Raw genomic sequence first — 576,716 nt, 5'->3', positions numbered from 1 at the left:
AACACTAGCATTCACCACACTAGTTTCTCCAACAGGAGGAAGCTGCTTCTTGTTGCGGCCGGTATGATTTTTACTTCACAGTAGAAACAGCAAAGGGAGTTAACCAGAGTTGGGTGTCTTCTGTGAACTAAATTCACTTCATAGCACTTTTTTACTCTGCTGGAGCACTCAAAGTGCATTATACAACTTGCCTCATTCACACAGACACTTTTTTCCTATGCTTTTTCTACTTGAGTGCTTTCTTTCTAACCTTCACACACATTCATACTCCAATGGATGCATCAGAGATCAACTTGGAATTAGGATCTTGCTCAAGGATATCTGGCATGCCACCAACCTTCCAATTAGTAGATGACCTGCTCTACCTCCTGAGCTACAGCAACATATGTTTTCCCTGATATCTTTTCTATTTTTAAACATAGATCTACTGATAAATCATAAGCCTAAATGGCTTCATTACCACTAAATTACTACAAAATATGATTTTGAGGAATGTTTGAAACTACACATTACATGGTCAATAAAAGAGGAAAGAGCTTGACTTGTAACATTTTGCTGCAGTTCAAACACTAATATATTAATACTAAAGCCTTTTGATTTTAAACATATGAAGTAAGATGGAAATGCAGTCTTTTATGTTTTCTGTACCTGGAAATTTTCCATCTCTCTGCCATCTGATGTGACTGTCTTTAACTCTGTTATTGTAGCATTCAGGTGTCACACTGCACATTCACCTCAAGAGAGAGCTGTTTCATCATAATTCATACTAGTTGCAGTACACAGTTAACCTGGATATTTTGTGATTTGTGGAAAATAAATAAATGTAATCTTAAGATACTAGCAATGGCACTTCACATTTGTGTTGAAATGTTCAAACTGTCTTTCTTTCAAAATGCTTTGGATCCCTTTCCAGAATTTTAAAAAAGAGCAATTTTTAAACTATTTTTGCAACATCCACCATTTAAACAAAAATGACCACATTTTCCATTACATTTTATTTATTGGTTATATTATTTCCACATAGGTGTTTGTTCAGCTTCTTCCCAGGAGCTGTGGCTTGTCTTCACTCTGCAAAAAAAAGCAATATTGCTCTAAGGTTATTTAATCTACATACTGCAAACTCAAATGTTACAACAGACAATCAAATTAGTAAAAACTTTATGATTGTTAAACCTTGTGAATACCTCTGACATTCAGCATCATTGATGACTCCGCAGTGCCCAGTTTGTTCTGTATGGCAACTTTGTATTCCCCGTTGTCTTTGGGTCCCACTCTCAATATAAGCAAGGAGCAGACTCCACATACATTTGTGATGTGGTAGTTGGTGTTTGTGTTGAGGCTGATATTGTTCCAGTACCACGTAACACGTGGAGCTGGATCACCCTTAATGGCACAGCTCATGTAGCATTCATAACCTTGTGGGGCTGTACGCTTCTTCAGGGGAACAATAAATGAGGGAGGAGAATCGAAGATCCGGTGTTTTATCTCTGGCCTGTTTACTTGGAACTTTTCTGAAACAAAGAATTACAAAAAGTAATTATATTTTAACAAAAATAATAATTAAGTAGGGGAGACTGGGACACTTATGATAAGGGATGGTTAGTATTAATTAGTGAAATTTAAACATTATGTTGATTTCAAATCTGATTTCTTAGATTGAAGTAAAGGTTGTGATAAAAGTGTGTTATGCATTTATCTTTAATAACCATGGGTAATGAGCAGACACATTTAAGCTCACAGATGAGTCCATATTTATAGCTATCATGCACTTTCTTACTGTCAGTTTTGCCGTCTGTTATTGGCTGCCTGTGCATATTTTATTCTCGCTCACTCAGAGACCCCTGTTTCTTTCTTTGCTATTTTGTATTGAATACAGAAAAGGGCTTATTTAGTTTCTTAATTGACAATCTGATTAATATTTTTATACATTTGTGGCTCAAACCCCAGTCTAACAATGAATGAACGTCAGGGAAATCTAATAGTTTACTGTTTAAAGAAATCATCACTTTCTTGAGAACCTAGCTTAGCTTAGGAACAGTGATTTAGTTTGACAGTTTGCAAAATGATTGCAAGTTTTGTATTGTTTTCATGATAAAACTTGAAACACCTTTTTCCTTTTTGGTTTCAAATGCAGGGGACTCGGAATGTGGAGAAAGGCCCATGTCATTTTTAGCAAACACCCTGAAGTGATACTGCCGTCCAGGTAAAATGTTGACAACTGTGAATTTGTTGTTAAAGAGGTTGTCTGCCACTGTTCTCCAAGTCCGTTTGAAGGAGTCCCTCTTTGATACCATGTAGTGCAGCCTGTCATCCCTTTTTTCATCTGGAGAGGGAGTCCAGGACAGTGTCACTGTTCCTGGGATATTCTGTTCCAGCTCCACTGGACCTGGAGGTTTAGGATCATCTGGAGAAAAATTTAGAGATTTTAAAATACTGTTTACTGATATAGCAGGGCTAGGTTACTGATTTTCAGTCTAAATTGTACCCTTGATGGTTTGGACAGGAAATAGATTTTTGTACAGCTTCTGCCGGATACGCTTTGAATTAGAAAGATTTTCATTCAAGTAAAACTCCTAACACAGGTACAGCTAGCTGCAGCAATAAGCGTAGCTTGGGGAAAAAGGGATTTCTTGAAATAGGCAAAGTAAAAGGCAGAGAGAAAATTGGACTGGAGTATTTTGTTACAGTCACAGGATTATGGCTTTAAGCATTCCCTTATCTACAGTGTTGCATACCTTTAATGTGATCTTAAAGTAGTACAACCTATGTGGTACATTAAGTTATAAATACATGTATTCTGTTCCTACTTTAATCACATTGTATTTGCTAAAACATATGTTTCCGTGGTAGTATGAATACAAATAGAATCCAAGTCACCAAATTAAGTTATTATTCTGTACCGCAATTACCATGCAACTGTATCCAGCCAACTTACAGGATAAGTCGATTTCATAGTTTTACTCTAATTTGGCTACAATATATGGTCTTATTTAGCCTAACAATGACAAACCATTGCTATGGCTCTTGGACAGTTACCTGTAACTCTGATTTCAACATTGAAGCTTTCCTGGCCAACCATGTTCTTGACAGTAATGGTATAAATGCCAGTGTCCGTCCTCTCAGATGTAGGAATTAAGAGTTGAGATCCTTTATCAGAGTTGGTAATGGTTACATGCTTTGGTACTGGAATACCATCTTTTAACCAAAATATTTCAGGCATGGGAGACGCCTGTAGATGACAGCATAGGAGTCAAATTAATATATTGCTATATTAACTAACAGCATTGATTAGATTCTCACACAGTGAACAGAGTAAAAGCCTGTGGAATAATACCTCAAAGTTGATGTTGAGGCGAACAGTGTTTCCAGATTTCACCACCACAAAGGTCTTCATGTTGCGGTCTTTAAACCTTGGTTTGACTGTGAGGGATAGATTTAGAATACAATACAATTAAATTTGTAATTCATAAAGCTGCTGAGGGAGTTCTATATTTTGAATCTCTCTACTGTATTATGAGGACGTGCTCTGTGTATAGTTGACAAAAAGGGTATAATTAACCTTAATTCCATTGTTAGACCTCCCTTTTTTTAGTCATAATTCAGCTACACAGAAAACCTGTACTAGTAGTGAGAATAAAACTAACAATTAATAAGATGTTAAATGCACTCATTAGTTTTTCTTTTACAATTCTTCTTTGAGTTTGAACTACAGATTTAAATTGCTATGCTTGGTGATATGATGCATTTGAAGTGCAGTTTTTTTGTCCATGCTGGGCTTTATAATCCTATCAGATGTGTTTTCAGTCATAACCTGTCTTGTCACAACAATTCTCACCCGCCGTCTCGTATATCTACAGATATTAAATGGGTGTATAGCACACAAACATTATTTTTTGACAGCTGTAAGCTTTTTCGAGACAATTGTTCCTCTCTGTAGGTGTGTTGTATTAGAAGAAAAACTGCATATTTTCTTTGGCATTTTGTGAAAAATAAATATAAATATATCTCATTTTAGAAATAACCAATAACCAAACTATAAAAACTGCATTTCTTACCAGGAGGAGGCATAGCAATGATATAATTATCAAAGCTCTGAGGTTCTCCATCACCTCCATAATTGGTGGCAATTACTCTCACCCAGTATGTGGCCATTGCCTTAAGGCCAAGCACAGTGTAGGATGTTAGAGTAATTGGGGTGGTATTACAGCGGGTCCATTCAAGGCTCTCTATTGGTCTGATCTCCACATAATACCCTTGGGCTTCATCTTCTACCCCTTGCACTTCCTTAGGTTTAGTCCAAGCCAGCGAAAATGTCATGTAATTGGAAGATGTTAATTTAAGGTCTGTGACTTTGCCTGGGGGTTCTGCAATAACAGTAAGGTGAGAATGAAGCTTTTATATTACACGACAGAGAGAATTATATTTACTTTAAAGAATGACTTTCATGACTGAAAAATCCCCCCAAATACAGTAAAACATAAGTCTGTGTGATTAACTTACTCATTGGATCTCTTGCAATAACTGTGTCACATGGAATGCTGGGATCTCCAGCACCAGACAGGTTGATAGCTGACACTCGAAATTCATATGCTGCTCCTTCAAATACGTCTTTAACTGCATACTTTGTATCTATAGACAACAGAAGGAGCAATTATATCAATACAAATCTGCACTGATGTGTACAGGTACATCACAAGCATTTATTTTTACTCTTGAGCTAAATGTCCTGCACCTCAGCATTTAAGTTGTATACCTGTAATTGGCCCCTTTTGATTTACAAGGCTCCAGTAATTGGTGCCTTTCTTGTTCTTTTCCAAATTGTATCCCACTATTTTGGTTCCTCCAGTGTCACATGGAGGACTCCATGCCAGATTAATGCAGTCTTTAAAGGCACTGACCACTTTGGGTACAGCTGGTGGTCCAGGATAACCTGCGGGGGATATATGACACAGAAAAGTGAAAGTGAGTTAATTAATCAATGTTGCCATGCCATGTTTCTCAACATTACTTTTATTATTTCCGTCATCCATAATTAGCAGGTGGCTGAAAACTAAAGAATGTGTAAATGGAAGGGTATTTATTAGACACATAAATTCAGAGACAGTGTTTTTAATATATTTAACATAGCTTTGTATATATTCTTTATGGATTTCTTTTAACTTCTCCCAAAACATTTTATTAGCGGCTAGTCAGGGTTTTACTGCAATAAACAAAGTGTTTCCACCTGGATACTAAAAAGACATGCCTTGTAATACTTCCTTCTAAACTGAACAAAGAAAAAGTAATGAAGAAGAAGGCATTAACTGAAAACTTACGTAATACACCAGCTGGTATGTCCTCTGTCTGCAGGTAGTCACTGATACCTTCTGCAGTCTTTGCTCTAATCCGGTAGCAGTATCTCCTTCCAGGGTCCACATCTGAATCTTTGAAACTTGGGCTGTTGCCGGGTATCTCACCAAGACTTGTCCATTTATTTCGGCCTACTTGTTGTCGCTCTATGATGTAGTTTGCGATCGGACATCCGCCATTGTCTTTTGGTGGTTTCCATTTGAATTCAACAGATGTCACAGCACTTTCCATAATGTCCACAGGCCCTTGTGGAGGGGTTGGTTTGTCTGTTGACAACATGACAAGAAATGCGTCAGAGGCATTTATCTTTGCACATTCTACATTTTGCCATACCGCTTTTGTTCAACTAGCAACCAGGGCATTTTTTTTAAAATGTACTTAAGTTGCTTAAGGCCTTTATTTGACGCACGGTCATTTTACAAGCAGGGATTTATTTCTATGACTGTCTTTTAAGGTAATAAATGGATATTTTCATGTTGAAAGCCTCAATCCAGTACACTTCTGTTGGCCATGCTGGAATTCATGCATTATGGTAATTAGACTGTAGTGAATAATTGCACAGGTTTCTCTGTAGACAGGCTCTGCTCTTAAAGCAATATCTCCATTCTTGCATGGGGATGGGCCTCAAACCAGCTACCAACTAAATTATTCACTATTCACACCACTACGAACAATATAATTTGTGCTTTATTTACTTAATTTATAAAGTAAATAAAGCACAACATAAGCAAACAAACTGTAAATATAATAGAGAACCAACTTAGAACAGGTCATTATGCCAGATAATATGTAACAATTAAGCTAATGTCTGTAATTTTTGCTATTACAAAGTCATAATTTCCTAAACATACTCCTCTAATTGCTGTATTCATCTCCGGAAAATTAAAAGCATTATCATTTCAGTGGCGATAAAAGCCTTTGTTTATTTATTCATAGGGCTTTTTTTGTGAAACATTTGCCAGTATACCACTTGCACGCTCAAGTAGAAAATGTTATTTTTCCACAGCCTGTTTATGTCTAACATGTCCTCGGCTGTTATCACAGCAACTGCCAAATTATATCTGAGGAAAACTCACCCAGTACAATAAGTTTGGATATTGCCTCTGTTGTACCGAATTCATTTTTTATTTTGATTTTCACCTCTCCACTGTCTTTTCTTTGACACTTAATAAGGCGTAGTTGACTCTCAGAATCAGACGTTTCAATCTTCACATTGAGGGCTGGCAGCAGCTCATCGTCATTCTTGTACCACTGTATAGTCATTGGTGCTTGGCCTGAGAATGGCAGCTTCCATTCAGCATTTTCGCCTGCCTTTATAATGACTGGCTTTGTGAAATTTCCTAGTGCATCAGGGTCCATTTTTGGTGGATCTTTAGTATAGGAGAGACGGGAAAAAGTGTTTTATTTAAACATTGAGAACTTTTTTTTTAAAAGTGTTATTATATTATTTGTAGTGCTGTCAGTGTTAATCTTGTTAAAATGTCGTCAACGCCATAACCGCGTTGACACTGTGCAGCCCCACACACGGGGCGATCCGCGGTAACTCACTAACAGAGATTTGCCGTGTTAATGTGGTTATGGTGTTAACGTCATTTTAACGAGATTGACACTGACAGCACTAATTATTTGATATGTTTTGCTGTGCTACAGCCATGTTACTCATTTTATTCTGACCTTGAATACTAAGTGTTGCTTCTGATTTACGTCCTTCAGCTTCAAAGCGGTACACAGCTGCATCATCTTTTTTACAGCAATCAACTATCAGCCTGTGAAAGGCTCCATCTTTGATAATTGTTACCCCATCTTCATTTGTTAGCTAGACAAATAAGTAAATAAACAGTAAAAAAGTGATTAACTATATAAAATGTTAGTTATTTGTAGAAAAACAACAAAGTCGTAGTTATAGTAATTTCCATATACAGTGAATTGTGGCAATTTGTTACACTCCTGTTTTACTCCTTTGACTTACCAGTTTCCCATTTTTGTACCAGTGCCCCTCTGACGTCTCACTGCTTAGTTTGCAAGACATCTCCACCCGTTCTCCAATATTGGCATTCGTATCTGATAGCCCACTGACAAATTGAACACCTCGATCTACATGTGAAAATGTAAAAAATAATCACGTTATATAACAAATTATTGATTTGATTATTTTTAAAATGACACATCAGTAGCAAATTACAATAGAGATAAAACTGAAAGCACATAAGCGCACAATTTAATTTAAAAATCCTTATCATTACAGTATGCACTTTCTTGTGGACAGCAGATGGGATTGGGAAATATGTATGATGATTATCTTTCACTAAAAATTGAACCACATTCACTTTTGTCCATTTTCTCCCTCTGGAATAGAAATGATACTTAAGCCTCAAACATTATATCTGATCGAACCTTTAGTGGAGTCATCCTGAAACACTGATTGAAAATGGGCTGATATTGCCAAGTTACAAGTATTTGCAGATACTAACCCTTGAGAATAGCTGAGCTAAATCTTTGACATTATAATAATCTGTAATCTGAGCATACATTATTCAGTCTTTAAACCATGTTGTATGGAGTTTTACCTAAGGCAGTGTCAGGAACCAAAGGCCCAGTTCGTGATTGCTTCTTCTTACTCGCATCATCTTTTGTATCTTTATCATCTTCTTCGCTTCTTAAGTGGTTCTTATCATCTCCATCAGTTCCATCACCATCCCTGTCACTAGAACCATCGCCAATTTTACCACTGGAACCATCCCCAGCCCCTAAACCATCTCTTCCATCACCCCCATCTTTCGCATCTCCGAGTGTGTTTGCAGCTTTCTTTTCAGCAAGTGCTCGATTGACTGCCTCCAAGTCATCTTTCTCTTTTGAAATCTTTGCCTTGTCCAAGCCTTGGTTAGACAGGTTATCATGTCCAATGGTTTTGGTTCCCTTGCGACCTTTCCGACCATGTGGATCCTCTGAGTTATAGTTGACACACATAGAGAGAAGAGTTATTTCAGTCAAAAGGTTTGACTAAAATATAAATGATGAGCAAAACAGGTTCAATAATATCATGACTATCAAACAGTCAAGACTATTTGTCTTTGTATTACACCATTTGCATTTTTATTTATTATTGTACTTTGTGAGTACAAAAAAGAAAAATGTCCCACCTTCCACCATGAGAGAGGCCCTGCTGGAAGCAATACCAGCAATGGCATAATATGCTCCCTTATCTGCAATTTCACAATCTTTTACTCTTAATGTGTGAGTTAGTTTGTCCTCTGAGACAGTGATCTCATATTTGTCCCCATGTTCAAGTGAGGAGTCTTCTCTTGACCAAGTAATTCTGTTGAGTGGTGTTGACAAGACGCACTGAAATACAGCGTCCTCACTTTCAACAGCCTTAGCATCCTTAATCTTGTCTACAAACTCCACTGCAGGCACTAAGAGAGGAAAAAAGGTAGATTTTGAAACCCAAGATGATCTCATTTCCAAAATATAAATGTACTTGATTTGTTTTATAAACTTTAAGAGTAGTTTTACTTGCCTCTGAAGTCAGTTGTAAGAACATTTGCCTCTTCGACATCAACCTGGTAAAATCCAGCATCTTCTGGCTGAGGGTCTTTAATGCTAAATATATAATTTGTTCCTTTTTTCCTAAGGCTATGTTTTGAATTTTCATCATCTGCATAAGGAACCATTACGCCATCCTTTTGAGACAGAAGTAGTAACATTATTATTTATGTATTTATTTTCATTATTAAATTATTATTTAGCAAGTTTAATTAAAAATTATTATTATTTTTTGCTGTTTTAGAATGCTTTTAAATTCACCTTGTATAAGTTAACTGCACTATTGGGATCCCATAGCTGCATGTCAAATCCAAATTCAGCTTTTCCGTTTGGTTTCACTTCAATTTGTTTCACATTTTCCAGCTGCTCTACAACCTATAAAGGAAAGATAACAAGTTTTATCTAATGTATGTGTCTGCAAGTGTTGTTTTAAACTTTACTGCTTAAATAATCACGTTTTGAAAAAATGGAAGGAAGGAATTAAATCAGAAACATTTAAAATAACCAAGCAGACTTTAGCAGGATGAACTACCAGGGTTTAAAGTAAAGCTCAAGATGCAAGTCAACCTTCTTCCTTGGTTAAACTCAGTAACGTTGGTTCAGGATACAAAATCCAGAATTCATGTGTAACTGTTTATTTATACAGTACCTTTGCCTGTTCGTCTGCCCTTTCCTTCTTCATCTGGTTCAATCTCTTCAACATCCACCGAAAGTCAGTAACCCCAAATTCAAAGCAGATTTTTTCATAATCTTTCTTTGGTGCACTTATAAGCAGTTCCCAGAGTTTAGGATCAATTTCTCCCTCTTTCTTTGGTGGGAGTTGCTTTTTCCTAGTGACAACAACACTAAAAAAGGGCATTGGAGGCCATTACAACACGCAGAACACATTTTGAATAATTTGACTTTGATGTGAACTTACGTTTTCTTGAGCATTGATCTAAAATCCTGTGGTCCCTGCTGACTTCCTGAAAGACATTTTGACTTAAATTTAAAATAAAATTCTGCCATCTGGACACTTTTTTCACTTTGTGGTATTTTTTTCCAAATCTAATTGTGAAGGATTCTTATAAGGCTCTGTCAAGTTTTTGTTTAAATTTTACTATTTTGCAATAAAAAAGAAACAAATCTTTGCTATAGAAGTAAAATTTTGCAAAGAATAAATATGCTAAAAGTCTGTAATTCTAAAAAGAAACTTGTGGATTGGACGCTATTAGAAAGAGTAAACCACTTCATGTTAAAGTATGCTTTCTTACCTCCCTGGCTCTTCTTCCTGAAGCCGGCTTCATACATGCATGAAAACCACAATAGAACAAGAAGTCATTAATTACCAGACATGGTATATTGTAAAGTTGTTTAACTCAGTTTTTATTGTTAACTATAAAGCTCACCTGCAATGACATTGAGAGTGGTGGTGCAGACAGCTTTTCCGTATTCATTGGTGGCAAAGCACTTGTAAGTGTCTGCTTGGTCTGGATTGATGTTGATTATCTGACAAAAAATGATTCTCACGTGAAATATGTAAATATTTGACAACAGTGGAATCAATATCTGAGTCTATCTCCCAAAAAAAGTTAAACTTGGTTATGGAGCTTTAACACCATATGTCATGGTTTGGGGTCTATGACCAAGCTTTTTGGGTTTTCCTTTTGGTTCATGACCCTTTGCTTTATTAGGATATTTTAGGCTTGAGGTTATCTCTCGTTTATTTCTTCCATCGCATTATGAAGATGTTTTAAGTTCGAGTTTATTATCAGTCTGTCATGTCTTCTGTGTATGTTTCTCCAGTCGTGTCTGTGTTTGGTCTCGCTCCCTCTCTTCCTCACTTCCATGTTTCCCTCTTGTTGTCTCCTCCCTTCATCTTCCCAGTCCGTCTTGTTCCTATGTGCGTTCTTTCCTCCTGTGTCAAGTGCGTGTCTCAGTCTGCATCCTAGTGTGTTTCCTATTTTAGTTTGACAGTCTCTCGTCCCGTGTTCAGTGTGTTTAGTGTTGCTTCCCCTGTGTGGTTATGTCTATTTTTCCCAGCCATGTTTCTGTTTCCACTCTCCTTAATCACCCTCTGTTTTTTCTTTGTACCCTGTCAGGTTGCCTGCATTTCATGCTCCATGTTCCAGGTTTCCATGTCCAGGTCTCATTTTCCGTAATCCCTGTGTTTAGTGTTTAGCTTTAGTTCGCTCAGTTTAGTTTATTAGTTAAGTCTTGGTTAAGTTTTCGTTTGACTTCTATTTGTATTTTCATTCAGCCTAAATAAAAGGCTCCCCTTTTGTTTAAACCCACTCATATTTTCAAGTGTCCACGTTTGGGTCCTTATCCTCTCGCCACACAGTCTGCAGCTGCAGGCCCGTGACACCTACAATTACTACAAGCTTACCTCAATCTAAAAGTAAATGCATATTGTACACTTAGTTACAACTGTTGTTTTAATTGTTAATGAATATTCAAAAAAGAATTTCATGACTTCAAAAATGTTTAGCTTGAAAAATTAAAGTTGGGAAATTATCATTAGCCCAATCCTTTTATTTTGTTCTTACCTCAAGAATGTATTCTCGAGCTCTTTCATCATATCTAGTCTTGTACTTTTCTGGGTCATCTATTTCACCTTTATTACGCCCCCATGTCACAGTTGGTGCTGGCTCTCCACTAACCATAGCTTTGAAAAAGGTTTTTTTACCTGAAATAATCAAATCATGACAGTGATGCAGGTGTTAATAATTATGCTCTATGGTTATTGTCAGTTTCACTGGCTATGGTTGTTTTTCTACCTTCTTGGACAGTCACAGCAATTGGTTTGCGGGTAAAGTCGGGGGTCGATTTCCCTGGTGGCAGTTGCTCCACAGTCTGAGTGATCATAACCCCAGGAACCCTGGACCTTTTCTTGATAGCCACTGTCAAGGGAAGGTTTAGTGTTTAACAGCATAGCTGGTTGATGCTATGAATGTAAACATGAACAGGAAGCCCGCTACCAACAGAAAAACATAGATGTTACAAATGCATGTGTCTGCAGAGTATATATTATTTAGAACAGTTGCAGTTTCACACTGGAATTTCACAAGAGGTCACCATTTCCTTACTTTTCTTAACATTACAGCTAGGTCATGGCAAGATCTTGAAATATGTTAAACTCTATTGACTAAGCTGAAGTTTGGATTAAATTCTACACATTTTTTGTTGTTTAATTAATTTAATGTATTAATTTAATGTAATTTTTTGGTTAAATGCTTAATTTATGTATAGATTTTTGGAGGACTTTGATTTTAAGATTAGATGGTTTTAACCTGTCAGCATGATACTTTTTCATTTATTTTTATTTCTTTTTATTTTAACCAAAAAAGTGACTTGGACAAGTTGTAAGTGTGTCTATTTAAGAAGTCATTATAGAGTTGTAAAGTCAGTAGATCAAAACTAAGTTTTAGGACCTGTTACTGTATTAAACACTAACTGTGTTCTTTGTGAGAACCAAAAAGGCACATAGCATATTTTTCAGGGTTTTCTGTTTGTTTTTTTGCTCTTATCCAAAATTCCAATCATATAGACATGTTATAGAGCACTAAGTTTATTTAACTTATTGCTGGTTTTAGATAAATGCATGGTGTTCAGCTCAGCTGCATTAAGTACTCTGGGGCTTGTACATTTAGTACGTGTTTACTACTACATTTATATTAACATAATTCAGCATATATAATCCAATCTGTCTGAGCGTCATTGTAATATATTTTTTAAATATATCATATTAAACCATACTTTTGTTACCAAACTATGCCAGAGTTAAATATGGAGATACCAATCATATTCAGATTTATTCAGTGAGGAGGAAATAAACAAAACAAAACAAAAAACCCCAAAACAAATCTGATCAGACATGGAGTATCCAGGGATAACTTCTTTGGTCATGCCTTCTGTGAGTCACTTTGAGATTGTCTACTCTGCTTATTTTTTTTCTGTGGCCTTAACATAGTTTGAGGGCATTTATTTAATATTCATCAAACTGTATGTGTAATCTGTCAATGGGTTGATGCACATGCTTATATCATCTGGACACAAGCACGATTCTTATGACCTTGTTACTGAAGCATCGATTTAGACATAATCTAGCAGGAGAGCATTTTTGCTTTTTTTCTGCATAGCAATTACTACATGAAGAATTTTTTGGATTTTTGGCAGCAGGAACCTTGGCAGGAACACATTCGGTAAGAATTTGTTGACTGTATAAAGTAGATATTCCTGCTGTAAACCCAGCTAAACCATATGCTTACTTTTTATAATGTCCATTCATTTATTTTTTTTATTTTCATCTTTACAAGTAAAATCACAGTGAACGTGTATGTCAGTTTGTTTCAATACTGTAGACTCTGCAGATTATCCTCCTTGTGAAGAAGAAAACTAAAATATCTCATTTATGAGGCATCCTTTTTGATTTAATAATCCCTAAAATGTCTTTAGAGCTAGATAGGAGTCCAGCTGTGATGTAAACGGGTTATTATAGAGCCATAGGCCCTGGGCAGTGGACCCCCCCCCCCCCCCCCCCCCCCCCCCACACACACACACACAAATTATTCAGTGTGAGAATAGCAGACTGTACGGCAGTGCAGAAAGAATTATTAATCCTAATTGTTATTCATATAATTTTTCCAAAATTAAATATGTGTCATAACCATAGGGAATTCTTCATTAAACAGTAAATGCATAGCATTGGAGTGAACACAAAAATGGTCAGTTCAGTTCAGATACAGGTGACAATGAAGAATGACACCATGTTAAACATCAAAAGAGATAAATATATGCATAAAATAACGATAGACATCATTTACACGATTCTCCAGTTTTTTAGTAGATTTGCCTGCAGTTGCCATGAGAGAAAGTGTGCTCCGAGTCCTTTTTTGCAACATTTGTTTTCTCAGTTCATTTTTATCCTGGATAGAAGCAGAAATGCCTGCTCTCTGTTATAACTACCCACAGGCAGAATCAGCAACGTCTGCAGCACAACAGTAATATTTGAAAACATTTATTGCAGTCTGTAGTTTAGAATTATCTTGAGTAATCCATCTGGGGTTTTATTATCTCCAGGCTTGATGAATGATCTAAACTGAATTAGCTGATCACCCAAGGTGTGATGTAGGTCAGATGGATGTGCAGCCGACAAAATGTTGTAAGAACAGTGAGCTTGTCAACTGTGAAACACTGGTATACTACAAAGCTGGCCCATTAATGATTTCAGTCTCATCTGGCTCTGTTTTATTAGGGAATAGCTGTTCATAGTTTGTATTTGATGTTTCACATTAGCAAGTCAATGAGAGTTAAGAAGTCTGATCCTGAATGATAGTTAATCCTACTTATGGGTACAAATAAAGGAACCTAAACCTCCATCCCTTTATTTCCCATGGTAGACTTGCTAGACTCAGCAGCTGTCGCTGTTTTTATAGAAGCTAGAAATATATAATATAATATATAATATCACATTTTTCATACTTACCGAAGGCTTTTGGGTCCTGGTTTGTTTTTGAACTCATGGCGATGTTTGATTGTTGATTATCAGATCAGAGGTGCGATCCTTGTGTGGCTAAAGTACAAAGAAAGACTGTCACTGTTAACTAATGCTGTCATTATAATCAAAGCTGATTTTATTAGTATTAAAAAGCCTTACATCTACTCACCAGCCACTTCATTACACTTCATTCGTTACACCTGTTCAACTGCTTGTTAATGGAAATATCTAATCAGCCAATCACATAGCAGGAAGCCAGTGCATTTAGGTATGTTGAAATGGTCAAGACAACCAAGTGAAGTTCAAACTAAGCATCAGAATGGGGGGAAAAAGGGTGACTGAAGTGACTTTGAATATGGCACGATTGTTGGTACCAGACACGCTGGTCTGAGTGTTTCAGAAATTATTTACAGAGAATGGTTCAAAAAAGAGAAAAGTGACCTTCGGTTTTCTAGGTGAAAATGCCTTTTGATGCTAGAGGTCAGAGGAGAATGGCCAGAGTGTTTCAAACAATTGAACATTGTATAAAAACACCCCATCCTTGCTGAGTATTGTCACTGAGCAAATCCAGCCATTTATGGCCACTGTGTACACATCTTTTGGAAGCTACTTCTAGCCAGGTGTCGTGTCACAAAGCTTAAATTATTTCAAACTGGTTTCTTAAACATGACAATGAGTTCACTGTACTTAAATAGCTTCCACAGTCACCATATCTCAATCCAGCAGAGCAGGTTTAGGATGTGCTGGAATAGGAGATTTGCATGGATTTGCACCAACTCTGTGATGCTATCGTGTCAACATGAGCCAAACTCAGTTCTAGCAAGATGTAACTAATGATGTAATGGGTGAGTGGATGTTATGTTTTATGCATTTTATACAAATTTAGCCTTGAATAATAATGAAAGAAAATTGCTGCATGTTGACATGATAAAAAAGGTCCAGTTTTCAGTACTCATACTTCATATTGTCCATAAATGACCAAATTCATCCTTTATGTATTTTATTATGTTTCCCTTATATCTACATAATCAGCAGTTTGCAGGAAACTTGAACAAAGTTTTTTTTATCAGTTATTTGTTTATCTATTTATTTTTTGCAGGTAAGTAGTTTCTTTAGCTGAGATTATTAAATACATTTCATAAAGGAAACATCTAGAAAAAAATATAGTATTTCTTTACTGCAGCAAAAATTATGAGAAGTCTTAATATTTTTTTTTCTTTTGCAGTCAGTTATAGTGAGTCTCACTTAACCATTCTTTTCTAGTAGCTGCTAGTGTTGCAAGAATCAAGGGCACCTAGAAACAGAGCCATGGGCAACTAGAGTTTGAGAAATCCTGCCTTCAAGCATCTTCTCATGTATCATTAAACTGGGAATTCCTTGACTTCCTTGACGCGTGACTTGTGCAGACAGTTGGAGACATGCTGGGACACTGTAAATGGGGAATGTGAAATCCCACCTAGTGACTCACTCCACCCAACTGCCCGTGGAGTCAGGTGGCTGTGCCAAAAATTTAACTGCTCAGGATCCAAACATAGAAGAGAGCTCAGTGTGTTTATATCAAAGTGATAAGGCGATGAAGTAACCTGTATATCTTTTTTTTATGCCATCAATGCTTAAAACTGCTCTTTAGCTTTATAATACTCCTTAGGGAAATCTCTATGTAGGCTCTTAGTCATCCAGGTCATAATAGCATCAAAAGAAGATGACTGCACTTCTTTAAGTCTAATTTAAAAATAAACTTCAGGTTCAGTACACTGAACTTTTCTTAAGTGAAAAGTGGAACCTTAAATAACAGTGGATAGTAAACCAAAGATATGTTTCGTATAGGTTATTTTTAATCTTTAAGTTAGTTAAGTAATTATTTTAATGGCTATAGAGCTGAGAGGCTTTTAATTAGAACAAAATGAACCTTATATCAAGATTATGGCCATAAGGCTTTTTTATGCAGTGTTTTATTTTTAGGACCATAAAAGAGACACTGAAAATGTGAGGAAAAAAAAGCATATCTGACCTTCATCTACAACCCAGAAAAAAAGCTTAAGCTTTGATGTGTCACAGTGTCTGTAGTTCAGACCTAGTTTATAGGTTCAGTCTTTTGTAAGTCATGGGAAGCCAAATGGGAAAGTCACACAGTTAAATGTCATTCATTGTTGAGATCTTAAATGTTTGGACTGATCTCAAAAGGTCAATTAATGTTTCTCCTTTTCATAGAATTGTTGTAGAAATTGATTTTTTGACTGTATTGCATTAAAGGTTGTACTACCACACAAGAAGATAACATTGCAGAAAGATATCACTTTGATATAGCAATTTTGGTAATATACAACCAAGTCATAAAATCTCCAGGATCTTTGTCTTCTGTTTTTCTGTTTTCAGTATTATTTGACTTCTATAGCAACTGAAAATGTCTTGATGATTTTCTTTATTAAATTATGTTTGGGAAATTATTATAGGTGTAAATTTACAGGATACTCATTTACTAGAACTAGACTGCACTTTCAGTCCTAATATAGGTCTTATCAAATAATACCTTTTTGGTGTGCCATTGTTATAAAATAGTACTAAAAGTCTTGCCGAATTTGCTTGGTTGTCAAAAGCACTGCATAAGAATTTCAGTCAAACCTCATGTTTAAAATATTAGTTTAGCAGTTCTTTTGGGACACTCATTAAAATTACTAACACACATTTTTTCTAATAACATAAGTTGTACTCACTTTTTGTTTTTTGTCGTCTCTGATCAGTTATCCGCCTTCAACTTGTGCTCTTCTCACTACCCAATATTTCAAAGGGGACACTCCTTTTTGTTCGGTGATAAACGTTTGGAGCACATAGAAACCCTTACATGGATAGTTGGTAAAAATCCATATTACAACGCTGGTAAAGGCTCGAGGCTCATCTTACGCATCTCTATGAAAGCGATCACTTTGCAGTTGTCACTGGAAATACATTATGACTGTTCATTCAATCTGGCATTGGAGATTCTGAGTCAACACTTTTCAAACATTACTGTTGAGAACATAAAAATCCCATCAGCACTGTATATTAATATGAAGATTTAAATTGCACCAGATTCAAATAAAACTAAGATGGATTCCAGCATATTCTCATTAATTACAATTACATTAGGAATGGTTATTACCATACTCCATGGTTCGAGGTTCAGACTTATAATGCCTATAATTTCATTTTATAGGCAAACTATCTAACTTAAAGGTTTTGACTGGCAGCTTCACGAGGTCTATAGTCATATGATCACTGTACTATGGACTTTATTGGTCAATAAACATTAACATGAGACATTTTATTTGGTAAAATAATCTCTAATTGAAATGAACAGATTGACTGTTCCAATAGACCGCTAAATGTATCAGCAGAAATTCTCACAGCATGCCTTTGGTATTTGGGAGGTCACACTGTGTCTGCTTTGGCATTATGGAAAGGTGGTTGCTCGTGGTGTTGGTGGTATGTTGGACTCTGTGTACTGAGCAGTGGTTAGCAGTCAGAGGTTAAACAAGCATGGCATATCAGCGCAGTTAGAATAGTTACTCTCACCTTTTTAAAGTAAATGACTCAACTGCAAGAAAACTCTGATGACATCAGGAATATCACCACTGAGCTGACAATGGAAGGAAATGCGGTAAGGACTTTTACATAATCTAGTAGACATTTACACAATTTCCTTAGGGATTAATACAGTATTCTGATTGTGAGACTGTGTTAATATAAGATCATTGCTGCATTATTTTACTCTATTCAGTAACTATACACTGCTAAATGAACAGGTTAGATCTAGTACAGTAACTGATAGGTTTGTAGCTTGAACCCATCCGCTGGAACGTTGAAGACAATATAATTACACTGCAAGCAAGACACAAGTAGGCAAACTTCTTCATGGTACTCGTGCACGGGAGAGAACCAGACAAACGCCGTTCCTTCGCTTGACCCCAGTAGCTCTCGTCCGTCCTCCCGTAACACTGTCCTTTTATTGAGGTTACATGAATATGCATAGGTCCATTAACATACCGACGTCTACATACAAACAAAGAGTACCTTGCCTGTGTGTGTGTGTGTGTGTGTGTGTGTGTGTGTGTGTGTTGCTGATCAAAGGGTCAAACATCCTTGGTCAGGAAGAGGGTAGACTAGACCCCCCCCCGGTGAGGAAGTCCAGCAGTTCATCTAAACAGAAAAGCACTTAGACTAGAACAGACGTAGCTACGTTAATCCTACCATAAAATAATAAGACACGGTATGACCTCTCATGCTCCCAAAGTGCTGTCTAATACACACAAAGTTTGCAGACTATCAAGGATCAAAACCTCTACCAATCTACAACTAATTACAAAACTCTAAGCATATATAAGTAAATATTTCTAAGCATAAATGACAATCAACAATACAAACTCTAACAGTAACTATTCTGATTGTCAACATGGACTTCTTTCATAGTAGCTTTACAACACTAGATAAAATGCAAATCGATGTCTTTTTATTTAGATCTACATGAATAAGTATGTAAAGGAAATGGATATGTGGGAATGAAATAAAATGCACACTTGGATCATAGGTGCTTGATGTAGAACTGTGACGTGCATGTTGTCATGGGCTCATAAATTGGAGCCATGTGGTGCTTGAAACCCATGCAATGCTTTGTATCAGTGAAAAATAGAAAAAGTTCTCAATAAAACAAGAATAAGTGAGAAGGCAGAACACTGAGTACACATCAGTTTGTTGATTTATTGCGGTTACAATTTGACAGATGTTTTTATACTGAAGATTGCCACTTCACTCATTTTAATAGTTATTATTACCAGTGACAGGGTAACAATTGTAGATATTGCACTTCAGACACATCAAATGAGTTTGCATTAAAGCTCTTTTTTTTTCTTCCCACACTTTGTATTGAAAGTATACTATTTCTGTTATATAGCAAACCAAAAAATTCATTTTATTTCTGTATTTTCCACAGGATCTCAGTAGGAAGAAAAGCTCCACAAAGGTTTGTTGCCAATTAATCTGTTCAGGAAAAAAAGCAAAACAATTATAAGAATAAACCCTTCATCACAAACTACAAAAATATAATAATAATCTTAAATAAAGCTTACCTCTGACAAAAATTTTAGCGGAACACTCTGCCTTGCCAAAAGAGTTAACTGCGACTACCTTATATTCCCCACTGTCCTTTGGCCGAACTCGGAGAATATACAGGGAGCAGACACCAAAAGAGTTGGTGATGTAGTAATTATTGTCTGAGTTGATGCAGATGTCATTCAGGTACCAGGATACAGTTGGGGCGGGATATCCTCTAACGGCACATGTCATAAAGAGTTGGTAACCTTTAGGTGGTGTGTGGACTTTCAGAGGGACCAAGATAGATGGAGGTCTCTCAAAGGAGACCTCTGTGGAAATAATTCCATTTGAAGTTACTGGAACTTAAACAGAAGGAGCGTTCAAAGTTAGTATTTAAAGTCAGATTTTAATAATGTCAATAAAGGTCCAAGAATATTTGCAAAATTCCTTCGTACTAATCACATTTCAAATAGCAGCATTATAACAGTTTTACATATCCAGTGCAACCCTGAACTTTTCTTGATATGTGGTAGAGCTCAATGTGAGAATACATATCCTGTCAGCTCCCTAATGCAGTCTGTGCCTGTTTGTCTGGGAAATGTCAGAGTGAGCGAATGTAAGAATAATAATAATCATCTGGAGAATCATCTGGAGACAACTTCTTCAGTGACGCTGAAGAAGTTGTCATAGTATGGCGTTCCACACATGATGCAGCTAAACAAAGCCTTTATATTGTGTGCTAAATTTGAGAAAGGACAACATCATAACTGTGATGACTCTGCCCAGTCTGCCTGATGTGTGCTTTTGAGGTTGGCAGGGAATGAGGTAAGGTAGTTTCTGAGCAGGAGCGCAACTGTTGGCTAATTGTTTTAAAGTGCATGGTAGGTATTGTTCTCTCTTGTCCCACCAGGTGAACATATGTTTTGCTTAAGTTTTATTTTGTTTTCTTTTTAAAGATGCAGGACTTTTTTTTAAGTTTAGAAAAATTTATTTAATTAAATTAAACTCCTTTATCTATTAGGCTCAGGAAGCATAAGTATACATTGGCATATTTAATAAAATGTATCCCATTCTTTTAAGAAAACTGACAAAACACATCACACAAACAAATCAGAATAATGCAATCATTAACAAAGACATAGCAATAAAGAGAATGATGAGATGATTTCTGTTTTAAAAATGTATATACTGTACTTTTAGTTCTTAATACAGTGTATTGTCCACTTTTAACTTGCAGTCTTCAATCAATCAGAATCAGAATACTTTATTGATCCCTGGGGGAAATTATTTTTTGTTACAGTGCTCCTTTTTAAACCAACATTAAGACAAGACAGACAATACGCTAACTAAGAATAGTACAATATATACATATATATACATACATACATAAGTCACTTATAAATAAATAGTTGGAAAAGAAACATGTGTAGTTGTAGCAGCAAACAGTGTGTTAAGTGGATGATATAATATAATACCCAGGCCAACATATAATATAATATGTTGGCCTGGGTTAGCCAGGCAGGTTTTAAATACACGAGGAAAACCTCAGAATCATTCTAACAGTTTGATTGTTCTTGATTGTTCAAATTATGGTACCGCTTACATTATTATTATTAATGTAGGGTGTGTCTTCAGTGATGACAATAGATTTTAAATGACACAAAATGTATTTCATGAAAATGTTTGTTTTCTGACAAATTAGCTGTTATGGTCACTGGAAAGCACCTAAATTATCAAACTAATGCACCCTATAGTTTAGTTCACCGTTATGGCATAATTAAAAATAACTAACCCACCTTTATTGATGTTGGTGCCCCATGTAGGTGACGGAGATGGATCGGACAGTCCCATATCATTCTTGGCATAGATTCGAAAATGATACTCTGTCCCAGGAAGGATGTTGCTAGCTGTGTATGTGTTAGTGAATAGACGGTCTGCTATAGTTTTCCAAACTCTGTTGAGGGAGTCATGTTGAGAAACCATGTAGTACAGGCGGTCATCAAGCTCCTGGTCTGGTGAGGGAGCCCATGATATCACTAGCTTTCCATGTACTGTTTGCTCTAGTTCCACAGGCCCTGGAACCTTGGGTTCATCTAGCAAAAAACAGAATAAGTTACAGAAAGTGGGATAATTATTTTGCTAATACTCTGGTTCAGTTCGGCAAATTGAATAACAATATAGTCTATTATATATTTCACAAAGTTCAGAAACTAGTAGCGATACAACCTGTTTTACATTAATCATAGGCTGATATCTATGTCCTTACCTGTGACTCTAAGGTCAATGTCAAATGAAGCCTCACCCACAGAGTTTTTGGCTTTAATAGTGTAGATGGCTGAATCCGAGCGCTTTGAATTGGGAATAACAAGCTGAGATGTTCCCTCTGTATTTATGATATTAATCCACGCAGATATTTTCTCGTCATCCTTCAGCCAAGTGATCTGAGGTGGAGGTTCAGCCTGAAGATATCAATATCAGATAAATTACCTTAAATGTGAGGCAAATCCTCCCTTGTCATGCTGTGGTGAACTTACAACTCAAAAAATATGACAAGGGAAGTAAATGCAGAAAATACTGGCATGACAGATTTAAGAGTTATTAAGGGATGAAAAAATACTTGGAAACCTGATTTTGGGTTCATTCATACCTCAAAGCAAATTTTGATACGAGCAGAATTTCCTGCTCTGACAACAATGAAGTCCTCTGGATCCTTAAAACAAGGTCTCACTGGATATAAAACACATAAAACGTTCAAATTAATGCAGGAAAAAAAATCACTGCTCTGGATAACTAAGGTAATCATTTATATTCACACTGAAGCATGTCAAGACTTACTGTTGGGATTCTTTGCACACACCATCGCAGATGGAGGGCTTGGATCTCCAGGTCCTGACTCATTGATTGCTGTAACCCTGAACTCGTACTCTGAACCCTCAGTGATATCTTTGACTGCGTACTTTATGTCTGGAAAAATATGATTAATGTCAAGATAAAAGAGTCAATTTTCTTTAATGAAAGGTGCTAATTGTTCTTTAGGAGTAGAAATTATTTTTGTTTTACAAACCTTCAATAGGTTCATTAACTGCATTTAGGGGAATCCACTGATTTGTGTCCTTCTTCTGTTTCTCTACTTGGTACCCAATGATCGGCACTCCTTTATCATCCTCTGGAGGGGTCCAGGTCAAGTTGATACAGGTTTTTGAGGCACTTACCACTTTAGGAGCACCAGGAGGGCCGGCGAGTACTATAAAATAGTGAGAAGTCTAATTAATTAAATACTCTCATCATTAATAATTAGGACATACTTAAATTAATCAAAGACATTTGCAAGCAGTTTCTCTTAAAGAGAGCATAAATTCCAGCAATGATAAAATGTTAGACTGCTATAGTAGCTGCAGTGATAAAGTATTTAACGCAATCACAAAAGCTACATGAAAGCATTTTCATTTGGATTTGCCGAGAAACACTAAACACGACTTCATTTTTCTACACTCACTCATTATGCCAGCCATTATGCTTTCAGCTGTCTCCAGGGCATCACTAATACCCTCAGGGTTTTCTGCATAGATGCGATAGTTGTATTTCTTTCCATGTGTCACATTCCTGTCCCTGAAGGAGGTCTTGTCCGCTGAGACATCTCCAAGTTTTGTCCACAGACTCTGTCCTGTCTGCTGCCGTTCTATAATGTAGTTGGTTACAGCAGAGCCGCCGTCGTCTTTGGGAGGGTTCCATTTAATCTCAATTATTGATGAGGTAGTTTCAACAGTCTTCACTGGACCCTCTGGTGGACCGGGTCGATCTAGGTATCATGTTAAATTTTAAACATAAGTATGGGAGTTAACAAATATTAGAAAGTTTATTGATTTAACCTTTAGAAAATCTCATTTTCACATATATTTATCTTTGTTTCCATACCAAGCACAATAAGCTTAGATGTGGCCTCTATGGCTCCAAATGGGTTTTTCAGCTGGATCTTTATTTCCCCTGTGTCTATCCGCAGGCAGTCTCTGAACAACAGGCGGCTGTGATTGCGCTCCCTCACAATCTTAACTCCTCCTCCATCTTTCAGCTCAGTGCCATCCTTGAACCAGTTGACCTCCAAAGACTCCTGAGGAGGAAAGGGCATCTTGAAAGCAGCATTTTGTCCCACTCTTACTATCACAGGTTTAGAGAACTTGTGAAGGTCATCTGGATCAAACTCAGGTACATCTATGAAACACAAAGCACAAGTCCATTTTAAAGATCTGTGACTGTTTTGCCATTTAATAGAAATGTAACAGCGAGAGAAAGTATATTATACCTCCAACTGTAACCTTCCCTTGTGTGCTGTGTTCCCCTGATGTAAACTGATAAATTCCAGAGCTGTCATCACTGCAGCTTTTAATTCTTAGCTCATGAGAATTTCCATCTTTGGTTATGGTGATCCCAGCACCTGAGTTTAACTAAAAAGGAAATTAAAAAAGCAAAGGGAAAGTACCTGATATGGCAATTTTGTTAACACAATTTGTTATATAAAATTAGTTAATGATAGAAACATACTGTAGGTAGAGTTTTCTTGTTTTTCATAATACTGACTTATTCCAAATGCTATCTAAAATTGAAAAATATAGATTTAATAATACTTATTCATTGGCTTTACCTGCTTTCCATCTTTGAACCAGGTGCCATCACTGTCAATGTTCATCTTCACTTGCAATTCAACTGATTTTCCTCGAAGGGCATAAATATTAGAAAGTCCAGAGGTAATTCTAGGCTCTAGGAAACATAAATGCATTTAGAATCCTCTTGACATTCTTTGTGATGAAGCTTTGTCTTTAAAACTGCATGCATATTGAATAAAAACAGAAAACATACAATATTTAAACGTTTCGTTTTTACTAATTTCAGTAAATAGCTGATCAAATAAAGGTGAGAACTTTCTAGATGTTTTGGAAGGTTTTTCTGTAATTCTTCAATAGTTTAACAAGTTTGTGAAACAAACAAGTGGCCACATCTGGGGATGGCTGCAGTTACTGGCTCTAAAGACAAGAAAGTCCCTATAGACTCCCAACTTAAAATCCACTTTAGGTCTGAGTCTGTATAAGTCTGTATAACACAGACTGAAAATCACCAGTGAACCCCTGGTAACCACCAGTTGTTAGGGAAAATGTGTATTCCCTGACCAGCTTGTGAATAGTTGCTGCTAGATGAAATCACTCACAAAAGGGCTGCTGTACCAGATACCTTTTTGGAAATACTTTGGTTGCTAAAAGATTCCTACGGTTTCCTATTGTTTATAGTAACTGTCTGCAAACACTAATGCTAAATAATCAGCAAGCGGTACTGAAAAACTTGAAAAAGTGCAACAGAAACTATAAGAAATATATGACCAGTGTACTTGTCAACAAGGGTTCCTCCACCAAGTTCTAAGTTTTTTTTTGTTTTATCAAATACTTATTTCACTCAATGAGTTCCAGACCGAGGGCGATTGGAGGCCATTTTTCTTCCATTTCCTAATAATTGCACCAACAGTTGTCACATTCTTACCAAGCTTCTTATTGATGGTCTCATGGCACATTCTAGCCTTTAGCAGGTTTTATTGATTCACTGATTGAGTTGTAAGGGACCAAATATTATTTCGCTCAATGACATGAAAATCAGTTTATAACTTTTATGTCATTCCTTTTGGTTTTTTGGTTTTTTTGTGTGGTTTTTTTTTTCCCCCTCTGGATTTTTGGTTGATATTCCGTCTAATTAAAATCTATCTGCATTAAAAAAGTAAGCAGGGTTTCGAATAAAACATACATTGATGTTAATGTGTTATTTTTTACACTTCTGTTAAAGTCATGTAAGCTACTATATAGATATTTTATTAGTCTTTCTATATTGTTAGTACTGTAGTGCTTTTTCAGTTTTAAATATCTGGCATGCCTGCATATGCAAGTGGTTGATTTAGCATTTCACTACCACTGGTTTCTTCAGGTGAGTGGCCTGATGGCAATAACAACAATAAGTGATTTAAACTTGCCTGTGGCAGCTTCTCGTTTTGATGTTTCACCTATGTGCGATCAGAGACAGTATGACAATGCTATTATTATTATTCTGTGTTTGTTGATAATTTCAATGACTTGCAACTCAGTTTCAGTACTTTTATTTTGTCATAATAAAAATAATGATTTTACAACATCAAAAAAAGGTAAAGTCAGCTAAAATCTATCCTTGAAGAGGTAGTTACATAATGAACTGATTACATTATGAAGTTCAGCCAAAATATTACTGTGACCTCACTAGCAGTTTTATATTTATATTTTGGCAAATGTTTACATAAATAATACTTTTAAATAGTTAGACGTAAGAAGGACTTTAGGTCTCAAAGTAATTTTAGGATCTTACCAGTGGTTGTTGCCTCCACAACTGGTGGATGTGAACCTGTCATTGTTGGTTCATTTACCACTCCTCATCAACCATAAAAAAAACAAGTCAGAGGTTGATAGATTAACACATTATAATTACCCACATAATAACAAAAGTTGACTAACCACATAAACAACATAATATTCATATGAAAAGGTGCATCACACTTATCTAAAATGACATTTTCTCTCTTGGTTAATGTGGTTAATGTTCATTTAAAACCACTTCTGGGCATTCTTACTTGGTTTGGAAGCTGCAGATCCAGCCACAACTGGAGTGTCAGTGGGTGCAGCAGGTGGAGGTGCAGCCTCTTCAGAAGCTTTCATTTGCTCTTTTCTTTCCTCTTTCTCCTTTTCTAGTTTTGCTTGTTGCTCTTTGGCAATTTTCTGTAAATCCTGCCCAGATCCCCCTGCCCTTGTTGTTTTCCTTGCTGTCTTTTTACCCTTTTGTGCATCTTTATCAGCTGAATTGGGAAAGACAATTAGATTTGTGACAGTGTGCACTTAAAAAAATGTATTTTATGTCATGAACTCAATAATAGATTAAATTAATCTAATCTTTCAAAAAATATTGTCAGTTAATTATATCATATATTATAAAATAGCCTTTTGGTGGGAGATGATATACCTTCAATGACAAGCCAAGCACTGCAAGATTTTATCCCTGCACAGGCACAATAAATTCCTTTATCTGCCACCATGCAGTCTTTAACCAGCAGCCTGTGAATGAGCTTGTCTTCTGAAACCTCAATGTCATATTTATCTCCCTGTTCCAGTGGCATATTTTTGCCAAACCACAAAATCTTGGCAAAGGGGTTTGACAAGACACACTCAAATATGGCATCTTCTCTCTCGTTTGCCTTTACTTCCTGAATCTTCACCACGAAATCCACCATGGGGACTAAAAAATAAGACATTTGTTTATTATACTACATTATACATGAATTTATTTCAACATCCTTCATTTTGTTGTGTCATGTGCAATTGTAAAAATGCTTACTTTTAAAATCAGTGGAAAACATATTGACATCCTCGACATCCAACTGGTACAGCCCGGCATCCTCTGGCATTAGATCTCTCATGCTGAAAATGTACTTTTTCCCAATTTTCTTAAGGCTGTGCTTGAGCTTATCACCCAGTTCTTTTGTGTAAGGGATCATTTTACCATCCTGTGGAGTGTGTGTATATACATAGATTGTTATTTTCATATGTTTTTGTACTTGCATAGCACAATGTAGCTGCAAGACAATAACAAAACAAAAAAGTCTTATTTGATTAAATATTGATAACATTATAACAGGATTTCATCAAAAAAAAAGTAAAAACTCATTAACAAAGCTGCATAAAAAAAACCCCCAAAAAAACCAAAACCAAAAACAAAGCTGCATATCTAATGTTTAAACATAAAAAATTAATTCAAAGGTTGTTATCTGGTATATATCATCTAATTATCTTGATGTATCTTTGCAAGCACTGGTCATATTATGGCTGTGGTATTTTGGGGTGGTCCTAGATAATGACTCTATTCATTGTTTTCTACTATTATGGTTTAGTAGCGTTACGACTTCATTCTATAACTTACCTTGTACAGGAATATAGAGCTGCTTTGTTCAATGAGGTCCATGTCTATCTCAAAGGATGCAGTGCCATCTGCATTGACCTGAATAGGTCTCAGATTAGAGAGGCTTTTGACGAACTGGGACAAAAACAGAGGAAGTAATAAAAGGAAAGCAAACAGACATTTTTTTTGCAACTAAATAGCTTTATTTATTTTTTCAAGAATAAACTTATAAACAAATTTAAGCTTGTATAGTCAACATCAAGCCTCATAAAGGAAGTAAAAAAAAAATCATGAACCGAATCACTGACCTGTGCTTGTTCTTCCTCCCTTTCTTTCTTCATTTCGTTTAATTTCTTGAGCATCCAACGATAGTCAGTTACCCCAAACTCTGCACAGATTCTCTCATAATCTTTCTTGTCAGCGCTAAGTAAAAGCTCCCAAAATTTTGGATCCATTTCTCCCTCTTTTTTCTCAGGTTTCTCAGATTTGGGATGAACCTTGCTGGAAATGGATATAGTAAACAATTTGTAAATCTATATATGACGCATGGTGATCAGTAGACTACCTCAATCCTACCTTTTCCTTTTTAGAACAGTCTTAAAATCCCCTTCTATTGCATCAGCTGCTTGCTTTTGGGCTTTGTTTTTTTTAAAACCCACTAGAAAGTAAAAAAAGGATAATACATTATCAACTATGTAGGAAAAAGTGAAATGACAGAAATAGCCTTAAGCGGAGAAGTAACAAAGTATCAAATTTGGCAGAATCTGCATGCAGACTCAAATACGTGCAGATTTAATAACTCTATGATTGCTTTCATCACACTATCTCCATATCTATACCTTCATAACCTTACCTTCAATCACATTTAAAACAACTGTGACCATGGCTTGTCCATATTCATTTGTGGCGAAGCATTTGTAGGTATCTGCTTGATCTGGGGCAACATTTGGCATCTGGACAGTAAAAGATATACTGAGTGTAATGGACCTAGATAATTAACAACCATCCATCCATTCGCTTCCGCTTATCCTTTTCAGGGTCGCGGGGGGCGCTGGAGCCTATCCCAGCTGTCATAGGGCGAAAGGCGGGGTACACCCTGGACAGGTCGCCAGTCTGTCGCAGGGCCAACACACAGGGACAGACAACCATTCACACTCACATTCACACCTAGTGACAATTTGTATTATCCAATTAACCTATCCCCACAAGCTGCATGTCTTTGGACGGTGGGAGGAAGCCGGAGTACCCGGAGAGAACCCACGCAAACACGGTGAGAACATGCAAACTCCACACAGAAAGACCCCGGCCTGATGGTGGAATTGAACTCAGGACCTTCTTGCTGTGCGGCAACAGTGCTAACCACCGTGCCACCGTGCTGCCCCTTTACAATTTACAATTAACAACCAAATGTGTTAAATTTCATTTTGATCTAATTTATCACAATTCGTGGTGTGGAAGTCAATAATGTGGTTATTATTGAAATTTGTATAACTGTACTTTTTGTAACAAATATTATTTACCTTTGATGTAATCAAATATCTTTGTCTTCTAGATTGTCTTTACATTATCTGCTTCTCCTTTATGTGAACATGTTGCTTTAGTTTTATTGTATCACTTGCCTCAAATGTATGCTCATTGGAAGGGGAATCGTATTTACTCTGGTACCGGGAAGTATCAGACACATCTCCGTTATTTCTGCTCCATGTTACAGTTGGTGTTGGGTCTCCAATGACAATAGCTTTAAAGAAAGCAAATTTCCCTGTAAAAAAAGAAAAGAAAAAGACAGGTCACTCCCTGGAGACAGTGAAGAGATCCAAATATATACGGTGACATTTAGTATGGATATTAAATTGAAATGGGTGAACAGTACCTGTTAATGCATTCACATTACAGAGGCAAAAAGATCATTTGTGTTATGCAGAGTAGATTTGGTAACATTGTCACTTCTGCAGATGTTTAGTCACGGTTTTGCAATTCTACTGACACAGGCTTCTTGCTTTTGAAAGGCAGAGACTTTTTCTTTGGGCAAATTGAATTGATCTAATCCATTTAGCAGAATCACATATTTCCTTGGGATGTTTTTCCCCTGAATATTAATGTTTAAAATTATTATTTTTTTTGCTATGAAACATACCCTCTTGGATGGTCAAAGCAATTGGCTTGCGGGTGAAGTCTGGATGGCTCTTTCCCTCTGGCAGCGTCTCGATAAACTGTGTAATCATCACTCCTGGGACCTTAGATTTTTTCTTGATCCCAACTGTCAAGAATTGGAAAATGAAATGTCAGTGGCAATACATGTGACACTTGGAGCAAGGAAAAGGATGAAAATCATAGCCGTAATTGTATTCACTGTCAAAATCTGTTGTTTTGTAAGCAAGCCCCCTTAAACCATTGCTGAAAACACATTCTATTACTTGATATTTTAAAATGTTAATGTTACTCACCTTATCACCACTCTGAGTTATATACTAAATGTAGCGTTTGCGTTTCAGTCAGATTTACCTCTTTTACATCTTCTGTATGAATCCATATTTAAAATTCAGCCTGAGAACAGATATTTAGTAATACATACATATTCACACAAATTACATGCGTATCAAGAAATTCATTGCATATGAGTTTTTGATGCCTTCATGAGCAGTAGGTAGATAAATGGCTAACATTTTTTTTCTGTTGCTTTCTTTACCTTCTTTACCACTGTAGTTCTCTGCAGCAGGAGCTCATAAGGCATATGTTAAGAAGAATGTACTGCATGGATCAGCATAGTAGTAACATTGGATTCGACTTAAAAGTTTAACTGACCCAAAAAACAAACAAGCAAGCAAACAAAATAAATAAATTGACCTGCAGAATATTTAATGAATAGTTATGCTATATAACTATTTAAAAAGTAGTAACAATATATAATCTGCACTGTAATGGTTACAGCACACATTTCCTATTCTATATTGCTACAGCTTATCAATGAACGTGTGCTTGCTTAAACCTGTAATATTGTCTGCCTGATGTATGGTATAGTCTTAGTAATAGGAGGAATGTAATAGACAATGTACATTCATGACTAGCAGATAAATTCAGAATTATGCAAATATACCTAATTTAATAATTTTCTCTCTAGAGTCATAGTACTTATTTAATTTGGTTAACACTTGCATGTTGCAGATTGATGTTAAAATTAGAATAATAAAGCAAAAATCATTCGTTTAAATTTGTACAGACAGTGTTTTGCTAGTCGAGTATTCTGTAGTGCTGTAGACAGTTATATGTAGTGCTCACCTTGGCCAGCAGCTGTCCCATCTGTCGCTTTTGATTTTCTAATCATCTTGGGTCTTTTGATTCCTGAATGGATTCAGCAAGAATTGGGGAGAAAAGTTAATTTATTTAGGAAACATAACACAATATTTTCAGTGTACTAATTTATTAAAATAGCAGGAGCATTTTTTAGTTTTGTATTACTGGATTATTGAGTATTATTAAGTATTATTGAAAGAAATTGTTTAAAGATTCAGTTGAAACTGAGACTCAAAAGTTATCTGGCACCGAACAGCTTAAGAGAGGCGTTGCGAGATGTGACCAACCTTTCATTAAATCATGATGTGCAGGAAAATTTGGCCATGTTTGAAAATGTTCTTCTTTAGAAACCACAAAATTGTGAGTTTTTTGTTTTTTTTCTGGGGGACTGATTAGTTGAGGACAAATTCAAAACAAAGAAGGGTTAAAAATGTAGAACCTGTTATGAGAGTTCTTAAGGGAAATACTGTGACTGGTGACAAATTCAGACTGACTACACGGCAAAAGACACAGAACATGGACATCTGTTTTTGCATGTCGTCTAACTCTTGCCCTATGCCAAGAGTAATTAAAGTAAGGAAATCAACTTTTTAAGAATAGCTGAGGGGAAAAGCCCATATTTCTTACCTCACTTTATGATATTATTGTGCAAACTATTATTAATTTGTAGTTTTCTTCTTGTGTCGTTAAGATACAGCAAGCTGACGTGTTGTTTAAATGATTACATGCTTAGCAAATTCACATTTTTATGATCTTAAAGATCCATTCACAGCAGGGATCTCTACATGGCTTTCATTACCCACATGATTGCTATACTTAGAATGACAAGTGTCACTTGACTAAAATAGACTGAACATTAATTTTAATGGATTCAGTGTTGCTGGGGCTTAAGCGGATTTGCAGAAATGTTAATATTTCGTTAGAACATTAATGCATAATTGCAGGAATTAGATATTTTTATCAGTGCTGGTTTTAAGAAAGATGAGATTGTATGAAATGATACGAAAACTAACAAATTCTGTCAATAAATCCTTTTATAACCATCACTCTGGTTGAAATAAATGATAAGCTGATGTATTTATTTATTACTTTTATGGGTTTTTTTTTCTTTTTTTTTTCTTTTTTTTTTTGTTTCCATATGTTGAGAAACATCAGCTTGATAGATTTTATAATGACAGGAAGAGATCTGGGATTATATACTGTTTAGTATTGTATGCTGAGATTGTCAAAGCTGTCAGTCAAAACAAAGTCTGACAGGGAAAAGAAAATAAGAGAAAAAAGGAAAAGAAAAACTGTACATGACTATAGGTTTAAACATGAAAACATTGCTTGGATCTCTAATTTTATATACTGTAAAAAATATCATTTGACAGAGAAATGCTAATGTTCCCAAATGTTAAATGTTCCCTCTTACACTTTAGCAGTTTCATCATCACACCTACATATACTGTAGTTTTTAGTTTGGTGGAGAGGGAATTTTTACAGAATTTGTAAATTCCTGTTGCTAGTGTTATGAAATGAGTTGCTTTGAGTGGATGTGAGTCACAGTCGATGAAAATTTGTTTCCCAAAACTCAGTGTTTCCAGAGCACTTTAGTTCGACCCATTTCCTGTGTCCCAGGACCAGTTAAAAGTTCTGTGGGCTGCGTTGAACTTTATGTCCGAATGAAATAACCTGTTTGATGTGTCAGTGCACAATGCAGTACACAGTACAGAGCTAATGTTCTGAATCATTGATCTAACAGCAGGGAAGGGTGTAAGACGTCTGCAGCTGTTATGTCAAAATCCACCAAACTGTGTAAAGCTCTTTCACATATGTGTGAACAAGAAAAACTGTTTCTGAATGCCTGAGTAACTTGACTAATCATCATAATTTTTCAGTCTGTATAGCTCTACATTGTTGCTGATTAATTAGATACACTGACTTTATATTTCAGATGCGTGCGACATCTTTCATTCTCATGTATAGTATTTGCACAAACCTAGCACATCCCGGTATACACGTGATATTCTAGGGTTTCAGCGCTTCATGGCTGTTGAAAGATGAGAAAACTGGACTGTCATATGATAGGTCACATGCCACATAAAGCTGTGAACATCCCATCTTGCACATCTTAATATGCTTGTAAATCACTTGACAGGATAATGTCAAACTGAGGTGAAACTTTTTCAGTCTAGCAAATTAAATCACTATAGATTACCACATTTTCTATCTATGGGCACCAAACGGATAACCTTCATAATCAGTCCTTTTTAATTTTTGGTGCATTTACTTATGATTATAGCAGCAACTAAATGGTGAAAAGCCTTTAACTATTTTAAAGTATTCAGTAAATATAACAGAAAATGGTTATTGCTAAGCACATTGTTGTATTCTTGTGTTCTTAGGATAAATGGGATGAGATTAAGCCCATAACTTCAGCTCCCATTGTGGTTGTTCTGCAAAGTTATTTTTTATGGTCAGAAAAGCCTTTGAGATTTAGATTTTTTTTATTTTTTTACTCTAGAAATTATTTTTTTGTGTACTTGGCTTCTAACACACTCCTTACACAACCAGTGCGTGAGTTGTTTTTATAGGATATAATATCGCCTTTGCTGATGTTAACTTGTCGATGTTAATGCCACCAGCTGCTTCTCTGACTGGAGATGAAATACAGTACGGGATAGTATACTCAGAGACTGAGAGCATCATAAAGATGATTAAAAGGGAGACACCGTGAGGGGCATGTTCACAAAGCATGTGGCTATCTACGGAGATGACGCTGATGCCAGTAGCTTAGAGTGCCAGGTTTGCTTAAATTGAATTATTCCAGAATTTCACCATAAACTATTTTGTATTTTTATGCAGCTCATTTATCTATTTAAATCTTCATTTAAAACTTTTAGGGGCCATAAATTGACAAGCTGATGGATGAAAAATTAATAGAGCAGATTAGAGTAACTATTCATGAAGAAAAATTAAAGTTAGGAGTTTTAAAAAAATAACATGCTCTCAAAAGGATGGTTCTTGGTTTTAGGTATGGCTGTGATATTTTTTCTACGTGCACGGACATAGGGCAAAGTTATGAGTAGTAAGGATTTTTTGCCAACTGGCTACAATTATATACAAGATCTGGAAATCACATAAAGTTCATTTTATTTGAACTCACGTAAGCAGTTACGTTTGTATACTGATGTGCATTATTGTTGCATTTTCAAAATTTTTGAAAAACCTTTTGAAATGCATATTTAATGAAACATAGGAGCTGAGTAATTAGAAAACAACTTCACTGTACTTAAATAATGTGAATGATGGAAAATTAAACCACTTTCATGTGCACAACAAAGAACTTTTATTAAGTCAGCTCAGTTGTGTTTATAGGCAAATAATTTGCACAGTTTATCACATGGATTTACTGTTATCTTTAAGATTTAATATGGCCCAGAACTGAGTGTTAAAAACTAGAGCCATGTCTTAATACTTAACACCTTCATCTAAGACTGGTGATGTATATAAGATGAATGATGAACTCACCACAGTACTCCTGTGATCCTGTTCAGTGGTGCTGCTTCCCTGGCTGATATTCGAGTGTTGCCTTCCTGGTCTACAAGCTATTAAATCCTTACAGGAATGCCAATGACTCTGCGACAAGCTCCCACGTTGTCAGACACAGTGCCTGCCAAGACAGGGGATTGCTTTTTTTGTTTTTGGCATAAATCACAACCTCTAGATAGGAAGACGGAAAGCCAAGGCTGCCTGCAAGCCTTGTGCTGAGATGACCATAACTGGGACTTCTTGTTGACAAATACATAAGCTTCCTCAGGACATTTACTGTGAATGACACACCTAAAAATGAATCTTGTTATGATCACACATACCACTTTTACAAGACTTTACATTTTACATTCTCCCTGTTTCAGTTCCTTTATTCTGTCTCTTTCACACATTGTTACAGATCATTTAGAAATACTCAACAAAGCAAGTGTGTACACTAGTGTTAAAGTCTTCAGCCACCCCCATTACTTTATACTTTGCTTAAAAAATGGGAAATACAACTGTGACCACTACATCCTTCATACTTGCAGCTGACAGCCTTATACCCTCTAGTATTTATTCTTCAGTATTTGAATGGGCTTAATTAGCCACATGACTTGGTAGTAATGCTCTGAGAGGACTATAGGTGAGCTTTCTTCTGGGATGGTTGAACTAAAAGGGCCAAATGATAACAAATATGCATGGAAAAACAATAATATATACCAAACTATATTCTTTATATACATTGCTGCACAGGAAAGGTGCAAGCCACTGACAGATTTATTTCCTCATCTTTTGCCCCGAGAGCCTTCTAGTGGGCCCTGTGCTCTCTGTCTGGCACCATGGAGCCCGACTGGCATTTGCTATAGAATACCAGAACTGGCAGGTCCACCTCATACTGTTTACAGACATAAAAGGGTGTGGAGAAGCTGTTGAGAACATGCTGCCTGTAACATCATTCAGCATGACCTGTTTGAGAGTGTGTCAGTCATGGTCTGGGAAGTCATACTGTATCCTTTCAGGGATGCACAGACCTCTACAGATCTGGATTTTTGGGGTGTCTTTGATTTCAGACCCCCATAGATTGATCATTTTCAGTGCAGTAAATTATGTAGGATCTTTTCATTTCTAATACATTACCCATTCCATAATGGGTGGTGGGATTCCTGCGATGAAGGTGATTCCTTTTAATTGAGCAGTGTATTAACCTACAGCTTTTCTGTTCTGCTGTCATTAAAATTTCTTCTTTTTCTTTTTTAATGAATCACCTTTGAAAGGGTGGGAAATCCTCTGAGGAATTAAAGTACTGCTCTTTCCAAAGCAACTTTTCTTGAGCACAGGACAGCAATCATTCCCACGAATTAAGACTGTATTATTTCCATTGTTTCTGTATTTACAGTAACAATGCAATTCTACATAGTTGAACTACACTGTTACCTCCAATTGATGTTATTTTATACATCCAAAAGAATGTTTAATAGGGTAATTTTGTATTGACCAAGAATTGTAAAACTACTTTTAACACATCACAGAAAATTCAAAAATTTATTTACTTTATTAGTATAAATATCTTTTCTGTTTAACGCACTTACCACCTTGGGGCTGTTTACTTACATGTTAGGAGTCATTCCGACTTATCTTCGTTGGCACTTTAGACCACTGCCCAGTTATTGTGGTACCATAATAACAGAGTTATGCTCAGTCTGAGCATGAACTTGTGTGTGCGTGTGCGTGCGTGTGTGTGTTCAAGATGTTTAATAAAAGTCGGATGTGTGACACAAGAACTATGAGGTTCTCAGACAGTGAAAGCTGATATGAGAGGCTTGATGGGCTTGGCGGCATTTATTGCAAAAGGTCACAAAAGTCAAAAGCTTCAAATTCTACCCTCCAAAACAATGATGAAACAAGCTAAAATTGCACAAAGCAGTATAGTCTGAACTAAGGTAGTGTGTTATCTGTGTGTTGCCATCACTTTTCAAAGGTTTTTCTCCCCTTTTCGTTTAAATACATAATACGTCAGTATACTTAGTATATTAGAACTACAGTTAAATGGCTGAAAGATAAATCATTTATGGCATATATTTTTATGTTCTCAAATGAGTGCTTATTTTAGGTTGTTAAATTAAGGGTATGCCTTTGTTCCTTACTGCATTACTACAGAGAATTTCTATATTTCTATATACCATTGGTATGTGTTTATAGGTTTCCAAATGTCAAAGCCTAATACAGGAAACTCCTACTAATGATGTGTGCCACTAATAATAGGATACAGTGTGGCTACTGATAATGTTTGCATGTCTTAGCACTTTATAAAAGATGTATAGTTATTTCACAGTTGTACTTTGTCATTCACATGAAATTGTATCACTTATGACTTTCCCTAGCAACTTGCAACACCAGAGTAAAAGGTAAATTTGAAGCCAGGCATGTATTTTCACACAGTATACACAGGTTTGTAGGAAAACTGAATGTTTTTGCAGTAAACAGTGTTTAAAAAACACATCTAATGTTATTGGTGGTTTAAAATAGCATATCTATATTGTCTTTGTTTTAAAATCCCTTCCCAGACCCACTCACATGCTGGGCCATTTTACCTCAGGAAATCCCATGAGGGTGAGGCTAGGTTTCACAGTGGGTTCACCCAAAGCCTTGGTTGATTATGACCCACACCCGTTTTCACACCTTGGCTCGTGTGATTAGGTGGAGGATCAATAGGGGATCCATGCCCCCCTTGGGGGACACTCCCACAGGGCTTAAAAAAATCTGGGTCTCCGCCATCTGCTCTTAGAGCTGAAGAAGCTTCTTGAATGAGAGGTGAGGTGTCTTGAAGAAAATTAAAGAAGTCCGGATCCTTTTCTTTCAAAGCTCTTTAGATTGTTTGTGGGGGTTTTCACACCACTTTTGTTCAAATGCAGCATTTTGCGATGTTCTAGACTTCAAGTTTCTCAAGCGTATTAAATGAAAATATTAAAACAATCCTTATATTATAATTGTAGCACAATTATTATTTTTTTGCACAGTGAACTCTGAGCCAATGTTTAAACATGAAAATCTAAAAAAATAATATTGGTAAACTATATAAACTATAAAAGATAAAAGCCTGAAATATTTACTGATCTGTCTTACCATCAGACTGAATCAGAATCTTTAATTTGGAACAAATACATTGAAAAATGTCTAAATACTGATTAGATAAAATTTGAAAAAAAAAAAAAAACACAAAACAACTTCACATTGCAAAAAAAGTTTCATGATTGAAGATGGAATGACGCAGATCTTGAAAATAAAAGAAAACATTCACATATTGAACTAAATTGTTCAGAGTACTATCAGGACTACTAATATTTTTGTTTTGTAGTTGTAGTTTGTAGTGTGACAGTTGAATGAAAAATTGCATTTTCTTCATTTTTGTGTCTAAGAATTTCATGTTAAAAAGTATTTTACTTGCTTTATTTTACAATATTGTGTAATTCAACAAGATATCATTCAGAAGTTGACTTTTGCAATTTCAAGTTTTTGATTTATGTATCCTCAAATATGGGACTTTCAGTAGTGCTGATATAACCAATATTTAGACATTTTTGATACATTTGTCCGAAATTACAGATTCACATTGATGGTAAGAAAACACAGTAAAGATTCAAGCTATTATCTTTAATGCTTTTTGAGATATTCATGGTCAAGCATTGCCTTAGATTTCAGTGTGTGAAAAATGGGTCATTTATTTATTTGTATACTGGCTACGGATACTGACTACAGAAAGAAGCAATCATCACCCACCTCCTTTACATGGATGACATCAAGCTGTATCCCAATAGTGAACGAGACATCAATTCACTGAGCCAGACCACCAGGATATATACAGCAACGACATTGACATTTGAATTGGAGAAGTGTAGTCAGATGATAACGAAGAGAGGGAAGATAGTCAGAACTGAGGGGATTGAACTACCAGAAGGCAACATTGCAGACATAGAGGATAACTACAAGTACCAGGGGATCCCACAGGCAAATGGGAAGCATGAAGAGGCCGCTAGGAAAGCTTCAACCACCAAGTACCTGCAGAGGGTGAGGCAAGTCCTGAGAAGTGAACGGTAAGAACAAGATCCAGGCTATCAACACCTACACCCTGCCTGTGATTAGGTACCCTGCTGGGATAATAACCTGGCCAAAGGAGGAAATAGAAGCCACTGGCATCAACACAAAGAAGCTCCTGACCATGCATGGAGGGTTTCACCCAAGTCCAGCACCCTGATGCTGTACGCTTAGCGGAAGGAAGGAAGCCGAGGACTGGTGAGTGTCAATACCACATTCCAGGGTGAGACAACGAACATCCACGAGTACATCAGGAAGAAGGCCACGACTGACCGCATGCTCAGTGAATACCTCAAGCAGCAGCAAACCAAAAAAAGAGGAACAAGAGGAGGAACTATCATGGAAGGATAGATAGAGGAAGTGGCTGACATCCACAAATCCTACCAGTGGCTGGACATCCACAAATCCTACCAGTGGCTGGACATCCACAAATCCTACCAGTGGCTGGACAAAGCTGGACTGAAAGATGTCTCAGAGGCACTAATCATGGCAGCACAGGAACAAGCTTTGAGCACAAGATCCATTGATACTGGTGTCCATCACACCAGGCAAGACCCCAGGTGTAAAGATGCCACTGAGCTAATCCAGCACATAACATCAGGGTGCAAGATGCTAGCAGGTAGGGCATACATAGAACATCATAACCAAGTGGCTGGCATAGTATTCAGAAACATATGTGGCCTGGCAGGTCTCCTGCCATCCCCTTGACATCAGAGACTGGCTGTGTGCACTATGTCCAGTATCTCTGGGTAAAGAGCTGTAAGCCATATCATCCTTCAAGCCTTCACTGTAAATCTGTATAACACTGCCCACAGTTCCTAAGTGCTGACATGGTAAGGGAACAGTCTTGTAGTGTCGTCTTCTTGGGATGCTCAGTTTATGGCCTATCTCTGACATTCCCCATTATTTGAAACTTGGCCTTCAATTTGGATGTAGCCATCCAAATTGAAGGCCAAGTTTCAAACTACATGAGCTTTTTTTCTTGCTCATGTAGTTTCCTTAGCATCCAGCAAAAATCAGTAGTTCAGAACAGATGCTCGTGTAATCTTTCTTGCCTGCACTCATCAACAGTTTGCAAAACTTGCCATTGATTTGTGGCTTTGTCTTTGTTTTCAATGTCAGCCATCCAAAAAGAGGAAAACATGTCTTAGAAAATAAAGTTGTATCTAAAAACATAAACCTGTCAAACCAAAACAGAACAACATTTCACCTGCTGTTGTACCTGCATGGTTCTGTTCTCCATAACTGAAATTGAGGGCATTTGCATTGTTATGTAGCAGAAGACGTAGCACCATACTTACAAATGAATGTAGAAAGAAAAATAAGATTTAGATTATAGATACTTTTGGCAATGTGTTTGCATATTTAGAAGATTCAAATTGATTGTTCTCATGTAATGTCAACAATATGCTGTATCACACTGTATCTCAGGGAAAAAGCAATGTGAAAGCTGCTGTTCTCAATATATTTATGCTCAGTCTTCCTTCATTTATATGGTTCAATAGTCCAATGACAGTATATTTGATAGCTACTTAAGCTTTCTCTATTAAATTTAATTAAAATTAATCATCTGGGCTCTGTCAGTTAATAAAATACATATTTAATGGGTTTGTATGCTTGGTGTACTGTTGTGAAGCCATATTTATTAGTTGGCTTTTGAACGCTGTTATAAGTGAACTGATTGATTTATAACATGGACGTGCATATCATGTAATTTTCCCTTTTCCATTTGAAAGAATTTTAAAGTTTCAGAAAAAAGGTGTAAAAATCGAAAGAGCAATATGGTAAATATAAGCATATAAATGAGTGAGCTTGTTCTGTGTAGTTTATCTGGTTCTTTTCTCTCATGAATACTATTAACAATAAATTTAGTCAATTTCTCTCCATAATGACATTAGCATGAGTAGCAATATGTTTGTTTTTTTCACAATTATGCTTTTATTAAATGGTGAATATAAATAACAGCAATGTGGTTAGTCTAAAATAAATGAATAAATAAATAAATAAATAATCTCTTAACAAACTGACTTGCCCAAATGAGATGGAGCCCAATCTATATACTAATGTTTTAAAGGATTTTAAACAAAAAAGGGGCAAACCCCAGAGTCAATAACTAAATTTAATACAAAGACACATATCACACAGAAAGCTCAAGAAATCTTAAATGTGAAAATAAGTTGGCAGCATTAAACCTTATTCTGTATCTGATTTATATGGTTGTGAAATATAATTAGTAATACTAGAGTTTTTCAATTGTGTGTTTGTGGACACGATCATCACAGTGTTCTTGGTCATTTTACTTACCGTATTTTCAATTTCCATTGTCTGTTGTCAGCTAGGTTTCAGATGATTCTTGAGTCTGGGCTTTCTTTTTGAGATGCAGTAAAGCCTTTCAAAGACCCTCAGAACAACCTTTAACCACTGTTTTTTACTTTTGTTTGTTACCATAGTTCTTGGAGGTTACTGACTTAAGCCCTGGTATTGGATTCCTATAAGTTCTTGAAAAGGTGACAGCAGATAAATTGCAGCATTAAGGCACTACTATAATCCTCAAAACTGGAAAGTCAACTTTAGAATGGCAGCAGGGTGCTTCTGTGCTGTCTTATAGGATCTGATACAGAGGGTTGTAGTGCCACTGGTGGAGCCGCCTTGGCATTGTCTGATCTTACATGTATGCTATCTGATATGTATCTGAACATATAAGAAAAGGAATACATTTTTATTTGTTCATCAAAACAAAGCAAGATAAACCTCATTCTAAAATTAGGGTACCAATGAGCGACAGTTATTTTATTGCAGGTTTAGGCTGAGCATGAATATGAGCAGATTTAGCATTTATATTAATTTCAGTATTTGAAACTGAGCTGTGTCACCCTGCATTCAGAATTTATGTATGGCTCAGGGTTTACCTAAGCCTCTAGTTCTTATTGACTCTAAACTTGGAATGATGGCTGAGCCTTTCAAAATATGCTTAAAAATGTAATATAAGAAACACTGGACATAAGTTATTATTCAGAAAGTTTCATGAATGTGAACAACACATATGAATTTCAATACTTGTCTGCTATGCTGAGGCTTGACCCAGGGCCACAATAGTCTATAGTAACAAAAATCTGTCCGGTACATTTTTATTATTATTTTCAGGTCAAAGTGACTTGCAGGTCACATTAAAAATTCACGTCACGATGCTGTTTGAAATGTTTATTTACATCAAACTCACACAATTTTCATATTGATGTCATTTTATGACAGCAGTGTCATTGTAATGTAAATATCCTGTCAGTTCATATATTTTCTCATATTAGTTTTATTCTGGGGTCTTCTACAAACACCTACTATACAAGCCAAAGATCCTTGCATCTAAAAATCTGTTAAGACACAAGTAAGTTGTTTCATCACCTTCAGACTAATAGCAACTAATCTAATAACAATCAGTGCTGTGCAGAGATAAAAACTGTATATAGTTTTCACAGTTATATTTCAGTATTTTATTTCATTACTGCTATACCCTTGAAATCAAAATAGACACATGTTGGTAACTTTTATTTAAGCAATTTTTGCAGGCCTAAGGCTTTATTGTTACTTTAACTTTAGATGATGTTTGTTTTGAATTTGTGAATCAAATAAGGAAGGCATCACTAGCATAATTTAAAAAACAACAAAGGTTTCATTCATGACAGTTCTCACTTAACTGCAAACAATGTGGCATTATCATGAGCTTGATTTATGCTGGCATTATAAAGGAAGTCTGCCATCTTCGGTGTGTCCAATTATTCTGTGAAGAAAAGGTAAAGCAAAAATAAACACATTCTGGAAAGAAACTGTTTGAAACTGGTGAGAGGAGCCTGAAGTGAGCATTTTGCCCACAGGAATTATTTTTCCTTTATTATTTAAAACATGAAGAGATGATTTACATCATACTAGTATATACATCTGATATACTGATATAGATATATCTATATCTATATCAGTATATTACACTCATTATGACAGCAAATGAGGAAAGGCATAAAATGTCTCTTTGAAAGGCTTACCTCTGACTGTGAGTTTAGTTGCAGACTCTGCCCTTCCCAAAGAGTTTTCTGCAACAACCTTGTACTCCCCGGTGTCTTTCGAGCCAACCCTCAATATGAGCAGAGAGCATACTCCACAGGTGTTGGAGATTAGGTAGTTAGTGTTTGTATTCAGACTGACACTGTCGCGGAGCCATGTGACATGAGGTGTTGGATCCCCTTTTATAGCACAAGTCATATAGCATTCATACCCTTCAGGAGCTGTGTGGGTTTTCAGTGGGACAATGAACTTGGGAGGACACAGCAGATTGCACGTCTTTGATTCTGGCATTTTCACAGTGAACTTTTCTGGAAGAAAGGAAACATGCAGTGCATTCTAATTGTATTCATCTAACATTAGAAAATGTGTCAATACTGTCTTGATGATGGCGCTACAACAGAATAGGGCTGGGCCATATTATACCATTCACGGTAATACCGGTATAATGTTAGGCAACGATAGGAAAATGAAATATCGCGATAGAATATGAGTACAACGCGCATGCGCAATGCCTTTGTTTTCATACGCACATGGCCGATTGTTGAGTGAAACAGATGAACCAGATTTGGTTTGTAAAAATGGTGCAATTTCAGTGATGTGGAACTGATTTGGTGTTTGTCCGTCAGATACACGACAAAGCACATTTTTTTGCAGAACATGCAAGTGGCCGTTGTTACTGTCGGACTAAGATGCTCTTAAATCTGTGAGTAATCTGGGTCCTAAACTCCGTATGCTTCAGGTCAAACGAACACTGCAGCATCACTGAGAGTTTAAAAACTGTCTAAATTCTTTCATCTTTAATAAAACGATCAGCATTGCTGCTTTACCAGGTGTAACTATGAAGTTTAACTTCCAGGCATCCATGAAAACAAAATTTATTACATTTAACGGAGTTAGATTTTAGCAGGAAGCTAGCAGAAGTTAGCTCGCTAGTTTCGCTAGTTACCTAAGCATGATATTGCATGTTCTGACTGAGAGATTTCTGAAAAAATTCAAACGTACAGCTCTACTATCACTTCCAAAATAAATGACGACAGGAAACTAAACAGCAGTGACGTTTGTAGGGTTACTGAAGTTGGGCTAACTGGTATATAATGATGTGCTACGTGATCGCTAGCGACACAGCTATGTTAGCATAACATAAACAGTGAAGCTGGAGGACGAACACTAACACTTTTCCATTTATAAAAGTTAACGTGAAGGTTCTTCATGGTTAGAGACAAATGCAATCGCATGGCAGGATGCTGTAAACGGACCAAACTTCAGTCAGGAGAACAACTGAGATAATCCATCCACAATACAAGGTTAGTCATTAATATACTGCAACAACATGGGAATAGAGCAGCTGCCAGAGAATTCAACATTAATGAATCAATGGTACAGCAGTGGAGGAAGCAAGAAGAATGAGTTTAATAAAGTTTGATTTATCTGACTGCTTTGTTTTGCTTAATGCACCTTATAATCCGGTCCACCTTATGGTCCGGAAAATACGTACTGCACACTGCAGTTTAATGTTGCAAAGCACCTCTTTTTAACTTCAGCGGATATTATACATGGTTATGCTCAGGATATGTCAGCCCATTTCTACTGGAAATGCCTTTTGGTTAAACTTTCAGCAAGGAATTTGCATTTGCACTGTTACATTTTTATAAAGCTTTAATGTACATAAAAACCAGCTTTTTGTTTAAGTGAAAATAAATGGAAGGTTGTCTTTTTGCGCTAGTAATGTTGTGGAGTTGTATTTTGTCTCGCATCAATTATATTGTCAGTTATACCGTTATCGTGATAAATATTTTTGGCCATATCACCCTGCTCTACAACAGAATTATTAGAAAATGAAAGGAGATACTAGTCCTGTTCGTGTACTAGAGTTTGTCATAATCATACAGCAAAGCAAAAGGGAAACAAGGTTAAAACTCTAAAGTTTTAAATATCAGTGGATAAGTCATAAAAACAAATACAGATAAATACAGCAATGCATACCCATTGTCCACATTATTTTTATATATTTATATATAAATATATATATATATATATATATATATATATATATGAGACACACACACGGCCCTATGACATCAGTGTCAGTGCAAATTAAGTAAAATAGATATGGTCACAGACAGTTAAACTTTATTTTGTAGCTAAAGAGTCATTTAGTTGTTAATATTTAATACTAGATTTTCTTAAAGCTGTACTCTTAAAAATTGCAGTTCTTCTTCAAACTAACATGTCTTCCAAAAGGACAGGCATAACCATGTGCATACCTTTTTTGGCAGGAATCAGCCACTTGGGGGATTCAGAGGGTTTGGAGGAGCCCATGTCATTCTTTGCATAGACTCTGAACTGGTATTCTCGTCCTGGCATTATGTTACATGCTGTGAATCTGTTGTTGAAGATTCGATCTGCAATGGTGTTCCATGTTCTTTTGCTTGAATCACGCTTGGTCACCATGTAGTGCAGCCTGTCATCACGTTTCTCATCTGGAGATGCTGTCCATGAAATAGTCACAGTACCATGCACATTTTCATCTAACTCCACAGGACCTGGAGGCTTGGGCTCATCTGGAGTTATAAAGAAAGTTTAGTTTTTTCTTTTGTCCACAGCATATGAAATGGAAGTTTTACAATTAATACAAGATTATACCAAACACACCTGTGACTCTAATTTCAATGCTGATTGTTTCTTGCCCAACAATGTTCTTGACAATGATTGTATAGACTCCAGTATCTGAGCGCTCAGCAGAAGGAATGAGAATCTGGGATGTACCCTCTGCATTACTGATGGTCACTTTTTTAGACACTGGCACGCCATCTTTTAGCCAGATTACATCTGGCCAAGGAGAGGCCTAGAAAGAATACAAAGATGTAATTTTCTTAGTTTGTAAGAAGATAAAATAAGATCCCTATATGTCTGTTGTCACAAATATAGTAATCAAGTTATTACCTCAAAGTTAATGTTGAATCGTGCTGAATTTCCTGCTCTCACCACCATAAAACTCTTAATTTTGGCATCAGTGAATCGGGGCCTCACTATGTAAACAGCAGGATGAAAGTTTGTCAGAACAAAATTTAATATTGGGTAAAAGTTACAGGAAGACAAATCTCGCAAGTAGGCTTTGGTGGTAATAATTTGGCACAGAAGATGATATTTATACATGGAGCAATTCAAATGTACCATGAGCAGTGGAGACACTGGGTGCATTGATGCTCAAGGAAACTACCTCAGATTTTAATCTGGTATGTATTGCCAAATATTGTGGTTGTACCTTTTATGCTGGTTATTAGATTTCTGAAGTATGCAAAATTCTGGTAATTTCAAGTAATTGAAACTATATACTTAACTTGAGTCAAGCATTGCTTAGTGGAAACAAAACAAAGAATAATTACTGAATTTATCATTATTATGTTGCTTTGTAATCATGACATTAAATATAACATTTGGAAATTTTCTCACCAGGAGGAGGCATAGAGATATGGTAGTTATCCAGTTCCTGTGGCTCTCCATGGCCTCCTTCATTGATAGCAATGACTCTTACCCAGTACATAGCCATTGACTTCATGCCTTTTACTGTATAAGACGTCATGGTTATTGCATTCAAATTACAGCGATCCCACTCTGTGTTTTCTGCAAGCCTGATCTCCACAAAATATCCCTTTGCTTCATCTTCAACCCCCTCAATGTCCTTGGGTTTTGTCCAAGACAAGGAGATGGTTGTGTAAGTGGAATCTGTCACTTTGAAGTCACTGACTTTACCAGGAGGTTCTGTAAAATATGATTCAAAGACAAACATTATTTTTACACAAAGCTAAATATAGTCTAAAAATGCCAACCGTATCAGTTTCCACCTACTTTTAGGGTCTCTGGCAAACACGAATTCTGAAGGGGAGCTGAATTCACCGGCTCCAGAGTTATTGATCGCAGACACACGGAATTCATACTCCATGCCCTCAATTACATCTTTCACAGCAAATTGCTTCCCTGTAAGGGAAAAATTTGAATTGCAGCAATAAATCATTAGGACATCACTGTTGTGCTGTCAAGTTATTCTAACATAAACAAACAGAAACTGGCTGTGAATAAGAAACCTCTAATCATCTCATTGGGTGGATTGACAGGGCCCCATAAGTTGCTGCCCTTCTTGCGTTTTTCAAGGTTGTATCCCAGAATACTGGTTCCTCCAGTATCAGCAGGGGGAGACCAGGAGAGAGTGATACAGTCTTTGAAGGCACTGACAACCTTGGGTGCTGATGGAGGTCCAGGGTATGCTGTATACAGAAAAGAGTGGGACTAGTATGTTTTTCATTTATATTTTTTTGTCTAAAGATTCATTAAAAAAAAGGTTGTCTACTTTTGAGGAACTCTGAGAATGACACAAAAGCTGAACAATAACTTTATTTCATTAGAAACCATAGTGGTCAGTTGGAATTAAAAGATATTCTTTGCATTCTCTTCAGTTATTTAGCTACCTTAAATTAGAAGTCTTGCCACATGAGAAATTAGCACAGCAAAATGTTTCCATTCATTCTCTTGAAATGTACACAGCTAGATTTATTACATTGTTAATGAAAGCTTCTGCCTGACTTTTAGTTGTCAGTTTTTTTCCCTAATTCAACAAAGATTTGAATAGAAAAAAAATGTATATGGGAAAATGAAAATAAGGTTGTTCAATTTATTGTCATAGAAGTAAGTTTGCATAGTTTATTTAAAATAAAATAAACAGTGAGTGTCCTATCTCGCAGCTGTCTGCAGACCATTCCCATTTTCAATTTGTGAAAATTGAGGAAAGTCAATTTTATGGTGAAGCACTGGAGGAAAAACACAAAAAACAAGTACCTGAGTTTTTCAATAAAAGGTTTTCTTTTTTTACCTGTAAGATTTGCCTTTTGAATGTTGATGACCAGATCGTTAATACAGTGGTATTTTGAGAAGATGGCATTTAAATAATTGTTATCTTAGTTCACCTTTTGTACCAGCTTGAATGTCCTCTGTTTCCATCAGTTCACTGATGCCCATTTCAGTCTCCACTCTGAGGCGATAGCAATACCTTCGGCCATGGTCTACATCCGTGTCCCTGTACTTGGCCTCAGGACCAATTGGCCCCAACTTCTTCCAGGTGTTACGGCCAACTTGTTGTCGTTCAAGGATATAGTTTAATATCTTGCAGCCACCACTGTCTTTTGGGGGTCTCCACTTGAATTCAACTGCAGAGGAGGAGGCTTCAACAATCTCTAGAGGTCCCATTGGAGGAGTAGGTTTATCTGTTTGAAGAGAAAGTACAATACAGAATATTCATCTGTGCAGAACCAAGATTTTTAAGTGTATTAAATCCAGTGTCTTATGCAAAAGTGCTATACACACACACCCAGTACAACAAGTTGGCTGAGAGCCTCCATAGTGCCAAACTCATTTTTGAGTTTAATCTTGATTTCACCACTATCTTTACGCTGAAGCTTCAATAGCAGTAGACGGCTAGACCCCTCTGAATGCTCTATCTTGATGTTTGCCTCCTCCGAAAGCTCTTCACCCTCACGGTACCACTGAATTTTTATAGGTTCCCGTCCAATAAAAGCCAAGTTGAACGTAGCTTTGTGTCCTTTTTTCACAGTGACAGGAGTTTTGAATGCTTCCAGATCTTCAGCATTAAATCGTGGTGGATCTAGAATGAGTCATAAAAAAACAAAAACATATTTCAAGCACTGTTATGCTTTGTAGTTACTGTATGTACAATAAATAAACTTATTTTGCACTGCTCTTAAAAATTATTTTTCATCATGAACTAAACACTCTGCTTAATGAATGATGCAGACCTTGTGAGCAAGAAAATAGCTATTGCAATACTAATGTTTTTACCTTCAACAGCAATCTCAGCCTCTGTCTTACGCCCGTCTGCTTCAAATTTATATTTCCCTGCAAATTCTTCTGTGACTTTATGAATTTTCAGTCTGTGAAATGTTCCATCCTTTGAAATAGTTAACCCCTCAGATGACTTAATCTGGAATAATAACAAAATAAAAATGCAGACATAAGTGTACAAATTAGTTTTTGATTGCAAGTGAAAATTGTTTTCTTTTAAAAATAACTTTCACTGAACACAGGCAATCCCTCAACATGTTTGTACTGTCTGCTCATATTAAACCATGTTGTGCTTTTTAAATAACCTATTTTAACATTTCGATGCATTCTCAATCATCCAGGAAAGTAAATCTCCAAAAAGTTGATTCTGTTCATCTGGACGTAGCGCTTTGTGGGAGAAACGTTTCGTCACTCATCCAAGTGACTTCTTCAGTCTCAGCTGACTGCAGGTTTCCCCAATCTTATAAACATTTGCATAATGACTGAAACCAGCCTACTGAAGGAACAATGGGCTGGGAGGTCAATTCCTTAATCTTAATTATGCAAATTCTCATAACCATTGATCAACAACCACTGACCAAAACCCACTGATCAATAACCACTGATCAATAACCACTGATCAATGGCCACGAGTACCATTCACAGAGAGTTGGGGAATGGCTGCAATCACAGCATTTTAAGATGGCGAAAGATGTACCCTTAGGCCCCCTCCTCGATTCAGAGATGGTCTTTTCCTTTTCACATAAATGGCCTCCTTGACTTCACGCTCAAACCAGCGTTCCTCCCTGTCTAGGATGTGTACATCCTCATCCTTGAAAGAGTGTCCACTGGCCTGTAGGTGTGAATAGACTGCAGAGTCCTGGCCTGACAATGTAGCTCTTCTGTGTTGTGCCATCCGCTTCACCAGAGGTTGTTCGGTTTCCCCAATGTATAAATCCTGGCAATCCTCCTGGCACTTAACAGCATACACTATGTTACTCTGTTTGTGTCGGGGGACCTGATCCTTGGGGTGGACCAGTTTTTGGCGCAGCGTGTTTTGGGGCTTAAAAGCCACAGAGACCCGGTGTTTAGAAAAAATGCGTCTCAACTGCTCCACTCTTTCAAGGATGAGGATGTACACATCTTGGACAGGGAGGAACGCTGGTTTGAGCGTGGAGTCAAGGAGGCCATTTATGTGAAAAGGGAAAGACCATCTCTAAATTGAGGAGGGGGCCTAAGGGTACATCTTTCGCCATCTTACAATGCTGTGATTGCAGCCATTCCCCAACTCTCTGTGAATGGTACTCATGGCCATTGATCAGTGGTTATTGATCAGTGGGTTTTGGTCAGTGGTTGTTGATCAATGGTCATGAGAATTTGCATAATTAAGATTAAGGAATTGACATCCCAGCCCATTGTTCCTTCAGTGGGCTGGTTTCAGGCATTATGCAAATGTTTATAAGATTCGGGAAACCTGCATTCAGCTGAGACTGAAGAAGTCACTTGGATGAGTGACGAAACGTTTCTCCCACAAAATGCTACGTCCAGATGAACAGAATCAACTTTTTGGAGAGACTATTTTAACATTGCACTCAGCAACAAACAAATCCTAACAAAAAAGTAACTTCAAGGGTCAAATTGCATTATATTTCTTCATGTCAATATACAGTGTTGTGGGACTCGAGTTTGAGACCCCTGATATAGCGCTTTGTTCTATAATAATATCTGCCTGTCATCCATGGCCAAAATACAATGTCTTTAGATAGTGGGGTGAAGCCAGAGTACGCAGAGGAAACCCATGCAGATAAAGTCTAAATGCAACATGAACAGATTTAAGACCATGAGCTTACCTCTTCCCCATCTTTGTACCAGACTCCCACACAGTCTTCACTGCTCACTTTACACTCCAGCTCTGCCGCTTCTCCAATAATGGCTTTGCAGTCAGAAAGCCCAGCATGAAAGTGAACTCCTGGGTCTGAAGATTTATCAAACATTAAGTTAGTAATTGCAAATACAGTTTCTTTTATTTCATTTTTGTAATTGTACATTTAGAATTTTAGTGATTTGAAGATTTCCATTCATGCATGCAGGAATGCAATTGTGGACATACTTACCTATTTTATTTTTTACTTATAAAAAATAAGTTTTTATGACAGAAATTTCAGATTTGTAGTAGCTGTTTAATCCAAGTTGGTAAATGATGCAATAAGAGTGGGTTTTTGGGGAAAAAAATTACTTGATGAAGATCTTTTTATTTTTTTTAAAATTTGTAGCTTGTCTCATATGGCATTGGTCTTCGTCAGCTCAAGCCAACTCTTGGCACAGCTCAGGAATGTCTTCACAGAGTCGTCCATTTGTATCTGTTCACTTAATTAGTCTTGGAAAAAAGAAAGATTTACTATTAAGATGTCCCACTTGGGATTGACCTTCTTGGTCAGTGAAGGAGTATGTCGTGTCGTTTTTGCTGGCATAAATTCAGCATCAAGTGAAATATGGAAAAAAAAAACACACCCATGAATCTGGTTTAGGACATAGTCATCCTCCAAGGTCAGTCCAAGTTGTCTTCCATCTTCCAGTTACGTAAGAGTGCAACTACACAAAGTATTTAAGTGACCAGTTAAAAAATAAATTACTCCAAAGCACTGATTCATCCTGAATTAACTTTTAAAATGAAAAGCAAGATTGTTAACACAGAAAGCACAGAAAGCACAGATGCATAAAAATCACATACACACACCACACCCAACCTTCAAATACATAAAAAGACACATGTAGACGCAAATAAACAAATTGTTGGCAGCTAATCCACCTGTAAGTCAAAAAAAAAAATTAAAATTATATAAGTAATGGTGTTCTGTTACCTAAAAAATATGTGAAGTAGTTTTAACAATTCTGGGACAATTAAGCTAAAAAAGCATTAGTGTATCAAATTTAATTGATGTTTCCTAAATAAATGCATGTTCAAAGTTAAATCCACTTGTCCTGACCTGTAATCATTGTAGGAGGTAATTTATCCAATTAGACATTAAATCTGCTCTTCTTCTTAATGATCACACACTTCTATTAAGTCCCAAGCCACTGGAAATGTCATCAGCTCATCATATGACTTCACAGAGTCGTCCAGAAGTGAGATTGCTTCCCATGCAGCAGTTAATATAGCACCTGTAATCTTACCACAAAGTGTCTCGTCAAACAGTCAGCCTTGCTGTGCACTGCCTGAACGTTTGCCAGCTGCTGCTGGCTCATCATCATCTGCACCCTCACCATTTTCAGGAGATTCATCACTGCCTGCTGATGGTCCAGTGCCATTATCACCATTGGTATCTCTTGCTTCTCAGTTTTTTGCTTTTCAAGTTTAAGGAACATCACCATAAATACCATCAATCCAGTATTTCTCATTTGCTGTTGGTTAAGCCTTACAAATAACATTGATAAAGTCAGTAATAAAAACAAATATTTACATAGATAATAAAAACAAACAGCAATCGGTACAACAGAGTGGTGGAAAAGGTGATCTCTAAGTTGAATAGTATTTCTTGGTATATGTGAAAAATAAATAGATGAAATAACCAAAAGCAGTAATACATGTGATAAAAGTGGTGATCCTTTTTAAATTTTCTAGTGCTTCAAAAAGTGGACAGTTCATGATTAGATATGTGAAGTTGTTTGGGTTTTAATAATCTTTCCTATTTGCCTACTAAATAGAAGACCTCAAATGATTCAAACATGACATTTATACAGCATAAAAACAAACATGAAAGCACAATACACATAAAACACAAATACAGATCACTTTCCATATATGTGAAAGCTTTAAAAGAGAGTTTAAAATGTAAAAAACATATATGCTAGTTTTCAAGACGAGACACAAAAACAAAGAAAAGCAGGCATAATATACAACAGTTTTTTTCTAATTTATTAACTAGAGGTTTTCATTGTTTCTGGACTGAAAACCATGTGATCTGTAAATACATGGTTGCACTACAGATGACTCATTAAATGACATTATATTTGAATGTTGGATTGTCAAGAAGCAGTAAACTTAACCCTTTAGCTTGTTTAACATCCCAGTGTTCTCTTACTTACTGAGTTCTGGAATTTGTTATTATTATTATTATTTTTAATCCACTTCGTGGGGCTTAATTTTGCAGTTGACATAGCAGAGTACTGAAAAACTTTGTAAGATATCAGCTACTGCTTACGCACCTGAATCTAAACTGAAGTATTTAGAATTCCCTACAGGTATAATGATAGCGATTTTCATTCCCAATGACTTATTTGTCAATAAACTACAGCATGCAACCGTTACATTGCTTACCAATAAAAGGTTCTTCAAATGCCACATTTACCTTTTTTCAGTGTTTTTCTTTTTCACAGGAAACCACAAGTCTCCTCATTGATTTGTGGTTTCCTCATCATTTATATTTCTAATTATTTTATAGCACTTTTATACAGAATAGACTGCTAGTAATATTAACACCGTAAATGAAAAGTTGTGTAATACAATACAAATTAAATAAATTGAAAGAGAATAAAAATGGTCAACTCTTTTTTTTATTATATAATTCTGTGTGTAGTGCAGTACAGTATTAACAACTTACCTATTACTGTATCTGGAACCAGAGGACCAGCTCTCACACGTTTTCTGCGTTTTCCTCCTTTACCTCCCCCCTCTCCTCCTACACCCCCTTCTCCTCCCTCTCCTCCTTCTCCTTCCTCTCCTCCTTCAAATGAATCATATTCATCTTCTCCTTCACCGCCACCGACTCCTACTCCAGCTGCGCCTTGAGCTCCACCTTTTCCAATGGCTGCAGCTCCATGTCCACCTTCTTGTCCACCAGCACTGGCACCACCATCAACTCCATTGCCTGCACCCCCTGCACTTCCTGCACCAATACCACTGGTACCACCAGCACCTGCAACTGCAGCAGCACCACCAGGACCACCTGTCCCGCCAGCACCAGCTGCACCCCCGGCACCACCAACACCAGCAGCACCCTCGGCACCAACAGTTCCATCAGCAGAGGCCGCGCCACTTCCAGCACCAGCTCCGTCTTTACCAGCTGCTGCCCTTTTAGCTCTTGCCGCAGCCTTAGCTTTAGCTTTGGCTTCAGCAGCTGCCTTTTTAGCTGCTTCTTCATCCTCTTGGGCTGCTGCTCCAGCGGCTTCTTTCTCGGCTTGGGCTTTCTTTGCAAGTTCCAGTTTTTCTTGCAATTCTTTCTGATATTTTTCTTGCTGCTCCTTTGCTATTTTCAACAGCTCCTCTTCGTTGCTACCTCCAGCCATGGTGGTTTTCCGAGCCACCTTTTTGCCCTTACTTGCAGGATCTTTGTCAGCTATGAAAAATATATCAGATATATTTGTAACTTGCAGCTGGTTTTGGAAAAATTTTGGAATATTCAATTTTTTAATGTGAATTTTGTGATTTTTTTTAAATTATATATATCTATATATATATACATGTGTGTGTGTGTGTGTGTGTGTGTGTGTGTGTGTGTGTGTGTGTGTGTGTGTGTACATAATTCTCACCTTCAACTATAAGCCAAGCGTTGCAAGATTTTATTCCTGCCACAGCAGCATAGATACCGGCATCCAAAGGCATGCAGTCCCGCACAATCAATTTGTGGATGAGCTTATCCTCAGATATAGTAATTTCATGTTTTTCACTATTTGACAGCAGAGCACTTTTGCCATACCATTTGATCTCGTTCATGGGTGCAGTTAGGACACATTGAAAGAGGGCGTCCCCTCGTTCTTCTGCCTTGACTTCTTGTATTTTGACAGCAAATTCGACTGGAGGTACTGAAAGGTTTTAAAAAGACACAAAAGAATCAGAGAAAAACGCAATCCATTATCTAAACTGCTTACCCTGTTCAAGAACTCTTTCATCAGAGCTGCCCGAACTTAATGAGTTACATTAATTTAAGCTATGAGTACATTTCAATCAAATGGAAAAACACGATTTATGGTTAACAATTGTATAAGTAACAATAAAAGAAGCTGAATAGACCTAAACCTTATCTAATCTTAATACCTGGATTAAAGACAGACCTTTAAAATCAGTGGAGAACACATTGACACCCTCAACATCCACTGAGTAGAGTCCAGCATCTTCTACTCCTAGTTTTTTGATTTTGAATATGTATTTTTTGCCAACTTGTTTCAAACTATGTTTCTGCTCATCAGCCTCATCTTTGGAAAGTGGAACCATGACACCATCCTGCAGAATTTAAAGATGTATTAACATTTTGATAATACGTTTAAAAAGAAAGAAGCAAGACAAAACGTAATGAGCAGTTAATTTCTTACCTTGTACAGGTACAGTTTACTGCTAGGATCCTTGAGGTCCATATCCAACTCAATTGTTGCATAATCATCATCTGTGACCTCAATAGGCTTTAAACTGCTGATATGTGTGACAAACTATGGCAGAGATATATCAAAAATTATAAAAAATGGTCAAGCGACAGTATACAATACAGCAAATTTAAAGAAAACATTATAGGCCTCTCTGAATAAAAGCAGTTTTGTTGGAGAGGCTTTTGATTAAATAAAAGAATGCCAGAGTTCTGTACCTCTGCGACCTCCGCTTCTCGTTCTTTTTTCATTTCATTAAGTTTCTTTAGCATGCCACGGAAGTTTGTGATACCATACTCAGCACAGATACGCTCATAGTCTTTCTTGTCTGCACTGAGCAGAATTTCCCAGACCTTCTCCTCTGTCACCATTGGCTTCTGCTCACGTGTTCCATCTGGATTACTGTATTGACAAGCAGCATTAAGTTAGAATTCACAGCTGTAAAGAATACAAAAAGTAAGAATAGTTCACAAGCTATAAAAAAGCTCACCGTTTTTTTAGTGTCTTTCTGAAGTCAACTGTATCTGCGGAACCATAAAAAAACAAACTTAAAACACAAATTTGTCAGTCAATATAGAAATATCATAAATGTGGGAGGCTCTGACCAAAGGAGGCTCTAGAAACTAAACCACAGCATAGCTTCATAATGGCAAGCGTCTGGGGGCTGAGGTTAATATTTTCAGAAAAAGAGTCACTGATGTCTTAAGTGGCAGTGCATAGTGAAACTGTGCTGATGTGACAGACAGATTTTTCCAAATAATTCAAATCACTAAGTAAAATGTCAGCTTGCAATTAAAATTAATGGGCAAATTGTGTAGGAGAAAAAGTGAACCACTCTATCTAAATATTGGTAGATTTAAAGAAAGCCCATCAATATCCATTTAACTTATCTTGCCAAGTTCCCCAAATGTCTTCTGTAAAATCTAATAGATGTTTTCTGAATTACATTTATAGTTTGGTTGTAATGCAGTTTGCTTATTTTCTAGAAAATGTTTCAGAAGCGCAGTAATGCATAACTTGTCCTGGTCTGATAACAAACAATTCAATTCAGTTTTATTTATACAGTGCCAAATCACAACAACAGTTGCCTCAAGGCCCTTTATATAGTAAGGTACACCCTAAAACAGGGGTGGGCAACTCCAGACCTCGAGTGCCGGTGTCCTGCAGGTTTTAGATGTGTCCTTGATCCAACACAGCTGATTCAAATTGCTAAATTACCTCCTCTGTCTTGAAGTTCTCGAGAGGCCTGGTAATAAACTAATCATTTGATTCAGGTGTGTTGACCCAGGGTGAGATCTAAAACCTGCAGGACCCCTGCCCTACAATAATACATACAGAGAAAAACCCAACAATCATATGACCCTCTATTGCAGGGGTAGGCAACTCCAGGCCTCGAGTGCTGGTGTCCTGCAGGTTTTAGATCCCACCCTGGGTTAACACACCTGAATCAAATGATTAGTTCATTACCAGACCTCTGGAGAACTTCAAGAAATGCTGAGGAGTCATTTAGCCCTTTAAATCAGCTGTGATGGATCATGGACACATCTAAAACCTCCAGGACACCAGCACTCGAGGCCTGGAGTTGCCTACCGCTGCTCTATTGAGCAAGCACTTTGGCGACAGTGGGAAGAAAAAAAACTCCCTTTTAACAGGAAGAACCATTTAGTGAAGGAAACACTAAATGCTTCTAAGAAAACATTTCAAGGTCATACAACACCAAGTGTTTATGAGCTCTTACCTTCGACTTGTGCCTTTTGGAGTTCTTTGGTCTTGGAAAATCCAACTGTGAACAGTAAACATAGTTATTTATTTATTAGTTTTGTTTTTAATTCATCATAAAGATACCAGTTGCTCATGAAGATATGTAATTCAGCTTTAACACATCTGAAAGAGACAGTATTTCAGAGAATAAAAGTCTTACCTTCAATAACATTTAAAACAACAGTGCAAACAGCCCTTCCATATTCATTTGTTGCGAAACACTTGTAGGTGTCAGCATCTTTTGGAGAAACTTTAGGGAACTAATGAAGCACAGAGCTGATGTCATTTTTATTATGTTTGACTGCATATTAAGTGTTGTTATTTATTTCAGCTCACAATCACTTGTACCTTGAAAGTGCTATTGTGGAGCTTACCTCAATGGTGTGTTCGTTGGTTGCCTCATCATATTTTTGTAGGCACACAGAAGGATGAAAAAGTATTTCTCCATTTGCTCTACTCCATGTCACAGTAGGGGTTGGGGTTCCTACTATTATGGCTTTAAAGAACGCAAATTTACCTGTAATAGAAAAAGTTGAGGATTGTTTAGTATTGAAAAAATAACTTAGTAAATGGAAATGTTCCAGTTACAAATGTTCCAGATCATGTTAATACATTAAATTAAGAAATTCTAAAATGATTTCTGTTGCCACTGCCACTGAGTGTGCAGAAATGATAGGTTTGAGGCTTTTCCTAGTTTTCTTCATTTTTATGATATTTATTTCAACCCAATATTACAGGAGATGTTTGGCCATAATGCACAACACCATGTCTGGCAAAATCCAAACAAGGCATTTCAGCATAAACGCCTCATACAAACTGGCAAGCATGGTGGTGTAGGGATGATGATTTGGTCTTGTAGTTACTGACAGTGACATAGTGTAGTATGTCATGTGTTTTTATTCAACTAAAAAAAACAAAACCCTCCCAGTACATAAAACCGCAGTGGTCAATAGCATTCAGTAACCCAGATAAGAACACGCAATACCCCTTTTCTTCAAAACTGGATTAAGAGCTTCTCAAAAACCTGATCACAAACATGATCACATGCATCTAAAAAGTTTCACTGGAATTTATCTTTGTCATCTGTTTAATAGATACTTTTGTTAGTGACTTCAGTTTAATTACATCACCAGAACAATTAGGACTTCCCAGTATTTGTCAGTAATACTTGTGTAGGTTTAAGGTGTAGGTCAGTGTGCAGCACATTTTTTTGTATTGTATTGTGAAGCATTTGAGACATGACATGAGACTTACCCTCTTGAATAGTTAGAGCAATCGGTTTGCGGGTGAAATCTGGAGTTGTCATTCCCTCTGGAAGTTCCTCCATAAACTGTGTTATCATGACACCAGGCACTTTTGACTTCTTCCTGATGCCTAACCAAATCAAGGCATATTAGGCAATTAGGCAACCCTAATATTTCAAAGCAGACCAGATATATACAAATTTGTGTGATCCAGACTGAGGATAATAGATCACTTAAAATGTTAACAAAGCAACTCTATAAGTCTAAAAAACAGTCATATTTTGATCAAAAAAATAACCAGCACATTTAAAGAAATTAAAAACCCAGACCAGAAAAAAAAAGAGGTCAGGGTCAATTGCAAACACAGTCACATTCTGACGTATGAATCAAGTATGTGTGAAGAGAATGCATATTCTGATGTTAAAATGCCACAATACACGCTCAAATTTCAACTGCTGCATGACAAAATGGCTAAGAAAAGCTGCATTTTATAAGATTATCTACCCCTTTTTCTTTACAAACTGCAGGTGCTTATTCTAAGGGAAGGAATAATACTTTAACAGTCAGCTTATTTGGGAATGAAATATGTCAGCTATCAGCTAGGATAGTTTCATATTGCTGAAGGTTTGTTGAACTTGCTCCCGCAGTTTATCCAATTCCTAGTGCTGTTTAAGTAGGATAAAAGCCACTTACATAGAGAAAGGTGAACAATCATAAACCGTTAATTACAGTGAATGTATAACTGAGATATTTAATTAGGTTTTTTAAGTAACTTTGTGAAAGAAGACAGAGTTACCTATAACAATTTAACAAACCTATGGGCATTTGAAGTAGTTGTAGTAGTAAGTGTGTAGTGTTTAGTGATATTAGCATGTGCCATATTTATGGGCTTGAGTCTCAGACAAATATTTGTGTGAGTCTCAAGCCCAGTAAGATCATAGTTGGTGCTATTATAACAATAAAGTCAGTCTTTTAGCATAAAATCAGCACTTTGGTCATGTGGAATAGGTTATGCTTGTGATTGTGATTAAGAGTTTTTTCTTCTCAGTCTATTTCAATTTAATGCATACATAATCTTAAAAAAACACATTTATAATTTACTAAAACACTTACAGCTTTAGTTGTATTATTCTCAGCACAGTTTATTTTAAATTTGTGAGTATGAGAAAAGATAAAACTGAACAAAAAGGTTGAGGTTAGCTCATGCATTCTGTATTTTAAAATATGTGTCAACAGAATCAGACCTGGCTGTACTATTAGAGTATTCATATGAACTAACCCTCAGCAATATCGAAGACTTCATCACTGATTGCTGTTCACAAGGATAAAGCTGGCCCAGGGATCCCTGGTCTTTAATTATTTTCACCTTGCGTGAAAGACCTGCAATAGGCAGAATATTAGCTACAAAATATTTATATTTTTATTAAAGATTGTGAGAGCAGAATGCCCCACCCAGCATTTTGCAGTCTGAAGCACACTGTTAAATTAGTTAGTTAAATTAAATAAGTTAAATTGCTTGCAGCAGGGGTTACTGAATAGTATATATGGTTTGTATGCTGCACGGTGATGATAACGTTACACTGGTGTTGCTGCTGTTAGCAAGCTGGATGTTCACACTGTGGAATTTTTAGGATGATGCAACAATAAAAACAACATGTGTGCATGAAAATGTTGATCAGCTTTTCAAAATAAGACAGTGATTAGAATGACATGAAAGCCAAGCATTGATATCATAGGTCAATTTGCAGATAACATTTAAAAATAATTAGCATAAATGTGGTACGAAAAGGTTTAATTCAGTTCTGTCATTCTGAAGTAGATTGAACAAGACGTATGTTCTTGATTAAAAACAGGGTCTTTCGTAAGTCGAAAATTTTCGTAAGTCGAAGCCCCCATCGCACCTTTTGAGTGAAAGATAGGCTATAGGCTAATTGCTAACTGCAACGACGGAAGCGCAAGTACGAAAGCCAAGGGGGTTGTCACATGATTGGGAAGGCATTGTGGGCATTGTAGGCATTGTGGGCTCAGCCAATCAGAGCCAGCGGATTTTGTTACGCGGGCATTTTGCCGTAACACGGGCAGAAATATTGCCGTTAAGTTCCTTCGTAACTTGAATTTTTCGTTAAATGGGGTATTCGTAAGTCAGGGTTCCACTGTATATTATATCTGAGTTGTCTTACATCTACTTTTCTCAACATCACATCCCTGATATCTTGTTTTTTTTTTACTTAAATGATTGCCTTCATTGAAAATTTGCACTACCGTCGCAGTGGAAATGTCCCTGTTTTGTTTGAATTGTCTACCAAACACAGATGCGACAGAATAAATTTTCCTTTTGTGTGTTTTTTGCATCTTCATCACTTACAATGAACCTCTTTTTGGAATGAATTAGTAATAATGATAATAACTGTACCATCTGTTGTTAGAGTCTTTGTCCCTCAGTGTTTGCTTAAAAGCTGGAAAACAAACTCATAAAAGAGATTCCACTTCATTTTTTTTTTAAAACAAAATCTACTTTTAAAACTTAAGTAGTTATACCGTGCACCCTTACACCCTGCAAATGAATGCAGGAGGATAATGCATTTATCTCGTTAATGTCGTTCTCCTTTTACCTTGTTTCTTTTTTTCTCTTTTTTTAAATGAATATTTTTCCCTTTTTGTGTCTTTGTGTCTCATAAGGCTCTTGTTATTTGAATGATGTTTCATACACTTGGCTTTCCTCAGCAAACAACTGTACAAAAGAATGAATGATATGAATGAATAATGAGTCTATTCAGGTAGACTGTCAAAACCTGCTCACTCTCCAGTTTGTTCTTATTTTTGTCAGATGTTTGTGTTCTCAACAGTACAGTTTCAACCTTTTCGTCAGATTAGACTGACAGGACTGAATAATGTATTTTCTTTTTCATTTGTAGATAAGTAGTGCTGAACTGTTTTTATTTGATACTGTCCTACTGTAGTTAAACTCTATAGTGCGTTTTTTGTTTATGTTTATTTTTTTAAAACCTCAACTAAAAAAAACCCTGGAAAATGCTCTCTAATCCTCCAAATTATTTGTTAATTTATTGTTAAATCCCCCTGTGTCTCACAGGAAAATGGCTTTGCATACGTTTTATCTTGTGAAAAAGCTCTGATGAAAAAACATTTTGGTTTATTTTTGTTTAATTTGCAGTGTAGAGATGTTTAAATATGTTTAACTACACATTTAATCTCTTAGATATCTTAAAATAAGATCAAGAAGTGCAATTTCAATAGCACATCTCAGTGTTTCTTTTTACTGAAAACTATTTTGAAATGTAATTGTTTATTTATTACTTAACTACTTTGGTGTAGCATGACTGGCTGTGGGGGAGGTCTTTATCATCAGGAAAAGCTGTAAAACCTATAAAAAATACAGTTAAAGGCCCACAAATGTTGGCCTGCTTCATATTTTCTAAAGCTGTCCAGCGGGCCGATTTGACAGGCCGATTCTCACACCTGTGATCTGAAGATTGAGTCATTAATGTCTGGTTTCACATGCAAAATAAGTACAAATAAATATGTGCAACTTTAAACGCAACTATGAGAAAGGATTTGTTGTGCTATTATTGGATTAATTAAGATGTCATACTAGAGGTTATAGGAAGATTGAGTGAGGATGATTGTAGTACAACTGAGTACACTTTGAAATTTGGATTTAATTTAGTGTAAAATTGGTGTTGTTACTAGGGTTGCATTTAAACTATATTACATGACATCACCACGACATCACTAAATACTGCAGCAGAATAAGTGACTCATTGTGCTTATCGATGTAAAACTTGTTAGCTGTTTTGGTACTGCAAAGTTTCTTAAGAGTCAGGGTCAGAGTTGGTCAGGTCTGCTGAGTAGAACAGGCCACTAAACGCCATTGCACTAGTCACAGTGTATAAATTGTGAGATTTGCGGTAGAATATGAGTTTTATTTTTATTTATTTATTTTATACCTTAGACTGAGTAATGAAATAATACATTAAAGGCCCAAAAGTCCCAGGCCACTTACATATTTACACCTATTGGAGCTACTTGGCTATAGGAAACCATGCCGTCAGTCTCCTGTTGCACAGTTTTTGTGCTGAAGTTAACACCAGAGGAGGTTTGTAAATCTGCATCTTTACATGGTCTATAGCAGAGCTGAAGAAATTTCATGAACTCTTTTGTTACAGTGTTGTGCCATACAGTATTACAGTAGGTCTTTCTCTTCCACTCATTGTAAAGGTGGACTGCAGGTGCGTGATTTTATATTCCTCTAGCAATGGGATTAAAACTCTTAAATTCAAAGATAGATTAAAGGTTGTTACCCAGTGCTTTTGTCTGTCGTGTATAAGACATTAAATGATACTGAGAACTGTCATTTTAGCTGGTTACCTTGACATTTCACAGTTGAGCAGGAATACAAAGGTCAAAATATTTAAGAGGGTACAGAATGGTCCAAATTAGAGGAAAGTACTCAGATATAATTTACTGGTAATCTTTCTACTTATACCAAATGCACGCCATTTGCAGTTTAAAAGTAATTACAATGTAATTATATTAAAGCTTGATGAAATTTGCACTTTTTAAGGGTCCTTAGAAAGTGCAAAAATCTATCTAATGTGACAGGTGCCAAGTTGCATTAGATAGATTTTAGGAGACATTATGCCATTCCTGTAGAGCAAGTTCACTTATTTAGACTGAACTGTGCCAGCATATTGTACAAGGTTACTTTGCATTTGAATACATCTTTAAAAGTGGCATTTTTTTTTCTTGAAATTACAAGCTACAGTCAACAGATGGCAATCAACCGCAGTGCCCTCTAGCAACAGCCTGCAGACACTATTCATATGAGGGGTTTGAAAATGTCACAATGAAATGCATCTGTTGTGACACTGAAAGTCATATCATCCATTCTGGATGACACCTTTCAATGAATGATGAAGATCATATCATACATGCAACTCACCCATCATGGAATCATGCATTTACAAAGATGAATCGTTCAGGTAATTCGATTTTTTCTGTTTTGTTTTTTGTCTTTCGCTCGCATACCTTTGTCGTCTGGGTGAACTCCCTCAGAACCTTTTTTTCAGAACCGCCAACTTAACACGTAATGTGAAAGTGGGAGAGGGAACAGGACAGGTAAATATTAATCCTGACAAAAGCACCATGTTGGGTTGGAACTTCGACAGGATTATAACATATAATAGACATAAAACACCACAATATACAGTATATTCCCAGGAATCAAAAGCACAAACAGACAGACTTGAGCAGACCCAAATATTTAGAGACACATTGCACATCAAATCATTAGTCACAGACAAAAAATAAGACAGAGGTTAGCAATGTGTTGTTACAGCAAGCATGTAAATGCTGTACTGTACAACTGATGATTAGACATAGCTTCACACTTTCTTACGCATTTTCTCATGGTAGACATCTCAGGATGTTTCCTGTGCAGTGCTTGAGAGAAATTATGTATAAATAGAAAAGCAATTTGTGGAAAGATGATTTCAAATAAGCCTTCATTTTGTCTTCTATCAAACAGAGACACAATTTCATTTTCAGCTCCCTCTTTATTTGTGGCAGCTTCAAGTGTGTGTTGAATTAATCTTCGATGATCTTGCTTTGATCTTCCATGTCCCCAACAGTTGCATTGCCAGCATTGCTTCTCAGATGAATCCTGAGTATTCTTTGTCTTTGGTCATGAAGAAATCTTTTTTAAACATGATGAGAGCTTGTTTGCATCTTCTCTTGTGTTGTCAGTGATGCCGCTGATCATTTCTTTGATCGACATCTTCATTCGAGTGGAGAAGCTAGTGACTGAAAAATGACTTCTCTTCTTAGACAGAAAAAAAGAAGAAAAATAGCATCTGTTTTCTCATTGCCACACAAAATCTCGATATCTTGCAGGGATCTTGTATCGACTGCTTCCACTGAAGAAAATAGGCAGCTGTATTGTTTATCTTCTTTTTAAGTTGTTGGTGATGGCCTTCATATTACACATTTTATTGTAATTTTATTCTTTAAGTACCATTTGGCATGTCATTTTTACCTGTTGCTTTCTTGTCTTAATTATTCTTGAATGCAGTGTCACACAGCTCTTTAGTTTTAATAAAGTTTAGTTGTTTGCTGTCTGTGAGGAGGATCCTGTTCTTGTGTGTCACTGCAATAATAGAACGTACAGGGTGACAAGGTTGCAATACTAACCGTTGACTGGCTTCTTTACTTACCCGCCTGCCCAGTGGCAGTCTGATCGGTCACCTTTGACTTCTTCGACATCTTGGTTTTCTCTTGAGCTCTGCTGATTCAGAAGGCTCTGCACTAAAAGACAGAATAGGAAATCTAAAATCTACTGTACAAGTGTGGCTCAAATCAAATCCCTGATATAAGACATTTGTGTCAGAGTTTGAGGTGTTAGTCTTTTAATTTTGGGATTGTTTTCTTTTTGAAAATTTAAGCAGACGCCATTTAAAAGTTTTAATAGAGTAATGTAGTGCTTTTGAAGCAGACTGCTCTAATTACTTTTCCAGTGGCACAAAGTGATCATCAGCACCCGTTCAGCCAACGTCATTTACAGTGAATGTCAGACTTAACATGGGATTATTCTGTGTCTCAGGATTCCTTTGCATACATTTGTTAATTAACCGAGGTGCTCAATGAAACCTCATATAAACATGGAGAAGATTTGGAATTAGATTGATAATGCTGCACACTGTACAGCAATAATTATATGATCACCCAGTTAATGACAATAACTTACATGCCAGTGTAAAATTTATAATTTTACAGACATTATACTGCAAACATTTTTAAACATTTTACTGTTCTTAGAAGAGTTCTGGGATCTTCTGTACAATTCTGGACGAAGTCGGTGACAAGGATCAAATGAAATTCAAAGGAAATTCTTTATATTTAATTGCTTAGGATATATGCTTATGACTGTGTAATGCCGCAAAATGATTTGAGGATAATTAATTTGGTGTGTGTGTGTGAAAATATACATCAAAGTTTTCCATAGTACTACATTTAGTGAGATTTCTTGAGCAACAAGGGTTTCACTGGCTCAGAGTCACACCACCGTGGTCAATACATCACCTTTTTTTTTAGCTCCGTAAGTGTTTGAAAGCTGAAGAGATGAAGCTATAAAGGAAAATTGTTTTTCCATCTTGACTGAAACATTGTTTCAGATGCTCAAAAGTTAAAAGTTTCTTTGTTGTTTTGGGGTTGTTTTTTTTTTAGAACATCAGGTGCAACACAACACTTTACAAATTAGCATTCGTCACAGTTCTAAAAGGTCATGCATATGGATTTATGCCATTACTATTTTTTGTTCTTGTAAAATTTGAACCAAAGAGTCATGTTAAGACGTCTTAACTTCCTCATTGGACAGAGATTCACAGTGGGTGTGGTTACTTATGGGTAAATAATATTATTGTCATTACTTTGTAGCTCAACATGGATTTTTAGAAGATAACGTTGATGTGAAGAGGTAAGTCTTGTTCACATATATATGTATATATATATATACATATATGTGTGTGTGTGTGTGTGTGTGTGTGTGTGTGTGTGTGTGTGTGTGTGTGTATATGTTACCCCTGGTTCAGGATGTGTTTGAACAGTTTTTAGTGTTTAAAACATGGTTTAGTTCCTGTGTCACACTCTACTAATGAAGAAACAGACATAACCAAAATGCTCATGACTTTGAAATGTTGCTCATGTAATTCTTAAATTTATGCTTGCTTTGTTATCCTGCTTGTTCAATGTTGGTCTTACAGAAATTCAGGCATTCAGAAAGCATGTGTGCTTGAACCTATATGAACTCCTCTAATCATTTGAAGGTTGTTAGGCTGGGTGAATTGAAAGCTGGTGTGTGGTGGATATGGGTGATCTATTGAGATGATCTTTTGAGAGACTGACTGATTTGGATGTCAAATAATCTCCACATTAACATTTCCACAAATAACTGTTTTATTTATAGTTGTGCACATGCTCTAGCATATGTTAAAAAGGTTCTGGGCTCCAGCAGTGATCTTGGCACTTGGTCTGTCTTGAGAATGAACAACACATATGGTAAAGGGAAAACAGCACGAAAAAGGAGACATCTTGCAAAAGGCAACGCTCTCATCTTCTCTTCCACTTAATAGTTGTTGCTGTGCTAGCTCTTATCATTTACTGTTTTGCTGCGGCTTGCATCTGTTTTTTTTTTTATTTTGACTTGTGGGGGAGGGGATATTCTAGACATTTTTTTTATTATCAATGCATTCCAGAATAAATCTGTCTTAGTCACTGTCCCAGAGATTCACGGATTTGTGCTGCAGGCTGCATTTCATTAAATGTTGTTACTTAAAAAAAATAAACAAAAGAAAAAAAAACATGCTTCAAAAAATCATTACATATAACCAGTATGTAGGCAGGCTGGCTGTCACTGCAGGCAAGATAACAAGCCGCCACCGCTGAAATTGGAGATGGACTATCTGAAATGCTGGGCCACTGCTACAGAAAAGTATTGGTTGTTGTTGCCTCATGTTTTCCTGTATACTTCACTACTGTACTTATTCATTATTATGTTCTTCATTTTAATTAAAAGTGGTAAAAATAGCACTGATATATTTATGATGATTGTTTTTTTATTATGTAATGACATCTATGTATTTCTTTTGCTTACAATACTGAAATGATCTCTTTCTATGTTACCAACATGAAATGGAGTCTCAAACATATAGAAATTTGTAAAGAAGACTCTTGAGAAATTTGAGAAACAGCAGACAACTAGACTGCACCCAATACGTAGGAGCGCATGTGACACCTACTGCAGATGACTGCACCGCTGACTACATATTCTGGAAATGGCATCTGGTAGCTTCTCAAATGTCCCTCACTGCACTTTTCTACACATCACTGACTGCAGCTGAGTGCACAAGATGCACAGCTGAAGTCACTTTCTAACACAAAACTGAGTCTGATGACATGTCTTTTAGTGTCCAAGTGTTAGTGGTACTATTTGAGCCTCCCAGTGGATTTGTTTATATGTTCGGTATTCAAAACATGTAAGAAATACTTAGCCTACATGTAATATGTATGTTGTAATGAGTCTGCTGGTCTTTGTCTATTTAAGCTACTAACTACACTGAATACAGCATTTTGCTTTGTTTTTTCAATCTTTAAATGCAAGAGAGATGCACCGTATGTGCTCAGTGTTAGGAGGATTTGTACATTGTGAACTGTAGCCCTGTGAATTCATTTAATGTAAAAAGAAATCCAGTTCTCTGCCAAAATACAACCCACTCCCTCTATGCAGCTTCTTGAATCTTAGGTCACATATTGATTTGATACCTCCTTCTAAACTTAGTCATCACCCAACAACCTCACAGCTCTGACCATACTGCTATGATGAGCTTCCCAGATTTAAAGCTATGAAATTCAAACTGAGAAGCCTACATGCCTTGCTTAAGTGATTTCATGCAGCAACATCAATTCTGTCCTCTTTGTAATTAAATCATGTCCTGTAAGTTTTAATGTATGTCTGAACTATTAATATGATAGCAAACCCTGCATGCACTGTAATTTTAGAAACTGAAATCAGATACCACATTCGTGACTTACAAGCACTTTTAAGCTTCAAGCTCAGTCTTTGGATAGGAAAATAGAAACATCTCTTCATGTCTCATGCATTTACACATTAGCTTTTCTATTGCAATGTTAAGCACCTGTTTACAAAGTACTGACATCTTTCTGATATAAACAGTGATGGTAGACATTGTATTCATGCAGATTGCGCTCCCAGCTGCAGACTTACAGAGGATAGGCTTTTGCAATTCATTTCTACATTTACTTATCCAGCCTTCATTTTGAGGGCCACCTACCTGCTCTCAGTCCTCTTAGCACTCTTCCCTTTCAGACAGCAGTCTGGTCACACTGTGCCTTCTCCTAATTTTTTCAGTGTAATAGATCCTTCCAGCAGTGTGCAAGTCTGAGCTCAATGCTCCTCTACTGCCCAGACCCAGTGACTGCCAAAAGCTGTTTAGGCTTTTTTGTATTAGTCGTGACCCCAAAGACATTGGAGGTTGAGTGGGTGGTGAAGTAGGGAGGTAATGTGAAGGGGTGGGGGGGTGGCAGCAGGTTGAACACCTATTAAAGAATTTTTTTTCGTTAATCCAGTTTCTGAAGCCTGAATCTTTCCCTCTCTTTCTGTCTCTTTCTAAAATGTGTGTTTAGACAACCAGCATATAAAATGATGGACAAAAAATTAATCACCATACTATTCAACACAATTTAATTATAAACTAAACCCAAATATCACCTGGAAAGGGAAGTTGCAAAACATTAAACAAAACTACACGTTTTCAGTGCAGAGATGATGTCCTGTCATCCAGTGCATTATAACTTCATAACCTAACTCTGGCATTCATCAGAAGCAATCCATTCTTGACTGCTGGGACATAATAATTATCACCCTGTCAACTTTTATTAACAAAATAGGGAGTAGCTAAATGGCTAATATTGATGTGGCAACTGGAGTAGAAATATGTATTCATGATCATCTTAAATGGGTAAAGTATGATATCCAGAGAGGGTTGTTTTCAAAATCTTCATAGCAGATTGGCACATTAGAGTTGATAAGCATCATCATGTAATATCTAACAACAGGTTTTCCATTAATGTGTTGTTGTTGTTTATCTTTCCTATTTAGGCCAAGTTTAAAGGCTGCAGCTATAAATGCTTTTGTATCATGTCTTTTTAATACACACTAGGATATTGCAGACTGAATGTCATGTTTAGAGTTGTGGTATTATTTTAAGATTTGCTATAGAAGTTGCCAGACACTGTCTACAGAGGATTAAATAAAGAGATGATGTGTATTGTAGGTGTGTCATATTGTCCCCTCCCATTGGGTGTTCTGCCAATCACCAGGCAGCTGTTGAAACTTGCTCATGGGTGTTGACGAGTGTTAGTAACCGCAACAAAAACATCCTTACCGGAAATGCATACACACTAATACCATAATGAATTTAATGATTTAAAAATTCTAATATTCAAAAGTAGTTACGCCAAAAAATTTTAACACATGACAATATTTCCTTAAGCTTCCTGCCTTGACAGCAAACTTTGACTAAAAATAACTAAAGGTCTCCAGGCAAAATATACTAATATATAGGCCCACCACTATTTGACTTATGCTTAAGTAAATATATAGTTCATTGTAAAAATGAGAGAAAACCTATTCCAGAAAATAATTCCACTACAGAATAATCCTGCATGAGGATTTAATTTGTCATAGAGTGAGGGAGCAGCAACTTACTTGCTTCTACATATTCTACATACAATCATAAACACTTAATAAACATGCATACATTTGCATCAGATACTTAAGAGGTTTATGCGTTCACTCACATGGAAAAACGATACCACCGGCATAATTTATTGGCTGAGGTTAGACATGTCACTGGGTCAGGTCGAGGTCTGGAAAGGTCTTATGAAGACCACAAAAACTGCCTCTTGCTGTTTTTGGATGCTGTCAGCCAGCAAAAACAGTATTAGTTAATAGCAGTAGGCTCTTTCAGAAAACAAATTATGCACCTTGCGACAGTGCAAAAAATGTTCAGAATTGATTTGAGGAATATGACATTCAACAGATGTGGTGTCAATGCTCTTATGGAGCCACTTTTGCCTTCTGTTCCTTTGAAACTATTTTGACAAGTTACAAAACAAAAAATTATTTACTGTTATAGTACACTGGATAGGATAATTCCCTGAGAAAGAAAGTCACGACAAAAGAACATCAGACATTAGCAGCCTGCTACGACTTTGAATCACCTGGGAATTTCTCAGAGTGCATCTTCTCATATGTACTAATATCAGTGATTCCAACTTTGGGCCTTGCAGTTTTATGACTCTGTGCCAGCTTTTGTGGCACAAGGACACCTTAAGAGGTCTTTTGGAGTTCATGCCTCAGTGGTTCAGAGCTGTTTTGTCAGCACAAAGGGGAGCTACACGGACTTTTTTAACAACTTTTTTTTTTAACTCCAAGTAAAACACATCGCTATACAGTGCCTACCAAAATTTTTTATTGAATCCATATTAAATGAAAGGATGCCCCCCAGGTCATATATTAGATTTAACTTATTCTACATTATATAAAACTTCAGTAGCTGTTGAAAATATTCAGAATGAGAATCTCTGATTATATAAATTGTGTTTACAGTGTTTTGTTTTTTTCTCAAAAGTGTCAAAAAGAAAGCAAGGAGACATAAATAAATAAATGTATTTAGTTTTTCCCAGTGTTATATAGGCCATGCTTTGCAAGTGACCTATGGATTTCATTGCAGGCATAACATACTGTAAATGTATGTCAATAAGAAACTTGAATCAGCTTCTTTTAATATGAACATTTCTCATCTTGACACTTTAAATGAAAAAATTACAAAAATGCTTTCAGTCAAAGAGATGAAGAATAAAATCCACTGTGCTGATTCACGTGTCAAATAATCCATTGTATAAATCTATCACAAGCCATTATGATGCAGCAGTGTGATTTAGACAACTGAAGGTGTTTCTGTGCTAAACTGCAATGGAATGGACGGTGCCACAAAGGGAGAATTTTACATCAGAAAAAATGAAAGAAAGAAAAAAAAAAAACCTCAGCGCTGCAGTATGATTTTATTATTAGTATTGGTGACATGCCTGCAAACTGGTGCTTTACAGCAGTGTGCGTCTGTTTCTAATGGTCTGTCTGATAATTCACACTCCACTACTTTGTCTCCTTTCCACTCCATTTACCAAACATATCTACCTATTCTTTGATATTCCTGTCCTTCCTTTGAATCTCTTCTTGCATGCAACATTTTATCCTACTTTTAATCTTTTACATTTTATCTTGTAAACAAATAAATCAGTGTTGATCCATTTCTTGTCGTTGATTTGTCTTTTGAATGATTCATTGGTTTGTTAGCTTGCATGTTTTTGTGAACTGCAATAGACAGACTTCAAAGTTTTCTCCCAGTAAGCAGTCCAGTAAGCAGTATGGGTCAACAACTAGCCTTCATGTGACTAGTTTTACGTGGATAATTTTAATAGCGTTGGAACGTTTTGGAACTACAGGGAGTGCACCAGGAAAAGGTGCGATCTGGAAAGGTGATGGCCCCAATTCTTAAAAGAGGTAAGTGGCTGATGAGGTCTCTCCCTGTGTCAGATTCAATGCCCTGCCAGCTTTGCTACACCAAACCTAGGACTGTGGCCAGAGCAGCATGTAGTGTATGAATCAAAAAACATTATTAATACCTTTTGTTGTGAGAGTACTTGTAAACATGAAAGGCTTTTCTGGTTTTGTCCAGTTTTGTGCTCTGACTGTGTGAATGTAGCTTTGTATCTGTCATTTTGATTCTCAATTTTTGGCACAGTTGAATACATTGAAAAAGTGAGATTGTATTTACAACTTTAAATGAAATGATCACACAAGTTTGTGTTGAGAAATGTATTAAGATTTAGCCTCACTTCAAACCACTTGCACGTTCAACCAGAGAAGAGGAAGAAGAAGCTAAACGTCTTACTTTAAATCCAAAATAATTGAATTCATGCCTTTTACACTTTCCCAACCCTAAAGTGGTGCTCATCTTGTCCCCGTCACAGACTCAACAACATGGTAAACCCCATTTTGGTTTAAGTATACTTTCAAAGTATTACTTTACTGAAAATATACTAAGAGACATTGACCAGGCATCTGCTCTTAGCAAACTCTTCATCGCATCCAGAGAACTTGAGTTCTGCACAGTACATAGCATTACCTCTACTTGACTGCCAGTGAGATGCGCACACTCAGTAAATTAGTGGTACGGGTTTTGTATGCAATTTTGATACCTATGAGTACTCAGCCTTGTATTGTTTAATCACTGTAATCTGTTTCTGTCATTCAGGCTGTACATTTTTGTATCATTCTTGTAACTGTGTAAATTGTTAAATCTATGAGGATAGAGGTAGGTGCAGTTGTATGGCTCTAGTATTGTCCAGTTAACAGATGGTTGAGCAGACATAGAACACATGTATGAGAGATGATACTGTTTTCATACATGTTAATTAACAATTTAGCAGGAATGGGAAATGGGCACATATGGCATGTCACTGTTGCGAGTTGATGTTAATCTGTCAGGAAAGCACCGTGAGTTCAAGTAGGATCACAAGGATGTGTGATTAAGCATAAAGTTTAATCTAATCCAATTAGATATGAATTAGGTGTACGTAAGTCAGCCCATATGGAAAAGATATATATAAATCTTATAAAGTTTGTATCTGTCTTGTGTGAAACTTGTATGAAAAGCATATAAGTGTGAAAACAGATATAAGATCCCTTGAAAAATTATATAATGAAACTTGTATGTTTTGGATACTTACTAAAACAATGTATGAAAGTAATGCGAAAGTGGCCACTTTCATGAGTAATCACACATAAGTTCTTACTATTTCTTTTCCATATGGGAGGCTGTGGCAATTATGTATTACATCTTTCTTAAAGGAATACACAATTGCCACAGCGTGTACATTGTGTTTAAAGCTAATGTGTTTTTTGATCTTGTATGAGATCCCAGTGTATTATACTCCTAATTAACACAAATATCAAATCAGCCAGACGTGTTCAAGACTACCTGTTGAAGTTCAGCAGAATGTGGATGAAAGGTGATTTAAGTGACTTTGAATGTGTCATTGATGATGGTTCCAGACAGGGCAGTCTGAGTATTTCAGAAACTGCTGATCTACTGATTTTTCTGCACAAAAGAGAAAATATCCAGGCAGCGGCAGTTTTATAAGTAAAAATGTCTTGTAAACACTCTTTACACTACTCATCTCTGAATAGACACGCTGAACCTTGATGTGGATGGGCTACAGCTGTATACGACCACACTGGGTACCATCACTGTCAGGAGAAAAATGATAACATTTTACCTCGCACAATAGAACATTGGAATTATGTTTCCTGGTCTGATGATGCTTGATTTCCACTACAAGAATCAAATTGGTTCGGTTACAACCCAGTAAAAGCAAAGTGTATCTGGTCTAAGTAAGAGTATAGATTGATCTGGCATGGGTAGGTGATATCAGGATTGTTTACCATATTTGTATTTGTAATCAAGTCAGTATGACCTTGTTCTTCAGAAAACATAAAACCAAACCTCTTGGAGTGTAGTTATATGTAGTTATTTAATTTATTCATATATGTCGTTCTTTATGCAACTTGGATGGATGTCATGCTCATTGATTTGGACTGAGTAGGCCACAGTCTTTTAGAACTAAAATTCTTTGAGGTCATCTGACTTGAGGCATGATCAGAGGCTCCTTTAGCATGACAGAGTTAGGTAGGGGTCGAGGTTAGTGTGACCTCTCTGGAATTCTCTGTTCATCATGTGTTTTGGCTGCTGAAGAAAGGTTTGGGATAACTGACATGTCTCTGTTTGCAGTCAAGGAACAATGTTAAAAACAAAAGGACAAAGTGTGTAAATCTTTTTTTTTTTCATTTCATTTCCTTCCTCTTTGTATTTCCTTGGTCACTATCTCATCCATGAACTTTCAAATCCTGCTCCCTCTTCCCTTGCCCATCTCTCCCTTTTGGTCGTGGTAATAAACCCATAGACGTTTCTGTCATGCAACACTTTTGGCACTCATAAAGGTGCCACCTGTTGCTAGTGCATACCAGGACACTTGATGATACTAGTTAGGATACTGCAAACTTGGCGATACTCATTTACTGCCCCCACCCAGTATCCTTTTAGGGTAGCATTAGTTGAGTCAGTGATGCAAGTACTCCACTGTGCAGATATTCACTCTGAGAAATAGTAAGGTCAAGGTCAAGGTCAGATTTATTTATATAGCACATAAGGATATTGATCAGCAGTTTGATACCAATGCACTTTACATCATGCGCTTCATGTTAAAGACTGCAGTCAAAGATTAAAAATAGGGTATTGTCTTTCATTTTTGTAGCACATTCATTCCACATTGAAGAAGATACTGTGAAATGTAGAATAGAAGACAAGAAACATGAAAGGATTTTCTGTGTGCTATAATTCTTAATATGGCCTATCTTTATGTTGGCTTTATAAGAACCTCTAGCAGTTGAATGACTTATTATATAAGAAGCATTTTTAGTGCAACTACAGTGCACAAGTATGTAACTATCACTCATTTCTCTATGTTTTACTTCCAAAGCCAGATGTTCTTGTAATTTTTTTCAAAATCGCCTTGAGCAGTAATTCTCTGGGCTTTCTGAAGGACTTTCAAAGCAAACATAACAGACAACTTGGGAAAGAACCAGTTTTGAATTGTATTGTTAGGCACATTCTTACTGGCAGGGTGTCCCAAAAAATGCACAATTTGTTCCAATTTCTTTTGTTTAATCTATGAAAAATGCCAAGGATAACACAGTTTGACAGTCATAAAATAGTAATTTTGCAACAACAAAGGGGTTAGCAAAGAGCAATTAGCTGAAAAGTTGGCGTATCTTGGCTCCTACCTCAAAGCACACTTCACGCTCTCGATCTTGCATGCTGCACAATAATGTTTAATATTTAGTATTTACTTTTTTCTTTTTTCTTTCTCAACAGGTGATCCAGGTGATTGATATATGTAGTTTTTTTTTGTCTGCTTATTTTGTTGGTTTTTGTTTTTTGCCCTTTATCCCCGTCCCTGACTTGTGGTAGTAACCTCAGAATGATGCTGCTTAATCATACCTTATGTCATGGTAGGGGGGTTGGGTTGTTGACCCAGTGTTCTGTGTTTTGGACCTTTTATGTTTTGGAGCTTTACCAAACTACTGAAATTGTAGAGTTTTGTAATCCCTGGTAATTTCTCTGCTATATTATTAGAGGTCTCTAGTTTAGTTTTAAGTTACTTCATGGTTATCAGCTTATAGTCCCACTCCCTTTTTTCTGCTCTCTGTGTTTTGTTCCCTGTCTGTCATGTCTCTCGCCCTCTCTGTCGTTCGTCCCTGTTTCGTCTCTGTGCTCTGTGTCCATGTTCTTCTCCCTGTGTTTCCTTTGTCTCCCCCAGTCTGTCATGTGTTTCCATGTTTGTTTACCCCTGTCAAAGTGTCAAGTCTGCATGTCCTTGTCTTAGTTTTGGTGTGTGTGATACTCCCTGTCTTATTTAGACAGTCCCTAAACTCTTGTGCATTGTGTTCAGTTTCGCTTCCGCTGTCTCAGTATGCCTGATTTGGGTTAGTCTACTTTTCTGAGTCTTCTTTGGCCTTTTGTTTTCTATTCTTGTTTGTTTTTTCTCTCAGCCTAAATACTTTTGTTAAATAACACTTTTTGTTAAATAAACCTTATTTCCCATTCTTCTTTGTTTGAAAGTAAAAATGTAACTTAGTTAACCGTCATGATTACCTGCAAACACCTGTGATAGTTTTAGCAAAATAACCAAAATTACACATTTTTGCTACATTTCATAGTAATATTTCCAACACTTGAAAATCTAGGACCAAAAAAATTGTATTATATTATATTACATCACTGGGAAATAATGTATTTTTCGGACCATAAGGCACACCGGTTTATGAGGCGTTCTGTCGATGAACTGGTCTGTTTTCATACATAAGGTGGACCGGATTATAAGGCGCATTAAGTGAAACAAAACAGTCAGATAAGTCAAACTTTACTCAACCCATTCTTCTTGTTTCCTCCACTTCCGTACCATTGATTCATTAATGTTGAATTCTCTCACAGCTGCTCTATTTTCATGTTGCAGTATATTAATGACTAACCTCGTAATGTGGATGGATTATCTCAGTTGTTCTCCTGACTGAAGTTTGTTGTTTGGTCTGTTTACAGCATCCTATCATGCGATTGCATTTGTCCCTAACCCTCGGGAACACTCACATTAACTTTTATCAAGTGGAAAAAAGTTAGCATTCATCCTCCAGCTTCACTGTGTTTATGTTACATCTAACATAGTTGTGTCACTAACGATCACGTAGCACATCATTATATACCAGCTAGTCCAACTTCAGTAACCCTACAAACGTCACTGCTGTTTAGTTTTCTGTCTTCATTTATGGAAGTGATAGCAGAAAGAGGTTTTAATTTTTTCAGAAATCTCTCAGTTAGAACATGGTATATCATGTTTAGGTGGAAACTAGCGAGCTAACTTCCTGCTAACTTCTAACTCCGTTAAATTTAATAAATTCTGTTTTCATGGGATGCATGGATGTTAAACTTAATTGTTACACCTGGTAAAACAGCAATGCTGATCATTTGATTAAAGATGAAAGAATTTAGACAGTTTTTAACTCTCAGTGATGCTGCAGTGTTCGTTTGACTTTGGGACTTGAAGCTGACAGAGTTTTGGACCCAGATTACTCCTTAGTACGGTAGCCGTAATGCTCCGACAGTCCATCAAGCGGTGCAGGTTGTAGCTTACCAAAGTTGTACTAAAACATTTTTTGACAGATTTTTGAGATTATAAGGAGCACTGTCAATTTTTGAGAAAATGAAAGGATTTTAAGTGTGCCTTATAGTGTGGAAAATACGGTAAACGCTTTATATACAGCTGTACAGACTGAATGTTTAATAGATGACTGTTTAAATTATAGTTCACAAAAGATTTTGATTTTTAGATTTACAAAGTGTGATGACAGAGCCACAGCACCATCATCTCACCATAATATCTGTGTAAGAAATTACCAAATGCTTACATTCTGACCATGTGACAGTTTACAGTTATATTTTACTACTAATTACTAAATGTTTCTCTAAAAATTAATTTGAGTTTAAATTTATAATAATATAGATTGTAATATATAATAATGTAGATTTAAAATGTTTTAAATGCATCAAATGTCCTCTTGTCCAACCAGTTTTTTTTTTAACTGTAAATAGTAAATACATGAAATCTGTCAGAACTGCACATTATCCAATCAAATTTATAAATTGATTATTTGATAGCTTAATTCCATACTAAATTTCTATGTTTTAGTATTTGAAAAGAACATATTTGTGGACATAAAACATTTTGTAATTTATTGATGTTAACCTTTACTTACAACATCTCAGTGATAATCGTTCAGTCTTTTCTAAATCAGCTTCTTTTGACTCTGCAACGAGTAATGCATGTCTTTGAAAGTCAGAATGGATGTCAGGATGTGATTTTGTGTTTCGCAGCTGTTGTAAAGAAATTATGATAATCTTAAATAATTTCCTTTAGTGCAAAATCTGTTTACAAATTAATAGAGATCTGAAATGACTCACAATTTTATTCCTTTTCAGTCATTTGGTAGGTTTACAAAATGTGCTTTGTGGTTAATGTTAAAGCATTCCACATGAAATCATAAGCTTTGGATCTTTTAATGTAAGCTCTGTTGCTCAGCAACTGTCATAATTGCAATGTATTTGTAATTATAAATCTGTTGTACAATGACAATAAAGGGCTTCTATTCTATATATCTGGTTTCCAGTGACAAATAAAGTCATACAAGTTTTTTGGGTTTTTTTTAAGCGAAAAGCTACAGTTTACATATTCTTAAATTCCAGATTTCTGTTATTAATGTGCAGATGTCCAGATGTTATTGATGTTCATTTGCTAGAGGTCCAGTCACAATCTCATAAAAATTCAGTTAAACCTTGGCCATAAAAGTGGTAAATTAGCACCAATAAAAGCTTATGACAACACTGATGCAGCATGCTGGTACTTGATCTCGTCCTGAGACATCCTGAGACTTTAAAATGGGAAAAAAGATCCAGAGAGAATCACTAGAATGAGTATTAAAGAAAATATATCCAACACTCCAACAAAACAGTTTTGTAAATACAGTATTCTTCACACTCTTCAAACAGAAATGGCTCAATGCACATAGACATGACATAATATACAATGTTTAATTAGATACTTTCACAGTAACAGTTTAATTTATGGTCAATTTTCAGACTGCATTCTCTGCTCGAGGGTGTAGCTGGGGTGGAGGGTCTTTTTTCTGTCCTGAACAGTTTTCTTTTCTTTTCTTTTTCACTGAATATTGCAAAGAGTATAATGTTAAAGCTCTTATATTTGAAGGTTTGATCTTTGATCAAGACATGAGATTTATTTATCCTTCTTAATAGATTAAAACAGAATTATGACCAGGTTTTTTTTTTATTAGTGGCTGTACCTTGTTTTTCAGTGTTGTGCATAATGAACTGGGGTTATATGGAGCACTTTTCTACTGTACTGTACTGGCAGTGGGAGGTCTATCTAATGCAGGGGTGTTGAACTCCAGGCCTCGAGGGTTTGCAGGTTTTAGATGTGTCCTTGATCCAACACAGCTGATTTAAATGCCAAACGACCTCCTCAACATGTCTTGAAGTTCTCCAGAGACCTGGTAATGAGCTAGTCATTAGATTCAGGTGTGTTGACCCAGAGTGATATCTAAAACCTGCAGGACACCTACATCTAGGTGGTAATAATGAAGTAATGATCTTCTATCAGTTTATTCATCCATCTGTCCATTTTCTTAAGTGCTTTTCCAGTTTTAGTGTGATATAGGGCAGAAGTTATATAGGCTTTTTTTTTTTTTTAAATCTAACTAAATAACCCACATGCTCATATAATCAGTGTTTCCTCACTGACCTGCAATTTCTTAGCAGTCGATTACAGAGTATCTTTGAGATTAATCTTTGAGATCTTGATGATTTTTTATCATCAGCTGGAATAGCCTGACTGTCACCAGTTTCCCCCTGTCCTCTCCTGCCCAGCAGATGATGGATGATTCTGTGGTCCAAAGCATCTGACCCATTTCGACCTGACTCTGCAACAGTAAACAGAGGCCCTTTTCGACATTTGAGCCACAAGCACATTCTTACATGAATGGTTTTATCATTTTTCTGTACCCCCAGTATTTCTATGAGATGCTGCAGCAAACTGTTTATAGATAGACTTAAATCGATACCCTTCACCTAAATGAACATGGACATGAGGTGTTTGTTCACATCCTATATCTATATCCAGTTCATGAAAGCCTTTGCACGCTTGAAATGTATGTGTAAGTTTGTGCCAGAAGCAACACAATTTTTAATTACTATAGGAAAAGTAGCCAGTGTGATTTGGTAATTGGTAGTGAGTGTGACTGATTAAACACAAAAGATTATCAATTACAGAAAACAAAAAAGCCATGACACTGAACACATAGCGATAACATTCTCTGAGCAATGCTCTTTATTTACATCTAAATGAAAAACATAAAAAGCCTGACCCACTTAGATTCAAATACACATATTTTCTCCATGTTCATCTCAATTTGATTTTTCTTCTTAAAAACAGAATGTAAGAGACCTTCTTCCAACAGCAAAGCATAAGGATCACTGGAGCTGTAAGTCTTAAACTAACTAGGCAGGCCCTTATCTACTGCCAAGTAAAGCCGCAATCATTGGTGTTTTTATCAGATATATTATGATGACTTAATATCCACATAGATGCTCATATTATCACCTTTCTGTCAAACATATTTTAGTGAAATGTGAAACCATCTGTCACTGTCAAAAAGAACTGATATTTTGATTAAGAAAAAACACTTAGCATTATGGATACTAATGGCACTCACTCATTTTTAGAATCAGAACCATCTTTATTTGGTCATTTGGCCATGTTTGTGCACACAGACAAGGAATTTGACTCTTATTTATATATATTTATATATAAATATGAAGAGAAAATGAAAGCAATAAATATACAGAGAGTTACAGAGAGTCTTAAACTATAAAAACTTTAACAAACTACAAATGGGTGTGAGTGATAGATAAAAATAGGCTGAACATGGATTAACCTTATTAATCTAATTTAATTGTCTCAATTTTTATGTTTTTTTGAAGCTGATACTTTATTTCTTTATTCTAAACAGATGCAGGTACATAGAAGAAATGTAGATTGTCTTTTATTACAGATAATTATCTATAATAGTTTTTCTTTTTTGCAAAAAAGTTTAATCAGTTGCACTCACTACAATCAGTAAAGCTAATCTTAGAGGCCAGGTGGATCAGAGCAGATCCTGTTGTTCTGGAGTAGGTGAAAATTAGTTCTTGTGGCTTTCTCTTGTGTGGTTTCATCAACTGCATATTCATATAAACTAAGGCAAAGTCTGTGTCTGTAGCATTTACTGTAGCACTTCATTCACTGTGCTCATGTTAAGATACTTCATTAAACATAATGTTGAAAAAAGGGAATTAGTATGTTGCTTTTCTTAGCCTATGAAACATGCATCCATCAGCGCCCGATGAAGGCCAGGGGCATGTTCTGGTGTTTACCGTGTGGCCAGCGGGGTTTAAAATAGTTCTTGGGAAACTGATCGTCAGCGCTGAGCAGCCATGAAATCCACATAGATCATATTTCTACTTAGTGTTTGAATGTGGTGGCAAGACATAAACGGCCCCATCAGCTTTGTGAAATCACATTATGGACTCACTGTTTAAACAGTCATTTAAACTGAAAAAACTAGTCATTTCCAATGCAGATTCCAACATCCAGAGCTTAACATGATTCCTTGACATATTTGTCATTGTTATAGTGTGGACAATGCTGCCACTAGATGGTGTTGTTACGCTTTACTGTGAGGACAGGCTTCCCTCACAACAGGGTGTGAATTTAACACATTTTAATCAATTAAAAATCAAAAGCTGAGGAGTCATGTGGCACAACTGGTCAGAATGTTTATACACTGAATTACAATGCAGTTTTGAAGCTTGAATTCCATTTTGTTGCTGCAGTTAGTGTGACCATGTAATACTGATTGCAGTATAAAATTCCCTTAGATGATAAATAGTGTCTTAGTAATATATATATTCCTAATAGAAAGACCTCCACTTAATCTTTTTTTGTTATGTCCACCTAACCATTTCTCATTTGGATAACATACTGGAGGTGGCACTGAATGACAGTTTATGAATTCTGTTCATATAAAATCAGAATATGGAAAGCTGTCTCAGAAATGACAGAATGATATTATCCATAGACACGAAGTTACGGTTAACTAGACCAAAGCAATCATTTAAATGTTAAATCTGATTTGTGCCTTTGAAACACCTTTGCCAAAGTGTGGAAAAATCTTTGACAGCTGCAGGATGAAAGGATTTTATTTATTTACTTATTCCTTTTTTCCCCTCCAAAAGATCTCGAGGCTAAATTTCAAGCATGAAGCTTTAAAGTGGGAGGTCACCCAGGAACAGGATAAAGCTACTAGTAAAAATGGTTTTTAAAAGGGCTCAGGTGTAGTCGTGCATCCACCTTAATGTGAGAGCCAACAATAGCATGATTCATAGCCGCAACATGAAATACCCTACAGCACACTTTTAAGAAGATTAGCATATCATTCTTTTCGGAGAAAATGATTTCAAGCATCAAACCTCCAAATTGCTTCTTTGTAAAAGCAAGCATTGAATAGGAATACTCCAGGAGTATTTCTCTTCACCACAGCAGGTTTTGGTTATGTATTCTGAAACCCAGGAAAGTACTTCTAACTTCTCTTCAGTCTTGCAAATGTTAAATATGCCCAATCATCCAGAGACCATTATACTGCCAGAAGTACAAATTTTATGTGACTATAGGCAAAAATATCTCTTAAAGAATCATTCATAATGAAAATATCATACTAAAGTACATTTGAATCTAACTTGAATTTAGCAGTATATTTATTGAGAATCAATATACATTATTTCTACTGATAATATAACTCTGCCTACCATGTGCGTGCATTAAAAGCAGCGACTATACCATTTGTCAGATATTTTGAGCCAAACAGTGACACCTTCTTGACTTTTAAGGATGGCCAAGTCAGTGACATAACTGCAATTCCAAATGATGTCTCTCTTGGTAAATACCAGGCTGCAGGCTACAAGACTAAAAACTGGCCATAGTCCAGGCCTGGCAGAACACCACCAAGGACCAAATGTCAGCTGTCCTCACCAGAAAACAGCAGCACTGGCGATCAGTTTTAAAAAAATGAAACCACAGATAATTGTGTTCTTGAAAAGAAAACTATTTAATCATGACATCATTAGAACCTTGCAGATATCCACTGAAATCCAGGGTAGGGAGATGAAAGTCTTTGACTCTGGAGACTGCTGTTTTCATCTTTTCTCCTACCAGCAGTCAAAGTTGGTAGGAGACAGTTTGCCTGTCATGTTCGAATAGGTGTATAAACAGAGTTTTCTCTCATTGTGTGTTTATACACCACTTTGCATTTAATCATTAGTTATTATTAAAATCTGGCTCTCTTCCACTGTGTTTCTTTTGTTCAATCTCCCTCTCTTTATCTCTTACCAGTCACAACAGATGGCTGCCGCTCCCTGGAGCCTGGAAGTTTCTTCCTGTTTAAAGGGAGTTTTTCCTTCCCGCTGACACCAAGTGTGCACTTATGGGGAATTAGCTAATTGTTGACAGAGTGTTGATTGTTGTAATTTGGCACTATTTTAATAAAACTGAATTGAATTGAATACCATTAAGATATTGTGAATACAATATAATTTAAGTGATTAGTGGTTCATTAATACTATTTGTACAAGGTGATTAATAATTATTAACTTAATATAATCATTAAACTATTAAGTATGCCTTTATTACTTTTTAAAAATGCAGCTCATATAAAACACACACCCTGCCACAATCTGCATACTTTGTATATTTGACTGAAGTAGACAAAAACATTATATTTGTGTGAACAGCTCACAAATATTAACATAACATTAAGCAATGATCAATAAATTCCTGTAAAATAAATGTACCTTTTTCCATCATGTCTTTAGCAGCAGTTTAGTTACCCCTGTGCTAAATTATCCCCACAGGATGTTTGTCTAGATGCACATCAACTCTTAATAGGGTGGAAATGCATGTTAATTGCCATTCTTTATACCTGATTTTCTGTAAATTACATCAATATTTATGGAAAATGTGAATGGAAAGTATATTCACGTCATTAATTTCAATACATTATTAAATATAAGTCAGTGTATCAGATTCACGGCTACTGCATGGCTGCAAGCAAATGCATATAGGATGACCTTGTTTGTGCATATCCATTAAAGGATGGTAAATGTTCATCATAGTGCAGTGATGGGATACTAGAACTGAGCTTGTTAGCCTGCCTGATACCCACCTACACTGACAGACAAACCATTTTTGTATTGTGCTTTTTGGTATATATCACAGCCAAACCCAAGCACCAGCAAATAAGCTCAGGCAAAGCAGTAATTTTTCATATGATGCTTTGCCATTATATATATCTCTGTCTTGGTCACCATAAGTCTTACTTATAGTAGCTGTTTAAGAACTGCAGTGTTACCAGAGACAGGAGCGATAACTCCAATGTAATAATGGACCTCTGCACAGCCACGATGACAGACGAGCCCCTGTTGTGGGTATATATTCTTTTTTACACACTCCTTTCTTTAAAGGACCTTCTTGTTGAAAACCTCATGTGTGAGAAAACTCAAGAGTGAAATCCTCCACAAAGCTACTCTTTGTCTGAGCTGACCAAGGCTGTAACTATGCAGAATAATTTATTGTCTCTTAGTACTGGAGAATTCTCTGCAAATATATTTCTTTCACCAGTGGTGAGCGCATCTAACTGAAGTGCCAGAATCAAAGCCATGCTGGCAGCTCTCAGGCTAACAACGTTGGTCTAGATTTAAATATCAATATTTATACATTTTGTCCAGATATTCTTGGTGATCATAATGGTCCCTTGACTTTTCATCTAGCACAAGCCAGTAGTAGCTACTCATAGTGTGTGCAGCATACGTTCTTATTTGTTCACCATATTAGCGACAGTAGTAGAATTTGTTTTCTTTACGAGGGCTAAGCTATAGTGCACCTTTAATGGGAACAAGGCAAAATCATGATTGAGTGGATATGCAGCATTAACATATCTTGCTAATAATCTATGCACTTTAGCATAGTTTAATATCATGGTACTTATTGCTCAGCAATATCATAGTGTCTTTAACTACACTAATACTGAAACTAACAGGCCCATAACCCCATGCTGTAGTTAGCTAATATTAATCCAGAACTAGCAAATTAGATATTTAATAAATGTTTAAGTCATGTGTTTCGCCTTCAAACAACAAAACTGCTGACCCGTCCATATTTTCAATATGCATAACCTTTGTCCATCCATGTATTCCTGTTAAAACAAAATCTCCACATGACTTTAAACATTTCCTAGTCATATTATAAACATTTTCCTTTTTTGAGAAGTGACATTAAAAACTGAGTTGGTGTTTTCCAGCATGCTTGAACAGTACTTTGCCTTAAACTACTTTTACTCTAAAGTTATGACTGCTAAATAGACAATAATGCAAATAAAAAACATAAAAAAAAAATCAAACACACTTTAAAGCACACTTTAAAAAAATAAAAACAATTACTGGTTAAAACTAATAAGCGAACACTAGCATGCTAAACCAAGTTGCTAAAAATGGTTAATATTACATCTGCTAGCCATCATCGATTGTAATAGTTGTAATCATGTAACTTCACTGGTATATACAATCCTATGCCAGCATAGGCTTACTGTGGACTTACTGCCAAAAAAAATTCTAACTAATAAGACTGTAACTTAAATTTTCCTTTCTGTGCAAATAGTTTCGAACGTTAGACCAGCTGTCATCACTAAACTTTTCATTTTCATTATGTCTGGTCACATTCTGTATCATTCTTTAAGTATGCTGCTACTGAAATTGGGCCTCTACTAGTATAATGTTTCCTTCTTAAGTCATTTCTTTTTCTCTGTTGTGGCCATTATTTGGCGCTCAACAGCCTTATCCTTTGCTAGGGGAAATAGTGGTCATCATTTAGGCTAATATCTTAAGGTCCCCATCTCTGGCTCTGCAGAATGCCATCCATCTGTCGATGAGCTACCTCATGAGCCTCATAGTAATATTCCTGTGAGATACTTACCCATCTCTGCTTCTTCATATGGATCAGGTGAAGACACAGGCAGTTGCAGTCTGAATGTAAAAACAGGTTAACTTTTGTTACTTGAGCCATGATACCAGTTGAGCAGATCAGGCATGTAAATCATGTCTGCTGGTTATGGATTTGTATCACAGCTTAGTCAACTTGCTGTTAGTCTGAAATAACCATACAGTTGGTTACAAAAACATTTATACCAGTTACTATTTTCGAATTCAGTTTTGACCAAACTGGACTTTGGCAAAGGAAGTCTGCTTTTTTCTAAAGTATGATGGATCGGCTGCTTAGGAGGATAAAGACTGTTTGCAGAAGAAATTAGACAGGAAGGTAAAGCCACAGACATAGTTGTATTTTTTATGTGGAATAGAATTGCTCAGTTATTTCTTTCTGCTGTCTGGGCTTTTTCCTGGCTGTGGAAACAGCCAATAAGAAGTAAAAAAAAAACAAGTCTGATTGTGCTGTATTTCACTCTCCATCATAATAGCCATTTATCCTCCAGTCTGGCTGATCCAGCTTCAAACCTCCCTCACTGTAACTATATAGGAAAAAACAAACAAACAAAAAACCCCAATAAAAATAGCAATAGGTCACTAAACCTCACTAAAAAGGTGTGTGAAGAGTATGATCAGCTAAACGTTTACATGCATTTTAGATGTTATATTGCATCTCCACATCTGTTCAGTGCAAGTAGGTGTGAATGACAAGTGTAGCCTCAAGGTCAGGGGGTAAGGAACCACAATATTATGTTATTGTAGAATACACTGAAAACGTCTCCCCAGGCTTTTCACTTGTCACACTGTATGAGCGGCAGCGCTTCATTTTTTTTAAAAGCTCCTCCAGCAAAAAAGAAAAGGAGCAAAAGTATAACATTAATAAAGAAACTCCCCTAAATCCAGGTTTCCTGTGGATGATTCTCCCACAAGGAACTGACTGTGACTCATTACTCAACAATGACATTGGCTGTACTGCTAACACAGACATCTCAGTGTACATAGAAATCAAGAGGCTAAAACCTCAACTGTGCCAGCCCTTTCATCATCACTCACATTTCTTCTCCATTACCTGTTATCAGCATGCTAGTGTCATGTTACCAGTATGCTGTACATGCAGTTTCTCTTTCATTTTGTTTAACTACAGCAAATGTATCGTAAAGCCAGACTATGGAACTGCGAGTTTCAGTAGGTTTGTTAGTCAATATTAAAACTAAAGTTCTATTTCAAGTATTTAAACCAGGGCCCTTCATCCATCCAACTTCCTCCATTCATTAGCTTATTACTTGCTAATTTTAATTCTACAAGAATTGCCAATAAAAATGTTGAAGCGATCCCCTACGGTCTTAATCCTTTTAAATATGAGTATTACTTAATTTGTGTATGAAGGGGGAAATAGTGTAGTTTCTATTCTCTATTCTATTCTATTCCCTTTCTATTCTCCTGGATATGAATGAAATAAGGCATCATCCATTTTTATAGGTCCTTAAAGTAGAAAAAGAGAATCTAGTTACAAATGAATGAAAAGCAAATTAAATGGAAATGTTAGAGTGAGTCATTGATGTGATCCACTGGTGCAGCAATAACTGCAGGTTACTGTTTCCAGCAACTAACCTCAGATGAACCACTTTCATGCTGTCCACCAACTTACTGGGTTAAGGTCAGGACTTTGACTCAGACTTGATTGTGTAAAATGTTTTCTTTATTCTTCCTCAAGCATTTTTTGGCAGAACAATGTGAAAACTGAGGGTTATTGTTCTTCTGCATGACTCACTTTTTGTTGAGATATTTATACTGATGGTTTTTTCATTTTTTTTAATAGAATTCTCTGATATAATTTAGAATTAATTGTACCACCACAATGTTTTTTTTCCTCTCTCCAAATGTAACACTTCTAATTTAAACTAAAAGGTTCTATTTTGTTTATGTCATTATATTCCATGTTAATGTTATTCTATGCTAATGCCTAGTGTATCATATTAGATATATGAGGGGTTTTTTGTTTTGTTTTTTTTTTTAGCTTTTGTGACTTCACAATATCTTCATGTTTGTTCCCCCCGAAAAATCAAAATAATCAAAATAAGCAATACATTGCGAAAAAAAGAGCTGGATGTAGCAAATATGATACAAATTAAAACTGATATATATAAATTAACAGTTATTATTATTTTTTTAAAGATTCAAAACTACCATTTCAAAAAAAAAAAAAAATACAACTTTCTGGTAATTTTTTCATGGTTCAGGCTTTTAGGGTTAATTTGTATACACACTGGTGCCTGTAAATTGGTGGAGTCCAAACTCCAAGATGGTACCCTTTCCAACCTAATGAGTACCAACAACTTTTTTTCTGAGATATCTACTTTTCCTGCCACAATATACTTCCAAAATCTTGAGTTATGAAATTTTGATTTATTTATTTATTTTTTAGATTATCTGTCTATAAATGCCCACTGCTCACTGCTGTGAAAGCAAAAAAATTGCAGTCAAGGATTTGCAATAGCTAGCAATGAGTCTTTCGCATCACTCTGGAGGGGCGTTGGCTGGCTGTTTTTAAAGAATTGTTTTAGTTCAGTCACACTGGACAGTTTTCCAGCATTGACAGCTTGTTTAAAGGGTTCAAATGGGTAATTGTGTATATGTAAAATAAAGGTCCCCCCTTGCCCTGCGAGGTGGTCTTTATCCTTCATCCTTGGGTTTGCGCCGTATCTTTGCTGTTCCTTGGACTGCCATGATTAGTGCCTCTGTGCTGTCTTTCAATCCAGCTTTATCTAGCCACTGGTAGGATTTCTGGATGTCAGCCAGTTCTTCAATCTGCCGGTGATGCATGCCATGCAAGGGCCTGTCGTGCTCCTCTTTTTTCTCAGGTTTTTTGCTGCCTGAGGTATTCACTAAGCACATGGTCAGTTGTAGCCATCTTCCATGCATGCTAAGGAGTTTCTTTGTGTCGATGTCAGTTGCTCCTCTGTCTCCTCCTTTGGCCAGCTTATTATCCCAGCAGGGTATCTGATCACTGGTAGGGCAAAGATGTTGATTGCCTAGATCTTTAGGACTTGCCTGACCCTCTGCAGGTATGTGGTGGTTGCAGCTTTCCTGGCAGTTTCATCGTGGTTCCAATCTGCCTGTATGATTCCAAGGTACTTGTAGCTGTCATCTACAAGTCATCTACAATCTTCCCTTGTAGTAGTACAATGTCCTCAGTTCTGAATACCTTCCCTGTCTTTGTTACCATTGAACTACACTTCTCCAGACAGAATGACATTCTGATGCTGTTGTTTTATATTCTAGTGGTGTGAACCAGTGAATCTATGTCTCGTTCACTCCTGACTTACAGCTTAATGTCATCTATTTAGAGGAGGTGGCTGACAATTCTCTGTTCCGTACTTGGTATCCATCTTGTCAGTAATCTCACTGAGGGGGACTTGTGCGACTGGTTTGAAGTTAGCCTCTAGTGTTGTTTGCCACATCCCCATCAAATTCCTGATGACAGCTGTTATGGTCCTGTTGAGGTTGTTGAATTGAAGGCATTCCAGGATCCATATGTGGGACATTGAGTCACAGGCTTTCAATCCAGGTGGGGCACAGGTTGGTAAGCCTGATCTTGCCGCTTCTGGTGACTGCTTTATCTACCAGTAGCTGATGTTTCACCCTTCTGGTGTGCCTGCCAAGGCCTTTCTGTGCTATGTATTGATATGAGCCTGTTCATCTTAGCTGCTATGATGCCTGACAGGAGCTTCCATGTGGTACTGAGGCAGGTTATTGGTCGGTAGTTTATGGGATCTGTCTCTTCTGGGGATCCTTGGGGATCAGGACTGTCTGACATTTAGTTAGCCATTCCGGGTGTCTCTCTTCCATTGGCAGCTGGTTCATTTGTGCTGCCAGACGCTCACGGAGTCCACTCAGCTTCTAACCAGTAGGTGTGAATCATGTTGGGGCCTGGTGCTGTCTAACTCTTCATACTGTAGACCTTTTCTTCTATGTCTGCCACTGTGATCCTTAGACTAAAAAAAAAATCAGGAAGGGAGCAAATACTTTGTACTTCAGATCAACAGAATATAACATTTCATCTCATGAGATATTATTAGGGTTCTATTTATTTGGGTTCTGTTTATGAACTTTTTCCCTACTGGTTTTCTCTATATCTATTCTAGTTTTAGAAGTTGTGTGTAAAGATGTCACACAGAAATAGAAAAGAAATGCTCAACAGTTTATAAAAAGAACCCTTTTATTTTTTAATTTAGAGCCAGTCAAGTAGTACACTCAACAACATGATACACCAGTTATGACAATAGTTTGATGGCTCTCATTCCCACCTCATCAGATATGAACACTTTTTAAGGATCCCTTGACATCTCATGTACCAGTATACTGTATAGGCGTAATCATAATTCCACCTCAGTCCACATTTCATATTTTTTTAATACAAAATCTCCTTATAAACCCATAGAAGTTATTTTTACTGCCTAAAACTAATCAATTAATTTGGGTGATGTAACTTAACGACCAAACAGGATACCATTTATGACACCTCTCCAGCATCCTAATGCAGACTTTTCCTCTGTGGTGTACAATACTGCTGCAGCCGGTGCATGAAGGCATCCAAGCCAAATGACACCTTGTACATATTTCTGCAATGCCAGCAGTATCTGAAACAATGTGTATTTGACACTCTGAGCTGAGAACACATTATTATAAAATATAAAAATAAAATTGGAAGTAATACCATTGAATACTTTTAGATTTTAAAAGATATCATTTTAAAAGGTCAAAACACGACAACCTGCTAACAATAAGACCTCAAATATCATGTAAAGGAAACTCTTTCCATGTAAAAAGACTATTTAGTGTTGATAATAATACTTTTTCACATGATAATACTTTTCTAGTCTATAGATATAATGCATCAGTTGCTTTTTAATTATTATTTCCAGAAACACATAACTTATAGTGCATGTATACTTCTGAAATATTGACTAGGAGAAAAAAAATACCAGCATGATTGCATGAAGTTATCATGTTTGTTGCAAATACAATATTGGAGCCACAAATAAAAGGATGTCAAAAACTTACCAAAAGACACAGGTTAATATTCATCAGCGAGACTTAATAAGGTATGAATTCTTTTGTTTTTGATTTTGCTGATTCATCATCATCATCATTATTTGATCAAAAGCCTCTCCATCACTGTGTTTTATTTAGCACCCCATGCTTAACAATAAACTTGTAAAACTCTGCACTACTAATTGCCACCACAGCGATACTAATCAGAGGGGCATGTGTTGTTTTTCAACAAGGTAGGTGTTTTATTTTTTTAACAGCACAGAGAAAATACTTTTCCCTAGGGATCCAACCACCACAGCTACCTGTGTACTCCATCCTTCCTGCTGAATACGAATTTCAGTGCCTTCATGAAGGGCAATTTGACAGTAATTTGTAAGGAAAGGGACAGTATTAGTCATTTGAATCACCCACCTATGTCTGTGGATTATGAGTCATGAGTCCATCTGATGAGGTTCATTCATTTCACTGTACATGTAAAACGAAGCTACATCTTCCTCTTGTGATGTTTGTTCCTTGTCAGTGTCTTCCGTCATTAGAGCAGGATAAAAGCAGTTTGTCAGCTTCAAGGACTCTTGATTATACTAAAATAAAAGCAGCAGGAAACCTCGCCAGAGACCTAACAGACTGAGCAGTGAATTTCTTTACCCAAGCATCTGCAGTCTGGAAAACAACAGTACCTTTTACGCGTCACTCAGAGTCTTTTGTCAGATAATATGAGTAGGTCATACATTTTCACAAACAAAATGTTCTTTGTAAAGTAACTAATAAGAATCATTGAGGTTTTAGGACATCTTGAAGTGTTGTAGCCCTTACCTGCTTCTATTTAAAGCCTGCTCACTTAAGCATATAGTTCCATGAAACCGATTCCATGATAAATGTATATTCTATTCCTTTTAAGCAATTCTTAAGTTTTAAGCAATGAAAAGAGGTTAAATTATCTAATGCAAGTTGTAGGTTTTTCTTGTAAAACCAAAAGTGCTGCTTATTGTAGTTGTCAGATAATATACCATTAATCCTTACAGCTATTGAAAACATAGTCATTTTTCAGTTATGATGGGAGGTTAAAATATCCAGCCACAGCGCACTGACTCACTAATCTGTTTACAGGTAGAATATGTCTAAACACAGATATTGATTTATCTGTACTCTAAAACCTTTGATTGAATAGTGACAGAGTATAGACTCTTACCCAGTTGTGGTTTAATCTTTTCTCCTATCAGCACTAAGCATACATGTTGTAGTAGCAGCCAGACACACAGTTTATCAACTGTCCTTCAATTACTGTATCAGTCAGCAGGTCGCGCATGTCAGAACCCAGTGGATTAAGAGTATGTTGTAGAGCAGTGGCCCCCAACCCCCGGGCCTCGGACCGGTACCGGTCCGTGAATCGTTTGGTACCGGGCCTCGAGATTTGAGGCTCAGGTGTGAAATGTATAGTTTTCAGGGTTTTTATCGGTTTTCAGCGTTATTTTGTTTAGCGTTTTTATCGTTTACTCGGTTTTCCTGGGTCTTTTCACGTGTGTTATGAATAAATTTTCTTTTTTTCGGTACCGGTACTAGTTTTATTTTGTTGTATTTATCCGCGACACCTTAAAGGCCGGTCCAGGAAAATATTGTCGGGCATAAACCGGTCAGTGGCGCAAAAAAGGTTGGGGACCGCTGTTGTAGAGGCAAAAAGGAGGGCACAAAATAAGAACTCAGGGAAAACAGAAGTGGAAAACAGAACTATCTGTTCTGAGGTTCTTAACACGTATTCCCTGTACTACCTCTTAAGTAAGTCTATAGGAGGTAATATCTATTGGCAGTGCAATTTTCAGACTGAAACCAGACAGAGAGAGTGTCCAGGAAAACACGTGTCAGTTGTCACACCTTATAAGACTGAGTGGAGTGATCTGTAGTGATTATCTACTCTGCCTAAAGACTTACACATATGCAGAGCAACTTCCAAGACTTGTTTCCTTGAGTGCTCTCAACAATTCTTTAGAGTGCATGCTATGAATTGCTCCACAGTTTTCTTTGGAGTCTTTTGCACTGCTTAAGAATTTGTATCAGAAATTTTTGAAAGGCTGATTATCGTTGCCCTGAAAGCTGTTACTAGCATTAGTTTGGACAGTGCAAGCATTTTCCATAGAATTATGTCTTCATTACTTATGAATGCAGCTTCCCTGTCTACCGACATGGGAAGCTGCATTCATAAGTAATGAACAGAATAAGTAATGTACAGAATATTACACTTCTGTAATATTACAGATGTGTAATATTACACATCTGGTGCTAACACATTCAATTCATTCAATATATTTAGACATTCATTCAATATATTCATGGTAAGACTGCACACCTCGCAGGTTTGATTCCTGACCAGGGCTTCTGTATCCAGTAAGGGTTCTAGCCTAGACCCCCCGTGCTAACCAAGCCTACCTGTCACATGAGGCATTGAGGAACCAGGACACTCTGATGAGAAGTGGGCTACTGGAATAAGATGGCGTCTGTGGGCAAGAGATGAAAATAGGGCGCTGTTGGAATGCTACTATGCAGTTGTAATTGGAGCACTGAATCCCAGGCTAGGCGAGTGGCTCCAGCAGATCCCAAGAACAACATTCGACATTCCCGTCCAGAAGAGTGCAGTCCTAGGTACAGCTGCGCAGGATACTGAAGCTCCCAGGCCTCTGATAGAGGACCTGAGCTTGAAGGACAGAACGCCCACAGGGGGTGAGAGGACATAGAGAAAGAGAGAAGAGAGAGCCTGTTAATAACAAGACTTTTAAGACTATGGGCTTTTCTTTTCAAGGTTGAGCTTTCTACTTACTCTTTGCCACAGCGCACTGACTCAGCATAGAACTAAAATGACACAGGAGTAAAATCAATCCTTATTTTCTCAGAGAGAAAGTTAACCAGCGAATTTTCCATATATGTTTAATTATTCCAAACTACTGTCTCCCACTTTAATCTAACTGAAAATATCAATATCAATGCATACTCAATGGACTGGTTTGTACAATGATTGGTCTGAACTGTCAAAGAGATAATATTCCCACTTTATTCAGTTTTTGTTATGTTTTGTGCTCATCAGTAAATATTAATACACAAATGCACTAAGCTTAAGTGGTTAACAGTGTAAACCAGCCTCCTGCTACCTATCAAAAATGTCATATCACTTTTTCAGATGGAGAGCAATAACAGAGATGTTCGGCGTAATGTCTTATTAGTGCAGTTATCAATATTTCAAGCATAAAACGTATCTGAAATATGGTATTAGCTTTCCTTGTGCCACTTTGTTTGTCAGGGTTCATTGTTTAGGATTCCCCAAACAAATCATCCTAATCCCTCAGACACCGTGCAGATGGTGTTTAATAATTAGGAGGCTGAAATATGTCACTTTTATGAGCATTGTATTTGGCTCCACATAGTACAGAAACCAGACTGCACCCTGTTATTTCTCACACCTAATTGACTATCACTGAGGACTGGTGTGGTTAAGTTGTTGATGAAAGAAGTATTTAGTGTACTGTGAATGTGCCCACCAGATTTCTGACTTTGACTCAGCCAGTAGCTAAATCAGCTCCCTGTTTGTGTCTGTGTTTTGATTGGTGTATTACACAGTCAGGTCAAGTATTGAAATATACAATTTCAACAGGTTTTCCTCCACCGCCACAATAGATTTGAAATTACAAAATTGAGATGTCAAGTCGAATCAAGTCAAAGTTTATTTATATAGCACATTTTAAAAAAACTAGTGTACATCAAAGTGCTTCACAATAAAACCACAGTGCGGGCAGAATAAAGAACAAATAGTACAATTATACTTAAAATTGCATTTACATGGTGTAGTGCAGGCCAAATGAAAGTCAAACTAATTTGTTTCAAAAGCTAAGTTAAACAAGTGTGTTTTTAAACGGGATTTGAACGATTGAATTGATTCCGAAGTACGGATTTCGACTGGGAGATTATTCCAGAGTCTAGGGGCAGCGATGGCGATGGTCACCTCTGGTTTTACCATTTAGAAATCACAGCCACTGGCTCAAAAGCAACTGGACAATGAATTGAATTCATTACTGAAGTCCAATAGCTGAATTTGCATTTGGCACCTGTTCATGGAAACTCTCAGTATTCAGTCCAAGGAGCTGTTGATGAAGTGACCACATCATCAGTTTGTTAGATTCTTAAAATGACTTCTACAACTAAAGTAGGTCAAGAAAAAACGCTTGGCTACATCTAGTTAGATGAAGAGCACTCTTTAAGGGTGAAGAGCTCTCTTCCATTCCACAGCCCATTGGCTGTCTTCCCAGGTTAGTGTGTGTGTCTTTGAAGAGGCCTGTACCTAATTCATAAAAAAGGGAGAGGATAACTGGCACATGCACAACAGGTGTCCCAATCACCTCACCTGGCACTGTTCCTAAATTACTCTGCCCCATGTCTCCTCCTGCAGCCCCCAGTGAGTGTCCCAGGCAGTAATAGTGTATGGTATCATAGGACAGTCTTTCTCAACAGTACTGTAGCCTGATTCTACACTCTGACAGTTTCTGGCTGATATCCATGCTGGAACAAAATGGCCCTGAGCCCTGTGTTTGAAGCATGAATCTGCGAGACAAAGAGGAGAGAAGCAAGGAGCGCTGAGTGGAGATTGTTTCACTCTCAAATTCCACCTGGCATTGCTCTGGCCTCTGGAACAAATTTGGATGAGAGCAAAGTGAGTTTCATCCGCCTAAGAGACCAGCTGTTGACTGCCCATGTGGTACCCCAGATACTGTACCTCTCTCCATCAATCCGCATACTTCTTCAGGTTAGTGATAAGCCCAGACTCCAATACCATGGCCACCTGCTGCACACACCAGGTGAGCAGTAGATGATGACATTGTCCACACAGGTAGCAGCATAACACGCTGCACCCTGTCCATGAGGTACCTAAAAAGCATAAAGAGACGGAAAGTAAGTGTATCAAGTTGGTATATTGAATAGAGTAGGATATACCAACTTCCTTAGACTCTGAGGAGAAGGAACTCTTCCAGGAACCCTTGGTTAACTTCCAGGAGCTTTTTGATCAGGGGCATGGGATAAGCATAAAACCATGACACTTCACTCGCTTAACATTTTTAATGACGTGAATAGTTGGGTATAAGCTATAGCAGACACTATGAGCTCATCACCCCCATTTCCAGCATTGCTTTCAGATCCTACAGAACTTCTGTTCTGGTAACCTATGGGTCATGACAGAACCATCACACCCAGGCAAGTTTCAGCATTATGTTGTATGAGACTGGTGCAACCTGGTAGGTTTTGTAGCCTAACAACTGTTCCCTGAACCATTTTGTGGGATTGATGGAATTTGGCACCTCTGGCCCAAAGTCAACTATGTTATTTATTGGGTTTTCCAAATAGACAGACTCTGTCTCTCCCTATGCTTTCAAGATGTCCAGAGCACCAGAAAACCTTGTGTTACTGCTGAGCACAGCACCTACCACATCTTACTGGTGTAACCTGCTGGTTGCGATGTGACCCTCACACGTTGTCTTACCAGTTGATCTGTACCCAGCAAATCTGTACCCATAATCAGAGGACAAGGTGGGAGTTAATCATGATCTTAAATTCTGTGCATTTTGGCCTTACATTAAATAAATGTCTAAACAGGAGCAAGATTATTTAGATGGATGAAGCCAAGACTGACTTGTACCCAAATAGTGAGAAATGAAGAATTTGAAGTAAAGGAAGGCTCAAAGTACACAATGTCATTTGTCAAAAATGGTAAAGGCAATGTTATGGCATGGCCAATATAACTGGGTCATTGCTGTATGATGTTGTGACTGCTGATAGAAGCAGCAGGATGAATTTTGAAGTGTATAGAGCTATACTGTCTGGTCAGATCTAGACAAATGCCACAATGGTGATTGGATGCTGCTCCACAGTACAGATGCATAATGACCCAGAGCATGCCCTGAAAACAAAACAAGTGCATCTTAGTGTTTGAAATTGAATGATCTTAAATATAAGAGTATTAGAGTGTGACTTCCATTTACTGAAGATGAAAGTAAAAGCAAAAAGAACCACAACTATTCAGCACTTGAAGGCAGCATCCACATGTCCATTATCTACATAAAATAGAAATGCATCCTACAAAAAAAAGTATGTTTAGAATTATATTTATTTGTTTTTTAACCTTTTGAATTAAAGCTGAAATTTTAGTCTTCAACTCCTTTAAAAACCATCATAATGATGCATGGAGGCATATTATAAAAATCACCTCCTTGTTATAATACTTTGAACTGACTTTTTATTTATTTCATTTCAGATGTTTTCTTTAACAACCTTATTTTGTTCAGTTATAATATCTTCCCAAGTAAAAAAACATGGGGAAAAAAGACATTTGTATATTTTATTTTAATATTTTTGGTTGCCAAGATTGTGAGAGCACAGAATAAAGCCTTAAGGCGACAAGTGAAGTAAGAGAGAAAGAGGCACTTTATGCACTCATCAAGACTTGAAACTCAGAGCGATTAAGTTGAATAAGGCTTGATGAGGCCCTATATCATACCCTCTACATCAGAGGGACATTGTGACTAATAGCATTTGTCACAGATTGTTGAACATACATTTGGAGACTTTGGAGGCCCAGTGGTGAATTTCAATTTTTTTGCCTTGAGTGAAAAAGCAGTAATGTCACCATGTTTATAGTTTTCACTGGGAAAAAATACTGTCTCAGTTGTTATTCCCAAAACTATATGAACCTTAAGTTTGAAATTTGCATTACAAATATGTAAAAAAAAATGTAAAGTTAAAGCTTTCACCTTTGTTTAGTTTGTGGTCCATTTAGATATGTAGCTGTGCCCTTAAGAGGAGGTCATGAAATTGCAATTACTATTACATGACATTAATGAGTATAATTTGAGAAATCTGGCCATCTGGCCATCTGTCAGTTGTCTGTCTTGATAGCCATACATCAGACTGCTTTAATGTCATTTCATTCAATGTCATTGATATGAGGAAGTGCATCCTCATAGCTATTCTCTCTTCAAAATACTAACTTAATGACAGTCTACATGTGACATGCTCAGAGGCTTTTCAAAGAAAATGGGTTTCCCCTAAAATATGTGTAACTGTGAATATGGTTTTATTTGCTTTGCTAGTATTCTCTCACGCATAACTCAAAAAGCTAAAATAGCACACTCATACACTTGTATGTACTTTTTTTAAATTATGAAATGGAGATGTAACAATAATGTGTGATGGTGTGAAAAGAGTCAGTCATATGGGTACAGGGGCAATAAAGGTAATTGTCACCTGAATCCGCAGCCCTGCTTAGTGTTATAAAACTTTACAGGGAGTTGTATCTCATTATATTCCAGGTTTTTACCGTTTTCGTTCACCCTTATGGTGTCGTCTTCGGCTGGAGCCAGGCAGCTGGTGTAAGTGATAAAGTACTGAAAATCTGCTGCACATGAGTTTAAAACTCTTTGCTGAACACACTGGAATATTTAGCAGAGCCGGGTTATTTAAGTTGATTATTGAAATTAAAGTTATTAGACTAATGCTGCTCTGTAACTGCTGAGTTAGTAAATAAACAGCCTCGAGTAAAAAGTTTTTTGCAAGAAAACACAAGGCAGTAATATTAGGTGCTTGTTTCTGAAGTCATTCACACACTGGTGATGGCAAGCTACATTGTAGCCACAGCCACCCTGGGGCACACTGACAGAGGCGAGGCTGCCAGACACTGGCGCCACCGGGCCCTCTGACCACCACCAGTAGGCAACGGGTGAAGTGTCTTGCCCAAGGACACACGACCGAGACTGTCGGAGCCAGGGCTCGAACCGGCAACCTTCCGATTACAAGGCGAACTCCCAACTCTTGAGCCACGGTGGCACGGTGGTTAGCACTGTTGCCGCACAGCAAGAAGGTCCTGAGTTCAATTCCACCATCAGGCCGGGGTCTTTCTGTGTGGAGTTTGCATGTTCTCCCCGTGTCTGCGTGGGTTCCCTCCGGGTACTCCGGCTTCCTCCCACCGTCCAAAGACATGCAGTTTGTGGGGATAGGTTAATTGGATAATCCAAATTGCCACTAGGTGTGAATGTGCGAGTGAATGTGAGTATGAATGGTTGTCTGTCCTTGTGTGTTGGCCCTGTGACAGACTGGCGACCTGTCCAGGGTGTACCCCGCCTCTCGCCCTATGACAGCTGGGATTGGCTCCAGCACCCCCCGCGACCCTGAAAAGGATAAGCGGTAGCGAATGGATGGATGTTTCTGAAGTCCTATAATGGGTAAAAGATGATGGTATTGCAGACTTTAGTGTGTAGAATATTCTACTTTAAAAGATCAACATGTATCAAATTTGTAAAAAGGCTTTTTGGCTTGAAGAGTGATAGCACAAAGTCATTTTAAGCATAGTTGTATTTACAGGAAAAACAGGCTGTGGATCTAATATTAATCTCAATAGAACATTTAATAACCAAATCAATCCAGGGGAATTACAGTTCCTGTGATAGAAAAGTGAGTTTCAAAGAGATAAACATTCCCTTGTAGCTCCTAATCCTTATAGTTTGTTGCCAACCTGCCTCTGTGGAAATTGAGCAAATATCCTGGTTATTAATTCTTGTTTGTAGCGAGAAAATCTTTCTGAATATAATCAGAGCCGGTGTTTCTTAAATTGGAGAATATTTGTAAAAATATGAGTGGTCATATTAGAAGACCCTTGCCCTACTATCTGCCTGGGAGGTTGAACTATATTAAAAATGGGCCCATATTTCCTCTTATGTTGGACTCTCTGACAATATATTACAATATGAGCTCCCATCTTCTCCGTGACCAGACACCAATGTTTGCTTATAAAACTAGAAAGCTTTTTTACCCTATGTATCACATTTTTATACAGTGTCATCCAGTATTAATGCAGTGAAGGGCTTTGAATGGTTTGCAATAAATCATGATTTTTAACAGCTTTAGGGATTGAGTTCACCTCTATCTAGACTTGACCTACTTCTTAGCAAAGTCCACACAAAGTTGTTCCAGAGTCCCTCGTGAGATGAAAGATAAATGTGGATCTTCTCGGAGTACTCATTGTCCACTTTGTCATTCCATTAGTTATACACAGACAATCACCATTATAGTCCAGCCCCCATTATTTATTAACCATTTTAAGTCACATTCTGCTCCATTATTTTATTGTATAACATCACACATGAGTCTCATCCTTAGGATGTTTCTCTTTGAATTACCTGCTACCTATTATAGTCTCAGATATCACAAGTACAACATGTGATGAAATAAAATATGCAAAACAAACTTGAGACAGTTCAGAAGTCCAAATAAAATGTGAAAAATCTGGAAAACAGCTAGTTAGTCAGTTCCCTTACTTGTGACTGACTCAGGCGTTCTTGCTCGACCATAATCATTTAATTTTCTTTGCACTGACTCATGGATTAATCGTTGAATTCCTTTAGTTTCACCGTAGCTATGATTATTTCACTCACAGCTGCTAAAGTCAGAGGAAGATTATTTCCATCTGCAGCAATGTACCTTTGATGGCATTGCTCACTTCTGGGACCTTGTTGCTTATTCATAAAGTCATGGCAAAAAGTGCAACCTCTTTCATTTCGAAGGTTTTATGTATCAAGACATGATAAAAAATCATTTGAATCTTAGAGAAGCAAATGTTTCTCCTGCTCAATCTCAGAAACATTATAAAGCCATTTCCAAACAATTTCAAGACCATCATTCTATAGTAAAAAAGATTATTCACAAATGGAAAACATTCAATACAATTGCCAGTTTTACCATGAGCGGACATCTCAGCAAATCCACTCAAGGTCAGTACACAGAGAAATGACAAAAACCCCAAGAAGTAAATCTCAGATTCTTCAGGATTCAGTTAGCATGTCAAATGTTAAAATTCATTACAGTATGTGTGGCGTGTTTGGAAGTGTTGCCAGTAGAAAGATTCTTTTCTCTGAAAAGAACGTAGCAGCACACCTTAGGTTTGTAAAGGTTAATGGTTACGGCTAATAAAGGTAATCTTATCTTATCTTAAAGTTCCACCTGGAAAAACCACAAGATTTCTGAAACAATGTCCTTTAGACTGATAAGACCAAAGTGGAAAAATTAAACCATAGAGAACAGTGCTGCATTTGGTGTAAACTAAACAGAATGTATCAGTGCAAACACTTAATACCAGTTGTCAACCATTGTGGTCGAGGAGTGATGATTTACAGCCTGACCTGAACATCTTGCAGTCATTAAGTTGACTATGAACTCCTCTGTATACCAACGTATTCCAGAGTCAAGTGTGCGGCCATCTGTCAGGCACCTAAAGCTTGGGTGAAATTGGGTCATACAACAGGGGAATGATCCCCAGCACACCAGCAAATCTACAAGAGAATTGCTTCAGAAGAAAAGATGTAGGTATACAAGTCTTAATACAATACATGTGTGCAGCTAAAGTCGTATTTAACAGCTTTTATTTATAGCTAATAACAATTTAGGCCTATCTCCTACCCCTAATTCAAGATGCAATGCTATAAAATGACACTTTGTAAAATGACATGCAAAAACTAGACCACTACCAAATGACATGTAAAATGTGGGAAAGTGGCTTTCTCAATAGGCTGCTATTACTTGATGTGTTCCACAGTTTGAGTTCCATCTGGAGGCATGTACTACCAAGCAAGATTAAAGGGTTAGTCAGATATTTTGACCCTAAAGCCAGAGTTCTCAATGCACAAAGATGGCTCTCTCTTTATCTGGGCAATCACGTGTAGACTCACAGCCACATGCTACATGCTAACATGTCAGTAGGTTCCTCATCTACACAGAGGTGGACACAAAAAGTTTACCATGAACTCCTCCTCCTGGTGAACTTTGTTCAACAGCACAACAATGTTGTTAAAAACAGAATCAGAAACTTAAATTGTCTTCCTCCAGTTCGACATGGAAATTTTAAAGAGGATGAAAAAGAAAAAAATGTCTAAAGCTTAAGCTATCTAGAGCTCAGAGCCACCCACAAACCAGCAGCTTCAGGATGAGCAAAAGATCAAGGCATTTCTAGTGACGACGAGTAATACAGAAAAAGTTATTAACATACTGTGAATGATGTAAGTAGCTGATGTTACTAGGAGAAAACTCAAATGACTCTTCAAACATGCCTTTTTATGGATCTTAAGCAGAAAGCCTAAATTTTAAAAAGTTCATTCTACCCATTATCCCATCTCATGGGTTTTTATGCAAATCATAAAAAAAACCCTGGTTGTGTCAGAGTGAGCAAGTAGTAGTGTAAAACTTTAATAACATAATGACTGTGTTTTTCTTTTAAACTACTGATCATGGCTTGTAGTATTAAAACTATATCATTTGCTCCAGAGGGTTTTCACTGTGGCAAAGGAGGTATTATCAGTCAGTGTAAAATGTGGGAACCCAGGGGTCCAAATCATTGAAGCTAACTCAGGGATTTAAATATAACTAAAACTATAACCAAAAACAGAAATTAGATTGTAAACTGTACTGGACCATGACACAGGCTATAATGAAGAACCCTGAAGGAATTTCATGACAGTTAATCCAGTAGTTGGTAATGGTGGACTAATTTATAATGTTATGACACCACCGTGGTAATAGCGATCATACATACTGGTATGGCATTTCAGAAAATTCAGTTCAAATAAATAAATACAGGACATATTCAGGTGCACAGAAAGAGAAATGACAGGTTAGAAATATCAATTCTGTTGTTGTGAAATATGAATAGAAGCATTAAATATTAACAAAATACATTAAATTTTAAAAGAACGTCATGTCAGTGCTGCCACATTTCTGAATCAGCATAAACATACAATATATTGTTGTTGTTGTTTGTATAATCAAAATCTAGATTTGGCCAGTGAAACGACTCTCTGACAGAATACCTAAGAAGATGTATTTAACAGACAGCACTGTGCGTTTGAGGTCGACTGAGCTAAAAGGAGAGAGTGAAGTGGTGCATAGCAAATGAAAGCATTATTGGTGGTGAATATGAGACCCAGGCTGCGGTAAACTAGGCTCTGCATTCTACTGTCACAGCCTTTCCCTGTTCTTTTTAGGATGGCCTAGTTTCATTGTAAAGACTTTACCCACCTCCTCACACTTTTTTTTTCTCCCCAGAGAAAAACACATTACCACAGTGTCTCTCTTTAACCTGGGGAGCTCTACTTACAGCACTTATCTGGTTCTTCATCTTCCCTGGAGCTCAATTAGAAATATTGTTCAATGGACTCCACAGTCAAGATAATGACGTGTTGAGCGTTACAGAGGAGTGTGTTTTCTTTAAAACCTTAACCTCTGACTTGAAATTGCAAATGATATCTTCATGTCCCAATGAAATCAGTAAAATAAGCAAGTAAAACAAGTAAAATAATGCTTCTGGCAGAGTGGAATGAATTAATGAAACTTGGTTGGCATTTCTAGTCAAGTACTGGCTGTCAGAGCAGTGTGGTATTTTTCTTTTCTCTAATTTCTTTATTCTTTATTTACAATATGCAAATCTAGCATTAATGCTGATAACATATTCACACTTTTTAGTCACATTTTTGCCATTTCAGAGAGAATGGAAATAAAGTAACTTTCTGAAGCATTAAACAAAAAGTGAAATGATGGTGCAGCACATGCATCAGTGCAGCCTTGGTTACAATGTTGCATGCAACACACTACAAAAACAAAAAAACTGCAGTGTAACACATTTTGGTGAGTATATTCAACGTTTTGCTTTTATACAGTGACTGCATTATCAGAACATTATTCCTTTGATTGCGCAGTAACTGCAGGATATTCATGAGGTACTGTTTCCTAGCAACATAGCGTATGCACTGTGTACTGTATGAGCTATAGTAGCATGTCTGTGATCACTAAGACAAAAGATGAATGAAATGTTAGGGGAATGTTTAAAGAAATGGGACAGACAGCTTTTCAAACATTTCCAGTTTATTTTTGTTAAACGCTGGTATTTTTATTTTTTTTTTAATACACGCATTCATTTCTGTTTCTGTCCACAGTGAATTGGTTGAGCCTCTTCGACTAACGCTGCCTCTAGATCAGGCTTTTTACAGCAAAGCAGCCCCTGTCAGTGTTGCATTTGTGATGGTATACAATAGCATAGCTGCACAGCTGAGAGAGCCCAGTCACGGGACCCCAGAGAGAAAGCATCACTGCATTGCTTCTCTCAAATCCTGCTGTATATTGGTGCTCAATTCAAGACAAATGTGCTCCTGCACTCATTCTGTCACCTGAGGGCAGTTGTATTGTATTATTCTGAGGTACACACGGGAGCGGACTAGTGAATAAACATTTTATCGGCTCAGCTATTCATACTTGCATGAGGATTGTCTCAGCTTTGGCACTTCACTTCCCATCCACTGCAGTCAGATCCAGTTTAAATGCTTAATGAAATGTTTTTGATGACTAAAACCAAATTATATTACTATTGCAGTACTTTTCAGAGCAAAGACAGATGGCTTGCATTTACACATTTTAAAGACTTGACATGGTTCAATTGGAAGTGAGGCAAGATGATTTCAAGAACATAAGAAAGCGTTATTGCTTGCTCTATGATCCAGTAGTCAAATGGTGGGGTTTGCATAGACACTGTGTTAATATTTTTCCCTATTGTGTGAGTAGCATTGAAATTCATTTATTCCACTATTCTAAAGCAGCTGTCTTTTTTTTACTAAGATCACATAATGCTGAGGAGAGATCTATATTCAAAACGGAAGCTTACTTTCTTGATTTTGCTGTCACTTTTCATATCATGAGACCACCTCATCAGAGATGTAGTTGTACATTTCTAGTGTATCATTAGCCTGTGTTGATAACCCCCTCAATGCTTATCTGAGTATTTGTATCTCCCTGTCTGCAATAACACAGTTGAGCAGATTGCACTCAATCGCTCGACAGTTGTGTCGATATGGCCACCCACACGATTTATTTTCTTGAGTGTATTTTGCTGCTGTGCTGCCGAACAACATCTCAAGTTGTCCCAAATATTGTTCTTTCAGAGTCAGACGCATTGAAGCAAGGACAGGCCAGCTGTTGGCAGAATAACACATTCACACTCGCATGTCTCCTGCAAAGTTGGGACGAAAGTCCATAGTTTCAGACACCCAAGTCTTTGATGGGCTGAAGATTCTGATTGCACCATCATTTGAAAAAGTCATTAAACTAGATTTATTTCTTTTTGTCTTTTGTATCAATCATGAATTCAGCTATTATAAGTTCTATTAGTCAGACATCATATATCATCCACATAACTATCTCTCTAATAAACACTTTGACTGTCTCAACAAAGGTTAAATCTGTCTACTTCGAGTTTGGTGGATTTGTCGTTGAGAACCAGAATAAGTGTTGAGTTCAGTTGTTTGGTGCTGAGTGCTGATCTTATTTTTGGGCTGTATTCTACTGGAACTCAGTGGTTAGAGCATTTAACTCCTGCTGCAAGATATCATTGCCACTGGCAAATGTTTGATGTCAGGAATATTTTGTTACCTCAAAGATAATGTCACACTTAGTTCACTTAAGTGTACTTATCTATTTGCTTCTTACTGTATTAATTATATGTATTAGGATGACATTTGTTAAAGTAGTCTGATGGGGTGAGCCAGAGACAATCATTATCTTGACACCATTATGACAAAATAACTTGTCATGGTCCTGCGTCTGTGACCCAGTGTTTGATTTATATTCTTTGTTTTAGTTGTATTACTCATTCTGTTTACTTGCCTCCCCTATGTCCATGTTCAGTGTGTTGTCTGTCCTGTCTTTCATGTATGTTAGTTCTGTCGCCATGTTTGTTCATCTGTTTTCCAGTCGTGTCGCTCACCTCTTCTGTTTTCTGTATTCAGTCAGACCGTCTTAGTGTGTGTCCCATGTTTCTGTTTTTACTTTGATAGTCTCCTGTCCTGTGTGCATTACGTTCAGTCTTGTTTCTGTGCTGTTAATCTGATTAGCTCCAGCTGTGTTTCCCTCCTGTTTCCCATCCCTTCGTTATCCTCTGTGTATTTAACTCCTCTGTATGTTGTCACGTTTTCCACATTGCTGTGTGTTTCCCCAAGCTCCTCAGTTTTGCTCATTACTCTTAGTTTTCTCCTAGCTCCTAGTTTCTTAGTTCAGTTTCCCAGGTTCCAGTTTAAGTTTTGTTTCCTTGTTTTAGTGTTTGGTCCTACAGCAATAAAAGCTGCCTTCCTTAGTTAATACCTTTGTGTTCAAGTCCTGCATTTGGGTCCTACCTCTGCTTGCTCATAGCACATCCATGACATCATCAGTCAACAATTACGTTACTGTATTTGATGCAGTAATGTAGTTGTTCAAACATACATTTACAATAACAAATATAGCTCAAGATTGCTCTGGTGGCAGGCATTGCAAAAGTCCAATTTTGTTTGCTTTTCTTAGAAAACACAAAACATAAAAATGTAGATCTGATTGTCTGCAGTTGGCTGCGTTTTATGGAATATTACTGCCACCACTTGCTGATAAGCAGAACAGAATCAAAAAGGAGAGATCCACTTTCAGACACATACATATTGCAAACTGTGTTTTGGTGCTAAATATGTAAAATCATTTATGTCATGAACTGATAAACTAATACAATTCTCACCATATTGTTGGTTTGAATTTAGCAGTATATCAGGATTAGTGATAATGATTCCAAACAGCATGTAGTGTACCACTGATTCATTATGATCACCTCCCATTTGCTGTGCCCTTCTTCAGCTGTTTCACATTAAAAGTTTTCAAACTGAAGTTTTTACCATTTAGAAGATACTGCAGTTTTTGAATTGAATGGTTGTTTTATCAGTTGTAGTTTAAATGTATGGATTTACTGAGGTCTGGTATAGGGTGTCAAGTTATGTAGATCAGATCAGTCTTATTACATACCTGCACTGTTGGTGAAGTTAAATGAATTGTAATAAACATTTGGACAGTGTATGCTTATATCTTGTGTTTTTAAAAGCATGAGAGATGTACAAACATGTCTTGTGATCTACTTTTTGGATCATCTCCAGTAGTCATTAGAAAACCTACTGAGATGGAGGACTGATTGTTGACGGGTTTTCTTCCAGATCTATTAATAATGATGATTCTAATAATGTGCTGATAATGTACTGAAGTGCGTCATTTTTTCTGTGCTCTGTTTCTTCTTGCTCTTGCTATGCAATGACTGTTATTTTCCAAGCCTTTTGTTGTATTGTGGGCTCACACTATCAGGGAGGCGTGGAGAAGATGATAGATGCAGAGAGCTTTCTGCATGCAAAAGCCTTGGATGAAAGTAGGGGCTCCCCATTCATTTAAAATAATTTCATGTTTCCTTCCACCAACTCTGTGTCCTTCCAGCACTATTATCAGAGCAATGTGGCAACGTGTTATTCAGAGGATGGCACCCATTGTCTTGTTTTCTTCAGGGCGGACAAACACTTTACATTGGGAACAAAGTACACACTCACTCACACAGAAGTGCTGCCAATCATTTAGCTAGGGATATTGTAAGTTTGCTAATGTATCATTTTCTCTCTTTTCTTTTTTTAAACTCAAGCAACATATGTACAAGACCAGACAGGAACCGTTAATGATAACCTGTTGAAAAACTGAACAAAGACAAAAAATAATAAACAAACCAATTTTCAACTTTCTTGAATTACAGAAATGTGAAAATGGACAATGATGTTTTAAAACATTTTTAATAGAAATAAAATTTTGTATAAAAAAAAAAAACTAAACATGCTTCACACACTTCATTAGTTTTCATGAGGTTTAACAAATACATAGCTAGCCAGGCACTGTATCCTTTTGTATTTTTTCCCCAATTTTAAGATATGTCAGGACATAAAGCAGACATCATCAATCTATTTAATAACATACATTAACTTACCATTTAATTTGGTCAGCACTCACATTTTATTCTGCAACACAAATGGTGTTGAAAGTAATACAGAGGGAGGCATGAAAAGCAGCATTGAATTCACAACACAAATGACCCCACAATATTTTCCCCAAGACAATAGAGGGCTTTTATACTGCACGGAGCCAACCCTTAATCTGTTCTGCCAACTCGGAGTGATTGATAGAGATATTGTATAGTTTTGCAATTAGAATTTCATTTGCTAAAATGCCTTACAACTTCCTGACACCTCCTCCTTATCACAAGAGTGCCTGAAGAGGACATGATTTTTTTTTTTCAGTAGCTGGTCCATTATGGATATCACCTTCAGGGTATATTGCATGATCCTCTCAAGGGCATACTTCATCTTAATTCCCCTACTAATGGATCTGTACAGCTAAGCTTTACCCTTACACTATGAATGTGTGAGAATAGCTGGTGGCAGTGGTGGTAGGGTCATCCTGGATAACAGCTCACAGTGAGATCTCCTGGCTAAAACACTGTTTATTTTAACCATGAGCCACTGTTTCAAAGCACATACAGATATGCAGAGGGCAGTGGCAGCCTTGGGCTAGCTGGTAATACAAATCATGGCCTTACTGTAGCACAGATAAACAATCACTCACTAGACCTTCACCATTTGAGAACAGTTTTTAACGTACAATAGGCCCAAACAATTTTAAACAACACTGCAACAGAGTTTAAACGCATTCCTTTTTTTTCCCTTTTGTTTTTTTAAACAACACAACACAGGATGTTAAAACTGGCATGCTCAAAATCAGCAGAGACCATTTTATATGTGTAGTCATTCTTATTAACTCATCGGCAACTTGGAAGAGGAAATCAAAATACATGGAGTCTGGTAAAGATCTGTTGCATTGTTGTGACGATCAATATTTCCAGTCATTTGACTCACGAGACCAGAACACATTTAGAAATAAAAACAAACACAAGCCCCTCTCAGAGATCCATAGACCATGTTTGCATGCCTTTTTGGTGTTGATTAATCCCTTGTGATGCCTTGAGGATTTGAAGATTAATTATAATTCACAAAACTGGCAAACGACATTAAGAACCTGAACATATTCTTACTCGTAGTTCAGTTTCAGTCAGTGCTGCGAAAGATGACGGAGAAGTCTTTAAAAGAGGGCATAGCTGAAATGTAAACACAGAAAAGGAAAGCTCCATCCTTCAGTCTATAGGCCTCTGCCATGCAAATATTTTCATTTTTCTTTTATGTATTCTTCTGAGGCAGACCAAAGATGGAACCTTAAAATTGTGCTGTTATCTGTTCTGGTCCCAAGTTTTGTCCATCCCTGCATCTCATGTGCTCTTTCCACACAATGCCGCGTCTTTGTGCAATATTTCTCTGATCTCCACCCGGAAAAAATACATATCTATTTAATTTATTTGACTTTATTTATTTTTGCCGGATGCTTGAAATTCCACTGCATGTTTTGTTTTCTTTGCTGGGACGGAAATCCTGAATCGTGATAACATCCTTTGTCCTTCAGATTGCATGGTTGCTGTAGCTGATGTAGGTTTGCTTTGTTGAAAACGCTGAAAGAGACGAAATGAGAAGGAAGAGTCAGAGTTTAATACAGTTGAGGTAAAGTTTGTAACCTAAGAAAGGGAGCTGATTTGGGCATGAAGCTCTTTTTGTTTAGCGCTCTTCCTGTAGTAACAAGAGTAAGAAACTGCTACACAGGGCTGAAAAAATGTGTTTAGTTCCTGATTGGTTATGATATTACGATCCTATTAAAAATTCCCTAGTTCTCAGGTCATGTTATTCCCCTCAGCATGTGCCAAATGTAACTATTACCTTTAGCTACCACCACCATTTTTTTCCCTCACAGCTATAGCTATCAGGAGTTAACTTTCCAGCTGTCTCCCCGGACCATGTTAGCTGATTCTCTGAGTGGGAGCAGATAAATCCTGACATATCGCCACTAGATCTCAGCATTGGGGGGAGCTGGCCCAGACAGGAATTTTTCAATTTCATCAAGCCATATATCCACACTGGCGATGACAATGACAAATGGCACTCATTCAAATAGCCATACACTGTATAGCCCCCTGTAAACGGTAACCCCATCAGGATAATTTGCTGCTGGCTATCAATTCAGCGTCTCTGCCTTCTCGACACTTATTTTAACAAAAGGCCCTTTTAACCATCCACACAAACATGAAGCAAGAATGGAATTAATGCTGCTCTGTTTGGATGCATGTAGTTTTTGTGACAGGCCTCACACCATTGTGCTATTGTTACTGCAGAGCATTCTGATAAGTTTTACATTGATTTCTGGTTTTGTGCTAACAGTAAATATATGTCAGCTATTTTATTCTCCTATGAAAGGAAACAGCTGTCAATACCTGTGGTTTTGACCACAGACTGATAAAAACCTTTTCCAGCTTAAGGCAAGAAGAGTGTTTTGAATGCCACTTGAGTAATTTCTGCTGACTCAATTGCTGAGGTCATTATTTACCTCACTAATATAAATCCACAGTGCATCACAGGAGTGCCAAGCATTGAGATTAGGAGGCATACACAGTGATTCAGCTGCTTTATAAAAGATAGTCACACCTTTCTTGTTTTTTTAATAATGTGTGCAAATGCTAGGCTTTGATTAGTGATTCAATAATTTATCTATTGATTATTATTTCAGTTTATATATAGCATGTCAGTAAATAGTAATGAATGCAGATAGATTTTCCAGTCCGATGGCTTCATTTTACAGGATAGAGCAAGTAAATATTTGCATTATAATGAATTATAAGCAATGGTTGCATGACAAAAATCAACAGTTTAAGTCAGAGATAAACTGAAAATTATTAGAAACCCAGTTCCACACAAGAACTGGAACGCTATATAAAATATAAATAAAGCAGGATTCAAACAGATAGAAATAGAAAACACAAAGTTTACACGGAGACATTTTAATATTTGATGAATTAGCTCATTTTCCAATTAGTTGGCAGTAACATGTCTCAAAGTTTGAACAGGGATAACAAAATGTTAGAAAAGTGGTATTGCACTACAAAAACTACTGGAGGGATATTTTGCGATTGATTGGGTTAACTGGCAACAAGACAACTACGGATACTGGATGCCTGTGCTGGCATTTCTCCTACAGTGTTGCTATCAGTGTGTGAAGAGTGGGAGAAGAGGGTTGCATTGACAATCCAACACACTGGGCAGCACATTGAACACATTTTATAAGTGGTCAGAAACTTGTAAATAACTCATGAAAGAATAAAGTTATGTTGAAACCAAGCACACCATTGTTTTTCTTGTGACATTACCAATAAGTTTGATGTGTCACATGGCCCTCTTCCTATTGAAAAAACAAAAGTTGTATCCAAGATGGCCGACTTCTAAATGGCCACCATGGTCACCACCCATCTTGAGGAGTTTGCCCCCTCACATATACTAATGTGCCACAAACAGGACTTTAATATCACCAACCATTCCCATGTTATTACGGTGTATCCATATAAATGGCCCACCCTGTAGAATAATGGCTTTCAGAATAAAGACTTTGACTAACTCAACACCTATAATACATTTTAAATAATATCACAAAATGATTTTGAGAATCTGAATAAAGGGACAAAGGTCAGGTCTATGAACACAATTTGCTGTGCCATCTACAAATGAAGGTTAAAATTCTACAGTATGATGATTAGAAGAAACCATATGTGAAAATGATCCAGAAAAAACATTGTCTTCTCTGGGCCACAGCTCATTTGGACTGAGGCAAAATGGAAAACTGTTCTATGATAAGATGAATAAAAAATATATAATAAAGAATTTCAAAAATGTAAAAACACGGACATAGACAAGAATGGAACAACATTCCTCTCCCAGAAGTGCAGCAACTGGTGTTCTTCAGTTCCCTCATATTTACAGACTGTTTTTAACAGAAGGGAATGCCACACAGTGGTAAACACAGCTCTGTCCTAACCTTTTTTGAGACTTGCATGCTTCTAACTGGGCTGCACAGTTTGCATTAGCAGTTATTGACTCCGTGTTGGTTTCATACTGCAATTTTGTAACAACATGATCAATACAATTTTTCCCAAAACACATTTAAAAGTGAAACAATCAAATTGTATCAAATTTTAAGATGTGGTAAAGTCGTCTTCATCTTTTTAGAGAAGGCCTAAAATTTAGGCGATTGGACTTGAAGACTTTTTTAAGGACGTGTGTTACCCTCGTTTACTTGTTATTTTAGGAATAGTTTGACATTTTGGAAAACATTCACTTTAATAAAAAAAAGAAGAAGATTGATGCCAGTAATAAAATCATACCTCAATGTTTTACAGGCGTTTTAGTTCATTGCTGGACTCCAGAATATGCTTTCTAATCCATTCCTTTGTGACTTCATTCTCACACACATAATTGTGATTCCTGTAATGCTTCTTGAAAAACAATTTCCACAGCCTCACCACCAAATGAATAACAGTGTCACATTTACTAGATTCAATGAAGTGTTAAATAACATGCTATACATTTGTTAATAAGGTTGTTTTTTTTTTCACACTGCATCCTATCATTGCATCAATTTGTTTTACAGACACGGAAGGACAAAACATTCCTGAACTTAAGCCAGCAGGTTTCTAGTCAAAGCTTTCCTCATTTGCATTTTTGCTCTTACACTGTGTTTCGAGGCTTTCGCACAGCTCGGTCTTGGCTTCTCCGTTGGGTCTGAGTCCAGCCTTGGGGTTGAACTTGTTGGACATGGTGGCAGCAGTAACCACAGCCTTGAGGGTCCGTGTGCGCTTAGGCACATTCTGCTCAGGGTGGAAAAGAACCACATAGACCTTGGGCATGTAGAGCAACCCGAGGGACACTGAAGCACTCAGGCTCACAGAGATCGTCAGCGTGGTTGTTTGGATGTACATCTGCAAGAGGCAAAAACCAAACATGAATGATACAAACAGTTTAACAGTGTTTTGCATTACTGATTTTTCTGTGTGGGCAGTGGCATGTATAGTACAAGAGACATCTGCTGTGCATCATTATAATTAGAGTATTCAATGACCCATGTGTTGGTCAAGGAGTTTTTAAATGAGTATCTACTTTGTCCAGTAGAAGCTGCAAAGCTATCTAATGAAAATGATGTGTTAAACTTGTTTTAAATCAGCATCCTATCTGCTTTTATGGTGTATGTGTGCTGAGCCAGCCAGGGCCACAGTGTTTACTTAATTTTCTGCCATTCTAGTTTTAATATGACTATCACGTCCACCCTGAACACAGATTGGATCTTTTTCTGACTCATAATAAGCAGGCCCATAAAAAAAGAAACAAGCTCATGAAAATTTTACACATGGTCAAATCCTCCAAATTATGGGGGAGGGCAACAGAGTACCATCCTCATTCATTCCATTTAATTGTTTGCAGAACTGCAGCAAATTAATGAGTCATCTTTAAAGATGCAATAAGGTAGAAGAAAAGCTTATGCAATTTCTAAACATCATACTGTTGTGACTGATTGAGGAATGAGTTTACATTTGGCTAATACTGGGATACACACACACACTCTATCTATCTATAATTGATGGATCGAGATAGATAGATAGATAGATAGATAGATAGATAGAGCGAGATATAGACAAAATATATAAAATTTAATTTTTACATATATATAAAATTGAAAGTTCAGTTCACTAAAAAGGAGGAGTTTTGTTTGGATAGAAATTAAATTGTGCTTGCTGTAATTTACTACACCTCTGTAACACACAACAAGAATCTAATTATGATCATTTACCTGGTGTAACTACATAAATGTATGAATACTGTCAATAATAATAATAATAATAATAATAATAATAATGAGAGATTTTGTTGTTCCTTCAAATCCACCAAAATTGTTCCTAATGCATCAAAATTGATGGTGAGGCTTAAAATAATGTAATGGGTTATAACCTGCTGTGGGTGTAAGATTTAATATATTTACTCGGAGGATGACAGGTGCGAGTAGTAACAACAACAACAAGAAAGACTGAAACGAGAGCAGGTTTTTCATTCTTTGGTTACCATAATCACTGATTTACAAAGATAATTAAACCACAGTCGACTACAGTATTCAAATGAACACACATTTCCAACAAATCAGAATCTGTTATTTCTTGCAGGAACGATATTCGAATCAGACGATAAATCCTCTCATGCATAGATTTTTACTCACTAGTATTTTATATGTTGGTACTTTAAGAGTCAATCTTTCAAGTCAAGTTTTTCCTCATCAGGTCTCTGCTATTTTCTGATTCAACAAAAGTAACAGCTTCTCATACGTGACCTCTATTTTAATATGTTGTGTGTTTTTATTATTTTGACTCTCCACAGTGCTTTCCCTATATACTCAGCCAACCCTCTTTCCATGTGAGACTGCTGGCTGAAGAGAAGAAGGAAGAATGGAGTCAGTATTATAGAGAGACAGCTGCAGCGCTCCCCTCCCAGCTGTGGGGAGTATTAACCAGTGAACTGCTCAGGGCTTGGTTCACTGCTGCCTCAGGGACGGACTGTTGAACCCAAGCTGTTCATCACATAAACAGAACATAAAAGTGTTCTGCTGCTTTTCACCCAGGAATAATATCATCTTAAAATCCATCCTCTCGGTCACTGATTATATACCGGCACAGAATAAATAAGAACAGTAAAATGACTTTAAATCTGAGAACATTTAAAGTCTGTGTCAGAATAACATTTTTTTTAAAAATTGAAAATTATATTCTCAATCATTTCAGTTTTGGTCTGTAAAATTAATGCAACAAGGAACAAAAGACACTTAAATCATCTTTGATGTCCATACTAAAAGAAGTCAATTATCCTATGTCAGAGCTATAAAAACTTGCTTTATTTGTGGCTCAACTAATCAACTTATCAACGCAGTTCCAATAATAACTACTATGATTATGTAACTGCACCATATCTCACTGTAAATTAGGTCACGTTGAAGAACAAATATTGTTATTATCATTTAATCTAATGTAACCTTAGGTAAGGTTATTTTAAATTTTGAATATTATGTCAGCAGTGATATAAATCAGGACAATCAGTAAGCTGTCACATTGTAGAGGCTAAGAATAGAATATAAGTGGATTTAATGCCAAATAGTACAGTGTGCAAGAATAATAGTTTCATTTATATTTTACATTTAATGTGGTGATAATATACATTGGCCACTTAATTAGGTACAACTGTTCAGCTGCTCGTTAACACAAATATCTAATTAGCCAAACAGCAGCAACTCAAGGCAAGGTATGTAGAGATGATCAAGATGACCTACTTAAGTTTAAATGGAGTAATGTTTGTATTTTTGTAGGGTCTCTACAATAATACTGCTGTTGTGAATTGGTGCTATATAAATAAAATTGAACAGAATGAGGAAGAAAGGTGATTTGAAGGACAGCTAGTCAGCTAAGAACAGGGAACTGAGGCTACAGTTTCTAAAATTAGACAATACACGATTGCAGAAATGTTCCCTGGTTTTAAGAGTCTTGACTTCTACAGCAAAACATTCAGGTGGTAGCGTCAGAATTTGACATAAACATGGCTCCATTCTGTCTTATTACAACAGCTCAGTCTGGTGGTTGTGCAATGGCATGGGGGATATTTTCTTGTCATGCTTTGGGCTTCTTAGTACCAAGTTAGCAATACATCACAGCTCTGCCCGAGTATTTTTGCTGACCATGTCTATCCCTTTATGACCAAAGTGTACCCATCTTGTGATAGTTGCTTCCAGCAGCATAACAAACCATGTCATAAAGCTGAAATCATCTCAAATTGGTTTCTTGAACATGACAATGAGTTCTCTGTACTCCAGAGGCCTCCATGGTCACCAATCAATCTCAGAGCACCTTTGGTATGTGGTGGAACAGCAGAGTTACAGCATGGATGTGCAGCTAACAAATCTTCAGTAACTGAGTATCTTTTCAATATGGACCAAAATCCAAGAGGAATGTTTCCAGCACCTTGGTACATCTGTGGCAAGAATAACTGAGGCACTTGAAGACAAAAGCGGTCCAACCCAGGACTAGCATGTGTACCTAATGAAGTGACTAGTTAGTGCATGAACTGTTTTCTTTTTTAAAATAAACAATTATTTGATAATTTTACATTTTGAATCAATTGTAACAGCATTATAGACAAAGTGATAGATTTTATAGTAACTGGTACCTTCTTATAGATGAACAATGGAAAAACAAATCAGCACATTTTATAAACTAATCTCAGTCCTGCCTGTTTGTTGGTCTATGTTATAATAATATGTATATAATGTAATATGTTAGATGAAAGGAAATTATTGCCTTGACCTTACTTGAAATCAATATATTATTGTTTGGTATTTCATCAGATAACATGTGCCCTCTCTATTGCCTCATTGATGTTAGCTTACAAATGGAGTCCTTTTTTCAATGTCAGAGCACGTCCAATATTCAGTCCATTAATTTGTTTCCTCCTGATTGAAATGCACCTGAGCATTCAATGACTGGAGCAACTTGGAAGAGAAATGAAGAGAGATACCATATATCTCACACACATATCATCACACTGCCATTAGCGTAGCTTGCCTTAGGCAAAACATAACATAGAAGAAGTACTCATAGTCGCATTAATGACTGAACTAGATGGAAAGAAATCATGGAGCTATCAGTACCTGGAGGATCAGTGATGGGAAGAGTCCTGGAAATATTTACTCAAGTAAAAATGTACTTGTGTACAACAGTACTCCAATAAAACGTAGGTGAAATAATGGCATTATTAGTAAACATGGCTGTATTACACAAAAGAGGAAGCTGAAGAGCAAGGGTCACCTCCAGAATTTTTTTAATAGGTGTGGTCATATGGGGGCCAGTAAAAATATTGGCTGGGGAAATTGTGGGGGACATACAAAGTAACACAATGGGTGTCACTGGGGGCCCAGCAAATTGTTGTGGTAAAGAAAAGTAAAGAAAATTTCTTATATGGTGATAATAAGTCCAGTGAGCCACACCCAGCCTAAAGCAAGTAAATGTAGAGATAAAGCTCATAAACTGACATTTTAAATCAAAAAAGGAAGCTGCAAAATGTTTACGCACAGTGTAATGCACTCACACAAATACTATATGAAACTGAATACACTGCTTCGTGTAACAGCAGTTAGGCTGCCGTTGTATCTGCTGAATTTGCTCTTTAGTCTCAGATCCTCTGTTCCTCTAAAAAAAAAGAAGAAAAAAAATCATAACAGAAATGATAAGGTCATATTTAAATGTGGATTTCCTATTTACTCCTACACAGCTCAACTTCTGTCAAGCCAGAGAACAAGCAAATGCAGCATTAACTGAGCAACAATGGTAATGCATCCTAAATAAGCAAACGTAGCAAGCCAAAGTTTGTTAGATCGCCAGGCTAACACAAACTTAAAACATTAACAATCTGCTATACCCGTGACCTTTGAACTGAAGTCGTTACAGTTAATTAACATACAATACTTTTGCAGAAGAGGTAGTATGTAGAGTTTTTGTAAGAGAGGGCCTCTACATGGTTGTGAAAACACTGCATAATGAAGCTGTGTTGCCTTGGGCGTGAAGATGTATTAGACCATTAGATTTTTGTTTTTTTGTTGGTAACTCTGCAATTGATTTTCACATAAAAAATACACATGAAGATAACCAATAACGATAATCTACTTTCTTACAGTAATCATAGGAATTGTATTTCATTATTTTCATTCCAGCAGAAGTGATAAAGCAATTCCACACCCTGGCCTACGGTGAGTAGAGCAAAACTGAGTAAAAACATCTGTGATAACTCATAACATTAATTTGACAGCTAATAAACATGAACAGACTGCATTTTCAATTCAACCCAAGAGAGTCTCTGAGGCAGGATGCAAACAATCAAATTTATTTAAACTTGCATAATTCCCTCACTATATTAAGGTACTTTTTTTTTCTCAGCATGCTATGGAAGTACTGAGCAGAGGAGTTTGCTGCATAAGAATTCACTATAATTGCACTCTAATTAAGCCAATAAACAAATAGAACCCTTAGGGGACACAATAATATAGCTTCATGGCAGATTGTCATTTATAAAGATCACAATTCTTTGGCCTTGATTAGCTTCACGGCCTATCCACCCATTATCAAAGCACCCAGAGGTCAACAGAGGGCTGCAGTGCTTTAGGCCTAATGAAAGCAACAACTGCTCTCTGAAGTCCAAGATGTTGCTTAGCTTCCTCTGCTTCGTAGCATCAATCTTCATTATTTATTACAGAGCCTCAGGGGCATTACTGTGAATAACGCTGTTTATCTTACGACTGAGAAAAGACAAAGGGAGAAATGGGAAGGAACATGGAATGGGTGGTAACAGGTAGCAGGTATGAACACAGATTACACTGTGTAACACAAAAAAATAACAAAAAACCCCACTCCTGACTCTGGTCTGGTTGAACTGAAACTCCCACTTCTTTGTCTGACTACCACTTTAACAGCAGTTTTTTTGTTTTTTTGTCCTAACGGTGCCAATAGTGAGATGGAGACTTCATACAGAAATAAACAACCCCACTCAGTTAATCAGACGATTCATGCACTGTAATGGCAGGACCTCTTTGTGTGGGCTGATTGAATTTAAGCTGAGCCCATTGTGCTGTAGCCTCATTCCCATGCATGCTATTGTCTGCTGCCCCTCCTCCTGCCTATATCTTTGAGACAGCCGCTGATTTAGACAGTTTCTCCAGGTAAGTAGGTGTCACATCTATTCCTGAAGGTAGCATAAACACTCCATAGATAGACCAGATGTCCTCGTCTAAATGATAGAGAAAGCTTCCTATGGCATTCGTTGCATGTGTCTTGGCACCAGATGACAAATAAATGACGGTGCTTGTAATGCTGAGGCAGAGGCCTGCTGTAAACGGGTGATGAGTGCGTACACAGCTAGATAAGGTAAATCGAGACCCAAAAGAAGTGGAGCATTTAATTGCTCTGAAAGACTCGTCAATGTGGGCTGTGAAGATTTGTGCAGCCTGACATTTACAGTACAATGATTATGAGGTGTGTTTGCTTTGACATGTTAATTCCTTAAATAAGATCATTGTTTATATAACATCTCAGCAAATCAGTCACAGGCTTTATTTTAAAAAAAATAAAACAAGAAGAAGAAAATCTGGCACAGCAAAACTAGCTAACTTTCCTGCTCAACCAACAAGTTTTCCAAAATGTAATGTGTGTTCAACAGGTGAGAAATTTTATTTGTCCACACTTCCTAAAATTGTTCTGAATCTGCTTAATGATCTAACTTCCTATATTTATTCCTGTTATCCCTTTCTTCATTTCTAAATATACATATATATATATATATATATATATATATATATTGTTAAAATGATGAGTGGTCATATTATACATGACCAAATTCATAACCAATGAGGAGTCTTTCTGCTGCTGGTTCTGTGCAGTATGATGCCAATGAGAGCGTGTATCCTTAGGACAGTCATCTCAGGTACACAGCTGCTGTTCAGATCTTCTATTTATGAGGAGCAGTAAATAAGAGCAAAGTTGGCTGTAAGTGAGAGTAAGAAAAAGGCTCAAGCTGCTTGCTTTAGGCAATGGAGAAACTGTGTGCACCAACATTCCATGTAGATAAAGATTATTTTGAACCATCAAACTACCCTAACAGAGTAAAAATATGGAGTTAGAAATGGGCATAACAAGTTTCCTTTAAGGTCTTATTGGCTTTGAGCACATTCATCAGAAACAGTGACATGTAAATGGCAACTATGTCACTGTTTTCATGGTAACAGAAGAGCACCATTGGGGGCATATCCTGTCCGTTTCTCTGCGCTTCAGCTTTTCAGTTTAACTCAAGCCACCTGTAAAGGCTCTGACCACTCTGCAGTGGTAGAGTGCTGTTACAGATCATCTAGAGTTGAGGTAATGGTGGATATTTGTTTGCCCCGATGAGGCAAATTGCACTAAGTGCACTAAGACTTGGAAGATAGTCAACAATCTTATGATGGCTAGAAGTGCAATCAAGCCCATGACCATCCCTACATTTGGAATTTTAGAGTATTTAGGGTGTCAATTTAAATAGAATAGAGGACCAACACTGCAAGTGTACAAGAACAAGATGATTATTCTTTTTTCTTTTCTTTTTGCTGAGTTTTGTGCACAAAAATATTCCCGAGATTTTCAAGCAGTCTTCATTCAGACTGTGTGCTGTGTACAAACTGTGGAGTGGTTTTCTAGGAGAGTACATGGCAACAGAATCGAAAAAAAACCATTCTCAAGGACAGAACTTTAATTGGGGGGGGAAAAAACCCTTTACTCCAAGTCAGTGTAAAGTAGGAGGTCATTGAACAAAATACTCTCCATCATGGAGTATCCATCCTAACTCTCTGCAGTACACACTACAAAGACAGAAGAAGGCATTTTCCAACATGCTCATTTAGGCCCTATGTCACAGAAAATCATCAGCTCTGACAATTTTGCTGCTATTGCAGTGATATTACTGTTCTGACTGACTGTTACTGACTATTTTGAAAAAAATCATCATGGTTCTGATATTATTATTATTGTTGTTGTTGTTGTTGTTGTTGTTGTTGTTGTTATTATTAATAGCCTTAAATTTAGCTAGAAGTCCTGTATACAGCAAATTTGAACAAGAGAATTTCAACTACATGCATATCTGTATTCAGCATGTTTGGGACTCACACCGAATGCGATAGACGCGACCAAAAAGCGCCAGACGCCCCTAGCTGGTCACGTGCACATTCGCACCTCGACGCAACACCAACGCGAATTGGCTGCACTTCAAAACATGCAATTTTCACGCACATGAAGCGGAAATGTGGAAGGAAATAGTGCCAGATGGCAGCTGTCGATCTAGCCTTTGAAGAGAGAGTCTCTCTTCTCTATTTACTGTGGAGAGCAGAACAGCGGCATGAAGGACATCCTCGCTGTACCTGGGTCCATCAGGTCCTCCAGAAGAGTGAGCAGTTTGGTGAGTTTCACCACTTGCTCCAGGAGCTGCGTCTGCATGACGGACGCTTTCAGCGGTACCACCATCTTTCCCTCGCCCAGTTTGAGGAGCTGCTGTTGAGCGTCAGTCCAAGCATCGCCCACCTAAACACCTGTCCGTCTGCCTGCGGTTAGTAAAAGTGTTTAAAACGGCAGTCCTTTATCGATACCTGTGCTAATATAAGCTCATTTGAAGTCCCAGTGACTTCCCCACAACGGCTCTTTTAAGAGCCACCCACAAACCTCTAAAGAGCGTTCCTGCCTTTTCTTCTTTAAAAATTTCCTTAATAAATTACTTTGCATGTATACCTGATGCTCTGGTCGCGTCTATCGCGTTCAGTGTGAACGCACCGTAAAAATAATTTAGGGTGTCATTTGTCTTCAAGGTATTGGTATATCTCTGGCTACATCCACACTAATCAATCAATCAAGGCTTTATTCGCTACGTGCAGGTTGCCCTGCAGTGAAATAGGACCCCCCCCCGACCTTACACACACGGGGATAAAGGTCGGAGATCGGTAGCATTACAGAAAGAAAAAAAAAAACCAAAAAAAAAAAAACACAGAAATATTCACTACAATGGGAAAGTACAAGAGGAAAAAAAGAGACCTCTACTCATGCTGGGCTCCTGGGAGGACAGCATGAGAGTGTCAAGGGTAGTGTCGTGGATGAGAGAAGGAGGACCCAAACGCTGGACTCACAGGCAGGTAGGTGAAGGTGGATGTTTATTGCCGAAGGAGTGAGCAAACAGTACAGAGGGAGGAAATGGCTGGCTGACTGAATGAACAAAGGACTGACTGACTGACTGACTGACTGACTGACTGACTGACTGGACATACAGACGACATTGACATCAGACATACATCATTAATGACCCGACATTGAATGGGTAGAACAGAGGGCTTAAATACACAGACTGGTGATAATGATGATAATGAGAGACCGGTGAGTACACAGCTGAACATAATGAACTAATGATAATGGGAAGAGGACTGAACATAATGCACACAGACCAAGGCTAACACAATAAAACAGGAAGTGGAACAGGCAGTAGATAAACAGTGAACATGAACTAAGAATACTGGGTCAAAGACCCAGAAACCCTGACAGAGAGCAGGAAACAAAAAAACTCCTCTGCACAAAAAAAGCACATAAATGTCCACAGCACAACATTATGGAACACGTGACAAGCCACAGGGTCGGGTGGGTGGTGAGGAGTAATCCGAAGCAAACACAGCAGCCATCCTAATAGGTTTTCGTTTGAAAACGCATCATTTTCTCTCCGTTTTGACCTTCCGTCCACACTGAGATGGCGCTTTCCCTCACGGAAAACGCAGTGTTTTGAAACACTCTCGAAAACACATACATTTGAAAACGGTGCTTTTGCGTTGCATTGTGGACAGCAAAAACTGAGACTTTTTGAAAACGATGACACATTTTAGTCATGTGATGCAATTCCAGTGACCAGTTAAATTAAGATAGCAGAGGGCATTATACAGCGGTTGCTTTGTTTGCTCTCAAATTTTCTGTACGTTTTTGTCCATGACAGGTTAAACCACAATAAATAGCGATAGCATACACGTGGTGTGTGTGTAGTTGTCTGTCTCTTAAAACGCCAGTGATTTTCCTACAGTTTGAAATGTCATGCAATCTTGTGAATTTCATGAGTCCAGCAACTAACCACTCTTACTAGATTGTATCATGTCATCTCAACAAGAACAAATTAAGTTGTTGAATTTCATACAGATCCTACATGATTTAATTACGTTCAACCTAGAAACATGAAATTATTTTTGTTCAAATTACAAGTTAGACTTTTGTAAATGTAACAACCAGTCGAGACTGAAGAAGTCACTTCGATGAGTGACGAAACGTTTCTCCCACAAAACGCTACGTCCAGATGAATAGAATCAACTTTTGGAGCTACACGCAAGATGCTTACATAAATCCAAGAGATGCCCAATCCCTTTCCCCCCCCACTGTGTAAATGCTTCAGATAGCTTTTCTTCAAATTCTTAATTCTCACTGGCTTTTGCAACTTCGTACTCTTTTGGTACTCGCAGCAACAACTCCACCTCATCGTTAGTCCGTTTAAAAACTTGGTGCTTTTCCTCAACATTTTGCCACGACGTTTCAAAGGGCCGGAAAGTAAATAAACAACAGACAGAAATGAGGCAGATAAAAATCGTCTTGCGTTTCACGCATGTGCAGTATTGGAACATAAGCGGTTTTGGCCGTTTCAGTGTGGACTGACAACTCTGTGAAAACGACTGAAAACAATAGTGTGGACACGAGGCGTTTCCAGACGAAAACGCCTTTTCAAATCTATCCAGGCTAGTGAGGATGTAGCCTTCGTTACAAGAAACCAATGTTTCCATGTTCTGTGGACATTCATCTGCTTTGACCTCTGCCTTCTTAAGACTTTTATGTATTTTTCTACAGCAATATCTTAATACGGGCTCTTGCTCTCAAGGGACAAAACTCATTCTGATTCATTAAGTTACATCCGATCTTTGTTCCCATTATTTCTAAATGCTTGGTAAAAAAAAACAAAAAAAGAAACCAAAAAAACATTTGCAGTAGCAGTATGCTGTGTGGTCTGACAAAGCTACAAACCATATTGGAGAGTAACTTAAATTAAGTTTTTCAGACTCAACACTCAACAGCCCTTTTGGGTTATATATTAAATATGATTATTCTCTCTCAAATGAGGAAAGAAAAAAATGTAGGACATTTCCCTGAAGCTAAACTTCCATTTTGTGTTCCATTTTGTGCTTTACCTTAACATAGCTCAGGGCCAAAGTAAAAGTTTTCTAAATGATAAAAGTAAAACTGTCCTCCAGCCATAGTGTGTACAGTTTTCCACAGGAAATAATAATTAATAAGTGACTCATGTAATTTAGATCAAGAAAAGTGTTTTATATTAAGACTGGGTGAGAAAAGTTTTCAGGGTTTGTAAATTAAATTCATCTGAGGTAAGGAACAAAAAGTAGGACTTCACATACGCTTCAAAGATTTTTTTTTTCACTTCTATTTTACTATTCAAAGCCAGGCTAGCTAATGGATTACCTCATCCTCTAAAAAAGCTGTTCAATCTCTCTGTGATTGTATAATTCTCTTTCATCTTCAGAGAGAGGAGATGGAATGATTAAACAAAGAACTCGCTGATCTCCGCGGCTGGTGTTGACATGCGACTTCAGATGTGCAACACTCACATTAAAAAATAATGTGGGCTTTGCACTTGGACCAATTCTTCTTTACTATGTATGCTACGTGTATGATAATGAAAAATGTATAGTGACGACAGCTGATGGTTGTTTTTCCCCTCTGACTATATTGAGGAAATGTAACATTAATCAAGCAATATGTGTGAAACTCAACTGGTCTCTCAGTTTTCAGCATCTAAATGCTGTTGTCTGCACTTTTTCTGTTCATGCTAGTTAACATTTGGGGTAAGAGAAAGCCTGTAGCTTGGCCTTCATAGTATTAATGCAACATGCAGCATATGAAAATAAGTCATTGTACTGCCAATCACATAATGCATAAATATAATACAATTGGCTACAGTCATATGCAGATTTTCTGCAATGCCGCAAACTACAGAAATTGGGAGGGGGCGGGGTGTGCTCTGAACCACAATACACACTTTTCTTCCCACCAAGCTAACTATCACAGCCAGTTTCCAGGCCAGCATTTTGATGCATTGTTTTGTTTAATCCCAAATGGAAGAAGGTAAGGATTAATTTGTTGCATCTGTCAGACCCATGCTGGCACTGCTGATAGTGTCCGTGCCAGTTTTAGGGCTTTTTTTGTTTTTTTGTCTCACCACTGCCCTCTCTTGTAGCCATCAAGCCCCTTTTGTTACACTGCCAAAACACCTCTTTCAACTGCATCAACACATTGCTATTGTGTCATTGTTGTACCCCTTTGGCTTTGTCCCCAGACTTTCTCCTCTGAATGTGAGGTCCAAGCCCAACCTTCATTTCCATGTCCCATTTGGATCCCTCTTGACCTCAGTGCTCCTGCTGAACACAGTCCAGGTCTATGGTTCAAGAGGTCGGGCACATTGATTTGACATGGGAATAAGAGTGTGAGCTTGTGTTTATGTAAACAGCTCATGGTTCCCTAATGCACTGTGGCATACAGCTGTCACATATATGTGAGTCACAGGCTTGTGAGTTGCCTTCAGAGTTATTACAGAAACATTTACATTACTTTATGTGTACACGTTGCAGATTCTGTATTCACAAGCATCCTCTTTTAAGTTCTTGGTTTTTATAATTACTGGTACTTCACAAAATGTTTAAAAATTACAGAACAGCAGTAAGGAAAACTGAGTAGAACCATAATTTAGCCTTTTCATTATATTAAGTATATAATTAGATACATATTTAACATTCAAACAGCACTTTAATTCAGCAGACTTGGTGGATCTAATTATAAATGCTTAATACTGCAGGAAGGCTTAACCCAATGGTCACCCCACCGCCCACAAGAGGTTGAATAACTGGATAGAGCAGTAGAGAAAATCTTTTCTATAATCTTTGTTTCATGTCTTTCTTGATAATTGCGATATTCTAATAAACCAAGATAAAGACAATTGTTAAAGGAAACTAGGGAAACCAGGTAATACTGGTTGAAGTCAGTCTGTAAACCCGCTATGGGTTTGTTATGATAAGACTACTTCTGCTTTACATGGTCACCAGCGTACAATTATTTGTGAGGTTATTTTTGTCTTCTAAGTAAATGTCAAGAAATATGAATGCCAAAAGCCACGCTAATAGGTGTTAAAGATAGTTTTGTGTAGCTGCATGTCTAAGCATTTCTTAAAAGAAACTGACAGGCAAAAAATACAAATTGCACTCCAGTATTAGTTGTAAGCTTACCTTTTCTGTTGATTGTGATGTGCCAAAGAAGATTGGGATGAATGCTAGCCAAATAATGCAGGTGGTGTACATAGTAAAACCAATTGGTTTGGCCTCATTGAAGGTCTCCGGCACCCCTCTGGTTTTAATGGCATACACTGTGCAAGTGACCATGAGCAGCATACTATAGCCAAGCAGGCAGATGAGGGACAGGTCAGAGATGTCACACTTGAGCACACCACGAGCCATCGCTGGGTTAGAGGTTCTCTGGTCCTCATAGTCAATAATAGCTTTGGAGGGATCCACAACAAACCAGATGCACACCCCGACCAGCTGCACCGAGGCTAGGGTGAACGTGATGACTAGCTGTGAGGCTGGAGAAATGAACTTTGGCGCGCTCACAGACATACTACCCTGCTCGAAGATGCGGTAAATACGATTGGTTTTGGTAAGCAGAGCAGCATAACTAATGCTCATCCCCAGACCCAAGAAGATCCGACGAAGGGAGCAGATTACGACATCAGGGGCAGAGATCATCAGGAACGTTGTGGCATAGCAGAGAAAAATGCCAGTTAGCAGGACATAGCTTAGCTCCCGGCCTGATGCTTTCACAATTGGAGTGTCATTGTAGCGAACGAATGTGACCACCACAAACAAAGTGGCCATGATGCCAATGACTGCAACAAACACAGGGATGACTGCCCACGGAGAGCTCCACTCCAGCTTAACAATGGGGATTGGAACGCAGCCTGTGTGATTCTCATTGGGCCTCAAATCAAAGTGACACATCTTACACGTGTAGGTGTCTGCCTGGTATTGATAGCCATCGCAGCGTTCGCAGTGCCAACAGCAAGGGATGCCCTTCACAATCTTCTTGCGCTCACCAGGGCGACAGGCCTGGCTGCAGATTGAGGAAGGGATCTGACGGACACCACCGGGCCACTGCATTGAACGAACCTATGAGGGAGGCAGAGGAATGTGGAAAGGGATGAATGGACAGATAGAGAGAGAGAAGAAACATCTGAGAAAAGATTTTTAGTGTACAAAGCTCACTGAATTGCATACAGCTGAGATAGGTACAAAAGGGTGCTTTATTGATCCAAAATGGTCATCAGAAGCTCTGGAAGCCAAGGAGAATTCGTGTTTTTGGTTCTCTGTATTTATTTGGGTGAGAAGTTGAAAAAAGGCAAACTATTCAAGTATTCCTCATACATTCAGCAAAATCTTTCAGTGGTAAGTCAACTTTTCTGAAGGGCAAGTCTGAGAGGAAAAGAGAAACGCAATGTTTGTCCTGCAGTGAACTAATGGCACAATTCCTGTATTTTTTTTTTTTTGGCTTTGGCAATTTTTTGTGTTAAAAATTAATCAAAGTAGAAAGAGATGTCTCATTTCAAAATATTATTCCCCTTTGTGGATTTTACAGTTTCCTAAGCATACTTTGGAGGATAAATTAAATTCATCATTTGAAACAAGGTCTACTCCCTTTAATGTTATCGGTTTTATTTAATTGTGCCAGTTCATTCAAAGGCAGTAAATTTGTCTTTAAATGTGTATTTAATTGAGAACTCAAATAACACTAATTAAATACTGCTGGCACATTTTACAGTAGGTGCCTACAAATACCTTACCTTTCTTTTTTTCTTTCAGCACATGTTGTTGAAAGAGGTGAAGAAGACAAAGCTCCCCTCAGCCGGCCTCATGTGTTCAATTGAACTCATTTGCCTGCCCAAGGCCCCCTCTTCATTTTGTGAAAACATAATTTGTTTGAGTCCTTTATGTAATTTACTGTTATAATACTGTTACTTCATCACACTGCCTGCCCACAGTATTGTTTTTGGAAGTCAGTGATGCCGTCTGCTGTCTGATATTAAATATGTCTGTCCGTAAGCTCCCGTGGCTTTCTTTTCATCACAGTCCATTCTGTTAATCATTTAAAGTGCCCCCTGGATATTTACACCTTTGAAGATAGAACTGAGCACTGTGAAATGGTTTAGAGGGGTTAGAGATCTAACATGCAGCTGCAGAGCTGAAGTAACCTTTCGGAGGATTTTCATTGCAAACACTGACACAAACATAAGTTGTAGGGGACACAGAATAGAAAATGCCAGTGCTCACATTCAGATGGAGTTGATCCGCCCAGTGACCAATAATTTTGTACTCGGCTGTTCGGTTTCTGATCTGGTATTGGTAGATCTCATAGCGTCCAGGGGCATCTCCGTTTTCATTGAAGAGCACTGGGTTGCCAGCTATGCCTGAGTGAGAGAACAAAAATATTTATCATCATTATCTGTTTTTTTGTGTTCTGTGTGTGCTTTTTTACAATTTTTCAGTTCTTGTGCTCATGGGTGATTTTATAGTGTACAATAATTCATCAATATGTGGAAAGTAAGGGTGTGGAGGAGGTGGAGATCCATCAAAGACCAGCAAAGTTCTGAATGAACCATCCAGTCTTGGATTACTGACCACATTTTCACTGAGTTCAGTAACTGAAAGCAATGGTGACTTCTGTTTTTAGCTTTTGGCTAGTTGACAGTTGCTTCCACTACATTTCTACTTGGCTGTAGGTGGGATTAAGTGTAAATACATAACGATCCTGCACATGTAGCTACCAGAGAATGGAAATTGAGACAAATGTTATTTTTCCATTGTAGTTTGCACTGGCTAAAAGTGGTAGGACAGATATGTCAACATGCAAACTTCTTAAACACAACAAAACAGAATCTGAAAGAACCAAGTAAAGTGAAGACAGCAGTGTGTGTTTATCAGAGTTCTCATCTTAAACATAATCAAATTTTCCAGTTTCCTAAGCTTATCGATCTTGGCAATTAAACCCATATATGGTAGAATAAATAAAAAATACATAAGAATCTGACAATTAGAATTAGAATTTTCATGGTTCTCTTTTATCACTTTGTTTTGTTTCTGTGGGGTTTTTTTTTAAGAAAAATCCATTATCAGTGCATCTCACTGCACACAAGAAACCTTAAGAGCCTGCCTTCTTCTTACAGCAAACTGGCTGTAAACAGTTGGAGTTGAGCAGGAAGTTCAGAGATAGAGTACTGACCGCATTTTGTACTGATTTTTCTGTCAACTAAGGTGGGCTATAATTTATCTTTCCAATAATGACTCTAAATAATATTCCTGTGTTCCTGTTTTATGATAAGTATGTTAATCACAGTATGGTATTCATAGAATGGTCTTCCTTGGCCAGAGAATGGCGTAAATGCTTCTTTTTATTTTATTTTATTTTAATTTAGGCCACTTGTGGTTTAACATTAAGTCTCCCAAAGACAATTAAAATCTCAGTTAAGACGAAAAAGGTAAACCTGGCCAATTGCTGCTGATGGATTTTCTGCTGATGAGAATTTTTTTTGTCCTTGCTCTTTGTTTCAATTCTGGGGAAGCGGCACTGTAATCCACGTCTCGATGAGTCAGCCCTGTTGGATTAAGGCATTACTGTTTTACTCAGCCTTGTGACAATGCCGCCCACATCACAAAGCAGTTACTGATCATGGGAGGATTACAGTGACTTTATGAACCACAGAGGCAGTTTTTATATAAAAATATTAAGAACATCGCCAGTATTAGTAAGCTATGACATTTTTGTTCAGAGATTTTAATCATGCAAAGCTTGTTTTATTTTCACTAATGACCAGCGGAATTTCAAAAAGATTAAAGCTATCTGCCTTCCAGTGTCATGGTTGTCTGCCTACGCTGTCATGGTTGAACACATAACCTCAAGCCAAAGCCTTAAAAGCTTGGATATAGACTATGAGATCAAGCGCTCCTATGGACACCTTCAGTGAAAGAGGAAAACGGACCATGAATGTCACTGGCAGCTTTAAGAGAATGATACGGCAATGCGTCTGATATAGTTGTATGTAAAGCCTTGTGGGCCTTTTGGTTATGCTTGCTTTGCAAATTAAATCCTTTCATAGACTGACTGATCTCTTATTGAGTCTCTGAGCAACTGTTAATCTTCTCTTTTATGCACATATACAAAAACAAAGCAGTTTTGCAGTGATTTTATTTATATATTATTTTGTAATAACATTTAAATGGACTATTCTTTATTTTTCTGTTGGGTCATTATAAATATAAAAACAATGATGTTGGTTTTAGTATGTATGTGGGACACACAATAGAGACAGGGTGCATTAAGCCCCAAATTCCTTGTGCTACATTGACTTTGAATAGCATGGAGCAATGTGGTTAGATGCACTAAAAGAGACATCAGCAAGAACAGTGTTTGTACAGTTGAATACTTTTGGATCTTGACAACTAAAGCATTTTCACACCATGTAACTTTTAATATTGGAAATCTGGAGAATTCAAGAAACTAATGCGAGGAGTCAAATGTGAGGAATATGAAGTCCAGCCAAAAACTAAGAGTAAGAAGCAGCTGGGTGCTAATCAAAGCAGTTGATTAACTGATCGTCAGCAAGTGTGACCAACTCTATAAAAGCTTCATAACAGTACAATTAGAAAAAGACTGAGCAAGTATTTCTTAATAAGAAGGAGAAAAAGGGGAAAAGTCTTTTCTCTATAAAGAACACAGCAGCACAGCTTAAATATGTAAAGCTGAACCTAATCAACCCATAAGACTTGTGAAGCGATGTCCTTTAGACAGGTGGGTCCATAGTAGAGATGGTTGGCCTTAATGTACAGCATGCACTTGCTGAAAACCAAACACATATCAGAACAAACACTTCATGCTAGCTGTCAAGCACGGTGGTGATAATACTGGGTTGTTTTTGAGCCACAGGACCTGTGCACCTTGCAGTCACTAGGTCGACTGAACTCATCTATATGTGAAAATATTCCAGAGTCAAATGCGAGGTCATTTTTCTGACAGCTAAAGCTTATTGAAAAATGGGCCAAACAAAAGCGCAATGACTACAAGCACACAAGCAAATCTACAACAGGATGGGTGAAAAAGAAAAGAATCAAGGTGTTGACCCAGTCAAAAGCTCCCAATTCAACCTGACTGAAACGCTGTGGTGGGCCCTTGAGAAACATTTGTATAAACAAGTGCCTGCAAACCAAAATCAACTTAAGCAATGTTCTACAGATATTGTAAAGATGTTGTACAGTAATTTTACAGAGATTACTTATTGCTGATGAAGTTGGTTCCACAAGTTATTTAATCATGTGGTGTACTTTTCTTTTCAAATGACTATAAATGACCTTGCTATCACATGATATAACGCTAGCTTTCTAAATGCTAACTAGACATAGCTTTTCTAGAATAATGCAGTATGGGGGGCCAAATACTTTGGGACTAGAACAGGATATCAACAAAATTTAACAAAATATTGGCCACTTATTTTTCTATAATGAAACAAAATTAAAGAAAAATGGGGAAATACAATCTTAAGTGTGCAGGAAGGTAGTTTATTTTGCGGCACTATGGTCAGTTTTCAGTTGCAGCTAAGAAATTAGATTTCTCATCCCCTAAACTGCTTGTCTAAATAGTCAACTCTCAAGTCCAGGAAAGATTTATTTGCACAGAGGACTGTTCCATGGCTCCATTGTGCTGTGAACTGTAGCCTGGGGGTAGCACAAGTGTGTACCTCAGGCTGCTCGTTTGGGGTTAATGAGGTGCTAGTAATTATATGTAATATTTAATGATTTTGACCTCTTTCTGTCTTGCACTGTTGTGACAATCCCGAGTAAATGTATACATAAACTCTTTAATAATTGCCATGATATGATCATTAATCCAGCATGTGCTTGTTCTGCATCGATGCACAACCAGAACACCTCAGTGAATGACAACAACATGACAGCTGGTCATTAACTCTTAATGACCTGTACCCAGACACAATGTCGAATTTGGCATGGATCCACTTTCACTCTTTAAGCCATTCAGTCACAGGCATGACCTGTACATGATTGCTCAGTCATAGCATATACACGTTCACTATCTGCAAGTACTCTTAAACTGGCCCTAAAATGTTCTGAAAGCATGCAAGTGGTTGCTTTTAAAAACCCTATAATATGTGAAAATGTATATATTCAAATCACCACAACACATCTGGGTTTTGGATCTGCTAAGAGAGTGTAGATATTTTAAAACACTGCAAATTGTCACATAAAAGCCAGTATTTAAATATTACCCAACACAAACAAATGAAGGACATGCAAAAAGCATCAGAGGAGTGAAAAAACAGTAATGTTAGAGCTAGCATGGTAAATTTAGCATAATGTGGAATCTCACAGCACTATTTTCATCAGTGCAACAGCAGCTATATCACACTAAACATTTTCTCTTTACAAAACAGAAACACAGCTTTCATTTAGTCTGTCTCTGCCTTATTTGGGAGCACCATAAAATATTGTCAATACAACCTGACGTGCAGCTGTTTTAAAAGCATGTAAAAGCATGAATATACCTTTTGAGCTTTCAGTGTGCTGCAAGTGTTGCTATTGTTGTATTGACTCATTTAATCTAGGCTCAGAAAGATGCAAAAAGACCCAAAAACACTCACTAGAATAGTAAGTGAATGAAAACAGTGCTTTCATATGGAATGATGAGAAGTGTTTTTGAATCCTACTTCAAAACTTTCACAATGAAAAGTCATCAGTGTAAAGCAACTTCAGAGATTCTCTTCACGAGCATAGTCTCTCCCTCTGTCTGTGTTTCCGAGCAACATCTGCCAGCTTTCCACTGCCACACCCCGCTGCTCTAAAACTGGTTTGTTCAGTTTATCGTCTTCTGCTGACTCAGCAGTTCTAGCCAGAAAAACACAAGTAAACACTGCACTTCCAATGCGTAACAAATTATTTAGGGCTGATGAAGAGACAAAATTGTGTTATGTGGCCATGTACTGACACTGCCTTACAAACAAGAACACAGAAAAGCCACTCTCGTCTGAAAAGCAGTTCAGCTATAGTACAACTAAGGTGCGTGCACAGGAACACTCTCAAAGGACTTTAAATGTGTTTCCATTGGCTGACAAAGCTCCACCGCACTCTCCATCTTTCCAGAGGAGAAACACAGTCTGACAGTAGCTCCTCATGCCTGGTTAGCTCTGACTACGAGCTCTTTGACGCTGTCCACACTACACTGAGTGGTGGTCAGTCATTCTCTGTGTTTCCACATTACCTGCAACACACCATAGCCACGAGGTCACACCTCCTACAGTCACCCTGAATACGATTTTAAAATGAGAGCGGTTCATCAAACGGTTACAAGCACTAGCATTAAAGAAGGCCTATTTCTGGTAGAATTAAAGTTGTTTCAAATAAAGATAAATAACAACCCCAGCTGGTATTTCAACATTTTCTTTACTGTTATAGCTTCTGTATTAGACACAGACTCTGTAAACAACAGGATGTACTGCTCATCTGAGGGGACAGAAGTTGATAGTAGAGAATGATAAATAGATCTTTTTTTAAGATAATGTCTGTTCCTATAAGATATGGGGGGATCTTTTGTCAATAACATGATTGAGTATGATGCCGAATACAAAAAAACCCCAGACATACTGCACATGCAAAAAAATATGTCAGTATAGAATTAGCTTTTGTGCTATGCAACAATGAAGATCTTGCACATCCTTGAGAAGAAAGAGAAGTGTGGAAAAATGGAAAAACCTGAGAGCGTGCCTTTATTCCACACTCATAACTGCTGTCCCTGGTGAGAAAGACAGTGGAAAGGCCACTGCTTTTCAGTCAGAGGTAGAACAAAAACACCTCCCCCTGATGTGATTGCAAGAGCCATGAAACACTGACAGGAAGCTCCATTCAACTGTGGCCCACTGAAGCCTCAACAACCATTAGATACATGCATTGCTGAAAAGGAGCAAGAAAAGGAAAGCTCTAAAGTGTCAAACAGTGGATAAAGATAGATTGAAGGTGTTTGATTCTTTCGCTTTGTGGGCTGCAGCTCCAGCTGCTACTGAATGAACCAATAATCAGCACTTGTGAAGTTGGTGATTTACAAAAGAGGAGACACAGTTACATCCCCAGATACATCTGTGTGGGAAAATACAAAAGAATAAAAGCTTTTTCGAGAAAGCACAGACGCCACAGACCAATAGAAATAAATGTTTTTTGACTTTTCTTTTAATATTTTCTAAAAGGTTATCTGTCATCAGCTACTGTGTCCCTTGTTGAGCCCATGACAGTCTGCTCAGATATTGATGCATTTATGTATTTTCCTGGCACATGAGGAGCAGGTTTAGTACATCTTTGTATTTAAAGGAACTTGTTGACCTTTACCAGTTTCAACATCTGTAATGTAAGACAGAGTGCATTTGAGCTGTGTATGGACTTAACTATGCAGGTCTGCAGAGGAAGAAATTAGAATTATTTTTAGAAGATATCTGCTGAAACTGCTTACAATAAACAGAAATGTGTAACAATAGATTCTTGCTGGCTCGGCCTCAAGAATGATTCATCACAACAAAGAATGACCTACTTTCACATACATTTCTGTCAATTTGTAGGAAGAAGCAGGACAACTGCTCAGTGTATTTACTGCTGAGTAACATGCTAATATCCCAACACAGAGATAAATATTATCTTTGAAGTTTTTGTACACTGGCCAGTAAGTACAGTCTCAGCTGTTGGGCTGTTTTATGTATCTGGACAAGTTCAATATACTACTGTGAGCTGATGCAATTAGATGAAGTGTAGCGTAACCTCAAGGCAACCCCTCTGGTCTGAATATAGTCTCCCTGCTAAGAACAAAATTCAGCTCAAAAGTGCTTACTGCACAGGAGTTTTCTGTCCCTGCTCACAGGCTAAAACCCTGTTGAAACCAATTTTTACAGAGAGCATCTCTCAATCATTACTTTACAAACAGCCCAATTAAATAAATGTTTGAAATGATTGTGGATGCACTTATAATGCACACACATTACTAACATGCTATTCCATCATACAGTTCTTATATATTCAATATGTCAATTTTAATTCAATGTCTTGTTTCCCATGGTCGAAAATGTCATTTCTTGTAGGAGCATCCAAACATCAGCTCTAAAAGGGAGAAACAGAAGTTGCATTAAATTCAAGAGTGGTTGCCTTTGAACCTCCAGGCTTACTGGTCTATATACAGCATACGAAATTGGACACATCACTGTCTAGACAATGACATAAACATGATTTGTCTAGACAGAAACTATCAGAACCTGTTTGTCTGGGATGAAAAGAAAACTACAGAAGCTGTTTTACATCAGATCACGAGAACCACTTTCAACAACATACTGCATGTTGCGAGTTGTTTTTATCTAACATTATTGGATCCTGAGCAGCTCAGCTGGTGTGGAGCAGTGCTAAGGGCACCTGATTTACTACTAAGCCAGGAGATTGTAATCAGTACTTTACATCAATATATCATAAATAGGGTGAAAAGAGCTGAACTGATGCAAAAAATTGTGTTGAGGAATTATGTAATAAGATTTTAAAAAGGTTGCTCTTGTGCAAAACTCTTGAATCACTCCTCATTTCTTACTGTATTTCCCAGAGGAGAAGACCTTGTACTCCAGATATCAAGATATACTGTATTTAAGACAAAGACAGAGTGTCTACAATTCTAATGATCCTGAATTCTCTTAGGCAGGCTGCCTTGAAGTTGTCCTCAGGAATTGCCTGCCTTTTGTTCTCTTTCAACATGAACCCACACTGCTTCAACAATTCTGAGATCCGGGCTCTAGGGAGACTAATCCACGAGTGATAACGTCCATTGTATGTGTTATCTATCAAAGTATTGCATTGGCAGCGTGTTTTGAATCATTATTATGCTGAAAAAGGTTTCAAGCATAAACGTTGTGTAGATGGTGATATTCATGAAAACTTTGCTTGTAATTTTATTTATATTTGCATGGTAAATGGTCTGTATTTGTATAGCGCTTTTACCTGTCCCCCCTAGGGACCCCAAAGCGCTTTACACACCCAGTCATCCACCCATTCACACACTGGTAGAGGCAAGCTACAGTTGTAGCCACAGCTGCCCTGGGGTACACTGACAGAAGCGAGGCTGCCATATTGCGCCATCAGCCCTTCTGGCCAACACCAGTAGGCGGTAGGTGAAGTGTCTTGCCCAAGGACACAACGACCGAGACTGTCCGAGCCGGGGCTCGAACCGGCAACCTTCCGATTACAAGGCGAACTCCACACTCTTGAGCCACGATCGCCCAGATGTTCGAAATAGACAGATAAATGGTAAAAATGGTAAATGGCCTGTATTTATATAGTGCTTTACTAGTCCCTAAGGACCCCAAAGCACTTTACACATCCAGTCATCTACCCATTCACACACATTCACACACAGGTGATGGCAAGGTACACTGTAGCCACAGCCACCCTGGGGCACACTGACAGAGGCGAGGCTGCCGGACACTGGCGCCACCGGGCCCTCTGACCAGAAAAGCTATAGAAAATAGAAAAGTAGAAATAAATAGAAAAGTTTATCTAAAAATTTGGTCACTGCCAATCAAATTGCTTGGTGGATCAAAATCTGACCTGCATTTATCATTCCATTAATTTTGACAGGATCCCCAACACCATTTACTGAAATGCACTACCAAACCATGACAGAACCTTCACCATCTTCTATAGATAGCTGCAGACACTCAGTGATGTACCTCTCTCCTAACCTCGTACATATTGATAACGATTTAGTTTAAAAATATTACATTTGGATGCATCCCTCCATAAGACTTTTAGACATTGATTTCCAGTCCAGTTCTTGCGTGACTTGACATTCGTCAGCCTTTTCTCCCTGTTTCTCCTCCTTAAGAAAGCCTTCTTGATAGCCACTCTTCCACTAAGACCATTTCTGATTAGGCTTCGGTGAAAAAATAGATGGATCAACTCAAGGGCCAGATGCGTTTCTCAGGTCCTGTGTCACATCTTTGTTGGATTTTTTTCCCCAATTTGTTAAGGACACAAGTTTCAGATACAGTGCAACTGTTGTAGATCAATTTTCTTTAGGCTGACCACTTCTTTTGTCATCTATTTGTCCAATTTCCCCCTTTTTTTAAGGACACACTGCAAACCATGCCAAGTTTTCAGCTAATGACTCCTTTTCAGTGCTTGAATGATTTTAATATGACTAAAAAAAAGCAGACAATGTCAAAAAAAAGCTAAAAAAAAAAACAAACCAAAAACCTCACACTTTGATAGACCTCAAGAACACCTGGAGAACTATTGCTCAAAACCACTTTAACGAATTACAAGAAAATCTATTTCCTTGAAAGTAAAACAATTGTAAAAAAGTAAAGGGGGGTGACTTGAAACTTTTGCACAGTACTATATTTGCGAAAGTAAAAATTACATTTTACTGAATACTGTACACAGTCCTGCTTTGGTAATAATGCCGCAGGCATGGTGCTTGTTGCCTAAAAACCACTGACTCCTGCTGAAGTATTACAAGGAACTAGCTTTATGTCCATCAGTGGCGTAATTGTGCTCAGTTATGATTTCAATTCATCAACTATGGCATTGTAATAGTGGTAGCAGATTTCAGGAGTTTACACTGCTTTACTCTAACAAGCAACATTTTGGCCCAGATAACTCAGCACAGAAGTCAGTAGTGATTACTGACACCACTTAAGTAAAAGCTTTTTAGGCCAATAAAAAAAAAAAAGTGTCCCCATTTATTGCCACACTTAGGGTCTATGTGGCAACCTAGTAGTGCTCTAGTGCTATTTTTTATAAGTAGGTTGTTTCAAGCTTGTAAACATGGATTTAACAATGCATCTAAAACTGACTTTGGGCAATGCAGCTAAAGACTATGTCATAACCCCAAAATGTTGACTGTATGTTCAAAAGCAGGTTTAATGATACCAAAACCTGCAGAATCACCCAATCAAATTATTTTGAAATTAAAAATATAAATTTACTTCCCAAATGTGAATTAAACATTAAATTGACATTCTGCCAATGTAATAACTAGATATTAAAATGACAAATTAGCTTGAAGAGCATGAGTTCAAATGAATAATTTATCTGTGCAAACACTGCATACTCAAGTCTCTATGAAAGAATTATAATTGCGTTAAACAGCTTTGCTTTAAAAAGGCTGACTATATAATGAAACTCTGGATCACTGCTCTTTGTGTGAAAGCAGTCAATTATTAATATGCCAGTCATGAATGTGAACTTGACTGATAACTGGGTTTAATGTAATGCTACATAAAGAGTTGGGAAATAGGTCATACAGTAGAGGGGGGAAAGTAAGTTGTGTGCTGGGTCGGGAGCCATATATGGCATCTCAATGTAAGACAATGTTCTTCAAACTGTATGGTTGTGTCGAAAAAAAATAATTCTAATAATGTGAAAGTCAAGTACTTATCATTTTAACCCTCAAACACAGACCTCGGATGGCCATTGAACTTCTATAAGCAATGTATGTTTGTAATCCTACATTGCTTGCATCTTTCACAGCACACATTTTCAACCTTAAAACTTCACATTTAACATGAAAAATGTGAAGTTTGTAGAAAATGTGCATTGAGTTTCCTACAAAGTCAGTGGGAAATATATAGCAGTCATATATAAAACATTGTTCTGCAATTGAAAGAAGAGAAGAATCATCTCTTTTTAGCATTCACAGCCTCACAGACCTTTTATCCAAAGACTTCAAACCTGGATTGATCTGTCCATTCTCTCCATACCACTTTTTTTCTTCTTTTTTTAACCATTTATAAGCGGGCGGTTGAGGACCACTAAAGCATTTGTTTCTCAAAAAACACCTGCTTCTCAAAACCCTTTCAGCTCTGCCACAAGGGTTTTTCAAAAAGGCTTTTCGAATTACCAGTTAGCCTTTTAACATAAAAACTTGCATTTGGTAACAGAATGTGCCACTTAAATACGAGAATGACAGCTGCCAAAAAGGGCCCTGTAACACGTGATGTAACCCATCACTGATTCATAAAACTTATTCTAATAAACTTTAATTGACATAAGATGTTGTCAATTCAAAACTAATACCAAATGACCCTAAAAGTGTATATTTGAGTGTCTATAACTGACCTGAAAAGTTGAGACGACGAATATGCTTCAGCAGATGAGTGCCATTTATGGGGTCCATTTTAGCGCAGAGACCAACCTTGCCCGGGCACAGCTCCTTGTGCATGTTGTGCAAGGCATGAGCCATTGCATAGACGGCATCAATAACAAACTGTACCTTTCCTTCCTGCTCATATTGCGAGTCCTTTCCGATTCGCTCCTGATCTGAAAGACATAGACAGATGCATGTGTGTGGTTTTATAAGTATTAATTGGTTAAAAGAATTCATGAAATAATTCAAATCGTGGTAAGTGATATATGTAATGATCTGCAGTCATTCATTTGGTTTGGTCACCATGTCAAGGACAAGGTTGAGTCCAGTATTAGTATCCATGTAGTCAAGCAATCATGTTTGAGACAGAAAAAAGATTTTACAAGTAGATTTAAACGACTCAATCAGGCAAAAAATCTGTAGCTCTATCAGCCACATCATGCAATTAAGAAAACTGTATTCATTTAAAGGCATGAGCGGTTTCCATGAGTGGATCCAGCTTAAAGAATTATCTACTTGTGAGTTTGTCTCTGACACTTGTTTAAAGAAGGCCGATGATAAAGTTGCATATTCAGTGCCTGTTCTAGACAATTAATATGCACAATTATAGCAAAAAAAAAAAATCCATCTTGAAACTAATTTATAAAGTAACTTGATGAAGATACTACTGATGTGTGCCAATAGTCAGGAAAACTTATCTTCTCAACACTTGTCTTCTGTGTCATCCCCACTCTGGATGGCAGCTTTTAGATAAGACAATTGTGTTCACGCTACTTGGAATGAGCTAAACCTTTTAAACGAAGGGTGTGGCATCAGTCCAAAAGACAGAAGAAAATGCATTGCTCCTCAGTGAGTCTTATTTTTTATGTACTGAATGGTGTTGCCTCTTGCAATTAGCTAGAAAGTAAATATCTGGATCGCTGCAGAGGACCAAATCAATTCTAATATCTGGAGTGCAAGGTCTTCTCCTCTGGGAAATCTCATCTGTTAAAAATGAAGAGTCTTTCTTATATCTTCTGAAGGAGTAGTAGAGTTCCCTCTGTGTGATTTTCGTGAGCATTATGTTTTGGGCCTGCATTTCTATTCTACAAATTTTAAAAATATGCCTCATGCTATTTTTCATTAGTTGCTTTAAACAGTTCTTCCAATTTGATCAATTTTTTGTATTCTTTACCTTCTTGACTGAGTGTCCAACTCTGAATTCAGTATTTATTGCCTGGTTCAATTTAGAAGACCCAAAGAAGCAGGAAATAGAGACATCCATTCACAGGACAGGGATAATCCCCTTATGGGCTCAATGTAATAACTCGTGATAGGAGTTTATTAATCCTGGCTCAGGTTGTTCCAGAGGTTTTTGTGATTGTTAATTGCTGTGAGGAGGTGGGGTCTAAGGAGATACAACGTGCCAATCCTAACTTCGGCTGTCTGCTCACATGCATGAAGTCTTAAAGCTGTTTCTATGTAAATCTCCTGTATGTGCATTAGCCATTATTAAAAGCAGGTGTGTTCAATTAAGATTTACAATAGACTAATTACTAGGGATAAGCTAATGATAGAGCTGCATAGAATTCAATTAGGCTTTGCAAGTTAATAAGCACACAGCAGGGAATGAGCTGCTGATACTCACACAATAATTTCCATATTGTTGGTTGAAAAAAATACTTGATGCTATAGAGCTTCTTAACTTACTTCCATATTTTTCAGTATATTTCAGTAAGTAATTTGGTTAAATTCTAGGTTAATGCATTAGTAAACTAGAGTCTTTTTAAACATGACAAAAAGTAAGTTAAACCAATTTTGCCATAGGACAGAGAGTAACTAAATCAAAACCTAAGCCATGCCAAAACCTGACTCTATTTAAAAGTAGAGTTTACTGTAATGCAGTGAATGATTTTCAAAAATAAAAATGGACAGACCTGCATTATACTAAACATCTCTTAATCTTTTAAATCAGGTGTTTTCAGTCTCATTGCCACAGACCAAGCACCAAGGATGTAGTCAGTTTTTCTAAACATTTGTGAAAGAATAGGTTGTTTTAAAGAGCTCACTGAATCCGAATGTAGTACTCTAATAGGATGCCACAAATACAACAAGTTAAAGTCACAAAATTTCTTAAACATAAAAAATAAAAAAAATTTTTTATATAAAACATTGGTATTGGTTGAAAATTCCACAGTTGGTGCCTCCCCTTCATATAATTGTTCAAACAAATACGGCTTAATAACAAGAAAGACATTATACTGTCAGAACCGATGTGAACTAATGAACTACAAATGATCAATATCAATATTAAAAGCCACCTTAACAAACCTCAACCATATACAGGCTAGAACAGTTTTTTGTGACTATGTGGTTATCTGATACTTTTGGACATGCCGATATACAGCTTTCACAAGTAAACTTTTTCCTAAACATTATCATGCAACAACTATCCTCTTGAGGTGCAAGCTATTTTCGGCAGCTACTTCAATCCGAGAGAGTGCTAGCCTCCAAATCAGCAAAGGTCTCCTTCTGTTAGCCATCTTTCATTTGCTAGATCTCCAGCTCCTCACTGCAGACCAAAGGGGTTTTAAGTCTCAGATTATCTCATGAGCTTTTGAAAATGCATGAATTATTGTTGGAGGTTACGGCTCAGTAATTAAGGGCCACAGGGCCTTGATTGGACAGAGATTGTCACAGTTTGGCCGCCATGCTTATGCCGTGGGGAATCCTGTGAGCCAGAGTGGGTGTGAGAGTGATATTTCTCTCTCAGTCTTGGCAGGCCACCCACACTAACTTTGTATTGTCTCTTCTCCATAAGACAGTTTCCCTTTTTCCTTCTGTCTCTCTTTGTAGCTAACTCCTCATTGGCATTTTGGCACTCTCGCACAACTTTTCCAAGCTGGCGTTTTGCTTTCAGAGAAATCCTTTTAGATTAAGCAAAGCAGAAGCTGAGTGTGGGTGTCTTCCACTGAGGTGAAACACAAGACATTATGTGACAGACAGTGTGGGCACAAAACCTTTGACCTATTTTTCAGCTTACGACCGGCTGCAGGCCATCCAATCCACTGAGGCAATCGGACCATCTTTTAAGTTAATGTGACGCTGCTGACATGTGTCACGCACCTTCATTTCACATTTTCTGTGAATTTTCCTATACGTGATTGTAGAGCTAAAGTCTCAATTCATGTCGGACTAAAAATGTGCTGTTGTGTGTATGTTTTCAGTCAAACAGAAATAGTAATTTAAAGTATATTAAAAAAATATCAAAAATGATAACAAATATGATATCACATTTAAAAAACTGTTATTGGATTAATACTCAAAAAAGAAAACTCAAAAAATTGGTTATTGAAGCAAATAATTAAAATGCAACTTCAAGCAAATGTAATTTCAATATTAACACTGATTTAAAAAAAAAATAATCATTTTACAACTATACTGTATTAATGTTCAATAAACATGTCACAGCTGGTTTTATCACCCACAAAGCCATTGATAAGTCACAACAATGTAATAAACAACAGTGTAACCAACAAATGGTACCTTTTGAGCCCCTCAGAACCAACTGAACAATGTTTAAACCCCACAGCCTTCCTGAATATTGTCTGTGTTTATCCCTTTCTGACCGCAGTCTACCCATCTTCTGATGGCTGCTTGCAGTTGGATAATGTTCCATGTCACAAAGCTCATCTCAAACGTGTCTCTTGAACATGACAAAGAATCCATTGTCCTCAAAATGCCTCCAGAGTCTCTAGATCTAATCTAATAGTGAGCTGCATTGGGATGTGGTGAAACAAAGATTTGCTGGATGGTTGTGCAGTTGACAAATCTGGAGCAACTGTGTGATGCTATTATGTCAATATGGACCAGAATCTCAGAGCAATGTTTCCTGTCACCTTGTTGAATATGAAGAATTAGGGCAGTTCTCGAGGCAAACCCAGTCCAGGATTGGGGTTGACCTGGATTAGGCTGAAGTGGAGTCCAACTCAGGTGCACCTATTAAAGTGGCCAATTAGTGTATATGCAAATAACCTATTTGGTTACATCATATTAGCAAACAGATTTCAAAACCTACCCCAGTCAAATTTCTAACTAATTAAATGTAATTGCTATTTACTGATTAATAGTTGTATTAGTTGTATCGTCTTTTTCATGTTCTCACGCTTGGAATCAACTCAAGGGTAGGCTTTAAATTTTAAACTATTTAAACTCTCCATCACACCACTGATCAGAGATTTTCTGCTTCCTAAAATAATTTAATCTATTTCCACAATGAATTCAATTACTTTTTACAAAATCCTTTTTGTAATAAAAGGGCAAGCTGTCCAATATATTCCCCATCTCTTACCCAGAGAAGGCTGAAAACCCCCCTAGTCACCCTGGAACGCTGTTTAGGGTGAGCAGTATAAAAATAGATGGTTGGATGTGAGAGCACATGCGCGGTTTATCTGCATTACTTTCTCTGTGCTGTTCCGCTCACATCGTTAATACAGAGGCGAAACACACAGCCAGCGAAATGGGTCCCTGCTCTACCTCCCCTCTCCTCTCAACATTAATCAATATCAGTTTTACATCTCCTTCATTCCCAGATAAAAGACAAGTCTCACTTTTTTTCTTCAGTCACTCATGCCCTCCTTATCCTTTGATCACACTAAGCAGTCTAACCCTCTCAGGACACTGATAATTCTGCAGCATGCCCCATGTGGTTTTTGCACAGCTGCCACAGGGACACTGCAAAGCTCCCCACCAGTGAAGAGGCAGCTCAAGTGTCATACTTTAACCTCAAACAAATTCTGTGAGACTCTCACTCCCTGTGAAGCAGAGCTGATAGGGAAGTTTAATACTAAAATGTCTGTAATGAGCGAGACAAGTGATAGAAGAACAGCTACTTAGTGTGAGATGCAGGTGCCTATACAACACTCACTCCTAGTATAGAGATAAACTTAACGATGTCAATGTGGGTATTTTCAGAGCTATTAATTTAGCTTCTGCAGCAACTGAAGGCTAAAAATATTTCTAGTGCATAATCATTGAGAGTACAAATAATCATTAAAGATCATCATTGGTTTTATTGGTAGATAACAATCATTATATGTTTGCTTCATTTGCTCTTTTTCCTTGTCTCGTTGTGGAACACTTCCTCGTATAACAGTTTTTCCCCATTTATAGTTTTGGTTTCATTGATTGAATCCACCTTGCAGATAAAACACACATTTACATTTTGAAGCAGAGCATCTTTATTTTTAAGGATTAAACTGGAGATTCTCTATAGATTTATAAATTCAGCAAATCCCATAACATAAAACAGAGCTTTGATATCTCTGATCAAAAACTAAACTAACCTTGATCTCTACAGTGATGAATTCAGTAACTTTGTTATAGTGTGTGTGTGTCTGAGGGAGTGAGAGGTCGCTGCAAGGGTCACTGCAAATAAGTACAGGGCCGAGTGATCACCTTTACTTTGATGAAAATTTCTATCCTGATCAGAGCGGTTCCTTCTGATAATGCATGAAGGGTCACCTCAGGGAAATTTTGGGCCAGTACTCATAACCTTTATCAGAATGCAAAGTTAAGGAATATCTTTGGGAAAATTGTGTTAGAGAATAGATTTCCAGAGACCTGCCAAATAAGTACCAAGGTGTATTAAGCCTGTTTTGGTTGCAGAAAATAACCCAACAAAATAAGCCACATTAATGCTCCCTTACTTCATTATAATAAACTCTGTTGCTGTAATTGCTCAAAAATGCAGTACCCAGCTATTTTAAGAAATGATTTGGCCTTTTGTTTTGTTTTGTTTTTCAAAAAACAAAACAAAAACAATGCGACCTGATGAGTTTTAAAGGTCTGCATCATCTACAAGAAACACAAGGACTATGGAGTGCCACAGACAGAGCTGGAAAGTCAGACAGTATTAATAAACAGTTTGACATTTTGTTTTGTTTTGGTCTGCACAGGATTTTGTGACATTAAGAAATATTTAGATTACCAACTGGCTTATCTTCTATAACTTGGGAGGGAGGAAACAGGGTGGTTTGTTTATTTGCAATTTTTACCACAAAACACTAATTCAAAACATATATTGTAAATCTTCCCCCAGACCCATGTGTTAATATCAATCTAGATCGGTATTCAACATTCAGTATTAAACTACTACAGATATTTCAAGACACAAAGAAGAATAAATGGAAATACATTTGCTCCCAAACATAAACAATGTGCCATGTTTTCCATCTCATTTATATAAGGAAATGAAAACATGGTATGAGTGTTGGCCATGGTGTTGATCAGACTGCAGACTCCCAGAGGGTCACTGGAGTTATCTAGTTTTTTTGTTCTTGGCAACATTTCCTCTTGGGGGGGTGGGCAGGTCAGTGTAGCCAATCAGTAGACAAATTGATCCATCAGTACTATCTTATCCACCTGAGTGATGCCCTGAATGTAACCCTCTGTGTTGGGTTTTATTGCCTGTGAACACAGCACCAGCTGTTGGTTCTGCAGCTCACCCCTTGAGTAAAAGTATGTCTCTGGTGTATTTTGTTTGTACTGTTTCACCAGGGCTGTTTCAGTTATTTATTGTTTTACCAACCCTGCCCTTTATCTACAAATAAATAAACATTAAGATTCTCTAGAGTCTCAGCACAGGGGTCCTTGTCTTTTATCATTACATGTTATTATACACATTAGTACAGCAGAGGTAAGTGGCATGATCATCCACAATCACGCATAATTGCATGTCAACATGCCCATTTACACCGTACGTCAGAATTGCTTTGCTTTGGTGTAGTTGTTATGACTTCTTATGCTCAACAAAGGAAGAAAAGCAGGTTTTACTGTACCTCCATGTTACACCCCGGCCTAGGCAACCGGAGTGCAACACGAAAAAAGTAAAAATAAAGAAAAAAAAACACACACAAAAAACCCCACTAAAGCTCACCACCAAAATCCCGAAACGAAAGTATTGACAAATCTATTTACAACAAACTATTTATTTACAACAAAACACCAAACTATTTACAACACGGGGGAGATCGCGACCATGACACACTGAAACACAGGGTTTAAATACCTAGAGGGAGGAATCAGGAAAATGGACAACAAGAGGGAAACACAGCTGGGGCAACTCAGAACTGACGAGACAGGGAAACGTAAACTGAAAAGACTAAGATAACACAGACTTTCAAAGTAAAACAGGAAACACATAACAGTCACGCCAAAAACAACACACTGACAACACCGAAACGTAACACTCCACTGTCAGTGGTTGAAGAAAATTTGGAAACATTAAGGTAAAAGATGCAAAATAAGTCAATTCAACATTTGCAATACAAAGTAATGTATAGCGATTTAGTAGTATATCAGGTAGTCCAACTGCTATATTACAAAACAAATATTATTATTTGTCAGTATATTTGTGTTGCCATTTATACCAACTGATAAATGATGTGAAGACGAGATGGGAGAAACACCCTTCAACCATGTCCTGAGTGTTGCATTACATAGTTTGTCCACCAGGGGGTATTCTGCAACTTCCCTGTTGCCAAAAGGTGTGGCCACAAACACAACAACAAGCTGAGGAGTAGAGCATAATTAATTAACCTAGGACTTGTTGTGATGATAAGTTTATTTATAAAACTGCACTGTTATATTATCTTAGTAATAACTTAAATAGCTTCACATAAAAAAATATGGACTGATATAATGGGATTTTTAAATTGCTTAATATCGATATCAGTCTTGAGAATCCTGTATCAGCTGGGGTCTCATATCAAGTATATTTTTCATAGAGTTAATTGAGAAACTGTTTAGAGGTAATATATCTAAATGGGAATGTCTCCTCTGGCAGTTAACTACCTGACAAATCAGAGTTCTTCATCACATTTAGAAAAGTAAGCTGTAAATTTTGCACTGCCACAAAGTCCTCTTGACTGAGTGGTCTATTACAGTCACTTCAAATTTTACCATGCAATAAATAGCATGGTAAAATCTTTGGAAATCTTTCACAAATAAATAAATAAATAAATTAGTCTATATTATTCATGTTATATCGTAGGGTAATGCACAGCTGTGACCGATGCATATAGCATTGTAAGACAACGTACAACCACCTTAAAAATCTAATTTAGTCATGCTGTAAATCCCACCTCCACAAAGCCTGCTGGTTTGGAGCATTTTGTGATTTATGGCACTACTGAAGTGCACTAAGAGGGATTCCCCCCTCCCTGCAACAAAATCAGTTTGTTTGTTTTTTGCAACCAAAAATTGCCAGAAGAAAAAGTAAAGCTGGTTCCTCATAAGAACTAAATATAAAAAAATGAAAAGAATAAAGACAATGAAGAGTGTAACATTAACCTGTGGCCTCACAACAGCTGAACTGAGTGAAGATAGCATGCATTTTCAACACAAATTCCATCATTAGTAAGAGAATCATGTACTCCTATTGTCCGCCACCCATTCAAGCAGTGTACTGTATTTTGTTTTGTTTCTTTCTGCTGCTGCAGTCCCGATGAGTGCTGTCAACCTAACGAGGCACTTCATGGGTTTTTTTTTGGGGGGGGGGGGGGGGGGGGGGGGGGGGGGGGGGTTTAACATTAAAAGCTATCTAGATCTATAAATTTTGAATTAGCATTAACTGAAGGGCTGAAGAAATAAGAAATAAAAGCAAAGTAAACTTTGCCAGTCAGGTCACTATTTCAGAAAATGACTGTGCTCACATTCATAAATGTTACTGTACATGTAAAGCAATGCGCCGACTCCAAATCCTGCCCAGATTCTGTCTTTGATGTTTTTCTTTCTCTTACTCATAATGCTGCAGCATGTGAAACTCAGCCCAGCCACTGATGTGTGGATTACCGCCATATAAAGCCAGTGTGGAAGTATTGTACGCACGCTGTCACGACACAGTCTTGTTTATAAATACTAGTGTATGTGTGGAAACTGGTGTATGTAGATTGGGGATATACACATCTGGCTCCAGGGCAGAGTGGTGGCTCGGTGGTTAGTGCTTTCACCGTACAGCAGCTAGATTGTTACTTTTATTTCCTTTGATTTCTTGGAGTTTGCATGGTTTCCGCCTAAAGACAAATTGCTCATTCTTAACTGTAAATTCAAGAGAGGGATTTTTTAAACGTTGTGTTCTCTAATTGTGTGCTGATCTATTTTTCTGTCCATGCTGTATGCCCCCCAAATTATTCCTCATTCCCAACTATGTTATGAAGCATAATGTGATTGTTTTTATGACTTCTTTATCTGCTGTATATTTTGTGTCCTCACAGTGAGCTGTCTCAATTTAGTATATGTTTATTTCAGAGGCAAGTGGGGGCTATATGAAATTACAATAATTCAATCAAATTCAACTTTCTTTTTATTACCAAAAGAATGACACAGAGCACTATTATATCCAGCTTTCCATGATCCTCTAAAGCACAATACTGTCACATTTTAAGAATAAAGAGAATATGCAAGTAATTTGTAAGCGTAAATTTATCGTCATATTAAATAATTCAAATCTGGGCATTTGAGTGTTAATTTTTTAGGTTGTTGAAAAGCCACTGAGTCATCACTTGGACTCTTCTTTTAGAGGAAAGAACTGATCCTAACAGTCCAGTTGTGATGATCTGCCTTTAATGGCAATACTAGCTACCTGTAATTAAGAAGATATGGATTATTACTGCATGAAATCTGCAACAATTCTGCAGTGTTTGGCTGTAATGATGGTCATTATCATACAAATCTTATTTGTGTCTCTGGTTTCTTCTCTGTTGTATTGTTACATTTTCCAGCAGACTTCAGTGTTATGCTGTAGTTATTAATTAGTCATTTTGCTACTCTGCATACGTTAGGGAGAAATATTTCCATTAATTGATGTCACTCGAGGGTTGAGGCTATACGTGGCAATTTTCAAACTTGGGAGATTCTCAAGGGATCACTAAGACCTGACAGTCGAGAGCAATGTTAGACTGTTTCTTGGCAGTGTTCTTGCTTGCTGGGCTGCATACAGCAACTCTTACTTGAGTTTTTCCCCACCAATAACACACCTAATTCTTCTTCTTTTTTTTCACCTGTTCCTTTTATGGGTCACCACAACAAATCCTTGCCTTCATGCCACCCCTATCCCTTGCATCCTCTTCTGTCACACTAACCCTCTGCATATCCTCCTTCATGACTTCCATGAATCTTTCCTGTGATATCCCACTTTTACTCATCCCTGGCAGCTCAATTTTTAACATCCTTTGTCTGGTATATCCACTTTCTCTCTTCTGATATACTCATTCTGGGTACTTCCAACAAAAAATCTTAACATCTTGAACTCACCTCCACCTCCAGCTCAGCCTCCTATCTTTCCATTTGTGTCACCGTCTACAAACCATATATCATAAGAGGCCATCTTGCAAAACTTCCCTTTCAACTCTTACTGCTATCCTACTGTCACAAATCACTCCTGACACTTGTGTCCACCAAACCTGTAGTGTCTTTTTCCTCTCTCGGATAGTTGATAGTTGCATACTTGTCCATTTTCACTTCCTCTGCTCCGTGTAGATTCCCTGTTACATCTATCATTTACACAAATGTATTCTGCCTTGCTTCTACTTTCATTTCTCTTGTCTCCAAAGCATACCTCCACCTCTCCAGGCTCTCTTCCACCTGCTCCATGCTCTCATTACAGATCACAGCATTGCCTGTGATCATCCTCCTCCACAGAGACGTGTGCCTGACCTCATCTGTCAAACTCCCCATCACCACTGGAAAAAAAGGAGCTCAAAACCAACATGTCCTGCACCATCCTCACATCGTTGCCATTCCTGGCTTTCTCATGCAGTATACCACTTTGCTTTCTCTAGACCACAAATACACTATGAAACTCCTTCTGACCTTCGCTACACTCCTCCATCAACACTCTAAGTCAAACACTGGAACTGTGCTCTTTTCTCCACATGAAGCCATACTGCTGTTTGCACCTATCACCTATCTTCTTAACCCAGTGGTTCTTAACCTGGGTTCGATCGAACCCTAGGGGTTCGGTGAGTCAGTCTCAGGGGTTCGGCAGAGCCTCCGCCTTGACATGCACGGCTCATTTTGTGCACCAGTAAAAAAACATATCTATGTCTTGAATTTGAAAAAAAAAATAAATCATATTTTATTTTTCACTAAAGAGGGGATCAATGACTGCACATATGAAACTGGTGGGGTTCGGTACCTCCAACAAGGTTAAGAACCACTGTCTTAACCTAACTTCAGCAGCTCTTTTCCATATCTTCATGATCTGGCTCGCCAACTTTATCTCTCTGTAGTTACTACAGCTCTGCACATCACCCTTGTTCCTGAAAAGCACCAGTAAACTTCCTCTCTATTGCTCAGGCATCCTCTCACTGTCCACGATTTTATTAAACAATCTGGTTAAAAAGTCTCACAGTAGTCCTGTCAGCTTTCTTCATCAGCCCGACTACTTTCCATGTTTTCTTTGCTAATCTCTTCCTTTAAATACTTTCCTGCAGTAGCATTTATGAATGTGACCACCATTGCGTCACTCTGTCTTCTTTACTCTGTCCAGAGAATAGGACAAATGCCCTCATGGCAGTATCTGTGCAACATTTCTACCATTTAATCCTTGCCTATGTCTTCATTCACTTCCACTTCTTGTTTCCACTTGTGTTTCAGATTGCTTCTTCTGTATAAGATGTAGTGCACCTATGTGTACGTCCTTGCATTCTTATACATCCCTTTGTGTTCCTTCTTCATGTTCACCATAGTCATTTCCATCCTTTTTGCAAAATCCACAACCATCTGTCCTTTTGCATTTCTCTCCTTAACACTATACGTACCCAACACCTCCTCATCACCTCTGTTCCCTTCACCTACATGTCCACTGAAGTCTCATCCAATAACCTCATTACCAATCACCTCCAGTGTTTCTGTCCTTGCTTCCCTTCCACCTGGTCTCTTGCACAAACAATATACCTTCCTTCTCTCCAGCACATGAACTAGCTCTTTCCCTTTACCAGACTACAGAGTCCCTGCTCTCACCTCCCCACTTAGACCTTCCCTTCTCTCTTGCTACCTACAAACACACCTTCCCCCTTTCTTTGTCTTCACCCAACAGTAACACCGTTTCCGCAGTTATTGTTAACTCTAGCCCTGACTGATCTGGTATAGAAATCGCATATGGAAGCCTCAATAATCTGCTTGTTTGATTTTAACACCTGATACCCTTTCTCATGTAACCTTCCCCATTTACCTGGGGCTTGGGACTGGCTATAGAAATAAGCTGGGTTCCAAAAGTGAATCTAATTATCACCTTAGTTTCTTTTGCTTTTTGCTTTTCCAAAATAAATCTATTACTTTTAAAGATGCTATAATTGATATTATTTAGGGTTTAAAACAGTGCAAGTTTGTTTTCTTTGAAAAGAAAAAGAAAAAACAGCGAGAAATATCGAATGTGGAACAACGTAGAACGTAAAAGTCTTTTGTCTGAGCCTGTAGAGAATTATAGCCTGAATATACTCCTCCCTTCAGCTTTGCAGAGCTTTATAATCAACTTCAGATCATCGTTTAGGTGTCTAGCCAACAGTTTCAATGTTTTGTTGCACTCTTATTCCTCTCTCAACTTTTTGCAGCCATACCAAGTAGCTGCTTTTAGCAAAAAAAACAACAACTTTAAAATCAACAGTGAGCTGCCTGCATCAGACACGGTTGGTGACTAGCTGTTGAGCATAATGGAGTATTTAGCAGTTAGAAAAGGTAATGCAGTAACAAGGCGTGAATGCTAATAAGAGCTGATCACCAGATATGCTATAAATCCTATATTAAATTAATCAGCTTATAACTACTGCATTATATAGAACTTTGGTTTTGGATTTTTCTTTGGGGAGGGGGGTTCATTTAACTTAGTACGGTTTAGTTTTTACCCTGTTGCAGTTCTCAAGATAGGGCAGAAGTGGGGTGACTGTAAGCAAAATTTCAATTTTGTTATATGTTTTACTACTTAATAGAGGTTTAAATCATGATAAAATATGCAGTGACTTTTCCCACCAAGAGAGATTGTGCTATCTACAGCTGTATAAAGTATGGCATTAAGCCCGAAGCTTTAAGCATGCAGCCGAGCTAAACCATTCACTTGTTATAGCTGTGTGGATAAACACACTAGACTCAGCAGAAATATAGAGCAGCAATGAAATGAGCTGTGAGATGAACTGTGATTTTGAAGACTGAATATATAGCGGTTCCACTTTTAATAGGTGGGCAATGCTGTCAAAACACTTTCCCCATGAGCCAAATGTGTCACCTCCCTCATCATACATTAAAAGAGGAATGTTTTCATGTTGGGTAAAAGTTTAAACAAAAAGAACACAGAATAGCTTTTTCTCAACAGGAGAATATCTTACTTGTGCACTTCTTGAGCCCGGACCCTTTCTTCACAGCATGACGGCTGAGTTTGCAGTTGAAGTTGTTCTCCCAGAATTCAGCAAACCAGATATTCCTTCTGTTGTTTTCCAGCGTTCGACTGATGAAGTAACGATCAAACCCTAAACAGATCAGTCGGTTCATTGTCAGTGATGCGGTCATTCTCAGTGTAAGCAACGCTATATGAGAACCGTAGTTGTCATGTGTTCTAGAGTATATGCAATAATTCAATATCGTGTGCACATTCACTTTGCTTCTTTTTTGTTTTTTATTTGACTGAACTTTTTTACATCTTTGATGATTAAATGAGTGTTGAAGTCATTACAAATAACGTAGTCTTCTGAAAGAGTAAAAGATAAATAGTTTTGTTTTACTTGCATGGAAATAATAAATCACTGATATGTGCACATGATTTTAGAAGGCAGGGAGATCAGATGCTTGCATAATGTCCATCTCTGTACCTCTGATGGACTGACGCTTGGGCAAGATGGTGACTGCTCCCTCTGCCATCTCCTCCTGCTGCACAACCGGAGAGATCTTTGAGCCCCAGCTGTCTGAACCCACCCAGATAAAATGACCTGTCTGGTTGGCCTTTTTCGCTGCATGGAGCAGCCGCCTGTGAAGGTGAGGAAACAGATGTTGCCACAGATAAGGTCAGCATCCCAACCAGCTCCACTTGGATTTTGTTGTGCAATTCATTACACAGTAGTCTGGCAGACCCGCACTGAAACGGCTGTGTTCCCACATGTTTGCATGCTGTCTGCTGTAGTCATGTTTTCCTAATCTTCAAAAGAAGTGTTAATCTATTACCAGGTTATACCTGATATCATCTTCATTGGCAAAAAGTATGACGACTCTGGCATTTGGATTTTCTCTGAGTCGCCGGATGACCTTGTCGAACTCTCCTTGCTTGGGCTCCCGGGGAATTTTGACAGACTGGGAGATGCACACACCGCCTAGAAAAACAAATATAGAGACATAAAATAATATGTCAGAGAACTCTCAGACACGCAAACATAAGATTAAAACATCAATGATCAGCCAGTACCGTACTTAATTGAGTGGTTTGAACGTGAAATTAATATGAAATTAAATGTTGTATGTTGCTGAATAAAGCGCGGTGGCTATTAAGTGAGAAACAAACTGTCTTTTAGAGTTTATTAAAGTAACATCATTTTCACTTACTAGCAGCTCTGACCAGGAAAATATTCTTTGCATTTTTGTGGGATAGGAGAAATTATCTTAATTATCAATAATTGAAAGTTCTGTTCACCCATACTATTTGTTGACTCAGAGGATAGGTTTAAAATGTATGCAAAGTATATGACAGCATGAACATTGTCATGAATTTCCATATTTTAATAGTCAATAAAAAAAAGTTTATCTAAATTTATTGAAATATACAGTTTCACTTTTACCTGAACACTGTTGCTACCAGACAGAACGAACACTGAGATTACATGTTACTGTACAAAAAACTGCAACATCTGAAAATCAAAAACAACCTCTGTCAGGTAAGGTAGCGTGAGAGTCTACCAGTACTTTACACACTTTTAAATAATTCCCACTGAAAATTAAATAATGCTCATTCATGGACAAAACAGGTTTTTGTGTGCTGTTAATGCTTGTTAACAATAAAGCTTACTGTGTGTGCTATTCTTCTTCAAACTGTTTTGTTCAAGACTTATAAGGTATAAATGTTTTTAAGTCTGTTTAAGGTATGCTGAAAGCCTGAACCTCAGAGTTTATGCACCAAATGAACAAGGTAATGTTTGTTCATTGTAATGCATACAAAGGACCTTTATGCGACGGGACAGCTTTGCAGCTCTGATTTGTTTTCTGCCATGTTAGGTCCGGCCATGCTGGTTAGCATGACAGCACAAAACACTGGCACAAAAGGCTTTTTTTGAAAGCTTTGTTTCTCCACCGCTGCAGGCATGTTGTGAAGGTTGTGGTTATGTTGGCCTATCCGGTCTCTGTAATAAAACACTGAAATATTATAGGAAGTATGTTCTTTACCCATTAGACAAAGCAGAGTTAGAGAACCTACAAAAGGAAAAAAAATACACTTTGAGTCCTTGCAAAGGCAACAGAGAAAGAGGATGCTGACATGTGTTTTATGCCACTCAAGTGAGTTTTCCTGGGCTTCTCCAACAGGATTTCTTGGGTGAAATTTAGAGCGCCTCAGAGTGCCATGTTTGTCTGAACGATTGTTTCTGAGCTTCCTGCAGCTCTACGGACAGCAGGGACACTGCCAGACGATTGCTTTGCACATACTTTACACTGTTTATCGTACACAGAAACACAATGTTTAGAAGCCAGAAAGAGTGAGCGGGTCATAACTACTTAAACAACTGCAAAAGCAGTGTGTCTTATTTTTTAACTGTCACAAGTTGCTCTCCAAACTAGTAAAAATGAGAGTACTAGAATGCCGAATGAGTCTTATTTTTACTACACCTACATATATTTAGTTAAGGTGTGTGCACTTTGTAAAAGTCTATGGCCTAGACTCCTGCCATTTGGTGGTCTTCTGCTCTGATGCCCAGCCTAATGACGGGGCAGCTAAACCTGTCCCCATTTAGCTGTCTAAAAAAGTTTTGAAGTCTGAGACAGAGTCCCTGTGTTGGATGAAACTGTCTCCTCTTTCCTCACCTGTCAGTGAACCTCATTAAGTTTGAGAAGGTCAGACAAATCCTGGCTCAGTCCTCAGACATGCAAAGATTTAAAATGTTGTCAGCAAAAAACCTGCAGGGAATGGCATATAAAGAAGCTCCAAAAGGGATAACAGCATCAGCCAATGATCAGCAGTAATATGCTGTCTTTTCCTAATTTAATTTATTTTTTTCTTTTACAGCACAACTTGGAGCACATATATGTACTTGTATTGGTACTTCTTAAATAAGTGTTCATAAAACTTTTCAGTATAAAAACAGAAATAAGGCAGCAGGATAACTCAATCCTGTAAAAACACAACCAAGCAGAGCTGTTTTTACTTGTGAGTCTCCCCTGTGCGTCATCATTTTATACATCCCACATCAACATGTAAGGGAAACAGAAAGGAAAAGAAAGGAAAGGAAAAGTCAATATTAAACACTTTAATTAGATATTGAGCCAAAGCATGCCACTAGCAGACCATCAGTGCATTTTGACATTGATTGTTCATTCTTCCACCATCTGGTGTTGTGATGATGGGGGTGAGGACGTTCTCTGGCACAAAGGTGTTGAAGATCTAGTGATTAGCAAGGGCACAGCATGTGAATCATCATCACACCATTTAGTTATCGCTCATAGCCTACGTATTCGATTCTCATCCTGGAAGAGATCACTCCTGTTGCAGCAGAAATATTGCCTGAAACAGGTGAACACTCAGAACAACATTGCACTGTTTTTTCAATTACCCTTCCCACTAATGGTATCAGTGAATTCAAACCGTGTCCCATTTTTTTCAGCTTGCCAACTGTCTCTATAGCGCATTTCTTTATTTTATTTTTTTTGGCAAAATGTTGGTTTCACAGGTATTGCACATACCCTTTCGGGAAAATCCATTGGTCCAATAAAACACTACCCTGAAAACATTAAATGTCATACCTTTTGAATTTGTGCAAATATTTTGAATCAGTCAGACAGACTGACACATCTACAGCTTTTTTTTATTGCAGTGGTCCCTGGAAATATGCCATGCAGGGATATTTTTATGCATTTTTCATGCATTTAATGAAATGCCAAAAAAACCCTCACTTTAGCCAAATGTTCTGTGAATTGATTTGTCACCAAAAGCAGTATGCTTAGAAGAGAGGATTATTTCTGTAACAACCTGTACATCTGCGTCACCCACACTCTTATATTCACTACTTTTCTTTTGCAGTTATTCCTCTGTGTAGCTTTTTTCCTTTACTATCTATTTTTCCTCCGGCTAAGGGAAACAGCTATCCATGACCACAACACTGGAGCTATATAAATCACTAAACAAATCACAAAGACCAACAGCGATTTGGTGGAGGAAATATTCATTACGAGCATTCCATTTTTGATCCTAAAAGAGATGTTTAGCATGGATAAAAATAACACTTTAACTGTCTTAATGCTTCAGATCATCCTTTAGTTTATGGTAGATATGCTGCAGGATGTGTGTGTCTTGACTGCAGTCATGAGAGCATTTCATCACTTCCACCATTTATGTGTGATGACCCACTTGTCCATTTCACTCAAACAGGATCCATTATTGGTCATTCTGGACATTTAGCAAAATGGATGGGTTTAGATAACTGACAAGCATTCAAGGCGAGCATCTCTTTGCAGTTTCTCACCTGCCACAGCAGAGGACCACCGCAGTGCTATCCTAACAATGTCTTCACTTAAATTAATGGAAACTAATAGTGACAAATAGCTGCTGTGGTGTCAGGCCAACCACAGCCACGCAGTCGGTCTCTGTCACAATAACTGAGCCACCGTTTCTTACTTTTCTCTTTCTGTTTTTAGTTATAGTGAGATGCCTTCCAATGAACACAGACATGCGCAACATGCTGTTAGTGAGATAAACACAAATCTTCAAAGAAAATGTCAACAAAAAGTCAAGATATCAACAACCACAGCGTTTATTGCATTTGAACTATGTGAACACTGGATTCTATCATCACAAATCAGATTAAATCACAGCACCACAGAATGGACACTTCATGAACAAATAACCAGGAATTAGATTTATACTGCAGGGAGAGGCTATTTCTTCTTATTCTTTTTTTTTTTTTTTAAATTGTAAAGAAGACATGCTAGGCTGTCAAAAGTGAAGTGATTTATGGATTTTAATGGCATAAATTCATCAGAAGACAAGTCAGGCAGTCAAGCTGCAGCTTTCTTTTCCTAATAATCTGACATCATTTACTATAGTATATGTTCACTTAGATATCTTGACTTTCCACATCATGAACAAGTGCAGCATTTTTTCTTATTCATTTATTTAATTTTATTTTCGGTGCTTATTATCTGTGCTTTCTAATATTTGCAGTCTTAGCTGACCAGATCACAAAGAGAAGAATGCATAAAAATCCCAGCTGTAATAAATCGCTACAATCAAAGTCATTATACTAATGACATAATCAAATTTACATTTAAAGATCAGGCCATTATAATGACTCCTGTTGGCTTGCTTGTTAAATCTGACAAGTTGTTTCTTCCAAGCAATTCTCTTGTACTAGGTTCTTTTCTTTTTTCACATCACAAGGTGTCATTCTGATAGGGAAAGAAAACAAGGAAAACATCTTCACTGTTTTGTCAATATATAGTGTCAAACTAAGGGAAAACATGTTGAAGATATATGACAAGCTAATTAACACGTAAAAATACAGATGGGCAATAGATGGAAATTAAAACTTAGTGAACACTATTATTATTAAACGTCTAACTCTTTTGGAGACAAATAGTATTGAGAAACACTCGTCATTTCCAGTGACGCGTGGTCACTGGTGTATTTTCAGTGTTTCTTCAAGTTTGATATGTGACCTACTATAATTTTTCAGCTATTTTTTTTATTCATTGTGTTACATGTTGTTAATATGACAAAGATCATTTAATTTCATTTGCTTTTAGTTTGTGAATTTGGTTTGATTTCCCAAAGTGACAGTAATAAATATTTTTTAGGACTCGCACTATGACGCTGCAGTTCTGTTCAGCCCTACGGGGTGTTTACTGTCTTTCAGCTCACTGTTTTTTTGTTTTGGTTTTTTTTTTTACATCCCACAGATTTAATGATTTGAGTGCCATCAGTTTTTTTTTTCTGTCTGCTAAGAGTTTGTATGTTAATGTTGATCCATCTGTGCTGAATGTGTAAACAGAAAATAGCTTGCTGCCAACTTTTAGAAACTGACAAAATGTTAGAGTTGTGTTTTAAGATTGTACATTTGGTCGCAAGCTAGAGGAACAAACTGAACTTTCAAATTTACCGTCATGTTTGATTTGCACGCTGTACTGACTTTATTTATCTTACAGTGCTATAAAATACGATAACAAATTCACAGGAAGCTTTCAATTACACTAATTGCCCTCTTTGTCAATGATAAGTTAATGATAACGATAGTCAGGTAGGTAATTTGTTTCTTGTGATGACCACTTGCACAACATACTACATGCATACATCCAATGTTCCCTCTAATTTTTCATGTGTCTGAGCGAACACACAAACTCCGTGAGCGGTCCCTTGGACCACAGTGAGCAACAGCAGATGTGTGCACTGTGGTCACGCCGGCATCGAATCCATCCAAGTTACATGGTTTATTAAAATTATCAAATTACAGCGTTTATGTTAGACTACTTTTAATTAACTGCTTTATCCCACTTACAATGAAAATTAAAAAAAAAAATCTTGTTCATGACCTGTGTAGTATGTTAACACTATTGGAAGTAAAAATAACTTGAACTCCAATTTTGAAAACAAAACTTTCTTTTTTTTTTTATAAAGCTCTGACTTGTATTATGCGTCTGTGGTCTGGGAGAGAGTCCTGCAACTTTCTGTCTGCAAAATACAGTAAATAATGACCAATGTTTGCCAATTAATTATATAGTTACTTCTTCAGAAAAGTAACTGAGTTATGCAAACAACAAAGTTTTTTTTGCAGCTGTCTACCTAAAAATGCAGCCAAGGCGTTTTTTAAATAAACATTCCAAACTATTTACAGAACAATCAGCTGTTCTGCATCAAGTTTGATGCCACACAAATTATTTGTGCCACTCCAAAAAATAATTTCTGTCCACTATGAGATAAAGGAGAACAACAGCCTGATACCTGCAGGCCTGACAACAGGAGATGTATTACTCCTGCAACACCTGTAACACTCAGCAGTCGCCTCATTGTTCTGACACACACAACAAAACTATTGACTACACTACACACTAACACTAAATTTGCGCTAAACATCGCAAATCTCTCACATCTCAAAACACATCTTTCACATCTTTCCTAAACAACTAAATGCAATGTTGCCATATCATTTTTTGATTGGTCGACATGGTACATTTTTCGACCAATAGGAAAGGGTAGGGGTTATTTTGGTTTTGTTTTTGCTCACAGGCGGAGAATGCTTTCGAGCCTTTTCCTTATAAAACGCCATTTTTACCGTTTTTTCTGCAGTAAATATAAACAACGATAGTATTCAGGAAGGAAACCAAACATTGCAAATATTTTTTATCATAACTCTGGTTTTACGTGGCCGATCAACACAATTTAAAAACGGGTATAAAGTTCACACTTTCTCCGTCAATTGTTCCGACTGTCCTGCTCACATCTCCAATGGTTGTACACGTTGTCATTAAAGTGGCTTCACTCCACATCAGCCACGCCGCTTTGCTAGCTAAAACACCGGTGTCGGCACATAAGGACGCTGTCATAGCCTGTCAGCAACGTTGATTAGCTGCGTATATACGAATGTGAATCGCATTATTGGTTGGACTATGGGATAAGGTGGCATCGTTCTAATCCCATACGGGAGCAGCCAGTCACTGACTAACACTGCAAAACAGAATTGTTAACGTATTCATTTTAATTTCAATTCAGGTTAGATTTTTTTCTGTGCGCAACGCAGATTTTCTGTGCGGAGAGACCGTGCCAGTAGTGCGCAATTGCGCACGCCTGCAGCTTAGAGGGAACATTGCATACATCCCAAGCCAAGCCATTAACCATGTTACTTACTGTATGTAGTTTCAGATGTGTCAGATTTGTCATCACGACTACTTTGGATTGCTCAGGTATGCCTGTATAATCCAAACCCCAAGACTTTTTAAACACTTTTCTATTCCTTGTCACTTGGATTTTGTTTTGTTTCCTCAGGATACAACCATTTCTGGAAATTTCATCATTTTTCTTTGTCTGGTGCACAGTGACATACGGTGCTCGTAAGATTTTTTAGATTGTCTCAATATTTCAGTCTTGTACCTTTGATTTGAAGATTTCACAACAATAGCAGGTTTGGTTTTGTTATCCCTGCATGCAAGGGCGTAACAGGTAAACACTTTCTCTTTCTCTCAGCAAATATTATTACTGCTAGGAAATTGAAAAACTTGTTGACTTCCTAGAGTATGCATCTTCACCTGGTTGATCATCAACTGCAACTCTGGCATAGCTGCAAGGATTAGTATCTTGCCCAGGAATGATAATGTCATCAGAATGAGAAAATAGTTCCAATTCATCAATCCTTTAACCTCTAACTGTGGCCTTCAGGTCATGAACGTTTCAGCACCATTAGGCCCATGAGGTTAAGAATAACAACATTGTTTATAGTATAATTTAGTACAGTGATCTTGATGTTTTGGAGAAAAAAAAACTGTGAACGACAAAAATGTATTAAATCACCATCCTGCAACAACTAAGCCATCATTTGTGGAATTTCTGTATTTCCCATTTAAATCTAAGAGGTTCTGGCGCTTTTGGATTCTGACTGTAAAGAGTTAACTTGAAATTGTGTATATGTGCACAGCAACAGATTTGCTATTTTCCCCAATTTACTGTATTAGACCTAATTGCTGTATTATCACAAACAGATTGCAAGTAATTGCCAGCATGCCCTAATTCAACTACAAACTGATAGCAGACTGATACCGTCTTATTCCCATTTTTTTGCCATCTTGATGCACCAAGATCATTTTGAAGACAGCGACTGACCGCGAGTGGTCACAAGCCTGTTCTTGATTTTCAGTGAACCATTTCAAGTCAATGAGATTACAAGTGCTTTGCACATCCTCACAATCGTTTTAGTAGCGTCACCAACCATTATTTTCCTAGTGTGATTGTAGCATAGTATATGCCCGTGAAGATTTTCTTTTTTTTTTTTAATTTCTAAATCATCAAGATCCGATGTTATTTAAGTATCCCCTTCAGTTTTTGAGTAGTATGTTTTGATGCTCAAAATGAGCAACTGCATATATGAATGAATGTCTATGATGGACTGCTCATTTATAGAAACCGAGCCCTGATTGCAGACATTTACAAAAATTCTACATTTAACTCTGAAATGTATTTATTGTTATATGCATGAGAAAATAAAGGGAAAATACAGATTTAACTTGCAGCATGATGACTCTTCTATTTAATGTATGCCATTTTTTCTTAAAATAAAAAGACTACTGAGATGCAGACTCAACAAAGGACAAAATGTCACAATATTATCCTGCCTTTATTCTGCAGAAAACTGCACGGCTTTGTATTGTAATATTGTCGGCAGTGAACAACCACTGAAAAATCCAGGATTAATTTTTAAGGATAGACCTACATGAGCTGACAAAGGCTTTCTACTTAAACAGAATTTTTACATTAGCAACAGCCCATTTGCATGTCATGGCTTTTATGTATTAATCTGAGGTAAAACATACTGTAATTCCCTGCTTAAGTCACTACTTGTACAAACTGTGGTGAGCTTGCTAACCTTGCAGCAGTCCTATATAAAAAAAAAACTGCTTTTTAATTCTACTACAAACTCTCTCTTCCTGCTCTCTTCCCAAATTTGAATGCATTATGTAAAGAACTCTTTGTCAGTGAAGTTATTTCACAAAAATAAATCAGGTAGGACACAGACGTCCTCACAGTAAACATAGATAGCACTGAATCCCAAATAGTCATCAGACATTGCTGGATTAACGAGGAATAGAGAAAGTAATCTCACAGAGGTCAGCCCTGAATGGATTCATATTGTATGTAGACTTATGATATAACAGTTGCAGAAAAATACATTTAAAAAGACAAATGTGAACTTTTCACTATTATAATGTTCTCGAGAGCTGCACTGTGGTTTTACAAATGAAATGTGAAAAGCAGAAAAGTCAGAAAAGTTCAAGGAAGAGGGAACTGACAAAATATTCAAAGAAGAAAAGCAGATCCTGAGAAACACAGTTTGATGCTAGAAACTAACTCTGCTTGTGATGACTTTACCTTTCTGCTGCATTTACAATACAAAGGCAATTCTGCTGCATTTGCTGTTGGCATAGTTTGCATGAGGAGGTTGTTTTCATAGATATGTGCGATTTGAAATAATTTCTCTACAAATTATTCTCTTTTCTTGCCAAGTGCACACTGTTTAACTTAAACTGCTGTGTGTGACTGATGTGCCTGAAGAAAAAGAAATATACCGTATATATATATATATATATATATATATATATATACATACATACATATACATATACATACATATACATACATAGGAACACGAGAAGCTGAAGCTGGAGAAATACCAAGGGCTCAGAGAAGAGCTCGAGAGGATGTGGAGGGTGAAGGTAACGGTGGTCCCCGTGGTAATCGGAGCACTAGGTGCGGTGACTCCCAAGCTAGGCGAGCGGCTCCAGCAGATCCCGGGAACAACATCGGAGATCTCTGTCCAGAAGAGCGCAGTCCTGGGAACAGCTAAGATACTGCGCAGGACCCTCAAGCTTCCAGGCCTCTGGTAGAGGACCCGAGCTTGAAGGATAAACCGCCCGCAGGGGCGTGCTGGGTGTGTTATATATATATGGCCCACTGATGGGATTTGTTTTTCCAAAATGAATTTCCAAAACATTTTTTTCCAATGCATCTCCTACAACTGTGCCTGGTTGTATACTGTAATCTTTTATGATGGGCCCATGCTCAGTTCCTGTTCAATTAAACCAACAAAATACAATACTATTAGGTCTGAAAACACAATTTGTTGTTTTTTTGCTCTACTGAATTCCCAAATTGTACATCTATCCCCTGTTATTTGTTCACCACACATGTCTTTCTGTGTGTTTAGTCTGAGGAGCCACTCAAGGAAGTAATTAATGTGTGGAAAACACAATCTTGATTTCTTTTTTAAAGCTTTAGATGCTTTTGACTTTAAAGCGCTACTTCATTTTTATGCTTTTCAAGCATATCAAGCAAGTCTCAGACTTCAGTTTGAAATATTGTGTTAAAACAATTGAGAGCAAATACACCGCACCAGTCAAATACCAGTCTTGCACAAACAGAAATAACCACTTCCATTACAGTCAATGATGTGCAACATATACTGTAAAATGATATGCTGAAAGAGCAACATTTGATGGACAATGAAAGTAAAAATACTTGAAGAATAATTCAGAAACTGCAAGAGTTTGTATCTTTGAATTGAGCTACTGAGCTGTCTTTTATTTGGCTCTCTTCCTCCCTGAATCTGGTTCTCCTGGAGATTTCTTCCTATTAAAAGGGAGTTTTTCCTTCCCACTGTTGCCAAAATGCTTGCTCATAGGGGGTCATATGATTGTTGGTGTTTTCCCTGTTTTCTTCGTGTCATTGTAGGGTGTTTACCTTACAATACAAAGCATCTTGAGGCAACTGTTGTTGTAATTTGGCAGTACAGTAGAACCCCGGCTTATGAAGACCCCATTTAATGAAAAATTCAAGTTACGAAGGCACTTAACGGCAATATTTCTGCCCGTGGTACAGCAAAATGCCCGCGTAACAAAATAGATAAAATAGAAAATTTAAAAAATTAAATTCCATAATGTTATGTACATTTACACGTACGTATGCATGCATGCATATGTATGCTTTCTTCAACCCCAGCCACCTCCTCCTCCACCAAAAACTTCGTCTTCAGCCAGCATTGCCTCACTCAAAAGGCAATGGAAAAAGGTGCTTCGACTTACGAAAATTTTGACTTACGAAAGACCCTCTGGAACAAATTAATTTTGTAAGTCGAGGTTCCACTGTATATAAATAAAATTTAATTGAATTATATGTATTAGTAGGGTTACGCTAACCCATGCCACAAGGCAACCTCTGGTCTAGACTTTCACCAACGGTGAAGCTAGTGATTAGTTTTCTAGGAAGATCCAGGTAAAGCAAAAACATTTTTTTGAAAAAGGTGGAAATTTTACTAGTTTGAACTTTTTAAACTCTAACAATCTGATAATCAGCAACTACACTAAACACTGACATGCAACACACAGAAATGAACATGGTACAAGTGGAAAAACAGTGTTTAGTTTTATGGGCTTTATTTTTATACCACATATATCACACTATATAAAGTTGCAATCATCAGTGTTTATATTATGATATGTAAAGTGAAAAATATATTTTCAGATGCAAAACCAAGTGGTCTAGTTTGCAAGTGTATATCATTTTAGCATCTTAAGCTCATTATTCTGGTCTCATTTCACATTATTATTATTACTAAAAATGACTCTTGTATACACTTTAAAGGGGAATAGTTATTAAAATGTTATTACTTCCAATCTCATACTTTTATTCTTAGACGCCAACAGAAGTCTTTTATCATTTAAACATCAACATAGTCCTTTTATTTATGTTATTCTTGTCCTTAGCATATGCTCCGTCTCAAACGAGCTCATTTAACTCCTCTTAATTTAAGTCTACCCTTTAAATCAGCTTTCTTAGGATTGGCTGCCCTCCTAAACATAAAGATTGAAAGCATGAGGCTGACTGTGCTCACAGTCAGAGCCCGGTGCTTGAGCTCTCCAAACCTGAGCTTTCTGCTCACAGAGATTACCTGTCCATATGCTGTATTTATGCTAATTATTTTAATTTTTGGCTATGTTTAATTTAAGCATCCACCATTGTAAAATTATGCCTAAAAGTGAGAAAAGACATAATTGGTGTCCTTTAAAGCTAGTACACTGCTTCTCTTTACAGGAAAAGTAAATACACATTTTAAGTATCAAACTTTTAATTTGGTGCCTTTTTTAAAACTAATTGCTGCTTTTACATATTTCACTGGTTTCTTTAAAAATTCTCAGTTTTAGTGAATTGCAGCTGTAGACAGACAGAAAAAAAACATTTCCTGAAATAAGTAATTTGCTGAAGCACAAAGAATGGGTGACAGCCAGCATCAGGCCTTTTGACAAGTAAGTGTGAAAATTGTTGAAGGCTAACAGAATAGCTGATGCTTTCAGTTTTGCACTTTATCGCTCATCAATGGCTATTTTAAAAAAAAGAAAAAGAAACAAACAAAAAACATAAAAATGACTTCCTGAAAAACAGAGTGAGTACAGTTAGTCAACACATTTTAAAACAATCTATTTTAGCACATATATATTTAATTTCAGATATCAAATATATCCTGAAAAGATTTTCAAATTTTTTCTTAATCCAGACATTTTGGCAAATATGTCCAGTTACAAGTGCATCAGAGAGAAAAAAAAGAATAATTTCTTTCACCTCTGCCATTCTCACAAACAAAAAAAAAAAGAAAAAGATTTTAAAAAGTGTTCATATTGTGTTTTCAGCAGTACTGGCAGACAAACTATAGAAGAAGCGATTCTACAGAGATTACTGATTAAGTTAGTGGTGAGCCAAAATGAGCTCAAGTCTAAACCTGTCTATTTGAAAAGTTGACCTTTAGTTGGTATCGCCTCCATCAAGCTATTCACCATAATGCTTTTCAACATTAGAACACAGTGCCACAATGAATCATCCTTCAATGTTTGAGCAACACTGGATGGAGGTGGTGTCTGCCATATTACATTTAAGTTAAAAAAAATTATTATAGAGCTCTGCAATTCAGGCCAGCGAGTCTTCACCTCTGATATATCATCACAGATATCCCATCAACAGATGGATTGACACAGGCTTTTCACTAAGATCCCTCCTTCAATTGCAAGAAAAAGAAAAAAGAAGAAATGACAAGGCTGCATAATAGCCTGTATTTTATTTTTCACTTCTCTTCAAAAGTAAGGGCAGTGGTTTTAATCAAAACAATTGACTTCTGTCTGACCTCTTTCCTTTGAGTACAGTCCAGGAACGCCTTAGGCTGGGCTGAATCCACACCGTGCCATATGAAAAGGAGGCCTTTAGAATGTAGCCTACCTAATTGACTTTGTAATAGTGTCATAGTTCACTGCCACCAAATTGACTGAGTTTTCAAGCATGCTTTGGCTACAATGACCCCTGAAAAATGACAAAAGGGCCTCCCAGTGCAACTCCAAATTTATCACTAGCAACAAGAGGCTGACAATCTAAAACTGAACAGCAATGTGATTATTTACAATTGGTCATTTTGAGTAATTAGTTTAACATGTCGCATTTCCTCTCCACTAAATCTGCTTTGCTTAATGTTCTTTCATTTGGATATTTGACCTACTGGGGAAGATTAGAAGACATTAAAAGGCTATTTTAATACACTACTCTTTCAAATGTTAATAAATGACGTATTTTTGAGAATGCATATTGATGTATTTTGTGTAAAATCACACCACAGATTTTACTCAGATTTACTTGGATCAACAAAGTCTGTATCAGAGATATGGATAGGTTTAAAAAACAAAACTAATTCATAAAAAAAAAAAGAATGGTTATAGTATTTCCAATTACTGTATATAAAATCTCCAGGACTTTTAGAGAGACTCAAAATTAGAGAAAAGAACTGTATGTAGAATCATATGATTTTAGCATATTAGGTGTCACCACCAAGAATGTGATGTTATATTGGCCCGAGTTTTAGCAGGCATCTATTTTAAGCAAAATCATTCTGATTTATGGATATAATTTTGCCTGTCCTAGTTAGTGACTAGTGGGACGACACAGCAGAGCATTAGCATGAGGTGAAGAGAAAACAAGTTTTCAAATGAATACTTTTGAATATCAGATTTGTAAGGCAACACTGCAGAGAGTTCAATTTCAATATATAGTGCCAAATCACAACAGCTACCTCAAGGCTCCACAGAAAGCCAAAAGAATAATAAACATATTCTATTTTTTGTGGTTAAAAAAATGCACTCACTTTTTTTCTTTCATTCAAACTGAAACAGACAACTGGAATATTCCTCTCGTTCCTGTCTGGATAGCCTGGGCCTCTTACAGAGATTTTGTTTTTCACACCTTTGACCTGCACTGTGTAAAAAGAACTCCTGCTTACCTTCAAAAGGTGCTAATTAAATGGGGTGAGGGGGGATACAGGCACCATATGGAGGAGGCTCCTACTGCTTTAGAATTTTCACTTAACTGCTCTTTCTCTATGTTTCTATGGAAAGGATGTCATCTGACTGACAATGATTAGTTAACAGGTCTTCACAGCTCAGTGCTACTTTATAAATCAGCTGTACTGGATGACACATGACTCACTCACAAATCTGACTACGCTGGTTTGTCTTGTAAAATTGTGAATTACTTCACAGGAGAAAAGAGCAATTTGATGTTTCACTGAGAGCGAATTCAGAAACTATTTGTATACTTTTATGCTTAATATTTTATTGGTGCTATTGTAAGAGGTACTGTGAGTGTGAAGGAAGCTGCAATACTATGGGAAGCCTCTTATGAGAGAAATGCTAAGCCGCCAGAAATGATACATAGCTGCTCCAGAGTATTTTTGCAACATAATTGACGTGCCACAAGCATAATTTCCCATCATTAGAGGAACCTGTTGCCTGGGAGCATAGGGGCTTTCGAGGAGGAAAATCCAAGCCCTTAAGCTGCCAGGCCTGAAAGATAACAGGGCTGCAGCAGCACAAATGCAGAGATTTGGGGGAATATGTGGACAACAAACAAACACATTTTGCAATTCATTATACTGGGTGGTAGAAATTGTATCAACCATTCTGTCACATATAATGAATGCAGACCTGGAGGAACACTGTCATATAAAATCTGCAAAGCAGTGAAAAATAAGTGCAACCTCAAGACTGATTTGTGGAGCAAAGTGTTTTTGAAATGGCCTAATAATAAGACCGGTCCATCTTTTCAAAAACTCTTCAATCCCAACTCCCATCAGCTTTTTGCTCTTCAAACTAGCTCCAAAACTGCTGGAGGAGATGAATAACCTCTGTTTATTTGCCATGATCACCTCCTTGTTAATTAAACACTGACAGAATAAAACAATGGGATCAGATGTTTTCATCTTCTAATTGACTGATTGATTTGCCTGCTTTTTATCACCCCATGAGAAGTTTTTTATGATGTAATGCCAAGACTGTTTCAGTTGATTTATAGAATGCTGCTTCAGCGGGTGCGCTGATGTGGGAAGGTGATATAAACATCATTTGTGAATTCATGTAGTACAAAAGTCTGCTGAGGAAACTGACAAAAAATATGAAAAAAAAAATAGGCAAGTGTTTTGTTTTGCTAATTTGATGTTGCTGTGGAGTCCCTATAGAAAAGGCATAAATGTGGGCTGTAAAAAAAAACTCGCACATTTTCAATATGTTTATAAATATCAACAATCTGAAGCTGCAAAAGACTGACTGCCCAGTGTGGGAGTTGTTTACAAGATTTTGTTGTTATTGTTGCTGGATCATGGAAGCATTGAGAGCTTTCAGCCTGGAGGATGAGCTATTGTTGAGGATTTTTCCATCCTTCTGAGAGCTATATATCTACTTCTGCCTTTGGGATAATCGTTGTTCATGAAATGAATTTTGCTAAGAATACTTTTTATTAAAGAGTTGTTTGTCATTTTTGGTTAGGACTCTGAGGAAGTTTCTGACAGAGGTTTATGATGTGAAGCAATAAACAGCTTAGTTTCTCTCCCTGGAGGCAAAAAGTATAAACATAAATTCTCTCAAACAAGTCTTTTGGTTTACATTATTGTTAAAGACTGTGGGATTTTCACATTAAAGGATGCTATTATAAACATTTTACACTCATATTTAATGTTTATTTTGATATGTTTGCTTGTTAAGTTCACAGCTGTTCAACAATGTTATTACAAGGTACCAGGTTAAGTGTTCATGAAATCGTGGAAATTGGTGTCCCCAAATGATCAAGTGGGACTGATGAATGAAAACATACACTCTTAGCTACAACTGAAAGTGTGATTCAATCTCTGTAGGATGTCTTTTGAAAGTTGGACAGAAATTATCAATCAGATAAATATGGAATTAAACTTTAAAATACAACTAAAATAACAGAATAGTACACAGAGTAATTTTTAGAAGCTAGCAATGTTCTGCTTGGAGGGATTCTGTCTGGGAAGGTTGATTTAAATCTGCAGTTAACTGTTTCATTTTTTTTATTGCCCAAAATAATCTGACCCTTCTTTGCACTCCTTAAAATTATTCCATTATAGCAAAAACAACTCAATTGTTGGAAGATCTTCTCTAGTGAAATCCTCTAGATGCTGATCAGGACGTTCTGTGAAAACCTGATCCTCCTTTATCCTCGTCTATTGAAATGTTTTAGGATTTACAGTAACAATGTGTGGATACTAGGGAAAGCTGTTAAATGTGCCAGCAAGGAACTGAGCAGAACAGTAGATGTCAATTTTACCACAGAATACCCACAAACGCATGTTGGCAACTCCTTTACCCCAACGAGAAGAGCGCTTTAAAGTGATTGTGCCAGCAACAAAAGGGGACCTTTTACATTAAGAGTTTAACGTAGACAGTCTCTGAGAATTTTCTGGGTTATCCTGGATTACCAGCTCAGTGAGGGACGCTATTCAGGTCGCCAGTGATTACACTCAGACAGCCAGACTATTTTGATTTGTAGCCATGCTTGCAATGTTGTCTTAGGGATTGTAGGATGATCTAAAGGGTCAGTCAGTCAATCTAAAACTTGACACTTGTACTGACATATAATAAGATATGTGGAGATCTATGGCTAGTACTTTTTTTCTCTGCATTGTATTCAGATAATGAATCCTAAACAGTAGCTTTGTCATTCACTGGTTTTGTACTCAACTTTGAAGCTTTGAAGGAAAGAGGTCCAACATATGAACTTGAAACAGTGGATGAGGCTCAGCAGTGAATCTCAACCCTAATGGACAGTGTTGGACATCATTGCACCCACATCCCTAACTAACTAACTTTATTAAAAACAACAAACAGACAAACACTATTCAGAATTGCTATGTGATTTTAAAACGGGAAACTATGGGGATTGACACACAGTCTCAAGTGGCATCAAGAGGAACTGCAGTTTTTGCACAGTGGCTCATGATTTTTCTCCTGGCCACCAAATTTATACTGGATACTGAATACTAAAAGAAATTGTTTTGCTTTTTTTCTGAGCAGATTGGAGGTCAGATAAATACAAAGCAGTATTGTTTTTCCTCACAGCTCAGATGTGTAAAATTAATAGCCAAACGTTCAGCACTGGAAATAAGTATTACTCCTAAAATCCAATTTTAGGGCTGTTTTCAACTGAAGAACATCTTGGTCAGCTGAAATAACCCCCCCTTTAGCCAAATTGATTGCAGAGTTCACTCCACCTTCCTTTCTATTGCTGTTTTTTGTTGTTGTTATTGCTGTTGTTGTTGTTGTTTGCTTGTTTGTTTTAGATCAGCAATTTAAAAAAAAAAAAAAGAGTATTTGCAGCACATGGAGATACTTTTACCCTGGTTCTCTTGAGCTGAAATAATATGAAACTTGGAGTGGATCAGCAGCTGACCTGCTCATTTGTTTCCAAATTTAACAAAATAGACACAGCTGGTCAGCTTTATGAAGGCATAAAACCCATCAGTAATCTTACCGAAAGAGAGATGGTGGTACTATTTTCTCTGTGTGCAAGTAACTTGGCTTAATAATGTACAACTCACTGTGCTTATCTGTGTGTTTCATGTGGATGAGTCAGCATGGCAGAGTATGATATTCTACTAAAATAAACAAAGACAGAACTTGTTTACATTCCTTGAATGTCCTCGTTAAGTGTCAGCTTGTCCCCCAACAAACAATTACAGAACATTTCTTAGTTATTCATGATTAAAGGACAGCCTCAAAGTCCTTTTACTTTTCAATTGTTTTTGATAAACAGCTGCTGTACACACAGATCTTAAGAGAGAACATTAAAACAAAGAAGTCTGTGTTGTCGCTCAAACAGAAATAAATAAATAAATAAACAAACAAATAAATCCCCAAAACAGGATTTTAGGATTCAGTGTTTTGTGTGCAGAAAGGAAAAATATTTCTCACACACTGTGATGTTGTTAAGTGCTCAGCTGCACCAAACCAATTTTGCATCAAAGTAGTAAGATGAAAAGAATTCAAAGCGACAGTGATATAATTTTCACGGAAATCTCATGTTGCAACCTTCTCTCTGCATTCCTGATTCTGCACAATTCAGAAATGTTTTCTTCTGACAAAATGTCAATAAATATGTTTAATATAAATTGTGTGATACACAAATGAACGCAGCAGTCTTTATCCTTTATAAAGCCTGACCTTCAGTTCATTATAATTAATCATCTGAAAAGTGTTTGTACTAGTTTTGTGCTGACATCCTTTTTATTATTAATTAACTACAAAACATGTTTTGCATATTTTATTCTTTTGCATGGTCACAAGAGGGTTTTTTCTTTTTTGAAAGCATAACAACACTTTGCAGTGTGTCTGAAAACATGGTCCCTCAACATTTAACAATACTTTGTGCGTGTGTGTGTGCGTGCGTGCGTATGTGTGTGTACTTTTCATGAATATATTCACCATAAGAACATGTACAGGTTCACATTTAAGACAAATGCGTTCATAAAAATAAATATATTGTTTCAAATATGCACTGATGAGGCAAAAAAAACCCTTAGGACCACTCGCAGGTGGTATTCAATAAGCAATCATTATCTCATAAGAATGACACATCAATGTCTTTGATACATCAGACATTAAGTGGACAGTCATCTCTCGCCTGTGTTGGATGCCAGGGATGACAAGGTGTTGGGGTATAAAAAGATCTGCTGTTAATGTGTGAAAAACATAAGTATCCATCTTCAGAGGTCTTGTAGAGCTCATGCCGTGATGGCTCTGTTGTGTACTATGTGAGTATAAAGTCACTTTACCATCTGCAATGGCCCCACGTGCTGTGATCCAAACACACCTTCATAGTTTCACAAGAAAATTTCTGTGTGAATGTGCATTTTATTGTATAAATTTGTTTTCCAACAAGTTGTAATTGAATGAGCATGTCTCTGTAGTCTGTATTTACAGCATTATTGCTTGTCTAAAATGCTGCTCTTCTCTTTTTTTCTGCACTGTAGGGTTTTCCTTGGGAATTCTTTTATCTGAATCCAGGGCCTAATGATGCCAAGGATGTTGTACAGATTTCAAAGTCGTTCAAAGGCTGATTCATGATTTTGGCCGGCATAAATAAACTCATTTGACTTCAGGTATGCAGACCTTCACATATTTGCACATGGGAGCTGTCCAATACCTCCACAGTGCATCTTTGCTGAATCAACTACACAAGCGCTGGAATGGCTTTATAGCATGCCAGCAGCTTTATATTCATTTTACTATAATGTTATACTTGCCTTACCTACAGGGCTAAAGAACCTGGCTTCAGTGCCTTGCTCAGGCACATGCTGACAGTAGTTAAAAAGTCAATCAAGCCCCCTACAGCCTCTTCTAGCTCAAGTAGGTCTTCGAACTGGGAAACTTTCTGCTAGCCAGATCCGTTAACCTTGAGGCTACTGCTGTACCTCACTTGATTAATTAATTTATTTCTTTTGCACTTCACATCAGCAACTGCCCTCAGCAAGAGACATCTCACTCATTCCTTACAGACAAAATTGCACTAATTTCTTATGCTATAAACAATGTGAATAAAGTTAGATAATGATGAGACCTTAATTTGCCAGGGGCCTCGGGGTTCCCTACTGGAAGATTTTTTTTAATGTTTTCCTAAAGTCATGGCATATCAACCACTCAGGCAGCCCAGTTTATTTTCATTTGTGTTTAGTATGCATAAAGTTGCAAATATAAATATTATGACTGAAGGGGATTAGTGGATGAGCATTGTATTCAAAGATAACTTGGATTAACTAACGAGCAAAACAGATTTTCAGAGGCTTTGTTAAAAACTGGGAATGTGCAATGTCTTCCTAAATATTGGTTAAACTGACTAATTTATGAAGCCAGCATTGCTCTTTGGACATAACATGCACAATGCCATCCTCCTTAAAAATGTAATTCTTTTAGTACACTTTACCATTCCATTCATTTATCCATTTACAAATTGTTTTGCATGTTCTCCAAACAAACTAACTTGACAGCAACTGAAAAAGAAGTGGGAATTGTCCTTTATAAACAACAACAACAACAACAACAGATTTCGTCTTCACATGCAGAGACAACGATTCCACTTCCACACGGAGATCTGACTATTTCACGCCTGCTCTATCTTTCAAGCCTTGTCAAGAATTCTGTGGAGAATTCACAGATGAGTGCACACATTGTTCATCTCACAGTCGTACAATAAAAGGACACTTGATGGAAAAATACAGGCCAAACATAAAATGAATAACATATGACTCCAATTATGCCAAATAATGTGAATGAAAGCAGGTTCTTATGCTATGAAAGATATGTGAATCAAAGAGGCACAGTTTTACTTTATCATGTTATCTTCCGTTTTTAATTAAAGTCTTTGCCTTGTGTGCTTTGTCAAATGATTGGAGTGACAGTGTTAGTGCACTAAATGAATACAGTTTTTTAGGCTGCTAAATATATTCTTGCATCATTTTTCTGCTGCAGGTACAGCAGATTTACTGGAGTCTCAGACAAGCGAATGCCTTGCATTGCAGCAAGAAGATGACTGTAAAAGAAAGAAGCAGGAGGATCACTCCTAGATCTCTGCTCTGCTATTCATGTCAGTACACTTCAGAGCTTTCGGTTCAAATATGGTAATCTTAGATGTGGTTAGCCGGCCTGTGGGGGAGACTTTGTCAAGCAGGGCTACGATTTCAAGTCTCTGGGTCAGTGCAGTGGGAGCTCTATTACAGTGGGCTAATCCTACGGGCATAGTAACGTACCTTAAGGCAAGTGCCACGCTCTAATCTGTGCAGAGACAGAAAAGCTGATAACTTCCTACATTCTTTCCATTTTTCTTGTCTTTTGAAATTCATACATTATTCTAATATGGGTTTATGCCATTGCTTTTACTCAGTGTCATATAGATTTAACTACACTGTTTAAATACATTTTTAATCACATCTCTTCTTCTATATTAATAATAAATCCCTCTAATATTTTTTGTCTCTGAACTCTAAAATAGCACACCTTTTGTCTTTTTTTTAATTCATCCATTACCAGCGCTGAGCAGTTTTATTTGACAGCAGGAAAAATGGATTTGTTCATTTTCTTTACACCGGCATATTTGACTGAACATACTCCCTATTCTTTAGAGCTGCCACATCCTGTACAAACAATTCATCTGCCATGAAAGGCACCATGTGTTTTTCTTTGCTGTCTGATGTCGTAGATGACAAGTTTTGTAGACTGAGCAGGAAAGCTTTTTACAGAGGGGAAATTTCCTGACTACCACCAAGATAGGATACACCTATTGGTTGAAACACTCGTTGCCTTATGGCTGTATCCAGTGTGACTGATGCATTTGTCAGTCACAAAACAGGAAGACATACCTTTTAAAATGCAAGAAAGAAAACTGCATTGAGCTGCAGCCAGTAGGCGAGTGAAAGAAAGTGAATTAAACTACACAATGCACAATCACTTTTGCCTGCCTTTAGACTTTGACCCATTCTGAATCATTTGTATATCTTGGCAGCTTGGTCTCATAATTGATGCCATTCATTACATGATTGAGGGGGGCGTTTTGATGAGGTGAGTGGAGGTAACTAGACCATTGCTGAGAGCAACTTACACTGTGATGATTGATAGGAAGCTAGCTGCATAAACACTGACGTGCTGGTTGCCCAAATGCAAGTCAGTGTTATTCTCTTTCCCAGCTAGGGGCAAAGCCATTAATAAACCCTGCAAATGATGATAGCTGTTGTATTGATTCTAGTTTGCACTCTCTACTCCACCAGCCCGTCTCTTTTTCAATACTTTGCCTCAGTAAACACAGGCATCAGAACTGTTGACCCGGGTTGTCTCTGCCATTGATCACCCTGCTGATGTTGGGACACCACATTCTCTGTTTGCATGGTAGCTCAATTTATTCACAAAGCTTGCAGATGGCACAAAATGGATCAATACAACAGGAAAAATGGAAGTATGAGATTAAAACTCGTAAATGTTTTCCTGACAAATGAGGTAATATCAATCCTTGCTCCTCTGCAACAGATTAACCTGTATTTTCCAAGAAATCAAGACTGTGGTATTTTACCAAACAGAAACCTGGAGGGAAATGCTGCACTGCGCCTCATGATCACAGTATGGCGTTTGTTTACCAAAAAAACAAAACAAAACAGTAAGGACTAAACAGCTTTATTTTGATCACTTCCTCATCAGGCACAATAGAACAAATGCATAATGAATTTGTAGAGTTGCAGCAGTTCCCTCACTCCTAGCTGATCAAACAAATGCTTCTCTCTCATTCTGCAAAAACTTCCCTTTTTCCACCCTTCAAATCCGCTCCTACTTTCTCTCACCCACACGTCACTCCCTTCTTCTTCCTCTCCCCCTCTCAACTAACTGCCTTGTCATATCTAATGGAAATGACACGCCCTGAGACGAAGTGACATTATGTCAAAAATTTATCCTGCGATTACTGCCAGGCTAAATCACTCTTGCTTTATTTCTCATTCTGAATTAAAATAGGAACACTCTCACAGAGACACCATAACTTCAACGAGGCTCCAGTGTAATGTCTTCAATAACACTTCGTAGCCAATGTCTTCCACTATTTCAACTTTGCTGAGAAAGTTCAAAGCCTCTGTGCCTCTTAAGTGAGTTTGAAGCCTGTTGAAGAAAAAGAGCAAAATTGTGTTAAACTTTTAGATGCCAACAAAGGGTGTCGGTTTTTTTCTACTTCAATGAAATGGCTGCCTCCTCTCACACTTGCTTTTATAGAATTACCTCAAGCTCCTGCAGTTTGTCCTGGTGATTTATGGGCAATTTTGCATTTTGAGGAAGCTGTGAAAAGTCTCTTTTTTAAGTCTAGGTTACTTTAGTTCTCTCTGGGTGACAAATATAGGCAAAATATTCCAAATTTCTAAATGCTTGGTAGGGCAAAAATGCCAGCCATATTAATGTGTTACCATCTCAATCCCATGATGTGTTTATAACCCCAAAGATGATGGTTTCAAACCACGTGATTTGGGGAAAACCCATACCTAGAATATATTAATGCAATACCTTTTTTCAGCTGTTGTCACAAAATCTAATGCTTCTGGTCAGAAATAACTATAATTCCTCGGATGTTCCCTTCAATCAGTTCTAGATGTTTCGCCTTGCCCAGACATTTTCCCGATTTCATCAGGGCTAATGGGACAATTGGAATCCTATTTGTGTCTCACTGTGCTGCCTATTACCTTATGGAAATCCTGCTCAAAATACAGCATCACTTATTTCTTTACGCTAAATCAAATTCAGTTTCCACCATCAAGGTTATTTCAGCATGCTGTGTATGGAGATTGCTTGTGCCTAACAGTCAGTGGTTGGTTCATGCCAATGTTTTCCTATCACATGAGGTACCAAAGCCTCTATTCATCCCCCTCCCCCTTGTGACAATGGTACCCCTGACTCGCTAGCACAAGGGTGCTTTTCTCATTTATTCAAAATTGACCTTTCAAGGTCCTTGTGCAGAGATGAAATGTTGTTTAATCCCCCAGCAGATGAAGAATACAGTTTCAAGAACTTGTTAGAGTTTTAAGATCACAGTAAACAGTGTAAAACAACACCATTTTGACAGAAACAGGACAAAATATTGTTTTCGCTGCTTAAAGGGACCAAGGGCTCACTTAGCAGCTCAACATGCATCAGCGAGTTACTCACAGCAATATTACTTTTCACTGTCTTTAATTATTAAATATAAATATAGGTCACACAAATGATTATTTACACCCAATGGCAAACTAAAATGTTAGGTTTGGTTTTATATGAATTATGCAGCACAATCATTATTTAAATCTGCGTGGCTAAAAAGAAAATAGAGAAAGCATAGCTATATATTTGGTGTGGATAAAAGATGGAATCAATCAGTTCCAAGCATATTTAAATTAATGACTCTTAAAGGTCATCCCAATCTCCAGAGAGCAAAGGTGCAACTGTCTTACATCTTTTCACCTTTTCAGTGAAGTGCATTACAGAACTCGGTTCTAATGATATGGTAAATAAAAAAAACTTTGACATCATCTAGTTTGCTGTGCATCCCGTAGTTGCACAGCCATCAATGTTTCAACACTATTGTCAATTTAGAAAGAATGTTGCAACTATGCAAGTTAGCCAGAGCAGTAATTAGCTCTCAGGGGAGCCAGAAAAAGACTACAGCAACAATATTATCTTGTTTAACATCAGTTCACCCTGCTAGAATGCATCCTCAGGCACAGCCTCCAACTTCAGAAAAAGGCTCAGACTCTTATCTGACCTATACGTGCTTTCTATTTGTAAAGATTTTATATATGTAACTTTATTATATCATGAACCACATCTAGCAATAAAAGAAACCATTTTTAACATTAATATTTTACATTGTAAACAGTTTGGTCCTGTTAACTCCTTCATGTATTAGCTAGTTACCTCGTGAATTTCTAGGTTAGCAGAAAAGCTAGTTTGCCTCCTTGCTGAATTGTATCAGCAAAGCCATTCTTCCAGAATCAGTGTCGGTGGACAATTACAGGTTCATCCAAAGCACCATGGGACAGTTCTATGGATTTAAAAGCTCACTGCCTTAAAGCAGGATTTCTTCATTTACTCCTCTGGCTCAAAAAAAAAAGTCTGATTGTATAGAAATCGCACTTGTCAGTCTCCAGTTTCAAATCTTATTTAATGAAAAACAATGTCTGTTTTCTAAATTATAGCCCTTTGCAGAGGAAAAAAAAAGATAATAAAATGATGAAGGTTTAATGGAGGTCTAACTTGTGATGGATAATTCACAAGAGTATGAGCATGTGGACACTTCATAACCAGGGCTTACACATCAATGGGAGGAAATCAGGACAGGATGATAGATTCCATCTTTAATATACAGTCTATACTATATTGCCTGACAGGAAGAACTACAGCAAGAGGGGAGTGTGTCGTAATTAAAATACCACTTGCACTCGCTCTATCTGGTTTGTCTTGTAACGCAATGCATCATTGCTGATGACCTCATAACACTCTTAACTAACAAGACCTAACGGTGACAAATGTTTCAACAATCACACTCTGTCTACATACGATTCAACCACCAAGCCTTTTCTTTCCACAAAAAACAGCTCACTGATTTACACCAAAGAACGCACAATACTGTAACATAAACAGAACAGGTTCACGGTTTTCATCTAAAGCTTCTGTTTTTGTGTGAGGATGTTTATCAGGATGAAGATTCAAGCTAGATGAGAAGCTGACTAAACAACGTCTTCCACCAGCTCGTTAGGAAGAAACCTGAAAGAGCAATAGTTCTGAAGGAAACTGTACTGCCAGATGTATCTGTGTTTCTTTGTCATACAAGGCTCCGTGCTGTGTAAAGAAAGTTTACAGAGTTGTGAAGCAAAGTCTGATCAAACACAGATACTATAAAGACACATAAAATGATTTTGTCATTTCTGAGGTCATGAAAGCCTCTTCAGCTATGCTGTTGTTAAGTGAGATGTTAAGATGTCAGCGCCGATAAATAGATGCAACTGGCAAAAACACAATATCCATTAATTGACTTCCTTCCCGCAAACTGTGCTGAGATGCACCTTGACCGCCTTCTGTTTATTTTAGATTTGTGTAATTATATTATTCTCGTCTCTCCCTAAGCTAAATTTTATTGCTGCTGTAATGAGCACATTTCCCCAAAGGGATCAATAACTCTCAAGTCAAACTAATCTAAAGACACTGCTCTACTGTGCCACTGGCTGCATGCGCCCAGTAATCTAGATGCCAAGTGTGCCAACCAGCAACTATTAGGGGTGCAACGATACACAAAATTCAAGGTTCGGTTCGGTTCGATACTTTGGTGTCACGGTTCGATATTTTTTCGATACAAAAAAATGTTCAAGCATTTTTAATTTGTCATTTATTAAAATTATAAATATATATTTTAACTCAAAAGTACAGTTTTTAAATTTAACCCTAACCCTTGTGCGTGTTTTTTATTTTGACAGCGAATGCGCACCTGCGGACCACTTATGTGCAGCCCTGGTTATTTAGCTCATCATATTGCAGCCACAGAAATTATTTTGTCCATGAAACCATAAAGCTGCACTTTCTTTTTGCCTTATAGTCTGATTTGTCATAACTTCTCCGTTTTGTGGTAAGCTTTTCTTTGGCTGTCACTTCTTCACCCTGACCTGTCTTATTTGGCTCAGCAGAACTGAAATGCTTTTACACGCTCACTCACATAAGCTCAGCGATTCTCTGCGAGATCAACCTCTCACATGTTTAAGCTGCGGGAGATTTCACTTGTCATGTTTGCATAGTAAGCTAACGATTAATAAGACGATGTCAGAGGAATTGGTGCACAAATTATCATCACTCACAGATCAGTGCTGTCGCTCTCTATACACAGTTCGCACGATTGCAAAGTGAAAGCAAAAAAACAAGCGCAAATTCAAACGCACTTCAATATGTCACATATTGACAGTGGCTCACCGATGCCAATGACATAATTACCCAGCTACATTTCCGAAAGAATGCAAAAGCATTGACATATATTTTTCCTACAATAGCCCGACGGGCAGGGAAGAGATAGATTTTGGTAGCCCGACTGAAAAAATCGCTAGCTCCGGGACATCGGGCTAGCGATATTGCAAGCCCTGTATCTGATTGAGGAATCACTCATCTTTGGAAAAGAGAGTTTATTACAGAGAAATGGCTATTTCCAAAATAAAAGCTATACTATCCGCTTCTTCTGGGCTATATTCTCAGCAGCATAAGGAGAATCATGTGCTAACAGCTGTCTAAATGACTCGGCTAAAGTTAGTAGCATGCTTGTTGTTTTTGTCTTTGCACTAGGATGATGTGTGCAGTCATATTCGTTGTGTTCCCACTAGTGCTTTCAGGTTAATCTCGTTGAAATGACCTTAACACCACAACATGGCAAATCTCCGTTAACGAGCTACCGCCAATCGCCCCGTGCATGGGGCTAGACGGCTAACACGTTAACGAGCTAACTGCGCTAACACACTAGTTCCCACCCATGTAATTGAGCATTGCATGGCACATCCAACATACTGTTTTACTTTAGTCCATGACTCCTTACCTTCAGGGTCATACGTCACATGAAAACCAAAATAATTCCAAACGCCAGATCTGAATGAGAGTGGGGGAGGTCCATGTTAAAAGGAGAGCTTAACTTCTGTCTCGCTAGCTTGCCCTGCGCTCTTCCTTCTTGATGCTGTCTGTGTGGAGCGCTCAGTGGATCTGCGCTGGACAGTGCAGCCTAGGCGGAGTAGTCGAACACAGATTCACTGAGCGCTCAACACAGACAGCATCGTCAGAAGGAAAATTGATAAAATAAATTACAAATGTTGTATTGTTCGATACATATGCTTACCGAACCGAAAGCACTGTATCGAACGGTTCAATATCGATACGAATATCGTTGCACCCCTAGCAACTATATAAAAACAACACATATATAAAATGGAGAGAAAGTAAAAATGAAATGAATTAACCTTAGGCTGATAAAATCATAAAATACATCTTTCCTTATAGGAACCACATATAAATTAATTAACAATAACCATTGCTCTCACAGAAATAGTGCAGCTTAGATAAGGCGAAACTACAGGAAATAAAAAGCTGTATTTCCTGTAAACATGTGCGAATAGGACAAACAATCAAGTTTGGAGTCAGTACAATAATTCTTAGGATTTGTCTGTGTTTTGTCTGGTACAATGTTGGGTTGGTTGCCTGGCATATAAAAGGCAATGTAATGCATTTATTAAACAAATATTTTCACATGGTTTTGTGTGAAATCATGAAATTACTCTGTAAGCTCTTGTATTTGTACAGAAACACTGCATACTCATTCTTCCATGAGTTCACTGGAAAATGTCCAAAGCTCTTTGTTGTACAGACAATGCATGCGTGTATTAGGCATTAGTGTAATCTAACTCTGTGTTTGAGTGACTGTATATGTTTGAGTGAGTGCCAGAGAAAACTTGTGGTACCAGGTTTGGTCACACTGCAATACCACTGAGGAAATGTTGGCTAAGGAGTGCAGCAATGCACACATGAATTGAAATAAAGTAACAGGGTTCATTATACAAAATTATGTATTTGTTTACATTATTTATGATATCCAATATTTATGCTTTAAGGAAAATGACCTCTGGTGGCTCAACAGCTTTGAACTAGTGTCTGCACAGTAAACAGTTTTGTGAAATGCAAGTTCTTTTCCTAATTTTAACTCAGTTGTTTTTTTCTCAGTTGTTGCTGAAACATAACCAAACCACGAGTTAGAACGAGTGAGTAAAAGAAAAGGTTCAAGTAAATAAACTGGAGTCCAGTCTCTCAATGAACAGTAAAATGTGTCCATGCCACTTTCATTCCACCTAATGTGACCTTTGTCTGACCTTTAAAAGCATTTGTTTCAGGAATGCTTACATGGGTCGTTTCAGGCGGTACTGTAGCAACAAATGATTTAGTTGAAGGACCTGTTGTTTTTTTGTACATTACTCTTCATACTTTACTCTCTGAATAAGACACTACAAATGTCACAGGTCTTATAAGAGACAGACGGAATATTAATGTCGGACATGATTTTTACCTAATCTTTGAAAAGAGGAGCTCTGTGCCCTTAGTGTGTCTAGAGAGATGCTCAGTCATTACATTCCTTCAAGTGAAGCTCCTCTATTAAGTGAACTCTGAGTGACCTCTGTAACCTAACCTAAGGAAAAAAATCTCCATAGTAACATCCATAGGATCGATTCAGGGCAACTGCATACAACATCACTATCTTAATGAGCTTCTTAATGCAGTTTTTGATCAAAGTGGGAATTCAAATATGTTTATTATTTTTACATTTAGTAATGTTTTTATCAATGTTGTTGCCAATACTCACCTCTTGTTTTTCTAAATGGACTGAGCAATTAGTACATTTTAGAAATCCTCTCTGGGTTTGACATTGTTCAGTTAAATGCTAATGCAAACCACTACATCAGCAAATAAATATAGCTGTGTAAAAAAATAATTCCACCCTGATTAAAGCTAAAACGATTATGTTGTAGGTAAATAAGATTTAAGATTTTAATTACTTGATATCATTTTTATGTTACAAAAACTTATGTTACAATTTTTTGATGATCTTTTTTTTTTTTTATGATTTTTTGCTTAATTTGGTTCATGCGTTGACCAGGGTAAAGAGCACCAGGGAAAGTAAGGAAACTGGCTTTGGAGGCATCTTTTAATAAAACTATTGGACAACATTACTGGTTTTTGTGAACGCCAAAAATTGATGGAAATGTTTCCTACTTCGTAATTAGGCACATCTGTTCAATTGCTTTTTAACACAGGTTGTGGGGAATATGTTCTTGGCTCCTTTGTGCCTGTAACTGAGCATTGTTCAAATGTGATGGCTAACCTGTATATAGTTGATGACCATGTTCCTTTAACACCACAATGTACCCATCTTTTGATGGATGTTTCCAGGAAGGTAACATGCCATGTCACAAAGCTCACATCATCTCAAACTGGTTTCTTGAACATGACAATGAGTTCATTGTACTCAATGGCTTTCAAAGTCTCTAGATCTCAACCCAATAGAGCACCTTTTGGATGTGATGGAACATTAAAGCAATTCGGAAGTGTCTAATCAATATTTGCAATGTTAGTGCATTTTTCTCGCACAGTAAGAACTAAATTGAGCAACTTTGGTAACATTTGAAATTTTAAAATCTTTTTACATTTTTTTATTTAAATATGAGCCTTCAAAAATTGAAACACGGCATGATTGCACAGCAGTGACCAACATATCAAACATGTATATACATATACATACATGTACATGTATATGTACAGTATGTATTTTTGTCACTTTAAACTAAGTTAAGATTGCAACACAAGATATCATGTTGCTTCAGAAACTGTCATGGAATCGTTACACTACTGTAATGTAATGTGTAAGCCTATTCTAATGAAGCTAATATGAAGCCATTAGAAAGTGCTCAGTGGAAGCTGAGAAAATCTTATCCCCCTGACAAAAGTGCTATTGATATGTTCTTATGAAAAGGAGCTGTCTGGATTATCTGCAGAATTGTAATCCAGATTAGTTGCCTGAACTGTCTAATTTAAATTATTGTCTTATGTTGCGTAATTGAAATCTGTCTTCTTCTCATAAGTTTGGAATGATGGACTTAAATAAGTAGACAGACAAATTCAACTCTCTTTGAAAGTTAAAATCAGTTATATGTCCATTTTTTGTCTAGCTTTATCCAGAATTTTTCATGTACATAGTCATTAGGAAAATTTTGCCACTCATCTTATATTCTTGGGGGGGGGGAGGGGGGGGGTATCCTTCTTGTACACCAACCTGATTATCTCCTGTTGCTGGGTGCAATGCTAAAGCTATTGAATGTCACTTAAATGTCATTCTGTTTTTCTCTGACAACCAAACAGACTACCAACTAGAAACAAATTTGATGCTCATAGTTTTAAGTCAGTAACCTCATTTTATTGTTTTTGGTGTCCATGTAATTATTCATATACTAACCTTATCTATAAAAATTCACACAACAGCCTCTTTTGTGGCCAATTTGTGCCACATCCCCCGGGTAGTTCAGGCTAAAATAAACTCCACTTTCCCCCTGCACTTTTGATTGAATCTGCGTCACGTATTTCTCAATTTTTGTCTTTGTTTTAAATATGTATTAATGTGCATTGACATTATAAAGTACAAGCTGCCACAGAAGAAGCAGAAAGGGAATGATGTCACATGAAATCATTTGGTCAGCTAACATTTCTATAGGGTATTACTTAAGATCGAAGTTCAAATAGCACTTGGCTAAGGAAATTGGCTTTTATAGTGTCTTTGCATTAAGAGCAATATGTAACCATTACGTCCCTGTCAGAGAGGGAGAAAAGATGGAGAGTGAACTGCTAGAGAAGAAGAGTGATGATTATTTAGCCTTTCGTTTTCCCTAATTAAGCAATGACAAGTAATTGTTCAAACAAATTGCAAGAGGACATATCTGAGGCACTCAGGGGTCATTTGCGTTATGTCAAATAATAAATAAAGACATAACTGCCTGACACATCACACACGGGTGTGAACTAGAGATTAAAAGGCCATACAGATAGAAACAGGGACATCGCTGTGTGTGCTGTGATCTCTTCCCTGGGTGACTGCGGTCATTTAGAATGCAGATGTTCACAAGTCTGTCTGTTGCTCTGGGTGGAGCCGTGCTTCTATCTTATCCTGTTACACAGTCTACAATACTTTCCAGTTTCTTTACCTTGCAGCTTTCATGATATTCTTCAAAGAGTGCATCAAATATTTATAAAGCAGTAAGAAGAAAGCGTGATCTAGCTTATTCCCCTATGCCATAAAACTCCATTGTTGTTACACTATTGCGTTGAGTGGTGCATTACTGCATTACGATAAACACAAGCCCTATGCATCTTAAGGCTTGCTCTAATGCACAAACTTATTATCAAAATTCAGTACTAGTGCACCACATATGGTACTGTGCAAAAGTCTTGAGTCACCCCATATCTCTTCATATTTTGCTTAGTTTGTACATTTCTTATCAGCATGAAAATCAGTATTTGAAATGAGCATCTTTATTCTATAAAACAACCTGAACTCTCTTAGGTAAGCTTCCTTGTAATTTCTTTAAGCAATGTGATGGCAAATTTTTAATGATTCTGGTCTTCCGTGTGTTAAGCTGATGATGAAAAGTTCTGACTGTATTGTGTGACAATGGTGGCTAGATAACATGTGCTTGGATGATTCATGGTCCAGCACAAGGACTAGGATGAAAATGAGTGAAGAAGCTGCCAATATCCAAAGGACTTTGAAAGACCTTCGAAAACCCTGGAGAACTATTTTTCAAGACCACTTTGAAAATTGCAAGAAAGTCTGGCTACTCCAAAGCAAAATATAAGGAAAGGCAGCTCAAGATGTTTCCACAGTGCTACATGTATTAATCTTTAAATAATACTGTAACTCAGACCTGCAAAGTTGTGCACAAACACCCGGTTGGTGTTTTAATATTTTCATGGGATTTGTTATTTATGACATAAATATAAAGCCTCACCAACCTTAATATTTAAATGTGAACTGCTTTTAACCTGAAAGATCATTTCAGTAAGAATCAGTTAATAAAACATAATTATGCATTTTCCCCATGTGTTGAGTTCATACTTTGTTTTCGCTCACTAGGCATAACAATCAGCCCATTCTAAAATTGTCTGTTCCCTGGATCTACAAATAAACCACCCAGGAGCAATGCAGAGTTGTTTGTGCTCCCCTTTTCTTCTTCTTCATTTTACATTCTCCACATGGGCTTATTCAGCCCAACTCTGTGGCTAACACTTGTAATCCTCATCACATGGGGGTAGCAGTTACTCCATTAGCAGGGTTTTTTATGTTGATGTCAGACAGGCCATTGGTTTGCAAGGGAAATCTTGTTAGAGTTCTTATTGACATTGTGTTTCATTAACTTGATTAATGACATCTATTGGGGCATGCTCCATAGTAATCAACGTCTCTGCAGAGAAGGGCAGTCTTCAGCCAGAGATGAGCTTCTACTGCCCAGAACTGACTGGTCTTTCTGTCTCCTGTTTGTTTCCTAAAGTCTGCACTCGGAAAGAATCGTACATTCATAAATACGAAAGTAGTAAGCAATAAGAGACCATTAAGTAGACCCCAGATGACCATTAGGAAGTTTCCATTTCAGAAACTATGTGCGTTTCATAAAATAGGTCCTTTGAAATTGAAGAATAAAGCATCCGGTGGCTGCATCAGCTCCACGTAAGATGTTCCAAATTATCTGGTGTTATTAGAACCTACTATGTCCTCATTGTACTGCTCTTTGCTTTGATGTCTTTGGTAATTTAATATAACACATTCATTGCCAGCAGAGAAAACATCTGCTAGAATGTAGCAGTAAAATACAAGGTGAAAAAAGGGGATTTTTCCAACATTAGGTGTAACTAATACACATATTAAAATTTAGTATGGCAGAAAAAAAATATTTATGTCAATTGCTGTTTGACAAAAATACCAGGTTGTTTTATTACTTCCACCAGCATACTTTTTGCCTGTCCTGTCCACAATCCTCTGTGCCATTTACAACTAAGCAACTAAGTGCATCAAAAGTTCAACATTACGATGAAGTAGTGAGTCCCAAATGTATACACCCTCCATGCAGTATTACATAGTTTAAAAGGGCATAGTGAAGGTAAAAATAAAAAGTATGTGATTTGGAAAGCTTTCTTTTTTTTAAACAAAACAAGTGACTGCTTTTCGTGTCCATGTATCCTACCACAGCTCTTACAACCATCCCTTCAGGGTGGGTCACATCCTGGGTCAGTATATGGGAGATGAGAAGCTTCTCATCTCAGACACTACACAGAAATAAACACTGAAGGCCACTGATTCCCAGCTCGAGGCACTTTTTGCCAGAGAAGAGGGATACAAAAGCAGAGATCACAAAACCCCACCTGGAATTCATATTTACCTTTCATCATCTGCTTTTTACCCACATTGTACTCAGTCTTATTTGCTGGCTCTCTTAAGGGAAAGCTGTTCTGGTGAAGCTCCAAGCATGTGGCTCCTGGGCTGCCAGGGCTGCTGCTATGGGAGCTGAGTCAGATAATTTGCCCGTTCAGGTTATTTTCTTTATTCAGCTCATGACAGTGGCAAAGTAGGAGAACAAGTGCAGCAATGAATTAGCAGAATACTTCAAATCCACAGTCACAGGGATTTGCTCACTTAATATTGTGAAAGCACACAGTTTCAATTAAGAGCTCAAACTAAATTGTAGCAGCTAATATCTATGATTTTTCTGAATAATTTATATAGATTAGTGTGTTTAGAGAGATATGTACTGAGCTTGAACAATCCCCCCAAAAATTGTGTTGATAATACAGTTAAAGTCTGATCCATTTTATTGTAGATAAAAAAAATATAACTAAACATATTATAATAATGCTATTTATCTAAAACAAAATAGCCTTAACGTTTTGGCAGTGAAACGTATGAAATGCTTATGACTGTTCTTTAATATAACAAAGAAATGAAAAAATATTTTTAAAAAGAAATATAGTCTATGAAAACCAAAATTTTTGCTGATGTCAAAAACATTTGGCCATGACTTTAGTTCAACATCACTTTGTAGTTTGTTTAATTCTGAATCCTCTACTTTAACTTTATGGCCTTCTCCATTTTGGTATGTTAGAAGCCAAAAGTGACAAAAGGGTGAACTGCGAAATAGGCCGGATGGGCTTAACATGGCCACATATTTAAGTAATTGCATTAAAAATGTTCCAAAAGGCAGCCAACATAAATGAAACTTAACCTTGAGACCTAAAACATTTGACTAAGAAACTGACACCCTGTGAAGTTCTCACATATGGAGAAATAAGCTCTTTGTATTAAGCTGTACCTATACTTTTTAAGGTAAGCCATTTTACATTGGACTTTATAAGGAATAAACTGCTGTTGAAGACAGCCTCAACTGGTCATTCCAGGTACTACAGTTCACTTACAATGTAAAGCACCTTGAGGCAGCTGTTGATGTGATTTGGTGCTATATAAATAAAATGGAATTGAATTGAAAATCTGTGTGGGTATGAAACATTTTACAGAGTTGTTTGGCTTTAATAAACTTTAGTGTAGATTACTGTGATTGGCATTGTGTATGGGTGCATTGTTAGGTGTATATTCTAGATGTTAATTAGCAACTTCTACATATGACTGATATTGTCTCTATAGCATCACTCTTGTAAAACTGAATGGTGCTTCAAAGCCATTCATATCATAATTATATGCATGGTAACAACAAACAGATGTACTCTGTGGTATTCAAGTAGACCTCTGCATATGCAAGTTCTGGGTTGAAATCTAACATTTGACCTCAGTGGCTGACTTTTGCTAGCTGTGTCACTGAGATATATCATTCATCAGTGCAGCAAGCTCAAATAGGTGACACCTTCCCACATTGGTGTGCAAGTTATGCAGTAATGATGTACAAGGCCAAGTGTACTCACCATCCTCCCGAGACTTCTGAATGAAAGCATCAACACCGCTCTCGCCATAGTTCCCCTCTGAGGCCACTGTGGAAACATAGTTCCAGCGCATATACTTCACAATATCTACCATGGCCTGGGCCTGGTAGGTATCAGGAGGCACCACTCGGGAGAAGAAGTCATAGCGGGTGTTGTCACTTAGCTCTGGAGCTGTGGAGGCATAGCTCACCTGGGGTATCTGCACAAAAAGAAGTAATAATAAAATAAGCTTGAAGGAGCTTCTAGTAAAAGGAGTTGTGGGATTGAAGTGAACAGTATCAAGGCAAAGCAATGCACACTTACTTGTGTGTGCTTTTCAACTACAAGGGGATCAAAGTGCTTTACATAAGACATAAAAGGCATTAGGACAAGATATAAAAGAAGCTCAAAGCTATACAGTAATAGCAGACACAGATAGGATTTAAAAAGAGTACAATAAAAAAAAAACACAATAAAAGTAAGTGACATATTTAAAGAATAAACAATTTAATTTAATAAAGGGCACTTGCCCTAGAGTTTATAGACAAGTTTATTGTACATAAAAACTGAATACTGCTTATCCACTTTTAGTTTTGACTAAGGGACAGTAAACAGACCTTCAGAAGAACAGGAATGTATTGTAGCCTGAACCATTCAGTGCTAATTGGAATCATTTCACAGCCACTCATTTAAAACGAGGAATCGATACAAATGTGTGAAAACTCAAGTCATATCAGCCACTTGATCTTGGTCTCAATGTAACAGCAATGTTCTGAATAAAAATGGTAAATGGTCTGTATTTGTATAGCGCTTTACTTGGTCCTAAGAACCCCAAAGCGCTTTACACTATACACAATCATCCACCCATTCACACACGCATTCACACACTGGTGATAGCAAGCTACAGTGTAGTCACAGCCACCCTGGGGCGCACTGACAGAGGCGAGGCTGCCGGACACTGGCGCCACCGGGCCCTCTGACCACCACCAGTAGGCAACGGGTGAAGTGTCTTGCCCAAGAACACAACGACCGAGACTGTCGGAGCCAGGGCTCGAACCTTCCGATTACAAGACGAACGCCCAACTCTTGAGTCACGATCGCGGCTCAATATGTTGATGCAACTTTCTAGATATAGTAGTCTGGCATAAATCATTTTGTTTGTCATGCATCCTTATGATAGTAGCCCAATTTTGTGAATGTCTTTTAAATCACGTCTTAAAACCCACTTTTATTCCTTGGCTTTTAACCTCAGTGAGACTTAGTTTCTTTTTTTAATGCAGTAGTTATTTAATTAATGATTTCACTCTTCTTTTATTTGTTTTTTATTTATATCTCATGTAATTTTATTTTACAGTTCCAATGTACAGCACTTTGTGTCAGCTGTGGTTGTTTTAAAGTGCTTTATAAATAAAGTTGATGATGATGATGATGATGTAGTCATTGAAATTGAAGCACCAATACACCATTTTTTTCCATTACCAATTGGAGCTGAGATTCAAGTTATTCAGGTTATTTCTCTTTAGACAGTTATCAAACAACACCCTGCTGATCCATTTATAATACCCAGCATCACTAGTCCCTTATGCTACCGTAGGCTGGCCAGAATATAAATTGAGATCACGAGTATGTCACACATTTCAGCATGGGTCACTTGCTGGTATATTTGTGTACCACAGAATGTCCATGCTTGGCTCTAGCTTCTACAGCTAAGCATGATAGAAAATGATATAAAAATAAATAACTGAAGTATTGTACAAGCATTAGATTAGATTAGATTAGATTAGATTAGATGAAACTTTATTAATCCCTCGGGTGGGTTCCTCCGGGAAAATCAGTTTCCAGTAGCAAAGCAGATGTGCAAGATGCAAATTTTTCTGCTCCAACTCGATCAACGATTTCACTGATGTGTGCACCAAGAAAAACAATACACACACACAAAAAAAATAAAATAAAACATATAGGTGAGCTAAAGCAAGAAGCTTTTCTTGAGTGACCATAATTTTATATAAGACTTACTCTTAGCTGGTGTTGTGTTTCTCAACACAAGAGGCTGTTTTCAGGGATTTCACCAAGGCAGTTGTTGTGATAGATAAACTGTGTTTGTGTAAATGGAATTTTTCATCCCTATGGGTCACACTGAACAAAACAGACAGACGGCAGAGGTGTTTCCTGGTAATGATACACAGTGTGCCTTTTTGATGAGGATCTGTCGTCATGATTTTGTGTCTCTGAACAAAATGAGGAGAAGGTGCACTCAGTGAAACATGAGCCTAATGAAAACAGCACTGTTTCCCTCCAGATACTTCTTTGCCACATGCAGCATTTCATTATCACTGACAGACCTGTAGGCGCACGCACACACAGATAACCCTTGAAATGAAAACATCTGACTTAAAGGCAATGTCCTCCCAACATGATGAACACCAGAGTGGCCTAACGCCCTTCTTTACATTACAGTATATCAATAAAAATGAAGAACTTGTCTCCACTCACCAGTGGCTGCAGATCAACCTTGGCATTGTAAATACAAATACATATTCGACAAACAAAAAACAAACAAACAAAAAAAAAAACATAGGTACGGCATGTTCATGGGTAGTTAGTAAGAAGAATCTGGAAGGTGAAACTAGTAAGTATGCATTATGATTTATGTTTGAAAATGCCTTAGTTATTGGGTTAGTATGTACCATGCACCCCTTGCCTTGAAATGTGATCATGCAAAACTGGTCAGCCAGGAATCAACCTGTTAAACTTCCAATTAGTAGATGACTTGTTCTATCTCCTGAGCAGGTCCTCTATTAAGTTTAGTCAAAATTTTGTAAAAACTTCACACGCTGAACTAAACTAAAGATAAATCCTTTGGGAGCTAAAAATTGAAGCAGTTTATCAACCTGCTTACCTGCATCACATCATAATCAGAACACATCGTGACCTCTATAACAATTAGCTTTGGTGTTTTTGTTCTCTTTTCTGCTTTAATTATACTACTATGACAACAAGCTTATGTTGCATTGTTTCATTTTAGATTTTCCTTTATTTCCTAATTTATTTGTTTTCATGTTTCAGGTTGGATAATGGGTGAAACATGGTAGAGGCAATATCACCTTCTTGAATCCTTCTCAACAGCAGAAAAACAAAAACTGGTCAGAAGTGGGGGGAATAAAAATGCAACCAACTACATTGCAACAGCAAACAAAAAGAAGGTAAGATAACTGTGCAGTGGCTTTAGGGGAAGTCATGACAATTTGTGAATGGCCCAGCCAAAGTATAAACTTTAACTTCACAGAACATCTGTAGGGAGACCTGAAGACAGCAGTTCTCTGAAGCTTTTACAGGCTCTGCCAGGAGGAATGGGATAAACTGTCCAAATTCAGGTTTGCAAAGCCTGTAGAGACTTACCCAAGCAGACTGCTAGTGTAAGCTGTAACTGCTGCAACGCTGGTTACTTTTATCATGGGTTCTTAAGTCTGAACTGACAGAGAAGGGGAAAAATCCAATATTATAGACTTAAAATTGTTAAAACAATACTGAATACTTCCTAAAGCGATGGCATGTGTACATTTTTGTATTGCGAAATAAAAAAAAACAAAAAACACAAAAACTCTGAATATGTGACGCTCATCTGAGGCCAAATCTGAGGTGAAGAGGGTTGGTTTCTTTTAAGCTATCAAAAGAAACACAGCAGGCCAAAAATACATGTTGGTACATGGCCTTTGTTTGTGGTCTTTTCAGTCCCATCTACAGCAGCCTTATCCATGCATGTCTAAGATACCTTAGCTTGGTTTGAAATCTATTCTTGAGGATAGGTTAGAGGCCAGACTCAACGAGGTACTTCGCTTTTGTACCAGTACTTTAAAATGATTCCCTGAGCAAGCACTTGTGAGGGAAAACATGAAATAATGGAATATGTTATAATGGAGCAGAGTGTATTCATAGAATCTTTGAAAGCTTACTTTGTCAACCATAATATATTACTGATCAAACTTATGTGGGGATAAAAAACGACACAAAAGTCTCCTTGGAAACAGTCATTATTATTATTATTATTATTACTATTATACTGCAGTTACTTTTCCTTTTAAATAAGAAAACAGTTCAGTAAAATTAACCCTCATCTGTGTAGGGGTAGTTATGTTGTTTATTTGTTATTGAAATAACAAACCAATTAATTTCATATTTCCTTTTCTTGCTCCAACTCATATAACATCTCCCAGATAGACAAGTAGATGGACAGACAGATGGAGAAAAAATAGAAACCCTCTGAACCAGTAACATGAACCTGCACTACATCAAAAACATCAAGGGTTTGTTCAAATTATATCGACAAAATACATCCTGGGTGGCCTGCTGAATATGGGAAAGCTCATAAGTATGCACATCACGATGAATGGATTAAGATCTAAAGAATCTCATTATTTACCTTGCATCTGAAATGAACAAAGGTGCATTTTAGGTGCATTGTTATTTGAAGGAGGAAATAAATCACAAGTGAATAAGCATACTTGCTTGCTTGGCATGTGACTTTCTCAGCTTTGACACCCAACGTGTTCTCTCCCGAGAACTCTGCAGAGTGCAAAGCTGTTTAATTGTTGTGACTATTAACTGGTATATTCAGAGACCAGAAATAGCAGATTTCTGTCACACCATGTCACTCTGACAATCTGTCAGTTTCTGTTTTACTGGCTTGTTGCTTGTCACTAACAAAGATGTGTAAAGGTTTTCATCTTGACCAGGATTTTTTTTTTTTTTTTTTTTTTACCTGAACTTGCGCTCTTAGCATTAAGCACCTGAGTTTGTGAAAGCAGTGGGAAAGCTAGCTGTGAATGTGATAGAACTTAATGATTTCAGTGTGATTCACATCCCAGCGACACATGGTAATCTGACTATAAAAAGAAAGTCTGCCTGCAGAAACTGCACTTACTATTGAGTTGAATGTCAGTCCTCTAGAATTCATTGCAAAACAAAAAACACATGACATATTATATATATGTATGTAAATAACAATTTTAGGCTTAGATATTTAGTTGGACTACACCTGCAGATAGGCATCTATAAGTTACTTGATTTAGAATTTAGACTCTTGCCTATTTAGGTCAAGACTCTGGATAGCAACATTTTCAAACATCCTAACATTACCTCAGATCCTAAGTGCTACGCTAAAATTATAATCTGGCAGAGAAAATTGGTGTTTCCTCCCTTTATGTTTTCCAGCATCATTTAAGACCTTTTAGTGACTGTGTGGTGCCATATTTATCTCAACTGTTTTCGTTGTTGAGCATCCTGTTGAGATGAGGAGCAACTTAATGATGATAATATTGGGACCCGAGGTGTAGGTGCAGTATTTTTCTGAGCAAATGATGCTGGCATGCAAAGTAGCTGACTATATTTGCATCTGTAATTCAGACACCTGACAGATCCTTGCAACCCGCAGTGTGGCCCAAATGCAGAGCATCTGTTTCAATCACGCTGCATATGGAAAAAATAAATGGAAAGAGATAGTTTAGCTGTACTACTTGGCATTCTAATTTTCTATCTGAAGAATGCTGACTTTCAACATTGCATGAGCTCAATTTTTGTGATCTATGGTATGAGTGCAGACATATAATAGACTACAAAGTCAATAGCATAATTAATCTAGTAGAAAATAAGTATTTTTCATATTACATATCATTTATAAAACAACAAAAAAATCTGTAATTGAAATAGCAACATTTTGATCATCAGTTCCAGATACACTGGAGTTTTCTGCTGTGGTACCATTATGGAGTACTTCAATTTGACTTCTGTTTGAGTTTAGTTTATCTTGTTCCTACACATAATAGCACACAAGTGCACACACAGAGGTGATGTGATACACAGTCCTGACAATGATTTTAGATTCTTCCACAGAACAGCTTTACCAGCAGTGGTAGGGCATTAAGATGTGCAGTAATGTGTAACTAAAGGCAGAGGAAAAGCTAGCTGGTAAACATAGGTATATTTTTTTTAATGAAGATTTTAAATGTAAAAACTGGAAAATGAAAAGAAAAATGCTCTCCAAATGTCTAATGTTTGAGGCCTCGGGGATACACACTATGCATTTTGCAGTGTATCACTGCCTATAAATATTTAGCTACAAGCCAAATCTTTTTAGTCTAGACTACTACAGTCAACAGAAGATTGTTTTTTTCTATATGTACTAATTTAAATTTGGTAGTAACTCTCTCTTCAGGGATTTTGAATATATGCCTCACATGTGCCTATGTGGAAAGCTGGAGGTAGGGAAGTGCTCCAGGAAAGGCAGCACAGAACAGAACAAGTATCAGTGACAATGTGACACTATTTAGATCAATAGATCAGGTGGAAGGAATTGAGTAATTAAAAAACATTTTTTTGCTCTTAAAGCATTTACTCTATATTGGCTAAGTGACATTTGTAAGGACATATTGTGTACTTTGTCTTTTGGTTCCTCATGACAGACATACAGCTCTCCATAGCAGGATTGTTGCAAAGTGAAACAACGTTAAATTCCTCATCTGATTAGCTGATATTTTTCAGCACATTTACAAAAAGCATGCTCAATTTTAACTTGTGTTAAGCAACATAATGAAGATTGAACAGTTCTAGTATTAACGTAAACTTAAACAGACATAATAATTGCACGCTTGAAAAGACTGAACACTTCGAAGTCTGCTTTTGTACTCGACGAACAGTGGGCTCCACCATTGTTTCGCTCTTTGTCAGAGAAAGCAAAGCTTGCAGTGCAACAGCTCCTCACTCTTACACAGCAGGAGCTTTGTGTGTTGACTGCAGCACAGCAAAGGCTGCATTATACTTAAGTGTCAGTAGGTAAAACAGCAGTGTGCTCACTACATTCAGGCAGAGATAATGCCTGCAGTTTTCTCCTCCAGCTTCATGCAGATTAAATTTACACAAAATTACAACATCTAATTTGCATTGTTTAACTATAAAATGGCCACTTAGTATGGGACTAGGATGTGAAGAAAAACAATATCTATAATGTTTTGATTTGCATGCTGAAATCTGCACAGATCCAGACAATTGTGTAACTGTTTCAGTGGCGTAGCTCCTTAATTCAATTTAGGGCCAGAAAAGAAATTTGGGCTTGGACAGCGGCTGCAAACATAAAGAGGACTCAGTTAAATTTTCAGTGAGAGATGTGGGTCAACTCTTTGAGTCAAACGCACCACTTCAGTATCCAGGCTTTCTCCGTAATTGCTATCAGCTGCTGTTGACATTGAGGGGAGATTAAAGTTTCACTTTGTTACTGTCAGGGTAAGTGGAGCAGCAAATAGCTGAGCCTTCTGAATAGAAAACCAATTCCTGTATAATGAAATAACAAAACATATTCTCACCGCTGAGGGAATGAACAACAACGTAGCATTGGATACAACAGGGATATTTGGCTATGATTCAGACTGATGCATTAGTATATAAAGGGACAGTATATTAGTGGGAATTATTTCATTATCGCCATTATTTTCTTAGACTTGCTTATTCTGATACACTGTCTAGCTATAATGGGTTTAATTGAGCCAAAATGGTAAACTGTGACTCCAAATAATGCTACTTAATTTCAGCCGTGCAGTGTCACCGTACTGTCAAATGTTCAGTCCCAAGAGACTGGTGATAAAAACTCAGAGCATGCTTTAGACCTTTTCATAATATTTCCATCTCTCAGATTTGACCTTTAATATTTTGACATTCGACTGAATTGAGAGAAGCCAAAGCCAATAACACCGAGCTCATCCTGCTTTGTCTTCCACAGGGACTGACATCACCATGCTTCAATCATGCAGATCACTCTGGGGAGCCCAAGTCTCTCTGCTGCCTACCTCATCTTTAGTCAAGTTATGGCGACTTCTCAAAAAGAATTTGTGAACTGAGACGAACCTGTTGGTGATGTGACTGTTTCAGGTGAGGCAGTAGTTTCAAGATGTTTGTCCTCAAACATCAAAAGAAGTTTTGCCTAAAAGAAAAAAATTAGTTCATGCATTTTTTTTTCTTGTAGGCAAGACTATTCTTGTTAATTATTAGCCCACTGTCTCAGAAAAGCCTTCAGTTTAGTTCACTTCAGCATTAACGGGGACGAGTAAGAGATCATATCTCCCCATATCACTGGCTCCATGTTAAATCCAGAAATTAATTCTAAATCCTTTATTTCATATACAAAATTCTGAATTAGCAGGCCCCATTATATGCTTAAGAAGACCATATTATCCCAATAGAGCACTTTGTTCTCAAAGGCCAGGCTTACTTGTGGTATAATCGCCGAGGGCTTGCTCACAGGGGATGAAGTGAGATTCTCTAATGCTGCGTGATCTTTACTAACATAAAGCACTAGAAAGACATGACTATTACTGTGAAATGGCACTAAATGAAATCAACAAAATTCAGTTGAACTGGGGAAAAAAATACTATGTTCCAAAGATGCCAAAAATACAGTAAAACTGGTTTCATTTATGAAATGCTGTCCAGCAAGTTTGATTATATAAACCAAATGTTACACTTTCATGTTTAGTATTAGCTGACAAAGTTTGATGATTTGTGATAACGGCAGCCAGTTTCAATTTTTTTGAATCTTTCCTTTTGCGGGAATGGTATAAAGTTGGTAGAAGCAGTGAAAATGGATGCTTAATGACTGAGTAACTGTTTACACAGTGAAACAGTTATAATTTTAAACACCGTAATGAAATATGTAAAACAGTCTTACCAAATTTCCATAAAAATTGCAAGGGCTCCTAGCTGTGAAAGAGGTTTGGTTTTGCTGCACACATGATTTTAATGTAGAACTGAAAATGCAATGCTCAAACATATACAGCATTATTCAATCTGAAAGTATAGGGATACGACTTTTGACCCACTTGTCTAAGAACTAAAAGTCAGACAAACTTGACAAATGGATGTGAGTTTATCTTATGAGAGGCAAGGCTGCAAAAGGAAAGAACTCTAAAATCAAAACTATGGATGTTAAAAGATAAGATAAGATAAGATAAGATAAGATAGAACTTTATTAATCCCTCGGGTGGGTTCCTCTGGGAAATTCGACTTCCAAAAAGCACAGCAACGACCGAAGTTACAGTTACAGAATTGTTATATATATATATATATATACACACACACACACACACACACACACACACACACACACACACATATATAAATACAGAGACAAATATAAATAAAATATACAAAGGGGATAAATAGAATAAATAGGAATAAAAAATAAAAATACAAGTGAATTGCACATTTCAAGTATTGAGTCTATTGCACTGTTGACTATTTACAAAAAGTATTGCACAAGGTATTGTACAGTGAGGTGAAGAGGCACTACAGCTTAGTTGTTCCCTCCTTTGTCCTCCTGTTTCCCCTCCCTCTCCCCTCCAGAGAGGAGTTAAACAGTTTGATGGCGTGTGGGACAAAGGAGTTTTTAAGTCTGTTAGTTCTTGTCTTGGGGAGAAGCAACCTGTCACTGAACAGACTCTTCTGATTGTTTATGGCCGTGTGCAGAGGATGCCCAGCATTGTTCATAATGTCCATCAGTTTCTTTAATGTCCTTTTCTCTGCCACTGTCACCAGAGTGTCCAGCTTCATGCCGACCACAGAGCTAGCCCTCCTGATCAGTTTCTCCAGCCTGATGAGTCCTTCTTTGCTGTGCTGCTCCCCCAGCACACCACAGCATAGAAAAGTACTCCAGCAACCACCGACTGGTAAAACATCCTCAGGAGCTTCCTGCAGATGTTAAAAGACCTCAGCCTCCTGAGGAAGTACAGTCGGCTTTGGGCTTTTTTATACAGGTGCTCTGTGTTGCATGACCAGTCCAGTTTATTGTCCACCCACAGCCCGAGGTACTTGTACTTGTTGACCACCTCCACCTCCTCCCCCTCTATCTGAACCGACAGTGGACCTTCTCTGGACCTCCCGAAGTCCACAACCAGTTCCTTAGTCTTTGAGGTGTTGAGTTGCAGGTGGTTTGTGTGACTCCATGCGACAAAGTTCCTCACCAGACTTCTGTACTCCTCTTCCTGATCATCCCAGATACACCCCATGATGGCCGTGTCATCTGCAAACTTCTGAATATGGCATAATTCAGAGTTGTAGCAGAAGTCAGAGGTGTACGGGGTGAAGAGAAGAGGGGACAGCACAGTTCCCTGTGGTGCTCCTGTGCTGCTGACCACAGTGTCAGACGTGATGTCCTTCAGCCTGACGTACTGTGGTCTGTCGGTGAGGTAGTCGGAGATCCAAGCCACCAGGCAGGGGTCCACCTCCATCCTGTTCAGTTTTTCCTGAAGCATACAGGGCCGGATGGTATTAAAGGCACTGGAAAAGTCAAGAAACAGTATCCTGACCGTGCCTTTTCCCCCACCCAGGTGTGAGTGGGCTCTGTGTAGGAGGTACAGGATGGCATCCTCCACTCCGACACCCGCCTTGTATGCAAACTGTAGTGGGTCCTGGGCATGTTGTACCTGTGGTCGGAGGAAGTTGAGGAAGAGCCGCTCTAGAGTCTTCATAAGATGTGACGTCAGTGCCACCGGTCGGAAGTCATTCAGCTCATTGGGCCGGTTCTTTTTGGGGACCGGGACGATGCAGGATGTCTTCCATAGGGCGGGCACTCTCCCCAGTCGCAGACTGAGGTTGAAGACTCGTTGCAGCGGCTCCCCAAGTTCAGCAGCACACGCCTTTAGCATCCTAGGACACACCTTGTCTGGGCCTGCTGCCTTTCTGGGGCGAAGCTTCCTCAGTTGCCTCCTGACCTGATCCACTGTGACACTGGGAGATGTTTGGGAGGAGGGGAGGGGGGGGAGATGTCTTGCTGCTGAGAGAGGGATTGGAGGAGGGGGGTGTCATGGTGTCAGGAAGGGGGGGAAGCGAGGGAGGCAGGAGAGTGGGGGGAGGACTCTGTAGTGAAGGTGAGGGTGAGGGTGGGGGGGTTGTGGGCTGGTCAAACCTGTTGAAGAAGTTGTTGAGTTCGTTTGCCTTCTCCACAGTCCCCCCCACTGTGCTTTTCTTGGTGTTGTGGCCTGTGATGGTTTTCACACCATTCCAGACCTCCCTCATATTGTTCCTCTCCAACTTCTGCTCCACCTTCCTCCTGTAGGTGTCCTTTGCTTCCCTCAGGCAGCGTTTCACCTCCCGCTGTGCTGCTTTCATCTCCTCCTTCACTTTGCTCCTGAAAGCCTTCTTCTTCATGTTGAGGACAGCTTTAAAATGCAAAAGGTGAATTTGACTACCACACATGAGAATGCCAAATAGTTGAAAAATGCTAGTTTGCACACTTGGGGTATGTGGGTGTTTGGTGTATGCACGGTTGAAAGATTTGCCAGTTATTGATTTTTCCACCATATTTCTGCTTTGAATGCTCAGATTAGCTCAACAAGATCACTTCGATTTTGTCTGCAATTGATGAGACAAATGACCTCACTGAGTGGGATATTTTGTTTATTTATAATAAACAAAATGTCAAAGACATTTTGAAAAAAAAGGCACATTTGTCTGTAAAAGAAAAGCTAAAGGTTATTTTTTATTTACTTATGGTTTCATATATGATAACAGTTTCTTGGATGAATTCCAGTTTGTTAGTTTTTGTTTTTTTTGAAAAGTTCCTAAAAGAAAATCTGCTTTGTGATGTAAGAAAAACTGAACTTGGAGAACTTTTAAATGTTATTTAAACCTGTGGCAGAACCTCATAATGAGCTGTTCATTTTTTTTCCCAGTGTATGAAGGAGGAAGTCAATTAACCCCAACAATAATGGCGACTAAATCAAGTTGTCACAGTGCAGAAACATTTAATACTGTTTATTGTTTCAGAACGTAAGTGGATGTTGTTTCTGTTTATGGCAGTCGGTGATAATGTATCAGTACTACAGCCAGCATATGTACTCCAGCTTAAAATATTGCCCGTACATACTGTATGGTTTAAAGCAGCTGAATGCATGTACTTTGCTTTGCTAGTCTGAGAAGTTTGCCTTTAGGGCTTTCTGGCAGATGGCTCTCCTTCCTTTTATATTATTTTCAATTTTCAGAGGCATTTTGGGGCAGGTATACACAACAAAACAAGATTTGTTTTAAAAATCATTAAGGTGAAAACAAGCCTTTGCACTGTACAAATCTTAGAGAACCTTTTATAAATATACATATTTTAGAAGATTAAATAGAGAGAAACTGGTTTTTAATGGATTTTTAAATGTGATTCAAAATTTAAGAAAATGCAAAAAAAGACAGACTAATATTCTCTAATACATTCAGGACGCCGTACTTGTTTCTTTCATGGTTACTGCATTTTAATCCTACTCCAGATTTACACTGGTAAAAGCAACTTTTCAGTTTGATTTGAAAACCTAAAATAATGATATATTATGTTAATGAATTTGTATTGTTTGGTACACAACATTTTAAATGCAGAAATGTCCATCATCAAGAAAAATGTCTGATTCCTCCCAGTCATGAATAATTAGAATCTGACCTCTCTCTCCTTCGTGTGTTCCTGTGCTATTCTGTACTGCTTCCAGCTGTCCTGCTATCTTTATAATTTTCCACAGGCTACTTCACAACCGCATCTGCATTTTCATGATATACCTAAAAATATGTACAGTGAGCAACAAATTCTGTGTAAAATTGCCCCAACTTTCACGTCTCTTAAAGATCATTGCTGATAATAATAGCTGGATGTTATGCTTACAACTCAGAGACCAAACAGCAGTTTTCAGTCCACAATGTCCAAGCACAAGGGTGGTGCATCATGTCAGGAGCATGTTTGGGCACAAGCCTGACAAGGGGTGTGCACTCTGAACTATTCCCTAAGGGTCAAGCTGCCAACTCATTTAACTTGAGCGGGTCACCATTTTGACACAAATGGTGGAAGCAAGCAGATAGTGATGTCTACAAAGCAAGACATGATTAACAGAAAGATCTTAAATTGATTAGTATAAGTCTTTAATTTTCTGATCATCAGGTCTTCTATTTGAGTATGACATTCAGTACTCTTTTCATCTTAGTTTGCATGCATGATCCAATGCAGTGAAATGTCTCTTTTATCAAGATAAATTCAAAGTAAAAACATAACACATTCAATCACATTGTGACACCTACCAAAAAAAAGCCCTTACAGTTAATGTTAACATGAAGAATCAAATTGCAAAGTGAGGTAGTGCGTGCTGAAAGTGCAAACTCTGTCACGATGCTCCAAGTTTCTTTAGAGCACTTGTCATCTGTGCTAAACATAGCACCCCCCCATCTGTTAAAGACCTTATGACACAGTGTGTGAGGAATCGACTCTCTGCTATCTGGGTCTCTATCTCTCTGCTCTGCTTTCTGTGTGCTCCAAAGACGGCACCTCGAGTGACCCTTTATTCAAGCTGCTGAAGCTTGTAGAAAACACAACCGGGTCTTTCGATGACACATAAGAGGACCGACTGCTGTTTTAGTGAGCCAAAAACAACAAGACTCTCAATCCAGGACAAGAAGGACTTGACATGATCTCTACCTGTAATCAGTGATGTGAACACTGAGTGGAGAGGATGAGGATATCTCAAATCTGACCACAGAGGATGCTTTACACCAAAGCATTTTGGCAGCTCAGTATGTCACAGTCACTCCTGGTATAGACCTACAGATCCATCATTGAAAACACCCTCCCACCATCCATCACTGACTGATATGGTTCTGCCCCCCACCGTTCCTAGGGAAGCGTGTCATTCAAACCACTGAGGAGGCTATCGAGTGTTGACTGCACTGCATTACAGACACACGCACGCACGCACGCACGCACGCACGCACGCACACACACACACACACACACACACACACACACACACACACACACACAATAATGATGTGTGAAAAGGCAAAGATTTCCTCCAACCCTGCCAACTGGGATAGCCACCTGTTCGACCCATTGGGTTTAGTTAAATCACCTGCCACTAAGAGTGTTTCCTTGCAAAAGCAAACATTCTCATATGGAAAAATGAGTCAAAACTACAAGATTACAGAGTAGTGCTTTCATTTTTTATTGATTTAATTTTAAGGAAAGAACATCTTAAACTTACAAAGGCAGACTTTTTGTTAGGCTAGAAGTTGGTGTCATCAGTGGCTCTCAGCTTTCTTTGTGCTTCACCACCAAATAGGCAGCACTCACAAAATTAATCTTTTTTTTCATATTCATGAAAACAAATTCTTACAACAGCGGTTCCCAACCCCCGGGCCTCGGACCGGTACCGGTCCGTGAGTCGTTTGGTACCGGGCCGTGAGAGTTGAGGCTCAGGTGTGAAATGTATGGTTTTCTGGGTTTTTATCGGTTTTCAGCGTTATTTTGTTATCGTTTTTATCGTTTACTCGGTTTTCCTGGGTCTTTTCACGTGTGTTATGAATAAATTTTCTTTTTTTCGGTACCGGTACTAGTTTTATTTTGTTGTATTTATCCGCGACACCTTAAAGGCCAGTCCGTGAAAATATTGTCGGGCATAAACCGGTCCGTGGCGCAAAAAAGGTTGGGGACCGCTGTCTTACAATTTTGTGTCAGTGAACACAAATTTGTATGTAATGTATTTCAATAGGAAATATATTTCATATCAGAAGCATGCACTTTTTGTATCTTTGTAGAGAAAGCAGGGAAGTGTTACTATGGGAACCAGGAGCAGCAATGTTGTATTTTAACACAAATTAAGACATTTTTATAAACATAAACAAGCGGGGGTTTTTGCCCAGCTCCAACCTAGTTGTGTTTAATGCCTAAACCTAATCAAGCAACACTTTTGTATTGAATTATGATCTTACAAATCATACAAATGATGTGTGAAAATCTGTGAAATGTATATATGGACTGATATAGCCTGATTAAAAGTTGTGTTCACGGACATGAAAGTGTGAAATTCATGTTGAAAAACAAAAAACAACATTTTTAATTTAGGTCCAGTCACAGAAAGCTAATGAGTAGCTAACACAAGGGAGAACTGCTTTTGTTTTTGTTTCTATCACAGATATATTTCCATAATGAATTAATTAAATTTTGTAAAGTAAATAAATAAACCTATTGTGTAATTTGTTTTACTTCTATGTACAACTCTCTCTCGTCCACCCCATTTACATCAATACAATATAAATGATATAAAAACAAGAAAGTTCTGGCATAATCCAAAACAACTAAGTACCACCACATCCACCAATACAAGCAGCACTCAAACAATAAGTATTTAAATGTATAGTAATAAAGGAAGGATTTACTTGCAGGGCTTATGCATCAGACTGCATTAGTTTTAACAAGAGCCACAAACGCTGGTTATAAAAATGCACTTAAATGCAGTGTGGTTCCTTCTGCAATATTGTGTGTTAAATTTATCACCAGGCATCAAATTTTTTCCAAACACTTTGTTCTTCTATTTTTTTTCTTTATTCTCGGGATTTGCTGTTTTACATTAATGTGAACTGAATATGTAGATATTTTGGGACCATCATCCAGATAAAAGGGGTCACTTTTTGCAGTAAGTCACATTCGATGCATCCCTAAAACTAAACCCAAGAACACTTTTTGTACAAAAATAGAAACCACATACCTCCAAGTGCATCCACCAAAATTTAAACTTTTTGCAATCTCCTGAGCAAATGTTGCAATTCTGGAAACTAAAGAAACATTTGTTTTGGAACAGATTAAGGGGTGGGAGGGTTTGTGCTGTGAAACTACAAAATTCTCACTCTTCAATTTAAGCGAGAGCTGGGGTTCTCAAAGTTTTGATTATCGAGTGCCGATTTAGGGTTCCACTACCAGTTTATTATTGAGTGCTGCAATAAAAAAAAATACATGTTAAAAGTACAAAGTTAGTATTTCCTTCCATCTTTTAAACTGGTTTACATCAGTGTTAGATAGATAACTGTTACATTTCTTGACATCAGCTTTGCTGGTCTTGTTCTGTGGTATTATAGGATGACATTAATGGTGGATGGATTAAATGTACAGTTGTTCCTGCCATCCTCGTGCTCAGGGCCTCCCACTGTGACTTTGTGATTCTATAGCAAACCGTTTTTAAACCTCTTGTTATGTCACAGGTAGCCAGAGTAATCCCACCACCTGCCCCGTGTATACATATTTTTTGCAGTTTTAGTTTGCATTGTAGCTGATTAAGATGAAGGATCGGAAGCATGCTATGGCAAAAAATATACTTTCACTTTATCAGGTAAGTTATGCAATAATATCACTTTGAAACATCCTATTAAAGGCTCACTTGTATAACAGGAGGTCCTTTCCCTTAAGGAATCATGATCACAAGCCACAGTACCAACTCTCACATCTCTAGCGGCAGCCATTACTGACACTATATAGGCAGAGTAAGGAAATTTTAAAAATTCATTAGGTAGAATTAGGAGTAGGTGGTCATGAATAATAAACATTTTATCTTTATCTTTTAGCTTTTAAAACAGCTTTCTGGAGGACTGAGTGGGCTGTAAGAAAAGATGGCGTTAGAGAAATCTAAACAACTTTGGGTGAATAAAAGGTTGCAGATTTGTTTAAAATAGACTAATATCAAAACCGACCATGATATTCAGTCTTAAATAATTTAGCGGGTTATTTCACGAGGTCCAGGTGGTTTCGATTTAGTTTTACTGCCTCAGAGTGAAAATTCAAAAGAAAAAAAGAATACAAGAGGAGGAAAGGTCAGTAGTGTCATGAGGTTAAAAGTTTGACATATTGAATTTTGGTGTCTGCACTTGTAAGTATGTAAACCACAAAGACAATGAGTAACAACTCAAAAAATGTTAAAGTGTTGAACCAAATAATAAAAACTAAAATGATTACGTTTTTCTTTTTCCCTTTTTTATTTTAAGTGATGATTCAGACCATATAATCTAAGATGCATGGTTCGAATTTAGTACTAATTCAACATTAGTAGTGCGTTTTTAGTTTAAAAAAAAGTTCTAAAAGTGAGAGCAGAGATGGAATGAGAAACATTAACAACACTCTGGTCCATTTAGGTGTCAGAGAAAGCCATTACTGCAAGTCAGTGTGTGCACTGAAATTAGCCAAACTAAATCTGAAACATCAAACATCATTAATATTAAATACAAATTTGCTTTTCCTGGAATTACGTGTCAAAACTTCTGCAGTAGAAAAGCTTTATAAAAGTGAGAAGGAGGTAAACGATTGCTAGGAATTAAAAGGTGACATTGCAGAGTGGACGGTTTCTTCACTCAAGTGCTCCTCTTCACAGGGACCACTACTTGATTTTATATGGCAGAGCAAAAAAAAAAAAAAAGAACTGAAAACAGTCTTGAATAAGTTCCATCAGGCTCCAATATTTCTGCTGCAAATCAAAATAAACTCAAGCACATCCCTGTGTCTTGTTCCAAAGCACAAGTTCCAAAGATTAATTTCCTTCCAAAGAATCTCCTTTTTGCACAGCTGATCATGTATCACAAACACTTAAGCAACCAACAAAACATCAATGTGGCTCTAGCATGATGACAAAAAGCCACAAACACAAAAGAAGCCACATGGTGCTTACAGAGGTTCACACGTCCACTGAAACATTTGAATGCATCTACCATATGGTGGTAGAAACACACATATATGTCTTCCGCCACCTCATCAACTTGGCAGCTAATGAGTAAAGTTTTAGGGATGGATTTGGCTAGATGAAAGACGAAACTAAGCCCCTTAATGATGAATGGTGGTGCCACACTTTTGAAGATAAATCAAGACAGAGGTTTTTTGTGTTTTTTTTCCACTATATTTTTTTGGCTTCGAATTACCAACTGGCTTCCAGCAAAATGGTATATCATGTAGTGTGATGACACTCCAGACTCATATAAAAATGACTGATACATCACAACAATTGACAGAAATGATTCATCATTTTTTAAAATAAAGGGAAAATGATGGAAAGCATCCCGCGGTCAGGTCTCTTTCGCTGCTGTGTGCTTTAAAATGCCCCAAGATAAAGCCTCACAATCCAATAAAAAGCCACTTAATAACAAAGATACAGAATGTCCTCATAAAGACCCCAAGATATCATCAATATCCAACCATCAAAGTTATTGCACTGCAGAGGATGGAGTGGCAAAGAAGAGGCAAGCCGTTTACCTTGGCCCTGAATTATTTTCCTTAAACCGTGAAGACCGCAAAGCAGTACACAGTGTCACATTCGCTGACCCTTAAAAAAGGGCTTTTACTTGTATGTCATCCTTCAGTCCGTGACTTTACACACACGATCTTGAATAGCCTGATCAGAACTGGCAGGTTATATGCTGAGCTTCTGTCTGCTCTTTTGGGGGGGGGGGGTATTTATTCTTGATGGCTTATATCTGAACATTTTTGTTCTTGTTTTCAACATGAAGCTACCCACACAACAGACACATATATATATATAAAAAATAGAAGAGAACGGCTATATTTGTTTATTTTAAAATTCTGTGCGATTTCTTGTTCTTTAATGTTGACATGCTGGGTTCCTCAACAAACATAAAATGTCACAGTCTTCCTTTGCTTCAAACATTAAAAAGGGCAAAAAGTCAAAATATTGTGTTCAAAGCACCTCTGCTGCATATTCCCAGTAAACTTCAAATGCACACGACATATTTATGCAGAGCGTGTGCTGTATAGGAACAGCGTGTCGTGGTCCAATTAAAGATTTTTCAATCTCTTTCACACATATTTTTTGAAATTAAACATGGTGGTGAAGATGACATGGAGAGTTTGCAATTATAAATATTTCAAAGCAACATCAGTCTTACTTCACTATTGGTCAATAAGCCATTATGGTCCTCTGCTAAAGTGATTAGATATGCACGACTTCTCATGATTCATTAGTCTGCCCTCCTGTTTTGTGGGACATTCAAAGTTTTCAGACTGTGTCTTTAATCTAAGTTCATAAATGAGTACCTATGGTGCATCAAATGATGACAAGGAAGGTCAAATTTAATAAAACCCAAAACAGGAATTATTAGAAAAAGACAACTTAATGCCTTTCTTTGGACCTATGTTACCATTTCATGATGCAGCATGTAAAAAAGTACGCTCAAGTCTAATTTTGTAAAACTTTTTTATGCTTTCTAAAATTTCAACATTTCTAGATTTCTTGAATGATTTGTCTTTTTTTAAGTTCTGTAAATGTTAAACTCGAAGATGTAAATGGTTTGGCGAGTCATAGCACTTTTCTACTCTGAGCACTCAAAGTGCTTTCTACTGCAAGTCTCATTCACCCATTGACACAGCACTTTATTATTTGTATTCTCATTGCAATTTGTGGTTCAGTATCTCGCTAGAGGATGCCTTGACATGCTGACAGGAAGAGCCAGTGATCGAACCACTGACCTTCCAATTAGTGGACGACCCGCTCAACTTCCTGACCCACACACCTTAAACTGCCTATCAAACTATTTGTTATTTGAATTATTGTAGTGAAGTAACAATGCAAATAAACAGTCACTTGTGGTAAATATGATTACATGAATAAACAAATAAAAACTTCACAAAGTTTACAAAAAACCAGCAATCGATCACATTGCACATAGTGTTTTCACCACCGGCTACAGTATGTTGTTTATTTGCACTTTACAAATCAGAAACGGTTCATTAAACCACATTTTTTGCAAATAGTTTTGAGAAAAATTTCTAGAAAGTGAAATTAAGATAAGAAACATTAGAAATATTGGAAAGCCAAGCAGCTCTGAGCTGTTTTTCCCCATCTGGGATTTTCAGTCAGCATCTTTGGCTGGACTTTTTCCTTGCTCCGACATATAGGCTACCTTTATTTAAACACTGGACTAAACGTATGTGTAGTATACATTTTTATTGTAACAAACTCAAAGAGGGTTATAAAACTATTGCCCTTTGACTGTAGACATTGTTTTAGGGTCTTTCAGCACTTTGCTTTTATTATGGGGCCTGTTCCTGTTCTATTTTGATTTACTCTCTCTGCTATATGAGGTCATTTTGTGAAATAGCTCCAAGTACCTTCACAGAATCAAACACTAACTGGGCAAATTTAATAACTAGTTGATACACTAAACACCGGCTTGTTGGTAGCACAAGCTGTTATCGCATATAGTGTTATTAAATTTTAGATAAGTGATCTTTAGAATGTGTGCAATTGTTTAAGGTATAAGCTTAATAATAACTATTTTAGACCAAACCTTTCCCTTGCTGAGCCACTTTGGTGCCTAAATATAACCAAGGCCTGAGTGAAAAACACCTGCAAGTGGTGCTAGACAACTTTGCACATCCAATCTCTCAACTGACAGTTGGGTGTGTTTGTGTCACCTCAACCCCACCTGCCTCCCAATATGGTCCTTAAAAGGACTTGTGATTAATGCACTGAAGCATTTACAGCTAAAAGAGCAGCCATTTCCCCCATGTGCACTTTTTTCATTCATCATGCCGTTGCTGTCATTTATGGTAGTTTCTTTCCTCTGCTCTCAGTTTTACGCCTGCTGTGTGTGTCTCACAGTGGAAGCCACTGCCCTCCCCATACAAAAAGCACAGAAAAGACCAGAAAATGATAATGATAATAAAAATGTTAGAGACAATTCATTATCAAAGGGCAATTCATTATGTTGTTGCATGTGCAAAAAGGTTCCCTATGTAAAATGATACCTGGACCCTCAAAGAAGTAAACCTGTGGAAAAAAGGAGATATTTAACCCTTTTAGTGTTGCAAATCTATTTCACCTTTTGTCATTATACACAATATTTATTATTATTGTAACAATAACGCAGGTCATTATTGACATACCTAGAATTCCCACACATTTTGAAACCCAGGGTATATTGCATAAATGGAGAAGAGAAGCCCCAGTTAACAGCTTTCCTATATATAGAATTGTCTTCTATAGCAGTGGTCCCCAACCCCCGGGCCTTGGACCGGTCCGTGAGTCGTTTGGTACCGGGCCGCGAGAATAGAGGCTCAGGTGTGAAATGTATGGTTTTCAGGGTTTTTATCGGTTTTCAGCGTTATTTTGTTATCGTTTTTATCATTAACTCGGTTTTCCTGGGTCTTTTCACGTGTGTTATGAATAAATCTTCTATTTTTCAGTACCGGTACAACTTTTATTTTGTTGTATTTATCAACGACTCCTTAAAGGCCGGTCCGTGAAAATATTGTCGGGCATAAACCGGTCCGTGGCGCAAAAAAGGTTGGGGACCGCTGTTCTATAGTTTGGGATACCACAAAAGCTTTGATTTATTTAAATCTTGATCAAATATATATTTACAAAGAATCCTTTATTCTGTATGTGAGAATAAAGGTAATAAATAGGAGTTTATACACAAACACTGAACCACAGACTGTGTTAACCACACACTGACTCTAATAGAGGTGCTTTTCACCTTGACAATGAAAATAAATAGCTTCAAATGAATCTCATATAAACAGTCATTGAGTCTCTTTGTCATGATTTGCGGTGTGACTGAACTCATGTATGGAGGTACTCAGGAAAATAGTTATTTTCTTCTTCTGTGTGGTCACTGTAATAAATTATGATTACAAACACAATGGCAGGAAAACTGACCTGTTTTTGCTCTATAGGGATACTGAAGAGGCACTGCTTGCTAAAAGGTTGGGCACACAACTGCCTTGGCCCAGGCCAGCGGGGGACTGATGAAGACTGACGTACTTTAAACTTCAGCAGTAAGCAAAGTTTGCACAGTTGGAGAAACCTGGCGTTGCTAAATCCATCAATCTTTGTAGATCCTACAATGTAACTTAAGTCTTCAACGTAGTTGCTGGCGTTTATACTTGTGCTAGTGAAAAATATATTAACTACCATGTGACAATGTCCTGGTCAATCAGTGGCGCTGAGGCCAGAGAAACTTAAATAATGGAACTTTCACCAGAACCACATTTTTGGTTTTTCTTACTCTGATTTTTAACATTAGTTATATTAGCTAGCAGAAGTGTGCCCAGCTCTGTTAGCCATTGTAGCAGGCTGAAAGAACGTAGATGTTTGCAGCTAGCATTAACACTTATAATAAACTTGCCCTCCCATTTCTAGAGTAAGGTTTTACCTGTCATTTTATAGGACATCAGTAGAACAGGTGGATTAACCACCAGCTAACTTGAACAATACTTGTTTGTACTGTTGAAAGCAGTATCCATTCAAGGTAAATGAGAAGTTGTGAATGCTAACTTATGAAATTTAGAAGTCTATTCTAAATTGCTACAATGTATGTGTAGTTTGGTGCATGTATTTTCCACATTTGTATTCATTGTATTTTCCACATTTGTAATGTAGGTCTGTTAGCTTTTGATACTGAAAACTATATTTTTTCATTATGAAAATCTAAGCAGCCAGTGCAGGTTCTAGCACCTAAGTTAAATCCTTGTATTGGAACTTGGACCAACAGACTAGATTTGCCACTGTACAGACTAAAGCTATAACATAGCATCTGCATTTCACATTATGAGGGCAAGGAGCTTAAATGAATTTCCTTATTTGCATTCAATCACAAAAACCCAGTGGAGAGCAGACGACTACATCTAAACCACCACCTGCACTTCAAAGTGCAGTCTTTTTTATTCACCATGATTTCATTGTTTAATTCATCACAAACGAATTAAAATAAGAAGAAAAAACACAATACTGACCATTCAAAAGTAAAGATCACCTCTTACAGGTACAGGGGAAGATTTAAATATTAAAGCTTGCTTTCTTTCTTTATTTCCCTCTTTGCATGAGTTGGAGAGCTGCTAGCTATTAATAGTGAATAAATTCACAGTGCAATAATAAAAATTCTTAACATGATTCTCATTAGTATGCAAGGTGCTGATGGCAGCAGCTCTGCATTTGTTAACAATATCCACATAGTTTGCAAAGCCAAGGAAAATGAAGTAAAAAGACCCAGACTATTGGAGGGACACTTCCAGGCTTCTGTCTCTTTTCTTTTATAGTTCAGATATAATCAGACTCACAGCCAGCTTTTGCCTTGATTGTGATCAGGATTACGTGAGAAGGAGTATTGTAGCTTCAGACAAAAATGATACCAACAAAAGTCTCAGTTCTAGAGGATGTTAACTTTTGGGTGAGTCGAAGAATAACCTAAAATATCAAACACCATATATTTTAAATTACAAATGACAGTAAGATCTGTTTCCTTTTCTTGAGGAAATGTACGTAGAGGGAGTAAAAGCTGGATAGGCATAACTAAGCTGTCAAACTAAAAGCTTATTATCTTCATTAAGTGCCCAGATGACAGTTATCACCAGCCCAATTATCCATACCACATATCTGTCAACCTACTGGAGAACCTGTCTGCAAACCGCAAGAAGCATAGCTCCCACATTGCAATTCATAAAGTTGCTTAGTCCAATCTCCAACCTAAAGATCAGTGTTCCCTGTCAGCTCAGAATGAACTCTGCATAGTCTTCCTACTGGCTCTGCCCCTGTTGCTTTCCTTGTGTTATTTAATGAATAAACGACTCGATTATTGATGATCTTGGGGTTCCTTAATTATTAAAATGTGCCTGTATTTGAAACCAGTGCGAGGGTTAATGCGAGTAATATAGTGGCTTTGCAAAAACAAAAACAAAACCAACTCTTCCTTAATCGGGATGATTAGCTCTGGATGCCCACTGTTCAGGCTCTGGTGTGACAAAAGGGAATGGATTTGAGAGAGAAAAAACAGCACAGGCACAAAGTAATATAGAGCAGATTGTACACAACACATAATGCCATTCATAATGCACACAATCATCTGATTATGAAGTAATTACAAAGAAGCTGTGTACTGTCTATGCGTTGCAATACTGCTGTACTGGCGGCCACATTTTTCTAGTAGTATTGTAGTTATTTTTAGCCAGTGGTACCTTTTTCTGGTAAGGAGGCGGATGCTTGCTGCTTTTGCTAATTGGCATTTTGGCAGCATTACGAGTCAGCAGGCAGCTTCTCAATTACTGGGTACTTTTCTCTAACAAACCTGCAAGTACAACAGTGTCTTCAGTTTGCCTTAAGCTATTAAAAACGATTGCTTGCATGCATATATATATATGCATATATGCATATATATATATATATGCATATATATATGCATATATGCATATGCATATATGCATATATGCATATGCATATATGCATATATGCATATGCATATATGCATATGTGTGTGTATATATATATATATATATGCATATGTGTGTGTATATATATATATATATATATATACATATGTGTGTGTATATATATATATACATATGTGTGTGTATATATATATATACATATGTGTGTGTATATATATATATATATATATTTCCCTCTCCAAAATACCATCTTTTTGTCACTTCAATTCTGGGATATGCAATTAATAGTTGCATAACCAAAATAACCTAAATAGAAAAGTTTTACAAAACAACACAGGTTCTCAGGTAAAGAAAAGCTATTCTGAAAATAAAACCCAAAGTTCCTTGAGTTCCAGCTAAATACCCAAATTTACAACAGAAACAAGAATATTTATAGCCTGGCCCCAAAAAGCGAATTTCAAAAATAAATGGGTAATGTTGTAGATATACAAGCTAACAATCTCTTAGCTTATATGGTAGAAGATGAATTGCCACTAAAGCAGCAATCCATAGTCTCCCTCTTCTGACATCCTAAGACTCTGTTGCACATCAAGGCTTGTGGAGACTGAGTATTTCAAAAAGGTGCAGCAGAACACCAGAAAAGAGCAGCAACAATAGAAAACAGTTGCTTTTGAATGGTGGATCAGGAGATTTGTTAGATTTATCATGCTCTCAACATGGCCCCTTTCGACTTGAAATACACAAGTCCTTTGATTGCTACAGCCTCCCTGACATGAGCTTTCAATCAGACCCTTTGAAAGCAATTCCCTGGCCAGGCTTTGTCATCTATATTTCCACAACTGTTTGTAGCCCTGATTTTTGAGGAGATTTCAAAAGGCGATCAGTTTTACCTCTCCTGACCTCCACTTGTCTCCAGAGATGAAGACATATCCGGTCCTTGTCAAATAGGATGTGTGCACTCAATTATACATAAAACTATTGTTATACGAACTCCCTTAGAGTTTCATGGCAGGATCAAATCAAAGGGTTGTTTTTGTAGTGTTTTGATGTTTAAATGCAACATTGGGAAAACTGTCTCTTAGTCTAATATACAGGATAGGCAACAATTAAATGAGCTTGTAGACGTTTACCTTTTGCACAGTTATTTTGTTTAATCTTCGTCTAATGCATTTTCAGTAATTGACTAATTTCTTTGGGTTTATGTGCAGAGGGAGATGGAGAATAGGGTTAAAGAACAATGAAAAGCTGCAAAAGAAAAAGAAATGGGAAGAAGCATGAAGTCAGCAGAGGCATGTTTAAGGTAGATAAGGTGAAACCAATTGACGGATCCTGCTCTTTCCCAGTGGCAACAGACATTTTATTGACAAGTCAGTAAGATAGTCTCCCCTGACCCAAGAATAAGCTAGAGAATTGCAACAGCTGGAAAAAATGCTATTGGTCACAGCAAGTCATTGAAAATGGAGGTCTCAGAGCTGTGAGTGTCTCCCATGAAATCCTGCTTTTCATCTTTTGAAAGGTGTGGCATATTTCTAATGAGATCCTTCTATCATCCTCCAAGTGAGAATTCACAAAGTAAATAAAATATTCAGACCTAATGTAAACTTGCTCCCTTTAAGCCTGCATACAATTATCAAGATGTGACTGCAAAATGCTTGACATTTGCTTGACTTTATGGACTTTGACTAGATATATCACAAAAATACTTGCATGTAGCTCATTGTGAACCTTTGAAAATACGGTTAAAAACAAAACATTTCTTTGGACGTCAAAGAGGCAGACCTCGTGCTGTGGAGGGAAACATTGTATCATACATGTGTTAGATGCTACAACCGACAGTTTGGTGAAAGGGGAGGGGGGTGACGAAATGTGTCACTTCAGCCCTAAAACAGTCCTGGGATGCTGTCCCTGGACACTTCGGTTCTGGCACGTGCTCCTTGATCAGTAGGCTCCAGCAGCCAGGCACATAGCGGGAGAAAGGATTGGCAGTTCACAGCTAGCTTTCAGGACCAGTTGGATAAATGATTAAAACAGCATGATGGGCAGCTTTGTTACACAGACGGGGTCATGGAGGGCTGGCAAGTCACTCCTTGACAGGACGAAGAAGCGGGGTGGGCGGGGGGATACCCACGACTAATTAGATCTGGCAGGCAGTAGAAAGTGACTAATAATGTAATCTATTCATAATCATGATGCTAGGATGACTACTGAATTTGGCATGTAGCAATGGAAACAGCCATGTCTACGAAGAATGAAGTACGGCCACAGAGACTTGAAAACACAGAAGCCACGCAGCAAGAGATACTTCTGATGATGATGGAGTAAGGGCTGCAACTAACAATTTTTACAATTTCATCATCAGCTGTTGTCAAAGCATCTTAAGTCTGATAACATTCGCCAAATTGTTTTATTGTATTTTTACCCATCTGACACAAATCAACACACTTCTACTGTAACAAAAGAATCAATGTATGTGTATAATACTTCATTGGTTAGATTTCTATTGACAAAAAAGCTTAAAAAAAAAGCTGGATTCATTAGTTATTAACTTTCTGATATTATATTTCACAAACTAGTTAGCACCTTACTGTGGAGACAGCACTTGAGTCTGTGCCACCATCTGCTCAGCCGAGATGTTTCCCTGCTAGATGATGCAGACAGTGGTGAGAGCAGAGTAAACAGCTGAGTCAGAGTCGCTCTGCTGGACAAACCATTTAATGACAGCATTTGTAACATACCCCAGGCATCTTTTTCTGCAATATGTTTGTTTACAACAAAGTTTCCATATCAGTGAACATCAGACGTCATTCATGCTGATATTCATTCCTGTGACAGGCCAAAACTATCTGATATTACCAGCCACTGACTCCACGACCAAGTTATCAATGAACTGGTTAAATTTAATTTTAATTCATTAGTAAAATACATTTTCAGACTGGTTACCATCATAAATTTGAGGAGATGAATCCAAGACTGTGTGATCTCTATTCTGTGTGGCTCATAAATAAAACCTAATTACGCTACCTAATTATGCAGACGGCCTCTCAATCTTGCCATCTTTGACCCATCTCCCTGCACTGTCTTTCATTTTCGCCACAATCTGGTTGACCTTTCCCCTGTGTGCTTTTATTGTCTCTTCTCACTAATGTGGTGAAGACGAAGGAACCTCTGAGACTGTCTGATGCAACACAACAAAATACATCTAAACCTCGAGATAGTGTGACTTATCCAATATATAATTTCATATCCTAAATCAGCTCTGGGTTTGTTCATTAATATTGGATTCTGTTCCTGCCAGGAAGTTATAATTTTCATAATCTCATTAGTGATTGCGCCACAGATCGTGGGGGTGTGGGGTAAGCGATTATAATTGTACAAGTGGAGAAGCCAGCTTATGATAAACATGTTCATCAATAATGGCTTTAAGCAAACTGGCTCAGGGTACAAGTCTAATTTTGCAGCAAATGTAGTTTTTGGGGGGGGGTTTTTTACAAATTAATTAAATTGGGACAATGCGTATAAATGTTGTAAGAACACCCTCAATTTGTCATGATTTAGTATTACAGGAGGAACAATTATCAAAATGAGCACTGTAGTGCAGAGTGGCCACGAAGTTCAAAATGGAGCCAATGAGGGCATTTCTATTCCTTTTTTACTCATTTAGATTACATGACCTTAAGAAGGGTTTAAATGAGACACAGCATCAACAGGCAGGACCATGAGAGGGTTTCTCCTAGTTGGCCTGTCTGAATGATTAGTGTAGGTGGGCAGGCAAACACTAAAGGTCCATGCCAAAGGTAAAACTGATTAGTGAGGGTAAACAATATCATTTGTGATAAGCAGCTCTTTCACTTCATGGTGTCACTAATGACCAGAAAATTAATTCACAACTGTTTTTCCAGCCGTAAGTGTTTCCAAGGACAAATTGTAATTATAGACACCATTTGTTATTTTGCTATTTTATTCTTAACTCAGTGCATATGTGTGTGCATGAGAGAGTTTAGATTTAATAAGGTAAAATCAGAAGATTGAGCGTAACAGTGCTATTTTTGCTTCTGTGTTTTAAAATATGGAAGCTCACGAGGGAGAATTTGATGCTCGTATTCCCTTCATCAGCTGCTGATCTTTCCTCTACTTGTATATGAGAGCACATTAACTTTTCATGAGGATGAATTCAAGGGTAAAAAGCATGCAGCATGTGAACTACAAAGGGTTTTTTTTATTATTATTATAATTATTATTATTATAAAACCACAAATGTCACATCAAAATTTTATCAGTAAGGCAGAGTAGTTCAGGAATTGTACATAAATGCTGGAGTTCTGGTTTGTTTTTCACAGCAACCGTCATTCAGTATTATCAGTATTACAAGGACCTGCAGGGGAAATTCAGATTCAAATGACTGGCAGGGACTTATGCAGGTGTCTGATGTTTATCATGCCTTTTTTTTTTTGGCTTGTCTTTTATGAGATTGCAAAATAAAACTGACTATTACGTTTTCTTCATCCTGTTTTAATATGAGTAACTGCTAAAACACATAATCGCAACACAAACAGGGGAAAGGTCAACCAAATACAGTGCTTCATCATCTGTCTTTTAAACTGATACTAATGTCCACATTTATATCATTATAACAATTCTGCAGTCTGTCTGTTTTGCTTTCCAACACAAGCCAGGAACATGGAAGCGGACCAGGATCCTCCTTGTAAGATGGACCAGGACTTCTTGAAAAAGACCAAAACAAACTCTAATATGATTTGCTTGTGTCATTTGCCAGAAATACACCATGAATTCAAAAGCTGAACTTGCATATGTACCTTGAATTTAATTTCAGTATCAGCTATCGGCGTGATTTTCCCGTACCTGATTGCGTGGCAGTTATATTCTGTAGATGAGCCACCCATTACACTCCTACAGCACAAGAAAGTCTGGTAAATTAAACAGGCTAGTTTAAAGAACTTAAGTGTCTTTACACAAACTTATGAATCGTTCAAGCATAAAAAGGAGATGAACCAGTGTTGTATCTCTGTATGACAGCCTAGCAAAGAACCAATTTTAAATTGCATCGGTTGCAAAAATAGATCATTTGCTCCCATTTCTTTAGCTGAATTTATAAAAAGTGCCAAAGACAACACAGTTTGACAGGGATAAAATAGTGTTTTGCACCAGTAAGCTGATTCCCAAAGAGCTATTAGCCAAAAACTTGACAAATCTTAAAATGGTGTTCTGTGTATTCTTAAAGAATTCTGGAAAAATGGATTTAAATCCACCATGAAATAACATCTGGAAACCATCAGTGACTTTATTTGTCAACATGACAATGATCCCAAACACACTGCCAAATGCAAGAAAAGCATACCTGGATAGAAAAACAGGGCTCATTGATTGGCCTCCCCAGAGCCTGGACATTGGTGAAGTAGTGTGGGAACATCTTGGCAGAGAATGGAAGAAAAGAGAGCCAATATCTGAAGAAGAAGAACTGTGAATGTCCTTGAAGAAGCCCTACCAAATATTGACTAGCTAGTAATGACTGCAAAAACTCTATTCTGTATTTCATGTCAATAAATTGCTTAGACTTTTCCCCATTTCTCTGGTGCTTACATTGAAACAGGTACTCAAATACTAACTAAAATATGTATGTAAACAGCATATAAAAATGTAGTCCTAGTTTGACATTAGATAAAGATGAATTTTTCAAAAAGTACAATTCAGACATCAGACACACCATCTTCAGCTCTTCAATATCATCATTCCAGAGACTAGTACAAGGTAGTACAAGGTTTATATTTATTTGAATTAATCTTCCATCTACGTGTATGCAAACACAATGCACTGCAAACTGTTGTTCCTTATTCAAGTAGACACACTTACAAATCAGTTCTGTGTAAACATAGCTGTCCTTCATTGTGTTTACTGTCTTCATTTTGGCTGCCTGACTATCAAGACAAGAAAGCTGACTGCTGGAAATGCAACCTGTGAGCTCTCTGGTGTGGAGCTCAGCACAAGGATAACATAGTGAGGGACAGGGTTTAGACAGCTTACGTGTAAAAAAAGGGGAAAAAAAGACAACCCTGCCCAACACTTACACCACCTTCTATATGCATTCACAGTTCCTTTAGAGGTATTGTAACATGCACAGCAGCAGCAAGTGCCAGGACCTTCCCAGATAATGTCTTGCTCATATAGTCCATCATGCATTTTCCTGGGAGTGAAATATAGCTTCTGTACAGTCACTATAGCTCATAAATATATTATAACATGCCCATTTACCATTCTGTTTCTGCACGGTTTTCAGTATGTGCCAATTAACCCTGCTCACAAACAAACCTTATTTTTCTTACTTCTTTGTGCACTGAACAGACGAGATGATTCTATTCCTACTTATCCTGGTTTGGTTGCCGCAAATCTCAATAAATAACAAACAATGCGTGGCTTTTCTTTCTTTCTCTGCACCAAATGAACTAAACAGCATGTGCTTGTTTGACAAAAACACCAGTGCTTTGTGCCAGAGTTCACTGTATGAATAATATGACAAGACATAAACTGTAGTCTGGAAAACCTTTTATATGAAGACCTCATGAACACTTGTATATACTGTGTAGTAGAGTCTTGAAGGATTCCATTTTCATAAATTACATACAGCTTGGATAAGCTCAGCAGCAAGGCCAGCTCCAGAAAGATATTTAATACCAGTCTTGCAACCCCCTAAAATGGTTGCTCCTGTGTGCTGTACTTACAAATCTCATTACAGTTCATTCAGCCTTTTGGTTCATAAAGCAACACCCACCAGCTCCAGTAGGCCATCTCAAGAGACTAGACTGGGAGAATTAGAGAGAGGCACTTAGCTCTGCTTACTCTACGCCCTTCACTGTCAAATCCCAGTTCTTTTGAGAGCATACTGTGAAAAGATCAGATGACATAATGTGACGACCATAAGACTGAAAGGCTCTTTTTTTGATTCTCATCTGACAAACTCAATAAAGGCATCGCTATTTCATAATTACGAACAGAAGCTTGTCAGGAAAGAGAGACTTATGGAAGACTAGCTTTCATTCTACGAGTTGGTGTAAATAAAGATGACGTGCTGAATACTTAAGAGGCAGGTACGTTTCATGCTATGTCATGACCATATAGCGACATGCAGTTTTACTTAAATGCCTTTCTCAGAGAGTGACCACATCCTGCTTTTGCAGACCTGCTGCTGCTTTGACAGTAGTGGCTGCAGGGCAGGGCCATTGATCCAAGGCCTGAATGCTCGAAATGGAAAAGATCAATCAAAAGCAAAAGGGTTATCAAATTGTATGAAATCTAATAATATGACTCGCACAAAGAGAGCTCTCTGCACCAGTGTACCCATCGATCCCTTTTTTTCAACTTGCTGTTTCAATTAGACAGCTCTTATCAATGGCTTGCCCATATAGAATAATACCAGCCTAAATAGATCAGTATCTTTTATGTGCTGTCCAATATTACAAATATGTCCAATATTGTGAACACGGCCACCTGGGATATAAATCTTTGCACAATATTGTAGTCTGTGTGTCAAATTGTGACACAAACCGTTCGCTCGCCAGGGCAGAAACATAAATATTGGCAAGTGAGAACTTTCCATTTGGCTGTAGTGTCCCCTGTTGCAACATCAAAGATTTCTCGTGTTATTCGCAGAGAGATGGGGACCTTTACAGGTTTTGACAGCTACCTCACATAGAAGTCAGGTAGCAAAAAGATTTATTTTGGAGGTAAAGATTTGTCTTCTTGTCTTATTTGGGTCTTTTTAGCATAGGTATCCATTTGTTACAGAGTAGACATTTTGAAAGCAATGGTCCCCAAAGCATATGTAATGGCATCATCTCTTCTCCCACATAAGAAAATGCTGTGCACTTCAACAAGCAAAGCTAACAGACAAAATGAGAAAGTGTAGTGCCATTGCCTTCCTCAATTATTCTGTCTCTGATGAAGTTTTTTTGTTTTTTATTGTGTGTGGTTTCACCAAAAGCATTTATTTTCCTTCTTAAAATCCGCTATTACAGCTTTGGAATTCATGGCTGTGAAGATAGCCTTATGTAAATCCCCATTTAATGTGACCTTCTTTTCCTTTCATGAAACAGGGATGAGTCACCAAAAAGGGCGGCTCAAATTCCATTACCAAGGAGGCTTTGGGCATGAGCTAAAAAGTGAAAGCATGGCAACACACAGTCAAAAAGAGTCCCAAAATAATTAGGTTGACTTGGATTACAAAAATGTGAAAATGAGGTACTTCTGTGAAAAAGGAAAACATAATATTCATGACACTTTTTGCCAGCTGATTAATGAGACGTGCCCAGCAGCTGTTTTTTTTCTCCCTTTGGTCAAAAACGAATTTGCTAACATTTGGCACAAATTTACTGGTGGATTTGACTCCACTAGCGACAACCCCCACACAACCCCCCCCCCCCCACCCCACCCCCCACAAACCTCAACATTTCTTCTCTCTCCTGTTATTATTTCAAGTTAATTTTATTCTTCCACCTCCCTAACTTGCTATTGTTCCCTTGATTCCCCAAACACACAGTCGAGAATATCCATCTTGTTTAATTCATTTCCCTTTTACAGGGAATATCTGGTGCAGCCACTTATTCACTCCTCTCTCAATTGGCTTTGCTCACCTCTCCTGGCTCTATCATTTTAAAGCCAAACATGTAGCAGCAAAGTTATCAGCTCAGCAGGGTCTGGTTAAAATAGACCATGACTATCTGTATTAGAGAGGAAACTGGCTTAACATCGGCCCGTTAGCGTCTTTCATGACTCTGGCTTATCAGCCTGCTGTGACATGTAACCCCTGTGATAGTGTGACCACAAAACAGCATTACAAGAAGACATTACAAGACTTCATTTATTGCCTCGTTTCATACTTCAATCGCTCAATTTGATTTAGGCACCCTTGTCTTTGGAGAATCAAGGTAAACGGTTTAAGAGTGAAAGGTCGTATTTCACAAAGCACAAAAGCGCTGCAATTATAGTTTTAATCAGCTGAGGTTAGCTGGAGGAACATAAAGCAACATGTGATATTCAGTATGACGTAATTTGAGCATTAGTCATCTTCATAGTTTGTCTCTGACAGTTGATCAGATACTGCCACTTGCTGATTTTCTGCATCCTTAACATTATCTTGTAACTGCAGAGGTAGCCGCATTCAAAGGAAAAAGTGAAAATTTACTCTTTTAATGTTTTACGATTCTTTAAATTTACCGCATGATATTGATTAAAAAGACGCAAGGGAAAAGAGCCAGCCTCCCAATGTCCACTTTAACAAGCAACTAAAAGTCAGCCTTCACATTCTCACGCATTTAGGGGAGCTGCTGGTTGTGGAAGAAAATAGGGGAGAAAATACGTTTGAAGTTTGGGTGTAAGGGGCAGTCTGCACCCAAGGGGCTGTGACCAGCCCCACTGAGTCTGTAATATACATATAAGCATGCAAACATTCATTCAGATATTCCTCTTCTTTGTAGTAATGCTGACATATGAGACCATTGTTTGTCACTGTCATATTCTCAGAGCCTCAGCTCAAGGGAGCATCCATGCGCAGTCGGCACTCATGCATTTTTCATGAATACCCACTGGAGTTCCTTTGAAAGACTGCGTTCTATAGTCGCCATCAGAGTTCTGTTTCTGTGCCTGTAATATGTGGTAGAGGGGAGAAAATTGCATTGGCCCCTGATAAAGGCCACAGAAGATGAATACAGCCGACAGAAGCAGAACCCTTTAAAGTGGGGCAGATTAATTAAAGTAACTATGACAAAGCCTCCAAACCTATCATAAATAGAGGGGAAAAATCATCATTGGAGGTTTATCATCTTTTTTAAAATATAATCGCTCCGCATCTTTTAGTGGCGTATTTCAAATAATAACCTTGGTGACACACCAGACTTTTATTATTTCACAGCAGAAGCTATGGTTCAACAAATGCTATCAATCTCTGGAAGTCTGCATCAGACACCCGCTTCACGGTTTGGCCCCTCAGAGACTCCCGGGTTGAATGGGACACAGTCAGCAGAAGAAAGTGAGGACAACAAAATGGGAGTGAACTCATTCAGCCACCAAGAACCTCATCAACTACAAGATGAAAAATACTGTGAAATAGAAAGGGGATGGGGGAGGTGTATGGCTTAAGAGGGAAGGACAATAACAAAAAAAGAATATGTTCAAAATTGAGGCCATAAAAATGAGAAAGAAAAATGGGGGCAATGATGTAGGAGTAAAGAACAAGTGGGATTTTTCTTGTCTTAAAAAGTTAAACTCTACATACTTTTTACTCCCACAGGTTCGGATACATGCTGTAGGAAGAGGACGCTTAATTAACTTCATCTTGTTCACCTCTCAGCTCAATTTTTAAAAAGTAAGCTCTTCTTGTAAAAACATCAAAAATACAATTATATGCTACACTTATTCCTGACGATTCAATTATCATGAAACATAAAAAGTCTTAATTTCACAGACTGAACAATTTTAAACAGCTCCACTGGTTAAATGCTATATGCCGTACAAAAACCAGCCAAATTAGGTTCTTGAGAGTGTCATACCCGTCAGCAAAACATTTGAAAAAAAGTTCTCCTCTGACTTTTAGACCTGTAGCTGAGTAACTTGCAGCACACAGGCTTTCAGGGCTGTAAGCGACAGATAGCATTCCCCCTCAGATCATTTTCTCTAATGTCAGAGGTAGCCTGTGTTAGGAGCGACTAGAGGAAAATCTCCCTCCTCTGCATGACATCACACATAGATTTGATTTACCGTTGCGTGCATCTGCAGGAAAGTGATAAACATGTCTCCTTCCAGCTATTCAGGGGTTTCTTTCTCTTGTCCTTATGACAGGGAATTAAAAGGGACATGGAGAATGAGGAAACTTCTCACAACTTAGTGTGAAAAACACATTAAACTTGGTTTGGGTTTTAAAGCTTAGTGATGCTCTATGATGCCTGTGAAGCTATCAGTTTAAATTTCACAATTTATGTAAGTCAGTATTGAAAACATCCACAAAGAAGACAAGACAGCGAGTTTTTTTTTCTCCTCTTTTACTCAGGAGTCTCATATAAAAAATTAAAAACTCTTTTGTAAAACAAACTTGATTACACCGAAATGTTCAAATGAATTTCCATGCTGGCAAAGTGTAACTACAGCTGATTAAAATGATATTAATTCAGAGATAAATATTAAACAATTTAATTTTTAATTATGAAAACATCAAAATTTTATGTTTTCTGTGATGAGTGGAATATTACATTCAGTTTTATTTCTATATAAGATCATATATATGCATTTATACAGCCTATAAAATCATTTATATTACACTGCTTCAGGCTATTCAGGTCATTGCAAAATAAATTCGCATTCACAAGCTTACAAAAAGATTATGGACAAGAATTTTTGGTCAGTTGATTTTAAAACAAACAATCACAATGTGTTTGAAGTGCAGACTCTTGCATTAACTGTTGAGGAATTACAGCCATTATTTACAATGCCCCATTTTCAAAGATTAAAACCTTGCATTTGGTAGGGAACTCGTAAAATATGTCCATAGTGATGTCTATGCAAGGAAGGAGGTCATCCAAAAACTTTAGGAGTGGCAAAACCAACAATCTGGTACAGCAGCCAGTTCAGCAACACCAAAAGGCCCTGAAGACCCTAAAAAACAACTAAACTGTACGACAACAGAATTATTTTAGGTTTAACAAAATAACTTTATAACATCTAACCAAGTTAAGAACATTCTCAAGGAGGTAGGCACATCGATGTCAAGGTCAACAATAGGGATGGGTATCGAAAACCGGTTCTTGTTGAGAACCGGTTCCCACTGTTTCAATTCCTTGGAACTGTTTGCCATTTTTGCAAACGATTCCCTTATCGATTCCAGGCGCCCCGAATGACGTCACCACGTTGCAGAGCGTCATTTACCTGGCAGGAAACATGGCGGCTCAAACGCTCAAAAGTTTGGTTATACTTTACGAGAACAGATGACAACAAGGCAACTTGCAATACTTGAAAAGTAGATATTTCATTTAAGGGAGGAAACACTACGAATATGCAAAAGCATTTGCTCACAAAACACGTGATAACCTTAAATGAATGTCGTGTTTTTAATTCCGCTCCGGACTCGTGAATCTCAACCGAGCAGTAGCGGTAACGTTTGCACGTTCTCTCCCGTTAATACGGCAGGTAAATAATCAACTAACAGTGCATATTATGCTAGCGCGATCTGTCTTATTACAAAACCTGCCATTACTGTGCATTTAGGTGACCATGATGAGAGAGACAGACAGAGTCAGGCTGGCTCAGATGCTGGCAGTTCTCGCTGCAGTCTACCGGTAGCGTCTCCTTTCAGGCCAGGATAGACGAATGTCACCGAGCAGTGACTAAGTTTGTGGTCAAAGGCTTGCACCCATTTGCCACAGCAGATGCCCCCAACATTCGGTAAGTGAATGTATTTAATTGTAGGCAGGGACATTACTGAATATAGTCGTGTAATTGCTACAGAATAATTTATGTTATACTTTGTTATTGCTACAGAAGAATATTTATTTTATTGTTTTACATTTACAATTTTTTTCCTGGGGACCCTGTGACACCCCATTGAAGAGCCATAGGCTGTGGATCTCTTAAGATCTCACTGTTGGGTTTGTAAGGCCATGTTACTCCTAAATTTCTATCTTGTTCAAAGAGAAGATATAAAACAAAGTTCTAAGCTAATCGAACTTAGTGTTCTCCTTTTTTAAAAAAGAATCGATAAGAGAATCGATAAAGAATCGAATCGTTAAACAGAATCGAAAATGGAATCGGAATCGTGAAAATCATATCAATACCCATCCTTGTCAACAATCAAGAGACACCTTCATGAATGTAAATTCTGAGCCAAATTAGAGTTATTAAAAGACACCCTGCCAAATTCTTGAAAACAAATAAACACAACAGAAATCTTTGAACTAGAAGATTAACTTGTACCAAAATGACTGTGTAAGAGAACAGTATGGGTAAGGAAAAAATAGTCCACGATCTATACCATACACCATTATCTGTTAAACAGTGTGGAAGCAATGTTATGTTATGGGCGTCTATGAATGTCAATTTGATTCAGTTCATTTCAATCGTAGTTATAAAGCTGTGTTCATTGAAGATGTGAAAGCTGCTAAAAAAATAGCAGGATGAATTCTAAAGTGTATGGGGTTATACACTGAACAAAAATTGTTGTGGGCAGTCTGAGGTACACCTGTGCACTACTCATGATGTCAGATCAGCATCCTGATGTGGCACACCTGTGAGGTGGGATGGATTATCTCAATATAGCAGATGTGCCCACTACCACACATTTGGACTGATTTGTGACCACTGTTTGGGAGGGATGGTTATATTGTGTATCTGGAATGAATTTTAGGTCTCTACGTCCATCCCATGGGGAATGGGAGCAAAAACAAAAGTGTTGCGTTTATATTTTTGTTCAGTGTACTTGTGGCTCAGATTCAGCTAAATGCTGCAAAACTGATCTGACAGTGCCTCACAGTGCAAATGGGTAATGACTGAAAGCATACTATGAAAGCTTTCAAAAGTTCCTCAACACAACGCAATGGGATATTCCTCAATGGCCAAGTCAGTCACCTGATCTCAACCCAATAGAACATGATTTTTAGTTACTGAAGACAAAACTGAGAGTCGTTTGGCCTAAGACACGCTGTGTACAGAGGAAAAATTAGAAAAAGAAGTTTCTCATTGTCCAAAAATGTATGGACCTAGCTGTAATTAGAAAATAGTCCAAACATCATTAGCAAGAATGATGTCAAGTATAAATAAACTCAAGCCAACTCTGCCTCTCTTCAAAGAGAAACAAATATTTGGCAATGCGCACACGCTGTGTTAGACACAAATCATGTGAACGCTGAATTCCTCCAACACTAAATGGACTGTGTGACAAATGCACAAGCCTGACATCACTTCAAACATTCACTTAAAAGAAATAGTTGTGAAATGTTGACATAATTATATATATATATATATATATATATATATATATATATATATATATATATATCACACACATTGTTGTGGTTATTTTGGTTTTATCCCTAGTGTTCAAGCTCTTTGTGAAGCTGTCCAGCATTGTGTTTATAATAGCGCCTATCAAACACTGGAGAGCAATGGCACTAGGAAATAATTTAACAGTGTCGGGGAACACAGACAAACAGTTAACTGATACCAAATTAAGATGCTGAAATCAAGATAAATATAAATTCAGGTTATAAAAGTTTTGTATACGTAAGATTTTATTTTATTTTTTTAATTTTGTGTGACATTTTGGGTGTTTTAAACATTATACTTTCCAGCACAGAGACAGATTATATATGATTACTTACTAAACAGTGCAACCTTTCTTTCTACTTCTTTATTCTTCTAAACTGCTGTGATTTTGAGTTAAATGTAATCTACCAAATTAACCAACTCTTACAGACTGAGCAAGCTTGTGTGGCATAGGTTTTTGTTGGAGAGGATCATAACGATTAGGGTGTTTATATTCTCATGAATGACTAATCAGAGAGTCCCTAATTGTCAATTAGGTAAATGGGATTCAGTTCTGGAGTAAGAGTGATTTTGTTTTTTCATAAAGAATAAAAATATCTGTTATAGGCAGTCTAAATATGTGAATCAAGTCAAGTATCTCATCTCCCAAAAAGTTTGTCGTTTTATGGTTGTCTAGCTGCTAATTACTCCCACTGCATATAGTAGTTTCTGACGACATGTAATATTTGCAATTAGAATTACATTAACACATCCTTTTTTATGTCATTAACCAGTGTTTTTTTGTCTTTTGTCTAATACTTATCAGTTATGACATCATTCCTCTGGGTACCAGCATTGCCAAAACAATATCTGGTAGGGAAAAAACACAAGCAGTCACAGCCAAACCGATCATACCACATTTTTCTGAAATCCTGGATCAGCTTTGAAAAAAGAAAATTCTGTTTCTCAATGATATCCATCAGTTACACCAGTTGCTATAGGGAAGTTATAAAAGCATGTTTCCACAGTTAATGAGTAATCATTTCAAATAATAGGATTATGTTTTTGTCATAATCAAGCTGCCCAAGTGGTTGTAAAGCCTGTCAGATTTCAAAAACTGACTTAGTGAATGCAATGTTATAGAAGAAATGCCTAAAGCTATAAAACAAATACCATGGATATAATAAAACATTTAGAGATGATTGCACCCACAACCAGTGTGTAGTACAGGTCCAAGATGCGGTTAAAATAAACAGCTGAACAACTGATGAAATAAAATCTCTGGCCACTTTCTTAGGTACATTGTGCTAGTATTTATTTATTTATTTATTTATTAACCTTTATTTAACCAGGAAGATCCCATTGAGATTAAAAACCTCTTTTTCAAGGGAGACCTGGCCAAGATAGGCAGCAGCAGATGTCTCACAGTTACAGAAATTACTCAAACACAGGCAGCAACAACACACATGCAACAATAAGTGAAAGAATACAAATAAAATAAAAATAAAATTCAATAAAATTCAAATAAAATAAAAAGTCAGTTAAAATGACAATCAATCTAATTGAAACAGTTGCATGTTATGGACTTGGCCTCAAGGATTCGTAGTTTAGATTTAAAATCACTTAATGATTTTAAGTGAGGGTTGGACTCCCTTTTGCCTTCAGAACTGCTTTAATTCTTCATGGCACAGATTCAGATTTAACCACGTTATAGAAAATATTCCTCAGAAATCTTGGTGTATATTGACATGATAGCATTAGACAGTTCCTGCAGATTTGCTGCATGCAAATCAATGATGAGAATCTCCCGTTCTACCACATCCCAAATCTGCTCTACTGGATTGAGATGTGATAACTGTGGAGGCTATTTGAGTGCTATGAACTCAGGGTCATGTTCATGTTTGAGATGATTTGAAGTTTGTGACATGGTGCATTATCCTGCTGGAAGCAGCCATCAGTGGATGGGTACATGGTCAGTAAAAGATGGACAGGGTCAGCAACAATACTCAGGTAAGCTGCGGCAATTAAACAATGCTTAAGTGATACTAAGGGACCTGAAATGTACCAAGAATATTGCTCTTCTGCTGCTGTTGCCAATCTGCTTCAAGGTTTTATGTGTTGTGCATTCAGAGATGCTCTTGTGTACACTTTGGTTGTAACAAGTGATTATTTGAGTTACTGTTGCTTTCCCACAAGCTCAAAGCAGTCTGGACATTCTCCTCTGACCTCTGATCAACAAGGCATTTTCACTCAGAGTACTTCTGCTCACTGGAAATGTTCTCTTTTTTGGACCAGAGGTGGTTGTGTGGGGAAAATCCAGTAGATCAGCAGTTTCTAAAATATTCAGACCAATCTGACTGGCACCAACAAACATGGCACATTTGAAGTCTCTTAACTCACCTTTCTTGCCCATTCTGATGCTCAGCCGTTAGGCTGTTCCCATAGTGCATCTGTCACGTAATCCTTTCGCTCTTCATATTCCTTTAAATGGCTCGTGCAGCATTATCTAAGCAGTTCACAGCCCAACAGTTGTACTATAATACATACTGACATTTACCTCAACATCTCCTATATTTAGCGCACTTACACTGTGTTTTAGAAGTGTGCACAGTTGCACACCTTGTTGCGTCACCCTGCACCGCTCTTCTGGAAGCTTTTTGCTTGCTGTGCAGCGTGTGTGTTTGACAGCTTGCTGAAACAAAATACATTTGATGCACAAGTGTTTGCAACCTTCAATTAACACCTGGGAAACATGAAGGCGATAAAAGTAGACAGGGATTTTTCATGAAGACAAGGATAATCTAGTTTAGGAAACCTTTGATCTTACTTTTGCAGTTTTGGCAAAGTGTTTTGTCAGTAATATTAGCATCTGCTCAATGTCATAACTGTTTACTAAAGTAAAGGCATACTTTTATCTGCATATACTCAAGAGTATAGGAAAAGAAACAAGCTTATATAAAGCTCATCTACTGCAATGTGCCTTCCATTATTCTACCACAATATACAGTGAAGTGAAAAAGTGTTTACCCCTGCAAACCCTTTAAAAAGCCTTTTCTAAAGCTGTGGGATTCCAGCAAACCACCATCAGAGTCATTATCCACAAATGGTAAAAAGACAGAACAGTGGTGAACCTTCCCAGGAGTGGCCAGCCGACCAAACACACCACAAGAGCACAGCGACAACTCATCCAAGAGATCACAAAAGACCAAACATCCAAAGAACATGACTACACCATAAGAAAGAGACTGGGCAAGAATGGCCTATATGGCAGAGTTCCAAGATCAAAACCACTACTGAGCAAAACTAACATAAAGGCTCGACTCAGTTTTGCCAGAAAACACTTTGATGATCCCAAAGACTTTTGAGAAAATACAGATGAGACAAAAGCTGAACTTTTTGGAGGGTGTGGGTCCCATTACATCTGGTGTAAAAGTAACACAGCAATTCAGAAAAAGAACATCATACCAACAATAAAATATTGTAGTGGTAGCAATTCCACCACTGAATGGCTTAAGAAAACCAAAAGAAAGACTTTGGAGGGGGCCTAGTCAAAGTCCTGACCTGAATCAGTTGAGATGCTGTGGCATGACCTTAAAAAGGGCTTTCATGCTTGAAAACCCTCCAATGTGGTTGAATTACAACAATTCTGCAAAGATGATTGGGCCAAAATTCCTCCACAGCGCTGTAAAAGACTGATTGCAACATATCGCAAATACCTGATTGCAGTGGTTGCTCCCATGGGTGACCTAAACAGTTATTAGGTTTAGGGGACAGTCACTTTTTCACAGAGGGCCATGAGGCATTGGATTTTTTTCCCCTTAATCATAAACACCTTCATTTAGAAACTGCATTTTGTATTTACTTGTTTTCTCTTTGTCTAATATTTAAATTTGTTTGGTGATCTGAACATTTAATTGTGACAAACATACAAAAACATCAGGAAGGGGCAAACACTTTTCACACCACTGTATTGTTGTCTAAGTAAATAAATATTAAAACATTTCAACATATCCCCTCTTAAACAAAAGCTGGATAATTAAACAAGAAAATCTTTAATATTAACTGTGACACCATCACTGCATCACCCATAGTGGTTAACTGATTAACTACTACAGGGTTATTCCCAACTCAAAATGGCTCTCTGGGGAGTTATATTGCCCAACAGTGAACCATAATTTTTCCATGTACAATAAACATAATGACTGTACCTTATTTGACCAATATCTGTAGACTTCCTCTCATTTTTACCATTAGCCCTTACTGTGGCTTGCACACAAATCCATTGGCAGGTCATTGGAATTAGAAAAAGAAATTAAACTAAAAAGACAAAGTAAAATGGGTGAACAAAGGAGGCACTGTCCAAAAGATATATCTCAATAAAAAATTCTGAGATTATTGCACCTACACCAGAAGACGTCCACGATGTGAAACCTTATTAGAACAAGGCTGGATGCCCTTTTGCCTTTTTTCTTTTTTTTCCAGTCGAGCCTGTAAACATTCTTAAGAGATTTTGGTCCATGTTGACATGATAGCATCACACAGTTGCTGCAGATTTATCAGCATACATTTACATTCATGATAAGAATCCTCAATTCAAATTCATGCCAAAGGTGCTCTGTGGGATTGAGATCTAGTGACTGTGGAGAACATTTGCGTTAGAGATTATTTGATATTTGTGACACAAGAAATCGAGACTTGGACCACATCTAATTTGTCTAATTTTGGTGGGCCCATGTGAACTATGGCCTTAGTTTACTGTCTTTAGCTGACAGTGGCACCAAGTGGCACCTGGTGTGGTCTTCTGCTGCTGTAGCCCAAATGCTTTAAGGCTGGACATGTTATGCATTCAGAAATGCTCTTTTACAAAACCTGATTGTAATGAGTGATTATCTTCCTATCAGTTTGAAGCCACTTTCTTCTGACTTCTGATAATACGATATTTTTTGCTCACTGGATGTTTTATCTTTTTTTTGACCAATCCGTGTTAACCGTATAGATGGTTGTGTGGGAAAATCCCAGTACATCAGCAGCTTCTGAAATATTCAAACCAACTCATCTGGCACCACCAACAATGCCACATTCAAAGTCACTAAAATCACCTTTCTAACTGATTCTGATGCTTGGTCAGAAGCTCAATGAGTCATCGTAACAATGTCTACGTGACCATATGCAGGCAAATGATTGCCAGCATGGGATGCATGCTTTGAAGGACAAATCAGATCTTTTGCATTTTATGGGTAAGAGTTGTGCGTAGTTGTGCTGAGTAAAATATAAGCTGCAGAATTAAATATTTTAGACACCACAGTGAGCAAAAGTAATGATTCCTTTAAAGTACTCCATGTCAAATAAAACTATTTTATTATCATTACCATGGAGTCCCCTTTTAAACATCTGGCATAAAGCACGTCCCATTGTTAAACTAAACCTACACAACAAACGTGTGACATTTCAGCACATAGAATTTGCAAATAGTTCACCCTGAGTTTAAACGTAATTCCAGTTAATTTGTTATGCGTTATTGACATTAAGGGGCCTAATACTTAGTATCATTATAAACCTTGGGTAAAAAAAAACGTGGATAATTCAATTTAATTTGGGAAACAATGACGGCCTTTGCTTCCACCTTCTGTTCTATTGAATGCTTGAAGATTCTACACGAGGACGAAGCCGGTGGGGCTGCTCCAGCCACAAAAAGAGCTTGACATCAATTCGTCCATTATCCATCCACTATCTACACTGAAATATTGTGAAAGACCCTGATCAGCAATGGCATTGCAGTTTTCTACTCAAGAATGTTAGTCATGTATAATACATGTGGTTAAGAACATAATTTCTGAGAATAAATAAGATAAAAATATCCTTCAAGTGTCACTTGAATAACCATTATTCCTATATATTAGCACCATTAATATCTTACAGCTATCCATCTATCTATACATATTATATGTAAAGCTCTTTTTATAGACCAAGCTGAACTGAACATGACTAAAATAATGTAATATCAGTGAAGTGCCCCATTCAGATACCCGTTATGCATCATCATCAGAGTCATAAATCTAATGAGGCACGATAACTTGTAGCCATTTTTGTGCAGCTGCATGAACACTTTTGACGATTGTGAGAATATTTACCTGAAATGCATTAATTCCTTCCACTTCCCACCCAAATACTATTCATACAGTCAGGTCATTTACATTTTTACAGAAGGCAGCAGATTTCTTTTTTCTTTCCACAGCTTTGCATTTGCTGGTATTTAGAGCAGTTCTGTAAGGTTTTGTCTTCATTGTAGAAGAGCCCACAGTTATTTATGAAATAAAATTCAAAACTTTGGTTTTAAAGGTAGGGAAAGTATGTATCCTTTATGCTGAACTGAAAGAGTTCAGCTTTACATTGTACAGTAAAATAACTGTATCAGTAACTGTTTCCTCTCCATGTCTTATGGTACATTTTTGGTCTTTGGAATCTTTTTTCCATCTTTCCCCTCACTGAAGAATTTTAAGTTCTCAGAAGTTTGTAGCTGCCTGCGCGCTGACACTCAGCAATTTTCTGATTTATTCATTCTAATTGAATCATATGTTTAGATTATGTCAGCGGAAAATCTGTGGCCTTCTACAAGCCGTGGAATATGATTAGAAGTTGTAAGAGGAATCGTGATCAATAAAAAATAATAATAATTTATAACATTAAAAACATATTTGGGTTTACACAGATGAGAGTGTCAGTCACTATAACAATGGTGCAGTTTGCTGCTCTTTAAAACTAGTCCCTGACAAGTGTGCCCAACAATGCAAAAAACAAAACAAAACAAAAAGATATTAATGAATTAACATGTTTTTGTGGGAGTGCACAGTAGTAGACTCATACAGGGTGTTTAGCAATAATTCTACTCCATCTGGTATGTTGATACCTTAAGGTTGTTTGCTGCTGTTGCATTTCCTTGTTATACTTTTTTCCCACAGTATATAAATGTACTTTGTCAAAGGCTAATGCTCATATTAAACATGTACAAAGTTTAAAATATTAAAGGTGTACAAGTTCTCCATGTGAACCCAAATCTCACAAAATGTCCAGACTGCTCTAAATGCTCAATTTAAGACAGATTTTCCTAGAGAGGACATATCCTAAATGTGGCAAGCACAGACACCCCACTCTCCTGTAGTTTAAATCTTTTATTTGAAAGAAGAATAAAAGAATGCGGGTGATCTTGAAGGGAAATGAGCCAAAAGTGAGCTAGTTTCAGATGGTGGATGAATGACACTACCACAAGGCCCAATTTAAGTTAAATAGGACTATTTTAGGACTGCTATGACTACTATGACCCAACAACCTATTTAAGTAGAGACCAAGACCAAGATTGCCAACATTTGGCAATCAGTATAATAGACACCCTCAAGCAAGCTGTGATAAGATGTATGACAGCATTTATATTGATGTTGTGATACATAATCCCTGGCACGCTATTGTGCCAATGTTTGAAGCTCTAGTTCTTAGTGGCACGATTCCCTGGTTGGTTTGTGTGTTGGGCCTGAAACTCCCACAGTTCAGTTGGGACAGTTCATCCTTAAGGTGAAGGAGGAAAACGGCAATCAGAAGATACGAGTTCCACTAGGACCAGCAGTGGAACTACAACACAATCTCCAGCCAGCAGGCCCCTCAGGCTCCACCATCAGCCAGCAGGCCCAGCCAGCAGGCCACAGCCAGGCTCCACCATCAGCCAGCAGGCCCAGCCAGGCTCCACCATTAGCCAGCAGGTCCAGCCAGGCTCCACCATTAGCCAGCAGGCCCAGCCAGGCTCCACCATTAGCCAGCAGGCCACAGCTTGGCTCCACCATCAGCCAGCAGGCCCAGCCAGCAGGCCACAGCTTGGTTCCACCATCAGCCAGCAGGCCACAGCCAGGCTCCACCATCAGCCAGCAGGCCACAGCCAGGCTCCACCATCAGCCAGCAGGCCACAGCCAGGCTCCACCATCAGCCAGGCTCTACCATCAGCCAGCAGGCCACAGCCAGGCTCCACCATCAGCCAGCAGGCCCAGCCAGCAGGCCACAGCCAGGCTCCACCATCAGCCAGCAGGCCCAGCCAGCAGGCCACAGCCAGCAGGCCACAGCCAGGCTCCTCCATCAGCCAGCAGGCCTAGCCAGGCGCCATCATCAGAAATTCCGCTTCCGGGTCCCTCGTGGTGGCCGCCTCGTGCTCTCGCTTCAGTATGCCACCCAAGAAAGGCCCAACACCAGAGGAGGTTGAGGACATTAAAACCTCCCTCGGAGCGCTGTGCGGAGACGTGGCAGCAGGAGCTGCTTCTGGGGCTACTGGAGGAGGTAAAACAGCTACGCCTCCAAAATGCCGAAAAGGACAGACGGATCATGGATCTCGAGCGGCGGGTGGATGAGCTGGAGCAGTACACCCGTACGAACGACGTGGTCATCAGCGGTATTAAAATCAAGCCGCGCTCGTACGCGCACGCAGTGGCCGGGAACGTCGGGGAGCCCAGCGACGAGGAGACCCGCTCGGTGGAGCAACAGGTGGCGTCCTTCCTCCAAAGCAAGGGGATAGAGATGGACCTGGAGCACATAGAAGCATGTCACTCACTGCCCAGGAGGAGTGACAGACCGCCGGCCGTCGTTATGAGATTTGTCAATCGGAAGAACAAGGTCGCAGTGCTGAAACAAGGACGCAAACTGAAAGGCACGGATGTTTTCATTAATGAGCATCTGACACGAAAAAACGCAGACATCGCGAGGAAGGCAGGGGCAACTGAAGAAGAATGGTAAAATACAACATACATGGGTAACAAACTGTAAGATTTTCATTAAGCTAAACGGGACACCAGAAGAGGCAAAAGTACTGATAGTGAGGAACATGGAGGATCTGGACAAGTACAACTGACACTAATGTATCGAGGTAATATATAACTCTAATGACAATCAAATGATAAATACACCAACATCTCTAATTACACCAGGAAATGACATGGACATGTTGAAATTAATTCTTCAACAGAAAGTAATTGATCTAGATTGTGAATATAAGGAGCATAATATAATAGATCCAGAAATAGATTCTGGAAGTAACTTTCTCTCTACTTTTGTTAAAAATTGTAATTATTTCACTCAGGAACAATATGAAAAAGAAATTAACCTAGACGGGAAGCTCTCATTAATTCACTTTAACAGCAGAAGTATGTACTCTAATTTTGATTTCATTAAGGACTATTTGCAACAATTTTCTCGCCATCACTGAAACTTGGTTCAATGTCGATAAAGGAATAGATTTTTGTTTGAATGGATATGATTTAAAATACATGAATAGATTAAATAAGGCGGGCGGCGGGGTTGCTATATATGTTCATAACTCTATAAAATATAATGTTGTAACAACTATGTCTATGGCTATTGATGGAATTTTGGAATGTTTGACTATTGAGATCATGAATGAAAAAAAGAGAAATGTTATAATAAGTTGCATATATCGGACACCCAGTTCAAGTATTGACACTTTTAATGAATGGATAGAAAAAACGTTTGCTTCGGTGAACCAAAAATTACTATTTATCTGTGGTGACTTTAATATTGATTTGCTAAACCCAACAAGGTTAAAAGCCATTGATGATTTTACTGACACGATGTACAGCTTATCACTATATCCAACAATAACAAAGCCAAGCAGAATAACATCACATAGCGCCACTATTATTGACAATATTTTTACTAATGTCATGGATTTCCAAATTAATAGTGGCCTGCTTGTCTGTGATATAACTGACCACTTACCAGTTTTTACTTTGTGTGACTGTGATTTTAAAAAAATAGATACCAAGATCATGATAGCAAAGCGAACAATAAATGAAGAAGCAATTCATGCCTTCAATTTCGATTTAGCACAACAAGATTGGAGTTCGGTGTATGAAGAGTCAGATGTGGACAAGGCTTATGACAATTTCCTAGATATTTTTACTATGTGGTACAATAAACATTGTCCTGTAAATGAACACATGACAAAGAAAAAAAAGATAAAAAGTCCTTGGCTCACAAAAGGAATTATTAATGCTTGCAAAAAGAAAAACAATCTGTATAAACAGTTTATCAAAGTAAAAACAAAAGAAGTGGAACAAAGATATAAAGCATATAGAAATAAATTGACTGATATTATAAGAACGAGCAAACAACTTTATTATAGAAGAAGATTATATGAAAATAAAAACAATATAAAAGGAACTTGGGATGTGTTAAACAACTTAATTAAACAAGGATCTTCTGGAACATCATATCCTGAATATTTTACTGATGCAAATGGTGAAAATCACAACATGAGTAATATTGTCGATGGGTTCAATAAATTCTTCATAAATGTTGGCCCTGAACTAGCAGCGGACATCCCGTGTCATAAAAATGAAAATATCAGTAATATAAAATCAAATCCCTTTTCACTGTTCCTCTCAGCTACAAATGAGCAAGAAGTAATAAATATCACATTAGAATGTAAAAGTAAGTCTTCAATGGATTATCACGACATAAATATGTCTGTAGTTAAACAGGTTATTCTGAATATTGCTAGTCCCTTAACATATATCTGTAATTTATCATTTCAGTCCGGTTGTTTTCCAAAAAAAATGAAAATTGCGAAAGTAATACCACTATATAAAAGTAATGACAAACATAGTTTTACCAATTATAGGCCTATTTCTCTACTGCCTCAATTCTCAAAAATTCTAGAAAAACTTTTTAATTCAAGATTAGAAAAATTCCTTGAAAAACATCAAATAATAAATGTTGGTCAGTATGGTTTCAGAACACAAAGAACCACTTCAATGGCGATAATTGAGGCAGGAGAAGAAATTACTGATGCACTGGACAAAAATAAATATGCAGTTGGTATTTTTGTTGATCTCAAAAAGGCCTTCGACACAATTAATCACTCAATTTTATTGGATAAATTGGAAAGATATGGTATTCGAGGGAAAGCTGGTAACTGGTTAAAAAGTTATCTAACGGGTCGGGAACAATATGTTAGCATAGGGCATTACCATTCAGAGAAACTTGGTATTACATGTGGTGTTCCCCAAGGGTCAGTGTTGGGACCAAAACTTTTCAATGTATACATAAATGATATTTTTGATGTTTCTCAAGTACTTAAACTCATACTGTTCGCAGATGACACCAACATATTTTTCAGTAGCAATGATTATACTGATCTTGTAATGACTGTAAACAGGGAGCTACAATTAATAAAAAAAATGGATGGACATAAATAAATTATCATTAAATATAAATAAAACTAAAGCAATGTTTTTTGGTAATTTTAAATATAATATAGAATTACCAATTATCATTGAAGGTGTACCAATTGATAATGTGAGTGAAAACAAATTTTTGGGAGTCGTAATTGATAACAAAATTTCATGGAAACCCCACGTCAGACACATAAAAACCAAAATTTCCAGAAGCCTCGCAGTTTTGAACAAAGTGAAACAATTCCTTGATAAAGATGCACTTCGTACTCTGTACTGTACCCTGGTTCTTCCATATCTTACATATTGTGTGGAAGTGTGGGGAAATACATATAAAAATACAACTAATCCATTAGTCACAGTACAGAAACGAGCACTGCGTATTATTCACAAGGCTGGTTATCTAGATCATACTCACAAATTCTTTCTTCAGGCAAAGTTACTTAAATTCCAGGATCTGGTTAATTACAATACATCCATAATTTTGTATAAAGCTTTTACTAAACTTTTACCGGCAAATTTACAAACTAGATTTGAAATTCGAGAAAAGGTTTATAATGTTAGAGGATTTGGAGAATTCAAATTACCCAGAACTCGAACAACCCGTAAAGGTTTTTGTGTGTCTGTATGTGGTGTGAAAATCTGGAACAGTCTGAGTTTACAACTGAAACAATGCAAAAATATTCATAGATTTAAATTTCTCTACAAACAGTTGGTCTGGTCACAGTATACTCAATGATGGTTTTTTAGTGTGCTCTGTAATGTCTGTTCTCTTACCATTGCTGGTATGGATTCAAAAAAAAAAAAAAAAAAAAAAGACTGTGCGTATGTATATACATATATGTACATGTGTGTGTAGATATATATGTATGTGTGTGTTTGTTACTTGTAGTTATTACTGCCTGTTACCTGTGGTAATGTAATTTATAATTTATATATTCTGTATTCAGTTATGAAGGCTCTAATTGTTGCTTGCGAGCTGCAGTTTAGATGCTTGTATGCGCCCGGGGCTGTTGATGGGACTGTATGCAATAATGGGCGTAGCTGCGGGAAGTATATTGTTTTGTTTTTTTGTTTTTTTGTTGATGAGTGAGTATAGGGGTGGGATTTAATAAGTTTTCTTCGTCCCACTCCTTTTTCAGGCAATTTTTGTTTTTTGTTTTGTGCATTTTATGTTCAATATAGGTATTTGTTGTGCCTGGAAATGAACAAATAAATGAATGAATGAATGAAACGATCCAACTCACAACTACTCCCCACTGCTACCTACACATAACCGGGCAAACAGTAAATTTAAGCCGTAAAAGGTGTATATTAACTTTAACTTGAGAAGTGATTCCCTTCAAAGCTGCTAGACTCCACTGACAAAAATATATATATATTATTTTTGTAGAACACAGGAATTTCTTGTCTGATTAGCAACTTCTATATTTTGTAAGGTAAAATTGCAATGCAAGTCTGGTGGCTTTAAAGATAAAATGCCCTTTGACTCCCAGTCAGAAAGGGTTGTCTGCCAGACAGGTAAGGCATTGAAAACATAAATATGGCTTTACCTGAATTGATAATCCAGCTTGGGGCCATGCACACCGCTATAGGTAATGCACTGGCAATGGGTAAGTACCTCATATAACCTAGGGTGACCAACCGTCCTCTTTTCCCCGGACATGTCCACTTTTTACGTTCCGTCCGGGACGTCCTGGGGGATTTTCGAGATTGATGAAAATGTCCGGGTTTTCCTACAGAGGACCCATATGTGTGACGTCATCCCCGAGCTGCGGTTTTGTGAGTTGTTGTTCTGCGCTCACAGACCAGACAGACAGTGGGCAGCAGCGCGTCTGGTGACGTTTAAAAGATGCCAAAGCACAAATGCAGCTTTTCAGAAAAACTGCAAAATATATTTCCCTCGTACCGTCCCGGTACTGGTAAGTTTTCTTATATGAGGCCTTATTTCTATACCATAATTTAATTCCAGAGGTTTTTAAGTAATTTTTTGCCCTTATTTTCTTGTAAAAGCCTATATGACATTTTTTGTTTTACCATTCATTAACCGCACAGAGAAGGCGTTGTTTAAATATGTTAAAATGTTCTTATTTTTTTTAAGCAAACAGTATTATTAAAGTTCTTCATGACTGGGCCAAGTGTCCGTTTTTTTGGAAATCAAAATATGGTCACCATAATATAATCCCACGTCAGATAAAATGAACGGAGTGAAAATAGCTTACCTGGTGAAATGGTTAATCTGTCAAATATCAGAATAAAATCTGTCAAGTTTTCAAGTTTTCCTGAAAAATATAATAGCTGCTAACTCAGAACCCTACTGCTTTTAAAGATGACCCATAATTTTTTTTTTTGAATAATTTGCATTGCATGTCATTCTCTTCAGCCTTTTCTAATAAAAGTGTTTGTTATGTCACACACGTACTTTTTAAGAGAACGTTAACCCATTTTGAAGAAAACTAACACATACTGTTGCCATTATTTGGCATATCATTTTTGCCATTCAGCTTAACAATACAGAGACAATTGATTTTTATGATTTTTGGTCCACATCGCCCAGCTTAGCCATCAAAGTGACAGCTGAGCTGTGACAGTAACTGTGGTTGAGACAGTGAGAAAAGCAGTGAGTGATGAGTTTAACAGCTTGTTCAAAAAAACAAAATGGATTTTGTTGAAAGACAACAGCTGCACTCACTTTGTTTATTGAAGGCTGACAATATTGTCGAAAAAGGTCTCATTTCTCTCACAAAATGAAGGCGTAAACAGTGCTATCCCATGCTAATGGTGATTGGCATTTTTCTTTAGTGCTAATAAATTGATAAATAAATAAGAGCTTAGTATAAAATTGACAATGGAACCAAATACAAACCCATTATGCTATTAGGGCACCCAAAACCCAATTCATTTTCTATGATATAAAAAAAAATGCAAGATTGCCATTTCTGCAGTGGTTTGCAGTAAGGTTTATATCTTCCAGCTGACTGAGGCTTTTCTGTGTAGAGTTAGAATTACATGTTGTCCCTGTGTCTCCCTGTGGATTCTCATTGGGCATCCTGGCTTCTTCCAAAATACTTTTTTTTTTTTTTTTTTTTTTTTTTTTAAATTGGTGACTCTAAATTGGCCGCAAGTGTAAACGGTTGTCTGTCTCTCTGGTAGAAATGTGAGAGACAGGCGACCTGTCCTGGATTGTCCCTGCCTCTCACCCTGCGGCAGGTGGGATATAATAAGCACATAAGAAAATGGATGGACATAACAATTATGATTATTCTGTAAGAAACAAAATGCATGAAGATTCATGAAAAAAATGCAGTTTAATTGTATTAAAGCAACATTAATCAAAATCAAATTGTGGGAAACTTCAAGGTTCCTATTCTAAATACTCCCAGCCACATGGGGCAAATACTGCCTGAGCTGAAGCAACTCAAAAGATACTGGCCAGAACTGATCAGATGGGCACACTCTGTGAATACGTAATATTCACTACAAGTTAATTGCTTCACTGATGCTATTTTGTCTCCACAGAGGCTGGCATTGAATACAATGAGAGAAGCAACTGAAACACAGAGGCGGCTGTCTTTATACAAATTCCAGTTTGTTGAAATTAGGCATCAAGAAATAATTGTTTAAAACATGTGCAATTTATGGTTACTCATGTTACAAAGTCCATGCTAATAGAAAGGTTTGAAGGTTTATCTGTTGGTATATTTTCTAGTGTGTGTTTTTTAAACAAAAACAAACACTTTTATAAAGACACCCTTTCTATTTCCATTTTTTCCTCCAGCAGGGACATTTTATTCATTTCATTCCAATATTAACACTTGAGTGTGACACAAGGCTGTCTCGGGGTAGTTTCCACCATGTGTACATTATATCAGCACAGGCTGGCAAGGCTTGACTGGGGCCCGCATGCAGGAAATGCAGCATCTCAGCCAGAGGCAGTTTTCATGGGAGTATGTGTTCCCAGATCTCTTCATCATCTAGAGCGTGGTAGACGTGTGTGTAATGGTCTTTCTCATGCCTCACTGCAGACTGTCTTCAGTCTGAGAAAACTACATACAGATTTGGATGACGGGAGGGTTGACAAACACTCCTTTACAATTCCTGGCTGGTCCAGTGGCCTTTTCACTAATAGATGCCCAGGCTGTACCTAAGCACGTACGCATGTACCCATATCCCTCATGTGTGTGTGTGTGTGTGTGTGTGTGTGTGTGTGTGTGTGTGTGTGTGTGTGTGTGTGTGTGTGTGTGTGTGCGCGCGCGCGCGCGCACACACACTGGAGTATATGCACAAAGAAAGAGGCTCACAGAGTAAGTTTGGAGCTTTTCTTCACTGTTTGGCATCTGTCAACTTCAGTCAGGGTCACAATCAGTATGGGACAGGCCAAATTGCAAGTTGTCCAAGATGTCTTGAAAATAAGCGTGCCTAAAAAAAAAAAAATCACTCACTCAACCATTCCCTATCAGGATTGGGAGAAACACTGGCTCTTATGTTTAGAGTTTGATAAGTCCAATTTCATGAGTTTCAGATGTCTCCTTGAAAAAAAAAGTGCCATAACAAGATTCGACTTCTCTCTTCACTATAGTCAATCTTACAGCATCTTGGCAATCGATCTGTGCTGCTCAGCCAAGCTGCTTGATAAGAAGTGCTCAGACTTCCCATAGACAACTGATTACGTTTTGTGGCCAATGCCCACAGAACATGGTCTCTTTCTTGCTTGACATCAGTCTATTACAGCCATCATCAGTAAGCAGCTGTAATCACCAACATAGGTGTTGTGTGAACGATAAGGATGTAAAGAGCCACCAAAGACAGGTTCTGAACACTGAAGATCAATACATCAACTAACAACATCGACCTCATGCCTGTCAACAGTATTAGGAAAAGGTGTGACATGGAGCTCTCAAGATAAACTGGCATATGTGACTATGAGTGTTTCAACTATACCAGGATCTTTCTCTATCTAAAGCACTTGATGCACACCAGGCTGCTGACCACCAGACAGAGTTTGGCATTATGAAAGCTTACCGAAAAGATTTTTTTGCAACAGTTACGCTAGCTAATGCATTATTATTAGCCTACTGTTACCATCTGAACAAATGAACAACTATTTGTTTATAAAACTCCACCATTTCCCAAAGAATTTGGTTATTTGAGGCAATAGTTAGGTGCAAAAGGAGGTATTATTCATTTTAAATTAATCATTTAACTAGACTATTTGTAACAACAAATAACAGCACAGGGATTAATGTAGCTGCCTCTCCAGTAAATGAACAAAATCAGACTGCACAATGTTAGACTGCAGCTGTAGTCGCTGTTCTCCTGTGCAGCTTCAGTGAGTTCATTGTAGCAGTACATGTACCAGTTATCCACATGTTCAGGTTCTGAGTTTGCTGACCTCATAGCTCATCTCTGCTTCGTCTGCTCATCTCCAGAGCAGAAGAACTATCGACCGCAACTATGTTTCCTCACAGTGGAGACCGAGTCTGACCGACTGAAACGTGGATACATAAAAGACCATTTCTTTCTCTAAAAGATACAATACACTGGATCTATGCCCTAGGACCTCAAACTCACCATGTTTACTTTTTGTGGACCAGAAATGTACAAAGGTGGAGTCTTTAAAAAATAAAAATAAAAAAAAATAAAAAAAAGTGCTCAAAAGACTCTTATAAAACCTTATTTCATAAGTATGCCTCTACTACTTCCATAGGTTCTGCTAAACAAATGCATTTGACTAATTGGATCATCAGCAAGTGTGAGCACCTCTAAAAAGCAGAATGCCAAGGAAGAGAGGCAGCAGCAATGATCCGAAGCAACTGTTGCTGCCCATCAATCTGGAAAGGGTTAGAAGGTCATTTCCAAACAATTCTAAATCCAAAATTCCTTAGTGAAAAGGATTATTCGCAAATGGAAAAGATTCAAAACACTTGCTTCCCAGGAGTCGACATAACAATAAATTCACCCCAAGGTCAGTACACACAAAACTCTGAGAAACTGCAAAAAATCCAAGAGTTGCAGGATTGACTCTTCTCTAAAACCTGGACACTTTGCAATCATTGAGTTAACAGTGAGCTTCTTTGTATCCCAAAGTATTCTAGAGTCAAATGTGAGGTCATCTGTCCAACTGCTAAAGCATGTGCAAAGCTGGGACAATGATCCCAAGCACAGCAGCATTTAAGCTAAGGTGTTGCAATGGCCAAGACCTCAAACTGATTGAATTGATATGGTGCGACCTAAAGAGAGCTGTGTATAAATGAATGACCCTGAAACCTCCATGAACTGAAGCAGCATTCTAAAGAGTGGGCTAACATTCCTCCACAATATGATACTGATAAAGTCATACAGGCTTCTGGGCCTGGGGCTCGGTCACTCTGGCACGGCTGGCTGCCGGCGGAGCTCACGGGCACATCACTGCAACCCCCCCTGGCTTCTGCTCTGCGGCTGCTGAGTGACCCCTCATCTGGGGCTCTCCTCAGCTCTTTCTGGGAGAGTGGCGCGGCTGCCCCTCTGTTGGTCTTCCTTGGTCTCTTGTGCTCTGAGGGTCTCTGGATGTCTGGAGCCTGGATCTCCTCCATGCCTGCTTCATGCCCTGGAGGACGGGGCTGTGGCCCCCCACACCCTCTAGCAGATCATTACATGAAGGAACCTTTTAAATACAAGCGCGCTCATGCTCACAGGTGTACACACGGGTGCTCACACACACAAACTACACCCTTTTTGGCTCCTACCTCAAAGCACACTGTGCGCTGTCGATCCTACATGCTGCACAATAATATTCAATATTTAGTATTTACTGTTATATTCCCATAGATCATCGCGATCGCGTTTATTATATTGCTCTCTTTTTTTGCTTGTTTTCTCTTTTTTCTTTCTCAACAGGTGATCCGGGCGATTGATATATGTATTTTTTGTCTGTTTGTTTTGTTTGCTTTTGTTTTTTGCCCTTTATCACCGTTCCTCTTCCCCGCTGTTTTTCTTTCCCTCTTTCTTTCTCCCTTTCTTTCCCCCACTCATGTCTGTCCCGTGTGTAGCAATAAAAACAAAGGTCAATCAAATGGGCCAATACGGCAAGGCTGGGATGGTCCATTTGGCAAAGTAAATCCATTAGGCATCTTTCTTGGCCTTTAGACAATAATTCTGATGGCAAAAGAACCAAACGGGACAGGAGGAAAAAAAAAAAAAAAAAAAAAAAAAAAAAAATATAAAGTCATACAGAAAACCGTTACTTCAAGTCACTGATCCTAAAGCTGATTTTACAAAACAAGTGTTTTTTGTTTTGTTTTTACATTTTTTTTACCCTACTCTTTGAGTCAAATCTGATCCAATTTAACATCTGACAGCAATAAAAGAAAAAAAAAAAAACATTCTAAAGACTTCCAAAAGTGACCCAAAATACATAAAAATAAAAATATTTAACAATTGTATATTTTAATATAGGAGCTACAGATTTGTGTACATTGAGGCTGCCCCATGCCAAATTTGAAAAACTTCTGTTCAGATATATAATCCACCAGTGGGGGCAAATCAAGGAAAGTTGAGGTTTTAGGGAATCTTATCTTGATCACTCTCTGTGTGCATTTGTTTTAGTGTGCGTCTTTTATGAATCTGTGGTGACAGAGTTCAAGGGGAGCCTTGACACTGTCACAAGTGCTCTCTGTGTTCCCAGTTTTTCACACATTTGCCCAGATTCCTACAGAGAAAGGCAGCTGCTGGTTTTCGAATGGCCCTTTGTGAATCTTGAAACAATGAAGAAGTACCAGAGAACAGGTATGATCTATGGATCTATTGTGCACATAAGGAATAAAGGTAATACAGAGGTCTGAGGGTGCCTTTATTCAGATACAATGTCTCTAAAAGGGCAGTACGGTGGTGAAAAGTTTATAAAACCTAAATTTTGTAGAAGGTTTGTAAGACCTAAAAAAATGTATTTTAAAAAATACACTTTTATTGCGCTCTGAACCAATGAAAGATGTATCATCCATTTCTTAATGTCAGATAGGCTACTTATATGCTCTAAAGAGAGATGTAGTTCAGAATTCAGTGTAGACAGTAAGAGGGAATTCTTGGTCTGGGTTAGCATCTCTCACTCTCTTTGCCTCACAAAAAGCTTTGTGGGGGGGACGTGTGTGATATGTTAGCAATATGTAAAATAGTAAGTGAAGCCATGGTTTTGTAAACGAAGGCGTTTAAAACATTAACTTTTTTCTTTTTTCAAAAAAAAGTTTCTACACTGCTATTTTGTTAGATATTTATAATGTATGATTTTTAAGAACATTTTGAAATGAAGCATTTTGGTTTGTGTTTTGGTGAAACCATCTGATTTTCCCTAATTTTTCAAAACAACTTTTGTAACATTGAGTAGAAGTGGGTTCTCTTTGGTTAATATGAGCATGGCTGATGAGCTTTGGAAAAGCTACAGTAATTCTTTTACTCTATTCGTCTTGGTGTATGCTCAATTATCCAGGTAAGTAAATCCCGGTTGAGTCCGTTCATCTGAATGTAGCGTTTTCAACTCTGTAAATGGTACTCACGGCCATTGATCAACAACTACTGATCAAAGCCCACTGATCAAAGACCATTGATCAATTGCCATGAGTACTATTCACAGAGAGTTGGGGAATGGCTGCAATCACAGCATTGTAAGATGGTGTAAGATGTACCCTTAGGCCCCAAATATGGACTTTCTTTTTTAACTTAAATGGCCTCCTTGACTCCACGCTCAAACCAGCGTTTCTCCCTGTCCAGGATGTGTACATCCTCATCACTTAAAGAGTGTCCACTGGCCTGTAGGTGTAAACCGGCTGCGGAGTCCTGGCCTGACAAGTTAGCTCTTCTGTGTTGTGTCATCCGCTTAGCCAGAGGTTCCCAAAACTTTTTCTGAAAATGCTACATCCAGATGAACAGAATCAACTTTTTGAGATTTCCTTACCTTTATTGAGCATGCAGTAAGACAATTAGCCAGAGGTTGCTTGCTTTCCCCGATGTATAAATCATGGCAATCCTTCTGGCACCTAACAGCGAACACTACATTACTCTGTTTGTGCAGGGGGGAACTGATCCTTGGGGTAGATCAGTTTTTGGCGCAACGTGTTTGGGGTTTGAAAGCTACAAAGATGCAGTGTTTAGAATTGGTCTCAGCTGTTCCGATACTCCTGACACATAAGAGATCACAGTTTTCGCTTAGGCAGCAGAGCTGAAAAATGTATTCTTTATAAAGTTGGGTAAACTTGTAATCAGCTGAGACTGAAGAAGTTACTTGGATGAGTGACAAAATGTTTCAATGAAAACTACATCCAGATGAAAAGAATCACCTTTTTGTGCCTTCTAATTTTTTTTAACCTTAAAAGCAAGGAACAATAATGTTTTAAAGGTTGGATAGCAATTTAAGCTTGGTAATTATTTTTATCATCCAATATGTACAAAACAATACAGTGGATTATTTCTAGTAACTAAGAAAAGTAGACAGTATTCATATCTGAAAACCAGGGTTTGTTTTTTATTTTTTATCATTTTAAAATTTAAGAGAAAATTTTAAAAAACAAACAAACTTTCGTCTCCTTAACAGGAACCTTAATCTCATTAATACAGTGTCATTATCAAAAAATAATTTGTATTGCAAATGAATATAAAGTCACATTTTATACAAATGGTGCTGAATTCTGGGGAATCTGTCAGACAGAAGGTAGAGAGGCTCTGCTAATCCAAAGGTCAGTAGGTTCGATCTTTGGGTGACTGTGGCTTGTAGTGCGAACAATTTAAGTGGTGTACAATACTAGAAAAGCACTGAATAGACTTCAGTCTATTTACCATTCCATTTAAATACATTGAATTTTGTACTACAACGCAACATAGGGCTTAAAACAAACTGTGTTTATTTAAAATTTGCATTGAAACATTTATGGCAACCACTGGCAGAAGAATGTAATAAAAAAAAATGTAATCAACGCATGCACTGAACTGTCTATAGAAGCTGTGGTAAACTGAGAAATTTCTATGCATTTTTCTTTCTTTGGGTTAAGGTTAGGTTCTCCTTTTTTGTCGAAAATGCAAATTATCCTGAGACCTGAAGGACTGCGGGAAAATAGTTTTAATTGCAACTGCTTATCCCTATGAAGGGTCCTTTGAGGAAAAGAGTTGGCATTAAGCATAAGGCAGTCACAAGGTTTGCACAAAAAACTGACAGACAGTCCCAACTATGGGCAATTTAGAAACTCCTTACTGACCTGCATGTGTTTGAACAGCAGGAGGAAACTGGAGCATCAGGAAGAAGCTCACTCTAGCATAAGCTGAGCACACGGAAACCAGGCAATAAGAAGTGGAATGCAGTTATCCACACAGTATAAAACACTAAATACCTTTACCAGTTAAATTTGCCTGACAATAAGGTTGAAAATTCTCATTTTTAGACTGTGTGCACGATTACATCTTTTGCATAAGTTAAAAAGTCTAAAAATAATAATAAAACCAACAGTATACTGTAAAAAAAAAAAAAAAAAAAAAAAAAAATTTCAGACAAGTAAAAAGTTTAAATATATGTATAAATACCTGAATACAATGATAAACCAAATATATAGACAGAGTACACAAAAGAAAAAAATTCAAACCTAGTTTTTAATGGACTGAAATTCCCACAGCTACAGTGTGAACATTTCACTTTCATGCTGAAAAATTATTCAGGATCAACAGTGTAAATCACTCTTGAGCTCTGACACTCTTATTAGCAAAGCTCAGAGTACAAAACACTTAGGAACCTGCTTACCATTTTTCGTCAGTTTAAAAATCAAAAACTCGAAGGCACTCTCTTTTAAATAACAATTAATTGCCTTTTTTGTTTGGCACAGTTATGTTTAACCTAAAAACCTCTGTCAGGGAGCTAATACTCTGACTCCTTTGGTGTTGGGGTGTTTGTTTGTTGGTCTGTTTTTGTGTTTTGAGTTTTTTGAGTCTATAGATGCGTATCCGTGTATCCTCCTACTCAAATGTTTTTCAAGGCTGCATCAACTCTTACTATCTATTGTTAATTCTATGACTCAAATTGATGATGATGTTTGTGTTAAAAACACAGCAGACTGAGTCTTCGTCCTTGCCACCAACTCCCCCAGAGTCTGAAGCTTACAAGAGTCAGCTGATCATATCAAGACACGCAATGCTCAGATAAACTGCAAAAAACCCAAGAGCTACATCTCAGACTACAGGCTTCAGTCAGCATGTAAAATGTTAAAGTTCGTGACAGTACATTTAGAAAGAGACTAAACAAGTATGGCTTCTTTGGAAGGATTGCCATGAGAAAGCCACTTTTCTATAAAAATTAAAAAAAAAGCATGGCAGCAAAGTTGCATCTGAATAGACATCTGGAACAAAATCCTTTGGACAGATGAGACCAATGTGGAGATGTTTGGTGGAAGCCAAACACACGCAGTTCAGCACCAACACCTTATACCAGCTGTCAGCCACAGTGGTGGAGGGTTGCTGAACTTCTTGGGAGCCAGAGAACCTGGACACTTTGCAGTCACTGAGTCAACCATGAACTCCTCTGTATACAAAACGTATTCTGCTCAGCTCAACTCAACTTGGTTTTTAGGGTTTTCTATTATGTGGTAGAACCTGGTACCAGGTACATGAGTCATGAAAGCACCTCCTTCACAAAAATAAAAAATGTCAGTTCTGAAACCCAGCAATGAGGGAAATGGCAGCACAAAAATCAACGCTGTGGTTCCCGAATAAGACAAAAAAAACCAAACACCGAGCAGCAGGTATGCCATTGTATCAACGTCCTCCATTACTGTGTTGTGTTTGTGTTGCATACAAATAACATCATGGGACTTTTCGGCTACATTGCAATAACAACCCCACACACATCGAGGATGTACTCAACTGTAATTAAAAATGACCGAAACAGGTCAGAGTTGAGCTGACCCAAGCCAAGTAGATACTAGTGGAAAAGCGGCATTAATAAACCGAAGCAATGTTGTAATGAAGAGTGGGCCAAAGTTCCTTCACAACAACGTGAGAGACTGATAAAGTCATACAGAAAATTATTACTTCAAGATACTGCTGGTTAAAGGTGGTTCTGCAAGCTCCTGAATCGTGAGGTGGACTTAGTATTTTTACTGCTGATTAGTTTGCACAGACTGTGTTTGCTTGCTTTTATATAACCTAAGTTCAAAAAGATAGAAAGACATTGGCAGTTCTTCTGTTTCTACATCATCATCATTAAGGACACTTCCAGATCACTTTACCTTCATGAATTCAGTAAGGGTTTCCAGTAAAAGACATGCAACAGTGGCTTAAGTCCAAATAATGGAGAAATTAGTTCAGGGCACTTGCGTGTTTTAATACAGTTATTGATACTATGTGCCAATATAACCCTAATACTGCAGTATCAATATTTTGTCTCAACCATTCTATCCAGCATCAACTGAGATCGTTTGGTTCTTGATTCAAGAAAAAATTACTTGCGTGAATTTTCACATAAAATTTACAAATAACAGAATATAACTCCCCCCACCCCACCCGCACACACACACACACACACACACACACACTACAAATAATAATACCAAATAAACACTAACAGCTATTTTATTCAGCAGATATTAACTTTAACAGTAATGGCTGTTACTGCTGGAGATATCGTGATGTGCAGAGCTTTTACATTTTTATTCCTAATTATAAATTCCATTAAAATTCAAATGTTCAATCTGTAATGACTCCAGCAGGGTGCATTTGATATGCCATTTCCCTTATATAAACTAAACAAGTTCTTTTATTAACAAGAACTTAAAAAGAGGAACTTAATGAGCTGTGAGCAAGTAATCATTACAAAAACAAATAAATAAACAAATGAAAATTAGCGAATACATTCAAGATTTTTTTTTTTTTTTTTTTTATATTTGGCTCCACAAATTGAAAAATTGTGTACAAAAGGTAAGATTTGAAAATGCAACTGCAAATGGTAACAGTGCCACTAGACGAAATGTCACTAAATGCTGATAATCACACTTATGAAGCCGTTTTTTCTCTTCAAATAGCCAAACATATTTGAGGTTTGGACACTTATTCAGAGCTCTGTTGGCTTGCTACTGAAATGAAGCAGCAAAGAAGTTAAAGAGTTAAATGTCAGTTTAGGATGAGACTATATGGGTGCCATAAGACCAACAATTTTAAATATGTTTTTTGCTGTACTAGTAAGTAGTTTTTTGTTTTTTTGTTTTAAAAAAAAAAAAAAAAAAAAAAAGCAATTGCATAAAGCAAGCATTCTGCCGTTTTCTATTCTAGCATTTTCTTGTCCTTTCTTTTCCTTTTTTGGGAAACCTTCATCAGTGGATTCTGTGAACTGAAAACTTGCTTTCTGCTAATGGTACATTGAATTGTGAGGGAACAGAGACAATTTTCAAGCTGTTTGTTTTCATGTTCGTGCAAAAACATATGGCTATTATAAGAGAATCTTCATATAACCAAATAGAAATATGCAAATAAACAGCCTGTGAAATACATATGTACTCGTGTTCAAACACAGCCACCCGCAGACAGACAGACAGACAGACAGACAGACAGACACACACACACACACACACACACACACACACAATTGTTGTTGGCATGTAAAGAACACTGGCAGATGGTAGAAGGTCTGGATCTTGATTCTAGATGGACGTTTATCAACTCTTGAAGATACAGAAATTATGTTACGGCTTATTTGCATTGAGAATGAGTTGCTTGTATTTGGCGACATGAGATCAGAGTCATGGCAAAATATAATTATAGTGTAAAACAATATGATTATACAAGATAACACAACATCTAGTTCCCCGAAACCCTACAGAGCTGGCAAACACCTGCCGTAAATAATTTGTGTTTAATGCAGGAAAAACAAGCTGCAAAGGGAAATACAACATACCATAACAAATGGTAATAAGGAGTATAATCAATAATTGCTGCTGATTTAAAAGTTATTTAAATCACTTCTCTGAGAAATCTAATCTATATTAATATAAAATGTATGTCTCATGGCCTTGTGCATCTTTAAAACTTCTTTTTTTTTTTAAGATGATGAATGAGTCACCATGAATCAATGCAATGCTTACTCACAGAGAAGCAAAACAACACAAGCAAGAAATCAGGCAGTAAAAAAGATTGCACTCAAAAAAAAACCCAGAACGCTAAGACCTGAATCTGAAAATAATTTGTGCAACATTTTTGCATGGAGACTGCATGTCATAAAACCACATCATCATTTGTTGCATGGTATTTTTTAGATTATATTAACATCATATATTTAAAAATTTTCTTTATTTTGGCTTGTCGGTCATGTTCAGGGTAAACCAGCTTGTTTAATTTATCAAGGAAATGATCAAAAAACAAAAATCACACTAGCAAATATCAGAAGTAATATCAGAAGAAGAAAAGAAGCAGAGAAGCTCCAAATGCAGCTCAGTTAGAGAGTCTCTACCGTGTTGTGCCATAATCTACTGCCAGGCTAGTTCGTCTTTGTCTCTGCTTAGAAAATCACTGTGCATGTGTTGCTTTTATTGTATAGTGTGTGCATAAAGCCTGTCCAGTACAGAGACAAGTAAGATGAGGATAAAATGTCTCAAGCTGACAATTACTGTACTCCATACTGTAAAAACCACATTACACATTACAAATACACATTAAAACAGGGGAAAATATCTATCAGATCTGCATTGGAGAAAAATACAGGGGCCCACAGGGCAACCTACCCTACACCATTTTTTTTTTTTTGTTAAAACTTCAGTATAATTTATAATATAGTACTATATGGATAAAAGTATTGGCAATCACCTCTAGGGTTCTGTTCTGCCATGATGGGCCATCTGTGTCTTATTGCCAGAGAGATTGATCTCTCCTCTTCAAATTCTTAATGTTTGAATTCAGATGTTTTAAGTCCAGTTGCCTCCTAGAAGAATAACTGCGCCCTTGGAACTTGAGTTTCTATGGCCAAGCAGCTCCTGTAGTGTAACACGTAGGTGGCCTTGCGTTACTTCCCATATAATGTGAATAAACACAGCTTCATTTTGCCTGTGTTCCATTTTTATTCAGAATATTTGCCTCTTTCTTTTGAGTCTCGCGTCACACAAAGTGATCTTTTCCCATTTTAATCTTTTCTCTGATTCTACATCCTTTGAACTCGGTAATTAAACTATACCACAGCAGATTTAAAAGAGGACAAGAATTTTTTTAAATGCTTTATTCAGCATTTTCAGCTAGTTATTTGAGGTTGTATTTCTTCCATTTAAGGGAACACAAACAAAAACATCTACATAAGACCTGGATGTGAAGAAAGAACAAGTGTTTTCTTATGGTATCAAACTACCCTCTAGCTTCATACAGCTTACAAGACCTGCAGAAAATGATTCTTTGTAGGATCTGTGAAATCTGGGCCATTCCGTGAAAGACTAAAATTTTGGGGGGTCTGATTTAGGATTGGACCAAATCAGGACAAAAAAAATATATATATATATCCACAAAATGCCCCTCTCATGTTGAGCCAGACAGAGCCTTGCACTGTAGGTGCAGGCAGAGGCTGCATGAGCAGAATGAAATGACATGGATGATGCAGAAGCCTCTCTGGCAGTCAAAGCACAATGTGTTTCCAAGTCGAATAACATCTGGCTGACCAAAATCAAAAATTGAGACAGAACAATACAGTTACTATATGTATATTACATATAAAAGAATGGAGAAGAAAGTGATGGCCTCATAGGTCAGCATTTTGTTAATGGAGTAGTTGGATGACAGAGAGAAAAAAGAAGGATAGGGATGGAAAAAGCATAGGAAAATAGAGAAAATGGAAAAATACCACCTGTGAGAACGTAGCAGGATTATTATCTGCAGTTTCTGCAATGACTTACAGTACTTGGGCCAAAATGGCTCACATTTTGAAATAATAACGTAACAAAGCCCTATACCATCTTTACATCTGTGCTGTGCCATCCCCTTGAATATCTTTAAATTGATGTGTCCAGGTTTCTGTCTAATTAAAAATGTAATCTATTTTCCTTGGAACTATGCCCCCCCACACACACACACACACACACACACACACACACGGTAAAAAGTATTTTTTGTTGTCAATAACATTCAACAAAATATAAAATGAAACCTGCCTCTGCAAATGCTAAAACTCTGATTTTTTTGTCTGACTTAAGTCTAAACATGTCACCTTCTTGCATGAACTGAAGTACATGCACAGCAATGAAGCAGTTGGTGCAAACAATCATGTTGTCACTGGCTCACTGAATGAGTGGGCTTGGTCAAAGTGAGATGCTTCAATGAGCTGATACTAGTAAATCTTGATTTAGCTGTCATCCCCCAAATGAGCTGCTAAATCAATTTTGGCACAGGGCCGTCATTGTGCTGTGTCACTGGAAGGTTTATAGGGGAATAAAAACCATCAGAACAAGGTGAGACGAAGCATGAAATTTCATGACCCATTTTTTTCCCCATGTTTTAAGAGTTCGCTGCAAGGGCTACAACAGGGTCAAAATTCAAAGAAATGTATCAGATACCGAATGATTGATGACCGTATCCAGTGTCATTAAAAGTGTGAGCAATCGCACTGATAAAATGAAATAAATAGGATAACCAATTTCATCCAGACAGTGATAAAACATGATGTACAGAAAATGAATAACGTGTATTATAAAATGAAACTATTCGTGTTTTAATTCAAGGCCTGTCAGTTTTTTATAAGTGCAGAAATACATGGACTGAAATATATTACAGTGCTGAAGGTTTTGGACTTTTTCCTACCGCTAATGTAATTCTGTCTGGGTACAAAATCTAAATTAACACCAAAAGTATGCATTTAAATTTGGAGATTTGATTAAATTTTCTATAGAAGCTCTACTCGGGTTATTGCTTCATTCCAAATGAATACAAGCCCAACGGCGGAAAGATAAAAAGCTGCTCAAATAATGTGTTTTGAAAAGCTGGCAAAGACTGGGAGGATTTTACAGGAAATCATTTTAAACTTAATGTCCAACAAAGTGTCTGTGTTACCCACCACCCCGCCCTTTCTTTCAGTGTTTAATAATGGTGTGTATTTAAAAAAATAAAAATAAAAAGTTACAAATCCCAGATAAAACACTACTGATGAACTGCTTAATTTGAAATCCAGGCTTTTGTTTTGTGACTCGGACTGGGCAGTGGATCAAACCTTATGCTTAATTAAAATTTTGAAGATAAAATGATTATTGCACCGTATTAATTTAAGCAATGCTATATTTCTATTTTCTTTCTTTCTTTCTTGCAGAGGTCACCCAACCTATGTAAATGCTCAAACCTTACAGTTTAGTTCAGCTTGAGCCAAGATGAGGAAAAGAGGGCACCCACAGAACTCTGTATTGGTGCCAAGCCTGTAGTCAAAACTGTGAAGAAGTGGACTAACGCAGCAAAGCAGGAACTGCAGGACTGTTTTGACTCCACTGATTGGACTGTTTTTGAAGCTGCATCTGAGAACCTAGATGAGCTCACGGACACTGTGACATCATACATCAGTTTCTGTGAAGACGTGTGTGTGCCAACAAAGACCTTTTGCACATACAACAACAATAAACCATGGTTCACTCCTAAACTCCAACATCTTCGTAAGGCCAAGGAGGACGCCTTCAGAAGTGGTGACAGGGTCCTGTACAAGCAAGCCAGGAACACACTGACCAAGGAGATCAAAGCAGCTAAAAGGATCTACTCCCAGAAGCTGGAAGAACGGCTCTCAGCCAACGACCCTGCGTCAGTGTGGAGGGGCCTGCAGGAAATCACCAGCTACAGATGCCCCCCACCCACTATTGAAGCAAACAAAGACCTGGCCAACGAGTTAAACACTTTCTATTGCAGGTTTGAGACGGACAGACTCCCACGCCCCACCCTCCCCTCCCCAGAGACATTGCTTCAGACATTGACCCTCAACACACCTTCCACCTCTCCCCCCTTCACCCTGCCCCTCCCCAATCAAGACTCAACGACCACCCCCACCCTCCCCAATCCAGACTCAACGACCTCCACCACACCTCTCACCTCCCTTTCCTCCTCCCTGAAACTAAGAATACACACTCAGGATGTGAGCCGACTATTCCAGAAACAGAAGCCCAGAAAAGCCCCCGGACCAGATGGCGTCTCACCCTCCTGCCTCAAAACCTGTGCTGAACAGCTGGCTCCCATCTTTACTCGCATCTTCAACAGATCCCTGGAGCTGTGTGAAGTTCCTGCTTCAAACGCTCCACCATCATCCCTGTTCCCAAGAAACCCACCATCACAGGACTGAATGACTACAGACCTGTCGCCTTGACGTCTGTGGTCATGAAATCCTTCGAACGACTGGTGTTAGCCCATCTGAAAGACATTGCAGGCCACCAGCTGGACCCTCTGCAGTTTGCCTACCGGGCAAACAGGTCGGTGGATGATGCAGTGAACATGGGGCTGCATTACATCCTGCAACACCTTGACCGCCCGGGAACTTATGCCAGGGTCCTGTTTGTGGACTTTAGTTCGGCTTTTAACACCATTGTGCCTGAACTTCTTTCCTCCAAACTCTCCCAGCTCAGCGTGTCACCAGCTACCTGTCAGTGGATCACCAGCTTCCTGACAGACAGAAAGCAACAAGTGAGGCTGGGGGAGATCACCTCTGAAACCCGGTCCCTCAGTATTGGTGCCCGTCAAGGATGTGTCCTCTCACCACTACTGTTCTCCCTCTACACTAACGACTGCACCTCCAAGAACTCGGCTGTCAAACTCCTAAAGTTTGCAGATGACACCACTGTCATTGGCCTCATTCAAGATGGTGATGCCGGCAGGAAGTTGAGCGGCTGGTACTCTGGTGCAGTCAGCACAATCTGGAGCTGAACACTCTTAAGACTGTAGAGATGACAGTGTACTTCAGGAGACATCCCTCAACTCTGCTCCCCCTCACCATATCAGACAGCCCTGTGTCAACTGTGAAGACCTTCAAGTTCCTGGGTACAACCATCTCCCAGGACCTGAAGTGGGAGACCAACATCAACTCCATCCTCAAAAAGACCCAGCAGAGGATGTACTTCCTGAGACAACTGGGGAAGTACAGTCTCCCACAGGAGCTGCTGATCCAGTTCTACACTGCGGTCATTGAATCTGTCCTGTGCTCCTCCATCACAGTCTGGTATGGAGCAGCCACTAAACAGGACAGGAGCAGACTGCAGCGGACTGTACGGGCAGCAGAAAGGATCATCAGCGCCCCCCTGCCCTCCATCCAGGATCTGTACCTCTCAAGAACCAGGAAACGGGCAGGGAAAATCATCACAGACCCCTCACACCCTGCACACAGACTTTTTGATCTGCTGCCCTCTGGCAGACGGTACAGAAGCCTGCAGACCAGGACCACCCGAAACAGGAACAGTTTCTTTCCCCTCGCCATCTCCCTTCTTAACAGTTGACCTGTCACACTGCTCCCACTGCCAGACTGCAACTGCACCTTATGTACATTTTGTAGTATTCATTCCACCTCATTCATTTCTGTGTTTTATGTATATAAGTTTAGATTCGTTATTTATGGTTGGTTTACATAGCTTTGTGTATGTATGTGTAATGTGTATATATAGACACTTGTGTGTGTGAGATTTACATTGCTGTGCTTGAGAGCCACCATCTACCGGAACCAAATTCCCTGTATGTGTCTGCACATATACTTGGCCAATAAACACGATTCTGATTCTGATCAGTCTTTTATTCATAGACCTATGTGGATCAGTAGTTGCCATTTAAAGACAGGCTTCACACTTGAAAATACCCTCTAATCTGGGCCATATTCCAACCCAGATGAACATGCATCTTCCACCACTTCTGTTTCATTGGTTTTCAATTGAATTATATTTAACGGTCAAAGACAATGTAGGTTTGAAAATACAGTTCAAAAATAAAAGTTTCTCCCAACATCGAGACGCAGCTTCACTGTCCATGAGTACCACCTCAGTGTCATTTTAGGAACAAGGTGAATCTAGAATTTGAATACAATAACTGCTTTTTGATACTTTTTTACTGATTCTTAGAGCAAAAATCATACACAGCATAAAAGACGAGCATAACTTCCGGTTCTGACAAGTAAAGCCAGTGCGTAAGTTTCTTAAACTTGCTAGGGGGGCGATAGCTATGGTTGCTAAAATGGCCCACTTGACCTCTGCAAACACGGTTTATGTCCTCAGTGCGCAGCTCTGTGTGCGTTTGGATCCCTCATCATCGTCACATCTGGTTTAGAATGTAACGATAGCATCAAGATGATGAGTGCAAAAAATCTTGAAGCCTAGAACAGCAAACCAGTGAGTGATGTCACGGATTTTGTATTTAGCAGTCATACTACAACAATCAAAACAAATTTTCTAAAAAAGTAAAATAAATCAAGGCATTTTTTTATTGCAACAATAATCTAATATTGTAGGTATTAATATATTATTTCTGGTTTAAAATCTTTTTTTTTCCTTGTACAAGTTTAAACAAAATAATGTAGGTCCCAATCAAATTTTTCATTTCATTTGCACATGCTTTCTTTCTAACTAAAGAGGGGGGAAAAAAGAAACAAATGACCATACCAGCATAACATTAACAGATTTTGCCAAACTGGTCCGAAGCCAAAATGAGCTCAGGAGCAAAGGATCAACTGGGGGGAAATAAGCATTAACTTGCTAAAAGAGGCTACAACAAAGCAGATGGTGAACACCACTGGGAGAAAGGGATGTGGTGGAGCTTTGACCACATAACAGCTGCAGAATGTATCAGCTCGCTCATTCAGGGAACCACGATAGAGACAGTCAGCTAATGATAGCTGCCACCCTCTTCGTGGTTTCTTTTGTGACTAGGTTTCAACATGGACATACTCTGAATGAGACTGACACCGATAGCTTTTACCTTACAAGCCACCACATAATTGTAGCTTCACTATAAGTGATATTCTTTTCTCCCAAGTGCACAAGTACACTCAGAAATGAGTCATGGTAGCCAAAGAAGCCAGTAAAAAGCAAACATTAGCAGCATCAGACTGAAATTTGATTTTTAAAGTATGGTTTTTATTCTCCTTCAAAAACACCACCCACTCTGTATTTTTATAAAACAAAAATAAGCTAGAATCACTACTTAAATTTGAGATATATTGGTTTACTTTTTAGGATCACAGGCTCTATAGAGTAACTGACAGCATTTTTTAATCCGATCTGCCCAACAATGCACTTTTCAGCATAGATCTTATTCACATGCTTATGATTAATGGGTATATGATATGTATATGATTAGCAATCATCCACCATAAATCATGGGAAATATTAATAATATTTGGTGTTCTTTCCTTCCAATCTCCCAAACTAATAAAAATAATTTGCTTTACTTTTGAGTTTTTAAAGCATTTAATCTGCGAAGGTGCAGCCTAACAAGATTCACTAAAAGGTCAGAAGTATTTACTGTCCTAATGCCTTATTTTGTGCTTCTTGGTTTTTTTTTCGTGAGACCTTTACAGTTTAGAAAATGCTCCCACAATGTGGAGTTGCATAAACACAGGTCAGTTTTTATGTTTCCAATACAAAACTTTAAAAAGAAAATAACATTAGGGCGTGAACTAAATTTCAGAGATAATGCAACATTGAGTGGGATGCTGAAGTGAAGGCTTGTGTTTTCTTGCATGAAAAATCTTCTACTTTTCTTCCTCGAAATGGATATTTTTTTACTCTTCTCTGAACCCTTTTACTGCTGAAACTAACCATTAAGTGAATGCGAGATGCTTTGTCCAGCCAGCACTAAACTGTAATGTTAGAGCAACAAAAAGCCGGCAAAATGCTTTCCAGTGAGCATTGAAGCCTTGAAGGTTCTGAGCATCTTATTCCTGGGTCAATGTGTCTCTGTTTTGCTACTCATGTGTACCACAGAACAGATCAAATGAAATCAAATGAAATTTAGAAAACTACTTTGTTTTCACTGAACGAGAGCCAAGCTTCTGCTGTGGTTGAATTTAAAATAATATCCCTGTCAGTACCTCCCGCTGATTGGGAAGGACAGACCTGGTAGTGTAATCTGTGACATGAGTCAACACATTATGAACACATCTGCTGCGTAAATGAATAATGCAATCATCTGACATGGTTTTTCTGTGATGAAATGCACTAAAATCTTCTTGCGCTGCAGCTCCTGGTCCCCATGTACCGTTACATAAGGTTCAAGTAAAATATTCATCAGCTTCTCTGGATCACATCTGTATGCAGCTGAGTGCTGAGGAAACACTTTTCAGAAAATCTGCTAACTACACCAGGGTGGCTGCTGCTGCCTTTAAAGTGGTTTGTGTGCAAATGCGCGTGATTACTTTTGTACGAGACTGTTTCTTTGTGTGAAGCATTTATATAGCTGGTATATTTGAGTGCTGCAATTTTGCACATGGTTTATGTATGTAGATATGCACACAGATGCATAAGCATGTGTACAAGTTGGTTTTACCTCACCAGTATCCTGAGTTGTTAGTTGTGTACATACTTTGCCTTCTTTTAAATCAAGCATTTATGCCTAGCAACAAAGCTAGTAGACACAGTCCTCCCTGAACTCCTTCTACTTATTATTATTATAATAAGTAGACATTTTTCTTCTTTGGGGGAAGTGCGTGGGGGGGGGGGGGGGGGGTCTTGGTGGCAAGGAGGAAGTTAAAACTTTCTGAGCCCATCAACGGCTCCATCAGGGCCAGAAGAACGGGCTGGCATTTGGCTGACCTATGGATCCCTGGGAAGCTATAACTCAAAGCCTTGGCCTAAATGACCACACACTGCTCTGCATTAAAAGTTTGCTGTTAAATTTGTGTAACTGTAACAGTTTAGTTCAGTCTTTTTTTTTTTTTTTGGAGTGTTGCAACAGTCTTTGATTGATTTATCACTGTGATTTGATTGATTTTCAGAAGAGCGATTAAAAAGTGATAGTATTGAAGATGGACTGGCTTGCTATCAGTCTAGTGCTGCTTTCTCACCCTCCATTTCTCTGCATATAAAAAAGCAGAAGAGGGGAATGCATTGCTTATATGCATTGAGGATAAAGAGACAGGAGATCAGAGACATTTAGATTAAATATGCAAGGACAACGCTTACATGCATTAATGAAGAAGCAATGAGCACTGTGCTAATGACGAAGGATTTGAGGCTCCCATGCGAGAAAGGGATCAGGAACGCACTGCAGGAGATGCTCATTACTGTGGCCCACACCGACTCTTACCTGTGTGAGTGCACATATAGGCATACTTTATGAAATGGAGACAGAGAGAAATGCAAAGTTCATGCACAGGGTTCTGTGTGCTAGAGTATATTTTCTACTGGTGTGTACTGAACATATCCGTACGGAGATGCACAAACCTATACACAGACTTTAACAAAAACATTTACACACATTAAAACATATAAAAGAATGCACGAGACCTTGGCGTGTGTGAGGAAGTGCGTGTGTGCCATCACACTGGGTTCACACTGATTAATGCTGGGGGCCTCGAGGAGGAGGATACATCCCATGTGGTTTGTAACACTCTGGAATCAGGGAGCTTATCAAATAACACATAGACTGCAGGCTGTTGCTGTGGAGTATTAGATTAACTAATACATAAATAAGCATAAAAAACAAAATAAAAGCCTCATATCCATCTCAGCTAAATCTAGAGCCGTAGCTAAATCTAAGCATTCCAGGTCATTTGCATTGCATTTTATTTAGTGATGTGAATACTACTTTTCATTTTCCACTTTACATATTTTTGATTTTTAAAATTACTCAACCTATCTGGAAGTATGAGTGGTGCTATAGTATTAATGGCTTCTGTCCAGATACACTGCAGTGCAGCACACCTACACACCAGCTACCCCACACCAAACTCCTACAGTATATATATCAGCTTTCATGCTTTACTTCACATCTCACTTTTTTTCCCCTTTTTTTTTGGGCTTCACTCACATCACCTGTAAAATGAACACATTTTCACAGGCAATGAAATAAAAAAGAAACATGTCCTAATCATAGTCCAGTTATAATAAAAAAAAAAAAAAAAAAAAAAAAAAAAAAAAAAAAGGAAAATCACACAGCAGAGCATCTCTCCTGCATACCGCTGGCGAATGACATCACACTGGAAGGTAGCAGATAAAGCATTGAGTCTGGTCTGGTTCAGCAGTTGTCTAGGATTTGGTACTGGTAATGAGAACACTGATTGGTTGATCAAGGGGGGGAAAAAAGAAGTATAGAAACACATTGTACATCATGCTCCTTTGGCTTTCATTTACATCATCCAACAGTGCAGCTAATGATTATTTTTCATTTTCATTCATTCATTCACATCCATCAGCCAATTATTTTCTAAGTTATGTCGCAAATAGTAAAAATGCCCCCGGAGTTTCCCAGAGCCCAAGGTAACAAATTCAAATTGCCGACCCTCCGACCCTCAAAACTACACTCCAGAACCTGAGATACTGAATTCATACATCAAATAAGACAAAGAAGAGTAGCAAAATACAACAAAGCAAAAATACATGAATTAACAAAGCTTTGAATTAGAGCTGGGCGATAGAACGATAACGATATGTATCGCGATATAACTTTTACTCGATAGAGAAATTAAGCTATCGCGATAGACCTCGCCGCTCTTGTCCTCTTAAAAAAAAAAAAAAAAAAAAAAAAAAAAGATCAGCCAATCCAAATTAAGTAGCGCAGAGCCGAACCAATCACAGCCGCAGCGTCACGTCGCGTGACTTGTTACGTACAGCACAAGTGCCAAGCCGCACGTGTGTTTGTCTGGGAAGCAGCCAGCGGGTAATGGAGCCAGCGCATAATGGAGGAAATGAGTGTGCCGACTAGAAAAATCAACCGAGCGTGACCGAAGAGAAAACATGATGGTTCCAATGCCGGAGAGATTGTCGAACGGAAGAGCCAAAGAAGTTCCGTAGTGTGAAGGTATTTCGGCTATTTCAAGTCTGACAAAAAACAGAGTAGCGTGCACTGTAAATTGTGCCGAAAGCAAGTCTGGAAATACAATAAACTGGTGCATGCGTCACACTGTGCGCCACGTTATTGTTTCGGTGAAATGAATTTCTACAATACTGTTAATTCTACTCTCTGCAGTGTTTAAATGCTTACATACTGTTACGTTTTGGTGTTGTCGGTGTGTTGCTTTTGGCGTGACTGTTATGTGTTTCCTGTTTTACTTTGAAAGTCTGTGTTATCTTAGTGTTTTCAGTTTACGTTTCCCTGTCTCGTCAGGTCTAATTTGCCCCAGCTGTGTTTCCCTCCTGTTGTCCATTCCCTGATTGCCCTTCTATGTATTTAAGCCTTGTGTTTCAGTGTGTCATGGTCGCGATCTTCCCCCCCGTTGTAAATAGTTTGACGTCTGGTGTTTGGTGATGTAAATAAATGTGGTATTTTGCTTTAAATCTCGTTTTGGGATTATTTTTATTTTCCTTATTTTTATTTTCCTGCGTTGCACCCCGGTTGCCTAGGCCGGGGTGTAACATATGGGGGCTCGTCCGGGATCGCTGGAGGGTCCGAAGGAGGGACAGCTTCGGCCTTCTGTCTTCGCTGGAGGATCCGAGGGACCGCTCCAGCCTTCTGCAGCTGGTGGGCTGCTCGTCTGTCTTCGCTGGAGGATCCGAGGGACCGCTCCAGCCTTCATCCGCCTTCGCTGGAGGATCCGAGGGACCGCTCCAGCCTTGTGCAGCTGGTGGGCTGCGTGTCCGTGTGTGCAGCTGGTGGGCTGCGTGTCCGTGTGTGCAGCTGGTGGGCTGCGTGTCCTTGTGTGCAGCTGGTGGGCTGCGTGTCCTTGTGTGCAGCTGGTGGGCTGCGTGTCCTTGTGTGCAGCTGGTGGGCTGCGTGTCCGTGTGTGCAGCTGGTGGGCTGCTCATCCGCCTTCGCTGGAGCGTCCGAGGGACCGCTCCAGCCTTCATCCGCCTTCGCTGGATGGTCCGTGGGACCGCTCCAGCCTTCGTCGTCCGCTGGAGGGTCGGTGGGGCCGCTCCAGCCGTCATCAGCTTCGTCTGCCTTCGCTTCAGCCATCCGCCTTCGCTGGGGACCGCTCCAGCCTTCATCCGCCTCTGCTGGAGGGTCCGGGGGACCGCACCAGCCTTCGTCGTCTGCTGGAGGGTCCGTGGGACCGCTCCAGCCTCCATCAGCTTCGTCTGCCTTCATCCGCCTTCGCTGGGGGGAGGGTCCGTGGGACCGCCCCAGCCTTTGTCGTCGCTGGAGGGTCCGTGGGACCGCTCCAGCCTTCATCCGCCTTCGCTGGAGGGTCCGTGGGACCGCTCCAGCCTTCGTCGTCTGCTGGAGGGTCAGTGGGACCGCTCCAGCCTTCATCAGCTTCGTCTGCCTTCGCTGAGGGGAGGGTCCGTGGGACCGCCCCAGCCTTTGTCGTCGCTGGAGGGTCCGTGGGACCGCTCCAGCCTTCATCCGCCTTCGCTGGAGGGTCCGTGGGACTGCTCCAGCCTTCGTCGTCTGCTGGAGGGTCAGTGGGACCGCTCCAGCCTTCATCGGCTTCGTCTGTCTGGATCAAACTTTTCACTTGGTGTTAAATGTTTGATTTTTGGGTGGGGGGAACTGTTACGTTTTGGTGTTGTCGGTGTGTTGCTTTTGGCGTGACTGTTATGTGTTTCCTGTTTTACTTTGAAAGTCTGTGTTATCTTAGTGTTTTCAGTTTACGTTTCCCTGTCTCGTCAGGTCTAATTTGCCCCAGCTGTGTTTCCCTCCTGTTGTCCATTCCCTGATTGCCCTTCTATGTATTTAAGCCTTGTGTTTCAGTGTGTCATGGTCGCGATCTTCCCCCCCGTTGTAAATAGTTTGACGTCTGGTGTTTGGTGATGTAAATAAATGTGGTATTTTGCTTTAAATCTCGTTTTGGGATTATTTTTATTTTCCTTATTTTTATTTTCCTGCGTTGCACCCCGGTTGCCTAGGCCGGGGTGTAACAATATACACACAGTTACTGTCTGTTCTGCTTCTATGCCCCAGCTTTGTTTACTTTTTCCCACCGAGGCTTCTAGACTTCTGATTGGCCAACATTTCTGCACGGTTAGGAATCTAGCGCCACCTGCTGCTTTGGCATGTTCATAGCAGCGTTTTCCTTCATTTCTGCCTTTGTGTGGACGGGATTATTTTTTAAAACGAAAACGGAAAATCTCCGTTTTCAAAAATACCCGTGTACGTGTGGACGTAGCCTCAGTCTCTGACTGGAAGCGCTAATTCGTCATTCGGCTTTTGTCAGACTAAAGTAACTGTTAAAACTGTTTGAAAAGCTAAGCTATACAACAAGGAGAGATTGAGAATTTCCTTTTAGTTCTCAGTTTATTTGATATTGACAAAAGTTAGTCAGTTTTGTCTGTTCTTCTGTAAAACAAACTAAGATTTATTTTTAGAATTAATATTTTGTTTCTAAGTGGAATTGACAATTTAGTAGTCTGTTTCGTTTGTTCTATTTTGAAACTTAAACGCTTTAGCGGCTGCCTTTTGTGTAGTTTGCAATATTTGCCTTTATTTATCTGAAAAAGTCTCATGTTCCTTAAGTACGTCTACCCTGTTGAACTTATTATGGGAAATAAATATTTAAATAAAAACAAGCTGCTGATTATTTCACATTTTACTTGTGAGCAACGGCACATTTAAATCTTACAAATATAGTTATTTGGCTTATATCGTGATAGATATCGTTATCGCCTGAAATGAAAAAAAACATATCGTGATATGAAAAAAATCTCATATCGCCCAGTTCTACTTTGAATTAAGCATTTGGCTTAAAAATTACAAATAACTAATCATTAATAAACTAATGAATGAAAAATGAACATATGGTAGGCTGACCAACTCTTTATTTCACCAACACCCTTTGATATTTTCATGACATTGCTGTGCAAAAGTTTTAGGCAGGTTTGGAAAAATGCTGTAAACAAAGAATGCTTTCAGAAATATAAATGATTGTTTATTGGCCCCAAATGTATTCTGCAGCAGCACAATGACCCCAAACATAAAGCCAAAGTCATTAAGAACTATCTTCAGCGTAAAGAAGAACAAGAAGTACTGGAAGTGATGGTATGGCCCCCACAGAGCCCTGATCTCAACATCATCGAGTGTGTCTGGGATTAGATGAAGAAAGAAGGATGTGAGGAAGCCCACATCCTCAGAAGATCTGTGGTTAGTTCTCCAAGATGTTTGGAACATGTTTTGACCAGCCGAGTTGCTTCAAAAACTGTCTGCAAGTGTACTTAGAAGAACTGATGCTGTTTTAAAGGCAAAATATGGTCACACCAAATATTGATTTGATTTAGATTTCTCTTTTGTTCATTCACTGCATTTTGTTGATTGATGAAAATAAATGATTAACACTTCCATTTTTAAAAGCATTCTTTGTTTACAGCATTTTTTCCTCACCTGCCTAAAACTTTTGCACAGTACTGTATGTAAGCGTGCAGTGTTTAATAAAGAGCTGAAACAAAAGCAACTTGGTTGCCAGTACAGAAACGTGCACGAGATAAAGGGTCTCAGTTAGCTGGTTGGCAGCATACACTGTATATAAAAGATGGAAGTAACCACTGTTACATCACATAATATTCTGGACTCCACAGTTTGAAGCATTAGTATTAGCATTTTGGTTTCCACCATGTTGATTTTCTGGAGCCTGAGGTTGCCATGTTTGGACAAGAGGATAGACTTCTAAGTTACGAACTAACGCTAGTGTGTTTGGTCAGCTGCCAGAAATTCCACAGGTGCAGCACACCTGAATTACAGTGCTGTCTGTAAAGTAATTACATCTCTAATTGCCAAGTGATGTCAACCACACAAAGACTGTCTGTCACCCACATTAGAGGAGGCACAATCTAGTAGACAGCAAATGGCTGCAGGTGCCACCACATCTGTGAAATGAAGCAGCCATGCTGCAAACTTAACGTGCACTTTAACCAGTATCCAAATGAACATGTTATTAAAAAAAAAAGAAAAATTATATATAGTTGTTATAAAAAGGTACAATATCCATAAACATGCTTTTTACCACGTTTAAAAGTGGGAGTCTATGGGGACTGACTGGCTTTTGTGGCCACTCTAGGAAGAGGAGTTTTTGACACTTTGTATTAGCTTCACTTTTCAGCGTCGGAGGCAGCTACTAGGACTCTTATATATAACAGAAGTTTAAATAAAAAGGCTGGTTTCAAAATATACTTGGGCAGCCCTCAATATACCCACGTGTCCTGCCCGAGTAAAATCTATGTGTGGCTTGCTGTGCTTTCATCTGGTGTTGTGTACAGTGATACAGCACTGAAAAAATGTCCAGCAGTGTGCTTCGAGTTGAATCTGCAGCTCCTCATCTAACATTTTAGATACTGACGTTTTAAAAGAATTGATGACAGCAAACACCTGTTCTGTTGAAGTGTCCTTGGGCAAACACTGAATCAGCTGAAAGAATGTTTTTGAGTGTGATTGAGTTCCCCTTTGACCTTGCAGCATAAGCAAGAAAAGGACAGTAATAGACACAAATTTCCATGCAAGATCAAGGTGAAGGTAAAATCTGGAGTCAGGGTCTTGTATAAATATTAAAATATTTTTTTAGCCCCAAGTTTGTGTGAGGAAAAGTTCCTGGTTTTAATTATCACTGAATTTAAATCAGCCACTACCTCATCTCACTGAAAGTGATTTGTCTAATATTTTGCAAAAAGGTGTAATTACCCATGAAACCTTTTCAAATATGACAGTACTTTTAAAAAACTAGTTCTTTTTAGTCAAAAAAGGTTTGCTATTTTGTAGTGAGCCAAGCGTTAAATAGCAATCATACCTTTGGTAAAGTGAAAAAGAACTATTATGACTGCCATGGCTGACTGGCGTGATAATAAAATCTGTATTGAATAATTTATCAAATGTCCACGAAGAGAACATATTTTTTTCTGTAGTGTAAACAAATGTAAACACTATTGTGATCAAGGGAAAGGCTATAGGCCAAAAATGAAATCAAATCCTATTAATCACTTTTGTATTGTGACAGGCAATACCTCTCACTGCTTAGCAACCAGCTCCTCCAGGGCACCAGCCGGGATGAGATTTACCCAGGCATCTCCTCACTAAAGTTATGAAATTGGTCTTTGTGTGGCAGCAGATATCGAACACTTATTGTTCTCTCACATTGTTCAGCGGCTTGTACTGTTTTCCATCCGGTGTTATTAATTATTCAAACAAATACAGTATCTACGTGCATCACTGAAGCAAAAGCATATATTTTTCAGGCTAATACATCATTTGGAATTTGGAATCCTTTTTTTTTTTTTTTTTTGTGCAATTCGCACATCCCAACAAACCAAGCTAATAAGTAATGATAATCTTACCTTAAACAGGCGTAATATATTGGCCACCATGATGGAAACAGAGCTGGAGGAGGCTCCAATAACACCTACAACCCTCTCAGGTTTGGTGATAATGGGCGCCCCCCCACCGAGACATTTGACATCTGTGCCGTCCTTCTCGATCAGAGCCTGCACGAAGGTGAGAGACTGCTCCAAGGCGTGAGTGTCCCTTGAGCAGGTGTCCAGGATTCGTGCTCCCAGTGTGATGTTGGGCAGTAGATTATTGTCATTATTGATGCGGTCAAGGGCAAAGAGCATGGCCTCCAGTCTATGTATACCCTTCTCCTTCTTCAGCTCCCCACACGGCTTTCCATCGTGCCCTCTGGCGTGTACTGGGAAGAGCCCACCTAAGGAGATATCCCCATCGATGCGAATAGAGTTCAAATGTGTGTGTCCTGGCCCTTTGGGTTTGGCCGCCTGAGCGGGCTTAAGGGAGGTGTAAAGAAGCAGCAGCAGCAACAGAGGAGGAATCAGGCCGTTTCTTTGAGAGCCGGTCCGTTCCGGTCTACACACCAGGGGCTGAAACATGACCACGGCCCAAGCACACATCCACAGTGTACAACCAAACCCAGCAATTGGAAAACAGCAAAAGCCAGGTATTACTTTATGATGGCCAGAGGGTTAATTGCAGTACCTCTTGAAGCAGTTGGCACTGAAAAGGCTTGCTCTCATGCCTCTCCTTTCTCCCAAACATTCAATTAAAGTAGAATATGAGCTTGGCTCTTTCACAGGATGTAATCCTGTTCTCGTCTCCTCCCTCACTCTCTCACTCCATCTTCTGACCACAGTGGTGGGCAGCTGCTCTTGTGTTTGCTGTTATTCACAGACATGCCTATGGAGATCTTTCACTTGGGGCATTAAAAAGAACAAAGGTGAACGATAAGCTTTCTTTCTGTCTCTCCTTCCCTCTATCCGTGTCTCTTTCCTCTCCACCTCAATCAGAAGTTTTTAATCTCCCCTGTTCCCCTGGGCAGGGATTTGGTATATGTCAGAGCCCTCAGGCCTGCTTAGGTCCACAGTCTTCAGAGTGAATTCCTGAAAGATGAAAAAGAGTAGAGAAGTGAGACATAGCACAGAGAAAACAGGGGCAAAAAAGCACAGGGATTTGTATTGGTCTAAGATTTTTTAATACTTTTTTCCTCAACCTTTTTACTGCAGTATTATTATGCGGAAATGAAGAGACAGTTCTGGTCCAGAACTAATTTCTTTCTCTCACACAGCCTGCCTCTGTTTACCATTCTGCTTTCAGTGGGTTGCCATGGACTCTCAAGGTTGAGAATGATCCCACATGCTTCATTTTCACCTATCAACCATGTCAGCAACACATTCAGCCACAATCACAATGCTGTGACATTCTCAGACTATCATATTTCCCATTTCTCTGTCAATTTTCCATCAAATTGACAAATTGAAAAAGTACTGACATTTTTATGGTTCCACTAACATAAGACTGCGCTGACAGCATTGGTGGTAGTAATGAGGCTGCTGGTCTGTGGCAGTACTTTGCTCAGAAATTAGTATTTATCAGTCTATCAGCATTTCCACCATGATATATACACGTCTTCAAATCTTTTCATTAAAAATACAAGAGTTTAAAGAAACGTCCAAGGGGCTGAATAAGCTTCTCATATAGAAGATTTCCCTTTGTGCCTAAAGAACCACTTCAGCATTACCTGGATATATTTCTGCTTACAACAGGCAAAACCAACTCCATATAGATTCAGTATAATATAACAAAATACATATGTGGGCCTCAGAGTCACTTAAGTATTTTAAGCAACAGGTTTATGGGCTGAGTTTGAAACTAACTATGAAGAGCCACTTTTATGTCCAACATCTGTCTTAAAGGAAACAATGCATGTTGAATATGGAGCTGTCAGGGAGAAGGAAAACACAAGGACCACAGAGACAATTGATGGAGAAAGTAAAAAAGAATATACGGAAGGCTGCTATGACAGAGGAGGATGTAGGGATAGGGTGAGATGGAGGCATATCATCTGCTGTGGTGAGCAGCCAAAAGAGGAAGATGGTCTACCTTAAAGGGGAACAATGACATATTTCTTTTTATCCTTGGAGTGTATGAAAGCGAAGAAGCCATTTCTAGTTCCCTTCCCCCTCCCTTTAAACTACCTTTCTTCTGATTGGCTGCCCCTCACAAAATAAGATTTTTTTTTTGACCAGCATGTGGGCGGCACGTCTGTGTGCACAGCTAGAGTTGTTTGCCTGAGAGAATCGTATCAGGTATATATCTGCTCACACTGACATCATATAGATAGCTATAGATTAAAAAGAAGAGGGGAAAAATTGCTAAGCAGAACATTTAGAGCAGTCAACCAAAAACATGTAGAAACAGCACTCTGAGTCATTAAAACCTCATTTTCTTGTTATATCAAACTGCATTTGTTTTTTTGTTTTGCTGCTATGAGTGCTGTTAGATGATGTTACGAGATTCTTTGCAAATTCAGGTGTCGTAAACAAGCTCATTGGTTACATTTGAATTTAAATTTGAAGACGGATTTTTAATTTCTAAGTTGATTCCTGTGACGCACATCTGGTCATCACTACCCTGCACTATTATTTCTGCCCTCCTCCTTTTTCTGCCTGAGATAAAAAGTACACACATGCCTGACACACAAAATATGCCACTATTAACCATCTTGTATCTACACGTCTACACCCTTCTCATTCCTGAAGTTGTAATAACTTCTAAAGGAACAATCTCCCTGCACACAGTCACAAAATACAGCTGTAGACATTGGTTTTCCAGCAGAGTGGGTTGAGGCCTTGCATCGGCAACGGCGGAGATTCATTGAGAGCATATTGGAAGTGACAAGGTACTTTGAATACACCCAACTATCTCCTACTGAGTGAGAAGTAATTTTTCAGAGTTGATTCACTGCAGGTCCACTTAAACTGCTGCAGGGCAGATGACAACTGGAAAGCCAGCCAACTCACCTTAGCCCCCATAATCAAACGCAAACCATGCAGCAGCACATCTGACATTAAAGCAAACACTAAGATTGAGGCGGGGAGTGCTGCTGCCAGCATAGCATGGTACAGATAGTCTAAAAAAATAAATAAATAAATAAAATACAGGTGTAAACATTGAACAGTTCAAATAAGAAACGGTTCTGCAAGGCTGCAGATTTGAAGATAGATGTCATCAAACTTCTGCTTGAACAGAAGAAAAGCTGGTTGGGTGACAGCTCCTATGTCTTATTCAGACTGAAGAAAGCCAGTTAATCTGTAGAAGTAGCTCATGTGCAACTGAAGGAAGAAGATCTTATATCTCACAAGATTACATGAAGTATTATCTTGTTAATCAGCTTGTGTTGTCTTGTTACAGATTAATATCTTATGGTGTTTCATCTTCAGCCACAGTGCAGACAATTCTTTCTGATATTTGAGAGATCTCAGGGCATTCAGGATGGGCTGTCTTAGAATTAATCATCTCAGACGCAATCACCATTCAGCCAAAACTATGAATTCTGTTTTAATGAAGCATTGAGGTTACAACAAACCACTTGTCAGACTTCAATTCAGCACGATAAGTAGTGACGTAGAATCTCACAGAAAGCACAGTGTTTTTACTGTGTGGCTTATAAAAACATCTGGAATATACTCCATGTAATGCACAAAATCTATGTTCTGCCTTTATTTTATGGAATTCCGCTGTTTTCATTTTCAGAAAAACAAACGTACTGAATGAAAGTACAAAATGTTTACACATTCACAGATGAGCCCTTAATAGCATACCTCAAAAACCATACGAAGCACAGACTTATGCAAAACAACCAAAATGTTTACCAGCTAGAAAATGTCAAAGACAGCTGCAGGAATTACTGGAGATTCATATCAGAGAACAACCTTTCCTCAGGTGCAAAAGCATATTTCAGAGCAGACTATGTATTCATTTCAAAAGGCCATCAACCTTCAGGCAAATCAGTGTGTAATGTTAAACGGCCTTGCAAGCGACAGTGGAAGCAGTAACTCCTTAATACTGATAAACCCAAAAATGTTAGCAATAATATATTTTCAAGAATTTCAACTTCTTGCATTAACCCTACACAAACAAGATGGTCAGTTATATATACAGGGTTCAATTTAAAGAGAGTTCTAATGGAAATATTCTAAAAAAAACAACAACAAAAAACTAATAATCTGACTTTAAGTGGGAACTGGAAGGAATGAGATGGTGCTGATTTCACACTGTAATCTAAATTAGCCTCTATACCATAACATTTGTCCTGCAATGTCTGTTATCACAACTAGACCTGGTTGTGGAAAACCATGTTATTTTTTCTGAGATATGATTATTAACAAACACAGGAGAGTTTTCGTCATTGAAGCTTTTTAAGAAACAGGAAATAGGCTGACAGATGAATGGCACATTTGTCTAGTTTGTCCTATCAGTCCCATACTCCCACTTTCTCCCGTTAGGCTCTTGAAATGGTCAGAATGATTTTCTCTGACAGCTTCCTACCACTTCTCACACTGTTTTTTGAGCACCTCATCATCTTGGCTGTCAGATTTGCTCCCTGTTTGCTTCTGCAGTAAAACGTATCAGATGAAGTCATGAAAATTTATCTTTGCAAGGGATGAAGAGTCATGTCAGAAATGGGTGTGGCTTAAAAGCAAAAACCTGTTGAAGTTAAAACTTGGCGTTGAAATGCTGACCACAAACAGCGTTTACCAAAATTTTCACTGTCAATGCTGATAATTTAATTTAATGTACTCTCAATGGGAACAAAATGGCATGAATTAACACACTAAAAGATGTTTTGTTATGACTGTGCCAAAAAGGTGTACTTTGATTTTAAAAAGCCAGGTTTCTACTAGAGATGGACCAATCCGATATTACCTATCGGTCCGATACTGACCTAAATTACTGGATCGAATATCGGAGAGAAATAAAAAATGCAATCCGATCCGAGGTATCGCAAAATCACCTCACAAAAAGCGCTTTTTGGCGTAACCCAGCTCAGCGCATCGGAGCAGTATCACGTGATAGAGCGGCTGTTGTCTGCCAGACCTGTCTGTGGTCTGGTGGAGCATTTGGAGCCTCACTATGCTTCCAAACCGCCACATTTCATCTCGGAGAAAACTATCCCAGAGAAGTAAAGCAAGTTCGTAAGTTCATCTCTGAATGTTTGCATAGTATTTCCACATCAAGCTTAACAACTGATATATGGAGCCACAGCTGGACTGGCCATTGGAGTTCCATATTGAGGTGAAAAGGAAGCGATTTGCCCTGTACTTCAGCTAGAATGAAAAACAGACACAAAGCTGGAGTTATTCTGTCCTTGCTGCAAAGCTGACTCTTCTCTCATTCTCTCCCCCTCCCTCCCCTGTTGCTACTTTAATCATGAAACTGATCAATGATCAGCTGGTCGGCTTTTTTCTCGCAAGTCCCGTCTTTCTTGTTTGTTTATCGCTCACTTTGCGCTAGAAAGAGGAAACCAGCGGATAAACAACAGCAGCACGTTTAAGCTTGATAAGCTGTTGTTAGAACTGATTCAATATTAATTTTCTAGTATCAGCTGCTGTTTGCTGGAGCCACGGCAGTAAAAACTACTGGTCATGATATCGGTTTGGTTATCTGGTGAGAGGGAAACATGAAGATGAAACCAGGAGCTGTCCTTACTGAATCATCAGAGCTGAACAGGTGATGGAGAAACAGGGTTACCTTTTAGGTGACATGAACGGAAGTTATGAACTATTTCTGAGAGACAAATAACACCAAGATCCTTTTTTTACGTAGCGCACAGCTGGTAACTGTGCAGCGGCGGGTCTAGCAAAGTTTTGCCAGGGGGCCAGGTAGGGCATTAACTGGGAAAGGGGGGCACAAAAATATTTCTTTGTTATTTCATTTAAAATGACTAATAAATAATTATCTGAATCTTACAACCAAAGTTTTCATCTGATTAAATGTATAGAAATCCATTACTGTATATAGTAACTATTAAGTCTAATATATACTCTAGTAAGCTATAGTACTATTTCCATCTTTGCAGTCTGCAATTCTGTTGAAGAAAGATGTTGAATCTGTTTAATTATTGTAGAAAAATAATTGATTTCTGTGCTGCTTTTTTTTTTTTAATGCACGTGTATTAAATTAAAGTTGATTATGTTGATTAAACATCACAAGGCGGAGGGTGGGGGGTGGTTCCCTTTTTTTTTTTTTTTGCTGGGAGTTGGCAACCCTATTAGTTAGGTTGTTTAATATTTCTGCTAAGTACTCTTTAAAATATCAGAATAGGGAGGATGGTGTAGGTTTATAGAGATTTATTTAAAAAAAAAAAAAAGTTGTATTGATTACAAAATACACTATATCGGATTCATATCGGTATCGGCAGATATCCAAATATATGATATCGGACATAAAAAAAAATTTTAAAAAATTTTTTAAAAATCGTGCCATCTCTAGTTTCTACTCAGAAACACAGTCGCTGGCCATTTAAATTGCAGCTGCACATCAGCCGTCCTCTCTCATGAAGCAGAGGGTAAAGACAGAAAGAGACTCAGGTTATATACTTAAAAACTGAACTTCATTTTCAAAAACCAAGAAGACTCATGATATTCTACCAGTGCCTGTCTGCTGTATTCTTGCTGATATCCTAGAGTAGATGGGGATGACAGAAATATATACACAGATTTGACGAGGTCAGGAAACATTAAGACCAATAATGTCACAGTGGCACGCTCTCCTTTGAAAAAAATAAAAATAAAAACAACCTGATGTTGAATATCTTGTTTTCACATTCAACCCCATCTTTTAGAACCTGATTTCCAGAAAGCTGTTTTGTATTCAAACCAGTCTTGGAAATAATAAAGCCACTGGAAGAGATCTGCAACACACCAGACTTTGGTTACTGAGCGAAACAATGCTGAAAACAGCCTGCGTTCGCTTAAAAATAAATAAATAAAACGTTTTCGCTTCACTCGCCTCAACATGCCTACCCTTACAAATAGGGGTGTCAAATTATCGCGTTAATTGCGATTAATTAATTACAATGCTATTTAGCGCGTTATGTTTTTTAATCTCGTTAATCTAATTTTTAATCTCTTGACGTCATTGATTTTGTATGAGAGTTGCTATGTTATAAAATCCGTTTTTATGTGCTGGGCTCCTTGTGCTTGACTTGTTGGGGGTGGAGTCACGTCGTGAGGTCAAGGTGAGAAGTGGTGATTAGCTTACAGTGTGGATATGGAGGCGCATCTGAGAGTTGTTGGCCCAATGAACGGGAAATTTGTATTTCATAAACGCCCCGACGGCACCATTGACAAAGGTAAAGTGGTCTGCCTAGAGTGTAAGAAGGAGTTTGCTTACCACCGAAGCAGCTCAAGTTTGGCCTATCACCTCAACGCAAAGCACCCAGCCGCGAGTGCAGCAACAGCTAGCAGTGAAGACGTTAGCAATATAGCAAGCCAGAGCAAAGCTTTTCGCCAAATAAAACTAGAGAATACCCCTCGTATGAGCAAGTCTGCGACCGACAGGCTGACTAATGTTATTGCCAAGTGGATAGCGATGAACTGTAGGCCGATAAATATAGTAGAGGACGAAGGATTGACAGAGGTGTTGCAAATTGCGTCCAATGACCCGTCATACAAGCCGCCGTGCAGGACTACAGTAACGACCAAAATCAGCAAAATGTACGACGGCGAAAAGAAAAACAAACTTGAGATTTTGGCGGAGGATTCTCCCAACTGTGTTGCTATAACCGGAGATCACTGGACCTCAGCTGGCAACCACAGCTATTTTGGGGTGACTGGACACTTTATTGATAGTGAGTGGAACCTCAACTCATTTGCACTGACCGTCATGAGAACAGAAACCAGGCACTTTGCTGATAAATGCGCCGAACAGTTCCTCAAGGTAGCAAATGACTGGGGTATTGAAAACAAGATATCCACCATTGGCACAGACAGCGCAGCAAACATGCTGGCTGCTATGAGAGCACTTCCATATGAGCACATCGCCTGCAATGCTCACATTCTCCAGAGGACCATCACGGTATGTCTCGATAGCAGTGGTTTTGTCGGTGTACTGGCAAAGTGCCGCAAGATTGTTGGTCATTTTAAACAAAGCCCTGCGAGTACCACAGAACTTAACCAACAACAAGTAGCACTCGGAAAGAAGAGCGATCAACTTATACAGGATGTACCCACCAGGTGGAACTCGACTCTCGCAATGGTCTCACGCCTCCTATGTAACCGAGAGGCTGTCCAGGCTACGTTGGACCAACAGAACCACAGGTTGGTCTTGCCAACCGAAGCTGAGTGGGCGAAACTGCAGAGGCTGGAGCTCCTGCTTGAACCATGCAAGTAAGTTCAAATAAACACCTTCCCATTTTAATTATATAAACTACTGTTACATGTGTAAAATCAAAATTAATGAACATAACAAGGAACTTTTAAGGACAATTAAATTGGAAACCAGTTACACTTTGATTTAAATGAATCCAGCTAGGTTTATTTAGCAAACCTCTCCACCTCTGCAGGTATGTGACAGAGCTGCTGGGTGGTGAGGCCTACGTCTCTTGCTCTGTAGTGCTGCCTGCTTTTCGCCATCTGTACCGTGTCATGGACATTACTGATGATGATCCTGCCTACGTGGTGAAGTTCAAGAATGCCTTCCAGAAGGATCTGGCAGCACGACGAGCTAATGGCAACGAGATATGGTTCGAGGTGGCCACAGCATTGGATCCACGGTTTAAGGATTTGAAATGTCTTCCAAGAGAAAAGAGGGAACAGGTAGGACAATAAGGTTAAGCTGGACTAATGAGTCCAATTCATTATCAAATCAAACTTTTATTTATTATATGGAACACAAAGTTCTTTACAAGATTAAATAAAATAAAATTAAAAAAGCACTTAGTTTTAATCACAATCATTCATTCATTCATTCATTCATTCAGGTGTGGACCATTCTGGAGAATATGCTCCAGGCAGCAGAGCCCAGAAGAGCAGATAGTCTCCAGCCCTCCACAGAGGATGATGGACCAGCTCAGAAGAAGAGGAGGAGCGAACTCCTTCTGGGGTCTGACTCTGACTCAGAAGATGGAATTGAGTCTGGAGAGCTGCAGCGCTACAGAGCAGAACCCAGCATCAGTATTGATGACTGTCCCCTGCAGTGGTGGTATGCTCACTCAGGAGTCTATGAAAAGCTGTCAGTCCTAGCACAAAAGTACCTGGCCTCCCCAGCTACCTCTGTACCCTGTGAGAGACTCTTTAGCCTTGCAGGCCACATAGTGCAAAAGAAAAGGGCAGCCTTGCTTCCAGAAAATGTTACCAGGCTGGTGTGTCTTAGCGACTGGCTGAGGAAGAAGAAATGAGACACATGTGGTCAGCATAGCTGCTGTGTCATTTGTAGCCTACTAGAATAGATTGCTTGATGTTCAGCACTTTTTTTTGTGATGGAAGAATACTTTGATGTGCTAACTTGCAGCACTGCAATGTCAGTTTTATTTTTCATTATCTGAAGCAGAGGAATTTCAGTGCTGTATTGCTCAGAAAAGAGCAACTCTGATGTGCTAACTTGCAGCACTTAATTTATTTGTATTTATTTTTCCACTTATTTTACAAAAGAATACAACAGTATGTAAATGGTTGCATCTGTTTAACGTTTGTTAAACAATAAATGAGTTTATAAAGTCACTTTCTTTGTTATATCAGTCTTTTGGTCTGCCACAATAAGTTGAGGGCTTTCCTCAGCTATTTTTAGGTGAGATTAAAAAAGAGATTAATTAGATCAATTAATTAAAAATCATAATTAATTAATCTCTTTTTTTTTTTAATCTCTTGACAGCACTACTTACAAATGCAATCCACCTGAGAAAAAATAAATAAATAAGTGGTGTTCTCTTTGAAGCAGACAAATGTGTTCTGCAGATCTGCCCTTATTCCTTTAAATTCCCTCATAATATTTATCACTTTACATTAGAAATCACACCGCTAGTGCAAGTATTTTACATTCTAATCAGTGCTGTGAAAGGAACATTATAAATATGAACAAGGGTATAGCTGAGATAAATTATTATTTATTCTAAAACGATTATTCCCCTCTTTATCTTCAGAGACCTGAGCAGCTGCTGGATGGCCAAGTGAGCCAGGGAAAGTTTGAGAAATGCTGCAGCTCTCCTCTCACAGATGGGCAGGATGGGTTCTCTAATTGACACTCCAGCATGTTGATGCTGCACAGCAGATCAATAGGAAGGTAGAAGTAGGCTGCCCTGAGGAAAATGAATGAAGAGAGGAGGGCTTAGCTGCACACAAGGAGTTGAGAGCTTGGAAGAGGCTGTCACTATGTTTCTAATGAAAGAAAAAAAATTACTGAAATAAGCCTTAAAAGGACATTGATCGAGTGAATCAAACTTAAAAGTGGAATGGGGAAAATAATTATTTCTTGAACTGAAAAAGAAAAAGAAATTGCCATACAATCGGTGCACAACACTAGGGTGAGCTAGGCCATCTGTCATTGAGCTGATTTTTAGCACCACAATACAGTAATTCCAGTACTGTTACAACAGAAAACAGTGATTATTTTTACCTGCATCTACTCTCTTCTTGTATATTATAGAGCAGTTTTGTGAGTCAGTTTTGTGTTAGATTTTCTTTTTTAGTCAATGAGTGTTAGTGCTACATCGAGCACATTTGTTCTCACTAAATATAAACTCATCAGAAATATTTTAATGGAGACATTCATCAAAAATAATTTATGACTCATTGTGTACTCATTGTTATATAACAGCAAATTTGATTCTCTTTAAAGATGAACCTTATTTCTTAGTGCCCCAAACTTTGGAACTATAAAGCATAACCATTAATGCGCTCAAAACAATGCAAACTCTTTTGTTACACAGGTTTCAGATAAGGAATTTATTGAGAAGTATAGACACAATTCCAGCTCTGCACAAAGTTACTACTAAAGCATATTTGCATAATATTGATAATACAAATCTTCAAGCCTTCAAACGCCTCCATGCAGAACTACAGAACGGGTCTTGATGACAAGAGTTTTTATTGCCAGCTGTCAAACTACGCATCTGAGACAAAGAGCAATCTTGATATTCGTTAGTGTCATCCTTTACAATAGAGAGAAGCCTCATTCAGATCTGTGCAGCCTGAATGTGAGGTTTATTCTCTCTTGAGTGTGTCAAGTTTCTAAGCAGCAGTGCCTCAGCCAAGCCATGCAGTTAATACCGACAGCTTCCAATATAGGTGTTAATTTGCCTAATTAGAATAAAAACAAAAAAGTTTGGCTCAATCTGCCTACATACTTATTCCAGTTTACCATAATTATTGTTTACAAAAGTGGCCCAAGGTATAAATACTCCTGAAGAGTCAGGATGCACAATTTCCACAGTAATTATTCAAACAGCTTTTTACCTACTGATATCATCTTTTCAATTCTCAGGAGAAAAAAAAAAAAAAAAAAAAAAAAAAAAATCAGCAGGGAGTGTGTATATTGCAAAAATAATTAGAGTATCAGTCAGGGTTGGCCGAAATGTTGAAATTTTCCAGCCAGCCACTGTCAGCCCAGAAGCATGCATCTGCAAATATTTTTCGAGATGTATATGTGTGTGTGTGTGAAGCAAAACACCCCACTCTAACTGCATGCACATGCATGCTCACATCTAAAAAGAATAAAATACTATATGCGACAGATTTGTTTTGAATTGTAAAAACCGCAAAGCCAAAAACAATACATATACCCTAAAAACCCATCAGATAAAGGATTCCTTTTAGTCTCCAAATGAAAGAATTACAGCTTTATATACAGTTTGCTGTTTAAATGATTAGGTTGGACAAGCTGTGAGCTCAGAAATGCAGTGGAAACTTCATAAATCATTATAAGGTAGCTAGCTTGCTTTGCCTTGGCTCTTGGATAGAGTGTGAGTTCAGAAGTCCATCAGAGACACGAGGCGACGTCTACACTGGTGCTTCACTTTATAGTACTTAGCATCTGCCAAACAATGTCAGGTCTCCAGACTCTAAATTCTCTAATCTTTTATGAGGAGAATATTTATCAGTGTCTGTCTACAACGCTCTAGTTCAACACAACAAAGAAGAAAGACTTCAAATTATGGCACAATTTGGCAGTTGCGCTACTTGGAGAAAGGGGCAGACTACTGAATTATCGAAAAGAATTCTAAAGAAAAATAAATTCTTTGAACAGCAAGTTTCTTTTTAAATCTTTCTTGGTTTTTCCACCAGACCTCTATTTGCAGAATCCTGCACAATCGTTACTCCCCCCTTCAGTTCTGGCAAACCAATCATTACTGGCTGATGAAAAGTGCATCACTACCAGTGCACTTCTGTGCCACTGTCTGCACAGACATTGTTTGAACGTGTTTGGCAAGGACCTGAATGTAAGATGTTGTCCCCTTACATGTAAAACTGCAGCTTTATTTACCAGTTATGATTTAAAGTAGGATGTCACTGTGTAAAAATATTCAAACTGTTTAGGTACTATGTGTGAGGTTTTATTGGGGACTTTGTTTAAATGCATGTGAGATGGAGCTGGACTCCAATTTGACCATGTTGATTCTGCATTGTGACTTTCAGACATGATTCCTCAAAAGAAGACGTGGTGACCTTATTATTACCTGCTCTGGTCAGTGGTTTTAAATCAGCACATATATGCAAATAATTTTTCACCACCTCCCCACCATTAATAATTGAGCCTACTGTTCGTTCACAAACTCACAAGTTCTCATGCAATTTAAATTCCATCTAGAGTGAAACCTTTACTTTTTAAAGTTTCATAGTTTTTTCCCCCTTCAGTTCCATTTTATCAGCTCAGTATGAAGCTCAGCTTTTGTGTGAAAATGGAAGAAGTCAAAAATGTTACCGCCAATAAATAGAGAAGACATGAAGGAATAAATTAAAGCTATCAAAAGAGCTACACCCTGCAAAGACCACTGATTGGCTGCTGTAATGAAAGATAACGGTAGATACTGCTGTTCTCTTCAGGGTCCAATTTCTAACCTGTGCCTTTTTACATTTTGGTAACATTACAAGCAAGACAAAATTAGTAATCAGTGCATGTTTTTTGCTGATAAATAACAGTAAATGATTTTTCTAGTAATCATCTGATCACTTGATCCGCTGCTACATATTACATGTTGCTGAAAAATGAATCAATTAACTTGTTACACTGATGGAATCATGTCCAGTATTATGTATGGATTTGGTACATCACTACCAAAGTGGTCCAATGGGAAAAACTATTTTACAGACAGGAAAATGACTGAAATGATCCCAATTTCTTTCCCTCGACATCTGATGTGTTTTGTCACTGTTAGATATAAAGAGAGATGGGAGCTTGAATATTTTATCTCCAGGGCGCATTAATTACAGAAACAGCAAAATGCAGTTGACAGTCGTGATTTATTTAGAACCCTGAGATATGTGGTAAATCTTGCTAAGACATGATATTATGCAATAGCTGACTGTGGTCGTTTGATTTCCCTTCGCTGAGAACCCTCAGGAAACCAGGGTGTAATTTATCTCTTGAAATATCAACTTTATGACAACCGCACAAGAGAGCCGCTCCATTTCTGTGCCAGCTACAGAAATTTTAGAACATGCAAACAAGGCTTATTAACACGAGGCCGTCGCTGTGTTTTCCCCAAACACAGCGAATGCAATGTGTTGTTTTGGAGATCCTGGAAGACATTTGGAAGTCAAAGTTGAAAACAGAGGGGGGGAGAAGAAGTGGGCCATCCCTAAATTTTTTTGGTTACTTGCGCTGGATGTTTTTTGGTGCAGGCTAATGGAGGGCTAAAGGCCACTGAGCCACATCTAGCAAGAGATAAATGGACTGAAATGTGAGAAGAAGCCCTGATTCTCCTATCCCAGAAGTCTGGTGGGAGAAATATAATGCTGCTTGAATAAGTTGAAGACGCTATGCGAAAGGGAGAAATTGTTGACTTCCTGTTCGCTGACTGACTGATTCAATGACTATTATCTTGCTCTAACAATGAAACACACACCTCCACAATCCTCAAGTTCTCACCCTTATGGTTCACAGTGTCTTATCCTCCAATGCATTCTTTAGCCTCTCATCTTAGGGGGGGGGGGGAAACACAGGGGGGCCATTTCTGCTTAGTATTCATCACCATTATATTTCCCTATAAAGCTTTCAGTTCCTACCAGCCATCACATGCATACCTGGGGGCCTGAATTGAATACGATTCAGAAGGCAGGCTTGAATCTACAGATTAAAATATATCCAAACACCTTGGTCTCTCAAAGCCTCAGGCACTGAAGGCTGCTCATTCTTACGCACTATGTGAGCCTGGTTAATGGCCCAGTAAAAAGATGGTATGAGGTGAACCATCTCCAGCCTCCTGTTGACACTAAGCGGCTCTTGGTAATGATGCCTACCATACTTCATCTTGTGGGTCAAATACACTCGCTTTTCAACTTTGTATTTTAGACTATAATGTACCAAAGCTTCATATTTACAGAGCGTGAATGCGAAAAGAGACTATAGAGCATGTCCTAGAAAGTGTGTGCGTGAGAATAGCATGGGGGTGGTGGGGTCACAGTCGATACTGAAGGCAGGTACTTCTCAGACACACTGATTGATTTACTGTATCTGTTGGGCTAGACCTGCCTGCCTGTCAGGATTAAGGAATTATGTCTTATCAAACCTGTTCCCCTGACAGACCCAATTCCAACTGAATCACTTGAAGCAGCAACATATGGAAAACTAGGGCATATCTGTAAGAATGAGTGTTTTGCAAGTATAGTGTCTGCTCGTTAGATTTTTCAAGATAATGGGAACAAAGCGATGTGCAGTCACACAAACTTTAAGGGCACGAGATACAGCCGCTGTTCAGTTCATCTGGTCTTAAGTCTGTTTGCCGAATCCAAATCCTACCAGGCTCTTTATATAAATTGCAAGAGAAATAGAAAAATGCAACACAAATTTCATGCAGAGCCATCACCTTCAATCCCCCAGAGAAAATTGTATGAACAATTTTAATCTATAGCAGCTAATACAAAATACATAAGGCCCAGGGACTCTAGAGAGTAAAAGCCTGAATCGGAAGGCCTCCCTTCTGAGTACAAGCTCATAATCTCCACCACATGCAGCGTGAGAAACGTAGTCTTTCAGTGTATCTCAGAGAAGATGGCTGATTATGTGAAAATTTAAGTCTCTGCACCTTGTCCTTTCTTGGAAACACATAAGTGGACCTGCAAACAAGCAAAAACCACAGAGTCAACAGGGGACACAAGCTAACAAAGAGCACCATATATCCCCAATGTTAACAACAGGACAGTGTTTCTACTGTAATTTCTGCAACACAGCACAAAATAAGCTGGAAGGAAGAGACTGCACAACCAACAGTAAAATCTATCCTCAGTTCAGCTTTCACAACCTTGCTTTATTACAGCTTTCCTGAATTGTTAAAACACTAACTCGCATTTTCTGAAGCAAATTCTCAATGTCCTAAACTAATCAATCCCTCTTTTGGCAAAACGTTAAACTGTTTTCACCTAATTAGATGCAATTTGCAATTCTCCTTTAACCTTTTTGTAAAACTCTAAGTACATCCCCACTCACTAAAACACATTCTGCACAGTGATTCCGTTATGAGGCATAATGGTAACCACAGGAAGCAAAAGTTAAATTACAGCACAGATGCCATTTCTTAAACACAGAATTGTTCGCACTTGTTGCTAAGGATGATAGATAAACCTGAAGCCCGAAACTGAGGCAGTTCAGAACCCACAGCCAGCAACGTTGAGCTGAATGTTGAAAATATCAGTGGATGGAAACTAACTGTGAGGTAGAGGAGAAAGAGCAAAATCATTTCAGTAATTTCAGAAGAAATTTGACCCGCTGCAACAGACCACATTTGTAAAGTAATAGAAGAACTGTTTAGTATGATGTTTCTCACACTATGATTTACTCATAAGAAAAAGAAACGTACTCATCGGTCACTGGTATGCCTGTTCAACTGCTCATTCAAATATCTATTCTGTTAAATACATGGCAGCAAAGCATTTAGGCACCCAGGTGTGGTCAAGATGACTTGCTAATGCTCAAACCAAGCATGAGAAAGGTGATTTATGTGACTTTGAAGTTGGCATGATTGTTGGTGCCAGACAGGTTGTTTTGAGTGTTTTAGGAAATGCATAACCATCTCCAGTGTTTACGGAGAATGCTGTGAAAAAGTGAACATTTCCAGTGAGAGGCAGCTCTCTGGACAGAAATTCCTTGTTGATGCCAGAGGTATCAGAGTAGAATGCCCAGTCTGCTTCAAGCTGACGGAGAGGAAACAGTAACTCAAATAACCACTGAACACAAAACACGTTGAAGAAACTGTTGAAGCAGATGGGGTACAGTAGAGGAAGACCCTAGTAGGTGCCACTCCTGGCAGTTCAAAACAACAAACAGAGGCTAATATTTGGACAGACTGACCAACACTGAATGATGGAAGATTGCCAAAACGCTACCTGGTCTGATGAGTCTTGATTTCCTCACAAACATTTAGGTAGCAGAGTCAAAATTTGGCATAAACATAAAAGCATGGATGATGCCTTGTATCAATAGTTCAGGCTGGCGATCGTGAATTGGTGTCTGAGATATTTTCTTGGCACACTTTGGACCCCTTAGTACCAATTAAGCACTGTTGAAACTGGTTTTGTGTTTAAAGTTTTGAGAAAATGCAAGAAATTAATCATGTTAAATGTTCAAATTAAAAATATTATCAATACAGTTTTTAGACATAAGTGTGTGTGGGGGGGGGGAAATGTTTGTTTTTACTAAATTCCAACTTATTTTGGACTTTCGGATGAAAAGCTGCCCAATTTCCTGATCACGTAAATGCAAAACAATCTTTCCATAAATAGTAAAATAACAGCTTCAGTCATTATAAATGCTTAAACAACAGCCTAAATCCTCAATGTAAAACCAGCCATAATTTAGCCATGCTCTTTTCATCCATGTCCAGCATTGTTCGGGTCATTTTCAATACAGTAAACCCAATTTAGAGCATCTTAAAAGCAAAGCAAAGATGAAATAACATGAAAATGATGCACTGAAGAGGTGATCTGACCACTCATTCATCCACCTTAATGAGCTCCATCCTGGAGCTTTGTGGGTACACAGCACTGTCAGCATGTAGCCTTCTGTCAGCCTCTGTACACATGACTGTTAACAAATCCAGCCCAACAATGGAACTGCACAATTAAGCAATACAGGCTGCACAGCACTAACAACAGCCCACTTTATACACAGCGCTACACTAGGCTGCCATCAGTAAATCCAACAAACAAAAAAGACAATGACTCACCGATTATTTTATTGGAAAGACTCACCAGGTACCTTAAGAGAAAACATTCATCTTTTTTCCTTATTTCCTTCTCTGCCTTCTTAGATCCAGATTTAAAGTACCCAGAGTTCCCAATGAATGCAACTTAAGACAAAAATTTTAGGAAGCAGCCCAGACCTGAATGCTAAAATAAAAATGAAGCCATCAACCTCCCAAGTGCTGCAGCCTGGCGTTAAGCAAACATATAAAGTTAGGTAGCCTTAAGCTTTGATTCTATCTTTTGTAACTTTCCATTTAATTTACCATAATTAGCTTGCTTGAACTCACTACATTTGCTTCGCTTTTTATTTTAGGTTCACGGTTTCAGCTGTAATTGGAAAAATGTGTTTTTAATTAAAATGTGCACCTGGCTTCTTTTGGCTTGACTGCACGGTTTTAAATAGCCGTGAATGGGTATTAAATGTGGGTTGCTGTAGAGGGCGCTCTTTCCCCCAAACAGAAATCAATAACATTTACAAAAGGGCAAAGAGGCAGGTTTTTGTGTTGTTTTGTTTTGTTATATAGGGATTAAACTCTGCAAGTAGGAGTAAAACTAAAGCACCATTTTTTGTCTTAGTTTGCTACTTCCTTTTTTTATTTAACGTTGCCTTATCTTTACTGATGTTGTATACATGGCATGTGTTATTTTTCTTACACTCTTGCATGCCATTGTGATTTTTCAGCAGCCTTTTCTTCATGATCTTATCTTATATCTTATCTTTAATGCTTATTGTTAAGATTTTTCTTCTCCCCTAATAGCAAAGATTCATACAGCTGCGCAATTTTTCAGAAGCAAACTTTATTTTTACGTTAATAAGAATAATTAGTTAGGAGTCAACTTTTTTTTTTTACTTTGAGTGAAATGACTGGACAATGCTGACACGTGTCCAGAACCATAATGAAATGTCTGCCTTTTGTTTACACATTCTTCTTTTCAGTTTAATTCAGGTTTATTTATATTGTGCCAAATCACAGCAACGGACACCTCAAGGCGCTTTGTACCGTGAGACCCTGCAGTAAGGTACTGTATTGTGCCTTTGGGTATGCAACACAGGATTATAGCTAAATTAATGAGAAAATGAGTCTTGTTTCGTGCACACTGATAGTGTCCACACAAAACATGTAATTGTTCTCTGTGTCTAATTCGAATCAATTTTACACTTGCTCTGTCAGACTAGAATTCATCACCACGATCCCATTGATGCAGCCATCCTCCTTTTCTGAATGTCCACTGACCAGTGCTCATCAATTTGCAAACCTCTAATTTTGAAATCACAGACCCTCTCATATGTAATGGCTACTGTGAAAATGTGTCTGTTTTTGTTTGTAGGCTTGAAGGCTAATTTTAATCATCTTTTTATCATGCATACAGACAAGCTTTTTTATGCATACTTACTATATTTATGCTTTCAGCATGAGATTGGACACCCGTTCACTAACCTGAAAAGACACCTTTCACTATGACCCATCTTCTCTGACTTTCTTTGATGATGTGAGTATGAATTTTATTTTTCTGTTTTTCAGGAACAGAGTTCCCATTATCCAAATGCTTGTATGAATTAGAAGCATACATTCTCTATAGTGCAACAGCCTGCAGGTCCTTTGAGACCTGCAGCAGATGTTGACAGTACGGGCACTCCTTCCGGAGCTGCAAGTGAGAGTAGCCATTCACCACGAAATGCACAGGCAGGCAGAATGTAGGCTGGAAAGCCTTCTGTTCACCAGCTTCAGCTTACCATAAGTGCAGCAAAATTGTACCTGGCAACTGTGTCTAAGTCATAGCTGATGTTTTTGTTACAGCGGAACAGCTTTGGCAGTCTTTGACAGGGTTTGTCAATAAAGACTAAGAAATTGTTTATTGAAATGTCACAGAAAGTCGCCTATAGACCCAAGCTCAATTCAAGCTTAGTAAAAATTGAGACTGTGAATGTTGGGTATAGCAGCAAAAAGTCCTGTATGAAAAGAAGTAGGAGCGCATAGATCTGACTAAAGTAAGTATATAACATTATTTGATCTGTAAGGGGAGATGATTGGATAAGATAAATGGTATTGCTTGAGAGGAGATAAAAAAGAAATCCTTGCCAAATACCCCCAATACAATGTGAGATAGCAGTGACCTTAAATGTGATCACTGCCTTGCATTGTTTGAGAAAGAATATGAAAACATTGTGGCAGGAATTTGTGTCAGACAGTAATACTAGTTTCAGCATTTGTCAGAATGAGTAATGAAAAATTGGTGAATCATCTGTTGTGCTGTAAGCAGCTATTCACAACTGAACCCTGCTAATAAACCTGAAGTCAAATAATACTGCTGTAGCAGAGACTATGCTGACAAAGAGAAGAGTAGGAGGCCAGCCTAACAAATTCCAGTGCATCTTTTTGGACGTGAGACAAACAGATCAAAGAAAGAACAAACACCAGACCTTCCCTGCATATCAGCCAACAAGTGAGCATAATGTGCAAATGTCTGAACTGCACAGCCTATAGGTCTTTACAAGTGTGTAATTGCTATGTGACACTTTTGAAGACAGCGCGACAATGCAATATCAAATAAGAGTATCTGAATGAAAAAGAAGGGGGCCATTGTTCGAGGAGAAAGATGTCTCTTCTAGAAAATAATACCGCCTCTCTGTCTGCATTCATGTCACAGTTCAAACATCAGTTTATACTGCCATGCCTTCACAAGTTGCCCTGAACACTGTAACAAGTCTTCAGGGGGCAGGAGAGAAGGATGTCACTGACAATTTTGCAGAGCATGAAGCTCGACTGCTAATGAGATTTCTTTTTCTACCAGCAGCAAATATAAGTAGTCATTTCCTGCACAAAGACCACTTCTTAAAAAGAAAAAAAAGAGAACATGGCAGTGATGCTCCTTAAGATTTCATTTGTGCTCTTGTTATGTACTAAACTAAACCAGCTCATATTAATTCTCCATTTTATTACTGTTATTGTTGTGGGTTTTTTTACTTTATGTATTGTGTAATATTGCTAATTTGTGGCATTGTTTTGTTTTGCATTATGCAGCCTTTAGAGTGCCCCTGTGAAACACTTTCAATAATTTCCACTATTACTCAGAACATTTTTGGGTAATGGGCGCTCTTTTGATGCTGTTCACAGCCTCATCCCACAGTACGACGTGGACATCTCCACTGACCACTTAAGCAGGTGCTAATTAACTGACACAACCTTGGAAACCAATTTGTGATTATTTTCAATTCACATTCATAACCCATTACGTCTAACAAAGATATGTTCAGAAATACATTTGGAAGATGGTCCTATTTTGTCTGCATCTGAAGTAATAACTAAACAAGAAAATGACTGTGCCTGGAAATGAATTTCATTTTGAAAAGTTAGCGCGACTTACTAACTACATTCAATTTGCAGCAATGACTGTAAGTATTAAACTATACAAGCACGTCAACTCGAGCCCTGCATTCACATGCAACACAACAATGCTTGTGAGCATGAAAACTGCCTCTTGCAAAGTGTGGCTGATGAGATATGCATATATTCATGAACAGGTGTAATGTGTTCTGAAAAAAATAGAACTTGAAATGGCCTTTCAGCACAAAGTAGGAGCAACTGCAAATTATCAATGTTCCTGTTCATATGCGTGCAATAACATTATGCTAAAGATAAAAAGACAACAATACAAAAATATTGGGACTAATGTGAAGGATTATGTATTTCAATCACATATAAATCAACACAGTAATAAACTTGATTTGATGCATAACTGTGAGATAAACAACAATGAAATTAAGTATGTTAAAGTATTTAAAGTATAAATGAATTGGATTTATTAGCATAAATATAAGCTTAATGGGGATTTTTAAACTATGCTGTGCAAAAGGATTACAAATTAGAACAAAATTTAAATATCATTTTGAACATTAAAATAACAAAACATAAGCATATTTGAGTGACTTGTCAATATCAATACACAATCCAGTGACAACAGGCATCTGAATGGTCTTTAAAATTTTCTTTTGAATGACTGCCCTGACTTCATAAAGCCATATAGACAATAACCTTCTGTGTCTGAACGCGGCTGTCCAGGGCTCCTTTGAGAAAAGCTTTGAGAAAGGTGGCAGAGCACATACACCTTTGGTAAAAGAAAGGTCAGCGTCTAATGTTTCAGAACTGTAGCACTACTATTAAAGAACTTTTATATAACATAAGGTTGCCTGTATATTATATTTATCTCACATACTATTGAATAAAATTAGAAAAGAGATGCCTAATTGCCCAGAGCCTGGGTAGCAAGTCTAAAGCTTTCCTTGGATACATTTGAAATATCCTCACATTGATGTTTCTCTGCAAAAATGTTAACCATGTTCAAAATTCAAAGATACAAAATACAGGGGAGGCTGATGTCATTAGTGACCTGTTTTGAATGTTATCAGCTCACTTCATAAATGGCCATTATCAGCTGTTATCAGTCCAATACTTATCACATGTAGGAGGGCTCTTTCCACTTATTTGCAGGATCAGTGGAAAATTATAACACTTTCCACTGGGGAGAAGTTCCTCCGTAATGAGTGGAGTGTCTCCACTGGCAGGAGTGGTGCTGACATTGGTCACACATGAGCCAGGAGATTAAGAAATATCTTTTGGACTTGAATGATTTGAATCACATTTTGCTTATGAAATTGCTTACTGCTTATTGGTTGATTTTAGGCTGTTTGGTTCAGTATAAAATACTGTAAAAAAAAAAAAAAACACAAAGAAAAACCTACAACCTTCAGAGAAAGTGATGCAGCAGTTTAGCGCTGCACTGTAAGCTGGTCCTGGATTTGAATCCACCAGCAGGCCTCTTTGGGTGGGGTTTGCATGTTTGCCCTGTTTGTTTATGGCTTCTGCCTGGGTATTCCAGGTTGTTGCTCTTTTGAAGCCTAACCATGCTAGATTAATTGGGAATTCTTAATTGGCCATAGGAATGAATGTGAGCGTGTCTCTCCTGCAGAAGGCGGTCAACCACTCCAGGGTGTACCTCATCTTTGGCCCTATGACAGCTGGGGTAAGCAGAAGAAAATGAATGGACAATCTTTAGTAAGCAAGCAACGTGTTTCCAAGCTGAATTGTGTCATTTACCACATGCCGTTCTACATGCACTTCATCACAGAACAGCTAAAGGTTTTTCTAGACTTATAAGCTGAGCTGATTTCTGTTTATCACTGATTACAGTGGACGATAACTGAATACCAAGCTTCGTGGGAGAGGGTGCCCGCTGGCCATATCTATGTAACTGATATTCAAAAATGTTTGAATATTTGTGCCAAGTTTTGCAACATTTTCCTGGATGAGTAAAAAAAAAAAATCATTGTTGGCAACAAGACTGAACATCACAGGATCACCTGCGTCATTAGGATTTTTCTCTCCACAGAAAATGTCAATACAAAATTTCAGTATATTTACAGTGAGTTGAGCTGTTGTTTAATTCTGAATAAAACTGATAGATCATCAATCAAACCTGGAGTCCCATCATAAAACCTTTCACGTTCTGCATGCATTAAAATAATAACGTATCTTACTAATATTTCAACTAGAGCAACACTGCAGTTAAGCTGATTATGCAAGTCTCACTCTGTGCATATAATGTATCACAATAATGCAGTTTACATGTCATAGGAGAACACTACTTAGGCATACATTTCTCAGACTTTCCATTAAGACAATGCCTAACATGTCTCAAAATAGCTCTGTGAATGCCAGTAAGAGCTCAACCTATGCTTTCTCTAATACTAATTATCCTAACAAGCACGGCACTGTGTACACAACTTTACTCATGTTACACTTGTAATCGCTTTATTTTTGCATTTTTCATGCCAGGCATGATCCATGGTGATGACACTGCCATCAGTCCAATGGTGTAATTGCACAGTAAACACTAATTGTGACAGGTGAATGTAAACTTCACAATACATGTATCCATTTTACATTTGTGACAATCTCACCTTTTTTATCCTTAACATAATCTTACAATAAATGCAAAGTTTCTTATCACAAAAAAAGAGGAACATTATTTTGGGCAACACTGAAATTTGCATCTCAACAATGACTACTGTGGACACGGGAAAAAGGAAACAAGGATGTCTTGTTTGACATCTATGCATTTTTTTCAGGGTTATGTAATTACAGGTGTCCTTCTACCTTTATATTTTAGGTTAAAAAATTATCATTTGGGATTTCAAAGCTCTTACTAGACAAGGGTAATATGTTAATGTGGTCATTTTAAATTCTTTTCATCTTCTTTTGTGCTGTTTTCAGATTCTCTGGTAATAAAGTGATATCAGGTACGCCCCCGTGTTTCTTGCCTTCTTTTCCATGGTGCACCTTCAAAGCCTATAAACTATCCAGCTGGACAACAAAGGAAGAAGGGGGGGAAAAAATCAATGTAATTGAACACTGTGTGGCCACTGAGATAGCGAGGGTAGATACAATCCTCTACTGTAAAATAACACGCATTATCATCATCCTGCACTTAGATGAACCAGCAGAGACAAAGCAGAAACTGTACAAATTCCAGCCTCTGGAGTGCTAAGATTGTTGATATAGTTTCAGGGTATGAAACCTGTATAAAGGAAAGGAAAAGGAAAAGCCAAGGACGGATTGCTCTTTTTTCTGCCATCCTAGTTGTCATGGAGGTAGTAGTAACATGTTGTAATGTCAGGGTTTGATGTTGCTCATTAGGCCAGTAATGATTTGTGGATGGATTGTAGGTGTGGGAGCTGTGTCTCGTTTGAAGCCATATGCTGGCAGCCAGGGTACTTCAGACACTAGTGTTTACTGGGAGATCCAAGCTATTTTATTGCTTCTAATGTCATAATTTACATTCAGCTAGTGGACTCTAATGGATCCAATGCTCCACATCTTCCCTCTTTGTTCAGCTGAACAATCAAAATGTGGGAAATGGAAATAAGTTTTAATCTTTTTGACCTTGCAGCTCAATATAATTGTTTTATGATGGTATTATTAGCAGATGTTGCAGTTGTTGTATTTTACTGTTATAATAATTATTAGCTTTGTATATCATATATATATTTATAGTTTGGACACCTGATGTGATGACATCCTGGCAGGGATTTGCTTTTACACCAGGCAGTATGACTCTTTACCTCCCTAAGAGATAACAAACATCTGTCAAAAATGATCAGCACTGTGACATAGTGATGGCAAAGACAGTCGATATTTAAGCTGCAGTGTTCTATATACATATATATTGACAAAAAGGGTTCTGCTTTGCATTTTGAAGCTACAGCACATCAAATTTCCATTTAAAAACACATGTGTGTTTGGAGGCTGCAAGCCAGTGCCCCCTCAAAAGTAAATGAGACCACACTGATTAATTCTGGTGCCCATGGAAGTAAACTATATATATATATATACATACATTTAAGGGGGGGAAATGTATCATAATCAGCAAAAAGCTATCGCAGTGACCAGGGGAAAATAGTCTCTGCAATATTTCTTTTGCCAGATATGAGCTCCTGTCCCTATAAAGCAATTACAGATGAGTCAGTATTGCTTATCAAGCCATGTTTTCTAAGTACTGGGCTTAAAGTTGCCAAAATATTTTGCAGCCACTGCCACAGATGGCTAATGATTTATACAATGTTAAATTATTTCAACAGCTGATGTTTTAAAATTCTTCACCTAATACCAAAGCTCTTGGGGTCAAGCAATCACAGTTGACGTTTCTGTGTGTTTACACTAGGCTCGCTTTCCCTGCATTTGATTAAAATGCAATTGAAAGCAATATACTGTAAAATGAAAATTGTGTATAAACAGGGCAGCATCAGCAACCCCAGAAAACAGCATCCTATATCTAAAGCTGTGCAGCTTTTAACTGCTTTACCAAAGCGGCTTCTGTATTGGCATCTTCAGTGTAGCCTGCCAGCTCCAATGCGCATGGGATTTGCCAAACTAAAAATTCAACCATCTTGAACCCAGCACTCACTATTATTACAAAAATATGTCTGCTATCTCAAGACACAGTTAGTATGGGTTCTAATGGGGCTTTTTTCAATGTACCCAATTAGTGCTTAGACATGCAGCAGCCAAAGCTTCATTAGTGGACAGCAGTGAGGCAGCCAAATCAAATCCATTCGCACTTTACACAACTGAGTTGAGCTATAACCTTATTCTAGATTTAACAATAACTACTCATTTTTACTGACTCCTATCTCATCATCTGTTTAATAACCTTTAACAAGGAGAGAAGTTACATGTAAAGCGGTCCCATCCATCTCGTGTAATTTTTATGCTTGCTAGGTTGACACGACTTGTTAAAAACAAGTTAAAACTAAAGCTGTATGTATGCAGACAGACTACTATCTGCCACTTATCTTCAAATTTCACAGTAAATCCTTGTAAATGTTGCTACAGGCTGAGACAGCAGCCACCTCCACTTTTACTAGTTGTGCTATCTGCATGCAAAGGAGTGTGGGGTGGGATATTTCCCCCATACCAGACAATCAATCTATCAATATTGCAATGTTTTGCCCCCTAGAAATCTGTGTTTTTAATTGCACCAAAGCTCCACAATCTGTGGACTCTAATTTGGAACGATTAGTCTTTTTGCAATAAATCCAAATATCATACGTTACCTGCAGTTGTGACAAGATCCAAACTATTTTCGTGGGAGTGCTTTAATCCAAGCAGCCACCTTTTTGTGTGCCTCTAATTGCAGGTCCTATGGGGTTTTTAATGTACATCATGGCGACATACAGGAGTTCTTGGCATATAAAACAGTATAGAGTTTGGGCCCCAAGGCTCCCTCTTCCAGCCATTCTCTTTGACATTAAGACCGGAACATGCTCTCTCACAGTAAAACCCCAGCTTCCTCTTTTTAATGAAAGGTGTTCATCATCACCTTGTCAGCAACAGTGTGTGACTAGGACAGGTTGATGCCACTTAGTCTCCCTAAGGGGAGTATGCGCTGTCAAGCAGAATTTGCAGTCCTGCCATTTTACTTTGACAGACGAACCAACCTGGACAGGTCTGGAGAGCAGGGCCACATAATGGGCCCTCCAGTTGTCTTACCCTTAAAAAACTGAATTGGATGACATTTGTGTCTTATTTGAGTCCATAGCTGCATCTTGTTCTGCTGTGCTAGTCATTCTGTGTTTACACCAACAGATGAATCAGAGCATTACTTTCACCATCATTCATCGCCCACGCCATCACATCCCGATCCTTGAAAAGCTCTTAAAGGTTACTGTGGCAGAGATGACCGGTCTCTCCCTTGGCTGCTACAAGTGAGTGCCTTCGCAGTGACCCAGTTACCCTGCCCGGCTGAGCCCTGATCGCAGGCGTAAGGGGTGGGGTGGGGGTGATACCCTAATGCTAACTGACATCCTGAGAAGCTGTGATTGCTTTGAGGGCTTTGTGGGCAGTGGAGGGTGTGGGTGGCAATGGAAGGATAGAGGCCATGTCTCACAAGGACCTTTAACAACCTTTTAAAAGCTCTAAGAAGGCTGCCCTGACGCCAGCCATTCACAGGAGAAAATTGCTGACAGTGCTAAAGGGGAGAGGGCGGTGGGGAAGAGGAGAGCAGCAGTATGCAGCAGTTCCTGGAATGCTTTTGAGTTCATCACATTGTCCTGTGATCCCAGCAATGATCTAGGCACACCACAACCCAATCGGCCTCGCTGTATTCACTGTGTAATTACAAGCATGTTCACTAAATAATTCACTAGGAGCAACCGCTGAAAAAACATCCAGCACTCATGGAATACACTTCTGTGAGCTTTTCCACTGCAGCCTATTACACCACTTTAGTCTCGGTTAGGTCAGCCCGGCCACTGAGATAGAAACATCCTGCATTGCAATCCTTTGACCTAGCCCCACTCTCAGCAAGTTCACAGAGTGCTGTTTGACCTGAAGGTTTGGCTAAATTGGCTAATACCATGCTGTGTGCCAGTGAATCCTCTCTTTCTGTGGACAATCATCCATCGCCAGATGAAAAAAAAGACATTATCCAAAAAGAACGCTGAAGTCCTGGGAAGCTTTATTACTCTCATTTCTTCAATAACTCCCTCAGACTTCCAGTTGTGCACCATATTTCATCTCAGCGCTGAAGAATGACTTTTCTGACAGTGAACATGAGAAATGCAAGAGACTCAATGGGCACGGCTGGAGGGGGGGCAGCCTACCCACAGAAGATCACAGCAGTGGCAATGAATGCATCAGAAAACACTGCTGTAGGCTAGCATAAGTCAACAGCGCCTAATGTGAGCCTTTGGTATGCATGATGTTAAATAGATTGTGAAAATGCTCTTTTCATGACTAAGATGGAGCTTTTCATTAATCCTAGAGCTGAACCTGCCTCCGCAAAACAACGAGCATCCCTCGCGGGAAAGACAAAACACCCACGGTGGGCTAGAGGGATCTCAGAAGAGCTCTCATACAGCTCATGGACACACTCTCTTTGCATCCACCCCCTTAGTCTTACGTGCAGTTGTGATTTGCATGTTTGTAGATCTATCTAATCTCTCATATCTGTAGCATGTGGTCATAAGTATCTCTGTAGCATTTTCTCCATGTGTCAGTGAGCATCTGTGTGCATGCCTTTCAACGTGATGTACATATGCTTTTGTGCTCTGTGTGCAAAGTGTAGGTGGATGTGGTTGAGACAGATATTCAGAGAACTTAAATCATTTTTTTGCCTTTTATGTGTGTGTGCACAGCAGTTGGTCAGAAGAGATATAGGGTTTTGATTTTATTTTAGGAAGCTCCTGTTAATGATAGCCCACGTGTTGAGGATTAAAGCAATAGCACAGCGCTTCAGTGAATATTCACATGTGTGAATGCTGATAAGTCTGATCAAGCTATTTTCCCATTTGCTCAGATATATCGGGAATAACACAAACCACACCTTGCACAGATCCCTCTTTACTTGTACCTTAACTTCTACATTTCTTATTGCATGCCCCCCTTTTTTAGTTAAATGTTCCATAAATTAAGTATGTGTGTGCAATTTGTAAATAGCACATGCACATTCATCTACAACGCTAATTTGAAAGCTCAATAGCAGGATCTGACTTGCAACAGTGTAAATTTATCGCAAAAATTGCCAGTTCTCCTTTGTGTTCCTGCATGTGTAACTGCATCAATGACAGCAAGTTTCACTTTAATATGTCTGTGCCACTGATAGCAGTAAATGGTGCAATGCAGATTTAAAATAAAAAAGGCTTCATTGTCAAGCTGTCATCATGTCATGCTTTGATAAAAGGAAGGCAGAGGTAGTTTAATCAGCCGTTGCAAAGTTAAATGAATAACCACAGGACATCAGACGATTCAGCCTTCGCCTTAGTGCCCATAGACACTAATGCTAGGGCACGTCAGCCATACAGGAGCTATAGCGATCCCTTCATGTTCTGTCAAAACACTAAAACCTGCAACACACGAATCTCATCATAGCAAGCCGAGCAATCTATTTCTGAGTAGAGCCATATTTTTGAATCAAACACCTTCCTCTCAACTGGCAGAGTGTGACTGTGTGAACCGGAGTTATCCCCGGGTAACGGCCCAGGCATCCATTTGTAATGCAGATGTCTGAACCAATAATTGAAGCCACTTTATCAACACCTGTGCTGATAAGTGATGGCTTTGTAGACAGCTGGTGCAGAAAAGGCCATAGAAGAAACAACATAAAACTTGAAAATCTGCATCTACTGACATTATTTCCAGTTTTTTTCCCCCCTCACTGCAGAGAAGCAAAGAGGGTGGCTAAAAGTAGTTCATCTGCAAGACTTCATTATAGGCTGGAGTTCCCACCTCAGCTGAAAACCACTCAGCAAGCATGTCACCTTAAGTGTGTTGAATGGTTAGTCTGAGCATTCTAAAGTTTAATATACCATTCAGATTTGTTCCCATGATAAAGAGTAAATCACTTTGAGAGACATTTTATTGTACCATGAGCATCCTAACATCTGTGTGTACACTGGGTTCCTTCAGCATAAATCCTAGTGGGGTGTTATTATCACTAAAATGGATCTTATTTGGTCGACACTCCAATAGCTAGAACAAAAGAGGCATTTTAGACGTACAAAAGGAGCATTTAAACCATATGGTTTTGCATGCAATTTATTTTTTGTGCAGTTTGCTGTGAAATACACTAACAATTAAAGAAGGCAAGCAAAATGTTGTAGCAAAGTAAATCTTGTGGGTGGGACCTATACTGAAAAACTGTAAGACACAATTCTCTTGGCTAATCTTAACAGGTTGGTAAGATACATGAGAGGGAGAGTGCATGGAGAAGACAGAAACTCAATATGCAGTTATTAATAAAATTAACTTTTATCAAAGTTTAAAATGCTTTAAACATACTTAAAAGAATATTTATAAAATAGACCCATTACAACCCATTGCCTATTAAAGACTGTTAAATAAAAGCAATCTACATGCACCAGTTCAAACCCAACATTCTTGTTTATTATGTTGAAGGAAGTGATGTGAAAACATGCCTATGAATTGATTTTCTGTCTTTGCTCTTGTGTCTTCTCCATGGATGGACTCTCATTTGCTAACAAGCTGTCAATCTGATCAAGAGAGATGTGTCTTACATCTTTCAGTGTTAAGTTGCATAACAATCAAAACTTTGGGGTTTGAAAAATGTTTAGGCTCACATTTTAATACAAATGCATTTACTTGAAATGAAACATTTATCATTTTGCTCTCATATCTGTTTACACCCTGGAGCAGTCTGCAATCTCTCACAGAGAGACAGATAACCATTGACACCTACTGACACTTTAGAATCACCAATTAACCGAAAAGGTTCTTTGGACTGTGGAAATAAACCGGGGTACCCAGAGTGAACCCATGCAGAGACAGGGATAACATGCAAAGCCTGCCCCTATAAAGACAGCATTACTGCAGTGTAAATCCTCACTTTTGATGTTTTAATCGTGATTCTGATGACAGATATAAGTTCAAACTTGAAGAAACAATTAATGAAAATGATGAAACAATTACTAATCTGCCAAATTTATCAGAGACACATTAACTGACAGCATGTTTAATTAGTTTTTTCTAGTCATAGGTTCAAGTAAGTCAGTTACATGACTTTCAGCTAAAGCTGTGACCTTTTTATTGAATCTAAGTGTTTTTTGTGCCTGACCAAACCTTATCTAAAGTAAAACATTATTACATTTATTCATCTGGATTTCTGCAGTAAGTAGAAACAGTTTTGGAAGGTCGGTACAAAATGAGATTATACCGCAAATCAAAAAGTTCGTCTCTGTTGTTCTAGAGGACAAACAATGATTTCTGTCATAGAAGATGTCAAACTTTGCAAATTAAAAATCTGTAATGTTATTTACTGAAAAAAAATAACAGAAAATTAAACAGTCATTTTGTAAAGTCCAAAAATCTTAGTTTTTCATTATTTGGCTGCTTTTTCCTTCATTTTCAATCCAGAAAAATTTCAAAGGAATGTTCCTTTTTTTTCTTTTTGATAAGCTGCTTAACAGTGATCTATGAATCATTCAAGCAGTGAAAAGACACCTAGCTCAATGGATGAATCAGTGTTTATGAACCAAATTTTGGAAAACTGAGCGAGTGGACAAAAGATAAAGTGCTAAAATGCTGATGAGCAAAATTTGAAAGTGGATATGTTCTTTCAGACTGGGGATTTATGCTTCAGTGGGAAATTTACATCATCCCTACACTGTAACTGCAAACTCTTCTGAAACTCTCTTTATTGCCCATACCTCAAGTGTAACCCTCCCTAAATATGAAACTAAACGTTGGGTCAACACAGCCCACAACTGTTTGATTGGCCTGTGCTTTACCACTGATTCCTCATGTGCAATATTCTATTTCTATTGTCTGTTTATTAAAAAACACCGGGACACAACCACAAGGTAATTAACATATAATGCACCAACACAAGTTTAAATGAGGGCAACAACTGTGGTCACTTACATAAGTGGCTCTACAAAGATTCCCAGCAGTCCACCTACTGTTCACCAAAGCCTCATCCGACATTGTTTCAGTAGAATTGCAGCTGTCAAGAAGTCATCATTAAGGAAGGAAAATTGGGAGAAATTTTCCTTCCTGCGGTATGCCCAGTTACACAAAAAACTATGTTCTGGAGTAATGCAATCAAATTTCTAGATCAAATGATCATCAGTGTACACAGAGGATGCAAGAAGAGTTTAATGCACAACCAGTAAAACACAGTCGATGCCTATAATGGTTTGGAACTGCATTTCAGACAGTCGTAGTGAGGAAAACGATCATCAAAATTGATGGAATTATTAATGCAAAAAGGTGCTGTCAGATTTCGATCCAATAACACCATCTAGAAAGTGTCTGATTGGCATCGTCTTTTCCACATGGCAATGATCCCAAATATACTGCCAGGGAGGTAAAAGCATATCTTGGTAGAACAATACACAGTGGCAGTTTAAGTCATTCACTGGACTCTTTAAAGCCCATACCTCAAGTCCGTAGTCTGGTATCTTTTATGACAGAAAAGAAAACAAACAAAACTAATATCCAAAGAAGAGCATTGACTATCCTTCAGGAATTCTGGAGAAGTATTTCTTTTAAAAAATTTTAAAAAATTAAAAGATAGCAAAATATAAAGAAAGTAGAAATGGTTTGAGACTTTTGCACAATACTGTAAATGGCATAAATTCAGTTGTGCAATTAGCAGTATAAATAAAGCAGCACATGAGATGTATGACTGTGAATCAGGTGTATGAGTAGGCAGTGATTCTTAGCATTTTCATCAAATCATAAACATTTGCTTCCTTTAGGCTGGCTAGGCAGCAGCATGTGTCCCTCATTTGCTTGGTTGCAAACCAATTTGTTATCTACAAATACCAGAGATTGGGATTTGAGGTAATGTGGTTTGTGACTTGAGCTCTATTTCTGTGGGTAGGAGCCATGCAGCCTCTTTGTAAGCTATGCCGGTCTCAACAGCGAGCAGCAAATTTCTGGAGAGAGGCCTGTTTCTGTTTAGAGCATACACGCTCCCACATCAGTGTCTGTACAAAGAAGACTTGAGTTTATGGTTTATGTGTTCTTGTGTGTTAGATGGGTAAATAAGCAACTACTGCCAAAACATTCACCTTTTGTAAGGCGATGTGTTAACAGCTTAAGCTGCCCCATTATAGACAAAAATAATTTACTGCAGATTTAAGGGGCAACTCAGGGGGCATTTACGCCTTCTGCTTGGCTTGGGGCATTTCTGCATGGCGTTTGTATGTCCTCCCTGTGATGTGTGGGTTTCCTTCAGTTCTTCCAGTTTCGTCCCACACTCCAAAAACAAGGGTTTGCTCCAGGTACCCCAGTTTTTCCCACAGTCCCATGAGGCTTGTTTGGTTAACTGGTAATTCTAAATTGCCTAGAGGCGTGAATGCACGTCTGTTATTCTGTGTTAGCCCTGTGACGGACTAGCGACCTGTCCAGAGCGTAATCCACATTGGCCTTCCCATGACCCTGAAGTGGATACGTTTTTAAAAGATGGATGGATGGATGGATGATGTAAGAATTTAACGCTTTTAAAGCTTAAAAAAAACAAACCAAACCAAAAAAAACACACATTCTAAATAATAAATGATGGATTCACAACTTCAAACATAACAGAGAGAAAAATGCACCATGAACAACCTGAAAGCTGATCATCTGAGAAGAGGGTTCGAGAAAACAAATGGGTTAGGATATTGTCTACATGCAGAGTATGCAGGTTAGTGCAGAATGATCATAGTGGACTCTAGCCTCTATTGCCTCACCCACATTCAGAGGTGGAAAGAAAACTAAACGAGCTATGTTGGCAAATTTTACTCAGGCCATTCTAGCTCAACTGAAATAAGAGCGCCTATCTATCTATGTATCGATACATATCTCTATGCGTCTATGTATCTATCTACCACGTAAAGAGCATTCAATGAGGTGAAGAAGAGCAATGAAGTATCCTTTCTGAATAGTTTGTATGTTACCAAAGCTTCTTTTTCTATTATTTTATTATGCGGGTGCAGTACAGGAGAAGCACTGATATCAGCAAACATTACACAACCATCCATGAATAGCAGGAAAAGAAATCACAGATGATGGTTGGGGAAAATAGGAGGTAGAAACTCGTAACATCAGCACTGTCACAGCACTCATTCTCAGCCAAGGCTCTCATATCTGGTGTCGTTGTCATTGTCACTCCTTGAATGAGAAAAAGAAGGAAAAAAGAAGCTTGACACAAAAGTCAGCAGCTCTCTTTTGCAGCAGCGGTAATTTCATGTCAAGAAAAGAATGCATTCAGGTGCAGTCTGTTCATATGCATTATATTGGAAATGCACATGTGAGGAACAGCAGGAGGCAAATGAGGACGGGAGGTCGTTTGGATAATCGTGGAGGGACGCCAATGGGAGCTAAAGGCAGCTACGGGTGGGATGGAGCTAAGACTAAGGGAAATACTGGGACACTTCTGTCTTTGTTTTGTGGATTTACTTGGTAAGGTGTGATTGTTGAACAACTCACTGCTGACCTATTTATTTCCTAAACTGCTGACCTAATAATAATAAAGCCAGTGACTTCATTTTCCATTCTTGTTTAAGTTAAAACTAAAAGTAAGTTAAAAAATTTTTTTTTTTTTTTTTTTTTTTTTAAACTCAATTAAAATCTGAACACATTCTGAAACAAGAAAATGCACACAAAGGGGGTGAAAGGCTTAAGATCTGAAGAACTATGATTTGGCCATGTCAAAAATAGGTGTATCTTTAATTTCAGCAACAATGCTACTACTTACCGTATGATAATTTCCTTATTTGTAAAATATTGTCAGGTAGTGGTGTTGATTGTATTTTGGGTCCCTAAAAATCTGGCTTCAAATATTTGGTATTTCTCTGTAACATTAAATGAAGGTTTAGAGGGGGGAAACAGTCTGTATTTCTATTATATGTCCACCTACTTCATCTGCTCCAGCTACAGCTTTTGCTTTACACACTGTTTCTCTACAGGCTTTGTTTCAAAGAATGGCTTTTGATGACAGCCACAGAAGAAGAGTTACAATGCTACAGTCATTTCCAGAAAATATAGACCTGCAGGTGCAAGGATACAACAAGCTCTCCAACAACTTCTCGAACATGTGATTGTACCTGTGATCTTAGCTCTCCTTTACTCCAAATGCACTATTTTTCCACCACTGCCTTTTGGTCTATCGAGGCCACTTATGGAGGAACTAAAAGTGAAAGTGAAGAAGTGACACCTTTCCTCTTCTGTGATGTAGGTCCAGTGTTCCCTGTATGACTGTTGAACACTCTTGCACGAAGGAGCTACTCCTGTTTTTTTGGCAGACACAAAATCTCACATGGTTTTCCAACCAACACTGGAAAAAGGGTTTCAAATGTAAAAAAAAAAAAAATCCTAATTTTGGCTACTTATGCACACAGCAAATAATAAAATGGGTCCAAAAACTGTTTATTTTTAGTTTAACTTCGGTGGATGGGTGCTTTTGTTATCAGTATCAAGTCTTATTTCGTCCATCTATCATTTATTTATTTATTTATGACTGGCATGATCATATCTAGATTAATGTGTAATATGAGATAAAGTAAAAAAAATTGATCGAACAAAAGGACTCCAGCATGTAGGAAACATTAAATGGGCTTGAGGAAAGGTGAATGTAACTCGATAACAGATTCGCAGGCAGGAGGCAAGATTCTCTTGAACCCTAGTGTAAGATAATGTGCATAATCCACTGCAGGGATGTTAAGTGCACTCATTTCACACTCCATTTCACACAACGCTGCCCTAGGAAGAATCTGTGTGTATGATGACTCAGGAAATACACAACATCACTCTTCTGCATCTTTCTCGTGTTGTTTCTCTCCATTGTTAATAATCTGGAGTCAAATCACTTTTCCACGCTATTGTAGAATAAATTATGTGTCAGGAATGTAATAAGTACCAAAGCCATGTTATGCATGAAATACACACGAGTTAATGGAAGCCAGCGTTTCCTCAAAAATTACTTCAAAAGATGCATTATGGACATTAAAACGGTCTAATTTCCACCTGTGGCTTTATTCAGAATTTACAATCTAACAGACAATTGAAATGGTACCACCTAAAGGGAAAACAGTGTCTGTTTATATATATATATGATAGCCTGTTATGAGGATAAACATTTCATTTCCATCCATCAGCCCTAAGTGTGGGGAATCTCCATCACTGCTGTCAGAAGTCCATTAAAATAGCTTGCTCATCATACCTTAAATATGATATGAAATTAATCCATTAATTAATAGTGTGTACAAAATGAAACATTTTAGCACACTATAAATGCATGTAAAAAAAACTGTCCTTTGAGAGATAAAATTGAGTCCACTAATTGCAGGAAGTTTAAGTGAAAAGCTGACAAATTCTCAACTATGAGAATGGCCGTAGTGTTTCTTAATGCACTGAGAGAAAATATTCAATATTCTGAGTATCTATGAAAGCATGCTTACATAATGTGAATGCAACACGAGGGCATAAATCAGGGCAGGGATTTTTAACTTGGCTGTTTTAGTTCACACACAGATCCGTATATTTAGTCATCTGTTTCATTTCACATTAAAGGACCTACTATTTATTTCACATATAAAATGCTGTGTTTGTACTGTAGCCAAGTTTCCCATATCCCTCCAATCTTTACTATGGAATTGTTTGGAAAACCTCCCTGGTGAGCAGATGGTGCCTGCCGGGAGGAGAATAAAGCTAAAACCTTTGCTCTATACACTGCACACACATTTCCCCATTTCCAGGCAAGCTTTTGTAAAAGGGAACAACAGAGGTCTAGTGGGAATTTAACCATGGGTCTGTTTTGGAAAACACGTTTGTTTATTGGAGCCTTTCTCTATGCAGCAGCTACAGTAAACACCGTGGATACTGGAGACTGGAGAAGAGCATCAAGCCCCCACTTGCTGAAATGATTTCAATCACTTTGATCTTCATGGTTTCCATCATGAATGTGATGTGTTCATTATTTGACCCCTTTGTCAATGGAACAAAAAGACAGAGAAGCATTTGAATTTACTGGGAAAGCTTATCTACGTATGCTGGTGAATTCTGTATTATTAAGCAGAGAATGAGGCAATGCTACAGTATGTTCTTATGGCTGCTTACGCTCTCGTCCACACTGTATTGAAGAGAACTTAGCAGCAGGCAAACCAGGGGTCTTACGCTGAGTCTGCACTTGCTAAACTAACTCAGAGGACATGATAAGCCAGGCAAAGCTTGGAAAAGTAAATCTGAGGCTGTTTGAATAAGCCCTGCACCTCTCTGTCAGCTGCAATCAGCGCACAGAGTATTCGTCCCAATCTCTCTGTGGGGGAGATTTCTTAAGCACGCTTTGTTGCTAGATCCAGGTAGGCTATCAGTCACTGCAGTAGTGAAGAACATGCCAACAAGAATAACCCCAACATAAGACATAAAATCCATCTCATGGGACCTCAGAGGCTGGACGAGAACAAATTAAAAAAATCTCTCTTTTGCTGAGTCACTCTCTTTAGATAATTACCCACTGATATGAAGAATATTTCCCCACTTGGCTGTAAGTTCAGAGGGAATGCAGACAATGGCATATTTGGCCGTAATCATAGCAGCCCCCCACCATCAATTGAAGCTAAGAGAGTAAGATAGCACAGAGCTAATCTTTGGCTCAACAAAAAGGCCCGAGGGGGCAGCACAAAATGGAAGCAGTATTAAAAAAATTTGCTCCTGGCATGAACCTTCACTGCCTCTCCAAGCCCTTTATTAAAAGGCCAACAACAGACAAAAACTGTGCAGGTAAATCAAGCTTAATATGCATCCCTAATAACCAGGAAAGAAAGCCTTAAAGTGCAGCCCATGCATGCCTAAATAATCTATTAAAGTTTGCTCTGGGGTATAGTACAGCAGCAGTCTCACATCAGCTGGTCTACTACTGTCTCCACTCTCCCTTCCACTGCCAGGAGGCTGCACATCTGCACAGCACAGTGACTGACAGTCGATGGTTCACACACCGTTTACCCCACCCCCGACACACTCTCACAAAACACCACCCAGCCGGGGTGCTCCCCTGCGTGACTCAACTTGTTTCAGGGCTGAGAGGGAGACACTGGGGGAGAGGTGGGGATGAGACAAATGTGGGGGAGCTGGGAACGATGAAGCGGTTGTTTGCATGCTGCTGTGTTGCTGCCTTTCAGAGTTAAACTGGGTTTTGCTTGAATTGAAGAGAGGATTTATCCATGGTTTCGGTCTAATCTGCGCTTTCAAAGCTGCAACTATATTTATATTAAAACCCCGCAGCTCCAGTAGTTTCGATATTGAGTCATTCTTTTATCATATTTTTGCGAGACTTCAGGCGCCTCTGCAGCGCAGCGAGATACAGGGCTCCACACAAAACGCTGCGCCTTAACGCGTAAAAACAATCAATGCACTTACAGTCCAGGGCGTTGCACTCCTTTTTACAGCCAGCACATATATTTACTTTTCTAAACTACAACCGTGTGAATCATCAATTGAAGTATTATACAGCTCTGAAATGTACATGACAAATGTTTTGTGTGCACCCCCAGATATCTATCATGGGTCCTCGTTGCCAGCGCTCTGCGTTCACACTACTTAGTATCAAGTAATTTTAAGTCACGACGTTAACAAACATTTGATTGTCATACATGGCCCATTTTGCGGCTCGGGCGGCTATTCTTACCCCTTTCTCCTGTCCACGAAGAAGCCTTTCATAAGAAGTGACCCATATCCGCGGCAAAATCGCATCTTGTTGGGCGCATCAATTTGTAGAGAGAAGATTTCCCGAGCTTAAAAAAAAAGCGTCTAAACATTCTTTCTGAATAGTATCCAGCGGGAATGTACACTCGTTTGGAGGCTCCGTCAATCTCCCCAAATCATTTCGAGCGCTGTCCTCGGAAAAGTGGCGCTGAAAGTCTCAAGTCCTAACTTTAGGCTGTGTGCGAAGGGAAAATAAAAGACACGTCCAGTAGAGCTACTCACTAATACAGCTCCTGCGAAAAGCGGATCTGATTTTACGGGATAAAAGAGCGGAGAAGCGCATATCCCACACCCGAGGCGAGAGCACTTTCTCATTGACAGAGGGAAGACTACATGCGCCCCTTGCACTGGATGTGAATGATGTTAAATGCATCGCAGCACACCGCCTTTATCAGGAAAGAAATGCACCATCAGTGAACGACGGGGGGAAAAGGTGTGAATGTCTGATTAAAGCATATAAAGCTACCAGCGCTTTGGCTGGAGTGTGACATACAGGCTGTGCATCAATTTGTTTAATTTTAACGTCCATTTGGCCGCCTGCTGCTTCACCCCTCAGCACACCCAGACCTCAGTGTCGAGGATTGTGTTTATCTTCGTCTATATAGTGAGCAACAAGAAACACAGAAAACCACCCTGTCTACCCCTACTGCCAGTCAAATCTGATTTAGTTGATATTTTTGTTTGTTTGCTTGTTTGTTTGTTTGTTTTTAATAAAATATCTCAGCATTGAAGTTGTAAGGCTCATTTCATGCGTACCAAATCCTTTTGGACTAATTAAACAAGTCACAACAATTCTGTTTTATCCGACTGATATTTTTCTGTCAGATATAATGAATTCCTGTGACTGTGAGATCGCTTGCAATCAATGCAATTTTCACGGTGACAGCAGCAGAGATGGTATAAATGATTCAAATGTGACGCTTTTGGGTCGGCTCGCACGTTACAGGTGCTGTTGCGCAGCCTATGCAGTATGTTGAATCTCAAAGGTTTGGGATGCTGTGCGTAGACCATGACGAAGATATCAAGTCCAATCACCGAGTGAGAAAACTCAATCTAGATACTGGGTGTGTGTTGTGTGTCCGTGTGCGTGTTTCCCTGACTGACAGCAGCCACGCTCTGCAGCACACTTATGAAATTATGTCCAAGGGCATGCCAATATATGTCCCAGATTATCCAGCAAAAATGCGAGAAATTAGTTTTAAACTAGGCATGGGATGTTATTATTTGAGACTTGAATGCGATTGATGCACCCATTTTTTGGCTATTAACCTTCAAACGTCTAACGTGTGCTGTGAAGTGACAAAGGACTTCCTCATCGATCAATTCAACGGTGGCATCGGTGCATCTTGCAGTCCTGATTGATTAATTTTCCAAGATGTCCAATAGGAGGCTCCCGGTGATTATTTGGCCTTTGCCTCGAGTATATGCGCAGCTGCTCTTTCTGCCTCCCTGATCACAGGGCAGGGGGGGTGGAGGCTTTCACAGGTCTGAGTGGGTCACACCTGTGGAGTGTTGGACGTACTCCACCACATCAAGGGAAGGTGGAAGGGATTGTGCCTGAGAGAGAGAGAGAGAGACTTGGAGGCTGAGGCAGTGGGGGTCCTTGGTGGTGGTGGTGGTGGTATGTGTGTGTGTGTGTCATGTCTCTCAGGGCCTTGGAGGCAGCTTAGCCTCTGAATATTCATCCACACCTCTGCTGGAGCAAATTCCAGCTACATGCCTAGACTGAGTGAAAGTCTTGTGAGCTGTAGTGGGACCTTGTAAGTCATGCAAAAAATAAGAAAAGAAAAAAAATCACAGATCTAACTTGTGCACATTATTGAACAGAGTGTTTTACATCTTTTTATTACTCCACAAAGCATTGACTCCCTTCCATCTGTCAGCTCCTCAAACCGGTGTTCTATTTCTGTTTAGCATAGTTGGCATAATAAGTGAATTATTTAGCTGTGGAGAATGGCTACAAAAGTTATTTCCACCAGGAGACCCATTTCTGCTTTGCTTTCTGCTGCAGTAGACCGGGTCTTGTCGAACGTGCTTGCTCTGAGGATAACATGTTATGGAACTGAGTCCTCCCCATCCCTCTGCGCAAAACAACTCTGGAGAATTACTTGTTTCAATTAGCTATGGGGCGGAGAGAATTTAAGCCATGTTAATTCCAGTCACTAGTGAAAATCCCAGTCAAAGAGACTAGCCACTCAAGCATAATCGCCTTCCCCCAGACATCTCTCATTTCATGGATCCATTAGGGAAATTAATCAAAATGTAAATTGTGAGGTCACAAGATTTCACTTTATTGACGGTGTTCAGTAAAGACCAAAACTTCACTACTTGATTTAGAGGAATCCTCTTCTTATGACAACTCCGAGCTGGTTTGGCTTTTGTCCATTCACTCATTCAGTGATCTAGATAATTTGGCTTTAAATAGCTTTTTTTTTCTTCTTAATAACAAAAGCTGGATTAATCTCAGTGAGGATGAGCTGCCTTAAAAGTTTTCAAAGACAAATGATGATGTGTGGAAGAATAAGGAGGAGGAGATGACACAGATGCTCCCCATTCAAATAAATGATCTAATTGTTGGAACAGAATCTGATGTTTGTGTCACATCTTTTCATCAGCGTCTGTGTCATCGAATATTGAACTCTGAGGACATACAGACTGTTCGCTAACATCTGATTATCTAAAATTGAGACTGTCTGACACGCCCACAAGTGGCAAGACAAAGGAATGAGTCAGTTTGTCACTCTTGTTTAAAGCAATATTTTGCAATGAAATGGTGAAACAGGCCAGCCGGGGCAGACAGACAAGCCATATGCTTTATGTGAGTGAAATATTTTTGTCGTGTTGCTGGCTGGCTGACAGTTGTCGCAGCTGTAACCTTTGAACTCCAAGAGCCTTTTTTATATAAGACACTGGCTGCAGTCCAAATTGGCCGAGGATGTGCACACAGAAAAACAGATTTGATCTGTAGATTACCACGAAACACTTAGACAGCTGCATTAGATTACTGCATGTATAGAGATGCCTTGTGAGTAATAGAAAATACAGTTAATAAGAGTGTTTTAGCATAGATCGAGAAACAGTGGCCAAAAATACCAAAGCCATCAAAGCTATAAAAATACAGAGCAGTGCTGTCTGTAGGTTTAGTGATGTTGCTTTCATACATCAAATAATTAATTGAGAACTTATTTAGCAATTAATGTTTAGTATTAAATGCTGATAATATTCATATTAGTTTTCAAATGAAAGTGATTTAACCTTATATTATGATACTATACACATGAGCTCATCTCTCTTGGCTGTTAAATAAATTAGGTATTGAATATCACTGGATATATGAGCTTGGGCTTTCTGTAACTGGCATAATAGCAGCCCCTGGTGGTTATGTCATTTAACATGCACTCAAACCTCAACTCAAAAAAGAGTGGTTTACCATAATTTGGATATAATATTGAAGTGAGACATATACACTCTTTTCCATCAGACATCAGTCAAATTAGATAACTATAGCTCAGTCAGGCCTTTTATTAAATGGATCATAGCAGAAGAGAAGATGAACAAATAGTGATATGTATTTAATATTTAGATTTTTAGACACTTTTCCAGATAGTCCTTTTTTTTCTTTTCTTTTTTTTGCTGAGCATTCAATTAAAGAAAACTAAAGCGCAATATCTGATGGGCTGTGATATAAGTAATGATTTTATATGTTACCAACCTTTTCAGCAATGATTCTTTGCAGACAGAGGACAATGCTACTTTAAGCCCAGAAAAACACAACCCAAACACAAAGTAAATTGGTTCTCCTGTGTGTGAAGCCGAGCACAATCTATTCTGGCCTTGGGCAAGACAACACAATCTCCTGCTTGTTTGGTCATTAACGTGCATATTTACCAGATGAAAAAAAAGGTACTTGAAAGGTTAATGTTGCCAATTGGAGTCTTCGATTAAACAGACCTCAGCAGCTACAGCCTTTGGTTGTATGGCATCTTCTGGGATTGCAATATTAAGAGATATAGCACTAAAGCTGAATTTCCCTGCTCATTTACTTTTGACACAGTTGAGCTTTGGTTCTGACTGCTGGGTCTACTGCTAGCACTAATGTAACAACTAGGCTGATGAGCTTTTACACTCATTCTTTGTTCTAAAAATAAAAATGTGGAGTGTTCTGGGTTGTAGCAACTGCCAGCATTCACACATAAATGTGCAAATGCATAATAAAAAGTTCCAGTGGTTTCAAACTGGCTAAATGTATATGTAAATGTATGCACTGAGACTTAATGTCTCAACTATTTAAAACTGTAGCTATATTTTAGTCAGTTTCTGGAAAAGACCTGTGGGTGAAAGAGACTAAGGACACAAAACAAGACACAAAAGGGTAAAAGTCAAAAGTACAGGTTGTACCAAACTAGGTAGACAAATAAAGTTAAAAGTGTGCCAGCCGAACACAGACAAGGACACGAACAATGTACCATGGAGACAGATTAGCAGAGTGGGAAGAGGTGACCAAAGAGGTGCAACAGGTGGCAGAACAGAAGATCAGGTGGAAGAGGTTGGTCTGATGAGAACAGATCGTGAGAAAACAGCTATGCTCAGTAAATGATTGAATCAGTCAAGAACTTCCACCCAAGTAAGTTCCACCCAGACATAAGCACATTGTGTTGAAAAAAGATGATATGCAGTAGATAATTTAAAAAACAAAACAAATGGATGGATGAATGAATGGAATTCTTATTTTAAAACATTGATTTGTTTTTAGACTATATGCGACTACTTAAAAAAATGCAGTCTCTCTTGTGGCTCTTTCATGCATAGCGGTCACTGCATTGGACAGCTTTTCAAAAGCTATTTTCTTGGGCATGAATGGTTTTGATGTGTCTGCATATCAGCCATTTCAGTTGGCAGTGTTTCACACACACACACACACACACACACACACACACACACACACACACACACACACACACAGAAGTAGTCGCCTGGTGAGAAACAAAGTATACGTAAAAATGCAAGCATCCAAGACAGCCGACAGTGTCCTCTGTCTCGCAGCTGATCATGTGTCCATGGATGTCATGCATCACTAGTTATCATTCAACTAAAAACTGTGGATGCTATCAATTTTATTGTTGTGCAAACAAACAGCAAAATGTTCTCAGTTCTTTAGATTGTTCTGCAGTTTCTTTCTTTTAGCTATTTGTATGCAACATATGGTGTGTTTACAACAAAGTCATATTTGTACTAATTACTATTATGTGACTAGCCTTTTAATTGACATCTTTTGAGATCAGGTGGACCCAAGTCACTGAAGCAAATAGTACAGTTCTTTGAAGATGTATGCACATGGAAAAGCAAGTACCAAAACAAAGGATGTCCCAATTGAAACTTTAAAGAAAAAAGAAGAATTATATTATATCATGTTATATATTATATTTTTCAGAATTACGGGCAATATATCCACTGTATGTATAATACAGACAAAGATGCTGATGAGTACAAAAGATTTACAGCATTTGCATTGCTGTAAATTGCTTTTTTTCCCCTTCCTAAAAGTTTATACTTTTTAATTAATTTTCAAAGTTGTCACAAAGTACAGGTTGTCAAAATAATTCTTAAAAAGCCTTTTTACCACATAACTGTAATAAGCAAATCAGCAAGTTTAGTTATATTAACTGAAACTGGAACAATACCTGTGAGAGTGAAGCTTAAGATCTGTATCAAAGTCTGCAAGGACCCAGATTTAATGTCCTACATAATTATACGGAGGTTTCACTGTAAGATCTGAGACTATAGCTGTTCAGGTGTTGGTATCTAATTTAGGTTAGCTACTGTGTTCTATAGTTTGTTTTTTCTTTTTTTAATACAGTGTGCTTTAATATGCCTTAACTCTGATTAGTTTTCATCATTATCAACTGAAAATTAATATCCTTGATTTGGAGTTCATCACTTGTTAGGTTTTGATTTTCAGTATGTGTCACTTTTAATTTAAGCACACATATGGTACCAGTGACACAACGTAGAAGATAAACATCAAAGTCATGTTTCCTTTCATGAAAATTCAAACAAAAAAAGATCTATATTTAGAAAGGGAAAAAAGGGGGAAAGGAACATAGTAAGAATTCTTCCTTAAAATACGCATGGATCAGATCATATGGTATAGGAATAAGAGCTCCCTTATGAACGATTTTTTAAAAATGTATTAATTAATTAAAAAAGAAATGCTGCAGTACTGCAAGAGGTGAGCGCCCTCTTCTGGACAGGGCAGAAACTGTAACACCGCCCCTATGTGTGAATGGTTCATCAGAGACTTCCAAAGAGAATTGGTTGCCGTAGCAACAGCAGATCGTAATAGTGCAGCCTCTTGAGTGTGACCCTATGTTTAATTGTGTAAGACCTGCTTTCCTCATCCCGAAGAGAGAGAGAGAGAGAGAGAGAGGCGGCATAGAAAGTATATATTTCATTCTGTGCAAACAACCGTGACCCTGATGAATTTCAAATGTCTTTGCAACATGTGTTGTTTATTTTCTGTTGGGTTCATAAATCTTATGGATTCCTTGGAAGTTGGCAGATGCTTGGAGAAAGTGAAATCAAGATAGCTGAAACCCGAAATTTGATTCACTGAGAAAAATCATCAATTGAAACCATCAAAACTTCACCCGTCGCTTGGTGTCATACTTTCTGGGTTGTATCTCCTGGTGTTGGACCCTCAGAAGGATTTCTCAACCGGATTCCTGTTTTAAAATTTAGTAAAATTTACTCATACATTTCAAAGCCTGTCTGGGTTTCACTCCAAACTACGTAGAAGAAATATTCATTTGTTAAAAAAAAAAATTCATTTGTTAAAAAAACAAATGGATGGATGGATGGATGGATGGATGGATGGATCGAATATAAGCCAGTTTGTAGTCTTACACCCTCAATCCTTAAGATACATTTGATAATCTTCAAATCACTTCCTAATGTAGAATTTCATAGACTTGGTTTTATATGTCTGTTTCCTTTTTATTCTTTCACTAGATTTTGTTAATTATTGTCATTTTCTGTTCCGCATCTATTATAATTCTTTGGAGTTGTTTTAAATGTAATTTTTTTTTTTAATTTTTTAGCACAAATGTATCTGACTTTTATGCCCATAATGTGAAACTTTCTGTCTGAATTTATCTTTTCAGTAATCTCCTTTTCCGTTTCTGTCAGTGCTTCTCTGAAACTGTTATATGTCATTTTATAGAGCAGGGAGGTTGTGAATTAATTGAGAAAGTGGTTAGCAGAATGGAAGATTAATGAATGACTTGATAAAGAAATAAAGAGATTAGTTAGTCTAGCAGACAAGGCTGATATAATATAGATTTTTGTAGAGAGAAAAAAAAATCTACAACAAACAAAAAATTCTGTGGCCCCACACGTCTGTGTGTTTTCCTTGCACACTGAAAATCATCTGCTAGTAGTCAACAACAATGATGCTGAATGTGCATAATTACAGTATCATGAAGCCTTTTCTCAACAACTGAGAATGTGCTGACCCAACTCCTGCTCCTAGAAAACACTTTTTTTAAATTGTTATTTTATTTTAATTACATTTATATGTTAATGTTGCATAATTTACATTAGCCCGAGGCAACACATCTAATTACATTTTTCTTTCCTCCATCTTGTAATGTATTTTAATAGCTACACACAGGAGGTGGTGGACACAATATTATGAACACCTACTGTGCCGTACAATTAGTTTCACTTTTAGGGGACTCAAGCTTTTCACTTTTTTCCCCAATAATTAATGGGGGATGTGTTTAAATAAAAATATGATACAAGTAGGACCAAATACAGGTGGCATGGTGGTCTGATGGCTAGCACTGTCACCCACACAGCAATTAGGTTCTGGTTTGAATCCAGGTTTGGGCCCTTGTCTGTGAAGTTTGCATCTTCTTCCCCTGTTTGCATGAGCTCCCATAGTCCAAAGACATATTTCGGGTTAGGAGATTCTAAATTGGCTATAGATGTAAAGGGTTAGGGTTGTGAACATGAACTGTCTGTCTCTGTGTGTTAGTCCTGCAACAGACTGGCAATTTGTGCAGCGTCTCTCAGCCTATGAGGGTTTAATAAACGCTCCAGCCCTGTGGCAACCCTTAATTAGATAAGTGGAAGAAATGGACAAATGGGTCCAAATACAAGCAACCTGTTGCTTAGTTATAGCCTCCTCTTCACAACCTAATGTATTTCCATGTTTAAACCTTTTAAAAGGCGCCCTTGCTCAGTATTACATATTTTCAAATAATTAGATGTATAAAAATGTAAGCGTTAAGCCTGAGTTATTCTTATTTTACAGAGATTCAATACCATAATTTCATACTAGTTTTTGATTAGCTTTGTTTGTGTTTGTTTTTCTTCTTGATTATGTCATCGAAGCAAGACTTGCCCTTTAATGAAGAGCAATCTGAGATGTGCTGAGAAGAAGGTAAGAGCCACTTCAAATGTCAACATCTGTGGGTAGAAAACTGAGAAGTTAGTGAATCGAATAAGGAGAAAATGCGTTGCGTTGATTACTGGTGGGAAACTGAGTTATTGCAGCTATGACAAAAGCAATGAAATGACAACTTGAACAATCAATAGAAAAGACTTGAATAAGAGCTTTTGTAAGAAATCAGCATGCTGAGGATTTGTGTGAGTTTGGTGGAAATCATGATGTGCCAGTCAGCTTAAAATAACTTCAATATTTGCCCCTTTTTTTCTTTTCTGGTTTGGTTTATTGTTTGTATTTGCAGACCTGACTAATTTATTATTATTATTATTATTATTATTATTATTAATAATAATAATAATAATAATAATAATAATAATAATAATAATAATAATAATAATAATGTATACTTTATTGATCCTCGTGGGGAAATTATGCTCTCTGCATTTAACCCATTCACTCAGTGAAGCAGTGGGCAGCCACTAATCAGGCGCCCGGAAAGCAGTGTGTAGGGATGGTACCTTGCTCAGGGGTACCTCAGGGTAGCTGTTCAGTGGGGGGCAACCACACTAACTGAGCTATCCCTGCCCCAATTTTTCACACAGAAAACATTTCAACTGACACTAAAGAGTTTTCATTCATGTCTGCTTAACTGGGCTTTATTATTCCATGAACTTTGAACTGTTTGAACTGTTTTTTGTTTGGTTTTTTTTTTTGTGGATTTTTTTGTGGTGGTGGTTTCTTGTTTTTTCTTTACACACATCATAAAATACTGTAAATTAACTTGTTTGCTTGTATGAAAGCTGAGATTCATGTCTGTGCTTTTTGTGTTTGTTTGTGAAATTGAGACATTCAACAACAAAGCATTTTTGTTTTATTGTTTGCTGTGGCCCACTCCTTCGCACTGCAGTTACATCAGATTCATCCTCTGTTGTTAAGGACAGGGTTTTGTTGTGTGGTTGGCAAGTTTATGTAACAAATTCAATTTAAAATTCAATTTGGAGTTCCCACAATTAAGTCGCTGCAATAATGAGATTAAACTGATTATTTAGGGACCTGAACAGGTTTGTAAGACTGTGACTCATTGTTTGTTCATTTATAATAATGCAAATGCAGAGCAAGGTGCTTTTTTAGCAACATCGAAAAGCCCAGACCATCCAATGCTGTTTCCTAAATTGGACTTATAAGACATATTTATATGTCTTATCCAAGTTATAACAATGCAGAAAACCCTGATAAGATTCAAACTTTGGTCGACCTTTCCTGGAAAGCAAAGATAAAGATTCAGAAATGTCTTTGTGATCTAACTGAGGGCACAAAAGTGTTCTTTCTGATCGATACGCTATTTGCTTCTATGTTGATTTAGTATGCACTGTTAGAGCCACAGCCTGCTCTGCAGATATGGGGCATTAGATAGTACTAGATGAAGAATAAAAGAAGATTCGTGGAGGACTTTCAAATGTATTTTTTAACCTGTATAAAAAGAGACCCAAGGCCATTACAGTGTATAATTATAGTTTATAATGTATTATTAGAAAATGTGTTTTGACAAGCATCTGAGCAATTAAATACTAAAACTCCCATGTAGGGATAACAAGGTTGAAAATCAACATGATAGTAGACTATCCACCTTAATTAAAATATAATTTTATTATAGGTCAATCCAGTTTTACGCTTAATAATTTATTAACAATTTCTATTATTTAGGTATTTTGCAGCTATTTTCCATTTGAAGTATATTAGGATTTGACAAAAATACATTTGAAGACTTACTTGAATTTTGTGTTTGCCTAAAAACAGCTTTTCTCTATTTTGAGGGCCATTCCTGCGCTGTCCATTACCTGCGGTGCTGAAACTGATGAATTAACCTGGTGTCTCTTTTTCTAATGTGAGCAGCAAACTAATTTGATTACGCTAAATACGATGTTTCCCCAAATAAAAAAGTCATATAAATTAATATCGGCATCAGATAAGTAGACCGGGCCATCTAGTTGGAGCCTCACGTGCCAGTTCCCTTTACCGGCTCACTCCAGTCAGAGCGTGGTGCTGCGTTTTCCCCCACGCTTCGTTGCCCTAATTCTTCAACCCTTGATAGGTAAATTTCTTACGCTCGCCAAGCTATTAATGGTTAAACTACGTCGTGGGCGTAGCGGCTCCTTGTAATGGCGACCGTGCCGTAGATGTTCCCAGGTTTGTGAAAATGAAGCGAAGAAGAAGTTATTTCTTTTAAGTAAAACGCCGAGGTTCCCCGTAGGAGGACTTTGCGTCTACAACCATCGTCTTTATAAGTGGCAAATATAGCTGTACTTTTGAACTTTTACGCTCCCGAAATGATGAAGCTCAAGTCAAACCAAACCCGGACGTACGACGGGGATGGCTACAAGAAGCGGGCCGCTTGCCTGTGCTTCAGGAGCGAGAGCGAGGAGGAGGTGAGTTCGGTGATGTGAACTGTCTGGAGGGCCAAGCTAATATTAGCATCCGTAGGTTTTATCCAGCCTTTTCTGTTGTGTGTAGATCGAGACGTTTATCAACACGGCTTTGGTTTTATCCCAGCTGGAAAATGATATATTTTATTCTCGTGTCGACTCCCGACGTTTTGATTAGTCACTATTTTTTAGCTGGTACTTACTCGAGTGTTATGTAAGCCTCTTTAGCAGTGCAGATAGCAGCCTCGGTTATGACCAGACTTACTAGCTCCGCGCTAATGCTAACGTTAGCTTGCTAACTACCCGGGTTGCTGCCGTGGGCAGCCGGCTATCGGCCAGCAACCACAGCCCACAGTACAGGCTGTGGTGAGTGCTGACTCTATCACTACCAGCTGTCGGATGGACAGAGAATATTTAGTATTTAAAGCGACAGCTAAGATATGTATCTGCTCGCGTTACAGATAGTTTGGCGAGCTAAGTGTATTGTGTTAATGCAACTGGTATTACTAGCCAAACATTGTACTGCTATGTAGCTAGTAGCTATCCTAGTTTAAGCCAGAAGATGACTCTGGCAGTGATAGCCGGCTTGTATCACTTGTGTATTTTGATTAGTTTGTTTGCGAAATTGACACTGTTGATATTTGGAGCACCAGCTTAATGGAAGCGTCGAGCCCTGTGTGCATATTTTACAACATTATTAATGCTATTTGTATATTTATCGCTCCTATCTAGCCGTATCAGAAAAAGCGAAAACGTGTTGTGGATTACTTGAGCTCAGTCGCGATTTGGGACGCTCACGTACAGTCAAAAGGAGACACAAAGATGTCTTTGTACTTACATTTTTCTAGGGGAGGAGATGGGACCAAACCAATTCCTCATTTTGGTTAAAGTAAAGGCCAGACTGTGTAGACAGGGGTTGTTGATTACAGGAAACGTATCAGCATTACCAGAACCAAAGTGGAAACTTTTACCTAAGACTGTAGATTATTTGACTGGCAGCCAGGGGTTCCACAGCTCATCTCCACTAAGAACCCAACATCTAAACTAGTTCACTAGCTATGATTTATTGACAGTAATAAAAGTACTAGTTTTCTTAAACCCAATGAGTTATCATTTCCATTTTTCTTGAGTTGTATTTTTCGATGTCCCAGTTGATATTATGTGAACAGTAACTCAGAGTTGGACTGTCATACCTGACCAGTATTGTATGGGGTGTTTTGCAGGTGCTACTGGTGAGCAGTAGTCGACATCCTGACAAGTGGATAGTTCCTGGAGGGGGAATGGAGCCCGAAGAGGAGCCCAATGTTGCAGCAGCTCGAGAAGTGTGTGAAGAGGTTGGTTGTGTCACTCAATATTGTTATATCTTATTTAAGCCTGTAGTATGATGGCCTTTTCTCTTTGGTTTTCCAAGTGACAGATGTTGTCTCTATGTATACTGCGTACTGGGAACCTTAACGTGATCCTTTTCAGAAATGTCAGTAGCTGGAAATATAATTCTCAGAAAGTGTGGCAAATTTGTTTGAGTATAGACTCATAAGATGTATTGTATTACAGTTCTGTTAACTTGTCTGTATTTAACACTGAGCCTGATACCTTGTTCTCAAAATCCATTTTGTCAATGCAGTCATCCTGTTTGCATGGACAGTAAGAGAGAGAGCCTAGCAACATGTAAGCTGTATCATAGCATCATGTTACAAAGCAGTCTTTAGGTGTCAAAGGAGGTCACACAGAGATTGAACACTGGCTGCACAGCAGTTTGACTGCAGTACAGTCAAGTCACACAAACGCAAAAAATGACAACAATTGAGTTTTATTGTTTGTAAGTTTCTCGTAGCTATATATATATTAGTATACAGTAGTGGTCACATTACAAGGGCAGCTTGGAGGACACAACATGTTGTTTTTGTTGTTCTGTATTGGGGTGGATGGGTAGTAATTAGTAAACAGTTCTGAAGCTAATTGGAAATCAATATCCTACTTATACTGCCTACGCCTGTTTGTTAAATCAGGTATTCTTCCACTCTGCATGCTGTTCATCCTTTGGATATTTTGATCAGAATCAGAATGGACACAGGGCACATAAGACACTGAATCTCACCCGGCGGTTGGCTCCTAGTGGGCCGCTGACCTTATAAAGCCTATCCTCTCTGTGTGATCCGTCACACTGATGGATGCTGATATCATCCCTTATCCTGGCTCCTGCTGATTGGTAGCTTTGGTGGTTGCAGGACACTTAGGCCTGCCAGCAAATTTCCACAGGGTCAAAAGCAATGTCACATCACTTCTCAGGCTCCTTATGTGCTAAAAGGCTACATTCAGAAACTCTGTGGTGACTGAGTGCTGCTTGATACATCACCAACTACACTGGCTTTCTAAGCCTTTTATTGGACGATGGTGTAATAGGACATATCCTAATCCTGGTGAGCCTGTTCTGATCACCGTATAAGTGATAAGTGATTGCTTATGCTTATTGGTTTGGAGTCTCTCCAGGGATGAGAGTGAAGACAAGGCATGCAGTAGCAAGCCAAAATTTACAGAGGGTTTCTTTGTTAGACTGTTCACTATCTCTGTTAATCCTTGTATCTTGGAGATGCACCCCGACCCTGCAACCTGAAGACGCATTGCATAACTGGTAACGAAGTCTCAGCTGTACATCCTCTTCCCAAGTGTTGCCCAGTAGTCTTGTGTTACATGAATGCCAGAGCTGGGAGACTTTTTCCATCTCATAAAAACAAACAGGTTGACTTTTGGCCTATTACTTAATCCCTGGCTCGTCTTTGGAGTTTCTAGTGGTGTGCCTGCTCTTTACCATATGATCAAGCTGAAGGCCTTAGGAGTGCAATTGGTACAGTGTGTGGAGTCAACATTTATTTATAGAGTGAAACTGGAAACTGAGGAAGAAGCTGCAGAGATGTCAGTGAGAGGCCTGGTGCTGTATCAAAACCTGACCTACTGTTAACCTCTGGGAGTTAAAATCTTGGAGATGATTTTTGGTGTTAAAATTTTCTCAACAATATTAAGCTCTCAGAGACCTTAAAGTTTCTCTATGACAGAAAGGTTGTGACATTTATATGGCTCTGATTTTAGGATTGTGAGAAAAGGTATAATAACTTGCAAAGTTTTTATTCATCTGCTTTTTTTCCCTGACCTTTTACATGACAAAACTAAAAACGATTTTGAGAGAGAGGCTGTCAAAAAGTGCCAAAAGTTGAGAGAGGGTTATTTTTCAGATGTATAATAAGTCAATTTTAAAAATCAGTTGATCAGTAAATCAGGAACCTTTTCCCCCACTAATCTGGCACTTTCCAAGAAAACTGTGGCTTCAGCCTCTGAAAAATGTTTTTCTGTTTTTGTTGAATATTATGTTTTATGTAGTTTAGTTTTTTTTGACTAGTAGTTGGACATCTGAGACTGGGCTCTGACAGATTGTGAATTTGTTTTTCCTCACTATATTATTGTTTTGTTTTTGTTTATTTTGTCAGTTGCTTGATTAATGTTAAACATTTTGTCAGAAGAAATCAATGACAATTATCAATGCGTTTAATAGTAATTTCATTGCTGTAGAAGTAATTTATGTCCAGTCATTATGAGGGGGGAACCTGACATTGACCTACTTTGTGAATTGATCCCTTTTTTAGGGATGTTAGCTTTTTCAGCTAGGAGAGTGTTTTCCAAGTGGTGCACCAATTCTTTTTGTTTTTGTTTGTGAGGATCATAAATTTTTGCAGTTTAGAACTACAAAAAAAAAAAAAAACGAGAGCCAAATCCCTGGCAATTTGCATATATGGGAGCCTAATGGGGGAAAATATAGTGCTTTGTTTTGTGGGAAAACAAAGTTTACAGTTAAGGGGAGATGCGTGAAAAATACCTGTCATATGACTTCTGCTGGACCAGCAATGTCAACGACTGTTAGCCCAAGTGTGTTATCTGTTGGGCGAAGTTGGGTAATGATAACATGGTATCTAAAGAGAAACTTGGAAACCAATCCCTTCTAGGAAAAAATAAAACAAACTGGTTTTGAAGTTGAGGCAGCAAAAACCTTGTTTTTGTTTTGCTTTGTTTTTTTTCTCTACTTTTTTTCTTTTTTTGGCTTGTGTTAAAGCTAAAGGAGGCAAGATATATGCTAGTGGCTCCTGACACTGTTGGACAGCTGTCAAAAGCGTGCTTTTCAGTGTAATCAAAAGAAGAACAACATGTCATATGACATACAGTCATATGAAAAGAGTTTTCATCGGACTAAGCAGTCCTGCGATAAACTGAAGTATGCTCAGCAATAAGTACACAGCAGCAAATAATCATTTTCTGTTTGACTTTGTCAGTTTCACATTATTGTCGAGGAATTTGGTCCCACTCTTCTTTACAAAGTTTTTTCACCTCATTGAGGTTTGCGGGTATTTTCTATGCACAGATCTCTTATGATTCTGTCACGTTGAGGTCCCGACTTCGACTGTTCCATTGCAACACCTTGAGTCCTTTCTTTGTAAATTTGTTGTAGATCTGCTGGTATTCTTTGGATCATTGTCCTGTTGCATGACCCAATTTTGGCCAAGTTTTAGGCATTGTTAGTGGTATCAGAGGTTTGTGCTGATATCTTGTGTTTGGGTTTTATCCAAATGTGGCGTTTTGTATTATGGTAATAAAAATCTTCACTTTGGTCTCATCTGTTGAAAGGACATTGTTCCACAAGTGTGTGGTTTGTTCATATGCAACTTTGTTAACCTAAACCCAAGTTGTGTTGCCATGTTCTTTTTACAGAGATTAATCTTTCTCCTGGCAACCCTTCCAAACAACCCATACTTGTTCAAACTTCTTCACACTTGCATACCCACTTAATTAGTAGCACCTGGCTTCTGCTTACCCTCTTAATTCCTTTGGAGGCAGTAAGGGTGTACTTCGGTTTTCACAAGACTCACATGACTGTATTTTGTAGGAATGTGCACAATCAGTTGACTGGACAGTTGAACATTGCTGCCCTGGCTTGTCAGCAGTGAAAATTTCTGTCAGTGAGGCTAATATGTCTTTAATGTGCAACACTCAGCCGAAGCAAAAGACAACGTGCAACACTAGTGCCAGTGGACACTAAAGGGCAAATGTGGACTCCCAAGTTTGTGAATGAGATAACTTGAGAACAAAGCAATGTAGGATATTCAAATTGATGCCATAGGTATGTGCTAAAAATCTTGGATGAGATTGAATATGTTACCTTGAGGGCAAGGTCATGGCTCAAATTTTCAGAAAATCTTGTAAATGCCATAACTCGAAGGAAGTCAAATTTTCAAATGGATACGATAAGTGTATCTACTAAAAATCTCTCTTGCCTATTAAGTTAGTGTACAAGAACATCCCCAATTGTTTTTGTTTTACAGCCCTAAATAATGTGCCTCGTTGCAGGAAAGTGCATGCAGAACAAGACTTCAGTCTTTGTATATGCTGTATATTGTTTTTATTTTGTGGACGCAAAAACCACAATCCAGGATTTAGATGGAGTGAATGTGTGGGGATAAACACAATCTTATGATGTAATATAATCCAGTGCACAACAAACACCATTTCCAATTACCGTACAAATTAAATCAGCTCTATTTGAAACTATTTCAAATAAACACTATGAGGTTCAAATGGGTGTTTATTGTTAGGCTGTTGGAGTGCATTCAATTATACAAGTGTTTTTGCATAGACCTCAATCTCTTCATATTGAACGAAAAGCCTTTAATCGTCTGTTGTGACTTCATCCTGTGACAGTATTTACTGAGCATTTCATCATTTTTCATTCATTTTACAGGCTGGCGTGAAGGGGACTTTAGGTCGCTTGGTGGGAATATTTGAGGTGAGCTGCTGTGTGTTGACTTTTTTGGGGGGGTGTCTTTAAGTGTCACCTTACTGTTTGGTTAATTATGCAAATGTTTTCTTCCACAGAACCAGGAGAGAAAACACAGGACCTATGTGTATGTTCTTATTGTAACGGAGGTGCTGGAGGACTGGGAGGACTCAGTCAACATTGGTAAAGCACTGTTTGTTTACTTGTCAGAATGGGGATCATACGGACAAAGTTCTCAGGCAGTCACATGCTTGACTGTAGCTTTTTTTTTTTTTTTTTTTTGCCTGGCCTTAGTGATATTACAGTTTTTAGTGTGTGTTTACTGGGGAAGATTATAAAACCAGCTTTGTTCCTGCCCTTGTGATTTTCACTTTAGCTGTGTGTACAGTACTAATAATCAGTCAAAACCCATTTTTCATAATGACTTTTTTTTTTCCCCGTGTGTTGTTTTTTTTTCTTGCATGTTAACCTTCTCCACAATGCTTTCTTTTTCTGCAAAACAGGGAGAAAAAGGGAATGGTTTAAAATAGACGATGCCATACAAGTGTTGCAGTGTCACAAGCCTGTGCAGGCCACCTACTTTGAGGCTCTCCAGGAGAGTTGTCTGACCAGTAATGGAACTCCACTGGTGACCACGATAGGTGGGGACCTCTCCCCTACCTACAGCATCAATCAGAGCTCTGTTTCTGGGATCAGATAACTAAAACCACAACTCTGAATACCCCAGGAGCTTTCGCCACCACCTGCGCTCTTACTTGTGTTATTTCTCTTCTCTTCTCTTCTCTTCTCTTCTCTTCTCTTCTCTTCTCTTCTCTTCTCTTCTCTTCTCTTCTCTTCTCTTTCTTTTGTCTCAGTAACATGGTTTGCCTTGCCAACTCCTTTGTGCCAGAAATCTGGTGCAGACTCAACAAGTGTTGGATGAATAGTCCAAAACACTTTGTAAATGTAAATGTAATTTTTGACCCCTCTTCTTTTTTGTTTTTGTTTTTACTGACAACTGCATGAAGTGTCCCCTCATTCCCTTTTCCTTAACACACCCTTAGCGTGGTGTTTATTGAATGCAAGAACTACTTTTTACTGTTGTAATGTAAAAGTGTATACTTAGTGCTTAAGCTGAAGGCTTTTGGTGGTCTTTTTAATGTCTCCATCTTTTTTTTTTTTTTTTTTTTTTTTTTTTTTTTTTTTTTGTTTATTTTTCTGTGAATGAATGTGCCCATAATAAGTGTACTCCCTCCCCTGTTTTAAGGATAGGAAAAATTGTATCTGAACGAAAAGAATTGTGGGAAGTGACTTGTCTTGCATGAGCGCTATTGTTGTTGCGTTTCACTCACTCGAGTGACCTGATGCTGACTGTGTGACAGACAGGGTAAGGTCTTTTGGCTTTTCTTCACTCTTCTCCTGTTGTAGTTGTTCTTGTTATGTTTTTTTGTGGTTTTGTTTTGTTGTGTTTTTTTTTAAACCTGAAGGATACGGCCCCTTAATTTCAATATTCTTTCCATTTCTGTTTTCAGCTGTGTTTCTTTCCTATTTGGGAAGCTAGCCAAGCACTACAGGTTTCAATTTCAGAGCATGCATATATGTATATATGTATATGCGCTGCACAGTGACTGAAAGAATGTCAGCAGACAATGTAAAAACCATCTTTGTCCTCACTCTTCTCTTTTTGATCCCTTTTTGTTTTCTTTGTTAAAACGCTTTCATGTGACTGACTACAGAGTCTTCCTCCAAACACTGAGAGGGTGGAAATAGTAGATTTCAGAATCATGGACTTGTGTAATTTCAAAGTGCAGCACATATCACTTAAGTTATTAAAACAATTTCCATATTTTACTCCTCACATTCAGATTGGTTAAAAGCAATTGTTTACATTGTGTTTGTAACATAGTACAGATGAATTTAGCGGGCACTTTTCATTATGGTCATGACTCTCTTTTTTTTTTTTTTTTTTTTTTTTTTTTAAACCTTCCCTCCTTAGTATTTATTCTGCATCCCCCAAAATACTCAAAACACCTGCTTGACATTAAACTGATGTCAAACTGATTTTGGCAAGATGCAGAACAAACAAGCCTTGTACAGTTTGAGACCTTGTTTTTAACATGTAAAATGCTTTTTGGATACTATTTTTTTTTTTTTTTTTTTTTTTTTTTTTGTTTTTGGGTTTGTTTGTTTTTTCCTTCTCTCTAACGTTTGGCAAAAGTCTCTTTAGCTCAGCTGCATCACTTGGCTGCGATGTGGCGTGAAGCAGCTGGCTCAATACTGTGAAACTGGAGGCGCTGTAGATAGCATGTAAGAGGTTTTTATTGTAAATTGTTTATTTCTGTATAGATCAAAGATGAGAATACAAATGACAAAACACCTCTTACACATCTGTGAGTGCTACATGTCATTTCAATTGAGGCTGGAAAACCTGATTGAACTCACTGCGTTGGCTTTAAAGCTGTGAGGAATTTTCTCTTGAGATAGCATTCAGTACATCAGAGGCTAAAGAACAAGGAATGTGGCTGTGGGTGAGATTAAAGAGCCTATTTATAATAGAAAATTGTAACAACCTTAATGTTTTTGTTTTAGACCAAAATTAATTGGTAATGGCAAGGATTTTTTATTTTTTTTTTTTGTTTTTGTTTGTTTTTTTTTTTGTTTATCATCTTTAGTCAAACTATGAAATGAAGTATAACTGCATTCTGAGTTGGAAAGCCTGGAGTCTTTTCCTCCTCTGTACCACTAGGTTTAATCAGTGAATTTTCCCCTAGAGGGTTTCTTTCATTGATCTCCCCACTTTGGTGTAGGGCTGGGCGATATGACCCAAAATTCATATCTCGATATTTTTTAGCTGGATGGCGATATAAGATATATATCTCGATTTTTTTTTTTTTTTTTTTTTTTTTTTTTTTAAGCCATAAGTTAAGAACAAAAAGAGAGTTCTTAGTCACACTGTGTCCCAGATGTCACACGGGCACTTTTATTTACATACAGCGTAGATATTACTCAAAAATAAATTATCAGCATATATTAAATAATCATGGTCCATAAATAAAAGAAAACAATGTTGTTTTTGTGCATAACAAAAAGCTCACAATTGTGCAGTCAAAATGTAAACTAATAGACGCTGAGCATAATAACAAAGAGACAGATTTCACAGCTGCACCACGTCTCTGAACAGGTGCCATCCTTATACACACACAGTACGTATTACTCCGCGAGGCTCCTCCTCTGTAGCCGTAACTCTCCGACAATCCATCAAGCGGTGCAGCTCCGTAGCTTAGCAAAGTCATATTAAAACATTTTTTGACAGATTGCTGAGCGCTGTGTACCACATAAAATCGGTTCGCGGTCAGTAAGCACAACCAGAATTCATACATAAGGCGCGCTGTCGATTTTTGAGAAAAGGAAAGGATTTTAGGCCGTGCAGCCCAGAGGGGCTGCACGTCGTTAGCGCGGTTAGCTCGCTAACACGTTGACGCCATCCAGCCCCACGCACGGTAACTCGCTAACGGAGATTTTCCGCTTTCATCTTGTCATTGCCTGCAGGTGAAGCTATGGGGGAGGCGGAGTTGTGTTCAGTGCAGGAGAGGCGAGGCCGAGTAACGTTGCGTAGAGATAAAAGTGGACGAAAGAGAGGCAAACCTGCGGCTCCACAAGTATAATTATAACGTAACATAGACTATATCGATATAAACGATATTGTCACATCTTATATCTCGTATGAAAATATATCGATATTTTTTAAAAACTCGATATATCGCCCAGCCCTACTTTGGTGTTCTGCCTTTTTTTTTCCCACATTGATAAATTTGGAAAAATTTGCATAAGCAGATCTGATACATTTCACCTTCCAAGTTTATAGGACACAAAATTTGCACATCCAACAAACATTTGCATTTGTTTGGAGTTGTCTTTTTCTAACTGGTGAATTTCATTCGGTTCTGTTTTTCCTTTTATTCATCTTTTGTTTGCTCTCCCTTATCTCTTTCTGACTAGTTTATAACCCCGCCACTACTTTCACCAGATGGCTGTTTACTCTGTTTTTGCTAAGCAGTTGCAGCTGAAAACTATGCTACAACTGTATAAATGCAGGCAATGTGGGACTGCAGGCTGGAAAACCACAAGAAGGAGCTAAAAGATGCTGAATAATAGTGTAAAGTTGAGTTTAAGTACATAGGCAAAAGGTCTTTGATTCTTGCATAAGAGAAACACAGTTTACATTAAAAAAAATCATGTTAACAAAAAACTGATTATAGCCACATTAAAAAAGTATTTGATGCCCATAGATTTAAAAAGATTTCATTAGGGTTTGTTGGGAGACTTGGCAGTACTTATGTATTTAACAATGAATTTGCACAGAAAACTCCAGTCTTATGATTCACAATCTGATGAGAAACCCTTTGATAGGAAATGAGAACTGAAAGCAAGCGGAGCAAAGTTTATCTAGACAAAGAGCAGAGTGGCTTTTAGTGGTGGACTGAGTCTTTTCTTCCATGTTTATGATTATGGTGGAAATCACCACATGCTAGCACAGCTGCTAACACTGCCCTGCAATAATCCAGGAATTCAGATCTCTTCTGAATGACAGTTAAGGTGAAAAGGGTCTAAAGTCTCCTCCAGCCTGAGACTTTGGACTGTTTTTACTGCTGTTTTAGAAAGGTGTGGTGGTCAAAGTCTTGCTTTATGATGCTCTACCTGGCACTTGAAATGAGATTTTGTGTTGATTAGACTTTTTAGTCATCATCTAAAGGTACAATTAAATAGAAACGGGATGAAACTACATATGGCAGAAAACAAAAGCCTAATAAACTATGGCTCTCTAGTTTGATGCGGGTGACAGGTACTGTCAAAATGAATGTGAGGAGGATTTAAACAGTAAAGTAAACAGCCAGTCATTTTTAATTATTAATAACCACTTATTCCTTATCCTGTGTTTTGTTTTGTCTTCTCTTGTTACTGACAACCTGATGTCTTGTATATAGGTAACACAGCAATCTGATAGCCAGAGAATGCACTTTGGCTTTGGTCCTAAAGGATTATTGTAATTCTTTTTTTCTTTTTTAACCCTTCTTACTAAAATTCAAACAGTTTCTGTCACAAATTGACTGATTTAGGTTGGAGTGCTAGCGGGAAATTTGGAAGTAAAGGTTTTCACTTGAATTCCACATTAGACTGATGGTATCATTAGATGGTACAAACACATTCACCCTTTCTTGGACTTCTTGGCTATAAAATTGCCTCTTTAAAATAATGACGCTTCCTAACTTGAAACCACTGGAGCTTCAGATAAAGTCACTTCATTTAATTTACCAAAGTGGACGGTTTATTAATGTGTTGCCTTGTCAGTTAGTTGGGCCCCATCTTGTGGCCAAAGCAAAAGAATAAAACAAAGCACATCACTTAGCAGCTGAGGATTTGTAACATTCAGTTTTCCTTTAGCACAATGATGACCGTTTCACCTGCTAAACGACTGGAAAAATGTTAATTAAAAAAAAAAAAAAAAGACAGCTGCCATCTCTGAAAAACAACCAAACAAACTCTGAATTTGATAACTTCACTTTTGAACCGTTGACCTCAGCCTTGAAGTTGCATATCTGTATTTGTGTTCAAGGTCTATGTGTCACTGGAATTTTTATTTTTTTTTCCTCTTTTGTCATTTGGGACTGTGGAATAAGACCAGTGTGAGAAGACTGAAGATTGTAATATAAATGTGCCAACAAATAAACACCAGTATTTCACATTCAGGCTGGTGTGTGTGTGTTCAATACGTCTCCAAGTGTGCTCTTTCTAGAGTATGTAGGTATTTACAACAACTGAAATATTGTAACTCTGTAGCCAACTCACCCATCAGTTTGTTTTAACTCTTGAGGTTCATGTGTAAAAAGAGTTAGGTCTATTTTCAGGATGTCAGCAGCAGGACATCTCAAGACTGTCAAGACACTTTCTTTCATTAGATAAATCTGCTTATAAGCAGATTTGTCAAGTCAAATTTGTGTTGAAACATCGTAGAAATGTCAGATAAAATTAAAAGATAAGCTGGTTAACATTTTGAGAGTCTTCAGTAGCAGCTACAACCTAATTGGGTTTCTCATGGTCAAGTATAGTTCCTGACATATTCAGTAGTATCAGGGTAGATTGACATCCTTTCCAGGGTTGGTAGTACTTTTTGTCAACATAGGAAAATCAATCCATTCATTTTCTTCCACTTATCCAATTTAGGGTCGCACTACACCCTGGATAGGGTACCAGTCCATCACGCACAAGAGCCCAGATCCATCTTTGCTTTCAGGAAAACTATGAGAGTCAATGTTAAAAACTTTAAAAAGAAATTTTCCTCTGTGTAAAAAGGTTATGTTGGGTTAATTATAACTTTGGCAAAAAGGCCCAATTTAGTATGCAGGTGAGTCATTGAGTCCTAGATCATTTCAACTTGACGCTACCATAACCACCTAATGTTTTCTGTGTGGACTAACAGTGAGGGAGATAACTGTAAAAATGACCCTCCACACAATTTACCCACCAGACTAACTTCCTGCCAAAAACAAAGGCATTTGTTTTTCATTTGACACCATCTCAGTCTCACTGTGGCACCTCTCTTGACACACTCATTAATTATCAAAGTATTTTAATACTCAATTAATCCTGAGCTGGTCCACCATCACATTGCTCAAATTTATAACCAACGTATGTGGACTTTCGCCTGCTCATCTTACAAAATACTTTAAGAAAAGCACAAACAGACCGAGTTGTATTTGGATTTTCTTTATTGTACACAAAGAGAGAGTGAAATTTACTGAGGCTGCTGTCCTCTGCCGCGTCCAAAGCCACCTCTCTGCAACAGAAAAATGTTGTCAGTCGACCAACATGTTCAATACAAGAATCTACAAGTTTTCCAGCTGCACTGTATAAACCACATTTAGCTTTCTGACATTCCTTTTTAAAACCCATGTAAAACCGCACCCACAAATTTAGGGAGAAGAGCCTTTGTTGTTCTGCTGTAGAAAACAATTCTTATAACAGAAAAACATTCAAGATCAAGACAAGGTTTTTGTTGCCAGCCCATTTCTCAAAATACCCGCATGAAACAAAGGAAATGTACTTACAAACTGGAACTCTGTGGCAGCTCCAGCACCGGCCTCTGCCTTCTTGTCAGCACCAGCTAAAGGAGAAGTTATGAGTTAAGAGGTCAGCCAGTAACTTTCAGAAATGTCAAACTTGTTAAAACTTCACCATAACATGTCAAATATATACCAAAATTAGACAGGGGGGGTGGGGCAGTAATAATAATTTTTACTGTTGTTTTTCTTTGATAAACAAGTTTAAAGTTCACACCAGCAAATTGCCTTCTGAACATCAGAATGATGTGATGGGAGCTTCATATGCCTCATTTTTAAAATCCAAATCCTCCACATACATCGATTTTTGTCTTTGTCATACAAGCTCAATCCTTTCAATAATATATATTTGATAACATGTTTCATCTGAATCATTGTGATCAGTTTTCTAAAGGAAACATGATTTAGATTCTCACCTAAGAACATATTTAACATGTCATTTGCTTTTGTTTTGGCACAAGCACTACTGGTTTGGAAACAGGCTGTGATTTGGCTTAAAACAAACCATTTTACAACATTACATTTACCATTAACGTTTAACATTTTCCAGGGCATTGGTTTCTACCGCCATCTAAAGGTGACGTAGCCAGTGTAAAGTTTTTACATGCAGTGATTCAGACAGCCACTAGAGGTCCTCCAACTTTAAAATTTTATACAAATCTACTCAAAGTTTATCGAGGTGCTCGGATGTCTGCAGATGCCTGTACTTTTTGGAGGCAGGTCATTTCAGAGCTTTGTGGGGTTACAACTATTGGTGTTAATATCTGCGTGACCAGCCTATAAGAATGAGGACTGAGGTGCTCATTCAGACAAGAGTAGACAAACTATAGGAACATGTGATGGGTCACATCACTGCATTTTCACATTTCACTCTGAAAAATCAAGACATTTTACTAATGAATAACACCACCGTATGATTTAATGATCCAAAATTACCATTTTAGTTTGCATCATTCATGTAAACATCACAAGACCACATGAGCAACTCATAATGTGACTAGTGTAGTTGGGGTTATACGTACGGGGCGCGGCAGATCGCCTGTAAGCATCTCTGTCAGCCTCCCCACGGTTAAGGCGGGCGGGCCTCTCTCCTTCCACTCCTGCAGGTAAAAAGATGACAAAACATTAAGCTCCAGTTTTCCTGGCTTTCCAAAAGAGGAAATTCAATAGGCTTTAAAATTCTTTAATTTTAATGCTAACAATTCTCACTAAATATAAGTCTTTGGACTCTGAGGTCCCTCTTTTGAGTTTATTAATGAACTACTTAAATTTGTATGCTTTACAACACCCTCTAACAGCAAGAGGAGACCATAACATTTTATGTGGCACTTAATTGCTGAAACCTCTTTAGCATATTTTCATAAGATCCAATTGAAGATGCCAATTGAAAGTGCAACTTCAGCTTCAACGAAAGGCAAGGAAATTATGAAATGAGATTGTTACGATCTAGTTCAGAAGTCAATCAAAAAACTTTCATTGATAAAGAGAAAAAAATAAACCTTATTTAGAACAGATCACACTCAGGATCCAGAACATCTAAAACAATCTGCTGAAGTTTAGATTAGCAACTTTGATTTCTGGAAAACTGTGTTTGAGCACCAGATTTTGAGTTCACAATCAGCTTCAATATCATTTATAACCTCAGGAAGCATTAACATATTAAATACTATTACTAGTATTTCTGGCTTCAGGAAATGAAAAATCAAAACTTATTAGAAACAAGCATGTATGATAGATGTTTTACCCTTGGGCCTGGGCCTTGCGGTCTCAGGGCGGGTCTGGCGGCGCAGGGTGGCGGGCACGATCTCAGGGGGAAGGTGGAGGAAGTCTCTCAGGTACTGGATGCCCTCATTGGTGAGGTACCAGTAGAAATGGCGCCAGGCAAATTGCTCCTTGACGTACCCACAGGACTTCAGAGACTGCACGGAAAAGCACAATTACCACATTATACTGACTACCACAATAAATCAGTACAAAATCTAGGTTGGTATGGCAGCACTATGCAGAAAGTATCTTTAGGCTTCTTGCTCAGGTAAGTGCACAGAAAGCAAGTAAGTGCACAACAGTGCTAACCACCACACACCATACTGCCCTACAATCATTCCAAAAGATAAAATGAACTCAGATGCAATAGATTCTGAGCCGACACCAACACCCATGTGAAAAATGTTTGAAAGAGCAAATAATCAGCCACACAACTTTACGAAACCTGAAAGGGCACAAAAGATACACATCAGTAATATCCTACTGTAAATGCCATTTGCCATGAGTGTGACGGCAGTAAAAATCAGCTAAATGTTACATCCTCTGTGAAAGCCAAAGAAAAATAAATAAAAAATAAACAGATACATGCTGATTTTTCCCCCACATACAACAGTGGACCAAATCAAACCGTCTATTAAAAAGTGGTGGGGCACACACAAAGGGGACAGGTCCTGACATTATGGCAGGCATTGCATAAAACACTGACAGCATGGTACTGTTAAACTACTAAACAAATTTTACAGGTACACAACCAGGACTTGATATCTGGACTGACAAATGACATCTTCCCACTTAAAAACACAAACCCAGAACTTATAAGTGATGCTCAAAACACATTCATGATCACTTTGTCACATTCCCCCACTTTCTTCTCCCCACGAGCCCATTTACAGTCACTACATCTCAGTTAATTCTAGTCTTGGTGAGAACTTTACAAGCTGGACCTTCGTTCTTTCTCACCTGCATCGCTTTCATCACGTGAAGGTTGGGTACATTCTTGTCAGCAAGCTCAGGATGCTTGGCCAGGTGGACGTCTTTCTTGGCCACCATGACTCCCTCCTTGAAGAGGAGCTCGTAGATAGCAATGCGGTTCTTCTTGGGCATCAGCATCTGCATTAAGAGACAACGTGCATCAGATCCCTGGAACTCAACCCATACTTACAGCAGCCTCAATAATAGCATGCTAACTGGCTAGCGTGCTAAGACACATCTAGTAATGAAAATCAAATCGCTGAAGAGACAATCAGCGGACGCTTTAATAATTCAACACATCACGAATTTTTGGACACATTCACATCAACAGCCACTCTGTTTTATAGAAATTAAAAGCTAATATCTGAAGACCGCGTCACAGGAGAAAAATGGCAACCGTTCGTGAACGCTGAAGCCGGGGTTACTTCTCTACTTCTAAGCCGAATATCAACAACTGAGAGGCGTTTAAGGCTAAAATACGCATATGTCTCCATTTATAATTTTAATAACAATGAAAAAACTATTATTTTTATTTCACAAAATCTGAGATGGTGAAGATTTATTTGGATTATTGCGCCGAGTCTCACTTTACCTTTCCACTTGTTAAGGGACCGGAGCCGGAAGGAAAGTTTCTCTTCGATCAGGAAGGTTTATGCTGTGGCGCGGGCCGGCTGGAAAGGCTCGCCCTCTGCTGGTGTGGAGGGGAAACGTATCCTGTGTTCAATATGGAGCTGCAAAGTTTGGGGTCATCCTTTAAAACCAGCTGCACGAGCTGATCAGCGACTTCTTCTTAGTTTAAAAAAGACGTGAAGGGCATTTCAAAACTCAACAAAATCATCCACTAGTGCTCGGTGCTTCTTCTCCTTCTGTATGACTTTGTTTATTTGTAATATTAATATTACAAATAATGAATAAATAAATAAATACAGTGATTTTTTTTTACACAGCAGTGATTCAAAGGCTTCAGAAACATGGACCCTGGATAGCAAGATGCAGCCCTCCAAGAAAAGAAAGTTACTCCTGCAGAAAATCTTCATATCTACCTGGAATATTTTTAAATATGCATAAGAGCAGACAGACCTTTTTTTACTGAAGGGATGTGGCATTTAAAAATCAAAACAAAACAATAACCCCAAGAAATGTGTTGTATGCAGTCCATTTATTTGCATGGAAGCTTCTTTCAGAATAAAGAAGTAAAAATCTCGGGGTATTTTCCCAACCTGACTCGAAATACATTTGGTGTGTTTCATACATACATACTTTTCCTTTAAGAGTAAACAGTATTATGGGCTATTTCTACTCCATTTTTACTTTATTTTTACACAGACTACACACAGTCGCAGTGTGTTAACACACAGGCAATGAAGTATATTCAGTATAATATATAGCAAATAATTAGAATTTTTTTTCAGTTGAGTTACATCAAAAAACTTGGTATAAATGAATGATAATTTTGTGGCAGTCATGTCTGCAAGAGTGAGTAATCAAAGAAGAAATAAAAATAAGATTATTTAGATAACAGCAATTTGCCACTGTCCAAAAATACTTGTTCTTAGTACAGTGAAAAATAGAAAACATGTGCTTTCAGCTTCTCTAATACAAGGATTTCATCTTATACATATTTGACACATTTTCCTGGAAACGTTGTAATAATAATAACAACAACAACAACAATAACAATAATAATGATAATAATAATGATGATAATAATAATAATAGGAAGAAGAAAATTGGGCATTTATTTTGAAAGACCTTCCCGGAAAACAACCCCTCCGTTACGGTTGGTTTGATTTGAGCCGTCTCACCCTCCCCCATCTGGCGGCTCCTCTCAGCGGCGCGTTTACCGGCGACAGAAGGAGGCAGTCTCGGGTGATGAACGGAATTATTACATTTTGAGAGCTCAAAGGAAGCTGGATTATCAATTCGTATAAATTTGTAAGTTATTCTTGATTTCTTTCATAACCGTGTGTCTGCTATCAACAGCTAGCCACCGGCGGTTGATTTTTATGATGAAGTAGCTTAATTCAGAGCAAATATTACTGCTGTCGGCGATAACGAGGCAGCAAGCGACCGCGACGATTGCCAACGAGATTCAATTAAAGTCCACAGATTTAAAAGTTATTTTTTTATAAAAGAAATACAAGTCTGCCTAAGATTTGTTATTATTTGCCTCCCTTATCTGTGCCGAAAACCCGCAGTTTGTATCTAACACCGCTGCTCTGTTCTGCTGCTTCATGACACTTATTCATATAAAAATGAGCAAAGATCAGCAAATCTACAATCTGAGTCCTTAGTAGGAGTTTCTGTGAAGAAAGTGCATGAAGCATTGGAGAGCCGGCCGGCAGCAGCCTGTGCGGGCTACTGCAGAGGGCAGGGAGGGACGTCTGAAGTAAAAAGCTTGTCCCTGGGCAAAAGCCCGTGCTTCCTCCAGACCAGCACATTTCTTTGATTTATCGCTGGAGATCAGCTGGTGGTAAATCAGGCCAGACAGGGCTGCTGACCTCCCCCTGAGCAGAGTCTCTCATCTCTAAGTGTTAGTGAGCTCTGTCCACGGTTCTGAACTCAGATCTTTGGTAGGCATTGCTGTACAGACAGACCGTGAGAGATCAGACCACTGGAGACTGTGCATCTAGAATGCAAAAGGGAAAAAGTTGTGTAAGAACCATAGATTAAAATGTGCATCATACATCAATTTAATGTGCAATTAAAAAAAGAAACACTCAAAGAACAGTTTTGCCTTTTTTCACTTCCTGTGGTTCTGAAGGCAGCTATTAGAAACCTTCTCAGTTTGATCTTGCAAACTCCAAAGTCTGTCATTTTACCAGGAGGACTAACAGTTACATAAACATGTTCATACTGTAAGGATAAAAGTGCTGTATAAACGTGTGCGTGATTGGCTGAATGAGACTTACCAAAAGTAGAGAAGTGCCCGAATTGAGTAGAAAGGCACTGTGGAAGTACCACTCCATTTACTATGTGCTTTAATATCTGGCTGAACAGTTGTGTATTAAACTGACAACTGGGGTTGCCTGCAGCTCTTCTAATCCATTACCTGAAAGAGGTCGAGGGTGTACTGCTAATTTGATTTTGAACTTCCTGAAGTAATTATTTCCCAAAATACTCTTTTAAAGTCACTTTTATTTTATTTTTTACAAAAAAAACCCCACTTCTTCTACATTACAGAAAGCTTACTGTGTACATGTGGGTAGATGTCCTTTGCTATATGTTAACCTGGTGAGTTAATTAACCAATAATTTGGTGACAACAGTGTCAATTATTTATTAATTATTCACATTATTTGTCAATTTGAGGATCTGATGTTTTATCTTCTCCATAATTGTAAACACTTGAGATCTGACAGCTAAAAGTTGGATAAAACACCGCATTTGTGACACGTTTCTGGAGAATTGATGAAATTGTGCTTTTTTTAAATTTTTGTTTTTTACAAATAAACATTTAAAGATTAAACCTTAATTATTTTCCAAGCACAGTCTTGTCCATCCAGTGGACTGAGCTTTGCTTTGAGTCTATAAGCTTATTCAAAATCCTTTGCCTCTCATGTTGTTTACTATAAGGAAGTCTTTGCAGCTCATTTCTCATCATCAAACTTTATTCTTTTTTATTTGAAATTACTTTTCTCTTATTAAGATGTGTATTTTGTCCTTTTTTATTCTATTCTTCTAGCAGTTGTACCAAGGAAATTTCCCACATTTTGGAAAAATAAAGTGTATTGTCTATAAACTTATTATGTGAATATTAGGAAGGTTTATTCAGCTACGATGACTGGAGCAGTAATGAAAATACTAAAGACATGATAGCAGCTCAGTCCATTTAGGCATGTAGACACTGGGATTTTTTCACAACCTTTAACTTTAAGCTGAAAGGAGAGCACTTATTATAACCAAGGTATGCAGAAGAGCGTCTCTGAGTGCACGACACATTGAACTTTGAAGCAGATGGGCTGCAAAGCAGAAGACCACGCTAGGTGCCACAGATGTTGGATAAGAACAGCAAATTAAGGTTATAATTTGCATGGGCTCACCAACATCAGATAACAGAAGACTGGAAAAACCTTGTCTCATCTGATGAGTCTTAATTTTTAGGGTCAGAATTTGGTGTAAACAATATCAAAACATGGATCCACCCTAGTTTATATCATCAGATTAGGCTGATAGTGGTGGTGAAATGATGTGGGGGGATTCTCAGCACACTTTGATCCCAACCCTTTAGTACCAATTGAGCATCATTTAAATGCCACAGCCTGCCTGAATATTGATGCTGACCATGTATAGCTCTTTATGAGTGTACCTATTTTCTGGTTGCTGCTTCCAGCAGGATAATGTGCCATGTCACAAAGCTCATATCATCTCAAACTGATTTCTTGAACTTGACAATGAGTTCACTGCAATCAAATGGCCTCCACAGTCACCAGATCTTAACCCAACAGAGCACCTTTGCTATTTGGAGAAATGGAAGATCCTCATTGTCTATTTGCAGCCAACAAAACTGCACGAACTGTGTGATGCTATCATCTCAATATGGATCAAAATGTCTGAGGAATGTTTCCACCACCTTTTTGGGTCTATACCAAGAAGAGTTAAGGCAGTTCTGCTGGCAAAATGAGATCCAATTGAGTACTAACAAGGTGTAGTTAATGAAGTTGCCAGCAAGTGTAATATATCATGAATTGATGCTTCACCACAACAGTGGGGTCTGCCCCACAGTTTGAGGACCACAAACTTAAAGAGGGAGGCCTGAGTGCACACATGTTAAAGAGCTTTCATTTGAGTGCCAGCTTGGATTAGTTTATCTGAAAAATTAGTGACACTCATTTGATTTGCTGCTGGTGGTTCAGCCCCTCTCCATTTTTGTAGGAAGGGTGACAGATGAAGTATCACTGTTAACGTAATCAATTAGACTAAAACCTAGCCCGTCTTTGCTTTTTGTATGAATAATTAGGGATATGTCATTCCCAGTGGGAATAGACACAACAGTTTGCTTCCAGTTGTCATTTGTACTTTCCATGATTGGCACGTCACATCTGGTGCACCCTGCCGATGTTAGACGATTGGAAGAAAGCAATTAGGCTTGAGTATTTCTTTCTATGTGTCCCTTTAGCCTTTGTAACCTAGAATATGGCTTCAGACATCCTAAGCTACTCCATCTATGTCTGGCTTTGGATGAATGCAATTAAAATTTTAATTTCATCTTAGTTGCTCTGAGAATTACCCCAACATTAAAACAGATGAGTGCTTTTGCTGCATGTTTTGAAAACTGCTGTGTGTTTGGACAAACTCTCCGGGTAATAATTTCCGTCGCTGAATGGAAGGGATCCACTTATAGCTATCTCAATATATTTTTAGTGGCTCAGGCTTTTAGGTAAACGGTTGAGAGAGCAGGGCCTTCGATTCTGCTGTGAACTAGAAGGTAATTGGTGTCTCAGATAGGATCCTCGCAGGGGATCGTGAGAGAAAGCAGGGCTGTTTTGCAAACCCTTAAAGGTTTGCATCCTCCATCCTTTAGAGCTGAAGTGACACATGAAATGATGTCGTTTTCACTTAGCTTCTCCTTAAATACCTGTAGATGAGTTGTGTTGTTTTGTGATCCAGTTGTTTTCGTGTAGTGTGGTTTCAACCAGAAAAAGAGTAGAAAAAGAATCTGCAAAAAAGTACAATTTGTTTTTTTCTGCTGCTGTTCCAATAGTAAGATGATTAGGCTCGTGTCTGCTATCTGGATCTCTTTTAAGACTAAGTTTTGAGCTTTGGTCAAAACTGACTTTGTTCATGATTTTCCTGTAGACCGACTAATCAGTCAACAAATCTGTTCAGCTTAATAGATGTTTTAAATGCAGCATCTGCCTGTACATATGTGGTTTGGTATGAACCTCTCAGATCCCCCTTAAAAGCAAACCAGTAATTAAAGCCAAATCTATTGTATTTATTTACATGGGTAATATGTTAATGACTCATTTTCTGTTTCAAAATTGTCTGCCCAGCCACTGCTTGTGTTTAGGTACTGTCTGACTTCACTGCACTGTGCCTTTAGATTCTTAATCAGCACAGTCTGACAGTGACTGTGCAGTGCAGATCAGCTCCTAGCACAATCCAGACATCACATTTATACTCATATAAATTCAGTTCTTCAGCTGCTCTTTCATTACCAGGAACTAGAAGTGCTTGATAAACAGACATGTTAGAAGCAAAATATTGTAGCCATTACCTTTTCTCAGTTTTGATTTTTTTTTCCTTTTGTGAGAAAAGGTATTTTAAAGGTAAATGGGTGATTTCATAGGTTTATATTCTGTTTTTTGTGTATGTTTTGTTAACCTGACTCAGCCTTTCCCCCCAGAGGTTTAAAGCGCTACAGACCAAACAGTTAATGGGGAAAAAAATTAATTACATGCAGCCCAAGACTAAACATTTAATTTAAAAAGGCAATGAGGAAAATAATACTTAGTTGCAGTCTTTATGAAAATCTGTATTTCAAACTGGGGCTCAGGGCCCTGAAAGTTGTCCCAAGTTAAATGGATCTAAAAATAATTATAGACAAAAGCAATTATTTTTCTTGTTTTTCCTCAAATTCTAATTCATTCGCAAATTGTTTTTACCCATTAGGGCAGTACAGGCTTTCAGTCAGATGCCTCTGAAATGTAATAATTTCATCAGGCACAGTGTTTTTCCCGAGAAGACATTCTTTAGCTGTAGTTTACCACAACTCAGGTTTTTGTGAGTGTCAGTGAGAGCTTCACTGAGCAAATGCACTTGGATAAGTTGATGTGATATGTGTCACGTGATGTGCATGCCTCTATTTACTGGAGTGTAATATATCAGTGCGTATCTCTGGGGCATCTTTATTGTAGGTGTTACGTTACAAAAGGACCTCACAGCTTTAGGGGAACAAGAAGAAGCTATTAGAGGTTGTTGGCTGGAGGCTTGCTTCGGTCCTCTGAGGTTCCGGCCATCAGATTTATAGCATCAGTGAAGAGCTTAAGAGTCAAATGAGAAGGAAGGAAGAGGGCTTGATGTTGCCATAGTGACTGGGTTTGTGAAAGATGGGGTCTGTGTTTGTGTATGAAAATATATGCGTGTTTGTATGGATTAGAACTGCACCAGTTAATTTAATGACTTAAAATGTCAGAAGATACGTTTACATTAAAAAAAAAATATGAAGCCTCTGAATTGGTGTTTTGTCCAAACACTAACACATATTTACATATAATAAACATCCTGTTGTAGTGATGTAGGTCATCATGTAAAATCATCAAAGCAGAACAATAGCTAAGATATTGTCAGATGTTCCAAGGCCAAAAATGAGCTTTAAACTGGCTTACTGAAAGACCCAGAAATACTCAATTCAGTGTTTTTCCAGCGTCAAAAGGGTTTTATGATAGAGAAAGCTTAACAGTAATGAACTGTCTTCTGATAATATTTTTATTAGATTAACTCTAAACCTAAGTGTTTCTTCGGCTTGTCATAAAGTGTCAATGCGCTGCACTGTGCGCGTTTGAAAAGGACGTTTCTTTCTTCTGCATGGAAAAAGTTAATTAATTAATTAAACCTACACGTTGTGTTCATAAACCATATGTGCACTGCAGAACCGAATTTGAATATAAAAGATTCCAACTTGACTGCCCCAAAGTTGCCGGTTGAACAGCAGCCGGCATAGTTTGCCCTCACCTGATTGTATCACTGATGGTGTATCCTCTGAGTTGCTCTCACTTCTAGCTGCGTGAAACGTTTATTCATGAGATCAACAGCAGAGGCTTTTGTGTGTGCATCTCATAGCTTTTAGCAGCTGCACTGAATCAGTAACTTCCATTTTCCTGCCCAGCATCAGCTTTGCTCAGTCCAGGCTTCAGTGTGTGTGTGTGTGGTTCACACTTTAACCCCAGCAGCTGAACCAGGGGTCTTCAATAAAAAGCTCACACTGCCTCTCTGCTGTGGATGATGAAAAAAAAAGATTATTCATTGCAAAACACTGGCATGAAGAGCACTGGGGTCCTCAAAACTTGTCCTGGATTATTGATTGAATTCTTTGAAAGAAAACTGGCTCAGCTCTGAACACTTAATGGCGTTTAAAACCACAAGGTTGGACATAATATTTTTCACCGCTTGTCATCAAAACATTATACAGAATTAAAGAGGAACTAGCTCGTGGGTATTATAATGAAAGTAAATGTACTGTGACTTTCATTCTAGCCAGACTTTACTAGGCTGCTTTTATGTCTTCAATGAATCAATAAAACCAAAGTATTCAAAGAGTTTTACCAGTGCCTCACACACGGCCATGCCCCAGCACAATAATAAAACAGAAATTGTCAAATCACAGCAGGAAAAAAAGACTGCATTACAAGATTGTGTTTTTTGTACAGGGGCATAGAGCCAGACCTCTTGCCCTTTCCGTTTTTATTTGCCAGCACACTGGTCATAAATTACTTTTTGCAATTATGGGATATAACACTGGGGTCAAACAGAGCAGTCGCCCCCTGGGAAAAGCACAAGTAGATGACCCACAGATGGCACGTACAGAGGAGATGAGTGCCTGTCTGTGTGGATAGGCAGTTAGCTTTCTTTGATTCTGGGGTCCCTGCATGTTGTTATCTGCTGCTGTTTATGGCTGATGTTTTAACACTGCTCTGTCTGTTGTTGAAGCACGTAAGCACACCTGCTTGCTCTGAGTCCTCTTATTCACAGCATCACGCTAAATAACAGAAGAGCTATTTAGAATTTTCCTAAAATGTGTTGCGGCACTCATTATCATTCAGTTTTTTTCATGCACCATTCTAAAAGAAATGTTATGGCTCAGACTGCAGCGTTCGCATCAGCAAATCTGTATTGATTGAGTGGATGCAGCGCAGCTGAAATGTTACCCTGATGTTGACTCATCCCTGTCTGTGCTCCACAGATCAGGCTTTATCTGACCACCCGTGTGACTGTCTCCTCCCTTTGTCCTTTCTGCCCGTTTTAATCCCTGTGACGAGTAATTTTACGCCTTCCCTCTATCAGTCGGCCTTCCTTTAGATATGCAGTAACAGTTGTGCCTGGTTACAAGGTGCCTTTTAAGGAACGACAGTCTCCACCCTCTCTCGCGTTCAGCTAATTATTGATGGCGTAATGTGTCTTCTCAGGCATACGTCAAAGTTCACTCTTGCAGTGTGTGTTTGTAAAAGGCGTGGTAGACTGCAGGATGTGTCAGAGTTGCAGGTAAACAGATACTGTCTCTCAGTGTCAGGTGTCAGTTCTGTCAGAATTTCTCGAGGCAACGCTGTCGAGGACTGAGAGGCCACAAAGACGATAAACCAGGTTCAGTAGCCACTATGATCTGCACTGATGTGTCTGAATGTCTGCTTTTAGTCTGCTGTGTGTGTGTATTTAATGTGAAATTGCAGTGGAGGGTTTTGTTTTGTGGTTTTTTATGACTGATCCTGTGCCACACTTTAATTATGAATGGGCATTACTTTGCATGCCTTCAAATACCATTTTATTAGTAGCATTAAAGACCAATGTAACCTGTGACGTTGTCAGACAACAGTTTTAAATAAATGTTCATACTTCATACATTATGCAATTCAACTACCAACATTTTGTTCATACGTTTATTACTATTTGGTACCTGTGACTAATGTAACCTATGGCCAAAGTGTCTGGTAAGCTGCCTTTTTTCTGACTGTGTAACTGCTGCAGGTATTTCAGACTCCACACAGTCACCTCTGGATTCACAAAAGTCTCTGCAATTTTTTCTGTATAATGCCTGCAGCTAGACTTTGATCTGTAGTGCCACTGTAAGTATTCACAGTGGCTTCTTAGTGATATAACCACAGACGATTTCATTATTAAATTAGGGGAACAGACAGAATAATAGCACAAATAAGGTGTTTCCAGCTACTACATGAGTCATGTCTGCTTTTGTTTATTTTCTGGCTCTGTTGATGACCATCTGTAGCTATATTTCATTTGTGGATAAGTAACCTTAGAGTTAGTAAACACCTTTTTTCTCCTACTCGTCAATTAGATGTTTAACTGCTAACAATCTGTTTGCATCCTACTGATCATACCTGAAATGTACACCTAATTTTCTTTTCCTTATTTCCTGTGATGTATATTGTTATAAGGGTGGCTTGTCCTATAAAACATGGCTAGAATTTTGAATAATGAAACCAAATGCTTAGGCTTTAGGTGGTCTGGACCATTCTTTTTCTTCTGCTCTAGGCTCTGTGTGATGTTAGTGTGAATTAACATCCTTAAAATGGTTAATCCTTAATATCTAGGATGCCCCGGTCTGGTTGAGTAGAGGAGCTCTCAAACCTGATGCTCCAATCTTCTGTTTGGGCCAGGGCATCAGTCAGCTGAAAACTGGCTTAAAAGAAAGGTAGCCTTAAAGAGAGTGGAGATAGAACTGCTTGTTTTAGACAGATGCTCAACTGAGGGGCTTCACAAAGAATAGTATGACATAGCTATGAATTATTTTCATAAAAACAAGTTTGGTGCAGGCCAAGAATGAAAATATAGAAGAAATTAACATAATGCATGTGGCTTCAAAACTAGGCCTAGAAGATTTGAGCTGACAGACTGCCTTGTTCTCGTTGATTTCAAGTTCATTCTTTTAGAACTCTTTAGGTTTGGAGTCTGTTTTGCTACGGTATAAACACTGTTTTTGTTTTCCATTTGTTTGACTGAGTAAAGAATTTTGTAACATATTTGTACCGGGGAATGGTAAAACAGTCACTCAGGAGAAGTGCCTCTCGTCAAGGCTTATTTTGTTATAACAGCAGCTGTTAAGGGAGGCAAGAGGCATCCAGATTCTCTTTGATCATACACATTTTATTTACTTGCAGACTTCGTGTTTTCAGCTGAGACATCGGCTGTGATTCCAGAGTATTTTGCAGAGCTGGAGTCATGTTGTTTGTAGAATAAAGTTTGTACTAGGATTCAAATCTAACTTTCTTCAAGATGTAAAATACTTTTACATGTAAATGTTATGTGTAGGCCCGTTGGAGTGCACCTGTATTATATTGATCTTTTTGTCTTTACAGTGATGTGAGATCACAGAGTTTCTCCACGTGAGGTGGGGTTGTTCATCTCGTCTAACTGTTTACACAGCAGTGTGAATAATTGATGAATGTGTTTCTATTTATAGGACTTGAATGTGATGAGGGCAGCATGAACAGGTTGGTTCTGAGGGAAGAAAAAGAGTTGAATTTGAATAATGTGGACTGTACACAAGCTGAGAGGGGCAGAGGATGTGTGTTAGAGCAGTGGTCACCAACCCCCGGTCCTCGGACCGGTACCGGTCCGTGAGTCGTTTGGTACCGGGCCGCGAGAGTTGAGGCTCAGGTGTGAAATGTATGGTTTTCAGGGTTTTTATCGGTTTTCAGCGTTTTTTTGTTATCGTTTTTATCGTTAACTCGGTTTTCCTGGGTCTTTTCATGTGTGTTATGAATAAATCTTCTTTTTTTCGGTACCGGTACTAGTTTTATTTTGTTGTATTTATCCGTGACACCTTAAGGCCGGTCCGTGAAAATAATGTCGGGCATAAACCGGTCCGTGGCGCAAAAAAGGTTGGGGACCGCTGTGTTAGAGTGTATTAAAATTTCACATAGTGGACATCATTATTTGATCTTTGTCTAACTGGCTTCATAAGGCAAGGTGCAGTGTTGCTAATCTTTTGTCAGCTTTCTTTCGTTAATTTTGTCAGCTTTTTGTAACAAATCAAGAGTCTCACATATACAGACTGTGAGGAACTGAGTTGTTGGCCTACATTACATATTACACACATATTTTTATATACATAAAAAATAGGGGTGCAACGATATTCGTATCGATATTGAACCGTTCGATACAGTGCTTTCGGTTCGGTACGCATATGTATCGAACAATACAATTTTTTTCAAATTTTTTTTTTTTTTTTTTTTTTTTTTTTTGTGTCCCGTTTGGATCTATAGCCATCAGAATTGTTGTCTTGAGGCCAAGAAAGATGCCAAGAGGATTTATTTTAAGTGGATCATCATATTGGTCCATTTGATTGACCTTTATTATAATTATGAATTTATTTTATTTTCAGTTGCAAACGGGACAGACATGACTGTGGGATAGGACAGGGGGAAAGAATGAAAGAAAGAGGGGGAGAGAAAGAAAGAAAACCAAAGGGGAGAAAAAAAAAAGAACAATACAAAATTTGTAATTTATTTTATCAACTTTCCTTCTGACGATGCTGTCTGTGTTGAGCGCTCAGTGAATCTGCATTTGACTACTCCGCCTAGGCTCGAGAGTGCAGCCTAGGCGGAGTAGTCGAACGCAGATTCACTGAGCACTCAACACAGACAGGATGGTCAGAAGGAAGAGCGCAGGGCAAGCTAGCGAGACAGAAGTGGACCTCCCCACCCTCATTCAGTTCTGGCGTTTGGAATTATTTTGGTTTTCATGTGACGTATGACCCTGAAGGTAAGCGAGTCATGGACTAAAGTAAAACAGTATGTTGGATGTGCCATGCAATGCTCAATTACATGGGTGGGAGCTAGTGTGTTAGCGCAGTTAGCTCGTTAACGTGTTGGCCGTCTAGCCCCTCTGTATAGGGTAGCTCGTTAACGGAGATTTGCCGTGTTGTGGCGTTAAGGTTATTTCAACGAGATTAACCTGAAAGCACTAGTGGGAACACAACGAATATGACTGCACATTTACACCGACATCATCCTAGTGCAAAGACAAAAACAACAAGCATGCATGCTACAAACTTTAGCCGAGTCATTTAGACAGCTGTTAGCACAGGATTCTCCTTATGGAGACCTGATATGTTTAATATTGAGAATATAGCCCAGAAGAAGCGGATAGTATAGCTTTTATTTTGGAAAGAGACATTTCTCTGTAATAAACTCTCTTTTCCAAAGATGAGTGATTCCTCAATCAGATACAGGGCTCGCAATATCGCTAGCCCGACGTCCCGGGGCTATCTCTCCCCTGCCTGTCGGGCTATTGTAGGAAGGAAAAATATATGTCAATGCTTTTGCGTTCTTTCAGAAATGTAGCTGGGTAATTATGTCATTGGCATCGGTGAGCCACTGTCAATATGTGACATATTGAAATCGTGTTTGAATTTGCGCTTGTTTTTTTGCTTTCACTTTGCAATCGCGCGAACTGTGTATAGAGAGCGACAGCACTGATCTGTGAGTGATGATAATTTGTGCACCAATTCCTCTGACATCGTCTTATTAATTGTTAGCTTACTATGCAAACATGACAAGTGAAATCTCCCGCAGCTTAAACATGTGAGAGGTTGATCGCGCAGAGAATCGCTGAGCTTATGTGAGTGCGGCAGGATATATATTTCACTACGATGACCTGGATGATTGAGAACCTTCACAGACAGATATATATTTTAGTTCTGCTGAGCCAAATAAGACAGGTCAGGGTGAAGAAGTGACAGCCAAAGAAAAGCTTACCACAAAACGGAGAAGTTATGACAAATCAGACTATAAGGCAAAAAGAAAGTGCAGCTTTATGGTTTCATGGACAAAAGAATTTCTGTGGCTGCAATATGACGAGCTAAAAAACAACACGCACAAGGGTTAGGGTTAAATTTAAAAACTGTACTTTTGTGTTAAAATATATATTTATAATTTTAATAAATGACAAATTAAAAAGGCATGAACATTTTTTTTTTGTATCGAAAAAATATCGAACCGTGACACCAAAGTATCGAACCGAACCGAACCGTGAATTTTGTGTATCGTTGCACCCCTAATAAAAAATTAAAATGACTACAAAACTTAAAAACTGAGTTCCAGCATCAACAGAAATGAGCTAGCAAGACATTCGGGGGATTAAGTAAGACTATTGTAAAGAATAACTAAGCAATCAATTAGCAGAAATATGAAGAAGTGAACAAACTGCCCTTCCAACCCCAGTGCCAGAATAACACAGTGCAATCCAATTAACAGCAAACACCAATTAGGCAGCTCTTTTGCAGCTGGGGCTCACTAGCCTGCCATCTCTAACTGTAACCACCCAGCAGCTGATAAACAAAAAAATAATAATTAATGTTCAGTTATATGCTTAACTTTTGTTCTGAATTCCTTGTTAATTATTAAATATTTTATAGCTGCCCTGTTAGTAGCAGAGGAATGCTCTCTGGCCATCATACAAATTCCCAGCAGCTTACGTCAGTTTATCTCAGGGTCACCTACACACTTAGTATCATTGTAATCTCCCTATGACATAATCAATACTTGCCTTTTACGGCAGTCTACTGAAGGAATTAATGCCGTAATAAAATTAAGCTTTTTTTCTTTTTTACTTCTGAAGGATTTGTTTTAAATCTTGAAAGAGTTTGGTCCTTCCTAGTTCTGTAGCTTTTCCTTCTGATCTTCCCTCCCTCCTTTTGTTTAGAAATCAGAACTAACTTTGACGTTGCATCATCTTCTCAGCCTTTGTGAAGCTATGAAGCCTTTGTGTGGGTCGTGGAGCGTACTGTGATCACCCATTTTAAATGTCAACAACAGATCACACGGACAATTTATGATTAATGCCTTGCTGAACTAGCGTAGGAGTAGCGTTATGAACTGTGATTTAATCATTTTTTTTAATATAAGTCCATTTATTCAAATACAGAAACAGAAAAACATTGATTCATCTGTAGGTTGCAATTTCATACCTGTTAATCTCTTATCTTGAACACAACTTGATCGGGAACGGGTTGGGTCTGCCTTATAAGTCTGTGAAGGTTCTCAGTCATCCAGGTCATCGTAGTCAAAGGAGCTTGCGAAGAAAAGCGTCTGGACTTCTTTAAGTTACTTGAAGACGTTTCACCTCTCATCCGAGAAGCTTCTTCAGTTCTAAGGTCAAATGGTGGAGAGTCCCAGATATAAACCTAGTGGGAGTATCCCCCCACAGAGGGACAAAAGGACCCTACACCACCGGGCAGAACATGTTCCCTCTAAGCCTGAAGGAAAAAAGAAGGAACACACACATGTAAAGGAAGCACTCAAAACGTGCGGCTATCCTAAATGGGCGTTCTTAAAGTCAGCAAAGAGGCACAGAAAAGAAGATCAGACACCAGCGAGGGAGGATAAGAAAGACAGACGCAACAACATTGTCATCCCCCATGTAGCCGGTGTATCAGAAAAACTCAGGAGAGTTTTCTCCAAGCACGACATCCCGGTGCATTTCAGACCCAGCAAGACGCTCAGACAAAAACTGGTTCACCCGAAAGACAAAACGCCAAAACACAGACTTAACAATGTGGTGTTTGCTGTACAGTGCAGCGAGGAATGCTCAGACCTCTACATTGGAGAGATCAAACAGCCACTTCACAAGCGCATGGCACAACACAGAAGAGCCACCTCCACAGGACAAGACTCAGCAGTCCATCTGCATCTTAAGGATAAAGGACACTCTTTCGAGGATGCCAATGTTCACATTTTGGACAGAGAGGACAGATGGTTTGAAAGAGGAGTGAAATAAGCCATCTATGTCCACTGTGAGCGACCATCTTTGAACAGAGGCGGTGGTTTACGACACCAACTCTCTGCCATCTATAATCCAGTTTTGAGATCCCTTCCCAGATGCCTTAACGCCCACTCACATCCTGGGCCATCTGATCTCAGGAATTCGCATGATAAGGTGGGGCCAGGTTTCACAATGAACTCACCCGAAACTCTGGCTGATTGGGACCCACACCCAGTTTCACACCTTGGCTCAGGCGATTAGAGGATCATCAGGGGGTCCTTTTGTCCCTCTGTGGGGGGTTACTCCCACTAGGTTTATATCTGGGACTCTCCACCATTTGACCTTAGAACTGAAGAAGCTTCTCGGATGAGAGGTGAAACGTCTTCAAGTAACTTAAAGAAGTCCAGATGCTTTTCTAAGCTCCTTTGTCTGCCTTATAAGTTACAGTGAAGTACTCAAGTAAGAAGCGTCCTTGTACAGACCTTTAATCATCCTGTGTGTTTAGTCGAGCTTTTCAGGTTCCTTGGTATATATTGATCTCCTTCTCTGTTAATTTAGTGTTAGTATATCCTGTAAAAATATATGCTTTTAGACTGATTTATAGACGTTGCCTTTTGCCTTACTTCCATTTCTGTGGATGACCACTGTGTGCTCAGATTTTTGACTATGCTTTCCCTCTCCTTGCCCTGTATTTGCATCCTCCCCTTGCAACCTTGTTAGTTAGACACAGGTTTTTCTTACAATTGGACATTGAGAGTCAGTAGCATCACAGTCATAGCAGTTGCACTTTTGCGTACCTGAATCTTTTTTTCTGTTTCTACACTGTGTACAGACTCGCTTAACAACACGATGCTGAAGACCTCCGTAGGTGAACATTTTTTTTCTTTTACACAGAAAACTGATCAGAAATCAATAAAGAATCAGACTTGTAGACCTGATAATTGCATTGGTGTCACTGAAATCGTATCGATATGCATACGTATCTGGGACAATCTAAACAAGCTAGGTCCACTTAAAGACCCAAGACCTCAACACCATCTGATAGAACCTGAGAGTAACAGTGTCTGTATTAACAGTGATTAAATCATATATGATTATGATATATATGATTAAACCATGTAGAACCAGGGCTCGCAAAATTTCAAAATCCCTGATAGCCCTTCGAGCAGGCACTCTTCAGTTTTTGGTAGCCCAAAATAATTTATTTAGCCCGAATAAAAAAAAGAGGACAATTTTTTGATTGATGTTTTGTTTCCTTTACAATATTATACATGGAAACAAAACATCAATCTAAAAATATTCAAAACCCAAATTACAACAACAAATTACAATCATCAACTCAAATATTTGGTCCTAATTGAACAGAAATTTCTATGAACTTGCAAGAACTGTGTAGAATATGAATGTCAGATCCTGAATTTGAAATTTCCACTGAAATCACAGGTAAGAGGCAAGTGGAACCAAGATCTAGGACATTTGCTTTTTGAAGTTTGCAAAGACTGCTAAATTTTGCCAATGGTAGTTCACTCTTTGCAACATAGTACGCTGTTTTAAACTGATTTTCAGGTTTATTTTTAGTATGGTATTTGCAATTGGTGTTTGTTCTAGGAAAGATACTGCAGACTGAGCAATAATGCATTTCTTGCATTTCTCATGGGTTCTGATGGGGTCTTTCTTAAAATGACTGGTCCCAGTAACAAAGGCGGTTGTCGACTCAGAAATCGAGGGAAACTCACAACACACCCGGCAGAACATTATGTTATTTAGCTCGTCATATTCCAGCCACATAAATTCTTTTGTCCATTAAACCAAAAAAGCTGCGCTTTCCTTTTGCCTCGTAGTCTGATTTGTCATAACTTTTCCGTTTTGTGGTAAGCTTTTCTTTGGCTGTCCCTTCTTCACCCTGACCTGTCTTGTTTGGCTCTAAAGAACTAAAATACCTGCGTAAATCCATCTGCTTTTACACACATACTTACATAACAATCAGCAATTCTCTGCGCAATCAACCTCTCACATGTTTAAGCTTGCTGCAGGAGATTTCACTTGTCATGTTTGATAGTAAGCTAACGATTGATAAGACGATGCCAGAGGAATTGGTGCGCAATTAATCTGTGACTTACCAATCAGTGCTGCTGTTCTTTATACACAGTTTGCGCCATCGCAAAGTGAAAGTGAAAGCAAAAAACAAGCACAAATTTAAACGCGATTTCAATGTGTCACATATTGACAGTGGCTCATTGATGCCGATGACATAATTACTCAGCTACATTTGCGAAAGAATGCAAAAGCATTGACATATCCTTCCTTCCTATGATAGCCCGACGGGCAAGGCTGAGGTGGATTTTGGTAGCCCGACTGGAAAAATCGCTAGCCCCGGGACGTCGGGCTAGCAATTTTGCAAGCCCTGAGAACTGTGGTGGAGCTTGGTTGCATTTTCTGAAGGGTTTCAGTTGATGGGGGCTGGTTGGGAGATCAAGTGATCTGCCACATTTGCTGTAGAAGTTGACTTTGTAAGCTTCGTAAGCTTGACTTATGCCACACTACAAAGCTCCTCCAGTATTGGTCTAAAGAAATGTGACTTTAAGTTTCTGCCTGTACTAAATCTGAAAAAGTCCAATTATCAACTTCAATAATTATTTTATAGTCGTTTCATGCTTTTATACAATCATATAGATGTCTCTCTTTTGCTGAATAGTCTTATTTTAACATGACCAGTCAAAGGTTACCTAAACACAATCTTTGTATGCATTTTATTTAACAATATGATCACTGAACACCTCACACACCAAAGTAAAGCATCCCCAGTGCTCAGCCCTGCAGCTTGTCTCCCCCCACCCTGCGTTTTCTCTTCCTCTTCTCTGTCCTCTGCTACTCTGTCTGAGCCATTCAGGCACAACACCATAGGATTATCTCTCTCTCAGTGAAGCAGGCACACACGTAAAGTTTGCTGATCATATCAGAGATTTGAGTTCTCGGCTCCTGTTTTCCTGCTATGCACACTGATGCACCGTGGCTTTGTCAGACAGAGAGGACGGCAGGCAGCACTGAGCAATAATAAACAGATACGAGGGGTGGAGAGGAAGAGAGGGGCTGCCTTCTGGAGAAGCCCACGTGTCTTTTTTTTCTCCTAGCCATTAGCCGCTGTTGATGGAGGACTCGGGGTAAGCTTTTGTTGCTTCTTGGTGGGCTGTGCTCTCGTACTCTTGCGGTCTTTTGACAGCCTTTGTCTGGGGGTTTTACTCTTTTGATGCGTTGATGCCACTGGCCTTTCACCCTGGAAATTGTAATGCTTTTTGATGCTTATGCACTTGCAGTGGAGGGATAGGAATTCCTGATGCTCTTCCTTGTTTTTTGAGGATGCGGATCCAAGATTGCAGGTTATACTTGGGAAAAAGTCAAGAGTTAAACAAAGCAGCGTGATGGTAATTCATTTTGGAGGTTGCCGCCACTGTTTGAGGTTGTATATGCATGTGCGGGTTGGTATGAATGCATTGTTTCTGCTCACAATGAATAACTCATTGCATGATTTTACTTCAATTTAGATACAGTCATATTTATATAATAGTGTCTGTGTCGCCTTTATCGTTACTTGACTTTAATGAAAAGTGGGAGAAGCTGTTCAGCGGTTGTTTTCCCGCACTGCGATCTGCCTTTATGCACGCGAAGCAAAGGGCTATCCACAACAAAAGCCCCTCTCGGCATGTAGCTAATGGATTAACCAGGCATGATAAACACCCACTTCTTTACCCCACTCCCCACGCTGCATTGCTGCCCAGTTTGTTTTGCCCAGATTTGCCAGGTTACATCATAGCAGAAATTCCCCTTGATTATTTGTTTATTTATGGAGTAGTAAGCTCTGGGGGGGTGGGGGTGTCCAACCAATTTCCTCCCTCACTTCATCTCGGCTTTTTATTGTCAAAGGTGTCACTCCATCCTTTTCTCCATGGTTGACCCAAATAACCACGCAGCTTCTGCCCCTCCCCCTGACTTCTTATCAAAACACATCACTGGTGCTTCTCTTTCCATTGTTTCATATTCTTCTCTGAGGCATCAAACATTTTGCTCTTAATAGCTTTTGTATCGTTTTTGTTGTTTAATGCAACAGTAATCTGTCTGCTAATATATTGAGCTTTCCCAAAACAGATTTTAATTTGGTTTCCATATTCACAGTGCGTGGTGTGTGGAACAAAATGATGTAAATAATTTAACATGTCAAGAAAAGTGCTATGTCTTGCCAATCATTACATGTTGCTACTCTCATTTGTCTGTGATCAGTAACCATTTAGATTTGCATAAACACTGGAAGCAGGTGGAAACAGCCAGCCTGCTCTTGCCAAAACACATTAGCCATCCACATAATATATCAGGTTTGTGTAATCCTTACAAGGCAAAATGTAAATATTACAAGCTGTGGTTTCATGCAGAGTTAGAGGTAGGACTGTTTCTTTGCTTTTTACCTGGCACACAGCCCCCTCGTGAAACAATAACCTTAAAAAAACATAATAGAATTTGTTTTAGATGGAGCCAAAGTTAGCTATGGATTTTCCCTTTTGCACTGTTTCACCCGGTTTCCAATCTACTTCGCAAAGCCAAGTCATTAGATTTATGTTTAGCAAGAGTCATTAAAGCAGCGTTGATTTATATCCATATAGATCCATATAGATCTATGTATATATAACTCAGAGAAAGAAAGAGAATATTTCTCAAAATGTTGGTTTAACATACAAAGTTTGTCATTCCTGACAGATTCACTGGTCCATTTCTCTGCATTCCTGGTTAGTCCCTACAAAATACATGTAAAAATAAATTGCTCCATATTTAACATCAATACAGTGTCACAGAGGAAATTAGATTCTCTGACTGTAACATGACTTGTCTGGGGATGTTTTGTCTTCCCACGGTGGCTGTAGATGACATTTTACTTGCATTTCATGTTCATATCATTTGCATTTTATCTTGATCAGCATTCCAAATATTGTGGTTTGTTTGTAAATGTTGTTTGTAGGTCTTGTTTCATATGCAGACATTCACATCTTGCTACATATATTTGTTAAAAAGGAAGCCCCTGTGTCTCTGATGCTTGCAAATATCTAAAGAAAATTAAGTTTGGAATGTTTTGATCAATATGCAGTGGAACAAACTAGCAGCCTATGCCTACGCAAGCAGTCTGGTTTCTCCCAGAGGAGATTATCCTGCAGTTATTGCTACAACGGCTAATCCAGGATTCTGTTTTATGCGCTTCCTTTTGTTCAGACTGAAGTGTTTTAAACGATTGTCTGTAAAACTGAAACTTAACAAATTCCCAACCCTATGCGGTTACAATTACAAGAAGGCTAAAAGAGTGCCAATCAGGACTGATGAGTTTGTGTTTGGCAACCTACCCAAAAAAAACAGCAAAGCGATGTCATTTTTGTTGGTACCTTCTCAAACATGGGAATTTCTCATTACACAAGCTGTCAGTGTACAAGTAATAATAATAATAATAATGGATTGCATTTATATAGCGCTTTTCGGGGCCCTCAAAGCGCTGTACAATTCCACTATTCATTCACTCTCACATTCACACACTGGTGGAGGCAAGCTACAGTTGTAGCCACACAAGTGTATAAGTATAGTAGTGTAGAAGTATTACAAATGTCATGAATCGCTGTGCGGCAGGCAGGAGTTGGACCCAAAATGTAGGACTCAGAGACTCAGGGGATGAACTCAAAATTACAGCTTTATTTGCTGGTCACAGAAAACGAGCATACAAAACTAAACTGGGAAAATATAAACTCACACTTTGCAGAGAGGCACACAAGGAAACACACAGCTTGAGGGACAACACGACACTGACTCAGAGAAACACAGGGTTTAAATACACTGGGAAGTAACGAGGGGAATGAGACACAGAAGGAGGGCACAGCTGGGAGAAATCAGGACTGACGAGGCAAGCAAAGCAGGACGCATTCACATAAGACACGGACCTTCAAGGTAAAACAGGAAGTATCACACAGAGACGCGAACTTGACACAGTGGAGACAGCAACTAAGAAACACAGAGACATAAACCATAAGGCAGAGGTCTAAGAACCAAAATACACAGAGGGAAATACTAAGCTTGGAACACAAGAAACTAGACTTGAGGGAGTAACAAAAGACCAACCATAAGAACATAATGCACACTGCAGAGTGACAGAAAACAAGAAACTCAAACATGCAAAGACACACACTTACACAGAACAGAGGGGGCACAGAGAAACATGAAGGGCAAGGGATCAAAACTAGAAACGATAGAATAACTCACAAGTACAATAATACAAAAAATCACAAAGAACTAAAAACGCTGGGTCAGGAGACACAGGACCCTGACAACAAAAGTAAACTGAGTAGTTCTCAGGCACATTTATTGAAATATTAAAGATATATTTCCAAAACGAGATAGAGGTAGCTGCTGCAAAACACTCTAATTAACCTAATAAATGCCCCAGACCTTCAGTTTAACAACAAAACAACAAGTTCCTTTCACCATCAAATAGTCATGTTTTTTAGTTTGCATGAAAGGAAGTGTGTTCATTGTCTTTTAATTCCCTAAAAGTATTGCCTTTCATATTTCCTGACTAATAAAAGTGGATATTCTTTAAATGTACTGCAGTAGTCACACACCACAGTGCAACATAGGAAACTACAGTAAACACAAAAAAATTACAAAGCACTGAAACAACAACAATGTAGCATAAAAATATATGTACAGTTTAAACAGTGTGTATACATCATGCCCAGTTAAGAGCTTTTTGTCGTCAAGCCTTTCTTGCACTTTAGCTGGGGAGTAATTAATGTTTATGCCACAACCAGATGCACTCTCCTGCATCTCCCTGTGTTCTGTTTTCTTGCCCCTTTCAACACGTCACCACACATCGACACTCTTTTCCCCATTTCATAGGCAGTCATTGCACCCACAAAATGTCTATCTGAGCATTTTAAATACATTTCACATTACTCATATCATGACTTACACCTGTAGGCTCTCCAGATTTTGCAGACTAGATGGCCGGTTCTGCTTGTGCACAATGAAAAAAGCACTTTCTGTCGTGTAGAAGTGACAAAACATTGTAGATAAAAGCCATAAGTCTTAATCCAACTGATAATCTGAAATATGTGTTTTTGGCTGAAATTGATCTATAACCTTAGTATGGTTCATTACCTGAAGCCATAGATTCTCAGAGTTTTTCTCAAAATCCTCACATACCATACGAAAGTGACCAAGATCGGATTTGAAAATATCAGATTTGTGCCGTTCACACTGTCATACCATGATTGGATATGGGTCGCATAGGGTCGAAAAAGTCGGATTTGATGCACTTGCGCCTGCAGTGTGAACGTTTATTATTATCGGGGGATATTGAAGTTTTCCCTAGGTAATCTCTCACTAATCTATGCGTTGGTATTTTTTTTGTGAAACACTTGATGTTTGTTTTTTTTTTTTCTTGAAAGGTGCTATAGAAGTTAATATTATTTACTTACTTATATTGCTGGTTCACGACTTTAATTCCATCCAGTGGTATGCTGTGTGGCAGTTTGACAGTGTAGTCTTTCTGAAACTGCAATTTGTATTGTGTACTGAACCTGGTGGGCGTGAGGCATGAGTTTAAATATCGTTAGGCAGTCTGTGTGCTTAGTAATTATGCTGAGGTTTTGTAATCTGGTGAATATAGATATAAATATTAGATATTTTCAGACAAATAGAAAATCTTGTGCCATCACTAGTAGCCACAACTGATTAACTTCTGCAGCAGGTGTTCCAGTAAGGCCGTGGGATAATATTAAGTGACCATAATGAGTGAAGATTACCCTGCAATTTTACAGCAGTGTTCTGATAATAGCCGCCTGAGTCTATGCCACTGAAAATTAATAGCTAGTCATTAAATCTATTGACAGAGTAATCTCACGAGAGCAGGTAGAAAATAGCTGGAAGCATTCAGGCTATAAGGGTAAGACTGCATTTGAGTTAACCTGATATCAGCATGTATAAAGTAACCTGCTTGATTGACTAACCTTTGATGTCCCTTGATGCCAGTCTCTATTTTCCTTTGGTTTGTACGTTGTAATAAAGTTTATTAGCATATTATTGTAGTTTTTGTGGCAGCACCTTTTATTACAGTAGTAGCTGAGTAACAAAGCAGAAAAAATTACATAATAATGTGGTAATTTCTGAGTTATTACAATGCAATTACAAAGTAATAACAGTTAATATCAAGCAATATCATGGTAGCAACAGTGGTTACAGTTGAGTAATATTACACTCAAACTAGGGCTGGGCGATATGGCCTAAAATCCATATTGCGGTATAATTTGAAGTACGTGCAGTAACGATATATATCGCGATATATTCTTTTCTTCTGTATAATGTATTTTCGACACTGTAAGGCACACTTAAAATTCTTTAATTTTCTCAAAAATCGAGAGTGTGCCTATGAATTCTGGTTGTGCTTACTGACCTCAAACCGATTTTGGCATGCAGAAATCTGCTAAAAAATGTTTTAGTACAACTTTGGTAAGCCGCACTGCTTGATGGATTGTCAGAGCATTACGGCTGCCATAGTGAGGAGCTTTGTAATAATTTGGACCCAGTAATCTGGGTCCAAAACTTTGTCCGCTTCAGGTCCCAAAGTCAAACGAACACTGAGAGTTAAAAACTGTCTAAATTCTTTCATCTTTAATAAAATCATCAGCGTTGCTGCTTTACCAAGTGTAACAATTAAGTTTAACATCCATGCATCCATGAAAACAGAATTTATTAAATTTAACCGAAGTTAGAAGTTAACAGGAAGTTAGCTCGCTGGTTTCCACCTAAACATGACAGGTCAGGGACAAATGCAATCGCATAGCAGGATGCTATACACGGGGCAAACTTCAGTCAGGAGAACAACTGAGATTATTCATCCACAATACGAGGTTAGTTATTAATATACTGCAACAACATGGGAATAGAACAGCTGCGAGAGAATTCAACATTAATGAATCAATGTTACGGAAGTGGAGGAAGCGCAGTTTTTGGCTTTCCCCGTATTTCAAAAGTGCTTCATCTCTTTGCTATGACTGTTGCCCGGCATAATTTGCAGATGATAATGGTTGTAGCCGCTGCGACACTTTCGGCCAAAACAGGCGCAGCTTGATGACATCATCGACATGCGCTATCGGGGTAGAGCGGTATAGTCAAAATCTCTATCGTTGGCCAAATTTATATAGTTTCTATCGTATATCGTTTATATCGCCCACCCCTTACTCAAACTGATGTAACTGGATAATAAGGGGGGTAATGATGTGGAAATAAAGGCATCCGAGTGATAGTAATAGTTTAGTAATAGTAATTAGTAATAGTAGGGTAATACCTTGGTAACAACATGATAACCTGCTAGAAATAAGAAGGTAATCTTCACATTTTTATACAGAGTTTAAATTGTAATAACCTCGTAATAATAATGTAATTTTGACCAATTTTTTTGCATATTGGATAGTATTACTATATTATATTTATTGAATTTATTCTACCATAGATTCCCAACACCCTGCTGGTTTTAAAAGCAATAATGTAAATATTATGCTGCAAAATTCAAACCCACCTGTTACTCCATGTTAACAACCTTTTAAAACAAACTTAATGAACAGGACCACCTTTCACAGCATATTTTATATCTGGATGACAACACGTAACATGGTAAAAATATTTCAGGTAGGAAGGAAAGTGATCATGGAATGCATATTTCAAATGTCCAGTATACAAAAATAGGATCTCATCCATGTTCTCCCGCTTATCCAATTCAGGTTTGTAGGGGGGCTGCGCCGTCTTCTTCACTGATCTCTAACCGTCCAAAGATCCAGCCTCTCTTGCAGCAAGTAGCATCAGACTGCCCACTTGCATACTGTAAATGAGAAGTTTTGAAAGAAGAATAATGTTAAAGCAAGCATGATGTAATTGGCAGGTCTTTGAGCAACCATTTCAGAGATACGGATTGCCTTATTAAAAAGAAAAAAAAAAAGAAAAAATCCACTATTATAATTTGTGTATACAGTAAAATAATTAATTTATCTTTTTTTCTTTTCTGCCCAAAATAGTATATTGGAACACATTTGAATATTTAATGTGTATTATTAGAAATAAACCACAGCAAAATTCACTAGGGATGGATAGCTATATTCTGAGTACACCACACCTCTAACACTCTCGCCTAAACTGTTGAAACTGGAGTGCTTAATTTTTGGGTGAATACTTTAAGTAACAGTATAACTAACCACATCTAGTTCTTTATCAGTATTTTCAATAATTGTCAGCTATTTTGAGAAACCTTACTTTTATGCAACCTTAGTTTTTATTCTGTTAGTCAAATAAGCTAATAGGATATGGTTTAAGTTAATAAGTACACGGTCCCAAATATAACTATAACTATAAAATCACAGACATTACCTTCTTATTTCTAGCAGGTTATCATATTGTTACCAAGATATTATGCTACTATTACTAATTGGTTTTGCTTTAAACAATGTTTTTTAGTGAATCTCACTGCAGATGCTGGATTTGTTCTAATCGGATTTATAAATTCTAAAAGAGTTGTGAACTGAGTTTTTATGTGTCTCACACATCAGAGGGTTTTACATTCCTCTGCGCTTGTCTTGTCTTACAGTGCATAAGGAGAGTTATTTTGCTGCAGACTACCACAGCCTAAAGCCACCCTGCCAAATCGGGGACCATGTCTGGAGCCTACGATGAGTCCGCCAGTCTGGAGGAGACCACAGACAGTTTCTGGGAGGTGAGACAGCTAGGAGCAACATTTGACAGATTAAACTTAGCTGGGAAGTGACACGACCTAGTAATGAACTCTCAGTAAACCTACTTTATCTGAGAGAAAGATACAGGGCCTCATTTGTCAGCCGTTTGGAGATTTGCACGTAAATCAGGCAAGTACTTGCCACTGCGCATAGCAACAGATTTATCGACCGGAATGGATCACTGAGCTGCGGGTGCCTCAAACTCAGATCAGAAAATGACGCACACATTTCCTCAGCATGACAAATTACTCTATGTTGGTGCCATTATTTCTGATTGACTCGATTTATCAAGCCACATCTTGTATTATGGCACAGTTAAAATGAAAGGAAAAACAGAAATATTTCATTGTTGGCCCAACCTGTGCTCTCAAAGTGTAAGAACTCCTCACCAGTAGTCTTTTTTTTTTGTCCTGTGTATCTTTGTGGACAAGTCACCTTAAAAAGCTGTTCCTCAGGAGGTAGACCGAGTCCGCCATTAATCAGGTGTTTCAAACCCAACTCCTCCACTGTGCACGCGAGAGTGCTCTTGAACCACTTCGAGTGGTCCATTAGACTAGAAAAGTGGTGCATAAATGCCAGCCCATTTACCCGTTTGATTGCTAAACTGTGATCCTGATGAGACATCAAGCTGAAATGTGTCACCATATATTAAAATGCTCATCAGAAAATGAAGGAAAAAAATACAAATAAAATCAGCACAAGAACTAAAATAAAAATGCTTAGCTTATAAACCAAATGTGTCTTTAGCTGCCTTTTAAAACAATCCACAGAAAGAGCAAAACCTCCGGGGTGCAGGCAGAGCCTGCCGCGGGCCTCAAAGGTTTGATCAGCCCAGGCACTTAGGGCATGAGGGGACAGTTTGTTGAGTTGTGGTTATCTTTGTTAAATGGAAAATAAATGGGCCTTTTTCACATGAAACATAGCAAGAGCATGTACACACAGTAATGAATGAGTACCTACCTACACTGACTCTTTGGACTAATAAACACAAATTAAAGGTAAATACAGTTCACTTTACCATAAAATGTTGCAAACAAGAGCAATGAAGGGGTTAGATGAGGGGTGAAAAGATAAAAGCTCCCTGGCACTGTACATTAATCTTGGACGACCTGTCAATGCAAGTGGAATTTGACCAGCATATTTATAAAGAAGCTGATGAGGGAAGAGGAAAAGGTGAGTCAGTGGGTGTGGGATACCAGATGAACAAACTGCGGTTAATGCAGGGCAGAATCGGAAATAACAGGAGGGTTACGCTGAGTTCAGAAAACACTATTTCAGGGGGCTTTTTCTAAATGGTAGCATTCCAAGCTGTGATTGGCTCATCGTCCATGTCTATCAGCCAAGTCAGAGTAAGATTTTATAATCTCTGAATTTGGCACCAGTATAGACAAAGGCAGTCCAAACGATGGATTAATAGAGATGGGATGAGGATGAGTTATCTGTGGGACAAATCACCTTATTCCAGATCATGCCAGTGAAAAAGGTACTGTGTTTATTGGTCCCAACAGGTTGATAGTTTATCACTGTAGATCAGTCTTACTTTGTTTGATTAATCTGTTGTTTTCTGTATATGAAAAATAGGAAATTTCCAGCACAACTTCCTATGGTCTGTTTGTTGCTTATTTCATCTGTCTGTCAGATCAAAGATTTTCAGTGTACCATCTGCTAAGTTGAAGGATTGCACCATTTTGTCAAAACTGAAATGCTGGAAGTAGGCGATTTTCTGCGTAAATATTAATGGTTTCTGCTTGTCTGTTGTTTCAATTGCAATTTGTTGTTCTGGGTTTTTCCCACAAGATTACATCAGCTGCAACCTTTTCTGAGCAAAAACAGCCCTGAGTAATTTGAGAAACTAGTACCAAGAAGCTCATTCATTATATATGAGAGGTGGTGACTCAGGTGAGGTGGTAAGGTAGCAATTTGCTGTTGAAATTATTCACCTCATCAGTACAGACTGTCCTGTTGCTTTATGTTCAGATGCAGGAGTTTGTTTGATGAATGTACTCAGGAGGCGCTTTAGACAGAAGACTTCATACATTCGGGTTTTTTATATTCGATCTCCTCTCAGACTCGGTTCAGTTTTATCCTCATCATGTCTCTTCATGTTCGGGAGTCAGGTGGAGGGGCAGAGGTATTTGCTTCCAGCACATAGTCACTTTATCACAGTCAGCCACTGCATTACTGCTGTGGAGCTGCTGCAGTGCTGCCTGCTGATCGCTGACTCAGCTCACTGCTGCTCCAGCAGAGGCCTGGTCTGGAATGCAATCATTTGCTCCTCCCAGCTGCTTTCATTTAGTTCCGATTTTAGGCTTGTTGGGTGTTGCTTTCAAGGTGTATTAAGTGTAAACATCTAGTGCCTGTTCAGCAAAGATGCAGTCCTGCTAAAAGTGTAAAATGAAGCCAGTAAACTGGGGTTCAGCCTCTGTGTAGCTCTCTCTCTCTCACAGGGGCTCTGTCTCTCGGCAGAGCTCTCCATGAGGTTGCTGCTCCTGCATCCATGGAGAGTTGTACATTATATGACATTAACCCATCCCCTGCTTTCATTGCATAACTTTGCACAGCAGCAGCAGCCATTTCCCTGCTGATCCTTCCTGCTTCACCGACAGGCTTTTGGGTTTTTTTTTCAAGGTGCACCAAATAACAGTAGAAGTACACAGGTCATGTAAATCCATTATCACTTTAATACCAATACTTTATATAGCTTTAGCTAGAACCAGAAAAGACCCATATTTTAGGAGATAGTCTGAGACAATTTTTTTTCTTGTTTTGTAATACATATATATTTAGGCATTTATTCAAATGTGTACAGTTGACATGACAGCAGATAACCGTGTGACATTGGTCCACAGTTGCAAGTAGTTTTAGTGAAAAGTAGTTTTTACAAACAAAGGGGGTATCTGAAAACTATCTGAAATCACAGTATGGGTCCTAATAACCCAGTGATGCTATGGGAATTCTGATGTCCTGATTTGAACATTTTAGGACACATTTAAGTTAAAGGAGACTTACTGTGCAAATTTCAAACACGTTTTTATTCTTGGACCCTACCAGAGTGACTTTGCATAAAATGCAGTTTAGAATAATCTTTATTTATCATATAATTGGCCTTTGTGCAGCCCTTCAGTTCACCTTGTGACTGAAACAAGCTATTTTAGCTCCCCTCCCTTTAAGTCAACTTTTGTCCGATTGGCTGGGACGTGTGTGGTGTTACTATGCTCAAGGCCACTGGACCGTCCTTGATCAGCTGTGTTTGTCATCATCCACTTCAGGCTCACTTCAGATAGTCTAATCAGTGAACCAAATCAGTAAACTGAGGTGGACAAACAAGCTTGACTGAGGATGTTTTAAGCCAGCAAACAGTTTGTGTCACTTGCTATGCGGTTAACTGACAAGTTTGTGTAAAAAGGATTATTGGACTAACAGTCTATTTATTGTGATACCTAAAAGATGTCTGCAGCCTTTTTTGACTAGCAGCTTTTCATAGAAAGCTGTTGGTCTGAACTGATTATAAATTAACTAAATCTCACAGCTCAAAGCCTTAGGTGATGAATTTTCTTCCAAGAACCTCGATGAGGCAGAACACGAATATTTTAAGAACATAATCATTAGTGATCCCCACAGCAGATGGCTGTTCCTCCCCGAGCCCACTTCTTCCTGTTCAAAAAAATAGTTTTTCCTTCCCACTGCCATCAAGTACTTGCTCTGTTACAACAAAATTAAATGCCATCAGGCAACAGTTGGGATTTGGTTGTGTATAAATACTGGGTGAGTAACCTGAATGTCACTGTGATGTTTATTTGTTTTTATATAAGGTTGGGAACTACAAACGCACGGTGAAGCGGATTGATGATGGTCATCGGCTCTGCAATGATCTGATGAACTGCATCCAAGAGCGTGCCAAAATTGAGAAATCCTACGCACAGCAACTGACCGAGTGGTCCAAGAGATGGAAGCAGCTGGTAGACAAAGGTGAGAGATCATTTTACCCAATTCCAAAAAACATTGGATACTTTGTAAAAAGAAAAACAGAATGCAAAGATTTGCAGTTCTGATGAAGCCATATTTTATTTAAGACAGAGCACAGAAAACGTATCAAGTGTTTAAATTGATAAAATGTGCATTTTGATAATATCTGATTTTATATAAAATGATATTATGTACTGTAAACGGGAGATATTCAAAATCTTTGCGATTTTATGTTGAGGGCCATTATTCTGACTTTGTTTCATAATTTGTGAATGTAGTTTTTTGCAAACTGATGAATCGATGCCAATCTTTAATTCTATGAAACTCTGCCTTGCAGAGGTATTTTTTTTATTTCCATTAATAAAACCCATTTATACTCATGTTAATGATCTGCTGTTAGTTACTCCAACTGTTTTTTTAGTACCAGATACCTTTCCAGAGACAAATTGTTGCCAACAAATTCAAAATCAGCTATTATTATTCATGAAATAGTGAAATGTTGCAGTTTAAGCTTTTGATATTTTTTGTTCTATTGTGAATAAAATATGGGCTTATGAAATTTTAAAATCATTGTCATTGCATTATGTTTTAATTGACATTTTACACAGAGTCCCAACTTTTTCAGGGTTGGGTTTGTATTTCATATTAACATGGAGATACATTACTAGTCTTTATTCACAAATTGCCTTCAAAGTGCAGTAAACAGAAAGACATCTTTTGCATTTAATATGGGAACAGTTTTCCTCAATACCCATTTATAGATTTTAGGGAATAGACCGATCCTTCCTCTAGGCTTCTGCTCTCAGTGTCGTCTTTCACCCCCCAGATCTGAGTCCATGTCAAATAAAGTTTTGATACTTTACCCACACTTCCTTCTTTCACTAGGGCCTCAGTACGGCACAGTAGAACGAGCTTGGATGGCGATGATGACAGAGGCCGAGAACGTGAGCGAGCTCCATCAGGACATAAAGAACTACCTGATCAATGAGGACTTTGAGAAAGTGAAGAACTGGCAGAAAGACTCGTACCACAAACAAATGATGGGTGGATTCAAGGAAACCAAAGAGGCAGAGGAAGGCTTCAAGAAGGCTCAGAAACCATGGGCCAAAAAGCTGAAAGAGGTGAGGGAGTGTGGACTTTACCAGGACTCGTTTTAAATCTTCAAAGTTTGATTACATACTGCTTTCTTCTGTTTATGTTGAATTTCCTTCTTCAGCTCGAGGCTGCCAAGAAAACATACCACATGGCCTGCAAAGAGGAGAAGCTGGCTACCACCAGAGAGGCCAACATCAAGGGAGAGTCATCTGTGGCAGCTGATCAGCAGAAGAAACTCCATGAGAAAGTGGACAAATGTAAACAGGACTCACAGAAGGTGAGAACATCAGCTGCCGCTGCTCCAGCATCATTATGCAAAAGATATTTTCTGCAATAATGCCAAAGGCAAATAAGGCTATTTTAAGGCTGTCTGATTGGAGCCAGTGCAGCATTGTTAATATGTGACAGTATGCCACTCCTTCAGTCAGTAACTCTCATTCACTGCTCTTGACATGGACTCTAGTCTCATTTTACTGCCTCAGTGCTGGAACATTTGATACTGTTCTCTCAAGATTAGTCCGTTTCAAATTGACTCCATAAATGAAACTTATATGAACACGTGGAATACGTGTGTTATTAAAACTAAAACAATGGTCACCCCAAGCCATTTTGATCTTATTACAGACTGAAATATAAATAATTGTAATCATTTTTTAAAAGCAGCTCAGTCACATTATCTGGGGTTTTTTTGGTGGTTTTTTTCTTTTTGGGGGGGGGGTGGAGCTTAAAACAGGAGACAGGAGAAAGCTGACATTAGTTAGAGACTGGTTCTTTGGCACCAGAAGTAGAAGAACTTCTGGAGCAGAACCATTTCAGTTAAACAGAATTAAACTGACATTGTACCACTAATCTAGGACCAGTGTTATTAATTTCAACTAACAAATAGGCTAATGCCAGTGCTCAAAAATGGCTGGACCTAAAGTTTGAAACACTGATATAACTGCCTCTAGGAGGTGCTGCATCAAAACATTCACAGGGTAATTTACAGATGCAGCGTTCTTCTCGTGGTACCAGCCACTACTTCCATTCATATAATGGTTCAGGTGCCGTGATAAAGCAGCCAATTGTGTGTGTGGTGATTGTAAGGGAGCAATGTCAATAGGGATATGATTTTTTTTAACTGTTTTTGGACATCAGTAGAGTAGTATGCCACAGACATATAAGCCAAAATTAATCAACTACAATAAGCAGGATGCTTTCTTTGTTCTTTTTGGTTATTTGTCCATGACAAGAAGCAATTTCTGATCAGTCAAATTTTATTTGTAACCTTGCCTGAACCTCATGCTAGGTAACGTTGCTAAATGTGCTTCAGAAGTGACTGAGGACAGGAAAATATAATAAAACAAGCAGATAATAGACACAGATAAGCAATTTAACCTAAAACCAAAACATTGCAGAGAGTGTGATACGATATGATAAAATTAACAACAATTAAAAAGCAGGCAAGTTGAAACCACAGGCTGCATGTTGGATAAATGGAGAAATGGATGGATGGATTTTTAGTAAAACTAAAAAGTAAAAATTAAGAGGCATAAATACTTGAATCAAGAAATAAGAATAAAAGTACAAATTAGATCAAATAAAAACAGTACATGAAATAAGGTGATGAGGTAAGTTTAAACATTTTAACACTTCCAGCTGCTCTCAGGTCATCTGGCAGTCTGATGCCATGGTTCAGCGGTGCCAAGGGTACTTTGCAACGATTAGCATATTAATGCCAGAGGTTTATACATGGAAGCATGAGACCGTGAAGAGCTTTGCTTCTGGAATGATTCTTTAATCATGTAATGTCCGTGTGTGTTGCAACACAGGCTAAGGAGAAGTATGAGAAGGCTCTGGATGAGCTGAGTAAATGCACCCCTTCATACATGGAGAACATGGAGCAGGTGTTCGACCAGTGCCAGCAGTTTGAAGAGAAGAGGCTGAGTTTCCTCAGGGAGGTGCTGCTGGATGTCAAACGCCACCTCAACCTCACAGAGAACCAAAGGTCTGACATGACTGAAAGTGTTACGATAACAAGACAGCAATCATGTAAACATTACCCATTCACCAAATCCCCACTCTCTGTTCACAGTTATGCTACAGTGTACAGAGAGCTTGAACGCACCATCACATCAGCCAGCCCACAAGAAGATCTGAAGTGGTTCAGCAACGCTCACGGCCCCGGCATGCACATGAACTGGCCACAGTTTGAGGTAATTAAACACTAGAACAGGCTGCACGTGTGCGGGTGGACCATTACAGAGAAATAACGATTTATAAAGCAGTACCGGTATATGGATGAAGCAGGGTGTTAAATATTTATTACATATTAGAAAAAACAATACGTTTATATTCAGCATATCCCTGAATATATATGAGATTGTATAATAAAAAAGATGTATATGAAATCCAACTCTAAATCTATTACATCCAAATCTAAACCGTTTTTCCATCTTTTTCTGTTTTGTTTTTTTGCAGGAATACAACCCAGACCTTGTCCATAACATCTCTAAGAAAGAAAAGTCAAAGAAAGGAAATGATGTAGTCATGCTAACTCATGTTACAACAGCAGGAGACCACGCTGTAGACCGAGGAAGGTAACAGCTTACCAGTTATCAGTGCTTTAATGCATATCCTAATCCACATCATCCTCTGAGTGCCTTTTGTATTGTTTGTGAAAAAAATTTCTTTCAGTGTAAGCAGCTACGATAAAAACCAGCCGTACACAGCCTCCACAGAATGGTCAGATGAGGACCAGACAGCCCCGAACTCAGGCAACGACACCAACGGAGGGATGAACCCCTTCGATGAAGATGTGGGCACAGGTGTGAGAGTGAGAGCGCTGTATGACTATGATGGCCAAGAGCAGGACGAGCTCAGCTTCAGAGTTGGTGAGTGAGACAAAATGGTTAATGTTATGAAAACCACTGGAAAAGCTTTTGAGGATCCTGCGTGACGCCGCAAGTTTTTATTTTATCTGAGATCAGCAGTGTTTATGTAATTTTATTGCACTTTGGCGTTGTTTCTCAGACTCTCTTCCTCTGTTAAAGGTGATGAGCTGACGAAACTGGAGGATGAGGATGATCAGGGCTGGTGTAAAGGTCGCCTGGACAACGGCAAGCTCGGTCTTTACCCAGCCAATTACGTGGAGACAATTTAGAAGTTCCAGCTGAGGACGTTTCCTCATCAAACCCAGACTGAACCGTCCGGTCATAACTGCACATTGCCAGAGACCTGAAATCAAATCAAAGCCTTCTCTTCCTGTCAGGCACAGTGAGCTGTCTTCATCTCTGCACTCATGGTGGAGAAGACTGACAGCTCAATCTGTTCAGGATCACTTCACCTCCAGATACTGCAACTGAAGCAAAATATTATTGTGTCTTTCGTGTGTAGCTGTGTTTGACACCGGTTGTGACGCTAACACGCCATACAAGATGTTCTCTCATTGTATTATTGATGTGGTAACGTCAGCTGTGCCTGGATAGCGAGAATGAGCTGTGCGTTGCGCATTTCATGTGTATATTTTTTTAACAGTTGGGATGCTTGTACAGTTTTTTTCCTCACTGAGTACAGTGTTTTCATTCTCAGTATTTACACATTTAGCCTTTGAGGAATAATTTGACATTTTGGGAAATGCGCATGTTCGCTTTCGTCCTGACTGACAAGATGAGAAGATTTATGCTGCTTGAATGTGAGTCTGAAAACAGCTCGTTGTTCAAACTCAAAAAAGATAGGTATATCTTTTGGCTAAAATCTCAGCAAATTAGATATATAGTTATGTTACAGTCACACTAGGGAAAGCAGTGGTTTAAGCCTCCCAAAAGGTTTTGCGACTGCAGTGAACTTGTGATCTTGTCGCCTTTGAAGTGGTTGTTTTAAAGACCAGATTCAGATTGATTGCAACATTGTTGCAGTGTGGCTGGATTTATTAATTAGATGATAGTTATTTGTAAAATTCACTAAACTTTCTCAGAGTGACTGCAGTCAGTCTGAGTCTGACTGTGAAGTCAGGTTGCCTCCACCATTCAACCTGTGCAGTCTACATGCAATCGAAAGTGGCCAGCTACTGGAGTTGGCGGCGTTGCATACAACCAGTTGGTCACTGTACTTTCAGTTGGTTTCTGACACCTGAAAAATGAAATGCAACCACCAGGCAACCACTGCTTTTTCCTAGTGAAAAGTAGCTTGCTGTCCTGTTTTTACTCTAGTGTGACTGAACCCTTGGCAACTGTCAGCAATTGCAACCACTCTGTCAACCTTTGCCCCTTTACTCCACAAATACTCTCTTCTCTGGTGGAAGTTAGTTCTTCCAAATTGCATCTTTTTAAGTTGGAACAAAGTGAAGGCTACAAACATAAAGTGTTCATCTCAGCTTAGTGCTTTTTAACAACATACTAATGGCTGTTTCAGTGGTTACTGCTCTCCTGGAATTAACACTAGCTACCTTGGTTAGCAGGTTAACCTGTTGCTTACCTATAAAAACCTGAGAAAAACTAGAATCCAGTCTTCTTCGACAGGCTATTAGTGCACTTAACCACATAGTGAGCCATGTTCAACAGATAATTTCATTAAATGCTCCAAAAGGCACCAAGAGATGCCACCTAACAAACAGCTGGATAGTATGAATTTAAGCCCTTATATGATTTAAAGGCTTGAGCAATATAGAAGCAGTGGCTTCATATTTCACCTGTGAAAGTTTACAATGGTTTAACACACAGCTTATACATGCAATACGTCCAGTTCGTCAAACCACAGACAAAAAAAGTAAAAGTTACTTTCGGCTGGCTTGTCACAAGGGGTCGCCACAGCAGGCTGCTCTGTAAGCATGATTTGGCAGATTTTACGCAACCTCGAAGAGGATTTGTTTCTCTGGCTGGAATCAAACCAGCTGCAATAGCACAAGAGGTTATTTAGAGGTTTTGAGTTAATGTAGAATACAAACACGAGAGATGTGTCAATCTTCTCATCTTACTGTTTGCAAGAAAGCAAGAAGCATATTTTCCCAGAATGCTGAACTGATTCTTTAATGCCTTGACTTGTTTTCGTGCTCCACTCTGCAGCATGTCTCTGAATTAGCATTTTGAAACCAGATAAAAGACTGCTCCCCATCAGTACAAAAACACACACGCACACCACAGCCACTCTAAGCCGAGCTTGTCTTTGAAATGGAAATATGTGCTCTACCAGACACTGCGAGGATTGTTTACATTAACCTCCGCTGTCCCGCCCTTCAACAGCAGTGTGTCTGTTTAAGACTTTTACCTTCCACCAAGTTTCTCTTCATCTACGTGTGTTAATAACGTCAACAGCACGAGCTAAAACCTGTCTGGAGATATAAAGCTGCAGCTGTTTTGTGCGGAGATTTGAGTGAATGTGAGTGTTTTGGCATTATCAGCTCCGTGATTAGGTGCATGCTGATGCTCTCACACACTGCTTGCTCATCTTGTCTGAACTGAAGCAGTGCATGGCCTTTATGAGTTTCCACCAAATTATCAACTGAATTTTGATTAAATTAATACTCCTAGGCTGTGGGCATTATTAGCACCTGTGCAGACTGTATTCAGTTTTGTGTCTTTCTGTTTAAATATTTTGAATTCAGAGTGTGTGTGTGGCCCCGCGATACGTGGTTTTGATTGCTTTACTACTGGTGAAGACTGCTCTCTTGTCAGTGAGGAAGGCAGGTGTTCTTTAACTGATGCAGCTAGAGAAAGCTCCAATGTGAAAAGCGGAAAGAGGATCCGTCTCTGAAATATTGATGAGACAGTCGCCTTTTCTGCTGCATGAACTAAATTCATTTCCACGGGATCCAGAAGGGAAATGTCTCTTGTTGTCGTATTAATGCCTCTGTGTACTATTTTTTTAAGCGTTGCCTCTGTTAACACTGGATTCAGAGTGAAATATGTACTGCCTTACCAAAATCTACCATCTTGCCACTCCAAAAACTCTCAGCCGCCGCCTTCAATGAAGTGAAAGAGAGCTCATCACCAGAGAATCTGACTCCAGCTTATGAAGATCACTTTACACCAACATGACACACAGACGCTCTTTGACTGATTGAAGATTATATAAATTTAAACACTACAGCATCTTTACTGTCTCAATGTATCTTTATATTTAAAGCTGAATGGGACTATTTACAAGTTTAATGAAAAGGAAAAAGGAAAAGCTACAGATGCAGCATCCACTGTGAAACTCCTGAAGGATGGGAAAGCATATTTTAAAACGCTCAAGCACCTCCAACTCCTCTTTTTGTCTCTCTGTTTAGTGCTCATGCTGCGAATTAGAGGGCTTTCTTGATTTTTTCTTTTTTCATTTAGCATAGTGCTGTAATTTTCCAACTGTAGTGCCTGTTCAAGCAAAAATAAAAGATGTCATCGGAAAACTGAGGCACACACAGAGTCTGAGTCAAAGATTAATCGCAAAGGTTAGATTCATCGCCGGACCAAAACAAGTGATGCTGCACATAAACATGGATATTATGGTGCAATTTGATATGAATGAGAAAGCGGAAATACCCTGCAGGGAAAGGTCCAGCATTCAAAGTGACGTGGCGTTATAGAGAGGTATAAAGGTTAAATTGTCTAGTGTGCAGAAAAATGGCCTCTGTTAGCATAAAGAGATTGATTACTGTGAATGTGGAAATTAAAGTTTAGCCACTTTGAACAAAAATTATATGTTGGTGTTAAAGCGTCATGTTTTTATACTCTATCTGGCTGTCAGATGAATTAAGGGGAGGACAAAATTACAGGTTGGCTTCACACCAATTATTTGTTTTGGGAGATGCTCAAACCATTTATGATCAGTCATCACAAATACTTTATTTTCGTGGCATGCAGTGTACCTGGGTATTGTTGCCGACCACGTCAAACCCTTTGTGACCACAGTGTGGTCAGCTGTGATGAACAAAGTGGGATTCTTAGTTTTCTGCTTTTGCATTGTTGACACACGGTAATAAAAAAAAATCCAAACCAAAAGGGGAAAAAAATCTAAATATCTTTAATGAGAGGGGCTCGTTTATAAACCGCAACTAGCAGTGTATTTAATAATGATTTTCATCATTTAATATGATTTCACAAAAAATCTGCAGCCTGCCACAAGAGGGCAGCATAACCCAAGACTCACTAAAGATGTTCCAACAAATAGTCATAGAACATATATTCTAATTTTCATATACCCAACAAAAGCAGCAGTGAAAAAAACAAAAAGTAAAACAGCACTTCCAAGCCAAGTGATTCATGATGTAGAGGAAAGTAGTTGTTTGTCGCTTGTTTATTCTGCAATCACTTATACAGCACTTTCTAGTCTTACTGACAACATTATGCTCCAAGCCATATTTGGCCTTTTCATATATATTCATGCAGCACTTTTGTCTGTGTTATTAAACTCTTCATCCACCTTGCATTAAACCTATGGCCAAGTCCGAATCACCAGTTAACCTAAAGTAATCTATATCACTGTGGGGAGAGCTCGGAGTGCCCAGAGGAAATCAATGCAGACTCCACACAGAAGGGACAGGAGATGAGAACATTCAAACACAGAGCCCTCTTAATGTCAGGCAAAGGTGCTAACCACTGCGCCGAAGTCAGTTCGCTGATGGAGCTACTGATCAAATTTGTGGTTATGCTTTTTCACATTACAGTTGTCACATGACTTACAGGGAAATTCAGCAATGGAAAAAAACCTGCTACAAAACTAGTCTCTGTCTTTTGTGGTTGGGTGGATGTTTCTAAACAGACAACAGCACATCTTATTGGTAGTCCTAACACCTACCAAACATAGGTTTATCTTGTATTTGATCTTATATCTTGTCAGAAGGGTTAAAAAAAAAATACTGTAATTTTCTGAAGCTTTACATTACCTATCTGTCACTTCAGCATGGTGAAGATGACTAAAGTAATCACAGATATCACACAGTCATAGCTTTTGACTGAAAGGATGACATCGTAATTCCACTTAAGCCTTTTAAAACATGTGTCCCTATGTGTCAAACTACCCAGAGGGAAACATGGATCAAGAGGCTCATGAGCCTATCCCAACGTGTATACAACACGTTGGGATAGGCTCACCTCTTATTCATCAAAAGAACCGCTTTTCATCTACAACAGTAAACTGGTCCGCATAGCTCCGGGCCACCTCGTTTTGGCAGATGTTCTCCCTCTGACTCGCTGCAAGATTGAGTGCAATTGTGAAATCTCTCAAAACCTGTTGGACTTCTCGAGAGCACAGTTGGAGGTGGGAAAAGTTAACATGACACTAAGGACATGAACCGGAAAAGAATATACATAAAAAGTAATTAGATGATAAGAGTTGAGCCTTTTAGGAACGTCACAAAGCTGATTTTACATTCACTTCATTTACTTAGACACAGCAAACAGATCCAGTCAACAACAAAAAAAAGGTTTGAACAAAGAGTTCTGATCCCACAGATGTTTGCTTAGACCAGATCTTCCCAAAGTGTGGGGCCCGCCCCCTAAGGGGGGCGCAGAGTCATTGCGGAGGGCATGAAAAGGGAAAAAACAACGCTTGGACACTGCTAGCACGGGGCGCCCACACAAACGCAAAGCAGGAGATGAAGCATCGCTGAATATGTTTCCAAACCAACTTCATTCTAAGCCAAAGACTAGAAAATATGGTGAAGCATATCTTCCCTTTGGCTTCACCTGCACAAGTGCCAAGGTAGGTCTCCCCTGCAGAATTGGTTTTCCCTGCAGGTGCTGGGCTCTTCAAATCACTGACAAACAGTATCCCACATTCTTGATTTTAGTTCACAAACACTTGTTGTAATAAATAACTACTCCTGACATTTTGGAAATATTAGCTCTTTACACAGTAAAGCATAGCTAGACTGGCCATCGGGCATACCGGGCATTTGCCCGGTGGGCCGCTGGCGATTTTTTGTTTTTATGGGCCGATGGATTTGGGTTTTTTTTAGGAAGGGTATATATAATAAAAGGTGTTGGATTGGCCAATTGGTCATGATCGACTCTGGGCTGGACCTATTACAGCCGAGGAGGCCGGATGCACCCTCCCCCTTGTTTAGCAATCACGTGATTTTCGCGCAACTCGTGCCGGGAACTCGTGGCAAAACAATCCAAGTACTGCATCAAATGCAAGAATTTGCAGCACCGCAAAACGTTCATTCTCCGGTTCCAATACCTTCTTGTTTTTCTTTGCCGCACAAAAAAGGAATGTACAAAACAAAAGGAGAACAATGTCCGTACAAAGACAGACTCGACGAAAAGACAAAGAAAAGATACGAGGAAAAAATCAAAGGAGTGAAAGGGTCAGACCCTTACGAGCACACAGAGTGGACAAAAGACGTTAGCGTGCTGCCCAACTTTCACGGTTCTTGGAGTGAGTGCATACACTCATGAAGTTTAGTAACTTCAGGTCACTGCAACAAGCCCAGGTACAGTTTACCGACGGATGGGTACAGGACCTTGAAATGCACCGTGTAGAACGAAAGACCATCGTATGAACAAAGGTAAGTTTACCAGTCTCACATATCGTCGTCATAAATACACATCCGTTAACCGTTTATTAATAGGACCTTTGAGCTCAACCGTAATTAATTAGTAGTGGAAATAATTTCTGGTAGCATCACAGAAATGTAGCAGTAACAATAATATTGTATGTTGTAATCGCACTGGACAATTAGTGATACAAAACAACTTTTTTATCCTGTGAATAAAAATATATGTTTTTGTCAGTGTACCATGGTAATAACAGAAGCGAAACGTAATATTGTGTCAGGACAATTTACTATTTATGTACAATAAACAAAGGAGCATAGCGCGACAATTTCTGTTCAGCGTCAGACTTGCTTGTAACCTATATCACCAATTATGTTAAGAAAAATGACGTATTAACTACTACAAAACTCTGACCTTTGTGGGAATGCTTGGAGCAGACTAACATGTGAGCTGGAGTGTTCTGAGACGTTATATTTGGTATATCCAGACCATCCGTCGGCTCTTACTTCGGAAACATGGCTTAAAAAATTTCTCTTCAACGACGTAATCGGATAAAAAAACAAAACGATCTCTTTACCCGTCGGCTTCCCGTGGCTGTCATGCGACCGGCTATTGCAGTTAATAATACAACAGCGTCTTGCCATTTTTTGGGTTTCTTTTTAGTACCTCTTGCCACAAGTTCCCAGAATCCTTTGCGGTTTTACCCCTGAATGACGTCACATATTCAATCTTTATCCTGGTGGGCCGTCTCTAGTCAAAATGCCCGGGCCGATTTTTTGTCCCAGTTCCAGCCTTGCAATAAAGTTACAGTGGGATTAGGGTTGCCAACTCCCTGAAAAATAAATAAGGGACACCTCGTGGCCAGGGCCGGGCGACCCAGTTGTCTTCACCCTTCCCAGTGTGGTGAATTTTCTAGCTCTTTTTTTGTGTGTGAAATTATTTTTTTTAACCCTTTGACTTGAATTTGATTTAAGTAGATGTGTATTCTTTGTGATATGAACACATGGGAAACAAATGATCATTTAGCCATTTATTTTTAGCTCAAAATGACAACATTAACACAGTAAAACAGGTCTCTTTCTTAAACAGAAGCCTGTCATGCTTAACTTTTGAGAATATAAGTAAATCTTTCTTTAAAAGAACTCTGTCCTGCTTAACTTAAAATAATAGAAAACAATAGAAAGAAAAATATTCTTGTAACAGTGCACATTTAGTGCATTTAGTACAATCGGCTTCAGTTGAGGTATTATTTCAGCTTTTCTAATGCTAATCAGCTGCTCCTGTTTGTAAACCCGCTTGTTCCCATGATTACGCATCTTAACTCATCATCATTATTCATCTATGTATTACTTTTATGTATTAGTCATCTATTTGTTGTAATCATCTATCCTTGCAGTCGTTTATTACACAAAATAAATTATATTATCACACTTCTGGCCACATAGCGCTGATATTCACTGCACATGCCCATATTAACGTTTTCCAGCCAGGTGTTTTCCTTTTCCCATTCTTCCCTTTCTCTGAGGGGAACAAACATTGCTGCTCTAGTGCTGGGCTCACACTGTGCGGTTTTAGGCCCATTTTGAGCCGATTTTTGAGTGATCGGACCGATTTTGGCCTTCATCGTGCGTCGTGTAGTATACGTGGGGTAACGAGAAGTGATTAACACCTCACGACCAGCTCCCGATCATCAATCGCTCGTGAGCCGCTCACACTGCTCGCGCGCAAACACGTAAACGCCGTGAAAAAGACGGAGCAGCACGGCTGTGCAGCGTGTGATCTGGACACAAGCGATGGAGGCACAACTTGTAGAACTTTGAAAAGCTCATCCGAGCCTTTTCGATGTGGCCTCACAAAATTATCACGACCACAACAACCGTGAAAATAGTTGGATCTACATCGCTGCTAAATCACAGCTGCCTGATCATGTTTTTCATTAGCAATTTAGCAAAGTTGGTGGTAGTGGTGTGTCTGTGTGAGTGAGAGACAGAGAGAGCGAGCGACAGATTTTCTGTTATAACCTTAATTTTATGGAGGCACAGTGTGAGCACTCAGGTCGCATCAGAGCATCGGGCGGTATAGTGTGAGACCCTGCATCGTGACCTACCAACTTCTAACCCCTGTGAGTCAATCGTGCAGTTTGAGCAGGAGCTGAATAACGCGACTGAAAAAATCGCACAGTGTCTGCCCAGCTTTAGGTGTACTGTCGTCCGAGACTTGCACCGCAGTGACGGCGTTTGTTCCCCTGTTGGCCATGCTTCTTGTTGTGGTCATCTGTTGTCTTCCGGTATTTTCTCCGCAAGCGACCTTTCCTCGACCAATGAGATGAGCGGTAATCTGAATTGTCATACTCGAATTGTCATAAGTGTGCTGTCAGCTCATTGGTCACAAAGCAGGAGAGGGGCTGGGAATTATGTTTTCAAACAAAGCGTTAATTCCATTAAAAGTTATAGACTACTTTTGATTCTCACTGTATTACGGGACAAAGTGCGTCCCTTATTAGCTCAATACGGGACGTGTACTTTTGTTTCGAAATACGGGACGATTCCGTATTTTAAGGGACGGTTGGCAACCCTAAGTGGGATACAAATAATATCAGGCTGATCCTGCCAGGATTTGTTCCCTCGGTTCAAATCACGGACAAACAGTATCCCACAGTTGTTAGTGTTTTTAAACCCATTTTGCACAGAGAGGCATTTTTTGAAAAATGTATTGATAGCAATGTTGAATATTATTACACAGGGAAAAAACAACTACATGTAAAATAATTACACCATGACGCCTCTGCCTTTGTAAATAGAGGGACAGTAACTGCGTGTAAATGTAAGCGTGTAAAACCTGAAGATAGAGACAAAATACTGTTAATCTGACTATCTGCCATTCTGCAATTCCTCTCATGTAAACAATAACGTGGCGCACAGCGTGACGTGGAAAAAGGCACCTTTAACATTGTGTGATGAACTCTGTATTCCTCTCCACACATAAACCCCCAAAAGGAGTTTTAAAAAATCTCAGTTTTCGGTGATTCCAAACGCCGTTTACGTGTGGACGAAACAGCTGCGTTTTCAAAATCACCCGTGTACGTGGGGACGCAGCGTAAAAGACTTAGTAGTTTATTTTATTACTACCTGCAGATTACTTGTATTTGCTTGATTGTTTATTAAATGTTTGAGGTGTGAAATAAGCCGCAATGGAGCAAAATATGGGTGTGTGTGGTTAGAGGATGTGTTTGTGCGTGCGCGCGGAGGGTGGGGGGGGGGGGGAATATTTTTCTTGTAAAACAAAGGGGGGCCCAGCAAAAAACGTTTGGGAACTAGATGTGTTAAACTGGTGTGAAAGAGCTAAATCAGAGTACATGGAACTAACATAAACTTCAAGTAATGTTCACATGAACATAGTTGTGGGGTGGAGCAGCTTTTAGTCTCCTGTGAATTTGTATCAGACAGATGTGATGTGTGCCCTCTAGAGAGTTTACAGGTATGTGTGTGCTAACACAACGCAGAGGAGGAGAGACATCAAGAATGATGTCAGAGCAGATATCGTTGCTGTCGATCAATTTGGGAGGGCTTGTAAGGCCGTTTCAAAACAATTTGTTCTTTTTTCTACAGTAAAAAATTGCTTTCGGCTGCTCATCGAGTCACAAGGGGTCATCGTGGTATGTAGCTCCAAATATTTGATTTGGTAGATTTTGACACGGTTCCTGGTGCAACCCCCCCCCCCACCCCTCCCCCAGCCACCCAGGGATTTGTATCCCCTCCCACTGAATGAAAAAGAAATCAAATCAAATTCAAGTCTGAAAAGTGAAGTCATCAAAGGGCGAGTTCTTTGGTTGACCTTAATAAAAAAAAACTAAAAAAAACCAAAACCTTTTCTCGTAACAATCTGGGTTCAGTCACTAGTTTCACATCCTGCTGAATAAAATATGAAATTTATCTTGCAATGCCCGATCATTCTCAGAGTCAGTGAGGAGGATAATCAAGGATATGCTTATTGGGTAAAGGCCTACCAAAGCTGATGACTAATACAGAAGCTGCCTGTAAATAAACGGTATGTCATTACTGCTTCTTATTTAGGCGATATTGCACTTTCAGAAAAACACAATATTGGCAACAGGAATGTCATTGATCACCACATGCAAGCACATTTGCATAGGTTATGTGTGCAAAATGAATCATCTGTGTTATGACATATGGACATTGTGTCTCTGGGGGTTTGAACATCATTGAAAGGTTCTGGCAGAGACCAAGTATGAAATCGTATGGGGGAGTTGCTTGGCCTTTTTAGTGTTCTACTAGTGTTTTACTTAAGTGTAAATTAATTATTTATGTCTGGTGTTGGTGACAGCTTTCATTATAGTTTATAATATAAGACATTTTTACATCGCTTTTGTGAAAAAAGGAAACATGATACAAGCAAAGTGAGACTCATTAGCAGGTGTTTCCCAATTAGTGATTGTTGCTGGTGGAAACCACGAGAGCTGTGTAAATGTAATGCCTGGCAAATTCATTTGTAGATTAAACAAAAGCAGGCCTGCACCATATCTGCTGCCATGGGCCTAGCCTTGGTTTTTATCAACCATTTGGCCAGTCATCACACATCTATGTTCTGGTAAAGAAAACTCAGAAAAATTACACATTGTTTTTTTAAGTGCTCTAAGGAAGGCTAAGTTCATGTGCTACATTCTTGTTCCCTCAGGAGCAACAGAAAGCATCTGGCATGAGCAGGGTGACCCGGTGTCCTATTGTATTGCACATTTTGTTTTTCTCTCTTGGCTCTAGTTTAATTTGTTCCTGTTTGCAAAGTCAACATGTGAGTCACAAGGCACCTTTGGCTCAAAACACTGCCAATCTGTGGAAGAGCAGTTAACTGTTTTTACAGTTATTGGGACATAAAAGGGGAGAGAGTGGTGTAAGAATACAAGAAAAACAAAAAACAGCTGCATCAATCCATGCGCAGCTTTAGCTCAAGCCGCATCTTGTCCTTCACAAATGTATTCTTTGTGCCACATTAGTTTGTAGAGATCGGCTTCCCAGGACCGTTTTGAAGGTTAGGTTTTTGTGCAGATCCCAATGGACCCTATAAAGAAATACTCGCCACAGCCACAATCTTTTCACCCTGCTGCCGTCCGCAACAACAGAACAAACCGCTACTAAAACTCCAGTGAGATTATGTGAGATTATTAAACTCTGTGTCCAGACTTTATGGCAAGAATGACATGCTAAACTTTTGAAATTTTCATTTCAAAAGTTTACCTACAGTTTTGTTGTCATGGTGCAGTTGAATTATTTTTTATCTTGACTTTTTTGATTGTTTAACAGGTGCAGCAGTAAGTTGACACTGAGATCGTGACATCGTTTGACAATTGAGCATTTAAAAACAAAAGTTAACCCGTGACTCGCAGCGGTTTCTAGTGGTTGCCTGGGACCTCTCTGTGTTTCATTTGCATGTTCGCCCTGTACTTGCCTAACTTTATAAGTAAAAAAAACCCAACTTATTAAAAGTGCATCATGGGTTATCATAATAGAACCAGCAAAATGTTCATTCAGCTTATTTTTCACTTCATATTTTTGCCCTGCTAGTCTAGGTCTCAGCTAAAGAGGCTCTGTGTTTGAGGATATACTACTGAGTTAACTGGTGATCCTAACTTGGCTGCAGGTGTGAATGAGTATGACTAGTTGGTGACAGACTGGCAACCTGTCCAGGGTGTTCTCTGATCCTATGACAGCTGGGAGCTCCAGCCCTCTGCCATCCAAAGTTGCATAAACAACTAATAAAACAGAATGGAGAAAAAAAAGAGTTTTAATAATTTATCCCGTGTTTCAAGTTGCCAACTAGTGCAATGACTGAAAAAAATCATTTCATATTCCAGGAATGATGAATTTGTGCAACATGTCACGTCAATTCTCAGGTAAAACTTTATTTTTATTGCATATTTTGTCTCCATTTGTATATGATTATTCATTTCAAGTCTTTTTGGTTTATTAAATTTTGAAAACTTTGGGTTTCAAAGACTCACAGCATTAATTGCAGTATACGGCTGTGTAAATGGACCAGGCAGGGTAAACTATATAAAGGTATTCGAAGAGGAATGCATCACACTTCAGAAGTTATACATTAGAAAACAAACATATATACAAGGGTCCCTATTACACTTCCACAGCAGGATTTGAGGCAATTCCTAAAAAGAGGAAGTCCATTTCTCAGGTGCTTCAAGATGAGATAAGAAGAGTTTCCTGTTCAGACAAAGCCAGTGCAGCTGTAGACGCTTTTACCGAAGAGCCATCAGTTGGAATGCTTTGATTTGAGCTCAAGATATTTGGAAATCACAATAGGGAAACATAAACAGGCAGATCATGCAAATAATAAGGCAGTTCATGTACTGTTTTTCTGTTTTGCTTTGTCTTTGTTTTTTTATTCTGTTCTCTTTTTAATTTTGCAGCAGGAAAAAGCCTCAACAGCTACACTGTTTTTGTCTCTTCCTGGCTGGCTTTGCACAGATAAGACTGCAGCAGCTGCCAGCTGTTACTTCAGTGTTGGCAGTCAGGTGTGTACCATCGGGGTAATTCAGTGCACATGTTCCATGTCACCTTTTCGTCTCAGGAATTAGGTGTTCAGGTGCATGGTGACACAATTTGTCTTTGTAATTTTCCGAGTTCCCATCTCATCATCCTCTGTCTTCTCCTCCCACTTTGCTTGCAGTCTCATACTGGGTGAACAAACTGGTAGACCAGTCTCTGAGACACGTCGGGCTTGCGGATGATGCCTTTCTTGTAGTACTGACGTATGGAACGGCTCAGCTTGTCGTAGTTCATTGCAGGTCGATTCTTTCGTTGTCCCCACAGTCTCGCCACGTGAGCAGAGTCTTCGATTTTGAAAATACCTGGTGGGAATCAAAAGCAGTTATTACCACACAACACAACACGTGCAAAACAGTGGATGATTACACTTTATGTGCACACATAAAAAGTCCGCCACTTGGACTCATATTTCATTTGGCATGCTTTTTGCCTTTCAGGAATTAACAAACCCAATAAGCGAAACCCTGACATACATCCGGCATTCATTCCATTGCGGTTTCACTTTAAATACGTTTTAACGGTGTATTCTTATTGTGTGTGGCTGATTTTTATTGTGTAGTGTTTGTACCAATTTGTACCATTGCACTACAGGGTGTGAAAAAAAGGAGGGAGGCGCGCACACTCTTAGGTTCTGATTTAAATCTGCCTTAAAATAAGAACAGTGAATGAAATAACTATATTTGTTCTATTTACTAATTTTGCATACACATGGCCCCTTTATATAGTGTTGTCCTACAATTATTACTTTTAAATTGTAATAATGCAAATTTATTGAAAAACTTTACTCTCATTCAAAATTTCCTGTTTGTTTTTTGATTTTTTAAAATTAATGTGTCATGATTTTGGAGCTTCAAAGCAGTATGATGAGCCCATAAAACAGTAGATGAACTAATAAGAGATAAAAGCAGTTGCGACAAAAATTGAAATGTAAAAAAAATACATTTTGTTTTAAGCTGAAGAATAAAAGAAGAAATCAATTAAATTGTAATAGCACAATGTCATACACATTCTTCTGCTTTTATTTAAAAACACCAGGTAAATTAAGTTTTATTCATGTGCTCAAGGACTAAATAGAGCAAATAAAGAATAACTGAAATGAAAATGAAAGTACCCTTTTCTTTATTGAGCCAGCGAATGCAACGTCCATAGTTGTGGGGTTTGAGCAGGAGCTCTCTGAGAAACTGCCACAGATGAATAGGTTGACCTGAGCAAGATGAATCTGCCTCAGACCAAAGCTCCTCACTGCCTGCACAGCAAAACAAAACCATTCAGTCCTTAGGGTCATTGTGCATTGTTTCAATGAAAAAGCTCTGTACCGTGAGGGACCAAAAGATCAAGGAGCCCTTTAATCAGGACACTGAAAATACACAATGCAAAAGCCTGATTTTTCACTGAAATTCTGCAGCATATAGTTATTGGCGTCTATGTAAAATACAGTGTTAAAATTATACTGTGCGTTGGATTTTTTTGTGTGAATGCAACTTGCATGACAGCTAATGCAAACATAAGAATCTTACCTGTAGTTTTAGTGTCTCCAATGGAAAACCGCTCTTTCATCCATGCAGCTGGAAAGTAAACAGATGCAGAAGTTCAAGCTAAGAAAAGGCTAGAACTTCAAATAATCCCACCCAAACACACATGAACGCAGTAATAAAATTTGCACCCGCTCAAAAGTTCACAGCAGCCAAATATCCGATAATAAAATCATCACAGGGGGTGCAGCAGGTTGCACATGTTGAACGTGTTAAATAAATATTACCTGACTTCCATATGTCCAGGTGTGCGTGCAGCGTGTCTCCACACTGCGGGGAACGCTGGTGAAACTCCTCCTCGCTCATGGCGCACAGATCCTTTCCCGTCAGCTCCTGGAAGGCCTTTCCCGCATGGGGCAATCTGTAGAGATGTTCAGTCCAGAGCAGCCACTTCTGGACATTCCCAGTGTTCCACTCTATCGGATCTGCAGGCGGAAATAGATATGAAATCAGTGAGAAAACTTCCAGCTGCCAATGCAATAAATGACCTTATCTTGGACCATTTCTTTAGTGACACTAATGTCATATGGATCAAGATAAGTCATTTATATATCAATATTGTTTTCACCTTTACCCTGTCTGTATTTTGTTTGCCTTTGACTCATAATAAATCTGCTGAAACCACAAGATAATCAAGCTTTTATGCCACAACAGTTTTAATCAGTAGAACAGACGATTGGGGATTGCATAGGTTTATAACAGCTAGAAGCCATACAATACATGAAAAACGCTTCCTCTGTTTGCTTTATGAGCAGGAGAGGCCTCGCCCTTAAGACTGTGTACACGTCTACTGGCAGGCAAGAACCATCACTATTACAATCCAGGAGTACCTTTGCAAAGGTCAGGATTAAACAGATCCTGGAGCAGGCAAACACAGCTTTGCGTCAGTAAGGATATGATTTAGGAGTTCTGTCATCTTGTGTCCACACAAATATGTGTTGATTTTGCGAGTAAGATCCAGTAGCTTAAGTATCTGAATCAATACTTCTATATTTGCAAATACAGAGAAACACTTCAGCATTTTGGGGGAGATGAAATATGTTTTGTTTAAGGTCAGTTTCTTTGTCAGCTATACGCTGTAATACACTCGCCACAGCTGCAGGTGTGCTGGAAAGCAGCCTACCTGGGGTGATGTTGAGCAGTTTGCAGGCTGTTTCAATGTCCTTCAGTACTTCTCCCACAACCATGCTCTGCACCTGCTCCAGGGATCGCTCCTCCTCCTGCCCCTCCAGGCCAGGAGAGATCCCCTGTTCCTGGCTATCAATGACCGGGCACTGCTCTGGTTCCTCCCGGGGTTCTACGCGGTTCATGGGTAAAGCCAGTGCTGAAGAGGCCTCTGAAACTTTCACCAGCCAAGTAGCTTCTTCTGTGAGGAGCATGTCAAAGCAGGAGAGGTAGACGCCTGGCATGCCCCGCTCCAGGGCTTCCACATTTGGTTTGGTTTCCCCCATCTCCCAGGGGTCTTCGCACCCTCTGCTTTGCTCCAGGATGGAGAGGGAGTCCTCTGTCATCCCAATCCGAGACCCATACGATGTGGTTTCTGGTACGCTGCCCACTGGGTTTGACATAACTGGTCCTGAGAGAGAGAGAGAGAAAAAGAAACACAAAAAGCCACATTAAACTTCTATCCTGTGAACTGCAAATGAAGTGAGACGTGATTTAAAAGTTTGTAACTATTTGGCGCAGCATAAAATCTGAAAGATCTCTCTGTCACATAAGCCCATGGTAACAGGTGTGCATGCCACTTAAATCTGCAGCAGACATTAGTTCATTTTAAGTAATTTAATCAAAAAAATATGCAAAAAAAAATCACGATTTAAGTCATGGTTACCTTTTCAAACAGTTCCTCTCCTTTGTTTCTCAAGATACTAAAATGACAGCTGCTTTAGTTTTGCAATGATCTCCATCAGAGTTGTGCATGAATGTGCAGAGAACCGAGGTTAGACTGTGCTGGTGTAGGCTCTATAAGAAGCTCTATAAGTCTAATGGAGATACTGACCCTCAAAACAGTTAAAACACACACAGCGCTGACAGGCGTGGGGCAAAATGGATCTGACTGAGTCTTATTTGAGGGTCACTGGCCCAGAATGATTCGTTTCATGGGGGTAGGTGACTTGTATTGAGACCCGAAACAGCTCTGCTGTCTGCCCGGGCTTTCAAGGTGCCGTCTCTGCAGCCCTCTGTCTCCACTGTCAGCTGGAGATTTTAATCAAATCGAAGTTAGATAATGTGGAGAGAAGAGCGTGCATAAAATCTGCCCAGCCAAAATGTCTGTTTTATGAAGAGCAGGCTTTATGAAAACAGCCCTTTAATAGGAGGTGGCCTTTAAAAGTGTACACCTATGAAGGTTTGTAAGCTGTAGCACAAGTGTAATCTTGATTATGACACCCATAATGCTTACCTGCCACAGCTGGTAAATGGGAGGACATAGCAGCAGGTTATCAGCAGCTGTGGCTGATGCCACAGTAAAGGAAGTAAACTCCCACAGAGTACATGTTCAGGGAGAGTCACCATGTAAATTGTCAAAGTGCAAACAATTAAAGTCTCGTAAAATTTGCAAAAGTGATATATGGCATCCACCGAGTCAAAACCAACAATAAGGGTAACTTTGAAATAAACCACAAAGACATGAGAGCTCTCGAAAGAAAAAGAATCCATTAGTTTGCAAAGCTTTAACAAACGTGAATTTCTCAGCCGTGCTGCACTGACCATGGTCTTATCTGTTTTGTTGTTTATGCTGTTTGTACCTTTGATTTTTTCCTGCTCTTGTTCTTGTTAAAATGCTTTTACTTGGCATTATCAGTTCTCTTATTTTAAATAGATTTTTGTTGTTCCGTGTAAGGTTTTCCCAGTTTAACCTGTCGTCATTTTATCACCACACACACACAATACGAGCTCAGAAACTATTCTCTCCTTCCATTATCAAAATAAACCAACTCAGTGGAGAATTATTGTCTGTTATGTGGGATTTCAGATTACACACTACCTGAAGCTGCTGTATTAACAGGTCTCCTATTGAGGTCAGGCGCATCAGCCTGCAATAGGAAAACCTGGATTGCGTGGCTATATTCACCTAAAAAGAAATGTAAAATCTGAACAAGCTAAAACTGTATTTCCACTATTGCCAAACACAACTAAATGAAATTTCAACTGCAAAAAGAAAACAAAACCCCCTTCTAGCTCTTGGACCTCAGCATGCCATTGATAAATAGCCTCCACAGTCTTCCTTTTATCTCTAAACTTCTCGTAAATATCACCCACAATGCCTTTTACTCCATCAGTCTGTCAGATTAAAAGCCACTGGTATCCAAGCCTGCTGCTGTGTGTCAACTCTGCTCTGTAACAGCTTGCGCTAAGCCCATTAGCAAAGCAAATTTAGCCATATTACCTTCTTCCAAAAGGAAGCGGGGACACCAGAGAAAGACACAAACACCCATCCCCGCAGAGAGGGATTAAGGCCCTGACTGATCTCTAAATGAGTTTGGTCAAGACGCTGATATTCATTTCAGGAGCATTAGTTTGCTCCATTTACTCAGCAAAGTCAGCCTTGGAATCAGAAGGAATGGGACTCCATCCATGCTGGCGCCCTCCCTGGGAACCATATTTTTTCCACCTGCTTGGTCTTATTTAACATAAATACGATGATTATGTGAGGTGAAGTTTGTATCACTGTCTTAAGTTTTGTATGGTTATAGCTGCGCAAAGAGATTTTTGTTTTTTTTATCCAAATTGCCCTATTTTTATGTGGAAAAATTCTTTTCCTAAAATGAAAGTGGTGAAATTTCCAAACCAGTGGAGCCAATCTAGCTAAATATTAACCTGCGAGCCAATTCAGCATTGTTGAACAGTTTTGTGAAAGAAGACAGGTAAGTGTTTAATTTATAGTTAATGAGTAGTGATTAAAACAACTCTAAATGTCCGGTCTTGTTTAACTTGGATGAATCCATTCAAGCACAAAAAAAAGAGAAAAGGTCAGCGATTAGATCTGATGCCATCTATCAAGGCATAATCAAAACACACTGAGTGTTATGCTGGTAGCGTTTCAGTCTGGTATTAAGAAGCGTATACAGCCAAGAGTGACTGTTTGCCATGTGACACCCCCCCCCCCCCTTTTTTTTTTTTTCCCCTGTTCCTCATGGGAAATTTGGTCCTGCTCATGAAGTCATTGTTCAGAGAAAAACGGAAGGAATTTCATCTTCTTCTTACTTAATATGACTGTTGCTCTGAAAGAAACGCCTGCTGGTTGGAAGAGGAGATTTAGATCTGCAGATTGCTCCCTTAGGGGATTTTTTATTGCAGCAGTGACATGTGCAGGTGCTCTGTTCACGTTATAAATTAGCTTCAGTTTATGTGCTTATTTTATGAAATGCAATAAAGGTTTATTTCGCGTGCTTGTACTTACATTGCCTTATAATACTGATCCCATTAAACTCTGTTTTTAACAAATTTTTCCAACCACCAACACTGCGAGGGGATGTATGGTGATTCATATCTGCTGTTAGTCAGGTGTGCAGGCATTAAGCCAATATCAAAGGAAAATGGCTTTGATGTTGGTCTAAATTAATCTTGACAAAGAGTCTACTTAGAGCTAATTATGCTGGTAATAAACCTCATTTAATTGGGGTTGGACCTAAAGATTGGAAAACTTGAAAATGGGATAAAAAAATAAACCTGTCACTGTTCTAGCAAAGACAGATATAAGGGCAGCCGTTACGTGGCCTCGGGCGTTTTCTTGAGCGCTGGGTTTAAATTGTAAATCATCACAAGATTAAAGAAAGAAAAAAAAAAACCCAAACAAGCAAAAAAAACAACAGTTTTTTAAATTTTAAACACAAGGATGACCCTTTTCATCAGCTGCCTTACAAAGTGTGATGATATATGTTATTTGAGACACAATTCACAACTCATAACTTTATCAGATCATAGCACACACTGGCAAACAGGCACTCTGGTTAACCTTTAAATGCTAGAAATAAAAATTAAAAACAAAACAAACAAAGAAAAAAATACAGAATCTATCGGACAATTTCGCACTTGACCCAACATAACTGAAATCCTGCAAGTCTGAGGGAAATGGGCTGTGAAGCCACTGAAGAGAAAAACATGTAAGAAGGAACAAGGAACAAATCTCTATGTATAACAGGGCATATGTAGAGGATTTGGTTGAACCATCAACTTGTTTTTTCTAGATGCAACTAGATGCAACTAGTTCATATTTGCATATGACCAGTTCATGGAAACATGAATCTTTTACTTTTTGTTTATTTAATGTAATTTTTAAACTTGTGTGGGTTTGAAACTTATTGCAAATCTGAAATAGCTGTCAGCAAACTGTCAGCGTGCTTCTTTAGAAGAGAATCCCGGATCATTTTCAGTCTCCCGAGCGATCAGAGGCAGCAGATTGTTCATGAGAAGTCAAGTCTCACCCTCCTCAATGGAAGTGAAAAAGGAGCTAGGGTTTGTTCACTCTTTACACAATCATCACTGTTACCTTTCACGTGTACTGATTGCAAAGCTATGAAATTGTGTGCCATTATTTCTGTGTTTATATGATATGATATCTGTTTCAAAGCTTTAAAAACACTTTTGACTTCAGACCTGGTCCGACAACCAGGAAAGAACTACTATTTGATTGTGTAAAAACCTGCCCCAGTATTTCACACCAAACCTCCTGAATCAAGTAACCAAGTATTGCATGAAATTATCAGGAGATGTGGTTTATATATTTTGATAAAGGGAGAATAGCAAATTTTGGGGGGGAATAGAAAGGTCTTTTCTGTTTTTCTTACCCCACTGTTTGTACAATGTTATTACGTGTGATTATCTGTGCTATCTTGTTATCTGTGCCATGAATTAAAAAGAGATGTTAAGATTTATATAGATTCTACATTTAAACTGTGGCTTTAAACAGAGACAAAAATAATTTCATACACTTCTATACTAACAAGGTCACAAGGCCTCTGAGAAATAATCGATTAGCTTGGCATGAAAAGGAATATAAATGCACCTGTACCCTTGGAAGAAACAGAGCAGACAATCCTTCTGTTATTCCTCTTTGGAATTTCTCTTCTTTCTGTCTCAGGTAGTTGCAGTCGTATTTGATTTCCACCTTTGAGTAAAACCACAGTGAAATCCCCCGTCTCATCCCGCAGTGACAGCAGAAAGAAATCTGTTGGGTTTTTTGTGTTTGTTTCAAAGTCAGTCTATTGCTGTGGTTTATGGCATCTAACTGACAACAGCATTTTATCTGACCACATTTTGCATATTTCCTTTCTGAATGGAAACTTTCAGATTTGCATGAGATTTATAAAGAAGAAGAACAGGTCTCAGTCTCTTTTTTCCTTTTATATTTGACTGGGTATTTATTTATTTGCTTAATCTAACCTGCAGTTGGTTCAGGAATGTTTGAATGTTTCTTTTTAATATTTTTACTCTTAACTTTCATATTATGAACAGGGAATGTATTTAATAATTAAACCTTTCCCTTTAATAACTGTTGCTTTTTAACAGAGTCAAAATCTCTGGACTTCACTAATTAGGTTACACGACCTGTTCAAGACTACTAAGAAAACTATAGACACACACACATATATATCTCAGATATACAGCTTATGTCCTATAAATAATGGGCCTATAATAAGATTGTGCTACAGAAACATCCAAGACCCTGTTTAACAGAGAGCAACGTCTTACCCCAGCAATGATGCTCTGATGTTCTTGAGTCAATGACTTGACTGGATGCTGGCAGATGCAGTGTTGTTTCCAGCCAGTGGCCGGTTGCTGCCTGAAGGTGAGGCGCAACAGGCAGCGGGCAACCTTCAGTCGGCTTCTTGCTGGTGACTGTCACTGAGCCCCAAACCCAGGTCTCCTCAAATCTTCTCAGGCTTTTTTGTTTGTTTGGTTGGTTGGTTTTTGGTTTTGGCAGAATTATACTTAACCTGAAAGTCACAGACTAAAACACAACTGCACACTTAGTTCAAGTGGAAGCACCTGCTACGGGTGTGTTCAAAGTGAAGCCAAGAGGACTAGTGGCTGGGTGAGTGAGTGCAAAGGAATTCCACCTCCATTGACTGCAATTTATATTTATAAGGCAGCCATGTTTACTTATGCAGACAACTCTCTCTCTCTCTCTCGCTCTCCCTCTCTCTCTCTCTCTCTCTGTGTGTGTGTGTGTGCGTGTGTGTGTGTGTGTGTGTGTCTTTGCTGATTAGCTCAGACCTCCTCAAACACTGCAAGCCAACCTTAGTGTTTAGGTGAGAGAGAATTCAAAGCGATCAGATTAAATAAATAAAAATTGCTGTTTAAAGTAAGTGATTATGTAGCCAAATACAAAATTTTAGTTAGGAATACTTTTCTTATCACGTTTCCATGTGTTGCTGGTTTTTGTTTGTACTCCTACTTTTTACTTCACTACCATTTGAAGACTATAATTACAAACGTACCATTTTTATGCCGTTTATGTTAAAAATAGGAAACATATTATTATTGATCTCTGAGCTGTGAGTAGTAACTTCTCACATAGTGCTAAAAAAAAGTGGATGTAACAGATCAAATTTATCCCTCAAACTCACAGAATTTAAATGATAAATGTAGCTTCAAAACATGTCCATTTGTAGTGAAGTCTATAAATATAAACAGTCATTGGCTTCTGTTACCCATGACTTTAATGAGCACTTTCCTGAATGCAAGCTCAAAGGCTGACTGAAAACAACATGCTGTTCATTTTGTACATTGTAGTCCTGATTGTCATCACAAGGAAGTTAGAGTTGGAGGTAAGTGATAAGTCGCCAACATAAGTGCACCATGCAGATTCACGCCTCACTTGTGACATCTAGTTTTAAACAGCAGTGACAATGAGAGGAAAAATACTGGGCTCTAGGTTTCAAAACCAGACTTTGCAGAACATGGTAGCTATGCCGATCTTTGATATAAAGTATATTAGCAAACCCCTGTCCCCAGTATGGATGATAATAAACAGCTGCTTCTTCTCAAAAATCTAATAATGCCATACTTAATGACTCATTGTTTTCTACAGCACTGCTGTTATTGGTTATGCTGTAAGAACATTTTTAATCTAATATGTTAGTCACCACGAATTAAGTGAGATTTTAAATGTGTGTCACTTTAACGTAAACCACTAATCTGCGTATTTCCATCACTGTCTACTCAAGAACATGGAAGGAGATGCTGTTTAAACAAAAACATTAATTACTAAACACTTAAGATAATAATGTTTGTATATACCATTAAAGTCACAGTTTGATGTTAACATGTTAGCGTTCCGGTGTGCTCACATACAAAGCTGGTGTAATATTTCATTTTGCTTCTAAAAGGATTTCCGTGTAAGAACCCCAAGAGAAACCATAGACTCTTTTCTGTGTTAAGAATATTTGCACAGGCATCCACTGAAGTAATATGATGCTTCAGCAGAATGAAATTTAATATTACCTACAGTTAGTGTTTGCTTGTGTTTCTCCACTGAGCTGCAAAAAGGGAGATATTGAATAGTAAAATAATTCTGGCTTACGCATTTGTCTAACTCAGACTGCTCTTCACTACATGTCTGGTTTTTCCATTTGAATAACTATTTGCAAAAAATTACTGATGCTTTCCTCCCAAAACCTACTTTCTTTGAGACAGGGTCTTCTTGTGGCTTGTTTAAAAGGAATGAATAATTAAAGTGGTTTTAGCTGTCATATGGGAGGGTTGCACCTAAAAAATACGAACCTGTTGAGAATTAGCTGAATAACCTCTCAAAAGCAGATTTACTTTGTATTATTATTACTGCCCCCATAAGCAGCAATTTAAAGATTCTGCACATTAACACCATTGTTGCGTGGACATGACATCACTCTTACTCACCCGAGTTTATTTGCAAGTCATTCTTCTTCTTTAATGCCATGTTGTAATTTATAATCCAGTTAAACTTTGTTTTTCTTAACAATTTACTTATTATTCCTTTGTGATAATGTGCTTAGTTTCAACAGTGGTTTCTCAGCTTAGATATCATGAAACCCAAATAATTCATAACACCTGTGTGGGTGTGCCGGGCTTTCACAATATAACCGACAGAGCTGGAGGTCATTTTTTAACTGCTGAACACTGTTTATCATTACCATCACGTTTTTTCCCTTTATTATTATATTATTAAATGGCAATCACCAAAGTACAGTCACTTGAAAAAGAAGGTACACCTGTTTTATTTCTTACATTAGGTAAAACCTTAGAGGAACTACGACATATGACATACTAAACTGTCTTATTTAACAAAGACTAAGCTAAAATACAAAAGCAGTTAGTAAAAGCCTCAGTAAAGCCTTACTGCTTCCATTAGAATTAAGAGGGTAAGTAGCAGCCAGTTGCTGATAATCACATTCACATGATTAACTGACGATCAGCAAGTGTGAGCACCTCCATAAAAGCAGAAATGTTGGCAGTTTGCTGGTGTGGGACATTCAGATGTCTGTTAACACAGTGCTGAGGGAGAAAGGTTTTAGCAGTGAGCATAAACAAACATCTGTTACTTCCCATCAATCCAAGAAGGTAATTTCCAAACAATTTGACCTCCGTCATTCTGCACTGAGAGAGATTATTCGCAAGTGGAAAAGAATCAAATCACATGACTCTCTTCCCAGGTTTGGACGTAAAAGCAAATTTAACTCAAGATCAGATCATGCAACAATCAGAGAAACTGCAAAAAGCCCAAGAGCTATATCTCAGAATCTGCAGGACTCACTTGCTAAATGTTAAAGACAGTAAAATCAGAAAAAGACTGAACAAGTATGAGTTGTTTGGAGAGGCTGTCAGAAGAAAGCGTTTTCTCTCTCTAAAGAACATGACAGCACAGCTTTGGTGTGCATAGTTGCATCAGAATAAACTACAAGGTTTCTATAAAATGTCCTTTGGGTAGAAATAACCAAAATGCAGATGAAAATGCACCACAAAGAGCTCATACCAAGTAGGGATGGTAATTAATAAGAATTTAGCAATTTCAATTCTATTATCAATATCACTTATCGATTCTCATTGGGTTTGCATTGCCTCCACTTTGAAAGCCACCACCATCGCTAAGGAGCATGTCAGACATTACATTCATGCAAATTAACTGCATGTACAAAGTAATGCATTGCACATACTACACAGAACAGTTTTCTTAAAAGTACTGGAGTAATTAATTACTCCCAGGAGAAAGTAACTACTCTTTACATTAATTGACAATGTATTGTCTCATTATTACCATTAAACAATATAAACATATAAGCTACAATCCCACTGGTCAACACAAATTCCTATCCTAATGAGGTACACATATGATCTTTCTCTTAGTATTTAGGGATGAAGCCGACAGCACAAAGCAAAGATGGAAACCAGCACAAAGAGGCTTCTAGGCGCTCACCACAGTGATTCTGCTTTAGAAACATGAACAGGTAGAAAAAGCGGCTGCAGCCTGACTGCTTATCAATTTGTTACCTGTTGAGGTTCAGGGTCTGGCTGCTGGGCAGGGGTCGGCATTCACTCAGGTTTGGCATTACTTTGGCTTCTTGGATGGCTTAACATTAGCATGCTGTCTGTGCAGGTGCTTGCAAAGAGCTGAAGTTGTGTTAGCAACATAAAGTGATTGTTTCTGTCCTGGATGCAGTTTGCACTTAACCACCCCACTCTCTTCCTTTTGTGCAATAAAAATAAAAGTAATAAAAGTGTCCATATCCACTCTGCAGACTGCCACAAGAACTGAAATCAGCTGTGCGCAGGTGCAAGTGGAACCGATAAGCGGGATCAATGACAGACTAACAATTCCAAGTAATTGAACTACTGCTGGCCCAGAGTAGTGCAGGCCTTAAAATTCACTAAGTAGCTACATATGGAGCAATCATATTTTTGTATTTTATGACAGTCCCAGATGTAAATCATGACCCAGGGAACTCCATAAACACTATATTTAAGTTCAAACTGAGATCTTTTTTTTTTCATGAACACAAATCAGTGCATTAAATTATCCATTTCACAATTTGAAGTGACACTACATTGCATTCACTACATACTGCTGAATAGCAACATCAACAACTTCTCTGAACAAATAAATAACCTGGTGAAGTTAGTCCACTTTTGTTTCCTACTGCACAGACAAGATAAACAAATAAAAAATAAATAAAATGTTTTCATATGGATGACTGCATGGACTCTGTTTTTATAGTTCATGCATAGAAAAAACACAAGGTGAAACAATCCCCCAAATAATTCCTATTTTGATTACTTGACAGCTATGTGTTAAGTGTTAACATTGCACAGGTTTTATTAAGCTTTTACATAATACTTTGCACTAATATGAGTATTTTATGATTTCTTATGCAAATCCTGGCTTGAAAATAATATTAGCACACTTGTTGTACCTTGACCCGAAAAGGCTCCCAAAATATTGTCAGAGAAATATGAAATATAGAATCAGAATCAGAATCAGGTTTATTGCCAGATGTTGAGGTTTACAACATTAGGAAATTGCTGCGGTGCTTCAGTGCAAACAGTGTCATAAATAGCACTTAAATTTCACACAGAAAAGGGTTTGCAGCAACATAGACAACAAAGTGATATTATGAACATCGATAACAATTGCAGAAAACAAACATATATTCCCAAACTGTACTTACCTGAAGCACCATATCGCTGCTTTTAAACATGCACTTAATTTATTTAGAATCTGTGAATCTCAACCAAAATTCAGAAAACTCTTTGTGTAATTGTGTTTGCTTTAACTGCAAAGTGACTGTAATTAAAAATAAAACCTCTTTCTGCTGGAGGAGTGTTTTGTGTAATTTTAGCCTGTTTGAACAATGTGGATCTGTCAAAACCATAGAAACAGGTGTTTGTGAAAGGGCATTCAATGAAAGCTTGTTATTAGCAGAACAGTGGTAACCCACAACAATAAAAGTACTACTTTATATCTAATCTTTCCCAACTAATCTTGCTTTTAATTTATCGTCGCTAAATGGCCCGTCCTCTGATAGCACCCAGGAAATTCTAAAGATTCCTGTTCTTTTTCAATCCCCGAACACATTTTCTATTCTTTGATTCAGAATGCAAGAGCTCTGAGTTTGATATGGTGAGCCAAACAGTTTGAATGGATTGATTGTGAGATATGGAGAGGGTGTGCACAAACTGCGTCAAGGCTTCTCAGCAACCAAGTGTTTGTAGACACACCAAATCAAACTGTGAGAGATGACAGCCACCATTCATAAGACAGCTCACTTTGAAACTAAATAAGAACGTGTGCATTTGTGCATGGGCATAAATGTGCAAACGTGCATTTAATTACCTAGTATACGAGTGCAAACCTGTGTATGCACACGATAATACAAAGCTGCATTTTACTAATTAAAAACTGGCTTATAGTTGAAGTTAAATTTGCAACATTATTCTAAAAGATAACATTTTAAAAAAATTCTTTCATTAAATGGAAATGATTGGAGATTTGCAGGAAGAAAAATATTTGTTTGCTTTTGGCTTTGCCCACATCCATTCCATGAGCAAAATTTGCATGGCAGTTTCTCTAGCTAGCGTTTGCTTTTTTCCTTGGCTCTAGAACAATATTCTCATGGTTGAAAGACAATGAGCTAAAAGAAACTAACAGACTAAATGTCAAACACAAAGCCACAATCGGTCCATGATGATCTTGATATGACTAATGATTGTGCAGGTGTCCTTACTGTAAACAGGTGCCAATGACCCACCTAAGTTGTCTTAGCAGTGTCAATAAACCCCTGTAGTTGGCCTCAGTGTAATTTTTGTTGCATGAATTTGCTTCATACTGTCATGAATACAAAGTCAGTTGTCTTTCAACTGTGTGGGAGCTTAGTAAGCTGAAAAACGAATTTCACATTGGAAAAATGAAGCATCCCGAAGCCTCATTATTAGTGTATGGGCTTATTTAGTGACTACTTCTTAAAAATAGAGAGATTTATTCACCGAGCTACGCAGTAGATCTGTAGACACTTCCTAGAGATCTACTGCAAACTGGCAGCCTGCCAAGGTGCTGTGCAGCCTGTAAATTACTTGGACCTGCAGGGACATGCCTGATGCTGACTTTGTCCCTAAGTTGGCCCTGTGCACACTGTCTAGCACTGTGGAACCCAACTGGCATTGCCATAGAATACCAGAATTGGCAGGTTCACCAATGGTACCATGTGCTTTTCATAGTTCAGAGATGCCAGTAACATTGCTCATCACATTTGGGGGTGGATCAATGATAATCTGATGAGACATTACCATGAACAGAGACATAGGCCTCTATGTGCTAGGCAACAAAACCCTGACTGCCATTAGGTATCACAATTTAATCCTTAGACCCATTGTCTGGCCCTACAGTGCTGCAGTGGGTCCTTGGTTCTTCCTAGTGTGCAACAATACCCAGCCTCTTGTGGCGAGAGTATGGGGACCGTTCCTGGAGAATGAAGAAATTGATACCACATCTCAGACGTGTTGTATTGGATTTAGGCCACCACGCTTTCCTGACCTAAATCCAGTACAACACCTCTGGGATGATTCCGTCTATGCTGTAAGGTTAGACTGTCCAGAAGCTCAGTCCAGAAGTGGGAGGCAATCCCCCAGGACACCTTCCATTGTCTCATAAGGACATTTATCAGGAATGCATACAAGCAGGCATGAGCCATGCAAACTACTGAATACAATTTTGAATTGCTGCAATAAAATGTCAGCAAAGCATTTACCATCTTGTCTGGTTTTCACTTTCGTTTTCAGGGTGTCTTTGAGTTCAGCCCTCTGTTAGTTGATCAAACAACTTCAAACAATTTCTTTCATAACCAACACCGTAAAAGAGCAATTCTTAATTATACATTTCATTTTAAACCTTCATAATCACACTGACCCTTTGCTCATCAAAACACCAATGTGACAGTATATAAAATGTTCAGGTGTAGGCTTCATAATGGTATGGTGATGGGGTTGTTCGTTTAAAAAGTTGTGTATTAGCCATTACTTTTTTCCTTAAAAGTATCACTTACATGACAGTACATTACATTACTATCAAAGTGTTTTGATAGTAATGGATAGTAAAGTGATTTGTTACACTACTTGATACATTGCTTTCTCATTACTCCGTAGAACAAACTGAAATGCAAATCCATATCATAATGAGGACATACATGCAATCTTTCTATGGTGTTAAAACACAAAACAAAGTTGATAACCAGCCTAAAAGGACTTCACAATGATTCTTCTGCACAAACATGTATTAGTAGAAATGCAAACCTAACCTCTCATCACTTACTCCGTTACCTGTTGAACATCATGCTCTGGCTGCTGGGCTAGGGCCAGCATGAACTCAGCTTTCTAGCTTTGGGTTAGCATGCTGTCTGTTCTGTCTGACCTGTCTCTGCAGATGCTTGCAAAAACTGGATTTCAGAGGCAACAATTAATCTATTTTTTAAGTTGAATTGAGAACAGCAGCAACTCAGTCAGGAAATGGCCACAAAAAATCACAGCGCTGATGCTCCGGCATCAATTTCCTACCAAGTCAATTGCTACAGACCTCCAAACTTTGTGTGGCCTTCAGATTAGTTTAAGAACAGTGTGCAGAACTCTATATAGAATGGGTTTCCTAATTTAATGTGTTTACTAGAAAGAGATAGCATATTTCTCCTAATTTGGCTTCTCTTGATTGGCTCAATGCAGAATCTAATTTAAAATCCTGCTCCTCACATACAAGGTCTTGAATAACCAGGCCCCATCTTACCTTAATGACCTTATAGTACCACATCACCTCATTAGAGCTCTTACACTGCAGGCTTACTTGTGGTTCCTAGCATATTTAAAAGTCGAATAGCATAGCATAGCATCTTTATTTATAACGCAGTTTACATCCAACAATGTTGGCCAAAGTGCTACAAATATAAAACAAGAGAAAACAGTTAAATTACATATAGAATACCTTAAAAAGAAAAAATTAATATGATTAATAACAAACAGATTAAGAGACATCAACAAGTCCTGCTGTGCTGAAAGCCAAGGTAAATAAAGATGTTTTAAGACATGATTTAAAAACAGATAAGGAAGGTGCCTGTCTAACATGTAAAGCCAACTCATTCCACAATTTTGGTGCTGCCACAGCAAATGCCCGATCCCCTCTGAGCTTACGATTAGTCCTGGGCACACTCAGGAGGAGCTGGTCTGCCGACCTGAGGGACCGGGAAGGTATGTATGGATGAAGAAGCTCAGAGAGGTACAGAGGGGCAGCATTGGACAAACATTTAAAAACAAATAAAAGCAGCTTAAAATGGATCCTAAAATGCACGGGGAGCCAATGAAGTGAATATATAACTGGGGTGATATGCTCGCATCTACGAGTGCCAGTTAAAAGACGTGCAGCAGCATTCTGAACTAGCTGCAGTCGAAAAGCAGAAGATCGCCTCACCCCATAATAAAGAGAATTACAGTAATCCAGCCGAACAGTTAGAAAGGCATGGATTACTGTTTCAAACTGCTGTCATGCAAGAAAGTGCTTAATTTTGGCCAGCTGCCTCAGATGAAAGAAACTAGACCTTACAACCGACCAGATCTGGCTTTCAAGCTTAAGTTCAAGATCCATTTTAAAACCCAGATTTACAATCTCTGGTTTACAGAATGATTTCAGGGATTGCAAATCAACACATGGAACACCAGTGGTGGCAGGTCTGAACACCATTACTTCAGCTTTAGAATCATTAAAACAAAGAAAGTTTAGCGCCAACCACGACTTGATGTCCTCCAGACATGTTTGCAGGCGATTTACAGACAACCCATCTTTCTTTTTAAGAGGAACATAAAACTGGCAGTTATCCGCATAACGGTGAAAAGAGAGTCCATGTCTCCTAATAATTGAGCCCAAGGAAAGTAAATAAAGCGAAAACAGGATAGGGCCCAGAATGGAATCCTGTTGTACTCCATGACACAACGGAGCACAGGAGGACTCACTAAGCGAGCTGAAAAGGTTCAATCTGTTAAGTAAGACCTGAACCATTTCAGAGCCACACCTGTTATACACACTGCTCCAAACGTGAGATTGAAATTTCCTGGTTTACGGTGTCAGATGCAGCAGTTAAATCGAGTAAGATAAGAATGACACTTTCACCAGAATCACATGATAAAAATATATAATTAAAAATTCTTAAAAGTGCTGATTCAGTGCTATGCATTGCTTTAAAACCAGATTGGAAAATCTCCTGGACATTTTGTGAATTCAAGTACGGGATCAATTGGTTACATACTACTTTTTCCAAGACTTTAGATTAAAAGGGCAGCTTAGATATTGGTCTAAAGTTTTCAACAGCGTTTGTATCTAGCCCAGGTTTCTTAAGAAGTGGTTGCACAATTGCATCTTTCAAATTCTTTGGAACCACACCTGAGGTAAGGCTGCTATTTAAAATGGTTAAAATAGTTGAACTTATGGTAGAAAAAAAGCACGGGTTTCATCGTTCAACCAGGGTTCAAACTTAGTCTTAGGATGCCTGATTTTTATAGGGGCAACAATATCCAAGGCAGTCTGGCAAGTGGTATGAAACCAAGAAGTGAGTTCCTCTACGTTTTGGAGTGTCTCAGGAATGGAGATTTGATTATAGGTGGAGAACCGTGCTGCAGTGAAAGAATTTAACAAACGAGATGGCTGAGCAGGGACGTGCCCCCTGAATTAATTTCTAGATAAAGAAATGTCAAACAGAACCGGCATATGATTAGAGAAAACAGGGTCAGAGACTTTCAGATTAGAAACAGGCAATGCGTGCACTAAAACCAGATCGACAGTGTGGCCACACTGTTGTGTGGGTGCAGACACACATCGAACTAAATTAAAAGAATCAGTAAGATTCAAAAAGTCTTTAACCAGGGGCTTTTCTGGACAGCATAAGTGAATATTAAGATCCCTGACAATACAAAAGGAGTCATAGTTTATCGTGACTGCAGCAAATTCCTTTATAAAGTCCTTACTGTATTTTGGGGCCCTGTATATTATTGTGCACAGAATGGGAGGCAAATACTTTCCTCCCATGATGCATTGAGTGTTTCTTCTTTATTCACCTTTTTCACTTTTTCACATGTGTTTATACACATCTTTGCATTTAATTCTGAGTTATTGATAATCTCTGGCTCTCTTCCATAGCATGTCTTTGTCTTCATCCACTCACCCCCAAATGGTTGCAGCAAATGGCCACCCCTCCCTGAGCCTGGTTGTGTTGGAGGTTTCCTGTTAAGAGGGAGGTTTTCCTTCCCACTGTCACCAAAACACTTGCACACAAAGGGTCATATGATTGTCGGGGTTTTCTCTCTTTTCTTTTTATTATTGCAGGGTCTTTAACTTACAATATAATGCGCAAAAGGAGAACAGTACTTGTCTGACTGCATTGTGCCAAGTGCAAATTTTGGTGGAGGGTGCACTTATAGAATGTGGTTATTTTTCAGGACTTGAATCCACCCCCTTAGTACTAGTGAAAGGAACTTTTAATGCTTCACCATACCAAGACATTTTGGACAACTTCATGCTCCAAATTTTGTGAAAAAATTAGGGATGGCCCCTTTGTTTAGAATGAAGAAAAATAACAAATTAGCAGCCTAGCAGTTCATCACTTCAAGCAACAGTAATCATGTCATGGAGTAATCATGGTTTCATAATATCAATAAGATTGAGAACAAAGATAAGTAGTTTCAGTATATCAGCCCTTCTCTTTTCCCTCACCCCAATTAATCAGGGTGAGGGAAAAGAGGTTGGTTGGTTTTTGCACCTGAGCCTAGTTCTGCCAGAGGTTTCTTCTCTCTGGATATTTTCCTTCCCAAAGCGCTTGCTTATAGAGACCGTGTGATTATTGAAGTTCCTTTCTAATACTGCAGGGCCTTTATCTTACAATATTAGGTGCCTTGAGGTGACTGTAGCTGCCAGCAGATGCAATATAAAGAAAATTCAACTGAACTGAAATGAATCATGTCCAGGTCAGAACCATACAACGAGCTATGTTATCTAAAAGAATTAGACCCTGAAAACTGTTTCTCTTTTTCTTATTAAGTTCTTTACACATTCTGTAAATGTAAAGTTGTTAATTTTCATTGTTTTACATTAATATCATTTAAATTAAATTTGCTGGAATAGAGTGGAGTTTTCTCAGGTCGATTTCTCAGTCACCTTTTCTTATTATGTTATCAGATGTAAAGCTCCACTGAAAACTAACAGTACTCAGGTCATACATCATGCAAATGCAAATTGACAGGTTTTGCCGTCTTTGTTGTGAAAATGTTTAAATAATTACATTCTGATGAATTCCAAACTGAAAACAATTTTGTTTCTGTCAGCGTTAGAACTGTAATGACTATCACTGATGGAGACGAGAGCAGGATCACTTCCTGCTTCAGGGAAAAAAAATTTGCATTAGTATACATATATCCGTGTTTGAAGGCGAATCGTGCTAAGGGAATGTTTACTTAAAAGGACTTATTTTGACTTGTTTTTGTTTTGTTTTGTTTTTTAAGCAGAAACTGAGGGCGAAAAGAGGCATTCAGGAAGTTATAACTGTTTGCGGATCAGGACATGTAACATAAAGTTTATGTATATAAGATGCCCAGGTGCTGTCTTCTTGTTAAACACACTCGCTGCTCTCTGGTTCTCTTCTGTCTCAGGCTTGGAATTTATTAGCTGTTCTTCATATGAGATTGAAGAGCCTTTCAGCCTGTTGCAGCAATGCTTTGAAATACTCTACCACTCCAGCTCTGTTTATAATGATTAATCCGAGTTTTCGTTTTACAGGCTTTGTGACAAGATGTCTGTGAAAAGCGCTTGTAATTAAACGTTACTTACATGATATTTACTTCCTTGGTGCTGAAATACTGTGTTTGGTTTTCACCAAACGTGATGCTGTGCATTATGGCCAAACATCTCCACTTTGGACTCATCTATCTAAACGACATTGTTCCAGAAATCTTGTGGTTAGTTCATGTGAAAAACAAAGATGTGTTGCTCTTTTTAGAGAGAAAAGGTCAAGTCTTCCAAACAAGCCGTGCTGGTTCAGTGTTTTTCTAATTGCATTGTCATGAACTTTAACTTTTAACATGCTTAATGACGCCTTAGTATTGCTAGGTCTTGTTTTTTTGTTTGTTTATTTGTTTGTTTTTTAAAATTGTATTTTCTCTGAGCATTGCTGTGTCTGACCTTTAGGAGAATTTTCTGGAACTTCCAGTTCGCCTTGTAATCGGAAGGTTGCCGGTTCGAGCCCCGGCTTGGACAGTCTCGGTCGTGTCCTTGGGCAAGACACTTCACCCGTTGCCTACTGGTGGTAGTCAGAGGGCCCGGTGCGCCAGTGTCCGGCAGCCTCGCCTCTGTCAGTGCGCCCCAGGGTGGCTGTGGTTGCAATGTAGCTGCCATCACCAGTGTGTGAATGTGTGTGTGAATGGGTGGATGACTGGATGTGTAAAGCGCTTTGGGGTCCTTAGGGACTAGTAAAGCGCTATATAAATACAGGCCATTTACCATTTCCACCCCTAAAGATTATCATCTAAACTGAACATTTTTCACAATTGAATAAATCTTTGTTATTCTGGAATGACAGACCAAATTGTTTAGGAATGGTCTTACGTTTGTAAGACTGTAAGACCATTAGTAAGTCCTGATTATTTGGCAGCAACAACTGTGTTAACACACACCTGAATGTCAGCAAAGCTGCAAATTTCTCCTGTTATAGAGGTGGTCTTCTGGATGTTCACAGTGGGATGCAAAAGTTTGGGAAACCTTGTTAATAGTCATTATTTTCCTGTATAAATCGTTGGTTGTTACAATAAAAAAAATGTCAGTTAAATATATCATATAGGAGACACACACAGTGAAATGAAGTTTGTTGGATTTACAGAAAGTGTCCAATAATTGTTTAAACAAAATCAAGCAGGTGGATAAATTTGGGCACCACAAAAAAAGAAATGAAATCAATTTGTAGTAGATCCGCTTTTTGCAGAAATTACAGCCTCTAAACGCCTCCTGTAGGTTCCAATGAGAGCCTGGATTGTGGTTGAAGGTATTTTGGACCATTTCTCTTTACAAAACATCTCTAGTTCATTCAGGTTTGATGGCTTCTGAGCATGGACAGCTCTCTTTAACTCACCTCACAGATTTTCAATTATATTCAGGTCTGGGGACTGAGATGGCTGTTCCAGAACGTTGTACTTGTTCCTCTGCATGAATGCCTTAGTGGATTTTGAGCAGTGTTTCGTGTCATTGTCTTGAAAGATCCAGCCCCGGCGCAGCTTCAGCTTTGTCACTGATTCCTGGACATTGGTCTCCAGAATCTGCTGATACTGAGTGGAATCCATGTGTCCCTCAACTTTGACAAGATTCCCAGTCCCTGCACTGGCCACACAGCATGATGGAACCACCACCGTATTTTACTGTAAGTAGCAGGTGTTTTTCTTGGGATGCTGTGTTCTTTTTCCTCCATGCATAACGCCCCTTGTTATGCCCAAATAACTCAATTTTCGTTTCTTCAGTCCACAGCATCTTATTCCAGAATGAAGCTGACTTGTCCAAATGTGCTTTAGCAAACCTCAAGCGGCTCTGTTTGTGCTGGAGAAAAGGCTTCTCTGCATCACTCTCACATACAGCATCTCCTTGTGTAAAGTGCGCCGAATGGTTGAACGATGCACAGTGACTCCATATGCTGCAAGATGATGTTGTAGGTCTTTGGTGCTGGTCTGTGGGTTGACTGACTGTTCTCACCATTCGTCGCTTCTGTCTATCCGAGATTTTTATTCGAGCCTTAACTTGAACTGAGCCTGTGGTCTTCCATTTTCTCAATATGTTCTTAACTGTGGAAACAGACAGCTTAAATCTCTGAGACATCTTTCTGTATCCTTCCCCTAAACCATGATGGTGAACAATCTTTGTCCTCAGGTCATTTGAGAGTTGTTTTGAGACCCCCATGTTGCTACTCTTCAGAAAAAATGTAGGTCAGGTGTTACTGAGCTTACCAAGCCAATTTGAGTTCCAATAATTAGTTCTAAAGGTTTTTGAATCAATAAAATGATAACAGTGCCCAAATTTATGCACCTGCTTGATTTTGTTTAAACAATTATTGCACACCTTCTGTAAATCCAACAAACTTCATTTCACTTCTCAAATATCACTGTGTGTGTCTCCTATATGATATATTTAACTGACATTTTTTATTGTAACAACCAACGATTTATACAGGAAAATAATGACTATTAACAAGGTTGCCCAAACTTTTGCATCCCACTGTATGTAACACCTGGGTTTTACTTGCCTTCTTTAGTCCTATGGAATCAGTACTGGTTTGTCTAGGTTTTAACTCACTGCTGCTTCATTTTAGCTTAATTTTTGTTAAATAAATAAAGACAAGATCTAATGTGTTATGCGTTGTTGTTCATCTGAGGTTGTATTTTCCTTATTCTTGACAATTTTTATTCTGTCCTGACACCTTGTTAAAATAACTGACGTTACTCACTGTGCCCGTTTGTACACTGCTCAAAAAATAAAGGGAACACAAAAACAAGACATCCCAGATCTGAATTAATGAAATATTCTTATTAAATACTCTGGTCTTTACATACTTGAATGTACTGACAGCAAATCACACAACAATTATCAATGGAAATCAAATTTAGCAACCCACAGAGGTCTGGATTTGGAGTCACACTCAAAATTAAAGTGGAAAAAACACACTACATGTGCATCCAAATTTGATGTAATGTCCTTAAAACAAGTCAAAATGAGGCTCAGTAGTGTGTGTGGTCTCCACGTGCCTGTTTGACCTCCATAAAATGCCTGGGCATGCTCTTGATGAGATCGCAGATGGTCTCCTGAGGGATCTCCTCCCAGAAATGGACTAAAGCATCCGCCAACTCCTGGACAGTCTGTGGTGCAACGTGGAGTTGGTGGATGGAGCCAGACATGATGTCCCAGATGTGCCTAATTGGACTCAGGTCTGCAGGGTCAGGTCAGTCCATAGCATCAATGCCTTCGTCTTGCAGGAACTGCTGACACACTCCAGCCACATGAGATCTAGCATTGTCCTGGATTAGAAGGAACCCTGGGCCAACCGCACAAACATATGAGCTGTGTCCAAATTCATGGGCTGCATCCTCCTGAGGACCCGGCCTTCGCGGTCTACGTGGGCCGGGTCCTCAGAAGGTCGGGTAGGCCGGAAGTAAACGGCTGGGGAAATTGGACGATCTAGCCTTCTGATTAGCGTCACCGCTGTCTCGGTGGAGTTTAATAAACTCGGCCGTCTGCTCCTTGCTATCTAAAATATAACAGGACACTGGCGTAAATTCTCGACCATCTCACACTTCTGTTTATTCAGTTTTCTGTTTGACGTATATTCAACTGTGTAAAAACCAAAGAAGAACCCACCCGGGGGATTAATAAAGTTTTATTTTATCTAATCTAATAACTTTAATCTCAGCCAAACCGATTTACTCACGAACAAATAAAACACTGAAAAAAAGACAAACAATAACATTTTTAGGTTGTCTAAGTGACTTATTTATTACATTTAACCTGAGTAGCAAAAGTCCGATGTGATCTGAAAATGATGTGCCGGGAGTTGGCCCGTTCTCGGCGGCTTCAGTAACCCTCGAGCTCTCGGCTAGCTATCGAGCTGGTGGGTAACAGACGTCTCCGAAAACGTCGAAGCACTTTTGCAAATATGCGATATCTTGATAAGCCGAGCAGATATTTGAAGTTTACACACCCACATTCTCGCCTGAAAATATGTTAAAAGTTTATTTTGTGACCCAGAAAGACTAGTAAGAGTAATTTTAAAACTTAGTTGCGGCCGCCATTGCCAGAAACTGGAGTTTGGCTGGGCCGCGCTATGAATTCTGGGATATGGTGGGCCACGAAGGACACACCCGACCCATCCTTCAAATTCGGGGAAAAGGAGGACGCATTTGTCGGCTGCATTTGGAGGAGTCTACAAATTTGGACAGCCTTCGGCGTGTTGCTGTGACGTAATCGGTCTACAAATGCGTCCTCAGGAGGATGCAGCCCATGAATTTGGACACAGCTATGGTCTCACAAGGGGTCTAAGGATCTTATCTCAGTACCTAATGGCAGTCAATCTACCTCTGGCGAGCACATGGAGGGCTGTGTGGCCCCCCCAGAGAAATGCCACTCCACACCATTACTGACCCACTGCCAAACCGGTCATGCTGGAGGATGTTGCAGGCAGCAGAACATTCTCCGCAGTGTCTCCAGACTCTGTCACATGTGCTCAGTGTGAACCTGTTTTCATGTGTGAAGAGCACTGGGCGCCAGTGGCAAAGCTGCCAATTTTGGTATTCTCTGGCAAATGCCAAACATCCTGCAGGGTGTTGGGACGTAAGCACAACCCCCACCTGTGGACATCGGGCCCTCATGCCACCCTAATGGATTCTGTTTCTGACCGTTTGAGCAGACACATACATATTTGTGGCCTGCTGGAGGTCATTTTGCAGGGCTCTGGCAGTACTCTTCCTGTTCCTCCTTGCACAAAGGTAGCAGTCCTACTGCTGGGTTGTTGCCCTCCTACGGCCTCCTTCACATCTCCTGATGTACCAACCTGTCTCCTGGTAGTGCCTCCATGCTCTGGAAACTACGCTGACAGACACAGGAAACGTTCTTGCCACAGCTCGCATTCATGTGCCATCCTGGATGAGCTGCACTACCTGAGCCATGTGTGTGGGTTGTAGTCTGTCTCAAGCTACCACTAGAGTGAAATCACCCCAGCATTCAAAAGTGACCAAAACATCAGCCAGAAAGCACAGGTACTGAAAAGTGGTCTGTGGTCACCAGTCCTTGATTGGGGATGTCTCGCTAATTGCCTATAATTTCCACCTGTTGTCTATTCCATTTGCACAACAGCATGTGAAACTGATTGTTAATCAGTGTTGCTTCCTAAGTGGACAGTTTGATTTCACAGAAGTGTGATTGACTTTGAGTTACATTGCGTTATTTAAGTGTTCCCTTTATTTTTTGAGCAGTGTATTTTGGCAGAGCATGTGCAATCAGTTTATCAGAGCTGAAAACAGGAGAAGTGACCCAACACAGAAAAGTTAGCACTGGAAAAATAAAACAATTATTTTAAAGAGATTTCAAATGTTCTCCTTCTCATAAAGTGTCCTTTGTTATAAAGTCCATCTTATAAAAATGCTGATTTCAGTACAGTGTCTGAGACACAACGCCTGGTTTCTCATGTATTTAAAAATTATATGTTTAAATCTGCAGCTGCAGGATAATAAGAGGCTACATGACATTTTTCAAGTGAGCAAATTTTCTTGTAAGGCAGTACTATTTAACTTCAGGAAATGCTTTCCCACTATTTACTTTTCGTAGTTCCCGATGCTCAAGACTTACCATCATTTAAAGTTGCCTGTCATTTATAACGCCTGCAGTGCTCCCCACCCACACAAATAAAATCCATAATCTAATCACATTGATAGCTCCAAAGGCAGCAAATTCCCCATTAACCAGATGGTGTTTGAAAACATATGGCAGCTTCCTGTCCCTAACGCTGACTCTCTCTCTCTCTCTTTTTATTGTACTAAAAATGCAAGAGTTGTACTTTAAACCTTTATTTTACATTAAATGGCTGACTTTGAGGACTCTCGTCACATGTCACTGACAAGAGATCCCCAGGAAAAACTGCAGCAAGCTATTCTTCTTTAAACATTTTATATAAATTTGAGTTGTAAACATACCGTCCTAAACATAAATATGACAAATTAAAACATTATCTATAAACACAGACATTTTTTCAACATTAACTTAAAACCAAGTCAGTAAAATGTATTCCATTTTAATTACTTTAATATTAAAGTAAAGTTTTCAAGACAAAAACATTATCTGTCACATCTGACTTTCATTATTTCACTAAAACAGTTGAAGCCTCACATTAAAGACCTCATTAACCTAATAGAAATGACAGAAAAAAGGAAAATAGAAAAACAGTGACTCAAGCGCAATGAGAGATGATAGACATGATGGGATGTTTGCTGAATTAACGCTGCAAAAGTCAATATTTGTCCTCAGTCACCCTGGCACACAAGACACATTCAAACAATTGCCTCAGTGCTGGCTTGCCTGAATGCACATGGACATCTCGCCTTCCCACACATAAACACACACACCTTGATATACTGCCAAAATAATAGATACAGACATAGACATATCACACCTTATCAACATATCTTATCACCATAAGACTAGCTGCTGTCATATGAGGCTTTCGTGCAAAAAGACTTACTGCTTCCACAGGAATTAAGATGATATCAGTAGTCATGTGCTGCTAGCTGATGAACGGCAAGTGTGAGCAAGACCTGCAAGACTTCTATTAAAAAAAGCAATGTTGGCAATTCACATGTCTTAAGCATTCACATATATGATAACACAATGTCACATTCACAGCAAATTTATCCCAAGATCAGACCGTGCGCATTTAGAGAAAATGCAAAAAGATCCAAGAGCTGCATGCAGACTCCAGTTATGTTAACTGTTAGAGTTCATGACAGTACAACGAGAAAAAAACCCTGAACAATTATGGCTTGTTTGGAAGTTTTGCCTTCTCTCTAAAAATAACACGGCAGCACAGGTCAAAATTAAAAATAAAAATAAAAAACAATGAAAAAAATAGAACACCTAATAACTCTGCCAATACATGCACACCATCTATCTTGAAGATAGGTGTGGCCCCAAAATACACTGGCATCAAAGCCTGACAGCTCAACCACGATGACTGACAGATGTGCTGACATTGGCAGCTGTAGGTGCTGGCGCATCCCTGGTGCTAATTAGAATCACTGATCTGCACCTGTTTACCATGTGCATGCTAATGGTGCCTTTTATAGAACTTTTAATGAAACACAATGTGGCTCTGTGTGTGACACAGATCATCCAAGAGGCTTTGGTTTTGTGGTTGAAATTTTATTACTATTTAATAATTTGCTTGGCATTAATTAAAGAACGCGTGTCTATGTGTTGTACTTTTTGTGTTAATGGATGCAGCTTGCTACCTTAAAACTCCACACGTTCATCCAAGTACAGTAAGCTGTGGCTAAAACTCATTTTGAAGATCTGAAGTGGGACTTTGCGTGATGTTACTGTGGCTACACAATGCATCTTTTGTGCTGTCGATGGATGTGAAACTGTAGCTCAACGATTACATGATACTGTTTGTGTTGGGTGTAGCTTAAGGTTAAAGCGCAGCTGGAGTATAGAGTGATTTTATGCAAAGATGGCATTTACTTTGACCCCATGAAAAAAACAAACACTGAAGTCATTGTTTCAGTGTTAATTTAATCATACAAATGCTTAATTATAGTTACAGGAGGAAAAAAAAAACAACTTAATTTTGACAATTTCTCTTCAGATAAATGTGCTATCTTAGGACTATGTAAACTTTCATCTCATCCACTCACTCTGCCACCCATCTCAAGTCCAAACATAGTCACAAACTAAAACTAAAGAATGGATCCAGCAGTATTTTCTCACCATTTTTCTCTTCCTCACACACACACAAGCAAGCCAACAAGAAGGAAGCTCACGCATGCACGCACACATGCACGCACACATGCACGCACACACAAAAAGAAGGAAAAGACAGACGTGAATAATCGAAGCAGTGCAGAACAGTGTATACTGTTTGGGAGGAGGACTGTCAGATGACTCAATACAAACAGAGAAGAGCTGCAACACAGAATGCTGGTGAATTTTAAAGATAAACATACATTATAATAGAAGAAACAATCCCCTTGATAATTAACCATCAAAAGTTGTTTAAAGGACTTTAAAATCAAAATATTAAAAGTTTCTAATAATCCTGTTTGAACACTTCCTTATAAAAACTGTAACACTATAATGGCGTTCTATGGACCACCCATTTTATTTTTAGGCCAAAAAGATACACAGAAAAAAAACCAAACAAACAAACAAAAAAAAAAAAAAACATGGACATAATGAAGGCAGCAAAGCTGAAGTAGAAATTCAGGTGTAACAGCATTCATGTGATCAGAAGAGAAAAACAAACAAACCCAAAAAACATACAATAACCTTCACAGTCAACATCAGACACTGGTGTAGGAATGAAACTAGTGTTTAACATTGAAACCTTTCATTTCAGGATATATAAAAACAAAAACCTGAAGCTGTGAGGAATACACAAATCAATATTTTGAGGAGGGGGGAATGCTGGTGTCACGATCCACAATAAGCCAAAGAAAACCTTAACTGACCCTCAGTGCTAACAATGCTGATAACAAACATCTACATTCTTCAGACAATCTGCTAGGCTCACACTACAACTCATCACCTTTCCCCCCTCATTCAGTATACTCAGCACTCATGACAAGTCTGGTGTAGTTTGGTCTTCTGATTTTTAGCACCACCTGCTGGCTATGAATGGGAATTATTAAATCTGCAGCACAGACAAAAAGACAAAATAAATAACATCTGGGACATTTTTGATGCGTGAATTTTTGGTGCAGAATCACTCAAAAATACTTCTGAGGTACACACTTATTAAAGCTCTCTCAGTAATGATGTGCATGTGTCAAGTCATCCTTTCCCCAAGTAGTATACACCATTTATGTCAGTTCAATCCAAAGAGAAACCATTAACATTTACACGCACACACGCACCAGGCAGGCACATACATACATACATAGACATGGACTCAGTCATTCATCACGCAAAATAGATTTAGATGGCTTTATCAACCTTTCCTCACAACTCACATATTCAAGCTTACTCACATCCATTTGCGCTTCAGCCTCCATTAAAAGCGAAACCCACCCTAAACAAAACAAAACAAAAATAATAATAATAAAATAAACTCCACCCTTGTCCCATGCAGTTTCAATTATGCACCTGCAGACTATGCAGCGGATGATGCCACCCGTTAGTGTCTGGTCTCTCTGGATTTTGTCTTTGGAAGAAACTGGGTTCCTACACAAGAATGACAAATATTTATATGCAGAAGGGCAGGAAGTCTTAGCTTTTAATAGTCTATGTAAACTTGGATAATAAGACTTGTTTCTTTAGATATTTTGTCAGACGACACAAGTCAAATGCATGTTGTCTGACTTGAATTGAATGGCATCCTGGATTCACAAAGTCCAACCCTGCTTAGTTTGAAGTTAACTGCAGTAACGAGAGAAAACGGCTTCTGTTGGAAGCATCCAAGCCATCTTACAGTGCAAATCTGTATGACAGCAGAACATAAAATCTCCAAATTATCAAGGATGAGTGCTAAACTCAAATCAAGGACTGCAAAGAAAAGGGGGAAAAAAAGTGACTGAATGTGGAGCAATCAGTCTAACAAGCCAAGTCGTAGCAGGGGGGAAAGTGTGTTGCTGCAATGCAGTAACTGCTGGAGTCATATTGGAGTTTTGAGAATTTCAAGTTTCCAGCTTGTGAATTTCTTAAAATTTGAATTACAAATGGAAATGTGTGATTTTTCTGGAGCTTTAACCAAACAAATGCGGACGACTCACTTTAGCCAAAGTCAGATATTCAATGTTGCCAAAGCCAAAATTAAAGTGCCCCTATTGTGCTTTCTCCTTCCCTCCAGTGTGTTACATATCTTCTGCGCATGGAAATAGTTTGCAGAGTTAAAAAGGCCAAACTGAATTATTCCAACTCCAAAAAAAAAGCTGTCCTCATTTACACATTTCACACATGTAATAGTGACACAAACACAGCACAGTACAGGACTAATCAGCCATTTTCACAAGGCTAAAAATCCTTGTGTTTTAACAGTAACGATCAACATTATCATAGCTAGCAGACAACAGCTGTGCTGATGAGTCAAAGTAAAAGGCAGAAGCGATACAATGTATTTCTAACAGTTTTAAAAACCTTTTGTTAGCAGTCAACAGCTTTCAGACGGTTTCCTCACTTGTCATGAGAGGGGCCTCAAAAAGCTGTGAGCGTGCCAAAAATGTGAACATTATTTTGAACACTGAAATCATGTAAAACAATTCAGGCTGTAAATGAGCATAACAGGGGCACTTTAGACAGTGTTACATTTTAAACATGGCATCACCATATCCATTACGACCAGTTGTCTGGTGATGCAAAATTGGTTGATGATGGGAAAGATTCCCATCTCTCTCATACATGAATGCAACTTTGAGGCTTACATTTTTGTACGCACTTAAGTGATGATTTTCCAGAGCTGGCAAAGACCTGTGCATGTTTTCTTTCTTTCCTTTCTTATGTGTAGTTTTCTGCTTCTGTGTTTTACCTAAAGGAGTTTGAAACTTCTGCACATTTAGATTTTTTACATTTTTTTGAGGGGGATGGTGAATAAAAGATAACACCTTTTTTGAAATACTGTGTAAAACCTCAACATGAATGACCACTAGAATTTCCTGTACTACTCTAACATATTTAAAAAAATAAATAAAAAAATTTCTAGACCTGGGTAGGAACCCAAAAGAGAGAAAGCATTCAACTGCCCACGGGAATACCAAACTGTTTAGGGTGACTTTCACTTTAATTAGGCACGTTTTTACCACGTAAATAAAAAATAGTCAGGTGTATCTATTCGTAAAGGTTTATAGCACTCTTAAATGAAGCATTCACACATGCGAGTCCAGGTGTTGATGTCAGGTGGGATGTTTCACGGCAGCTGATGTAATCCATCACCTCACTGTCCTCTGTGTTTCTGTGGAAAGGGTCACGGGTTGTTTTTGGAAGAGGGTTGTCATGAGTCAATATAAAACAACTGTTCCTCTCCCCCTCCAACTCCTCTGTGTTTAAGGACTCCCAGGGTGCTAAGCTCTTCATTCACCGTGGGGGAGAGGGGTCTTTGTCATTCTAGCTCTGTCCAAATGGGTAGGGTCCCTGTGGGGGAAGACAAAAAAAAAAAATGAGAGAAAGCCTTTTGGTTTAGTTTCTATTACAACACAAAGGGGAAAGAAAAGCATAAGCTCCACCATGTCTGTGTTTATCTTCAGTTTCAGGGCGGTAATAAAAGGTGACAAAACCAAACCGCCCAGGCAGTCTTCTTTCGAATTAATGCATCGCTTAAAAAGCCACAAAAGATTCACACAGCTAGTTGACTCTAATTATTCCAGTGTAACAAACCCTGAAAAGGTTGAGAGGTCAAACTGTGAACAAAGCTTTGCCTATGAAAAGTACTGGACCACACCTCTTAACCTTTGAATTCTGATATTTGCATTTCTACAGGTGTATAAGATGATGGACGTAGCCATGCAGTGTGCCTTTACAAGCATATATAAAATAATGGGTTGTTCTAAAGAGCTTACTAAATTTGAGTGTGGTACTGTAACAGGATGCCACCACTGCAACAAGTCGGCTCATGCAAATTTCTTCCCTCCTAGAGAGTCCACGATCGGCTTTAAGTGGAAAGTGGAAGCATTGCGGAACCACAGCGCTTCAGCCATGTGCATAAAAGTCGCCAGCTCTCTGCTGACCCAGAAAGTGCAGACGCCAAAACTTCCACTGGCATAAACATCAGCATAATAACTGCATGCATGGAGCTCCGTGGCATGGGCGATCAGCTCCTCCAGGTGTAATGTGTAGGTGGTTCAGTCCATACAGTGTTTGAGGAGAGAATACCATAGAACAAAAAGGTCTCATCTAAAAGATTTAACTGTAATTTTTTTCTTCAACAAAGACCACTGAGGGAGTTTAACAACGCTGTAACATAGAGGTTTACACGTGTCACAAATAATTACCTGTCAGCCAAACTGTAGCAACAATCCATATCATCTCTGATTTTAACAGGCTGTTTAGCCACACTAGAATTGCAATTACAGTAATTAAGAATAAAAGTAAGAACTTAACAAGAAATGAGGAGCTCGCTTTGCTTTTCTCTGATACTTACCACCAACACTGCAAGAAAATACAAAACCTGGCCAAAACTAAAACTCTATAGCATTCCCAGTTGAAAAAGTGGGGCTTTTCATTCCTTTGGAATGTTCAGGCCTTCCACTGTAATTAAAAAATATATATTTAAGTGAGGTTTATTTACTCAAACTTACAAAAGAAAAAAAAAAAAAAAAAGGGAAAGCGGTTTTGGCTTTGACCATTTGCAGACCAACCGCTGATTTGAATGTAGCTACCGCCAAAGCACACACACACACACACACACACACACACACACACACACACACAAAAAAACCCTACTTTGTCTGTAAAATTAGAACATTTTTTTTTTAATATTCAAACTTTGTTCTGCATCATCAGACGATTGCGCAATATGCTTCGCCAAACTGTACCGTAAGACTAAAATGGATTAAGTCACAGAAACTCTTTTTTGTTTTAAGTAATCCATCTCAAGTTACAACTAATTAGAATAAAGTTTTAAACCCTGAGGCTCGTCTAACTGTCCACAACCTGATATGCCGACAGCTGCAGAGCAGACTGCCAAGAAGACGGTTAGTGTCTAACCACAATCCCCCGAGTAAAGATATCTAATCATCTAATTACTCACGTGAACTTTCCTTTGGCAACATTTTACTCAGTGCGAAGTATATGTAGGTGAATTGAATATATTAAATTTGTGTTAAAATGTGTGCAAATATGTGTAGTCCCAAGAGGAAGAAAATGATAAATGCAATTATCACATTCATGCCCATAAAAAGAGAGAGAGGAAAAAAAGACATCTGATACTTGGGACCAGCTTCACAGGTTAAGTGGAACTAAACTAAACACTGATAATGTAATAGAATTTAATTTTACAGAGAAATAATGATCATTATCGCTTCTTCTTTTTTTTGTATAAAGAAAAAAAATCCACGTAGCATTGCTGAAAGAAGGTTTCAGTCTCACAATTCAGCACTGATATGATTTCCACATCTCCTTCTTGGTGGGACAGCGTCAGAGCTGAAAGCAGCACGTAAAGGTTACTTAGTGCTTTGTTTAAATGGATCAAGTTTAAGAGCTCTAATGTGCAGCTGTCACGTTATAAATAAACAGCGACATGGAGGGTACACGAGTGGTAAAATAAATAACTTACAAATTCCAGAGATTAATCTTTTTCTTGCCAGCACTGCTCTCTTATTTGCAACGCCAGTGTTGCATTTTTCCATTATATTCTTTGTTATAATCTCTAGTGAACACAGGCAGAATCCAAACATGTGTTAACAAAGAAAGCTGATAACTGCCACTGTGATACCTGTCAGGGGTTTGAGGTTTATGTGAAACACACAGATGCAAAGACATCCTGGCAATGTCGAACACTTCGTAAGCTACACCCTATAGAGCCATAGAACTGCATAAAGCTCAATATTTAAACATTTTGTACAAGTCAAAACAACTGCTCATCTGCTGCCCATCACCTGTAGAACAGAGTATATAGTTTTTACAAAAACTTGCATATGGTACTTAAAAGTATAAAGGAGTGAATGTAGTGATGTAGGCTTAAAGGTGAGAGCAGATCTGTGATGAGTTCATTTTTACATATACATACCTGTCCATAAGTTACCACAGAAAGATTAGTTTGGAGACCATTTGACGCCCTATTTACAGCATTATGAGACAGTCCATTCTGATCTTGCTGGATTGGCTCTTGCGTGCGTTCCCAGGCTCCACCTGGATCTCTGAAACTGTTGTCAGTGGCATCATGCTTGTTCTTCTGTGGTGAGGCAAAAGGGTTGAAGTCTCCCTGCACATTGCGCTGGGGCTGAGTGTTGAATTCTGTCTCGAAGGAAGATAGCTGCTGGGTCACTCCAAGAAGACCTCCAACTTCTACACTAAGAATCACCCATATTACATCTGTGGAGATAACAAACAAGCACAAAAGTGACCTGACTGTGTAAGACTCAAATGTTTTGCCAGTTTGACAACTTTCTTAGTGTTAAATTGCCATTAAGAGAATATGTAGAATCACAATTGCTTTTATTACCAAGCTTGTACACAAACAGGAATTTGTTGCTGTATGTTGGTGCCAAAAAAACAAAAAAAAAAAAAGAGTATGCAGCTAGTAAGGTTTTTAACGGGTAACTTTTCTGCTCTTTTCCAACTGTTTATATGGATTTATATGTACTCTTTTGGAGCATTTTTGCATGCTTTACAGCTGGTGAAACACTGGTTTTTGGAGGTTATCCCCTAAAGCATGCACTGCATTGCTGTTTTGAAGCTTTTAGAAAATAATTACTGAAACTATTATCTTCCACTTTGTATTGTGACCTCTTCCAACACTAACACTGTTACCAGCAATGTAACTAATGGTGCTGACATAATTGCATAATTTCCTTAGGGATTAATAAAGTTTTCTGATTCTGATAACAACAACAAGGGAGAGGTAGATGTAAGCACAGGAGTGCATGATGAGGAAGGAGATAAGAGACTGCTGTGAACAGGTTTCACAGGCTAAGGTGTGAATATCTACAGCTGAGGGTGATGTTGATTCTCTGCTGGGCATTTGTGGAGCTCCCCAGGTGACCTTCTGTCAGAAACATGCAGATTTCACTCCCTTCCCCCTTCACTTTAAACCAGCTTTCTTCTGATTGTCTGTCCCTCTAAAATAAAAGACTGAGATAGCGGGTGGGACCTCTGTGCTCACAGCCAGAGCTACATGCTTGAGAAAACAATATGAAGTAGGTTTGTTACAAGTCTCAAATGAAGGCTTAAACCACGGGCATCCTCAACATTGTCTGGTGTCTGGTTAAAGCCTGACAGTCTGATGAAATTTTGTTGTTCGTCTTATTTTATGAGAAACTGAAGTATGCGCCAACCAGCGTGCAGCCTGTTACAGTCGCTCCTGCTTTTCTCTTAGTTTAGCTTTTTTTTCTTACGTATTCTTTTTTTTTTCTGACTTGTATTTTCATCCGTTTATTATCTTTTACTCAATCATGTGGATTGAGAGAGTTTTTGTCCTTCTGGTGGCCGTGGAACTGTTACTTTTATCAAGGAACGGGACCGCGGCACATCTCCTACACGCACGGACTGTTTACTCCAGAGATCAGCTGATCGCCCTGATGCCGGCCGGTTCGCTGGCCAGGCCCGCAGAAGTACCAGCTGAAATTTGGAGGAAAACACATCGGGGATGCAGAGGTCAAGGACAGAAGAGAAGAAAGAAGGAGACGGTGAGACAGCGGAGGCTCGAAGCGAGGAGGAGGTATAAACCATGTCTGCCGTCTATCATGATGGGAAATGTGCGATCGTTGGCAAATAAAATCGACGAGCTCTCAGCACTGGTACGGAGTCAGAGGGAATACCGAGAGTGTAGCCTGATGTGTTTCACCGAATCATGGCTGCACCAGGTCATTCCCGATGAGAATGCTTCCGTGGAAGGCTTCCACACTGTTCGGGCGGACAGGGACAGCATCGCTAGCGGTAAGCGTAAAGGAGGGGGGCTTGCTGTTTTAGTTAACAACCGGTGGTGTAACCCTGCCAACATAACAATCAAAGAAAAGATTTGTTGCCCGGACATTGAACTGTGTGCTGTTGGACTCAGGCCGTATTATTTACCCAGGGAATTCTCTCACGTCATCTTGGTGGCTGTTTATGTACCCCCCTCTGCTAACCCCACAGCTGCATGTGACACTATCCACTCTGCCATAGCTCGGTTACAGACTCAGCACCCGAGTGCCTTTATTGTGATCTCGGGTGACTTCAACCATGTATCACTGGACAATACACTACCAACATTCAAACAATATGTGGACTGTCCCACCAGGGGAGAGAAAATCTTAGACTTACTGTATGCTAACGTCAAGGATGCATACAGCTCCTCCTCCCTCCCCCCACTTGGTAGGTCAGATCATAACCTGATTCACCTCACCCCCCGCTATGTGCCAATTGTGAGGAGGGAACCTGTGACCACCAGGACTGTTAGGAGGTGGTCAGAGGAGGCAATAGCGGAACTACAGGGCTGTTTCGAGGTGACCAACTGGGAAACACTCTGTGAGCCTCACGCCGAGGACATCAATGAGCTTACTGAATGTATCACAGACTACATAACTTTCTGCACCGACTCCATTGTTCCAGCTCAGACTGTTCATTGTTACCCAAATAACAAGCCGTGGGTGACTAAGGACATCAAAGCCCCCCTCAACAACAAGAAGAGGGCTTTCAGAGGGGGCAACAAAGGGGAGGTGAGGAAGGTCCAGGTGTTACTAAAGGACAAGATCAGAGAGGCTAAGGACAATTACAGGAGGAAGCTGGAGTGGAAACTCCAGCAGAACAGCATGAGAGAGGTGTGGAGGGGCATGAAGACCATCACTGGATTCAGGCCAACCAACAGCAGGGGAGCTGAGGGAGGTGAGAATAGAGCCGACGAGTTGAATCTGTTTTTCAATAGATTCGACACCACAGTGTCTGCTCCCACCCCCACAACCTCACCTGCAGTCAGCCTGGAATCCAGAGCCACACCACTGTGCCAGCCTCTCTCTTCACATGGCGCTGTTGCCTCCTGTGAGATTCCTGACACCCCTCCCCCACCCATCACCTTCACTCAATACCAGGTTGAGATGCAAATGAGGAGACTTCACTCAGGCAAGTCTGCTGGACTAGACGGAGTGAGTCCCCTCGTCCTCAAGACCTGTGCCCCCCAGCTGTGTGGAGTCTTTCATAAACTGTTTATGCTGAGTCTGAGTCTGCAGAGGGTCCCGGTGATGTGGAAGACATCATGCCTCGTCCCTGTACCAAAGACGCCACGTCCCAGTGGCCCCCAGGATTACAGGCCCGTGGCACTGACCTCCCACATCATGAAGACCCTGGAAAGGCTCATCCTGGACCAGCTGCGACCCATAGTAAGACCACATCTGGATCCCCTTCAGTTCGCTTATCAGCCTCGTCTCGGAACTGAGGACGCCATCATCTACCTGCTCAATCGTGTCTACACCCATCTGGACCAGCCGGCGAGCACTGTGAGGGTCATGTTTTTTGACTTTTCTAGTGCTTTCAATACCATCAGGCCGACCCTCCTGGGTGATAAGTTAGCAGCGATGCAGGTGGATGCTTCTCTGGTGTCCTGGATTGTTGATTACCTGACAGGAAGACCACAATATGTACGTCTCCCACAGTGTGTGTCTGACAAGGTGATCAGCAACACAGGGGCACCACAGGGGACAGTCCTCTCCCCCTTCCTCTTCACCCTCTACACCACAGACTTCAGCCACTGCACAGAGACCTGCCATCTTCAGAAGTTTTCTGATGACTGTGCGGTGGTTGGATGCATCAGCAGGGATGATGAGACAGAGTACCGGGCTGTGGTCGACTCCTTTGTCACGTGGTGTGAGCAGAATCATCTGCATCTCAATGTGGCAAAGACCAAGGAACTGATCGTGGACTTCAGGAAGACCAGGAAACACTTGACCCCTGTTTCAATCCAGGGGGTCAGTGTTGACATTGTGGAGGACTATAAATACCTTGGAGTACACATTGACAATAAACTGGACTGGGCTAAAAACACCACAGCACTTTACAGGAAGTGCCAGAGTCGTCTCTATTTTTTGAGGCGACTGAGGTCCTTCAACATCTGCCAGAAAATGCTGAGGATTTTCTATGAGTCAGTTGTGGCCAGTGCGATCCTCTATGCTGTTGCATGCTGGGGGAGCAGGCTGAGGGTCGCAGATGCCAACAGACTTAATAAACTAATCCGTAAGGCCAGTAATGTCGTGGGGATGGAGCTGGACTCCCTCAAGGTGGTGTCGGAGAGGCGGATGCTGTCCAAGATAAAGACAATGTTGGATAACACCTCCCACCCACTCCATGACATGCTGGTCAGTCACAGGAGCACGTTCAGTGAGAGACTGAGATTACCGAAAAGCACCACTGAACGACACAGGAAATCTTTCCTGCCTGTGGCCATCTCCCTGTACAACGCATCCACTTAACACACTGGTTACTGCTACAACTACACATGTTTCTTTTCCAGCTATTTATTTATGAGTGACTTATGTATGTATGTATGTATGTATGTATATATATATATATATATATATATATATATATACATAGTACTATTCTTAGTTAGCGTATTGTCTGTCTTGTCTTACTGTTGGTTTATGTTGGTTTATAATGGAGCACTGTAACAAAAAAATAATTTCCCCCAAGGATCAATAAAGTATTCTGATTCTGATTACAGACTAAGGCAGTTCAATTATGGCAAAAGTCATAATCATGGGGGGTGAGGAACAGTGTTAGGCCTTGACCAGGGGGCAATTTTTTGTCTCCGGTAGCTATTGGTTCCTGCCAACCTGCCTCCGCTGTGGGAAGTCTGCCGGCACAGATGGAGGCCAAGAGGGCACAGAGTGACAGTGAGCTCAAGTGGCTCAGAGACCTGCAAAGCAGTCACAGAGGCGAGAAAAAAACCAAAGCCGACAGCAAATTGTCGCACACTGTTGAAAGTGGGCTGAGTGAAAGACCGTCGGATCTGCAGAAACAGGGAGCCACACACAACTGATAATCCTGCAGTTTTTGACTACAAAAACTTGAGTCTTACTTCCTCTAGATCAGGGCTGCCCAATCCCAGTCCTCGAGAGCTACTATCCTGCAGCTTTTAGATGCATCCCTACTCCAACACAGCTGAATCAAATGGTTTGATTACCTCTTCAGCATGCCATCGTGTTTGGCAAAGGCCTGATAACAAGCCATTCATTTGATTCGGGTGTGTGGGAACAAGGATGCATCTAAAAGCTGCAGGACGGTAGCTTTCGAGGACCAGGATTGGGCACCCCTGCTCTAGATTGATGTCTCTTAATGAGCTTTTCTGAAGCTGCAGTAAAAAGCGACTGACTTTAAGTTATTAGGATGAGCAAAGAACACAGCTATGAAGAAAAGGGGAGCCTAATGTATTACAGAGTACCTAAACAAGACCTTTGTTCTGAACATGAAAGCAAAATACTAACAGTTGTATTATAATGTTGTTTTTAATCATCACGGGAACCGAAAATTGTAAATGAGATATAAATCTGATTAATTATCTTGGCTTAGTATGAACTGAAATTATTATTTACTATTATTAGTCATAGGTCTCATAAATGTACTTGATAGTTAATCAAAGTAGTAGTGGTTCTTACCTCCATAAAATAATCCAGTGGCAGTACACATCCTCCACTGGCCCTGGTACATGCCAGGAGTTGTGGGACTTCGCATCTGCACACTCACATCTGATATTTCCTGGGGATCTAGCGACTTCACAATAACTGTGTTTACATGCCCAAACTGATCGCCTCCAATGTACTTGAGACAAACGCCCGGTGGCCATGACTCTGCACCTACAAGACACCAAGAAGAATTCATTCAAAATACATCTCAACAAAATCCATGAACACGTTACAGATTTATAAAGACTATCTACATGTATACAATGTGAAGGTGTAAATGTAAAGCCCATATACCTGTGTTTTGTATCCTCCAGGTCTTAGTGAACAGCGTATCTGGAGGGACAGACTCTCCTTCCCCAATTGTCACATCCTCAACAAAGGACATAGATGGGGTGTTGACATTGGGACTTTCAAAGTCATAATATGCACCAATAGCAGCCTGCAGATTCCTGTTCCAATGCAAAAGAAGCGAGCATAGAGTTAATACACATCAGCAATACCTATCGATCCTGGTTATTAAACTTGAAATCATAGTGCTGAAGTATAAAGTAAAATCTGTCCAAGTGTTTTTGTTTGTCTTTGCAAAGCCTGCCCTACTTTTACAATTAGCATTATTTGTAACATATTTGCCAGATCAGCTTGTCCTCATAACATATTTGACTACTTCAACATGCACCTCCTGAGTACAGTACTGTTAAAAAGTATCTGCCTTTTCTGATTTCTTATATTTTGGATATTACACTTACATGTTTTCAGATCAAACAAATTTTAATTAGTCAAAAAGAACAAATACATTTTAAATGATGATTTCATGTATTAAGGGGGGGGGGGGGGGGGGGCTATCCAAACTAAAATTCCTCCAAGAACATCATCTAAGGAACTGCAGGCCACACTTGGCTCACGTAATGTCAGAGTGTATGACTCAACAAAAAACAGAGACTGGGCAAAAACACTTCTGACCAAAAATGGATTCTTATATGGCACTTTTCTACTCTTCCACAGCACAAAGCGTTTTGTATAACATGCCTCATTCACACACTCCTATTCATTTTTCTATGCTTAAGTGCTTTCTATCTAAATTTTACACACATTCATACTCTGATGCATCCATTCTAGTATGCATAGTTAGTATCTTGCCCACAGATATCTGGCATGCAGACTGGAGCTGCCAGGAACCAAACCACCAACTTTCCAATTATTAGATGACCTGCTCTACCTACTGAGCTACCAAAAAAATCCCCACAAAGGCTTGCCAAATGCACCTGATGATCCCCAAAACAGAAAATATTCAGTGGAATGATGAGACTGGTTCAGTTTTTTGGAAAGTTTATATCTGGCATAAACTAACACAATATTTGATAAGAAATAACATCACACCAATAGTCAATCATGGTGGTGGTAGTATAATGGCCTTGGGCTGCTTTGCTGCTTTAGGAGCTGGACGACTTGCCATTATTGATGGAATCGTGAATTCCAATCTATACTAGAAAAACCTGAAGCCATCGGTTTTTTGTCCTGAAGCAGAAGCACACCCAGGTTATGCAGCAGGACAACAACAAAATATCAGAAAGATCAAAATAAATAAGATAAAAAGAAAACAAATGTTTTGGAGTGGCTTAGTTAAAGTCTGAATTTAAATCTGATTAAGATGCTTTGGCATAACCTTAAACAGGCTGCTCATGATCGAAAAGCCTCTAATGTGGCTGAATTAAAGAGTGGGCCATAATTCCTCCACAGCTGTGTAAAAGACTCATTGCCAGTTACTGCAGACTCTTAATTGTAGTTCTTACTGCCAAGGGTGGCAAAACTAGTTATTAGGTTTGTCTCAGATAGGTTTGGATAACTTTTCCCCCCTTAATTAAATTGTCATATAAAAACTGTATTTTGTATTAACTCTGATTATCTTTGTCTACTCACATTTTTTGCTGATCTGAAGCATGTAAGTGTGAAAAATACACAACAAAAAGAAGTAAAAACAAAGTTGTACAGTCCTACATAGTCATCTTAGTGGCACTTCTCTTAGTTTAGCTTTGCCAGTAAGAGAGAAATAAGGCTGCCTGGTTTAGTGGTTTGCTACCTCTGAGCCATTGCTCATATACTAGCCATAAATTCATGTTTACTTAGAACTTCCAAATCTTGGATTCAGGGGACAGATTCAAACAACTGCCGCGCAATGATGCCTTCTTTCCATTATGACCTCCTAAGCTCCATTCCCCTATACAGAAGCTATGTGAAATCAAGTTTTATCTTTCAAAATTGATCCAATAAAGGGCATCAATCGCTGACAAACTAAAGAACGTGAGCATAGCTGGCCAGGAGCACAAAGGCGTTGTGATCAAGACCACTTGTTGTCGGCCGCTGATAGATCACGACTGGTTACGTCATCAGAATAACGTGAAGTGAGCGACGCTGCCTTGAGTTTTGGCTTCCCGATGAGCACGGTTTAACTGGCTCTGTGCGCTGTTATGTAACATGGCTGACGATCCGGGAGGGAGAGTTCCCTGTGCTTAAATTAGCCTGCTAGCTATTTGGTTCCTCGGTGACTTCACCTTACTGTTTCCTCTGCGGTCACGGCAAACTTTACCGTTTCACTTCCGTTTGCCAGTGATGATAGCTTGGAGTTAACAGTCATCCCATAGAATGGGAATGGTGATATGATTACCTTCAGGGTTCAACATCACCTCCATAGCGCTCTATTTTGAACATTTTTTTTTATCTATGTAGGCTAACAAGCTAATTATAAAGCTAGGTTAGCGTCGTACTCCTGTCCTCCCCACAGCGGGCCCTCCAATCCCCGCACTCACCAGTTGGTCATGTCCAGGAAGAAGGCGCAGCCGGCAGGGTTGAGCTGAAAGCCCAGCAGCCTCTGGAACTCCGAAATAAGGACGTCCTTGTCCGTGGTGCCCATGCAGCTGAACTTCTGCATGAGCTCCGCGTCCACGTCCATGTCCGTGCCCTCCATGGGTGCCAGGTGTCCCGTGGCGGAGACGGGGGTGGTACGGGGGTCCTCTCTCAATTGAGTCCGAGGCCTTGTTCAGCCATAACAACCAGTTCAACAACAACAACCGTTAATGCGCATGGCACAACTAGGGGGACGATGTTTGACGTTGCAACAGCGCGCTCGTCGCCCTCCGCCAATCACTTGGTGGGCGTCGACGTCATCTGTTGCTATTTGTAGCCACCTTTTCATTGGTTTATCAATGAAATCTGTTTCCCATCTATCTGTTCAATGTAAAATATGGACAGTATGACTACCGATGTACATGAAAACAGCACTGAATATATTAATTATATAAAATTTGAATTAGAATTAGAATTTAATTACACATATAAAATTTTTCAGAATTATAAAAACTCACTTTTTTAAAGATGTACTTTTCCTTAACCTTTCTATGAAGTGATTATGCTTGAAAGCAAAATTCAACATACAGGAAAGAAATATATAAATCAATAACGATCTGTATATATCATTTACATATATCAAATTTTCACAGTTTAACATTATACCTCATGTACCTAATCTTTTATCTATTCACATAATCATATTTTATGTATCAATGTCATGCTTCAAAATCCCCATTTTTCAATTTTATAAATGATAAATGAATACAAAGTTTTAAAAAACTTGTGTTGTTCATTATCAATATAAGGGGTTATATGAATATAGTGCTTTTGACAACATTTCCTGTCCAGTGTCTTGGGAGAAATGAACACATTTATTTTATTTATGTTGGGGTTTTTTTTGTTTTTGTTTTGAACAACACTGAATCTACTACATGCATGTAAATGGTGCCCTTTATCTGCACCACCTTCTTTTTTTTTAACTGGATTGCAAAATATAATTGTTTTATTATTGGTACAAATAATATGGTGGGTTTAAAAAATGTAATTAGTTTGTTTGTTTGAAAGTTGCTGATTTTGGTTGCACTTACGAATGTAATTACGTCATTTACATGCAGGGGTAGTATGTACTGCCTAATAGTAATGGAAATCACTAAATGTCAAAAAATTATTATTATTATTATTATTATTATCATTGTACTTTTCATCTACTGTATTTAAATCACAACTAACTTGTGAGTTCATCAATAACTAAAGAAAAAGCACATACAACACATACAAAATTCAATTCATGTCATTTGCAGTTAACAAACTACTAAATCTAATATATGGTTTTAGAAACTGGGTTAACAAGTTAAAGCCAATACATGCCACATACATGCTAATTTGTGACTTAAGCCATGGCTGTGATAACAACTAAATACCAACAGAAGAAAGAAAACCATGTAATTTTCCATAGCACGATTTTAGGCGGAACTAAATTTGTGTAGGTCTCCATATCTTGTCGGAACGCTTATTGGGAGCACCGGCGTCGCGCTTTCTGGTGGAGGTTCCTGTGAAACATGCCGAAGTAAGTTCACATAAAATTTGTTTTTACTGATAAGTCTTCTACCTATTTCGTTTAACAGCATTGGTGTGCGTTTGTATTTAAATTAAGTAAGAATTGGTGGTAAGAAAAACCCTGGAGACTAATAACCGGGGTATGCTCAGACCGAGGCTGTAAGCTGTGTCTGGGCTCTGGCTATTTGCTGGAGCGAAAGCCAACATAAACGTTTACCAGCAAATATCGACAGATAGTGAAGTCATGGGTCTGTGATATTGAACAGATCAGTCTCTCAATTGTTTCTATTGAGGCTTACGTAATTTGTGTAATACGCTTAACAAATATCTAAACTACAGAGCAATTCACTGTTTTGTTCGAGTTTTCTCGCGGTTCCTAATGGTCCAACAAACAAATGTGTATTTAGTTCAAACTTTTCATTGTTTTTTCCCGCAGAATTACAGTGGCGTTTGCCTTTTTTTAAAAGTATTTTTTAGCTAAAATTAGTGAGTCATCTGGCCCGAGAATATCTTATCTATTTCTGAAAAATAAGAATAATGTAAACATTTCTTGCATGACCACAGAAGTATACATGCTATCCTTTGTGAAAGGTAAATATTTCCAGCCGGGAGGGACTTTTCATGTAGGGCATCTCAAAATCTAGGTGGACATTTTCTAACACCTGCATGGAGCATATGTTACTTAAAAAATGCATTCTCCTTTACAACACACTTCTAATATACAAAAGGATATATTAGAGGGAATATTTTGTGTAGTGGTGATTTGAGCTGACATGTGACATGGTGTTACCCTGTTGGAAAACTGTGGTTTCTAAAGGGCTGGACATTACTCAGGTACACCATGTTGTTTAAAAGTTGATTCATTTTATTTGGATGCAGCATTTTCAGTGGGTGAATAGTTTAATTTCTCATCCATACTTTTCCCACTGAAAAATGTTATTTACAGATGAACTCAATAAACCTTATGGGATTTCCTTACCTGGATTATTGACCATCAAACCGTGAACCATTGATACAAGGCAGGATGGATCCAGCATTTTATGCTGCTTCCACCAGTCTCTGACCGTTCAAATATCACAACAGAAGTAGCGACTCGTCAGACCAGAAAACATATTTTCAATCTTTTGTCTGCCAAGGCAACGATTTGGTGTGAATTGTTGCCTCATTTTCCTGTTCTTAGCAGATTTTAGTGACACCCAGTATGGTCTTCTTTTGCTGTAGTCCATCTGCTTCAAGGTTTGATGTGCTGAGCATCCCAAGAAAATCAAACCAGCGTGCCTGTGTAGAATATCCACAAAACTTAAAAAGAGGTTATACACACACAATACGGTAATATCAGAATCAGAATACTTTATTGATCCCTGGGGGAAATTATTTTTTGTTACAGTGCTCCATTTTAAACCAACATTAAGACAAGACAGACAATACACTAACTAAGAATAGTACAATACATACATACATACATACATACATACATACATAAGTCACTCATAAATAAATAGTTGGAAAAGAAACATGTGTAGTTGTAGCAGTAACCAGTGTGTTAAGTGGATGCGTTGTACAGGGAGATGGCCACAGGCAGGAATGATTTCCTGTGTCGTTCAGTGGTGCTTTTCGGTAATCTCAGTCTCTCACTGAACGTGCTCCTGTGACTGACCAGCATGTCATGGAGTGGGTGGGAGGTGTTATCCAACATTGTCTTTATCTTGGACAGCATCCGCCTCTCCGACACCACCTTGAGGGAGTCCAGCTCCATCCCCACAACATTGCTGGCCTTACGGATTAGTTTATTAAGTCTGTTGGCATCTGCAACCCTCAGCCTGCTCCCCCAGCATGCAACAGCATAGAGGATCGCACTGGCCACAACAGACTCATAGAAAATCCTCAGCATTTTCTGGCAGATGTTGAAGGACCTCAGTCGCCTCAAAAAATAGAGACGACTCTGGCCCTTCCTGTAAAGTGCTGTGGTGTTTTTAGCCCAGTCCAGTTTATTGTCAATGTGTACTCCAAGGTATTTATAGTCCTCCACAATGTCAACACTGACCCCCTGAATTGAAACAGGGGTCAAGTGTTTCCTGGTCTTCCTGAAGTCCACGATCAGTTCCTTGGTCTTTGCCACGTTGAGCTGCAGATGATTCTGCTCACACCACGTGACAAAGGAGTCGACCACAGCCCGGTACTCTGTCACATCATCCCTGCTGATGCATCCAACCACCGCAGAGTCATCAGAAAACTTCTGAAGATGGCATGTCTCTGTGCAGTGGCTGAAGTCTGTGGTGTAGAGGGTGAAGAGGAAGGGGGAGAGGACAGTCCCCTGTGGTGCCCCTGTGTTGCTGATCACCTTGTCAGACACACACTGTGGGAGACGTACATATTGTGGTCTTCCTGTCAGGTAATCAACAATCCAGGACACCAGAGAAGCATCCACCTGCATCGCTGCTAACTTATCACCCAGGAGGGTCGGCCTGATGGTGTTGAAAGCACTGGAAAAGTCAAAAAACATGACCCTCACAGTGCTCGCCGGCTGGTCCAGATGGGTGTAGACACGATTGAGCAGGTAGATGATGGCGTCCTCTGTTCCGAGACGAGGCTGATAAGCGAACTGAAGGGGATCCAGGTGTGGTCTTACTATGGGTCGCAGCTGGTCCAGGATGAGCCTTTCCAGGGTCTTCATGATGTGGGAGGTCAATGCCACGGGCCTGTAATCCTGGGGGCCACTGGGACGTGGTGTCTTTGGTACAGGGACGAGGCATGATGTCTTCCACATCACCGGGACCCTCTGCAGACTCAGACTCAGCATAAACAGTTTATGAAAGACTCCACACAGCTGGGGGGCACAGGTCTTGAGGACAAGGGGACTCACTCCGTCTGGTCCAGCAGACTTGCCTGAGTGAAGTCTCCTCATTTGCATCTCAACCTGGTATTGAGTGAAGGTGATGGGTGGGGGAGGGGTGTCAGGAATCTCACAGGAGGCAACAGCGCCATGTGAAGAGAGAGGCTGGCACAGTGGTGTGGCTCTGGATTCCAGGCTAACTACAGGTGAGGTTGTGGGGGTCGGAGCAGACACTGTGGTGTCGAATCTATTGAAAAACAGATTCAACTCGTTGGCTCTATTCTCACCTCCCTCAGTTCCCCTGCTGTTGGTTGGCCTGAATCCAGTGATGGTCTTCATGCCCCTCCACACCTCTCTCATGCTGTTCTGCTGGAGTTTCCACTCCAGCTTCCTCCTGTAATTGTCCTTAGCCTCTCTGATCTTGTCCTTTAGTAACACCTGGATCTTCCTCACCTCCTCTTTGTTGCCCCCTCTGAAAGCCCTCTTCTTGTTGTTGAGGAGGGCTTTGATGTCCTTAGTCACCCACGGCTTGTTATTTGGGTAACAATGAACAGTCTGAGCTGGAACAATGGAGTCTGTGCAGAAAGTTATGTAGTCTGTGATACATTCAGTAAGCTCATTGATGTCCTCGGCGTGAGGCTCACAGAGTGTTTCCCAGTCGGTCACCTCGAAACAGCCCTGTAGTTCTGCTAAGGCCTCCTCTGACCACCTCCTGACAGTCCTGGTGGTCACAGGTTCCCTCCTCACAATTGGCACATAGCAGGGGGTGAGGTGAATCAGGTTATGATCTGACCTACCAAGTGGGGGGAGGGAGGAGGAGCTGTATGCATCCTTGACGTTAGCATACAGTAAGTCTAAAGTTTTCTCTCCCCTGGTGGGACAGTCCACATATTGTTTGAATGTTGGTAGTGTATTGTCCAGTGATACATGGTTGAAGTCACCCGAGATCACAATAAAGGCACTCGGGTGCTGAGTCTGTAGCCGAGCTATGGCAGAGTGGATAGTGTCACATGCAGCTGTGGGGTTAGCAGAGGGAGGAACATAAACAGCCACTAAGATGACGTGAGAGAATTCCCTGGGTAAATAATACGGCCTGAGTCCAACAGCACACAGTTCAGTGTCCGGGCAACAAATCCTTTCTTTGATTGTTATGTTGGCAGGGTTACACCACCGGTTGTTAACTAAAACAGCAAGCCCACCTCCTTTCCGCTTACCGCTAGCGATGCTGTCCCTGTCCGCCCGAACAGTGTGGAAGCCTTCCACGGAAGCATTCTCATCGGGAATGTCCTGGTGCAGCCATGATTCGGTGAAACACATCAGGCTACACTCTCGGTATTCCCTCTGACTCCGTACCAGTGCTGAGAGCTCGTCGATTTTAATTGCCAACGATCGCACATTACCCATCACGATAGACGGCAGACACGGTTTAAACCTCCTCCTCGCTTCGAGCCTCCGCTGTCTCACCGTCACCTTTTTTCTTCTCTTCTGTCCTTGACCTCTGCATCCCCGATGTGTTTTCCTCCAAATTTCAGCTGGTACTTCTGCGGGCCTGGCCAGCGAACCGGCCGGCATCAGGGCGATCAGCTGATCTCTGGAGTAAACAGTCCGTGCGTGTAGGAGATGTGCCGCGGTCCCGTTCCTTGATAAAAGTAACAGTTCCACGGCCACCAGAAGAACAAAAACTCTCTCAATCCACATGATTGAGTAAGAGATAGAAAACGGAGGAAAATACAAGTCAGGAAAAAAAAGAATACGTAAGAAAAAAAAAAGCTAAACTAAGAGAAAAGCAGGAGCGACTGTAACAGGCTGCACGCTGGTTGGCGCATGCGCACTAAAAGATATTGTGTGTGTATACCACATAAAATCGTTTTCAGGTCAGTAAACACAACCAGAATTCATACATAAGGCACACGGGATTTTATTAGGGGCACTGCCGATTTTCAGAAAAATCAAAGGATTTATTTTAAGTGTGTCATATTTTCCAAAAAACACAGTAATAACGACAGCCCGCTAGCATGCGCTACCAAATACAGAGCTTTGTTGTGTATCTGACGGGCGAAAGCTAAACCAGTTCCACACCACTGAAGTTGCAGCATTTTTACAAACCAATTCTGGTTCATCCGTTTCAACGATCCGCGTTCGCCCTTCTCATTCGCTGTCACCGGCACTCTTTTTCCTCCATGTGCATATGTAAAGAAAGGCACTGCGCATGTGCGTTTTACCCATATTCTATTGCAATATTTCATTTTCTTATCATTGCCCGAAATTATACCGGTATTACTGTGAATGGTATGATATGGCCCAGCCCTATTTTAAATATACATGTATTTTGCTAGAAACACCAGGATTTCAGGTTAAAGCTCAACAAACTATTAAAAAAAAAAAAAAAAAAAAAACGCCAAACAGCTAAAACGGCAAATGAGAGCAGGTAAACTGATTCAGCAAAAAGATGTAAACACAAAGCGCGTTTGTTTGTTTTTATTTTATTTATTGACCTCTGGCAAGAAAGCCAAATTTTTGCTCTTCAGTACTGAAGAAATTAAACCTTTACAAATTATGCAAAATTTCAAAACGCTTAGCTGCGTCTCTAATAAAACCGCTGTAACTTTACCTTCAAAAGCATAAGGTAATATTCATATGTTGATTCATGGTATTTGTCTGTTGTTGATCTACTGCAGAATATTTTTAAAGGTGTCATCTGCTATAAAATGCCAGGACAGGAAAATCTCCTTCATGTTCTTCTCTATTGTATCCTCAGTTACTTTGACACAAAGGCAAGTCTCACAAGTGTCAGCTTTAGTTTTTATACATAGATATAGAAATATGGATATGTACTGATAAATGATCAGAATTATAATATCTCCGATTGGTCATATTTAAAAGGTCTGGATTTAAAAAAACAAAAAAAACAAAAAAAACCAACACAAATACTAAAAAGTTAACCTCTGGGTTTTTTTGGTTTTGTTTTTTTAATCCTCAGGTTTTACTGTGACTACTGTGATACCTACCTTACACATGATTCGGTAAGTCTTGTTTGTATCATATCAAATTGTTGAAAGGCATTAGCGTGTGCGTGCGTGCGCGCGTGTGTGTGTGTGTGTGTCTTTTCTGTTCCAGTTAAATATCTCATGGTTTTACTCTGTTTCTGTTTAAGCCGTCAGTGAGGAAAACCCACTGCAGTGGCCGAAAGCACAAAGAAAATGTGAAAGATTACTACCAGAAATGGATGGAGGAGCAAGCACAGAGTCTGATTGATAAAACAAGTAAGAATATTATTGTCTGAATGTCTTGTGTCAAGAATAAAATTACTATAGGCTTTGGTTTGAGGTAAGATTAGGAAGCTTGAGTCATAGTCTCCTGATGACAAAACATGTTTTGATCAGGGGAGAAACTCTGTTCTGACTCTGAGCTCTTCTGGATACAGATCACTTGTCCAACAAGCCTATCGTAAATGTGAAAGTGCCCTCTAGTGGCAGTATCAGTGATGTTTTTATTTGCTTGTACAGTGGTCCGTCGTTTATCGTGGGAGTTGCGTTCTAAAAATAACCTGCGATAGGTGAAATCCGCGAAGTAGCCAACTTTATTTTTTACTGTTATTATAGATGTTTTAAGGCTGTAAAACCCCTCACTACACACACTTTTCTCAGACAGGCAAGAAGATTTTCACACTTTTCTCTCTTGTTTAAACACCCTCAAAGTTCAAATCTTCGTAGAAAAATAAGTCCAGTATTATATTATAATCCGAAAAATACGGTAACTTCTACCTTCCTTTAGCATGTCCAGAAGTCCAACTTTTTGTGCGATGGTAAGCCTCTTCCTCTGCCTTTTGGGTGCTACTGCAGGTGCCTTTGACGGTGCAAAACGTTTCGTCGACATTGTTGTGCTTGTTGGGGAGAAAACTTACAAACATATAGTACAGCACTTCAGAGTCACACTGCTAGCGATCGAAGATTTATTTAAATTTGACAAGCTGAACACATTCTGTCCTGGACAGGTGACACGGCATGGCGGAGATTGTTTGACGATTGTCTACAACCGATCAGGACGCAGAACACAATGCACTGTAATTTAAAAAAAAAAAAGCATGCAAAATTGCACAAAAAAAATCCGCGAAACGTGAACCACGTTATAACGAGGGATCACTGTACAGCAAACCGTCTATATGCTTAATGTAGGCACCGCATGCTCTTTTCCATATTTAGTAAGCTGGTTTAGAGGCAGACAGTAAAAGCCTGTTACATATCCCACACGGGCATGCTTTTGCACTCATGTAGGATATCCAAGTTCAACCAGTGGGCTCTATACACCAGCTTACTTGGGCCTATGAGATTACATACCACTAATCCATATATAAAATGCAAAGCTCATGAGTGTTTTTGTCCACTGTGGAGGAATCTGTTGTTTTACAGACTAAGTTCTTCTTTGTGGCTTTTAAACATGACACATGATTTAGTTTTTTGAAGTCACTTTTATGTTACTTCCTCTCCCATTTAAAAAGATCCCATTTGTTGGACTCCATATGTAGAGCATTGCACTGAAGTTAGATTGGGATCTGTACAGGATTCATAATCTTTATGAAAAATGTCTTTTTTTTGTGTGTGTGTGTGTGTGTTTTTAATTTTGTCTTTTCTGCCAACAGCGGCCGCATTTCAACAGGGAAAGATTCCTCCCACACCGTTCCCAGGTGGCCCTCCCCCAGGTGAGTCCATCTTTACACTTGGTACTAATCTAATTTAATTAACCAACCATAACATGGACACTGGCTTTTTATAAATTCATAACCATATGGGAAATTTTGTTAACATTTTCTTTTTAATTGGAATGAAGTGCATTTCACTAGACTAACAAGAAGCCATACATGTGGAGCTTTAGCAGTCATATCCACAGGATAACTAACAATTAATTTGCATGAATAAAGCATCTCATGACATGAAAAAAAAAAATTCAGTATTTTTATATATATTTCCTGAAAGCTGGATTTATGACTCAGGTTGGGATTGCTTAAACGTGTATTAAGTCCAGACTATGTGCCAATTATTAGCGTTTTAAAGCTTTTAAATAAGAGCCTTTGTATTCAGCATCTACTTATTACATGCATCTAGCGTGTATGCTAGAGATGCATCTGACCCTGTGAGATCAGACAAAAGCACACATTCCTTAAGTAATGTCAGATTGAGTTCATATGTAACTAGTCCCTGTAAAGTTGAGTAAATTCACTTTAAGGTGCTTCTTGGGTAGCGCTTGCAGGAGACAGAACATGATGTGCCTCCTGCAAGTGCTATCCAAGAAGCACCTTTTGCTTATATTATTGTATTATTGCCAGTAGTGAGAATGCATTTGAAGCAGATTGTCTCTTGTTGTGTGTTTATGTGCAAGGAAGGGCAACTACGAGCAATTTCTCAGTGTTGTGTGAAAATAAATTATTATATATATATTTTTTTTTTGGTAAATAAAATGTTGTTTTGTTTTTTAAATTCCAAATTGTGGTAAAACTGTGACCACAAACCTGCACGACAAAGTTAATGGTAAACATATGTTGAGTTACCCCCACTCTAACTGACTGTGGCAACTCTAATCACATAAATTAATAAATTTATAAGTTTATTAATGTTTATTAATCTTGTGGTTGCAAGATGTTAAGAGGCCGTACACCATCATCCACCACTGCAGCCCTAACAGACAGCAGCAGCTCTTTCTCTGTTAGTGTAGGTTGAAAACAAGCAAAGTGGGAGGTAAAAGAAATGATGGTTGAACATACTGGTGGGTGTGGTTCTACAGTACTTTAACCTAGAAATAAACAGTTGCATGTTTGGTTTACTTCCAACACGGCAGTGTGTAACCATATTCTGCACAGTTATGTGCAGATTAGCCTGCAAGGAAAGATGGCTACTGGTGCTAGCACTAACATTAGCATAGGCAAACTGTTAGGTGTTATGCAGTGTAAAGTACTGCACTTATCAGTGAGATTTAAAAACCCTGAATTTAATACTGAATAATGTAATTATTAGTTATTAAATGCTGCTTAAATACACATCCAGTATTTTTAACATGTTTAACCTCATCCATTAGCTGGTACTCTATTTTGGCTGTATGCTGAGTGTTGTCTTTTAGAAAAGTTGACTAATCTATTTCCCCCCCCCCCACCAGGAAGCACCTCGCTTCAATTATTTTATGATTTCCAGGAGTGAGAATGCATCTAAGTGAACGGTCGCCTGCTGTGGTGCTACAGGGAAACTCTTTAAAATTTCCCAACATTGAGCTCATGTGTGAAAATGAATTAAGGGGAACAACAAAACTGACAAGTTTGCAGATTTATTGATCAAAGAGAAGGAGAAGAAAAAAAAAAAAACAAGGTCAAAGATAGTGATGATAAAACTGCAACCAATAAAACGATCCCTTAGAGCTGTAGTGAGCATAAGCTTTGTCTGTTGTTGGATATTTGTTTTCTCTTGTTGGTCAAATATCACTGTAAATGAGGCTCTTTGCATATACTGTGATTCACTCTATGGGATTTTGACATGTAAATTTCTGTGCACTTGTACAGAGTCTTAACATTAATTGTGCACTGGCATTTTTCTGTCTCAAATGCAGCTGGTCCTCCTCGTCCAGGCATGCTACCAACACCCCCAATGGGAGGTCCTCCAATGATGCCTATGATGGGGCCTCCACCACATGGCATGATGCCCGGTGGGCCTGGTAAGAAACATTTTTCCTTAATTTTTTTTTCTTTTCTTTTTTTAAACCCCAACAGTTGCTGTTGTTTTAACTTCTGTTTCTTTTAAATCTTACTGCCAATACTACAGCATTGTAAATAAGGATGTGCTATAAATGCCTCGCCGGTTAAGTAAAGGTGTCATTAAACTTGTTGCGCCATCTTGTGATAAAATTTGGTATTACCTGAAGGTGTGGCCTGGCCCTAGTTCCATTTTTAATTGATATTTATTCAACATGATACAGAAACATTTGAACATAGTCAAGTCATTTGAAAAGTTTGTTAAACAAGAGTGTGTTCATAAGCAATGACCACACATGCAGATGAAGCTGTTGACCACACAGGGTTATTTGAATATTTATTTATTATTCTATTTTGTGTGAATTCTCTTTCCTGATTGGCAGCCTTTCTTTTGCTTTTATATCACTGTAAAATCAATATCTTTTGAATCAGTTTTGGCAAAATTTAAATATCTTAAGCAATCACACATTTCTGTGCCTTGGTGGCCCGATGAGACAAAAGACAAGGAGGTTATTTGAAAAAGTCTGTCAGCGCACTGATGTGGGCGTTTGGGTAAACTGGTGTAATGAATAATACCTAAAGCTGTGTATGCCATCACCATTACATCTAGGAGGCATGAGGCCACCAATGGGAGGACCCATGCAGATGATGCCAGGACCACCAAACATGATGCGTCATCCTCGACCGATGATGATGCCGCCGGTGAGGCCGGGCATGATGAGACCAGACAGATAAGGCTGAGTGGACTTTGTGCTTTGTTTGTTTCCATCAAGAGCCGCTGTGTACGGAGGACACTTGGCTTAAACTCTTTTTATTTTTTTATTTTTTTTTTAAGCCTGCTCAGCCTGTCTTCAACCTTGAACATACATTTAAATTATGTCATTTCTGTATAAATACTTCATTTCCTGGTATTTGTGATAATATCCATACAAATCTTGTCATTTTGAAGTGTATGATTGGAAGAACTTTTTTTTTTTTTCCCCTGATATTCAACGAACACATAAGAGAAGCAGGTTTGATTTGACAATGTTCATCACTAAGGTTTTGCTTTGTTTTAGATTTTAAATGTTTTTGTACTTTGTTACAATGGTTGGAGGAATAAAATGTTGATTTAAAAACCTGTTTCCTTGTAATTATTTAAACCTTTATGTTCAGACTCTAAGCCAAGCCAGTATTAAAGCATTTACTTTATCAATCAAAAATTTTAATAAAACTCGTAATGTTGCCTCCGTACAACACCACTGTTGATTGTAAGTCAGTCACAATCTAACCATTTCTGTAGTATTAACTGATGTGACTTTAACTGATGTGTGATTTTCAGAGGCTCAATTTGATTGGACAAAACAATCATTTTTAATACTATGAAAATCATTTGCAGTCAGTAACTAGTTGAAATCCACAGCTCATGGACATCACTAAATGCTGTTACTTGCCAGGCCTGGCAGAGCATCACATTCAGTTGCTTCTTGCTTGTGATGTTTTCTCTGCCTTCAGTTTTGTTGTCAGTGAATGAAAGCCGTGCGCTACTGGGTTGAAATCAAGTGATGGATTTGGACATAGAACAATATCCAATTTCTTTGGGTTACTTTTGCAGTGCGCTTTGTGTCATACATGGGAGTGAAACGCTGGTTTGTTTGAATCAGGGTAGTAAGTATATCTCTGTACACTGCAGAATTCATCCTGCTGTGTCAATCAGCAGTCACAACATAAAACACTGGTAACTAGATGCTCATCTGTTTCACGGATGCAGCATGCTTCCGATAATGAGATGTTCCTTTTCCAGTCATTCTGAAAATTGCAAAGATTTTGGACATGATACACTTTCCTCCTCAAGAGTTTTCTTTACTTGCAAGATGTCACTAGATTAGATGTTGTGAAGTTGTTTTTATTAACCAAAGAATAAAACTTGCAATCATCCTTGTGGTCTTTCAAGCTTTTTGGTGGTCCTGAGCTGGCCAGTTCTTTCAGTCTTAAGACTATAACAGTCTGTGGATTTGACCGCTAATTTTCCTCTGATAGGTTTATATTGGATTATATTTGGTTTTTCAGCTTCACTTACATTGACATCTTTTTGGACATCGCGGTCAGAGTTGAATAGCTACCAAAAGCAAGTTGAACACTTGGAATCAAGATCCACATCTTTTATCTTCTTAATTCATCATAAAACAAGGGCACAGGCGTCACCTTGCTTTGAAACTGCTCTTGAGCCAATTGCCCAATTACTAATCAGAAATATTGCCTTAATATTTCAGCTTCAATATTTCAGACTCTGTGCTTATAATTTTAATTTGTACAGCATACTTTGTGCAGAAAATATTTAAAACTTTATACGACAGGAATCAAGGCGATTCACAGTATCTGTACACCATAACGCAACAAAGATAGTGAAGAATGTGGAGCATTTAGGAGCTAAAAAGTAGATCAATTCAGTTCAATATGTTTTTCTTTTTACTAAAGAGTTTTATTCACAACAGTCACCTCAAGGTGCTTAATAATGTGAGGAAAGACCCTACAATAACAGAAACCCCAACAATCATACCACCTCCTATGAACAAGCATGTTGGCGACAGTGGGAAGGATAAACTCTGTTTCAACAGGAAGAAACAAAGCCAGGCTCAGGGAGGGACAGCCACGGGGAGAGTTAGAGATTATTAGTAACTCACAATTAAATACAGAGATGTGTATAAACATACGCTACAAAGGGAGCGAGAGAAGAAAGAAAAGTGCATCACAGAAATTCCCCAGTTGCCTAAGTCTAATGCAGCGTAACTAAGAAAGGATTCCAGGTCCCCTGATCCAGATTTAACTATATGCTTTATCAAAAAGCAAAGTTTTGAGCCTAATCTTAAAAGTAGAGAAGGTCTGTCTCTTGAATCCAAGCTGGAAGGTGGAAGAGGAGCCTAAAAGCTGAAGGCTCTGCCTCCCATTCTACTTTTAAATACCATAGGAAACAGAGGTAAGCCCGCAGTCTGAGAGCAAAGTGCTCTATTGGGGTGATACGAAAGCAGCTGGGCAGCAGTGCAACTCAAATGTATTTTTAATGTTTATTTGAAAAGGGACAATGCACATTAATTAACGTGAGCACTTGGGTCCATCATTTAAATGCCCCAGATGTAGCCATACACAGTAATTATCATCTGCAGTCCCTGATGGGTTGATGGTATTTCGAAAAAGTAACAAAGCCAAAAATGCAAAAACATCTTTGCATAGATAAGTGCAGCTGAAGCATTTGGAATAAACAAAGATTAAAGACCACTAATATAGCTCACATGCCAAAACCCCCTGTAATTAAACACTAATGTAGAATATGGCAATGTTGTTTTATACATTTGGAAAAAGAGTTGACAGATTTTTATTTCCTGAATGTTTCAGTCAACCCTTTGCTAACGGGTTTGGCATATGAACTCAAGTAGGTGACACAGAGCCGGTATATCTGCCTAGATATTGCTTTTAAAATTAAACTGTGTCTTTGAAATTAAAGCTCATAGTTGGCAGCTGAATGTTGTTTTGAGCTGCTGACAGAATTACATGGTGTGGATTGTGTGTGTGTTCAAAAATGGATTTGACACAGCATCGCTCAAAAGAAAAAAAGTGTTTGCTTCTGCTCTCAAAAGAGGAAAAGCGGAAAACTAGAATGCAATTATTGCCACTGTAATACACTCTGAACTCTAGCTGCTCGTGTCCCGGTTTGTTATTCGACGCAAACATTTAGAGAATTTTAAACCAGAAATTGTAGAAAGAAGTTTCAAGGTTTGCCCCTCCCGTACTTGGTTCATCCTACATGCGAGGGGCACGTTGTCTCCGCCTGCAGGTATTAATGTGTTGGTTAATGTGTTAGCCTCTCTCAGCATTGCAAGCAGAGAAACACAACAGATGGATATTTCTAATATTGTTTCACAAGACAAATGAGAAAGTTCACCCACCCTCATTACTTTACCCAGTCAAGCATGTTTGAAGAATTACAGCTCTTACATAAGAATCTGCAGCAGCTAGTGAATCATTATCTCAGCTGACATTTGTATCTTCCACGCCTTGCAAGAATTCACTTCTGTCCTCTAGCTGGGCTCTAACCTCCCTATCCATTAACACAAACCTCTGCCCATAGTTATGAAATTTTCTCAACAGATGGAGCTAGAGAGTCGTAATGCTTTCCAATTAGAGCCAAGACACTGGAATGATGTGCAGTGACTGATTTTTGTGCTTCCATGGACTGTCAAATTTCTTTGTATCTCACACTCCCAGAGGACATTTATGTGGCTTTATGGTTTAGGAAATTTCTAGGCCACGTACAAAAAAGAAACAAATTTGTTGGTGGGCAATAGCCATATGCTTCACGCTGCGTTTGCCAATTTATAGACTTGCAGAGCAGAGGGAAGGCACTGCAAAGACAATCCAAACTGTTACAGTGCTGTGCACCACATCAGATAACTTTTGGGAGCTGTCAGTTATGCATGGTGTAAATTGTAATCTTCAAAGAGACTCCGATAGATTACATGCATTCTTTAGGACACTCTAAAGGATAGATTTCATTAAGTGTCACATAAACATTCACTCTCCACATCAGTGAGACAGAAATAAAACCATGTTAATGCACATTTTATGCATATGTCGAGCATAGGCGGATGCCCCTGTGTCATCTGAAATCCACAGACTCTTTATGAATATTCAATCCAGCCATGAAGTGGAGCGTTGCCCTGAAGGGGAGGAAGTGGAGTGGCGAAAAGTGTTTATGATTAGAGCTCAGGAGTTGAGGAAATCATGAGAAATATGTATTATAACGAAATCTACAGAAGCAAAGCAGCTCGTGAGCATCCACCGCATTGTCGGATTGAGTGAAATTAGGCCCTGAAAAAAACATTTATGCAGAGATATTTTCAACAATGCAGGCAAAGGGAGCTTTGGGAGAAAGTATTCCCTTGATGTTTCCATCACTGGAGCTCTGTTTTGCACTATAAAACACTATCATATACACTCACTGACCACTTTGTTCGGTACAACTTGCCAGCACCAGGTTGGACCCTTTTCGCCTTTAGAACATATGTCAGGGAGTGAATCTCCCAGGGTATCAGATTTCGCATTTTTAATTCATATATAACACACAACACTGCTCATTAAGAAATAAATCTGAAAGTAAAATTTTTACTTTGGTTTTAACAAATTCACCAATATCAGAGTTGCACATCGGCAAAACGTGAAACTGCATTACAAACATGGAAAACAAAACAGACCTCCTGAATTTATTTACTCAGCTGATATGCAACAGTGTGAAATAAATTCAATTTCTTTTCTTCTTCTTTTTTTTTTATCTCACTAGAGAAATAAATGGTGCTTTAGCCACTAAATGCTCAACAAATGTCACCAGTTAGGAGCTAACACTACCAATTGAAGCTGCACAGCTAGTGTTGGGTGTTTTTGTGGAACACACTTTAAACACACAGTTTAAATCTATGTAGCTTTGGAGTTAGATTCCTATCTGCTCCATACCGCATGTCAAACTATCCTTAAGCCAGATACTGAACCCCAAGTTGCTCTCTCATGGGTTCATCGAAGTGTGAATGTTAGATTGAAAGCAAAAAGAAGTGCTTGTAAGAATGTGTGTGAATGAGGCCTGTTGTATAAAGACCTTTCAGTGCTGAAGTAGAGTAGAAAAGCACTATATGAGAACCAGTCCACTTTAAACCAAAACAATGAGCTGAAAGGTGCTGCAGAGCTCTGCAAAGCTTCACAGTGTTGGGTTATAGTTCTCTGTGGGTTCATTGCAACAAACTTATTAATGTAAGGATGTTTGATTTATCTTGGTTAAATGTAACTAGCTTAACTTTATATTCTTTTGATGTTTGCTAACTCTTCTCATCTTTTTCCGTTTTTTACAGTGCAGCTCACATTCACCTTTTTGATATTCCTGTCACAAGTCAACGCATTAATGTCACGAATATCAACACTCAGAGCTCACAGAGAGGCACTCGGAAAGCTATTCTCTGCAGACCCCCAGACCCATTGGCGAGGCCTCAGCACAGAGGGGCTTAAGCAGAACTGCTGATTGATTAACCGTTCATACCAAACAGGTTAGACTGCGGCAGACAGCCAGCTACCTCCGCCCAGATTTACGCTCTTTGCAAGATAGTTTGGCTTCTGTATTCATGATGGTGCATCTCCTTTCACTCCCAGCATGCACTTGGCACTCTTTCCATCCAGCAGCCTTGGCTGAATAGAAAATAATAATCCCCTGACCAGCAATTCCTCTAAAACCATTTGGCTCATAACTGCATGAAGACCAGGGTGATGCTTCAGTACGGCATGCAGGGGATGATTGCACAGAGCTACTGGGTGGACTATTGTTTAAAAGAATCAGGGAGAAAGAAAGCAGTCTGCAAGGCAAAGGTTTGGGTAGAGTTCTTCAATACCCCTTGTCTCTCCCTTTCCTCCTCCCTTTTGTCTCTTCCTCCAACTCTTCTACCTCCTCTCCTCCTCCTCCTCCTCTCTCTTGCCTCATTCTCTCTGCTGCCCTGCTACCAACACTACTCTGTAATTTAATCCATTTAGTCATGGCTCCAGATCAATATCCATTTTCCTTGGCCTTAGGGAGAGCCTCTTGAATCTGCTTGTTTCAAACAGTGGTTGTGTTGGCCAGCAGGGGCTCCCGTGGGCCTGCTGGCTGATACAGATGTACTACACAACAGTATCTGGGAAAACAAAGCTCGCTCTTTGAACTTGCATCTCATCTCTCACTCGCCTCACATTTTAACCTGTGTTTTGTTCCACAACCTACACTTCTTCTAAGATTTCCTTCTTGATTACTCTAAACAATACTCTTCCTGAGAGAGGATGAAATGCAACCCCTAGTTGGTTAGTAAATAAATGACACTGAATCAGATTCAATTAAAGCTAATTTGATGAGTGGACCGTGCCAGTGACCAGGAAGGAAGTTGGAATTATTATTTCTTCTCCCTCCAGGATTGATTTAGACCCACTGTCAGCACAGTGGAGCATACTGGGATGGGAGATGAAGAGTATTTACTATTACTATACTGCATTGAGGAGATTCAATCATGAACAGCCTGTTAAAGTGTCCTTGAGCAAAATGACGACACACCATCAGATAAATGTCTATATTTAGCTGAAGAACTAGTCATTCGCTGCCACTGGGCAAACATTTTGATCACACATAACATTGTTAGTTGCCCTGCTTCAGTATAAACTGTCTTAAGCCCACCCCACGGGTGCCACCGGCCAGCTGTACGCTCTGTGGACACTGACAGTGATTCTCCTTCACCTGCTCAACTGCGTTGTGCATTGCCATGTTTTATAAATAACTGTGTGTTAAATATTCATCTGTTAGCATTTGCATACAAGTATTTTGCACTTTACAGATGAGTTTCATAAAGTCAAAAGGACAGCCAAATAATTTACCCTCAACTACTGATATGGTTGGAACTGTCAGACCTTACTGCACTTTAAGTTAGTACAAAAAGGCCTGAATAAAACGCTACTCTCACCTGCCACTATGTTATTTATAGTTTAACTGCTCGTTAATAAAAAATATCTAATCAGCCAGTCGCATGGCAACAACTTACTGCATTTAGGCATGTAGAAATGGTCAAGACAACCTGCTTGAAGTTCACTGAGTGAGGAAAAGTGATTTAGGGTAAGTGACTTTGAACGTGGCATGCTTGTTGGTGACAGATGGCTTGGTCTGAGTATTTCAGAAACTGATGATTTACTTGGATTTTCTCACACAACCATCTCGAGTGTTTACAGAGAATGGTCCAAAAAGAGATAATATCCAGTGAGCAGAAGTTCTTGGGTTGAAAATGCCTTGTTCATGGCAGAAGTCAAAGGAGAATAACCAGAAAGCTTTAAGCAGATAGGAAGGGATCGATTGTCAAATAAGCATTTGCAATACAATCAACAGTGTTGGGAAGGTTACTTTTAAAATGTATTCCATTACAGAATACATGCCCAAAAATGTATTCTGTAACGTATTCCGTTACGTTACTCGATGGGAGTAACGTATTCTGAATACTTTGGATTACTTAATATATGCTGTTTACAACTACGTGATTGTACTATTGCTGTGATTTATTACTGTTACTGAAGGTCCGCGGCTCCGAACCGTAGCAAAGGGACCTCTGGCTAATATGGTGAGTTCCATGTCGGGCTCATAGCTGAAAACTAGCTTTACTTTGTTGTCTGGGTCAACTTTGCAGCGAGAGACAGAGAGAGGCGTTGAAAGGCTGCTGCAACGAAACTTATTGTTTCAGAGGAAAACACGAACACAGTGTACAGTCGAGTCTTAATAGCTTACTTACAACTGGGCTCGTCAGGCTCTCTTCTTGGCTGCAGTCATTATTATTACATGCTTCCAGCTCCCGTTTCTGCTCGGTGACAGCTCGTACTTTTCCTTTTTCTCCCTCCCTCGCTCACAGACACATAAGGGTATGGCAGTCCATTCTCCCAGCAGCACGGACTACATTCTTTAGAGCTATACCTGTAGCATTCTGCCTATTAGCTTAGCACAACAAAAACAACAACAAAAAGGCACTCTCTCACCCAGGAAACACGCAGAGAGAGCGTCACCCTGTAACCATGGCAACCGTAACGCTGCCGCCTGGAACAACAGAACATAGCTGTCAAACAAAACCCAAACAGTCCTGACCCGCCACAATATGAAACAGGAAAGTACCGCCGTGTAATCCATTTATTTCAACTAAGTAACTGTATTCTAAATACCACCTTTTTAAACGGTAACTGTAACGGAATACAGTTACTCATATTTTGTATTTTAAATACGTAACAGCGGTACATGTATTCCGTACGGAACACTCCCCAACACTGACAATCAAGGTATGCAGAAGAGCGTCTTTGAACATACACCATATTGATCCTCAAAGCAGATGCGCTACTGTAGCAAAAGAGCAAACTGGATGCCAGTGCTGTCAGCTAAGAACAGGAAACAGAGGCTAAAATTTGCGCAGGCTCACCACAATTTTGCAATAGAAGATCACATCATGTTAATAGGGAGCAAAACCTCTGAGGAATGTGTCCACCACCTTGTTGAATGTATACCATGAAGAATTCTAAATGCAAAAAGATGTCTGAGCTGGTACAGGCAAGGTGTACCTAATAAAATGACCAGTAAATATAAATGATCAGCTCCATGAATCAATATTTAAGTCAGAAATTCATTCATTCTTTCTCTTTTGTAAGGATTTGAAATTTACAACCATATTAAACTGTATGTTCAAACTTTGTACCATAAAAGTTTCATGCAAATTCGAGACTGTCAAGCAGGAAATGCTCTAAAAATACTATCTGACACGAATGGACCCAGTGATGCTTAGCAAGTGGTGTTGACTACGTTTACATTTGACTATGCAAGCATCTCCAAATGCATGTCAGCTGCTCAAAATACATAAAAACGATTTCCAACAACTTAAAAGCCTCATCTTTTTAAAAGCTTTTCTGAGTTTTCTTCCTAATACGGCAACATTATAATGCCAACCGTTTAAATATATGAAGTATTCCTTTAAGATAACAGATCCTAATGAATTCAAATGAATGAATGAATGTTTAACCTTTAAAATCAAGTATCAAGTTATTCCTATTCTTATGATTGTTTACATGGATAGACACTTCATATCTAAGGCATGAACCTCTCTAACAGTCAAGCTGAATTTAAAAGCTACAGAAAAAGAAACATCCAGGAACATAGAGGCCGATCTTCTCTTCTGGAGTGTTTTTGATTTCCCCAATTCCAAAAGTCTAAATTTGGAATAAAGTCACCTGATAAATTTTTCATATAACCTCACCTCCAACTAAAGGACTTGAATTTTTTATCAAGGTCCTCATCACCTCAAACATATGGTTCCCGTCCATACATGCATTTAAAAGCAGTTGCAAATTTCTGCCTTTTAAGAGTGTCCCAAGTCAATTGTTGATGTGGCATCACAAGATTATTTTTGTGCTTTTCTTAGGAAACCTCATTTTCTGGCTTTTTAAAGCACATCTGCCCCTCTGTTCATATGATGTTGCTCCAGCGTACTCAGAACATTTCTAGTTTGAGCATCAGAATGGGAGGAAAGGTGATTTAAGCGACTCTGTAAATGCACACAGTTGTTGGTGACAGCTGGCTAGTCTGAGGTTTATAGAAACTTAATCTGCACAACAATCGCTAGGTGTACAGAGAAAGAGAAATCATGGTTGTTCTCTGATAGAAAAAGTTTGTTGAAACCACAAGTCATATTAAATTGGCCAGATTTCTTTGAGGTGATTGAAGGGAACAGTTTCTCAAATAACTAACTGTTACAACTGAGGTATTTAGAAGAGCATCTTTGAATGCAAAGCAGCATAAAACCACACCAGGTGCCTCTCATGTAAGCTAAGTTGGGAAAAGGGGGGCTACAATTCACACAGGGTCACCAAAATTGGACAGTATCAGATTGCTGAAGCTCAGTTGGGCACCAGTTTGCCTTCAGAACTGCTTTAATTTGTCATAACACTGACAATACTGGATTTTAGTTCATACTGACATGATAGTATAATGATAGCATAATCTGTGTTTTCCTGTTCCACCAGCTCCCAAATTGGACAGATCTTGTTGGAGGCCATCTGAGTACAGTGAATTTACTGTCATGTTCAAGAAACCAGTTTGAGATCATTTGAACATTGTGACATGACACTTTATCCTCCTGGAAGCAGTCATCAGAAGATGGGTACAGTGTGGTTATGAAGGGATGAACATGATAAAGCAACACTTGTGAGGTAGTTGATTCTGTTCATCTGGCTGTACCGGGTTTTTTTTGTTTATAAAATCGTTCTCTGTAAACCATAGAGATGGTTGTGTGGGAAAATCCCAGTAAACTTGCAGCTATTGAATTACTCAGAGCAGCCCATCTGGCAACAGTAACCGTGCCACATTCAGAATGTCTTAAATCACATTTCTTCACCTTTCTGACATTCAGTCTGAACATCAGCATTTTGTCTTGATCATATCTACATGCCCAAATGAACTGATTTTCTGCCATGCGACTGGCCGATTAGATGTGTGTTAATGCACAGTTGAATTCGTGTACCTAATAAAGTGTCCAATGACTGTTTTTGGCTATTCTGGATAAACTATGTAAATTATATAAAGGAACTTTTTCCAAATGCAGGATGTAGTATATTCATTTATATACATAATAACCTCAAAAGCCTAAAAAATAAGGCATTTTAAATGTTTGTCACCAAATGCTGAAAACGTTAAAATTTTTTCTCTCTTCTGTCTTCTCTTTTAAAAATAGAATGATAATACTCACTTGACTGACAGCAGCCCCACATGGTGCAGGCATTAAGGCTTTCCTGTTCATGTTCATTCTGTGTTCTTATCATCAGGATCATGAACAACTTAATGCCCTCCAGTACAGTCCTTTTCACTTGCTCATGCACACAGAAGATGAAACGAACAAAGCGAAGGTGCAAAATCTGCAGTTTTATGGCTGTGGAAGATTAACAGCAGAAAAGAAAGAAGTCTGAAAAATCTTTGCCTCAGAGGCACATGTGAAACTGCCTCAAGTTTTGCAAATTGTTTCTGCTGGGTGCTGTCTTTGCAATCAAATAGCTTATCTCTCCTATAGAAATTTCTCTTGTTCTCTTCTGCCAGTCAATATGCACCGATGTGGAAATTGAAAAAGCCATCATCTGTTACTATCTCACTCATGCATGTGATGGTGTTTAATACAAGCACTTGGCTCTTGTTAGAAATTAGCTAAGGCCCATCTTTATCAAAGTGTACTTTAGACTGCTTGTCCACTCTGTGCTTTCTTTTCTCTCTCGTCTCTCATTTGCCAAAGATTTGTTGATCCGATAATCAGCTTTCTGCTAAATTAACATATTCAGTCCCTTAAAACAAAACTGAAACCATTTTCTAGGCACAATTTGTGAGAATTCAGAGTTTTTACTGTCATTAGTGTCTTCGAATTGCCAAGGCAAGCTTCTCTGAGGAGATACTAATTTGCACATTTGCAGCTATTACTGACTAAAAAAATGTGTTTTATACACATAAAACAACAGAGACATTTCTCCTTCTAAAAATAAGAACAAGCAGGTAAATCAAGGTTCAAACAAAACATTTCCTGTAATGTCACCTTTTAAATCTGAAGATGTCATCATCACAGCGAGGATGAATGCTAGAGTGCTGTGCCGCCTTTTACTCCAGCAACAAGTAAAGTTGTTTCTAAAAATGTGCTCAATATAGAGTCAAGGGCAGAGTCTATTTTTGTAGAAGGAGAGGATTCTTGCTCTCTTTGTTGTTGAGAAAGTTTGAAAAGGCTAAAAGCACTGGAGTTAGTGTTGCGTATCTAAAGATGAAGGCAGATTTAGCCAGGGTTTTGGACCAGAGTTTGTCCAACAAAGAGCTGACGATAGAAAGCAGCTCCTGTAGTATTTTGTACCTTAAACATGTGCAAACCTTTCTTTTATAAATGGATTTTTTTCTTCAGCTATCAACAGTGATTAATGTCTTTATTCTCAACTTGTGTTCTTAATCTATCTTAAAGTGCTGTGTGAGCCGGTTCATAATGGAAGTGCATTGTCTGACACTATCACATCGCTGAGAATAAATTTCTCGACTCTCTTGCTGAATATATTGAGCATGTCTCATTGATTCATGACTGCCAATATCATTACTATCATTTAGACAGCTATTATGGTGATGTTACACTGAAAGTGACCTGGCTGTGAACCGTCAGCGTTATCTGTGGATTAATTACTCTGCCCTCTCATCCTCACTCTACCTGTGTAGGGTGAGGATGAGATTGCGTCTTCTCCCTTTGTCCCATCTTTCCTCTGAATATAAATGTGTTCCCCATTCAATGCCATGTACCTCCAGTAAGAAGCAGAAAATTGTTAGCACTTAAATACAATTGGAAAATCTGTGGTGTTCCTTTTTCTTCTCTTTAACCGTGATATTCTGAGCCAGCCGCAGTAAAAACAGTGAATGTGTGAGTCTGTCAGTGGTGATTGTCATCATCGTCCCCCTGATGGGAAATTCAGAAACATGGAGCTGTGCCCATTGTTTTCACTGAGAGCGGCACAGGGAGCATTAACCTAACACAGGAAGCTCTGCATGCCTCTGGCTCTCCAACACAAACATTTACCCTGCATGCATACATACGTACACGTGCGGCCATAAAATGCGTGCATTCATGCATGACGACACTGCAGGTAAACACCCACCCACCCGACACACATGCCAACATACTACTGTTTCTGTTCTTGCATGCAAATGACAGAGATACAGTTAGAATTCAGGTTGTGTTTTGATTCTGATCTTTCCGGCCTGTTATGTTTATCTGTTAATTTTATCTTTGTCCTTTTGTGGCCGGCAGCATTTACTGTTTCACACGACTCCTCGCAGTGTGAAAGCAAAGAATGAGCAATCCCTTATCACACCACACCGAAAAAGTATTTTATATCCTTTTGACAATGATGGCATATGAAACCTGTAATGGCATTGATCATATAAGCAGATTTCGCTGGTACATTTCTTGGAATCAATCCTTAAATGTCTGCTGAGGATACAGCTCTCACTGTTTCTCACCATCACAACAACTTGTTCAAAGGCATCTGCTGCCTATCAATCTGTCTGATAAAAACATAAATCTACTATTAAAAGAAGAAATACAGATATTTCAACAAACATCTGAAGGCAAGACAAAGCTTATCTAAATATGAATTCTCAAGAATCCCTCAAATGAATTATCCTTATTTGTCCTGTGATATAGAATACAGTTTTAATATCTTAAGTAATATAATTCATTTAAAATTGTTCTGCAACGAGACTATTTCCTTATGAACACACAAACACAGCATACTGTATATACTGACATACAGTATACTGCAAATAACCATTTCATCCAGTTTGGTTGTTAATCTTAACCTAATCAGACTAACACCCCCATATTTTTGATTAGTTTACTGAAGCCATATATTTAAAATGGCAAATCAAGTACGTGATTTCAGCATAGTATTCATGTATAAGTTACTGCATATCAATGCCACCATGCATTGTGTACAATATCCTCTAGTGGAGTCCAAGTATAATATTATGAAACTTACCCAAACCCCAAGTACATAAATGTCCATCTAATTAGAAATGTGTAAAAAACTTACCATGGATTAAAGAGCAGGAGCCCACGAGCAGATGAAAGGCTCGTTTATTTTGTGATGTACTTCTGGTAAAGTCAAGAATAATCAAATAAATTCTACTTACATTTCAACTGTAAAACACACACAAAGAACTCTCATTTCAACCTTGACACATCAGATGTTTAATGATTGTAATCAGTCAGAGGAGGGAAAATAGGAATATTTTCATGAATGGAAAGAAATTTGACACTGAGCAAGATATTAACTACCATTAAAGGTAATTAATAATTGTAAAATATCTACAGCGAGACCAGTAAGATCAGTAAGAGTAAAAACTTGCATGGAGTATACTGGAAAACAAAACAACACAGCATAGGGTTGAGGTATCATTGTTAACTCTTATAAAAGATTTACTCATCCCTCCTACAGAAATGAATATATCCAGGTCTATAATTATACATTACTTATGCATTATTTACCCTTGGTATTAAGGATGCAAAAAAGTAGTTCTGCAAATGGTATTTCTGAGGATGTGTTGCTTATCAGTTCCAATGTTTCTTCCCACTTCAGAAGCAGAATCAGAATCAGAAGACTTTATTTATACCCAAGGGACAATTAACATACAACAGAGCTGCATGATGTTTGATTTGAATGTTTTCCTGGGTGTGGAGCATGCGTAATAGTTAGCAATGACAGAGTACGTTGTCAGTGAGTGAACACATATAAATCTAGTTGATCTAGTTAATTCAAATATAACCAACAAGAAGGAATCAATTAATAACCATAAACATAATAGATTTATATTAATCAAGCATTTTTATATATCTAAGTAATCAAACAAATCCCTTAAGTTTTTTTGAGTGTAAAAACCCTTCTGTAACATAGCAAAAACCTCAACAATCAAAGGGCCTTTTTTGAGCAAGCACCTGGCAACAGGGGGAAGGATAAACGTCCTCTTAACAGGAAGAAACCTAAAATAAATATAAAATATAAAATATTAGATATATTTCACTTTTTATCTGATAATAGCATTAGAAAAAGTACCACAGGACCACCAAGGTCAGTGAAAATCCCTTCAAAGACTGTAATGAACCCTTTCGTTACACAAGAGAGTCTCGTTAAACAAGGGTGAAAAATGGGGATCATCAAAGTCATGACCATCACCTCAGAGCCATGGATGTCTGCACATGATTCTGTGCTTATTAAGTTTAATTTATACATTAGAATTGCCTAAATTTGGATATACGTTCTTAAGAAATATTTGATTTCTCTTTAATATAATGCACCCTAAATGGTACTTGCTTTGTGGTGCCCAAAGTGCCAAAAAACAAATAAATAAGTGAAAATAATAAATAAGTGAAAAGTCTCTTTCCATAAATCATGAACATGCTGTGAGCTGTTTCATGTATTCAAGTATTTTCTCTTTTACTACACCTGCCAACAACTTCACTCATTCTGCAGATTAAAGCCCCTGTAGACAGCAAAAACAAAATAATAAAGCATAAAATAAAAATAAAGCATAAAAATGCTCACAATAAGGTCTTTGGAAACATGTCATGATTTCTGGAAAGAGACATGCCTGCTGAGTTTTTCAATTGCATTTTTATGGTGTTTTGAAGACCACAAGGTCTGCCATCTAGTTCCATCTTAGAAGAGGCAGCTGTAGTTCAGGAATCACTGGAGTTCATTTCTTGGGTGTGGTCTGGCTGTACACATACCATGCGTGGAAAAACTTATTTAAGCAACTCAGGGTGCTGTACACTTAACCACGCCTGGACGTGGCATGCAGCAGCCATACTTGTCAAACAAACTGGACTTTGGGATTATACTCAGTTGCAGATACGGACTGCAGCGCACAGAGTCATCATTCCTGTAATGCTTCTTTAAAATCTGACTGAAGGGCACATGTTCAATCAGTAAAGTGTAGTATCACAATGTGTCACAAAAAACAGCAGGCACGCAGACATCTACACACAGATCCTAGCACTTGCTGTCCAATGATGAAATTTACATCTCAGATATAAAAGTATCCTTTTCCATGTGAAAACCAAAACACACATTCAACAGAAGGGCGATATCTCCAAAAACGGGAAACCTACGTCAAAAATAGTCTAAACAAGAAGCACTCCAAGACTGCAAACCTCCACTGGGGCAGCTCACTCTCTGGGCAGTATTTACTTTTAAGGGAATCGTATTGTTTTTTGTATATTCATTTTGTGTTCTTTATTATTTTTAAGCATAATTTAAGAGGTTTGTAGTGCAGTAAAAATAACATATTTGGGGGCCAACATGAAAGAAAGGCAGATGTAAAATGAAAAAATGAGGTCAGAGGTCAAATGTGACATGATATTTGGATACAAACTCTGACGGGATACTTAGAACCCCCATATATCATTCCCTATATGGCTATATGTTGTCAATACAAACATTGGATGTAAGAAACATCTTACTTATGATTGGTCTATTGACCTTGAAGGAGAGGTCAGAGGTCGCTTTATAAGGTACGTATTATTCGTTGACAATAGCACACTTGTAAAAATCATAGGTTCTAAGTTATAAGGCTTTTTGTCAGTTTTCGATGAATAAATCGTTAAGCTGACTCTGAAGACCTTGAAGGACGTAAGCCAAGTTTAAAAGGATTGTTGACATGAGTCAAGTCTACACCTCTGCAAAGTGTTATCAGATTCCATTTAAAACTTTTTGAGCTATTGTGTTTACAGACAGAAAGAATGACATGTATATATGCATGCAAATGCTACCCCCTTGGCAGAGGTACAGTAATAAATTAATAGCTGCACATGTTCGGTAAAAAAAATGGACTTTTTTTTGGAGTGGTGATCCACTCTTTTACCACACTTTACAAAATAGGTGAAAACTGTTAACCACCAAACTCTTTGGCTATCACCATTTCCAAGCTGTTTAATTAGAAACACACTAGCAGGTAGCCAACTGTTGCCTCCTTCAGTTTAGGAAACCTAATTTCCCATATCCTTCAAATATTTCAGATCTTACTGGTAAAAGAGAGTCTGATAAAATTCACAAAACAGCAAAGTGAGATTACTGACAAAACCCCACTAAACTCTGAGAAAAGATCGTATCTCTACCCTCTAGTCTCTCTTTCTCATGCCGTCCTCCTCTAACGCTGACGGATATCCAGCACTACGTCTTCACTCAGCCGTGCACACTTGCCCTCCCATTTCCCTGCTGAGAGGTCAGTGCTGTTCGTGTCTGCTGGAAAGCTTTCACAGGAGCCTCATCTTTAGCTACTCTGAGCTAACAGCAGGTAGTTTTGCTGTTGCCTCTATTTGAAGTGATTCATTTCATCCCTTGACTTTGAAGTGTACAATGAAGGAACATTTGTAGTGTTGCCGAGTGTTGATTCAGAGAGAAACACTTGTTCTCAGTAGCTCCAAAATGATGGCAAGCGCATGACTTTTGCTGCTGAGGTCCCGAACGTGTTTCGGGGTTATTTCAGAATGTGTATCTGCTGCGTTGTTGCCCTCTAAATGACCTTTTTTCTAGTCTGCTAAGCACAACTGGATTGAGTATGATATCAATCCTTGGACTGCTCTGCTACACCAATGATAAATAGTAATAATTCCCACTTTTGGGGTATGTGAAAATGATAGCATGGATGAATGGCATCCCTGCTGCCTTTGGGAGCAGAGGACCTCAGAGGTTAGCATCAAAGCATTTGGGTCCATGACTCTCGGGTTAATGTACTCTAAATCTCTCCAAGGCAAACAAGTGAAAAAATGCCATTTGGATCTACGCATTCACAGGCATGCAGGGAGCTGTATTTCACTTTTTACGATTTTCATCAGACGCTGATTTGCAGCACTTGTTTTGGAACTTATCTGAAGGTAATAGCGTCCTCGGTTGATTAACTTTATTAGATCTTTACCCAGTGGCCTCATTCTCTGTGCCTGTAATGCCGACTGATTAGGTGGGAACTGCAGGGCACCAAATTGCAGAGAAGGATAATGATTTACATGCGGGAGTGATGAGAAAATGGTATTAGAAGTTTTGAAATGTTATTAAAAATGTCAGTTGTAGACCTGGATACACATACAGCAGGTGCAGATAGAACAAGAAGAATCAGAGGAATCCTAAAGAGGCATTCATGTGTCACGGTGTGCAAACAATTTAGAAGCACAAAATCCACATTCACAGGCACAAACCCCGTGCACTTGAAAACACTGCACTTCAGCATGTGCGTTTACTGTATACACTGCCTCTCTGTGACTTGCACAGTGTGCATGTCTTTGTTAGAAGAGTGTTCATGAGTCACCACTGTCTTTACCCTAAGGCTCAGCATCCAGCCAGCTGAAGGAGGGGATGCATGTTTTATTTTTGTCTCTCTAATATGGCGTGAAGACATCATTATCTCGTAACGTTTTTTTTTTCCAGAGCTTTTATTGTTTAAAATGGCACTGAATACGTGTATAACTTAAACTGTTTCATCATTAGACGTTCAATCCAGCGTGCGTCATTAGGAAAGGGTTTTGTTATTGCGAGCCTAAGCAGCGTGTGGCTGTATGAACCCTCCTCGGAGAACGAAGGATGTTATCTTTTCTGTCATGCTCATACCAGCACTGCCCATGGGGAAGAGGTGAGCATGCAAGGAACTTGGCTGATTGAGGGCACAGGGCACAGAGGCGAGCTGTGCACTGCTATGGCTGCCTGTGAATACTAAGGATGTCTCACAAGAGAATCTTTTGTCAGCGTCAGCGCCCTTTGAGAAGAGTCATAAATAGCACAGGGGGTGTGAGATCTTGTCTACATTCCTGCCATATCATCAAGATTTCCTATTTCAGTGTTTAAAACCTTTGTACTTAACAAAAACTCATACATATAATCGATAAATTATGTAAAGCTAAAAATTTTCTAACTTTCTGACACGGTGAGGGGCGATCATATTAAAAATCGCCACATTTCGAAAGAATTTCTCATGAAGTCACAGTTCAGGTGACTATAAGCCCTCAATTTTAGCTACATTTTGATACATTTTTTCACCTTTTGGCTCTGTTCGATGAAAGAGCCTTCTTCTTTTGCCTGCTCTCTTTAGGGGTTGCCACAGTGGATCATCTGCCTCCCTCACCCTCACTCCCTCTAACCCTATCCCAGCCATCCTCCTCTGTCGCATCAACCCTCTGCATGTGTTATGGTCCTGGGTGTTTGACCCACCTCTTTGAGTTTGGGGCTTTCACGTTCTTTTGGAGATTATGTATCGGAATTTCAGGAGCAGGACCAAGCATCCAAACACACTCCTTCCGGTTGTCATCTATATAGGTTCGTGCCCCACCCTCCCTGCCTCCTTGTTCTCCATTCTTTAACTTCTTCACTTCTATTTAGTACATGGGGATCTGCCAGGCCCGGGAGCCATTGCCAGTCCTCTTCGATGCCTTCCCCAAACCGCAGCTCAATTCATGTCAAAGCATTCACTTTTACCTACTAAAACGCTGTTAAACCTAAAATGAGGACGTGGGCCCAGCTAGTGAATTTATTGTTAAATATTTTCTGTTTGTCAGTTAGTTTGCTCATTATTTATGCTGTCATCTTTGTGTTATTCCTTAGCATTTTCAGTCTTCAGTGTTTAGTTCCATTTACTTTCTCTGTTTCCTATCTTATTCATTGTTCCTGCATTCTCCATTTAGTTATGGTCCTCACTTCCTGTTTTATTTTTATAGTTTCTCATTTCTAGTGTCTTGAGTTTAATTCACTTCCTCTCCTGTGTAATTGTATTTGATTACTGTGACTCTTGACCCTCCTGTGTCCACTTCCCCATAACGACTTTGTATGTAGGTAAGTTTATTTAAATAGTGCTCTTCACAGACACAAAGGTCACAAAGTGAGACAATTAAAACACAACTAATATCAACGGAGAGCCTTTAAACCAGAAGACAAATAAATAAATGAATTTACCGGTAAATAAGTTTTTCAAAGACTCCACAGAGTCAGCTAAACGAAGCTGGAGTGGTAAACCGTTCCCGAGGCTTGGAGCCACAGACTGAAAAGCTTTGTCCACCCAGTTTTTTTCTTGTGTGTACTCAAGCTCTTCCTTTGTCTTTTGTCGCAGCATCTGTTAACCTCCTCTCTCTGTTTCCAGACAGTTTGGGAGTTTGTTTAGTTTTCTGATAGACTTTGTTTATGAACTTTTCACCAGCCAAAATAAAGGCTCACTTTTGATTCTGCACTAGATCCATGAGCCTTCTCCATCTTTTATTTCTGAGCTTCATATTCACCACCTGTTGTCCAGAGCATCAACTACTGGTTCGAACCATCTCAACCCTGCCTCTTTAAGTCACCAAGTCCAAAGGGCTCAACCTGAGCTCCCTCTCTGATCTACGCATGTCTAATCTTCTCCTGTCTTTTTTTTGTCAGTGCCGCCGTCAACAAACCATACAGCGTGGTAGGTCTCACTACCATCTTGTAAATATTCCCTTTCACTCTTGCTGTTCTCTTTCTGTCACAAATCATCCCTGACGCTCATCTCTACCCTGTCTGAAGAGTGATATTTTCTAGCAGAAACACTGTCTGGTGTCATCTTAAACTCTCCTCACATGTAAAATGAAATCCACTCAGCTTTTTTTTTTAATCATTACTTTACATGGTTCTAAAATTGTGTTACTATCTCACTATGCCTCTACCTCTCTCTCTTCAAAGACTCACATTTACCAGTTAGCAAAATATCAAATGAAATTTGGTATTTATTTTAAATTCCTAGTCCTGCTTTCCTCTGAGGCCAAAAAAAGAGTTGTTCCCAGGGCTTTTATGTCTGTGCTGGATTATGTTGACGTTATTCGTCTGCAGGCATCCTCGCGGTGTTTACACAAGCTTGATGGATTCATCACAAAACTCAAAACTCTTGCTGTTGCACATTGTATGCTTGAAGTGGATGAACTGTTTTGTCCTCTTGTAAACTCATGAACAAGAACATTTGGTTTTGCAGAGCCTACAGAGTTATATCCTTCAAAAAAGTATACAAAAAATATGTTTTTGGTCTTATGGATGAATTACAAAAACGAAGAGGACTTTTAAAGATGCTGCTTGGGATCAGTAGCAAAAATCTGTTCAATCTTAGTGAGTTTGTCTCACCAAATGACTAGAAGAAGCAGTCACATCTGTCTGCAGCTGTATGCATGACCCTTATTACCCCTGTTTTATGCTTAGTTGATGTTTCAAATCCATTTGCATACGTGTTTAATGTGAATACCTGTGTGCACACTGGATGTGTATTGCACATAATCCTGATTGAGCTGCTGCCTACAACTTAGTGAGTGCTCTTGCAAAGAAGATTAGATTAAAAATATAATCATAAATGATAGTAACAATGAAAATGGCACCAAAATCAGTTTCACTGAACTGTGAATATTTGGGCCTCAAATGGATTTGTGATTATAATATATGAATATGTAAGCGTGTTAGCGATAAAGCTTCAGGTCAGGGAGAATTTGCAGAGGTAAGAAAATGGGAGAAGCTCCGGGAGGAGCATCCTTACTTTTTTGCCAAGATTTTAGGTCACAACATCAGAAAAGAGTTAGGCCAAGAAAAGAGTTTTAGATAGGAATACGCTGTGTATAAATAGGTATACTGCACAAAGGTACAACGCTAGAAATCTCATTGGTATTCCATACAGGTTCAGTAAAGGTTTGAAATACTTTTTAGACTCTTTCTGCTCTACAGTAACAAAGCTAAGTAACTCAATAACCTCAATCTCTTCCATGCACCCACACTGGTAGACACACATGAACGACAACGCAGGAATCCCGACTCTCCCTCCTTTTCTAATGGAGCAGCCACCCAGTGCGTCAGTAACCTGATTACCCCAGCTGTCAGTCTGAATAAGGCCAGGCTTCGGGATCCTCCCGTCGTCTGATCCTCACTACAGGATAGAAGCAGTCCTCCTTGAGATTTTGGAGCAGAGCAGGACGGACACAATCACAGGGAAGGGAAAGAACTGGTAGGACCAGAAAAAGCCAGCAGGTAAGATGCAGTAGTTAAAACTTTGATTCTGGTTTCTTTGGTTCTGGTGAGTCTAAGTTTCTTAAATATTTGGGAGAAGATTATATTTTAAGGTAGACACATTATGTTTTATATTTACAGTATAAACACATGTGCTTCTTGCTCTATCTAAACCTGAGTTACCCTTCCAGATTTCTTTGGGAGTATTCACTATAAGGCTTTGCATAACTAAATAAATGACTTGAACTGATGATAAAAACGGAATTATTTATTTTTTAAAAAGGCTGCATGTGTGGATAAAAGCAAGTGTAGGAGTATCAAAGTGAGCAGCCAGTTAGTAAGGGGAGGGCTACAGGATACAACTAGTGGGTGGACCTTGATTATTGTTTCCGTGCACAACAAGTCTCTCATTTGTGCCGTCTTTACCTCAAAACAGGAGAACTTTGAATGACTTTGAATAAGCTGCTGCGCAGAAAGATTAACTGATCCTTCAACATCTATATTTTATTAATCTGCATCTTCCAGTACATCTGTTGGCTTTCCACAACTACAAGCTTAAAAACTCCACAAAGACTTTGGATCACTCTCTGGACTGACTGAACAAGTTAGAGTACGGCAGAAAAACAGTGAAGGCACTGAGCTGCACTTGGCAGCTCCAGAAGCAATGGCAGAGTGCACACCGGATGTAAACCCCACCAACGTAATCCAGAATCCAGAGGCTGACATAAAGGAGCTGAGTGAGGTTTCGGCTGAGTCTGCATCAGCGGGAGCAGCCAAAGTCAGACCTGCAGACGCGGGGCTGATTCGAAGTTTGTCCAAGTCAGACTCTGATTTGTTGGCATCGCCACTTGGAGAGGAGGATGGAGGTCTGGTTGGCCGAAGTGGGTCTGTGTCTAACTGCAGCTCTGGGCAGCCATCCATGGAGCGCATGCCTTCCTTTGCCTCTGAGTGGGATGAGGTAATACTCAAGTTCTAGGGATGGGGAAAAAGTGGGAGGGTGTAGAGGACAGAGGGAGTGGTACTGTCACTATTCAGGCATGGACAGGCTTTCGAATGGAGCGTGTTAATGTCTTTAAGAGAGAGTGTGTTAGCAAGTGTGAATGTGTGAGGGGGAAAACAGAAAACCAATAAGAGAAGTAACTCTGGATTAGTGTGAAAAAAGACAAATGAGAACGGGCGAGGCAGTGCATTTCATGCTAGAGGAAGGAAGGAAGGAAGGGAGAGGGGGAGAGCGGAGGCAGCGCAATGAGAGCGATCAGGAGTCCAGCAGAAGCAGTGATAGAGTAACTTTACCCAGGCTGTTGGCGGAGAATGCCTGCGGGCGAGTGCTTGAATGCATGAATGGCTTGATCACTTGCACCGACCTCCCTGTAGCAGCCCTGGCATCCAAGACTAATTGGGCTTGTGCTGTCATTCCATATCCACTCAGTACATGTCTCAAGGGCCGACCCACGCTTCCACTGTATCCGGCTCTCTTCTGGCTCCTTTTCTACGTCTTGCGCCATCTACTTTCAGCCCAATGTGAATGGTCCTCCACCCCCCCATTATCCCCAAAAGCCTTAACTTGTGATTTCTGAGCACTTTGGAGCATCAATGCAGTACACCCTAAAGCACTGCAAAAACCACGGAATGAATAATCATTTCTTAGCAGAACTTAAATGGTTGGAGACAACGAAGACAATGGCTGACGACTGATAATATATTATTAAATTATACAGCTTAGAGGCAGAGCAGTACAATTTTTTAAAATGTCCACAGAAAAGTAGAACATATCTGACGCTTCATGCCTGGTGATTATTCCCCATCACAATAATAACGTGAAGGATTTTAATCAGATTATCAGATTAAGTTTTGGCATAGTGCCATATGTCATCAAACCCAGCTGATATCTTGGCTAGCAAATGGTTTAAGTCGAACTGAAATGGCTCTTAAGAAAAGGCTTTAGTTGTCTGCAATTTATTTGGGGCACTCAGTTCTTCCTGCTTGCATGAATTTTTTGCTATCAGTGCTTAAGCAAAAGCTATTGGCTCCACTGATAGTTGCAACTTGACCGATTCGTTTCTTAAAAATCAATCTTTTTTATGCAAAACAGAAGAGAAACTACAATTGGGCAACCAAATGAGCAATACGAAACCCTTTATTTTGTGGATACTCTTTCATTACATCCACTAAGACTTTATATAAAAGATGGATCTAAAAAGTCACTGTAATGCAAATGTGCATTCCTTAATGTCCAGCAGGGAAGAATGGTTGCAAAACAAGGTCACATTATACACATGTCTTTGAGGAAACACTGCTTCTGCTCTTTTACTCAATTTTATTTTTATTTACTCATTTGCTAGCTTCAAGTGTTATTGAATACATCATCATGCTCAACTTGTGGGTCCAAAAAGAAGGTAAAGCAGGATATAGTATCCTGTAACTGTTAGATCTCACTTGTTACATCCAGTTTAAAGCCCATAGGTCAGCTAATGTTTCACAACAGGACTTCACTTAACATTGGGTCACATTGTGCTCACTACATCCATCTTTTATATTCAGTCTGTCATCCATTATTTTTGGTTAGGCTGGGACTATTCCAAAGTCCAGCATCTGAAGACACTGCTGTCAGGTTACAGTTATCCAAAAAGAAAGTTTTCCTCACATTCTGCTCTCTGTGATTGTAAACCAATGCCTGTGATTCTTGTTTTCCATATATTATCAGTTGTAAGTAAATCTAACACAAAACAAAGTAAAATTCATTTTTAAGATTTTAGAATTTGTAACGTGCACCAGAAGGACAGCACTTTTTAGTTTCTTTTAGATTTCACTGATTTCATAATTTTATATATCTAATTATTTAAGATTGCAAATTCAAAGAAGACTTATGTTTGTATGTATGACTTTTAAATGACAATTAAACACAAAATGCCTTCCCTTGATGTCAATGATGGCCCTACAGGCTCCAGAAATCACGACTGCTTCCTAAAAGTTTAAAAGCCTTTACTGTTATTTTAAGTGTATGTATACTGACTGCACTGGAAAGTGCCATATGCCTGTTGGGGAAATCAGTTTTCTTTTCATTTTTTCTTCTATATTTGTAATTAATTTACAGCACTTTAAGCTTTTCTTAAAGAATGCTCAGAGTGAGTTGTTACAGTAAACGTTGCCTAAATCTGTCTCACTGTGACCATCAGTAAGACAGCTGACTTGTTTGTCCTTTTCTTGACTCAGTTTCGAGCCTGTTTGGACTTGATTCAATTTTAAAAGATTTATCTTAAACTAATCTTGCCTCATGTTTTAATGAAAGCATTTTAAAAAAATATGTTCACATTAAAAACGTATGGTTTGTACCATATGTTACAACAAGGGCTGCAATGAAGCAGTTTAGGGGTCCGAGACATCTTGAACTTGGATCTCTCTCTTTGTCAGCCCTGCATGCCCTGTGCCTGTTCTCCACTCCACCCCTGTTCTCTGACAGGCCTGTTTACCCAGGCTATGTTGGGTGGGGTGTCCTGTTCTCAAGGGCATCCTGTTTTGCAGCTGTCCTGGAGTGTCTGTTTCTCTTCCACATGTCAAGGGATTTGTTTGGGTTGGGGATATGGGTGTGGGTGAGGCTCAGGGCAAAAGTTAAATCAGTTTGTGCATACATGTGTTTATATACACTATGTGTATATATACAATAGCACCAACACTTAGGGAGACTTACACCACATTTTTATTGCATTAGCAAATAAAAAACAGCTATCAAAGGCATTACATTAAGCACAAAATGTTTGTTATGCTTAAGTTCAAATAAGGACAAAAAAGTACTTGGATGCTCTCTGTTAGCATCAAAGTCATAATATTTTAGTCTTTGCTTTCTGTGTTTTTACTTGTAGATCAGCTTGACAGCTTTCTGTTAATAGCTATGGTGAAGTTTTTCCATCATGTTTCAGTCAGGAAAGCTTTCAGTTCATGCAGACAAGCATGTCAACAAGCTGGCTTTTTTCTCTCCTTTAGGTGCTCTAAGGACTCTTTAAGAGTCTCTTTTGAGTCATCATCTTGATAAAAAAAAAAAAAAGAAGAAGCTTATTTTGGTTGCTGCCCTTAAAATGCAGAGTTCATGATTCCTTCAGTGAATAGATACAAGTTCACCTGAACACTGCCTCAAACCTGCATGCATCCACCACCTTGCTTTGTCATAATGTGCCAAAGCAAGGTGGCCTGACTGAAGATTCCCCCCCTGGCTTTCTCCATACCAGCTTTCTAGCATTAGATCCTTGTAGGTTGAATTTAAAACCATCCAAAAATAACACAAGTTTTAAAAAGCCTTACTGTGCATGTTCTTTTGCAAATTTAATCCTTGCTGCCTTATTCTTTAGGCCTACAAACGGTTTCTGTCATATCACTCTCCCTCTGTGCTTGCTCTTTCTACTCAAATGGCCTGTGAGCTGAATTTGTCTTGTTATTCCTGTTGATGCGTGATATGATTCTTGTGTTTACCAAATTTGCAGTTGCTAGGCAAAGATCTTTTATAGTAAATGTACAAAACCAGTGACCCTATGAAATTGCCTTATGGATCTTTCTGAAAGTCTGCTGATCCAATTATTGAGCCAATGTATGTCATAATGCAATCAACCACCACATTAAACATGAAAACATCAATGCAACATACCAGGCCTAGAGGGGGACTGGGCTTCAGGTCATATAAATAAAATCACTTTTGTGGCAGTACATGCACACAAAGAAAGCCAAACTGTGTACACATACTGGCATTCAGATGATCTCATTAAAAAAAGAAACCTGATACATTTAAAACATTATTATATCTGGTATGTTATATAATTATAAAGCATTTTTTGTTCTCCTTTATTGTGAAAAGACTTGTTATTCTATGAAAGTTTTATTTAAACAAAGGCAGGCATTAGTTTTTGTGATGAGAAAGCTTTCCTTTCTGATACTGTGGATCAAAAATCTTCAGATTAGCCATTAGTTCAGCACTTAACGTTGTTGGTGTAGAGAGTGATACTACTGTGTAATGCTTTGACGCATACAAATCCTTGTGGATTTGTCTGTAGTGTGATTAAACTAAGCTTTAATTAAGGAAAATACTCAGCAGAAAACCTCAGAGCCCTGAAATGGCAGACATCTGCAGGGTGAGTGGTGCTGCTGCATCTGTTGTTTCACATTTATGACATGAATCATAATGTCCTGTGCTTGTCCTGTCAGCTGTTGCTCGATTACTAAATGATATTGCTGACATGTGCCTAGGACTTGCACCCTTCATCAGAATTTCTGCCTAAAGTAAGATTGTTTTGACTCCATATAATTTTATTTTATTGAAAATTCATAAAACAGATGAACAATTACATTTCCTGCATCCTTCATATTTTTGTAATTGTCCCAAATTCAGTTTAAATATGTAAACTGTATTAGTCGATATACCTTGGTTGTAAAGTTGTTTTATTTCCTTTCTGTCAAACACAATAACCACAGGTGAGGGTTTTTTTTCAATGTTTAGAACAGGTTTCATGACTTTGTAATGAAGTATTTCCTTTTGATTTTCTAAAATATTTTTCCTTTGTGAATTTGACTCTGTTAGCCACTTCTCCATTTTAGTTCTTTCCCACTACAAATAAGCTGTAAGACCAGGAAATGCTGCCTGCTTCACTGTCACTCTGGAAAGCTGAGGAATATAACAGCCGGGTGTTCTGAGAAACCGTCCTACTTTGGCAAATTGTAGGCTACCTGTAGGCAAATTTGACTTCTGACAAACCCTAACCATAACCATAACAAATATTCACAATAGCTTAAAAAAATGAAGTAAATTTGGGTTTTGTGTTGTGCGCATATGCAGAGCATGCGCAGAAACAAGGGGTAGGATAGTTTGTAAGGTAGGATGGATTCCCTCACCTAGTGGGGGTGAGGGGTCATAGTTTGGTCCCGCCTTCACTGTTGTGATTGGTGTGGGGGTAGGGACAGGCTTAGGGAGTCGGGGGGTTCCCCGGAGGCATCTTCCTTGGGGGGCTCAACCCGGGGTAGCGGTCATGTCCGGTTAGGGGCTCTGTTGGTTCTCAGGTGACTGTTTCCTCGTGGCTGCGTGCAGCGGGGCTAGGGGAGGGTCTGTGCTGACGGACGTGGGTTACTGACCTGGTAGCCTGGCTGCCCCTGGGTGGGTCCGGGCAGCCCATTCTCACTCCCGAGGCGTAACATGTCGACGTTTTGTCACGTCCCGCAGCGTTCCTGAGGAACGCGAAAGGTGACCTTCGGCGTTCTTATGGTACGCGGCGGGCTATGGCTGGAATCCAGTGCAATGACACTCCCGCGGTAATAGACGTTCCAGCCCTGTATTCCAGCCCTAAACCTAACCTTATCCCTAGCCCTGACCATAACCTTATTCCTGACCTTAACCAGGACTTTAATGATGTTAAATAGCGTGTTTCTAAGCAATTTGAAGAAAAAGAGCAAACATGTGTAGATTCAGTCCAGACGGTTCTCATATTTCCTCTTTTTTCTGAGGTCGTCATTTAGGAACGTGGTGGGTAGCCAAAAACGTAATATGGTGACGATTTGTCACCTAGCGTAAAATGTTACGCTTTGGGAGTGAGAACGTGTTGGTCCGGGATGGGCGTGAGGTTCTGGGGGCGCTCCGTCTCTGGGCTGGGGCCCTGGCCAGGCCTCGGGGGATTGGGTCCTGGTTGGTGTGTTGCCAGGGTTGTGGGCGGGTGGGTGCATGGGGGCCCAGGTGCTGCCGGTGCGTCGAGCCACCTGGGGGGCACTTCAACTGGTGGGGGAGATTGTCACATCTTGCAGGAGCTTTCCTCTCTTCAGGAACTCTCTCTGCAGGAGGGGGAGATACAGGAGAGGTGGAGGAAGATCTCAGCCTGGGCATCTATTGTCTCATGTAGTCTGGAAGATGAGTGGATGGTGGGGTGGGTGCAATTTTCTCTGTGGTGGGGTTGGGTGGACTGTCCCGGGCCCTGTGGGGCCGGGAGGTGCTGCTGCACTGGGCCCCGGTCTGGATGGGCCTGGGCCCCCTTTCCCTGGCGGGTCGCGGAATATGGGGGTGCCTACTGGGAGGGGTCACTTGCCCCTCCCTTCCTTCCCTCCCCATCTCCAGCTGCCTCCCTCTTCCTGCTCCACCACAACCACCCACACATGCAGGGCCTTGGAGTAGGGGTATGTCACCAGGGTGCAGAGGAGGCTTCACACCCCCATTCTCTGCGGCCTGCTGGAGCGGGGGGGCTAGGAGGAGGAGTTGGACGTCCGACTGCGGTCTGGAGTGTGGGGCCTCCCTGCTGCTGCGGAGTCGGGGCGGTCTGCCTCTCCCCACCGCAGGGAAAAGGGTAACACCACCTGGGTCTGGGTGCAGTTCCCCCCTCCAGGGGCAAGGGTACCTAGACCCGGTTCGTAGAGTACGCTTGGGGAGTGTGATCGTGTGTACAGCGTCTCTTTATGTCTGTCTCCACGTTGGTTGAGTGTGGAGTAAGTGCATATGAGAGCATGAGGGTGGGAATGGATGTTTGTATCTGTGTGTGCCTGTATGTCTGTGTCTATATGTCAGGTTGGGTATCAGACGCCACCTCTCTGGGGACATCTCAGGCCCTCCAAGGTTTGGAGGCCTATCTCCCACCACCACCACTTCCCCTGCCAGTGGCGGACTCCCTCAGACATCGGTGCGTTGGTGGTTCTTTGTGTCTGGGGATGGGCGTCCAGGTACACACCGGCTCACTCCTTGGCGGCCGCTTATCGGGGCCAGGAGCCTGGGGCTCGGTCGGGCCACTTCGGAGGTGGGGTGCCCCCGGCCTCTTGGCCTGGGGCTCGGTCACTCAGGCACAGCTGGCTGCCGGCGGAGCTCACGGGCGCGTCACTGCAACTCCCCCTGGCTTCTGCTCCGCGGCTGCTGAGTGAGCCCTCATCTGGGACTCTCCTCAGCTCTTTCTGGGACAGTGGCGCAGCTGCCCCTCTGTTGGTCTTCCTTGGTCTCTTGTGTTCTGGGGGCCTCTGGATGTCTGGAGCCTGGATCTCCTCCATGCCTGCTTCATGCCCTGGAGGACGGGGCTGTGGCCCCCCCACACCCTCTAGCAGATCATTACATGAAGGAACCTTTTAAAAAAAACAAGCGCGTCCATGCTCACAGGTGTACACATGGGTGATCACACCCACAAACTACACCCTTTTTGGCTCCTACCTCAAAGCACACTGTGTTCTGTTGATCTTATGTGCTGCACAATAATGTTTAACATTTAGTATTTACTGTCATATTCCCATATATCATTGTGATGTTGTTTATTCTATTACTCTTGTTCTCTTCTGCTTGTTTTCTTTTTTCTTTCTCAACAGGTGATCCAGGTGATCGATATATGCATTTTTTCCCTTTTTTTCCCCTGCCCATTCTGTTGGTTTTTGTTTTTTGCCAAAAATAAATAAATAAATAAATAAAATAAATAAATAAATAAAAAGACTTAATTAACAAAAAAAAAAAGAAAAGAAAAAAAAAGGATGGATTCCCAGGACACCGGCATTAACTTCAACACCACTGATGACAGCAAAGTTTGAACTACTTCTGATTTGTGGTGTCTTGTAAAACAAAATTCAAGTTCAAATTTGGTTTTAATTGTTTGTGTAAAACAAAATTACTTATGCATACATATCTAGGTTAAATCTTACAGCCCAAATTAGCTAAACTAGTAGCTAGCTAGCTTAAAACAGGTGCAGCTGAAGTTTGCTAACATTAAAAAACAAAATGTCTCATAAATCAAATAAAATTGTAGCAAGTGTTAATATTTTATGGTAAGGGTTATGGTAATTATTATTAATTGAGAATAATTTAAATGGCTTGTAAGTGGTGATATTTATTTTAAAACCTGATTTACACTTTTTTTTCAAGCACAACTATATGTTTTATGAACATCCCACCAAATCTAAATATTCCAGTACATGATTTTATGTCAGCATCCTGCACTATTTTTGTTTGAATGTATATTTTAATTATACAGGAACAAGCAAGTTTTTTCTTCTTTCTTTGACGATAGGGAAAAAAGCACTAGCCTGTTAATAAAAAAAAAAAAAAAGATTATCTGTCAGTGATGTGATTTGAGCGTCTACGTTAAGCTTCAAAAATGCATCTTAGACTACATCTTGCAGGCCTTAATAACATTTATTAATAACTACTCAAAGATAAACTACTATCCAGTTTTACCATTACTGTTCCTGTAAAATTAAACAACATTTTTAAATTGGTTTGATGGTTATTATCAGTAGCAGGCATTTAGCAAATTTCTCCCAGTAAACTGACTACTTTCACCTTTTACTACTTTTACATGTGGATTTAGTTGTGAATTTCTCCTTTTCCCTTTTTGACATAATGCTACAAATAACTTCAATTATAAAGTAATTTTCACTTCAGTCATCTTAATGTCGTTAAGGTGATTGGCATCGTCAGTACATGTGTTGAACGCTCAAAAGCCAAAGGTTAAGCAGCCACATATTGCAGATGCTTAATTGGGTTCATTTCTGCATGTACTCAAAGTTTCCCAGTGGTATTTCTGGGGTTTCAAATTATTCTGTGGTTATAAATCACACAAGCTGATGTGGCCCTCCAATATATTTTTATCTTGTTAATTTCGTTCTGTTAAATATTCACATGCTTTATGCATGTCATAAAAAAAATGAAAAGGGCACAAAAATATCTTAATGTTGTAGATTACAGCTGGTGCCAAGTTTTTTACAGTATGTGCAAGCTGGTTCATAATTTATACAGCGAGCTACAGCAGAGTGAACACATTCCAAGATCTGGTTTGACAGATGTGGTACATTAATATGAGAGTAATGGTGTTTTCAGGGGGCTTGGTGGGGTGAGGCACAGTCCTGCTTCTGATGCCGTGTTGTCTGTAACATTTCACAACAGGTGTATCAGAAGCAGGAGACTGCTTCCACACTGCTTCCAAACTGCTTTTAATGCAGTTTTTGCACATGTGCAAGAGCTGAAACTATAATTCCTTTCAAAAATGGGAGTTTAAAATTTTGAAAATAGAAATTTCAGATTGTACATTTTAAGATGTCCCAAACTGTCGAGCCTAATCAGCATCCTCTCCTATTACCTGATTCCACTCTTTCCAGGCCTCCTCTAGCATTAAGATCACCACAAAAACTGTGACCTATGATCTTCATGGCACGAGTTCAGCTCCATTAGCAGGTCCATGTAGCATAGTTTTAATTATAAAACTGCACCAATTTAACATCTATGATTTAGAGTAACAGAAAAAAAAACATATTAGCACCCTTGATGTTTTGTATGTTTTCTGGTATTTCACTGGAGAAATCTGCATTTGCATAAAAGTGAACACCCTTTTTTCAAATTTGGTTGATTTTGTGACTTGGCACAGATATTTATTTGGAGGGTTTTTTTGACAAGCAGGATTGAATAAAACTTTATTATGAAAGTTACATTTAAGTGGCCCTTAAATTTATTGCAATGTGAGCTCAACCTAAGCTAGCAGCTTTCACAATAAATCTTAAAATATTTCTTCCTCAAAAGAATTTTAGAATCTTGTGAAAAAATAGTTTCAAACCTGTTCAATATAACTATATTTACATCATATGGATTCTTAAATGATACTTGAAAAGATGAATAAGCTGAACCATAAAGGCGTTCTTGACTTTACTGTTACTATTCTCGCAGGCTTTATTTATGCTGTGTGGTTTCAGAGCTGTCAAATAAAATCCGGTGGATAGAATTATGTGTTGCTGGTCTTGTATACTGTGGAGCTGCTGGGCCATCTGTCTTTATTGACAGTGATACTGAGGCGCTAATCCTGTTTCCAGACAAGGGACAGTGAAGCAGGCAGCCTTTCTAAGTAGTCTTTTTAGTATTTCTATATTCAGCCATCTATTTCTTTGTCTTTTCTGTTCTGGATTTGCAGCCATCATTTATGCGCATTCAGACTCTGGCTCAGTGAACAATAATGCTCTCTAAAGGGCATTGTTTAGGATCATTTCACATTATCTCAAACATGTTAGCTAGTATGTAGTTTGTGGAATTTAAATGCCTACTGTTGTTACAAAACTAGCTGAACTGCAAATATTTGTATATTGTAGCATTTTTATACTTTTTTGTGTTCTTGCTGCACAGAAAAAGGGAAATTAAGAAAGGATGGTGCTGATCAAGTGTGTGACACTTGCCAAGCTTAGCTTGTCATCGGGTCTTTAATATAGCTTATACCTCTTCAGCAATGGCCCCATCTGATCATTCACAGTCATGAACAGTGTTGGTCAAGTTACTTGAAAAAAGTAATCAGTAACTAATTACTGATTACTTCCCCAAAAAAGTAATCCCGTTACTTTACTGATTACTTATTTTCAAAAGTAATTAGTTATTTAGTTACTTAGTTACTTTTTAAAAACACGATTTACAACCTGAATAGGTGATAAAGTGATAGATCTTTCAGCCCAATTCTACTTTTTCTACATAATCCATCATACAAAATGTAATCAAATGGAAAGGTCCCTTTTTAAAACTTGTTTTATTAGTTTTAATCTTTTAACTTTATGCATCAAGCAAAAATTTAATTATATGCAACATTCTCTGACTGGAAGAGATTTGTTTAATATTTAAACCTATTTTCTGCACATTCCGGCACATAATTTTTCTTTTTTGTGTGTGTTTACACTCACTCTTTCAAATAGATGCAAGTAAAACACAGCAGAAAATAAATAAAATCAAAGACTCAGCGGTCCTTTTGCTCTATTTTCACCTGTAAAGCAGGAGCAGGGTAGGCGGAGGTTTACCCTGGTGCAGGTGTGCCGCATAGGTCAGTTGAAGAATCCGCGAGTTTCTCTGTGAATTTCCCATTACGTCGTTGCGCACTCGGTGCTTGTTTGGAAGTTTGGGGGGGGGTTTTCGCTGTAAAAAGAAGTTTTCTTCCCACGCACAACGGATGCTAATGTTTTTGTCACGTTTTATGGAATCAAACTTAAAGGAAGGTCAGTACTTCCACGCTTTAAACGCTGCACGCTCATACTCTCTCCCGGACTCCATGTATTATCCACTGTTGATTTTTTTTTTTTGAATACGTTTTATTGACAAAGCACAAAATACAGATATACAAATACAAAATAGCAAACACAATGTCAGGGGGTTCGTATAAAAAAGCAAAATAGACACAGTCTATTATAGAATCACATGATATTGAACAGGGAACATAGGTTTATGGTTTTGACAGCTTTTTGATTGAGAATGTTGTATGGTTTTAACATATTGTTTGGTTTCATTTAAAAAGCACCGAAAGGATGGTTTTTTGCTTTAGATTATCCACTGTTGATCTGCAGACAGCTGTTGTCACAAATGTCGCACTTGTTTACGTCACTGTCATGAGACATTCTTGCAAAAAAATCACGGTTTTAGTAAGGCAGTAACGCAGCGTTCCTACGGGAAAGTAACGGTAATCTAATTACCGTTTTTGCAATAGTAATCCCTTACTTTACTCGTTACTTGAAAAGTAATTGGATTACAGTAACGCGTTACAAGTAACAAGTATTCAATCAATCAATCAAATCAGTTTTATATTTCTATAAGCCTCAATATATAACCCGTTAAAAGTAACGCGTTACTGCCCATCTCTGGTCATGAATAAGTCTGCTTACAACGGACTGATGCATGCTACAAAGAAAGATAAATCTAGAATGTTAGAAAAATATGAATATGTTAAATATGTAGAGCCAGCAAGTATTAGTGGTGTTTGTGTGTATAATTGAAATAGTGCTGTACAGTAGTTATTAATGTGTGTGTGTGTGTGTGTGTGTGTGTGTGTGTGTGTGTGTGTGTGTGTGTGTGTGTGTGTGTGTGTGCTTTACTATTTTGGCAAGTGAAAATGTGCTACTATATTAATGATTTTTGCCTTTTTGAGCCAGACAAAACCAAAAAATATAACTGTAAGTTAACAGACTGCTCTGTCAGTAAGACATACCACTTGCACAGGGAAAATATGATAGATTATAATTGTTATTCAGTTAAATTGATGCTCAGTTTGAGTTATTATTCTTTCTTCTGCAGCGCTGGTGGTGTTTGATGGTCTCAGACCAAGTAAAGAGTATGTGTAAAAATAGAAAATGCAGGCTTAGTCTAATTTAGACTAATTAATTTAGGCAAATTTAAGGTCAACAAGTAAAAATAGGGTTCCTGTTTTAGGGTTATATATTGAGGCTTATAGAAATATAAAACTGATTTGATTGATTGATTGATTGAATGAACAGGAAAAAAAGGATTTTAAGGAATTAATTAAGGATTAAAGTTGAATTTTTATTTATTACTGATGTTTAGCAAAGATAGACAAAGATTTTAGACGTTCAAAAGAAATGTGAGACTCATTCTTGGTATCTATGAGAGGTCAGAGGGATGTCGCAGGACTGTTGACACTATTTTCTAGAGAACTGATTGGTCAGAAGGTGATGATTTTGCAGCTTTTTGTTCTCTTTTCTTAAATATAACCTGCTCTAGACCGACTTTTTTAATCATGCTTTTAAATCTAAGCCCTTTTCGTGGGACATTTTTTTAAGGGACATAAAACATAGTAAATACACACATCTATACTGTGATAAAGATGCAGTATGTCTGCCAGCACAAAACTGGAGCTGCCTTAGCTGTTTGCTGACTTGTACTTCCCACTTTGCCTGTTGATTGGTTTTTTTGGTGGAAGGGACAGGACAACTGAATAGAATATTAATTGTCACTTTGTGCATTTGACATGTTGCGTTTGTAATAATTTCAATTAAATATAGATTTTAAATGTTTTGAAATTAATTAATTGCATTCTGTTTTTATTTATGTTTGACACAGTGTCCCCAGACAAGCAGGTCCAACAGCAACTAAACCCTCTGTAATTTTTGCCGCTAGCTGAAGTTGGGGAATTTTCCATTTTTATTGTATAAACATTAAAATATTCCATCTCCTGGTTTCCAGCAGTACTTGAGGGTCTAGAATCTCTTGGAATGTCATCACACGTGTATTTATTTCTCATCTTGTGTGCACTAAAGCACCCATGATGAGAGTTAGTATCTAAAGACTGTAGAGTAACACTCACTCAGGCTGACTACCCCAGGATAAAATTGTCCAAACCCTGGCAAATAACAGGCCTGTCTTAAAGATAACAGGCTCAGTCACCAGCATGTTAAAGTGCCATTGATTTAAGTCAGCAATGTGTTATTTGTATTGATTTGTCAGTGATATAAAGGATACACAATACATCCCAGGCTGTAAAGCAACACAACTGAGTTATTGTTACAGTTCTGATAACTGACTTTCTGCTGATGATAAAATGTAGGTTGTTGCAGAGGTGTGGTCCCTGGGTTTCGGCACCACTTGTAAAATGCACTTCACGCACACACAGTTTGATATAGCGAGATATCACGTTTATTTCTGACTATGCTTTTTGTGACAGTTCACAGTCTGGTCAGCTCCGGTCTCAGCTGTTTCAAGCTTCTCTCCTCTCGTGTCCCGTCTCACTAAAAAAGGGGAAAAACTGTCATCAGACCAAACGCCACCAGCTGTGTTCTCACCTGCCTTCCCAGCACCGCCCCGTTGAGCTCACTGCACCACCCCTCCCCTGCAGCCAAGCCAGGGACCACACCTTCTCCACATAGGCAAACCTGATTTCTAACGTGATTTTTGTGTTTCTTTTCCTGCGTGCAAAACGTCTCACTCACGAGTAAAGCAGCACCAAGAGATCAAAAATGACTTGATGTTATGTCTTCCTAATTAGCTCACTTGAGTTGAGCATCATCCTCTGTAGTTAAAGCGCTGCTCCTTCCATATTTACAGCAGTTTTACTGTCCTCTTATATGAATAAACATCATATCACCTGGTTTCTAATTAAATAGCTTTGTAAGTGTCTTAAATAAACTTGCAGATGGGAGCAGGTAAAAAGTTGCTTTTCTTTGAAAGGATACTTTTGGCCTTTTACCAGCAGAGGTCTTGATTCTGATTACAGTAAGGGGCATTGTTCTTGTAACGACAGCAATGCCTCTTTGCTGTTTGCTGTGTCTGAGGGGCGAGGCTCCAGTTCCACCATAAACTACAACATCATCCCCACTGCTGCTGTGTTGTAAACCTTTTTGTTGAGAAAAACCAACCAGCTTGAGTGGAGTATATTACATTTTATTCACACCTATGCTTCTAAATACATTTTGCAGTATGCACACATCTAATTTTAGATGCATGCAAGAAAAATCCTCATGCTGTTGTGCCTTCCTCCTTAGTTTTCCGTGCAGCTAAGAACAGCCTCTTTATCTCAGTATCCCCAACTGCTTCCTTTAAAATGAAAATAGGCTACAGACAACAGGAAAATAAAAATTGCAAAGCATTTCTTAGTACTGTTATTGACAGAAAGCAATCATTGGCCTGAATGGGGAGAAAAATTGGGCAATCAAGTTGCCTGATATACTTTTTTACCCACAGTTGGTTGAGAATTGTCAAACAAACGTCTCTAAACCAACAAAACCTGCCTTTATATCACCCACACAGAGTGGGGGTGAGTTAAGGAGTTAAATTATTTAATCACCTTGGATTTGTGTTCAAGTCTTAATCTCCTAAATTAGATCAAGACCAGTCCTCCAAAAATTTGGTCTCTGAGACAAAGTGGAGAAAAACATTGTTGTGGCAAGTGTAATTCAAAAAATGTTGATCTTAACTTGTCCTTTTGGTCAATAATTAGGATTTAAAACCTCTTCAGAAAAAAGCTTGTTTCAAGATTGAGAGGAATAAGTCATGATATCTGGAGGTGTTACAGAGTAAGTGCCAAGGACTGAAGGAGTGATCACAGGAATTCAGCAGGGCAGTTGATTGCATTGGAAAGAAGCAAAATTATTTCACCTTTACCATCAGATCTTTTTCATTGAAGCACTCGAGCATGAAAAGGTGGCACAGAGTGGATAATTTTTTGCAATATGTGCATGAACTGAGGAGCGGCTTAAACTGTATTAACATCTAAATCACTTCAGGATTTAGTGCTATCATTCAGCTGAGCACCGATTTTTATGATACAGCCCACTCAAACCTCCAAGTGCTTCATAACAGCATTATCAGTAGCATTTCAGTGTGAATACATCTACTTGATCATATCCCTTCTGACTCCCAGACATTTTCTAGAAAATACGGTATGAGTTAAACTTAATACCATTGAGAAAAGGCTGGGTTAACTTCACCTTTCAGATATAATACTTAAGGAAAAAGCAGTGCTTAACTGGATTCAGAGAACAAACTGTGACTTTATAAATTGTTATTTTATACCTATTTGGTTAGGTTGATGCACGCTAGTTATACTGCTGTATTAGGCCAACAGAGCACTGCTTCCAAACTCCAGCATTACTTCAGGTCCCTGGAGTTTCCATTGTGGGTCAAAGCCTTTATCTTTATCAGGCTGGGTTCAGGTGTCAGACACTGTGTCTATTATACATATTAGAATTCAAATATATAACTTTTTGATAAAGCTAGTAATTGACCTATTCCTTAGTTATGCTGCTGTAGGCTTAAGCTGCAGGCAGATCTCCCATAATGCACCGAGCACCTTTCCTCTCTTCCACTCCCCATGTATTTGTACACCGTTACTGCATGTAATTAGCTTTGTGTCTTCTCTCTCTTGTAGTTTGCGCTTTGTTCTGTGATTTGTTTGTTGTGTTTCTTCCTTCACCCCAGCCGGTTGTGGCAGATGGCTGCCCTCCCTTACCCTGGTTCTGCCGGAGGTTTCTTCCTGTTAAAATAGAGCTTTGTTTTTTTCTTTTCAGTAATGCAAAGCCCTTACTTCTAGGCTATTGTTGGGTTTCTGTGTCTCATGTTATGGTGCCTTTACCTTATACTATATAAAGCATCTTGAGATTGGTTTTTTTAATAATTAATTTTTTTGTGATTGGACACTGTATAAATAAACTGAATTAAAGTAGGTTTTGCTTTGTGTTGATGCAGAAAGTCTGTGAGGTGTGTCTTAATATGAGTTAGATTGGTGTTACACTGAGTGATAGAACAGCCTGCTGCTGGTTATCTTGGCATTAAACCTACAAACAGGTTTAATTGGCTATATTAGTTTTGTCTAAAACCAACAAAATATTCCATCGAGCAACTGTTATGCTTATTTTTATCACCAATTAATATATTATATAATAAAATCAGATATTTTATTCATGCAAAAACCAAAGTTTGGAAATAGAGACTATGTGTTTTGGCTGTTGGTGATTTCGTTGCTGACTTCTTGGGAGCTGTTCCTGGGAGTGTTCATTTTCTGTATGGAGTCGAGATTTAACAATTACTGAGAATTTGAGGTGCTGGTGGGCAGATTTTGTGGACTTTAGACAGAGCGAGGCTTATTTGTTCCCTGTGTCCCACCTTTATTCTAACCTGAAGAAGCCAAATTGTAGGTATAACTTCATATTTTGTGTGCAGATTTGAGCGTTTTATTGATCCTCTCTTCTAACTCACGGCAAGAAAGCCAACAAGCACATTTTCCCAAATGTAGAACTATTGCTTTAATTTTTCTTGTGGTGTAAAGATTCCTCTGTAACATCAGTCTTTCGTTACCACCATTTTTAGCTTTGGCTTAGGGATAAAGTAGACTTACTTGTTAGTGGATAAGTACATTTGGTACAGTTCACATGGTAACTGTTTCGTGAGAAATACCTTCAATATACATTACAGTGCAAAACATTTTGGGCACCAGGTAAGGGTACAAACAGTAAACACAGAGCCAGAATAAAAGCCAAAGAATAAAGCCCTGATTTTATGGCGCCTAAGTGTGGGAAGAAGAGATAGGACGAACTATGGCAAGCACTCCAAGATATTGGGGACATCCTACTCGCTCTATAAAACTATGTAAAAGTGTACCTGGGAGAATTAATGCAGTTTTAAAAGCAACAGATGGACTTTATATGAACTTAATCGACAAACTATTCATGCCTTTGTTTTTGAAAGCAAGCTTTACTTCTGGTGGGTGCAATGTTTGCACAGTTCTGTGTGTTTTAACGTATATGATGGCAACTTTCTCTTTTTGAAATCACATAAAATACCCTAAAGGTTTTTTGCAACTATTGTTTGGGGAATTGTATGCACCGGATGAGGCCATATGCACATGAAGACATTTCAGCACTTTAGTTATTACGTAATTAATTTCCTCAGAAGCAGCATTTTTTGGTGACAGGTCTTAATAAAGGTGCACTTAAGCTTAGATGTAATGCACTCCTGATGAGTGTGTCTATGTGATATAGAATGTAACTGGGTTAATTCATAAAGTAATGTGCGGTCTGTATTGCTGGAGGCATATGCTGTGTGTCCCACGTGCCTGACTTCCAAATGAATCAAGGCAATCCACAGTGTTGATGCCACTAGCGAAGTGCATAGGGCTTTTTCAAACACTAAATATTACATCAAATAAGCCTGGCTGTGTCTCTGGTGTCACTAGTGGAAGCAGAATCAGTTTTTCAGGCTTGCAAAAATCTTCATGCTGATTATGAATAGACTACTCCAGTGTTTCTAAATATAGTCTCTAGCCTGATTCGCAATACTGTGTTCATACATTTTAAGGTGACCCCAGCCTGTTAATTGGCTTGCTTGAAGTTGTCAGAACTTGTAGCTGGATTTACACTTGTCTGTAATAGCTGAAGGATATTGAATGTTATTTTTGTAGTAGATTCTTTTATAACAGAGTGACTGGTACAGATCATTTGCCTTGTTGTTCTTGATGCATGACTATACACCTGGCCAGTGGTAGGGCTGCCACGATTAGTCGACTAGTCACGATAGTCGACGACTAATTTAATAGTCGACGCGTCGTTTGAAGCTTTGTAAGATCCCAAAAGACGCAGGAATAAGTAGTAGGATTTAAGAGTGTAATAACGGACTGAAACAGAAGATGGCAGCACTGCATGTACAAGGATGCCAGCTGCCGTTAAACCCCGAAGAAGAAGAAGCTGTGTCCCAGAATTCATAGCGCGGCCCAGCTCAGTTTCCAACAATGGCAGCAGCTGGTTAGTTTTAATATTACTCTTATTATTCTTTCTGAGTCATAAAATAAACGTTTAACGTGTTTTCAGGCGAGAATGTAGCTGTGTAAACTTCAAATATATGTTCAGTTTATCAAGACACCACATATTTTCAAAAGCGCTCCGACGTTTTCAGAGACGTCTGTTACCCACCAGCTCGATAGCGAGCCAGGGTTCAAGCCTCACTAGAGCCCGTGAGAACACCGGACTCTGGGCAAATCGTTTTCAAACCCACCGCCGTCTTTCGCTACTCAGGTTAAACATGAAATATAAGTCACTTAGATAACTTAAAATTGTTATTGTTTGGCTTTTTTCAGTATTTTATTTGTTCCTGAGTAAATCGGCTGAGTTTATTGAACTCCACCGCAACAATCTGCACATTTCATTAAAATTTAATAAACTTCCATCTTGTCTTTATTTTTAGTTAGCACATACCTTAAACACTTCAAGCTGTAAGCTAGTGATAGTTATATAAGAGCAGATGCATGCTGGTGCAATAAGTCTGTTTAACTACAATAGATGCATGATCTGATTAGTCGACTAATTGCAAAAATAATCGGTGGACTAACAAAATAATCGTTTGTGGCAGCCCTAGATTACAGTGATTATTATTCATAGGAACGGGGAATAGGGTTGTAATAAATAAAATATAAGGATGTCCATTTGATGGCCCTGTAATGTACTGGCAGTCTGTCCAGGATGTACTTTTTCTTTTGTCCTCTGACCAGTGTCGCCAACTCCAGAGTAAGGAAAATCGCTATTGGCTGTCCTAAAAGTCGCTAGAAGTCGCTAAATTATGTCATCGCCTAATTTGCATAATTGGTCATGCTAATGTATTGTAACCTATGCAGTTGGAGAGAGAAATAACATCGAGGAAGAGAGATAAAGTCAGTAAAAACGTCTTAAATCCATTTATAATTTATATTTTTTGGCAATTATTGTTTTTTTAATGTCACAATTCCAAACCTGCTCCTTTATCCGGGCTTGGACCGTCAAAAGTGACCCGAAATAGGCACTCTGTTGGAGTTACTTTGTGTGTGTGTGTTTATAAGTATTTTAAAACCTTGTGGTCCACAAAACAACATAACAGTAAAAGAACTGACTGCGTTACAGTCATGCGCGATTCATTTGCAGTTTGGACGCATAGGTTTGAACGTCTCCTGCCCTGATAGCAGCTGGGGGTGAGCGCTTTGGCATGGGCGAGGTGCTCATGGCAGCACCCGCTGCTTATTGAGAGTAAGGGCGATATGCGTTTTCACGTCAAAAAGTCGTCATAAATAAGGCTCCAATAACACCAGAAGAAGTCGCCAGATTTGTCGCTAGTCGCTTTTTATAAAAAAAAAGTCGCAACACTGCCTGTGAAAGCTAAGATAGAACACATCCCGCCCACAGCCCTAGGTTGGAGAAGTAGTTAACAAAATGCAGAAGTAGACTAATAAAATTCACATCTATTTCATCTTTGGACGTCTATTTTTATTTTTTAAGCTTCAACCAAATTTCTTTAGCAGGTGAAGGCTCCAAATACACAGGTCTAGAAACCAGTTGGCGACCCAATGGCAAATCACTGGTCACTAGGAAAAATGTTTTTTCCCCGGCCATTTGGTGAGTGATTGTGCAAAATTAGCCTCACAGATTTGCTTTGATTGCTAGCAAATTTGCAAGGTTGTCTATAGTTTGTAATGAACCGACCCGTCAGCAAACAGATCAAACGTTTTCAAGTTTTACTTCCACTCAGCCAGTAGTATGCAAGTGTCTGCCGGCAAGTTGGTGTGGGTAAGTTGGTGTAAACTGTGGGTAACGGCAACAATCTGCTAGTGACCAATCACAATGAGGTGTTTGGTGCAAAACTTCCTTTGTAACTTTGTAACTCACCTACACATTTTTCCATAGCACCAGAGATTGTCAAGGTGTTGTCGACTGAGCGCTTAGCTTGGTGTTTAGGGTAGTTTAGGTAGTACCAAAACCATGACTGATTGAATAAAATTGATAGTGGACATAAGTGTATTTGGAACAACAGTAAGCTTCGGTTCAATAAGAAGCGATCATTAGAATGAACTGAACATGATTTATTGATGTACAAAATTCAATTTGAGGTATTTGGCGTTCAGACCCCGATGGCCTAGCACAGCAGAACATAATCCCAGCTGTGATAGGGATAAGGGCAGGACCCCCCCCCCAGAGTCTAGACGCTGGTGGTGGAGATGAAGATGGAGGCTTGAATGGAGCCTGAGTGATGAGAGGTGGTGATAGGGAGGAGGTGAGTTGCATGAAGGCGACTGCAAGGAAGAATAACAGATGCGCAGTGAGATTTAAAGTAGCCGAGTAAAGGCTGATCGGCCTGAAGGAGGCCAGCAGAAAACTGATTGGACTAGACATGTGATGTCATAATCAACTTGACAGCGTGGGAAAGTGGAATTGATGTAAAGCTTAGATTATCCGTCAACACCTGGGAAGCAGACAGATGGGTGACGACAGATCTTCCTTATTGAACTTACGCATAAGCTTCATTTAAATGTCAGTCTCATGAAGAGGATGTTTCAGAGCCATTTCAGCTTATTTCACCGGGCTAAAGTCCAAACTTTAGATATTTTTTTCTTTTTCACATTTCCTAAAATTGTAAAACTTCTAGATTAACATGCAAAAACAGATTTAATTTTATTAGTTTATTTTCTATGAATTTCAACTTGAAGATGTCAAACTGTTCCATTTTTGAATTATTGTGTTTAGTAACAATGCAATAGTCTCTCTCAGATAATTAAACTACTGATAAAAACAAGAAATCGCAGATAATCCACACAGGGTTATCACCTCTGGCTAAAGCTGGAAAAATCTCCAGCATCGCTAAGGCTGCAAATTTCACTAGCTGGCAGGCCAAGTTGCACCTCTAAACTACCTTTATGCCAGTGAAGATAAAAAAAAAACACTTGGAAAGTCCTGCTATTCTTGATTGCGTCATTTCTTGACTGTTTTTGTGCACAGCTGGGATTCTCTGTCTCGAGTATATAGCAAATGCTGTGTTTCAAACTTTGGAGTGTAGAGTGTAAAGCTTGTTTATTATCATTTTTATGCAATGAAAAATGTAGAAAGTAATTCTATCTTGCCTTTCTCAGTGCTTCAATTTTTGACAAACTTTAAATCAAGTCTATGAAGTGCAATAATAAAATACTGGAGTTTTCTTCAACTGCTGAAATGTATATTCCTATATATCTGTGCATATTCATTTCTATTGGGATGAAAAAAAATAATGTTCATAGCTTGTCTTCCTTGCCTTTCAAATATCAGCTGTGATACCTTTATCAGTCTCCAAAAGCATTTCACTAGAATCTGCACAAATGTTCTGTTACTCAGCAAAATAAACAAAAACAAACAACCTTAAAATATATTTTGGCTCTGGAAAATCAGAGTCCTCTTAAATAAACACGCTCAGCTCTAAGCCCCAGAACAACTCTTTTTTGAGTTGTTCTGTAATCTCCTGCATGCAGCATTGTGCACACTTAATCTTGCAGTAAGCTATTGCTTTATTCTCTGAAGCCTAAATAACACAGGTCTGAGGGGGCAATCAGTTACTCCCTGAAACAGTCAACAGCAGCTCTCATTCTCTTGGGGCTTAGTTTATGCATTTTGGACCTGGTTACAGAACTTCCTAGATATTCTTGCTTCACCTTAATCAACCGTCTGTGTTTTTGCTGAGTGAAGCATTAGTCATTGAATTGCTGTCCACGTTGGACTGTTGCTCGTAATCCATCAATGCAAAGTAGCCTGCCTTCTCTCCAACACTCCCAGCAGTAGCAGTGCACAGACCTAACTCTTCAGGCAGTCTCACTCCTTCCTGTTTTATAATTGGTTTGGCTCAGGTAGGATAAAGGAAGGTTGGATGTGTGTTTTACATTAATGCATTAAAGTCGAGCCATTATGATGTGTTGCCTTCTGTTTTAAAGTCATGAGTTAATATGTCAGTCTCGGGTAAGGTAATTTTTCACCAGTGTTTCACGTTTATTTCTCTTCAACAGATTGAGAAGATCATGAACTTAATTGGAGCAGGAATTGAAACATCCAAAAACAAGCAGCCCATACCAAGTTCAGGTAATCCATCAGTAACCAACTTGAATTTGGAGTCTTTTCTTCTCCACAGATTTGACTTTGTGGTGTAAATGCAAAATAACAACACTGTCTGAGGTATTAAGGAATGTTACTCATTTACCACTGATGAGTTAATTGAGCACGATTTATATAGAATATTATCTGCAACCAGTCATTTTACACCAGCAAGAGCTCCTTCATGGCATTTAAACACGCCTTCAGAAAGGACGAAGAGCTCTTTTATTGTTCTCACAAGTTACAGTGATTCATGCTGACTTTTGTTTGGCACATCATTGTTGTTATTTATTACTCACAAGGTTTCCACTTCATGGGAAATCAAATTCTAAATTCCCCTCAGTGTTGTAATTTTTTTTCTCGTGGTACTGTAGATCTCAATAGGGCTTGATTTGATAGTACGCTTCATCAACTGTCCTTCAGGCAGTACAGAGGGAGAAGCCAGCTGGCATCATCTCAGTTTGTTTAGATAACGCAACTGAGTTGATACAGTGTAAACCTACCCCCATTACATACTCTGTAGGAAAGGAGGCTTTGTCGTACAGGACTGTGTAAGGGTGTTTTTCTGCACAGGACTGCGTTTTACGTGTCTCATCAGATTTATTGGGATAACATTTTCATTAGTAATGTGCAGTATGCTTTATGGGCTGCAGTGTCTGCTAACGAGAGAGTTTCTTTCATCATATTTCTGATTCAATGCTGTCATTTCTTCCATAACATCTTCCTGTATTCCTCTTACAAATGTCCATTTGGTGTATTTATGTGATTGCTTTGACCACTTTTAATATAAAATAGTGAAGATTGTAAATTTTCTGTTTTGGATTTAGCATTAAATTTTATTTTCAGTCGTCATGTCAGGAAGACAATTGATTTCTGTTAGCCTTGAGAAGTAAAACCTATATTGTAAAAGTAAATAAACATTATACAGCTTTTTGAGTGGCAACAATATGGTGAAAATTCTCAATGTTTATGATTTCCCCTAAAGTAAAAAAATGCCGATCAAAGTGCTTTTAAGAAACTCACAATTTAGAAATGTACATTTTCAAAAGAAGAGGACGAAAGTATATCAAAAACAATAAAAATAAACTGTTCTTAGAAATCATTAAACGTACTTATTTCATCACAATTCAATTCTTTTAAGGATAATTTCTGTTCATTCATTATCTTTAAGCTCAAATATATCTTTTTTTAAGGAAAGCTTGTTAATTTATCATTTTAATTTTGACTTAAATTCCAGCTCAGTGAGCAGTGTTGGATTAAATGCTATCTAAGCAATTAAGACCTGGAGTTATTCCACATTACGTAAGAGCAAATATGGTGTTTGTTTTCGCTACACTTATAGGTGTGTACTATTAATAGTCCTTGTTTGAAGAATGACATGCTGAAAGTGTCCCAGATTCAGCTGAGTCATACACTTGCTGCTCCGATTTAAATCGGAGATTGTGCACAACTAGTTCTGATGGTTGCCAGGATGCTTTTTTTGTGTCTCTCTTAATAAAAAGGTCATATTTCCTTTTTTCACTGTGTAAGGGAAGGATCGGCTACCCTTCAGAGTAATCACATGGGGAAGGAGGTACACATAGATAGGAGGGGAGAGATGTAGGAGGGATTATGCAAAGATGGAAACCTAAATTGTAAATCTTTATTCCACTTTTAGCTTTTGTTGTGACAGGATGAGGAAAAACTTATCCACTTCATAACACAAGTGAAGGATGGTCATTCATCTTCTCGAAGCAATTTCTGAAAAGAATCTGATTTTCTCGGCTAGCAAAATGTTAATGCAGTTTTGTACCATATAAATCCTCAAAGATAATGATGTTTGTGTTGTGTGCCCATCACAAGTGCCTTGATTGTATGAAAGAGTTCACTGAGTAAATGTGCTTAGAATAAGAGAGGGACTGGAGAGAGACCGCACAGCTAACAGCACACAGGAGGCATCGGCTCGGTTTGTGTACAGGCACACTCTGACGTTCAAAGGAAAAGAGTCCGCCTTCAGTTTCTCTGAATTAATTCAGCTTTGCGGCTCATTTTCTCCAGTGCTTGGGTGTGTTGACAAGGAGCTACTGCTTTTCTCCTGCTCTGATAAAAAGGCATGGCTTTATCTACACACAACCTCTACCTCTTCTTCGGTAAATAGGCCATTCGGGGTGTTCCGTGGAGCCAAGTCTAGACCTCGTAGTGCTCACACAGCACAGAAACCCACTTGGACAGATTTGACAGCTTGGGCTGTTTAACAGGGGATAAGACAGTGACCCATTTCCCCCCACCCCCCATAGGAGAATTGGATCCTCTGTCAGTCAGTAATTAGGTTTTACTATCGTGGGAGGTGTTCCTGTCCCAAAAGAATGAAAAAAATTGGGTGGGGTGGATGGTATTTTGAGCAGTTTTGTTGTATCGTAAAAGCTGAGATTGGTATGAGGCTTAGAAGAAAAGTGTAAAGTATGAGAAGGAGGAGTTGTGGGATCTTGTAGTGAATCATAATTAGTCCACTTCAATCCTTCTTACTTCCTATTACCATCTTATCTCACCCATATGTTTCATCGCCGCCTCCTCTATTAGTCTTTTTCCGTCTTATCTCTCTTGCACATTCTCTCCTTCTCCCTTCCTTTCTCCTTCCCCCTATCCATCATTCTTGTCCTCAGTCACAGAAAATTTAATAGCAGCCTCTTTTCCTGATAACGAATGATGAGCATCGGTCCTTGTGGATGACTGACAGGTCATTGAGACCTGACTTGGCCTTTCACCTAATTGTTAAGGGCGAAGAAACAAAGGTATACGTGGCCAATTAAAGAGAAGGTTCAATCAATAGCCCTTCACTTTGCCTCCCTGTGTTGTCATTGCTTCTCCTCGCCCTCTCTACCTTACTGACTGGCTGGCTACCCATTGGGGAATGTGTGAGGTGATTGCAGGCTGCTTGAAAGCCTGCATAATAATGCTTTGCCTGGAGCTGTACTGGGATAACACCACTGGACACCCTGCATAAGTGAGTGAGAGAGTCTTTCAAGCCTTGTTCACCTGTCATTAACATGCATTTTTGGTCAAGATCACAAGTGGACAGTTCTAATTACAGGTGTGAATATACTCAAGATGTACCGAGATCACATAGCTCAGACCTCCATTGAAGGTGGTTTGATTCACCTTTTTTGTATATAAAAGATGAACGTAACATTTGGGACATCAGGGATTGGTTTGTGTAGACTGCATTTCAAAGCTCAGGTGTTGGGTTAGTGGGTCCTGACATGTTGTGGAAAAAAGACAGAATAATGAAAGATGGACATATTTAGATGAAAAAATGAAGTGCTAAACTTGGTTAGCAAATGCTTCCATAAACCGTGGAGGTGCAAAGCACATACCACACATATTCACAATTTAGTTCTAATAGTACATAAAATAATAGATTTTTATGCAATAAAACTGAGGCACAGACTCTTGAACTGTTTAAATGTCAAAAGGTCACCAACACCACAAAGAAAGTTACAGTTCAATAACTATAAGCTATCTACTTCAGGTACTTTAGCATTGGCTTCATTTTTCAGCCACTTGACTGCAGAGTTGCACTTGTCAACTGAAGCTTTGCTAGTCACTAAAATACAGCTGTGCATCTGCCATTGGCTTTAGCAGTTTGAACACCTGTGGCTATTATTTATTATTACTTCTGCGAAAGACTGTTGGATGATTTTGTAATTTGTGAAAGGCACTTTAATGCAATTCAATTCAGTTCAGCTCAATTTTATTTACATAACACCAAATCACAACAGTAGTTGCGTCAAGGCACTTTATATTGTAAAGCCTACAATAATACAAAGAAAGAAAAAGCCCCTCTGAGAAAGTTCTTTGGTGACAGTGAAGGAAAAGCTCCCTTCTAACAAGAAGAAACCTCTGGCAGTACCTGGCTCAGGAAGGTACTGCCATCTACTTAGTGATAGCTTACAGTAATCTGCTGTTGTGTAGAGCAGTGAGATGCTGGTTTGAAAAATTAGACTGCAGCAGGAATCTGGTATTTGGTCTTATCATTAGTTTTTGTCATTGTCTCTCTTTTTCCCCTTATTCTCTTTCCCCTCAACCCCCAAACCAGTCGAGGCACATGCCTGCCCCTTCCTGACACTGGTTCTACAGTGTGTCTTTTCCAGTTAAACAAGGTTCCTTACTTCCCACCATCATGAAGAGTTAGCTCACAGGGGGCTCAATCATTGGGGTTATATTGTATTGTCTTTACCTCCAATTCAAATGTCTTGGGATGTTGCAAATGATTAAAAGCGATAGCTTGGCATTCAAATGCCAAGTGTGAACTTCTGCAGTTGTCCAGTTGTGATCAGATTACTAAAGACATGTTAATGCCACACATGACCTGATTTGTTTATTTTTAACCCCAATTCTAAAAATTTTATGTCATCTTACTTTCTTATGCAGGCTTTTTCCTGTAAGAAGCCTCTGTTGTGCTCTAAAAATGGTTGACATGACATGAGCATCTGGAAGTACATAGTGGAATTTGCCTCTTTTCTGTCATGCTGGATGAGATGGAGAAGAGGCAGGTCTCGACATGTCCTCTTCTCTTCTCTTCTCTTCTCTTCTCTTCTCTTCTCTTCTCTTCTCTTCTCTTCTCTTCTCTTCTCTTCTCTTCTCTTCTCTTCTCTTCTCTTCTCTTCTCTTCTCTTCTCTTCTCCAAGTGTATTAAAAACTCTGCTGACTTGAATCAATGCTGCCCCCCCTTGTCCTATCATCAAAGTAAGATGTAAATGAATTAAAGCCTTCTGGTAATAAGCAGGGATTTGAGCAGAGTCTTTGTTTCAATATCCCATGTTAGCCAAAAAAACTGGCGTGGCTCCTGCAGAACTGGATCGAGGTCCCATCATCCCTTTAAATTCTAGTCATTCTTAGCTGGAAAAGACTGTGATTTGGGGCTTTCGGAGCTTGTTCCTCGCCTCTGATGGTGGTGTCCTTTCTCCACTGGCAAGATCAGAGTGCTTCTGTGCAATTCTAATCAGTGCAGTGGAGGGGGAGAGAGGGGGAGAGGTACGTTAAGGTTAGAAAGGCACTGCCAGAAAAGAGTGAGTATGTGTGCATTTTATTGAGAGAGAAAGAGGAGCAAGATATAATGGGAAGGGGTAGACAGACAGACGATGAGTCGAGAGAGAAAGTGTGCGTGCGTTTGCATCTGTCTGTGTGTTTGAGAACGAGAGGCAAGGAGCAAGACAGAGTGAGGGAGAGTGCAAGCCAGAGAGGGAGAGAGAGGCAGAGGGAGGGGAAGTGATATAGTGGGAGAGAGGTGGTTACGTGGAGCAGCACCCCACTTCATCAGGCAGCATACGGCAGCCCTGCAGTGCGATCACACAGTATGGGTATGGGGCTATGAGATTGAGAGAAAGAAAGCTGAGAGAAGCGAGAGAGACAAGAGGGGGGGGGGGAGTTACAAAGAAGAGCTTGAGGGATTTGCTTGGATGAGAAGGGGGGGGGATGAACAGTGAGTCTGTTGGCTGTCGTGGATGTGAGAAGGACGTGGCGGCAGTGGCTGAGCTTAAGGCAGATCGTTGGTCTCCTGTGTAGAAGTAGCCAGCGTGAGGACGCTATGCCCTGTGAGCAGTGAGGGGTAGCGTGTGTGAGCCAGGAGCAGCTGCTGTGACTGCATCTGCGCTGCCTGCGTGTCTCCGACAGGCAGGGGATGCAGCAAACCTCTGCCCTGAGCACAGAGGCTGCTAGCTGCACCCAGCAAGGGGAAGAACCAGGTGGGCTGGGGAGGGAGTGGGGGGCGCCTGCCTCAGGAAGGAGCTACCTTAACCGGCACTGTGGTCCTGCAGTGATCCTCGCTTCAGAGTCAAGAGGCTCACCTGCCATCTGTTGGATCTGAACCTGGATTTACTGCTTTCAGAGATGAGAAGCACGTTCTTTGGCTTAGCCGCACATCCAGCAGCTTGCTGAAAAGTGTGAATGTGGGCAGCACAGGGAGCACTGGTACCACCAAGGACATTGAGCCTTTTTCCTTTGGCAGACAGCTTACCTGGAGCTTTATCAAGGAATCTAAACTTGGATTTTATTATGAATTGAGGAGTTTGGAATCAGCACACTGTGGAAAGCCTAAGCCAACGTTTCTTTGATGTAGGATTTACAATATGTCTACCTGACCGTACTCCGTGTGGCTGTGGAGTAAGGACGAAATATGATTTAAGCAAATGTCTATTCCTTGATCAAAAATTACACGCGTACCTCAACAGTACTTTAGAATGCTGCTACCTTCATTGTATGAGCCTTGTCCTAGCTCTCAAAGAGGTTGACCAATGAAGCCATGGGACTCAGCCAGAGCTTTACAAGTATGTGGTGAAAACCCTGACAGATTCATTTTGGGGGAGCTGAGTATTTCTGTGTTACATCCTGATGGAGTAGTTTCTGATTTTAGAATAAGTGACGGGGATATTTTTAACAGAGTAAATAATGTCAGGTATATGAAAATGTCTTATTTAGTGAAACATAATTTCCATTTCCACTCAGTCTGAAAATGATCTAGTCTCTTGACTTGTAGTGGTGTGTTGTAATGATTTTGGACGAACTAGGCACTTGTTTTTACACTTGCTCATCTGCTCACTAAAGGAATGCTTAGTGAGCTCGGTTTGTTGGAAGATGCTGTAGTGGCTCAGTCCAACATAACTTAACAATACAGAGCTTCAGATGGGCTCCCTTCCCCGCACTACCTCCACCCTTGCCTGACATATCTAGTCAGTCACACTAACACCAGTGGGTGTATATTAGCCTAGTCAGTCCCCTGCAGGGCTTGAGCGGTGCCTGCAGCACTTCCTTTCCTCCTCCTGTGTTTGAGTTTAGCCGGGCCCCCGCCTGTACTGTGGGAGCCCCTCACCCCCGGCCTGGACCCTGTCTCCCCCCTACCCTGCCTGGTGCTGCTGCACTCGGCTCTGCTTCTGCTGGCCGAGGATGATGTGGCAATGCCATGTGTCGTCCTCTGAGTGCCGCTGCTACCGGCTGAACGGCTTCTCCCTGCTGAAGCGCTTCCCTCTCTCGGCAGATGGGGCCTGTGGTAAAGCCCTGGACCAGCCGGTGGGAGAGTGGCTGGAGCACGTGGGGCTGCCGCAGTACGAGAGCAAGCTCCTGCTCAATGGCTTTGATGACCTACGATTCATGGTGAGTCACCTGCAGCATGTCATCTCAAGGGTCGGTTCCACTTTACATCACCCTGTCTCTCCACTGTCAAACAAGCTGCATTAGTCTTTTTATGTCACCACTCTGCTTGTCTCTTGGTAACTCCACGCCCCCTTATTTCTGTCTCTCACTCACCCTTCCACTCTCTCTCTTCCTTTATAACACTTTCCCATCTCCTCTCCATAACTCCTCCTCACCTCTGTGCAACGCATGACCCAGCTAAAATTTATGGCCTCTTCCTGAATCCCTATAAAGAGTATGAGCTGTCACCAGTGGGAACACACAGACAGCCAACATTCATTAACTTTTTCCCAGCATTCCCAGTCATCTCATTTACTGCAAAATTCAAATGTCTGTCTCCACATCGATTCCCTTGATTTACAGCCACTGTACTTGACCTCTGTTTAGGTATAGTCACTTAACCAGGACAAACAATTCTTAATATAAGCACAGCATGTTTTATCCTAGATACACTTTGCATGGTTGATTGCTAAATCTTATTAAATCCTCCACAGATTATTCTCTGTACTATCCATATGGTGGGCCTATCTTGCATTTACTGTACAAGAGATGATTACACTGCAGCAGCATGCTGTTGTGCTGTATTTTTTTTTTTTTTACAATGATATGCTGCAATTGCATTACATATGTTTGCATGCATCTATTTTTCTATTTTCAAATTTTTTATTTATACTGTAAAAAATGATCAAAATCACAGTTTTTTCCACTGTGGTGGCTAAAAAATGATGCCAGAGATAAGTTTTCCTAAAACATAAAAAGTTATTGAAGAATTATATACAATTTAGCATTTTTTTTATGCAACAGTAAGAATCTAATATTAATATATTCATACTAAAGTGATGTCCACAATCTGTCTGAAAGCTTTATCATGTTTCCCGTAAAGAACATTGTGAGGAAACCTGATATTGCATTTGACAGGGATAGCCAAAAACACCACTTTCCATCTGATAGTCATGTTTCTCTGAAAACATGGCTATATGCTGTAAATAAGTAGGCCTGGGGGTAACATTTCTCAGGCCACAGAGTTGCAATAGCACCATGGGTTATATGATACAGTGCGTCTGATGTCACAGTGGAATTCAGTCAAGTGAGACCAGTGAGGTCAGAAAAAAAGAGTGGTTGTATTGACAAATCAGTATAGTTTATAAGTGCTACTGTCTTTTCTGGATTTCTTTTCCCATTTTGGGTAGAAATGAGATTGCAGTATAGTGGAAATTTGTAAGAATGTGACCATTCAGATGGACTCAGCTTTATATTTGTTTATGAGGCGATAACACAACTATAAGAGCATGGTTGTAAAACATAAAGGAATACAGTATTTGGTAGGTGATTACAGCTACACTAATAAATCAGTTATCTCCAGAATAATACACTGGAGTTAATTAAGTTGGAAGTAATTTACACACTGAGAGATTTGGAAATGCTGTTATGTAATTAACACTAGTAACAAAAGGGCAAGTTGACTTTTTTCAGTCAGAAAATGTCCAGCAAAAAACACATTATGGATTCAGCCAGTTGTACTGTACTAGACAAAACTCAGGTCATCTGTATTAAATTCAGACTTCAGTGCATAAGATTTGAGGGGATGAGTCCTTTGGCACTAAAAAAGGATGATTTCTAACCTTGACTGATTAAATCTAATCTTTATATGTTTTTAGTCCTCTTGCAAATGACCATGTGGGAGCAGGTACTTCATTTAGTTGATGGAGAAATCTGTTCTTCTTATTGATTTGTTACATAGGCAACATAAGCCAACAAAAGCCAGATGCAACAACCAGGTAGAATAACTGTCATCCTCAATTGACTAAGCAATATCTCTGCCTGTATTTTGTTATTTTGCCCAAAATGTAACATTCATCATTTAGTAGATATAGTAGACTTAGAGAACAAAAAGCGAGCTTTACCGTCTGATTGGGATTGAATGAATCCATGTAGATCAAGATTTCCAGGATACAGTGTGATGTGGACTTGGTTCATTAGCCTTTCTGATGTTCATGTTCATGCCACAGTTAATGTGTCTGCTAGACTTGATGCATCAAGGAAATAAATCATTAGCTTCACAAGGCAAATTAGCCATGGATATTTACAAGGATGTGGAGGTTGCAAACAAGAAGAAAGGTCAGAGTAGGCAGGCACTGTGAATGTTTAATATTGACCTTTTAGATTGTGCTAGGCTTGCTTCAGATGTCATCAATCTAACTGAACTTAAATATCAGAACTCATTTGTGGGATTCATTGCAAATTTGAGTAAAGTGATCAGTAGAGGGCAGTACTGTGGCTCCTTTTTAATTCCCCGTCATGTTTGATTTCATTTATGTATTAACACTGTATTTAGGAACAATGCAATGGAGCCCAGAGGAACATGTAGTAATATTTAACCATTTCTGGAAATCAGCTGACATAAAAACAGGGTAAACCCAGAGCAGATTTTACTTTAAACACTATATCGTTTGTGAGCCCAGAGGGGATTGAAAGCTCTTCCCAGTTTAATTCTGCAGTGACAGGAGTCTCAGCACGCAAGCCTTTCTGTGCCCACAACCCACTGCTGTCACAGCTTAAGATACACTGTATAGTCCTGCTTGGAAAGTTTCCTTGTGTCCGCCCGTCAGCGCACAAGAGCAGCCACTCACATGAGTCGGCAAGGCTCTCTGCATGTGATGATTGCTCTGAGATGCAGCTTTTGAGGGATCATAAATTATGAACAGTTGTGTGCCCATTCTCATAATTTTTACACGATGATAATCATTTTTGCACTACCAAAAGTGGGGCACCCGTAGCTTTCACTCTCTTGGCCTTCATGGCCACACACACATGGCTTATAAGCTATGTAAGAACTGAACCATACATTCCTGTCACATGTTTCAAATGCGGCATGAAATAACAAGTTTGCAAAGTCTCCCGAGGCATCATCAAACTTCCAACCGTGTTAATAAAAGTGGAGGATCTATTTTTGGACCTCCCTTACATCAGGCCCGCTTCATTTTGACCTTTTATTCTTGCAATCAGTGAGTAATCTCCCAACTGCACCCTGATAGAGGCCTGTGAATACTGCTGCATTGTGCTCTGAAACCAATCCAGAGAGAGCAGATTGAGTAAAGACTACAGAACATTTTAACATTCTTGGCCAGAGAGAATCAATCTGCAGCAGTCCTCAGGGAAAAACGCTTAGCTCTTCATTTTCATGGTTCTCCTTGTATTTACATTCCTACCTATAAACCAGTAGAAGATGATGAAGCAAGTGGGGCTGTGATTTGAATAAGGGAAGAATTTTCTTTTTGAAGCTTTCAGGATGTGAGAAAAAAATCTATTGTTCATTGTTTCCACACCCTAAATTAACAAATAGTCTCAAATTGTTGTGGAATACTTCCTCTTGGACTGTTTGGTGTCCCTGGATGAAGCACAGCAGCACAGGGATCCTGGAGACGCAGCAGCAATTCTGAAGGCTTTGTTCCTGCTGAGTCGCACCAGATCAGATTGATTACTCTTGGCACGCACAATTTATTTGACTTCATTGTCCTCCCACTCTGCTGTTACTGCTTGTGTCAGAGATGTGCATATTCTGCGTGTTTGCGCATGCAGTGTGTGTTAAGAGCAAGTGTGTATTTTTTCAGTCACAGTTTTACCCTTGCAGTAAGGCTGTGGAGCAAGTCATGATACTTTTGAGTGGATTGTTTATTTCTGTGCAAATATGTACACGGTATTATAAATGATTTTTCTTGCATACTGTTGTTCTGTATATCCATTTTCATTCTGCGTACTGTCTATGTGCTTGTGTGTATGTGATTGTTTGCATGCACGTATGTCTGATGACTACGCCTTTGGGTGTGCCTGTGTGTGAATGTGTTTATTTGTGTGTCTCTCCTGTGTTTGTGCACATGCAGGGAAGTAACGTGATGGAGGACCAGGATCTCAGAGACATCGGGATCACTGATCCAGGACATCGAAAGAAAATCCTCCACGCGGCACGCAACTTGCCCAAGGTGCTTAATATCGTAGGTTATCTTCAGCACTAAGGAGACCAGCAACTGACAGGATCTCAAATAACAAAAAAACCCCAATAAGGACAAGTACTTCACTAACAATAGCAAATAAGCTAAAAATAGATAAATGGCACCCTGATATGTGTTATAGTGTTGAAGGAGTATTCATGCTGTCCATAGAGTGGGTTAAGCCTGAAGCAACAAAGCTGTCTAAGCAAACAAAATGACAGAGTGGGTTCATTTAAAACCTATTATCTTTCATTCAGGAATACACACTTTTCACTCTATGATAGCTGGGATGGGCTCCAGTTCAGTGACCCTCAACTGGACAACTGATTAAGAGGATAGTTGAATGAATGAATGGATGGATGAGTGGCTTTATTTGTGTTTGTTATACTCTGATATCTGTTTGATATCACTGCAAATGAAAAAACGAGTCATAAAACACTAGTTATTACTTTTTTTTTAGACAACTATCCATTTTTAAAAGACAATTTTCTCCTCATTTACAATAAAAAATAAATAAATATAAGGTATGCTTGAGGGAATTATGTTTTATACTATGCTAGTATTATTTTAACATTAATCCACAAATTAACCGGTGACTCTGTTAAAAACATTAAAATGATAGCATTATGCAGTTGGTCCAGCACCTTCGTGATGCAAGTCCTGTTTTAGTTCACAGATGCTTTCTGTGAGATTGAACTCTGGTTAATATGGAAATCATTACAGTTTAATGAACTCATTTGGCCTCTTTCACTACGATGTTTGTAGAAATGTTGTTAAACTGAACAAAAACCAACTGTGCATGCAAAATTACTGTTAAATTCATGTAACGGTTGCACTGGCCAATTTTGTTCTTACCATCGTGAGTACGATAGTGAATCATTCTGATCTTGCCTTCTACATTCTGCATACGGCGACACCTCCATTTCTCCAAGGTCCATTTCTTGCATATTTACTTTGAGGTGGACTATGAAGGAAGCTGATGAAGTTATTTTAAGAATGGAACAATATTATCCAAACTGCTTTATTAAAAGCAACTCTTTTCCATGTTCTTGGTTTGAACTTGGTTTGAGCAGATCTTGACTATGTCTACGTGCCACTGATTTACTGTACAAATCTCTGTCTGTGTGTTTGTTTTTTTGGCTGCTAACTCCTCCTACACAGTCAGGAGTTGAGCAACCAAACTTGGCACGCAGGTACATCATAGGCTCCTGAAGGTTATTATGTATATCAGGTTTCTGATGTCATCAGATTCCCTAGCAATTACTGTACTAAGCAACAGGCTAAAATGACTTGTTTTTAGTGTTTAACAATTATAACACCATCTAAAAGTATTGTATCTTTTTTTGTCATCATAGTAGCATCTCATTTATATCCACAAAAACTGAATTATACATGATCTATGGTATGTTGCCTAGCAACCACATAGCAGTTAGCTAAACTTACCTATTTACGTGCCTACAGCAAAGCATCATATCATTTTCATTTCATGGCCACCAGCATGAACAGGTCAAACAATGCTATAGCATGGGCATGTACTAGTTCCTTTAGACCACCACTTGAACAAGTGTACCTAAAGAAGTGGAAGCAGCTGTCACCTAAGATCATAAGCTTTGCAGTGTTGTACAAATTACATTTTTGTTCTGGAGATGAGAAAAGTTTAGATGGAATATGTAGGGATCAGCAAAGTCAGGAGTAACCTTCCCCGGGGATTATAAATGATGATTTCACAGCACTCCATCCGGCAATCGTTGATGTTCCAGTCAAGAGCTGAACTGACATTGCTGTTTTTTAAGCTACTTGCCTAGCATGGCCGCTGCAGCAGTCAGCTTTAGTTGGGTAGAAAACCCAAATTGTCCTTCCATAAAGTCACAGTTCTTGCTTACTTAGATGCATCTGTCTCCGTAGGTAAAAGCACTGGGATGTGATGGCAGCACATCTCTTGCCACTTGGTTGGATGGCCTTGGTCTGCATGAATATCTGCCCAACTTTCTTGCCAGCGGCTACCGCACACTGGAGTGTGTTAAGAACCTGTGGGAACTGGAGATCATCAATGTAAGAGGCCACTGATTACTCAAATTATAAATGCATGCACTGCGAGTAATTAAATGCATAAAGTAGCAAAAAAATTACTTTTACTTATTTTTTTCTACTAACATTTTGCAATGTTTTATGACATTTTTCCCTTTCTGAGTCCGAAAACATTTTTTTTTCGATAAAATAAATGTTACCTAAAAATATAATTAAGTAAGTATTAAGTATTTAACTGTGTCTACAATAGTCAGTGCTCACCCATTAATATTGTATGCGCTACTCTCCTTAGTACTTCTATATTTGTACCATTATGTTTACAGTTCAGTTGCTTGGGTCGTGTTTTATTTACCTTCATGTTTGAATAACAAAGCTGTCATGGCTGAGGTGGGTAGGTGAGCTAGTGACTAACACTGTGGCACCGCAAGGAGTGAGCATGCTCTGCTCATTGTTAAGGAAGAAAATCTTTAAAGTTAATATTTTTAAGCTGTCTTGCTGATGTTCATCAAGAGCATGCAATCATACAGGTCATTGTATTATATAAAGCTATTCTTTAACCAGGAAGTTAAATTCTTCAGATTCTGATTATATCTTTCATAAGAGTGTTGTGGGCTGACATAAGCAGGATTAACCTAGCGTGTTTTCTAATGTCAGGTAAAACCATAGATGCAAGAAAAAACACTCTGCACCAGGAAAACATGCACTCAGGGACACAGAAACTATATTTTATAGCTACAAAACTAATTTCAAAACGGTAGAGGAAATGTAGTTTGTTTTCGTTTGTCACTTGTCATTCTGGCAATTGTTTTTAACACAGCTAGCATGAAGTTTTTTTGAGACTGAGAGGTCTGTGTGAGTGTTTCTGGATTCATTCGGTACATTAGAGAGAGCAGTCTAAAGAAACTGAAAAAGGTAAGTTTGTATGATAATATATTATATTGCAATCATATTCTCAAATTATACATGCCCTGTCTGTAACATCTGAAAATAAAATATAATAAATAATAAAAACAAAGATCGACCAAATGGACCAATACGGCAATGCCACGATGATCCATTTGGCAAAGTAAATCCATTGGGTATCCTTGTTGGTCTTCAGACAACAATTCTGATGGCTAAAGAACCAAATGGGACAGGCAAAAAAAAAACAAAAAACAAAACAAAAAAAAAATTATACATGCCCGTCATAACTAAGACTAAATGAAAGAAAACTAAAATAAATTGAGACATTTTTTAATAATAAATAATCACATAATCACTCACCATACCTTTTATACAAGACAAGAGTAATGAATATTGATTGTATTTAAATGTGACATTCAAAAATGGATATAGAATACAATTTAATAATCCTTTAGTTGTCCCACAGGGGGAAATTTGGTTGGAACAGCAGCAAAAAAAAACACATATACAAACAGAACAGGACACAGGACATAGAACAGAAACACACAAACATTTTTATATATTTACATCATGGACAATAGCTACCAAAGCAGTAGTGTACAGTTATTAAAATTAAAGTACAGATATATAGCATGTACTTGGAAAATAATTCAGAAAACATTTGATTTAAGTTTGCCTTAGTTGATAATTAGTTGCTTTTGTATTAAGCTCTATGAACTTTTGAGGGTTTACAGTCCAGCACTGATTAACTCTGTGGATGGATGAAGTCGAGCCAGTTCTCATAGCCTTAATAACAAGGCCATCCTAATATGTGGCTCCCAACGAAGTTAAGCAGTACTTTAAAATGCTGAGCCGAAATATCAGAAATGCTTCGTGATGGAAGCATTTGCATAAAACTACAGCAGAGACAAAATCACCACACAGTAATTAGTGGATAATTAACAGATGTGTGTAAATTAAGAGACAAAGTTGTGACTGATGACATGGAGAAATGTAATTTGGTTTTATCCGTATGGAAATAGTGTAACATTTTATGATAATTTGTAATTAGAGAGGCGGTCTTATTAATTTTGCCTAGAAACATGGGTGCAACATGTGTAGGAGGATTGATTTCTCAGATTGTGTGTACATGGAGAACAGTGTTTTTCTGACAGGTTTGAAACATTAATACTAGAATATGGAAGTAGAAAAACACATGATCATTAGTTAGAGATTTTTCAAGACGGTGCTCTTTTTAAAAAATAATTTATAATGAAATATTGATAATATTGGCTACATGTAAATTATCCAAATGGATTAATCTGCCTGTGATGACGATTTGCAAATAGCCATGGCCTTGTCTGCTGGAGTCACAAATCAAAGCGCTTAAGCAGTATTGAGCTGCAACAACTTTATAGGCATCCTTTTGATGTTTTTCCATTTGCCACTTGATACCTGGTTTATTCACATTGTATTCACATTTCACTTTTTATAACTGATGCTAGAGATCTTGCAAAGTGGAAGTTTATTGTTGATCAATTGCTTTAATATGAAAGCTGTGCAATGTCTGCAGCATTATCTCCTTTTTGCACTTTATAAGAAGGAGAAGCTTGTGTAAATTCAGTGTGATGATATCATCTTGCTCATGTGAAGAGCAAGAAACTCATAAAAAGGTAATTTACCATGAGAGAGTGGTGATCTCTTGCCTATATCATAGTGGATATATATATATATATATATATAGTAAATGTCCAAACTAGAACATGTCTGAAGTGGGCTGTTTCCTTATGTATGCTGCATGTGAGAGATGACAACTGGAAAATATCCCAACTTGATTTTCCTAAAACTGTCCAAACTTCATATGTGAAAATAGGATAATCCAAACGTGTCATAGGGTTATGTTGCTGACATCGGAGCAGCAGAGACACAAGGGTTGTGAGAGTCAATACAAGCAAGTTTGTCAGACAGAATGTGATGAGACAGGAATGTGCGTTATATAAAGCAATACATAAATCCCATCTATATGCCAATACAATTTTTTGTGTTGTGCAGCTGTCTGAATGCAGCCATCTCATTTGACCAAATGGTTGTCAATCAATCAACCAACAGTATTGTGCATTTCCTTTGTTCACTGCAATAATGTGATCAATATTTCTTACTCTGAGAAAGGGTCTGACTGGATCACTGATGTATATGGAATCAAAATCTGTCTGTCAGTTTTTAATGTGGTGATAATGTTTCCGTGTTTTCTAATTTATAACAGATTGTGTTGAAAATATTATTTATTTTTCTTGTTGTGACTCATAAAAAAATACCAGCAATGAGATGATCCAATATGGCTCATACGCAAAGACAGCACCGCAACAAAGCTGATACTGAGTCATCATTTTTCTTTTTGTTTTGTTTTTTTTTACACTTCTCACTCAGTTTGTTTGTGTGCATAGTTATGAAAAACACAAAAAACTGTGGCGGTAAATTAGCAGAAACCAGCAACAGCTGCAGTCACAGCAGCAGCAGCAGCAGCAACAGTCGAGCAGCAGCCAAGCATACTGTCCATGCAGTGTGTGAGAGATGGTGTCCAGCAGACTGCGATGCAGAAGGATGGGGGTGTGAGTGCAGGGCACATTACTTTCAGTGTGCAGAGTAGCAGAACTGCCTCTCAGCATCTGAACTCACTTTGCCCATCACATCTCCGACATCCTCCTCAGCGTCTCACTGCAAACAGCATCGAGCACTGAGATGATCTATGAGCTGGTTCCCTGTATAATCCCAAGGTGTTCTTTACTACTATTTAAATTCCGTCTCATTTCACAGGCCTCGTGCACACTGGCCTCACTGGGATTCTGCACATAGTTTTGATGAAAACAGCACCAGAAATCCAGCACACAAACCAGTTGCCTCTTCTGCCTCCGACTCCCACTGAATAAATAATTGAAGCTTTAGACAAAGAATCATATGAGCCTGTTATGGAATATTTTGTACCCGTAACATAATTGCAAATGTAACATTAATCACTCAACATCCACCTTTACTGGATGAGCATGAATGTTAATAGCCGATTATGCAAATTGTCAGTTTTGGGGTGATGGGTTTTGACTATATAAAATTAGCTTATTGTTCCTTTTGTGATGATTTGAGTCTCACTAGCTGCAGCGGCCTTTGTAAAAAAAAAAAAAGTTTAGCGAGACAGATGCTGTGGATAGACGAGCAGTGTTTTTATACTGTGAATGGCAAACACAGTGTGTATTTACATAGTGACACTGTTATGCTTTATCCTTTTCATATGTCACATGTTATCCTACATAAATCAGTAAAGTCTTGTGTGTTTTTTGAGCACTATGTCCAAAAATGGGTCGTAAATTATAGAGCGTCCCGAGAAGGAGACAGTGCGGTACTTCAAGCTTACGGCAAAACAGATTGAGGTTGAATTATTGAATAGAGTCATTTCTGTTTGCCTGTGGATGCCTGCCAGTGAGGGGTGCTTGCCACCAACTCTGTGTCAGTTTATTTTGAATATAAAGTATCTATATTATTTTAGTCTAGATAAACTCCTGTATGTAAGATATGGATCTAAGAGTACAGGAAAGTCTCATGCTATGCCCTGATGTTGTCCTCTCTAGGTTATTAAGGTTGGTCCTCTGGGTCACAGGAAGAGGATCATTGCCTCTCTAGCAGAGAGACCCTACGAAGAGGCTCCATCTAAGTCCCGTCGTCTGTCCCCAATTATGGTAATGCATTTCATATTTTCTCACATTTTCTCTAGAATTCACAAAAATACGGTCAGCTCTAAAAGATGGAAGATGTTTTTATTTAAAGCACCAGCCAGACTGCAGCAGTGTTAGTGCTGCTATTTAACCACTGTCGACACTTATTCGATTAATAGATCAGATATGCTTAATGTGCTTAGTAAGAAGGATAGCTCTGCTCATACCCTCGGTATAACACACATATTGTGTCACTCTTGTCTGTTATGAGATTTTTTTTTTTCCCTCAGCATGTTTAGCCTCGTTCCTGTGTACTGTTATATTTTAGTTTATTTTTTTCTTACTCTACAACAATCCAGACAGAGCTGAAGTGTAAAGCAGCATGGCACGGTTGAGCTGTTTTTCTATACCGACATCATTTTGTGAGAAAATGGATCCTTTTTCTTTCTGCAGCGGAAATCTAATTTTGGAATGAGATTCTTCAATATCATTATGTTCACAACAGTTAAATACTGGGGCTGATTTCCCAGGCAGATTAAACTGGGCTAAAAAGAATTGAGAATCTCCATGGAAGAGGCTCTTTTTGTCGAGGATTAGGCTTGGATGTAGATCAGGAAAACCAGCCTGTGTAGACAGTGCTTTCAAATCATTAATCTGTGTGTGTGTGTGTGTGTGTGTGTGTGTGTGTGTGTGTGTGTGTGTGTGTGTGTGTGTGTGTGTGTGTCGATGCGTATGGCAGTTCCATGACCTCCTATCCCAGACCACATCTCCCCTGAGTCAGCTGGACCCCTACACCAGTCGCTCCATGGACATGCTCCTTCCCCTGACCGAGTCAGATCGGAGGCGAAGAGGAGTTGACCAAGACTGTAGTGTATCTCTGCGTTCTTATAGCGAGAGGCCACGTTCTGTAGTGAGTGCCACCTTCTTTTACCTAAATGCTTTTCTCCAACAATGTCTGTAGCTTTCAGCAGATGCAGGAGCACAATCAGGCACAAAGAAATGACAAAGATGCAAAGAAAACAGCCTGTTCTCTGTTTCCGCACACAGAAAACCATTGACAATAAGTCAGTCAGATTAATTGCAAGCCTTTTCTACAAACCCTTGTTTGACCTTCAATCTAACATACATAATATTTACAGTATATTTAGTCTTTCTAGCCATAGGTTTGACATCATTTGTCTTATCCAGTGTCTAACATTTGGGTTTTTCTTGGTACTGAGGCTCATATTGTTTCCTGCTTGTTATCAAGTAGAAATAACTTTGGGGGTATTGGTATTTCGTTTTAAATAATCACATCACTCTGACCTCTTCTTTCTTTTTTAAATAAATAAAAGAAACAAATAAATAAATGCTGCCGAAAGTTAAATGTGTTGTGCTGGTCCGGATGTAAAACGAAGTTTTGCATTGAAGGGTGGATGTGCAGAGTGATTGATTAAAGCAAAATGTAACTAGAACCAGTGAAAAAAGCAGAGGTGCATTCAAGGTTGTTGGGTTTTTACATTGTATTTTTGCTGCGTAGCCAGGTCTAAGCAGAGATGTTCAGACATCCTTCCACTCAGCCACCTCCTACAGCTCTTGCTTAGTCCTTAATCTTGGAGATATATAAACTCTCCAGTATGTCCTGGGTCTGCCTGAGGCTCTCCTCTTGATTAGACATACCTGATAAACCTCAACTAGGAGATGTCCTGGAGATATCCTGATCAGCTCATACCACCTTGTGGCTCTAATCTTAAGGATGTGCTCAGATGTACGTAGAAAATACAGTCGATGGAAAGTTTTGGAAACCCACATTTTGGAGCTGACATTTTGAATCAATATAGTTGGAAAACTCAATGTCATATTTAATCATCTGTCTGATATTTTCTCCCTGTCCAAATAAACATTTGAAGCACTGCTGATTCTTAATGAACAAAAACTTGAGTTTATTTCTTATATATAAATATGTGTAATTTTAGCTAATTAAGCTAATCTTAACTTCCATTAAGTCCCCAAACTGATAAATAGAATATAGAAAATATGTGTAAAATATAAAAAAAATAAATTGATGATCATTGTGATGAAGTAGTCTAAGGAAGAAAAAACAAAAAAGACATGAAGTGCCATTGAGCATTTTTTTTTTTTTGTAGACTATTGTTTCTTCTTTAAGAGAAGAAACCAAGAATAACATAGTGATCAAATCTTAGCATTTGTTAAAGGTCAAACTACAACACAAACAGTGAAGCTGGCATAGCTGCTTTCTGACTCACTGAGGCCAATCTGGAAGCACACGGGAGCATCCACAAATAAGGAAAGGGAATATGGTACCACTGCTGTATAAAAATCAATACTTACAATTTCCATAAAATCTTAGTGTGTAATGATCATCATAAGTATATTTTACTCTGACAGTGATTCATGAAAGCACTGAGCACAGCCTACACTGACCTTAAGGCCCAGCATGCATAATATTTATTCGTTTCCTAGCATAAAAGACTTGCATTAAACTGCTGACCAGACATCTGCCTTCACACTAATGTTCAGCGGTCAGAAACCCTTTACCTTGCCAACTTGATGGATGCACAAATTAGTATTTGAAATGAGTGTGGTTACAAAGATCCTGCAAAACATTGAAAAAATAGCATTTTATCCCCTTTAATATCTACAAAAATTGAACACAAGGCAGAGAATATTTTGTTCTTGGATCAGTCTGTTCTCTTCATTGCATTTAGCAGCCTGTTCATTTGCATCTGCAGGACAGACACAGCGACCGGCATAAAGAGTCTCGTCTAAACCTCCGGCCGCCGAGCCACTCTGCTACCTATGCCACGGTCTCCGCCTGGCATCACCAGCCTGAGAAACTCATTCTGGACTCCTGCGGGTACGAGGCAACAGTAAGTCACTTTTACTGTCTTCAGCATAGATGCCAGAATATGCTGTAAATATGTTATAGATGGACTATTAAACACTATTAAACAAGAAATAGTGTAGAACACTTTTATTCAAATACATCCTGTGCTTGCGATGGCCCGTCTGTGTCTGTAGTTGACTTCGTTTGCCAGCACCAACTTTTAAATCATTTTTTAAATTGTGTTTTGACTCTTTCCTCTAGTATCTAGGATCATTGATAATCAGGGATCTACGAGGGATTGAGTCCACACAAGATGCCTGTGCAAAAATTAGGGTAAGTATTTGCCAATGTCCTTCTAAGAGCAAATGTAAAAGCCATCGTGGTAACACCCAACGCTGACGCGTGGTTGGGGAGAGAGCTATAACTTTATGTATAGAATAACCAGTTAAACATACTTTTTTTTTTTAAATTTGAAAAAATTGGTGGTATTTTCCCAAAATAAGGTTTAAAAAGCCTTTTTTTTTCTTACAGGTTCTTGCCGGTTGATTTTTTTTTTTACTACTTTAATTTACATTGTGGGCAAACACCATGCTAGTTCATGCCATCAATCCAATAATAAATAAATTTTTAAGTCCACTAAAATACAATAAAGTAACAACTAGATGTATCTGGCAGCAAACAGCTGAAACTAAACCTTTAACTTGCTTTCATGTGAGCAGCAATACTGTTGGTTCATGATCTGTGTTCAGGTTATTATAAAGGAGATGATCAGGCATATTGGTTCAAAAGAGCCGATGTTCGGGGGTTGGGAGGCAGTCGTCTGCTGCGACTGGTGAAAACATGAGGGGAAAGAAGAGAGAAAAAAGAAGTATGAAACAGGACAAAGCCTAAATTGTAATAACAATAACTGAAAAGTGTTTTTATCCGTCATAACAATTAATAAACTCCCCAAAACAGGCAGTGATTTTTTTTCTTTATTCTCACTTATTCTTTTTGTATCTATTCCAGAAATCCAAGGACTCCAAAAAGGGTCCAGTTGTCATACTGTCCATTACCTATAGAGGTGTTAAGTTCATCGATGCAGCCACAAAGGTAATGGGAATTATTGATTATTGACCTGTCCAATGCAAACACTGCTGTCGACTTTCTCACTGTCCATTAGTGGTTGATTCCCATTTAGCGCTCACTTCATTCCTGTCTTCATTAGACTATAGTAGCAGAACATGAGATCAGGAACATCTCATGTGCCGCGCAAGACCCAGATGACCTCTGCACATTTGCATACATTACCAAGGATCTGAAGAGCGGCCACCACTTCTGTCATGTCTTCAGCACTGTGGAAGTGGTGAGTAACATCAGCCCTGTGATTGATTTAATAGAATTAGAACTATAAGCATAATACACTGTAATTATGCTAATATATTAAAATAATCCACTACAGACAGCCCCATATTTTCATATATTGTGGAACATTTTGCAAATTTTGGGGTAAATAAAGAAAGAAAACCAAAATGTCCCATTGTAGGACGTCATATATCCTGCAGTTAAACCTGCCTTGAGCATCCTATGGATTATTTTCTTGATTGGCTCATCAAATAGCTTGATTAAAGACCCACTCCTGCTATGCATGGCATTTCCATGCACAAGCACAAATTATGTTGTCATTTGAGTCGAAAGGTCTGTTAAAAGGTCAGCAGTGAGGTTTCATTTTTGGCAGCTCGACCACTGTGGGGGCACTTTAACTGCAGGGAAAAAATTTTTGTTTGTGGGTTTGTTTTTTTTTTTTTAATGAACTGCATTGAAAAAGATCTTTACAGGACCAAAAAAAACACTGCTGAGCCTCGATTATTTATACTTCACACAGTTCCTCCATGCACAGAATGTCAGATTAAAAACTGCTTTAGCTTTTCTCTGTAAATGCATCATATTTAAACAAGAGCCTGTGGATAATTATACAAAGTAATTATCCTAAAAATGTGAAGAGCAGCGCTTTTGTGTGCTGCGAATTTGCTGAAAACAAGTGTTGCTAACCAAATTGAATAGTGGTTAACTCAAAACAAATACTGTAACACGTTCAGAAGACTTTTTTAGTCCAAGCTTTGTAGCGTAACTAATACAAGGTGCTTAGTTGTGTTTTTTTATGGAAATTAAATGTTTACTGAGCACACAAGCAAAGTGCATAAAGATTTTGTCTTTGTTGTGTGCGGTCATTTAAAGTCAGCTGTTAAAAAGTTGTTTTTGCCTGCTTTGCTTTTCGTCACATATTTCAGTACAATGAATCTTTATTTTCCACTCACACAGACACAGACCTACGAGATCATCCTAACGCTGGGACAGGCATTTGAGGTGGCTTATCAGATGGCGATTCAGTCCAGGGCGAGACACTACATGCCTCCTTCATCTCTGGGCTCTGAGGTCATAGACACCAAAACCAGCCGTCCTGTATCTCAGTCCTGGAGCAGCATGCGAAGATCAGCAGTGAGTACCAGCCTATAAAACCTTAAGAAAATCGTGGCGAATGTGTGCATCTCTGAGTGCATTTGAGTGGTGAGGTTGCTCTACACGTTAAAAGGAAAGCGGGTGTGAAGGAACATATTGTGCAGTCATACTTCAAAATAGGTAGACAGACCCTGTGACCCACTTTTTCTCCACTGCTGAACCCCTAATGGGCCACCTACAAAGGAGGATTTGCTGTGCGTGTGGTAGAAAGTGATGAGTCATTACTTTGCTCTGTGAGTCACTCCAATCAGAGGAGACTTTCTTTTTGTGCATATGTGAAGCGTGATGAATGATTCCTTTTATTTGTTGCTAACAGTGGGGTGGGAGGAGGTGTGTGATTTCCTCTGGGATTTTTCTAAGCTTGTGCACAGCCTCGTTGGTCAGAACCACCCGCTGCTTCCTCACTTCTGATTGAGTGTGCTGCATAAATGTTCAGGTATACCCTGAGCATTGATGTATTGACCTTTCAGGCTGCATATAATAAGCACTCAGTGATCACTGTCACCTGAGAGCGCTGCACAGCCACCACTAGGAGCATGCACGCACACACACTGCTGGACCACTTGCTTATTCAGAGACACAAATCACATTGTTTTACTACCTGCCTGCAAGGATAATATATGGAGTGATCACAGAGCTGCATAATGAGCCTGCTGGTTGTTTAAGTTTTAGATGAGAAGAGTGGGGGGGGGGGGGGGGGGCTGTTTTCTGTCAGCTGCGATTTGTTTTAATACACTTCGCTGCTACCAAGTGAAGTGAAACAAAAACTGTGACAATCATGAAGGTTTCTTATGTATTTTACCTAAGAAGAGATTATTGACTGTTTGCTAAGCCCTGTCCTCTGTAGTTTGCATAAAGACAATATTTCCTAAAACAAAAAATATTTATCAACTGTTACTGTCAGGTTTTTCCCCCCTCTGGTTTTAAAACAAAAATATTGTAAAGGAATCTTAAGTATGCATCTCAAAATGAAAAAAAAAAAAAGTCCAGTGTATGCCCATTGGCCAGATTCGTTAATGGCTGTTTCCCTTAAAGAAATCCAGTTGCGATTGGTCGGTGTATTTCTTACGCCAGGAAAAGCCCCACCCTACTATTATCATTAAAATACATAGTTATCAGAAATAATGCAGTGACTAAAACATATGTCATTAGATGACATGTATACATTACTGTTATTGGGTTAAATAGTACTCAATGACATGACATATTAGGAAACCAAAATATTTGAGTGTTTGCCCATTTAGTGTCAGAGCTTTGAAATAAAGCAGAAAATGGTAAACATAAGTGAAAACAACTGTTAAACCAGTGTGCTAAGACAGATTCAAAAGCTGCACACCTCTGGCTCAATTTCACAAACTTCGCCAGCTCATCATCTATGCACAAATATTTTTTGTTGTGTCTAAAGCTAGCTAACCCTAGTATTTTATCTGTGCTGTGGATAGAATATTTCTAAAAATGCTTTACAAAGCTTCCACTGTTAATTAGCGTGATGATCAAATGTTGCTTACTTGAGTAACTTTAGCTGGAGTGTAAATGTGCCCATATTCAATAAAGAAAAGGGCCTAGCCAGTAATGTTAACCTTTGACAGACCCCAGGATGCACTCAGTAAAGGAACAGTGCAAAGTGGATTTCTTAATAATGATGTATGTTCTTGAGTTTCTTGGCTTTGGGAATAAGTTTGTAATCTTTGGTGTGTTTGTTTGCTTTTTAAATTGGAATATAGGAACAACACTGATGCAACCTTCATAGCTGTTTCCAGTATATAATCGCTTCACCGGGATCACTGACAAATATTGATATGTGAATTTGAACAATTTATAGAAATACTGTTACCCTGGACAGTTAATTTCTCAAATCAGATGCATGCACAGTTATTGTAGGTTTGTAGGTACTAAACTAGTCTTCTGGGCATGCTGCTGATTTCTTTAAACAGTAAAAACACTCGTAAATGAATTCCTCACACTTTGCTCCATCTTTACTATAGCCACATGCACGCCACTTGAGCAAGTGGAGAAATCCAACGCTTCACAGACCTGCCATATGGAGGGCCAAAAATGACACAAGTATAAATAAATACTGCCATGCCTAGCTGGAGCTACTAAGCTATAATTGGACCGTCAGTATTCATGGACAGGGTTAAGTAAACAGTCAATGACAAGAAAACTCAAAGATGCTGAGAAATTTGCCCTCTTGAGCTTTAAGGACAGATAATGAACTGCTCGTTCTGCTGCTTCTGGATTTCTACACTGTCTGTTTAGTGCATATAAATTCTCTGTCCCTCTGCGCTCTTCTTTTTTTTAACATGTCTTTATTCTTGTCTTCTTGGTCCTCCTGCTTCCCAGGGTGCCCCTCTGCTCGAATGCCGCTGCTGTCACTGTCACACGTGTACTACCCACCGTCCTTCCTTCCTCCCGTTGCACTCTGTTAGCCCTGGAGTCCAGGTCCTTCTCTTTCCTTTCCTCTATTCAATCCTTAATCATGCATCTTCTTACACACAATTCCCTCTCCTCTTTATTTTTCTTGCATCTGAGTGCTTCGGTGCACCTCGCCTCCACGTTGTGTGGTTATTAGTATTTCAACCATGAACCTCATCCTTTTATTTTCCCATCTCTCATCTTCATCTTACATTTTAGTGTTAAAATGCAATTAGCTCTGTGGTTGGAGCGACTCATTGATGTGATTTACCGTCTTTATATGAAGACTGTTGGCTAAATTATGCCAGTGTGGGTTTAGCCCATTGCGTCAATAACATGATGGCTGAAGTTGTTTCTGCTCGATGGTTTTAAACTGTTTTTAAGATATTTTCAACTGAAGGTGTCTTTCATAAGCAGGAAATTTCAGATTGCCAAACGCCTACGTTGAGATTTTTTTCAAGCTAATTAAAAGTCAAATGTATTTCTAAGTAAATTACTCAGCGTAATGCATGTAGAATTATGTGTCTTTGCCGTTTGTGCTATGACAGTAGCCAATGGTGTAGAGCATGGTGTTTTTGAACTACTAATCAGCGTATGTTTTAACTCCCAGAGGGTCGTATTGTTGGTTTTACTGCCGCTGCTTATACAGGCTGAGGGTCTTTTCTGTCAGACATCATCCATGTTGTGGATTGAGCCCTGAGTGTCTGTGATTATAACATGATCACTGGACTGTACCTCTAATCCACATGCACGTGTGTGAGCTGAGGACTTGTCAGTGTGGCGCAATGGCCTCCACTGCCACACGTCTCACGCCCTCCTCTCGTCCCTCCTCCCTCCCTCCCCCGGCAGATCGACCCCCTGGAGATGGACCCAGACATGCAGTCCCTGGGCAGCACCACCTGGCTCTTGGACCAGCGGGACGCCAACAGGCGCCCTGTCAGCACCAAGTACGAGACCACCATATTCTGAGGCCGGACTCCCACAGCCGCCCCTCTGCACCCCCCTGTATTTTCCTCTGCCCCTGCATCCAGTTCTCTATTTATCTCTCACACTCACACATATATACATGTGAGCCCCGTGCCTTCTCACTGTGATGGTATAGCATCCCTCAGGGCTGCCTACTCCTGCACCCTCCTTTGCCCTGCCCAGCGACCCAAACCAACCTCCTACCTGCCATGACAAACACTCCTGCGGCTCCCCCATGCCTCCCCAACACCCCCTGGCAGCCTCCGTCGCCTGTTGCTGCTACAGCCAATGGCGGAGCTCTGGAACGGATGATCCTGGACTGATCTCATTTTACAGTGGCCCCGCTCTCTCAACCAAACTGCCTCTTCCTCCTCATCCTCCTCTTCCTGACAACTTGCATCTGCCTCCAAATCCCCGATAGCTCCCAGAGGTTGCATCTTTATTATTCTTCCTCTTTCAAGCCATTTTTTTTTTTTTAAAAAGTGATTCTCCACAGACAAAACAGGCATGCTCATTTTTTCTCTTGCTCTGTCTAGACTTCACACTGGCTAAAGGCAAGTTGAAGTATTTCCAGAAGTGTTGAGTTTATATTATTTTAAAAATGGTTTTCTGTTAGATGTTTTGGGAAATATGTCTAGCAGAGAATTACGTGAGGATATTGACAGTCTCACAGGTGTATAGTTAATATAAAGCTGAAACAGAAATCACACAGGCTACATATCTCAATAAGCACATTCACCAAAGCATTCTCCCACTGATTATTGACAAATTTCAGCTATTTAACAAATAGCTAAAGAAACGGTCTAATATTATTAGATAGGTTAGATTATAAGTATACTGCACGTTTTAGTTTTCACACCAGCCTAGACACAGGCGACCCCTCCTCTCCCACCCTGGCAACCTCCAGTTACTAGGGGAAAAAAAGTGTAATGGTTGCTGAGGTTATTGGTTGTGAAATTGGTTGCTAAAGCCCATCGTGCAACTTTCCTTGCGATTGTTTTGGTTTCCAGCAGATTGCCACTGGTGCCCGTTGTTCACATGGAAGATGCCAACTCATCTGCAAACACTTGCTAATTATGCACAGAGTGACCATTCATTTTCAAAGTAAAAGGTGCTGTTGAAATGTGTTGCTTGGATGAAAAGAGCAATTTTTACTTTTGAAGGTGAACAGTCTCCAGTTTTAGTCTGCAGTGCACTTCCTAAGGTTTCACTACCACTCGGGAAGTAGCTGTGGCAAGTGTTTATAGACAAGTCACCCTCCTTGATGTAAAGTACAGGTGAACTTGCAGTCTTAACAACCAGTGCAATCACAAGCAAGTTTTTGATGCAGCTCCATTTTAGCAACCAAGTTCACCCAGCAGCAGCCAGAAATCTCCGCAACTAGTCGGGGATTAAATATTTTCCACTAACGACCCGTGGTTGCCAGGGGGACCAGTCTCTAGGCCTGTGTGACTGAGGCCTAACTGAGATGTGGGGTTTTTTTCCAACCTAGCTTTTGTTTTTCCATTCAGTTTAAGTTAACTATAACAACCTCAGTCCACATCCCAAATTTCAAAGTTCCTCCCATCAGGGTCCACAGATTAGGAACCGCTGGGTTAAACAAGCCACATCGTTAGGGAGCTTTAGTGGTGCTGATTGTGTTTCATTTTCTAAAGGCAGGTTAGCTAGTTATAAGATTGTATGCCAAACAGATTAAAGCATTTCTACTTAGTTTATCCCAAAAGTTGGTAAATGTCTGTGTTATAGCAACCAAAACAAAAAACACAACCAAAAAAAGAATGGCTTAAATAAATTCATACAATAAAAATAAAATAACAGCAAAAACTACTGAAAAGAAAGTTACATTTTCAGTTCAGTATCGGTTCTTGTGGCAGCTGAGCTTAATTAAGCAGGTGCTCTGCTACCTGTAAATCCAGTCAGCTCCATATTAAATGTACAGTTGTGTCCCCTTGCATAATTCCCAGCAAGCATATTCTCCAAAATGTTAACTTTTTCTTTATTGTGTCTTTTTGGTATCACACAGATAGATTTCGAGTCTGTAGCTTATATTTAGTTTTTTTTTAAATTATTATTATTAACATATCTTTTTCATTTACACAATTGTTTGGTTGTTTTGCCTCTCGACAGTTATAATTTTTTTTCTTTCTCCATCTGTAGCCTGTCCTGTCTTACCAGGCATCTACCACTGTGAAGCACTATGAGGAGGCTGCTTTGATAGCATGGGATGCAAGATGGACAATTAATCAATGAAAGACAAAACAGCAACATGCAGCAAACAACTTGTGTTTTCTTTTTGTTGTTGTTGGGGTTTTTTCTACGCATTTGTACAATACTCATAGAAAGACCACAAGGAATCGGTCACGAATCTAATCACTGATGTCTGGACTCAAAACGGACCAAAAACTGAGACCTCGTAAACTCACACAAATACACACATACACACCCAGAAGGACAATATCAAGGACAACAGCCTTACTTCATTACGGTTATCTATAATCAACTAAAATCCCCTAACCTGCCCGAACACCACCACCCAACAACTGCACGCCTCCACCCTGCTTCTAAAAGACTTTAAAGGCAAAAAAGAAAAGAAAAAAAGGCAACACTTCTTATTTCCTGCTGTATTTAAACTGACTGTGACTAGCTGGGATGACGTTGATGCAGAGATGGTACAGTTTTTGTCAGGATGAGTCTTTGCTCTGGCCTTGTACTGCCCAGTGCCTCTCAGCAGTCGTGGTAGCACTGAGAGCCTGAAAATCACAGCTTCTTCTTATTGTCAGTTTAAACAAAGAAAAAAAATGAAAAGGAACACTGTGTTTAAAAACATGGCACTATCCCTTTTAAGACCTTGTTTTCTTTTTTTCTTATGGTGCAAATTTGACATTCGTGGATTTTTGTGATACTTTTTGATAGACGGGGCATAACTGAAATGTGGGTTGGGGGGAATGATTACGAAGGGATTGTAAAGAATCCCAACATTACTACCAGAGGCAAAAAAAAAAAACCATAAACAAAACGTAAACAAAGTTTAAAAAAGAATATTGGGTGTATTAATGAGCCTCTAGCACAATCTGATGCACATATCCCGTCATAGCATCTTATTATCATGATTACTTGAGTAGGTATCCATGCTGTTTCACTCCAGTTTAGAATTAGGTACAGTACATGCAAAGTGTGTTACTTTGAGGGGGTGAAAAGATTTTATTCCACTACATTAAAAGAGCCAAATCTAAATGTTGCTCTGGTGTCGTGTTAATGCGAGTGGATTTGTAATGCTGAGAGCGTGGTACCATTTTTTTTTTTTTCTTAAAAGATTTTCCTCCTGCACTGTGACTGAAAAAAAAAGGTCGTCGTGAAGTCGACACATATCTGTGGGTTCTCCCCTGTGTGCACTACCTGCTGTGCGTGCTGTATGCCTTGTTTCTGTCTGTCCTCATGGGAGTTTGGACTCTTACATCACTGGCCACTGTCCTTGTTTTTTGTGTGCTGCGGGAGAAGTGAAGGATTGAGCTCGTGGAGGCTGACTGATTTTATTTTTTTTATTACGGTGTAACCGGCCTGCGTGCGGTACCGTGGCTGTGTCATTGCCACTCTGTTTCTGACTGTTAACTGTTAGCTTCCACTGACGATTGCATGTTGGCAGTGTGTTTGTGTTTTCGTACCCTTTGATGCACTTGGCCTGAGCAGTCTCTCTGTATGTACCGTAGCAGTGTCTCGTCTCCTCTCACTCACCTGCCATTCGCTTTTTACGTTCCCTCTCCCCGTCACACGCCAACTCAGCGCTTCACCCTCATTTCGTTTTGCCATCGTCGTCCAACATTTTGTCACGTATGTTCTCCCATTCTGTGTGTCACCGAAACAACCTGCTCTATTATGGATGCACAATATAAAAGCATTACACTTAAATGAGCAGCAAGCTATTTAAAGCAAGTTTTGGTGGCATGATATCGCTGTGCATGTAACCGCTCTTTTTAACATTGGTGTTTTCCTTGTGTAGCTCGCCCCAGCGTTCAAGTTTCCGGATACCAAGCTGTGAGTTGAAGGGGAGCAGCCGATGCGAGTGTGTTTGTGTGTGTTGAGTTATAGCGGGCAGAGCAGTGTGAAAGAGCTAGAGAGAAACTGAGAGGTAAGCCTAATGCAATGTGCAGGGCCAAACCAGCGCTTACTCTGACATTTAGATCTCACTCTGTATATCCCCTGCTCCTCCACTGCCCCTGAGATGAATCCCAACACAGACTAAAAGGTAAACCGGTAGTCCCACATCACTGGCTAAACAGGACCTGTGTATCACTCCTGTCTTGAGAAAGGTCACTCAGAAAGGTCAAGTCTATTTCCTGGCCTCCGTGTGACTTTCTGATCTTGTTATGTAGGTACTGTAATGTTTAGAGCACTGTAGACCATTAATGATATAGACCATTAATGAGCATTTCTATTGATTCAGGTCTATTGAAAATGTGGGAATTATTATTAAAGGGTAACAAAATGTAGAGGAAAAGAAAAAAAACTGTACCAGCATACAATGCTTTGCCCATGTTTCTGGACAGAGTATGGTTTGTCAATGAAAATGTGATACTGTTTCAAATTTCAAAGCAATATTATATTAATGACATTAAATAATACAAAGACTAAAGAATCCCTCTCACGTCTGTTGTCAGCATTGATTTCTTTTATATGGCTGAGTAGTTAAAAGCAGAAACATTACACCAGCTGTTTAAAATTTAAAGTGACAAATACAACAAACATGGTAATTAATGTACAATTATACTTTCACTCTTTCTCCTGCCAAAGAGATTAGTGGGTGGTGCAACTTTTTATTCTAAACAAACGATTAGCCCCCAGTCTCTGTTTCTCTCATGTCTCCAACTGCATTCAAGTCAGAGCCAAGCATCCAGGTGCCTGGTGAAAACACACACACACACACATCAGTATTCAACACAGTAAACGTAGCATTTGCACAACATGAAGAAACATTTTTCTGTCAGGTATATGTTTATCAGTTCTGTTGGGACGTATAGCAAAGTCAAAGTTAAATGAAAATTGCCTGTCCTTTTTTTGCATGTTTTTGCTAACCGTATGAATACAATTCTTCAAAACTGGCATTGTTTTAGAAATGTTTTATTTTAGCTACATTCCAGCTATGGGTATACATTTAATTTAAATAGAAAATGAAAAGCTGACTCTTTAAAATGCATGTTGGGTCATTCTGCATAGCTCTCGAACCTAACAGCTCAGTCACACTACAGTAAAAGCGGGGAAAAAAATTGCCCATTGCTTTGTGTTTGAATCCATTCGTTTATTCAGTTTTTGCAACTGGAGACCGATTGACTATAGTTGTGGCGACCAAGTGGTCAACCAGAGGTTGAGCGTGTAGCACCCTAAACCTCTGGACAAGCACACTGGACTGCAAGACGACTGCATTGGTCACCGATAATCCCCAGAAAGTCAAATAATTGCCATTTAATTTATAAACGCAGACAGACTGGCAAACAATCTGAGTTAGTCTACTCTGATGAGTACAACCTGCCTGCTGTCCTGCAGCAACTATGTAAGTATTTGAGGAGGAATTTCAAATCTATGAGGGGCTTGCTGGGCCCCACTGAATATAAGTTAATGTTGGTTTCTGTTTAATGAGAATTCCTGAAGCATTTGAGATTTTCACTCATTTATCACATTTAATTGCTGTATTTTCACAAACGCAATGTTACTGCGAACTTAACTCCAGTCAGCCACAAACTGATAGCAGACTGGCTGTGCTGCAGTCAGATTCCAACGTGATGCAATAATTTTGGTCGTGTCATGGTCTCCTACCACTGCTTTACCTAGTGTGACTGTAGCATGAAGTATTAGAAAGCAACAAAGCAACACTGGAAAAAGTTAATATAAACTTTATCTTTACTGAAATTGATTGACTGAATATAAAAGGTGGATGTAGATAGGGGTGGATGAATCTGATATTTGGATCTGCTACCAATGGGTCATTCTGTTCAATTTAAATCTAGATTTTACTGAATTAATTTCATTTCTGTGTTTCATGAGTCAAAAGCATGGAGGAAGCTAAAAGCAAAGAAATAGGAGTTTATTTATGACTTATAAGTTAACTTATTTGCTGAAAAGCTCAGACTCGGATGCTTTCTCTATCAGCTTCTCTCTCTTGTTTGCTCACTCTCACTGGTCCTCACTCTTGTTATGCTCAGTGTAACACTTGTTAAAAAGCTTTTATTGCATTACTACAGTAACATACAGTAACATGTTGTCAGCTCCATGTGGTATTATTTCATCTCATGTTTCTGTTATTGGCTTTACCCCACGCATGCATAAAAGGTGTGCTCACAGTGACAGCAGGTAAAGGAGAAGTTCATTTGAATTTCATTTATATAGCGCCAAATCACAGCAGTAGTAGCCTCGAGGCACTTTGAGAAGTGTCACTGTAAAGTATGCAGTGGTCACTCGCAGAGCTAAAATAAGACTAATTTGAATAAATTAGACGGATAACATTTTATTTATGAAAAGTATATTTGAAAGTATAATAAGTCTTTTATTAAAAAACAAATACAAGTTACCAGGTATCGTATCATCACAATTGGGTGCATCACTAAGGTAGCGACCAATGAAATCACCAACTGTCTGCTTCTGTATTTATAATTATTATTTATTGTATGAGCGGGGGGAAAAAACTGTATAGTTGTGACCAAATCTGTTTTTGTACCAAGATTGTGGATTAAACATGAGAGTCAATGGAGACACAAGTGGTCACTAAAGGAACTGCAGTTTTTCCTCACTTGTACACTGTCTGACTTTGACTGCTTCCAGAATTGGCCCCTGCTGGCCATTATAAAGAATCTAGGTTTAAGGCGTTTATGCACTGGCTTTACTTTATAGACCCCAGGGCTATGTCCATCTTTTTTATACAGTTTGTTAATGGGTTACAAAAATAGTGCCAGAAGCAAATAAAAGGGCACAAATTGGTTTCTGAATACTTCCTTTGCTTGTTGGCAGTCAGCTATAGCACAGTCACTCCAAACATTTGAAATGTTAGCGTGTACATACATTTAAAACAGGACTCTTGTAAGCTTCACTACAATAACATGTAATGGGGGAAAAATACTAAAAACCGTATTAGTATTTTTTGAAAAGAAAAAAAAATACAGATTTTAAAATAAGACCTCTTTAGGATTTAACTTATCCCATTGTATGTGCATCCTGTAACAGTTTTTTTCTGAAATATTGCTTAAAATGTAACAAGGTGAACGATAATTTCTTTCAAGCTCACGTGTTTTCATGTCTTTGAATGGCTGGTGGAAAAAATATATCACTTTGGTATTTGTTTAGTAGCACATACCCGCTCCAATGTCAACGACTGAAAGAAACACAAGTATATTTTTGATTCAAGAAGAAAAAAATAATAATAATAAAAATATTGAAAAGGTGCATGCTGTCTTTGGTAAGTTACTCATAAACATTTTTCAACATGAAGAGCTACATATTAAAGCTTAAGTATTATTTACAGACTCATCATATGTTCTTTGGTGCTCTGATTTCTAAAACCATTCACATTCAGCGTCTTAAAATGGCTAAATATAATAATTATAGCTTTCACCTGGGTCAGAATTACTAAAATTTCTTTCACGTGTTTGTTTTTTTCAAGGCAGTAAATATGTATAAGGCAACACAGGATTTTGGTTCTGTGCCTTTGTTTCTTTAAATTGCCTAAGAATGTAGCTACAAACTGAAAGGGTCAGCCTCAGTTTAGCGCGAGTCCTCCCCAGCCTCGGCCCCTACTGGCTGGAACAGCAGTTTCCTGAGGATGGGCGCATAGAAGGGACCAAAGACTGTTTGGTTGAAGTGGACGATTCGCCCAAAGGCCGTCCCCAGCTCAACTAGCTCAGCACTCAGCAGCCCGAGGGGAGCAGGCAGCTCTGGACTCCTTTTAGCAGGGCCGCCCCGCAGCGTGTCCTGGAGGAAACCCTGTACCCTTTCTCCTGTTTGATGGAGAGAAGGAGGGAGAGAAGTCAGCTCTGCAGCAGCACACATCCAAGTTTAAACAGAGATTATCTAAACTCAGCAGCATTAAAGTGCAGGAACATGTACTTATCTATCTTAATGAAAATATTTTTCCAGGACCGCTTTTTTTTTAACCACTCTGTTTGGCCAAGTTATCCTAAATTTTAATGAAGTAAGAACTTAACCAAAAACCTGATGCCTTCTCAATGTCTTTGAGGACACACTGGACATCATGCCAACATATGCCAAGTTTTCAGCTAATAGCTCTTGTTGTTTATAGATTCAACTGAAGATATGGGAACAGGCTGCTAATAACAGTGTGACAAACACTGGTTTGTCCCTTAAGTGCTTATTTGAATGACTCATAAGTCAGGTTCAAGTGGTTTAACAAACAAAAAATATTCCTGTGAAAATGGTCAGGTACAAGGAGTGGACAGAAAATGAGTGGAAAAAGCAGCCAATAGTCAAAGCACACGTTCAAAAGACCTTCAGAAAGCGTGGAGAACCATTGCTCAAGACCACTACAATAAAGTCTGGCTTTTCGGAAGCAATATATAAAGAAATACAGAGTAGATGCTTATCTGTATTATAAATATTATAATCTTATAATATATAAAATACAAGATAATATTTCTTTTTAAAAAGAAGGAAAAAACATATGCAAATACTCTGTAGTTTTTATAATAAATACTTTGAGGATTTATTTTTCAAGGAACATGATCTGCGTCAACATCCTGATATCACCATGGTCTTTCTTGTGACATTTTACACAAATAAAAAAGATCAAATTAACTGATTAGTTTAATCTGTCCATTGAAAATTTTGATTCTCCAAACATGAGTTTTTGCTACGTAAAATATACTTCTTTTAAAAATGTTTTTCCAGTAACGGTAGTCTATAATGGCCATTTTTTCCACTCACACCTTACAAAACGTAAACAGCTGACATTATATAGTAATACACACTGATGTAAGTCCAATATGTGGATATATTTCATTTCCCCCATCCTGTCTTACCTATAAGCACACAGACTGGGTTGTTGTGTTTCCACAGCTCAGATATTTGTCCCTTCAGCAGATCCTGGCTCTCCTCCGGCAGGGCTGCTCCTCCCTGAGTAGCCAGCGCTTCAGACATCTGCTGCAATACTATCTCCCCAATCCCCAACAAGGCCCCCTTCAGGTCAGCTTCCCTGTAGCACCAGAAACCGGCATCAGACCAACCATCAGCATTCTTCATCAGACATATATTGTCTCACAGGCCTACGCATCTATGCACAGGAACTGATGGAAGTAATAAAGGAGTTCTCCAAGAGCAGGATTTTGATTAAAGTTCCTCTCCTGCCCATTGATTAAACTCCTACAAACTCATCTTTGTTTTTCACAATTACACATTTGTTTCCATGAGTGCACTCCTTAAAATGGCTTAAATATAATTCTACACCCTTGCCTCTTTTTAGTAGATGCGTATTTATGAAAATGCAAATTAGTGTCGTCTTCTGTGCCCTCTCACCTCGTCTGCTGCTTGCCTGCTGCTGAGGCATATCTGCTTTGCTCTGACAGTTAACACTGAAAGACTACTTTCTGCTATGCAATGATAAAACTAACGTAGGAGTAATTGAGCCACAGATGTTTGACATGGAAATAGATTTTGAAGAGCAAATGCCAGATTGTCTGGAACTCAATTTTTCAGAACAGCTTCTACAGTGTTAGAAATTTTAAATTAGAACTATTATCCTCATTTAGACTCCATCATTTTAAAGTTGGGGAAGTTCAAAATATTCCTTACTCCACTTCTACTACTTCTACTATCTCAAACAAACAGTGTTAGCTCCTCTAACTCTAAGACCACGCTCCCTTTTAAGCCAACTTTCTTCTGACTGGCTGTCGCTGTCAAACAGACGGTTTGAACAGCAGGTAGGTGGGGCTTCTGTGCTCACAGGCTGCGCTGTGACCATATTAAGGATACCTGCTCTTGTTGACAAAATTTAGAGCCAGAGTTAAAAAAAAAACACAACAAAACAAACCAATGTCTGACAAAATTGGAGAACTTGCCAAATATCAAACATTGTTTGTATTTTTTCAAGAAAACATCACAAAATAATTCAAACATTTTTTTTCAAATCTATGAAATTGATTTGAGGTCATCTTCAGCCATGGCGGAGATATGCCGTCTAGGACTGCTTTATTTTGAAACTCTGGTCATGTTTAATATTAGCATCCACCATGGTAACAGTATATGCATAAAAGACAGTCAGGTAAAACAGATCCAGTTCATAGAGTTCATAGATGATCTGAACAGTCAGGCTTGATTATAGCTGATAACTCCTCACAAATGTTAGATAAACCTCGTACCCCTAAACAGCTCTAACAAGTTAGCCTCATCTCGCATGCTGATTGGTTCAGTTTTTGAAGTTTGTCAACTATGAATCCAGGCCAAGTTTGAGATATTCATTGTTACAACACACCAAAGCAAAAATGTTCAACCATGGCAATGGCTTCTAATTTTGCTCAGGATTTCTCTTCTGGCGTTTAAATAATGCCTTTTATTGCAGCTCGGACCAGAGTGCAAGCAGACCTCGAACATTACAAGCTGCTGTTCCACATTTATCCGCTAATCATGACACGCCCTCTCTTGAACAGAAAGAATGAGGTTAGCTGGATCTGTTCTGACAAGCTAGTTGCCTCATGTCACCTCCATTGGTTTCTTTCTCATACAATACCTGTTCCCTGTGACAGCCAGTACATGCATCACCACATCCTCCTCTTACCTTGTGTGACTGCCCTCCAGCAGGGCAGTGATGGACTGCCTGAGTTTACCTACAAACCCCTGCAGGGAGAAAACGACGCGGCCGCACTGAGCGTTAGTCAAGAGCAGCACCGACGCCTCCAGGACCAACATCTGGAGCCGCTGACCAAGAGCATCCAGGCGGGCCCGATCCATCAGGATGGTCTGTGTGTGGAAGGCAGATTGGGGTCACAAGGGGGCAATGTTTTCCGCATAAATATGAAATCAATACCTCAATAAAGAGTCTAATGGTTATAACCCTAAATAAGATTGCGAAGCCACAGGTAATTGATGAATTTCCAGGGGTCATAGAGTATATAAATGCAAACTGTCATGATTCATCAATTATATTAATGCAGCGTCTAAAATCAGTTCACATGCTTTTAACCAGTGAGGAGGAATGGGTAGGCAAACTGAACATTCCCTCATAATCAATAAAATATCACCGGGTCCGATGAAAAGCATGGGCGTGATGTAATTTTTCAGACGGCAGCTGACCTCAGGGTATTTCTGGTCCTGTGGGTCCCAGTGGAGAAGACGTATGTAGGCCCGGTTGAGGACAGCGGTGGGGCTGAAAGGACCGCGGCTGTCAGGACCGGGAGAATCAGACTGCGCCTCACACGGCGACACCACCTCAGACGCTGCTGTCTGAAGCCAAGCAGTGGTATTGTCCAAAGAATCTGAAGAGAAGTGACAAATTATGAAATGATTAAGAATATACTAAAAAACTGAAACTGCACAGATGAGACCGACTAAGTGAATCATGGATTTTAGTGGCTACTGAGCGAGACAGAGCCATAGACTGTTCATTAAAGATGGATGTAGCCATGGTTATGTCACTGTGGTTTGTCAAGCCTCGAGCTGAGCATTTTCACCATCCCCATTTTAGACTTTGTGATGATTGAGGCGGAGATCGACTGAGAAACTGAGCAATAACTCCATGCAACTTAAAGCATCCCCTGCTTTATCATCAATTTTTAAACTAATGAGACCATCATTTAAAAAAATAAACATGCTCTATTCAGTAGAAACTAGAAACTCATGTAGGGATTAGCTGTGAATTCATACTTGAGTTATTTTGCTAAAACTGCGTTTACCTTGTATGTGTTTGTACTTATTATTTACATATTTAAATATGCACCTTTAAAGCACAATAATTTCTTAAATTTACCTCTGTGGTTTTCCCCACACCTACCTTAGTCTAAGACTGTGGTGCTCTGTTAAAAAGTCAATCATCTCCATCCCACTTTGTCTTTTTATGAAGAGTAATCTATCAGCATATATTGACCTTTTATGTTACATTTGCAATTGACCTGGGACTATAGCCTTGGAGTTAAGTCTGTGGAACTGGTGTCGGATGTGGTGGAGGAGCTGGACCCAGTAAAAGGTGGTTTCTGGTTAGAGACAGCTGGTGAAAACCTGATTGCTGTGATGACTCTAGAACAGGGGTGTCCAACTCCAGGCCTCAGGGACCAGTGTCCTGCAGGTTTTAGATGTGTCCTTGTTCCAACACAGCTGATTTAAATGGCTAAATTACCTCCTTGACATGTCTTGAAGTTCTCCAGTTCTTTTGCTGCTCTTAAAAAGGACCCGTCTCGTCTTCTCCTTTTCCTTGACATGTCACTCGATGACACTTGGAATACGCTCCAGTAATCCCAACAAAGGCTTCACATGGGATTGCACCAAGTGTCTCTCCCAGGTGATAAAACTCTTTTGCTTAACTCATGATCTTGCTTACTATTTAGACTTTTCAGTATTTAAACTACTCACCAGAGTAGTGAGAAAAAATTGTTTGGCAAAAATCTCCCACTGCAGGTAAATTTTTTTAATCCTGAAAATCAAACCACGGGGAGTTACACGATTCTAATTCCCATTTTGACCACTTGGGGTCAATATCCTAAATGGCTGTTACTGATTATTTGTCTAATGACTCCATAAGCATGGTGTCTACTCTGGAGTTTATTAGATGAAACAATTACATTAAAAAACAACCCAAAACAAAACAACTAAGTGTGGATGTGAGACTGTGTGGTTCTCTTTGTCAGCCTTTTGTAAAGGCTGACTCTGACTATATGACAGCTGGGATAGGCTGCAACTCCCCCCATGACCCTAAGTTGGATGAGCGATTAACAAAATAAATGGATGGATGCTAACATGGCTTATTCAGCACCAGTGACTGTCACGCTGCCAGTTACTCTGATTAGCCAGCGCTACAGAAGCAGAGTACATGAGCCAAAAACTCAGTTCAGGGATTGGCTGTCCCACTCCTTACCCAATATATGAGAAGCAGAAAAATGGCAGGATGGTACTTTAGAGAGACGAGGGTCAAAAGAGGTTCAATTGAAAACTGAAATATCTAGCGACCATAAATGTAGCACTCACAAAGTCACCTTTATCATCTATCACTCGTTGCACCAGTGAAGTTGAAGATTGAAGAGTGCTGGAAATGAAATCCCTTCTCACCTGGCTGCTTGTCCAGGATCTGCTGGAATTTCGCCCGCTCGTACTGTATGGCCTGCTGCATGAGATGAGGCCTCAGGCTTTGAATGGTGAAGTTAACCATGTCGGTCTTCATGAGACCCAAGACACGGAAGATCTCCCTGGGAGGAATAATGTTTGAGTAAAACCTTTTTTGACATTCTTGGAAATAAGGTAACCTCAACCACTAGAGGGCAGAATTTTAATAGGCGTTTGGAGATGTTTTAAACAGTGGATACTTTAGCTCTACATGCATTTCCTCAAGAAATAGCAGGTAGAGCAAAGGACTTGCCCAGTTAAATAAAGGTTACACAACTCACAGCATCATCATGTGGCGCAAAGTGGTATTACATGATAGTACAGCTTGGCCAAAGTTCAATTTTAGTTAATATCTCTTCAGCACAACATATAGATGCTTTGGATATAAATTAATAGATTTGCATCTTTATATTGTTTAAATAGATTTAGTTAATTCTGGTGGGATTTATACTATTTTTAAAACAAGAATTTACAAGCACTTTTAAATATTTGCACATACTGAAGATTATTTTTAGTCCTAATTGGACATTATGAGAGGTATTACTGCAGAACGGAGCATCCAAACTCACACCAACTGAAAAGAAGTTTGGATTTATCTTATATTGGTACTGCATTACTAAGCAGAAAACTGATCAGTGAATGTATATTAATTCGGTTTTACGTTACATTTCATGGTAATAATGTGGTCTGCAAGTGATGTCATTACAGGAATACAGCTTGCTGCATGCTGGATTTTAAACAGGGCCACAGCCTGCCACTGATTCCATGTCAGACACAAGTTTATTCGCTGCAGGTGTTGTTAACCTGCTTCTTACCTCAGGAGCTCCACAGGTTCCTTGAGATCCCGCAGTGCTCTGACTTCTGGGTCGCGCACCGGAGCACATAAAGATGCCATGGTGTTGATAACGAATTCCGCCAGTTGGTGGAGGTCCAGAGCCCCGTGGTCGACCTCCTGCCCAATCAGATCCATATCCAGCACCTCGTCAAGCTGAGACCTCAGTCTGACGTGAGCAGGCAAGAGCAGGGACTGAAGCATCTAATGTGAAGAAAAATGTCTGTTTTCACTAACATGTTATGTTTTGTTTGGAAGTATTCAGTTTATCCAGTTCTTTTAATATAATACACTGCAAACACTCACTTGGAACTGTTTTTTAAGTCTATTTAATAAAGATTTAGCTACTACCAAGTTTACAATCCCTGGGCAGATAAACACAATCTTAAACAAGCTATAAAATACAAGCACACATCTAAGATAAAAGTAGAGTAGAATATGGGTTTGATTAAAGATGACATGGCCAGTTTCTTTCTGTTTTTTTAATTTCTTCTCCTTTTTTTTGGAATCAAAAGAGAAGATATGAAAATCTACATATGTGCTCAAGGGATCTTATTCCATTTCTTATTTAAATTTACAGGAAATAGAAGATTGTGCAAAGACAGAGCTTCTCTAAGTAAATGTACACTCAAAGCAGCCAAACCTGAACCTCTCATCTGTTTTAAATAAATCTGTGCAAACCTTGTGGAGGCGCAGTAGTGTGACTATATTAAAGATAAACATCTGGGTATATATGTTGGGGTTCCCAGAAGCTACAAATACACTTTGCAGTGACCTAATATTTCATCTCAAAATATGCAATGTTGTTTTTTCAGTATGATCAAAGAAATGAACTGGATAATCACTTCCCTTGTACTGTATATTTTAAATCACCAACATTTTCATTCAATGTAAGGCACAAAGATTTCATCAATTTTGAAATTCTGAAACAAGCAGCTGTTCAGCTTCTTTCTTGTGTGAAAAGGACTGGGACATCTGCCCACAACAGGATTTCTACACATCAAAGTGATGTATAAAGGACTGCCACACAGTTGCCAAACCCAATTTGTTGTAATATCATTGTGACGTGTATTTCTCTGATTTTTCTGTTTTATGTCACTTTAAAAATGACTTTTTAATTGGTACAAAAAAACCCCTAAAAGATCTAAAATGTAAGATTTTTTTTGTCTTCACATTTCTTATAAACCTGAATATTTTTGACAGCATCATAACAAATACATTGTGAATTAAAGTAATGCTTTATTGATCAGATAGCGCTAATTTCTCCTTTTGTAAGGTTGGTGATCATGTTTGTGCTTTCCTTTTGACCCTTACAATGCCAGATACTCACAGTTTTGACTTCCTGCAGCAGAAGGACAGCGTGGCTGTAGTTTGGAGGATCGCTGTTCAGCTGCTCCTGAAGACTGTCCCAAAAGGCCCGGTGAACGATTTCTGTCACTCTACCCTCCAGGCTGCAGACAAGCAGATTAAAAGAACAGCTCAAGGGTAAAAACACTCATTAATATAGGAACTAAGAATAACCAAGGTCACTGTAGATGTGGTTAAGTGTTTTCTTGCCTGTCTGTAGAAGGATTTCGGGGTTTGAAGCAGAAGTCTCTGTTCACCACTATCTCATGTGCAAGACTCATGTTGGAAACACAATTTTCCAGCTCCATTAGACTGGATAATGAGGCAGTGGGTGGGCTCCCTGACACCACAGACAGGACACACACACCCACAGATAATTAAAACTGCCACAGTGGTAATATTTCAATTACTAATGGCCCCTGAATGTGCCTGAAAACAATAACTGCTGTAATAACTGCCACGTACCTGTTGGAGAGTCAAGTTTTTCCAGACAGGGAAGGTCAGCAGGGGAATCATCAGTGGCTCCCTCTCTCTGATTTGGCATTTCAGAAGAAGTCTAGACATTTAAATCACTCGTTAACGTGGTACAAATAGTCACTTTTGTCAGGTTTTAACTACGCCTCCACTCAAAATGGTCATGGTTGAGACTGTTCGTCAATTGATTAACAATCAAGCAACAGTTTTAGTCATATTTTAATGAGAAACAGCACAGCTACAGTTTCAAAGATTTGCCCCCTGGTTTGGGGACTAGTGATCAAAAAGAACATAAAGTGTGACTACTTCTAGGAAATTATAAGGGGTTTTCATCTTTTTCTATAAATGTACAATAGTCCTGTATCTATATTCAACTCTATCTATATAAACACACATTTTTCTATATTTATATATACACACATACATATGTACACACACACACACACACACACACACTATAGCAACTATTGATATAAATATGTTTATTGATATAAACATAAATATTTAGGTTAAACATTATTTATTAGGAAAAAAAAGAAAACTAATGAAGTTGGGTACAAGGGTAAAATTGGGTACACCTACACTCCACACACAGAAAATGTACTATTACATGTGTACATTAAAGTATTAACAAAAAAATTACATAAAATAAAATGAGTAAAAATGTATTTATTAAAGTCAAAAATAGGACTACACAGAAATGAAAATATGACACCTTTCTAAAGGCGAACTTACCTGTTGCTGTTATTTAAAGAATATAGTATAGGTTTTAGAGGTAAGTAGTATGTTAGAAACGTTACAGTGTTTCTTTCCGCAGTTTAAAAACCTCCAGTTCAAAACGTCGTTTCAAACTTGGACTAAACCATTTTCACCAATAAGGGGGGGATGGTTAAACAATGATAGACGCCTTTCCTGTTTCACAGCAACATCTATCCTGTATGCGTGGCTGTGGTCACATAGAAAAATGCAGCTATAAACATAATAAACCATTGAACTAAACTATTTTCTACCTTGAAAAAGACATTAAAAATGCGGCTACTTCTTTTGGTTTCGTCCGTTCTCAAATCAAAACAGTGGGCGTGTCTGTGCTGCAGTTTTCTGTACTGTACGCTGCTCGTCTCTGCGTCTGAAACAAAACTAGAGCTACCTGTTTCTTCATTATAGTTCGGTGGAAACAAAAAGGAAACGATTAGTTATGTCTATAACTTCTGTTCCCTGAAGGAGAGGAACGAGGTACAACACATAAGTATGGGATATCACGCCCTCGCGTGTCCTGGCTGAAGAAACCTTTATTCACGCCTTTACGGCAGATGACGTGTGATGACACGCGCAAGGCCCCGCCCGCACATATAGCCGCTGCCATCACCGTCATCCCTCAGTTCGATAGCCGCTCTTCACCGAGCCAACTGCTCAGTGGGGCCACCCTGTGTTGTACCTCGTTCCTCTCCTTCAGGGAACAGAAGTTATAGACATAACTAATCGTTCCCTTTCAGTCGATTCACTCGGTACAACACATAAGTATGGGACCTATATACACGCCCCGCAGAGCAGCCACCGAACCGGAACGGGACCACCACATCCTTAGTGAGTGGTAGACCCAGCAGAAAGGACAGCATGAGCCACCGAAGGGGCTGTAACGTCCAACCGATAAAACCGCACAAAAGTGTGCGGCGACGCCCAATTAGCCGCTGCACAAATATCAGCCACAGGCACCCCTCTAAAAAGAGCCCATGAGGTCGCCATCCCCCTGGTGGAATGAGCTCCCACCCCGTGGGGCAACGCAAAACCTCCGGTGCTGTATGCCAGCGAGATAGCTTCTACAATCCAGTGGGACAGCCTCTGTCTGGACAGAGCTCTACCCCTATTCGGATTAGCGAAGCAGACAAACAACTGGTCACACAAACGCACATCCCGAGTGCGCTCAATGTAGGTGCGTAGCGCACGCACCGGACAAAGAGAATGCACCCTCCTCTGCTCCTCAGATTCAAAAGGAGGGGAGCAAAAGCTCAGCAACTCAAACTCCATTGAACTATAAGATGCAGGCATGACCTTGGGAAGATAGGCGGCATTCGGACGCAATACGACCTTGCGGCCATCAGGAGAAAACTGTGTGCAGGCAGGATGCACAGACAGCGCATGAAGGTCCCCCACTCGCTTCGCCGAGGCCAAAGCGAGAAGTAATGCGGTCTTATACGAAAGAAGTTTCATATCTACCGACTCAACGGGTTCAAACGGAGGGCCACAAAGGGCCTCCAGCACCAAAGACAAGTCCCAAGCCGGGACACTGGACTTAAGCACGGGCCTCAGCCGGCGAACCCCTTTCAGAAAACGCACGGCGAGGGGATGCGCACCTGGTGTCACCCCGTCAAAACCGATATGACAAGCAGATATAGCCGCTAAATAAACCTTGATCGTCGAAAACGAAAGGCCTTTATCCAACAGCTCCTGCAGGAATGTCAAAACATCCACAATAGAGCACTGAAATGGGAGAGTGTGGCGGTCCTGGCACCATCGCTCGAAGGCTCGCCATTTGTAAGCGTACAAGCCTCTAGTAGACGAGGCCCTGGCGCTCTGAATCGTCGCTACCACACTAGGTGGCAGACCCTTAGCAACCAAGTTTAACCTCTCAGCAGGTAAGCATGAAGGTGCCACAGATCCGGGCGCGGATGAAACACTTCCCCCCCCGCCTGAGAGAGGAGATCCCTGCGGAGAGGAAGCTGCCAAGGACTTGCTGCAAGCAGGCTGATTATTTCTGCATACCACGACTTCGCGGGCCACCAAGGGGCCACCAGGATCAGAGAGAGGGAATGCCGACGCACCCTCTCCAGAATTGGAGATATCATTTCCACTGGGGGAAATGCATACAGGAGCACGTCTGGCCATTGGTGCGCTAGCGCGTCCAAGCCCAAGGGTGCATCGTGGTCGATTATGGAGAAGTACAGGGGGCAGTGAGCATTCACCCTGGAAGCAAAAAGATCTATTTGCGCCTCGCCAAATAGATCCCAAATCTGAGCCACTATTGAAGGGTGTAACCTCCATTCTCTCACCAGAGGACCCCCCCTGGAGAGAAGGTCCGGCCCCAGGTTCAGGTGGCCCGGGACATGGGTGGCTCTTAGAGTCAGAAAATGAACACTGCACCATAACAGCAGAGAGCGAGACAGCTGCAACAGGGGAAGAGAGCGTGTTCCTCCCTGCCTGTTTATATAAGACACCACTGTTGAATTGTCCGTCCTGACTAAGACATGCTGGCCCTGCAGGACTGGACGGAAACGCTTTAGAGCTAAGAACACTGCTAACAGCTCTAAGTGGTTGATGTGCAGCTGGCGCTGAGCCGCGGACCAGATCCCTCTCACTGACGCACCCTCGCACAGCGCTCCCCACCCACTTAGGGAAGCATCTGTGGACACCACCTTGCGAAACAACACCCTCCCAATCCGAGAGCCCTGGTGCAGTAGCCCGGGCTCCCTCCAAGGACGGAGAGCTAGCATGCAAGACGCAGTCACCGGCAGCCTCCTCCGGAGGTGACGCGAAGCACACAAACGGTGAGAGAGAGTCCAGCGTTGAAACGCTCTCATTTTCAACAGCCCAAGCGGCACTACGGCGATCATAGATGCCATCATGCCCAACAAGCGCAATATCGTCTGGAAACGCAGTCTGCGTCCCAGCTGAAATTGAGCGAGGCAGCGATGAAACGCGGCCACTCTGTGCTCTGACAACCGTGCGCGGCTGGAAAGAGAGCATATTTCCAGACCGAGAAAAGCGATCTGTTGACCTGGGATTAGCGAGCTCTTCTGAAAGTTCACAGAGAACCCCAGTGTCTGAATGTGTGACAGAACCCGCGACAGCTGCGTCTCCGCCTGTTCTCTGGAGCAAGCCACGAGAGCCCAGTCGTCCAGGTAGGCCAAGATGCGGATGCCCCTCTTCCTGAGGGGCGCTAGCGCTGCCTCGGCACATTTCGTAAAGGTGCGGGGAGCGAGCGACAGCCCGAACGGCAGCACTAGGTATTCGTAGGCTACGCCCTCGAATGCAAACCTCAGAAACTGCCTGTGTTTCGGGTGTATAGCGACATGAAAATAAGCATCTGTTAGATCGATTGTCGCAAACCAATCTCCCGGGCCGACTGCACTCAGGAGCTGTCTGAGTGTTAGCATCCTGAACCTGTACGTTCGCAGGTACGTGTTCAAGACTCGCAGGTCGAGGATGGGACGAAGCCCTCCCCCTTTCTTCGGAATGACAAAATAACGGCTGTACCAACCTTTGTCCGTCTCCGAAGCGGGGACCACCCGTATTGCTCTCTTCTGTAATAGCGCCTGTATTTCCTCTCTGAGTACCAAGGCTGCCTCGGGGTTGACAATCGTGTTCACGACTCTTTGGAAACGAGGCGGCTTGACCCGGAACTGCAACCGGTAACCCATGGCAACGGTTTGCAGCACCCACGGAGAGGGGGCGCAAGCGCGCCACTGAGGGAAGTGAGCAGCCAGCCGGCTGGCCTGCAGCACTGACGGCGGGGCGCCGTCGCCCCCCAGTGTGTCTGCAGGGGACTGCATCCCCTGCCTGACCTGGCTCATTTCGCCTGCAGGTTGAGCATTTGAGATTGTTTGAGAGTAAACAACACTCTTTATTGATTGCAACCTGGGAACATGTACATTTATACATTTTGTTGGGTGCACCTTTTCCGGGGCATAACAATGAAAAACAGCGGGAACACTCGATGTGGCCGCTTGAACATTCAACACATCTGAACCGTGTGCAGGGGTTATGTGCTTGGGAGACCGCGATAGGGAAGTGCAGCGCCTTCTGGGGCTGACAACCTGAACAGAACTTAAGCGGCACCTCTTGTGCGGCAACAGAGGGGTAAGAGCAGCGTCTCCCTGCTGCCGGATCCCTTCCCCACTCGCAATCACAGCTAGGAGGGCTGAGGCTTCTTCCTCCTGGGCGTCGGGTCCCGTCGGGGGCCCGGGGGAGGGCCTTTGCCCCAGGCCGACTGGCGTGGAGCTCGGGCCGGAGTACGTGCTCTCGCCGGCGGCCCTCCCACTCCAGCAGTGGGCGCCGGTCTCTTGCCAGCTGTCAGAGGAGCGGCGGGCCTGTGAGAGCTAGCAGTGGGCTTGGGCTGGGGCTGGCGTCTGGGGATGATGTCGCGCAGAGCTTCCGTCTGCTTCTTCCTCAGATCGAATCTAGCCTGAATGGCTTCAAGTGAATGTCCGAATAACCCAGCCGCAGACACTGGTGCGTCCAGATACACAGCTCTGTCTCTATCAGGGACGTCGGAGAGGGTCAGCCACAGGTGCCTCTGCGCCACCACCGTCGAAGCCATCCCTCTGCCCAGGGAGAGCGCTGCACAGCGAGACGCACGGAGGATGTAATCCGTGGTGACTCTAACCTCGTTAAGAAGAGGTGACAGCGGGCTGTCCTCCGGAACCAGCGATCCAAGCTCCGCCAGGCACATTGCTTGGTACGTCTGGAGCATGGTGACGGAGCTCATGGCTCGAGCGGTGCCGGCCTGAGCCCGATAAATCTTCTCCAGCTGCGAGGCCGAGAATCTGCAGTGCTTGGACGGCAGAGTTGCGGGGCCACCGACACCATGGTTATGGGACGGGGCCAGATAAGCAGCCAGAGACGGCTCCATAGGGGGTGGGTTAGCTAAACCAGCTCCCTCGGCGCCGTCCAATTCCATGTACTGTCCATAGCCGGGCACAGTGACGCGGGTAGACAGAGGTTTGTCCCATGACGCTGTTAGCTCGCAGAGAAAGTCTGGGAACATGGGGAGGCAGTTTTTGGCCGTTGCGGGCTCCGGTGGAAGGAAAAAACCCGCAAACCGCGACGGCTTCCGAGCTGGTGGAGGAGAGGGCCAGTCCACCTGCAGCTTCTCAGCGGCACGGCGAAACAGGGAGAAAAGAGAGGTGTCATCGTGGCCGACCGGCGCAGCAGCGGCGGCATATTGGGTCGACAATGAGCTCTCCTGCTCATCCTCCGACAAACCATGGATGTCCAGGCCGATGTCCAGCACGTCATCGTCTTCCTGGGGAGCGCTGGCGGGCTTCAACCCAGGCTGAAGCCCGTCAGCGCTCCTGCATGGTTCCGGTCCGTCATCGGCTAACCCGTCAACGTATTCCATGTGGTCAGCCCAGCTAATCGCGGGGACATCGACCTGAAAATTTTCGTCTTCGGACTCGGACGAAGCCGGGGCTCCAGACTCGGAAAGAAGAGGGTCATGCCGTGCGACAGCCGAGCGTCCCAGCACTCTTTCCACAAACGTCACCCGTCTTTCCAGGGTCGAGCGTCGGAGCTGGCGACAAAACGCACAAGCTTCGGGCTCCGTCAACGCTCTCCTAGCGTGGACGATCCCCAGGCAGACAGGGCAGGCATCGTGCTGGTCGCTGTCGTGCAAAGAGAAACCACATCCCTGAGGACAGGGGCGAACAGAAGATTTCTGCTTTGCTCGCTTCGGTTTGGAGTCCATTCCCAAAACGCAAAGCGAAACGCTGCACAAGAAAAACTTGAAAATAGCGCTCCGCGGGCAGCCTACGCACCAGCTGGGCGGTGGAGGCTAACACCAACAGGGGCAGTTAAGCTAGGTTCAAGTTGGCAGACAACGGAGCTAACTAGCAGTAGCTAGCTAGCCCAACTCAGCAGAGGTGTTCTCAGCGAGGTGAAGAGCGTAAGAACTGAGGGATGACGGTGATGGCAGCGGCTATATGTGCGGGCGGGGCCTTGCGCGTGTCATCACACGTCATCTGCCGTAAAGGCGTGAATAAAGGTTTCTTCAGCCAGGACACGCGAGGGCGTGATATCCCATACTTATGTGTTGTACCGAGTGAATCGACTGAAAGGGAACCGCCCGTCAGCCATTGTACGAAACGTTATGAGAGCTCAACACCTGGAAATATCTTTGTTCCAATTTCGAGAAAGAGCAGGTACACAGCTTAGGAACGTGAACCGTCAACCAGTGCGTTATACCGAACTACTCAAATGCTGCACCAGTACTTTTAAAAGGCCTGTTCTAGAATTACTAATTTTTTTGTGTATGTTCTGTTTACTTTATGCTTTATAAACCAGACGATCCATAATTTTTTTTTTTTTTTTTTTATATTGTGCGTGTGTTCAGGTTCCAGGTTTGTTACATACTGGATTTTATATTTATTTTATATGATATTCAATTTCCTCACCTCCCTCATCAAGTAGGCCTAATGGAATGGACACAAATGGAGCTAAAAAGCTACTTTGCTTTTGCGTGTCTTCTCAAGCTCATGTTTTCTATATCATATCCTAATAATAATAATAATAATGCCATCATTTCAGATGGTGTTCTGTTTGTTAATTGTTTTTGGATTTCATTTGTGATCAGTCTATAGATTAGCATATTTCTTTAAATACTTAATGTGACAGGGAGACTGAACATGTATCAAAAGAAGAAATATGTGCCTTTAAAAAAAAATGCTTTGGTGCCCGGTTATATTTAGATCTTTGGTGCTTAATTGAAGAAATCTCTAAATATATTGCCAAATCTGCCCATTTTCAAAACCATTTTCCATCTTTAATTAAATAAAACTGATGATATTTCAGCATTTTAAGTTTCGGTCCTCATGAGTCTGGAACTTCAAGAGAAAGAAACAGTGGTCATAAAATTCTGATAACATGCTCCAAAAAACACAAGCACATTCAAATGGAATTTGTGAAATTAAATGCTTTGTATATAAATTAACAACTAGATGTGTCATTAATAAAATAAATAAATAATAAAATCCACAGACACACAAATGTCCCGACACAGAATTGTATAGCAAATTATTTATGACTGCAAAATGTGTAACAAACAGTTTTGATAAATACAAGCATTTAACAAAGCAGTATCAAAAAAAAAATGTCAACTTTCCAAACTCGCCCACAAAACAAGTAAATAAGAAAATTTTTCCCCCCATAGAAAACAAACAAACAAACCCAAAATTCCCAAGCCAATGGTACTTTATACATTTGCATATTTCAAAATATCAAACACCTTTTATACTTTTGTTAAAAAAGCAAAACGATAACTTAACAGATTCACACTCTTCTTCCTCACTTGAGCTTTGATGCACATATAAACTTTTTTTTTGGCACCGCTTCACAAATGCCACTCCAGATTTCTCACTTTTAGGTGAAGCGTTTCCCCAACATTAAAGCAAAAGAGAGAATAAGTGCCAAAAACAGAGCTGCTACAAAAAGAGAGCAGCGTACCCACATTTTTTCTTTGATAATTTAGTGTACTTTTACAAATCTCATACAAGAAATCAATATCATATTTTAGTAAATCTTTAACAACAACAAAAAAAAGAGCAGCTGAAAAAAAATCATTTGTAAGCAGTGTAAGTTCAGAGGAGAAAACTGGCAGATGGAAGGGAAAAATCGATGTCACAAAAGAGGCTGCTTAAATGGTTTCTTCGCATTCAAGCTTTGTATTCGAGAGCTGTGAGAGTCCATTGTGAGAAAAGGCAAAGGAGCATCAAGTGAATAAAAATGGGCAAATTAATGAATGCAATCTTCTGTTCCCAGCCGCACGTACAGCCACCTCGCTCTCATTCACACGCTAACCAAACTGTACAAAAACTTGTCTAATAATATAATAAATCGAGACTTCTCTCATGTTTTGTCCCAATGCCTCCATTCAGCACTGACTGTGCTGCAGTGTGACCTGGCCCAATCATAACTGAACAGGTAATGCACCTTGGCACTGTCTCTTCTCGTAGCCACATTTTCCCTCAGTTAAGCTTTTAGAGACTTTAAAAAACAAAAAAAAAAAAAAAAAACCTTCTCCAGGGAAAACATAACACTTCATTTTTCTGCAATTATCACAGGATCAGTATCTTCATCTGGAATCTGCTTAATGACATTTGATAATTGCTGTTACATCTGGTACTAAAAGGACACTCTTGTTATCTTAATTCTCCTGCACTGTGATCACAGCTTAACAGATTACACATGTAATAGAAGATTATCATTCCCCAGCTTGAAAAGCTGACGTTATAGAGGTGTTTTCCCCCGTCGTCTGTTTATGGCAGAGAAGCAGATTATGTAATTGATGGATGTAGTGCAACATCACTTATCAACTTATGGACTGGCACTTTAAACTTTGAGCTATATGTCCATGTTGTGTTGGAGCTGTGGTGAATCTATTTGTTCAATAACAAAGAGTGCTATCAGTTAATGCTGGCAAGCTTGGTTTGTAAGCTGCATCTATAGTACAGATACCTGCACAGATAATAAGTTCAGCAGTGCTTTAATACCATATAAAATGTCAGATAACGGCATTAAAAAAAAGCTCCCAAAGGCACCAAACACAGTTGAGAAGTTAAATATAGCGACTCTATTTAGCTGAATGGAAGCTTTGCCAAGAGCTATCAGATACAATTAGGCTGTTTGAAGGTGTAATCTATCCAGAAAGACCAAACCATTTTTTGTACAGGGCTGCAGACATGTTTATTGATACAGTAAAGTTGAGCATTTTAACATTGGGGTCTTAAGTCTAGCTTATGTTACTCAAATTGCTTGTTACACCAACCGTGACGTCATTACAGCCCTGTACCCATTTATACTGGTGCTTGACGCACATCAGATTCATCTCCTATTAAGAAGAATCCTTCACAGGAGCATTGGTATAGGAGAAGAAGAAAAAGGATGCAAAGCTACAGCAAAGTCATGTTTTTAAGCTGTTGCTGCATCTGCCTTGCTTTAAAAATCCCTCTAGAATCTCTGAGCTTCTGTACGACTGTGTCACTGAAATGGTGGCATGATAGTACACACCAGCCTACATGACACTGATGTGTCGTGCTTGCCAGCAATTGTGATGTCACTGTTGGCCAGTACCACTGTTAGCGAGGGCGACAACGGGAAGCATAAACTGGGTAAGGGGGATTAATGGCTTTTAGAGCCAGCGACTGTAGAAAAACTGCAGTTTTTGGCACTTGTGCGTTGGCTTTTTCAGCCCCAGAGGCTGCTGCTTGCTATTAACTTGTCTCCAGTTTTGACATCTGGTGTCTTTTCTACTAACAGTTATACTCACATCAACTCATTTAGTTTTTTTGTTTTTAACCCAGAAAGAACTCACCAGGTGCACTGCCAGGTGGAAACTTATGAGTCTGCTGTTTCAACCATGTATACTTTTAAAGTATAATTTCTTTTCATCTGGAAAAATAAAAGATTTTGGCACAGCTTTTGTACAGGCTCCTTTAAGGTTTAGCAACTGAAAAGCTTCTCCTGTGACTGCATGTAAACACAGACTGAAGTGTCTGACACGTCACTCTAACGTTACCAAGCAGAAGCATAAATGGTCACAAGGCGACTGAGCTGATGCCGGTGAGTATGATCTGGTTTGGGAGGTCGAGTCAAACTTGAGTGAGATTCTGGATGACAGGAACCAGTCCAGTAATGGAGCAGGCCTGCTCACAGTGCAGTCAGTACTCTGTGCCATCAGTGCTATAATATACAAATACACACAAACAGACACACCCATACACACACATGGTTTCCTGCTAAGAGTCTTTGAGCATGTTGATGCGTGCAAAGATCTTGAGTGCAGGTCCCAGCTTAATGTTCATAGTGCTCATCAGGTGGTCCTCCTTTAACAGGAGCAAGGCCTGTCCATCGATTTCCTGAGAGCGAAACTCGTCTGCTATCTCCTGGCAACCTGTGAAAACAGCAGAGGCACGAGCTACAGTTAATAACAGGTAAACAGGTTTCATACACGGAACACATCGGAGTATAAAGCATTATGATTGTGCCTTCTTAGCAAAGCCTACTCACCTGGTAGTGAACGAATGAACTCATAAACCTCCTCCACATTCCATTTGGTGGGGTCGTTGGGTACGAAGCGCTGACAGAGCGGTGCTCCATCTCTCCCAACGCAGGCCTCCTGGTCCGAGGCCCTGCTCGGCTGACGGCGGACAGGGACCTGGGCTGGAGCCGGGGCAGGAGCCAAAGGTCCAGAGCTGGCTGCTGACATGGGAGACGGTGGCTCCTCGTAGCTTGACATGTCTGAACATGGGCTGGATTCCTCCTGACTGGGCTGGGAGGGATGTGGTGAGGATACAGAACCGCCCTGAGTTTGCTGTGGTGACAAGGCCAGCTTCTGCAAAGCAATACAAACAGGAGTGACATCAATTGTTACATTTAAGAAAGGATAGCGCATAAGTAAAACACTCCCAGGTCAATATAAAAGTCAACGCAAAGATTAACGGGGTAATAAGTAAGATTTGTAGGGTACAATAGGTTTAAATGCCGATAATACACCTGCAGAGATATGATGGGGATTAATGGATCAATACCATTGCCTCAAAGATCACTTTGTCTTTGAATTGCAAAGCCCTAAGCATATTGGTGTATACATGACACAAAAGCACCCCCCACTGGAGGTTTAAAGGTGAATCCTTATAACATTACATAAGCTGTCCATAAAATACTAAAAAGCTCTTGATTAAAAAAGAAAATTTTACACCACATTTTACTATTGTGGTGTAAAATGCTTGCTTTATATTTTCCACTGAATTTCTGCTGTAATTACCTAAACTGCTTCTCTTTAAGATCAGTTAAAGGATAATGTGTTACGTCCCAAAAGAAGGCTTTGACGTGTGGGGAGAAAACTGTGAATCCAGTTGTTATCTACATCTATATAACTTGTGCAAAAGGCAGAAAATCTCTACTAATGCTCTCCCATTTCTGCCGGTCACCAATAAAGGCTGATGAAGATCATCGAGTACTTAATGACCCTTTAAAGACAGAGGGAGATAATCGGGCTCACACAAATTATGTTCAACTTCATTAAAAAGCAAGAGGCATGAAAAGTGCAGGGTTTAAAATGTGCAGCAGAAGCAGTATCTGATGAGAGGTAAAGTGTTGATGAGGAAGTTTTATGACAGTTAAGAAGCATGTTTTTACCTGCTTTTTTGCCTCAATACTGGGGCGGCCCTGAGACCGTCGACGCCAGCGATTTGCTGGTTTGTTCCTCTCTGGACGGAAAAGTCCAATTCGCTTCGTACAGCCTACGTTGTATCTGTTCATACAAATAAATAAATAAATATATATATATATTCTTAAATTCCTTTTTTGTAAACATAATGGAAAAATTGCTATTTTCTCACATGAAAGAAAAAGAAGCCAAGGTTACTTACCTCTTTGCACAAACCACCGAGCAGAACCGTTTAGAGCCTTTGAATGTGTAAGCAAAATCAACCCAGCCACAGTATTCACACGTCAGCTTGGGCTCATCTTTTTCTGGGGGAGAGGAAGCAGCATAAACACAACACACATGTCAAGTATTAGACTTTCTTCTGAACAAAAAAAAAAAAAAAAAGAGACATAATACTAGGCGTGCAGAAAATTAAAACTGTAGGTAGCTCATCTAAACCAGTGGTCCCCAACCCCCGGGCCTCGGACCGGCACCGGTCCGTGAGTCGTTTGGTACCGGGCCGCGAGAGTTGAGGCTCAGGTGTGAAATGTATAATTTTCAGGGTTTTATCGGTTTTCAGCGTTATTTTGTTATCGTTTTTATCTTTAACTCGGTCTTCCTGGGTCTTTTCACATGTGTTATGAATAAATCTTCTTTTTTTCGGTACCGGTACTAGTTTTATTTTGTTGTATTTTTCCGTGACACCTTAAAGGCCGGTCCGTGAAAATATTGTCAGGCATAAACCGGTCCGTGGCGCAAAAAAGATTGGGGACTGCTGATCTAAACTATTCGGGGCCCAATGTTAAAGCATTATTTCTACTTCTGATGGAGAGTCATGGGATGGTTAATCAGAATCAGAAATCAGAAAGGGTTTTATTGCCAAATGTTGAGCAGGTTTACAACATTAGGAAATTGCTGCGGTGCTTCAGTGCAAACATACTGTCATAAAAAATAAAAATAAGAATAAGAATTAAAAGTGCTAAGTGGATAGATATATACATGATATATACATGAGTGCAGGTGGTGATCAGTGCCAAACATGGAATGATGCAGTGAACACAGCGTAGGGTCATGGGTTAGTGGTGGGAACAGTCATATGGTTATTGTTCATGTGTCCGACAGCAGAGGGGAAGAAACTGTTCTTATGGCGAGAGGTTCTGGTGCGAATGGACCGGAGCCTCCTGCCTGAGGGGAGCAGGTCAAACAGACTGTGTCCAGGGTGAGAAGGGTCAGCTGAGATCCGAGCTGCACGCCGCAGTGTCCTGGAGGTGTACAGGTCCTGCAGAGATGGGAGTCTGCAGCCAATCACCTTCTCAGCAGAGCGCACAACACGCTGCAGTCTCTGTTTGTCCCTGATAGTGGCTCCAGCGTACCACACGGTGATGGAGGAGGTGAGGATGGACTCGATGATTGCAGTGAAGAATTGCATCATCGTCCGTGTTGGCAGGTTGAATTTCTTCAGCTGCCTCAGGAAGTACATCCTCTGCTGGGCTTTCTTAATGACGGAGGTGATGGTGGGCTCCCACTTCAGGTCCTGGGTGATGGTGGTACCCAGGAAGCGGAACGAGTCCACAGAGGTGATGGGGGTGTCAGTCAGGATGATGGGGGGGAGTGGAGCTGTGTGCTTCCTGAAGTCCACAATAATCTCCACTGTCTTCTGGGCATTCAGCACCAGGTTGTTGTGGCTGCACCAGGACACCAGACGTTCAACCTCCCTCCTGTAGACAGACTCATCCCCGTCCGAGATGAGTCCGATAACGGTGGTGTCATCTGCAAACTTGATTAGCTTGACAGACTGGTGGGTGGAGGTGCAGCAGTTGGTGTACAGGGAGAAGAGCAGAGGAGAAAGAACACAGCCCTGAGGGGAGCCGGTGCTGATGGTCCGGGAGTCCGAGACATTCTTTCCCAGCCTCACGTGCTGCTTCCTGTCCGTCAGGAAGTCAGTGATCCACCGGCAGATGGGATCAGGCACATTCATCTGGGAAAGCTTGTCTCGGAGATGGTCTGGAAGGATGGTGTTGAAGGCAGAGCTGAAGTCCACAAACAGGATCCTGGCGTAGGTTCCTGGGGAGTCCAGATGCTGCAGGATGAAGTGTAGGGCCATGTTGATGGCGTCATCTACAGACCTGTTGGCTCTGTATGCAAACTGCAGGGGGTCCAGGAGGGGGGCCGTGAGGGTCTTGAGATGGGAGAGAACTAGGCGCTCAAATGACTTCATGACCACAGATGTCAGAGCCACGGGTCTGTAGTCATTTAGTCCAGTGATCCTAGGTTTCTTGGGGACAGGGATTATGGTGGAGGACTTGAAGCAGGCAGGCACATGGCATGCCTGCAGTGAGGAGTTGAAAATGCCAGAAAACACTGGGGCCAGCTCGTTTGCACAGTGTCTGAGGGTGGCAGGAGACACACCGTCTGGGAGCTTTTCGAGCATACAGACTCTTAAACTGCTTCCTCACATCTGCTTCATGAATATGAAGAGTTGTGGTGGGAGGAGGTGGTGTGAAATCCTCTTTTGTGTGGGGTGAGGAGGGGGGTGTTGTAGGTGAACAGTTTGATGGCTCTATGGAGGGGGGAGAGGTGGGGGATGAGTGTCCAAAGTGTCTCTATTGTTGGGGCCGTTGGAGGTGTGAAGGCTGCCTGATGGCTCGTCAAAACGGCAGTAAAAGTCGTTAAGGGTGTTGGCCAAGTGCAAGTCGTCAGTGGAGTGGGGGGTTTTAGGCTTGTAGTTGGTGATATTCCTAAAACCTTTCCACACAGAGGCCGAGTCATTCTCTGAGATCTGCTGCTGCATCTTCTCAGAGTGCTGATGTTTAGCAATGTCCACTTCTTTAGTGAACCTGTACTTGGCCTCTCTGTAGCAGTCCCTGTCTCCGCTTCTGAACGCCTTTCTCTTTTCCAGCCACAGCTTTTTGAGTTTAGGAGTAAACCAGGGTTTGTCATTGTTATAACTCACCCTGGTGCGTGATGGCACAATGCTGTCCTCACAGAAGTGGATATAGGAGGTGACAGTGTCCGTAAACTCGTCCAAGCTGTTAGAAGCAGCCTTCATTGTGTCCCAGTCTGTAGACTCCAAACACGTGCGAAGCTCCTCCACAGCCTCGTTGCTCCACAGTTTTTTGGTCCTCACGACAGGTTTGGAGAGCTTCAGCCTCTGTCTGTACGCGGGGATTAGGTGGATCATGACGTGGTCAGAAAGTCCGAGTGAAGCGCGGGGCACCGCACGATAGGCCCCGCTGATCGTGCTGTAACAGTGGTCTAATGTCCTCTCCTCTCTGTCGGGCATTTAATATACTGCTTGTATTTGGGAAGCTCATGGCTCAGATTGGCTTTGTTAAAGTCCCCAAGAGCAATGATGAGAGAGTCCGGGAATGTCCGCTCCATGTGCAGTATCTGCTCCGCGAGTGCGCACTGAGCTGCCTGCGCATCCGCATCTGGGTGCAGAAGTCAAATACATACAAACCTACATTGTTTTGAACCTCTTTCAAGAGATTTCTCTGCGAGTGCAGTGAGTCTGGTCTGCTTTGTTTACATCAGTTGGTCAACCCTTGTAAAGCTACTGATGGCACTTCCTCCCCACATTAAAGTGAAGGCAAAAAAAACCAGGCATTTGCAGCAAAACCACAAATGTCAACATTAGCTAGTGTTGCCAAATATCTACTCCACACCGTTTCCGATATTTTCAACACTTTTCTACATAGGTCTTTTTCTAACTTATAAATGGACAACTTGTTACAACATGTTAGACAAAGGTAAAAAAGAAGCATGTATCAGGAAACAGGAACTGACAGAACATCTAATTAATAATGAACTTCCAGCAACTGAGTTAAAAACACTTCCAGAGGGTCTACATTATTTAGAAGTGTGGGGTTTGACTGTTGGGGAAGAGGAGCAAAATGCAGTTTACATGGTTAAATAAACTCTACGGACACACCAGGGTCAGAGTTTCTGTCTGTTGGGTCGGTGTCTGCTCGTAACACCTTCCAATACTATGAGAGGATGATCATTGTAAAGTGAATTCCTTTAACCTTATGTGAAACCCTGGCAGGAAAAATCAGGAGCGACAGACTAACACCTCCAAAACCTGGTGAAGCTACACAAAGAAATATACACAATCTACACTGTAATGTGTTCGGTCTCACCTGGTTGGCTCATGTCCTCGGGCTCGGAGTCTGTGTTGGCTGCGTTGCTGACCGGAGTTTTGTCCGGGTCAGATGAGAGCTGATGGTCCAGCTTCTTTGGACTATCGATGAGAATGGGCAGACGCTCCACCTGGTGTGGGGCATAAAATATTTATAAATGGACTAAAAATGAAACGCTGCACACAACAGTAACAAGAAACAATGGGTGTGGTTTAAGGGTTTACATCTGGACTGCTTTATCACAACAGCTGCATTCTGTCGCTGCAGCAACATTAACGCAAAGACTGCTGCTACTCCAAATAATAACCTGGAAATCAGGGCAGCTGTTTCACTGCACAGCCCCACTGCGCCTCATTACCGTAGTATTAATGAGATGACTTTTTTTTTTTTTTTTTTAAAGTCAGCTGACTGCTGGCCATTACAAGTTAAACCTTTTAGACTTAAAAGGAAACAGTGGTCACCAACTGAATGTTTTCGTCTTCCGGATGTTAATGTTTGAATATATAGCGATCACAAAAATAACAGATAAACACCATCATTGTTAAACCACCACAAACAGTGACCATTTAAACTGATAATGTAGACTTGACATGTTCACGTCAATGTAGTCTGATTTTCAAGCATTCCATGTCGCACACATGAAGCTTGCATACAGTTAATTCTCCTGTCCATATGGCACATAAAGCAACTTGAATACCAGCGTATATAAAGTAACAGTTAACTGTTAACAATCAAGTTCTTTTACAGGACAGTGTTGGCATCATAAGAAATATATACTCAGTGTTTAATTTATTCTTCTTCTTTTTTTTCCCCCTTTCTTTTTCTTTTTTTAAATTGACAGAACACTGAGGTGGAAAATGTAATCAGATTCATTTGAGTCATAAAATGAATAAAAAATGTATTACTATAAAAGGAAAAATAATCCTCAGCTCTGTGTGTCATCACGTGTGTACGCATCTTCATAAATACTGCATTTTATTTATTTTCATGTGTGTTGATTAAAAATTGGAAATGTAATCTGCTTGTTTAGCCATGTGTGCATGTATATAGAGCATTTTCACAAAATGTCCAGTAGGAGGCAGAGAGGCCAAAGCCTAGAAATTAAAACTACACTTTTTCCCCCCCTAATGACTAATACAATTGAGAAGATACAAACATTAATATATAAGCACATGTTAAACTGTACAAACAATATGAGATAATAATGAACCAATTTCAAGGGAGATGACTACACAGATTAAGGAAGGATTTTAATGCCCTTGATTAAATGAACTGACTACAGAGCGCTGCTCATTACCTTCTTCCATCTGTATTCTTTCCCATTCACAGGGTCTCATCTCCCTGTAATTAACGAGTGAATCAAACAGAAGCTGTACGATGTCACTGCTAGCAGTAACAGAGGGTATGTGTTTGCCTGCTGACAGTTCCCTGCAGGCGTGTACACTGGAGACGGTGCTGGCTTTGGGTTGTTTATCATGTTTGTCTGCCAGTATTGCCGAGATTGAGCACTTACACACACGGGAAACGGCTCAGCTCCTTCCTGGATGACAAAGCCTTCGATGACATGTGTGAGGACCTGGGGCTTGACGATGGCCTGAGGTGGTTTGTTCTCTCCGTTTTGTGGCGTGCTGCCCGTCACGGTGGGCACCTCGCTCTCATTTCCTGAGGTCATGGCTGGAGGTGGGGTCCCCACTGCTGCACTCGGCCTCTTCGCTGTACCCCCACCTGATGGAGAGAAAAAACAAAAACAAAATGGGTCTATTTAATACAAAGGAGCACGTATCCATTGAGAAATGTTTCAGTTTGAATGAAATTAAAGCTTAAAAAGAAGTAGCTGATGATCGTTTCAGTCATTTAGAAAAGCAGAAAAGACAGATTACATTTTCAGATTTGAATGGTTAATGCTTCTACGATAAGCTGAATATTTTTTGGTTGTACATTGTTGGTTAAGCAAGACAAGTAGAGCTGGAGTCCTTTTCCTTTTGTTTGTTTTTCAATAGAAATGTCAGATTTTCATATAATCATAATTATATAAAATTTTATGTAATTATCCAATATACTACATTGGAAATATAAATATATTGGATTGTATACATATTTATACACATAAATATAAATACAGTGTGTTAGAGTAATATTGAAAAGGAAACCATAGAGTATTTGTTTAATAATTTTCTTAACAATGTACTTAAAATGAATCATTTTATTGTGATGCTACGTGTGCATGTGCTGCAGACAATGCTGAGATCATTACAAACAACACATTTGCAGACACTATGCTGGACATATTATGGCATTTGCTATAATTTCATGTTTAAAAACACATGAAACAAACAAAACTTCAGCTGTAAAACCAAGCATTTCATTCCCATTTTAATTTTGGGGAAATTTTATCAAGCATATTTAATAAAAGTAATCATGTCATCAAATCTGCATCACATTTAAGTGAAAATGTTCAACAGTAACCCATCTCAGTTTCTTAAATTATAATAATTACAATTTATTACACTCGCCATCCACTTTGGCGAATTCCATTAATGAACATCAATTTAACTGTTTAATGCAATCTTCCAATAACATTGATGCATCAGAACGGAGAACGAAGGTAATTAAAGTGACTTTAAACATGTCTGATCTACTGGATTTTCCCACACGACCAGCTTACGAAGGGTCTCCAAAAAGGAGAACGCATCGCGTGAGCAGCATTTCTCTGGGCAGAAATCCCTTGTTGATGTCAGTGGTCAGAGAAGATTTACCAAAATAACCAGTCATTACAAACAAAGTATGCCTTGAAGCAGATGAGTGACAGCAGCAGAAGACCCTGCCAAGTGCCACTCTTATCAGTTAAGAACTCAAGCCTGACCGATTTTGTTGGAATATCAGCCGCCATAAGCCTTTTGTTACCACTATTGGCGTTTATAACAGCCAATAAATGAAAAGTAAATAAGACACAGGAGAAGAGCCCCAACCATGTTAACCACCAGAGGGCACTCTGCAACCTCCCCTGTTGGCAACAAGTTCAAAACATTACAAACAATCAGCTGATCAAAGCAGGGCATGAATGAAAAAAGAAATAACTATAAATAATAAATGTTAGGAAAAGCTGTCTGTGTGTCTGAAAGATAGAAAATAAAAAAACATATTGGAATATGGGATTTTTAAATCATCAAACATAGGCATCGGTATCCAAAGTCCAACAGTGGTCAAGCTCTACTTGAAACAGATGGACTACAGCAGCAAAAGACTACACCAGGTGCCACTTCTGTCAACTAGGAACAGGAAACTGAAGGAACACACTTAATGTGTTTACCAAAACTGGACAACAGAAGAGTGGAAAAAGGTTTCCTGGTCTGAGGAGTCTGGATTTCTGCTGTAACATTCAAATAGTAGAGCCAGAATTTTGCAAAAACAACATGAAAGCATCCTGGCTTGTTCAGCCTCCCCACTGCCAGGGACCATGCTTGTGATTTGGTGCTAGGGCTGGGCCATATTATACCGTTCACGGTAATACCGGTATAATGTTAGGCAACGATAGGAAAATGAAATATCGCGATAGAATGGGAGTAAAACGCGCATGCGCAGTGCCTTTGTTTTCATACGCACATGGCCGATTGTTGAGTGAAACAGATGAACCAGAATTGGTTTGTAAAAATGGTGCAACTTCCGTGATGTGGAACTGGTTTGGTGTTTGTCCGTCAGATACACAACAAAGCACATTTTTTTGCAGAACATGCAAGCGGCCGTTGTTATTGTCATATTTGTCGGACTAAGATGCTCTTAAATCTGGGAGTAATGTGGGTCCTAAACTCCGTATTCTTCAGGTCAAACAACACTGCAGCATCACTTAGAGTTAAAAACTGTCTAAATTCTTTCATCTTTAATAAAACGATCAGCATTGCTGCTTTACCAGGTGTAACTATAAAGTTTAACTTCCAGGCATCCATGAAAACAAAAGTTATTACATTTAACGGAGTTAGAAGTTAGCAGGAAGCTAGCGGAAGTTAGCTCGCTAGTTTCGCTAGTTACCTAAGCATGATATTGCATGTTCTGACTGAGAGATTTCTGAAAAAAAAATCAAACGTACAGCTCTGCTATCACTTCCAACATAAATGAAGACAGGAAACTAAACAGCAGTGACGTTTGTAGGGTTACTGAAGTTGGGCTAGCTGGTATATAATGATGTGCTACGTGATCGCTAGCGACACAGCTATGTTAGCATAACATAAACAGTGAAGCTGGAGGACCAACACTAACACTTTTCCACTTATAAAAGTTAACGTGAAGGTTCTTCATGGTTAGAGACAAATGCAATCGCATGGCAGGTTGCTGTAAACGGACCAAACTTCAGTCAGGAGAACAACTGAGATAATCCATCCACAATACGAGGTTAGTCATTAATATACTGCAACAACATGGGAATAGAGCAGCTGCCAGAGAATTCAACATTAATGAATCAATGGTACAGAAGTGGAGGAAGCAAGAAGAATGAGTTTAATAAAGTTTGATTTATCTGACTGCTTTGTTTCGCTTAATGTGCCTTATAATCCCGTGCACCTTACGGTCCGAAAAATGCATACTGCACACTGCAGTTTAATGTTGCAAAGCACCTATTTTTAACTTCAGTGGATATTATACATGGTTATGCTCAGGATATGTCAGCCCATTTCTACTGGAAATGCCTTTTGGTTAAACTTTCAGCAAGGAATTTGCATTTGCACTGTTACATTTTTATAAAGCTTTAATGTACATAAAAACCAGCTTCTTGTTTAAGTGAAAATAAATGGAAGGTTGTCTTTTTGCGCTAGTAATGTTGTGGAGTTGTATTTTGTCTCGCATCAATTATATCGTCGGTTATATCGTTATCGCAAATTTTCAAATATATATCGTGATAAATATTTTTGGCCATATCGCCCTGCTCTATTTGGTGCTATATAAATGAATTGAAATTAATATTTCAGCCCCTTAGTACCAACTGAGCATCCTTTAATAATCACAGCCTACCAAAGTATTGCTGCTGACTAAATCCAAATCCCTTTATTACAACAGCATACGCATCTTCTGGGGGTCGTTTCCAGCAGGATAACACAAAGCTCCAATCAAGTCAAACTGGTTTCTTAAACGTGACAATGAGTTCAGTGTACTCTTATAGCTTCCGCAGTCACCAGATCTCAGTCCAACAGAGCACCTTTTGGATGTGTTTAAATGGAAGATTCATCTGATTGAGGTGCAGCTGATAAATCTGCAAAACCTGTGATGCTGACATCGTTAACTGATCAAACTCTAAGGAATGTGTCAAGAATTATGTTGAATCTATGGCACAAAGAATTAGAGCAGCTGTAAAGACAAAAAGGTAGCAAGCTGTACCTAATAAAGTGGCCACTGAGTGTGTGATAACAATGGAGTTGACACCTCCGCGGTTTGCAGCAAGCAAACATAAACTTTGTTTTGTTTGTTATGTTTTATAGATAAATAAATTTATGAATAACGTAATTAGTTGCAGCCATAAATTTAAAGGCTAAACTTTTGAGAACACGAAGCCTATTATTATTATTATTATTATTATTATTATTATCATTAGTATTAGTAATTAGTAGTAGTAGTTGTTAGTAGTATTATTTGCAACATCGTAAATGTCTGTCTTCATATAACAGCACCGAGGACTAATGCGATTACATTTCGCAATCTCAAATGTCAAATTACGGTCACTTTCAGGCAAATTAGCGCAGTTATATCCACCTGCTCATCTGCCGGCAGACCTAAACGATCCCGCACAGACCTCCTGTAACAGTGCACCAGTCAACATCAACGCAACCACCCCACATCTGTCGCTTGCACCGCCACAAAGACGCTTCGGCTTTTTGTGAAAACCCCCTCCAAAGCGAAAGTAAACACCGCTCCTCTGCGCTTTGTCACCCTAAAATCCGGCTGGATTGAATGAGAAAGCGTTTTCTTACCGCGCAACTTCCGCTCTGCTCAGTCAGAAAGCACGTGCGGTTTGCAGTTTGTTTTTGCTCCGACACGCCAGCCTGCCGCTGTTGTGCGCGACTTTAAGCTGCAGCGCCGCTTCAAGTAAATATCTCCCCGCCTCCCCGTTTCCTCCCACGTTAGTAGCTCTGATCCTCCTCACTCCGCCTGCTGCTGCACAACAACACAAACCAGCACAGAGCCTCCAGCTTCAACCTACTACAGGAAATATCTTCTTTTTGGCACAGACTTCAACCAGTCTCTCACTGAAAATGCAAGCAATCCTCAAATAACCCTGCCACAAAAGGCATGCTTTTCAGCAGGGCCGCAAAGAGGATTTTAGAGTTACACGGGCCATCCAAGTCCCCCAATATACACTCTACCCCCACACACAAAGAAATTCCCCAGAACACATATTGGAATCATCTCCACACTATTTAGACAGTTTGGTCCGCACTTAATTGGGGGAATGCTGGGGGAGCAGCACAGCAAAGAGGGACTCATCCAGGCTGGAGAAACTGATCAGGAAGGCTAGCTCTGTGGTCGGCATGAAGCTGGACACTCTGGTGACAGTGGCAGAGAAAAGGACATTAAAGAAACTGCTGGACATTATGAACAATGCTGGGCATCCTCTGCACACGGCCATAAACAATCAGAAGAGTCTGTTCAGTGACAGGTTGCTTCTCCCCAAGACAAGAACTAACAGACTTAAAAACTCCTTTGTCCCACACGCCATCAGACTGTTTAACTCCTCTCTGGAGGGGAGAGGGAGGGGAAACAGGAGGACAAAGGAGGGGGGAACAACTAAGCTGTAGTGCCTCTTCACCTCACTGCACAATACCTTGTGCAATACTTTTTGTAAATAGTCAACAGTGCAATAGACTCAATACTTGAAATGTGCAATTCACTTGTATTTTTATTTTTTATTCCTATTTATCCCCTTTGTATATTTTATTTATATTTGTCTCTGTATTTTATTTATTTATATATATATATATATAACAATTCTGTAACTTCGGTCGTTGCTGTGCTTTTTTTGGAAGTCGAATTTCCCAGAGGAACCCACCCGAGGGATTAATAAAGTTCTATCTTATCTTATCTTAATTTAATGAATTACTTCATAGAAGCAAAACATGGTCTCAAAGCATTCCCCAAATGGGTGTCTAAATATCCTTTATCGCCCCTTTTCGATTAGTACCTACTCAGATCAGCTCGATGCGGGGTACAACTCAACTCATTTTCTATTACAATCGAGTACCACCTAATGTGCTTGGGGTTATTATAGCAACGCAGCCAAGCGTCCTGTGACTTAATTAGTATGTGACACGAACGCCACAACAAAGTGGTGGTTTTGATTTTCGTGAAGGAGACGCCCTCATAACTGATTGCGTGACGCCACTGACAAACCAATAGGTTGCGTGCAGTGTGCTGACATCCCCTCGAATCGTTTGGAACCCCAGCAGAGTAAGTACAAAAACAGTACCTGGTATTATCACCTAAGGTTGGTACTAATGGACAAGGAGCTTATGTGGAACTGTGCATCTCCACCCCACACATTCTAAGGCAATACTTCAGTCTCCTTTGTCAGAGACATACACTTTTTGAAAGTATGTGTTTTACTAAATGACTATGAACGAGACAATAAAGATTAGTGTGTAGGAAACGCATGACGATAGTGTCAAATTGCCCGTCATCAAAGAGAAGGTGCAAGACTTGAAAACTACCACAAAGAAAAAGACAGGTAGAAAAAAGGACCGGTAAACTTCCCATAAGTGAAAGAAACTAAATGAGATGTAAATCCCAGAGCTCCTGCCCAAAGTGAAAAGTGCCAGTGTGCCAGTGAATGGATGCAACCCCAATAAAATCAAAATGATAACTAGAAAAACATTCAATTAAAATAACAATTTTAAAGGTTAAGACTAAAGCAAACCCCAAGTGTCAGGGAAACATTTTAACCATTTATCAACTCAGGGTCATGGTGGGGCTGGAGTCCATCTTAGCAGTCATATGGCAAAAGTTGGTAGGCTACTATGAGGTTAACACAGAGACAGAAAGCCAGCTTGTATTTGTCATTTTGTTAAACTGCTATACTTCAGGTTAGCTGATACTTTAGGACTAAGGCCATAGTTAGTGGGATCTGGTATATTTGTGGTGTAAAAACTTTAGCACACTATACAAATGTAAACACATTTCGATGTCAACTGCTCCCTATTGGCCAGGTGAGTATTACACAACTCGACAGCAGACAGCATGTGCCAAAACAAGGCAGGAGCTTACAGAAGGAGCGGACATTATCAGAAGAGGTTACAATTGAGCACCTTGTTCTACCAGTTTTGATCTTGATTTTATTTGATTGTAAAATTGCTTATAATCTGAATTGTGTGTTAAATTATCTGTAGCATTTAACATTTACCACTGTGTGCCCTTTTCTGCTTACAATTATTAGAATATCCGTTTCCTTCTTGACAGTGTACCTCTTGAAAAAGATTTTTAATCTCAGTGGAACTTAGCAGAATTAAGGATATAATATAAACGTTTTAAAGTTTCTATTATCATTTTGATGTATCAGTTTACCCATAATGAAATCAACAAATGTCTATGTGATGGATGTATGCTGGAAAAGAGTGAAAAACTGGATTCATTATCATACCACCTTTGGCAGAAACCCCCTCTGATTCATAAGATGAGTGGTTAGGGTGAAGTCATGACCACAGATATGGAAAACAATAAGAAGAGCAGTGTGAATGAGCTGATAACACATGTTTTGATGTAAGAACAAAAATGTATCTTCCCTCATTATGCAAGTGAACAGATTAAAGACATCAGATGTGAGATGGCTGAATTGTCGAGGCGCAAATTTGTAGCTAACAGTTGTTTAACTCCTACTAGTAATGTCGTCCCAGAGGCAAGTACATAAATTATGTTCTTAATAAGACTTTCAGCTTAGAAAATCCCACTGAGTCTCTACCTTGCTGCTGAACAGCTGGTGTGGCTAAGTCAACCTTGGACTGCTCTACAGGCTTGGAGGGTTGGGATGGAGAAGCTGCAGGTTGCTGTTGCTGCTGTTGTGGTTGTTGCTGTTGCTGTGTGGATGGGGTCTGACATGTCTCTCTGACTACCAGTGAGGTCGGCTTATCTTTACTGTCCTGAAGTAGTCGGGAGGCCTGGAAAGTGCAGTAGAAACAAACAAAAAGTGTGAGAAGAAGACATCTGAGATAAAACAACAAACATCAGGGACTGAAAAATTGAAATCCATCAGCTTTGGAAAACATTACATGAGGGGGAAAATATAATACTGTGAAGATTCCTGTGTTTTGGGGGTTTTTTCCCTTTGTGTCTCTTAGAGAAGAAATGAAGACTGTGGAACTGCTGTAAAAGTAGTTTTTGTTTAGCTGGTTGCCACTGTCAAAATACCAAATTGCAGAACGTGTACCAGAACTCAAAATACTTTAAACACATTCATTACGCAATTTTGAAAAGGATAGCATTACTCTGAGAGAGATATTTTCCTGTGGTTTCATATCTACAGGTAGGACACAGGTGAAAAGTTCACTTTGGAGAATTGACTTCTTGAATTGACATTTTTCATATTAGAAAAGAAAGTCTCAAAAATTTGAACGCAAATAGCTTTGCACATCTAATCGTGATTTTACTTAAAACAGATGGGTTACATTCATTTCAAGGACATATTTTCACTCCTCAAAATAATCCTCATTTACATTTTGCTGAGATTTGGTGTAGCCCCTAGGTTCAGCTACCACATCCTCTCAGGTTAAAGTCAACTTTTTCAGATGAGCTAGCAGTCAGACATAGTTTAAACAGCAGGTAATTAAGTAAGATCACCATATTAGACACATTTGCTCACCTTGCCATTATAAAGATCCAAAAATGGGAAAAAATGTCTAAAACTGAGCATTTAGAGCAGTTTTAAGTCTGAGTTTGTGACTCACAGGGATTACGCACAGTCATTATTTAAAGTAATGACCACGTTTAATATGAGTGCCCACCACTGTCATTGCAAATAAACAAGAGACAATAAGGTAAAGCATAAGAAGCCTCCTTGAAAAATGATCTGTGGAGTTTTTGACCTGCTATAACCGTTTATTTATGGGTAGGCTGCCCATTTGTGTCAAACTTGCAGCATTTTCACAACCTAGAAAAATCCTGTCTTCAAGCTCTTTTGTGTGTGGCATTAATCTGCGTTTGTGTACGTACCGTTGGCTGGATTTGTAGGTTGATGGCAGTGAGCTGGACAGGCTGAGCTTTGGCATGGTTGAGGGAGGAGTGAAGGGCATGTGGGCTGATAGTGGAGTGGAAGATGGTAGCCTGCTGGCTCGGTGTAGAAGGCTGGTGAGGAGCAGGTTTGGGCAGCACGGGGACAGGATGCTGTGACGGCTGAACGGAGGCCGTCTGCAGCAGCTGGCCCGTCGTCCTTTGGGAACCTTGGCTCTGCTGAACCACAAACTGCTGCTGCTGCTTGTGTTGCTGAACCAGAGAATGCGGCTGAATCTGGGTGTATGCTGGAACGAGAACACAAACACTTATTTCTGAACGTGATTTTATTTCAGCTATGATTATTTGGTAAAACTATTTGGTAAGAAAAAGAACTGTTCATAAATATCCTTACAAAGCAAGTCATTGTCATACAATGAGCATTCTTTATTTCATGCATGCTGACAACTGTCCAAACTCTTGATATCCGGAGAACTGCGCCTCAGGCTCATAAACATTGAAAAATGTAGACGTCTGCACAAAAGAGCTTGTTTTGCAGCGCCTTCACCTGTAAGTCCCTTGTTGACAGGATATAATATTAAGAGCTTGTTGAAAGGTGCATAGAGAGGCCCACTGTTGCAGTGTTGGCCAGACCATTACTCACAAATAGTTTTAAAATGGCTTGTCACCACCTGTCAGTGCTGCTGTGGGTAAAAGGACATCCTGAGCTCATAACTTGCCCCCAAGCCCAAGACACAGCACATCAATCTTGTATTGTGGGAGCATGTGCGAGTGGGAGAGTGTTCTTTGGAAGTAGCCTGAGGCTAGTCTAATATTAGAAATGCCTCAGGAAGAAACATGCAGAGCCAACTATCTATGACACCCTGTATAGAGTTAAGGATGAGTCAGTGGGTACCAGTATCTCACACACCTCCTTGATTTCTAAGAATTTTATCAACAAAGAAAAAAAAAATCTGATTACTAAAAATCCCCCCCCAAAATGAAGAGTTATCCCTGAAAACTACTAAACAGCAGGTCCTGCTATATAAGCCATGTGAACCTAGAGGTGCATCTGGTTGTGTTAATAAACATCACAGTAAATCCCAGAGTGGAAAACTGCCAAGTGCATCAGTGTTTGTCTTAGATCCCCCTCGGCCCCTCCCTCCGCCCCCCTGTTCTTTTCGCATTGTTTCGTGTGGGACAGGCTCCATCTGGTTTCCAAGTTTCCCTGTGAGGCAGTAACCACACTCTGTACCCTGCCGTGGAAAATATAGACATTTCTATCCAGCAGAGTTTGCATGTCATTAGTCCCTTTAATGGTACGAGGACCGCTGAGAAGAGTTTTCATTTTCACATGGTGAGACACAGTGGAACCCACTGACAGAAAATTTGGTTAGCTGTGGCGTCGGTGAAAACCTTCAGTTAATATTTATTATGTTAAGAGAAGGATAAATATAAGATGTGGATGGGTGGATAAAGCCAGCTAGATGCTAACCATTAAAGGGAATTTAAAAAAACAAACTTTAAAAAACAGACCGTGGAAAATTATATCCATCAACTCAACAACTATGCCCATGGGTGGGAAAAAGAAATGAGTGGAGACATGCTTTTTTTGTCAACTCAAGCATCACAGCCCCAAAGCCTTTCATTTAAAGCATATTTTTAATGTAAAGAGTCTGCGTGGTAGAAGAGAATAAAAACGTAAAGTTTTGTGTTGGTCATGGACACGGCAAACAAAAGTCCACTCATTCCCATTTTAGCAATCTTAATTTACTAAATAAAGTTTACTCAACTGTCTTCTTGTCTGAGACAGCCAAAATAAATAAGTGTAGAAAAGCAAAGTTAACAGTCTACAACAACTCTACAACAAGTCTCCCAAAAATATCTGATCAGGCCTCCTTTAAGGGTTCATAAAGTGTGAAAACTACAGATAAGCGGAGCACAAGAATAGATCATGAGAGTGTCCTAATCATTAATTGCCATTCAAGCCAGAGCTCTGAATCATGTCCAGTTTTTACAGCCTTCCTGCTGACAAAGACATTACACACTGCCGGCCAAAACCACCCCAAAGATGGTTAAGCCAAGGAGCCACACTGACGCGTTTCTTTAAGTTAAAACAGTAGCTTTTTAAAAACACACACCAAATGTGAAACAATTGAGACAAAGCTGAATGGGAATGGTTTGAGAGTTTAGGTTTTTTTTTTGATGGGTTATTATGCTGTGGTTTTGCTGGTCAGGCCTGTGTGAGGTCAAATTGGGCTGTATTCAGCACACGAGCTAAAATGAGTCTGACACCCCTGCTCTACATGATGATTGCGAGCATCAAATTCCATAGAAATCCATTTTTTTAAAGACACAAACCCTGTTTTAGTGCAGCCTTATGGTTGCACTAAAATAAAAATAAACCTACTGACTGTGGTGATTCTTAATCTCCTGGATAACATGAACATTTGTTCTGAACTCAAATATTTCTTCAAACTGGATTTTCTACAAAGTGGTAGAATGACGATGATGATAGACATGCTACATAAAATCATACTATGTGTAAATACCAAGTAAATGGACCAGAAAATGAGATTGTTTTGAATTGATTTTAACATCGGACATCTTCCCACAGCAGAAACATGAGTTTGTATGAGCACTGTGGTGTAACATCCACTGATGTTACAAAATAGTGTAATAATTTTAAGACAGCTCTGGCTGTGAAGTCAACCTACTACCTCCAAACACCACAAGTTGTCAAGAAAAGCAAGTTTGTTGCTGCATCTGCTATTTTACAATGTTCATCCAAAGTTATGAGGGAGCCACAGTCTGCTGTTCTTAGTCTTGAATGTAGCAAGAAGGCGGCTACTCAAAGTTAGTGCTTGTTGTTGTTGAGTTCAACTGATCGTTGGGTATTGGAGACTGAGTATAATTCTGTCATTACAAACTGACCATCTTAAGATATAAAACAGTCAGGAAAGGACCAATTACAGTAGCAGAGCCTGCTACATGTATGTCTGTCTTTAACTTGTTGGTTGCCATATTCAATAGTTAACAAATGGTGTGCACATTTACCTATTTTATTAATGATTATTCTATTGTAATGTGATCAAAGAACAAACGGCAGCAGAAAGCTCCCTTGCGGCAGTTAAACTGCGTCAAACTTGCAGTATCAAGAGACTCTCAGCCTTCTGTAAGGGAGGAGGAGGGGGATTTCTGAATCAGTACACACCAGATACAATCAGCCCCTTCGCATGAATCCTGACATCTTTCTCAAGCCTCTAATGAGTAACAGAAAGAGGTCTTGAAAGAAGAGGAAGATTTGGAAATTCGTTTAAATGTTATTCCCCCTCAAGGTCTTAAGATTAAGGACTGGAATTACTCAGGCACCCCACACCAATATATACATACAAATCATATAGTCTACAGTATGCGGAAACCCACTCCCTCCGCCCCCAACGTTGTGAATGTTTGTAGAGTTCTTACTCTGTGTATTGCCGTGCAATGTCCTGAAATTGAGGACAGTATGCATTCCTTCCAGCTTTTGCAGCACCAGGCCCTGGAAAACCCCAGAGTTTCCACATTTTCACTGACTCCTGCTTTGGCTTACCATCTTGAAAAATATTGACCAACAACACCACAGCAACAGTAGACCTTGAGTCACCTTTCCTAATTTTAATACAATTCCAAATAAGGATTGAAGATTGTTTATCAAGGAAAATTAGCTCCATGAATCTGGTTCTCAAATGGCTTCAAAACTTACAGTACAGTAAAGGTTTTATACATAAGTACACCTTAAAAAAAGAAAAAGAAAAAAGTTTTCATCTTTCCAGTTTTTTAGTGCTGATGGGGTTTCCCTGCTGTGGTTTTATAGTGTGGTGCCGGCTCTTTGTTGCTGAGAGAAGGTGATGACAGACATACACTTGCTGCATCAAGCCAGACGGCCTAACATTTGCTTCCTCCTCAATTCCCATGAATGTGAATCTGACAAACTCTCAGCGTAACCACAATTAATCAATTTGTTCTGTGCTGAGTTCGATTTAACACAGATTTGGTAGAAATGAGACACGTCAGGTGTTTGTTTTTTCTTAAGATTCTATTTGTGGCGATAACAAGGGCACACGAATAGGAGTCTTTTGATGGGAGGTGCACGTCCGTTTTGTTAAATGAATTATAGAGTAATACAATATATACTTTGTGACTATAATTGGCACAAATGAGCTGACACTTTTGTGAGTGGATCTATTCCAACTGCATCTTTTAGTCTTTGTCACACATGAAACTCTTTTCCGGCCTGCTGCAGGTTCTGGTTGGAGTGGCCCTCCAGAGCAGGAAGAGGACTCAAAACCTGGAGTTTGTCTGACTGTGAGATACAGCTGACAGGTGGACTACCTCCACAAGAGCAAAATGGGTGAAAGGCCGGAATGAAGACCATAGAGGACCAGAGCAAGCTGCTAAGCTTGTGTAACCTAAAGTTTATGTTTGGGTAATACATACTAACACATGCTGCGCACACCAACCATTTAACTGCATCTATTATCTCTTTCTTTTTCACTTTGGGAGGCTGTAAGGCATCCTTCACATGAATTATTAACCCTACTTATTAGGGCTGAGCCATATTATACCGTTCACGGTAATACCGGTATAATGTTGGGCAACGATAAGAAAATGAAATATCGCGATAGAATATGGGTCAAACGCGCATGTGCAGTGCCTTTGTTTTCATACGCATATGGCGGCGACGGCGAATGAGAAGGGCGAAAGCGGATCGTTGAATGAAACGGATGAACCAGAATTGGTTTGTAAAAAATGCTGCAACTTCAGTGGTGTGGAACTGGGTTAGCTTTCGTCTGTCAGATACACAACAAAGCACTATTTTTGGTAGTGGGCCGTCGTTTTTTGGAAAATACGGCACACTTAAAATCAATCCTTTGATTTTTCTGGAAATCGACAGTGCCCCTTATAATCCTGTGAGCCTTATGTATGAATTCTGGTTGTGTTTACTGACTTCGAAACGACTTTATGTGGTACACGGCGCTCGAAAATCTGTCAAATGTTTTAGTACGACTTTGCTAAGCTACGAACCCGCACCGCTTGATGGATTGTCGGAGCATTACGGCAATCGTAGTCAGGAGCCTCGCGGAGTGATACGTACTGCGCTTCAACATAACATTACCGTATTGTGTGTGTATAACCTCTTTTTAAGTTTTGTGTATATTATACATGGTTATGCTGAGGATATGTCGGCCAGTTTCCACTGGAAATGCCTTTTGGTTAAACTGTCAGCAAGGAATTTGCATTTGCACTGTTACATTTTTATATAACTTTAACGCACATAAAAAAAAAACTAAAAAAAAAACAAAACAGCTGCTTGTTTAAGTGAAAATACATTGATTTTTTTTTTGCACTAATAAAGTTGTGGAGTTGTAAAGTATTTTGTCTAGTGTCAAGTATATCGTTATCACAAATTTTCAAATGTATATCGTGATAAATATTTTTGGTCATATTACCCTGCTCTACTACTTATGAATCCATTTATCAATCTGAAATTATGATGGATATTTTTCACCACTTGTTTGGCCGGGAGTGTCCTGTTTAAAACAAAAATCACTGCAAATATGCAATATTGTATGTACTGTATTCTTTTTTGAAATATAAAAAAATAATTAAAGCAAGGTTATTGATGTAATTATTCCTTTTACTTGTGCAAAAACCATAATTACCATATTACACTTCTAAACACTTCTAAAGTCTGCAAGCCTCCTGCATAAATTCACCACCCATTTTGTTAGGTGAATTTAGGCTAAACGTCTAATATCAGTCAATGTCTGTGTAGTAACTAGCAACAAAGTTAGTAACATTGCAACATTATAGGTGGTTCATTTGCCAAGTGAAACTATTAATAATTGATATCATGAATGTGGACTGTGCAAAACCACTAGCTGAGTTCATATCTAAATTTTCCTGGTGCGTAATAGCAATGAGCTACTTTTGAAATGCAACAGTTAAGTGTCATAATTTTATTAAGACTAAAATCACTAAAATTGCTGATCAATTACATAAAATGCTAAGTAGCAATTACCTCTACAATCTTTCATGAACCAAAACCATCCTCAGGGGGTGAAATTACCCACCAACAACATGGAGCAAAATCTCTGGTTTCCTGCAGCTAAAAATAATGGCTGCTCCCTTCTATTACCAATTTTACCCTCTAAAGCAAAGTGCATCTTGACCCAGCCACAGTCAAGTTGAATCCAAGCTTTTATCCTAATCCGAATCCCATCAGCCAGCCACGCTGCCTCTTCTCTTCCTGATCCACAGAGTAATAACTCCCCAGCATCTCATGTGCACACCTGTCCCTCGTGGGCTGCTGCTATGGCAACCCATGGTAATTTTTTCCCCCCAGACAGCATGCTGCCAGATTTTCAGCTTCCATCCTCCCTTTCATTTTATGCGAATCTATTACTGAAACAAAGCAAGACACAGTTGTGCACCGACGTGCACAGATAATCCCCACCTCCCCCTCTCTTCACAAACACACAAGCCCAAGTGCGCACACACACACAGACACACACACACACACACACACACACACACAACACCAACCATAAATGTAAAGAGTGTTACAGCCATGCAGTCATACAGACATAAATATGGCACATGCACAGACAGACAAATTATTTCGCAAGATGTGATTTCCTATGAGGACCCTCTTTAAAATGCATCTAAAGGTTACTTATCATGCAAACAAATGGGACTTAATTTGACGTAATCAGCTTGTGCTGCTAGAACATTCACAACCATTCACACTAAAAAGGGGAGAAAAAAAACATTAAAAAAAAAACAAAAAAAAAAACAGCTGCTGACTTTCAATTACACAATAAGTGGTTTAAAAACACTCTTGCATGGCAGTGTGCCTTTCACAGCTTCTAATTCACAAAGCAGCTAGACTGTTCCAGACACAAAACCAACACGCTGTCTCTAATAGAGCTGGTTTCACCCATTTAGTGAGTGAATGGATTTGTGAAGCAGGCCCCGACAAGTCATGGCAACAGCCAAGAAAAAGCTTTCAAACGTCCATGTGTGAAATGTCTTTTCATCTAATCTCACTATAAACACTAGAGCACAGCTCTGTATATGTATATAAGACAGCTGTCACAAAGCCAAAATCTTTCTTGAGGTTTGAAATGTACATCTGATACATAACAGAAGCATGCAGCCGCCGGCAAACAGTTTGTCAGTTTCCTTTTTCTGTCCACAAAAATGAAACTATAACTTCGCTGCAGTTTTAGAGCTTACATGCTCTGTGGACCACATGTTTTCAGAGGAAAACATTGGTGCATTCAGAACACATAGCATGAGCAGCACAAGAAGTTTTATCTAAGATGTGCTCAGAAACAGCATTTAAAATACACTAAGATTAAAGATTTTACTGGCTATAAGACAATTTGATTGAAGAAACACAGAAGAGGAAACTCAGTGGAGACACTAGGATTCATGCTCTTGCGACCACCAATTTCTGCTCTGCATAATTTCATGGCAATCCAGTCGAGCTGCTGATATAATTTAGTCAGAATCAAAGCAGTGACCTGACAAACATTGGTTTATAAGACTGCTTTTAAGTTGCTACAATACATGATTAGGGACATTAAAATGTAATCTGTTATGCTACAGTGTTGCTTGCACATGTTGGTTAGATTGTCTAGAGTGTATGGCAGTGTCACCACTGCCTTTAGAAGAGAGTTTAATGCCAGATGCCCTCCCTGACATAGCCCTCCTTCTCCTGGCCTTGAACTTCCACATGTTAAATGTGTTTTAACAACTACACTGTGGAGCCACAAGTTTTAACTTGTATTAAGTGGACCCAGACAAAACTCCACACAGTAGGGCCCTGTCAAGGTTTCAACCCAGGACACTCTTGCTGTGAGGAAATGGTGCCATCAATTGAACCACAATGCTGCCATTTAATACCAACACTCATATTCAACAAGACCTAGTAAGCACATCTTGATATCTTACACAGAGTTTATTGCTGTTTTTTAAGACTTTGTGTTGCAAACAATTTGGCAAGCGCACAAAGCATTAGGTTTTAAACACATTAAGGCTGCATGTATCAATAAATATTGGTTGAGCTGCAGACAATTTTCTTGATTAAAAAGAGTGACAGCAGTAAGTAAAACAAGAAAAGTATTACTTCCTGTACTTTTAAAGATCAAACAAAACAACCTGTTAACCAACCATTTGTTTTGGGTTTGTTATTTGCATCACTAATATCCATCATTATTATTTTTTTCTCTCACTTGTGTGAGAGACATTTCTTTAATGGATGGGATTTAATGTTGTGGATATGCAAACTTCTCTTACCTGGAGCAAGCAGAGGCTGAGCATTCACAGCGGTGACACTGCGGCTCATGTTTATAGCTCGGACTTCTGTGACTGCTGCACTGTCCCCCTTCTTCCCTCCTTCAGAGGGACTGTCTAAGGAGCTGGTCTTCCCCCCTGCTGAGGCCTGGGTACCTTGACTTGGGTTTTTGATCAGTGACGCAGGCTGGATAGGCACAGGGGCCTGCTTCAGACTGAGAGCCTGTGGCATCTGAGTCTGAGAGGAGGATGTTGTCGCCCCCTGCTGGCCACGGATGGCCAGATTCTGTACCTGATTCTTAAATACAAAAAGAGAGACAAGATTCACAAATGGCTCAAGCTGTGGATTTTTTGACTATGTTCATAAGAATTTTATTTGTAAAATGCTGGAAATTCATTTAAAGCTTGTAAGTTTAATATTTATTTTTATGGATTACTGCTTTGCTACATATGTGTAAAATGTATAAAGTTATATTTACGAGAGGGAGCTGGAAAAGATGTTAAGACGAGATAAAAGACTGCTCTTGTATTATTAGTGATAATATAGGTTCCAGCAATATTACCTGTGAGGAGGCCTGCATAGAGCTGTCTGACTGCACAGCCGTCACAGTGGCAGCTGGGGTAAAGATGAGCTGTGGGGACAGAGGAACAGCACGACCCAGGCTCCTCGCCACCTGTACCTGGGCCTGGAAAGTATGGCACACATTAAAAAAAGGGGGAACTAACATAGGAGAAGCAAACTGTAAACTAAAATTACTCTCCTGTGTCATTACTGATCATATTCCCCCACCAACTAGTGAAACTGCAATTTTAATGATGACAAAGACTTATATCACCAAATCAGTATCTAACTACCTGTGAAAACTGGCTCAGTACCCAGGGCATGGTGTTGAATAATGGCCATAACCATTTTGACCTGATGAAAGCCAGAGGCCAAACATGCACCTATGAAATAGGTGTAGGTAAAGCTGTGCCAGAAGCATCCATTCTGCTTTAGAAAATATGACTCAGTACCTTGGACATGACACTGAATAAGGGCCACAGGCTCCCAATAAATGTTAAAACACACTATTTACAAAAGTATTTACAAAAACTTAACAAGACAGAAGATTATTTAATCATGGGGTGCTGCATGTGTATATTCAGTTAGTTTTTAACCTCGGGTGTATGATAAGACAAAACAGGAAACTAAAGAAAATATTTTGGGACACTGATACGAGTAAATGTAGCACCAGGAAACTGTACTCGAAATAAAGTCCATGACTAAACTGACATGCAGTTTGCTTCCTGCCGCAATCATCACAGACATCTGATAACGTTGTGTTTTTGCTCGTAATAAGCAGGTTGTTCTGCCACCTCATTGCCAGTTTCAGTTTGCCATCAGTTGTACAATCTGGAAACTCCAACTGACAAGCACTCAAAACCAGCTATACCCAAAATAACCAATTTCTATTCCTTCAACAAGAGAAAGAGAGAACACACACACACACACACACACACACAAACCAAAAAATGTTTTCTGAGCATTCACGTTAAAGACATCGACTTCCATGTTTGCAAAGAGCTCTCTGTAGGCAAACGCATTATCCTGACCACCTACTCTACTGCAAGATGACAACAAAACACGTCATTTACAGTGGAATTGCTTACAAACACAATATGTATTTTGTATATTTTATTTATTTATGTATGTAATGTTCTATACATGTGCAATAACGCCTTCATTTATTCTTTTTTAACTCAGCCCTGTTTTTATTGCGAGTTTCTCTCTGTGCATGCAAATTTGTTCAGTAATGCATCTGTGATGTATTGACTGCATGACAATAAAGAAATCTGAATGGCATAAACGCATACACAGGGCCTCCAAAGAACAGAGTTGTGCCTATTTAAATCAAGCAATACGAGTGTGCTAGTGTTTATGCATAAAGTGGAGGATCATGTAAATGTGCCTGTGGCCATTTCTTTTCTTTGTAGTCTTACCATCTGTGCACGCAGGTACATCTGTGCTTGGGTGGGTGTAAGAGTGGGGCTCGATGGGCTGCCCAGCAGAACAGCCTGCTGGGAAATAGTGGTGGGGGTTGAGCTAATATTCTGAGCTCGGCTGATCAGCTGAGCTGCCGCTGGAGACGTGGTCAGGTTGATCTATGGGGAGAGATAATCAGGATTATTAGGTTATACGTACAAATCCTGAATAGATGTGGGGAGTTCTGAGACAAAAGCATCATATCCCCAACTATTAAATTCGACAGCATCAAATTCAATAGTTAAAATGTGTTCATTCTGCTAATATTTCTTACAGCTAAATACGTACAAAATCAAAAAGAAACTTGAATCTTTTTAAAGGTAAAACAGAAGGAGCAACCAAGCTGCTAGCATCCTGCTGCTAAAAATCAACTTGGCTCGATGATAATCCAACTGGACAAAGATAACTTAAAGAGGCTTTTAGGAAGGCAGCACTCCAAACTGCACTTACCGTAGCCTGAGTAGATCCTGTTTGCTGAGATGAAGTGCCATTTTGTGAAGAGCTTTGCCGGCCAGCCGCGATACTGGCCTATCACAAAGGTAGAGAGAGGAAGAAGGACAGGGTGAGTGATGCACAATTTCTGAAACATGTCTTGCAGCAGGTCAACAATAACTGCAATCATCATCTCTAAACTGAGAGAATGAATTATTTGTGATGCCTGCTTGCTGACCTGCTGTACAGCAGCCAGGCTGAGGCTGTGCTGCTGCTGGAGGGCTGCAGTTTGCAGCATCAGATGCTGCTGCTGAGCTGCATACATCTGCTGCAAGTACTGTGCTGCTGTGTTGGGCTGTCTATGCAATGCCTGCTGGAATACCTGCAAATAAAAACAGGTGCAAAAAAAATGGCCAGTTTAAAAAAGACATTTGATTTTTACATCTGAACTAAACTTTCATAAAATCCAAAGAATCACAAATTCAGTCACCTCGAAACAACATCAATTCTTCATGATATGTCAACAAAGCAAACCAAAGCCTCTGTGCCTCTACCATGTGGGTAATCTCAGTACAAATTTTTACATGATAAATAAAAAGAAAAGAAAATGGGTTTTATAATTGTATTTCTATAGCAATGCCATGTGTTTACATTATCTAATGGCACAGCAAGTAGACAAGCCCAGATATATCTGACAGCCACAGCCATGTGTCCGCCTACAGTGATGATTTGTTAAAAGGGAGCTACTTCATCATCCTCCAACATAACAATGCTTTCCAAAATATGCAAGAAAACCGCCCCTGCTGAACATGGAAAAGGCAAACCTGTTTCACCAAAAACACACCCTAAGTATAACCATGCAGCTTCAGTTCTATTGTGTGACAATGTTGTGCAGGTTTCTGAAGAGTTACAAGGTTACTTTAGTTATTGCGCAAGTATTAAACACTTATTTTAGACTTACTTAAAATTTCCTTGGAAAACAATACCTGTGTGACTTGTTGCACCATAATGCTGCTATTGCTGGCACCACTTCATTCACAAATAAAACGCTTTCTGTATTTCCAGAAATATTGTTGCAAATTTCATTGAAATATTGTGATATAATCTGAGGTTGTATCACCCACCTCCACACTCTCCACATTCTTCTATTATACAACCGCTTAAAGCCACCAACATCACACCTATACTAAAAACAGTTCTGTTCTTTGTACAGCCTTACCTGTGGTTTTTTGAAATGATTTGCTCTTTTACAAACATACAGCGGTGCTAGAACCATGCCAAAGGCATACAAAAAAAAAAAAGCAGGCAACCCAAAAACTCTGATACCAGTAACAGTTGCTAATACATCCCCATATTTAATGCAGTTTTATTTACTAGGATCTTTGCTCATGCAGATTATCTGGTGGGAAAAATGAAAAGAAAATTGTGTGATAACAGTAAACAACATCAAGAAATGTCAGTTTGATTGCATGGTTATTATGAATTTAACATTTTACAAACTTTACAAAGTTTTAGATTTATAATTATTTTATCACTTGAGCTTATAAATCTTGTCCTGATTGTATTTCAAAATGCTTTACAGACCAAACTGCTGATTTTTCTTCATTAAGCAATAGTCATTAGTATGCAATATCTTTATCGAATCCTAAATGTGGTACAATCAAAATGTGTTGAATCTGAACTGATTGCATCACTGCCTATTTAACAGACTAATCGGGAGACAGAAGTCAGGGTTTCAAAACCTCCAATTACTGCAAACACACAAACAATTCTTTTTCCCTAAATGTGGGACAGAAAGGTTTCACACTGTGCCAGACACAACTCTAAGAAAGTTAAACCCCTACTACTGGGAAACCACCTCTCCAAGTGCCCTATGCCATGTTTCCAAGGATTTTGACCTGCAGTCAACAGTGTCACAGAAGCATCCGGACCCACAACGTGTCGCTGACGGGCACAAGTAGCAAAGATGAAATACATGCATGAACTGATTTCCAGCAGTCCTTTATGCTCACAGTGCTGCTCAGTGACAATAGTGATTGCCTTGTGATTGTCAGCATGCTGAGGGGGTGAAAAGAAGGACTCAATCTAACAAAAACCCTGCTGTCAAACCATCAGCACTCAAAGTTGAGTGGACCTAATTCTGAGGGAGGCTAAGCCTGTGTAGAGGCTTACCCCGAGGGCAAGGGGTCAAAAGCACTAAAGCACAGAAAACATTCTTTCCTGTCTCCAAATTGGAGACATGCTCCAACATTACCACATATTTGAGATCCTTTACTGGGAAGACAAATTCCCTTTTTCATCAATTCCCTTTGTAAAAAACGATGCTACATCAAAAACAATTTTAGAAGCTTGTATGTCACTTTTAAACACCAACAGAGGGCAGTAGAGCAAAGAGTGTCAGGATGTTACACAGAATACCTCAACTTAAGCTCTCAGCAGATTTATTACAGAACCAAAACACTCACCTGTACTGTACGGTCAGGTATTCCACTGTAAACCGATATCTGAGGCACTGCCGGTCTTCCAGCTGTAGTACTACTGCTGGAAGTACTGCTAGTGTTAGTACTACTACTACTACTACTGCTGCTGCTACTACTATTACTAATGCTAGTGGAAGTAGTAGAACTAGTAGTAGTTGTAGTAGTATTAGAGGTACTATTACTGCTGACAGCAGTGGTGCTGGAGGAAATGGTGGTGGACGTGGTGGTGGCTGCGGTGGTCCCGGTACTGCTGGCAGTGGAAGCAGGGGCCCCTGGCTCACTCTCCATGGTGCCCTCTGCTCTTTTCACCTTTGACCCCCGGCTCTTCTGAATGGCTCTCCTGTGCCTTCAAGAAAGAAGCAAAAAACCTGATGAATGTATGGAAGCTTGTTTCTGCCACTGATACAGAAGTTGGAATTAGTAATTTTTTTAGACAACCAACTCAATAATTATTAACCCAGAGTTTTGGCTCATGGATTGCAAAAATGCTTTAGGTTTCTATGTTTACATACAACTGAATCGAGACAAAGTAGTCGAAACAAGATGCACCTGAACATGGTTGTCAATAAACCATTCAACACCAGGTAAATGTAAGACCAGTGACACATCTACCGCATCAAAGTTATACCCAAACTGTTTTAGTCTTATGTTGCACTATAAGTCAAGGGCAACAAAATTAATTTTACCACGGTTGGTCACATCCAAGGCCATATACAGTTTACGGCTTATTATGGTTACATATACCAGATATTCTTAACAACAACTTGTCCAAAGATCCCTAACTATGTCACATCATTTAGTCAAGCACAAATATCTCAAGGTAAAATAATCAATCTAAAAATTCTTAAAAGCATGAACCTGAAAACTCAGTACATGTGGGGAATTTCAAAGAAAAAAAGTCAAACTTAAAGATCTTTGAAAATTTTAAACTAAATGAACTCCACAGGGTTCTAGGATGAAAAAGGAGATTCACATGAAAACTTACAAATGACTAAGAAGTTTTTCAAAGACTAAACTGATTGGCAGGCTGGATTAAAACTTGCAAAGGACTGGATTGAACCCCTACGTCTTCAGTATGACACATGTGCCACAATCCCTTTAAAGTATGAAAAATAAGTAAGTACTAATTAGTGCATCACCCTGCCACCAAAACAAAAGGCAAATTAGACTCATAAATGATCAAAGGGCCCAAAAAAGGAACTCAAATTAAGTAAAATCTCTTCTGAATAAAAACTCTGAACTCTGGTTATGAAGATTTCACCAGGTCCAGGTTTTGTGGATTTTATATTAATGTAAAGAAAAATTATCTCAAAGTCTCAGCTTGCTCAAATTAGTACTTGACTTCAAAAAACATTTACTACATAACTATAAAATCACTGTTTTACTTATAACTTTTACAGTTGAAACTAATCTTTATCACACCTATCCATCTTCTGCTCCTGATCAGGGTCTAAACCAATACCTTTAGACCTCCCTCTCCCCTGCTACCTCCAGCTCTTGTGATACACTGAGCCATTCCCATGGCTCAAAACACCTCACCCAGGAGGAGTCCAGAAAACACACCAGTCAGATGCCTGAATCACCTTGCATGAAAGCGTAGTCGTTTTACTTTGAGCCCCTACCAAATTATTATGCTTTGAAAGAAACTCTTCTGCCATTTTGGTATCTGTGATTTTATTTTTTCAGACAAGACTCAGAGCTCATGTCCATAGGTGAGGTTAGGAATGCAGATCGACCAGTGAATTACCAGTTTCACTTTTTCCCCCCCAGCTCAGTGAGCATTTCAGTGCTCAGTTTATCCTTCGCACCCAGCTGCAAACCAGCCCAGTGTAAACTGTAGGTCACTGCAATCTTTTACTACAGCAACTACCTGAATAATCTCTCACTGCAGAAACCATGAAAGAGATCACGTCGAACTCTGCAGCCAATCATTAACTTTTTTTTACCCCGACTTAATTTGACACCCACATCCCTGTTGCCATGACTGTCCAGCCCCCACTTTGACAAACTACACAAAATATACATATATGTTCTGATACTAAGCATTCTCTCTCATACAAAACAAGACATACCATCTTTTTGGGGAGCCGCTTTCATTTTGTTGCTGCTGGGTTATGTAAGAGCCCCTATGCAATTCTCTTTATTAAGTTTCAAACAGTTTATACTCCCTTTGCTTTTACTGTTCAAAGAAGGGAGTTTTCATCTCATTGTTTACTTTGTATTTATGTATTCAATAAACTGAGCCAAGCTAAAGTTATATAAAGTCAGTACAAGTTACAAAACAAACATAAGGATATCTCTTGTCATTTTGCTTAAGTCACACCTCTGCTGTCTGTTCTCAAAGACGGATATGCTGTCCGACTGCACGAAATGAATATGCAGGATACAAACACGAGCTGGAAAATAAATGATACCTCTGTTTTCATGTAAAAATACACATAAAAATTGTATTTCAGGAATCCAGTGAACTCCACTGAATTTAGCATAAATATAAGGGGTAAGCAGACACTACAAGCCTAAATTAAGTCAACACTCAGTCCAAGAGTGTTGAGTGAATAAGATTTTAAAAAATAAAATAAAAAAATGAATCCATTCCATTCAGTCAGTCACAAGAATAAGGAGGAATGATTTAGGGTCCTTCCATAAAAGCCTTTTTAGGTTTGGTCCCTTGGTGCTTTGCTATCCATTAGTGCAGAACGAAAAAGGTTCAGAGCTCTCCGGGTAGACAAGGTGGAGAAGATTTCAGCATGGCAGCTGATAAAAAGTGAAGATGATGGTAGGAGATCAAGCATCCTTCCTTGGTGGAAAATAAGCAATCTTTGGAAAAAGTCAAAGATTCTTTTGTTTAAACAAAGTCCAGCAGTTAATTTTTAAAAAAAAGAAAAGAAAAAGTTTAAAAAAAAAAAAAAAAAAAAGCTCTCAGACTCTTAATGAGTTCAGATTCTTTTCTTGCTCTGACTAGTGTCAAGAATGGGATTAATGAGCATGTTTGATGGGGGGATCAGAAAGAATAACAATCACTGTATGAGTTAGAAAAGGGGGGAAAAGGGAGGAATTTATAGCCTTCAGGTTATACAGGTTCACATTAAGTCACCGCAGCTACAAGGAAAAAGGAGCAAGTGAGAGGTGAAGGTTGAGTGAACAGGTTCAGGATTTTAAATGGGCAGGAGTGGGACGAGTGTGTAATGGAAGTAATTAAATAAGGAGCAATGCTGCCGCCATGCTGCAATTCTTAAGCCATTTCCTCCACATACTCATTCTTTTGAGCAGATTAGGAGCCAAAGCAAAGCTCTACAGCCCATTTAGGCTACAAAGGAGACTTGGAAACAATCTGCCATCTCACTAAACCACATGCTATTCCTTAAAATGGCAAACGCAGAACAGCTCACAAAAGGTTACAAAATATTTGAGCAAACCAGTGAGTGAGTTAAAAGACATTTTTTTAACATCTGTTTAAACAGCTTAAATGCTTTAATTGAAACCTTAGGTTGCATAACAAGAAAGGCAGCAACCAGTCAAATTAGGGCAGTACAAGCATCAATTAAAAATGCTTTTACATATTAACCTGATATATCTAACACCATTAAAGCAAAGAACTAGATCCTAATTTAAACTGGATGAAAAATGGAAAAATGTAAAAAACATATTCCAAGACCTTCTAAATTAAAAAGACCCTTATTTTCCATTCAGCGGTGCCAGTCACTGATTGAAAACTTGATGTTTTCATATTTGTGGCTGAAAAACTCAAATGCAGTCAGGCAGTGCTGGGTCCAGGTTGTAAACAAAGCACCACTGCTGCCAAAGCCTGCTTGTCTGTATGCCATCATTAGCCTACATCCCACAGTGTGCTTCATATTGCCTCCCCATGTGGGGAGAGGGGAGGGAATCCCCTCTGGTAATGATCCCTGCAACCCATGTCCCTCTGAGAGGAGTCACCCATCAATCAGTAAACAGTGCCATGTAGATCACCCCTTGCTCAGCCCCATCCAAGTACCACTTTTACATTGTTACATCCACAAATCTGGCTTTGAATTGGGTTTCATGGAGGACGACCCCTTGCACCCATGAAAAGTGCTATTCAGCTTTTTTAAGACAACATCAAAGCAGCACCAGCAGCATGAAACACAGTGCAAAGAGCCAGTCAATGCCATAACAATGTAATTTAAGTGCTGTTGGAGCATATTGATCCCCTCATGCTAGCATTACAAGACCACAAGAACTGACAGTCAGCTTTGCGTGTGATCCATTTCGCATATCCAGCAGGACGATGAGAGCTGTTAAGAGACTGTCAGACAGACTGGCTGTCTCTACAGAGCTTACATCACAGTAAGGAAGTGCAGAAACCTCCATCAGTGCCCATACAACTCTGATGACCCACATTAAAAATACTATGAGAATGCATTTGTCAGCTCCACTAATCGATTGATGTGTGATAATAGCTTTAATAGCTAAAAGATCCACAGAGAAATGTGTGCCTGTGTGTATTTTTATATATAAATTTCTGTGTGTGTGTGTGTGTGCACGTGCGTGTGTGTGTGTGCGTGTATCTGTGTGTGAAGAGGGGTACTCTGCTTCTGAGACAAAGCCCCCTAACTCTGGTGTTCCTACCTCCTCCGACACCCCCAACGCGATGCAGGGGTATGATGCCCCATCCCCCGGGGAGTGTGCTGTCCTCCTGCAGGATGTTGCTCCTCTTTCCTCTTTGTCTGCCTAAGTGAGTGGCTGGCTGCCTGGCTGACTGAGTGAATAAATGAGCGCGTGCAAGGGTGTTTCTGTGCAGCCTCCAAACCCCCTGCCCCTCTTGTCTACCCCCAACACACAGCAAGCTCGTCGTCCCAGCATCAACACCCAAGTCCACCAACCAGGCCACAGCCTGCCTACTAATTATGTGGTATCCTAGCGACAGCCAACGGGCGCTTATGGAATCCCCATGCAGAGCCGCATCCTGATTGGACAACAGGATCCTCTTTAATGAAGATGATGGTAATGATTTTACTCTCCCCTCCCCCTCTGATGCTTCCTGAATACTGAATTTTTTTTTTAGGATGCTTAGACCCTAACCCCCCCATATCACCCAAATTATTTCCAAATAGCTGAAAATCCAAGATAATGAGGCATTTCATAAAAATAACCCTGAAATGCTTTTTCTTCTCTTTTGCTTAGTCTAGACCCGAACAGTGGAAAACCGAAGGCTTCATTCCTTTTTCAGTATTTCAGTTTTCACTTCAAGTCTGCAGCACAATTTCCACAAATAACCTGCAGTTGTAATAGGCCCATTTTCCTTAGCATTCATCTAAGGACAGGAACAGTGAGTCACAGGCTGAACAACGAAGGGGTTACATGAATAGGATGAGGGACCTATGGAATCTTCGATACCCAACATCCACACTGATGGCGAAACTAGCAGCTCAGTGTTCAAACATTGTGAATAAGGACTGCTCTCATGTCTAGAGATTGACGAGGAACAACACACATGCTACGAAGGGGGAACCAGGACGACAGTCGGGGGGAGATATCATCACCAACACTGGATATCATCACAGTCCAGGATGAGACAACAAACATCCGCGAATGAAGATGGCCCCAACCGACCACGTGCTCAGTGAATACCTCAGGCAGCAGAAACCTGAGAAAGAGGAGGAATAATCATGGAAGGATAGACCCCTGCACGGTATGTACCACCGGCAGATAGAGGAAGTGGCTGACATCCAGACGTCCTACCAGTGGCTGGACAAAGTTGTACTGAAAGACAACACAGAGGCACTAATCATGGCAGCACAGGAACAAGCAGGAACAAGGTTGGGAGACGCCACAAAGGGTGATGGAGAATGGCCGAGCTAAGATCCTGTGTGGCTTCCAAATACAGACGGACAAAATGGTGGTGGCTAACCAATCGTACATAGTGGTGGTAGAGAAGCAGAAGAAGACAGCCGTAGTGATATATGTAGCATTACTAAATGACAGCAACATCAGGAAGAAGAAACACAAGAAGCTAGAATTAGTACCAAGGGCTCAGAGAAGAACTTGAGAAGATGTGGAGGGTGAAGGAAACAGTGGTCCCAGTGGTAATTAGAGCACTAAGTGCAGTGACTCCCAAGCTAGGCGAGTGGCTCCAGCAGATCCCAGACACAACATCTGAGATCTCTGTCCAGGAGAGTGCAGTCCTAAGAACAGCTAAGGCCATGTCCAGACTAACACGTTTTTGTTTGAAAACGCATCTTTTTCTCTCCGTTTTGGCCCTCCATCCACACTGAGACGGCATTTTCGATCAAGAACAACGCGTTTTGAATACGCTCTCCAAAGCGGATACATTTGAAAACACTGTTTTTGCGTTGCAGTGTGGACAGCAAACCTGGAGCCTTTTCGAAAACGTTGACACATTTTAGTCATGTGTTGCAGTCATGTGACCAATTAAACTAAGATAGCGGAGGGCATTATACAGCAGTTGTTTTGCTTGCGCTCAATTTTGACAACCCTATTAAAGATTAATATCAAATGTACATGCTCCAGATAGCTTTTCTTCAAATTCTTTAATTCTCACTTGCTTTTGCAACTTTGTAGTTTAATGTTACTTGCAGCAACAACTCCACCTCATTGTTAGTCCATTTAAAAAACTCGGTGCTTTTCCTCGACATTTTGCTGCAATGTTTGAAAGAGCCGGAAAGTAAATAAACAGCAGACAGAAATCAGGCAGGTCGAATCACCTTGTGTTTCACACATGCGCAGTACTGGAACATAAGCATTTTCGGCCGTTTCAATGTGGACGCACAACTCTGTGAAAATGACTGAAAACGATAGTGTGGACGAAAATGCAGTTTTCAAATTTATCTGGGCTAGTGTGGACGTAGCCTAAGACACTGCGCTCAAGCTCCCAGATCCCACAGGGACGAGAGGTTGTTTTTTTTTTTAAGAAAACAAAACAGATTTTTGATCCACAAAATTGTTTCATTATTAGTTGTGAAACTGAGACTAGCATCATCTTAAGTCATGACATGGTATTGCTTTATCTCTGCTGACATGAGCTCTCAAACTATTCAACTGTTATTCTCAACCTTTGCAACTTTTTTGTGACACTATTCATCTGCAGCATGTCTTGACAGTTTTTAAAAAAAATAACAGTGTACACACTAGACTAGAGTGATTTATTACTGAAGGCTTTGAATAATTGGTGCCAAAGATTTCTGTATGGACATCAAGCTTAGAAACAAAATAACAAAAGAGGAAAACCAGCAAAACCCCTCATAAAAATGAAATGAGATAGCTTTAGAGTTGAATTTAAACTCCTCTTTAATGACAACAGAATTCGTTTACATGGAATTGGGAAGATAAAAACCAAAGGATAATGGCATACTTATGCTCTACCCCACAACATTAACACGCCACCCAACTGTCTGGCGGTATGAAATGTGGCTATTTGAGTCGTTTGCTGGTGCAACATAGTATTGATTGGGGCCAACCATGCGTGAACCTCATTGATTATCATCTTCTCATTAGCATATAGATTAGCTGGCAGTGCATCCAGAAGTGCAAGCCTGAAATCTCACACTTGGCTAACAGAGCTGTGGCAGGGGGGTTGGGGGGTTAAAAACAAGAAGGAAAGACCAATAGTGTGGCTCAGTGAGATATCAGCTCTTTGATGATAAAACTCAACATCCTAAAGCTCAGTCTCCAAAACTGCTATCAAAAACAAAGTGATTACGATGCAAGGAGGTGTTCAGCCAGGGGCCTAATAGACCCTAACAAGAGCTATGATGGTAAAAGTCTAGGTTAAAGTTAAGTTGGCAAACTAAATTATTTGAGGATGAGGATAATGAAGATATTTAAAGATGCCAGATGGCAAAAAAGGCAAGATATTATTAAATTAAATTGGTATGAGTCAGACTGACAAAATGAACATGAGTTTGCCGGGGCTATTTTGTTGACATCTATCTCACAAACATTTAATGAACCATTTGAAGTAGGGCATTGCATTTTGTTCTAAGGAACTTTTATGCAAAATTTCAAATGTGGCAAAAAATTTAAGGCACTCAAAATTTATTATGGTAATGAAAAGAAATAAAGACAGACAAACCTAAAACATAGGAATAAATTCAATATAATGATAAACTGATAACTGGTGTTAGTTTAACTATTCAAAAGGTATTGATAGGATTTTACCAGTTCATTTTTATCAATGATAATTTTTGCTTGTAAAAAGATAAACAGAGCTACCTTTGACACACTGGTTAGGTCTCAAAAGCTTTTCTTTAGACTTCATAAATTGACAAAACTAATTCTCTCTAGTTAGCCGAACAGCTCTGACTAAAGTCAAAGTAACTAACGAAGTTCAAAAAGACCAACTTAGGATGGGGACCCACTGTCTTTATTACTCACACCTAATGGCTTCATTTGTTAAGTACAAGATTTCCTCTTACAATAGAACCTCTGCACAAAGACCTTACCTCTAAGTAGGGCTGGGCCATATCATACCTTTCATAGTAATACCGGTATAATGTTGGGCAACGATAAGAAAATGAAATATCGTGATAGAATATGTGTAAAACTCACATGCGCAGTGCCTTTGTTTACATCAGTGGTTCTTAACCTGGGTTCGATCGAACCCTAGGGGTTCAGTGACTCAGTCTCAGGGGTTCGGCAGAGCCTTCGCCATGACATGCATGGCTCATTTTGTGCACCAGTAAAAAAATCACATTTTATTTTTCACTAAAGAGGGGTTCAGTGAATGCGCATATGAAGCTGGTGGGGTTTGGTACCTCCAACAAGGTTAAGAACCACTGGTTTACATACACACATGGCGGCGACGCAGAATGAGAAGGGTGAAAGCGGATCGTTAAATGAAACAGATGAACCAGAATTGGTTTGTAAAAATGCTGCAACTTCAGTGGTGTGGAACTGGTTTAGCTTTCGTCCGTCAGATACACAACAAAGCACTATTTTTGGTAGAGCATGCTAGCGGGCCGTCGTTATTACAGTCTTTTTTGGAAAATACGGCACACTTAAAATCAATCCTTTGATTTTTCTGAAAATCGACAGTGCAGCTTATAATCCTGTGAGCCTTATGTATGAATTCTGGTTGTGTTTACTGACTTCGAAACGATTTTATGTGGTACACGGCGCTCGAAAACCAGTCGAATGATTTAGTACGACTTTGCTAAGCTACGAACCCGCACCGCTTGATGGATTGTCGGAGCAGGAAATGTCTTTTGGTTAAACTGTCAGCAAGGAATTTGCATTTGCACTGTTAAATTTTTATATCACTTTAATGCACATAAAAACAGCTGCTTGTTTGAGTGAAAATACATTGATGGGGTTTTCTTTGCACTAATAACGTTGTGGAGTTGTAAAGTATTTTGGCTAGTGTCAATTATATCGTTAGTTATATCGTTATCGCAAATTTTCAAATGTATATCGTGATAAATATTTTTGGTCATATCGCCCTGCTCTACCTCTAAGAAACTAAAATATCATTTTAGAGGGTTGGGCCTATTTATTTAAACTTTTAATGGGTCATTCCCTTCCAATCAGTACCTCCCACCCAATTTTAGTGTATTAATTAAGCAAAGCCAAACTTTGACAGTCAGTAATTGCAAAAAAAAAAAAAAAAAAAAAAGCTCAACATAAATGGAGTGAGTTGGTATTTCCCCAGTATTTAAGCAATCAGAATTACGGATTAAAAAAAAAAAAAAAAAAAAAAAATTACGTCACAGTCTAAAGCCCAAATCTAATTAAATTTTTGTTCAGAATTAGAGCTCTTTGTAGAAAAAATAAAGTTTAATATCATATGATATACCATAGTATCAATATCATAGTAGAACTGCACCCATTTAATGTCTACAATGCAGTGTAACAGATAAAAATAGTGATTACTTGTATCTCGTATTTGTTTTCTTATGATCAATTGGAGAAGATTTCAAAGAGTGCATTGTGGGTAAACCTTTGAGGGTCATATCACCGTGTGTGGGAGGTCCTCAACATTAGGTCCTGAAGAACTTTCTCTTCAATGCTATTTGACCACGCAGGACCTCAATTATAGAGGGTCTCAGATTTCATTGTTCTTTCAGTGGAATGAACCTCAAGTCAGAGTCAAGATCATTTGTTCTGAAAAAGCATTTCCTTGGAGAACTCTGGTGATGCTGGGAGAATCCCCTGAGCCTGATGATAGCTGATGGGCTTGTCCAAACACAGCAAGCAGGCCACTGCCCTCGCTAAAGTGTGTAAGATAGCGATACCCTCTGATCCCAAGGAAAGGCCTACCATGGAAGCGTAATTGAGCCATCTGATTCCGATTCAGCTGTGGAACTTGCCTTCCACAGCTGAGTAGACCAGCACAAAGAGACTCTGGCTGCTTTCCAGGTTAAGTGTGCTGAGAGTGTGTGCAGTTCCAGCATATGTAGGCTCATGCTGCGAAGATACAAAACACTTTGACTTTACTCTCCAGAGAGGACCCTGGCTCATTTAGTAAGGGCTAAGACTGTAAGGTGAAAAATGCTCCAGTAGATGCTAAAAATGTCTCAGACTATTAATGCCTCTCCAAATAAACACAGAAAAAGCAGGCAGAAAAGCACACATAGACGGAGAGGCTGAAGTGGTGCCGACAGAGAAATGAAAGATTCTTTCTCTGATCTATAAATATCACCATTAAATAGTTCTGGTGAAGCTTGGAGATTATCAACGCTTTTCAATCCCAACTATTCTATCAAAGCAGTCTCTCGGGCATCACTCTCAGGAGTCTTTCATGCCAGCAGAAAAAAAAAGAAAGCGAAAACTGGGTCAGGTATAAGGCAGAGGCAAATAGAAATGTAGTGCTTCCTTTAAAGTCCTTTAAATATATATCAATGCCAACAGGGAACCAGAGAGACAACAAAAATTAGAGCTTATCCAAAGGATAACAGAGAAGCCACTTTGTCATTTTGAAGTAGCCGAGAGAGCTTAACTGTGTTAATTTACTACCTTTCAGAAGCAAAATCTTGTGCCCAAAATAACAGATGTGTTACTCAACAGGTTTAAAATTATGAAAAACATAACACATGTTGACATTCTGACAGAAAGCTTTAGTCAATGTTTATAATGTTAAAAGACACTGAAGTAGACACACAGGCCATATCCAGACTAATACATGTTCGTTTGAAAACGCATCTTTTTCTCTTCGTTTTGGCCTTCCATCCACACTGAGACGGCATTTTCGGTCAAGGAAAACGCAGCGTTTTGAAAACGCTCTCCAAAGCGGATACATTTGAAAACGCCGTTTTCGCATCGCAGTGTGGACAGCGAACCTGGAGCCTTTTCGAAAACAATGACACATTTTAGTGATGTGGTGCAGTCATGTGACCAATTAAACTAAGATAGCGGAAGGCATTATACAGCAGTTGTTTTGTTTGCGCTCAATTTTGACAGCCCTATTAACCCTTTAAAGCCGGTCAGAGCGGGCACGCTCTGTTTTGCGTAACTATTTTTAAATCCCGTTAGCTCTCAAACCACGTAAGCTAGCGCAATAATTTTTTTTGCATATGAAACCGGAGGAGTTGTACTTACATCTTATGCCATCAGCTTGTCCTAGGTCACAGTTTCCTTCCACATATAGCTTTGCAAAAACTGCATAAAAAGCGCTTGGAGCAACAAAAACATAATATTCCAGAAACACGCTTTGCCGATCCGATCAGCTGTTCATAACACTTCCTACGTTGGAATAGACGTCAGCGCGAATTTTCGCATGTCCACCATTACATGCCCGAAACCGGAAGTGACGTCGTTTTTGCGGAAATGTAGTTTTTTTTACCATCAGGACCTCATGAGCCTATACTGGTGTTTTTAAAAGTTATCTTTGACTTTATGACTTTCTGTGTCATTTCTGGGATGCTTAGAACTCATATTGCACTGCTGGAAATAGTTTATTTTGATGCATATGCTGCTTTTTTGCAAATTTGCACTATAATATTTATTTTCGTTTTTCCTGCAGTATATAAAAATTGGTGTATTTCAAAAATAAAACTATGAAGACACTCAAAATAAATTTCCTGTGGTAGGAAACTATTTTGTGCAACTTTTTTGTATTTACAGTTTTGAGGGATAAGCCTCTTAAATTTCTCTAACTAGAAATATATGTTAAAAAAGCAAAAACGATTTTCAATTTTTTTTTGTAGTTTATTGCACTTTTTGCAATTTATGTAATTACTATGCACTTAATGCAGACATATTATTAAAATCTGGGCTATAATGGTTGTATTGATGTATAGCAACTTGAAATGCTCCCAAAAATGGCTCCACAGCATGTAAAAATATAATATAAGCTCTGGCGTACTTGGTTCTATGGTAGGTCTTAAAGGGTTAAAGATTAATATCAAATGTACATGCTCCAGAGAGCTTTTCTTCAAATTCTTTAATTCTCACTTGCTTTTGCAACTTTGTAGTTTAATGTTACTTGCAGCAGCAACTCCACCTCATTGTTAGTCCATTTAAAAAACTCGGTGCTTTTCCTCGACGTTTTGCTGCAACTTTTCAAAGAGCCAGAAAGTAAATAAACAGAAGACAGAAATGAAGCAAGACAAATCGTCTTGCTTTTCACGCAGTACTGAAACGTAAGCATTTTCGGCCGTTAAAATGTGGATGAACAACAATGTGAAAACGACTGAAAACGATAGTGTGGACGCACAGCGTTTTCAGACGAAAACGCAGTTTTCAAATTTATCTGGACTAATGTGGATGTAGCCAAAGGCCAACCTAATAATTTACACCTATGTATGGGCCCTGGGATGCAGTTTAAGGTCATCAGTGTGTCATAGCATTATTTCACCTGAATTGTCATCTACTTTAATGAAGAAGTCCATTTTCATACGGTGTCAGCTATAGCCACTATGTGACCCTGAAATAAATAAGCAGTTTAAAAATAATAATAATAAAAATGAACAAACTGTGTACTGAAGGGTAGAGGCAGTTGCAAGTCACAAGTAAATGTAAAGCAGTATGCATATGTAAATGAGCTCATCTCTAAACAAAACATAGGAACAAAGTGTGGCTTCTCTCTCTCTCTTGTGAAATAAACAAATAAACCTTTTCATAAATACCTGATAAAAGCCCATAATTAATTTGAATAACAGCATCAGATCAGGTGCTGTCTATAGGAATTGAAGGGTAACTAATTATCTCTGCTTGATTTTTCACAGCTGGCTAACTATTCTCAGGTTTTTAAAGGAGCCTCTACTACAATAGCTTGACATGCTTTTAAGTGGATAATGCATAATTCTTCTTCAGTTAACCCCAGTGTCACTGTAGAAAATCTACAAGTTTCTTCCCTAAGCCTGCTGTGTTATTTTTCTGCTGCAGACAACTACCGTAAATGTCGGGCTATAAGCCGCTACTTTTTGCACAAGCTTTGAACCCTGCGGCTTTTAGTCAGGTGCGGCTTTTCTATGGATTGTCCGTGATTTTTGTCATATCGTAAGACGATTTGTTTTGTGTGTTCCGCTGTTGTACGGCACTACGTTGCCTGGCGGAAGGATCGGGGTTCAAGAGTGGTATGTTAGTCACATGTCCGTCCGCCAGGCAACGTAGTGCCGTACGAAGTAGCGCGAAAAACAAACTTCAAAGTAGCGCTACGCGTTCAGCGGGAGTCGTGGATGATGAGCGGCGATAAACTTGCAAGTTATGCCCAAAAAGCAAGTTATGCCCAACTCCACCGGTGGATTCTGACAGCGTGGAAAAGTGTGAAAACATCCACGATCACCAACGGATTTTGAAGGGCTGGACTGCTGCATGATGGAGAGGAGGACACTGCCACGGCCCTTCTGAGGGTGTTCGACTCTGACACTGACAATGAGGATTTCTTTGGTTTTGAAAGTGACAACGAAGGAGAGAAGAAGAGTGGATGACGAAGCCATCATGAGCCTGTTTGTATCCGACACTGGAGAAGAGGACTTTGGTGGTTTTAGTGCGTAGGAAGAAGAGAAAGATGGTGGTGAATGACTGACTTTTCTTCTTGTTAAAGCTGTGTCACTGCACCTGAGCCTAAAAGGTAGGCCGAATCTATTGTTCTGGTGTGCTGTAGGTTATTGTTATGTACTACATGTGCAAATATGTACCCATAACTTGTTTTTCAAAATATTAATAAAAGTGATGTCTCCAAACAGCCATCTCTTTCCTGACAATTCCCTTTGTGCATATTCTCTTACATATGATAAGTCAACATTGAAACACCTGCGGCTTTTGGTCAGGTGCGGCTAATGTATGTACAAAACAGGATTTTCCCCTGATTTTAGCTTGTGCGGCTAATATTTAGGTGCGCTTTGTAGTCCGGGAAATACGGTAGTCAGTTGTTTGTATGAGCTGAAGTGATGTAAATGCTTGCCCCCCCCAGCTACAAATCAGTAAATATCCCTAATCTAAAAAAGATTCACTGCAAGTTAAATATAGGCATGGATATAGGTTTAACAGTTTAGTATTATTCTCATCATAATTATATACCGCTTATAGATTTTGACGCCTCACAGTTTTTTTACAGTGATATTCGGCACCATCTTGCAGCACCTTTTGAAGTGGCCGTCTCAACTCACTGGCTCCAGGAAACGGATGCAAATCAGGTACAAAATAACCTTCAAACCAAGGCCATAACAAGGCAAGTAAAGCACAACACCCTCTGTAAATTAATAAGCTGAACTTTGAAAATTAATAAGATTTTAATAAAACATAGAAACCAAACCAAGCCTGGACCTGTAGTTGTTCTGCTTAATCTGATTTTAATTTAAATTATAACTGTGGCTTTAAAAGAAATCCAACATTTGTTCAAGAGCTATCTGGAAGAAACTGTAAAGGTAATCTAGGTAACTCCGTGAAAAAACCATTAATGGCTGCAGCTGGTGTCCAGATGATGATGGAGAGGGTCTTTGAGCCACAATAGTGACAGGCTCTCCATCACTTCGTGTGACTACCGTCAAGGCGAAAAATGAAGCCAACAAGAAAAAGGAAAAAACAAAACTCTAGTTCCTCTAGATGCCACTTGAGGCTGGCTCCAAAATTCCCAGAAACTTCCATGTTAAAATGGCCAAATTTATAGCACTAAAACCACATTCATAGCGTGGATGGTTTTAGCCTCAGTTTAACTTTAAACTGAGGCTTACAACTCAGGAGGAAGGCCAAAATAACCGACAGGTGTTCAAACACACACATCTGGAGCCCATGAAAGTCAAAGACCAAGCTCCACTACTTTAGAGTCCTTAAAGTGGACCTCATTATCATGGCTTGTAGTGTAGTAGAGACCATCCAAGAGGTTGTGCTTTAGTTTGGGTGAGTTTTTCTGTTTTTCTGCCTCACAGATTTCTGCTCCTAAAAGCACTGCTAATTTTCCTTAAATGGACAGACTGTTCCATGCAGCTTTTTAAAGGGCCCGGGCCATCGGCTGTGTTGACCTTCACTTGTCAACATAACTACCTCCTTTATGCCAAATGTCATGACCTTAGGGGCCACAGCTCCTTGTTGGTATCCACTTAGCCAACTTTGCCTAGCATTTCAAAATTAGCAAAGCTACACCCTACAGACACTGTTGTCAATTAAAAACAAAAAGGGAGGCTTATTATTGGCCAAAACATTGCATTTAAACGTTTCGCTCATGCGCTGTCTCATTCATAAGCATTTTTACTCCTTTCCTGCTGGCAATGAATTCCATTACAAAACTAGCTAACGTTAGCTACATCTGAATTGTTGTTATTCATAATAATAACACAATTTTGTTCCTATATGAGGATTTGAACAGTAAACTTAGCACTTAAACTAACGTCGACGTTAGCAAGTCAGCTAGAAAAACGCTTGCTGCTGTTCTGGGGCCCGTGTAGACGTCTGCTTGTGCTATCGACTAACCTCACGCGTTCCGAAGCACATATAAACACATACAAACAGGTATGTGACCCTTGTACGAACCGTGACATCCTGCGCCAAGAAGCCAAATATACGTGACCTTACCGTTGCCGAAAACCTTGTTTCGTCGCTTCTCCTTCTGACTGCTCTCGCTCAGTGTTTCTCCTGATATTCTACACTGGACGGTGGCTCGCTGCGCCCAACACACTCGGAGCACTCCAGCAACGGCAGAAGAAACAGCGGCAAAGGAGACTTGGCCTAGGGAGGGTAGACCGAAGCGACTCTTTCGTTTGCATTCCATACAGGCAACGTGATGCAAAGCGGACCAATGAGCGTAAAGGGTGAGATTTGAACCCACCCCCTATTGTCAATTAACCCCTCCTCTCCTCTCTTTCCATTCACCTGTCAAGTGTCGGCCTCAGTCCTGATCTCCATGGTAACAAAGAGCTTTAATCTTTGCACTGTGCTCTGTTTGCAGTGCAGCTACGGGGCCACAGAGAAGCTTTAAAGATATGTCACACTTTGTTTGGCCCTCTTCAAAACGGAGGTCAACATCAGCGACCTCAAAACAGCACCCCTGGAGTCATTTGATTCAGGGTTTTGTTCCGGGCCACTTCTTTGCCTTGTAAGCTTAGCAGCTATTAAATTCTTTCACATACAAGCATGTGGACTCTTTTTCTTGCACGCTCACCATTCTGCCGTAAAATAGTATTATTTTGATCATGTTTGCTTGGAAGATGAATCTAACCTGAAGTGCTGGCTTTTTCACAATTTTCAGTCGTCATTATTAGAATGTTTCTTCATTTGTAAGACAATCTAGACTTTAATGCAGGGGGAAACTAAATAAAATTAACTAATTAATACCAAATTAAATTAAATTCAGAGAATACAGCGAAGGAGATAAACAGTTCATAATGTAAATCTTATGGCATGGGCATAGATAGAGGCAGCAGGTGAATTCTGAAGTGTACAAGGTTATTCTCTCTGCTCAGATTTATACAACCAAGACTGCAAAAGTGATCCAACAGTGCTTCATATGTGCAAACAATGACCCAAAGCATACTGTAAAAAGTGACACAAGGGTTTTTCAAGGCAAAGAAATGGGATATTTGTCCGTTTGTCAATTAGTCATTTGATCCCAACCCATCAGAGGATGCTTTACTGAAGACAAAGCTGAATGCACAGAGACCCACAAACAAGCAGTAACTGAAAGTTACTTAAATAAAGGCCTGGTAGAGCATCTCAAGGGAGGAAACAGCATTTCATGATGTCTTTAAGCTGTAGAGAAAAGAAATTCATTGACTGTATTTAAAAATGCAGCATTTAAAAATCCTTAGAATTAACCCTTTCATGTATGAATTATGACAACCTCAATCAGGATTTTTTTCTTAAGTATTTCTATTCATCTTTAAGAATGAAAAGATGAATAAAAATACTTGAGGAAAAAAATCCTGATTGAGGCTATCATAATTCATGCATGACAGGGTTGAATAACAATTAAAACAAAACAATTAAACAAAACAATAAAAAATTGCAATGAAACATGTCAAACATCTATAGTAACATTAAATGACCGGTGGGTGGCAGGGTATGGAGTGACACATCAGTGTTCAACATAGTGGTTTATGAGCAAGTATACCATCAACAATGACACAAATACAAGAAAACAGCCTTTGAATAGCTGTCCACTGTAGTGACCACTATGCATGAAAGGGTAATAATTGACAATAATTTGTTTAAACCTCCTGAATAAAGATTGAAGAATGAAGAGTGTAGAAATGCAAAAATATAAAAATTGAGTCATTGTCCAAACACTTACTGACCTAATTCTATTATCTAAATTAATTTTGCTAATAGATTTCAATCAACAGGACATAAAAAACTGCATGTGTATGATCACCAGTCAAAGCAGATATAAAGACAGACTGATAACTTTAAATACAATAAAGATGCATGCGCAAAGAGTTCAGAGTTTCAAATATTTAAATACCTATATAAACCCTATTCACTGTATTAATTTGAATGGCAGTAAGATATGCAAGCCAATAGGAGTCTGACACTGGAATGCAGGCACTGTTTGCATTAGTTACACCTGTGTCTATGA

The 576,716-nt window shown here is 39.0% G+C and overlaps 14 protein-coding genes and 1 long non-coding RNA gene across 28 annotated transcripts; 5 read left to right on the top strand and 10 right to left on the bottom strand.

Annotated features, from left to right (window-relative positions):
• Positions 1 to 983: 983 nt before the first annotated feature.
• On the bottom strand, positions 984 to 17,211 carry LOC146574902 (immunoglobulin-like and fibronectin type III domain-containing protein 1). Its single transcript, XM_085274955.1, has 24 exons — positions 17,086 to 17,211; positions 14,360 to 14,446; positions 11,652 to 11,774; positions 11,421 to 11,560; positions 10,281 to 10,380; positions 10,146 to 10,172; positions 9,812 to 9,857; positions 9,542 to 9,737; positions 9,154 to 9,267; positions 8,867 to 9,029; positions 8,490 to 8,762; positions 7,917 to 8,294; positions 7,319 to 7,443; positions 7,024 to 7,165; positions 6,426 to 6,719; positions 5,316 to 5,615; positions 4,754 to 4,930; positions 4,501 to 4,629; positions 4,056 to 4,364; positions 3,335 to 3,420; positions 3,037 to 3,229; positions 2,108 to 2,404; positions 1,185 to 1,511; positions 984 to 1,068 (listed from the first exon to the last, which is right to left on the bottom strand). Exons 2-24 carry the CDS (start codon positions 14,394 to 14,396, stop codon positions 1,064 to 1,066), a joined length of 3,981 nt encoding a protein of 1,326 aa, XP_085131081.1. The 5' UTR covers positions 14,397 to 14,446; positions 17,086 to 17,211; the 3' UTR covers positions 984 to 1,063.
• A 1,874-nt stretch (positions 17,212 to 19,085) lies between these two features.
• On the bottom strand, positions 19,086 to 34,317 carry igfn1.4 (immunoglobulin like and fibronectin type III domain containing 1, tandem duplicate 4). Of its 2 annotated transcripts, XM_085274953.1 has the most exons (24): positions 34,196 to 34,316; positions 30,668 to 30,730; positions 29,526 to 29,648; positions 29,011 to 29,150; positions 28,245 to 28,344; positions 27,968 to 28,049; positions 27,700 to 27,892; positions 27,413 to 27,526; positions 26,831 to 26,999; positions 26,459 to 26,731; positions 26,073 to 26,294; positions 25,811 to 25,873; positions 25,446 to 25,475; positions 24,078 to 24,193; positions 23,739 to 23,880; positions 23,354 to 23,647; positions 22,935 to 23,237; positions 22,503 to 22,682; positions 22,274 to 22,402; positions 22,086 to 22,165; positions 21,705 to 21,897; positions 21,235 to 21,531; positions 19,474 to 19,800; positions 19,086 to 19,384 (listed from the first exon to the last, which is right to left on the bottom strand). In XM_085274953.1, the coding sequence occupies exons 2-24, from the start codon at positions 30,711 to 30,713 to the stop codon at positions 19,380 to 19,382; spliced, it is 3,621 nt and encodes a 1,206-aa protein (XP_085131079.1). In that variant the 5' UTR covers positions 30,714 to 30,730; positions 34,196 to 34,316; the 3' UTR covers positions 19,086 to 19,379. The 2 variants fall into 2 exon arrangements, with proteins under 2 accessions (XP_085131079.1, XP_085131080.1); XM_085274954.1 differs by lacking the exon at positions 25,446 to 25,475 and having other exon boundaries at positions 34,196 to 34,317.
• A 7,262-nt stretch (positions 34,318 to 41,579) lies between these two features.
• On the bottom strand, positions 41,580 to 67,574 carry igfn1.1 (immunoglobulin like and fibronectin type III domain containing 1, tandem duplicate 1). Its single transcript, XM_085274952.1, has 24 exons — positions 67,401 to 67,574; positions 63,768 to 63,858; positions 57,548 to 57,667; positions 56,668 to 56,810; positions 56,454 to 56,553; positions 56,271 to 56,315; positions 55,023 to 55,056; positions 54,751 to 54,934; positions 54,485 to 54,598; positions 54,227 to 54,395; positions 53,705 to 53,977; positions 52,777 to 53,511; positions 50,026 to 50,150; positions 48,194 to 48,335; positions 47,706 to 47,999; positions 47,305 to 47,601; positions 46,429 to 46,608; positions 46,193 to 46,321; positions 45,797 to 46,105; positions 45,287 to 45,372; positions 44,996 to 45,188; positions 44,608 to 44,904; positions 42,325 to 42,651; positions 41,580 to 42,065 (listed from the first exon to the last, which is right to left on the bottom strand). Exons 2-24 carry the CDS (start codon positions 63,814 to 63,816, stop codon positions 42,061 to 42,063), a joined length of 4,350 nt encoding a protein of 1,449 aa, XP_085131078.1. The 5' UTR covers positions 63,817 to 63,858; positions 67,401 to 67,574; the 3' UTR covers positions 41,580 to 42,060.
• Positions 50,392 to 52,768, bottom strand: LOC146574900 (uncharacterized). The gene is made up of 2 exons (XR_014892511.1): positions 50,687 to 52,768; positions 50,392 to 50,552 (listed from the first exon to the last, which is right to left on the bottom strand). It is a non-coding gene; the product is annotated as an uncharacterized LOC146574900 (long non-coding RNA).
• Positions 67,575 to 106,169: 38,595 nt separating the features above from the next.
• On the bottom strand, positions 106,170 to 304,598 carry LOC146574897 (metabotropic glutamate receptor 4-like). 5 transcript variants are annotated; one of them, XR_014892510.1, is made up of 12 exons: positions 304,185 to 304,598; positions 266,151 to 267,203; positions 186,586 to 186,802; positions 151,463 to 151,598; positions 151,104 to 151,258; positions 150,624 to 150,764; positions 137,235 to 137,435; positions 126,366 to 126,502; positions 124,272 to 125,207; positions 111,042 to 111,288; positions 110,695 to 110,805; positions 106,170 to 107,943 (listed from the first exon to the last, which is right to left on the bottom strand). XR_014892510.1 is itself a non-coding variant. In XM_085274948.1 (11 exons), exons 2-11 carry the CDS (start codon positions 266,715 to 266,717, stop codon positions 107,894 to 107,896), a joined length of 2,787 nt encoding a protein of 928 aa, XP_085131074.1. In that variant the 5' UTR covers positions 266,718 to 267,203; positions 304,185 to 304,598; the 3' UTR covers positions 106,170 to 107,893. The 5 variants fall into 5 exon arrangements, 4 of the variants coding, with proteins under 4 accessions (XP_085131074.1, XP_085131076.1, XP_085131075.1 ...); XM_085274948.1 differs by lacking the exon at positions 110,695 to 110,805; XM_085274950.1 differs by lacking the exons at positions 110,695 to 110,805; positions 304,185 to 304,598 and adding an exon at positions 283,506 to 283,619.
• On the top strand, positions 273,120 to 275,745 carry LOC146574898 (E3 SUMO-protein ligase ZBED1-like). Its single transcript, XM_085274947.1, has 3 exons — positions 273,120 to 274,493; positions 274,670 to 274,922; positions 275,087 to 275,745. Exons 1-3 carry the CDS (start codon positions 273,376 to 273,378, stop codon positions 275,501 to 275,503), a joined length of 1,788 nt encoding a protein of 595 aa, XP_085131073.1. The 5' UTR covers positions 273,120 to 273,375; the 3' UTR covers positions 275,504 to 275,745.
• A 10,166-nt stretch (positions 304,599 to 314,764) lies between the features above and the next one.
• nudt3b (nudix (nucleoside diphosphate linked moiety X)-type motif 3b) lies at positions 314,765 to 326,677 on the top strand. Its single transcript, XM_085274945.1, has 5 exons — positions 314,765 to 315,136; positions 316,357 to 316,467; positions 320,916 to 320,960; positions 321,050 to 321,134; positions 321,455 to 326,677. The coding sequence occupies exons 1-5, from the start codon at positions 315,038 to 315,040 to the stop codon at positions 321,649 to 321,651; spliced, it is 537 nt and encodes a 178-aa protein (XP_085131071.1). The 5' UTR covers positions 314,765 to 315,037; the 3' UTR covers positions 321,652 to 326,677.
• Positions 326,678 to 327,679: 1,002 nt separating this feature from the next.
• rps10 (ribosomal protein S10) lies at positions 327,680 to 331,530 on the bottom strand. The gene is made up of 6 exons (XM_085274944.1): positions 331,377 to 331,530; positions 330,773 to 330,922; positions 329,793 to 329,967; positions 329,071 to 329,148; positions 328,037 to 328,092; positions 327,680 to 327,765 (listed from the first exon to the last, which is right to left on the bottom strand). The coding sequence occupies exons 2-6, from the start codon at positions 330,920 to 330,922 to the stop codon at positions 327,724 to 327,726; spliced, it is 501 nt and encodes a 166-aa protein (XP_085131070.1). The 5' UTR covers positions 331,377 to 331,530; the 3' UTR covers positions 327,680 to 327,723.
• Positions 331,531 to 332,550: 1,020 nt separating this feature from the next.
• Positions 332,551 to 368,744, top strand: pacsin1b (protein kinase C and casein kinase substrate in neurons 1b). Its single transcript, XM_085274943.1, has 10 exons — positions 332,551 to 332,719; positions 356,885 to 357,010; positions 360,842 to 360,998; positions 361,881 to 362,116; positions 362,212 to 362,367; positions 363,902 to 364,077; positions 364,165 to 364,285; positions 364,551 to 364,669; positions 364,767 to 364,963; positions 365,123 to 368,744. The coding sequence occupies exons 2-10, from the start codon at positions 356,951 to 356,953 to the stop codon at positions 365,230 to 365,232; spliced, it is 1,332 nt and encodes a 443-aa protein (XP_085131069.1). The 5' UTR covers positions 332,551 to 332,719; positions 356,885 to 356,950; the 3' UTR covers positions 365,233 to 368,744.
• An 8,634-nt stretch (positions 368,745 to 377,378) lies between these two features.
• spdef (SAM pointed domain containing ets transcription factor) lies at positions 377,379 to 386,692 on the bottom strand. Its single transcript, XM_085275629.1, has 6 exons — positions 386,349 to 386,692; positions 380,779 to 381,231; positions 379,883 to 380,080; positions 379,641 to 379,688; positions 379,235 to 379,369; positions 377,379 to 378,425 (listed from the first exon to the last, which is right to left on the bottom strand). Exons 2-6 carry the CDS (start codon positions 381,221 to 381,223, stop codon positions 378,247 to 378,249), a joined length of 1,005 nt encoding a protein of 334 aa, XP_085131755.1. The 5' UTR covers positions 381,224 to 381,231; positions 386,349 to 386,692; the 3' UTR covers positions 377,379 to 378,246.
• A 19,251-nt stretch (positions 386,693 to 405,943) lies between these two features.
• ilrun (inflammation and lipid regulator with UBA-like and NBR1-like domains) lies at positions 405,944 to 420,804 on the bottom strand. The gene is made up of 5 exons (XM_085274942.1): positions 420,494 to 420,804; positions 417,984 to 418,138; positions 417,663 to 417,860; positions 412,106 to 412,410; positions 405,944 to 409,512 (listed from the first exon to the last, which is right to left on the bottom strand). Exons 1-5 carry the CDS (start codon positions 420,649 to 420,651, stop codon positions 409,486 to 409,488), a joined length of 843 nt encoding a protein of 280 aa, XP_085131068.1. The 5' UTR covers positions 420,652 to 420,804; the 3' UTR covers positions 405,944 to 409,485.
• Positions 420,805 to 422,011: 1,207 nt separating this feature from the next.
• Positions 422,012 to 432,774, top strand: snrpc (small nuclear ribonucleoprotein polypeptide C). Its single transcript, XM_085274941.1, has 6 exons — positions 422,012 to 422,100; positions 427,904 to 427,946; positions 428,078 to 428,186; positions 429,563 to 429,622; positions 431,515 to 431,619; positions 432,267 to 432,774. Exons 1-6 carry the CDS (start codon positions 422,093 to 422,095, stop codon positions 432,389 to 432,391), a joined length of 450 nt encoding a protein of 149 aa, XP_085131067.1. The 5' UTR covers positions 422,012 to 422,092; the 3' UTR covers positions 432,392 to 432,774.
• A 20,922-nt stretch (positions 432,775 to 453,696) lies between these two features.
• anks1ab (ankyrin repeat and sterile alpha motif domain containing 1Ab) lies at positions 453,697 to 507,947 on the top strand. 7 transcript variants are annotated; one of them, XM_085274935.1, is made up of 16 exons: positions 453,697 to 453,769; positions 454,274 to 454,706; positions 476,743 to 476,815; positions 483,840 to 483,955; positions 487,876 to 487,974; positions 489,889 to 490,035; positions 494,514 to 494,621; positions 495,337 to 495,507; positions 497,330 to 497,467; positions 497,686 to 497,757; positions 498,433 to 498,516; positions 498,632 to 498,769; positions 499,726 to 499,902; positions 502,267 to 502,365; positions 503,188 to 503,285; positions 505,462 to 507,947. In XM_085274935.1, exons 2-16 carry the CDS (start codon positions 454,413 to 454,415, stop codon positions 505,493 to 505,495), a joined length of 1,848 nt encoding a protein of 615 aa, XP_085131061.1. In that variant the 5' UTR covers positions 453,697 to 453,769; positions 454,274 to 454,412; the 3' UTR covers positions 505,496 to 507,947. The 7 variants fall into 7 exon arrangements, 5 of the variants coding, with proteins under 5 accessions (XP_085131061.1, XP_085131058.1, XP_085131062.1 ...); XM_085274932.1 differs by lacking the exon at positions 453,697 to 453,769 and having other exon boundaries at positions 453,793 to 454,706; XR_014892509.1 differs by lacking the exon at positions 453,697 to 453,769 and having other exon boundaries at positions 453,794 to 454,706; positions 503,188 to 503,734.
• A 1,833-nt stretch (positions 507,948 to 509,780) lies between these two features.
• Positions 509,781 to 526,489, bottom strand: LOC146574889 (T-complex protein 11-like protein 1). Of its 2 annotated transcripts, none has more exons than XM_085274939.1 (10): positions 526,426 to 526,489; positions 519,251 to 519,341; positions 518,996 to 519,125; positions 518,769 to 518,889; positions 517,422 to 517,642; positions 516,553 to 516,689; positions 514,588 to 514,769; positions 514,073 to 514,254; positions 512,322 to 512,494; positions 509,781 to 511,283 (listed from the first exon to the last, which is right to left on the bottom strand). In XM_085274939.1, the coding sequence occupies exons 1-10, from the start codon at positions 526,432 to 526,434 to the stop codon at positions 511,051 to 511,053; spliced, it is 1,479 nt and encodes a 492-aa protein (XP_085131065.1). In that variant the 5' UTR covers positions 526,435 to 526,489; the 3' UTR covers positions 509,781 to 511,050. The 2 variants fall into 2 exon arrangements, with proteins under 2 accessions (XP_085131065.1, XP_085131066.1); XM_085274940.1 differs by lacking the exon at positions 526,426 to 526,489 and adding an exon at positions 519,995 to 520,085.
• A 543-nt stretch (positions 526,490 to 527,032) lies between these two features.
• phc2b (polyhomeotic homolog 2b (Drosophila)) lies at positions 527,033 to 575,008 on the bottom strand. 2 transcript variants are annotated; one of them, XM_085274931.1, is made up of 15 exons: positions 574,718 to 575,008; positions 558,755 to 559,115; positions 556,528 to 556,671; positions 556,308 to 556,385; positions 555,815 to 555,976; positions 554,398 to 554,520; positions 553,838 to 554,132; positions 545,495 to 545,799; positions 544,248 to 544,443; positions 536,829 to 537,040; positions 535,316 to 535,445; positions 531,400 to 531,502; positions 531,167 to 531,281; positions 530,036 to 530,360; positions 527,033 to 529,919 (listed from the first exon to the last, which is right to left on the bottom strand). In XM_085274931.1, exons 2-15 carry the CDS (start codon positions 559,055 to 559,057, stop codon positions 529,765 to 529,767), a joined length of 2,646 nt encoding a protein of 881 aa, XP_085131057.1. In that variant the 5' UTR covers positions 559,058 to 559,115; positions 574,718 to 575,008; the 3' UTR covers positions 527,033 to 529,764. The 2 variants fall into 2 exon arrangements, with proteins under 2 accessions (XP_085131057.1, XP_085131056.1); XM_085274930.1 differs by lacking the exon at positions 574,718 to 575,008 and adding an exon at positions 563,378 to 563,575.
• Positions 575,009 to 576,716: the final 1,708 nt, after the last annotated feature.

The sequence above is a fragment of the Mchenga conophoros genome, linkage group LG5 (genome assembly GCF_057382185.1).
Source record: "Mchenga conophoros isolate Kocher_MC1m ecotype Shallow Benthic linkage group LG5, M_conophoros_male_GT1.1, whole genome shotgun sequence".
NCBI lineage: Eukaryota > Metazoa > Chordata > Actinopteri > Cichliformes > Cichlidae > Mchenga > Mchenga conophoros.
The sequence above is the reverse complement of the archived record's forward strand: the minus strand, read 5'-3'. Positions and strand labels throughout refer to the sequence as shown.

Coding starts and splice junctions, on each gene's coding strand:
- LOC146574897 (XM_085274948.1), bottom strand. CDS start 266,717: ATGTGTGCTTGGGCCGTGGTCATGTTTCAGCCCCTGGTGTGTAGACCG. Junction 186,803..266,150: donor ATATATTACGCCTGTTTAAG/GTAAGATTATCA, acceptor CTTTTTGTGCAG/ATACCCCAGGTGAGCTATGC. Junction 107,944..111,041: donor CGAAAGCCTCGAAACACAGT/GTAAGAGCAAAA, acceptor CGTCTCTTTCAG/CGTTTTCAACAAAGCAAACC.
- igfn1.4 (XM_085274953.1), bottom strand. CDS start 30,713: ATGATTAGAAAATCAAAAGCGACAGATGGGACAGCTGCTGGCCAAG. Junction 25,476..25,810: donor TGTGGAGGCAACAACCACTG/GTAAGATCCTAA, acceptor GATCGCACATAG/GTGAAACATCAAAACGAGAA. Junction 21,898..22,085: donor GTATCAAAATTTGCTTTGAG/GTATGAATGAAC, acceptor TGATATCTTCAG/GCTGAACCTCCACCTCAGAT.
- anks1ab (XM_085274935.1), top strand. CDS start 454,413: ATGGCAGAGTGCACACCGGATGTAAACCCCACCAACGTAATCCAGAAT. Junction 497,468..497,685: donor CCTGCGGGTACGAGGCAACA/GTAAGTCACTTT, acceptor TCTTTCCTCTAG/TATCTAGGATCATTGATAAT. Junction 503,286..505,461: donor AGGCGCCCTGTCAGCACCAA/GTACGAGACCAC, acceptor CTCCATCTGTAG/CCTGTCCTGTCTTACCAGGC.
- snrpc (XM_085274941.1), top strand. Junction 428,187..429,562: donor GAGTCTGATTGATAAAACAA/GTAAGAATATTA, acceptor TTCTGCCAACAG/CGGCCGCATTTCAACAGGGA. Junction 429,623..431,514: donor CCCAGGTGGCCCTCCCCCAG/GTGAGTCCATCT, acceptor TCTCAAATGCAG/CTGGTCCTCCTCGTCCAGGC.
- spdef (XM_085275629.1), bottom strand. CDS start 381,223: ATGTCAAACCCAGTGGGCAGCGTACCAGAAACCACATCGTATGGGTCT. Junction 379,689..379,882: donor CCTGGACATATGGAAGTCAG/GTAATATTTATT, acceptor TTTACTTTCCAG/CTGCATGGATGAAAGAGCGG. Junction 378,426..379,234: donor CTGGCTCAATAAAGAAAAGG/GTACTTTCATTT, acceptor GATTCCCACCAG/GTATTTTCAAAATCGAAGAC.
- ilrun (XM_085274942.1), bottom strand. CDS start 420,651: ATGGAGGGCACGGACATGGACGTGGACGCGGAGCTCATGCAGAAGTTC. Junction 418,139..420,493: donor TTCCTGGACATGACCAACTG/GTGAGTGCGGGG, acceptor GCATTGGAACAG/GAATCTGCAGGCTGCTATTG. Junction 417,861..417,983: donor CTGGAGGATACAAAACACAG/GTATATGGGCTT, acceptor GGTGTCTTGTAG/GTGCAGAGTCATGGCCACCG.
- igfn1.1 (XM_085274952.1), bottom strand. CDS start 63,816: ATGTCGAAGAAGTCAAAGGTGACCGATCAGACTGCCACTGGGCAGGCG. Junction 55,057..56,270: donor CCAAAAGGCACAAGTCGAAG/GTAAGAGCTCAT, acceptor ATGGTTCCGCAG/ATACAGTTGACTTCAGAAAG. Junction 46,106..46,192: donor GTTTGCCAGAGACCCTAAAA/GTAGGTGGAAAC, acceptor CATATTTTACAG/AACCTCCTGGTAAAGTCAGT.
- LOC146574898 (XM_085274947.1), top strand. CDS start 273,376: ATGGAGGCGCATCTGAGAGTTGTTGGCCCAATGAACGGGAAATTTGTA. Junction 274,494..274,669: donor CTCCTGCTTGAACCATGCAA/GTAAGTTCAAAT, acceptor CCACCTCTGCAG/GTATGTGACAGAGCTGCTGG. Junction 274,923..275,086: donor CAAGAGAAAAGAGGGAACAG/GTAGGACAATAA, acceptor TCATTCATTCAG/GTGTGGACCATTCTGGAGAA.
- pacsin1b (XM_085274943.1), top strand. CDS start 356,951: ATGTCTGGAGCCTACGATGAGTCCGCCAGTCTGGAGGAGACCACAGAC. Junction 357,011..360,841: donor CCACAGACAGTTTCTGGGAG/GTGAGACAGCTA, acceptor TTTTTATATAAG/GTTGGGAACTACAAACGCAC. Junction 362,368..363,901: donor GTAAACAGGACTCACAGAAG/GTGAGAACATCA, acceptor GTTGCAACACAG/GCTAAGGAGAAGTATGAGAA.
- rps10 (XM_085274944.1), bottom strand. CDS start 330,922: ATGCTGATGCCCAAGAAGAACCGCATTGCTATCTACGAGCTCCTCTTC. Junction 329,149..329,792: donor CGCAAGGCCCAGGCCCAAGG/GTAAAACATCTA, acceptor TTTTACCTGCAG/GAGTGGAAGGAGAGAGGCCC. Junction 328,093..329,070: donor CAGGCGATCTGCCGCGCCCC/GTACGTATAACC, acceptor CTTCTCCTTTAG/CTGGTGCTGACAAGAAGGCA.
- LOC146574902 (XM_085274955.1), bottom strand. CDS start 14,396: ATGAGTTCAAAAACAAACCAGGACCCAAAAGCCTTCG. Junction 10,381..11,420: donor CTCGAGAATACATTCTTGAG/GTAAGAACAAAA, acceptor ATTTTTTGTCAG/ATAATCAACATCAATCCAGA. Junction 4,630..4,753: donor TCAAAAGGGGCCAATTACAG/GTATACAACTTA, acceptor TGTTGTCTATAG/ATACAAAGTATGCAGTTAAA.
- phc2b (XM_085274930.1), bottom strand. CDS start 563,421: ATGGGGCATCATACCCCTGCATCGCGTTGGGGGTGTCGGAGGAG. Junction 559,116..563,377: donor CGTTGGGGGTGTCGGAGGAG/GTAGGAACACCA, acceptor TCTTTCTTGAAG/GCACAGGAGAGCCATTCAGA. Junction 555,977..556,307: donor CAGGATCTACTCAGGCTACG/GTAAGTGCAGTT, acceptor CTCTCCCCATAG/ATCAACCTGACCACGTCTCC.
- LOC146574889 (XM_085274939.1), bottom strand. Junction 516,690..517,421: donor GAACCTGTGGAGCTCCTGAG/GTAAGAAGCAGG, acceptor TATTCCTCCCAG/GGAGATCTTCCGTGTCTTGG. Junction 511,284..512,321: donor CCCAGTCTGTGTGCTTATAG/GTAAGACAGGAT, acceptor TCCATCAAACAG/GAGAAAGGGTACAGGGTTTC.
- nudt3b (XM_085274945.1), top strand. CDS start 315,038: ATGATGAAGCTCAAGTCAAACCAAACCCGGACGTACGACGGGGATGGC. Junction 316,468..320,915: donor CTCGAGAAGTGTGTGAAGAG/GTTGGTTGTGTC, acceptor TTCATTTTACAG/GCTGGCGTGAAGGGGACTTT. Junction 320,961..321,049: donor GCTTGGTGGGAATATTTGAG/GTGAGCTGCTGT, acceptor TTTCTTCCACAG/AACCAGGAGAGAAAACACAG.